The 576716-nt window shown below is 45.9% G+C and overlaps 3 protein-coding genes, 1 non-coding gene and 1 pseudogene across 5 annotated transcripts in view; 2 read left to right on the top strand and 3 right to left on the bottom strand.

Annotated features, from left to right (window-relative positions):
- The window catches only part of LOC147709286 (uncharacterized), a 173999-nt gene extending 25290 nt beyond the window's left edge, over nt 1-148709 (bottom strand). Inside the window, exons 1-6 of one of the 2 annotated variants that reach the window (XM_086927842.1) lie at nt 148575-148709; nt 103477-103543; nt 95164-95238; nt 58401-58559; nt 15551-15603; nt 5281-5364 (exon numbers count right to left, since the gene is read on the bottom strand). In XM_086927842.1, coding sequence (XP_086783968.1) covers nt 5281-5364; nt 15551-15603; nt 58401-58559; nt 95164-95236 — 369 coding nt within the window. In that variant the 5' untranslated portion in view covers nt 95237-95238; nt 103477-103543; nt 148575-148709. The remainder of the gene's footprint in view (nt 1-5280; nt 5365-15550; nt 15604-58400; nt 58560-95163; nt 95239-103476; nt 103544-148574) is intronic. The other variant, XM_086927841.1, reaches the window with a different exon arrangement.
- Nucleotides 148710-149104: 395 nt separating this feature from the next.
- MRPL57 (mitochondrial ribosomal protein L57) lies at nt 149105-164103 on the top strand. Its single transcript, XM_086927843.1, has 2 exons — nt 149105-149240; nt 163714-164103. Exon 2 carries the CDS (start codon nt 163728-163730, stop codon nt 164043-164045), a length of 318 nt encoding a protein of 105 aa, XP_086783969.1. The 5' UTR covers nt 149105-149240; nt 163714-163727; the 3' UTR covers nt 164046-164103.
- Nucleotides 164104-206179: 42076 nt separating this feature from the next.
- TRNAR-ACG (transfer RNA arginine (anticodon ACG)) lies at nt 206180-206252 on the bottom strand. The gene has a single exon. It is a non-coding gene; the product is annotated as a tRNA-Arg (tRNA).
- A 76298-nt stretch (nt 206253-282550) lies between these two features.
- Nucleotides 282551-535828, bottom strand: TRAF5 (TNF receptor associated factor 5). The gene is made up of 13 exons (XM_086927840.1): nt 535395-535828; nt 459717-459874; nt 437521-437668; nt 436709-436941; nt 390560-390617; nt 368510-368611; nt 356105-356269; nt 345577-345654; nt 317722-317796; nt 301165-301257; nt 290228-290368; nt 288334-288502; nt 282551-283262 (listed from the first exon to the last, which is right to left on the bottom strand). The coding sequence occupies exons 4-13, from the start codon at nt 436921-436923 to the stop codon at nt 282685-282687; spliced, it is 1674 nt and encodes a 557-aa protein (XP_086783966.1). The 5' UTR covers nt 436924-436941; nt 437521-437668; nt 459717-459874; nt 535395-535828; the 3' UTR covers nt 282551-282684.
- Nucleotides 494990-496381, top strand: LOC147709283 (uncharacterized; annotated as a pseudogene).
- Nucleotides 535829-576716: the final 40888 nt, after the last annotated feature.

Genomic DNA, 576716 nt, shown 5'->3' with positions numbered 1-576716 from the left:
GAGTGGACGCTGTACATAGGAGATCCTTCGACTTTATTGAAAGTAAGTTAATTTTAAGGAGTTTTGAAATCAGATTTCTTAGCTTGTATGGGTTTTTTAAACACAGTCATTTTGATTGTGTTTTTTTTTCCCCGCTGTTACATGATGAATACCTTCAAGTCACTGATTTAAGTGAAATTTGATACATTCTGAGAACAGCAAAAATAAACCATTTAACATGTATAATTAATGTTATGCTTTTTGTACTTATGATATACATTTAGAAATGTGAGGTAGATATGGAGAAGCTGAGTCTTCTGTAAGTGTCAATTTTAATGCTTACAGTGCTGTACTTCTGGGTACTGTTTTTTTAAAAAACAAAGAAATAGGCCTCACCTCAAAGAAAGCTCATGAAAGCACACATCTTATTTGCATCCTATAACAATCATTTAAAATGTTTGACACAATTTTATGATGGTTTTACATCTCTTTTGCGCTGTTATTGCATCACTATTGTGAGACATAAGCAATGCAAAAGAAGCATCATGTTTCAAAATAGGCCTCATTTGTGAGCAGTTCTTAGCCATGTTCTCTTGTAATTAATTCTTTTTTTTTTTTTTTTTTAAATTTGGGGTTAGCTCCCGGTTCGCGTACCGGAGAGCTAACCGGAAAGCGAACTAAAAAAAACCAGCTTGCCAGAGTGTTACACTTTCTAGCAATTTTTGTAAAAAGGGGAGGTAGTTCTGAAAAGAACTTTTTTTTTTTTTTTTACTTTTTTGAACATTATTTCATTTTTTTGGATTTTTTGAACACTTTTTTGTTTTTTTTGTTGTTTTTTTAAAGGGAATGAACAGAAAGAGGTATTGAAAATGGCTCAACAGGAGCAAAAAAAAAAATTAAAAATTCTTGCGCTTGGAACATTGGTGTTTTTCAAAAGCAAGATTAATCAATTTCACGCTCATGTTAGCGCATGAAATTAGTGTTCCACAATACAAGCATGTGAGCTTTAGATGCACAAAATTTTTCTGTATGTTGGGCACTGTTTCATTCGCCTCGGCCACTGACAGAGACAGATCAGAAGATGTTGAAGGCACCGAAGTTGGGGGGTTTTGTTGCAGGTCACGCATCTCTCCACGACTGTAGTTCATTGGATGCCACCTCTGCATATGTCGATGCATTGTGTGATTCCCAAAGCTGTACTTTTTGTTTGTTCCTCGGGATAATTTTTTTTTGCAGATAAGGCACTTAGCATATCGTGCATTGACTTTTTTTTCGTCAGAAGGAATGCTAAAAAATTGCCATATAAAGCTTTCTTTCCGATGAGATACCCGGGGTAACTCTTCAACAAATTGTGGTCCCTCTTCTTCCTCCCCGTCTTCTTCTTCCTCTTCCTCCTCTATGTTTCCAAGAAATTGTGGAGGGGGTCCTCTCTTCCTATTAGGAGATGGGGGTGGTGGTGGTGGGGGTGCAGAAGCTGAAGCTACTATTGAAGCCATCACAGAAAAAAATCAGGTCTTCCTTTCACAAAGTTGAAAGTCAGAGTGAGAAAAAAGGTGGGGGCTTTCATCATTTGGGAAAAGAAATAGTTCTAAACCAATGAAAAGTGTTATTTTTAGGTCAAATGACCTAGTTTTACATCATTAGGAAACCGAAAGTGAAATGAACCAATGAAAACTTTAATAAACAAGTCACATGACCTGTTCCGCTCACGTTACGCGGAGCGCGCCGCGCCTCGGATAGCTTCCGGTTCGCGGTCCGGAGCACTTCCGGGAGCGCTAACGCGGCGCGTCATAAGACGCATTACGCGACAACGTGATACGTCGCGCTTCCGAGACGCGTCACAGTTGCGCTAACGAAACGTTTACCGGTTCGCGTACTAGATCGCGGCATCAAGATGAGCTAACGGAAAGCTTCCCGGTTCGCTTACCGGAAGCGGAGAAAAAAAATATTAAACAAAAAATTATCAATAGACATCTAAAATATATTTTTGGATTTAAAGAAGAATACATTTTACAGCTACAAATGTTAGCTTTTAAAAAACCAATGAAATTCACAGAAAAAACCATAGGTTATAGACCATATATAGTTAGGAATTTGCATTTACAAAACCTTGAAAATTCAATGAAAAAACCATAGGTTATAAACCATATATAGTTAGGGATTAGCATTTACAAAACCTTATTTTACTCGCATAAAACCATTGAAATTCCATATATAGTTAGATGCGCTAACTATATATCGCGCACCCGCAATCCACTGCTGATGATGTCACATATTACATCATTCATGACATGGTTAGTGACATCACTGATGACATCTCAAATGACATCACTGATGACATCACTGAAAACATCTCATTTGACATGACTGATAACATCACTGATGATATCATTCATGTGATAATACGATGAACCTCTTCAGACTCCTAAGATAACCTTAGATACAATCAGTGTAAACAAACACTCACAGACTGTCACTCATCCATGGAGTTACTCACACACCTAGTCAGTCATGCAAAGAATCAATCACACCTCCATTTCCTCAAAAACACAGTTATACAAACTTTACTTATTCAAACATATACTAACACATATTTACTCTCTTATACAATTCCTGATACAAGTTCACAATGATCCATACAGCCACTCACACATTCACTGGCTCTTATGCACAGTTATTTATATATGTCAACTCTCACATGTACTGTGTTTTACATATGTACTTACTTTGACATGTAGCACTGAGATATCCATTCACTCACCAATACACTCATGCACACAGTCAACCGCCCATACAGCTGTTTCCACATGCACTTTTGAAACCATAGATCTAGTGAATCAACTGCTCACACATCTATGCACAGAGTCATACACCTCCCAGCCACCCACACACACACCCAGTCTCCCATACAAATACTTGGGCAACCAATCAATAACCCATATAGTTACTCATATAGCTACTGATCAACACATGCAACAGTTTACAGAACAACAGACATAATAATGCACACATTCAGACAGTTTAGTCACTAACCCATGCACTCAGTGAGACACATTTAATCACTCACTGATACAGTCAGTCATGCAGCTACTAAATCCTTCATCCAGACACTTATACATCCACTCATTCTTCAATATGTAAGACATATTTTAACTTTACAGAAACATACAGTCACTGGATGTTGTCATCAGTGATGTCACTAACCATGTCATGAATGATGTAATATGTGACATCATCAGCAGTGGATTGCGGGTGCGCGATATATAGTTAGCGCATCTAACTATATATGGAATTTCAATGGTTTTATGCGAGTAAAATAAGGTTTTGTAAATGCTACTCCCTAACTATATATGGTTTATAACCTATGGTTTTTTCATTGAATTTTCAAGGTTTTGTAAATGCAAATTCCTAACTATATATGGTCTATAACCTATGGTTTTTTCTGTGAATATATATATATATATATATATATATATATATACAGTCTTGTATAATGCTTCTTCTGGTGTCATCACCCTCAGCTTGTTCAACATATCATCAAACTAACAGAAGGTTGCATACTTTGTTGCAACTATCATCCATTTAAAAAATAATTTTCTATCTCAATTTGCGATGCCTCGTGCAGGGAAGCTACCCCATCTTGGTTTGATTACATATTTGCTTCTATGTTTAGGGGGACAGGAGAAAAGAGAGAGGTGACCTGTACTTTCTGGTAACAGAAAAGAAACCCATTTCACTGGTAACCTTCAATGAAATTGGCAACCAGAGCGCTGTGTGCATGTAGTACCTCTGTTATTAAACATCATTCATCTCAATACCATTTCAGATTTAATTCCAACAACAATTCATCACTCAGGTGATAATAGTTCGGAATTCACTAAACAACAACTGTAAAGTTTCCCCTATGTTCTTGGTACTTATTAGTCATAGAGGCCCCTTATGAAAAGATCTTGCAAATACATTTGTTGAATTTCAAATTGTATTATTTTTTTTTAAATCATTTATTTCCCAAGTACTATTTATCACTGTCACAATCCCACCTTCTCTGGGAGTTAACAAGCAAACAAAAACATCAATGTTGGTGCTCTGTAAGTAACGTAACATAATACAACAGGGTTCGATAGCAAGACTTCTTGTTAATCTGTGCAATTCTTGGGCTCCATTAAACCTTGCACAGCTTGGATGTTTGCGCACCTCTATGCCAGAGCTTTTCTATATTAAAAAAACTGCATTAGGTTAATTATTACTGGAATTCAGGGACCCCCAAAGAATCATTAATGAATTCCGGGGACCCCCACTGAGTCATTACTGGAAGTCGGGGACCCCGATCTAAGCATTTTCGATTACTTGAAAGGCAAAATAATACACTAAAAATTAAAAAACAAACGTTTGTGAAACAAATACACAAATGATTACATACTTTCTTTGATTCTCAAGCAAATATATAAAAACAACATTGGGAAGGTTGGAGCCTTTCTAAATGTATTTGAGGCCTCTCTTCGTCCATACTATATCATGTTTGATGCACTTGCACCCACCAGTCTGAGGATACCAACTTAAATTTTAGCCTCCAATTTCAAATTCCTCACAGTTACAGAATGTTTAACATTTTTCAGTCTCACATTTTGTTTCTTCATTCATAAACACTCCTTAATCTGTTAATATTATTTATTTTTCCAAGCAGTCGCGGACCTCCTGAGTAGGATTTGGTGACCCCAAGGGGTCCACAGACCACAGGGTAAGAAACACTGCACTAGAACATTAAACACAGGAAATGTTGCCATCAATGTCTGGTAATCCCAAATATGTGTGAGTTTTCCCAAGGAACATAGTCTGCACAATCAAATATGCGACGTTAACGAGGATAACAAAATAAACTACCCATGGTTGTTATAATATTAAAATCTACATCTCCAAGGACTGAGTAAATGTACTATAGGATTTTGCATCCTGGAAAGTAACAACAGCATATAAAATGGATATAAACGTGGGAACAATCTGTTCAGATATTCACAAAATGGGCAGACAACTCAAATATAAAAAAATTGGCCTAAGAAAAGCGTTTGGCTTTAGGTACACATTCTCATATATATTTTCTGGTTTACCTCACAATATTAGGTGTAGTGCCCCGTACAAAGAAAAAGAACGTAGTGTCAAAGGGGTGAATGTCACATTATTCAATCTTGTTTTATACTCTATTTTGATTTCAGTACAATCTGTGCATGGGGGACTGATGAACATATTTTGAATGTCAAGGGATATGTATAATGCATTTGTCTACATAGGAAAGAAACTGAATACCTTCGATATCTGCACAGGTCTTGATTTAGTTTTCTTTTTCTTTTTGTCTTTCTTTTTCTTCAGCTTATTCTGTTTTTTCCTTACCTGAATAATAACCATAGATAAAATGTATCAAACAAAATCACAAACATGGGATGACTTTAAGATGAAAGGACAAATATTAACTTTTTTCTTTCACGGATCAATGGCATTAGTACTCTTGAGATTCAATTTAAATATTAAAAGGAATCCAGTTTAATGTTAGATCACATTCATTCTTGCTTACTAAGCTCACATTCTCACTGCAGCCGCTTGATAGCAAGTAAATACACTCATTCTTTGATGCAGTAATGCCTGCCTTAGATTTGTTTTTTTTATCCCTGTATTTTTATTTTCTCATACAATTCTAATTCCAACTCTCCTGTTCAAAATGATGAGAGTCATGATCAATCAGTCACCTTTATCAGCAGGTGACCACTCCCTAGAAAGCAGCATTGGAGTACCCTGGAGAGAGTATTGTGTTTTATCTAGGAACCTGAATCAATATTGCTATTTTATGCCCTTGTACAGCTATAATCAATAATATCCCTATAATGGCATATGAATCAGATCCATATTTAAGTAAATAGCCCTTGCAGTCCAAAGAACGGCAGAAGCTACTTCCTTGGATTCCTAGAAAGCACAACGAGTTCTTTCGACACACCAAACCTCCAGCAACCTGGGAAATCCCCATTTGCTTTTGTTTTGATTTGTCATTAAACTCCTGCGAACACTAAAGGAACAGTCAGTTCTTAGTGACATCTTTATTGACGTCTTATGTCCAAACCTTACGTCAAACTCGGTACCTTTCAGGTATAAATATACCAACGTTGCCTTAAGCAAACACACCGTGGTGGTTTTGGAGCCGAGCAGCTATCTACTTGCCCGAGAGCCCAGCTGATGCGAGAGCCCACGGACGCTGCCCCTCCTCTTTAACGAACTGAGAGAGATGCTGTCTTTTCTCCTGCCGAGAAATCCAGCTCTGGTGTTCTCAGCCGCCTTCGCGGGCTGCTGGGATATCGAGTCCTGAAAGAGAGATACCAGACCTCCTGCATTCTATTACCCAGGTACGGAGCTGACTAAACCCTTAAAGAGAATTCTTGAATCAGATTCTTGGCAAAACCAACTTAACTTAAACTGCTACTTACTTACTCCTTCCCACGTATTAGGCTTAGGTCAGGTACACCGGGGTAGGCGTATCTAGAAGCACCAGTTGAGTACGTTAGTCAATGTATACATGTATGTATATATTTTATCCATTTTAAAGTATCTTATGGCTAAGAAACCATATCAATGCTTTTACAGTATTATTTCATAATACTCTTTTTACTGTACGCACTTTACTTTACATTAAGTATTGCAATAATGGTAATTCATTTCTCTTGCATGAGAAAGAAGACTGCTCAATAAATTACACCTTTTATTGAAAACGCCAGTCTCTCTTTTCTCTGCACTCTGGTGAAACTAAGTACGCACAATGACTGAGTGAAATAGCTGTCTATTGTTTTCACACGACTCTAGAGATACACTCTTATTCTGAGGGAGCAAAGTTGTCATGTTATATGGTTGTCGGAAGCTAATCCCTTCTTGTCTATCCAGGGAGGTTAAACTCCTCCTCATTTATTCGGGAAAGTTTCCAGTGACCTCTGAGCTAGCTCGCAAACCTTAAGTCTAATATAGTCAGTAGAGACCTAGTCGACCTCAGTCCTACGTCTACACTGCTGAATATATTATTCCAATGCGCAGAGCCTATTGGGAATATAGGAACTACACTACAAGAGAAGTCGTTCCTGTAGTTTGGTCACTGAAGAAGCCGAGAACTAAGTGTTTGGGACTTCAGCATGCTCACGCGAGTTGCTTTTGCGACTATTCGCGTCCCTACATGCAGAGTCTCAAAAGCAAATTGATGTGACCAGTGTGCAGCTTCCTAGACTTGGAATATTATTAATGGCTAGAGCTTGATCACAGAACAGTAAGGATGGGAGGGTGGGTGAGGAATCTATGACTGGATACCTGAAAAAGCGTTACCGAAGGTAGGAAACTTGTTCTTCTGATAGGGACTTCTAGCCCCAAATGTATTGCCTTTTGAATACATACCAAAGCAATACCCATCAGGTGGAGGGTTTGCCAACAGACTCAAATCAGAAAGTCCTGCAGGACTGAGACAGGCAAAATGCCCTCTTGGCAAACCTGACTATCCAGGCAATAGTGCTTCATGAACGTGTGGAGGGTCGCTATGTATCTGTCTGGCAAATGTCTAGGAGAGGGACTCTGCATGCTAAAAGTGAAAGCAGCTTTGGCCCTGATGGAATGAACGTGCAGACCTTTTGGAGACAGCTTTTTGGCCAATGTGTAGCTGATCTTAATGTAAAGTACGATCCAGCAGAAGATGGTTGTCTTCTGCAATGCTTTGCCTTTCTTTGCTCCAGCGAACCCCTCAAAGAGCTGACTGTTCACCTGTTGGTCTTTGGCACTATCTATGCAGAAGCTCGGCGCTCCCTTGTGGTCCAAGTGATGGAGTTTCTCCTCCTTAGGGGGAGTGCAGAATGTCAGCAGGGTGATGGTTTGAACGACGTGGAAGGGCGTCACAACTTTCACCAGCAAGGATGCCAGAATCCATAGAATCAGTTTCTCTGGGAAGAAGGTATGGTGAATTATCCCAAAGAACCTGAAGCTCACTCAGAGGCTGTGTTGAGGGGATGGTGACGAGGAACAAAGTCTAAATAGCAAGGAGCCGGAAAGGACAGCTGTGACGCGGCTTGAACGTAGTGCATATCAGATAAATCAGGACCAGATTATTGTACCATTAGGGCACTAAAAGGGAGAAATGGAGGGGGGGACACGTATTGCAGCCCTTAAAAAATTGCACCACATACAGGCGACTTAAACAACGAGGGCAAGTGTGGCAACCGTAAGAAGGCTGAAAGGGCTGGCAGATAACCCTTTCATGGTGCCTGAAGCAAAGATTTGCCAGGAAAGAGACATAACAAATAAGAGAACGTCAGATAATTTGGCCTGGAAGGGGGTCAATCTGGCGAGTGCCACACAAAACCACAAATTTGTACCAACAAATGGCATTTACAGTTCTTGTTGTGGGACGCCTGGCTGCCAAGATGACATCTACCACCTCCAGAGGAAGGTCGAAGGTGTTCAGCTGTCCCAGCTCAATGTCAATGCATGAAGGTGGAGATTGTGCGGGCCTGGGTGCAGATTTCTGCCCTTCTGCTGTGACAGAAGATCCTCCCAGAGAGACAGCATGACCAGAGGACAACTCCTTAAAACCAGGCATTCCAGATACAATACTCTCCGTGCTCAATCCGGAGCCACTGGGAAGACTTGGGCCAACTCAGCACTGATCTTCTTGAGAACTTGAGCAGGGTGGTATTGGCAGAAAGGCATACAAGAGTCCCAAGTTCCACTCGAGGCGGAACGGGTCTCTGAGTGAGAGATGCCATGGAAACTCCAACGAGCAGAAGTGCTTACATTTAGAATTCTCTGCGTTGGCAAATAGATCGAGCCAAGGTTATCCCTAGTTGCAGAAGAGACCTTGTGCCACCTTCAGGTGTAACTGCCATTCGTGGTCCGCTCGGTGGCAGCGACTGATCTCACCCCCCCTGGCAATCAAGGATCCTGCCATGTGATTCACCACCAGGGAAATCCCTTGGCGTTTCAGCCATTTCCAGAGGTGCAAGGCCTCCTGGCACAGGGTCCATGACCCTACTCCATCCTGCTTGCTAGCTCTAGATGGTTGATGTGGAGCTAGGACTCTGCCGTAGACTAAAAGTCTCTGGTCTCCACCTCTCCCAGATGGCCGCCCCAACCCAAAAGCAATGCATTGGTCATCACTGTCAGATCTGGTTGGGAAAGGGATAGGGGTCTGTCCCTAACCCAATACTTTTGGAGGACAACCACCCACCCCAATTAAAAAATTCAATTTCTCACAGATGCAATGCCATTACAATCTGTGCACATTACACAACATAACATGTTTTTATGAGGTAAAGAAGAATTATAATAAACTGCAGAGTTTTAGTGGGAAACAAGCTTGGAAAATGTCTTGCCATTTACAGTGCTTCTTATGTTGATCTTTTGCAACTTCAGATCCACAGTTCTGTAGCTCTTTTTTAAATGATTAATGCATAATACCAGCTGTGCTCATAATTAGAGCTCTATATTTTTAGGGCGAATGGCACAAATAAGTTTGATATTTTTTTCTGAAAAAAAAAAGAAACCTTGAATACTTTCATAATTTGGGTGTCCAAAGGCATATCTACATTTAGAATGCCCACACATTTCAGCTCAGTAGCAACAGGAAGGAATTTTCCTAAAATAAGATGGACTCCTTTCACAGCAATTTTCTAAAAGTCGCCATGTGACCGTTCATTTTTTTCTACTGCTAATATTGTTCTGCAAATGATCCAAGGTTTGTCTAAATTCCATATTTTCGCATGGTCTAGTGTGTTTTTGGCCAAATACTATTTGCGGTTTAGTGAGAAAAGAAGAAAATGTATAGCTTGACCATTTTTGCAGTAATGGTGTTATTTCTCTACATGCACTGTTACTCTTCAGACACAAGAATTAAAGGCAAACATCAGATACTTCCTTGGGACCATTTTAACGACACAGATATCACGATGCCCTGCTGGACTGTCTTTACCTTGACAATGCATTAAACTGCCCTGACCAATTTCTTTGAGTCATCAATAATCTAATCAATATTGATTTTAACAAATGTGCAGCGTTAAATGGTTAACATGTGTTCTAACAAAAAACAACCACGCCCTGATTTTTTAACAACACTGCCAAGTCCATGCAGCAAACTGAACACAAGATGATAAGATGGTAAACACATTTATCTAGAACACTCTCACCACCACAGGGCATGGCTCTGCCAAGAAAAGGAGTCTTACTTTACTAGCCATACCTGACAGGTTTAATCACTTCACAAAGACCTCTTGCAGTTCTCAAGGAACATTTAAGGGACATTTAATTGCAGCACTTTTCTCAGCCATTGAAAATACTAAAGAACTAGGGGCCACATGCATCAAACATAGTTTGCATATTTTGCATCATAATATTTTGCCATTTGGGATGCATCAGCCCAAAAGCAATTTGCAAAGTAGGTAATCGCAAATTTTGCGATTACCTATTTTGCGAATGCAGTTAGGGAATCGCAAATTGCGATTCCCTAAATGCGATGTATTATGCATTCACAAATTGTGTTTTTGCAACTTTGGGTGCATAGTTACCTTTTTTGGGGGTGCATCAGGGTGGCCTTTTGGCCCCATAGCACCCTTGAAATTGCATGCACAATTTGCGAGTTGGTATTCGCAAATTGCAAATGCAAATTGCAAATGCAATCCCATTTATTCCTATTGGCCTCTAGGCCCATAGGGATGAATGGGTAGCCATTCCTTAATAGCGAATCGCAATTTATGATTCGCTATTAAGGAATATGTAGGAATCGCAATTTTTTGTGTTAAACCTACATGCATAGGTAATTGCGCCTCCCTAATAGCGATTTCTTAATAATCGATATTAAGGACTCGCAATTCATACCTGAAAACATAAGAATCATAGGAATTTATCTTAATCAAGAATCTGAAACCAGAGATGCTAATATAGACCCTTCACTGGGGATCGCTCCTGAACTGCCAGAATTCAATCTACTACTGCTAGGAAAATTCTCGTAAAAAATGGTAACAAGAGGAAAAGCTGATTTTTCTTAACCCTTTGGATGCGTTTGTCAGCCAAAGGCTGTCACGAGCACTACCTCCGTAGTGCTGCGCACGTCCGTTGGCCGCCGCGGCCCCGCCCACTCCACTAAACGGAAGCGCCGCAGCGGATTTGCCGCCGCAGTTAACAAGTTAACTCTACATTTGTTCATAAGACCCAATGTAGGAATTTGTATGTCATCTGAGATCAGCACAGAGTATTGTAGCCTTTGTCAACTCTTTGCAACAGTACCTCCGGAGTTGATGAGCGCTGTGACAGGCTGCTACTGAACAAATCCATAGTGGATTATTTACAACCTTAAAAACACAGAATTGTATTTCATTTGCCATATCGGGCTAAACTCCTGGTGCAGTCTGTTTGGGATCTGCCACCAGCAAAATATACGGTGGGCATTAAGATCTTAGTGAACCATAAAATATTAGCATCAGAGAGTACCCTACAGAAACATTGTGACTGAAGGTAAGTGACCAATTTGTTTGATAGATACTTTTACCTGCCAATGTCTCACCTCATGAACTAATATCAAAGCAGTACTCCCCGGTGGGTGGGTCTTCGGAAACAACACAATCAAAAATCGTGCAATAAAACACAATAAAGTGTCCATTCCTATATGCTCAAATGGAGAATACGGTCTAGTAAGGAACAGAGATGAATCACTACAATCTAATCCAGATTCCAACTAGAAGACTCCTGGAAATTGCCTCCTCCCAGCAAAACCAGCCCACCATCCCCAACAACACTGATTATTTATACATTGATCTAATCTCTATTCTTTTTCAAACATTGCTATTTTTGTAAATGATGCAACTGGAACACAGCCCGTTCCTAGGCTCTTTCCCTCTCGGAGGAGGCCACTCCTAGCCCGGGAGGAAGAGGTCCCCGGGGCCAGGAGTGGCCCGGGAGGGGGGGCCACGTGGCTTTCTCCCCCAAAAATGTTTTTTATAAACAATTTAGATATGTGGCCAGGCCCCGGGGCCGGAATCAGCCATGGGAGGGGGGCCACGCGGCACCCTTCCTGTTAATTTTTTTTTTTATTTATGAAAAAAAAGGGGACAGGCCCCGGGGGGTGGGGTCCCCATGGCCCAAAAAAGGAAAAAAATAAGGGGGGCCACACAGCCCCCCTTCTAAAAAAGCAAAAAACTAAAAAAGACACAATTGTGCGTCAGGCCCCGCCCCGTCCCTTCACCACTCTGCAAACGAGCCCTGTGGCGCATTTTAAATTGGGGAATTAATTCCCCTTCAATAATGGGGGTCCCTGGGGGCCAACTAGCCCACCAGGAACCTCCAGTATGCGCCAGGGAGCTGCGTTGCAGAGGGGTGTTCTGAGGCCACGCCCCTTTTTACACCTCTCTGCAACGTAGCTCTGTGGCGCTTCATGGAGGTACCTGGTGGGCTAGTTGCACCCCAGGGACCCTCAGGATTCAAGGGGAGTTAATCCCCCAACTTAAAACGGGGTGCGTTTGCACAGTGGTGAAGGGAGGGGGCAGGGCTTGAGGTGACATGTGTGAAAACACGCCCTGTGGCATGTTTTAAGTTGGGGAAATAATTCCTCTTCAATCCCGAGTGTCCCTGGGGGCCAAGTAGTCCACCAGGTACCTCCAGTAAGCGCCACGGAGCTGCGTTGGAGAGTGTTATAAAAAGGGGCGTGGCCTCTGAACACCTCTCTGCAACGCAGCTCTCTGACGCATACTCGAGGTACCTGGTGGGCTAGTTGACCCCAGGGACCCTCAGGATTGAATAGGAATTAATTCCCCAACTTAAAACGCGCCACAGGGTGTGTTTGCAGACATGTCATCTCAGGCCCCGCCCTCTTCCTTAACCATTGTGCAAACGCACCCCCTGGCGAGTTCTAAGTTGGGGAATTAATTCACCTTCAATACTGAGGGTCCCTGAGGGCCAAAAAGCCCACCAGGTACCACCAGTATGCGCCAGTTAGCAGCATTGCAGAGAGGTGTTTAGAGGCCACGCACCTTTTTACACCTCTACACAACGCAGCCCTGTGGTGCTTACTGGAGGTACCTAGTGGGATAGTTTGACCCTAGGGACCCTCAGGATTCAAGGGGACTTAATTTCCCAACTTAAAACGGCCACAGGGCGCGTTTACACAGTGGTGAGGGGACGGGGCCTGAGGTGACGTGTGCAAACACACCCTGTGGTGTGTTTTAGGTTGGGGAAATAATTCCCCTTCAATCCTGAGGGCCCCTGGGGGCTAACTAACCCACCAGGTGCTTCCAGTAAGCGCCACTGCGCTGCGTTGCAGAGAGGTGGTCCAGACCGTGCCCCTTTTTACACCTCTCTGCATCGGAGCTTACTGGAGGTACCTAGTGGACGAGTTTGACCCTAGGGACTCTCAGGATTCAATAGGACTTTATCCTACAAATTAAAACGGCCACAGGGCGTGTTTGCACACATGTCACCTCACTCCCCCCCTCCCTTCATCAGTGTGCAAACACGCCCTGTGGTGCGTATTAAGAGGTAGTTTTAATCCCCCTGCCCTATTATGTACTAGGGTCTTACAGAGGAGGCCATGGTAATATCAGGGGTACCGTAACGCATAGTGTTCCCTAGTGTATGTAGGTGTTTTCACTGTATTCTAAGTGTCTTTTAGCATAGCACTGGCACTAGGACAGGTTAGTCGGAGTCAGTTACCACCAGTACCCATCTGAAAAAGTTGAGGGTACAGGATAATTTTGCAACAAGGCTTCTTTCTGCTCCTCGGTTTGTTCTTTCTGCACGTTTTCCTTCTTCCTGCACTTTTCTTCTTCTTTGAGGACTTCTGTTGCTTCTTTCTGCATTTCTTTTTTTTCTTTCTGTGCGTTTTTTCTTCTTTCTTCACATGTCCTACCTCTGTAGGCATAGTTAGAAACTAGCATTTAAAAAACCTTTGAAATTCACTTAAAAAAACCATAGGTTTCAGTCACGTTAAAGTTAGAAATTAGCATTTAAAAAAACCTTTGAAATTCACTGAAAAAACCATAGGTTTCAGGCACGCTGTAGGGAGAAATTAGCATTTAAAAAACCGTAGAAATTCACTGAAAAAACCAAAGGTTTCAGGGGCGTTATAGTTAGCTGGACATTTCACTCGTACAAAACCATTTAAATTTATAGTTAATTCAGCAAACTATAACTCGCGCGCCCGCCATGCACTGCTGATGACGTCACATATTACATAACTGATGACATGGTCAGTGATATCACTCATGACATCACTGATGACATCTCAAATGACATCACTGATTACATCATCCTTGTGATAGAGTGGCAGACCTCTTCTCACCCTAATATAACCTATATTACACACATTCAAAAATAGAAACTCACTTTTTCAAAACAATGGACATACCAATACCAGTTACAACAACCTATTCAGTAATTCCAAGATCTACATACACACCCACTCATTCACCAACAGTCCTATACAGTCACTCATACATGTACTCACTCATATGTACTCCTACACCTATACATCCTATTACACACCGCCACTCATCCATAGTTACTCACACACATAGTCACTCATGCTAATAAAGAATCAAACATCCATTTACTTGCATATAGTTATACACACACCACCACACTTACTTCTACAGAAACTTACACATACTTACTCTTTTAAACAATCACTTATAGAAACACATACTTATTCATACAGGAACTCTTCCAAACTCTTATTCTCACATATACTCACATATATACACCAATACTCACACATACGAGTATAGAATATATGCAGTTACTTATAAAGACACTATTGAGACAGTGATTCACTCGCTAACACACCCATACACACACTCATTCACCCATACAGTCCTGCACATATACTGTCTTCAACACATACAGTGACTCACTCATTCATGCATCTATGCACTAAGTAATACCCTCCACTGAACCATACAGACACTCATACTGATACACGAAAAACCAAGTAATAACCCATATAGACACTGATGTAGCTACTCACCAACCCATGCAGCCACTTATACAGAAAGTGAGAGACTGATACAGATATTTACATATTTAAACATTACTCACTAACCCATGTATTCACTAAGATACACTTAATCAGTCCGTTATACAATCAATTTTACAATAAAAAAAATCCATTTAGGCACTTATATACCCATTTATTCTACCATCGATCTTGAGATTTACATATAAAAAACAGATTTAATTTTCAGAAAAAAACACATTCAAGTGAAGATGTCATCAGTGATGTCATTTGAGATGTCATGAGTGATGTCACTGACCATGTCATGAGTGATGTAATATGTGACGTCATCAGCAGTGAATTGCGGGCGCGTGAGTTATGGTTGGCTGAACTAACTATAACGGGGGAATTTCAATGGTTTTGTATGAGTGAAATGCCCAGCAAAATATAACGCCCCTGAAATCTAAGGTTTTTTCAGTGAATATATATATATATACACATACATATATATATATATATATACATACACACACACACACACACATACACACACACGCACACAGATGTATAGATTTTTTTTCATCTTACCTTTTTGTTATGCTTTTCTTTTTTCTTCTTTTTCGATTTAACTTTGGAAGAATCTGAAAAACACAAAACGTAAAAGTATAAAATGTATCACTGCCGCAGATGTTGGACGAATACATTACAAAGCAAACTTATTGAAGAAACATTTTCATGTTGAAATTTTTTAAGCAGATAATTCTTTGTCCTTTATATAGCACATTTATCAAAGGACTTTACAAAAGACATTTTATATACAATTAATATTTCCTTAATAATTTTAATTCCACAAATATCCGCCTTTTAAACAATTTTGAGATGGTATGCTAGCACAGATGCTGCAGTCTCTCTAACCAGGGATTTGTTAGTACCAATATTAAAACTAAAATATCTATAGTGTGCTGCGCATTTTACCCATAAAGGTATCCTAGTATGAATATTAGTAGACAAAAATAAGAGATGAAAGCTGGGGACAGAAGGGAAGGACAGAAAAATGTACTAAAAAATAAGCAAGCTTTTAGTGATTTGCCGAAATCAAATGGTTGTCAAATAAGGCTAAGGTGCTGTAGAATGAATATGCTACTTACCAGTATGCATCTGTTCTTGGCATGTAGGGCTGCTAACATTCATATCTTAGCATTAGATCGCCGCCTAGTGTTGGGTCCGGATGATCGCACATTGTTGTCCTGGAAGAGTCTTCGAAGTATCCTGAGATAGGTGGCTCCTCCCCTGGACTACAGTGCGCATGGGCATCGGCTCCATCCCCAGATTGTTTTTCGCCATTGTGGCAGAAGATGGAGTGAAAAGTGTAAAGGATGTCCATGCTAATGATTGAATACAATAGTATATCTGCAGCTGCGACAGGCACCGGGGAGGAGGGTGGGCGATATGAATGTTAGCAGCCCTACATGCCAAGAACAGATGCATACTGGTAAGTAGCATATTCAGTTCGAGGCATGTGGGCTGCTAAATTCATATCTTAGCATAGAATATATAGCAGTCCCTCCATCAGCGGCGGTTGCCCGTGCCAGCTGCAGAAACCTGAAAAAGTGTCTTGAGAACAGCCTGTCCTACAGCCGCTTGCTGCTTGGAATGCACATCAACACAGTAGTGTTTTGTAAAGGTATGTGGTGTAACCCACGTGGCTGCTCTGCAAATGTCCTCTAAAGGAATGTTCCCTAGGAAAGCCATGGATGCCCCCAATTTGCGTGTGGAGTGCGCCCTTGGGGGTACTGTTAAAGTGCGCTTGGCCTTTTGATAACAGATTTGAATGCACTTAACAATCCATCTGGCTATTCCTGCTTTGGAAATCGGGTTGCCTTTGTGTTGTGGTGAGAAGGCAACAAAAAGTTGTTTTGTTTTCCTAAAGTGTTGTGTCCTGTCTATGTAGTACATCAACGCCCTCCTTACGTCTAACGTATGGAGCATTCTTTCCGCCACTGTTTGTGGGTTTTGGAAGAATGCCGGCAAGTCGATAGTTTGGTTGAGATGAAATTGTGACACCACCTTCGGAAGGAATTTGGGGTTAGTACGTAGCACTACCCTATTCGGATGAATCTGAATGAATGGCTCTTGGATTGTGAGCGCCTGTAGCTCACTAACACGCCTTAGTGACGTAATAGCAATTAGGAAAGCTACTTTCCACGTTAGGAACTGTAGTTCACACGAGTGCAGTGGCTCAAATGGTGGTCCCATCAGTCTGGTGAGGACCACATTGAGGTTCCACACCGGAGCTGGCCGTGTTCTTGGGGGAATGACTCGTTTCAGACCTTCAAGGAAAGCTTTAATGGCAGGCACCCTGAAGACAGAGAGATGCTGCCTGTTTTGAAGGTAAGCTGCGATGGCGGATAGATGTATCCGAATAGAAGTGAACGCTAGCTTGCACTTGTAAAGATGTAACAGATAGCAAATGATGTTAGGGATAGATGCATCTAGCGGGTTTATGTCATTGGCTGCACAGTAAATGACAAAACGCTTCCATTTTGCGGCATAGCATGCTCTGGTTGTTGGTTTCCTCGCCTCCTTGATGATGTTCATGCATTCAGGAGGTAGGTTGAGGTATCCAAACTCTAAGACTTCAGGAGCCAGATCGCTAGGTTGAGCTGTTGCGGATCTGGATGCTGAATTTCTCCATGGTTCTGCGTCAAAAGCCTGGGCGTGAGGCGCAGTCTTTGATGCGGTACCACAGAGAATTCGAGGAACGTGGTGTACCAGGCCTGGCGCGCCTACGTTGGAGCAACTAGGATGAGTGTCATCGAGTGTTGCCTTATTTTTCTCGCCACCAGTGGTATCAGAGGTGTCGGCGGAAAAGCGTACGCAAATTTGCCTGACCAGTTCATCCATATCGCATTGCCCTGTGATTGCGGGTGTGGGAACCTGGCGGCGAAGCTTTGGCATTTTGCGTTCTCCCTTGTGGCGAACAGGTCTATCTCTGGACGACCCCACTTTTGGAAGTACGGCTGGAGTACTGATGGATGTATCTCCCACTCGTGCATTTGATGGCTGTATCTGCTGAGCAGATCCGCCATCTGATTGTCCTTCCCTGGGAGGTGTTCTGCCATGAGGAAGATGTTCCTCTGAATGGCCCACTTCCATATGCTCTGAGCCAGATGAGACAGCTGCGGTGAGTGGGTGCCCCCCTGCTTTTGGATGTAGTACATCGCGGTCATGTTGTCCGTCCGGACTAACACGACTTTGTTGCACAGATGTACAATGAAGGACTTGAGCGCCATGAAGATCGCCATCAGTTCTAGATAGTTGATGTGCATCTTCTGTTGCTGCGTCGACCATAGTCCCTGCACCGTGTAAGTGAGCAGATGAGCTCCCCATCCCTGTAGAGATGCGTCCGTTGTCAGGATAACCTGTGGCACTGGCTCCTGGAACAGTCGGCCCTTGCAAAGGTTGTGTGGAGTCCACCAATGCAGAGAGTCGTATGCCCGACTGGTAACCAACACTAGGTCTGTTAATTGTCCCTGAGCCTGTGTCCACTGATTTGCTAAGCACTCCTGGAGCTGGCGCATATGCAGCCGTGCGTGAGGGACTATGAAGATGCAGGAGGCCATCATGCCTATCAACTGCATGAACACTCTCGCTGGAAGTGAGTGTTTTGGTCTGAACTTTTGGATTAGAGACTGCATGCTGTCTATCCTGACTTGGTTTGGTTGAGCTTTGGCCGTCAGGGTGTTGATCGTCGCACCCAGAAACTGCCGGACATGTGCCGGCTGAAGATGCGACTTTGGGTAATTCAACGAGAAACCCAGGTCGTGAAGGAGGTGAATGGTAGTTGACATGTCCGCGGCGCACTGTTGTTCCGACTTGGCTTGAACGAGCCAGTCGTCCAGGTAGGGGTAGACATGGATGTTCTGCCGTCTGAGGTGCGCTGCTACTGTCGCCAGACACTTGGTAAACACCCTTGGGGCTGTGGTGACTCCGAAGGGTAGGACCTTGAACTGATAATGCTTGCCTTGGATAGTGAACCTGAGGTATTTTCTGTGGGACGGGTGTAGTGGAATGTGGAAATAAGCATCCTTGAGGTCTAAGGTTGCTAAGAAGTCTCCTTGGTTTAACAAGGGAAGAATCTGTTGCAGTGTAAGCATATGGAAATGTTCTGACAGTATATACAGATTGAGGGGACGGAGATCCAGAATTGGTCTGAGAGATCCGTCCTTCTTTGGAATAAGGAAGTACAGGGAATATACCCCCGTGCCTTCCTCCCCCACTGGCACGAGCTCGATTGCTCCTTTTTGCAGCATCACCACCACTTCCTGCTGCAATAAGTGCAAGTGCTCTGCGGACATAGGTCTTTGCCTTGGTGGAATGTTGGGTGGAGTGGATTTTAACTCTAGACAATAACCGTACTGGATAAGTTGTCGCACCCACCTGTCTGTGGTGATGTTGATCCAGACGGGCAGGAACTGCTGTAGTCTCCCCCCGACAGGTGTTAAGTGGTCGGGGGGCAGTGACCGAGAGTCACTGTTTGCTTGGGGTAGAGGAGCGTGAGTTGTTGTTTCCTCTGCCGCGTCCTCTGGTGCTGTTTCCCCTGTAGCCCCCCTTGTTCTGTTTGGGGTACGAGGATTGTGCTCCACCTCTAGAGAATTGTGATTGCTGACCCATCTGTCCTCTGGTGACTCCACGGGCACCTGAGCGACGAAAATTATTGCCACGAAACTGTTGTGATTGTAGGGCCCCCATAGACTTAGCAGTTTCGGTGTCTTTTTTAATTTTTTCTAGGGTGGTGTCAACATCTGGACCAAACAGTCTATCAGGATTGACTGGTTGATTAAGTATGGTTGTTTGAATGTCAGGTTTAAACCCCGATATGCGGAGCCACGCCTGTCGTCTCAGCATGACGCTAGTGTTAATGGTCCTAGCGGCTGTGTCCGCGGCATCAAGTGCACACTTTATGGCAGCGTTGGAGATCAGTTGCCCATCCTGTATAATCATTTTGGTGCCCTCTTGAAACTGCGGAGGCAGGTGTTGCACAATTTGCTCTAGGGTGTCGTAATGCGACCTATCATAACGTGCCAATAGTGCCTGTGTATTTGCAATACGCCAGAAATTGGCAGCCTGCGCAGCTACACGTTTGCCTCCTGCCTCTAGCACTTTGGACTCCTTATCCGGGGGAGGAGCTTCACCCGTTGTCTGGGAGTTGGCCCTTTTTCGGGCATTTGCGACCACCAGGGAGTCAAGCGGCAACTGTCCCCGAATGTATGCAGGATCTGCAGGTGCTGGTCTGTATTTCTTTTCAATACGTGGATTGACCACCCTCGCCCTGGTAGGCTCTTTAAAGATGTCCGCAGCATGCTTGAGGACTCCTTTGAGCATAGGCAGTGTCTTTACAGTTCTGTCTGAAACTGAAAAAGTGTCGAATAGAAAGTCTTCTTCAACTGGGTCAGCATGCATGTCCACATCATGATTAGCAGCTGCCCTCTCAATGAGTGCATGGAAACCTGCAGAATCCTCTGTTGGGGATGCACGTGTACTGAAAGGCTGTGGGTCCTGCCCCACATTTTGGGTGTCTTGGTCCCCAATGTCATCATATGAATCCGGCTGTGAATGTGGTTCATTGACTGGGAAAGTGTACTGGCCATCTTCATCATCCAGGAGGCTGGATAGGTTCCATGAGGCCTGAGGCGTCTTGGGGAAACTTTTTCTTCTTTAGGGGTATGACATAGTCCACCGGCTGTGAAGTGATCCTCCTCTTGTAAAGGGTCAATTTGCCAGTGTCTGCATCGATAAAGCACTCAGAATCCTCTTCTGAGTTGAGTCCTCGACCTGAAAGTGCCCCTGCCGTCGAAGAATCCGACTTCTTTGGCGTCGATTTTGTTGAAAAGGCCTTCGGCGCCTCTTTTGGCGGCAGGAGGAAGAGGAGTTTACTCGCAGGCTTGACCGGAATGTCTATCGCCTTCTGCGGCGATGGCGCCGGCGAAGCAGAGGCCATCTCCCTAATTCTTTGTATTGAAGAAGCGATGGGGGACGCGTCACTGACAGTGGCCTTTGGCACCGACGAGGAGGCCTTGCCTTCGGATCCGACGTCGTGTTGGCCCTTCTGAGTTTTGGACGATGATGCCGCGTCCGCCGACCCAGAGTCCTTGGACCGATGCGCAGATGCGCCAGCCTTCGATCCGTGTGACTTTGACGGCACTGCTTCCACCACGCGTCCGACAACCGAAGTCCCAGTCGGAGCTGGAGCCGTGTCGCTGGCTTTGGCGGGCTTAGCCGGCGTCGCAGCGCTTGACCTGTGCGTGCCACCCTTCTTAGAGGATCCCTCCTCTGGCGCCGATTTCGACACTGTGGAATCGACAGATTTCTTCGACTTCTGTGGACCGGAGGTCGACGGAGTCGATGAAGCAGCGGACTTAGTCGTTTTCGCTGGTACGGCCGCCATCTTAGGGACGCTCGAGTCTTTAAGTTTCGGTTTCGGTTTTGGCTCGGCCATTTTAGGTGTAGTCGATACCGTAGGTTTCAGTTTCGGTTTCGATACCCTATGCGCAGCAAGTATGTCCGTGGCCGGGCCTGAAGGCGGGGCCGTGGCTTGCGCTACGGGGTCTTGGGTAAGGCCGACAGGCGATCCCGTGACCCGCTCTTTATGTCCATAAACTTCGGGGCATAGCTCGTCCCCTGAGCTATCTTCCGCGGCCCCATAAACCTCTTCGACGTCCCCTACCTCGTCGACGTATTCAAGGCCCTGATCCACGACTCCGTCGTCGTCTTCCGGATCTGCCTCGACCTCCGTCTCGGGCGGGGAGATTTGAAGATGATGGCTCTGGTCCTCCTCTTCTCGGTCGTCGAAGATGTTTTCTGGATCCGGGGCCGCTTGTTTAGCCACAAGGCGCACCGCGCGCCGAATCGTGAGTGTCTTCTTTGACCTGAAACTCGCACAGGCCATGCAGTTGTTTTCGTTATGGTCTGGTGAAAGGCATTTGTTACAGACCGGGTGTACGTCTATATGTGGGTATTTGGACCCACAGAGCGGACAGAGTTAAAACGGACTCCGCTCCATGCTGGAAAGTCGCTGTCGAGTCGCGATGATAAGGCCTCGATGTCCGAAGAGTGCAAATACTCCGCTGATTCCGGCTCCGAGAGACGGAAGAACTCGAGACCGCACGCAAACAATACCGACGTAAAGAATGCAAGGCCTTTTGGCCGTTTAAAGTTATGTTTTCTCGGTTCCGACAGAGAGACGTCGAGACCGCATCCGAACCCAATGGCGGAAAAAAACAATCTGGGGATGGAGCCGATGCCCATGCGCACTGTAGTCCAGGGGAGGAGCCACCTATCTCAGGATACTTCGAAGACTCTTCCAGGACAACAATGTGCGATCATCCGGACCCAACACTAGGCGGCGATCTAATGCTAAGATATGAATTTAGCAGCCCACATGCCTCGAACAATCATTCCATTGTTGAGCAGCCAAGTGTGAAAAGGAACAACTTCTGATCCTTTTAAGCCAGATGTGTGGGAGGACCAAGAGCCGGGCAACAGTCTACTGAGCGTGAAACAAGATGGCAAGTATAAAGCCCCAAAAGAATGAAAGTCGCAACGTATCATACAGAGAGACTGGAAGAAACTAAGCGTTTAGAAATACCTCATAAAGTGAAATAATAAAAGGAGAAATGTTTATGAAGCAAAGAAAGACAACATTAAGTCATGCAGCAGTATTCTAATTGTGTTGACGATAGTCCAAAAGGTAATTAGGTAATCTGTGGTGAAGTTAACTGCCACAGTCCAGGAGGGAAAGGATCAATCAATCAATCAGAACATTTATAGAGCGCGCTACTCACCCGTAAGGGTCAAAAGGCGCTAGAAGTTGGGGGTGAAGCAGCTACTGATCAAACAGTCAGGTTTGAGAAGTCTCCTGAAGGTCAGCAGGTCCTGAATTCTGTCGGAGGTGGATGGGGAGGGTGTTCCATGTCTTGGCGGTGGAGGCATGATCTGCCGCCGGTGGTCGTTAGGCGGATGCATGGGATGGTGGCGAGGGCGAGGTCAGCGGAGCAAAGCTTGCGGTTCGGGGTGTGGAAGGTGAGTTGATTGTTGAGGTATGCTGGTCCTGTGTTGTGGAGTGCTTTGTGGGCGTGGGTGAGGAGCTTGAAGGTGATACTCTAGTTGACCTGGAGCCAGTGCAGGTCTTTAAGGTGGGTGGTGATGTGGCTGTGGCGAGGGATTCCGAGGATGAGGTGTGCGTTGGCGTTTTGTATGCGTTAGAGTCTTTTCTGAAGTTTGGCCGTGTTTACCGTGTAGAGGGCGTTGCCGTAGTCGAGCCTGCTGCTGACAAGGGCTTGGGTGCCCGTCCTTCTGGTTTGGTGATCCATCTGTAGATCTTGCGGAACATGCGGAGGGTGTTGAAGCAGGAGGAGGAGACAGCATTGATTTGCTGGGTCATGGAGAGGGTTGAGTCAACGATGAAACCCAGGATGCGTGCGTGGTTAGTGGGTGTCGGGGCAGCTCCCAACGTGGGTGTCGGGGTAGCTCTCAACGTTGCCGGCCACCAGGAGTCGTCCCATGTGGAGGGGGTGGAGCCGAGGATGAGGACCTCCGTCTTGTCAGAGTTTAGTTTCAGGCGGCTTGTCCTCATCCACTCTGCGACGGCCTTCATTCCCTCATGGAAGTTGGATTTGGCGGTGGCCGTGTCCTAGGTGAGGGAGAGGATCAGCTGGGTGTCGTCAGCGTACAAGATGATGTTGAGGTGGTGCGCTCGGACGATGTTGGCCATGTAGATGTTGAAAAGGGTCGGGCTGAGGGATGATCCTTAGGAGTACGCCGCAGGTGATTGTGGTGGCTTTGGATCTGAGTGGGGGGAGACGGACTCTCTGGGTTCTGCCGGTGAGGAAGGAGGTGATCCAGTTAAGGGTTTTGTCACAGAACCCTGCATCGTGGAGGCGTGTGCGTAGGGTGTGGTGGCAGAACAGTGTCGAAGGCGGCCGAGAGGTCCAGGAGGATGAGGGCTGCGGTTTCGCCATTGTCAAGCAGGGTCCTGATGTCATAGGCGGCGGTGATGAGGGCGGTTTCGGTGCTGTGATTGCTGTGAAAGCCGGATTGGGAGAAGTCCAGGATGTCAGTTGTCTGTTGGCGGTCTTCTCAATTACTTTTGCCGGGAGCAGGGAGATGGGTCGAAAGTTCTTGAGGTCCTTTGGGTCCGCCTTGGGTTTCTTGCGAAGGGCGTTGATCTCGGCATGTTTCCAGCTCTCCGGAAAGGTGGCAGTCACGAAGGAGCTGTGGTGAGATGATGGAGCTTGCTTTGTTGAAGATGTGGTGGGGGCAGGGGTCGGAAGGAGAGCCAGAGTGGATGGTGTTCATGATTTTGATGGGGTCTTCATCGTTGACGTTGTTCCAAGAGAGCAGAAGGTCTGTGTGTTTGGTGGGTGTTGAGTTGGGGGTTTCGGCATCTGTAGTCGGTGTCTGGGTGCCGAAGCTGTTGTGGATGTCTGCGATCTTGCAGTGGAAGGAGGTGGCCAGGGAGTCGCAGAGTTCTTGCGATGGCGGGATGTAATTCGTGCTGGAGCTGGGGAGGAGAGTTCTTTCACAATGCTGAAGGATTACCAACTCAATGACTGATTGATTGCAGACAGAGGGAGAAAAGGAAGGACCTTTCTTAGCAGGTGCATACATAAGCAGGCAGAAGGGATTCTGCCTAGCTGAAAAGTAAGAGAGACTTACTGGCCAATGGGAATAGCAAGATTCCTCACCATTGGAACAGGACTCTGGTCTGAAGCCATCAGATTGAATTGTTTATCTACTAAGATGACCTTGGTCTTATCTGTGTTTAATTTTTTTTTTTTTTTTTTGGGTGTAAGATTTTTATTGAAAATTGCCATCAATACATCAGCAGTACATCTTGCCACTTGTAAATGTTACTTAATAAATCGACGGTTCGTACTGTTACACAGCTATTCAGCTGACAACCTTCCGGTCCGGCAGCAAATACTTGACATGATGCGAAATGCAGCAAGGATATAATGACTGAATATGTAAAATCTTACTTTTATGTTATTTTTGTAATAAATTAACAGAACAAAAAATTGTTGACTCATCTTTGATGTATAGTCACAATGTAGCAGACAAGTTCAGTGGTAATTGCCGATTACAGGTCCCCAGGTTGGTACCCTTACCTCTCCGAGCACCGAACAAATTGGAATCCCTGTCAGGTAAGTACTACCCCTCCATCCATCCCCGTGTTCTCCCTCCCGACTCATTCATCCATCTCCTCCTCATCTTCCGAGCTGTCGTCCTCGTCCTCCGGCAGTGGTTCACATATATCTCCCCTGTACTTATTCCATGCCTCCCACACCTTGTTCCATTTTTTGGGGTTAGCTCTCAGTTTGTACACTGTGCGTTCAGTTAACATCAGTTTGTCCATCGTCCTGCACAACAATGCTAGAGTAGGTATTTCTGGCACCCCCCACCTCTGTGCCATGTCGCGTTTGGCTACCATTGTCCCAATAGTGACCCATTGCTGTTGCCTGAGATTCAAATCAGTCCCTTCCCAAATATTCAACAGGCACATGCGTGGTTCTGGTGTTAGGGAAGTGTCAAGGGTCTGGGAAATGGTCCGCATGACTTGTTGCCAGTAACTCCTTATGGCCGGGCAGTCCCACAATGTATGTAGTAGTGTTCCTTCCTCCCCACACCCCCTAAGACAGTATGGGGTTTCAGCCCTGTGCATTTTATAAAGAGCGGTTCTAGTATAGTACACTCTATGTAGTACTTTCAGTTGTATGAGCCTAAACCAGGCCGAGACCCCCGCCTCCCTTGGTGACGCTAGTGCGGCATTCCAATCTGTCTCGTCCATAGCTCCTAATTCAGTTTCCCACTTCTCTCTCAAACGTTGTAAGGGGTCTGGGAGGTTGTGTAGTAACTTACGGTATGTAAGCGAGGTGGCACGTGTTCGCATGAAGTCTGTGAGAAGCCGGTCTTCTAAGGGTGAGGATTCTGGGACAGGGGACCCGGTTCAAGTACTGCCAGCAGTGCGTGTCTTATCTGGATGTATCTGTAAGTTTCAGTGGGGCCTAGTGCGTATTGTTACTACAGTTGCGAGAAAGGGAGTACCCCTGCAGAGGTCCAGAGGTCCCCCACCGTCGAGATTCCAATATTATCGCATTGGGTAAAACCCTTACTGGATCTAAGACAGCCTAATTTCTCATAGTGAAGTCAGCTTAGTAATGACCCCCTTCCATTTTAACCGTGTGAGCGCCTTGTACCACAATGTTACTGTGTTACTGTGTGTTTGGTTGGGCCAAGTAGTCTCTTGAGGAGACTTGGATTGTATAGTGGGGCCAACAGACTATGTGTTCCCAGTTGTGCCCTATCTGCCAGATATGCCGGGTCGTCGTGTGGGGCGTGGATCCACTGATTAATTACTTTGAGCTGTGATGCCCAATAATAAAGTTGCATGTTTGGTAATGCTATTCCCCCATCGTACCACCCGCGATTAAGTTTAACGTGGGCTATCCTTGGTGGCTGGCCTCCCCATAGCAGATTGGTCACTACTGCAGTCACTTTTTGGAAATAAGAGGGCGAGATCACATCTGGGGTATTTCCCAATACATATAGGAGGCGTGGGAGTGCCATCATCTTAAATAATGCGGCACGCCCCAGCAGCGTGAGAGGCAAGGCTTTCCAGTGACGGACATCCGCCTTCAGGCGAAGGAGTGGGGGTGCCAGGTTCTGATCGTAAAATACGCCCGGGTCACCGGTGACGTGTATGCCCAGATATTTAAAGGAGGTATTGGTCACTACCAACGGGCACTGTCCGGGAAGGATCGGTACAGGTCCTTTCAGTACGTAAAGGACTGATTTTGTCCAATTGATCGTATACCCGGAGGTCAAGCCATGCTTATCACAAAGTGCTAACAATACCGGGACACTCGCCTCAGGGTCAGATAGATAAACCAGCATATCGTCAGCATATAAAGATACTCTATCTTCCCAGGCGTCACCCCACGTTATTCCTTTCAGCAATGGCGTGGTCTAATAACAGAAGTGAGCGGTTCTAATACCAGTGCAAATAGTAGAGGGGATAAGAGACAACCCTGACGTGTCCCCCGTGCTAGAGGGATCGCTCGAGAGATGTGGCCATTGGCCGCCACATGTTCAACCGGGTCCGTGTACAGGAGTTTAACCCAGGATAGAAATTTTGGACCAAAGCCCATCCGAGCCAGGACTGCGAATAAATATTGCCACTCTACCATATCGAAAGCCATTCTGGCATCCAGTGACAAAATGGCCGCCGGCTCCTTCAGCAAATGCGCGCGAGCCAATGCTCCATGCACACGCCGGAGGTTTAACGCCGTGCTTCTATGTGGCATGAAGCCGGACTCATCCGGGTGGATCAAGTGTTGTAGGTGCGGGGTCAGTCTATTTGCAATCAATTTCGCCAGAATCTTCGCCTCTGCGTTGAGAAGCGAGATTGGGCGATACGACGCACAATCTGCGGGCGGTTTGCCCGGCTTCGGAATGGTCACTATAGTCGCCAATCGCTGGTCCAAGGGCAGAGCCCCAGTTTCTCGACATTCCTCGAACATGGCTAACAGCGGTGAGCTCAGGGTATCCGACATTGCTTGAAACCACTCAATCGGTATCCCGTTAGGGCCCAGTGCCTTACCCGTATGCAGCGCACCTATTGCCAAACGGAGCTCCTCCACCGTGAGGTCTTCTTCCAATTCAGACACTGCCTCCGGTGATAGCGTCTCAACCTCTACCTCTTGGAGCGCCAACACTGCCGCCTCAGCCGTGACCACCTCCCTCGGGGTGTATACTGCCTGAAAGTGGTTTGCTAAGATGTCGACGACTTCAGAGGGGCGCGTATGATAAGTCCCCTCCGGCTCCTGTAATTGTAGAATGTGCCTACTGCCATCTTTTTTCCTGTCCAGCCAGGCCAGCAATTTGTTGGCTTTATCGCCTATATCATAGACCCTATGCGCAGTCGCCTCTATATTCTCTAACGTCCTTCGTCTGAGAAGGTCGTCATGCTGCTGTTGGCAGAGGTGGAGTGAGTGGCGCGTGTCTTCCGATGGAAGTGCCATATGGGCCGCATTCGCCTGTTCCAGCTTCAGTTCTAGTGCTAGTAGTTCCTGTTTCTGTGTGCATTTATGGTTTGTGATCGACACAATCTCCTGCCCTCGCAATACCGTTTTGTATGCTTCCCACAGCGTCGTCGGGGAAGACACCGAGCCGGTATTCTCATGAAAGTAGTGTTTAGTGGTTTTCTTTAAGGCTTTGCGGACCGGAGGAATCTTGAGATAACCAGGGTAGATGGGATAAATTTTCTTACGCGCTGTTGCTGTGCAGGACATAGTGATGGTCAAAAGGGAATGATCTGATATACCCCGGGGCCTGATCTGCACGTCATTGATTGTGAGTCGGCCACCCCCCAGTGTAAGGAAATAATCAATACGGGATAGGCAGTCATGTGTGGCTGAGTAATAAGAGTATTGCCGATCTTCGGGGTGTAGCTGCCGCCATATATCAACCAGTCCCTGTGCCTCCAGAAATTCACTGAATCTTGTTGGGCCTGTGGAGATTGTGCGATTTGGGAACCTATCCTGTTCACTATGGGCCAGTGCATTAAAGTCTCCGCCCACCAGTAGGTCCCCGTCCGGGAGTTCTAGAAGGAATTTTCCCAGGTCCGGAAGCGCCAATGAATGTAGTGCTGGCGGGATATACACAGACACCACATTATTGGGCACGCCTTCCCACTGCCCACAAACCGCGGCAAAGCGGCCATGATTATCCGTTTTAGTAGACTGTTGTATGAATCGTGACGTCTTTTTCACCAAAATACCTGTCCCACGGGACCCTGAAGTGAAATCTGAGTGCGTGACCATGCGGTAACCCCGTCTATCTAAGGCCCTGCTAGCTGCACCCACTAAATGTGTTTCTTGAAGCAGGACAAGGTCGCAATTTAACCGTCTGATACTCTGGAGAACCAGCCCTCTCTTCACCTTGTCCCCCAAACCCCTGACATTCCATGACATTATCTGTAGCGGCGGCACAGGCCCCACCTCGGGAGCGGCCGTCATGTTACTGGGTTGTGGTTGTCCTGCCATTGTGAGACCGTGCACGCAGACAGAAAACCCATGGGGTGAGGCAAGAGTGTGTTCGATGGAGGTCCCTCCGCCCATGTGCCTCCAATCGCATGTTGGAACAATTTCAGTGCTATCAGATCAGTATCGGTACACCCGGTATAAGAAATTCGGCACAGTGTGACTAAAATGAACGTCAATATGATCAGTAGAGCCAAACAATACAAACTAACAAACCTTAGAAATCCCCCCATACCCCAAAATCCCACCCGCCCTGCTTCCCTGCCATACGGACTCAAAACTGCCCGCCACCCCAATTTAGTAGAGTGCTTAAACCCACCCCAGGAAAAACACACAGTTACTTGCTCGTTGGGGGTGAGGAGTACTCCGGAATTAGCGACCCCTCATACCCTCTGCAGAGGCCCTCGGCCCAGTGTCCATGGCGGGCCCGGCGGCAGTTCCTAAGCAAGAATGTCTCGTACCTGCCGAGTGTTCATATGTCCACCTCCTGGTCTGCATCAACATTGTCTCTCATCGGCGAGCTTCTGCCACTGTTTAGGTCTGCATCTCGGACGTCGTCACGGTCTTTCGAATGTTGGCCATTTTTAGTTCGTCCAGGACGGCGAGATTGAGAGGCAGGACGCCAGCCATCCAGCCAGTCTCGGGCAGTTTCTGGGTTATCAAAAAAACAAGTCCTGTTCTCCGCCACTACCCGGAGCCTGGCCGGAAAGATCATGGAATATTGAATCTCTCGTTTCCTGACCTCCTTCTTAATGTCCAAAAAAGTTTTCCGCCGTCTGGCCACCTCCGCCGTGTAGTCCGGGAAAAACGCCAATGTAGAGTTCTGAATCTTCACAGGCCGGGAAACCCGTGCTGCTTGAAGGATGACATCCCGATCACGGAAATTAAACAGTCTCGCCAGGATCGGTCTGGGGGACGCCCTTGGTTTAGGCTGGCCGCCCGGGACTCTGTGTGCCCTCTCGACCGAAAAGAAGGCTGATAGCCCTTTAGGTTGGAGGTGCGTTTTGATAAGGTCCTCCACGTAAAGATCCGTTGCTCTCGTACCCTCCCATTCCGGAACGGCAAGAATGCGTATATTGTTTCGTCTGGAGCGCCCTTCTTGGTCGTCCAGTTTGTCCTTTAGGATTTTGTTCTCCGCCATTACTGCCTCCATAGCCGTCTGTAGTTCCGACACATCCTCCACCAGCGATTTCGTAACCAGTTCAAGCGACCCTACCTTCTCGGCCATTTTGTGGAGATCCGCCCGGATGAGGGTTATTTCGGCCGAGATGAAACCCACCGTCGTCTGGACCTGCGTGAGTGCTCTCATGACATCGTCCATTGTCGCCTTCTTAGTTCCCACATTGTCCACTGTTTTCGCGGAATTGTGCCGTCCATCCGCCGGAGGGGACGCGGTTTTGTCATTAGTGTACCGTTCAATACGCGTTTGAGTCGTGCCACCTTTAGTACCCTTCCCTGCCATAGTGTTCTCGTAGTTACTGCGCAGGCCTCCGGAGCGAAGGGATCAAAAGGATTGGTCACCAATGCAACGCGGCCCACAGTCCGATCCAAGGAGGAGCCCCTGTATGTATAGGGGTTAACGCCACAGTGTTCGTGTCGTATCAGACAGTCCACTTCTTCCGGCCGTACACTATCTCCTCGGTATTCCAGACGGTCTCTCCGCACCTCCTTCAGCGCACCGCCCTCAGTTATGGCACATGTCGTTTCCCAGGACAAAGACCCTGTCCGCTGGTCGTTTCGCGGGGTACTTCTCCAGTCCCGACCACTTCCGGTCTGTCGCCGCCGGGTATGGCACACTTCCGGTCGGCTTCACTCGCCACTGGGTCCCCCGGAGTCAGGCCTGTGTTCTGATCGCCTCGACACTCGACGATAACTCCCCCATCCGGCCTCCGATTTTCGTCCGGGTACTCGCCGCCAGTTCCGCCCGGTCTCGGGCGTTCGGTGCCTCCGTCTGAGGTGTGATTCAGCCACGGATTAGAGTACGGATAGTTTGAGAGGCCGCTTCCCTGCCGGAGCTAGTCCTCTATGCTGCCGCCATGTTCGGCCGCTAGCCATGCCCCATCTGTGTTTAATTTCAATGAATTGGCACTCATCTTGGGCACACTGCAGTGCAACACTTGTGGAAGTACTTTCAAGCTCCAAATGACTGGACATCGAAAAAGGTTCTGAGTGTCATCAGCATATGACATTAAAGAGCACCAGAAGGACCAGATTAGACTGGCAAGACGCAGAACATATATTTTGAACAGAGTAGGACTGAGAGATAGCTCTGGAGAGATATGCCAGAAACACAGTCAAAAGCTGCAGAGAGGTCCCCGAGGTTCAAGGAGACACAGCTGCAATGATCCACTAAGATTCTGAGGTCATTCACAAAGGAAACCAGAGCAGACTGGTTGCTGTGAGGGGATAAAAAGTTGAGCAAATGGGATCAAGAATACGATGTAGCATGAAAAATCAGATAAGCAGAAAATTAATCTCCTAATTTTTTTAAATTAACAGTAACAGTGAGTTAGGTTGAAAATTGCTCAATGATGACGGGTCCATAGTGAGTTTTTTTAAGTAAAGGGACAATCATGGCCTATTTCCAACTATATATAACTTGAGGTCGGATACGATGGATAGCCAGATGTAATAGACAACTCATGCCGTTTCGTGAGCTCAATATAAAGTGGGGAAAATTCAAAGAGAAACGGGGTAAGAATAAGAGAAAGATTAGTTGATTTAGTGCACAAATATCTAGTGGCAAATTAATACAAATAGGAGAAATCTTGCTGAAGAAAACAGATACAGAGTCACAGAAACACTGTAGAAACACTGGCAAATTACAGCACAAAGAATGAACAAGAGACTCCTGAACTTTAAAATTGATTAGAGGGCTTAGCGCTTCTAATAAATGGTACAAGAAGAGCACACCAATTTACACAGCACAGTTACTGAACACATGCCCCACAACCCTTGACCCCTCCATCATAAAGCACTGAGATTCATGGTAGCTGGAACTCATTAAATGTACACAGACTTTCCACTGAATTCATCTCTGCTCCTCTAGCTTCTCTAAGTATCTTCTTGTGGAGTGAAATGATCCATATCTACTCCTACCTTGACGAATGGCAAATTACTGCTATACCTCTCCAAGAGCCTGCCGCTTAGCTGCGGAGTGCCTCGGGGCTCGTCATTGAGCCTCACTTGTTTGATGTATATCTGAGACCTCTCGCAGAGATTGTTCGGCCATTTGGGATTACCACTGTCACATATCCTGATGATACCCAACTGGTATTCTCTCTGAATCACTCCCAGAATGTCGCTTCTTGCCTTGAACCTTGTTTACAGAAAGTGGCAAAATCTATAGAACTCTCCTGTCTCAAGTCCAATGGAGATAAAACCGAGGTTATGATCCTAGGCAACACAACTAGTGTAAAGTTTGGATTGCATGGCCAAACTGCATCAGTTCTGCAACTCCCCCCAAGACAAAGATCAAGAGCTTAGGTATGTGGCTGGACAATTCCTTCAAATTTGACCATCAAGCAATAAAGCGGACAGCAACTTGCTACGGCATTCTCAGGATGCTGCGCAAAGTTTTACCTCTACTTCCTGTCATGGCGTGGAGACTTATGGTCCAAGCTCTGATTATCTCCTGCCTGGATTATGGAAATTCCCTTTACCTAGGGGCCCCTAAGTCAACCACAAGGAAATTACAAGTGATATAGAACTGTGCAGCTCAGATGCTGCTCAGCATTCCCAAAAAGCAGTCCGCCAAGCCCGCACTGATTTCCTTATGCTGGCTACCTATCACCGAGAGAATAAAGTTGAAATCTCTGTGTACGGCTCACAAGACACTTTGGAGGAAAGGGATCCGATCAATAACTCTCATCTCTTTCCATCGTCCCGGTAAACATCTGCACTCGGCCAACCTATTCACGGCCTCAGTTCCTAGAAATCCAAAGGAAAGATGTGGAGGCCGCTCCTGTTCATACAATGCTGCTAAGCTACGAAACTCTCTCCCTCTTTATCTTCGATCAGTGACTCAACATCTTCTTTTCCGAAAGCTTCTTACAACCTGCCTGTCCCAAAATGCTGCACCGTAAGCCACCAACTTTGCTATCTGTGCGATACTCCAAGCGCTGGGATGCCTTCGGGTAGCCTTGCTCTCTACTAATGCTTGGAATAATAATAATAAATATCAGCAAAATATTTCAGCAAATACATATAGTGTTCATCTCAATTGGGCCCTCTACTTTTCATACAAAAACCTACTGTAGTTCCTAAACAACATATCCAGTTGTTATGTCAAGTCAAGTCAGAGAATTTATATAGCGCACTACCTACCCAGAGGGTCTCAAGGCGCTTAGAAATGGGAGGAGGATTACTTGTCGAATATCCACGTTTTAAGTTGCTTTCTGAATGCTAGGTGGTTCTGGGTGAGGCGAAGGTAAGCGGGGAGTGAGTTCCATGTTTTAGCAGCCAGGTAAGAGAATGATCTGCCTCCCATGGTGGTCTTGTTGATGCGAGGTACAGTGGCGAGGGCTTGGCTGGAAGAGCGAAGTTGGCGGGAGGGGGTGTAGAAGGATAGTCGTGAGTTGAGGCATTCTGGTCCGATGTCGTAGAGTGATTTGTGTGCGTGGGTTAGCAGTCGGAAGGTGATTCTCTTATTGACGGGTAGCCAGTGGAGGTCTTTCAGGTGACCAGAGATGTGTTCGTTGCGCGGGATGTCTAATATGATCCTGGCTGAGGCGTTTTGGATTCGTTGGAGTTTCTTCTGGAGTTTAGCGGACGTACCTGCGTAGAGGGTGTTTCCGTAGTCCAGACGGCTCGTGACTAGAGCATGGGTGACTGTTTTCCTTGTTTCGGTGGGGATCCAGCGAAATGTTTTTCTGAGCATGCGAAGAATGTTGAAGCAGGATGAGGTAACGGCGCTGACTTGTCTGTTCATTGAGAGTGAAGAATCCAGGATGACGCCTAGGTTCCGTGCGTGGTCTGTCGGGATGGGTGCTTTTCCAAGGGCTTCCGGCCACCAAGAGTCGTCCCATGCAGAGGGGGATGTACCTAAGATGAGGACTTCTGTTTTGTCTGAGTTAAGTTTCAGACGGCTTTGTTTCATCCATTCGGCAACTTCTTTCATTCCTTTGTGTAGGTTAGTTTTGGCGGTGCTGGGGTCATTGGTGAGAGAAAGGATTAGTTGAGTGTCATCCGCGTAAGAGATGATGTTGAGGTTGTGTTGGCGGGCGATGGCCGCGAGGGGGCTCATGTAGACGTTGAAGAGGGTGGGGCTGAGTGAGGATCCTTGAGGTACGCCACAGATGACTTCAGTGGCCTCGGACTTGAATGGTGGGAGGCGGACTCTCTGGGTTCTTCCGGTGAGGAACGAGGTGATCCATTCAAGTGCTTTTCCTTGTATTCCGATGTTATTGAGGCGTTGTAACAGGGTGCTGTGACAAACTGTGTCGAATGCTGCCGAGAGGTCGAGGAGGATGAGGGCGACTGTGTCTCCATTGTCCAATAGAGTTTGAATGTCGTCTGTTGCTGCGATGAGGGCGGTCTCAGTGCTGTGTTTTGCTCGGAAGCCAGTTTGTGAGGGGTCGAGGGATTTGTTGGCTTCGAGGAAAGCGGCGAGCTGGTTGTTGACGGCTTTCTCGATGACTTTGGCCGGGAATGGAAGGAGCGAAATGGGGCGGTAATTTTTGAGTTCGGTGGGGTCCGCTGTGGGTTTTTTCAGAAGGGCGGTGAGTTCAGCGTGTTTCCAGCTTTCCGGGAAGGTGGCGGAGTTGAAGGAGCAGTTGATGACGTCTCGTAGGTGCGGTGCTATGACGGAGTCTGCTTTGTTGAAGATGTGATGAGGACATGGGTCTGTGGGGGAGCCTGAGTGGATGGAATTCATCAGGCGGATTGTGTCCTCAGTAGAGATTGGGTTCCAGTCGTTGAGGGTGTTCATGGGGGGAGAGTGTTCAGCAAATGGTTGGGTGGGTTGGTCTTCGGGTTGGTTGTCGAAGCTGTTGTGGATGTCTGCAATTTTGTTGTGGAAGAATGAGGCTAGGGAGTCGCAGAGGGCTTGAGAGGGGGTGATGTCGTTGGAGTTGGCTGAGGGGTTGGAGAATTCCTTGACGATGTTGAAGAGTTCCTTGCTGTTGTGGGCGTTGTTGTCAAGTCGATCCTTGAATGCTGTTTTCTTGGCCTTTCGGATTAGTTGGTGGTGAGTGCGGGTGGCGTTTTTGAAGGCGTCCTTGGTGCTAGTGGTTGGGTCTTTTTTCCAGGCCTTTTCAAGGGAGCGGCAGAGTTTCTTGGACTTCTTAAGATCATCGTTGAACCATGAGGCCTTCTTGTTGTCAGGTTTGCTTTGACGTTTTTTCAGTGGTGCTAAGGTGTCGGCGGTGTTGGATAACCATAGGGTGAAGTTGGCGGCGGCTTGGTCTGGGTTAGAAGAGTGGGCTGGGGTGTTTCGAAGGAGCGATGCGGAGATCTGGTCGGTGGTGATCTTGTTCCAGTTTCTTTGCAGAGTTGGTTGGAGGTGGTTAGTGGGTTTTGGCTTGTTGTAGGTGAAGTGAACGCAGCTGTGGTCAGTCCAGAGGAGATCCGTAGTGTGGCTGAAGGAGACATGATTGCTGGAGGTGAAGATGGGGTCGAGTGTGTGACCTGCGATGTGGGTGGGGGAAGTGACTAGTTGTTTAAGTCCGAGGTTGGCGAGGTTGTCCAAGAGGGTGGTGGTGTTGCGGTCGTTGATCTTTTCGAGGTGAAAGTTGAGGTCTCCCAGAAGGATGTAGTCTTTGGAGGGGAGCGCGTGTGGAGTGATGAAGTCCGTGATGTCTTCACTGAATTTAGCGCGGGGTCCTGGTGGTCTGTAGAAAGTAGTCTGTGTAAGTTGTCAGTGCAGCCATGGCTATGAGAAAGGGCAAGCTTGTCCCACCCCAAAGGATTTTGGCCGAGAAACACATTATTTTATATTTTGAGGACTGAAAAAAAAACACCTTGTGGTTATAGAACTGTCAAGGCTAGGTGACCTTATACAGGTAGGTGGTTGTAGTTCCTAGACTATTGTTGGTTAAGTGGCTGTACACGTGTGGAACCAAGTCTCCATTTTTATGGAACATTTTGAGGGGAACATGCAATGGTGTTGTAAAAATGCAGTCTTCTGGGCAATACATTAGGTTGGAAATTATTTGAAGAATTCAGCGGACAGCATCAATGGCGCATCCCTCAATGTCAACTGAATGTTTGAGTGCTCTACATGCTCTTGCCACCAACATCAATGTCTTTGCCATCAGTGTTCCAATGTTAAGTGCACAGAAGTATACAGTAAGTGCCAGTAATGATGCAACTCCTTTTCCTTCTGACCTCAGGAAGGTTCGAATGTCATCTTATTGTTATGGCTATTTGTTATTGTTATGGCTATTTGTAGAGCGCAACTGCTACCCGAAGGTGTCCTGGCGCTGTATCAAATCCTGCTAAGGTTTGTAGATCGTAAACCTAACTCAGGCAGTTAATTGTTGAAGAGCCATGTTTCTAAAGCTTTTCTAAATGCCAGTAGATTAGTCATATTCCTAAGGTCCACTGGAAGGCCATTCCATGCCTTAGCCGCATTGGTTACAAAACTTCTGCCTCCCCAGCTGTTTTTTTTGCCTTTTGCACCGTTGCCAGTTTCCCACCAGATGATCTTAATGTTCTGTTCGTAGTGTACCAGCGTACTCGTTGTTGCAGGTAGTCTGGCCCATTACCATGGATGGCCTTAAAGGCCAAGCATAGTGTTTTGATGCTAGTGAGCTTCCTGACTGGTAACCAGTGAAGTTTCCTTATCTCAGCCGAGATAGAGGCATATTTAGGGGTACCGGTGAGGAGTCTTGCTTCTGCATTCTGCAGGACCTGCAGTTTATTAAGCATGCCTTCCTGAATGTTGAGATCGAGACTGTTGCAGTAGTCCAGCCTGGACATGTTAACGCAGTTATACCCGTTTTTTTTAAGTCTTTGGGGAGGAGTGGTAGTATTCTCCTACAGGATCTTAGGATGTATGAGGTACTTGGAGCCACATTGTTCACCTGGTCCTTGAAACTGAGATTGTTATCAATCCATGCTCCCAAGTTTTTCACTTTCCTACTGGGAGTTAGGAGGGGGCATAAGGTGTCCGGCAAACATTCCTGGGACCAGAAGTTGGGGTTGTTACGAAGAGCACAACCTCCATTTTTCCGGAGTTGAGCTTTAGGAAATTTTGGTTCATCCATAACCCAACGGCATTCATACAGTCCTGGAGCCGGGTCGCCGTACCCTGAATTCCCTCCGGCTGAATAGACACCACAATTTGGGTGTCATCCGCATAGGAGGTCAAATTGAAACCAAAGGATTCAATTAGAGGCGCCAGAGAGGACACGTAGATGTTAAAAAGGGTTGGACTTAAAGATGACCCTTGCGGCACTCCACGGGATAATGAGAATGAATCAGCTTTGTATTCACCCAGAATAACAGTTTGCATTCTGTTGGAGAGAAATGAGTGGAGAAGTTTCCACCTGGACTCCAATCTCATGTAAACGGTCCATCAGCAAAGCATGATGGACCGCATCAAAGGCTGCTGAGAGGTCCACCATTATCAAAGCAGCTTTTCCTCCCCGATCTAAAATCGTCCTGATCTCCTCTGTGGATTTGAGAAGCGCGGTTTCTGTGCTATGCCCCTCTCTGAAGCCATACTGAGTGGGGTCTAGCGCTTGTGTTTCCTGCAAGAACGCCTTAAGTTGAGTGTTTAGGTTGCTTTTAATGATTTTTGCTGGTAGCGGTAATCTGGATATGGGCCTAAAGTTGTTAAGGTCTTTTGTATCCAAGCTAGTTTTTTTTAGCAGGGGCAGAATGGATGCCTGTTTCCAGTCTCTAGGGAAATAACCCTCTGCATACATTGAGTTTGTGAGGGGGGTCAAATAGCGAGCAACTGGATCCGCTGCCAATTTTACAATAGCTGCAGGGCATGGATCGTTTGGGGAACCTTATTTTACTTTTGTAAGCAGCTTGAAAGTATCTGTTGGGGTTTAAAGGGCAAATGTATTCAGTACTAAGACCTCATTAGCATTTATCTTGTTTCAGTATTTTTGGTCTGTGGTCTTTTTAGTGTGCGAGTCTGAGAACGTTAAGAATATGGCATTGACCCTGTCGTAACAGAAGTTCGCTATTTTGTTACACAAATCTTGGCTAGGAGTGACAGTGGGAGTGGTAGGGTGGGCCAGGGAGGTGACAGTTTTAAAAAGTTCTTTTGGCGAGTTATTAGCTAAATTGATTTTTTTTGTAAGATATTCACGTTTGGTTTTTAGTAATAACTGTTTGTATTAAGCAAGACTTATTTTATATGTCTTTTTTTCCTTCTCGTTATATTCCTTCCTCCAGTTTTGTTCCATATGTTTACAGAGCAGTTTTTGTTCTCTAAGTTCCTCTGAGTACCATGGGGATGATGGACGTGGTCTGTTGTGGCGAACAATTATTACTTTATTTATTTATTTTATTTAGCGATTTATAGAGCGCCTGGTGACCCGGAGGCATCCCCGCGCTGTGAAATTAGTGGAGAACCGGAGGGGAGGGGGAGGAGGTACTATTTGGGGAAAAGAAAAGTTTTCAGTCTTTTACGGAAGAGAAGATGACAGGGTTCCAGACGCAGGCTGCGGGGGAGTGAGTTCCATCCTGAGGACGCTTTTACTGCAAAGCGTCGACCGCCGGTGCGTACCTTCCTGAATCTAGGGACAATGGCTAAGCGTTCGTTGTCCGAGCGCAGGAGTCTGGGGGCTTTGTAGGGGGTGACCATGTCTTTCAGGACAGCGGGGCCTAGACCGTTGATGAGTTTATGGGCAGTGCACAGAGCCTTGAATTCTACCCTCTGACGCACTGGAAGCCAGTGTAGGTCCTTGAGCGCAGGTCTGGCCGAGGCTCTGGGGGGGGAGACTCATAATGAGCCGCGCAGCCGCATTTTGAGTGCGTTGGAGTTTAGCCAGGGTGGATTCAGGGGCACCGAGGTAGACGGCGTTGCTGTGGTCTAGCCGGGCAAGAATCAGACCTTGAACCAGTAGTTTCCTTGATAAGGGAGGAAGAAGTGGAAGGATCTTGCGGATAGATCGCATGAGTCCAAAACAGGTTCCTGCTGTTTTAGCTGCCTGGGTCTTCATGGTCAGCTCAGGTTCCAGCCAGACTCCCAGTGTCTTGATTTCTTTTTTCGGAGTGGGCACCTCACCGAAAACGTCTGGCCAGACCGAAGGGGGAATGGTTGTCCATTTCTTGCCCATGAGCATGATTTCAGTTTTTGCTCCGTTGAGCTTTAGAGATGACTCGCACATCCAGTTGTGGATATCCTTGGGGCACTAACTTATTTCCTGCGGATTCCAGCCAGGATGTATAGTATCTAGTAGCATTGTCCAGATCTCTGGGCAGCATGGTACATATTGAGGATAGCGTATCCTGTAAATCTTCTGCTTTGACCTTATTCCAGGCTCTCGTTTCAACATATTTTTTGGGTTGTTTAAGGGAGGGTTTACCAATGAGCAAGAGCTCGAAAAATACGGCCCTGGGGTCTGACCAAACTAAGGGGAGGAGGCCTGTGAATTTTAACTGAGGATTATTAGAGAAGATACCATCCAGGGTATGACCTACTTGGTGAGTGGCGCTGACCACAAGTTGCTCCAAGCATCCTCCTTTCATTAGGCCCTGAAGGTTTACAGTGTCTAAATCTGAGAGCAGCTCAAATCTCAGAGTATTGTATGGGAATTAGCACTTATTCCGTTTTCCATTATGCAGCCTGCTTGAGGTGAAACCTGTCCTCTAGGGCCAGGGGGCCTATAGATGAGGGTCCCTCGAAAAGTATGGTGGTGGGAGAGGTTAAAGCACAAATCCAGCGCTTCGCTTTCCTCATTGGCTAGAGGGTTGAAGGACGTTGTAAGTGAGTTGTGATACATAACAGCTAAACCTCCACCTTTCCCTTGTGACCAGTTGAGTGTGTAGCAAATGTACTCTGGGGGGTAGCTTTAACAAGGTCTGGACCAGACACATTGTCGGTCCAAGTTTCTGTGTTGAATGCAATGTTAACCGTCTTGTCCTCTAAAAGAGATGCGCACTGAGTACTATGTTTGACCAAAGACCTTGCGTTGAGAAGAACACATTTCCAGATTCTGGAGAATTATTCTTTTCTCCCTTTGTCAATTGCTTATTTATAGCCATGACTGGTTGAGATAATAGATCTGGTAGGATGGTGATACAGCCAGGGCACCTTCTTTGGGACTGTAGGGACTGGTCTCTGGATGCATCACACAACATTCTTTGGTCATGTTGATTATGTTTAGTCCTTTTTTGAAGCAGCTAGAATATTGTAGCAGTATTGGCTTACCTAGTGAATTTTGGGCAGGGGTGCTGGCGTTGAGCGCGGTACGAGCGCGGACGGGTGCAGACGGGCTTGCCTTAGGCGCGACAGCGGCAGGCCCGCTGCACACGTCTGCTGCACGTTTGCGCCAGCCTGCCCTTAAGTACCTTTAGGGGGGAAAAGACTAGCCCGTGCCCTTTGCGTACTCCCAATATGGAGGCTGCACGTGTCAACTGCGGGCCCCGGAAAGTCAATTACTCAAAAGTGTGCAAAGAGATCGCCAAAGTGCAAATCCAAGTTTTTAAAATACTTAACACAATGATTAAAAAAACTGTCTAAAAGCAGATTTTAAAACTAAACGTTGGTCTACTCCCGGCTCAAGCCTCAGGAGGACTTAAACAGCACTGAAGCCTCTCTTGACCTGGGGACCTACCTGTAACTGACTGAGGAGGCTCTGGAACATTCCCTGTCTTTGGGAATTCGATTTATATCCCTCAAGGTTCAGGACTGTGCCTGAGAGGTAACCAAAGCTAGTGTTGTCAAAACTATTCAAATCAGCTCTGCATCGAACACTGCGAAGGAATGTGTAGTGAGTGAGCCTGATCTTTTCTGGTGGGTTGGAGGGCTATGCTCTTTCAAAGAAAATACACTGGCTAACAGCTTAAAAGTCAGCATGGCAGCCCACCGAGCCTTAAAAGCAGTCTCCTAGCTTGCATGCAAAGGCTTAGAATGCTAAATTAGCCAGGCATACTTAGATCTGGACATCCTTTGAAACAAGAGTCAATCCTCCACTGTGTGTAATCCAGCAACTGAAGAATATGACATTTTAAAAATATCTTGGATATACACTTGAGGCGTACCTCATGTGAGGAAGACCTTACAGATTTTGGGAAGAAGCACTGGGTCTTATGACTTTATAATCGACAGGACTACCTCTACAACATTATGGCAATTAAAGCAAGCAATACATTTACAAAACCTGTTGTTTCTTTGAACGTCTTTATGTGAATTTCGACAGTTCTTGCATCCTATAATGGAGGATGGTGTTTTTGCTTCTAAAGGTCAGAGACTCTGGATCATATTCTGTCTCCAAACACAAATGCAGGAATCTCGAACAGCCAGGACAAGTACTGTACTCTTCATGAGGGAAAGAAATCCATTTCCCTGGTGCAAATTGGACGAATTGTTGATGCGGTAGTAAAACTATAATCTTTGAGAAAGAAACCCATGATTTTATGGATCTGTACCCGGGCTTCCAAGATACTGTTCCTAACAATGCGGTTTAGTATCTGTAATTGAGTTCTGGGGATCCCTTATTTTTTTCCTTTTCAAATTAATTCGAAATTTGCCTTGCCTTTGTTGCTGAGCTTTATTTAAATATTTTCAATTAATGATACAAAAAAGACTGAACTAAACTGTAGACTACAGGTTGTATTGCAAGTCCTGGGTGCGAGCCGAGAGGTGTGAATTTGAGGGCACTCTTGTCAAATGGGCAGCCCGCCACGTAAAAACAAGGAAAGGTCAAAAACAACTGGGGTTTGACAATAAAAAAGACACACAGATGATGGACGGAATGCAGAGCAAATCAAAACATTCACCCCCAGTCAAGAAATCTGGGTTAAATTAATCGATCTTTTACTCACCATGCCCCCCCAGTTTAGACCCAGCCATATGCATATCAGTCTTAACACTGTTCCTCAAGGGAACAGTCCAGCCAGAACTGCTAAGCCAGGCCTCCCTGGACTGGAAACAAGCATCCTGGGATCGGTTTTGGGGCATCACCCCTCATCAGCTAGGCTAGCTTGAATCCAGTGGCACAGTGAACCTGAGACCAACGTCTGGGCATACCTGGCGCACTTAGAGCGAGAAAGCAAAAGACACACAGATGATGGACGGAATGCAGAGCAAATCAAACATTCACACCCAGTCAAGAGATATGGGTTAAATCCATTGTTCTTTTGCTCACCATGCCACTCCAGTTTAGACCCAGCGACATGCAAATCAGTTTTGACCGTTTCTCATGGTAACAGTCCATCCAAAACTGCCAATACGGCAAGCAGCTAAAATGGTTTGGTAAAGAAGCAAATGAGACGGTATGAGTTGCTGCCAAAACGTAACTCTTTGATCAAAGGGTACCCATGCCCGGATATGTTGGTGATCCATTTAGGTGATAATGACTTAGTAAAGGTAAAAGGAATAGATCTTTTGAAGTGCATTAAGGAAGAACTGAAAAAGTTAAAAAGGATGTGGTCTGGTATGTCAATTGTGTGGACTGAGTTATTGCCATGCAGCGAATGGAGAGGGGCAGTAAAGCCTGCAACTATTGCTAGGGCATGGAGAAAACGGAACATAGAAATGAGGAGATATTATAAGAGCGAGGGAATAGCTTTTTTGGAACATATGGATATTATATATGAAAGTGTTGTGCTTTTCCAGGATGATGGAGTGCATGTGTTTGGGATGGAACTGTATTTGGTGAATTTGAGGAGTGTTTTGTCGGATTTTATGTGTTTGTATTCAAGGATCAGCTAAGTAATGAGGAATGCCGGAAAGTGGACAGAAAAAACAAACTTTCTTCTGGTGGCGGTTTGTTAAACAAGTTTTTTAAGTTATCCAAGGACAGTTTGTTATTCTGTGAACAAGTCAAGGATGTGGGGGGAGGAGTTGTGGGCGGGGGTGGTTTAAAGCAATAAGAAGGCAGCAGTGGTTTATGTACAATGGTTGGATGCGTGAAATTTCATTGAGGAGAGTTGTACTTGAATTTTTGTCATTGTTAAGGGGTTACTTAGGGGAGGTAGGAGGAGGAGGATGGGTAGTTGGTAATATGGCTAGTAGGGCCGGGTTTAATGTTTAGTCTGTACGGCTTACAGCCCAGGTTTTGGGATTGATTTGGCACCTGTTTCACAAAAGAAGCCTTTTGCACCCTAAGTGTGGTTTCCTGTTGTTCTGGGATGCATCATCTCGCCCAATGCTTAGATTACGATCGCAGCATTGGAAATGTGGTTGTATGACATTAAACGCTGGCAATTACCACGCATTTGCCTTTTAGCACACATATGCCTTTACCACCCAGGCAAATATAAATAAGGCAAGTGGTATATATATATGAAAGCTGGCCAGGTCTCTACTGGTTTCTGCAGCTGCTGCTGTTTGTCACTTTCCAAGGTATTGGATCAGACCCGGCCCGCCTCACAGCGCAAGCAATGCAAGGGCGGCTGTTCGCAGTTTGTGACTGCACGAAGTGACAGGATACATTATTTGTCCTGCCCAAACCCGGCAGACACTTGAATGTTGGGGCTAGAACGTATGGGGACTCGAGGAAGCCTTCGGATTGTATACCAATCAGGATTTTACATTTGGCCACATCACGGTTTTCCCTGCACCACGCCAGCTCAATGAGGCATCATATTTCAAACCCTGTGTAGTACCTACTTGAAATAATGAACTCTGGGAGATGCAGTTTATATCTGTTGCAACAGGTACACAAGTAAGAGAACTGGGTGGAGCATGTTCCCACCAATGGGAAAGGTGCAGGTGATTCAAAAACGTGGGTGTGGGAGCAACCTGGACACTAAGGCATCCGAAGAAGGCCGAGATGGCCGAAATGCATCATGCCAATTCCATTCCCAATAAAGAGCTTCCTGCAGTATTTCCCCGTGTGGCCTCTGCTTCTCAGGATAGGAGGAGTTGTTTGGTGATATATATATATATATATATATATTCCCCTCACTCACGTCTCACCAGCATCGTCGAGGGACACAGAAAGGCAGCACTCAAATCAGCGAATCCACGATAGGTAGTAGTTTCAAAGGATCTTTTATATTTTATTTCCATATTTTCCTTTTTTCAAGTGTGCAAAGTGCAGAGTTAGTGCAGATGGAGACAAACATACGACCTACGTGTTACCACCAGAGGCATTTGTCTGGGTTGATTGTTTATGTATGTATGTATGTATGTATGTATGTATGTATGTATGTATGTATATATATATATATATATATATATATCACTTACCTTATATATATCATACCTATATATATATATATATCATACATACATACATACATACATACATACATACACATATATATATATATATATATATATCAGCACACTTCTTTTGTGGAAAAGAACACAGAAGCCACCATGGGGAAGTTCGAAGGAGCAGCTTTATTCTCGTTTGCAACAGGCAAATGCATTTCGGCCGCGAGGCCTTTCTCAATGCCCACAGTTGCTGTAATGGACATGCCTCCTCCCCTTGGACTACTATGAGTGTCCGGCACAGTCCTGATTGGCTGCTCTCTCTATTCCTCCCACTCCGGCCGGAGTGGGCTGCCCAACGTGCAGTTTCCACCAGGTGACCGAACTGCATGTCCCAGAATACCATGTTCCAGCGAAGGGGTCTACAGGTTAGAGATGACATCCCATACAAATGTGTGACTGGCAGGTAAGTCCAAAGAAAGAGCGTGCCTCCATTCCATTTTAATTGTAGAGTTAAACATGCTCCCTCGAGTCCCCAAACCGCAGCTACCTTAAACGCCCAGGTTGCTTCTTTACGAGGCTCCGAATGACTCGGCATCCGGTCCACAGAGAGGCGGAATTGCCTCTGCATCGCATCCCTGCCTTCTGGGGTCACCAGGTCTCCACCGGAAAATCTGCTACCGCAGAAGACACTCTCACACCAGCCGGAGCTGCCGCTGCCAATGGTTCCGGTGAAACTTGCGCTGCGGGTTGCTTCTAGACCGTGTCACTGGCCCACACGGTAATGGATATCAGCACACTTCTTTTGTGGAAAAGAACACAGAAGCCACCATGGGGAAGTTCGAAGGAGCAGCTTTATTCTCGTTTGCAACAGGCAAATGCATTTCGGCCGCGAGGCCTTTCTCAATGCCCACAGTTGCTGTAATGGACATGCCTCCTCCCCTTGGACTACTATGAGTGTCCGGCACAGTCCTGATTGGCTGCTCTCTCTATTCCTCCCACTCCGGCCGGAGTGGGCTGCCCAACGTGCAGTTTCCACCAGGTGACCGAACTGCATGTCCCAGAATACCATGTTCCAGCGAAGGGGTCTACAGGTTAGAGATGACATCCCATACAAATGTGTGACTGGCAGGTAAGTCCAAAGAAAGAGCGTGCCTCCATTCCATTTTAATTGTAGAGTTAAACATGCTCCCTCGAGTCCCCAAACCGCAGCTACCTTAAACGCCCAGGTTGCTTCTTTACGAGGCTCCGAATGACTCGGCATCCGGTCCACAGAGAGGCGGAATTGCCTCTGCATCGCATCCCTGCCTTCTGGGGTCACCAGGTCTCCACCGGAAAATCTGCTACCGCAGAAGACACTCTCACACCAGCCGGAGCTGCCGCTGCCAATGGTTCCGGTGAAACTTGCGCTGCGGGTTGCTTCTAGACCGTGTCACTGGCCCACACGGTAATGGATATCAGCACACTTCTTTTGTGGAAAAGAACACAGAAGCCACCATGGGGAAGTTCGAAGGAGCAGCTTTATTCTCGTTTGCAACAGGCAAATGCATTTCGGCCGCGAGGCCTTTCTCAATGCCCACAGTTGCTGTAATGGACATGCCTCCTCCCCTTGGACTACTATGAGTGTCCGGCACAGTCCTGATTGGCTGTTCTCTCTATTCCTCCCACTCCGGCCGGAGTGGGCTGCCCAACGTGCAGTTTCCACCAGGTGACCGAACTGCATGTCCCAGAATACCATGTTCCAGCGAAGGGGTCTACAGGTTAGAGATGACATCCCATACAAATGTGTGACTGGCAGGTAAGTCCAAAGAAAGAGCGTGCCTCCATTCCATTTTAATTGTAGAGTTAAACATGCTCCCTCGAGTCCCCAAACCGCAGCTACCTTAAACGCCCAGGTTGCGTTCTTTACGAGGCTCAGAATGACTCGGCATCCGGTCCACAGAGAGGCGGAATTGCCTCTGCATCGCATCCCTGCCTTCTGGGGTCAGAGGCATTTGTCTGGGTTGATTGTTTATGTATGTATGTATGTATGTATGTATGTATATATATATATATATATATATCACTTACCTTATATATATCATACCTATATATATATATCATACATACATATATATATATATATATATATATATATATATATATATATATATATATATATATATATTTTCTCTTATAAGCTAGGTGATATATATTTATAAATCCCTCTAAGTCCCCCTTTTTTAATCCACCCTTATCACCTTATGTCCCTACCCACCCCATAACCCTAAAATACCCTTACCATCCTTAATCCCTACCCACCTCATAACCCTAAAATACCTTAACCACCAATACCGCTACCCGCTCTTAAACCCTAAAAACACCCTTACCACCCAATATCCTTACCCACCTCTAAACCCCAAAATTACAAATGCCTTTACCTACCCCATACCCTAAGAATACCCTTACCCCCAAATACCTTTACCCATCCCTAAACCCTAAAAATACCCTTACCCATACCTAAACCCTAAAAACAACCAACACGACTACCCACCTCTAAATCCAAAAAATACCTTTATCACCTAATACGAGTAACCACCCTTAAACCCTAAGATACCTTTACCACCTTATGCCCCTACCCATCAGTAAACCGCCTACCCACCCTTAAACGTAAACCAGAGAGAGTGTGTGTGTGTGCTTATATATACACATACAAAAACATTTATACTTACCTTAAATAGACTTGCCATGCGTTGTTACGGCATATGCGTGGCAAAAATGTGCGTGGTAAAAGGTGTGTGGTATAGGCACTGCGTGCTAAACATTGGAAAGGCAGCTTTCCTGTAAATGTGTGCTTAAACTTTCTTTTGTAGAATTCCAACTTTCTCTGTGCCCAATTAAATCAAAACTCACAAGATGGCAGTGTTGAGCTGAATTAATGACAGAAAGCAGAGCTTACTGATTCGGAAACCAACAGATTCTTATTTTTTTTTAGGTCTCGCAACCTATCGATGTGCGCAAGCGCATCGAGCGGAGCGAGAATTCATGTGGCGAAAACATCTTCAAACCAAAGGGCTTTCAGCCCCGCGGTTTTCATGAAGTTCACGTGAACATGCACGCGCATCGCATGCAAGCCCAGCCCAGCCTCTCGCATTCCCAGGCTCTCCCGCCCCCATCCGGCATCAGGCTTCCCCTCCCCTAGCAGCACTCCTCCCACACCAGCACCTCCCCCCTCCCACACCAGCCTGCCTCCGCTCCACGCGCATCGCATGCAAGCCCAGCCCAGCCTCTCGCATTCCCAGGCTCTCCCGCCCCCATCCGGCATCAGGCTTCCCCTCCCCTAGCAGCACTCCTCCCACACCAGCACCTCCCCCCTCCCACACCAGCCTGCCTCCGCTCGCTCGCATTCCCGCCCCCCCACCATTTGCCAGCATACACTCTCCAAGTGCTTCGCACACGGCCATCTGTTCCCCAGCTCCAGCACCTCCCCTCTCTCTCCTGGCACACAGCCTTACTTGAAGGGGCTTCGGTTACTCCCCTGCTTCGTACCATCCTCTCTGTCTCCAAATGCACCTCTTTCACCGACTCCTTTCTCTCCTCCTCTCTCCGTACCGGCCCCCTCCCCCCATGCCCCCATCCCACCCCTTCAAACCACCTCACCCTCCTCTAATTCCATTACCCGACTGGCCTCTGTCACCGCTCCCCCTCCCCCTTGTTTTTAGACCTAGCACTTTGTTCATCTTTATTTTCTGTCACCCCTTCCACCTCATGTTACTTTTCAGCGCTTTCGTGTTCTGTCCAATCCTTCCAGATGAAAAGCGTCAAACGGCTGTGTATATGTCTTACTGCCAATTTAAATGTACTTGCACAACATGGGTTGTGTAATAGGCGGAAGCAGACGCGCGCCATTGTCTACTAGTATAAATAGCACCTCCCCTCTCTCTCCTGGCACACAGCCTTACTTGAAGGGGCTTCGGTTACTCCCCTGCTTCGTACCATCCCCTCTGTCTCCAAGTGCACCTCTTTCACCGACTCCTTTCTCTCCTCCTCTCTCCACCCGCCCCCCTCCCCCCATCCCCCCCATCCCACCCCTTCAAACCACCTCACCCTCCTCTAATTCCATTACCCGACTGGCCTCTGTCACCGCTCCCCCTCCCCCTTGTTTTTAGACCTAGCACTTTGTTCACCTTTATTTTCTGTCACCCCTTCCACCTCATGTTACTTTTCAGCGCTTTCGTGTTCTGTCCAATCCTTCCAGATGAAAAGCGTCAAACGGCTGTGTATATGTCTTACTGCCAATTTAAATGTACTTGCACAACATGGGTTGTGTAATAGGCGGAAGCAGACGCACGCCATTGTCTACTAGTATAATAGAAGTGATTCATGACATCAGATCGCTTAGCCCAGGGCAGATTCAGCTATGGCTTTATTTTGTAATTTCTCATCTGCATCTAAATGCAATCATTTACAAAACATCGGAACACAGACAATGAGGAACTATTCCTCCCACAGCCCGTGTGCTTAGTATTTGCTTCAGCGTCAAACGTTCAAAACAATAACATCATTATGTATTTGCTCTATTCGTAGCTGCAGGACTTAGCTTGGATCATGTTTTATTAATTAAATGTTTTTTGCGCACTCATCTTACTCTCCCCCTGGGAATGAACTGCAGAGAGTCGGGAAACTGCACAACTCGTCCACGCAAGGGTTTGCTCAGTCATTTCACTTAGGTGTGACATTCCCATAGTTTCAGTGTGCTTAACGTGACATTTAGAGAGGCGCAGCGTCGCTAGCTCTGCAAAGCACCTCTTATTATACATTGTATCTAAAATCATCCAGTTTCTATAAGTCCTGCACAAATCATAGCAGCGTTGCACTGCCATCAGCTGTAGGAGTGTTATGCAGGTCTCTCCATATAAACGTACAATCAAGCACATCTACATGCAAGAAACCTGCAGTTACATGAATTTTCGGACCTTCTCCATGGAGGGGCCACAGCCTGCGCTTTCATTTCAGTTTACCAAACCTTGCTTAAACTTCTGCCAAAGTCCCGGCCTTTCGTCATCATGCCCAGTCTTATTTTAGCACACATGACTTGCCTTCTAGAGTGTCAACTTCACCCTCTGACATGTCAGTTTCAAAGCCCTAATGTTCAGTGAGTGATCCGAATACAAACCCAAGGTTGGCTCAAGTGACACGCATGGCCACTGATTATTTTTATTTCACAGAACTCCCTCAACTGGTGATGAGCTGCTTCCGACATCTATTATTCAACATCCACTGCGCCCATCATGCATCCATTCGCCCAAGCATTCACCCACCCATTCACACTTGCATCCATCCCTGTGTGCTGCTACCACTACCCACCCATTCACACTCCCATCCGTCCATGTGTGCTGCCACCCCTGTCCACCCATTCACACTTGCATCCGTCCACGTGTGCTGCCACCCATTCACACTTGCATCTGTCCACGTGTGCTGCCACCCCTACCCACTTATTTACACTTGCATCCATCCATGTGTGCTGCCACCCCTACCCACCCATTCACACTTGCATCCGTCCACGTGTGCTGCCACCCATTCACACTTGCATCCGTCCATGTGTCTGTCAGCCCTACCCACCCATTCACACTTGCATCCGTCCATGCATGCTGCCACCCCTACCCACCCATTCACACTTGCATCCGTCCATGTGTCTGTCAGCCCTACCCACCCATTCACACTTGCATCCGTCCATGCATGCTGCCACCCCTACCCACCCATTCACACTTGCCAATAGGTCTCGCATGAAGGAAAGTTGGAGCTATTACTATTGCAAATAACAATGCCTTTTATTTTTGTTTTCATTTTAAAAACATAAAGGGCTTTGTCATTTACAAAACCAATAGCTCCAACTTTCCTACTGCGAGACCTATTGGCAACGCCAGTGCTTGTTTTAAAACGTTGGCATCGAGAAACTGTGCTGCAGAACTTTAGTGGAAGTTGTATTCCGCTCCTCTTCAATAGAAATGGATGTTCACATACAAGCCAGTCAAACCGTAGTAAACTACAAAGGAAACGAGTTTTAGAATTAACGCAATAACGGGGCTCTTCTTTCCTTATTTCAGCGCCCTTTAGTTCCCTCATTCGTCTCATCTGGTAAGATTTCACTGGCCTGTATGTGAAGTGAACATTCTCTTCTTTTTTTTTAACGGAACCGAATTTAAATTCCACTAAGTTCTACGACACACTCTTGATACGATCTTTAGAGATTGTAGGTTTCCAAATCTGTAAACTCTCTTTACTTCTAAGGCCATTCATTTAACCTAGCACTGCCCTCTAGTGTATTTTAATGTAATTAGGCACAATGAATAATGCAAAAGAAAGCTTCACCCTTTTTATATCGCATCTTCTTTTACAATCCATGTAAAGTCAATGCATGCGTTGTAAATGACTATGCCATCAAAAAAGCATTGTATATGTAAGTCTATATTCTAATGATTCTTTGTAAAGGTACCATACCGAGGGAAAATACGGTCATTACAGGGACGAGGTCACCTCGGGTGTATCTTCTGCTGAGGTCTAAATTGGGCCCTAAATAGGTCTCTCAATGGAAAGTTACGAGGTGACCAGTCAATCAGAATGCTTCCTTTGCAGGCTACAGCTACCGTTACAGGCCTGCACAGGAGTCCTTCTTTGTTGCCAACTCCCTGTCCTAGGTGTGCTTTGGCAAGCCCCCAACATCCTGGCGTTAACGACAGATAGGGATGGCTGAGGGAGCTGAAAGGTAGCAGTGAGAGGCCGCTCCGGCTCACTAACTGCTCTCTATGCTGGGGGGAAGAGTGCAAACAGAATTATTGCATTTACTTGTAGGCTGGGCACAAGTCCTAAAAAACATAAATGGTGGGACTAACCAAGTTAGACAGTATTTATTTATTTATTTATAATTACATTTGTTAAGCGCGCAGCTACCCGGAGGTTTCCCGGCGCTAAGGCAAACTGAGCGGTAAAAAGGGTGGGAGGAGCGTCAAACCATAAAATTAAGTATTGAAAAGCCAAGTTTTAATTCCTTTACGGAATGTCAAAAAGCACAATTCGGAACGCAAAAATTGGGGTAAAGAGTTCCATAAGGAGGGTGCCAGCAGGGAGAACGAACGTCCTCCCATTTTGGCTCTGTTGATGCGCGGAATCTTGAACTTATTCTGAGTGGAGGACCTAAGTGTACGGGGGGAGTGTATTGCTGCACCAGAGCAGAGAGATAGTGAGGGCCTCTACCAGTCATAATCTTGTGCATGTAGCAAAGTGCTTTGAATTTAACTCTGCTCTCGATTCGCAGCCAGTGCAATTTCCGCATATGGTGAGTGACCGAGGATCTGGCAGGAAGGTGACAGATCAGGCGAACTGCCATATTCTGTACCACCTGGTACTTCCTGGTTACCTCCTTGGCGGCACCCAAGAGAAGGATGTTCCCATAGTCCAGGCGTGAGATGACAAGAGCCTGGACTACGGTCCTCAGGGTGTCAGCAGGCAGCATCCACGTGATTTTTCTCAGCCACCTGATGATGGTGGTACAGGTGGCGGAGACTTTCACAACGTGTTGCTTGAAGGCTAGTTGGTTGTCAAAGAGAACCCCAAGATTGCGAGCAGACACAGTTGGAATGGGTAGAGGACCCATCTCCGGTGGCCAATGATGTGGGCCCCAGAGCGAGCTGTCTGGGCCAAACAGGAGCAGTTCTGTTTTGTCCCCGTTTAATTTAAATTTGTGCTTCAGCATCCAATCCGATATTTGTTTCAGCCCGGATTGAAGAGTGGAGGAGGGGAGGTTTTTATTGGTGGAAAGTGAGTAGATGACTTGAGTGTCATCAGCGTAGGAATAAATTGTGAGGCCAGCCTGTTCCGCCAAAAAAGCAAGAGGTCTCACATAAAGGTTAAAAAAAAGGGGGCTGAGGATAGACCCTTGGGGAACACCGTGAGTGGAAGGGAGTATGGATGAAACAGATGTGGAAGAAAAAACTTGGAACGTGCGATCAGAAAGGAAATTAGCAATCCAGGCCAGGGCGGAACCACTTGAGTATGCAAGTAACATCATGGCGCATGACATCACAGTGTGACATCATGGCGCTGCATCACAGGAAGTGCTTGACAAGGTGTGTTTGCTCGTTCACGAATGGCGATTGCCACTGGCGTGTTGTCAGCGTCTTCGGCGATTCACCGCGTTCAACTACTGCTGATCTACCGGTAGTTATTCACGAACAACTTGGCTCCGTCAAGCACTTTCTGATGCAGCTATACTCCTACTTCCTCCTATGAGTATCCCACACTGAGGTCCATTTAGTTTGACGCAGACTCCCCGGGATTTTCAAGTTTCAATATACACCCAGTCCATTGGACCATTTGATGGAGCTTTTTTTACGGTACTAACCCTGTTGGTTGGAACATGTTTGTGGAGGAGTAATCACGGTGTTATTCAGTTGATGATACCCTAGCACCTTACGCTGGTTTTGTGTTGGTCCTGAGGAGAATCCCTCAAGTTGAAGGGATTCGAAACGCGTAGACCCTCGGGTCTGCCATGTTGCTTGTCTTTGCTAATTAATGTGTTTTGCAATTACTCTGTGGCAACAATACACCTTAATTTGTCTGTGTACAGTTACCTTGAATGAATCGAAAACAATTGTTTGATTAGATTTTGGTGTATTTTAAATGTATTGTAATGTAGATATTGTTATTGGCTGACTCATCACTTTCTCCCTCCCCCCTTTTTTTATTTCCCCACTGAGTGAGTTATTGTTCGCATGGATGTGTGAGGATGACAATCAGATAGACGAGGCGCTTAGGTCCTTTGGGTTAGTTCAGAGGGTAATGGGCCCTAAACACGAGAAGGGCCATACCCTGGATCTCGTTTGGATAACAACCCCAGAACATGGCCGGGATCATGGCCCAGTAGTTGCGCAGCCTTGTGCATGGTCAGACCACTATCTAGTGAAAGGCACGATATCAGTTGATGAACAGAAGGGGAAGCCCGGAGCAGGTTGGAAGGTCGTGAGGAAATGGAAACATATAGACGGGGATGAAATGGTAGCTGATCTCCTAGCTCGTCCTCATATTAAAAAGATGGAACAGAACCCAGAAATCATCTGTAAAGACTTAACAGACAAACTAAATAGGGTAGTGGATCTCGTGGCACCAGCTCGAAGGATGAAGATGGTAGACAGAGGAGCTGGGGCCCCGTGGTATAATGAATCCCTTAGGGAAAAAAAGAGGGCGCTACGTAAATCTGAGAGAGCATGGCGGAAGGAATACAGCCTCAACGCACGGAGTCTTTACACACAGGAGCTCGCTTCCTATAAACATGCTATCTTGTTAAGGAAAGCTGAGTTCTATGAGGACAGGATTTCTAGAGCTCCGGACCCACAGAAAGAAATTTTCAAGGTCCTTACGGAACTCAGGAAAAATAAGGAGCAGTCCTGAGTTTAAGCAAGAAGACTGCCAAAAATTTCAGGACTACTTCTCCACTAAGATTAAAGACCGCTTATCTGAAATTGCTACTACCCCAATCTTGGACTGTCCTCCACAGACTGTCCCGGTCATCCGCCCAGTTGATAACCCCTTAGTCACTCTGCCCTTGATTACGAAGGACAGACTGGCAAATCTTGTGGGGCGGGTTAAATCTGGCTATCGGGGCCCTTGTCCCCCGGAGGTCTATAAATTAGCCTTGCCAGGTATTGAGGAAGATGTTCTGACTCTCCTCAATAATTCCCTACAAATAGGACTGGTTCCATCCTCCTTTAAGGAGGCACGGTTGATCCCCCTGTTGAAAAAAACTGGGGCAGACGTAAAGAACTTAAAGAACTTTAGGCCGATTTCTCAGTTACCATTCTTGGCCAAAGTTCTGGAGCAGCATGTCCTTACGTATCTCGCTGACCATCTGGAGAAAAATGTCTTACTCGAGCAAAACCAGGCTGGGTTCCGTGTGCATCATAGCACGGAACTAGTAATGCTATCCATCCTGGATGAGTTAAGGAACAAAGCTGACAAGAAACTCCCTGGGGCCCTGGTGCTATTAGACCTCTCCGCGGCTTTTGACACCGTTTGTCATAGTCAATTGTTGCTGCGGTTGAGGGACTTAGGCATCCAGGGCACAGCACTTGTCTGGCTCTCCTACTTTCTCCATGGGAGAACTCAGAGAGTCCAACTGGCGGACCTATCTTCAACCACAGTGCCAATCACCTGTGGTGTACCACAAGGCTCTGCCCTTTCCCCTCTTTTATTTAGGGCCTCATTAGGATCGCGGACGGACTTGCGTCCGTCCGCGACCCCAGAGGATGAGGGAACGTCCGCATGGGCTGCGGCGTTCCCTCATGTTCGATTAGGATGTGACCGCCACCCTGGCGGTCACATCCTGGATATTTAACATTGCGGCGGGTGCTGCTTCAAGCAGCACCCGCCGCAATGTTAAAAGTGCATGTTTAACATTTACATGCACAAAGCGGCAGGCACCGCGCGGTGCCTGCCGCTTTGTGCAAGTAAATGCTGGGGGGTACCATAGGTACCCCCCATGTGCACCCCCCACCCGCCAACACCCTGGGGGCCCGCAACGGGCCCCCAAAATCAAAAGTACACATGCTTTTCCACGGCGGAAAAACCGCCGGGGAAAAGCATGTTTACAAATGCTTCCTAATTTAGCTGGCGGTGTCTGATAGACACTGCCAGCCAAATGAGAGCTTTTCCGCCGCGGTTGTAATCTGACCGCGGCGGAAAAGCAGCGGACAGTAACCAAGACCCACCAGCCATCGTGATGCGGCGGTGGGTCTTTGGTGAGTCCGCAGAGGATTTTCCGCCTCCTCCGGGCCCGAGGTGGCTTCCCCCGGCCCGGAGGAGGCGGAAAATCCTCCATCATAATGAGGCCCTTAATGTTTATTTACAACCTCTGATTTCGGCCCTTAACCAGATGGACTGTCAAATCTACAACTATGCTGACGACACCCAAATTGTCATCCAAATGGAGGATTGTTCGGGTGCACACGCAAGAATGCAGAATATCCTAAGATACACCGCTAATTGGATGTCTCTGAACTAGTTGAAAATCAATCCAGACAAGACAGAGGTGTTGCCAATTACCATCAGGGGCAATCCCTGGAATGATCTGTTCTGGCCATTAGATCTAGGAGCGCCTCCAGAACCTGGAGTAGTAGTGAAAAGCCTAGGCATCTCCTTGGATGGGAGTCTGACGATGCAAAAGCAAGTCTCTGGGGTAGTGGGCACGTGTGTAGGCCTCCTTCGACAACTACGGAAAATGTCCTCACTCTTGTCCTTTGCCACCCTAAGACGCGCTGTTTCTGCCATGATCCTAGCCAGGATGGACTATGGTAATTCACTTTATGCAGGGCTCCCTCAAAAACATCTGAACCGTCTGCAAATTGTTATGAACGATGCTGCTAGATTGATTTTCAAGAAACCTTGGAGAACGCATGCTTCTCCTCTATTGCGTGAACTCCACTGGCTACCGGTCAAACAGAGGGTTTTGTTCAAAGGGCTCTGCATTACGCATAAAGTCCTGTATGGAAAGGCGCCAAGCTACATCAAAGCCCGTCTGGCCCCATACAAACCTGGTAGACGGCTGCGCTCTTCAGATGCTACTTTGCTAACTCAACGGCGTTTCAAATTATCTACCCTGGGTGGTCGTGCTTTTTCTAACATCTTCCCAGCTGTCTGGAATAATTTACCTACCGAACTGCGCAAAGAACCCAACTTGTTGCCTTTTCGAAAAAAACTAAAAACAGTGCTTTTTCAGCAAGCTTGGGGCGTGCTGTAATTTGACGATCGGCTGCAGAACTTGGTTGGTATATACCTGGTAAAGCGCTTAGAGACCCCGGGGTGATTACGCGCTATATAAATTAAATAAATGACTGTGAAACGTATGAGCAATGTATAGTGAAGGAATGTGTGATTTTTGTCTAAGTCCAGTGTCCATTTGTTACTGTTGGTTTATAATTCAATTGTGATATTTTGCTTAGGATTTCAAATGACCTTTGAGAGAAGATTTGTTCAAATAAAGAGCTATTGAATAGCACTTGGTTGCATTTTATATTTGCCTTTGCAGTCTAGAAACTTTGGGTCTTAAATCAGACATCAGCCTTGGCATTTCTCTTGTTGTTCTACTTTATTGGGCTCAGCCTTGCTGATTGGAGCCTCACCCTGTTTTGTTACTAGCATCACAGGAAGTGGCATCATAACCCATGACCTCATAGGAAGTGACATCACAAGGAGTGACAGCAGATCTTAACACCTCACAAATATGTTTCACAGGTCTATCATAAGTGTATTACAAGATTTAACAAATGAGAGTTTGTGTTGAGATTGTGCCAAAAAAGTGACGCATCCCGACGCAAAATGTGGGCCTCAATTTACACATTTATTTTGTAAAAACGGTGCCACAAAGAAATTGACAACAAGGAGAAATGTGGCAATAAATCTATTCTGTGTAATTGGTTGCAAAGTATGCATTTTAAAAAACTTTATGGGGTTAAGGTACCTGCTGCAGAGATCTTTTCGTGCCCAGAAAATCCCAAGGAACAATAATAATGGCATGGTAATTTTGGAGGGTAACACATTTGTTGGAGAGATCTGTGTTTTCTCTAGTCCCAGTTTTGAATCAAAGTAGCATAGAGGGGTAATTTGTCTCCTGCAAAGCCCATCATCTAACATGCAGAGGACAGATTTTTATTTTATGGAACCAGGTAAGTGGATTACTGTTTTTAACACAGAGATCATTTTGTTCCTTGCAGTTTATAAATTGTAATTCTTCTAATATAGCATGGTGAGCTATAAAGGACATGTGACTCCTACGCCTTGTAACCCTGTCTTATGTAACACATCCTGTATATTGATTTACAAATGTATACGCTTTATTGCCAATGTATAATGTGCATGTGTGATATAAAGCACCCAGCATTAGAATGATCAGTGCCTATAAAAAATAAAATAATTGTATTTAAAATGTTATTTGTGTAAATACTGGGACAGACCAGCACATCTGACATTCTTACAGTGCATGCACAGCTCTTATATACAGGGATAACACAAAGTGAAAAGAATGTCTCTCAAGTATTTGTGAAGAGGTAACAAGCTGTGTGCCTTTGTTTCCCCTCCCTTGCATCTACGTGTGATGCTCAGATTGCTCCCAACTAGGATAGTGGACCAAAAGGAGGCCTGGTGGCCCTTAAATTCGGCCTTTGTTATTGGCCCAGCTGGAGTCTGAAATACGATAGCCCCCTCACCACCTGCACATTGCTGCTCTGAAAGAAAGCAGGCAAGGTGCGGCTGTGCTGCCGAATGCGTCCAGGTGCTTGAAAATTACACCGGGACAAGTTCAGGATATTTCAGTGAGGCCCACTTCTTGCAGTGTGGACGGTGTCCACCCTGTGAAAATAGTGGGTGGATGCTGTGTACCTGCGTGTACACCTGACTTGTGCCTTGCTTGCAGGGCAATAACATCTGCTAATTACCTTCCCATGCTATGCAAACTTGACTGCCGCTCGGACCCATAACTGTAAGGGGGTAATTAACAACTGCTGTTGCCTGCAGGTGTGGGCAATAAAGCTTAATTATGACACTAGAATGTGGAGAGCTCCCCTGAAGATGTTATGGTAGCAGATGGGCAATAACCAGGTACAGATCTTCTGCTCAACATTCAAGAAGTTAGCCTCCTGTTTCAACCTGTTTAATTTAGACAATTCCACCTCTTTAACCCAGGCATAAAACTCAGTTAAATAGCCTTTAACGGCTGCTACAGTCCTCATGAAAGGGCATAATGATATAGTAAGCTCCCAAAAGCATTTAAAATAGTGCAGTCTGACTCATTAAGTGGCAAGTGTTAACTTAATGGACTTAACATGTTCAAGTATTTTTTTACTACAGTATTTGATAAAGTAGATTGCAGATGTATTCTATTTTGCTGGTTTCTTTAGAGACAGTACCTAATATTGAAAAAAATATACAGTTGTTAATCGAAATAATAGACATTTTTATAACGCTGCTGTATCTTTCACTTGTTGCTAACCATGAAACACTTCAAAAGAACCAAATCACCTACCTGCACTACTTGAAGTGCTGGATGATGAGGAAGATCTTGAAGAGGATGAAGATGAGGATGAAGAGTGAGTGGAAGACGACGATGAGGTACTAGAGGACGATGTTGAAGAAACAGAAGAAGATCTGCTCCGACTTCGCTTTCGCTTTCTCTTTGATCTCTCTAAAGTAAATGAAGCACAAGTTACTACTTGTGTAACGATATATCTGTAAGAGACATTAGTTAGTGATAGATTCCTTACCTTAGAATATCCCCAGGCGTCAGACTGGATCCGGAAAGTTTTGCGTAGCAGTACCCTTGCGCGTCGGTAGGCGTCGTCTGCAGCTCCGCGTCCGTCGTCGGCGTCGTGATGACGTCGTCGGAGTACTTAGACGCCGCCTCCGCGTGCTGACGTCAGTTCTTAGCCACAGCTTTTCCGCGCCAGAAGCGCAGAGCCATGACAAAAACCGACACTGGTGCAAAGAAACTAGGGCCCTGAAAGGGGGAAACCTGAACCCTAGATATCGGTTCGCAGAACGGGGAGGATGGGTGGGTCGGTAAGGAATCTATCACTAACTAATGTCTCTTACAGATATATCGTTACACAAGTAGTAACTTGTGCATCTGAAAGAGACACGTTAGTGATAGATTCCTTACCTTAGAATAGATACCCCAGCAATACCATCCCCGTGGTGGTGGGTCTGCGAACCAATATTTACACCAGAAAGTCCTGGAGAACGGAGCGGCCGAAGTAGCCGTCCCTCCGGACTGGACTGTCCAGGCAGTAGAGCCTAGCAAACGTGTGCAACGAGGCCCACGTAGCTGCCTGGCAAATGTCCTGCAAGAGCACACCTCGGCCCAAGGCAGTTGTAGTGGCCGTGGCTCGAGTGGAATGAGCCCTCAGCCCAACAGGTGGTTCCTTCTTAGCCAAGGAGTAACACGCCTGAATGCACATGATAATCCATCGAGAGATGGTCCTCTTGTGCACCGCTTTCCCTTTCTTAGCGCCCGCGTACCCAACAAAGAGTTGATCATCCACCCGGAACTGGCGTGTGCGATCCAGATAGAACGAGAGCGCACGTTTTGGGTCCAGACGGTGGAGCCTCTCCTCCTCTCTCGAGGGGTGCGGAGGCGGAAAGAAGGTGGGCAATGTGATGGACTGCCCAATGTGGAAGGTCGTGACCACCTTTGGCAAGAAGGAGGGCCTAGTCCTCAAAACAACCTTGTCCGGATGGACCGAAAGGAAAGGAGGCTTACAAGAGAGGGCCTGGAGCTCACTCACTCTCCTGGCAGAGGTGATGGCTACCAGGCAGGCAGTCTTCAGAGAAAGAAGGCGAAGTGGACAATTATGAAGTGGCTCAAACGGAGCGCACATCAGAAATGTTAGAACCAGGTTCAAGTCCCACTGAGGCATCACGAAAGGAACAGGAGGAAAGGTATGAGTGATGCCTTTCAGGAATCTGTTTACAATAGGGGACTTGAACAAAGAAGGTTGGTCAGGCAGCCTCAGAAAGGCTGAAAGAGCCGAAAGATAGCCCTTGATAGTGCCCAGAGCAGAGCCCTGCTGGGCAAGAGAAAGAAGGAAGAGAAGGACCTCAGAGAGAGGGGCATTGAGGGGATCCACAGCCTTTGCTGTGCACCATGCCACAAATCTGTTCCACCTGCAGGCATATACCGTTTTTGTGGAGGGACGCCTGGCTGCCAGAATGATGTTGCAAACCTCAGGAGGCAAGTCAAATGGCCTCAACTGTCGCCGCTCAATCTCCAAGCATGGAGGTGGAGACTGGACAGGTTCGGGTGGAGGACCGTCCCCTGCTGCTGCGACAGAAGGTCCTCCTGAAGAGGCAGACGAACCGGGGGATCGACTGACATGCTGAGTAGCTCGGGATACCAGTACCTTCGTGCCCAGTCCGGAGCCACAAGGATGACTGTGCCCGGTCGCGCTTGATCTTCTTCAGCACTCTGTGCAGAAGAGGTATAGGCGGAAAGGCGTACAACAGACCACAGCTCCACTCGCGACGAAAAGCGTCTCCGAGCGAGTGCCACCTTGGAAATTCCAACGCGCAGAACTGATGACATTGCGCGTTCTCTTCGGTGGCGAATAGATCTAACCAAGGCTCTCCCCATCGCAGAAAGAGGCCTTGCGCCACGTCCGAGTTCAGACGCCATTCGTGATCCATCGAGCACCGACGGCTGAGTTTGTCCGCCCTGGCGTTCAGAGAACCTGCCAGGTGTTGAACCACCAGGGTCACGCCCTGATGTTCCAGCCATTGCCAGAGACGCAGAGCCTCTTGGCAAAGGGTCCACGAACCCACCCCGCCTTGTTTGTTGCAGTACCACATGGCGGTGGTGTTGTCAGTGAACACCTGCACTGCACTCCCTCGGACAGACGGGAGGAATGCTTTCAGTGCCAGACGAATCGCCCGCAGCTCCAACAGATTGATATGGAGCCGGGACTCCGCCGGAGACCAGAGCCCTCTGATCTCCGCCTCTCCCAAGTGGCCTCCCCAGCACTGGAGGGACGCGTCCGTCACAACTACGTGCTCCGGTTGGGGAAGGGAGAGGGACCTGCCGTTGACCCAATCGCGGTCCGTGAGCCACCACTGCAGCTGTCTCGCAGTGCCCTCCGAGATCAGGACATGGTCGGACAGGTTGCCCCGGTGCTGGGCCCACTGAAACTTCAGGTCCCACTGCAGAGCCCGCATCCGCCACCGTACGTGATGCACCAGAAGGATGCAGGAGGCCATCAGCCCCAGAAGCCGCAGCGTCAACCTGACCGAAACCCGGGATAACGGCCGGAAGACCGGAATCAGAGCCCGTATATCCCGGACCCGCTGTTCGGGCGGGTAAACCCGAAACTGCGCCGAGTCGAGAACCGCTCCGATGAAAAGGAGCTTCTGAGAGGGGCACAGGTGTGACTTCGGCTTATTGATGGAAAATCCCAGCTGGTGCAGGAGATCCGCCGTAGTCTGGAGGTGGCTGACGACTGTCTGGGGCGAGCCCGCCTTCAACAACCAGTCGTCTAGGTAGGGGAAGACTGACACCCCTAACCTGCGCAGGTGAGCTGCGACCACCGCCATCACCTTCGTGAACACCCGTGGGGCGCTGGTAAGGCCGAAGGGGAGCACGGTAAACTGAAAGTGCTCGAGGCCTACCGTGAACCGCAGGTAACGCCGGTGGGCCGGCAGGACGGGGATGTGGAAGTATGCGTCCTGCAAGTCCAACGCTACCATCTAGTCTCCTGGGTCTAGGGCAGTCAAGACCTGAGCCAGTGTCAGCATTTTGAACTTCTTCTTCCGGAGGAAGCCGTTGACGTTCCTCAGATCCAAGATAGGGCGTAGGCCCCCTTTGCCCTTCTTGGGTACCAGGAAGTAGTGGGAATAGCAACCACGACCTACTTCTGGCCCAGGAACGCGCTCGATGGCCCCCTTGGCCAAGAGGGCCGAAACTTCCTCCTGCAGGAGCCGCAAATGATCCCCCGATACGCGGTGGTGTTGCGGTGGCATGGCTTGAGGGGTCGTCTCGAAGGGGAGGGAGTAGCCCCTTCGGACGATTTGCAGCACCCACCTGTCCGAAGTGACTGTGCGCCAGTGAGAGAGGTGATGGCGAACCCTGCCTCCCACTGGCGTCACATGGGCCGAAAAGCACGGACTAGGAGGGTTTAGAGGCGGATGCTGCGGGGGCCGGTGTGGACTGGCTCCGCTTGTTCCCCCGACCGCCTCCACGGCGGTTTCCACGGCCGCCGCCGCGCTGGACGATAGTTTGCGGCGGGTGGCTGGCGGCACGTGTGGGGACGCCCCTTCCTTGGCCACGAAAGGAGCGAAAGGCACCCATTTGCTGGCGCGGGGCCGAGAGGCCCAAGGACTTGGCCGTAGCCCTGGAGTCCTTAAAGCGCGTGGTCTGCCTTGTTGCCAAAGAGGCGACGGCCATCAAACGGCATGTCCATGAGAGTATTCTGAACGTCTGCCGAGAAGTTGGCGGATCTCAGCCAGGCGTGGCGTCGTATCGCCACAGTCGTAGCCATCGCTCTGCCCAGCGAGTCAGTAGTATCCAGTTCGCACCTGATTGAATACTTTGCTGCGTCCCGGCCCTCCACTAGGGCTTGGCCGAGTTTGGCCCGTACCTCCAACGGGCACTCTGGCAGCACTTCCGCCACCGTTTCCCACAGAGAGTGGGTGTAACGGCCCAAGAGGCATGCGGTGTTGGAGGACCGCAGTCCCAAGCTAAGGGACGAGAACACTTTCTTGCCATAGGCCTCGTACCTCTTGGATTCCCGATCGGGGGGAGCCGTCAGGAATGCGGTCTGGGAGTTAGAGGCCTGGATAACCAGACTCTCGGGGGTGGGGTGGGTGGACAGGAAGCTTGGGTCGCCCGGTGCCGGGCGGTGGCGTCTGGCCACGTTCCTATTTACAGGCGAACCTGTAGCGGGCCTGGACCAAGTGCCCAAAAGAACGTCCGTCAAGGCCTCATTAAACGGCAGCAGAGGCTCCGCGGTGCATGACTGCGGCTTAAGGACCTCAGTGAGGAGGTTAGTCCTCACGGCCGCGACGGGGAGCTCAAGGCCCAAGGCCTTGGCAGCCCTCATCAACACCCCACCATAAGTCGCACCCTCCTCCGAAGCCACGGTAGGAGTAGAGACGAATCCAGTTTCTGGAGAGGTTTCCAGGCCACTGGCCTCCCCAAGATCTCCTGTCCAGTCCATGTTAGACTGACACTCCCTTGTCAGAGGGTCCTCAGACCCCTCCCAATACTGCTCTTCCCCCATCTCCTGAGATTCAGGGTCATAAGTGAATGAGGACGGTTCATAGAGATGAAAATCTCCGAACGGCGTCGAGAGCGGCGCCGATAGGCGTCGTCCCGACGTCGGAACCGACTGAGAGGAGGCATCGGGGACGGCGCCGGCCGAGGCCGACGCCGGAGGGGACACCACACGGACCGACGCCGGGGGGGTCGTAAGGTCCACCGGTGACGATCCATCGCCCGAGGAGGGCCCAGCGGTGCCCTGCGGCGCCGAGCCCTGCGGCGTCGACGACGCCGGGACCGCTGCACCCTGCGGCACCGGGCCCGAGGGCGCCGGCGGTGTCGGGATCATGGAGCCCTGAGGCGCCAGGCCCTAAGGCGCCGGCGGCGTCGAGGCCGAAGCACCCGACGGTATCGGGGTCGTAGCCCTCGACCCACTAGGGCCCCCAGACGGGTTCGCTGGGCCCGAAGGCGCCGAGGAACCCGTCGGAGGAGAAAGGGACCTCATGGCCATGAGGAAACGCTCAATCTCCTCCGGCGTCGCGTTCAGCCCAGGGACCGGGGGGTATGGAGCCAAACGCGGCGCCCGCGACTCTCGAGGAGCCGCGTGGGCGGTGTCACCCGAACCCCCGGCCGCGTCGCGCGAGCGTCGGGGGGAGTCAGAAGAGCGATGATGTCTCTTCGACTTCTTGTGTTTCTTACCTGACGACTTGGACCCAGAGGAGTGGCGCCGACTCCCGGAGCTGTGACGGCTCCGTCCCCGCGACCTGTCCCTCGACCTCCTGTGGGACCGGGACCTCACACGGCGCGGGGCCGACTGGCGGATCTCGAGTCGCCTGCGGGACCGCTCCCGCCTGGCCTTCCTCGACAGGGCCCGACAGTCGGAGCAGGCCTCGTCGTCATGGTCGACGCCCAAACACATCAGGCACAAGCGGTGGGGATCCGTGACCGACATGGTACGGTCGCACTTGTCGCAATGCTTGAAGCCGGGCATCACTAACGGCACAGTCGGAGTCGTTATAAGACTTCGAAATTGGATCAAAAGATCACAAAAGTTTAGTCAAAAAGTGACTAGGGGACTGCTCTTTCCAGATCTGCGCTGGCTGGCGCGGAAAAAAGAAGAACTGACGTCAGCACGCGGAGGCGGCGTCTAAGTACTCCGACGACGTCATCACTGCGCCCACGACGCAGACGACGGACGCGGAGCCGCAGACGACGCCTACCGACGCGCAAGGGTACTGCTACGCAAAATTTCCGGATCCAGTCTGACGCCTGGGGATATTCTAAGGTAAGGAATCTATCACTAACGTGTCTCTTTCAGATATGTTTGTTTAGAACGACAAATGGCAAAAGGAAAATAATTAAAACAGCCAGCAAAGTTAAAAGTTTCACCATGGAAAGATCAGTTTGTTACATACTAAAATTTGGTTCCCAAAAGTCACTCACTTCACACAACCAACCACACATAAGACATGGCAACCAGAGCATTTTTATGTCGCAGTTGTCTGGCTATGCTAAAGACATCTTGGGGAGTTTCAGAAAGTTGACCTGGGGATGCATTTCGCCTTTTGCTTGCCATTGGCTTTGTGGTTTGTAACTCATGTTTTCTTTCTTTCCATTTGTTGTTCCCAATGCCAAAGCAGTGTTTACTGTATTCTTCCACAAACTTATTTTCTGTAATAAACAAGCCTTTAAATCTTGTCCTTATCTCGTCACATTTACTGGGCATTCAAAGACTGAGGTCAAATGTCAAGCTGTGCCTTCGAGGAAGCCTGGTGTTTATTTTGCTTTCGTCTGACTTTAAAGGGAGAGCATTTACAATTAGCAAACACTGAAATGCACCAAGGCAGAGCATGCTAAATCAGTGTTGATGTTCAGGATGTGCAGCTCAGATTCAACAATTAAAAAAAATAGCAAACCCAGATGAAACAGATGTCTGTTTTTAAAAGTGGAAAAAATGTCATTCAGAACTTAATGCCGCCATACTTGCCAACCAATTCAAGAGCACCTAGCACTAGTCCAGTTTATAGAATATGCTATACAAAAACCTGAATAGTATATGGCTTCATTTGTTTTTACACTGGTGTGACCTCACAGCAGCTGACATGTTAGCCGGAAGTTATACATATAATAAATACTAAGATTACCACTTTCAGTACAGGAGCTGGAAAGCCAGATGTGTTCAAGAAAGGATGCTTGGGGGGGGAGGGTGGGGTGGGGGGGGGGAGGGGGGGGGGTGTGCCAATCCTCTGCACCATGGTAAGTGTTGGTTAACCTTTACCCTATTCATGCAGCAACTGCAGCTGCCTCCCAGCATCCGCTTTCCATTTCAGATAGCGGCAATAAAAGGGGCCCAGCAATAGAGCAAAATGAAAGCGAAACAGACTATGGGGCAATGCACTCAGGCATTATTGTGCCGTGGATCCATCTTCTGCCTGCGATTAAAAAACATCCTGCTAGTTCTGTCCAGAGGCTGGAATTTATTTACGCATAATCAAATTAATTGCTCTTCTGAAAGACCCTTTACATGTTAATCCATGCTTATTGGTCGGTCATGGTGGCGCACGAAGCCTTACGTCTTCAGATACAGTGCTGTGACAGGTAGCTGTGGTTCACACGCGGACGCACTGCTTACACGTGTCACCAATGTGCACTCTGCCTGGCAATGTAAAAGAGCAGTAGAGGTTTTCCGCTACTCCAGCAAGGCAGCCTATAGCGCGATAGCACATGGAAGAGAAATAAGCATTGGCAAGGTCAACCGGTCTCTTATGAAAGATCTATTGGCTTTGTCAATGTTTTTTTAGCCATATTGCACAGCCGTGTTGTCGTCAATGCAGCATGGATGAAAGTAATTTTTTTTTTTAAGCGCTATGACTGGCAGTGTCATACAGTTTTTTTCTTTACTTTCAGCCATGTTGCAACATGGCTCTGAAACATTGGCAATGCTGTTAGATTTCACATAGGCGAGACCTACTGGTATTGCCAATGCTTGTTTAACAATTGTCCTTGCTACAAACAACGCTCTGACAAACAGAGGGTTATAATTGCTTTAAAGAGACGTCAGAGTCCTATCAGTGTAGTGCCATGTTCGACCAGAAGGACTTCTTCCGTGGGTTAGATATGGCTCCAAAAAAAGAAGAAGAACGAGACCGGACACACAGTTCCAATACTTCCAAAAATATATTATCTAAATTCTCCATTGCAAAATTTCAGTACACATGAAAACAAATATTTGATTTTGAATTTGAAGAATTATCTGATGATCTTGGCAACTGCAAAATCTCGTTAACATCAAAGCAGAAAGAAAACTTCCAAATGTTTTGGAAGTGCAAACTATTTTTGAGAAATAAGTCTGACAATTCTTAGTGGTCAGAGGGCTGCATAGCCATCGAAGAACGTTCCTAGCAGAGAGAAACTTGAGGTCCACAACGGAAAGTGGCTTATAATCTCGGACTGTGACCACATGTTACACTGCTTTTGAAGAAGAAAGTATGGATACCCCGGTATAGTTATTTTGAGAGATCTCAAAGAAGTTCCGGTTCAGTAATGGGATAGCCAGCCCCGGCTTAGAACAGTTTATCTTGGCCAACTTCCAGAACAATGATGGGGTATTTTACCACAACGCTGAGATATTATTGGCAAACTAATGGCTATCAAATTTCGCACTAAGCATTAACACATTTCCTAATACTTATATAATAAATAACAACCAGAGGTTAGGGGTCATTGCTCGCTAAACAATTTTACTCATACCAAATGGATCAGACTGATTCACTCTAAAATAGGATCAGTAACCTCCAACACCATATTTGTCAGTCAGTTTACCAGTTATGAACGAGCTGAGCCCACACTACAAGAGAGTGACCAGCCCCTAGTGACTTTTGGCTTTATAGTCTGTAAATCTAGTTAGCTACAAGAACACTATAAATTAGAATAAAAGTAAAATGCCAGATTCACAATAACAAAGCATGATTTGTCGCATAACTGAATTTCACATTCTCCTGTAGCAGTCATTCACCAAGCCTTGTCAGGTGGGACAGGAAGAAGTCAAAGAGAGGGCAGAAGCAGGCAGATTTACTCTTTTTAGGGCTCGGCCTACATCCCACGAAGTGGGTGTGGCTTCAGAGTCCTTCGAAAATCTAACCTACGAATTCCAGAGAAGCGCGTGAATTGTGTTCGTTATTTATGGCAGCTGCATGGCAATTGGCCCTCGCATGGCTGTGTTGTTACAAGGCAGCACGCAATAGGTCATAGTCTGTAGAGTTGCTCCACTTCCTGCATATTCCGTGCGGACACGTGCAGCAGAAGGCTATAATTCATCAATTACCAGCTGTCAGGGGCCGCCGTGCATTCACCTCTGTCCAGTAAATTTTTTTTTCAGCTGTGTGTGCGCGCATACTGGCTCCCTGCCAAAGCTTGTGGGCCCGTGGTAATTGAAGCCAGATGCCGGGCGCGCAGAGGCCTCTGACATCGCCTCTCCCAGCCTGCTCCTCACTGCAGCCCCCACCACTGGAAACAACAGGCTGGGAGCTCACAGAAGCCTCTGACATCGCCTCTCCCCGCCTGCTCGTCCTTTCAGCCCCCACCGCTGGAATTCGAAGCCGGACCACGACTCCTCCCTGCTGGACGGCCTCCCGGACAAAATCCCCTCAGCCAGGCAGACACTCACTCACCTTCGCCCCTGTCTCTTAGGGAGGCACACCACACCACATCATCTGGCGTGACTCTCGGCCACAGTCCTCCCACTTCTCAGGGCTCACTGCGGCTCACAGTTCCTCCTTGACACCGGTGGGCCAGCTCAGAGCATGGCCGCAGCTGCTCCCCACGGGCCAGGTGGGTCGGATCCCTGGCCGCCATACATGTCCTTTCCGCTCCTCTCTGAACCGCCATCCAGCAGGCTCACTGCACACTTCACCGATCCGCAGACAGTGCAGTATCCCCCATTCAGCTTAGGCACTCCAGCCCACCATCTTGGTGCCAGAGGCCACACTCGCTGTTCAGCTCTCCTGTGAATTTCGCCCTCCTCAGTTCGCCACCATCGACAAAACTGCTATCAGCCGCTTCACTGACAGGTCAATTACATTTCCTGTCTTTTTCAGGTGCTGTCAGTGGCCCGATCTGCAGGATAAACGGTGGATGATCCGTCCAGCCAGCAGAGCCTCACTAGGTGGTGGCCATCTTGCACCTAGTGACAAGATGCCCCCCCGGTCAATGACATCCTTAATGACATCACTAATGACATCTCAAGTGAGTGCAGAGTGCAGATTGTGAGTGCAGAGTTGTGAGTGCAGAGTGTGAGTACAGAGTGCAGATGCAGAGTGTGAGTGCAGAGTGTGAGTGCAGAGTGTGAGTGCAGAGTGTGAGTGCAGAGAGTGCAGAGTGTGAGTGCAGAGTGCAGAATGTGAGTGCAGAGTGCAGAATGTGAGTGCAGAGTGCAGAAAGTGAGTGCAGAGTGCAGAATGTGAGTGCAGAGTGCAGAATGTGAGTGCAGAGTGCAGAATGTGAGTGCAGAGTTCAGAGGGAAGAGTGCAGATTCAGAGGGAAGAGTACAGATTCAGAGGGAAGAGTGCAGATTATGAGTGCAGAGTGCAGATTGTGAGTGCAGAGTGCAGATTGTGAGTGCAGATTCGGAGTGCAGAGTGCGAGTGCAGAGTGCAGGTGCAGAGTGCAGATTGTGAGTGCAGAGTGCAGATTCAGAGTGCAGATTCAGAATGCAGAGTGCAGATTGTGAGTGCAGAGTGCAGATTCAGAGTCCAGATTGTGAGTGCAGAGTGCAGATTCAGAGTGCAGAGAGTGAGTGCAGAGTGCAGATTCAGAGTGTGAGGGAAGAGTGCATTTGTGAGTGCAGAGTGCAGATTGTGAGTGCAGAGTTCAGAGTCCAGGGTGCAGATTCAGAGTGCAGATTCTGAGTGACTGTGAGTGCAGAGTGAGTGCAGAGTGACTGCAGAGTGATAGTGACTGCGGAGTAATGTAATGATGTAATGATGATATTTGTAAAGCGCAATGTTACCCCATCTCGGGGTGTCCTGGCGCTGAAGACCGCTGGGGAACCTGTCCTGGCTTTCCCTGTGAGATGGTCCCTTCTGGGTATCTCCAAGGTGAAACCAGGCATCCCCGGCGTCTGTGGGGGGCCGTTGTAGAGATGAGGCAAGCTTAATGCCCAGAGTTGCAGAGTGGGATCCCTGGTTAGAGTAGGCACCGAGGCGAGAATTATCGAGTCTGTTGACCATGGTCCACGACCCTGCCGCGTCGGGAATTGAACCCTGGTCCCGGGCCGCTCTCTGCTTCCGGGTCTGCTGCCTCTAACCAGTAAGCCACACCACTCCACTGGAGTGACAGTGACTGCAGTGTATGAGTGTGCAGGGTGAACACATGGATAAAACACATTGCCATTTACAATGCCATTACCTCTAACTCAAAAAAATCCGAGACCTATTGCATTTCCAATGCTTGTTGAAAAAAGACTGCATCTGCCACTTGCCTGCCCAAGAAGGCGTGCCCATTTCTCAGCATGATGGGTTTGCCAATATTTGTGAATTCAACCATGCTCAAAAGGTGGGGTTTTTCACCACTCTAGGTACATGCAGAATGGAAAACATGTTTTGTGAATCTGGTATTTTTTTTAAAAAACGGAATATTCCTTAAGGTTTATTGAGTTCATAAAAACCACACTTATCTAAGTTTGCTTTTTTGTCTATCTGGCCACACCCCGTGTCCCCATCAGAAGCAGAACAGCCATAATGCCAGACAATTAGCTTGACATCCCCATAAAAACAGAACATTTCCAAATGTCAGCAAACCTAACTACACACAGTTTCATTGTGCCCTTTCAGCTGATTTAGAGTCGCTCAGAGCAGAAACATCACTTTAGCATGTTCTGTACAATAAAAATAACCCTCTTAAAAAAAACATTTGTTAAGGGGCGTGGCTTGTGCCCGAGGAAGATGGCGGCATTCCTTTGACTCGCTTGAGGTAACAGTGCTTTCCAAGGGATTTTCTGGCTTCACCCGAGTCTTGAAGGTCGGCAAAACTACATAAATTAAGGTCGGAATGTAAGAGCCTCTAAATGGAAGTATTTCGGCTTCTTTCTGGCAAGCTTTGACCTTTTATTAAACTTTCTGCTCACAGCTGAGGTATCTGTGACAGCTGCTTAACTTCCGGCTTGCGCGCTGAGGGAGCCGGTTTCTTTTCGAGTTTGCATTTTCACTGGCAGCATAGATTTATGGATGTTAACAAATTGAACTAATGTGAGAAGAATTAAATTTTTAACCCTGCAGTGATGTATTGCCTCACTTTGCCTCACAATGCCCCCTCTGTGAAACATATCGCTTCCTGACTAACTGAATGAGAACCGTGGCTTCAAAGCAGCCTGCGCACTGAGAAGATTATTTCCATTGTGCGCTGAATTTCTTCAAAAGAAGCAATGTTTTATTAATTTACTGACGCCGGTTCACTGATTATGGATGTTTCACACTAGAAGTCACGTATTAACAGGCTTTAGATAGGCATTTCAGCAACCTTGCATGTGGTATGGTTTGATTGGGCATAAACACACTCTTGTAATGTATTGTGGTGACTTACATTTCATACATGTATTCTATTCCATTTAAGCATACAGATATCACTTTTAAATATCACTTCATGCTTATTGGTAAATGCATTTTTTGATATTCTGTCATGCTCCAAATGCACGCAAATTCTGTTACAGTGTGCCTTGCCCACTATTATTAGGTGGAATTGCGCACATACGCTCAAGTTACTTACCTTCGGTAACGATATATCTGTAGGAAACAGTAGTTAGTATTAGATTCCCTACCTTGGAATATCCCCAGGCATCAGACTGGATCTGGAAGATTTTGCGTAGCAGTACCCCTGCGCGTCGGTAGGCGACGTCTGCGGCTACGCGTCCGTCGTCTGTCGTTGGCGCCGGAGTACTTAAACGCCGCCCTCGCGCCCTGAAGTCAGATCTTATACACAGCTTTTCCGCGCCAGAAACGCTAATCCATGATAAAAACCACCACTGGTGCCATGAACACTAGGGCCCTGAAAGGGGACGACCTTAACCCTAGATATCAGTTCGCAGAACGGGGAGGATGGTTGGGGCGGTAAGGAATCTAATACCAACTACTGTTTCTTACAGATATAGCGTTACCGAAGGTAAGTAACTTGTGCATTTGAGAGAAACAGGTTAGTATTAGATTCCTTACATTAGAATAGATACCCCAGCAATTCCAACCCCTGTGGTGGTGCTACGAACCAATGATCACACCAGGAAGTCCTGGAGAACGTAACGGCCGAAAAAGCCATCTCTCCGGACTTGGCTGTCCATGCAGTAGTGTCTTGTGAACGTGTGCAGCGAGCCCTACGTAGCTGCCTGACAGATGTCCTGCAAGTGGACCCCCCAACCCAGGGCAGTAGTAGCCGCCGTGGCCCGAGTGGAATGGGCACGTAGCCCCAGAGGAGGCTCCTTTCGAGCCAAAGAGTAACAAGCCTTAATGCACAAGACGACCCATAGAGAAATGGTCTGTTTGTGCACCGCCCGTGCCTTCTTAGCGCCCATGTAACCAACAAAGAGTTGGTCATCCACCCGGAACTGGCGTGTGATGTCCAGATAGAATGAGAGAGCACGTTTTGGGTCCAGACGGTGGAGCTTCTCTTCCTCTTTCGAGGGATGCGGAGGCGGAAAGAAGGTGGGGAAAGTGATGGACTGGCCGATGTGGAAAGCTGTGACTACCTTGGGCAGGAAAGAGGGTCGCGTCCGCAACACAACTTTGTCCGGGTGGACAGAAAGGAAAGGGGGTTGAGAAGAAAGCGCCTGGAGCTCACTCACTCTCCTGGCAGAGGTGATGGCAACCAGGAATGCAGTCATAAGAGTAAGGAGACGAAGAGGACAGTTATGAAGTGGCTCGAAGGGAGCACACATCAGATAAGTCAGAACAAGGCTCAAGTCCCACTGAGGCATCACGAAAGGAACAGGAGGGAACATATGAGTGATGCCCTTCAAAAACCTATTTACAACTGGGGACTTGAAAAAAAGAGGGCAGATCAGGGAGCCTTAAGAAGGCGGAAATGGCAGAGAGGTAGCCCTTAAGATTGCCCAGAGCAGAGCCCTGCTGGGCAAGAGAAAGAGGAGAACCTCAGAAAAAGGGGCAGAAAGGGGATCCACAGCCTTTGCAGTGCACCATGCCACAAATTTTTTCCACCTGCAGTCGTATACCGATTTTGTGGAGGGACGCCTGGCTGCCAGAATCACACTACAGACTTCAGGAGGCAAGTCAAATGGCCTCAACTGCCGCCGCTCAATCTCCACACATGTAAGTGGAGACTGGACAGGTTCGGGTGGAGGACCGTCCCCTGCTGCTGCGACAGAAGGTCCTCCTGAAGAGGCAGACGAATCGGGGGATCGACAGACATGCGGAGTAGCTCGGGATACCAGTATCATCATGCCCAGTCCGGAGCCACAAGGATGACTTGGGCCCGGTCGCGTCTGATCTTCTTCAGCACTCTGGGCAGAAATGGTATAGGCGGAAAGGCGTACAACAGACCGCAACTCCACTCGCGACGAAAAGCGTCTCTGAGCGAGTGCCGCCTTGAAAATTCCAACGCGCAGAACTGATGACATTGCGCGTTCTCTTCTGTGGCGAATAGATCTAACCAAGGCTCTCCCCACTGCTGAAAGAGGCCTTGCGCCACGTCCGAGTTCAGACGCCATTCGTGATCCATCATGCACCGACGGCTGAGTTTGTCCGCCCTGGCGTTCAGGGAACCTGCCAGGTGTTGAACCAACAGGGTCACGCCCTGATGTTCCAGCCACTGCCAGAGGCGCAGAGCCTCCTGGCATAGGGTCCACGACCCCACCCCGCCCTGTTTGTTGCAGTACCACATAGCAGTGGTGTTGTCCGTGAACACCTGCACTACACTCCCCCGGACAGAGGGGAGGAATGCCTTCAGTGCAAGCCGGATCGCCCGCAGCACCAGAAGGTTGATGTGGAGAAGGGACTCCGCCGGAGACCAGGGGCCTCTGATCTCTGCCTCTTCCATGTGGCCCCCCCAGTCCTGGAGGGACGCGTCCGTCACAACTACTTGCTACGGTAGGGATAGGGAGAGGGATCTGCCGCTGACCCAATCGCGGTCCATGAGCCACCACTGCAGTGCCCTCCGAGATCAAGACATGGTCGGACAAGTTGCCCTGATGCTGGGCCCACTGAAACTTCAGGTCCCACATCAGAGCCCGCATCGGCAACCGGGTATGATGCACCAGAAGGATGCAGGAGGCCAACAGCCCTAGAAGCCGCAGTGTCGGTCTGACTGAGACTCGGGATAGCGGCTGAAAGATCTGAATCAGAACCTGAATATCCCGCACCTGCTGTTCGGGAGGATAAACCCGAAACTGCGCCGAGTCTAGAACCGCTCCGATGAAGAGGAGCTTCTGAGAGGGACACAGGTGTGACTTCGGCACATTGATGGAGAACCTCAGCATGTGCAGGAGGTCGGCCGTAGTCTGGAGGTGGCTGACGACTGTCTGGGGCGAGCCCGTCTTCAACAACCAGTCGTCGAGGTAGGGGGAAGACTGAAACCCCTAACCTGCGCAGATGAGCTGCGACCACCGCCATCACTTTCATGAACACCATTGGGGCGCTGGTAAGGCCGAAGGGGAGCACGGTAAACTGAAAGTGCTCGTGGCCTACCCTGAACCGCAGGTAGCGCCGGTGGGCCGGCAGGACGGGGACGTGAAAATATGCGTCCTGCAAGTCCTACGCTACCATCCAGTCTACCGGGTCCAGGGCGGCTAAGACCTGAGCCAAAGTCAGCATCTTGAACTTCTCCTTCCGGAGAAAGCCGTTGACGTTCCTTAGTCCAAGATAGGGCGTAGGCCCCCTTTGCCCTTCTTGGGAACCAGAAAGTAGTGGGAGTAACAACCACGTCCTAATTCTGGACCAGGAACGCCCTCAATGGCACCCTTGGCCAAGAGGGCCGAAACTTCCTCTTGCAGAAGTTGCAAGTGATCCCCCGACATGCAGTGGTACTGTGGTGGCATGGCTGGAGGGGTCGCCTCGAAGGGGAGGGAGTAGCCTCTTCGGACGATTTGCAGCACCCACCTGTCCGATGTGATGGTGCGCCAGTGGAGGAGGTGATAGCGAAACCTGCCCCCCACTGGCGTCAAATGGGTCTGAATGATCAGACTAGGAAGGCTTTGAGGGGGATGCTGCGGGGTGGATGTGGACTGGCCGCGCCGTTGTCCCCTGTTACCGCCGCAATGGTAACCACATCCGCCACCGCACTGAATGTTAGTCTGCGGCCCGTGGCTGGCAGGACGTGTGGGAGCACCTCTTCCGTGGCCACGAAAGGAGCACTGGGCAGAAGATTGCGGATGCGGGCTGACAGGCCCAAGGACTTGGCCGTAGCCCTGGAATCCTTGAAGCATTCCAGCGCATAATCTGCCTTGCCACCAAAGAGGTGGCTGCCATGGAACGGCATGTCCATAAGGGTGTTTTGGACATCGGCCGAAAAGTTGGCGACCTCAGCCAGGCGTGGCGGCAAACCGCCACAGACGTGGAAATCGCTCTTCCTAGAGAGTCCGTGGTATCCAGTCCACATCGTATAGAGTACCACGCTGCGTCTCTTCCCTCTGCGAGGGCTTGAGCGAGTTTCACCCGTGCCTCCTCAGGGCACTCAGGCAGCACGGCCGCAACCGTATCCCACAAAGAGTGGGTGTAACGGCCCAAGAGGCACGCGGTGTTGACCGACCGCAACCCCAAACTAAGGGAGGAGAACATCTTTCCGAACTGTTCATACCTCTTGAATTCCTGATCTGGTGGTGCCGTCGGGAATGCAGATTGGGAAGTAGAGGCCTGGATAACCAGGCTCTCGGGAGTGGGATGGGTGGACATGAAACTAGGGTCGCCCGGGGCTGGGCGGTGGCGCCTAGCGAGGTTCCTATCTACAGGGGGACCTGTAGTGGGCCTGGACCAAGTGCCCAACAGGACGTCCGTGAGAGCCTTATTAAACAGCAGTAGAACAGCAATAGAGTCTCTGGGGAGCTTGCCTGCGGTTTAAGGACCTCTGTGAGGATGTTAGACCTCACTGTTGCGACGGGAAGCTCAAGAGCCAAGGCCTTGGCTGCCATCATCAGCACCACACTATAAGCAGCCCCCTCCTCCGTAGCCTTGGTAGGAGGGTAGACAAAACCAATGTCTGGGGAGGTATCAAGGCTACTGGCATCCCCTAGTTCCTGTGTGCAGTCCTGAAATGACTGGCACTCATGTGCCAGGGGGTCCTCAGACCCCCCTCAGTCACCCTCGTCGTCCATGTCCTGAAAATCAGGTGTAAAGGATGGACCCAGATCCTCGAAGTACTCTGCATCGGCCGGCGCCGAATGCAGCGTCGAGCGACGCCACTCCAACGCCGGATCCGGACCGAGGGGTAGACCAGGGACGGCTTCGTGCGGGGACGACACCAGGGATGACACCCTAGGGGCCGACGCCGGCTGGGTCGTAAGGTCAGTCAGCGGCGAACCAGATCCGGAACCAGATCCAGCGGGACCTTGCGGCGTCGGGACCGAAGTCGCCGGGTCCGAAGCACCAGACGGCGCCGGGGCCGAAACACCCGGCCCGCTTGGGCTCCCATTAGGGGCTGCTTGGCCCGAAGACGCCACGGAACCCGACGGAGGAGAAAGCGACCTCATGGCCATGAGGAAGGCGTCGATCTCCCCCGGTGTCGCGTTCTGCCCAGAGACTGGCGGGTATGGAGCAGGCCGCGACACCTGCAGCTCCGGCGGAGCCGCGTGGGCGGTGTCACCCGAACCCCCGCCCGCGTCGCACGAGCATCGGGGGGAATCAGAAGAGCGATGTCTTGTGCCTTTTACCCGAGGACTTGGAGCCCGACAAGTGGTGTCGACTTGCCGAGCTGTGATGACTCCGGCCCGGCGACCGGTCCCTCGGCCTCCGTCCGGACCGGAACCCCGAGCGGCGCGGGCCGACTCCCGGACCTCGAGGCGCTTACGGGACCGCTCCCGCCTAGCCTTCGATGTCAAGGCCCGACAGTCAGGGCACGACTTGTCATCGTGGTCGGGCCCCAGGCAATGTAGGCACCGGCGATGGGGGTCGGTACCCAACATCAGTCGGTTGCAGTCGGCACAGGGCTTGAACCTGGGCATCCCTACCGGCACCGATGGAGTCATAGACTCAAAACGGATCCAAAAAGGATCGAAAAAGTTTAGTCAAAAAGTGACTAAAGGGTACCACTTTCTCCGGACCTGCGCTTGCTAGTGCGGAAAAAAGAAGAACTGACGTCAGCGCGCGAGGGCGGTGTCTAAGTTCTCCGACGACGTCATCCTGGCGCCAACGACGCCGATGACTGATGCGGAGCCGCAGACGCGCCTACCGACGCGCAGGGGTACTGCTACACAAAATTTTCCGGATCCAGTCTGACCCTGGGGATATTCTAAGGTAAGGAATCTAATACTAACCTGTTTCTTTCACATGTTATACCTTGCAGTTTTACATAACCTTTTCTGTATGGGTTTTAACTCTTCCCATTGCATGGGTAGGTTAAAAAAAAGTATCTTCATTGCAAATATCTTCACATCGTAGGTTTATTGTCCATTCAAAGTCACGTGTGATCTTCATTAAAATGGAGGACTCCCAAACACCGACGCCCAAAACAGCTGCTTCTTCGACTACGACTAATGGCTCCTCTTCTCTTACTAAAACAACAACTAAACGCCTTAACATAATCCACCCTCTCCACCGAAGCCTTCTTTGTCTGTCTCCATAGATCTCCTTCTGGAGGAAATTCAATCTCTGAGGCCATTTGTTGTGGAGACAAATTCTAAAATACAAATCTTAACCGATGGATGGGAAAAATTGGAAGAAAGAGTCACCAAGGTTGAACATAATGTTGAAACCCTCAGAGCATGTTACAACAAAGTAGACATCTTTCACTCCGAAATTACATCCTTGCAAAAACAAAATAGAAACAGACGCAACACCCTTCGCATTTATGGATTATCGGAAGGCGCGGAGGGATCGGATCCCATCTCCTTCTTTCAAAAATGCCTACCGACAGTACTAAATCTACCAGAGGGCACTACTCTCAATATACAATGCGCTCATAGACTGGGCCCACTGCATTCAACACCCTTAAGCACGAAAAGACCAAGAGGAGTTATATTGTATTTCCTAGAGTATACGGACCTCCTCAAAGTGCTTTCCGCAGTTAGGCTCTTGAAGCGTATTTCATTTTCAGGTCATCAACTGTTCTTCTCGCAAGACTATGCCAAATCCCCAGCAGATAGACGCAAAGAATTCCTCGATATGCGTCTGACGTTGCGTTCAATCGGCGCACGTTTCAGATTGCTTCATCCTTGCTTGTTTTAAGTCACTCAACAATAACACCACGGCTTATGAGGACCCAACAAAGCTGAAGAGTTTCCTCAATGCACAATGCCCAGAAAAGATGGACATTTCCAGCACTCGCTTTAAATAGCTTTTCTTCTGGAATATATTTGAATAGGGATTAAATCCTCAGTGTGCTGTTTTAACTATAGAAGTTTAGTATAGCTTTTGCCATGGTATAATGGTTTGTTTGATCTCATTAATCTCTAAATAGCTCTTCTTCTGTTATATATTGGAATAGGGTTTAGCTTTTCAGTATGTTATTTTACTTACAGAATTAAAGAATGGATTTTGTCATGGTATAATGATCCGTTTGTTTTCATTATATTCTTCCCTTTCAGGCTATAACCTTATAATGTTTACACAGGACCTTTTAGTTTTGGATTTTGTTTACATCCAGAAGTCTTCCCCGCCTTACCTCATGGAGTCCGGGTACATCATTGTTCCATGTGGTCCGTCCCCCATCCTTCCATTGTTTTGACTTCTATGTGGATATGATCCTTTTTCCTATATTCTTCTTTACAGCTCTCAACCCTTCTCCTTTATTCCCTATTCTTTCTTCTTATCATACATGTTTCTATAATTTGCCTCTTTTTCCAAACTTGCTTCTTCCTTTTCTTCATCTTTCCCACCTTTTCAGCTTCTCTCAATTAGTTTTAACTTTTAATATCTTCGTTCCTAATATAAGGTCTACTTCAATGTTTTTTATAGTTATTGTTGAATTTTTCACATGTACTATTGTTCACAAATTACGAGATTTTATTGGTTTACTTATGTTTTTATTACTTTCATCTCACACATGTTTTTGGAAATTGTCACATGGAACGTCAGAGGCTTGAACGCCCCCATTAAGCGACAGAGAGTCTTATCTCACCTCTCCACATTAGATGGTAATATTGCGTTACTGCAAGAATCACATCTCACCAAAGGCGAATCACTAAAACTCAAAAGAAATTGGGTTGGTGACATCTTTTTCTCACCAGGAGATGGCAAAAGGAATGGGGTTATAACTCTTTTACACAAAGCACTGAATGCCAAGCTTATATCTCAAGAATCCGACACAAAGGGTAGGTGGAGTCTCACTAACCTCCTGCTGGGGAAGACCCCTCTGTCTTTGCTTAACATTTATGCCCCTACTCGAGGTGATGCCACGTTTTGGTCTCGTATCTCTCAGCTATTGCTCAAGTACCCATCAGAAAACTTTATTCTTGCAGGAGACTGCAACCAAGTGATGGACATGTTTATTGATACAAATTCTAAATCCCCCTTTATCCCAAACACGCCACACAAAGTTTTCACACAAACTATTCAACAAAGAAACGTATTAGACTCATGGCGCCTCTGCAACCCATCCACAAGAGAATACTCCTTTTTTTTCCTCTCCACATCAAACACAATCTCGAATAGACCATATTTTAATTTCAAGCAACATTTCCCAATCCTTACGTTCTGCTGACATAGGCCCTATACTCATTTCGGATCATGCATCTGTTTCAATTCAATTAGACATTTTAAATCAATCCACATTGCCAAAAAAAATGGCGTTTCAATTATTCCTTACTCCTTGATCCTAATTTCAATTAATCTTTTACCTCTTTTGCCCAAGAGTTTTTTCACATCAATTTAACAAATGATGTCTCCTTTCATACAGTGCGGGACGCCTTTAAGGCCACCACTCGGGATTTCATCATTAGATTTGTGCCAAATAAACGTAAAGTTTCCCCGCATATTACATAACACAATTCTTGCTAAGATTAAAAAACTTGAGCACTACTTCCACACCTCCAAGTCGAAGGACTCCCTTAAAGATCTCAATGCAAAAATCACTTTTAACGAATCCACTACCGAACAGGCCTCCCTATACTAACTGAAATCCTCAGCCAAGTATTATGGCGGTCAAAACAAATCAGGCAAACTTCGAGACAATTATCTAAAGATTAAACAGCAGAAACTTCATATTGATTCCATTATAGAGGACAGCAAAGCACCGAAATTCAAAGACACTGAAATACTCCCAGAATTTGTACATTTCTATCAATCCCTTTACACACCAGAAAACACACCCTCAGATACAGACATATCCCAATATTTCTCCACAATTCAAAAACATATTAATCCCAAATTAGATGTAGCTTCTTTGGAAGCTGAACTTACACAAACAGAATTGTTAAATGCTTTAAAAACTCTTAAAAAAGACAAGGCCCCAGGCCCAGACGGCTTCACAGTGGAATTTTATTTACATTTCCTTCATTTATTACTCCCAAACTCTTCTTTCTTCCTTTATCGCTTCCCGTAATTCCACTGGCTCTTTTTCCGAAGCCTTGATCTGTCTAATACCAAAGGCTGATAAGGATTTACGTTACTGTAAGAATTACAGACCTATATCCTTAGTTAACATAGATTATAAAATTTTCCCGAAAGCTCTAGCCCTAAGATTAGAACCACATCTTCCCATGCTGCTTGGAAAAGAACAATCAGGTTTTGTCAAAAGAAGCAACATCACTGACAATACACGCTTATTCTTTGACATTTTTCCTAAATCATCACATTATCTGGACTCCTTGGCGGCAATTGCGTTAGATGCAAAAAAGGCCTTTGATAGGGTTTACTGGCCTTTTTTCTTCCACGCTCTCAAGTGGTTAGGGTTTGGACCGAAAATCATTTCTTTAATAGCCCTACTTTACTCTGAGCCCAGGCAGCCATATCTACCAATGGCCTCATCTCCCCCTACTTTAATCTTAAACGAGGAGTAGGCCAAGGATGCCCCTTTATCCTTTTCTTTTCAATGTGGCCATATAACCCTTTCTCTCATGAATACGCCAGGATAACTCAATCACAGGTTTTGTCTTGGATCCTCAACAAATTAAGCTGGTAGCATATGCTGACGATATTTTAGTGTTTCTCTCCCAACCACAATCTTCACTTACAGCTTTCATGGGAAAGGTGGAGGCCTATGGATTGGTATCTGGCTATACACTGAATAGAGGAAAATGTGAGATACTACCCTTAACCAAATACACCTTTAAGGATCATTTTAAGATCTTCAACTTTACTTGGAACCCTAAACATATAAAATATCTTGGCATCTGGTTCTCTCCCTCTATAAAGACATCTATCTCTTTAAACATAGACAAATGTTCTGCCAAACTTAAAACATTGATCGCAAGATGGCATCCCCTTCATCTTTCTTGGTGGGGTCGTCTGGACACAATCAAAATGATGTTGACTCCGATAGTTTTGTATATCCTTTCTAACATTCCACTTTCCATTCCATCTAAATTCTTTCAAAAGACTAATTCTGTGTTGACTTCTTTTTTATGGAACGCTAAAAAACCAAGAATGGTGTTACAGAAATTAACAAGATCAAAATCTGAAGGTGGTGTCAATTTCGCCCATTTCTCCAATTATCACAAAGCCTTTCAGTTATGACAACTATCAAATTGGATCACTAATCAATCTGAAGATAAACCTCTCTGGGTGGATCTTGAAACCTCATTTTTAACTCCCATCTCATTTCAGGAATATCTCTCCTATACTATCAAACCACAAAAGCTCTCTACTTCCATAATTAAGCAATCCTGTAAACTACTATCCACTGCACCCCACTTAGGAGTATATAATTTAAACACTTCTCTCAATTCGGCAATTTGGCACATTAACAAATCCTTCTTAACAGGAAACTTTTATATTGGAAGGCTTGGAGAAATAAAGGTCTACTATGGGTTCAGCAATTTTTAGATCAGAGCGCACCCATTCAAATTACGCAATTACAAACTCTTTATCATTTGCCTTCTTCCTTTAAACCAACATTTTTGACCTTGCAGAAAGCAATACTTGATATTTATGCTAAACTCAAATCTTCACCTTTCTCACCCTCCCATCCCCTTTTCCCATGGCATAACCTTTTGCACATAAATCCCAAAGCGTCCACCATTTATTCCCGTTCAATGGTACCTCCTTAGATCTGAGACAAAACCAAAGTGGAACTCTCATGGGAATCCGATCTGGGAACGAATTGGCCTATCTCTTTTTGGAACAGAATTTGGACGAAACTTAGGAAATCATCCTGAGCGCCAGCATAACACAAACACTCATCTTTATTTTCAATAGATTGTTTCTTACCCCCGCATCCCTACATAAAATGCACAACACAAATCTCAACACTTGCTGGACATGTTCCCAGGTTGACGCTGATCTCCATCATATGCTTTTCACCTGTTCACATGTTTTTATATTCTGGAAACAGGTCTGGCACCAAATCAACACTATATTTCATACCACAATTCCTCTATCCCCCACAAACATTTTCTTAGGTAGTTTAACACCGGACTGGAAAACTAGTCAATCCCAGTTACCACTTATTGATTTGTTAATAGCTGTATCAAAAAAACTGAAAAGATTCCTCTTAATTGTCTTATTTAGCTTGGTGGTATGCTGTATGTCACAATCATTGTCTCGATACATCACTCATTCATCCTATCTCTCTTGCTACTAAACGTTCTCACCTTTGGGGCCCACTCACACAATTTCTAGACGATACTGTGAAGAAAACTTCTTTACCTGCTCCCTCACAACAAGAAGTTACCAAGCCTCATTGACCTCCTATTGTTTATTTATAATTATGTTTAATTTATCATTTTCTATAATATTTTTTTTAAATGTATATTTTTGACATGTACTGTTATTTACGATTTCTGTGAACGTTTGATTGTATTCATATCATCTTCTATATTATCCTTTTACTATTTTAATGGATATTATATATCATTATTATTCTTTATTACACCTTTATGTATTATGTATTAACAAATAACTGCATATATGAAGTATTGGTTTCATGATCATATTAATCTTTTCAATAAACCTTTTCTTGAACTTTAAAAAAAAAAGAACAGAGTGCAGAAGAAGATCAGTCATCGAGGTAGGGGGAAGACTGAAACCCCTAACCTGCGCAGATGAGCTGCGACCACCGCCATCACTTTCATGAACACCATTGGGGCGCTGGTAAGGCCAAAGGGGAGCACGGTAAACTGAAAGTGCTCGTGGCCTACCCTGAACCGCAGGTAGCGCCGGTGGGCCGGCAGGACGGGGACGTGAAAATATGCGTCCTGCAAGTCCAACGCTACCATCCAGTCTACCGGGTCCAGGGCGGCTAAGACCTGAGCCACAGTCAGCATCTTGAACTTCTCCTTCCGGAGGAAGCCGTTGACGTTCCTTAGTCCAAGATAGGGCGTAGGCCCCCTTTGCCCTTCTTGGGAACCAGAAAGTAGTGGGAGTAACAACCACGTCCTAATTCTGGACCAGGAACGCCCTCAATGGCACCCTTGGCCAAGAGGGCCGAAACTTCCTCTTGCAGAAGTTGTAAGTGATCCCCCGACACGCAGTGGTACTGTGGTGGCATGGCTGGAGGGGTCGCCTCGAAGGGGAGGGAGTAGCCTCTTCGGACGATTTGCAGCACCCACCTGTCCGATGTGATGGTGCGCCAGTGGAGGAGGTGATGGCGAACCCTGCCCCCCACTGGCGTCAAATGGGTCTGAATGATCAGACTAGGAAGGCTTTGAGGCGGATGCTGCGGGGTGGATGTGGACTGGCCGCGCCGTTGTCCCCTGTTACCGCCGCAATGGTAACCACATCCACCACCGCACTGAATGTTAGTCTGCGGCCCGTGGCTGGCAGGACGTGTGGGAGCACCTCTTCGGTGGCCACGAAAGGAGCACTGGGCAGAAGATTGCGGATGCGGGCCGACAGGCCCAAGGACTTGGCAGTAGCCCTGGAGTCCTTGAAGCATTCCAGCGCATAATCTGCCTTGCCACCAAAGAGGTGGCTGCCATGGAACGGCATGTCCATAAGGGTGTTTTGGACATCGGCCGAAAAGTTGGCAGACCTCAGCCAGGCGTGGCGGCAAACCGCCACAGACGTGGAAATCGCTCTTCCTAGCGAGTCCGTGGTATCTAGCCCACATCGTATAGAGTACCACGCTGCGTCTCTTCCCTCTGCGAGGGCTTGAGCGGGTTTCACCCGTGCTCCCTCAGGGCACTCAGGCAGCACGGCCGCAACCGTATCCCACAAAGAGTGGGTGTAACGGCCCAAGAGGCACGCGGTGTTGACCGACCGCAACCCCAAACTAAGGGAGGAGAACATCTTTCCGAACTGTTCATACCTCTTGAATTCCTGATCTCGTGGTGCCGTCGGGAATGCAGATTGGGAAGTAGAGGCCTGGATAACCAGGCTCTCGGGAGTGGGATGGGTGGACAAGAAACTAGGGTCGCCCGGGGCTGGGCGGTGGCGCCTAGTGAGGTTCCTATCTACAGGGGGGCCTTTAGTGGGCCTGGACCAAGTGCCCAACAGGACGTCCGTGAGAGCCTCATTAAACAGCAGTAGAACAGCAGTAGAGGCTCTGTGGAGCTTGCCTGCGGTTTAAGGACCTCTGTGAGGATGTTAGACCTCACTGTTGCGACAGGAAGCTCAAGAGCCAAGGCCTTGGCTGCCATCATCAGCACCACACTATAAGCAGCCCCCTCCTCCGTAGCCTTGGTAGGAGGGTAGACAAAACCAATGTCTGGGGAGGTATCAAGGCCACTGGCATCCCCTAGTTCCTGTGTGCAGTCCTGAAATGACTGGCACTCATGTGCCAGGGGGTCCTCAGACCCCCCTCAGTCACCCTCGTCGTCCATGTCCTGAAAATCAGGTGTAAAGGTTGGACCCAGATCCTCGAAGTACTCTGCATCGGCCGGCACCGAATGCAGCGTCGAGCGACGCCACTCCAACGCCGGATCCGGACCGAGGGGTAGACCAGGGACGGCTTCGTGCGGGGACGACACCGGGGATGACCCCCTAGGGGCCGACGCCGGCTGGGTCGTAAGGTCGGTCAGCGGCGACCCAGATCCGGAACCGGATCCAGCGGGACCTTGCGCCGTCGGGACCGAAGTCGCCGACGACACCGGGTCCGAAGCACCAGACGGCGCCGGGGCCGAAGCACCCGGCCCGCTTGGGCTCCCAGTCGGGGCTGCTTGGCCCGAAGACGCCACGGAACCCGACGGAGGAGAGAGCGACCTCATGGCCATGAGGAAGGTGTCGATCTCCCCCGGTGTCGCGTTCTGCCCAGGGACTGGCGGGTATGGAGCAGGCAGCGACACCTGCAGCTCCGGCGGAGCCACGTGGGCGGTGTCACCCGAACCCCCGCCCGCGTCGCGCGAGCATCGGAGCCTTTTACCCGAGGACTTGGAGCCCAAAAAGTGGTGTCGACTCGCCGAGCTATGATGACTCCGGCCCGGCGACCAGTCCCTCGACCTCCGTCCGGACGAGAACCTCGAGCGGCGCGGGCCGACTGCCGGACCTCGAGGCGCTTACGGGACCGCTCCCGCCTAGCCTTCGATGTCAAGGCCCGACGGTCAGGGCACGACTTGTCATCGTGGTCGGGCCCAAGGCAATGTAGGCACCGGCGATGGGGGTCGGTACCCAACATCAGTCGGTTGCAATCGGCACAGGGCTTGAACCTGGGCATCCCTACCGGCACCGATGGAGTCGTAGACTCAAAACGGATCCAAAAAGGATCGAAAAAGTTTAGTCAAAAAGTGACTAAAGGGTACCACTTTCTCCGGACCTGCGCTTGCTAGTGCGGAAAAAAGAAGAACTGACGTCAGCGCGCGTGGGCGGTGTCTAAGTTCTCCGACGACGTCATCCTGGCGCCAACGACGCCGATGGCGGATGCGGAGCCGCAGACGACGCCTACCGACGCGCAGGGGTACTGCTACACAAAATTTTCCGGATTCAGTCTGACGCCTGGGGATATTCTAAGGTAAGGAATCTAATACTAACCTGTTTCTTTCAGATGTTATACCTTGCAGTTTTACATAACCTTTTCTGTATGGGTTTTAACTCTTCCCATTGCATGGGTAGGTTAAAAAAAGTATCTTCATTGCAAATATCTTCACATCGTAGGTTTATTGTCCATTCAAAGTCACGTGTGAACTTCATTAAAATGGAGGACTCCCAACACCGACGCCCAAAACAGCTGCTTCTTAGACTACGACTAATGGCTCCTCTTCTCTTACTAAAACAACAACTAAACGCCTTAACATAATCCACCCTCTCCACCGAAGCCTTCTTTGTCTGTCTCCATAGATCTCGTTCTGGAGGAAATTCAATCTCTGAGGCCATTTGTTGTGGAGACAAATTCTAAAATACAAATCTTAACCGATGGATGGGAAAAATTGGAAGAAAGAGTCACCAAGGTTGAACATAATGTTGAAACTCTCAGAGCATGTTACAACAAAGTAGACATCTTTCACTCCCAAATTACATCCTTGCAAAAACAAAATAGAAACAGACGCAACACCCTTCGCATTTATGGATTATCAGAAGGCGCGGAGGGATCGGATCCCATCTCCTTCTTTCAAAAATGCCTACCGACAGTACTAAATCTACCAGAGGGCACTACTCTCAATATACAATGCGCTCATAGACTGGGCCCACTGCATTCAACACCCTTAAGCACGAAAAGACCAAGAGAAGTTATATAGTATTTCCTAGAGTATACGGCCCTCCTCAAAGTGCTTTCCGCAGTCAGGCTCCTGAAGCGTATTTCATTTTCAGGTCATCAACTGTTCTTCTAACAAGACTATGCCAAATCCACAGCAGATAGACGCAAAGAATTCCTCGATATGCGTCCGACGTTGCGTTCAATTGGAGCTCGTTTCAGATTGCTTCATCCTTGCTTGTTTTAAGTCACTAAACAATAACACCACGACTTATGAGGACCCAACAAAGCTGAAGAGTTTCCTCAATGCACAATGCCCAGAAAAGATGGACATTTCCAGCACTCGCTTTAAATAGCTTTTCTTCTGGAATATATTTGAATAGGGATTAAATCCTCAGTGTGCTGTTTTAACTATAGAAGTTTAGTATAGCTTTTGCCATGGTATAATGGTTTGTTTGATCTCATTAATCTCTAAATAGCTCTTCTTCTGTTATATATTGGAATAAGGTTTAGCTTTTCAGTATGTTATTTTACTAACAGAACTAAAGAATGGATTTTGTCATGGTATAATGATCTGTTTGTTCTCATTATCTTCTTCCCTTTCAGGCTATAACCTTATAATGTTTACACAGGACCTTTTAGTTTTGAATTTTGTTTACATCCAGAAGTCTTCCCCGGCTTACCTCATGGAGTCCGGGTACATCATTGTTCCATGTGGTCCCTCCCCCATCCTTCCATTGTTTTGACTTCTATTTGGATATGATCCTTTTTCCTATATTCTTCTTTACAGCTCTCAACCCTTCTCCTTTATTCCCTCTTTTTTCTTCTTATCATACATGTTTCTATCATTTGCCTCTTTTTCCAATCTTGCTTCTTCCTTTTCTTCATCTTTCCCACCTTTTCAGCTTCTCTCAATTAGTTTTAACTTTTAATATCTTCGTTCCTAATATAAGGTCTACTTCAATGTTTTTTATAGTTATTGTTGAATTTTTCACATGTACTATTGTTCACAATTTACGAGATTTTATTGGTTTACTTATGTTTTTATTACTTTCATCTCACACATGTTTTTGGAAATTGTCACATGGAATGTCAGAGGCTTGAACGCCCCCATTAAGCGACAGAGTCTTATCTCACCTCTCCAAATTAGATGGTAATATTGCGTTACTGCAAGAATCACATCTCACCAAAGGCGAATCACTAAAACTCAAAAGAAATTGGGTTGGTGACACCTTTTTCTCACCAGGAGATGGCAAAAGGAATGGGGTTATAACTCTTTGTCACAAAGCACTGAATGCCAAGCTTATATCTCAAGAATCCGACACAAAGGGTAGGTGGAGTCTCACTAACCTCCTGCTGGGGAAGACCTCTCTGTCTTTGCCTAACATTTATGCCCCTACTCGAGGTGATGCCACGTTTTGGTCTCGTATCTCTCAGTTATTGCTCAAGTACCCATCAGAAAACTTTATTCTTGCAGGAGACTGCAACCAAGTGATGGACATGTTTATTGGTAGAAATTCTAAATCCCCCTTTATCCCAAACACGCCACACAAAGTTTTCACACAAACTATTCAACAAAGAAACGTATTAGACTCATGGCGCCTCTGCAACCCATCCACAAGAGAATACTCCTTTTTTTTCCTCTCCACATCAAACACAATCTCGAATAGACCATATTTTAATTTCAAGCAACATTTCCCAATCCTTACGTTCTGCTGACATAGGCCCTATACTTATTTCGGATCATGCATCTGTTTCAATTCAATTAGACATTTTAAATCAATCCACATTGCCAAAAAAAATGGTGTTTCAATAATTCCTTACTCCTTGATCATAATTTCAATTCATCTTTTACCTCTTTTGCCCAAGAGTTTTTTCACATCAATTTAACAAATGATGTCTCCTTTCATACAGTGCGGGACGCCTTTAAGGCCACCACTCGGGATTTCATCATTAGATTTGTGCCAAATAAACGTAAAGTTTCCCCGCATATTACATAACACAATTCTTGCTAAGATTAAAAAACTTGAGCACTACTTCCACACCTCCAAGTCGAAGGACTCCCTTAAAGATCTCAATGCAAAAATCACTTTTAACGAATCCACTACCGAACAGGCCTCCCTATACTAACTGAAATCCTCAGCCAAGTATTATGGCGGTCAAAACAAATCAGGCAAACTTCGAGACAATTATCTAAAGATTAAACAGCAGAAACTTCATATTGATTCCATTATAGAGGACAGCAAAGCACCGAAATTCAAAGACACTGAAATACTCCCAGAATTTGTACATTTCTATCAATCCCTTTACACACCAGAAAACACACCCTCAGATACAGACATATCCCAATATTTCTCCACAATTCAAAAACATATTAATCCCAAATTAGATGTAGCTTCTTTGGAAGCTGAACTTACACAAACAGAATTGTTAAATGCTTTAAAAACTCTTAAAAAGACAAGGCCCCAGGCCCAGACGGCGTCACAGTGGAATTTTATTTACATTTCCTTCATTTATTACTCCCAAACTTACACACTTTTCTTTCTTCCTTTATCGCTTCCCGTAATTCCACTGGCTCTTTTTCCGAAGCCTTGATCTGTCTAATACCAAAGGCTGATAAGGATTTACGTTACTGTAAGAATTACAGACCTATATCCTTAGTTAACATAGATTATAAAATTTTCCCGAAAGCTCTAGCCCTAAGATTAGAACCACATCTTCCCATGCTGCTTGGAAAAGAACAATCAGGTTTTGTCAAAAGAAGCAACATCACTGACAATACACGCTTATTCTTTGACATTTTTCCTAAATCATCACATTATCTGGACTCCTTGGCGGCAATTGCGTTAGATGCAAAAAAGGCCTTTGATAGGGTTTACTGGCCTTTTTTCTTCCACGCTCTCAAGTGGTTAGGGTTTGGACCGAAAATCATTTCTTTAATAGCCCTACTTTACTCTGAGCCCAAGGCAGCCATATCTACCAATGGCCTCATCTCCCCCTACTTTAATCTTAAACGAGGAGTAGGCCAAGGATGCCCCTTGATCCTTTTCTTTTCAATGTGGCCATATAACCCTTTCTCTCATGAATACGCCAGGATAACTCAATCACAGGTTTTGTCTTGGATCCTCAACAAATTAAGCTGGTAGCATATGCTGACGATATTTTAGTGTTTCTCTCCCAACCACAATCTTCACTTACAGCTTTCATGGGAAAGGTGGAGGCCTATGGATTGGTATCTGGCTATACACTGAATAGAGGAAAATGTGAGATGGTTGCTCTTTTGTAGAATTTCTTGTGTTCGCTATCTTTTATCTAGTTATTGAACCACTTTTAAGTGCTCTAAGTTTAGAGGTGTTCATATTGTTGTGTGTTTTAAGAGCTGTGTTTTTGCTCTGTGATATGGATTCTGTACCATGAGGGTTACAGTATTTTCTATTGTACTTTCGCTTTTTGTTGTTCTATCTCTTTCTTTTACTTTACCATAATTCTTCCTGTGTATATGCTATATGTTCTATTATCAATGTTTTATTCTCTTTTGTTTTCTTATCTTTTTTTTTTTTTTAAATTTTTGAAAACCTTTATTGTGCATAAGAAAGAGTAACAAATACGGGCCTACAACCAACCGGCCGGCCACGAACAGCTGGGTAGCACAACAGCATACATTATGGCGACACAGTACTGTAGCAGAATCGCAAACAATTACCGGAAGAAAGACTGAAGGATATCGCCGCACCGTGTCACAGGATGATTGTAGGTTTAATTTTAAAGTTTTTGTTATGCAACTATCGAGATCAGGTCGTAGTGTTCCGTACTAATAAAAGAAAGATAAGAGCAAGGTCCATGCAGACGGGACTCGACTTTAGCACCTGTGTCAAGCAAGTCGTAAATCGGTAATCAAGTCCCCGCCAGGCAGGATGGCCACACAATAGTTATGCCACATAGCAGCACCCATGACCCAGTCACCTAACCACTGCCACCCTACACCCAGCACTCCCATACATGGACAAGAAAGTGAAAATCATAGAAGAAAACAAAACAGGTCCCATAGAAACTAACAAAAAAATGAATGATAACCCCCCACCCTACACACATGCAGAGGCTATGGCCTACACACCCCTAGCAGCGTGCCTGTCGCCCCATAAACCCGAAATTTAGGAAGAAGAAAAGTCGGAAAAAGGAGAAAGAACAGCAAGAAGTGCAGAAGAAGGAAAGAAGGAGACGAAATGAAGAAGAAAAAGAAAAGGAAAAACATCACTCATGACATTCAGGGAGGGAGAAAAGGACAAGCTAATCTACCGCTCCCCAAAAGGAAAAGGTGGGGGGAGGAGCCCACTGAGCATCAGAATTCCCGGGGTCCCAGCCGTCCACTGCGTACCCACACTGAGACCTCCTACTCCAAAAGCGGCTGCGCTGTACTTAATTGCAACAATAGGAGTGAAGGAAGAAAACAGTACACGATATGTGCACACAACATTTACAGAAGCTGCCTCCATCCCCGTCCAGCCCGCACGGAAAGCATAGCGTCAGTAATCACCCCAAACACGACATGGTAGCGGGCACACGTCAAGGCTAGTCATTAATAATTACCCTTTAGACCCTGGGCCCGGACAGAACCTCCCTCCCACCACCAAAGAGCACTACAGTACAGGATAGACACAAGTTCAACTGGGGAGGAGGCTGCAATTGCAAATCAGTCAGCATTACAAAACAAAAAACAGTCCAGGTCACCGCCAGCCGATCAAACTAGCCGAGATGAGGGTCCCCATCAACCCTGGCCCGATCGACGAAACATCTCCAGGCATGACCAGTTCAGCGGAAACCCGTCCGGCAGAACAAAGGAGCAAAATGGCCGCTCTCGACGGGAAAGGTGCAGAAGAGAGGAAGATGAACGTCCCCGGTCTCCAATTAAGTCAGCGCCCAGGATGACGAGCCCCCCCTGCCATGCAGGATGTCGCTCACTCCGGCGATGCTGGAAGAGGGCTCCGAAGGCTACGCCCGCAAGGGGGGCAAACAGCTGGGAGGGCACTAAGCGAAGCCCCGATTGCAATCGGTCAGGCAGAGTCAAAGTTCCCGGAGTGAGGGAAAACTGCGTAGCAGTAGCAGCGTCGGCAGGGAGGCGCGCAACATTGTAGCCAGGATTGTAACAATCATCCACACGCTCTTGTAGCAACACTGTAGTCGTTGGAAAATCACACACAGGCAATAGAGATACAGGCAGCCTCGGCCGCTGTAAGGAACTCACAGCTTCATCGATCTTATCCCCCAGTTCCTGAGCAATGCGCCGCCATGTTGCTCGTAGGTCCGCGAGGGCATCGAGAATATCGCCATAGGTCAGGTCACTCTGCCACAGCAGCCGATCCTCACTGCCCAGCGTCGCATCTGAATCCTCGCCCGGGTCAATTGCAGGCAGGTCCGCGCAGGCCGGGGACAAGGAAACAACTCTCCGTTCCTGCTGGAGGACAAGCGCCATTGTCTTCTCTCCCACGGATTCACACTGGAGGGAGAGGGGGCGACTCCGTTATGGAGGGCAGTCGTCGTATCCCGGGGGGGCAAGCAGCTGTCAGCACGGAGGGTCCTGCACAGCGAGATCCCACTCAGCAATCAGGGGCACTCACAGCGCGCGACCAGAAGGACGCCGCAAGATGGAGACCGCCCAGGATAGAGGCAGTGCAGGAGTGGAGAGCGAGGAACAAAGGGATCCCGTCTCCCCGGCACACACTCGTCAGCCGATTGGAGTCGCTCCTCGCAGGGCAGGAGGAATTCCTTCCGCCACTCGCAGGCGGGTCTGTCCCAAACGCCGGTACCTCCACAGCCCGGCCGCCCGACAAAGAGTCCCAGTGACCTGCGGCGGCAATCGGTTCGAGGGTCGCGGGCAGCCCCGGTGAGTGGCTAGTCTCGAAATCCTCGTCCAAAACGGCCGGCGATGGTCGCAAATGAAAGCGACTGTCCACAGCGCATACAGGTCGTCGTCCCAGCGCGGAGCAAGCAAGGATTAGTGCCAGGATATCCAAGTGGAGCAGACGGCTTTGGGAGCCGGGCGCTCACACGTCCGTCCCGTCCGCCATCTTGGCTCCTCTATTGTTTTCTTATCTTATTTTATTTTGTCAAGGGGGGAGATGTGTTACATCCTGCTTTCATTTCTTCTTTGTCCTTTCTTAGTGTTTCTCATTTCTATCTCTGCATGTCTCTATGATGTCATTTGTGTTCCAATTGTATTTGCTTGAAAGTTGGAACAGTTACATATGGAGGCTGAGCTGAAGTCCATCTGCTCCTGGTGGGGTCTTTTTCTATCATTATACAATCTTATTCTATTTATCTACCTGACATCCCACCCTCGTCGCCAAAATTGTAATAACTTGATGTCCATAAATCCAGTATATGTAACAATTTAGGTTTATTGTAGAATAAAATCAGGTCAGGTAGATAAATAGAATAAGATTGTCCACTGCACCCCACTTAGGAGTATATAATTTAAACAGTTTTCTAAATTCCGCAATTTGGCACATTAACAAATCCTTCTTAACAGGAAACCTTTATATTGGAAGGCTTGGAGAAATAAAGGTCTACTATGGGTTCAGCAATTTTTTGATCAGGCCGCACCCATTCAAATTACGCAATTACAAACTCTTTATCATTTGCCTTCCTCCTTTAAACCAACATTTTTGACCTTGCAGAAAGCAATACTTGATATTTATGCTAAACTCAAATCTTCACCTTTCTCACCCTCCCATCCCCTTTTCCCATGGCATAACCTTTTGCACATAAACCCCAAAGCGTCCACCATTTATTCCCGTTCAATGGTACCTCCTTAGATCTGAGACAAAACCAAAGTGGAACTCTCATGGGAATCCGATCTGGGAACGAATTGGCCTATCTCTTTTTGGAACAGAATTTGGACGAAACTTAGGAAATCATCCTGAGCGCCAGCATAACACAAACACTCTTCTTTATTTTCAACAGATTGTTTCTTACCCCCGCATCCCTACATAAAATACACAACACAAATCTCAACACTTGCTGGACATGTTCCCAGGTTGACGCTGATCTCCATCATATGCTTTTCACCTGTTCACATGTTTTTATATTCTGGAAACAGGTCTGGCACCAAATCAACACTATATTTCACACTACAATACCTCTATCCCCCCAAACATTTTCTTAGGTAGTTTAACACCGGACTGGAAAACTAGTCAATCCCAGTTACCACTTATTGATTTGTTAATAGCTGTATCAAAAAACTGAAAAGATTCCTCCTAATTGTCTTATTTAGCTTGGTGGTATGCTGTATGTCACACTCATTGTCAAGATACAGCACTCATTCATCCTATCTCTCTTGCTACTAAACGTTCTCACCTTTGGGGCCCACTCACACAATTTCTAGACGATACTGTGAAGAAAACTTCTTTACCTGCTCCCTCACAACAAGAAGTTACCAAGCCTCATTGACCTCCTATTGTTTATTTATAATTATGTTTAATTTATCATTTTCTATAATATTTTTTTTAAATGTGTATTTTTGACATGTACTGTTATTTACGATTTCTGTGAACGTTTGATTGTATTCATATCATCTTCTATATTATCCTTTTACTATTTTAATGGATATTATATATCATTATTATTCTTTATTACACCTTTATGTATTTATGTATTAACAAATAACTGCATATATGAAGTATTGGTTTCATGATCATATTAATCTTTTCAATAAACCTTTTCTTGAACTTAAAAAAAAAAAACGAACATGTGTTACTTACCTTAAGCTCAACACTCAAACTACTATACATTTTACATCATAGCATGTTATACCTTCAATATTTCATCTCAAGCCCCGACTCCAAAACATTTTAGCATCCAATCCATTAAAGATTTGAATCTTTGTTAGGCTTTACGTTAGAGGTTTTGTCCAGTGTTCTATTCAACAATGAGGTGGCTACATATCATTGACAGATAGAAATATACATCGGACAGTAACTCAACTCACAGCCTGTTGGTTGCAAATAAGTGGGGTTTTAAAACTCATCAATAAGCAAGATCATCTCTAGTGTTCAGAAATCTAGCAGGTTTGTGTTCCACAATGGGGAAATACACTCTCTGTGTGATCAGTGACTGGAGAACTTCATATTCAGCAAGTGTGAAAAGCAAATATTGGTAGAACGAAGAGTCCTATGAAGGTTATTTAAATAAAATAGTTTAGACAGGGCCCACATCATGGATAGCACATTAAAGTATACCACATATGCAATTAATCTGTTGATTAGCACACAGAGCAAGGCATGGCATGGAGGAATGAGCCTACATGCCCAGTGGTTCCAAATTATGAAGGCCCCTGGAAGCAGAGGTTAGAAGTTATAACAGGTTCTGATTCAGGTATTAAGTGGCGCAGAGAGGATACAATTAGTGAACCCCTGGATCAGAGTCTTCAGGAAAAGGAATGTATCCAACATTATTTTGAGGAGCCTGAGATCGAAAGAGCCACAATTCACCCAGTTAGAGTCTGTGGACCTATGGACCGATTAATTAAAAAAATTACCTATAGATTCTGATTTCTGTAGACTGGTAATCAAGCATTATCTAGGCCAGTAGGCCAGATGTCTGCAGGGCAGGCATGCTGTGTCTTTCATCACATTGAGGCATGTTTAGCAGAGATTTCAACTAAATATATCACAAAGTTGATACCTTCTGAGGGATTTCCTAGCAGATCCCAGTGCACTGTAGGGATGTCAGCTCCTCTGGCTTATAATGATGTCTTTTATAAAACTATTGCGTTTGTTTCTTATAACTGTGCACATCGATCTATATTCATCTATATGTCCCTTTCCTTATCCAGATTTCATGATTAAAGCATAACGAGTCAAAAATGCCATACACATTGCCTCAACCATTAATGAATCAGAGTGGTCAAAAACATAAAAATTATCAATAAAAAAAAGTATGAACAGCCCGGTGAACGCAGCATGAATGCCGGACAATATCACAGTGGAGTGAATATACTGAAGATAATATTAGGATAGGATCATTGGTTGTGTCAGGTAATGGTGAGGCGAGGCAATTCTGCAGCGGTAATTTAATCCACACTTAAACCCCCAACAAAAATGTATTTCTGATCACTAAAAGGTAATAGATGTTACAATTGGCAAATACACTGCACAATAATCTTAGATTCACTAACCACTTGTGATATCTTCCTCTTCTTGCGATGCTGTGGATATTCGTTTGCATTTCTCAGCACATCTGCCTTCCATACCTACAAAAAATGGAATAAAAAAGCAATAGACCAGTTTCTAATAATAAACTGTACAGCGGCGATAAATAATGGAATACTGCGGAGCTTGTGTTTGTCCAACTTTGTATATTGCATAGATTAATTTGCTTGAGTTAATCCATGTTGTTCTGAATGGGGCTACTTAGTAACAAAACTAAAAAGTAATGGCAGTTAAGTCTTATTCTAGAATTGTGGGTATTGTAGCCTATCTACCTTGTTATGTGATCCAAAGATGTGGAGAGGCTTTAAGGCCCCCACTTCCAAAGTTCTCCATAGCTTTTTCAATTTCTAATGCACATTTTGAAAGGAGGAATAATGTGCTGCTCTCCCCTGAAGATATTTAGATACCTTGGACTCAGGTAAGATGCATTTCCTTTATATCTTTTCTTCCCAGGGTTTGTGAGATCCATTCCCACTGACAAAGAGATGAATATTTATATTTTTCATTGTTCTGGAGGGTTGTACCCAGGAAACTGTCTAATGCTGAAAAATTGCGAATGCTTCAAGATTGCCCCAAGAGTCCTCATTTAAACCCAGATTGGCTGGAAAACTTTAAGTAGATGAGGAACCTGTACACCACATGTTTTGCCTTCTACCGAATGACAGGCCTCAGGATTGTGAATTATCCTCAAAGACTGTTAAGACAGAGAGGGCAGATTCTTAGTTGCCCTAAAACCAATAAACTTTGAGGAAGAGTTATCTTTAAGTGAAGCATCCACCTTTTTATAGCAAATGAAAGCATCTGGAATCTATGCATGCTCAGGAGAATGATCAAACTCTTTACCTCGAGAAGCTAAACAAATCTTCTGAAAATACCACTTCCTCTCAGGCCTTTGGTTTTCTGCTGAATATCTTCGAGTGCCTCTGCTATAGTGCATACATCCAAGCTGTCAACAACTTCACCAACAACTACCTCACCGACCATCCACCTCATAAAAAAAGAACATAAAACCTGTAGCGACTTAATCACCTATGAAACTATCTTTAGCAGTCACAGTATTGACGGTAAAAAGCTCAATCTATGACAACAGAAAGTCTCAGAAAGAGGTAATCATCAACTGTCACGTAAATGGCTCCCTCATGGATAACTTCATTGCCAATGACATCCTCATCAATATAGTCACTATCAACAACTACTCAAGAATTCCCACATTCACGATTAGGACACAGCCTTAGATAAAGGTGTCATCAGTAAACTTCACTTTGGTGCTGCCTGTACAAGTTGAGGAAGATACCTCCTCCACACCAGCAGGTATGAAGGAGTTAGAGAAGGACAATTCTTAAGTAATGAAAGCTCATAAGAAAAGCATGATGCACAGCACCTACATTTTCAATGTGTTTCAATGGATGAAGAAATAGACAAGGAGGACATTTACAGACAAAGGTCTATAGAAACTACCCCCTCTTTTACTGAGCACCAAATTACTCCTATTGACAAAAATAACGGATGCTTTTCCCTTAAGCAGAAAAAATGGCCTCTCTACTCTTCCCGTTCAAAATCACAGCCGCCCTGCTGATACCCATGAAGTGGGATACATCCAACTTCCTAGATATGGAAGCATATGATGGAGGCTCATTGTGCTAGATTTGGTAGCCTGAATTGTATAACCTCAATTATTCACATTGACAGCTTTGCAACGCAGCTTATGTCATCTCATGTAATGGACACAACGGGTAAGTACTTTGTCAGCCTGTACTGCCAACAATACCTCCATCTCTCTCCAGGGCTGAGGGTGATGACTCAGATGAAGAGGTTGCTAGCTTTCTTGACCATAAGGACCTCACATCTATAGAGGAATGAACACACCTACTGTGAGCGGATAATGATATTTATGTAACCCTTGCAAGATCCAGATCCGAAAGAGTCATGGCAAAACATGCGACAGCCCCACTGAAAAAGGCACTGATTAAATTTGAATTATGGAGAAAAAAAAATTGCGTTTCAACTTCATGGACGAATTCCATATGTTTATCAAAGCAATTCCAAAATTGGGTCATGCCTGTTGCTGATAAAGAACCCAGCAACTAGCTTCTACAATGATGCACAAAATAAATACAAGGCAGTTAAAAACCTTCCACTTACCAGTTGCATCACATAAACACTGACTCAGTTATAATGGAGCCTGCCCACCGCAGGTCTAGAAACCAGTTTCAACAGTCAACTGATCCACGAATAAGGCAGAAAGAAGGATGGGCACTGTTGGCAAACGGGGACATTTTCATGGCTCCTAACATTAAAAAATGCTAATGCTATGGCTATCCTAAGCCGCTATGACAGACTGTGGAATGATATTTCCCCAATCCTTGAAAAGCTCCCGGGCATCAGAAAGAGTAGAAAGCCATCCTGAAAGGTGAAGACATAACATCTTCAACACCAATTACTGACACATTCACAGATGCTGCAAATGCACATTTCTGGCAGATAGCAAACGGGCCATCTTCAAATTATATGGCTGGCCCTAGGAGCTTTTTTTCCCTAGGGCTATCTCGCTTCTGCTGGAGTCCGACGCCTGTAGATACGAGAGCTCTGATTGGCTGCCAGAAACATGAGAAAAATGCACATGCAGGTTATTCATTTTTCTTAAGCAGGAAGCCCAAGAAACATATGTACTTAGCGATATATACTCTTAATGATTGTGTGTTTCAAATGTTTTCACATATTCACAGATGAAAATACACTGCGCATCAAGAAATCATAGGGGTCGCCACAAAAAATACAAATTACAAATGATATGAAACAAAAATTTAGAGCAGATCTTATAAAACTTAAAATACACTGGATTTATGAAAGTTTTCCACCTGGATAAAAGTTTCATTTTTTTCCGGAATTTCTATTCACATTTTTAATGACAAAAATGCTATTTCACGTACTTAGTACAAACAACTAAAACAGAATTCATAAATTATCAAATCTTAAAATACAATGATTTAATATAAATACACAATATTAGAAACCCTCTTGGTAGGCTGAGAGGAGAAAGAGGCCAATATTGGTACATGAATTACAGCTACTATACTACGGTTTCAGAGATTTTACAGAGAAAAATCAAAGTCTTCCTAAAAGTTATACTTATCCCACCTTTGCAAGTGTGACTTACTGTGGGAGAGGTGGTGGGTGAGGAAAGGTCAAAATAACGGGAATAAACAATACAGTTAAAAGAATAAAGAATGTCAAGTTCAAACAACTTACATTAACCCCTTCGCTGCGGATGACAAAGCCAGCTCGTCATGGGCGTTACCTGCGCTGTGCGGATGACGAGCTGGCTTTGTCACGAACCGCCCGATTTTCAAATGTCAGCGCACAGCGGGAAAACCCGTAGCGCGCATGCGGTTAAGGGAGAATGTACTGACTAATAGCCACAAGAAAGTTGAAAAATAAATGAAAAAGTGAATGATGATAAAAATAGGATTGGCAGTTTCCAATAAAAGTTGATCCAAGGAATCTTCACTACAAGTTCCTCTGCAATTCAATGCATGCGTACAGGATAAAAAAGCATGACTAAAGGCCTGATTGCAACTTTGGCCGTCCAACTGCCCAAACGCCACGTCTGCAGCCGCCAGTAGACCACAGCACTGGCAGTCTTCAGAGTCTACCACGGTGCAGGAGGTGTGGCTGCAGAGATATTGCGGCTGCGGTTTCTACTTTTCCATATGTATCGATGCCTGCGCGAACATTTTGACTGTATGTGTGTCGAATGCACACATATGCATGATACTTGTGGAAAAACTGCCGGAGTCAGGCCAATATGTAGGCAGTCCAGGCAATGGGTATATGGCACAAAAAGGACTCACCTGTATATAGCTGCAAACAGGATAATGGCGGTCGGACTGCTGAGCTTGCAACGGTCAGACCGCAAATGCGGGTACGGCTGTTCATGGACCACAAAACTCGTAATAAGGGCCTAAATACCTATGACCTTGGGGGAAAGTGCACATAGTGAGACAGAGATAGTGGTCAGGATCCCTTAAAAAAAAACAAGCCCTGGAGATTGGCCTTTCTTCTAAACCAAAACTTGTGTAGGGGTTTAGATGTTAGGGATTCTTCCAACAAGGCTGCATACATTGCTTGAGTTGTAGTGGTGAAAAGATTTAAGCTGGAAAAGATCTAGCTGTTGGAAGGTGGATGGCATTTTGAAAGCTGATACATAAATAGAAGACTTCAGATGCTTTGGACGCTTTCTCTCAGCCAGTCTACCTTTTGATAGAGTCATACAACGTTTCTATTCCTATCATATGTGTCCTGCAAGGTTACGCTAAGCATGGCTCCAATGGCTCAGAAAGGCCTTAAGGGTGATTATGGTGGGGAGGTTTGCAAAAATGTAATAAACTTGGAAAAGGTTGCAATGCTGCTAAAAGCATGGGGAATGATCTCTACACTGAATCGATATTTGCACTGCACCCTAGTCCACCAATCGGCCTCAGAATGTTTCAAAGATTTCCGAAGTACAAAAAATTAATTTGACTGAATTCACAAACTGACAGTTTAGCATATACTTTGATTCCTCTAAATCAAACCGGAAACGTCTTGCATAAGTGTCTCCCTGCTCCTGTATACAGGCACAGAGCTCGGATGAACTGGGATCTCAGGCATCCAGGAGTAACTACTGAGGACTCTGAGCACACTACTACCCTTAGCCTTTCCAAATCACACAGATATTCAGGCATGGAGCTCCACAGTAATAAGGCAGAATACCCCACAAGTCCATGTGTTGTATGAGGAACTGGCTATCCAACTATGGTAGACAGAGTCCAAAAGGGACCATGGCACAGGGATGTACAGATCTTCTTTCTTTTAAGAATCAGTAAAGGCTTTAAAATACAGATCTACTACAGAGTCAGTGGGCACAAACAGAAGCTACATAGTATGGAAATTATGTATTGGGATGACTGTGTCTACAGTGGTAGGCTATGGTAAGCGGTCTCTAAACTAACCTACATTACATCTCACTACAGAATTGACTGCATGTAACTCTGCAAGGATTGGAATGCCTCACCATACAACTTTCAGGCTACTTCATATAAATCTCAGAACTGGATGACTGCAATTGGTTTAGTGTTAAACTGCTCAATGCCAGTTTTCTCAGTCCGTAACTTTGGTGTCATATTAGATTCCAACATGACTTCCCAGGCTCAAATTGCTTCGGTTATTAAGTTCTGTTTTTACCAGCTTAGGATTTTGATGAGAATTGTTCCTGTCTGAGCTCTCTCCCTCAAAACTGCCGCGCTCAATGCCTATATTCAATCCGGTTTTGAGATTTTAAGAAATTCATCTATCTAGGTCAGCCAAAAAAACGCATGCTGTGCCCCTAGCGTATCCAAACTGCGATCATCAGAATTTTATTGAATTTGAAAAAGATAGTCGGATAGTAGAAAGCAACTCCACTTGTTTCCTTTCGCAAAGCGAATTCAATTTAAATGTGTGTGCATGCTACATCAAATTTACTCTCAGATCAGTAAACAAATTAGAATTAGTTATTCCAAACTACAAATCTGAGAAATGGGGTAAGAGAGCCTTTTCCAGTATTCGCCTTAAACAATGAAACCTCTTTGCACTCACCTTAAGAGTCAGAGCAACTTACTTTTTCCCCCCCAATAGCCAATATAATTTAAATGGATAAAGGAAATTTCTGCCTGGGCCTAAAGACTATGGGCCAGTGGTTCTTAACCTGTGGTCCGAGGATCCCTGGGGTCCACGAGGCCTAATCAGGGGGTTCGCAATGTTTTACAAAACTTTATAATATTACAATGAATAGATTAAAATAAAGTATATACAAATAAAGAAGCAGAATTGAACATTTGAAAACAATTTCCATATTTGAGCATGTGTTTGGTGTATACTTATTTCTGTATTTTTGAAAGTCCACTTCATAGAAATTGCATAGGCCAGGGTCCTCTGCTTCAAATAATGACTCAGTGGGAGGCCCATGGCTTCCTGTAAGGATTTAGTCCACAGAAGCCAAAAGTTTAAGAACTACTGCTCTAGGCACTTAAAAATAAATAACTAAATTCCCAAATGGCAGAGGCCTTGTTTGGGTGAAAGAGGTATATAGTTCGTCTTCCCTCTTGTAATATCAAAGGGAACGGTTTGTCACGGCAAAGCATACTGAGGTAGCTCCATTCTGAGTTTGGAATCAACACAGCTGCCTAATCAAAATAAAGATAAAGGCTCATACTTAGCACAAATAAGGTATAACATTTTACTGCCAGTAAAGGTCCATTAGCATATGAATACCTCTGCTAAGAACAATCCGACAGGATAATACATACTAGAGATGAGTGTTTAATTTACAATTATATATTTAAAGTAGAATTTATCAGAACTGTCACTGTTAAAGCATTAGCGAATGGCCATGGTGCCGAACATATGACACTGCTCCAAAATGATTACAACAAACAATAATTTTAATTAGTGGAAAGAGTTAAAATGCGGACTCCAAGAAGATCCACATTTTAACAGTTTAGTTTTATTCAATTTAGATTCTTATAAGGCACTCTGCCACTAGAAGTGCCCTAGCGTTAAGAACCAATAACTAGAGAAGATGATATTTAAGAAGAGTATGCTTGATAAGAGTTCCCTTAAAAGAGAGGTGATGAGTGCTCTTAAGGCTAAAGGTAGACAGTTCCACAGCTTATCTTCCAAGAAACTGAAGCAACGGCCTACCAAATGGCTTCTTTACATTGCTGGTACTTGTAGCAGCATTTGCTTTTCAGAATGCAAGCTACAACATGGTTTGTAAAGGTTCAATTTATTTTGTTATGCTGGCCGTATATGAGAGGTAATGTGCTTTATGAATTAGGCACAGGCATTTGAGGTGAATTATTTCCATGACTACCAAGTGAAGATTTCTAAGTGCATCAGGCACATAGTCAAAATTGTTAATTGCAGACCAGACAGACTGGTGCATATTGTACCCTTTGGGACTTTAAGTAGTAAGTCTGTGGTGAGACGCATATAAAGAATATTGCAATAATCAAGTTTTGACGACATGCAAGGGGAAACACAATGTACAAAAGTGCTAGTTCTAGCAGCTGCATAGTGTAGCAGCTTGAATTGCAAAGTTTATTGATATGGAGAGGCGTAGTGACAATTCAGAGTATATTATACCCATAGATGTTGCTTTCATTGTGGGAGATGATGGAAGTTTCATACTGAAGGACTAAAATTAATAATCTCAAAATTCTTTGTTTTATCTATAAGAATGAACCCTGTCAGATTGCCATTCAGCTTTAAGACGTTGTACTCCTCTAAGGATGAACAAGTCTGCATAAGAGAGCCTTGCAACCATGAGAGTGAATTAGATGTATTAAAGGGCATTTGTACACATCTAAAAGCAAAGGGACTAGGGAGGGACCCAGCCGTAAACACATTGTTAATCGGAAATCTTCAGAGTAAATGTTTTCCATTTGAAGTGTTGTGTTCTTCTGTACAGAGCTTAAAGTAAACCACAGCGCATAGGTGATGTCGTATTATTGTGTGAGTTGGATAGGCATAGCAAAGCCTTCTGATTTTCTAATAAAAGTATAACACTGTGATTTGTGTTTTGTGTTCTACTCTCTATGGAGCCTAACACCCTCTCCCTTTTCCCCATAGCCCATCATTTCTCCTATTACTTTCCTTCTGTGGTTATTGTGAGGAATTGTATTACTACAGGTGTAGAAATAAGAAAGAAAACTTTTTATTCACCGGGGATAACATCCCACATGTAAAACTGATCTTGATCTATTCGTAGGTTTTCACATTTCATTAATTTACTGGTTCAATTGAGTAAGAACGCTGTGTTGTTTTCTCCTCAAAAATGTTTCGAATATGCTGTTAAATGTTGTATAATAATATTGTTAAGAAAGAAAAGGTAGTTAAAATACGCTTAAGTCAGATGGCTCACTAGCTGTTGCGCTCCCATCTCAAAGTTGGTGACTGACATTATTTCAACAGCAACAACGAAAGTACAAATTGAGTCACTATTTGACAACATAAGAGTTTTAGATACAACTGACATTATAGGAAAAAGATTTTCTATGAATTACAACTACATTTAATTACCTTTAGAATAATTTGTTCTGACAACTATATTTGATATGACTATTTTCTGGTTTAAGAGGCAACCATACAGCTGCTGAGTCTGAAAACAACGAAGACTTCAAGAAAGACGTCTAATACACATGGATCAAGTACAACAGAATATTAAAATGTTTATCAAAACGGAGGCAGATTGTACCCACCTGCGATTAGAAAGGCCCATTACCAGCTTGTCAGGTCAGTTTGTCACAAACCCTTTGCACTTCCAACCTGAAACCGCAAAGTGAAGAACTCAGAATTACATGACCAAAGTTACACCAAATAAGTCAGAGTGATCAGGTACAATTTGATGGTGAATTAAAACATAAATGTGGTGGTGTACACAAGAATCTGGTGTAGTTTGCCACATAAGGTAGCGCTTTTCACATCTGTGTTGGGATAAAACAGGAGCAACAAGCAGACTGTAACTATCATCAACTGCAACCAAATGTGCCCGAGCATGTCTGTTCCAAGCAGCGTATGTTGTACATGCATTTCATGCATATGGATGTGCTTACTAAGCTCTGGCTTATTTTTCTGGGAAAAAAAGGATTCTATGATTGTAGTCACCTGATCATATATCGCCAGAAGTTAAACCCTATAAGTGTTGATCCCACTAAAATGATACAATCAAAGCAGAGATGACGTTTGGAAAGGATAAACTCTGCAGTCATTTAAAGGAATTGCCGAATGGCATCAAACAGGGACACCCTATGTTTTGGCAGACAGATCTCTGAGAGAATAACATTTTAAGACATGTTTTAACATATTTTCTGTTCCCCCTGCTTTCTTCATGAAAAAAATAACTCCATCCCATCTTTACAATTTATTTTATTACGTCTCTCTCACGAAGCACACTTTGGTGTTTTTGATATGTTGGAGAGGCTATTATTGAAGAACCATTACATCCTGATTTATAAAGCATTATAGTAAATTTTGAATGACTCCGTAAGCTTTAACCTATAATACTTAAAAGTTATGGTGCCCTGGTTAAAAACAAGCATTGAGGAAATCAACTAACTGTGGATATTTTGCACGCAAAACCACTTTATGGTCTGCATTTGCATCTTTAAAATTCCTTCAGAATTATAACCCTGCTCTGAATCTTTTTTCCGCAGTATATGTGCCTTTGTTACAAGGGCTTAAGGGTTCTCCATTCTTTAAGCAGAGGTTAAAGTATTCCAGTATACTTTCTCTTCTGGTATCAAAAACACAGATTAATAGAACATCCATAACGAAATATATCAAGTGGTTGTCTATGGAGTAATCGAAGTAGCTGTATATTTATTTTAACAAATAAAGCTAGAGCAATTACAATATGCTTTGGAAATTCGTTCATGGGAATATTTTTTATAGAATGGGGGCAAGTAAATCACATAGCTATGATTATTCAAAGTTAACAATTGCAGACAAGTGAACATTTTTGAAGGTCATGAGATAGATCAAAATGTTTGTGTACTCAAATATGCTCTATTATATCAATAGGCTGTATCATCCCATTTTTATCAATAGGTGTCACAGAAATTACACACATGAACTAAGATGGTTTCTCTTAAGTAGGTTAATATGAGAAAACAAACATCACAAGAGCAGGGGGAAAGCAAGTAATGAAAGAAAACAAACTAAAAGTGAAGGGCAACGGATTAGTAAAAGGCAGATAATGTTATGCAATTAAACAAATTATTCACTGCAAAAGGTTTCTTGATCGACTAAGGTAGGATATTACAAACATGCATCCATATGATAGATATATCCCACTTTTAGCATTATTGATCTTAAATAAAATGCAAAAAATTCATATTTTGGTAAGAGCAACAATGAACCGTAGAATAGGGGAGAAGCCTACTTACCTGCCGCCACCGCCAGGAGTCACATCAAGGCAGCCAAGCACCGCGAAAACACGCCGCCACCGCCAAGAGTCACCTACCAGCAGACTACACGCGCCGCCGCTACGGAACCACAATTCCCGGCAGCCTGCGCGGCGGCACGCAGTGTGACAGCGTGAGGGCGCCAGGAGGCGCACAAAAGCGCCGCAGGAACCGGCAGAGCGGGGGAGAAGCCTACTTACCTGCCGCCACCGCCAGGAGTCACGTCAAGGCAGCCAAGCACCACGAAAATACGCCGCCACCGCCAAGAGTCACCTACCAGCAGACTACACGCGCCGCCGCTCCGGGACCACAATTCCCGGCAGCCTACGCGGCGGCGCGCCGTGTGACAGCGTGAGGGCGCCAGGAGGCGCACAAAAGCGCCGCAGGAACCCGCGACGCGGGACGCGAGCGGGACGCCCGGAGCGAAGCCCGGGCAAAGGGCGGGCCCTCTACGGCCCTCATCGGCACGAAGAGGCAGGAGCAGGGCCAAGAACGCTGCCCAAAAACATTAAGTAAGTGATTAACTCCCTTCATTCTTGAAAGTGTCTGGGATACTATATTGACTTAAAACCCCACGGATCCTGCATTGCTCCTATCTTGTAAAATGTCTAAAGCAAAAACATCTTCAGCTCCACTGAATACAATAGAGAATTACATGGTACATAAAGTTGCCAAAATTAACCAGGATAGGAGATCATCTTTGGGTCTTAGCTATTCACCTGACTTGCTTATTGACAATACGCCTCTACCTACCCCAGCTCTTGACATTAGCAACGAGGTCTTCCCGACTCCAGATATTAACCCATTGACCCAACTTTTAGTAGCAATCAACGAACCAGCTCCCGAATGTATAACCGATACTGACATTATTACTCTAGAAGAAGAAACCCCTACACCGGTCCCAGCTCCTACAGTAACAAAGGGAGGGGGAAAGAATATACCAAAAAGGGGTGGTCTTCGATCAGGCAAAAAGCGCCTTGACGCCTCCCCTCAGGGGAATACAGGAGATGATATTAGGAGTAATGGTGGAGGAAAGGTCTATCTGGACGAAGACCAATTTAAGAAGCTACTGAATGCCATAGATAACAAAGTTAAAACTATTACCAAACCACTCCTAAGCAAAATTGACCAGCTCACAGAAGAGGTTACTAGACTGGGGGTACTTTTGCAAAAAACAATAGAAGAAAGATCCAATACTGCTTTATTAAACCCGGTTACAGCTGACCCGAAAATTACTAAAATTGTACCTGGGCCAGATTTCCTAACGAATACTTCCCAGAACACCATTTGGAGGCCTGTCCAAGGGGGGGAGGGGACGGGAATCCCAAACCCAGCTAGTATTGCTGAGGATTCTACAGGGCCCATCTCTAGAAGTACAAAAGATCCAGATAACATGGAGAAAGGGCCTGTTGAATTAATAGTTGAAGCTTCCCCATTAATATTGGTTCTAGCAAATGTCCCTTAACTAGAATCAGGGCAAGTAGAGAACACTCCTTCTTTGATAAATAAGTCACTCCACTGGCTATCAAAGAATATGGCTTTTAAACCAGGAGGCAGGGACCAGCTGGCACAGGAAGTAGTAAAAGCTAGAAGGGTTGAATGGATCGGGGGTGGCATCAAAAAGTTTAAGGGGGATTGTGTGGTGCTACATTTCTCAGATCCCGAAGTTTTACCAAACATTCTAGCTAATATTTATCCCCCTCAGCGTAGATCTACCGAAATAGCGCCATTAACGTTGGACTTTTTTTATATAAAAAAGGGAAACATTTTAAATCCAACATTGTTAAAAACGAAATGGAACCCTGTAATAAGAAAAGCCAAAATCCCTGAAAATAAAAATAATTGGGGAATATCGGTAGAAAATAGGTTCTCTGCCCTTTCAGGTCTAAGTCAATGTGATTGACTGGAAAAAACAACGAACTTAGGGAAATTAAAGATGGCAAAGGGTAAACATGGAAGTACTAGTATTCTCGCGACTTTAGGAACAGATTGCTATGAGGGCAAGATTCCTGACCCTAGAGATCATGCCTCTAATGTAGTAGTGAACAACTCATTAGTTGTTCATACTACTACTAACATAGTTGAAGCTAGTCCTCCTCCTTGTGTGCTTCCCCCTAACCTGACTATTCCCTTAAATAAGAGGAATATGGAAAGGGAAAGTACCATTAAGTTCATTTCATGGAATATTGCGGGTATCCAACATAAAATAGAGACCCCAGACTGGTGCGAATTCATTGACCAGTACGATATTGTGATGTTTCAGGAAACATGGTCAGTGTCACCTGTCTTTCGCCATGGCTTTCTAAACTTTTACGTGCCCGCGAAAAAGATTACCAAGGGTCGCCCTTCAGGGGGTCTACTTATATGGATACGCCGATCTCTGCAGTGCACCATCAAGCAGAGCCATACCATTAATAGCGACCTACTCTCGATTGTGCTCACCTGGGCTGACGGCTATAAGCTGGCAATATATAATATCTATCCAAGGGGGCACATTCTCTGATATAGTAGGTGCTCTAGATAATGACTTAGAGACGCTAGCTACGCAGTATACCATCTTGGTGGGTGGAAATCTAAACACAACTTTTGAACCCTTAGGTTGCGAGGATAGCGATCTGACACAAGAGGAAGATACTAAGTGGGGAATTCCCCAGTTAGACCTTCCGTTGGTAAAAAAGTGGACAGAAGTAGCAATACAGGTTAAAAGTTTATGCCTATCCAGAGGACTGAGGGCAGCCAATGGACGCACTCCCTCAGATCTACAGGGCAGGCATACCTTTGATAACCTAAGATCAAGTAGTAGGATAGATTACATTTTGGTAGATGTTAGAGGTTGGAGCAAAGTGGTCGATATGCAGGTTATTTCTAGGTTGGAGAGCGATCACAACCCCTTGTCTTTGCTATTCAACATAGAACAAAAAGCAACGTCAGAAAATTAAGCTACAAATCTTATGACTCTAGATGTTGTTCCAACTAACAACCTACGTCATATTAGATGGATAGCTTTAGTAGACAATCCAGAGGATAGGCAGGCCCTCGAGGGGTTAGTCATAGATGAAGTATCCAGACTACAGGTTTTAACGAATGATATAAATTTTAAGACACGGATTGAAGAGTCACAGCCAAAGTTTTTTGCTAACATACAGAAGCTATTCTTTAAGACAATTAAGAAGAGGAAGGGTACTGGACCACCCCTAAAAAGGGGATGGTATGACCAATCCTGCAGAATAGCGAGGCAAAATCTTACTAAAGCAATAAGAACTAAAATAGGAGTTTTAAATGCTAAGGACGAATATAGAAAAACTCAGATCAAGGCAAAAAAACGGTGAGATGAGAACCTTTGGCTAGATTTGAAGAAAGCATGTGTTGATAAACATCAGAAAGAGTTCTGGGCCATATTAAAGTGGGGCTCTGGGGGCATAGCTGACTGCCCGAAAAACCATGTAGCAAAGGAGTCCTGGGTGGATTTCTTTAAACCACAATACGCAGCCAATTCAGGTTTGCAAACTGATTTTCCCCTAGAAAGGGTATTTTTCACTAACAAACTATTTTCACTGAAAGATGTACACGAGGCAATGGATGGAGTGACCTGAGGTAGGGCGCCAGGAATCGATGGAATACCGGCGGATGTTTTCTTATCGGACAGGGACAGCTGGTGTAAATACTTTGTATGGCTTGGAAATGCCATTGCACAAGGGGCAAAGATACCAGCAACATGGAAAGGAGCGGAAATAATTCCAGTTTACAAAAAAGGGAATAAGGCTCTACCAAGTAACTATAGGCCTATCAGCCTCATTGATTGCGCCCAAAAACTGATGGGCAGGATGGTACAAAACAAGATACAAGCCTGGATAGTAGACAAGAACATCCTTTCCCCATACCAAGCTGGTTTTCGCCCCCTTAACTAGCTCTGTCGATCAGGTATTCCACTTTTTAACTATATACTGGAAAAATGTAACCCTGCTAAATGGTCCTCTGTTTGCTGTTTTCGTTGACCTGAAGTCAGCCTTTGACTTAGTTCCCCGGCAAAAACTTTGGGTTGTCTTAAGGGAACTGGAAATAAGCCCTGAACTATTAACTTTGCTTGTAAGGTTACATGAGAACAATTATGCCCGGATTAGGTGGGGAGCCAAGGGAGACATCACAGAATCCTTCCCTGTCGAGAGAGGCGTGCGACAGGGCTGTGTCCTGGCCCCCACCTTATTCTCTCTTTACATCAATGGCATAGTTGACTTTTTGAAGCAATTTCCGACGGATGCCCCACTACTAGACGGGAAGCGAGTTCCAGTACTAATGTTCGCAGATGACACCTTGCTGGTCTCACGGACCCCTAGCAGTTTACAAAAGACAATAAACGCTTTTGGTGACTTCTGCCGGATTCGGGGCTTGGAAATAAATTCATCAAAGACTAAATTCATGAATCTGAATCCCACTAAGAAATTCAAGGGGAAAATGGTTTACAACGGGGCTTTTTTGGAAGAAGTGGATGCTTTTACCTATCTTGGCATCTCTTTAAATGCCAATATGAACTGGAGATCACATATGGACTCTACAGTGCTAAAATTTATTCAGTTGGCAGGGGCAATAGCCCAAAAGCACAAATCTTCATTCACAAAACCAATTCAGCCCATAATGGAGATTTATGGTATGAAAGTGCTGGGTGCATGTCTTTATGGGTCAGAATTATGGGGTTTCACCAACATGAACACTTTAGTAGTTGCAGAAAATAAATTTCTGTGGCGCATAATTGGTGTCCCACAGAGCACCCCCTCGACCCCCCTCCACTACGATCTTGGGAGGAAAAGGATCGAGGATATGGTCAGACTGCGTCCCCTCCTATATTGGAGGCGCATAAAAACTACTCCTGAGTTGAGCCATTACGCAGCTGCCCTTTCGGATGTTGACAACTCCGATACTTTCCATAAAGTTCTTTGGCTTAAAGAAGTGAGGAAACTACTTCAAAAATTGCACCTTGAGCACTTATGGTCTGCAGTAGACCCAGATGTTTTTCCTTCAAAGACTACGTTGAAAAAACTGTACTGGGACATGATAAGTAATGCTGCATTGACTTTCAATCAACCATCTGCCCTGACATCCCAGTTTTTGGAGATTAAAACGATCCCAAAATTTGAACAGTACTGGGACTTGATCTCTAAGCCTCTAGATAGGAAACTGTATTTTCAGTTTAGAATTGGCTCTTTACCTTTGAATGCTTTTACGGTCAAATGGTCTTCTGATAATGTAAATACTTGTTTTTATTGTAAAACACATGTAGAGGATATCCCACATTTTTTATTCGTATGCCCCTTATATGCTGACCCTAGGAATATATGGTTGAAGCCTGCATGCAGAAATTTGGGCACAAGGAAATATTTAGAGGCCTTAAGGATTCTGAAATCAAATTGTTCCCCTAATCTTGCAATTGCTGTAGCTAAATACATGGGGTGGGCATGGATAATACGCACGCGCACTTTAAAACTCCTATGAACTACTTGATCACCAAATTTTAATTTTAAAACTTTGTGCTGTGTCGCTATTTTAAAAATAATCATTCTTATTGTGTTATTCGCCAACAAAGTACAAAATTACTTGGAATTTAATATGCCTTTTATTTCTAGATTAGTATTTATATTTGTATAGCTTAGGGAGACATGCTTTTATGACAATGTTGTCGAATAAAGTATTTAAACTTGAAAACTTGAGAATATTTAGTTACTAAAAACCTCTTTAGATTTGAGAACTGTATCGGACTTTAACACAAAGTACTCTGCTTCTAAGTAAAGCATTTTGTTCAGAGAAAATGGCGGTGCATGGGTCATCACAAATATAAGTTGGTTTATTAGTCTTCAAAAGCCAATAAAAGGAAGAGACATTATAGTGTTAGAACTGGGGGTCTCTAGTTGGCAGAGGTAGGTACCACTGTCCAAATAGGGACCCTTGCTTCTAGTCAGGGTAAGGAGGAAACCCTCTGAGATAACCCCTGCTCACCCTCTAGGTAGCTTGGCAGGAGCAGTCAAGGCTAATCAGAAGGCAATGTGTAAAGTAGTTGTACCAACACTCACAGTAACACAGTAAAAACACCAGAAACTGACTCCACAACCATTTAGAAAAAAAAAGGTATTTAATCTAAACTACACAGGACCAAAACAACACAAATCTAACATACACAGTTCAGGAATATGGTTGCGACAAAGTTCTTTAGGTTGCGATAAAATAATCCAGTTGTGTGAAAAGTTCACAGTTGCGTCACATTTAACTCACAGTACCTTTAGTTGCGACAAAGTTCCAAAAGCAGAAGCTGGTGCTGTAGAAAACAAGCGATGTGTTGCTCCTGAGACATTGGGGAGGCGAGGCGATGAGACAGCCCCGCTGCAGCAGCGGGCGTGTTGCGACGAATCCGTCTGTATGGGGAGGAAGGCCACTTGTATGGATTCCGGTGCTAAGGTTCCGTAGGAAGTTTGTTCTCGCAAAGGCACGATGCGACGATCTCGTAGGGGCTGCGACGATCTCCGGGGCGACGATGCGCGATCCAGTGGCGATCTTCTCTCGCAGCTCCTCGATGCGATGATCTGCGACGATGTTCGCAGCGGCGTGATGCGGTCCGCAAGCAAGCGGTGCGGCGATCTCTCCCAGCGACGACAGGCTCTGCGCCGATACTCGCAGCAATGTGTGGGACACCCCCGCGCCGCACGGCCACCAGCTGCTGCGTGTGCTCCTGTGCCTGCCTTCTGCCTCAGCGCCGGCCTCGCTGCCGCCTTGAGCGCTCCCCTCTGGTTTTGCCGGTTTCTGACCGAAATTTGTGCTTGTTTTATTTTTTTGCCGTAAGATCGTTTGTCAACTGTTTTTGCCTCTGTTTTGCCGGTTTCTGACCGAAATTTGTGCTTGTTTTTTTTGTTTGCCGTAAGATCGTTTGTCAACTGTTTTTACCTCTGTTTTGACCTGCATTGTTGCCTGTACCCAGTGCCCCGTTTTTTTCTTCGTGTTTTGCATTTGTGCCTGTCTCCTTCCTGTGTGCCCGCCTACCTCGCCGCCCTCCGCTCTCCCTCCCCGCTCCCGCTTCCCGCCACCGCCATCAGCCCCGCCCCTTTTCTCTTCTGTTCCCTCCCCGCTCCCGCCTCCCAGCTGCTCCGCCCACCCGCGCACTTCGCCTTTAAATGGCGACCGTGCGAACGCGCAGCGGTCACGCGCAGCGGGCGCGCCGAAGGCGCGCCAAAGGTAAGCCCGTCTGCGCCCGTCCGTGACCGGATCGCGACCAGCGCCAGGACCCCTGGCCCACGAAGACCCCGACCGACACGTCTGACGTACTCAGCCGCCACCCTCATCGCTCTCAACACCGGCCGACTCCCGGAATGCCATCAAGCCACTCCAAGACGTACCCACGGACCTTTCAGCTGCCACGCCTGCAAGTTCTCCTGCATCCGGACCTGCCTCGCACCAGCACCCGCCAAGTCGAACACCAGCAGCTCCCACCTCAAGTGCATCCTGCTCAACACCCGCTCCGTCCACAGACACGCCATCGAACTCTGGAACCTCCTAGACGCCACAGCCCCTGACGTCGCCTTCCTCACGGAGACCTGGATGAACGCCTCTTCAGCTCCCGACATCGCCATCGCTATCCCAGAGGGCTACAAGATCGTCCGGAGGGACCGAAACGCCAACCAGATGGGAGGAGGCATCGCCATCATCCACAGGAACACCATCCGTCTCACGACCAGCACCGACAACACCCTGACCAGCGCCGAACACCTGCATTTCCAGATCCACACCAACCCCAACACCACCCTCAGAGGCACCCTGATCTACCGACCCCCTGGACCACGCACACAATTCAGCGAGGACAGCGCCGACTTCGTCAGCCCGCATGCCCTCCCCTCCGCTGACTACATCCTCCTGGGAGACCTCAACTTCCACCTAGAGAACAACAACGACCGCAACACCAGCACCCTGCTCGACAACCTCGCCAACTTGGGACTCAAGCAACTGGTATCCACCCCCACCCACCTCGCAGGACACACTCTCGACGCAGTCTTCTCTTCCAGCACAGACATCGACTTCAGCCACGCCACAGAGCTCCAATGGACGGACCACAGCTGCGTCCACTTCACCTTCAAGAGAACGACGACCCACCACCACCAACAACAGGCCGCCCGCAGAAGCTGGAACAAGATCACAGCAGACCAGCTCGCCACCTCCCTGAGCCAGCACCCTCCTGCACGCTCAGCGAACCCCAGCCAGGCCGCCGACAACCTCACGAAGTGGATCAGCAACTGCGCGGACGAACTCGCCCCACTGAGGACCCCGCCTAGCAGACCCGGCAGCAAGAAGGCGCCATGGTTCACCGACGAACTCAAGAGCTCCAAGAAGAACTGCCGAGCCCTCGAGAAAGTCTGGAGAAAGGAACCGACACCGGACAACAGGACCTCCTTCAAACTTGCCACCCGGAAACACCACCAGCTGATCCGCGCCGCCAAGAAAACAGCATTCAAGGACCGGTTGGACAACAACGCACACAACTGCAAGGAACTCTTCAACATCGTGAAAGAGCTCTCCAACCCCAGCGCAGGAAACAACGACATCACCCCATCGCAAGACCTCTGCAACTCCCTCGCTTCATACTTCCACAACAAGATCGCGGACATACACAACAGCTTCTGCAACCAACCAACGCACACCATGACCGACCTACCACCCCCCACCACCACCCTCCACGCCTGGACCCCGATCAGCACCGAAGACACCATCCGCACGATGAACTCCATCCACTCCGGATCACCGACCGACCCCTGCCCTCACCACGTCTTCAACAAGGCCGACGCTGTCATCGCACCCCACCTGCGAGACATCATCAACACATCCTTCGACACCACCATCTTCCCTGAGAGCTGGAAACACGCCGAACTCAGCGCTCTACTCAAGAAACCAACAGCGGACCCCACAGACCTCAAGAACTACCGCCCCATCTCGCTCCTCCCGTTTCCAGCCAAAGTCATCGAGAAGACCGTCAACAAGCAGATGGCCGCCTTCCTCGAGACGAATGGATCCCTCGACCCCTCACAGTCCGGCTTCCGAGCAAATCACAGCACCGAGACCGCCCTCATCGCCGCCACCGATGACATCCGAGCCCTGATGGACAATGGAGAAACAGCGGCCCTCATCCTCCTAGACCTCTCCGCGGCATTCGACACGGTCTGCCACCGCACCCTAGTACGGCGCCTCAGCAACATCGGAATCCAGGACAAGGCGCTGGAATGGATCATCTCCTTCCTCAACGGAAGAACACAGAGAGTCCGCCTACCACCGTTCAAGTCAGAGGCCTCCGAAGTCATCTGCGGCGTCCCTCAAGGATCATCTCTGAGCCCCACCCTCTTCAACGTCTACATGAGCCCCCTCGCGGCCATCGTACGCAAACACCACCTCAGCATAATCTCCTACGCCGACGACACCCAGCTGATCCTCTCCCTGACCAACGACCCCGCCGCCGCCAGAGCCAACCTGCACGAAGGGATGAAAGAGGTAGCCGAGTGGATGACGACCAGCCGCCTGAAACTGAACTCGGACAAGACGGAGGTCCTCATCCTGGGCCCCTCACCCTCCGCCTGGGACGACTCCTGGTGGCCTCCCGCCCTGGGCACCGCACCCAAACCGACAGACCATGCACGCAACCTGGGCTTCATCCTGGACTCCTCCCTCTCCATGACCAGGCAAGTCAACAACGTCTCCTCGGCGTGCTTCAACATCCTACGCATGCTACGGAAGATCTTCTGGTGGATCCCCACCGAGACCAGGAAGACCGTCACCCAGGCCCTCGTCACCAGCCGACTGGACTACGGCAACGCCCTCTACGCCGGTACCACCGCCAAGCTCCAGAAGAGACTCCAGCGGATCCAGAACGCCTCAGCCAGACTCATCCTCGACATCCCACGAACCAGCCACATCTCCGGACATCTGAGAGACCTTCACTGGCTCCCCGTCAACAAAAGAATCACCTTCCGCCTCCTCACCCACGCACACAAAGCCCTACACGACCAAGGCCCGAGCTACCTCAACAGCCGGATCAACTTCTACGCTCCCAAACGCCACCTCCGATCAGCCAACCACGCCCTCGCCACCGTCCCCCGCATCCGAAGAGCGACTACAGGAGGAAGGTCCTTCTCCTACCTGGCCGCCAAGACCTGGAACTCCCTCCCGACCGACCTGCGCCTGACCCAAGACCACCTCTCCTTCAGGAAGAAGCTGAAGACCTGGCTGTTCAAGCAGTAGCGGCACCTTCCCCCCCCCCAGCGCCTTGAGACCCTACGGGTATGTAGCGCGCTTTATAAGTGTCACTGATTGATTGATTGATTCCCGCGCCGGTCTGGTGCGTCCCACAAACGAAGGATGCGACGGCTCTGGCAGCGGCAACAGGCGCTGCGACAATCTCGGCCTTCGTAGCGGCAGGAATTTCCTTGCACTGTCGGGGATGCACTTCGCAGTGAGCGATGCGATAACCTTTCTGTAGCAAAGTCTTTAAATCTTGGTTTCCAGCTTCCCAGCACAGGCACAACTTCCAGAGGCACCACACATGGTCCACACACTCCCGGAAGGACAGAACTCTCTCACTAGAGCTCAGGGGAAGCTGGGGGTGAAGTCATTTTGTTCCTGGGACTTCAAAACAGGGAGCCAGCTCTTCTCAGGCCCTTGGAGATTCCTTCAAGCAAGGGGACACAGCACAACGCAAAGTCCTTCCCCTCTCCTTGGCAGCAAAGCAACAGAAGGGCAATCCAGCAGGGCAACAGCTGTACAATCTTCCTTCTTCAGTTTCAGCTTTCTCCTTGGCAGAGGTTCCTTCTTGATTCCAGGATGATCTAATTTTCTGATGTCAGGGGTCCTGTACTTATACCCCTAAAAGTCTTTGTTCTCTTTGTGCAAGTGGGCCCTGAGCCCGGTCTGAACTAGTTCTGGGTGTTTCTTGAGCACTTGGTTTTCCTGGCTTCTCCTTTCCTTTCAGAGTGAGGGGCAGGGTCGTCAGCCAACCAGCAGGAGGTGGAGCCAGCATTGTGGAAGGCAGGCACAGCCCTATTCAGGCTCACCACTCAAGTTGCAAATGCAGTCATTCAGCCTAGGGCTCACTCAGCCAGCCTCCTGGGGAATCCCCAGCCCCTGTCACTCTCAAACCAGACAGTCAATACACAAACTGGCCAAAGCACACAGAAAGGTCAGACAAGAGAAGAGCAACTTTCTAAAAGTGCTGTTCTCAAACACAGGACTTAAAAACAACCTTTTCTAAAATATGTGTTATTAAATTCTGAGTTCAGGGATACCAGACTTTTATGACCTATCTTGTTCCTATGGGAAGATATGCTGGTAGCCACTATAGCCAGCATCCCCCATGTTAGCCTATGGAGCAAGATAGCCTTACAATAGTGAAAAACGAAAATGGCTGTAATTCACTACCAGAGCATGTCACCTGCACCAGTACATGCTCTACCTTTCACATACACTGCACCCTGCCCAGGGGGGTACCTTGGGCCTTCCATAGGGGTGACCAATGTGCACACAAAGGGAAGGGTTAGGGCTGGTAAGTGGGGACACTGACCAGGAGGACATGGCAGTAATAGACTGCACACAGGCACTGCAGTGGCAGGCCTGAGACACCATTTTGGGGCTACTCATGTGGGTGGCACAATCAGTGCTGCAGGCCCACTAGTAGCATTTGTCATCACCAGCCCTGGCACACCCAATGCACTTTACTAGGGACTTCTTGGTGATACAAATATGCCAATCATGTATATCCAATCATCATAACAATTTACACGGGGAGCATTTACACTCTGAAACTGATCAGCAGTGGCAGAGTGTCCAAAGCATCTAAACCAGCAAAAACGAAATCCAGCACAGCATCAAAAAATACAGGAGATAGATGCCTAAAAGACAGGGAAACCACGCCAAAGATGCCAGGTCTAACATATAGGAACTCAAATGATCATAGTGGTATATCATAATTTAAAGCATAACATATATAAAAAGAAGTAGGTGTATCCAGTACTCCAACAAAGGAGAATGATAGACCTAAAAAATAATAATCCCATTTTCTGATGCTGTTGTTGGCTTTCATCATCACCGTTCAATGCTGCCCCTTATTAAGGCAATAAAATATCTATTTATAAGAGTATGCATTTTTATTAAGTACATACAAACAAGGGAATAAAACATGGCGAAGTGCTGCTTCAACGTTACACAGAACACACAACATTTTAAACACTACTATAACCAACCAAAATCCAAACAAGTTAGAAAAAGCCAAGAACAGAATAGCAAAGGTAAGTTATGCACTGGGGAGAAGTTAATGCTACAAAGGAGTTCATATAGAATTGGCTGAAGAGGAGGGGCAGATGCATTCCTCTCAGTTTAGATTCGGACTGGAACATAGCACCATGTCTACACTGTTAGGTGCCAAGGAACACATGAGGGAGGAGCTCAGCTCCAGCCTCACGTGTTCCTTGACACCTAACAACATACCACAGCCTTTATTTTCTTAGATGTAAATGCCGCCTTTGACATTGTTTATAATCGGGTTTTTCACAAGCAATTTGCAGATGTTGGCATTCAAAGCGCAGCTCTTGCCTGGTTTCAATCCATCCTGAAAGAACGCTCTTTTCAGGTTATCGCTCAAGCCTAAGACTCCTCTGTGCGCTGTCTACCACATGGAGTCCCTCAAGGCAACTCATTGAGTCCTACATTGTTTAATATCTATGTCCGACATTTGGCAGACAAATGGTAAATCATGGATAGTCAATGTATTCCTACGCTGATGACACACAGCATTATCATATCCTTTTCTTCAAACGCTTGCAGTACTACCTCCAATTTAGTACATGGTTTAAAGTTTGTGGCATACTGGATGAGGCTCTATTGTTTGAACCGTAACGTAAGACAGAAGTGTCACTATGGAGCCCTCATTACTGGCCTGAGGAATTAGGCAAATGCCCTAGCCCTAAGCAGCCGATTAAGGATGTGGGTTTGCTTGGAACACAAACTAACCACGGAGCAGCAAATCAGTAAGGTTGCTGCTTGCTGTTTCGGCCTGCTAAGATGTTTGATAAAGATATTTTGGCTCTTACCTTCTGAGTCCCAAAATACTATTATCCAGTCCCTGGTAATCTGCTAGATTTGAGTGCCACAAACGCCTGCATAAAGCGGCTGCCAACTGTTCAGAATGCTGCAGAACATTTGCTTTGCCATATTCCTTGCAGTGCCTCAGTTAAGTAATATCTTCATTGTCTGCACTGGCTTCCAATAACAAAACGCATTAAATGTAAATCTTTATGCTATGTTTATAATGCCTTGAACTAAGCAGGGCTGCATGTATTCACTCTCTGATCTGCCCTACCCCAAGTGGGCAATCCAGTCAAGTGAGCTTAATCTAGCCACTATTCTGAAACTCAGATTGCCAAGAGAGGGTGCGGGGTCCTCCTTGTTTCTAGGATCTCTAACATATGGAACTTATTGTCCCTCTCTCTTCACCTCTGCAACCCTTATGGATGATTAGGAAGATGCTCAAGGCCTGACTTTGCTAGTTCTCTGGTCCTCGTTATTCTTCTCTCCGCTTGCACTGGGAAACCCCGCTGGGGTACCCATGCACTCTATAAATAAATAAAATAGATGGAGAACATAAGCAGGAGCTTTTACTAATGTTCTTTATTTAATTACATCTTTCAGGTTCACAATGTGTTTATATGGTTCCACAATTCTTATAAAACTGCACTTTTGTTTTTGCTAATTCTTTTTTAGCAATAATTTGTACATGCTGCCTTGGGAAATGGAATTCTCACAGCTAACATAGTCTATTATACATGTGTAATCCCACGAGGGAGTGGAGGGGCATCATGACCCACTCAATGCTTCAGCCTGCATGAATCACGGCCCCTGCACACAATTCAACGAAGGCAGCAAATAGCCTATTTACACTTTGTGCATCCTTTGCATATATATGACATAATAGTTAATTACTATGCAATATTACATATACTACAGTAAACAGTCCTTTCAGCGGTGCAGTACATCAACAGTCTGGGAAGAGAGGGGGGCCAAGAGTTTGTGCCATTTCTGCTTGGTCAACAAGATTTTAGTGATGGCAGAATACCTCCAGAGACTGCCAACAAAATAGCAGCCTGGCATTCACAGCACTCACAAGTTATGACTCTATGGAAACTAAACCCAAGGACACTCAAGAAATTAGAGAACAGGTGGGACCCTTTCACGAAGGACCTGTTTGCCTTGAGATTGGATCAGGACCCGCAGACGAAGGACACCTTCCTTCAGGACTGAAGCAGAGAGATGGGGTTTGCATTTCCCCCATTTGCGATGATCACAAGATTATCAGTATCTCTGTAAAACAAGAGCAACCCAAACGTCCATGCGAACGTGGGTATTTTAACAAACCATAACAATAGATCACATGGCACTCATTCAAAGTAATTATCAATAGTACAGCTAAATAACAGTAAATTCCAGATGCAACATAATAAATGCCTGAATTTTGATTGTAAAAGCAGGTCAGGAGACAGAGGGCGAATGCGGTAGTCATCACACCAATATGTAGGTCTTAAGTCTGGTATTCAGTTGTGATGAAACCTATTTGGGACTCTAATTCATTTTCGCAGTTTCAAGAACTTCTGAATCCCACAGGAAACTCGCACTGCCTTGAGAAGTCCTGTAAACTATGTTTCACGGCATGGAGGATTACACGAGGGAAAGTCCCTAGAAATTTGCAAGAAGCAGAACAAATTCTGTCAAATGCCTTGGCAGACGAATGACTAAATGATATATGGACTGGTGTTCGCAGAGGGATGCGGATTCTGTGGCATCTGACATTGTGTAATTATGACATTTAGGTCAGCATTAGCCACAGAAGAATGGCATTTCATCAGTGAATACTTTCAGATCTACCATTTTGGCAGGGCATATCCCACAAAAGGGTCTCCAGATTGAGAACACCCACTAGTGACAAAATTGATGAGGGGAATAAATATTTTGCTTCACCCCAGAACCTAGATAGTCATCGGTTTAGGATGTGAATAAGGTCCTAAATCTTTTCCTGTCTCGAAGAAATAAGTATCTTACCAGAAAGGAACTAACAGGTAACCTAGCCGTATTGCTGTGTTTACTCTCCTCAAAAAGTTTCTGATGTCAGGGCTCTAGACATTATGAGAATCTTATTTGCCCTTTATGGGATTACCTCTCTTCTGCAAGAACTAAATGCAAATCTAAGGTGATTTCTTAGCGTGCTTTTAATGATACACCAAAATTGTGTGTAGTTAGGTGTATCTAGGTCTATGTGGTCGAGATGGATGTATTTTACGCCCCGCACCTTGGGAACGACAAAAATGAATCTCCATATGCAATCCTTTTAAGGTGGTTTCCTCTCCCACTATAGCAAGATGGGTCAAGTAAGAGGCAGGCATTGATACCTCCATCTAAGGGGAGCACTCTGCCTCTGAAGCAATAGCCTCAAAAGCTTTTTCCATGCAGACTTGCTTAAAAGGTATACTGAATGCAGTATCTTGGTCCAGAGATTCTAATTTTAAAAAGTTTCACTTTAAACCACTAATGAATATCGAATCTTTGGCGGTAAGTAAGCTTTGTTTTGACTAGCATAATTTCCGCCACCAGTATCAGCATAGAATATATAATTTCCTATCTTTCTTAAATGAAAGTTTCAATTCTATTAAGAACACAGAGGCGAGGATTATTCCTTTGCAATGATCAGAAGTGACTGTATCCTACCGAGGTAGAGGTAAGGAACTAATATATAACGGCTCTTACACTGCGTAAGGTGTAAATATTTTATTGAATTTTTAGTCGATGAAGTGTTATGTTTAAAGAAGTTAATTTCATGTTTAATTTTGTGCAGAAAACGTATTGGAAAATATAGATTTTTCACAGACTGATGGGCAGAAAATCTGGATTTCATGGCATGACAAGGAGGCTAACATTATGCAAGCTTAAAGTGCATTTAACCCATTATCAATAGCGCTTGTAACAGGTCTAAAGTAGCAGCTCTGGGGCGTGGCCGAGATGGCGGCGTAGGAGGACGCGACCTTAGCGATCTCCTCCGGCCCGGGCCCTTAAACACCTTCTGCAGAGCTGATCTCCCCCCTCCGTTGCTTGCTGGCGACGGTGGGCGCAGCGGGGAGCTGGCGGATCGAACAGCGATCGAAATCGGTGCTCTGGAAGGCGCTCCCGGAGGACGGTGAAGCTGACCCAAGTTCCGTGAGCCCTGCAGCCGACCGGAAGTGTAGCTGAGCCCGCCCAGTGCGCTGACTCGAGCCTGCGGCGTCACACGGAAGAGGCCGCCATCGCAGCTTGGAGAGGTGTGGGACTCTGCGCAGATTCGTCTGCGTCCGCGGTGTGGTACCGCTGGAGGTGGCACAGTGCTGAGGCGGTTGAGGTGGCGCAGGGTCGGGCCCCAGACACGGGCGGAGGTCGGAGTCGCGGCCGCGGAGGGGGCTGGAGCAGTACCGGGAGTCCCGGGGGCCTGCCGTCCCAGACCGCAACACAGGATTGCCCCGCCCGCCGACACCGCGGGAGGTGTAGCGTGAACTGGGCGGCGGGACTCGGACCTGGTGGGGCCTCGGGCGCCACTGACGTGACGGCCCCTGGGGTCTTGCTGGCTCCCTTCCGGTACATACTGGGGGACCCGACCGGGAGCTGCCTGTGGAGTGCTTGGCTGTGGACTGGTGACACCATTGAGGGACTGCTGTTTGTGTCCCGTTCGGCCTGGGCAGCAGCGGAATTGGCTGGGGTCTGAACCCCGAGGGACACGAGGTGGAGCCTCGAGGTGATTGGGGGTGCCAGCAGCCTACAGACCCCTGACGACGCGGAGGCCCATTCCTCCCGCCTGGTGCTGTCAAGGTTGAAGGGGGCAGCGCCTGACAGGGGCGGAGAGCCTGGAAGCCTACGTGGGCCGGTTTCGGTGCATGGCGGCTGCCACGGGGAGGAGGCCATAGTCCGCAGTTTCCCGTCGATGCACATGTGGGGTGTGGCCCACCCCCCCATACTGGTTTCCCTTGGCCGAGAGTGGGAGTGGCAGAGCACCTGAGGCCTGTGCAGTGGAAGTTCTGCGTCTGGACTGCTGGTGATTTGGCAGGGGATCCAGCCTCTCCTTGAGACCTGCGGTGTTGTGGGACACGCTCTCTCTCCCCCCCCGGGCTGACCCTTGCTGTGGTGGCTGCTTTGCTGAGTCGCGCGCAGTGCATGGAGTAAGTGCTGGCAGCGTAAGCGTGGGGGAGTGGCGCTTCACTATAGGACCCTCAGCTCACAGGGGTGGATCAGGTGCCGGGACTAACGGCCGCAGCTAGGTCCCGGGTGAACTTGTGCGATTGGCAAACGACGGAGTGAGCAGGTGGTGGGCCTACCTCCCTGGAACAGACAACCGGCTGGGGGCCGGGTAGTGTGGCACGCACCGACACTGCTGGCGAGGATTGGATATCTTCACCCATCGCCAGAATGGCCGGCAATAAGGGGAACAGGAAGGGTGATCGCACCCTACCAGAAATGCTGAACAGGGGCAACGCGCGGCAGGACCGCGGACAGCACTCCCCAGGCCAGTCCAGCGGCTCGCAGGGGGCGAGTGGAGGGGAGCCGCCGGTTACCAGGTCGTTCCTCGAGTCGCTTTTTAGCTCCTTGCGAGAGGACTTCCAGACGCTTAAGCAGGAAGTGGCGGGAGAGGTGAGAGAGGTTCGGCGGGAGGTCGACGGCCTGGGAGAGAGGGTCTCATCTGTAGAAGAAGCGGGCCACGCCAGGGATGAGGAACTCACGCAGCTCCAACAGGAAGTGATCAGGCTTCGGGGACCAGCAGATTGATATCCAATCCCATGTGGAGGACCTCGAGAACCGTTCCCGGAGGAACAACATCCGGGTCCGGGGCGTTCCTCTCGGAGAAGAGGGGGAGGATGCGGCGGACTATCTGCGTGATCTGTTCAGAGACATATTGGGTGAGCCGACTGATTTTCCGCTTAGGGTTGACAGAGCACACAGAGTGGGCCCACGGCGCAGAGCCCCGGCGCCTCCCCCTGATCTTCTGGCCTACCTGTCGGACTACCCCTTGAAGGAAAGGATCCTACGGGTGGCTCGTACAAGGCCTTCCTTAGAGTTCCGAGGTCATAGGGTGGCCCTCTTTCAAGATCTCTCAGTGGTCACCCTACAGAAACGAAAGTCCTTTAAAATTGTAACTGACTTCTTGCGGGAACATGATACTCAGTACTCATGGGGCCATCCCTTTCGAATCATCTTCCGCTGGAACGGGATCTTACATCAGCTGCGCTCCCTCCCGGATACTTGTACTGTGCTGGGAATCACTGCCACTGACGAGGATGCTCCCACTCCGCGTCGACGCCGGGTCACCAGGGATGGCTGGCAATCGGTTGCGGCCGCGGGTCCCCGGCCTCTTCAGGGAGGCCTAACTCGCCAACTATCCGGGCTGATATGGCCGTCGCTGTGAGAGAAGTCGCCAGAGAAACGGCGACGGAGGAGGTTGCCTTGACTGCCTAGACACTCTCCGGGGGGAGATCGGCATCACCTCTTTTTGAATCGCAGGTTTGGGGGCCTGGGGGGTTGGGGGGGGGGGGGGGGGGGGACGAAGGTTGTGTGGTGGCTGGACGTCCACTTTTGAGACTTTTCCATAGACTTGCCTGTTAGGCCGGGCTTGGACAATGGTTCCCCTGTCTCCTTTCTTGAGGAGGCGGGAACGGTGTTTCGGGAGGGGGGGGGGGGGGTTTGTTGGGGTGTTGGGGATCCGGGTGGGGTTGTGGGAGTTGGGAGTGGGGGAAGGGGTTGTCCAGTGCGCTGTGCTAAGAATTGCTGCTTTGCCTGTGTTTCTTTTCGTTGTCTCACTCAGTGGCGGTGGAGAAGTGGATGTGGGGGTGGACCGTGAGGTTGGCTGGTGTATAGGGGACAGCCCGATTATGTTAGGACTCTTGTCCGGTGCTCAGCTATTTAGGACAGCCCACGGACACACTGGAGTTTGCAGCTTGCACCAGGTTGCCAGGGAGGGAGGGCGGGGGGCTCCTATGCTTCTTCTTGACCTTGGCTTGGTTTCCGTGAGAGGGGGGGTATACATACCTTTCATGGCTTCTGCACGCTGTACATACGCTTTCTTGCACTCTACCCACTATGCCTCCTTACGCTTTTAAGGTCCTGACGCTAAATGTTAGGGGATTGAACAACCCTGTTAAACGGCGAGCGGTGCTCTCCCTGTTAGAGAATGCTCATGCGGACATCTGCCTCCTTCAGGAAACGCACTTGTTGGCACAGGATACACATAGGCTGCGATCTCACAAGTTCCCACTCCAGTTCTTTTCCGGCTGCGCCACGAAGACTGCGGGGGTGGCGATCCTGGTGGCCAGACACTTTAAGGGGGTGCATCTTCACAAACTTGCTGAACAGAAGGGGAGGTTGCTGGCGCATAGGTTTAGAGTTGGGGGTCTTACGTTCACGATTGGCTCCCTATATAGCCCTAACGACAAGTAGGAACAATTCCTGCAGTCGGCAGTGGAGGCCGTCACGGCCTCGCCAGACAGACATATCATTCTCGGTGGGGATTTTAATATGGTTTTCGATTCTGCGATAGACAGGTTGGCGCAGCGCTCCCCACAGGTCGGGGAATTCTCAGCCGGTTGTAGGGCGCGGCTGGTGGAGGTGGATCTCCTTGACCTTTGGCGCCATCTACACCCCACGGATAGAGATTACTCATATTACTCGCATGCACATAAGACCTATGCACGGCTCGATCACCTTTTAGTTACAACGCTGGTGAAGGCATTGGTCTCGTCAACAGACATGGGAGTGTTATCCTTATCGGACCACGCTCCGGTTGCGGCCTCGTTATGCCTTCCCCCTACTGCCCTTCCCCCAAGAACTTGGCGCCTCAGGGATACCCTTTTACATAGGAAGGTGGTGGTGGATCGTATCGAGAAGGTAACCCGTGATTATCTGGCACATAATGACAACGCCGACTCCACCTGGGCCACGCAATGGGCAGCATTGAAAGCCGTCCTCAGGGGGGAATTCGTGTCGGTCTCCGCGGCGGAAAACAAAGAGCGGCAGGCCAAAAGGGAGGAACTTACCGATAGGGTCCGGGAGCTTGAGTTGATTCACCGACGGACCGGGGCTCCGAGGATCTGGCGGCAGCTGAAAGAGGCGAGGAAGCTTTTGGCAGCCTTGGACACGGATCGGGCAGAGTATGCAGCCCTACGGCTGCGCCATGACTTTTACACGGGGGGAGACCGCTGTGGTAAACTGCTGGTCAATAGGCTCCGGGCTGCGCGACAGAGCCAGTCGGTGAAGGAGATCCTCGACTCCAGTGGAAATGTGGAGACGGAGGACGCCCGCATATCGGCGGTGTTCCAGGGCTTTTACGAAAACCTCTACACTGGTGACCCACCGGATGGGACGGCCATATCTTCCTACCTAGATTCGATCACCTTACCGTCCTTGGACGTATTGCAGGCGGAACATTTGAGCAGGGACTTTGGGATAGAGGAGGTGGTCTCGGCCATTGCAAAACTCAAACACGGCAAAGCGCCGGGCCCGGACGGCTACTCTGCCCTTTTTTATAAAACATTCTGCGTGACCTTAGCTCCTGTCCTCACTCGCCTTTTTAACTCCTTCGCAGAACCTGGTGCCATACCGCCTGATCTCCTCGGAGCCTCCATCTCAGTTATTCCTAAGCCTGGAAAGGATCCCAGACACTGTGGGTCCTACCGACCAATATCCCTCTTGAACGGAGATTTGAAACTCTATACCGGGATCTTGGCCAGGCGCTTGGCACTTCACCTACCTGGTCTAATTGACCCGGATCAGGCTGGCTTTGTCCCGGGGAGGCAGACGGTTGATAATACGAAAAGGGTGGTCCATCTGCTGGAGAAGGCTTCTAGGATTCCTGGGGAGAGAATGATGCTGGCGGTGGACGCGGAGAAGGCGTTCGACCGAGTACATTGGCCCTTCCTGGAACAGGTACTAATGAAGGCTGGCATCGGGGAGAAGTTTCGCTCCATGGTCTTCAACTGCTATAAGGCACCGACGGCCGTGGTCCGTGTGAATGGATAGACTTCCACAGCCTTCAATATTGAGAGAGGTACTAGGCAGGGTTGCCCACTTTCGCCCCTGCTCTTTGCCTTATACATGGAGCCGTTGGCTCAGCGGGTCAGGGATAACCCGGTGGTGGAAGGGATACGGATGGGCGGGTTCACTCACGCGATCAGCCTTTACGCTGATGATGTCATCTTCACATTAGCTACACCTCAGACGGCCCTACCGGCTTGTGTACAGGAGCTCACCGCCTTTGGTGCAGTCTCCGGCTTTAAGATGAATGTGGGGAAATCGGTCGCTTTGGATATCTCCTTGGAACCGGCCACCAGGGCATATTTACAGGGCGGGTTCCCTCTGCTTTGGTCCTCGGAGGCGATACCGTATTTGGGAAGCAAGATAGCGCCCACGCTGCAGGCCATGGTATTGGCAAATTACTCGGCCTTGGGAGCGAAGATTAGAGAGGAACTGACCCGTTGGAACCGTGGGATTCTCTCATGGTTGGGACGGATTGCTGCCGTTAAAATGACCATCTTACTTCAAGTTCTCTATCTGTTCAGGGCATTGCCGCTTCAGCCGCCGGTCGGCTGGATCCCGCAGTTGCAGTCAGATGTAGGCCGCTTCATATGGCAAGGGAAGAAGCCTAGGATGCGCAAGGCCCTATCTCTTTTGACTCCTGAGGCGGGGGGTCTGGGCATCCCGGATTTTCGTAAGTACTTTCAGGCGGCGCAACTGCGGTACCTAGTGGAGTGGTGCAGATGGGAATCGGATAAGCACTGGCTTTTCCAGGACCAGGCGGTGGCGGGTCGGCCTCTGCAGGAGATCCCGTTTTTGCACCGCTCCCATCGACCTAAGAACCTGTATGCTTCCTTCGTCACTAGGGTGCCTCTACGAGTTTGGGACGCTTCTTGCCTTAAATATTATCTTACCTCGTTTCCATCGCCGCTCTCCCCGTTGGTGGACAATCCGGCTTTTACTCCCGGAATGGAGAGGGGTGCCTTCGCGCACTGGCGGCAAGCGGGTTGTAGAGCTTTGTGCCACATGTACAGTCCTGAGGGGGTTATTCCGTTCACACAGTTCCGTCAGGAGTTCTCTCTCCCTGAGACTGAAAGGCACCGTTATATGCAAGCCCGACATTGGGCTCTGCAGCCGCAGGTCAGAGAAGCAGCGGATAGGCCTTTCTCGCCATGTGAGAGATGGCTGATGACCCGTGCGTTAGATTCGAAACTAATTACGGATTTATACAGGTTTCTGCAGTTACCATCCACACACTTTTACAACCCGGGAGAGAGAGATGGGAACGGGAGCTTGGGAGAACGCTGAGTCCTAGGGAGTGGGACCAAATTTCTTACAGGGCACGCCACTCAGCATATCATATGGGCCTTACTGACACTTTCACTAAAGTCACTACTTATTGGTATTACACGCCGGAGCGAATTCACGACTTTGATCACAGTAAGGCAGACACATGCTGGCGGGGGTGTGGACATCGTGGTACACTCACACACATCTTGTGGGACTGCCCTCTTCTGGCCGCTTATTGGGCGGAAGTGCTGGATGAAATAGATTCTCACTTTGAAATTGAGCTTCCGCGCTTCCCCGCTTACACCCTCTTAGGGCTCCCGAACGATTTGATGTATCCCCTGAAGTCCAGGAGGGGTAGGCAGATCGCTATTGCCTTCGGCTCAGCGGTTCAGAATATTTTGACACACTGGCGCACGGCCACACCGCCCACGGTCACAGGATGGCTTCACAGATTGTGGCATGTGCTGGGTATGGAAAAAATGTCCCTTGTAGTGGCTGGGGACATAGCCCAATTCAATGAGCTTTGGCAACCGTTCCATGCTCTGTTGCTCACAGAGTTTAGGGAACTTACTTGCCCCAGATACCTTACGAGCCCACCAGTACCTGACTGCTGACCTGGCGTGGGGTTCCCTCTTCCCTCAGGACTTTTGATCTTGTTAGGCACACGGGGAGATGATAACGCACTGGACAACGGGTGGGAAGGGTGGGGGGGAGTTGGGTAGGGACAGTTGGGGGTAGGGGTGGGGGGGGTGATGTTTGTATGGAAATATTGTGTCGCACCAGACCTATGCACTCTTTTCACTGCTTGGTTGGATCACCATCGCGACCCGTAATGGTTGGCTTATGTGCTTGTTGAATCCTCGGGTGCTGCTGGAACCTTTATGCTAATGTGTATTTGTCTTGGTGTGTCATGATGAATAAAATACTTTATGTTTAAAGTAGCAGCTCTTAAACCTTGTTTCATTGGACCAATCTGCTTTTCTGAATATATCTTGTAGGCCTACCCTAGGAAGAAAGCTTTGGATGCTGAGGCACCCCCAAGGGAATGTGCACCAAATATAGTAGTGCCCCTGCTTCTTTCATTACCTCTTTAACCCATCTGGCTAAAGTGGGGGATGAGACTGCCTTATGAAGGGATCTATAGATTAATAGCATTTGATCTGTGTTTCCCCTCAGGGTCGCAGTCTTTCTCTCATATTCCAGCAAGCATTTCACCATGCAAAGTCTTTCATTCTGAGGAAAAAAATTGTAAAAGAAAAGAGAGGTTGACATTGTCTTAAGAATGATTGCGAACACTATATAGATGTGGATAGAATCATGGGCCCGTTATCATGCTATAAATGTAAGATTCGGATACCTTTCTGTGATATGGAAAAGAGAATAGATGAAGTAAAGGGAGATGGTCATCAGATGCACATTAGGGGAGGTTTGATTAACACACGATCATTAGGCCAACATGCCCTAAAGGTCAGGGAGATGATTATGGATAATGACCTAGATTTTTTATGTGTAACAGAACCCTGGTTAAAAGAGGATTCTAATCCGGACATTGCAGTTGCTTTGTCACCAGTGTTTACAATATGTAGGGTGGATGTGGAAAGTGGGATAGGGGGAGGGGTAGCCATCCTACATAAGAATACCTTACAATGGAAAGTCTTTTCGCTTCCTGGTCTTAGCGGAGCAGAACATGTGGGGTTTTGCTGCACTATTAATAATACCTTCTCCTTTTCTTGGGCACTGGTATATCGTCCTCCAGGCAACAGTAAGGCCTTCCTGGACTCACTTGGTGATGCACTTAGTAAGGTTATGCTCAGGTATGCAGATTTTACGCTACTTGGAGATGTTAATCTCCATTTAGAATGTAGCGGTAGCCCAGGGGTCACATCTTTTGTGGATACGATTCATTTGTTGGGTATGAAGCAAATAGTTCAGGGGTAAACACATAGGGCAGGGCATACCCTGGATGCGGTTTGTACTAACCTCAGTCCACTTCAGATAGGAAAGCCGTCCCCACAGATCTGGTCCGACCACTGTTTCATTCCATTAAATATTCCGATCCCTGTCAAGGATGAAAGGGTAAGGAAGACAGTGGTAGGGCCCCCAAGGAAGGAGTGGCAGCGCCTATTCACAAATACTTCATTGCAAACGGTGGCACACAACAAGGCACCAATTCTCACAGGGGCATCTGGAGAGGACTCTCGTCGGTTCCATGATTGGATGTCGTCGATAGGGCAAGAATTGCTTCCAACTGGTCGCCTGGTTAGATCAAGTAAAAGGAAACCCCATAGGGACCCTTGGTTCTCGAAAGAACTAGAAGGACTACACCTGCAATCCAAACAGTTGGAACGCAGATGGAGAAAGGGCTATGAGGAATCTAATCGTCAGATTTTTTTTAAATTTAGGAAAAGATACCACACAGCTATTAAATCAGCAAAAAAATTATATTTCCATAATCAAATAACCATGGCAAAACATAATCAAAAAGAGATCTTTACAATTGTAAAATCATTCATTGATCCCAAGGGAGTATACGTAGAAATTCCTCCCTCCCAGAAGTTATGTGAAGATATCGCAATTTACTTTGAAGAAAAGATTAAGGCCATACAAAAGAACTTTGGGACCCAAGACCATTTGGAGCCTTTTAGGGCACAGGTGTCTGGAAATAGTGATGATAGACCTGGCCTCCAATCCTTCGAATTGGCCACTCTCTCCCAGACCAAGGAGGCAATATTGGCTTGTAAATCGGGCTCACTTTTGGATGCTTGTCCCCCGATGCTTTTACATCATATCATCGATATTGTCAATACGGTGATCAATGACATTGTGAACTCTTCACTAGCCACGGGGACGGTGCCAGATAAATGGAAATTTGCCATAGTAAAAACCCTGAAGAAGAAGTTGAACATCGATTCCTCAAATCTTGCTAATTATAGGCCCATATCTCTATTACCAATTTAGGCAAAATCACAGAGAAAATAGTGTATAAGGAGCTCTCTAGTTATCTAGAGTCAGCACAGATTTTTCATTCCCGTCAATCTAGTTTCCGGCCAAAACACTCAACTGAGTCGGCGTTACTTGAAATATCAGACACCATCAAATTCATTCTGGATGAGGGCAAGAGGGCAGTCTTAATCCTTTTAGACTTGTCAGCAGCGTTTTATTTTATTACATAGCACAGATAAAAAATCTACAAAGGAAATCCGAAATACATGCCGCAGCACTCCAGAGACTTTACAGTGCCACAGGGAACAGGCATTTTTCCTCAATGATAAAAATGTACAGAGTAAAAATACCACCTGTATTATCCTATGCGACGGAGTACATCCCCATAAAGCAATGGGCCTTTATGGATCGCAAAGAAGGAAAAATTCTAAGAAGGATTATGAAAGGCTCATGCGCCGTACCTGTTCAAGCACTGAGATTAGAACTATCAATCACAAGCTCTTATGCTACAGCAATAGCCAACGTAATAAGGTGGGCCTACAATCTACTACATGCAAAAGAGAGTACCTTAAGATCGTTGCTGAATAAAGAGACTTTTGGGTCGGACGCCAAAAAGCAAACCTTTCTGGAGAACATGACTATTGCATTTCGTATGGCAAATATTAGCCCAGACATATTGCTCATTTGGTCATCAGCGCAACTAAAATTGTTCTTAAAATGTTTCACCCCGAAATTGAGCTATGAGCTGGACTCCCAACATTGTAATAAACTAGCCATTTACAAACCCTTCGTTGACTTACTAGAATACAAACAAAGCCAGTCTTATATCGGGTTCACCTTGACGCATGGCGCAAGGAGGGCCATCACCATGCTTCGATTGGGCATCCTACCTGTATCAGCATATACTTCAAAATGGCTCCCAGGAGGATCTCCAACATGTACATTGTGTGAAGGGGGTGTTCAGAATCTAGAGCACGTACTATTTGTATGTCCAAATCATAAAGTAACTACAGCTCGTGCAAGATACCTGGACCCTATTTACCGTTCTTGTAGAATCACAATGGTGAGAGAACTTATATTTTTGTGTAAGCAACCTCCGAACGAATTTGTTTGTTATAATCTTTACAAATTCTTAAAAACCTTTCTACCTTTATTTAAAAAAAATTGATTTTCTTTTTAATGTGTGTAAAATGTAAAAATGTTGTGGTCCTCTGTCGAGTACCAACACAAATAAAACTTTTTGACTTTGACTTTGACTTGTCAGCAGCGTTTTATTCTATTTCACACAAAATCCTGTTAGCCAGATTGAGATCTTGGCGGTATATCAGATCATGCACTGGCATGGATCACATCCTTTTTGGCACATAGGAAACAAGCAATCTCGCTGGGACCCTTTCTGTCATCAGTACAAGTCATCGCCACGGGGGTGCCCCAGGGGGCTTCTTTAAGTCCTCTGTTGTTCAACGTATATATGGCCCCGCTTGTCTCGCTGTTCTCGCACTATGGTATCAAAATCACGTTGAACGCCGACGATACCCAATTAATCCTGTCTTTAGACAAGAATACTACCAATGTGGAAGAAATGTTTAAATCCTGTTTTACAGCAGTAATAAAATGGATGAGGGAGAATCCTACACCTATGCTGTAATACAGATAAAACAAAAATCCTACCAATTGGTAAAACAATCCTTTTCAACCAAAGGATTGGTGGCCAGATAACACCACAGCGCCTCCATCGACGGTGGAAGTGGCACAGAATCTAGGCGTGTGGTTTGACTCTGCCCTTTCATTCAAACCCCATGTTCTGAAATTGACCGGGACCTGCTTTGGGCTCATAAAAACGTTGAGAACGTTTTTTAATTTGATCCCTCTGGCCGCCAAGAAGACAGTGGCGATGGCTCTTATACTATCGAGGCTGGACTACTGTAATAGTCTCCTTGCAGGAATTAACAAAACTATCCGGAGGAGACTACAGGTGGTCCAGCACACGGCAGCCAGATTAGTTCTAGGATTGCGGAGTGGGGCATCGGCCTCGGCTGCATTGAAGGCTCTTCATTGGCTCCCGGTCCACAAAAGAATCCTGTTCAAACTCTTACTGATGACTTTTAGAACCCATTATCACCTGGGCCCAAGATATCTTTCAGTAAGATTCTGGCCTCATACCACTGTAAGAACACTGAGGTCTACTACTGCAAACTTGCTCAGGGTTCCAGCATTCAAATTAGCTACTAGAGGCAGAAGATCAGCTACTGGTATGGGAGCAAAAGCCTGGAATAGTATGCCTAGGGAACTTAGAGTTACTGAACAGGAGGGGCAGTTCAGGAAATTGTTCAAGACGTGGATATTATGGAATATCGGATGCTTGCTGTCTAAATCTTATCTAGGTTTGTTTTATATATCTGATCTGTTGTTACTCACAGCGCCAGGAGACTCCGCTAGGAGTGGCAGTGCGCTTCAGAAAAACTACTTTTCATTTCATTTCTTAGTTTTTCTTTTTAAGTATTAGCAAACCCCGAAGAGGCCCTAGGGGGCGCACAGCGGGATGGCTGCCTAAGAAGACAGCTCCGCCGGACGGACCTAAACCGAGCACAGTTTCCACCGTTTCGCGGACCGCAAATGGTGAAGTAAGGACGGAAATGGCCGTGGGAAGATAGCGGGCACCCACGGTCTGTACAGCAGATGCTGTGGTGCCTGTTATGCGGCTGAATTACAGTGAAAATGGTTGCGGGCAAATCGGCGGGCCGCCTCCGAAATGGCGCCCGTGAGAGGACTGCGTGACAATTACTTTACTCAGGTACGGCGGCGCTTCTGAAGGCTCAGTGCGGTTCCCTGCTTTAGAAAAGCCCCGGCACACCCCTGACCTTCGGAGAGGAACGGAGGACAAACAGTGGGGCGCATTAAATGAGGAAAGAGGCAGCGAAGCTCCCGTAGGTCGCAGAGCTGGTGCGGACCTAAAATGGCGGCCGCCATGCTTTATTGTGGGACAGCGCACTAACGCCGAGCGGCGAGAACTGCTGCTGGAGGCATTATCCTTGATGTGATCACCTACTGGGGCAAAGTGAGACAAATGTACACAAGCGGAAGCTGCCGGATTTCATTGACGGTGTTGTGTTGTGTGAATCACGCCCTCACGACCTGAACTGGCGCATGTGTGCGGGGGCAACAGGTATGACAGGGGCTGTCACTGGTCGAGCGCGCACTGGGATTAAGTTGAATTGCGTGTCATAAATGAAGATGCCTGCTGCGGCACTGGGGCCACGCCACGCAGAGTGCCAGGTGCGGTGAATGCATGCGAAGTCCGAGGAGCAGACGACAAATGGCAGTATTCGTCAGTATGGGGGACGCGTCGTGAAAATCACATTATCACCACAGCAGTATCATTCTGGGCAGCAGCCATCTGACGGGCAACGGTTGTACTGAGTTCATTGACGCGGCGTGAAGCCGTTCTACTGGCGACAATGGTCTAAGTGGCTGGAGGAGACACAGTGGGCTGCCAAACGATGAGCTCTTGTCCACGTGGATACAGCCCTGCGGTTTGTGTGGCAAGCGGGCCGTGGCTCGCCTACTCTGCACTCGCCTTCTCGCTTTGGTAAATTGGGAGTCACTGAGGCCCACGGGGTTGGATGTGAGCTGTTTGCATCCTAAAGGCTGGTAGGCATCGCCGCATTGCACCACACGCTACCTACAGTACAGAGTGGTAAGAAAGGCATCTACATGGAGGGGACTCCGATTTTAAAGCAGGGGCAAGTGGCGCTTCCTCCTACCGGGTAACTTCCCTCTTACGGCACGGAGACGAGAACTGAGACACAAGGCACACGACTACTGCCTGAAGATGGGGAAGCCAGATAAACAACAGCAGAAATTAACTTTTGAAGCACGCCGACCGAACCGGGGTAACTCTGCTCACTCTGATACAGAAGAGGAGAGGGATACGGCCACGACGAGCGGCATGGAAGCAAATCTGAAAGCCATACAGACCAACCTGCAGGACATAAATGGCAAACTTGATCATCTTACATGTAGAGTGGACAGCATGGCAGCGAAATTGGACAAGCAGGGGGAGAGATTAGATGCGGCTGAAACCCGCATATCGGCGGTTGAAGATGAAGCGCACACTAGTACTGGCAAATGTACAAATATGGAAAAAGTTCTGGAAGTAATTAGGGCCAAGGCGGAGGATTTGGAGGCCCGATCACGGCGAAACAATGTGCGCATAGCGGGCATGCCAGAAACAACCAACACCGGCCGCATGGAGACCTATGGGGAGGAGATGTGTCGGTCAATATTTGGTCAGGAACATCTTTCACCGCTTTTCATAGTTGTGTGCGCATAGGTCGCTGGCACCTGGGCCTCCTCCAGGAGCAACCCCCAGGCTGATAGTGGCTCGGGTTTTGAATTACCGAGACCGCGATAACATACTGCGAGAAACAAGTCACATATCAAGGGAATCGCCTGGAATTCTACCCGGATTACACTATGGCAGTCCAACAGGCCCGTAAAGAGTTCGCTAATGTCAAAGCGAAATTGCAGAATATGCAGATCGAGTATGCCATGTTGTACCCGGCACGCCTGAAGGTCCTCTGGGAGGGTAAACCCACAATTCTTCCCACACCCAAAGCGGCTCACGATGTCCTCAAGAAGATTGCCGGTAAGAAGAAAGAGAAACAGCGCGCTTCCCAGCAACAAGACTCTGATTGACCGATGGTGCGACATGGACAACGGAGCTCTTCGGAGTGTCGCCAAGTTGGGTGAGCTGTTGTATTTCTTATGCAGCGTTTGAACTCTGCGCGCCACACTGGCTGAACACATGTGACACTATGGATGGTAAGTGAGCCGAACTATGGTACTGTATATCACTGAGATGCGGGGCGTTCAGAACACTGCCACAGACTCGTATTAAAGTGCCGGGCACTTGAATGGGTGATTTACAAAGGTGGAGATGGCACACCATTGATCTAGCCATGGCGGCCTAAGTACCGAGCGAACATTGTGGTTTCACATAGCTGAGGCTCACTATCTGCTTCTGCATAGAGTCGTTCGTAAACGACGCTAACTGCCGAACTGACTGCAGCAGAACACTTGTGCTAACATGACTCCAAGGTTCCACGACATTGCTGCTGACTAGCTGAGCAACGGTTCTTATAAAATGTGTGGCAGCTGCTTGCGCTGTAACTGTTTAAATGACAAAATGATGGTTAAGATGCTCCTTATACCATAGACGATGTTATAGTTCTTCATTATAATGTTCAGACTGATAGGTTCGGCATATGTCCTTATGGTCCGTCCACATCCATTAAATTGGAGGGTGAAGCGTGCCCTAGGCGGGCCTCCATGTGGGTGCTCCTCATAATGTTACTGATGTTGAACAATGTTTCTACTGGGGTATGGCTTTGGCAAAATTGGGTTGCTGAAGTGGGTGGGGGGTGTTTATTTTGGGGGTTAGTTAGCTTCATGGGGCCTGACCACTTGAGACGCATTGCTGAAATCCATTGGAGTTGTATTGGTCGACATGGGATTATCGCACTGAGACATTTCATGTTAAGAGCGAGGGGGTTAGTGTCAACCATGACATCACAGGGTGCATACTTAATCATGGATGACACCGCAGGAAGGGTGCTTTTGAATTTGATAACGTAGAACATACGAGGGTTCACAAATCCCGAGAAGATTAGGCAGGTCTTTGCCTGTTTTGACAGATGGCAGATAGACATTGCGTTATTACAGGAAACTCACATTGGGGGGAGGAGCCAAGATGGCGACGGGTGAAGACGTGTAGGCTCCCGGCTCCTACAGCTGCCTTTCCTCCGCGCTAATTCTTCTGCACCTAATCCTGTAATGCTGGTGGTGAAATGCGCGCCACGCTGTGCTGACTCGCCTCGACTTTCCCGGGTCTCCTAACTCGCCCGGCAGCCGGAGTAAACCGAGTGACGACATCGAGCCCTGGCCCCGGGACACCGCCACCGCCCGTCCCCGAGTCTATACGGCCGAGAGGTGGCTGCCCTGTCTGGAGATCGCCTATACTGTGGAGTGGTACTCTCCTCCCGTCTCAGACCCGTGGAGGCGCAGCCTGCTGAGGAACGTCGCAACCAGCACCCTACGAGCTGCAACCCCTCAGGAGACATTTCGGCAGAGCGTCTTTGTCTGCGGCCGGTGGAGAGGGAGAAGGAATGCACGGCCATGTTGGGATGTGGTTTGCTGCCTGCCCCATCGGCCTGGTGTGCGGCCGGTAGCCCCGCAGCCTCCAGTGTTGACGGTCCGACCTTCCTTGTCTGTACGCGTGTGGAGCCCTGTATCGCAGCTGCATCGCGCTGCGCCCGCATTTAGGTAGCGTTGTGCCTCGGCCACTGGAATGGGGTCGGCTGCCTTGGAGAAGGGGGGTGAGCGCCCGTCCCTGTCTGCCGGTGATGGTGCCCGAAGGGAACCGGGGGCCAGTTTGCACATTCCTCTCTGGGAACGGGACTACGGGAAGCCCCAACCGCCGATTTCTTGCAAGACTATCCTGGCCGCCCTGACCGAACTTAGGTCGGAATTGAGGGTGGGTTTTCGAGCGCTGAGTACTAGTCTCGACACAATGGCGGCTGATCTACGGAGGGGCCGGACACTGGATGGCCAGCTGCCCATGGGACTATCTATATTGGAGCCTATGAGGGGTGCAGTGTTGCTTTGTATTGGAGGAGACTCCGTGACTTTCCCTGTTTTAGTGGAAGCCTGCCGCCGGCCGACCAGTGAATGTGCGCGTGATACTTTGTTTCCTTTGTCTCCGGAGCTTAACACTCTACCGCCTGCAACTATGTTATTGCCTCCAGCCTGGGACTCACAACAGCTGGCCCCTTCGGCGGATCTCCTATTGTTGCCTTTGGCCTGCGCTCCGGAGACCGCGCATACCCCGGATGGACTTGGGAACTTGATTGCTCAGGACGGAGGATTAATTGGTGACGTTCGCTGGCCATTTTGTGGGACTACTGTATTCTCCTTCACCATGCGGCCATTTTGGTCCTTGGTCGGGGTGGGGGTGGGCTTTCTTTGTGTGCCTCGTTTTGGGGTCTGTACTAGGTCGGGTCAGGGCTAAATGCTCCTTACGCAGTCGGTTGCTTGGCGGGTGGGACCGGGACTGGGATTGTTTTAGATCTGATTCAGTCGCACACGATATATTGACTTTCCCCTAACTGTTGTTGTATTAATGTCTGATTTAAGCTGTCGCAAACTGAGTGGGGAAGGTGTTTTTGGTTAAGGGGCTGGGACTGTTTGGATTGGCTCCTCCTCCCGTTTCCTTGGTACTTGGGGAGTTGCGGATTAGAATGGTCTGATCTCACTCTCTATACTTCAGAGTTTTTATTCTTTCTTTTCTTCCTTTACTTTTACTACATTTCGGGTTCTTTATGGGGCGACAGGCACATTGTCGGGGGGGGTAGGCCGTAGCCTCCGCATTGGTGTAGGGTGGGGGGGTAGATCTTACTTCTTAATTTAGTTTCTATGGGCCTTTTTTTCATTTCTCTGCGCTTTCTTGTACTGGTTTCTTTCTGGGTCTGTGATAGAGGTTGTTGGGGAGTGGGTGGCGCTGGGAGTGGCACGAGCTTAGTTCCTGTCGTCTGCTTGCCTTACTATTGTATTGCTATTCTGTTGGGGTACTGCACGCAATTGTTGCTGTCATACTTGCTGCCTACTCATGTGGGTACTACAGTACGGGCTCGGATCTCCTTTGTACCTATCCTCTATTGACTTTTGTTTAATTCGGCAAAACCTAAAAATTAACCTTTATTTCTCCTTCCCCCTGGCGACATAATTTTCAGTGTACATGTTCTTAATTGTTGCTATATTGCCCAATGCCATTGGGGGGACTGTATTGTTGACAACTGCGCTCAAATGTTCTGTGGCCGGCCAGACGGTTGTAGGCCCGTATTTGTATTTCTGCACCAAGCGCAATAAAGGTTTTCAAAAAATTTAAAAATAAAAATAAAAAAAAGAAATGCGTGAGCTTCACAAAGGATTGTCTGGTAGTGGATGAGCGGGGTAGGTACCTCATTTTAATGGGGAAACTCAAGAGGACAGAACGTTACCTTTATCAATACATATGGCCCCAATACAGATGCACCAGATTTTTACCATGAGGTGTGGCAACATTTGCATGATGCACAGGACAGTACATTGATTTGGGGGGGATCTGAACCTCACACTGCATGACACATTAGACAGGTCAGGACCCACTGTGGAGCCGCATAGAAGAGCAAGAACTAAGTGCTGGATATCATGACTGATATGAATTTAAATGACAAATGGAGGGCAAAGTACCCGGTCTCCAGAGAGGCTACGCACTCCTCTGCTGCATTTGGTAGCTGGGCCCGTATGGATTATCAGCTGGGCTCGAATAACACCTTGCTCTGGACTGAGGCAATTAAGCACATGCCTAAGACCCTCTCAGATCACAATCCTATACTCTTGTCTCTCCGAATTCCGCACTATACGCCACCCTCATATAGGTGGAGGTTCAACGCTAAAGCCCTTACTGACTCAGTCTATGTAGACACCATAGACAAAGCAATCACTGACTACTTTCACTTAAACACGCCATCCACACAAGACCCGTCTCTACTTTGGGAGGCCTTTAAAGCTACCTTAAGGGGAGTGTGCATTAGCACTAATGCTGGGATACTCAAGGATATCCGCAGGCAGTTGACACGATGAGAATCAAAGATGCAATCACTCGAGCGCCAATATGAGCGAACACTAGATCAGGCCCTGTTAGGGGAATTGAGGCAGGTTTTAACGGAATACCAAACTTTTGCTGACGACGAGCTTAAATATGTTAATAAACGTCCCAGGGCTCGAGCTTTCGGGGAAGGGGGAAGAGCAGGGAGAATATTGGCATCCAAAATATGTGAGGGTCGCAAATCCCCCACTGTATTACAAATTCAGAATGTGGACGGTAGTGTGTGTGCTGACACTCAGGAAATACTGAATGGGTTCGTAAATTCCTATGGAGCGATTTACAAGTCGCGACCCACAGCGTCATCTGGGGAAGTACTGGAATATTTAGAAGACGTAGCCATAGCATGGCTCTATGATACGCAGAGGGAGTATCTTGCACAACCTATAACGGTGGAGGAGGTCATGAAAAGCACCGGGCCCAGACGGGTTTACAGGGGAATTTTATAAAACTTATGCTGACCTTCTTGTCCCATACTTGATAGAGATGTATGGGGTTGCTTTTGAGAAATCAGAATTACCACCCACGTTAGGGGAAGCAATGATGATAGCCCTACTAAAGCCTGGTAAGGACCTGGAAAGCTGCGATTCATATAGACCCCTGTCTTTAATCAACGTCGATGCTAAAATTTTAGCGAAGTTGCTGGCCTGTAGGCTGCAGACGCTTATTACTAATCTGGTCCTTCCAGACCAGCCGGGCTTCATACCGACCAGGGCTACCACACACAATACAAGGACGTTCTTCGCACTCTCCCATTATCTGGTACCCAACACCAAGGCAGTGGTGGTCATGCTTGATGCCGCCAAGGCTTTTGATTCCATAGAATGGCCTTATTTAATCGCGATACTACGAAGGATGGGATTACCGCCTAGATTTGTACAGTGGGTACAATTATTAAACACACATCCCACAGCGCGTATCCAAGTTAACGGTTATATATCTGACCCGATAAAGATAGAACGAGGGACACGACAGGGATGTCCATTGTCCCCTTTAATATTCGCCCTTGCCCTTGAACCGCTTACATGCAAAGTTCGTCAAAATCATAATCATTCAGCGTTGCAATTCCCCAATAGACCACTGCACATCTCTCTCTATGCGGATGATATGCTACTTTACGTGCGAGACCCCGAACACAATTTAGATCCTCTTCTTCGTGAATATATCAAATTTGGACGACATTCTGGGCTCCAGATCAATTGGTCTAAATCCTCCATTACCCTGCTAACAGACACCACGTTACCAAATAATACTGAATTCCCATTGGAATCGCAGGAAGACCCCGTACGGTATCTAGGGGTATGGTTCCATAGAGACCCTGAAATTGTTATAAGAACGAATTACGGGCGAGTATTGTCGTCCTTAGATGACAAAATTACTCGATGGATACAGTTACCCTCTCACTTGTAGATCGGATCACCATAGTTAAGATGGTGGTTCTCCCCATGCTTCTCTATCTTTTAAACAATATCCCAATACCCCCACCAACTGCGGTGTTTAAACGAATTACAGCGATAGTTCTACGGTTGATCTGGGCGGGCAAACAGGCATGTGTAGAGCTGTGTACATTAACTTTGCCGTACTCCAAGGGGGGGCCGTGTGTGCCAGACTTTCTTCTCTATTATCTTTGTGCGCAGGCGCAATATGCCACATACTGGTATCATCCGATCCCCTACCTGACGCATGCGGCAGTGGAGGAAGGAGATGCCTCACCCATCCCTTTAACATCTATCATAACACATATTCGTCCAAATCATCACGCCAAAGACATTAACACAATTGATACCACTAATAGGGCGTGGAAAAAACTAGGACAATTGGCAGATAAACTACCCTTATATGCTCCCGCACTGCCATTAAGTCACCATCCTGAGATCTCTGTCACAAATGAAAAGGTGGGTATGAATCTGTTACACCTAGTGGGGATAGACACCATGGGCGGCCTCTATAGCAATGGGGTGTTTAGGAAGGCACAGGATCTGTCGTATATAACAAACCAGACACTGCTATTCCAATTCACCTACCATAAGCTTCAGGGAGCAATTGAGAAGTTATACACCGGTTTCCCTGCGGAACCACCTCAGTTGGATGCCTTGCAACTAATTGTGTCCTCATCAAACACTACACATTTAGTATCAAGATTATACACTGCAGCACAGAATGAGATGAAGCCAACCACTGATAGAGCACGTGAGAGGTGGGATGCAGTCCTTGACGACCCACTAACGGAGGAAGAATGGCGCAGTGCCTGCACAGTGACACCAATGCTAAGCCCTAACGGCAATCTTCGAATCCTGCACTTTAAATATCTGCACCAAACGTATTACACACCTGTGAGGCTGCACAAATATGGACTTCGCACTGAAGCGAACTGTAGACGCTGTGGAGCGGATAGGGCAGACTTTATCCACCTAGCATGGGGTTGTCTGAAAATCCAAGCATATTGAGTAGAGGTCACTTCGATGCTGTCAGAAATGGTAGGGGCTGATATTTACTGCAATGTACGAACCTGTTTACTGGGTATATTGGGGAATGTACAGGCTATGAAACGTAAATTCTGTATGATTGCCCTGCTGTGGGCCAAAAGAAGGATCTCCTTATGCTGGGAGAGCAAGCTAACACCCACCAAAAAGCACTGGTTATGTGATATGGCTTATTGTCGTGATCCCTTACACACGTATGAAGAGGAACTACCAGCACGATCCCGCCCTAAAGATTATTGGCAATATTTAACGAGTTACTTGAATGCACATCCTTCTGATTCATAACGTGTTTAAAGAACATTGTACCCTCTAAGTCATTGATGAATATTGAAATGTCCGAGTCTCAATTGTATTTTGTTTTGCTAAATGGATTGATGAATGCAGTAGTGTAAAGGTCCTTATGATTTATTGTGCTTATTTGTTTGAAAAAGCAATTAAAAAAAACAAAAAAAAACAAAAAGTAATAGCAAACCCCTTCGCTACGGTCAATATGCGATTCGTCTAAGATATCAAGCAGAGTAAAACTGTGATTTTGCAGGATATTTGTTTTAGGGATACGTTTGAATTTTCACCCCAACCTACTAGAACTTGTAGAAAATCTCTTAAGTCTCATAGAGTGGCATATTTTGCAGAAGGGGGGTATGGGACCCGCATACTTTGCATAATTTTTGGGGTTAGTAAGTTTTGTTCCACAGATACTCCTATTAAAAAGCAGTGGCCGGCTGCAATCGCTGACCTATAAACATTGACTGTTCTGTAAGACAGTCCTGATGTGAATAGTTCAGATAAGTAGTTTATTACATGCACTAAATTAGTTGAAACAGGATAGTTTTTCAGTTGAAGACACCAACTAACCCATTTCTCCCAAGCCAGCCTATATGCTTTTCTTGTGCCAGGAGCCCATGATTCCGTTATGAGTTTGAAAGCATCTGCCGAAAGGCCTGCCATCTGCACTGTCTCCTGAAATCTTCCAAGCCATCAGATGTCCAAAGACCTTGCTCTTCTAAAGGGTTTGATTCTCTTTCTGGGGCAGCTATTATTTCCTTGAATTTTAGCATTGAGATCCAGGCCCTCCTAAAAACTCTGTCTTGGAATACTCTATTGATGTCCTTCTGGGACTTTTGGATTGAGCTGAATGCCTCTACCTATTTTGGCATGTCTCTAATGAAGTCCTCTACAAAGAACAGCACTTGAGCTGAAGCTCCTCCTTCTTTTGTGGCTAATTCTACTAGTTTCGGATCTATTTTGAGCAGAACGCTCTTCCTTCTCTCGTTTGAGAGGGCTGTGTTGGTATTGCCTAGGAAACAGATGGCTCTTTGCGCCCATTGGCGTAACTCCTTTGGGTCAATTAGGGAGTCATCAAGGAAGGCCCCTGCCAACATTTTTGTGAGCGGTCCAATCAAATCGAGTAGGCGGTCCCCTGGCATGACTTTAAGCCCTTATCAATACCTCTCTCAGGGTCTTTTCCTCCTTTTGAGATAAATGCCTATCACTACCTTTAGGTCTAGTTCTGTGTATTTCAGTCAGCTATTCCAGGGGATATTGTCATTTGGATGTCAAGGAGTAGCATTCTAAATCTGGCACTATTAGTCCTTTCACTATTCACCAAGGTCATACGATAATTTCAAAGTGCCCCGGGATGGGCCCTCACCCATATAATGGATGTTATTATACTATCTAGTTCTCTGAAAAATGTCCTTGGAATCCGGCATCTTGGTATCTTGTGTATGAGCTAGCATGAAATCCAAGTTTCATCTGATTTTTTTTCTAACATTTAAAATTCATCAGTTTGCAATCGTAGTCTCAGATGAGTAAAGACAACCTTTCCATTGCGAGCTCACACCCCCAAAGAGAACAATATCGACTTAGACCTATTAGCATGCAGTTCATCTTCCAGTATTCATATAAAAACTGTAGCATTTGAGGACTAGATACAACAGAGTTTCTCACGTATACCACAGTGTAGCCAGCCTACTGTGACAACATGTAGAGTGTTACCTCCCTTAATCCCATATTGCATCAACTCCATCTCCAACCTGACTGATATTATCGCCAAACAGAACATTATGAGAGCAAAGACAAAGGACATCCCTGGTGGGTGCACTGCTCCGGGATACAGCCATCAGAAGTGATGTTACTGGTTCTGACTCGCGCTAGAGATAATTAATACAGATGACAGATCTCCTGCAGGCTAGAGGGGTAACTTTGAGATTTTTAAGCACCGGGAACATGAATTCCCATCCTATTGTATTAAACAACTTCTCTTCGTCCCTGGGGCTACTACACATTTTCTCTGTGTTATGTTTAGTATTTAGTGGTCACGTTGATAGGGATCTGTAAGACTTGAAGTTCTCTGGGCCTTTTGCCAGGTTTGGGATCACAGCAATGAAGGCATCTCTTGTAAAAAAAAGGGAGGCAGCCCCTCAAATTATTCAATACAGACCTGCTGGAACTTAAACGGTAGCCCGCCAGCATATGCCTAGCAAAACACCATAAGGATTTCTTCTAGGCTGGGAGTATTCCCACATTTCAAAGAGTTGGAGGTGTTTCATGAATAAAACCTATATATCTGCTGTCACCACAATGTATCTAGTAGTGCGCCATATAAGTTAACAATGCACAAACTTTCAGAGTAATCGTGGACATGCTAATTTACACTGGTTATAACAATTAGATGTAAAACTTACATACAGTATTTCACAAACTTTACATCGAAACTTAGGTGTACATATGTACCGGAGCATAAAAAACAGATAAGGGGCACATCTGTCCAAATATGAATGAATGAAAATACATCTACTATCAGCATAGTGATCAAGTAGCTCTCCATAGAAGTTAACAATATGTAAACATTCAGAATAATAATGGTGCATTATAAACAATGGATACAAAAATCATGTTGCACAACAAACATCATGCTAGTTTTCACTGGTCATACTGACCAGATGTAAAACTTACATACAGTTCTTTGGAAACTTTACATTGAAACAGAAGTGTACATATGTAAGGAAGCATAAGACACAGATGATGGGCTAACCATTACTCAAAAGAGCCGCTTACCTATTGATTTCTTCAAATTTGTTAAGGCCATGATTCACAGTGTCCAATGCATGTCTCCAATTGCATTCCTTTAAACTTAGAATAGACAAAACATTTCCACCGCTGGGAATGAGGATTAGCTTCTCAAGATCCCACCACCTTAGGCTATCAGATTGGTGCTCCATGGCTTGGAAATGCTCAACCAAAGGTGCTTATCTGACTGCAATGTTGGAGGATCCTTGCCTGTACCTTTTGACATGTCTGCCCTATGTACAATTATCCACAGGAGCATTCAATTGCATAGACCACAACAGAGCTGTTGCAGTTTGTGTGGTGCCTCAATGTGTACTTATGGATCAAGAGAGTAAAGTCTTTTATCTACATTTTAAGTGTCAAGGCCTTAAGTGTACAGGCTTTAGTGTCCGAACTTATAGTGTCCTAGCAATGGTGGTGAACTCTCGGTCTCACATCTGGGGCATGTGGGGTTCTTAGAAGAGCGCTAACAAGATAGGTCCTTATTATGATGTCGAGCAGAAAGTCATCCGACAGCTCGTCTGAGGTTTTCTGACTGACATCATGGGTTTCTGTCCGACCGCCATATTATGATACTGGTGGTCAGAGGGAAAGCCGTAGGAGAATTACGCTCTGCTTCCAACGGGCTCACCGAGCCCGTCATGGCTGCGGGTGACATAGTAATCCCAAATTGACAGAGAAGCCATCGGGATTACGATGTCGCTTTCCGCCTGCCTTTTCAAGCAGTTTGCCTGCCATGAAAAGGAAGGCGGAAGGTGACTTTGAGGATCCCTAGCAGGACCCCCTTCCTCCCTGGCCCTCCATTATGGGGCCTGAGGGGAACCTATGCTGCTACCCTAAACATCCATGCACCATGTGGCAGGCACAGCTGCCACAGTGCAGGGATGTTTGAAAACATCAATTTTTCTGTTGAAGCTTGTGCTGCGGCCCTTTACCGACTGCTGCACAAGCTGAAATAGGAAAATGGATGTTTCCGACCACCCATAGGGTGGTCGCATCCTAATGCTGCAGGTGGAACTGCCGACTAATAGTCGGTCGGTTCCTTTCCACTGCGGTGTCGGGCAGACGCTTGTCCGACCGAGATCATAATCAGGCCCATAGTCTCCGACATTCCTTCCCCTGCTGCACCCTCCAAAGAAAAATAGCGCTAAAATCTTTACAAATTAAAATCTATATTTATATATATATGCCCACATGGTGTGGGTGGTGCAAAGGAGGAGCAGGGGGGTAGCAGCATGGAAGTAGGGGGAATACAATTAAAATACAAGCAGGGGGAAGGAGAGTAAACAGCAGCACATGTGGTAGAGAGCAGCAAAGAGTCGAGGTTGCAGGGAAAAGCACATAAGTGAGAAAGCAGCACACATGAGAGAAAGCAACACAGGCATGGGTATTTGGCAGGGGTGAAGTACACAAGGGACAGAACTAGAAAACACATTACCTCCTCGTCAGCCCTCCCCGTCCCAGTCCTAACTACATGAGCATAGCTCCTCCCACCAGAAACTCCCAAGCAACTTGAAACCCATCCCTTCCCTCCAGGCCACACCCATACCCTGAGGCATATAACCCTGTGACCTGCCAATCAACAACCTGTTTGTTTTTTCTGCGGATGGTGACTCCCTGCTGCAGCCTCCCCTCTTCCGGGTTCGTTCCCTGCTCTAGCCGGTACACCCGGGGAGGGAGGGGGGCTGTGTGGCTGGCTTTTTCAGCGCGCCGAGGGCGTGCCGGATTGGCTTCTCTGTCTTTACATTCTCTCGGTGCTCGTTTCTTCAAGCCCGTGTTTTCCCCCTTTTTATTAATGCTTCCTGCATTCCTTGGTTTATGTCCTGATCCTCTTTCAGAGGTTGAGGTGCGGCTGCACTGTTTGGACGTTCGGAGGGCTCTTGAGATCTATTTGTTGCGTACTGGGCCGTTTCGTAAGGTGGAATCCCTTTTTGTGACCTTTGGCCTGGCTGGTCAGGGTCTTAAGCCTTCTGGGGCTACCCTCCGTCGTTGGCTACGATGGGCTGTGGGTGCTGCGTATGAGGCCTGTGGTGTGTTGGCTCCGGGGTCTGTTCAGGGAAGGTCGACTCTGGGGGTGGCGGCTTCCTGGGCTTGTTTTCAGGGGGCTTCCATGGCTGAAATCTGCAGGGCTGCTACCTGGAGTTCTCCGCACACCTTTATGTTCCATTATCGTTTGGTGGTTGGGGGGACTAATTCTGCTGGGTTTGGGGACGCTGTGTTGCGTTCTACTCCGGTGGTGTGACTTTCTGTGCTTTAATAAAGTCTGTTTTTTGCTACTGAGTGAAGCCGATTATTGCTTTGGTATCTGCTCATGTAGTTAGGACTGGGACGGGGAGGGCTGACGAGGAGGTAATGACCGGTTACTCACCGGTAATATTCATTACTCTTAGTCGTAGCCCTCCCCGTCCCAGTCCAGGTTCCCATCCCTCCCTCCCTGTTTCGGCTTCTTGTGCTTGTTGGGTACAGGTTGTTGATTGGCAGGTCACAGGGTTATATGCCTCAGGGTATGGGTGTGGCCTGGAGGGAAGGGATGGGTTTCAAGTTGCTTGGGAGTTTCTGGTGGGAGGAGCTATGCTCATGTAGTTAGGACTGGGACGGGGAGGGCTACGACTCGGAGTAATGAATATTACCGGTGAGTAACCGGTCATTAATACTCCTGGAGTGCTAAAAAAGGAAAAGGGCAGTTCCCTAAAAGTGAACAATGGAAGAATACAAGTCAGCCAATCAAAAGGATGGTAAAGAGGATATAGCCCAGGAGAGGGACAAACATAAGAACAAGGAAGAAGAAGGTACGCCACTGAATAGGAAGCAAGCAAACCAAAGAGAAATTAAAGCCAACCGATGTAAGCTGTGGGCAGGCTCTAAGCCCAATGTAAGTTCTTGGTACAGACCACAAAATGTATTTTGAAACCAGACCGCTAAAAGGTGAGAAAGAGCAGAATATAAATAGGAGTGCAGATGAGATAACTAGCTAGTATTTAAAGCTAAAATAAAATGTAAATAGAATTTAAAAAAACATGATTTGAGCAAGATCTACTTCTGTACAGAAAGAGTTATTTTGTGTTCAGTCATGTGATCCAAGTGCATTGGCTTTTTGTAGTTACTCAATGTGAAGGGAGCAAATGGGTAAATTGTTCAGACCCATTACCTCATTCTGTGGATGTTAGATGAAGAAGAAGAAAAGTTTGACAGTTTTACAGACCTAGGAAATACATGCCAATCATTGGGGAAAAAAGGAAAGAGTGAGATCTGGAAAAAAATTATCGGAGGAATTCATTTTCCCTATAGATGAGCAATTGAAGTGAAGGAAATTTTAGAGTGGAGAAAGGTCAAATAAAGCAATTTTTGGCTTTAAAAATCAGAAGTCTCCCGACTGAATCAGGCGGGCTGGCATGTATGCAATGGGTGAAGCCTGTTGACCACAAGTCTGTCTTCGTGTTAATAATATGTTTGATTTTTTTTTTTTTTACCAAAACTAAAACCTCGAAAAGCTGTGAAATCTAGGATTGTATCTCTTCTCAAATGTAAAACAGGAAACACGTAAATCATTTAAAAGTATTTGAGAGTTGACTAAATGATTATTGTTTTGTCATGATATAAAAGCATGCTGGGGGGTTTACACAAAGTATTTTTCCTACCAGGTTTTGGCCCTTCAAGAATAACAAAATGTAAACAATTGACCGGTATTTTTATGAGAAAGGTGACAAATCAGACTGCAACAATGGGTACTATTGGAACCACGGTCCTCGATTGCGCTTTTGAACAAAACTAGCTGTGGGTTTAAGAGAAACTGTACACATTACACGCTGCAAGCCACTCACCAGTGACACCCAGATTTCCCCTCAGGGGTTCGTTAACATTCCTTTGAACGTCTACCGTCGAGAATCACCGCAAGTAAGGGCACAGTTTAGACAGCTAGGCGCTTCCATCCTATCGCTTGCTCGGAGACATATTCCATTCGTTGTTGAAAAGTGTAATAACGCTGGATTCGTGGAGATCAATCCGGTCGTCGGACTGGCTAGGAGGACTCTCGTCATTCATTGGCATTTGGGTTTTGAGAAAGTAAGGCGGCTAGTTATTGGTTGAGGTGTGAGCTTGCCTGCTGCTTATCACTTTGAGGTTTCTTCTGCAGTCTGCACCGAATGTGCTTGTTTCGCGTTGCTTCCGTGAGATCGCTGGGCCTCGTATTCTGGATTGGTGATTTTCTCGCTATTTATTGGCAGAATAAAAGATATTGGTGATCGGTGCTGGTTCTGGTGTGTGCGCTCTTTTCCAAGGGCATATCGGAGAGGACGACTGATCCGCTGCCGAGAACCACCCGGTTTGTACCTGTGACAAGCACCTCACTCTCCACAGACCCTTCCTTCGTCCAAACTCTGGAGCACGGCAGCTTTTGCCTTCAGCTTTCGACTGTCTTCAGTGTGTGTATACAACCCATTCCGATTCATCCACTGACCGCTCCGGTTTTTAGGGCCCCTTGGAGGACGGTAAGTGAGTGTGCGGTGTGCTCCCTCCTCCCCACCCTCGGTTCTTTAAACAGGATACACTTTTCAAAACAGTCCGTTAATGCGCATTGGATATCGATGGAAGTTATATTTTAGGAATGTCTGCTTATTTTTAGCTGACGCTTTTTCTTAAGTGGTGAAGGGATAAAGTTTTGCTATGGCCTAGAGCTTGTTGCAAGAAAGAACTTTATTTTTAACCATTCTTCACATTTATTTATAACTAGTAGTTATGTTTGGTTTACTTACTATTTCGAGCATTCCATCTTTCCCTGTTACCCTGAGAGTAGTGAGGTGGAGAGGAGGTAGTAAAATGTGGAGAGGAATGTAACACTATTGTAGCCTTTTGGTTCTCCTGTTCAAATAATCCAGTACTTGTGTATATTTAGGTGGTCAAACGAGGTGTTTCTGTCCTCTTTTGTGATAACATCCCAAATGTCTGTTCGTTGGTGAAAGGTTACCTTAGTATTTTTTAACTGAGAAACGTGTTTAATTGGCGTTTTATTGGAAATTGTGTAGAGAAGGGGTCCACACGTAGAGTTGCATCAAGTAGATTTAATTGCAGAAGGAAGACAACTTATACATCCACAGGAGGCAGGAGTGGTCCCACCAGAACATCCAACGGTAATGACTCCTGACACTAAAGTATTCTACATGACATGCCATAATTATACAGGTGACATCATATAGGAATACAACAAATTGTTCCAATAGTTTACTTAAACTGATAGCAACATGACAAAAAATAGGTTGGAATCAATTAATCAATAGAGGGGCTAATCAACCGAGGGGGTATCCGGGCGCTGGGACAGGTATTAGTCTTAAAGCTAGGTCTTGAATTTCTTCCTGAAGTGGGTCAGCGAGGGTGCTATGGGGAGGGAGTTCCAGGCTTTGGTGGCGAGGTGGGAAAAGGAATGTCCTCTGAAACGGTAGCAGTGGATACGTGGTATGAGGGAGAGGTGTGCAGAGCGGAGATTCCTGGTCGGCTGGTGGAAATGCAGGAAGTGGTACTTGTAGGCTGGTCCTGGGTCGTGGAGGGCTTTGTAGGCATGGGTCACAAGTTTGAAATGACATCTCTTCTGGACAGGGAGCCAGTGGAGATCCTTAAGGTGCTGGGTGATTTGTGCCCACTTGAGCAGGTGGAGGATCAGTCTGGCTGCTGCGTTCTGGATCGCCTGGAGTCTATGTATGAGTTTAGTGGTGGTGCCTGCATAGAGTGTGTTACCGTAATCTAGTCGGCTGGTGATGAGGGCCTGTTTCACTGTTTTCCTGGTGCTGATAGACAGCCACCTAGTGGTGGCCAGTAGGGAACGATGGCGGTGAGATGGGGGTGGGGGGGGTAAGGGGGGTAGAAAGTTAAAAAAAAAAATAATAATTTAGAAAACATACCTACTGGTCGTGTTACCCCAGCCACCGCCTCTCCTTGTCAATCAGGAAGCAGCCGGGCTCCCTATGCCAATGACAATGCAACGTACCGCAAAGCCATTCACAATGCTGCATTGCAGCATTGTGATCTGTCTGAGTGCCGAACCACGGCGGTCAGACCAAACAAAAAACCTGTGCATGTTCCCCTCCAGGCTGTATAATGCAGCCAAGTGAGGAACATGCAAAGTGCGCATGAATGTTTGGCCAACCCAAGACGGCCGGTCAAACATTCATGCACACTTTGCATGTGCTCAACACTACCTTCCCTGGTCCCTGCTCTGACCAGCCTTGCCCCTCCCCGCACCTAGGAACAGAAAAATAAAATAACGTTTCGTCATCATTTTATTTTTCCTCTGCGCTGCTCTTAAAGCAATGTGGGAACGTCCCTCCACCTTAGCAGAGGAGCCGCACCTGCACCCACCCAAAGACTTTGTGGAGCATGCAGATTTTGTGAAAACAGGCTGCGGAAATGGCTTTGATCTGACCTTTCATGGAGAGTTCACTGTTCATGATTATTCCAAGGTTGCGACTATGGTCTTTTGGTGTGGGGTTTAGCCGGAGCTCCGCCATCCACCTGGTGTCGTCACTGAGAGTGGTGTGTCTGCCAGAGATCAGAACTTCAGTTTTTTCCATGTTGAGCTTCAGGCTGTCTCTCATCCATGCTGAGACATTCTTCATAGAGTTGTGGAAGTTGGTCTTCGGCGTGGTGTGGGCAGTGAAAATGAGAGGACTAGCTCTGTATCATCAGTGTAGGAGATGATGTTGTGCAATCTGACAATGTCTGCGAGTGATGTCATGTAGATGTTGAAGAGGGTTGGACTGAAGGTTGAGCTTTGTGGTACGCCGCAGATGATGTGCTTGGGTTGGGAGGTGAAGTAAGGGAGGCGGACTCTCTGGGTGCGTCCCGTGAGGAAGGATGACATCCATCTGAGCGCCTCTTCTGTAAATCCAATCTGGCGTAGTCGATCGATGAGTGTGTGGTGGGAGGCAGTGTTGAAAGCAGCGGTAGGTCTAGAAGGATAAAGGTGGCTGGTTCTCCTCTGTCGAGTAGGGCACGGATGTAATCTGTTGCGGCAATCAGGGCTGTCTCGGTGCAGTGGCTGGCTCTGAAGCCTGATTGGGATGAGTCTAGCAGGTTGTTTCTCTCCAGGTATTCATGAGTTGGAGGTTGATTGCCTTCTACAGGACTTTGGGAGGGAACTGGAGCATAGAGATGGGACAGTAGTTCTGAAGCTCGCTGGGGTCTGCCAAAGATTTTTTTAAGGAGGGGTCTAACCTCCGCATGGTTCCATGCATTAGCAAAGGTGGCTGTGGTTATAGAGGCGTTGAGGACCGTGGTAAGCTGGTGGCTGATCTCGTCTTTTGCGAAGTTGAAGAGTTGATGGGGACATGAGTCGGTAGGTGATCCTAAGTGGATGGAGTTCATAAGAGTAGTTGTGTTTGGTGTGCTGAGTTATTCCCATTCGGTGAGTGGGTGGTCGGTGGTTGTGGTCAGAGGGTTGGGGATCGAAGTTTCTACAAACAGTTGCTATCTTGTTGTGGAAGCGGTCGGCAAGAACGTCGTTAAGTTCCTGTGAGGAGGGGATTGAGTTTTCTGTGGCTGACGGGCAGGTGAACTCTCTGACAATGGTGAAGAATTCCTTGGTTTGGTTAGCGCTGGTCTCGTTCCGCTGGCTCAGGGACTCTTTTTTTGCGACTTTGAGTCATTTGTAGGTAGCTTGGTCGGTGTGGTTTCTGCTGGTGCGCCATCTTCTTTCCAGTTGTTTGCACCTGCGCTTCGACGTGCTGAGTTCCCGTGTGTACCAGCTGGCTCATTTGGTGGCTCGAGCGACTCGTTTGGAGGCGATGGTGATCCAGGCGTTTAAGTTCTGTCTGGTCCAGGTTGATGGTAATGTTGGACTGTGTGTGGTGCTGAGGGCATTGGTCCACTGTTGCTGAGTGACCGTGGTCCAGCTGTGGTAGGGGGCACTCTGGCAGTTGGGGCGATGTGGAGGGGTCGGCAAGGGAGTAGTGTATGATGGTGTGGGCCCACCAGGTGAGTTCCGAGGTGTGGCTGTATCTGATTCTGTTACTTGCCATGAAAATGGGTCCAGTATGTGTGCTGCTTTGTGCCTGGGGTCTGTAACCAGCTGCTTGAGGCCGATGTTGTTCCATTTATCCAGAGATCGATGGAGTTTGTGTCGGTGGAGTCGTCCAGGGGGAAGTTGAGGTCTCTCAGGAAGACTTATTTTTCGGATTCGACAGGAAGCGAGGTAATGAATTCAGCGATGGCATCTCTGAGGCCGGTTCGTGGTCCTGGTGGTCTGTATGCAAGGGTGTCTCTGATGGTTTTTTTGCTGTATGTAGGGAGCTGGAAGTTTATCTGTTTCATAATTGGCGTGTTATTGCCATCCGTGATGGTGCAGGTGATTGATTGCTTGTGTACGATGACGATGTCACCCCTGTGTCTGTTGTTGCGGTCGCGGTGTTTCATCTTATCGCCACTTAGTGTTGACTGGGGCCAATGGGAGGGTGAGCCAGGTCTCCGTAGTGAAGGTTGCATCAGGTGTGAGGGTGGAGGTGTTCCAGACTTTGGTGGCATGTTTGCAGACTGATCTGGTGTTGACCAGAAGGCAGCGGAATTGTTTTTGAGGGGGGGAGTCAGCATCCGGGCTGGTGTGGTGCTGGTTGCTATGGTATTGGTTGGTGCTAGGGTGTTGGTAAAACAGGAGCAGAGGTAGGTGAATGGTCCCGGTGTGGAGCGAGGCGATGTGCTGCGGTACCTAATGGTCTGGGCTCCAGGACATGAAGGTCTTCAGCGGAGTACTTGTGGGAGTCCAGAGTGCCAGGATTCCTGGCACTGGGCGCGGACGGGTGCAGACTGACTTGCATTTGGCTCGCCAGCTACGTGCTATGGCCGCCATTAAGAAGGTCCGGGGAGGGGCACTGAGAAGGCGGGAAGCTAGTGGCAGTAATCAGGAAGGAAAAAAGATCAGGCTATCACTGGTAACAGGAACCTGGGGTAGAAGGATCTATGGACTGAAGAGGCTGAGAGCTGGCTGACAAGGCTTGCTCACAGGAGCAGCCTAGCAGCAGTCAGGACTGCTGCGGAATAGCGGCATGAGCAGCTTACGTGTAGTAGGGAGACCTGGACGGGACCTGCTTTGAGAGTGAGACGAGTGTTTGTCTGTATTCTCTCCTTGGCATGACACAGCTCTTTGCCATCTGAGCCCCTGATTCTAAGTTGGGCTAATCAGTGTTCCCAGGTGTGATACTGTCTGTCCATTATAACTGGCCTCGTGTTCTACACCTATTCATCTAGAGTGACAAAATTGGATCCAACTTTACTGGCCAAAAATCACTAAGCTTGAGCTGCATGCTCTCCACTACTAGCCCATAGTCCCCACTGTGCCCTGACGTTCTCCCCACCCCAACTACCGCCCTGCCTCTCTGCTACCATGCTATTGAGAGCAGGTGATAAAATGGAAGCTTATTTGTTTTGGGAGTGGAGACACTGCATGCCAATTCTGACTAGTAAATCTGGATATGCATGGTATTCCTCAATTCAGGGAAAATACTTTCTTTCCTCCCAGTTCCTTCCCCAAGTCCTGCCTTGAGGACCCCAGACCTTGTATGACTAATTAATGACATAACCATGAAAGTGAAGCTCTGGTTCACGTATTCTTCAGACTTCCACTGCAACTCATGCCCTGTCTACATGGGGTACTGCTTGCATTCCCTTGGGTTAAAGGGTTAATAAGCGAATAGTGTGTGGAACCTTACCCCAGTGTTACCCATGTAGATGATTCTTAAAGGTAAGTTGTACTAAGTGTGTTCTACTGGTCGAGCCCTTAATCCAATCCCATAATCGTGTAGTCATTGTTTGGACCTTAAGGTTGGAAAGGTTATATTATGCTGTATATTAATCCCTTAATCAATAGAGATTATGAATTACTTTAAAGGTTCTATTTCTTGTCTAACAATAATCAGACTTACTATACTCAAATTCTTAACTATTGCTTTGGGTTTTCTTTTCTATTCGTTGTCCCATGAATAGTTCTGGAGAGGGTTTGGTTTGCTCTGCTGAAACAATTTATTTTTAATGTAGTATTCTTTAAACGGTTATCAGTAATATTTTGTTTCATTTTATGCAGTTTTACAAGTATTTTAGATGACAAGTCTTTCGCCTTTGTAATAGCATTTAGGTTTTAACACTTGTTGGAATATGGTAAGCAATCAAGTCAGGAAGGATGGGAGAAATTGACATGTACTGTTCCGTCTGGGGTAGAAATGTATGGGCAGATCTCCGAGGCATTTTGGGAGGGTCCAGTAGTCTGGTTGTTTATGTGATGTGATGTGAATTGGCACTTGTATAGCGCACTACCACTCCAAGGAGCATCTTGGCGCTTCGATTCCAGGTTGTCAGTTAACAGCAGAGTGTCGTGGTAAAGCTACCTGTCTGCGGGGAGGATCAAAGTAACGCTATGCATCCGGAGTCTGACCGAGAATAGATCCATGTTTTTAAAAGTTTTCTGAATTTTTGCTCTGTTGCAGATTGACGCAGGGACGGCGGTAGTTTGTTCCATGCCTTAGCTCCAATAACTGCTATGGATTTTCCTCCTCTAGTCGTCTTCCTAAACCTGGGAGCATGGAGCAAATTTGCTGTGGAGGACCTGAGTGCCCGTGACGGATGGTATTGTCTAAAGTACTTGCGCAAATACAGTGGGCCTTGATGGTGGAAGGCTCTGTATGTGATGGTGAGAACCTTGAACAGGATGCGCTTATGTACTGGGAGCCAATGTAAGGCATCCAAAGCTGCAGAGGCCGAGGACTTTCTAGGCAGTCTGAGGACCAACCTAGCGGCTGCGTGCTGGACCATTTGAAGTCTGTGCAGGGCTGATTTATTTAGCCCTGCATACAGACTGTTACAATAGTCCAGCCTAGATGTTATTAGTGCTACAGCAACTGCTCGTCTGGCACTCAGAGGGAGAAGGTCAAAACATTTTCTGAGACCCCTAATGATACTAAAGCATACCCCTGCTACTTCTTTGGCTTGTTGGTTAAATGACAGGGTGTTGTCAAATTTAATGCCCAGGTTTCGTGCAGCATTGATAGTCTTTGGGGGGGCTTCTACCTTTTCGGGCCACCAATCTTGTGGAGAGAAACAGTTGTTAGGACCAAAAGGCACCATCTCTGTTTTAGCCGAATTACATTTTAAGTGGTTGTGTGTCATCCACTTAAAGGTTGCTGACAGGCATTCTTTCAATGTCAATTCTGCATTAGATTGATTCTTATCAAGAGTCAGAACCAGCTGGGTGTCATCGGCATAGGCAATAGTACTAATATTGAAGGAGGAAATGAGAATTTTAGTAGGGGGACCATGTATAGGTTAAACAAAGTGGGGCTCAAACTTGGACCCTGCGGAATCTCTAATTTCAAAGAGATTACCTTAGACCAATCCCTAAATGAACTCTTAAAATGCAGATCTGGCTCACCTATGGACCCCTGGCCAGCAAAGCAATACAAATCTCTTGCACCTTTTCTTAACCCCATTTTGAATGGGATATGGAATGATTCCATGCGTACTGGTGTTTTCCCAGACTCTTGGAAGCATGCTCGGTTAGTCCCCATATTGAAGAAAGCTAATGCCGACCCCAGTGAACCTGACAACTACAGGCCTATCTCCCTTTTACCAGCCCCTGCTAAAGTGCTCGAAAAACTTGTACAGCAACAACTAGCAGGTTTTTTAGAAACACATGGTGCTTTTCATGACTCACAACACGGTTTTAGACCGGGATATAGTACTGAGTCAGCATTGATCGAGATGGCATATGCCGTACGTTGGAGGTTGGACGAGGGATCAAGAGCGGTGTTGGTGCTGTTTGACTTGTCAGCAGCATTCAACACCGTTTCCCACCCCCTCCTCCTTGACCGCCTCCGATCAAAAGGCATCCAGGCTACGGCCCTAAAATGGATTGCTTCCTTCCTGTCCAACCGGACGCAAGCAGTGTTCACCCCTCCCCATACCTCGGACAGTCGACCACTTCGGTGGCGAGTCCCTCAGAGCTCCTCACTGAGCCCTCTCCTGTTCAATGTTTATTTTTCGCCCCTTGCTGAAATCATCGCCCAAACAGGAATAAAGGCTACATCTTATGCAGATGATATTCAACTCTTGTTCACTTTCGACAGCATCACGCAATTTACGTTTGACCCATTAAAAAATTGCCTCGTACCATTGCCCAATGGATGGATAACTACTTCCTCCAGCTTAATGCCGGGAAAACGGAGGTATTATTCTTTCACCAGCCTTCCCCACTGGACCCCAACATTTGGTGGCCCCTGGATTTGAGTGCCCCTCCCCAGCCTAAAGAATCAGTAAAAAATCTAGGGGTCAGATGGGACTCTAACCTCTCATTCCACCAACAAGTCCATACGGTCTCTGCAGCATGTTTTTCCAAAATCCGGATGGTGAAAAAATTAATCAACTTCTTACCTAACAACACCAGGAAGACTATAGTCCAAGCACTAATTACCTCCCATCTGGACTACGCCAATGGCCTGTACATTGGACTGACTGCTGGTCTTTGCCATCGACTCCAGACAGTCCAGAATGCTGCAGTACAGTTGGTGGGTGGCATTCCCTTACGTGAGCACATCTCGCCTCACCGCCGTAGACTACATTGGCTGCCCATACAAAAAAGGGCAGAATTTAAGCCCTTCCATGCTCATGACAAGGTCAACTCTTCATGGGTGTTACCTGCGCTGTGCTTATGACGAGTTGACCTTGTCATGAAACTATAGTATTCAAACATCATCAGCACAGGAGGGGAAAAGCCCCTAGCAGCCAAGGTGTTAAAGCACTTGTACTGGCCCATCGCGCAGTGAGAGGAAAGGGCTCTGCCTACCTTTCCACTTGCCTCTTCCCCCTACAGCAATGTCAGGCTTCTTCGCTCTTCCTCAAAAAACCTTCTCACTACTCCCAGATTTAAAAAAAATAGCTCCGGCGGTAGAACCTTCCAAGTATGTGCCTCTGCCCTTTGGAACATGTTACCCATTTCCATCCGGATGATCCAGGAAGCACTCCCCTTTTGGGAAAGCCTTAAAAACTTTTCTTTTCCGTTAAACTTCCCTCTAAAATCTAGTTCAGCTTACAAATGCACAGGAGTGCCGGGACACCCCGTTGGGGTTGCTGTGTGCTATATAAAACACACTAAATAAATAAATAAATAAAACCCCTGTTTTCATAATTTTTTCTTCAGAGCAGAGATCGCCCAACATAACGATCTGACGCCTGTGCGCCAGATAGTTTTTAAACCATTCGAACACGGTTCCTGCTATGCCTGCATTAGCAAGGCGATGTAAAAGGATAGCATGGGAAACCGTGTCGAATGCTGCAGAGATCTAATAGGATCAGGACAGCCAACTTTCCCTGATCCAATGCAGCACAAATGGTTTCGGTACATGACAGGAGTGCAGATTCGGTGGAGTGGTGGGTCCTGAAACCTGCTTGACAGGGATGCAGGATATCTTTTTCTTCCAGGAATGCCATCACTTGTTTATTAACATAAGATTCTGTAATTTTGCAAATGGCAGGGAGGAGGGAGATGGGGCATAAATTGGACAAAGTTGTAGGGTCCTGTAGAGCCTTTTTCTGCAGCGGTCTCACTGCCGCCACCTTCCATTGAGGGGAGACCTCCCCTGATTGGAGGGACGAGTTGATGATGGAGTTAATACATGGATTGACCTCATGTATTATGGATTCAAGCAACGTAGGGGGGCAGGGGTCAAAAGGGGATCCTGATTTTAGGGCAGATATTCCCTGAAGGGAGTCTTCTGAACTAATGTGGCTAAAGCTTTCCCATCTGGGTTGATGAAGGTCCATATCCGTTTCATTCCCAGGCTCTTCTTTCTCAAATTGGGGAAAGTCTTTTGTGAGGGTGTCTATTTTTTGGGTGAAATAGTTGGCTATGTCATTGCACGAAGTCTGGGAAGGTGGAATCTCTTGGGTTAGAACTTTGGGCTTAGTGAAGCTGTTAACGATTTAAAAAATTTATTTTTGTTTGTTGTTGGATGCTTCGATGCGGGAAGTAAAGTACTTGATTTTTGCAGTTTTAATAGAGGCATGATATAATCTCCTAGCACTCTTATATATCTCCATTGCTTCATTCCCATAGCTCCGTCGCCATTTACGCTCTAAAAGTCTGACTTCCACTAATTGTTCTTTAAGTTTGTCTGAGAACCAGGCAGCGGATAGTCTCCTTTTCCCTATGGAACCTCCAGTTCTTTCTGGATTTCTGATCTTATTTCCAATCTCTGTCATCCATCTCTCAAACCTCTGATAGTTTATCGTGGTGTTCCCTGAGAGAGTTGGTTTACTCTCCTTGGCCCATCTACCAAGGTCAGGGTGCTCCATGATTTTTCCCCAACTAGGTAGGGTTTTCCCCATTTTTTGCTACCTCCTTAGCCATCATCTCATTCCCTTTTAATTCAATATTGAATTCAATAAAGTAGTGGTCCGTCCAGGTTTGTGGTACGGGCCTTTTACCGTCATTTCATCTAGATTGGAGCTAATGCAATCAAGGGAGTGTCCCGCCTCATGAGTCGCTTCTAGAGTCCTTAGCGTTAGTCCCAGAACCTGCAGAGTTTCTTTGAAACTAGAGGCTTAATGGTCATTAGGGTCGTCTAAATGGAGGTTCAAATCTCCAACAATGGTAAAGTTAGCGTATCTGAGGGTCAGATCACCCAGCACTTCCCCTACGCTGGCAAGAAACTGTGTGGGTTGGCCGGGAGGGCGGTATAGCAATGCCCCAGAAAAGCTCACGAAGCCTAGTTTCTGTAATGAATAGGCAATCAAGCTCATTTTCATTGATCAGATCAAATATGTGGAGGGAGTTTTTGCACATTGAACGTGCATTTATCAGAAATGTCTTCTCATCTTCATATTCTCTTGGACTGCCTGCACACATGTGGATGCCCAACTACTGAACTAGTTTGTGGCTAGTAAATCTGCCTCAAATATGTTTAAATGTACCTGGCATATCAACCCCTGTGATATTGCCGCAATGCACATCTCTGGTCTGGAAGATGACACTATATACACCTGCAAGTGGGTAGGGGAGTCTACTCAAAGAATTTTTTTGGAAGGCTTAGATAGACCGAATTGCCATAATCAAGCCTACGCTGGATAACGACATTTACGATGACCACGTTGTGTGAAAATTATAGAATTGGAAACATTCTGAGTAATTGTTTATGTTGAAAGAAACATACTCTTGTTATAGCTGTGATCTGGGATTCTATTGAAAGCTTACAATCCAGTATGATTCTGAAATTGGGGGTAGAAGACACAGCCTCAGAGCATTTGCCCAAACTTAAGGGCCATAAAGACAGATGTCATCTGTTCCCTTCACTGAAGAGTGAGAGGATTTATTTTTTGTTTGGATTCAATTTAAGGAAGTTGTCTTTCATTAATGTTTAAAACGTTTCCAACTCTGAAGAAATATCAAAAGACTTCTTGGAGGAAGTTCTGGGAATTCAGCAGACTAGATGTGTGTCATCAGCACAGAAATATGATTTTATGTGAAATTCCAGGAATAAAAATGCCAAAGAGGTGATCTGTTGATTGAATAGTAGTGGGGAAATAATAGCTCCTTTTGGGACTCCCATGGGAAGGATTTTGCTGTGGGATGACACTATCCAAGATGAATGGATTGGCATTAGTTTGATAGAAAGAAAGATAAGCCAGTTGTTATGGACACAAACTGTCTTGGAAGGAAGGCACTATCTGTTATTGAATGTTTTTCTATTCAAACCCTGGATGGGGTCATCGGGAGAACCAGATGGTCTGCTGCCTATAATCATCTTTATACAGTCTGCTGTAGTGATAGGTCTAAAGGAAGTAAAGGACTTGTCCTCAGGCAGATTATCTGTAGTAGAATCATTACAGGTGAGTGGGCTGAGATCCAGACATTAGCACATTCTTTGATTAGTCTCACTGAAGGAGCTGTTAATTTCTCTTCTAATAAAGTTTTCTTAAAGTATTCTTTTCTTATTTAGGAGATGGTGTAAAACATTTGCTCGAAGCACGTTTTTTATTTCCTCTTTTTAACTTGTTTATGGCAAAATGTGTCTAATATAGCCTTTAAATTGTAGTAGAATGTATTAACTGTGCTTGAGTGGTTTGCGTTCTTCAGTTGCTGCAAATAACCTACCCGAAAGTATTTGGGGAGATGGGAAAGATTCTCAATATTCTCTTCAATCCACAACCTTCTTTGAGAGTCAAAAGTCCATTTTTAGGTTGAGCCTGAGCAGTGCATGTGCTGCTCTACGAGGCTTGCTGTATTAGAGTATGTAATTACAGTGCAGCTCATATTTTTCATTGTCTTGTTTCATTGTCCTTTGAAAATGCTGGCTTCTGATTCATTAATAGGCTTATTATTACCTTATTAGTATTGCCTTGTATTCATTTGTAACCTCCCATAAGGACTGGCCCTTTTACTTCTGTTGTTACACGGTATGTTTATTTAGTCTGTAAGCACTATTTTCTTTAATGAGTTTCTGGTTCTGCACGCACAACATGCTTTCCAGCAAAATTCAGCGCACCATGCCCGCTTTCCCTTTCAAATTAGCCCAGGATAATTGTGGCCTTATCTTTGCAATGAAATGGAACTCGCTTTTACGAGAGTTTGAGCTATTGGCATTATAAATAACAATAGCTTAAACTCTTTCAAATGCAAAACATATTGCTATGCAAATAATTTTTTTGATTAAAAACCCCGATACAGCCCTTTCACTTTAATGTCAGCCACGCCCCTTTCTTTAGACGTGGCTTGTTTAAAGAAAGTGGCGTGGCCGACATTAACGTGAAAGTATGGCATGGGGCGCTTTCCAAAAATTGCATTTGCAATTCATTAGGTCTCGCTTTTTCGAGAGTTTAAACTATTGGCATTGTCATTTACAATGCCAATACCTCAAATTCTCGTAAATGCGAGACCTATTGCATTGCAAATGCTTGTGTGTTTGTGGCGGCATCGGTTGATAATTCTGATCTCCGATCCTATCGGAGACACTTGTTTATGGTCGCCGTGGGGGAAGGCAGCGTAGGGTCAGATGCTTGGGACGAATGGGAAATCAAACGGGGGTGTCTCTTTTCCAGTCATGAGACCAAGGGGTACATTCCACCCACGGTGACATCCGTCGCGAGATCCCCTTTATAGACCGAGACATCCTTTATAGCCTGAGACGTCACTTATAAGAGACCCCGTTCTCATGGATCTTTAACCTATAGATGTGGGACGAGCTCTCTTCTGAGTAAGAGACGTCCTTGAGTGTATGCAGTCTTCCATGCGATGTGAGCTGAGAGTACTTAAGGGAAGAAATAAGTCTTTCTGACATGGAAGGGCATTCATTTTAAGAGACATCTGTGTGAGTGAGTGGACTTAGTTGGTACACTAAAGACATAACTGTGAATAAATCCTCGCTGGTATCTCCTTGTAAATTGTCTTCAATGTGAAAGGGCTGTACAGAGAACTGTCCTGCAGATCTCCCTACATTAGGTTTGAAGTGAGACAGCTCTCACAGCGGCTGTTGTGAGGTACTACTCCTGAAGCAGGCTACATCTCGTAAGCAGCATCTCTTATTACAAGAGACAGCTCCTGCTGCATTTGTAATCTGACTAAGCAAGTGACCAGTGTCCTTCCTTTCTAGGATATGCAGAACGACACCCCAGTGGTATCTTTGTTTTTCTGAGATCCAAACAATTAGGACAGATAGTATAGTTGCATTTATTCCTCATGATATGGTTTAAATGACAACCTCTTGATGTACTTTGTCTAGGTGAGTTTTTGTTGTTTCTGTCGCAGTCCCTTACGCAGGTGCCTGTCTACCAATGGGGGCAGGGGAGATACCCGCTTGCCATCCATCAATAGCTCGCAGAAGACAATTTCTAGGCACCTAGCTGTTACTATTGATACACTGTGCTGTACAGCATTCCTTAATCCACCATATCCTCAGCTTCCACTGCCTGGCTTACATGCCTGCCATTCTGGACCTTCAGGACTTAATGACATGGGCATTCTAGCCTCAGTGAGGGACCGAGGGTTGCTTATGTGAGTGTCTAGCTGCGTTTGGAAGAATTGTGTTGTTTACTGTATGCCCACCACTACTCAGTGAAGAAGGGTTTATCTGGCTGAAGTCCCCACATGGAGCGCAACAGTGTCACTTTAGTTAGAATTTAGCAATTTGCTGGTGAACAAGCAGTGCTTTGATGAGTCAGTCCTTCCTAAAGGACTGCAGGTGTTCTTTGGCTAAAGCCTGGTTCTAGTAGGAAAACAAGAATTTGCAATGCAATAGGTCTTGCATCTGCAAGAGCTTAAGTTATTGGCATTGTAAATGGCCATGCTTTAATTTATTTGTTTTAAAAACTAACACACAAAAAAGGCATGGTAATTTACAATGCCAGTAGCTGAAACCCTGAGAAATGCGAGACCTACTGCATTGCAAATGCTTGTTAGGAGCTGTGGTCCATACTGGTAATAAAATTGAGAAAAACATGACAGTGGTGAGACCATGTTAACTCTAACAAGGCAGTAAATCTAACTAGAGTGGCAAAAATTGATCAAGCTTGTGCCCTGCTTTTTGGGTGCGTCTAAAACATGCTGGAATGAGTTAAGATGAGCATTGATTGAGGCAAGCAAGGTTCTAGAGCTTGACTTCTGGTGATTCTCACCCCAGATGTTGAAATCAGTGTCTTCCTCAACCTCTCGGTGACCCACCTATTTGCAGGAAACAATCCCTGTTTATTCACCTCCTCCTTCATCTAATGCTATTCCATCTCCTACCTCATCTTCCAGGTGATAAAACCTCATGAGTAACAGAAACCAGTATTGTTTGTTCCCACAACTTCTCAACTGTTGATCAACGTTACAATATCCTGTGATCATGTATGTATGTATCTGTATGCCTGTGCATGCCTAAATAGTTAAGATAGCAACATGATAGCTATGTTCTTTGTGACTAGAAAATTGCGTTCGTAACTTGTATTTTTTCTTTTTAGGGATCTAGAACAAAATGTTTCTCACCACAGTGCTTCTTAAGAAAGGAATTCCTGGTAAACAGTGGATTGGCAAATACCGACGACCGAGACCAGTTACGTGGCAGATGGAGCGTGCAATGGTTAGAAGATTAGAAATTGAAGCAGAGAATGAATATTGGATTAGTCGGCCATATATGACCAAGGAGCAGGAGCATGGACATGCTGCCGAACGCCGGCATGATAGATGGGAGGCCTTTAAAACCGCGAGGAGTCTGGCTACTTTTCCTCCACACAAATTTGCAGAAGATCACTTAAACCATTTAAAAATTAGTAAGAAGTGGACTGCTGCATAAATTACTTGAAACATGTCTGTATTACTTTGTTGTTTATAATAAAAGTTCGAAATACTTTACATATTTGCTTTTATGACAAAATAGGAGAATAGCCGTTTGGCTCAATGCTGCAATTTCAGTAGGATTATGTTTTGCTTGTAAGCACGCACTAAAAAAAAATCTGTTCTTTGTAACCAGTCTGCCTCATACAACATATATAGAAGCAGTACTTTATCTTACTTCGCAGCACTGAGTACAACAGAGGTGGCTTAGCTGACTGTGAAACTTAAACTTTGGAAAACACGAAGAATCCAAATTACCAAATGAGCTTTTTCTCCTCTTGATATGGTATTTCATTGTGGGCCCATAATGTGTTCACAGAGAACTGTTTTATTTATTCCTTTATTTTTAATGCAAGTATTTTTTTTAAAAACACAGTTTAAGGCACGCATATCGCAGACATTGATCATTTTCTTAGCTCTTTTTTTTTAACAGTTACATTAATAACTGGATTAAAAAGCAATTGGCCTGTTCAGCTTTGCATTAATTTCCACAGTAAACAAGTAATGAAACCGGAAGAGATGCACAATCACCCCCGGACAGCTGTAAATGTTTTTTGTACATTGAGCAAGGATTCCAGAACACTTCACGTTGACCCCTTTTAATTTCTTGCCTTAGGAACTAGTTTCAAAACGAATTTTATGTTCTATTCAATTCTTTTTGTTGTATACATTGGATTAGTGGCCTTTTTATGGGAGGGTTTGTTAATTTCATTACTAACGCTTCCTCACAACCATTTCTTTGTTCACATGCTTTTAAAGAAAAGTAACTTTCTGTGGAGGGGGAAAAGCCTTGGCAATAATTATGCACTTTCCATGATTTGTCTTACAGACAGTCACATGTCAATACCATATTGATTAACAAATAACTATACAGAAGACTGTAAGAGGATGGAAAAGCTATTAGTACGTATAAATGGAAGTGCTGATGAAGCGCTCCAGATCTCTTCGAGAAGTGTGCCAGAGCCTAGCTAAAAAGAACTCCAGGAGGAAGTCTGGACTTGGAGGCAGTTGTTGTGGTGGCCCTAATGGATTCTGGGATGTTCAAGATCCAGGTTGCTTAGATGTAAACATCCTGCTGCCTTGTTTTATTATTTTTTTTCCCCACCCTTCTTAGCCTGCAGTCTGATGGCGTCCTGGCTGTGGGTGTGCTGAGAACCATCTGATATGGTGAGCATGTCTGCAACAAGTGGAAGATGCTGGTCGTGATGACTTTGTAAATTATACATCAGTTTTTTTAGATTGTGTGTGATAGCAAGGGTTGCCAAAGGAGTTAGATCAGGATGTGGGTGATGTGGTCATATGTCTTTAGGCTCTGGATGTGGTGTGCTGCTGCGTGTATGATGCCCTTAAGGGGTGCCAGTGTGGAGTCTGGAAGCCATTGGAGCAAGAAATTACCACCATCCATATGTAAAAGTACGAGAGCTTGATCATCAGTTCTTTAGTTGAAGTTTAGAACGTTCATGCAGCACTATTTGCGCTACACCCATTTCTTGAGAGAGGATCCAATCCAAAAAGGAAACTGGATGACCTGTAAGAGCTGTACACCAGCAAGGAGTACACCCCCATACAGAACTCAAAGGATGTGGCCTAACGGCTAGAGCGGTCTACCTTGGAGCTGGGGAACAGGGACGCTCAACATCCTGTGATTCTGGGCAAATAACATAATCTCCCTGTACCTAACAAAAATGAACATATCCATCTGTAACACAACTGGTGCTCATGTAAAGTGCTCTGATACCTTCGAGTTGAGTTTGCGCTCCCTACTCCCAAGATGTAGACACCGTACCAATCCCAACTGGTGCTCTTACTTTGTTATTGAAAAGAAAGGGAGAGTACCCTGCCGCAAGATATAAAGGCCCTAGTAAGAGGGTCCAGGAGATATACATAAAGGGGTGATTAACCTAGGGTTTGACACTGAACATCACAATCACATGGTCAAATCAAATAGACTTAAACAGTTCATATTGAAAAATATATATTTTTTTATTTTTAGTTTTCTGATCACACAGATATAAAAAGTTTCTTCTTGGAATATAGAAATATATTTTTTAGTATATCAAAAATACATATATATCATAGATAAAACAAACAAAAAAACGAAGGGGGAATTTTTGTCCTACCCAGTACCGGCCAATACTTGACACACACCATATCATTCACATTCAGTCCTTCCTCACTCTAACTAGTCTCATACCATACATCATTCATTCTACCAATCAGTTTTCTACTCCTTGCAGGTATGGCACAACGATGGTTCATGTGCTGGATATGTCAGGGTGTTAATCCAGATAGGTGGTTTCAACTACGGGTCCTGTTGTAATGTGGACAATAACCGTATTCCTGGAGACATACGCCGACGCGCGTTTCGGTGACAAGCCAATGAGGCTGCACCTTCGTCAGGGCAAGGGGCAGTATACTGGGGCGGACACAATGATAAAATTCTGCAAAACAAGGGGTAAAACACGCATTTTACTTTCATATATGTACATATATTTTTCAAATTACAGTTCAGTGTTAACATTTAACATTCATCATCCTAAATGGGTTACTGCAAATTTCAGACATTATAGCTTGTCATTTTGTCCATTTGATAAACATTGGAGCAACGCTCCTATAACTGACCGTCGGTTGTCATGCAGTGCCAAACCTTCTAGAAACACTCCCTAGGAAGGATTCCCCAAAAGGTGGAATCTAAAAGGCATAATGATAGCCTTGACTGTATGGACCAAAGAGCACATTCAATATCACACAGATTCCTCACGTACACACAAGTATATACATTTCAAGACAATTCATAATCTATCTTAGCACTCCTCTCTATTGTACACGCATGATTTTATAGTATAAATCAGGTCTCGAGTTCAGATTCAACAAATAAATCAGTTCATTATTATATATTAGTAAAAAAACAGCTAGGACCAAGTAGTAAGATTTAACCATGCCCATGGTTGATTAATTGTTCCTAGGTTCCTCAGGTATTCATTTTAACTACATCTAGGATTTTTACTTCATTATTTTACCTGATTTTAGTTATGTTGTTCAAGAATTTCAGGCATCAGGCAACTTCTTAGCAGGTATAGGGGCGGTGATATCGGAAGCCAGACTTCAGACCATTCAAATTCTGTCAGGGGGATAATTAAATTACTTCTTCTATCAACATTTCGGGGTACTTTTAAACAAGTCAGTTTTTTATTGTTAGCTCATATCCTTTATCATATCTGTGCTTATAGCCATAGGACAACAAGAGTCCATCTCTACAGTTCTTTTGTCTACGGAGATCGTAATTACCGAGTTCAACTTAAATAAGGAGCTTGTTATAGCCCAACAGCTCTAATGCTATACATTTAAGGGAAACCTACCAGAGTCAGTCAGCACTTTCGCCTGTTGTTTTTTGTTCCTCTTTCCTTTTTCGGCGGTACTATCGAGTGTGTATGCTAATAGACAATAATGGAGCCTGTCAAAGAGAGTGACGCTGGATCAGTAACATCTCATGGCCTGGGCAGTAGTTGATATTTTATAACTGCCACTACATACCCGGGAAATAGGCTTCTAGGGCTGGAGTTCTTCTTTCAATATTTAAAACTGCACCAAGTGACACATTAACCTCTGGCGTTCCTACAGATAGAGATTGCACTTAGGTAAAGCTACAAAGCCCAATTCCAGCAGTTCCACGTTACATAACTATATCCTGCCATTATTTACCTTAAATAAACATAGTTCTTCTTCCTCTTAACAGGGGTTCCAGTAATGCTGTACTCTATCGTTCTCCTAGTATGGGTACGCGAAGTAGTCTCAGAAGGATAGCGCTGCCTCGGTGATTTATCGGCTGCTGCTGTACCTGGGACACGGGGGCAAGGGAAATGCTCAGAAACTGGTCTCGCTAAGCAGGTTTCGTGCCTATGGGGCGCTCGATCTTAGATGCTTACCTCCATTTCGCTGGTAATCTTCCTTCAGGTGGGGTTCCGCCGACCCGGTCCGTCGGCCGATGGACAGAGATTAGATTCTCTGGGGTTTCCGGCGTCTTTATCAAGGATCGTTGTTTCCGCGCCCACTACACCAAATCAGCTGTTCCTAATTTCGTAAAAAGGATAGACGGACTATTCTGGCCCCCTAGTATCCAGTCGCCATCTTGGATGTGCTAAACAGTGGATGGAAACACTGTTTTAGAGATATCATTTGAAGTACTGTGGCGGCCATCTTACTGAAACTGATCATCATTTTTCTTTTCCTTCCCCTTCGTGATCCGATTTTTAAAAAAAGAATTTAAAAAAAACGGCATGGACTTCATGGTATAGATATAATTTTTATAGATGAACTAATCTCATCATCTATAGATATATATAGTGACAATTAATTCTACCATCAGGAAGTCGGTGATGGGCCAGGCGGAAATATAGGGCCATAAATAGTTGTAATTGATTTATAAGCTTTTTCGGGAGAAGGAAAAGGTTAGATGCATTCCTTATGCTGAAGGTCGGTGCATGGTTTTCACGCATCTAGCTATTCAGATGGCTTCACAGGCATCTAAGTTCACTTCTGGTTAGTGTGTACAAATAGATTAGCAACCATTTAAGTTCGCTCCTAGTTGGTATATTATGAATCAAACTCCACCAAATGATCCCGGAGAGGATCCCAGAGTCTTCCTTTTTTTGATAGGGTAAGGTGTTTTCCCCATACCAGTTAGTCCTAATTATACCGCTTCTCATATCAGTAATAGAGGGGAAAAAATTGGGTCCTGGATTATCTTGACCGAGTTTTGAGGCGTGGATCCATCATTTTTAGGCATGGAGGTCCCATACTGTTCTTACAGAAAAGCCTGATGCCAGGGGCATTCTTCATTTAGTCCTTTTTCTACAGAGTCAAGAAAAAAGATCCAAAAAACTTCCCGTTTTTTTCGGAGGCATGTAGGGTCAGTTCCAGGGTTGGCCTTTATCTTTTCCAAGATGAACCAGCAAATTTCTGTGTCTTTGTGGTTTTTCTCTAGCCAATGGGCCAGAATAGGGGCTGTCAATTTTTTATTTCTTATGTTTGACTTGTGCTCTCCTATCCGTACCCGGCATTCCCTTCCGGTTTCTCCAACATATGGGAGATTGCATGGGCACAGTATGAGGTAGATGATATTGCTGGTGCGACAATTAGTTAACGTGGTATTCCTGCTAACTGAGATTGTACGCGTGTTGGTGATAACAGTATCACCTATAATGGCTTGGGGGCAAATATGGCATGTTCCACATTTGTGGTTGCCATATATTGGATCCATTCCTGTCATGGCGGTCTGTTTATTCATAGAGCTTTCTTGTATTCTCCCCTTTACCAGATGATTTTTCAAATTCTGGTTTTTTTTTAAAGCAAAGATGGGTCGTCTTAGGTGTATTTTTTCGCTTTCCAGATTTAGGATGTGCCAGCTTGAGTTCACAGCCTGTCTGATTTTATGGTTCATCTCGGAATGACGTGTTACACAAACCAGCTGGTTTAGTTTCTCCGATTCTTTTTCCGTGAACATGGCTTCCCTGTTGGTGTATCTGGCTCGTTTAAACGACTCTCTGATCAGTCTCGGGGGGTATCCTCGGAATCGCAGTTTTTCCTGAAGTATGTCAGCCTGGATTAAAAAATCTTGAAGGTCAGTACAGTTCCTCCTAATCCGAAGGAACTGACTGTAAGGGATACTATCCCTCTGGCTGCGTGGATGGAAGCTGGCATATTGCAGCAAGGTGTTGCGAGCTGTAGGTTTCGTGTACAGGGATACTTTGATGGTGTTATTTTGATGTTCAATCCAGATGTCTAGGAATTCGATTTTAGATCTGCTGGTGTGGCTGGTAAATTTCAAATTGGAGTCTGCCATGTTAAGCCATTCAATGAATTCAATCAGTTGTTCTTCTGCCCCCTTCCAAATAAAGAAGATATCGTCGATGAACCGTTTCCAGTTCACGACGTTCTCGGAAAAAGGGGCCATCTCATTAAAGATATTTGTCCTTTCGAATTCCCCCATATACAAACAGGCAATGCTGGGTGCGCAGCTAGCTCCCATACTGACACCCGTTGCCTGCCTATATAGGGTATTATCAAATTCAAAGTAGTTATCAAATAATACTACCTTGAGGCATTGTAGGATGAATTCAGCATTTGTTATGGTGGTGTTTCTGGAGAGTACAGTCTCGATGGCATCATATGCACCTTGTTGTGGTATATTTGAATATAATGCCTCTACATCCAATGTAACCATAATTTCAGACTCTTCGTGGAATTGGATACCCTCCACCTGCTGGATAAAGTGTCCAGTGTCCCGTACGTATGATTGCAGTTCTGTCACCATAGGATTTAAAAATTTATCGATATATTTCGATAATGGCTCGGTGGCAGAGCCGATGGTCGAGACTATCGGTCGCATAGGAGGATCCGTGCTGTTCTTATGGGTTTTAGGTAAACCGTATATGATGGGTATTTTTGTATTGGATGGAGTTAGGAATTCAGCCTCTGCTTCGCAGATGTGTTCCCGGCTGACCGCTTTTTGAACCATTGTTAGTATCCGTTTCTTCAAGGCATTTTCGGGATTCCTCGTTATCTGAGTATAGTGTCCAGAGGATGATAGTAGTTCATTCATTCTCCTCTTGTAGTCAGTCGTGTCCAACAATGCTATCCCTCCACCTTTGTCACAAGGTTTAATCGTGATGTTTTTATTGGTTTCCAAGTCATTTAGGGCCTTCTTCTCTTTGGCTGATAAATTATCCTTGGGTAGGGGCACATATTTGGTCATCTTGGTAATTTTATGCATGACGGTTTTTTCAAATATATTGACCTCAGGTCCTACCATCTCCAAGGAAGGTGTGAAAGAAGATGGTGGTTTACAACCAGATCTGTTATTTTCATTGTTAGAGGGGGGGGCTTCCAAGAAATATTTCTGGAGGCGTATCTTCCTAAAGAAAAGTTGTAAGTCTTTATTCAGTTCAAATTTGTTGAAGTTGGATGATGGCACGAATGAGATGCCCCTAGAGAGAAGTTGTATGGCCTCGGGATCTACTGTTTCGTTGGACAGGTTGAACACAGGGAGTCCCCTTATGTTCGCCAATATTGCTGTTGGCGGGTCTGCACATACATTTGGGGCTGACCGCGACCCTGATGGTAATTCCTCGTTTGAGGAGCTCTCGATGGGGGACGGGTGTTGCCCCGACGGTTCCCTAAAAAACTGTTTGGTTGATAGTTGCGGTTATATCCACCTCTTCTGTTTCCTCTGTTGGGGTTGTGTCCTGGGTTAGGGTCATGTTCCTGTACATAACCCGGATCATATTCCTCAGGGGTATCTCCTTCGGAGTCGGTTGTTTCCGAAAAGGTGGTGACTTTTCGTCCTTGTCCCCATCTCGGTACCTGTCCTCGGGGAGCACTTTCTTCCTGGGCATTATAGAAATTGGTCCCTAAATAGGGATATGCCCTTTCTTGTGAAAACATTCTTACGTCCTTCCTTAGTTTTTCTGTTTTTTTTTTTAGCAGGTAGTCAGAAAAGGATTCCAGTTCATATTGGATTTCTTCCAGTTTCCTTTTCCCCTCATCTACTGGGTCGCCCTCCTTGAGCTTATCCTCCAATTCCTTGATTTCTTTTTCTAGAATCTCCATTACGGTCCTAGCCGTTTCAACAATCAGCATCATCCAATCCCTGGAGCAACGGTTGGAGATAAGCGCCCATCGCTCCAGGAATTGTCTGATTTCAATGAACATTCCAGGGATGTTCCGGACTCTGAGCCCAATGGGGATGGTTCCTGCTCGTAGATAGTCTAACATGAATTTCGCATGTAGCTCTGTTCTTTTAGATTTTTTTCCGGAGATTTAGAAGTTTGTTCCAGTCTCCATTCAGTCCTTTCGGTACAGTAAAATCTTGATTGCCATCCACTGGGAGGCCAAGCATTTTAGCGAAGTCATCGTCAGTGAAGCCAAACGTTTTTATAGACTCCATTATTCTTCTTTTTAATTTTTATTATGGACGAAATAGATGTAAGGCCGCTATGAATGGGCTTTAGGTAGGAAATCTGATATTTATTTTGTTCTTTCTATACAGTTTATTAGATGGTAATTCTGATACTTATTTATACTTTCTTAACATTTAATTAGGGCACAGTAATCTATTTAGATATAGGTCATGCGTGTATCAATTTTCAGACCCACATTAACATACTCTAATACTTATCCACAACCAATCATACTTCAGATCTACTTTCTCTAGGTCCATTCAGTCAGAAGAACCCGATTAGCCCCCACAGCTCAAGGCTGGGAATCAAATGAACAAAGAAGGGGGTTCCCCGTGGGTAACTTAAGGATATGGCAGGAAATAGGGGGGAAGAACCATTGAAAAGAAAGGGAGAGTACCCTGCCGCAAGATATAAAGGCCCTAGTAAGAGGGTCCAGGAGATATACATAAAGGGGTGATTAACCTAGGGTTTGACACTGAACATCACAATCACATGGTCAAATCAAATAGACTTAAACAGTTCATATTGAAAAATATATATTTTTTTATTTTTAGTTTTCTGATCACACAGATATAAAAAGTTTCTTCTTGGAATATAGAAATATATTTTTTAGTATATCAAAAATACATATATATCATAGATAAAACAAACAAAAAAACGAAGGGGGAATTTTTGTCCTACCCAGTACCGGCCAATACTTGACACACACCATATCATTCACATTCAGTCCTTCCTCACTCTAACTAGTCTCATACCATACATCATTCATTCTACCAATCAGTTTTCTACTCCTTGCAGGTATGGCACAACAATGGTTCATGTGCTGGATATGTCAGGGTGTTAATCCAGATAGGTGGTTTCAACTACGGGTCCTGTTGTAATGTGGACAATAACCGTATTCCTGGAGACATACGCCGACGCGCGTTTCGGTGACAAGCCAATGAGGCTGCACCTTCGTCAGGGCACCTTCGTACTTTGTTATGGATTCATTCTTTATCCATAACCTGTTTAGTGGCATTTCATTATGTTCTGAACCAGGCTGACACCAAGCCCCATATTTATCTACTAAATGTTAGTATTTTCCAGATGCTACCGGCGCAAGCATCTACAAAACCTTTAGTCCTATGGTGTTGAACCTGCTAGAACAGTGTAATTTTCTCTCATTATGCTCCCTTATTTACCATGGCTTCGGTGGAGCTATATAAACCAAAGGGAAAAAAGAAATCTTAAAAATTCCATATCAAGACTAGCTATTCCTGTGGAGCACCTCACCCGACGCAGTCGTTTCCACTGTGCTGAAGAAATATTCCTCCTCATATGCTGCTACTCGCAGGTGTGTGGCCACAACAGGAAAGGAACTGGCACCGTCAACATGTCTGTTGAGGTAGCAAATTCAACAGCTTTGTTGATCAGCTATGAAGTATTGTAATGAGAATGAGTTTAATATTTGGCTAAGGTAATTCCGAGCGAAAGTAAAAAAAGATTTGTTGGAAGTAAATAAGCTATTCCTAGTATCAAGTTAGGTGACAAGGGCTGCAGCAGACGTAGCGGGCCATTGTGCTGATGACTCCTGGCATGGCATCTCAAAATGGACTGCTTCCTTATACTTATTTTCTTGATGTATTTTCATTGGAAAATGTAATAAAAAAATGTCAACATAAAAAAATGAACTTGTGTCATTGACTCCAACTCGGCGGCCTAGAGTGATGCACAACGCATTTGTTGGTATACCTGTCGCTGTTCTTATTCTGGTCGCATATAGACAACAAACATTCACATTCTGAAGGCAGAGTAGCACCTATCAAAACAGTTGACTTGGGAAAGTGAACTGAATTTACAAGCTGACAGTCTAAAGGAAATTGTAGTGAAAGGTACATCCAATGCCAAACGTCCTATTGGTAGCCACCCACAGAATACCCACTTAATTCAGATCGGCATGAAGCAAAGAAGATAACCTTTCATCACCAGCAGCCAGGAAACCTCCAACAAACGACAAGCAGTGGCATACTTCCTCTCCTCCACTATTAATTAGGCATGTGTGGAAGAACTTGTTAAACAATTTTAGTGTGGTGGAACATCACTCCTTAACATTGTACACAATGGATATTCTCTAAATCTTGCTCCACTTGTGATGACATAACTGTCTTATCTGACCGTACCAACTAGTGAGGGGAAATTCTAGGGTTGTTTCGAAAATGCACACACACAAAAAAAAATTGGTAGACAAATCCCTCAGTCACTAATGGCATAACAATATATTGCTAGTTTCCAGCAAAGAAGAGAGACATAAAAAATAATTCAGGCATACCAGACTTGAAATAATGACGAAATAAGCAAGGATGTTACCTTTGCATTACATGTTCCTACTCAAAGAGGCTGGTGTGGTTAATAGACTAGCAAAATTGATTTTTTCTTCTTCAAAGACTCAAAATATATGGAAGATTCATAGTCTGTGGTCTTATTATTCGGGCTTAAGTCTTCTCTGGTATCCATCAATGCATTCCTTAGCAATCTTTATTTCGGATTATAAATATTTTCCTTAATAATTACTGATTTACCTATATACTTTTCATAGGTCAGTTGTAATGATATGCTATTTAAACAATTTGAATGCTAACTTGTTTATACCCATTGTGGAGCACTAGGATTACCAGAATGTATGTGATTATAATATGGTATAGTACATAGTCAAAAAGGGGCGACTGCAAATCGGAAGTTGCAGGCTTTTGAAACGATTGTGCCAGATTGTTTGTTTAGCAAAAGTTTGGAACCACAAGGAGTGAAATAGCCTAACTCCAGATGACCTATGCCCCGTTTCGTAGTTTACAAACTAACTAAGCTGACCATCCATTTAAGCCCATAAGAGCTATGTCCCGATTCCTTGTGCTAAGCCCTTTTTTGTCATCTATGACAGCTCTCACATACGTTTCCCCCACATATAATATCAAGGCCAAATATACATCATTAGATGGACTGGAATAAAGTCTGAGTTAGGTTAGATGGACTGGAATAATTAAGTTATCATTGACATTAGTGCAAGAGTTTTAGCCAGAAGTTTTTTTATGTTCTCAGGGAGTAACCCTAATTGCAACATGTATGCCCAGACGTGGGTCCTCTGCTCATTGTATACCAAAAAGTGATGGATGGAATGATTGAATTAATCTCAGCAACTGGTAATTATTCGGACCACATCTCATCCCATTGGTATTTTGCACACCATGCCACCTCAATTTGGACCCACCTATATGCAAATCAGCCTTGACACTGCTCTAATGGGTTTCCCTGAACGAGATCACAAAGAACCCAGAACCAGTTTCACCATAATTAGCAATGATCAGCCAGGTATAGCGTGGGACCAGTGGTACAGTGAGCACATGAAACTCCATGGTGTGTATGAGGGTGGGATGGTCAACTGTGTCAAAGGCAGCTGTGAGGTCCATCAATATTAAAAGGCACGGACCATCTTAATCTGTGGTCAAGAGGGTATTGTCGACAATTTGTATGGTGCTATGTGTAAGGTTACAGTCACTTTGCTGCAATGTGATCTGAAGCCAGACTGATAGCCGTGGAGGAGATTGTTAGTAATTATGTGATCTTGAAGTTGAACATAAGCTGCTTTTTTTTTTTATTTTTTTTTTTATATAAATCTTGCCAATGAGTCATAGGACAAATGATGTCTTCAAGCAGTGGGTTGTCTATGGAGAAGTCTTTGAAGGTCCGGTCTTCTATTTTATGTTGACCTTTGTTTGTTAGTGGGAGATATCATAGAGATTGAGATGGCAAAGTGTGTGGTCCATTTGAGAGGTGTAGGTGCTTTTGTATTGGATTGTTGCTGATGTTGACAAGATGAGATCGTGAATGTGGCCTGTGCAGAGTGAGCATTGTTGAGCATGAGCTAGAATGTGTGTTCAGTAGTTTGAGAGTGTATGGTAGTTAGTGGGATGTGCCTGAAGTTGTTTTGTGAATGCAATGCGATTGTCTGAATCGTCTACTTCTGGGTGTGACTATGGGGATTGGCAGTATTGGGGTGTGGGTGAGGCACATGATTTTATCTTACCGTGTAAGTTTCAGACCCAAAGAGGAAATGCCCTTGTCTATATATATCCTTTGATTGGGAAGCCAGGGTGATGGGATGCCCTAAATAGTTGATTGAAGTAGGGAGAAAGCAGGTAGTTGTGTCACCACCTATGTAGATGGATGATCGGAAATGAAGTCCTCTGTCTTGGCTACTTCCCATAAAGATGATTTTGTGGGAGATATAGCTATAGATATAGATATATATATATATATATATATATATATACATATACAGACCATCCCGACGTTGTCCGGGTATGAATTGCTGCCGGCCAGTAGTATATTGTTTTGCAGGATTTCTTTTTAATAGCATTTCTTATCTGTGACAGGTCTGTGAAACGCTCCGATTCACAGTGCACTGCTGATGCACTTAAGAGTGCGCGTTCAGTAGTGTGTGAACTCGAGTTTCCCTACTTTATTTTTCCTTGCAATATTATATAGCGCAAGCTCGAGAACATGGCATGAGCACAATTTACATTACAGAAGAACACATTCATTTGTGGTAGGCACGGGGAGACAAAAAAGTTCGCAATTCTAGAACTTGTGGCGGGAGGTGTGTCTAAAAGTGTATGTCGGTGCTGGCCATCAATGAGAGAGACCTGTGCATTTTTCAAATGGTTGGTGAAAAAATATGAGTATGTTGCTGGAGATGTTGGCATCCATGCCACTAATGTACTTACCGGGGGAGGGTAAACACCCATTATTCCGCAACTTTCTTTCCGCATACCTTCACTCCACATACTTTCATTACGAAAGTACCGTTACTCCGCAATGCCAATATAACACATGGCATTACATTTTATATGCTTTTACCACGCATAATTGTAAATGCATGAATGGTAAAAGCATGTTTTTTTAAAAAATGTTTGGATAAGGTAAGTATGGGTATAGTGGTATATGTTTTGGGGTACTGAGGTATATGTTTTGGGGTGTTTGGGTATTTTAAGGGTTCAGATATAGTTTTGGGTTATGGGGTACAGGGGTAGTTTTAGGGTTTAGGGATAGGTATGGGTTTTGGGGTACAGGGGTATTTTTAGGGTTCTGGGCTAGGTTTGGGGTATAGGGGTATTTTTAGGGTTCAGGGGTAGGTTTGGGTTTTGGGGTACAGGGGAATTTTAAGGGTTCAGGGCTAGCTTTGGGTTTTGGGGTACAGGGGTATTTTTAGGGTTCAGGGCTAGGTTTGGGTTTTTGGGGTACAGGGGTATTTTAGGGTTCAGGGGTAGGTTTGGGTTTGGGGTATAGGGTTATTTTCAGGGTTCAGGGCTAGGTTTGGGTTTTGGGGTACAGGGGTATTTTTAGGGTTCAGGGGTAGGTTTGGGTTTTGGGGTACAGGGGTATTTTAAGGGTTCAGGGTTAGGTTTGGGGGTACAGGGGCATTTTAGGGTGCAGGGGTAGGTTTGGGTTTTGGGGTACAGTGGTATTTTTAGGGTTCAGGGCTAGGTTTGGGTTTTGGGGTATGGGGGTATTTTTAGGGTTCAGGGGTAGGTTTGGGTTTTGAGGTACAGGGGTAGGTTTGGGTTTTGGGGTTCAGGGCTAGGTTTGGGTTTTGGGGTACAGGGGTATTTTTAGGGTTTAGGGATATGTTTGGGTTTTGGGGTACAGGGTATATTTATAGGGTTAAGATGGGTTAGTGTTTAAGGGTGTTGGGGTATTTTAAGGAGTAAGGGTGGGTTATGATTATGGGGTGCAGGGGTATTTAAAGGGAGCAGGGTGGGATTAGCTCACGATATGAGACATGGCATGAAGGGCGGAGCGTACCACACACCCCCAGCGTTTGTCACGCCCACAGCACAACGCAGACACGCCCACAAGGGACTACTTTGCTGGCACGGTTCTTTTACCTTTTAAATGTATATGGTGGGCGTCTGCATAGCCTATGTCCTTCTGCTGCAACTGCCCTTTCCAACGCTGTATTGGGTGTTGTGATTGGTACTGTGGTTCCTGAGATTACCCGCCTCAAAGGTTTGGGCTCTCTCTTTATTATATTAGTATATATATATATATATATATACAGTTCCATCTCAAAAGAAAAAAAATATTTGTTTACCTAACTCTACCATGAGTTGAGTGTTACACCTGAAGTTCGTGCCAGCCTGCCTACACACATAGTAGTCCCCTCCACTTCGAGTAACAAATCTCCATCCATTCTTAGCCATCAATAATTATCATGCAACCGGTTTCTGTTAAGCATCATGACTAGATGACGCTCATTAGCAATATCCAGCAACTTTGATCTCACAACCATAGGTGATACCATACCAGTTTATCACCCCTGAAAATATGTCTTTTTTGAAATAGACAACTCATCATTCTATTTATTATATGCTTGCAAGACCACTGTTAGTGTACTGTCTTGGCCAATCATTTCTAATCCAGCCTTTCACTCATTTTGCTTCCACAGCTTGATCAAAAGATAACTTCCGCTCATGCATTATCAGACTCCGAACATCTAACCAACACACGTCCCTACCGAATACAACAATCAAACATGTTTTTCTTCATCAGAATTTCTTGTTCCTTAGTTGCCAGCCTAGAAAAGCAATCCACCTTATGGTTCCTCTTACCAGAAACATGCTCCACAACAAAATTAAATTCCAACAATTTGGTACCCACCTTCATCAACATTGCAGTTTCTCTGCTTGAATGACTGTTGCCCCTACTCAAAAACTACACTGACGGTTTATGATCCAGACTTAATTTAAACATGGTTCCCGACCCACACCTTAAAATTTTGTATAGCCCATCCATTCGTCAACATTCACCATTTAATTATGGAGCACAACTTGTCTATCTATGTAAGATACAAGAGGTGTTGGGACGTATAAGTCCCGTGGATGGTGATGGATGTTTACCGCAAACCTGACTGCATGAATATCTGGACAACGGATGATGTGTGTGGCCATGACCTAAACCTGTATTGAAGCTTAGTGGACTAATCCGCCTACTGTAGGAGCCTGTGTTAGACCTCATGGTCACGGGTACAAGTCCCGGCGGGTTTACCTAGCCTTTCATCCTCCTGAGTTCGATAAAATGAGTACCATTGAGTTGTGTAACAGTAACATCTGTTATGCAGTGCCAAGATGCCCATTGCGTGAAGTGTGCTTTACAAATACACATTATGTTATGTCTCATGATAATGAGGTCTTATAGACCAGAAGGGGCACACCAAGTGCTACTCTTGTAGTGGTATTGGACTACTGCCTCTGCCAGGAGTTTTGTGACGCAAGCCCAGTGGTAACAGCATACTCTTTTCGTGTTTCATAAGAGTCAGTAGTGTGAACAGACCTTTTGACATGTCATTGGAGTGAAACTTACAGGCCGTCTCATGTAAAGTATTGCTGCTTTGTACTTAAAGCACTCCTGCCCTACATGATCACAGGTTGCATGCAAAAGTGTGCTATGTGGTGTGTGTGCGTGTGCATGGTCCATAAGATGGAGGCTTGTGTGTTCCATTTTGTTAGTCCAAGGCCTGGAAAGGCTACTTTGAGGTGAGGATCGCAACCCATGACAGGAGATCTTGATGGTTTACATTCCTGAGGGCTGCAGGGGAAACACCAAAGAACAGGACAGGGGAGAGTGCAATTGAAAGAAGCCGACCCCGAAACATGAATTTCCAAGGACCAGATCCTAAATCACATCTGTGTCTGGATGTGGACTTTAAGAATGCATGAATGAGTCCCACAATATGTTCATCAGCTTGGAAAGATCACCAATATTGCAAGATGCTGCAACCAGATTTGGGGGCCAGGATCTGCTAATCTCCCTGCTGGGTAAAGGACTGTCACCCAGAAAGTCAAGACCACTTGCCTTGAGCTTGGAGTACCAGCCTTCTGCTTGCCTAGAGCTGGACCTTGTGAGGAGGAGGAGAGTGCCAGAAGGGATCCTGCTGAGTGGATTCCAGGAAGCAAAGTGTGAAACGTCCGGTCGAGACTGTTAAGAGTCTGCCCTACATGTGGAATTTGGCTACTTCTGGATGGCTGGGATCATCGTGAAGTTTGTCACTGTTTCCCTTGCTGTGCAAAACTCAGTGACACCGCATATGCAAGGTGGGAGCCACCATGAAGCTTAAAGCTGTTGCAATTGCTGGAGTAAGCCCGAACTGCCAAGCCATGTCTTCCCTGGACCGGAAACAAGCATCCTGGGACCGGTTCCGGATTCATATTCCTCATTAGCCAGGCTATCTTGAATCCAGTGGCCAAGTGAGCAAGGGACTCACATCTGAGCATACCCTGCCAACTTAGGGCGAACAAAGCGATACAAAGAGGGATGATGGACGGAGCGTTTGAGCCAATCAAACACTCACCCCAGTCAACTGATCTGGGCTTAATCCATCACCATTCTTTAGCTCACTCAGCCACCCCAGTTCAGACATGGCCATATGCAAATCAGTCTGACCCTGTGCCTCATGGGAACAGTCCAGCCCGAGCTGCCAAGCCATGTCTTCCCTGAACCGGAAACAAGCATCCTGGGACCGGTTCCGGATTCATATTCCTCATCAGCCAGGCTATCTTGAATCCAGTGGCCAAGTGAGCAAGGGACTCAGGTCTGAGCATACCCTGCCAATTTAGGGCGAACAAAGCGATACAAAAAGGGATGATGGACGGAGCGTCTGAGCCAATCAAACACTCACCCCCAGTCAACTGATCTGAGTTTAATCCATTACCATTCTTTAGCTCACTCAGCCACCCCAGTTCAGACATGGCCATATGCAAATCAGTCTGGCCCTGTGCCTCATGGGAACAGTCCAGCCCGAGATTAAACTAGGGCACAGATCTTATGAGACTGTGGATAATATTCAGTGTGGTGTTGATATACCTTGTAGGCTTGTATTAAAAATTAGAGTATTTGACTGGACTATTGGCTTTTGTAAGCCTTGCACCCACCTTCCCCCAAGAAGCATTGGACTACTTCACCATGCTACCAGTGAGAGTCAAGTACCGAAGGGTTGGTCGTTGGCCAGCTGTTAAGGATCCATAGTAAGTCGGCTACGGGAAAGCGGGAATAAAAGGCCTGGTTGGCTCAGTAGCCCATGCATACCTTGATGCCCTCTGAAAGGTGTAAGGGCATGTGGCAAAAGCCACAGTGTGTGCTTTGTTTCCCACTCTTGAAATAACTTTGCACCAGACCACACTCCTTCATGTCCACCCTGATAACCCTAATAAGCCTGGCCAAAATGGACTTCACAGAATTGCATGAGAGTGATCTCTTCATTTCCTTGAATGCTAGATCTTGCTCATCTCCCTACCAAAACTGCACTCCTTTTTTTCAACAATGAAATCAAATGATTAGCCACTGTAGCAAAATATTTTACAAATTTAGTATAATCCTCTGTCATACCCATGAAAGACATAAGTTGTTTTCTGTTAGACGGTGCTGGAGCTTATTCACTGTCTTTTAACAATCCCGGTTTGGGTCTAATATATTTCCCCCAAACCACATGTCCCAATTATTTCTCCTCACTAGCTCCCAACGCACATTTATCTATCCTGGGTCCCAGATCTCTGTTCTTCATCCTCTGTAAAACCACATCCAATCTTCTGACATGTTCCACTTCATTCTTCATTCCAGGGTGAAGTGAATAAAAGGGTCTGCGACTGACCTCGTGTTATGAGCTATATAACCATCTCCAGAGGCCTCCTTGTAACTGCTCAGCTGATATGCTGCAACTGGACCTGCCTCATCTCTGCTTGAGTGAGTTTCTGATCCCAAAAATGTGGCTCTCAGCCCCTGGACACTTGGTGTGGGATCAGTGGAGCTCCTCCTTAAAGAAAAGGAGAAATCCTTTGTGACTGGACCTGTTTGCGCCAAGATCTTGCCACTCCCGTGCTGACAGTCCATGCCAAGCTTCAGTGCACCCGACTCTTTGCGCTGTAGCGACCGCCGGCGATGACCGGCAATGCATGATCTAAACTTAACTCCACTGCATCGACTGCTCGCGGTGACCCCAATGCGAATATCCAGCAAAGACTGTCTACAACGCAGAACAAGATCTTTGCACTACAGTGGCGACCGTCTGTGATGCCCGGCCTGCTCTTTGCACTACAGCTATGCTCTCCCTGCTCCTAGGGTCTCCTCCACCGCAAACAGAACTCTTCACACAGGTACGTTTTTGAGCAGGTGCAACTTGGGTCTCTGTATCTGATCCGTGCTTCATCACGGTTGACCTGAACTTTTGATTTCGCCTGGTCTCACATGACCAAATAACCGCAAGTGGCATTTTGTGCTTTTAGGCCCTGTACTTACCTGAAATATTTAAAATTGCATTTCTCCAGTTCTACTGATTGGATTTTTATCATTTTGGTGTCAAATACATTAGTAAAATGTACTCTATTTTTCTAAATTGGATTAGAGATTTTTTAGTGTTGTCTTTTTGCTTTGTTACTGTGTAAGAGCTGCATAAGCACTTTACACATTGCTTCTAAGTTAAACCTGACTGCTCTTGTGTCAAGCTATCAGAGGATTAAGCACAGGTTAATTTAGTGACTTAGTGGTTCACCCTGATAAGGACTGTTGCTTGAGTAGGGGTTTCACCTACCCCTCCCCCCCAACCAAAAACCTAATTTCTCACCCATGGTGTACCTCTTCCTCTTTCCTTAACTTCTATCTTTATTCTCTGTCCTTTACTCCAGTTAACACAAGACATTTGTATTGTTTTTCATTGGGCATTCCCATAGGATATGGAAGAATGTGCCCCTCTCGGTGCACCCCCTCTGGCATTCCTCTGTGAAAATTCGTCCTAGCTTGAACACAAGTATGCTGGTGTAGTAGGACCTAAGTAGTATCCCCAGTTGGACCTGTCTTAATCTTGCTCGGATCGCCACCTCCCTGGGACTCTGCACCGCCTCTGCCCAGTCGTCATCCTTCAGCAATCCCACCTCAGAGTCTCATACCTCCCGCAACTTTATAAGTAGATCTGTTGAGTTATAAAGGATATTCTTGTACCTGTAAGACAGTGCCTTTTCCGGAATTGGGTCCAACAATAGCCTATCCTCTAGTAGACTATATTCGGGAATCTGATCCCCCTCTTTGAGGTGCCTACCCAATGTATGCTTCAGTTGTAAATATCTGTAATGTTCTGTTGGTAGAAATTCTATCTGTAGGTCTGAGAACGGTTTCACTGCCTGTCGCCTCCACACATCTCCTAGTCGACCAATATCTATTAATGTCCACTTCGAGAATCTCTGCAGCTGGGAGGTGCCCTGAGCATTCCGCTAGTCCAAAGAGGTGTCTCATCCGTTAGCCAGTTAGCCCAACTCAGGAACCGATTAGCTTTGGCCCATACTGTCAACACGATCTGGGTGGAGTGGGGCATGTTGCCTTGCCGCTCCCTACCGTACAATACCCCCAGATAGCCATCAGATCCCATTGCCCAGTGATCCACCCTGTACGCCGGATCACTCTTATCTGTAAACGCCCAGTCATTAATGACCATGAGGTGCGAAGCCCAGTCGTACTTTTGGAGGTCTCGGACTGGTAAGCCCCCCTCATACATTCCTTTCTGTAATTTGGCCAGTGCAATCCGTGCGCTCCCTCCGTCCCACTGCAACTTTTGCAGCTCACTGTCTACATTCCTGAAGAATTTGTCTGGTATTGGACAGGGAGTCTTTTGTATGACATACAGTATCCATGGTAAAGACATAATTTTAAAGAGGATCGCTCGTCCCATCAGGGAGATCGGTAGCGTCCTCCAGTGAGCAATGTCTCTCTTCAACCGTTCCAGCTGTGGTTTTAGATTCCCTGCCAAAAACGCTGTGTCTGTTTTTTCTATCTGTATGTCCAGGTATTTAAAGCTATCCTGAATTTGGAGCTTAGAGTCTGTACCCAGTAGTGGAGGTTGCCAATTCAATAACATATATTGGAGGGATTTATCCCAGTTGATCTGGTATCCCGAGTACCCCTCAAAAAGCTTTAAAATCTCGAGTAACCGGTTAACCGTAAACCGTGGTCTCGTTGCATACAAGAGAACATCGTCTGCATACAAGGAGATCCTCTCCTCCCACTGGTCTCCTCCGTGTATGCCCGAAATTATTGGGTCCCCCCTGACCCACGCCGCCAGTGGCTCATGTGCTAGTGCAAATAAGATTGAGGATATAGGATACCCCTGTCTTGTACCCTTCTGTAGTGCGAAAGAGAGAGACACCAAGCCATTTATTCTTGCTCTGGCCAGGGGCTGCGTATAGAGCAACTGAATTGATGAGAGAAACTGAGGGCTAAAACCAAACCTCTTCAGTACTTCGAACAGATAATGCCACTCAATACTGTCGAACGCCATACGGGCGGCCAACGATAATAGTGCTGCTTCCACCCCCGGGCTTGTCTTTACTCGGTTCATCACCCCATACAGCCGGATAAGATTGAGTCTAGTACTTCAGTGGGGCATAAAGCCAGATTGGTCTTAGTGTATCAGAGTCGTAATGGGCGCCAGGAATATGTTCACCAAGACCTTGGCCAGTATTTTAACTTCTAGATTCAGTAGAAAGATCGGTCAGTACAAACTGCACTGGTCCTCTGGTTTACCAGCTTTGGGGATGACTTCTATAGTGGCCGTTCTCTGGTCAATTGGCAGACATCCCGGTCTCTTGCTTCGTTAAACATAGCCAAAAGATACGGGGCCACAGTGTTAGCTGTACATTTATAAAGTTCCACGGGCAGACCATTCGGTCCTGGTGCCTTCCCTGCCTGTAGGTCTTCTATGGCACCCACTATTTCTTCCTGTGTTATCTCCCTTTCAAATGAGTCCCTGTCTTCCTCTGTCAGAGTTGGCAGATGCATTTCCGCCAATAGTTTAAAACAATCCCTAGCTGACCTAACGGGCTTCGACTCATAGAGCTCCTCATAATAATCAGCAAATACTCCTGCCAGGGTCTCCCCTGCCGAGTGTGTATTGCCACTTTTGTCCTTTATTTCCGCAACCCAGTTCCTCTCTGTATCGCGTTTTTCTAACCAAGCGATTATCTTTTTGGCCATATCCCCCAAATCGTATATTCTTCTCTAGGTGGCTAGTGCAGCTGACCTCGCAGCGTTATTTGCCATCTCCTGCAACTCACGTCTCTGGAGATTTCGTTGGTGTGCCAGCCCCTTATCCTTTCTCCCACCCGCTAGATAGGATGCTTCCATGTCTAGTAGTTCTGTCTCCAATCTGGTCCATTGCACTTCCCTTTCCCTATTTTCTACACCTACACAGGCTTATCGCCGGTTTAAACACTTCCCAGAGAGTAACAGCTTACTCCACAGACCCCTCATTCTCTTGAAAGTAAAGCTGCGCTCGTTCTCGTACCTTTTGGGCATTGTCTTTATTCTTAAAAAAACAAGCGTTTAGTCTAGGTGGCAAAGTATATTGCTGTATCGGTCCTCTCATCGTTATTTCCACCGGAGAGTGATCCGATATACCACACGGGACCATCCGTGCATTAGTGAACCACCCTTCCCCTCTCCTATGGGTCAATATATGATCCAGTCGAGAGACCTTCGACCATCTCTTATGTGATAAATGGCCCTTTCTTCTTCGAACCAAGGGCCAGATGTTCTAAGGTTTTTGCAGCCGCAAATGGGGTTTAGAACGTTTGCGCCTGTAAAAAACCTGTGGCCCATGTACTAATCCTATTTTGCAACTCGTAAATCAATTGGCAACTCACAAAATTGGATTAGCACCTCACTATTAGGAAGGGGTGTTCCCTTCCTAATATCGACTGCAAAAGCTATGTAGGAATGTTTTGCCATTGCAAAACACATGCAGTTTACCACCCTTCTCAGAAGGGTGGTAAAGCACTCGCAAACAGGAAGGGGTCTCCAGGGGACCCCTTCCCCTTTGGGATATGCATGCGCAATTTTTTTTAAGGGCAGGTAATGGTTCCAGGGACCACTACCTGCCCTTAAAAATGTAAATTTAAAGTTACATTTTTATTTTTTAAATGCATCCCGTATTCTTTAAGGAAAATGGGCTGCATATACAAAAAAATACTTTGACTGGGTAGGGGAGCAAGGAGATTGCTGTGTAATTTTTGAGATCGCTGGGGTTGGCCGAGGGTTTCTTTAGGAAGGGTCCGACATCTGCATGTTTTAATCAGTCTTTGAAGGTTGCTGTGGAAATGGAGGTGTTGAGGATGATGGTAAGTACTGTGCCGATTGGGTTGGTTTCGAGGTTGAGGAGAGGGGGGGAGGGTTTGATGGGCACCCCAGAGTAGATGGACGACATGATGGCTGTGGTGGTCTGAGTGATGAGTGGAGACCATGTGGTGATCGTTCGACTGGTGGTTGGTTGGTTGGTTGGCTGAGGCTGAGTGGTGGGTTAAGAGTTGAGGTTGTAGATGGTGGCAGTCTTGTTGTGGACGTATTCCTAGAGGGTGTTGCAGAGGGGTGAATTATTTTTTCTGTGGCTGTCGAGTTGGAGAATTCCTTCACTATTCTGAAGAGTTTGTTTACGTGGTTGGCCGCAGTATTGATGCAAGAAGTGATGGCTGCTCTCTATGCTTCCTTGATGCACGGGTGACAGTTGTTGAGGGCTGCTCTGCCGGAGTGGTTCTTAGTGATGCGCAATCGCTTCGCGAGTTGGCAGCCGTTACGCTTGGTGGTTCTGAGTTCTGGGGTGTACCATCTGGCTTGTTTTGAGGTTGTTGGCTTTTGCTGGTCTCAGCGAGCGACTTTGTTGGCGCATTTGATGATCCAGGTGGAGAAATTCTGGACGGCCTAGTCAAGTTCTGCAGAAGCTTCAAGTTGGGTGGTGCTGAGGGCCTGTGTCCACAGAGTCCTGGTTACCTTGTCCCAGCTGCGTTTGGAGGAGAAGTGGTGCTTGGTGGAGGTAATCTGGGAATCAAAGATGATAAAGTGGACAGTGGAGTGGTCGGTCCAGGTGAGTTCTTACCAGCAGGAAGGGGGCTGAGGTAAGCAGAAAAGGCAGACGCAGGGCAAGAAACTGGGCAGAAACAAACAGGAATAAGCAGAAATGTGCAAAATCGAGCAGGAAAAGGCAAAAAAAAACAGGAGTAGAAACGAGCAGAAAAGGTAGAAGCAGGGGCAGAAACCAGCTTAAAAAAAGGCAGAAGCAGGGGCATAAAATAGCAGGAAAAGGCAGAAGCAGGCAAAAACAAGCAGGGAAAAGCAAAAACATGAGCAGAAAGAGCAGAAAGCGAAGCAGAGGAGGCAGCCATAGATAGTGGCGGACTGCGCGCAAGCTGGACAGGAGACTGTCGCAGAGGGAGCTGGCACGAGGTCCCGTTTCCTCATACGTCATGTAAAATATGATAGTCTCATCCTAAAAGGTGTGTTATTTAACATGCCTTAATCTGTGATATGTATATCACATTACAACACTGCTCTGAGACTGAGGTACTTCTTAAAAGTGATAATTTTTAAACATGAATTTACAATTGTTCCTCATCCCGCGCTGGCCACAGTGCTGTCCGTGAACAGAGGCAAGTCAGTTGTCATGTGTACCCTGCCCTTATAGACATAGCAACATTGTCGTATATATAAAAAAAAAAAAAAACTTTTTTGTGCAGCTCGTATTCTGAACTCACCTGTGTATGTGAAGGTGACATCCTATGCGATGATGAAAAAAAAGGATAATTGGGAAATAAAATATTTGCCTAAGATCACACAATTTAGTTAAGTGTGGAAGACCGCATTAGTTCCGTGTTTTCTAGTTTTACTTCGTACAAATCAGCCACTAATTAGTTACCTATTTGTTGCTCAATTTTACCTCCTATATTAATGGTGTTTTCCTCTTTGATGTGGTTCGTAATGGATGTGGCGTTTGCCTTGCAGAATACACTTGTCTGGCACCGGCAGAAGTCAAAGTTTGTTTTCTGTTTTTTGTCTGGTTTCTGTTGGCGCATATTTTGCATGTTTTTAGTAAAGACGCGTCGTGTTTTATTCCACATTCAACATGTAGTCGTTCCCTCCTTGCCCGAGTGTACGCTTTGTTATATTTAGCTTGCCTGTGTACACACCAAACCCACATTGTGAATGCTTCCCAGGCTCCGCTTAGCAGATGGCACCGGCTGTAAATATTCACTGGCAGCTTTCTGGGCTGACGTCATCCCAGGAAGCAGAATGGGCACGGGTTTTTATAGCTCTGAGTACGCCTCTTTTTCTGCAGTGGGAGACCTGTATAGAGTTTGTGCAAAATGTAACCCAGTTTCTTAGAAAATGACGGGACTTAGGTTTTGTGCCCTAAAGGAATAGTACAATTTTTCCCAGATCGCACACTAAGATGTCAGTTGTTTCTATTATATTCCATGTGTGAAAAGCTAGGAGCAGTTCAACTCTAAAACTAAATCCTCCACTTGGTATACGTTCCTCAGCCCGTCAGCGTTCTATCAGCCAGAGAGGTTTCTGCGATTTTATCAGCACCACTAACCCTCTAACACAGAAGAAAAGCTAGCGGGGCGCCATATATGGGGTAAAGTGTCATAAGTTGTAAATTATAAGAATATTGCACGTTACAGAGGTGTTTCATGACCATATGAAGACACAAGGTTGAAAGACGAGTTCCTTTATAAGGGCATGGGCATCCGAGGTGACTGGTGGCAATATTGTTTTAATCGAGGCAGGCAGAATTTTATTTCTTATAATGCATGGTCTCTCCATTAACCTTCCTAAAAAGCATAAATCCATAGCATCTTGCTACTTTACATGAATGTGTTTGTATATTAATCTCGTGATAAATTAAGCACATACATTTACTATTGGAAATTTGTAGTAAAAACATGTTAATATAAGTCACTGTTTAAAGCAGCTATAGTTTACAGCGTGTTGTATCATGCAGAAGTGTGCCTGTCCTGTAACTGGCTTCAGTTTTGCACAAAAGAACCATGCAGCATTCAATGGCTCCTTTATGCTAATGACTCGTAATCTCCAGGAAACTGTTCAGAAGAGCTGAAAAGCTGGTAGATGTTTTAATGGTTTAACTAGCTTGCTCTTGCTGCAGCCAACGTGGCGTCACACGGCACATGTAATAGCTTATTACAGTTGAGAAGCTATGTTATTTTATTTTTTATTACATTTGTCTAGTGATTGCACATATATACAATTAAAAGAACATGAAGGACATGAGTTTATACAGATTTTACAGTCTCCCACGAAATAGATTAACATATTTTTTTCAGCAGTCCTGTAGAACACCTTACTTCTCACAAAACTTAAAACAGTTTTTCGCTGCATAATTTTTTCCCCAGGTTCAAACTGAATTGCATGAGTTTGATAAACTTATACACTGCCACAGATGGCCCATAATGTTATAGACCTTGATGTATTTAAATTTCCCGAGAAGTTTGTTTTCAACTATTTCCATCACATTTTTGTTGATTTATGGATACCGATTTAACCATTTAGAGTATACTGAACTATGATGACGTTTATTGACAAGTATTGTATGCAGCAAAATGGAAAGTTTCAAAGCGGAATCTGCTCTTCGTATGAGTTTTAGGTCTGCTATAGAAACAGCTTTGTCTCTGTAGTCTCATTTAATAAAAACATCATCAATAACAAGCTTGTTGAAGCAAACTGCGTAGAAGCAAATGACTACACCCAGAACAAGAGCAAGGCGTCCCCGGGGAGGGGGGAGGGCGGCGGAAGGAGGCTGGCGGGGGTGAGGGGGCGAGAGGCAAGAAGGATGGATGAAAGAAGGGAGTGGTTAAGGGAGAGTGATTAGAGAACAAAGAGAGAGAAGGCAAGGGGGAGGGGGAGCAGTGACAGAGGCCAGTCGGGTAATGGAATTAGAGGAGGGTGAGGTGGTTTGAAGGGGTGGGATGGGGGGAGGGGGGCGGGTGGAGAGAGGAGGAGAGAAAGGAGTCGGTGAAAGAGGTGCATTTGGAGACAGACGGGATGGTACGAAGCAGGGGAGTAACCGAAGCCCCTTCAAGTAAGGCTGTGTGCCAGGAGAGAGAGGGGAGGTGCTGGAGCTGGGGAACAGATGGCCGTGTGCGAAGCACTTGGAGAGTGTATGCTGGCAAATGGTGGGGGGGGCGGGAATGCGAGCGAGCGGAGGCAGGCTGGTGTGGGAGGGGGGAGGTGCTGGTGTGGGAGGAGTGCTGCTAGGGGAGGGGAAGCCTGATGCCGGATGGGGGCGGGAGAGCCTGGGAATGCGAGAGGCTGGGCTTGCATGCGATGCGCGTGCATGTTCACGTGAACTTCATGAAAACCGCGGGGCTGAAAGCCCTTTGGTTTGAAGATATTTTCGCCACATGAATTCTCGCTCCGCTCGATGCGCTTGCGCACATCGATAGGTCGCGAGACCTAAAAAGAAACTGCTTTATTTAAAAGCAGTCCCAGACATGGAGGTCTGCTGACCCCAGCAGGCCACCATCCCTGGGAGTTCTAGCTATTCCCAATGAGGTCATAAATAGCGACAGCCTCATTAATATGCAAGAGGCATGCAATTTGCGACCCTATTGGGAATCGCAAATGTTGATGTTTGCGACTTGCAAATTGCAGCTCACAATTTAATACAATTTGCGAGTCACAAACATCAATGGTCGTAATTTTTGGCCCCAAGTGCATTATATGAAAATATAGGGAAGGCATTACATTTGCATGAAACCTGTGTTTTTCCAAATGGTGCAAACATGGACTTCAGCTGTGTTTTGGAGAAGAGTGCAGGTTGGAAAGGCTTGCAAACTCAATTAGCAGTTGCCTTTTGACTTTGCTCTTAGCATAACAATTTGTTCAGTGTCTCCCAGTTCTCCCAGTTCACAGCGCACCAGGTCAAGGCATGCAATTTTTTGGGTAACTTTTGCATGGCACATCACACAACTGCATGTACCTTGCAAATGTCAGACCTATTAGCTTTGTCAATGCTTGCCTTTTTGCAAACTCAGACACACCACCGTTAGCAACATTTTTACAATTTTTTACCTATACACCTTTACTTCATATTAAATATGTTTGCAAAAAATAAATATCGAAAACTGTAGACTTGCCAAAGACAGACCTATTAGTTTTACCAGTGTTTGTATTTCTACATGTTGAATACTGTAAAATGTCCAAGGTTTATGAATTACCCTAAAGCAATCTTAGAAAATAGGCAAAAGGAAAACAGTGTTGCACACAAACAAATGTGGCATGGCATCAAATAAATTGTTTCCGTGCTAAAATGTCTTCCCACCCAGCTTTCTAAGGCAGTTTAATTGGAAAAACATTTTCTCCCAACATCTTATCGTTTTTGTAAATGTTCTATTCATGTTTTTAACCTGTGGTGAAGACAGACAAAAACCCGTAACTGAACCCTGAAATGTCTACGTTTCTAAAAAGTAGACAACATTCAGACTTTAGCAAGGGGTCATTTTTAGGTCGTGCCTGGGCAGCGAATGCACTGCTCTACAAGGCATGCAGTATTCGGGTAGGGACTTGTTACCTGAGAGGAGGTGGTGGCGGCCCTACCTGGAGCGGGACTTCCAGACTTCCATACCCAACAGACCGGTGGGACGGGAGGCTCCCCTACTAACGGTGCCTCGCCATGGGCAAAATAAAAAGGAAAAAAAACGGAGCTCAGCCGATGTCGGACAGAATATTGCCTGGTCGGGGGTAGCAGGAAGAACCCGAGCAGCCGTGTGATCCCCATCTGCAGCGCCAGCTGGACAAAATCCTGGCAGTGATAGCGGACTCCCGAGCAGTGCTACAGCGGGACATAGCGCAAGTAGCCACGGGGTTGGGCCTGCTGCGAGCTGATCATGGTAGATTGGTGGACAGAGTCAAAAAGGTGGAGGGCAGGCTCCAGACCATTAAACCTTTGCAGAACGACCTCAAGGCCACAATGTTGAATGTCCTAGACCGTATTGGAGCACTGGAGAAACGGGCCGAGGATGCTGAAGGACTTAATCGCCGGATCAACATCCGCGTAATAGATCTGCCAGAAAAAGCGGAAGGGACAGACATGCTGCAGTATCTTGAGACCTGGCTCAAAACAGTGGTAGCACCAGAAGGCCTCTCTACTTTCTACACTTTAGAACGGGCACATTGGATTCTGGCCAGGCCGCCTCAACAGGGCAGACCCCCGAGACCGGTGGTGGCAAGGCTGTTGCATTTCCGTGACAGGGATCTGTTGCTACAGAAAGCACGAGCAGACGGCCCCTACTATGTGGGAAACAGTAAGGTCAACCTATTCCCAGACTACACGTATGAAACACAGACGCGCCGGACCTCCTTCCTGGCCGTCAAGAGGGAACTGCAGGTTGAGGGACTGCAATACCCCCCGTTGTTCCCGGCCAAGCTGAGGATAATTGTGGACGGTAAAACGTATTTTTATGACAATCCGGAAGATGCCTGTGCTTGGCTGGAATTGTACAGAGCTGGGAAGGACGGCGACGAACAAAGAACACAGCAGCTCGCAACACATTTACCTCAGAGGAAATCGAGGAGGCTTCGAAACAGACAGAAGGGCATGAGGAGGCCCTCGCTACGGCAGGCAGAAGCGGAACGTCGGGACGTGCTTGAAGTGGTAGCAGCAATATCGGTAGCGCAGGAGGTGGCATCTATGGGAGAATCGGGCTCGGAGAAGGACAAAGACCAGTCTGATACGAAACAGTCAGAGGTGGAAAGTGTGTGCCTGCCGAGGGTCACACCATCATAGGCAGAAGGAATGTTGGATGAGGGCTAAGGCAGCGGTTGAACTGAATAAGAAACAATGCAGCAGCTTACATGGACTCCCTGTAGTAGGTTTTGGATGGGAGGCTATGGGTTGGGGGGAGGAGGAATCGTTGAAGCTTTTTATTTATCTGGGGCTCAGTTTGAGGCGAGATGCGTGCAGAGGTTGGGCGGCGGCCCGTTAGCACCCAGTCCCCCTCATTGCCCTTACGGCATGCCCTCAGTGACTGCAGACGGGCTTAGAAGTGTGTCAAAGTTTATAATGGTTTGGATGGGAACTAGCGGCTCGTTACTAGATCCTGTTCTGGGGGTTGGGGGGAAGGGATAGTTAGGGAGGGTGTTGGGGGGGAGTTCACCGGTGTGGAAGTGGGAGTACGTTTTGAGATGCAGATGTTACTTGTGGGGGATGGGAGATACCGCTGATCTACGATGTATTACCTGGAATGTGAGTGGCCTACATACTATGACACAACGCCACAAGATTCATGCACATTTGGTTCGCAGAGGGATTCACATAGCACTACTCTAGGAGACCCATTTAACTAAGGTGGAGGGCATGGCACTGCAGAGACGATGGAGGGGGCAAGTCTATAATACCACCTACTCAGCATTTGCACGAGGAGCTCTAATCTGGATTAGAGCAGGGGTCCCTTTCCAACTCACACGGCAGACGATAGACCCTGCGGGCAGGTTCGTGGCCATAGAGGGTAGACTCAGGGGCAGGGATATAGCACTCTGCAGTATTTATGCACCTAATGTAGATCAGATGGGATTTCTGGCGCAACTTTCTGGTTCGTTGGCGTCCTATCTTGCAGGCCCAGTAGTGATTGGAGGAGACTTCAACTCCATAACGGACATATCGCTGGATAGATCACACCCTCCGCTGGCTGATTCCCCAATACATAGACTGACTAAAGGAAGGCTGGAATGGCAGAATAGATGGAGCCTGGTGGATGCATGGCGTACGCATCACCCACTTGACCGTGACTATTCTCATTACTCCGGGATGCATGATCTGCATGTCCGGCTGGACGCGGTGTTGTGCTCCCCAACGGTACTGCCATCTGTGATGCAGACCGAATACCTAGCCAGGACGATATCCGATCATAACCCGTTGCTGTTCACCATGCACTGGATGACCGGGGTGTCGAGTATCCCCACTTGAAATCTCAGCCCTGAAACGCTGGAAGACCCGATTTTTCAGAGGGAAGTGAGCGAGGGGATCACTCAGTATTTTGCAGAGAACGCAGGTTCGGCCTCCACGAGGGCGTTAGAATGGGATGCTTTCAAAGTGGTGATTAGGGGAATATGCATAGGGAAGTATGCAGGAGTGCGGAAAGTGCTTCTTCATGACCTAGATCGCGCCGAGGATAAACTACGTAAGGCGGAACTGGCGCGGCCTGCCCGCCCTGAGCTTCAGAAGGAGGTCCACGCAGCGAAGTAAGAGAGCGCTGCAGAGGTGGAGAGGTTGCGCTGCTTTGACTATAAGGCCTATACTGCAAGAGTACATGTGGAGGGAGACAAGGCAGGGACATTACTGGCCTGGTTGGCTAACCCGACCAAAAGAGCCTCCCCTATTTTGGCCCTGGCAGATGATAGGGGGGAGTTGGTGTACACCCAAAATTGGATCCTGCAGCATTTTCTGCGATACTATGAAGGACTCTATGAGAGTTCACCAGTGGCTGGGGACCTCGAAATTGGTTCCTTTTTGGAGTGACTTTCACTTCCAGAGCTGGAACCAGAGCAGGCAAAATGCTTAGGCTGAAATATTGAGATAAGTAAAGTTAGAAGTGCTATTAAGCGCATGGCTAGAAATAAAACACCAGGAGTTGACGGGTTGCCGATAGAGTTTATGTGAAATATATGGATACACTAGCACCGAGACTCCTGGAGGTCTATAGAGAGGCAAAAGAACTGGGCCGGTTGCCAGCTTCAATGCGAGAAGCCTTGGTGAGTCCTCTTTTGAAGCCGGGGCGAGAGGGGACGAATCCGGCCTCCTACCACCCATTATCGATGCTGACTACTGACTACAAAATACTGAGCAGCATATTGGCGACCCGAATTTTACATCATATGACCACATTGATCCATGAAGATCAAGCTGGTTTCATTCCAACGAGAAACACATCCACAAACATTATAATATTGGTGAGGCTGCTTGAGGAAGACCAACCAGAGGCATAACAACCAATGGTGTTATCGGTGGATATTGAAAAGGCTTTCGACAGCTTGGAATGGTTTTATTTATACGAAACAATGGGGGGCTTCGGCCTGGGAGCCGACTTTATAAGCTGGACGAAAGTGTTATATACGTCAGCTATCGCTAGAGTGCGTGTCGGATCGCTGATATCTTCGCAGTACCCAGTGGGTTGTGGCACAAGACAAGGGTGCTCGCTGTCCCCTTTGTTGTTCGCCCTAGCAGTGGAGCCTCTAGCGGTGAAAATCTGATTGGGGGACCACTATGATGGTCTGTGGTGTAGAGGAGATCAGCAGTATATATCACTATACGCTGATGACCTGCTGTTGTTCCTTGATAACGCACGAGGAGCGTTGACGAGAGCTGGGACCTTACTTTCGGAATTTGGCGATGTCTCGGGTTTGAGAGTGAACTGGTCGAAAACGTGCCTTGTCCCGTTGAAACAGGGAGAACCCCAGCCCGTTACCAATAGGGAGGTGAGGTGGGAACCCAATTGTTTGAAATATTTGGAAGTGCATATATATCACACAGCAGTCGATATACTAGAAGGGAACATGGGACGTGGCTTACGAGCATTGAAAAGTAGCATGACCTTCTGGGCCACACTCCCCCTGTCGGTGACGGGTCGAATAGCTTTGTTGAAAATGATAGCGCTCCCTCGACTATTATATCTTTTCAGAACTCTCCCGATATGGATCCCGTGTTCAATGTTCAAATTGTTGAAATCTCTCATAGTGAGTTTCCTATGGGGAACGGGCAGACGTCGGGTTGCGCAAGCAACACTCATAAGGCCCAAAGCTGAGGGGGGCTTGGCGGTCCCAGACTTCGAGCTATATTATTTGGCGGCCCAACTCCAGATACTAACGCAGGCAGTGGCGAAAGAATTTAGAGGTCCGGAACAGCAGCGGGGCAGGGGAATACCATGCTATGTACTGTCATTTATAGTGCTGCAACAAAAACTGGACCTTAAGGACCTTTTCATAGAGGAAAAGACACTACGGCTGTGCTGAAATCGTTCTCAACGCAGGGCGGGAGTATTGCACCCGTATGCGCCCGAGATTCCGCTGGGAATGGCGACAGCGCTCCCACACGGCGGTGACTGGACACCATTGCTGGATTGGGAAGACACAGGGATCCAGCTAATAGGAGATCTGTACGAGGATGGGGCACTGTTACCCTATCAGACGTTGCAGGAGAGATACGGGCTGCGGAGAGGGGTATTTCTTTTACACGCAGCACTGACTAGAGCCCTCCAAGCAGGGCCGGACTGGGAAACAAAACCGTCCCCGGCAAAGTGCTCGGCCGGCCCCCCCTCCCCACTCAGGGGGGTTGGAGGTGCCACTGAGCTCTTTGCCGGGGCCGGTTTTCGGCCGATTTTGGTACAGGGCCGATTTTGCAGCTATGCTGCAAAAAACGACTCTGTAACAACAAGCATTGGAAATGCAATAGGGTTCGCATTAGGAAAGTTTGAGCTATTGGTCTATAAATTAATTTTTTTTATTTATGTGTTATTTTTTAAACTAGCTAAATTAATAGCTTTGTCATTTACAATGCCAATAGTTATAACTTTCGCAAACACCTATAGCATTTGTAATGCAATATGTTTTGTATTTACGTGACTTTGATGTATTGATATTACAAATAAAAATGGCTTTTAATTTTTATAAATAATTAATACTTAAATAAGTTATTTAATTTGTAATGGCAATAGCTTAAACTTTTGTAAATAACTTTTGCCAAGATTATGTTCAGTGTTTTATATTGTGACGAAAATCCAAGAACAGAAGTAAAATATTAACATCTTTTTGTGATTTGTAATAAAGCATGAAAGCTTGAAACATTGAACGAACATATTTGAACCAGTGATGCTGTGGTTGGGCTGAGTGATGCTGTGGTTGCGCTGAGTGATGCTGTGGTTGCGCTGAGTGATGCTGTGGTTGCGCTGAGTGATGCTGTGGTTGCGCTGAGTGATGCTGTGGTGCTGAGTGATGCTGTGGTTGCGCTGAGCGATGCTGTGGTTTCGCTGAGTGGTGTGTGCATCGGTGGAGCTTAGTGGGTGCATTGGTGGAGCTGTGTGGTGGGTGCATTGGTGGAGCCTAGTTGGAGCATCGGTGGAGCTGTGTGGTGGGTGCATCGGTGGAGCTGTATGGTGGGTGCCTCGGCAGAGCTGTGTGGTGGGTGCATCGGTGGAGCTGGGTGCATCTGTGGAGCTGTGTGGTGGGTGCTTCGGTGGAGCTGTGTGGTGGGTGCATCTGTGGAGCTGTGTGGTGGGTGCATCTGTGGAGCTGTGTGGTGGGTGCATAGGTGGAGCTGTGTGGTGGATGCATCCCTAAGCAAGCGCTTAGAAACCGCTCGGTGATTTGCGCTATATAAATTCCTGTACAAATTCCTGTACATCGGTGGAGCTGTGTGGTGGGTGCATCAGTGTAGCTGTGTAGAGGGTGCCTCGGTGGAGCTGTGTGGTGGGTGGATCGGTGGAGCTGTGTAGGTGGAGCTGTGTGGTGGGTGCATCGGTGGAGCTGTGTGGTGGGTGCACTGGTGGAGCTGGGTGCATCGGTGGAGCTGTGTGGTGGGTGCATCGGTGGAGCTGTGTGGTGGGTCGTTCGGTGGAGCTGTGTGGTGGGTGCCTCGGTGGAGCTGTGTGGTGGATGCATCTGTGGAGCTGAGTGGTGGGTGCATCTGTGGAGCTTTGTGGTGGGTGCCTCGGTAGAGCTGTGTGGTGGGTGCCTTGGTGGAGCTGGATGGTGGGTGGCTCGGTGGAGCTGTGTGTTGGGTGCATCGGTGGAGCTGGGTGGTGGGTGCATCGGTGGAGCTGTGTCGGTGGAGCTGTGTGGTGGCTGCATTGGTGGAGCTGTGTGGTGGGTGCATCGGTGGAGCTGTGTGGTGGGTGCATCGGTGGAGCTGTGTGGTGGGTGCATCGGTGGAGCTGTGTGGTGGGTGCATCGGTGGAGCTGTGTGGTGGGTGCATCGGTGGAGCTGTGTAGGTGGGTGCATCGGTGGAGCTGTGTGGTGGGTGTATGTGGAGTTGTGTAGGTGGAGCTGTGTGGTGGGTGCATCGGTGGAGCTGTGTGGTGGGTGCATTGGTGGTGGTGGGTGCATCGGCGGAGCTGTGTCGGTGGAGCTGTGTGGTGGCTGCATGTGTGGAGCTGTGTGGTGGGTGCATCAATGGAGCTGCGTGGTGGGTGCATCGGTGGAGCTGTGTGGAGGTGCATCGGTGGAGCTGTGTAGGTGGAGCTGTGTGGTGGGTGCATTGGTGGAGCTGTGTGGTGGGTGCATTGGTGGTGGTGGGTGCATCGGTGGAGCTGTGTCGGTGGAGCTGTGTGGTGGGTGCATGTGAGGAGCTGTGTGGTTGGTGCATCAATGGAGCTGTGTGGTGGGTGCATCGGTGGAGCTGTGTAGGTGGATCTGTGTGGTGGGTGCATCGGTGGAGCTGTGTGGTGGGTGCATTGGTGGAGCTGTGTAGGTGGAGCTGTGTGGTGGGTGCATCGGTGGAGCTGTGTGGTGGGTGCATTGGGGGAGCTGGGTGGTGGGTTCATCGGTGGAGCTGTGTCGGTGGAGCTGTGTGGTGGCTGCATGGGTGTAGCTGTGTGGTGGCTGCATGGGTGTAGCTGTGTGGTGGGTACATCGGTGGAGCTGTGTGGTGGGTGCATCAATGGAGCTGTGTGGTGGGTGCATCAGTGGAGCTGTGTAGGTGGAGCTGTGTGGTGGGTGCATCGGTGGAGCTGGGTGGTGGGTGCATCAGTGGAGCTGTGTCGGTGGAGCTGTGTGGTGGCTGCATGGGTGTAGCTGTGTGGTGGGTACATCGGTGAAGCTGTGTGGTGGGTGCATCGGTGGAGCTTAGTGGGTGCATTGGTGGAGCTGTGTGGTGGGTGCATTGGTGGAGCTAAGTTGGAGCATCGGTGGAGCTGTGTGGTGGGTGCATCGGTGGAGCTGTGTGGTTGGTGCATCGGTGGAGCTGTGTGGTTGGTGCATCGGTGGAGCTGTGTGGTTGGTGCATCGGTGGAGCTGTGTGCTGGGTGCATCGGTGGAGCTGTGTGCTGGGTGCATCAGTGGAGCTGTGTAGGCGGAGCTGTGTGGTGGGTGCATTGGTGGTGGTGGGTGCATCGGCGGAGCTGTGTCGGTGGAGCTGTGTGGTGGCTGCATGTGTGGAGCTGTGTGGTGGGTGCATCAATGGAGCTGTGTGGTGGGTGCATCGGTGAAGCTGTTTGGGGGGTGCATCGGTGGAGCTGTGTAGGTGGAGCTGTGTGGTGGGTGCATCGGTGGAGCTGTGTGGTGGGTGCATCAATGGAGCTGTGTGGTGGGTGCATCGGTGGAGCTGTGTAGGTGGAACTGTGTGGTGGGTTCATCGGTGGAGCTGTGTGGTGGGTGCATTGGTGGAGCTGTGTAGGTGGAGCTGTGTGGTGGGTGCATCGGTGGAGCTGTGTGGTGGGTGCATTGGTGGAGCTGGGTGGTGGGTGCATCGGTGGAGCTGTGTCGGTGGAGCTGTGTGGTGGCTGCATGGGTGTAGCTGTGTGGTGGGTACATCGGTGGAGCTGTGTGGTGGGTGCATCAATGGAGCTGTGTGGTGGGTGCATCAGTGGAGCTGTGTAGGTGGAGCTGTGTGGTGGGTGCATCGGTGGAGCTGTGTGGTGGGTGCATTGGTGGAGCTGGGTGGTGGGTGCATCAGTGGAGCTGTGTCGGTGAAGCTGTGTGGTGGCTGCATGGGTGTAGCTGTGTGGTGGGTACATCGGTGAAGCTGTGTGGTGGGTGCATCGGTGGAGCTTAGTGGGTGCATTGGTGGAGATGTGTGGTGGGTGCATTGGTGGAGCTTAGTTGGAGCATCGGTGGAGCTGTGTGGTGGGTGCATCGGTGGAGCTGTGTGGTTGGTGCATCGGTGGAGCTGTGTGGTTGGTGCATCGGTGGAGCTGTGTGGTTGGTGCATCGGTGGAGCTGTGTGCTGGGTGCATCGGTGGAGCTGTGTAGGTGGAGCTGTGTGGTGGGTGCATTGGTGGTGGTGGGTGCATCGGCGGAGCTGTGTCGGTGGAGCTGTGTGGTGGCTGCATGTGTGGAGCTGTGTGGTGGGTGCATCAATGGAGCTGTGTGGTGGGTGCATCGGTGGAGCTGTGTGCTGGGTGCATCGGTGGAGCTGTGTGGTGGGTGCATCGGTGGAGCTGTGTGGTGGGTGCATTGGTGGAGCTGGGTGGTGGGTGCATCGGTGGAGCTGTGTGGTGGCTGCATGGGTGTAGCTGTGTGCTGGGTACATCGGTGAAGCTGTGTGGTGGGTGCATTGGTGGAGCTTAGTGGGTGCAGTGGTGGAGCTGTGTGGTGGGTGCATTGGTGGAGCTGGGTGGTGGGTGCATCGTCGGAGCTGTGTCGGTGGAGCTGTGTGGTGGCTGCATGGGTGTAGCTGTGTGGTGGGTACATCGGTGGAGCTGTGTGGTGGGTGCATCAATGGAGCTGTGTGGTGGGTGCATCGGTGGAGCTGTGTAGGTGGAGCTGTGTGGTGGGTGCATCAGTGGAGCTGTGTGGTGGGTGCATTGGTGGAGCTGGGTGGTGGGTGCATCGGTGGAGCTGTGTCGGTGGAGCTGTGTGGTGGCTGCATGGGTGTAGCTGTGTGGTGGGTACATCGGTGGAGCTGTGTGGTTGGTGCATCGGTGGAGCTGTGTGGTTGGTGCATCGGTGGAGCTGTGTGGTTGGTGCATCGGTGGAGCTGTGTGGTTGGTGCATCGGTGGAGCTGTGTGCTGGGTGCATCGGTGGAGCTGTGTGCTGGGTGCATCGGTGGAGCTGTATAGGCGGAGCTGTGTGGTGGGTGCATTGGTGGTGGTGGGTGCATCGGCGGAGCTGTGTCGGTGGAGCTGTGTGGTGGCTGCATGTGTGGAGCTGTGTGGTGGGTGCATCAATGGAGCTGTGTGGTGGGTGCATTGGTGGAGCTGTTTGGGGGGTGCATCGGTGGAGCTGTGTAGGTGGAGCTGTGTGGTGGGTGCATCTGTGGAGCTGTGTGGTGGGTGCATCAATGGAGCTGTGTGGTGGGTGCATCGGTGGAGCTGTGTGGGTGGAGCTGTGTGGTGGGTTCATCGGTGGAGCTGTGTGGTGGGTGCATTGGTGGAGCTGTGTAGGTGGAGCTGTGTGGTGGGTGCATCGGTGGAGCTGTGTGGTGGGTGCATTGGTGGAGCTGGGTGGTGGGTGCATCGGTGGAGCTGTGTCGGTGGAGCTGTGTGGTGGCTGCATGGGTGTAGCTGTGTGGTGGGTACATCGGTGGAGCTGTGTGGTGGGTGCATCAATGGAGCTGTGTGGTGGGTGCATCGGTGGAGCTGTGTAGGTGGAGCTGTGTGGTGGGTGCATCGGTGGAGCTGTGTGGTGGGTGCATTGGTGGAGCTGGGTGGTGGGTGCATCAGTGGAGCTGTGTCGGTGAAGCTGTGTGGTGGCTGCATGGGTGTAGCTGTGTGGTGGGTACATCGGTGAAGCTGTGTGGTGGGTGCATCGGTGGAGCTTAGTGGGTGCATTGGTGGAGCTGTGTGGTGGGTGCATTGGTGGAGCTTAGTTGGAGCATCGGTGGAGCTGTGTGGTGGGTGCATCGGTGGAGCTGTGTGGTTGGTGCATTGGTGGAGCTGTGTGGTTGGTGCATCGGTGGAGCTGTGTGGTTGGTGCATCGGTGGAGCTGTGTGGTTGGTGCATCGGTGGAGCTGTGTGGTTGGTGCATCGGTGGAGCTGTGTGGTTGGTGCATCGGTGGAGCTGTGTGGTTGGTGCATCGGTGGAGCTGTGTGGTTGGTGCATCGGTGGAGCTGTGTGCTGGGTGCATCGGGGGAGCTGTGTAGGTGGAGCTGTGTGGTGGGTGCATTGGTGGTGGTGGGTGCATCGGCAGAGCTGTGTCGGTGGAGCTGTGTGGTGGCTGCATGTGTGGAGCTGTGTGGTGGGTGCATCAATGGAGCTGTGTGGTGGGTGCATCGGTGGAGCTGTGTGCTGGGTGCATCGGTGGAGCTGTGTAGGTGGAGCTGTGTGGTGGGTGCATCGGTGGAGCTGTGTGGTGGGTGCATTGGTGGAGCTGGGTGGTGGGTGCATCGGTGGAGCTGTGTGGTGGCTGCATGGGTGTAGCTGTGTGCTGGGTACATCGGTGAAGCTGTGTGGTGGGTGCATTGGTGGAGCTTAGTGGGTGCATTGGTGGAGCTGTGTGGTGGCTGCATGTGTGGAGCTGTGTGGTGGGTGCATCAATGGAGCTGTGTGGTGGGTGCATCGGTGAAGCTGTTTGGGGGGTGCATCGGTGGAGCTGTGTAGGTGGAGCTGTGTGGTGGGTGCATCGGTGGAGCTGTGTGGTGGGTGCATCAATGGAGCTGTGTGGTGGGTGCATCGGTGGAGCTGTGTAGGTGGAACTGTGTGGTGGGTTCATCGGTGGAGCTGTGTGGTGGGTGCATTGGTGGAGCTGTGTAGGTGGAGCTGTGTGGTGGGTGCATCGGTGGAGCTGTGTGGTGGGTGCATTGGTGGAGCTGGGTGGTGGGTGCATCGGTGGAGCTGTGTCGGTGGAGCTGTGTGGTGGCTGCATGGGTGTAGCTGTGTGGTGGGTACATCGGTGGAGCTGTGTGGTGGGTGCATCAATGGAGCTGTGTGGTGGGTGCATCAGTGGAGCTGTGTAGGTGGAGCTGTGTGGTGGGTGCATCGGTGGAGCTGTGTGGTGGGTGCATTGGTGGAGCTGGGTGGTGGGTGCATCAGTGGAGCTGTGTCGGTGAAGCTGTGTGGTGGCTGCATGGGTGTAGCTGTGTGGTGGGTACATCGGTGAAGCTGTGTGGTGGGTGCATCGGTGGAGCTTAGTGGGTGCATTGGTGGAGATGTGTGGTGGGTGCATTGGTGGAGCTTAGTTGGAGCATCGGTGGAGCTGTGTGGTGGGTGCATCGGTGGAGCTGTGTGGTTGGTGCATCGGTGGAGCTGTGTGGTTGGTGCATCGGTGGAGCTGTGTGGTTGGTGCATCGGTGGAGCTGTGTGCTGGGTGCATCGGTGGAGCTGTGTAGGTGGAGCTGTGTGGTGGGTGCATTGGTGGTGGTGGGTGCATCGGCGGAGCTGTGTCGGTGGAGCTGTGTGGTGGCTGCATGTGTGGAGCTGTGTGGTGGGTGCATCAATGGAGCTGTGTGGTGGGTGCATCGGTGGAGCTGTGTGCTGGGTGCATCGGTGGAGCTGTGTGGTGGGTGCATCGGTGGAGCTGTGTGGTGGGTGCATTGGTGGAGCTGGGTGGTGGGTGCATCGGTGGAGCTGTGTGGTGGCTGCATGGGTGTAGCTGTGTGCTGGGTACATCGGTGAAGCTGTGTGGTGGGTGCATTGGTGGAGCTTAGTGGGTGCAGTGGTGGAGCTGTGTGGTGGGTGCATTGGTGGAGCTGGGTGGTGGGTGCATCGTCGGAGCTGTGTCGGTGGAGCTGTGTGGTGGCTGCATGGGTGTAGCTGTGTGGTGGGTACATCGGTGGAGCTGTGTGGTGGGTGCATCAATGGAGCTGTGTGGTGGGTGCATCGGTGGAGCTGTGTAGGTGGAGCTGTGTGGTGGGTGCATCAGTGGAGCTGTGTGGTGGGTGCATTGGTGGAGCTGGGTGGTGGGTGCATCGGTGGAGCTGTGTCGGTGGAGCTGTGTGGTGGCTGCATGGGTGTAGCTGTGTGGTGGGTACATCGGTGGAGCTGTGTGGTTGGTGCATCGGTGGAGCTGTGTGGTTGGTGCATCGGTGGAGCTGTGTGGTTGGTGCATCGGTGGAGCTGTGTGGTTGGTGCATCGGTGGAGCTGTGTGCTGGGTGCATCGGTGGAGCTGTGTGCTGGGTGCATCGGTGGAGCTGTATAGGCGGAGCTGTGTGGTGGGTGCATTGGTGGTGGTGGGTGCATCGGCGGAGCTGTGTCGGTGGAGCTGTGTGGTGGCTGCATGTGTGGAGCTGTGTGGTGGGTGCATCAATGGAGCTGTGTGGTGGGTGCATTGGTGGAGCTGTTTGGGGGGTGCATCGGTGGAGCTGTGTAGGTGGAGCTGTGTGGTGGGTGCATCTGTGGAGCTGTGTGGTGGGTGCATCAATGGAGCTGTGTGGTGGGTGCATCGGTGGAGCTGTGTGGGTGGAGCTGTGTGGTGGGTTCATCGGTGGAGCTGTGTGGTGGGTGCATTGGTGGAGCTGTGTAGGTGGAGCTGTGTGGTGGGTGCATCGGTGGAGCTGTGTGGTGGGTGCATTGGTGGAGCTGGGTGGTGGGTGCATCGGTGGAGCTGTGTCGGTGGAGCTGTGTGGTGGCTGCATGGGTGTAGCTGTGTGGTGGGTACATCGGTGGAGCTGTGTGGTGGGTGCATCAATGGAGCTGTGTGGTGGGTGCATCGGTGGAGCTGTGTAGGTGGAGCTGTGTGGTGGGTGCATCGGTGGAGCTGTGTGGTGGGTGCATTGGTGGAGCTGGGTGGTGGGTGCATCAGTGGAGCTGTGTCGGTGAAGCTGTGTGGTGGCTGCATGGGTGTAGCTGTGTGGTGGGTACATCGGTGAAGCTGTGTGGTGGGTGCATCGGTGGAGCTTAGTGGGTGCATTGGTGGAGCTGTGTGGTGGGTGCATTGGTGGAGCTTAGTTGGAGCATCGGTGGAGCTGTGTGGTGGGTGCATCGGTGGAGCTGTGTGGTTGGTGCATCGGTGGAGCTGTGTGGTTGGTGCATCGGTGGAGCTGTGTGGTTGGTGCATCGGTGGAGCTGTGTGGTTGGTGCATCGGTGGAGCTGTGTGGTTGGTGCATCGGTGGAGCTGTGTGGTTGGTGCATCGGTGGAGCTGTGTGGTTGGTGCATCGGTGGAGCTGTGTGCTGGGTGCATCGGGGGAGCTGTGTAGGTGGAGCTGTGTGGTGGGTGCATTGGTGGTGGTGGGTGCATCGGCAGAGCTGTGTCGGTGGAGCTGTGTGGTGGCTGCATGTGTGGAGCTGTGTGGTGGGTGCATCAATGGAGCTGTGTGGTGGGTGCATCGGTGGAGCTGTGTGCTGGGTGCATCGGTGGAGCTGTGTAGGTGGAGCTGTGTGGTGGGTGCATCGGTGGAGCTGTGTGGTGGGTGCATTGGTGGAGCTGGGTGGTGGGTGCATCGGTGGAGCTGTGTGGTGGCTGCATGGGTGTAGCTGTGTGCTGGGTACATCGGTGAAGCTGTGTGGTGGGTGCATTGGTGGAGCTTAGTGGGTGCATTGGTGGAGCTGTGTGGTGGGTGCATTGGTGGAGCTTAGTTGGAGCTTCGGTGGGTGCATCGGTGGAGCTGTGTGGTTGGTGCATCGGCGGAGCTGTGTGGTTGGTGCATCAGTGGAGCTGTGTGCTGGGTGCATCGGTGGAGCTGTGTGGTGGGTGCATCGGTGGAGCTGTGTAGGTGGAGCTGTGTGGTGGGTGCATCTGTAGAGCTGTGTGGGGGTGCCTCGGTGGAGCTGTGTGGTGGGTGCCTCGGTGAAGCTGCGTGATGGGTGCACCTGTGGAGCTGTGTGGTGGGGGCATCTGTTGAGCTCTGTGGTGGGTGCATCGGTGCATTCTGGGTATTGATGAATTTCACTGAACGCAAAACACCTGAGACCCAATAGAAAAAGTCTAAGGTCCATTCCAAGCTAGGTATGATTTTTAAAACCGAGGTCTGAAGGTTGAAAGTAATGCCTGCAAAAGGTGCAAAAGCTGGCTCCATTTTAAGTAAGCGCTACGTCCATGAAACCTGCAATTTCGCAATTACAGTACTTTCCCAGTTCGCAAGATACCTCGAGCCATTTTCACATGCGCCGCTAATGATGTTTTTGATGTTAGATGTGCTAATTTGACTGTTCCCGAAGAGTACGTGCATTTGTCCATTAAACACGACCTTGATCTATTTTAGGAAACTGATGTTAATACATCTGTGTGGCATCAAGCAGAGAAACATGCGTTGACACACAGCTTTCTTAGTCATGTTTCAAGAAAAAAAAGAAAAGCACACACTCCTCCCTCCACCCACCCCCCCTCCCCGATCACCCGGTGTTCCTCTAAGAGACGGTTAGATTTGGTTCAACTATAATAGTGCGCTATATGTGTATGTCACAATAATTTATTTTACCATAAAAAATAAGTTCTTTGTCAAGACGACTGTAACCTTTCTTTTCTTTACACTTAAAACCGAGCATCCGGTAATGCATCTTTTGTTTTACGCTATTAAATAAAAAATTTATATTTTTGTCCATTTCCCCTCTATATGTTTTAATTAAAATGCTGCGATTTTGGCAAAGTATAGTAGAGTTACTCTTTAACACTCGTCTAATTTCATGTTGTCCTTAATAATTGCACTTCTTAACAAAGGGATGAAAAGAGCACTTTGCAGCGTCGAGTCGAGCCAGCCAGGAGTCGAACCTGGAATCTTCTGCTCCGTAGGCAGACGCGTTATCCATTGCGCCACTGGCCCACTGCTATGTGGAAACAGCGGGGCGGAGTACTAGACCAGTGCATATGCGCTCTGGTATATGGTCGGTAGTGTGCACGCTACTAAGGTTGAATAAGCTGGAAAAATTATAGCTCTTTCACATTAAGTAGTGAAGAGTCAAATACTGAGGTGTATGAAGGGATCACTTAAGGAACTCACCGAATCTACAGGCAATAAAAGTCACAACAACTTTAACAGCCACTGCTCTCTTGGGCAAAGAGTAGTGATGTCACTTTGTATATTTTGTCCCTTGCTCTGATTAGATCAAAGTCTTTTCGATTTGGTCAGGCAGCCATTCAGAACTCGCGACTTAACTAGTTCTTTTCCGCTGCAGTGCAAGTGCAGAGGGCGGTGTGGCGGGAAATACAACTGTTTGCGCACATTATACATCGCAACTGGAAAGAACGACTGTTCCGCAGACACAATACATTTGTTATTTATTTTTCTAGAACCGTGGCCAATGGCCACGCACTAGTAGCCCAGATGCCACGTTATTTTGACCAGTTTAAATGGAAAAAGTCACTAGCAGCTGCATCCATGACAGCCATTATGAAGGTCCGTGCCTTTGAGACCACGCTTGTAAAGGTGCTTTTTTAAAAAATTCACTAGCATTTATTGTTCGATGAAAATATTGGGCCCTTTGGCAAATTGACAGTTATCAGTTTTACATTTAAAACAGACCTCTCGAGAAACTCTGAATGGCCCACTTTAAAAAACTTAAATATTGTCGTTAAATTCCTAGTATGTAACTTAATTCAAATGCGTAGCTGTTTATGTAACGAAGTTTACAGATCAGTTTATTATAAAATCACACAGGACGGACCTTCATGGTCTAACAGGCGTGATGTAAAGTACGGCCGGCCAGCTGGCCGGCCGTGAATAATTAGAGAAGCTGTGGGAGGGAGGCTGGGCTGCCTTTGATGTGGTAATGCGAGGCAGGCAGGCAGGCGGCTGGTAGCATTGTGCACGTGCTTTTTGGGGCTTGCGCTTGCGCAATGACCTAAAAAACACATGCACTGCAAGAGATCGCCAGTGGAATCGCCAGTAGTTAAACTCTCGATAAGCCATAATAGAGCTTCGCCAGCTATGCGCAGAAGCGCATCAGCAGGCGAGCCCTAAAAACGGCCCCCAGGGGCACAAAACCGTCCCCCACCCGTGCGGTGCACCGGGAAATTGCCCGGTGCCCGCTATGGCCTGTCCGGGCCTGACTCCAAGTACACTGGCGGGAGGGGTTGGCGGAACCTAAGACAACCATGGCATGCCAATATACCATGATGGCAGCCGGGACTTTCAGAGCGGTTACGTGTCTCTACTCTAGGATGCCTAGTGAAGGATTGGCACCCCTGGAGGTGCTGAGAGTGAAATGGGAAGCTGACATAGGGAAACCTATCCCTGCCCCGGCCTGGGCACAAATTATGCGCAGAGCCTGGAAGAGCACAAGGAATGCGAGATTCCAACTGGTACATTTTTATATACTCCATAGAGCCTATTTGACACCAGGGAAAATCCCAAAATATTTTCAGATACAGGAATTGGCGTGCCCTCGCTGTACAGGAACAGGAGCAGACCTGGTGCACATGCTGTGGTCTTGCCCTGCGATGGGAGCTTATTGGGAGGAGGTGGGAGATGTACTGAACACAATCACAGAGCGACAATTGACCTTTGATATAGCCACTAGTGTTTTGCATTGGTTTTCCCACATTTCCAAAAACAAGATAACAAGCAAGTTAATAGATATGGGTCTACTACTAGCGAGACGATGGAAGGCGACGGCGGGTCCTAGCAGCAGGAAATGGAGGGCTGAGTTTGTAAAGTGGGCGACTGGTGAGAGCACGTTTAGGTAGCAACAGGCTAGACTACTAAACAATGATAAGACTTTGGAAGCAGCGACGGCATGGGAAACACTAGTACAAGCGTTACAGGATTATCAGGCAGATGACGAATGAGCGGAGATTGCAATGGTGGTAAGGGACCCAGAGCAGGGACAGGTATATCAAGGGGCTGAATAAAGAGTGACTCCTGTTCCCACACAACAGAACAGATCCTTGGAATAGTCCACACCGGCGACAAGGGGGAGGGGAGGGGGCACTACACCAGTTGGGGGGGTGTTGAGGGTACACAAAGTATTGGGTTTTGTTTATTGGAATCTGACTCCTATCGAGCTACAGTAATTGTGTTGTATGGTATAAAAGGGGCAGAGGGGTTGAACCTTGGCGGGGGGTTGGATTGTCATGTTGATTGGCAGATTGCATGATTATGTGTGACGCCTGTAAAAAACCAATAAACTACGTTTCCAAAAAATAAAAAAAAAAGAGTCAGAGCCTTAAGGACAATGAAAGAGCAATAAGGCTCTCAAACCACAGAGAACTCCCCAATGAAAACAACATCAAAAGGGCAGGCATGGAAATTTGAATGCAAACTTTGCATAGCAAAGGAAAGCCTAACAACCACTGTTGTCAACCACTGATTCTCTGGGACTAGTCTTTCTCTGCTTCTCCCCACCCAGAAGCTTTTCCATGTTTAACCGCTCATCTTTTCCTTCTGCAGAAGGGCTAGTACTGAACTGTCTGTGGCCTCTCACAATACTAAACTCCAGTACGCTAACATTCCCTTTTCTACATTTGTGTCCTTCGGCTGGTCCACTTCATGAGAGGGGAATGTCCTCTTTTATGTTGTCAGATGATAGCAAACGTCTGTTAAACATTAGGACTGATCAAAATCATGTGAAGTCCTTGCTCCCTCAGGCTTTCAAAGGGGCCTTGAAATGGATATCTTAGAGCAATCTGAAGTAAGCTAAATCCATACAAATCACAGATTATGTCCACCCACAACTCCCCTAATGTCTGGGATAATCTTGTATGGCCGCCCTCTGTGGGTACTTGCCCTGAAATAGTCCGAGTAGTGAGGAATGTTGGCATTCTTCTGGATTCCAAACTTTCATTAAATGTGCTTGTTTCCGCAGCACATTCAAAAAATAGTTTCCCTATCTTTGCCAGCTCCAGTGCATCTTTTCTTTCTTTTCAGTGATCGATGAAGTTTCTACCATCAATTCTTTCATCCACTCCTGCATTGATTATTGTTAATGTCATTTTCTAATTACTGGAGCAAATAACCTTTCCAAACTTCGAAATATCCAGAATACGGCAGATAGGGCCCTTTTAGGTCCTCATAAATTTGACCATGTTATCATGCATGGTTAGTGCATTGGTAGCACAGAAAGAAGAGGATTTACTTCAAATAAAGTGCCTCAAATACACAAAATGTTTTACAATTGCCAACTTATTTATCTGATCATTAATTTCACCCACCCTAGCCCATCCAGAGGCATCATTCGGCATCCCATAGATTCCTGGTAGTTTTCAGATTCAACTGGTTCTCCTACTGTTGAAAACCTATTAGTGTCTTTGGTGCTGCTTTTTGTAATACACTTCATCAGCCTATTAAACATGAAGAAAAAGCTCTTATGTTTAGGAAATTATTAAAAAAGTAGATTTTAATTGAACTGTTTATTGCCTCTTGAATTTAAGGTTTTCTTTTGTCTAGCGTAATTTTTAGCACCGAGAGACCTCTTTTGGGGATGCATGTTTGCACTCTTTAAATAACCACATTGATAGGTAGACAGATGCCTCATGAGTATTGAGGCTTTTCATTTAGACAAATGATACGATGATGCTCAAACTAAGGACCTTTTTTAGAATTTAACAGACAGGACACTCCTTCACAAATGTGGGGATATCCCATCGACAGTGTTACAAGTTAATTACAACCTGAGGCACTTGTAGTACGGTGGACTAGATATCTGGCACATTTGGATTGAAGCCCTGTCTGCCAAATTCTAAGTAATTTCCTACATTTTGTATTGCACATTTTGTGTGACAAGCCTGTAGTCATAAGAAGGATTGTTGTAAGCGTAACTATTTAAAATGTTTCATATTTCAGGTTGATACTTTTGTATTGATTGGTCACTGTTTTGAAAGATTAAAAGTAATGTAACTAACACTGAGATAACCTGTTTTGACTGTGGAATTTAAATGTGAATGTCTATTAATTACTGCATTCACCCCTTGCTTGAAATTTTCCATCTTGCTAGACAACTAATTCCTTAGTAATTCCAGAACTTTTACAATTTGATTTGTGCTACAGATTTATTTGATTGTTAATTGTGAGGCAGTAAATAAAATTATTCACTGTCACCAATTAAGGCTACATTCCGATACATTTTCTGCACTTTGATATGTATTGTCAGGGCTGCCCCCTTACCTTCATTCATGAACCTTGGACCCACACTCATTACATCCACCCTCTTAATGCTGCAGGGGTGCCTCACTAGTGCCGACATACAAATTAGGTGAACTCACTCTGCGTGCCATGCTTCAAAAGGTCATGTTCCTGGATCTGCCAAGGCGGCACCCAGCAGGAGGGGTAGAGGGCATCATAAGCATCCTAGAAGGGTTTCAGAGGTGAAATGGCATGTTGTGAAATTGCAGGGCTCTTCTCACAACAGGTAGCCTTAAATGAGATTTTCTACTGTCTAGCCATCATCTTGGGTAGTCTCCTTGCACCAACCCTGCTAGTATGCAGGCATTCTGGGTCTGGTAGGAGACCTGAATTCAAAGGTGGCATCCAGTGAGACATTACTCTGGAGGTAAGCCACAGTTTGAAAGAAGCACAACCAGAGTGTTTGCATGCATGACATAATGATAATAACGTATTTGTATAGCACACGACTACCCGGAGGCATCTCGGCGCTTGTACGAATACCGCTAAGGAACCCTTCCCAGCCTTTCCCTGTGAAGTGCCCAATCCTGGGCACCCCAAAGGTGAAGCCAGGCATCTTAGCGTTGTTGGGGCCGTTGTGGAGATTAAGCAAGCTATTGCCCAGATTTGCAGAGTGGGACTCATGATTAGAATAGGCATCGAGGCGAGAATTATCAGGTCCGAGGAAATTGAGCCCAAGAACCGCAGAGGCAGGAATTGAACCCCGGTCCCGGGCCAGACTTCTGCATCAGGGTCTGCCGCTCTAACCATTGAGCTACACTTCTCCACTTCTCCATAATAAAGGCACCGAGAGACAGTTGGAGAGATTAGGCACCTGAATGTTCCTCGAAACAAGGGCAGCAACTAGTTTGCACTGATATCTAGGCATGCAAGAGTGATTTTGTATCTGGTGATCTGAATGTGGGTGAACCATGCAGGAATGATTGACATATGGGTACATTGCAAACCTGAATCTTGCTACAAAGGATCTCTAAGCATAGTTAGAAAAGAGAGAACCACCATTGTGTCAATCTGTTAAATGAGTTAAATCTGATTTACACGCAAGCCTAATGGAAGGCACTGCATGAGTTCAAACTGAGAGGACATAGGAATGAATGGGAATTGCACATGCAATTTCAAGGGTGCCAAAAGGACACCCTGTTGCACCCCTGAAATTACAATTTATCCACATGTTGCGCACAGACATGCCCCAAGGGCATGTGTGTGTGTGTAACATGGGACTTTGAAAAATGCACTTTAGTGCATCTTAAAAATCGCAAATTGCCATCAACTTTAGAGTGACGGTAATTTGTGATTCCTATTTGCTAAATCGCAAGTTTTTTTAAGGTTAATGCATTGCATTTAAGGAATCGCAATTCGCGATTTCTTAAATGCAATTGCAATTTAAGTAATTGCAAATTTTGCGATTCCTTAAATTGCGATTTTTGCATTTGGGATGATGCATCCCAAATGCAAAAATACTGGTCGCAAAGGGGCAGATTCTGGGAATCTGCCAGTTTGCTGACGTTTTTTTTCGTTGATGTAAGGGGGCCATGATTACCCTGATATGTACTTAATTAGTATTATTTCAGGAACATCTAAATGTAAGAGAAAGGTGCCACAGCCTTCCAGGTACCATAATTGTAAAACAATATTTGTTTCTAGTGAGCAGCATTACAACTGCCTTAATTTTCTCTCAACAATAGGGCAGACATTTCAGATGACATTATGTAGCAAATTGCCGTTCTCCTTATCAGTTTCATCACTGACATAGGTCATGGTTGTGCTTTTCCACATCTCTTTTCTGACAGTGTATATGCATACTTTTTTTCCATGCCACTGGTAGCATTTAATTTACAGCCCCTGAGTACTTGTAGTACTATATACGAGGGAGGGCACAATCACTTTAGCACAGGTTAGCAGGGGTAAGGTGCACAAAAACAGATTCAGCAACAGAAGACAAACATCTTGGATGACCCTTCAGAAAGGGCCAATTTTCAATACTACATGAGCACCAAATGTGCACAGTTACCTTACTGCACAAATGGTGTACTTGTTTTCCAACTGAGCTCCAGGCTAACCATCATCCTTTGATATAACCATTGGTACTTTGGACACAGAGCCTCATTATTATTTTTATTATTATATTCTTATATAGCGCCAAATTCGACCCCCGAAGGGGTATCTCCGCGCTTGCCTTGGGAACCCGTCCTGGCTTTTCCCTGTGAGATAGCCCCTACAGGGCATCCCCAAGGTGAAAGCCAGGCATCCCACCGCGTGGGGGGCGTTGTGGAGATTAAGCAAGCTTAATGCCCAGAGTTGCAGAGTGTGAACCCATGATTAGGTCAGGCACCGAAGCGAGAATTATCGAGTCCATGGACATTTGAGTTCAAGACCCTGCCGCGTTGGGAATTGAACCCTGGTCCCGGGTCTGACCTCTGCTTCAGGGTCTGCCTGCTCTAACCAGTGAGCCACACTTCTCCACCTACATGTCATGTATGCACACTCTCCAGGCTTGCTTCTTTCAGATTTTGGATCACGTCCACAATTCAGAGCCTATGGGCATAGACAAAAAGTGTGCCTTCGGGCTCTCTGGGACAGAACATAGGGCATGACTACAATCTTCAAGTAGTGTCCACCCGGCATGGGTGAAGGCTTTGGTTGCATAGAGAAATGATGCAGCACACAACCAAAGGCCTTTGGCCGAACCCAGCCCAGAGCCTTTTGGACACATTACAATACCGTACAGTAGAGACTTGAGGAGCTAGAGGACTTGAAGCAGGGCATGCATGAAGGGCAGACCCTGCACCAACATCCCACTGGGTACGGCTAAATTCCATGCCCTGCTATCTCAAGGGATTGCAAGACTGGATCGGAGCATGGCCAAGGGCATGCCTCCTACCCAGAGTCCTCAAGCTACATGCTGAGGCTTGCAGGCAGGCATACCCACAGCTAATTGCCACACCCTGCACCTAGAGTTTCTGAGCTACCTATGCCATGCTGATGTGCCCATGGGGTAAGGACATTGGCCCCGAAGACCTGTGGGTATTTGGGCCGTAGCAACACCTTGTGCCCACAACCTGCTGCACACAGAGCTGGGTCATCTGGTCTGCCACTGATGACCTCACTCATACTTTGAAATATCTCATCACCACTGACATCATTGATGACATCACTGAAGCAGCAAGCCATTGATCTTGAATGCATCTCTCCACTGACTGCAGCCTTCCAAATACAAACATTATTTAAGGGCTATGTGCCCACGAGTGAAATTACAACAACCTTAAAGGGTACATGCAGATTACATCGGAAGTGACATCACTGAGCTATAACTGACAATATTATAAACAACATCTCATCACCGCCACTGACATCGTTTATGAAATCGAGGAAGCACTACAGTTTCACATTTTCCATGTTTTTTTGCTATAAACATCTTTACATATATCCGCCAAGGAAACAACTGTACGTTGAAATGTGCACAGGGGCATGCTACAAGAATACAAGCTTACAAGATATGTCAAAGGGGTGAAAGGTTAGGTGGGGCAGTCGCTTTTGCAGTTGTGGAAACAAAATGCCCATCTTAATGTTTCCCCTTTGATTAATCAAAAACGTTTGGACAAACTTCTACAAACGTGGAATAAACACAGAGGATGTATCCAAATAGATCTTTTTTTGGAGAGAGGTATTAATCAATAGTTTACCTATATTGTTAAGTTTATGAACCATTTTGAAAACTTTGGATAGAGACAACTATTTTAAATTCCTTGGTTGACAAGACTTCCATTTCTAGTGTAAAATCTTTTTGAGTGTCCATGTTAAGGTTGTCAGGACAAGACTATGAAAGCTTCGTCTCAAGGGAGAAATAATTGTGCACACCAATACAATCATCACAAATACAGTACTGTTTACAAACCTTAGTCCTTGGTGCTTAAGGAAAGCTGATGATGCTTAGGGCATGAATGATGGGCCAAACTAGACATGGCCAGAAGTTTACACATCAAAATCTGATCAAAGGAAGTTTACATTAACTGGTGCACGAGCTGCCAGGGTTATTAGAGTGATCGCAGCCACTTGCAGTTAACAAACACGAAAAGACAATTGATAGAACGTGGGGGTGCCAAGGAACAGAGAGATGCCATGGCCCAGCTTCGAGTCACTGCTGGCTGCAACGGAGGCCCGCTCACCTTCTTCAGTAAGGGAGGAAGGAGAAGAATTGTCTAAGCTCCTAAAGGTGAGAAAACAGACGGAAGTCACAAGAAGGAACTTGAAACCCAGATTATTCACTGGCTGGAGACACGTTAATTGCACACATGGAAGAGAGAAAGAAGCTCATTAGCAGAAGCAGGTGAGTTCTCCAGGCAGCCGCGTAGCTATGGGGGGCGGAGAGGGCGGTCCGCCCCAGGCGGCACTATTTTTGGGGCGGCGGGCACTGGTGGCCCGTTGCGACGGCCTTAACATTTATTTGGGGACAATCATGACACTCATTACAGTCAGTGTCCCCAAATAAATGATAAAAGCCGCCGCAACGGGGGCCACCAGTAAGGCGCGGGCGGCCCCATTTGAAGTGCACCACCTGCAGGTTCAAACTACTGCCTGCTGCAGCGTAGGCACGCACGCACGCCAGCTATCCCACCATCACCTAGCATAGGCCCATAACGTACAGGGCAGGGCCGGGCCGCCGATGTTCAGTTGAAGTGCAGACGATCGGTGAAAGGAAGCAGCGCCGGGGTTTAGCACAGAAAGGGAAAGCGGTTCAGAATCCCTCTGCATGCAGTAAATAGGAAGAGTGTTGCACACACAGGACTTTGGGAGGGAGGGCGAGGGGTGGGAGAAAAGTAGACCAAAAGTTGTTTGTGTGTGTAAAAGGCCGCTTTATTAAGACACAGGTGCACATTACAAATACAAACCTTGGCAACGCCTTACAAAACTAAACCTCACTAAATAAATAAATAACTACAAACTTCAGCCCCCCGGACCCTCCCCCACCCCTAAAACATTTGAGCCCTCCCCCTCCCAACAATACATCAATAAGCAATATAACAGCATTATAACATTACGTCATAAATAAACATTACGTCATCAATAAAACATTTCGTCATTAATCAAACATACGTCAACGTTAAAACTTTATTCGTCAAACCACAATTGCAATAACAACGGTCAGGTCCTCCATAACCATAAACCCTGCCTGACCCTGCACTCCTGCAGCTACCCCCCTCACCAAACTGAACGGTCAAACCATGACCAACCTACCCCAGCACTTGTCAAAGAAATACTTGAACTAATACTCAACCCGCAATCTGCCTAAAACCTTAACGATACACAAAAACACCGCACAGCACCTGTGTCTAGCGACGAATACAAATACAAGAAAAAACACCCTGCACACCGGTGGCCCACAAAACAGCCTTTTCCTTAAAAAGAAAAATTTGAACAAAAATACCAAAATTGGGAAAAAACTAGGCCGCGAGGGGAAAAAAGGAAAATTAATGCAAAAAGAGGGAGGGAGGGTGGGACAAAAAAGCTACAAGCCCTCCTAGCCACCAGGTCACCAAACCTAAAATGGTGGCTGGGAGGCGGAGATAGGGGAATTTATAATTGGGCTATACTGGTCCTACTGGACCAGCCCAAATCTAGAAACTTCTGGCTACTTCCAATGTAAAAACCCCTCGCAGCCCTCCCAAACCGCCCGGGGGAGGAGACCTCCCGGCGGTCGGCTCCCTCCCCCAAGCCCCCCTTGGGAGGGAGGGCGAGGGGTGGGAGAAAAGTAGACCAAAAGTTGTTTGTGTGTGTAAAAGGCCGCTTTATTAAGACACAGGTGCACATTACAAATACAAACCTTGGCAACGCCTTACAAAACTAAACCTCACTAAATAAATAAATAACTACAAACTTCAGCCCCCCGGACCCTCCCCCACCCCTAAAACATTTGAGCCCTCCCCCTCCCAACAATACATCAATAAGCAATATAACAGCATTATAACATTACGTCATAAATAAACATTACGTCATCAATAAAACATTTTGTCATTAATCAAACATACGTCAACGTTAAAACTTTATTCGTCAAACCACAATTGCAATAACAACGGTCAGGTCCTCCATAACCATAAACCCTGCCTGACCCTGCACTCCTGCAGCTACCCCCCTCACCAAACTGAACGGTCAAACCATGACCAACCTACCCCAGCACTTGTCAAAGAAATACTTGAACTAATACTCAACCCGCAATCTGCCTAAAACCTTAACGATACACAAAAACACCGCCACCCAGAAAGGTAGGTGGGGAAGACACGCCTCCCTTTCTGCCCCCCAACCGCGAAGCGAAAGAGAAACAAGAAAATCAACGCTGCATAGCCAAAGCCCGGGATAAGACCTCACGGAGCTCCAACAAGTAGAGATCCATGCCCACACGGGACAAATGAACTCCATCATCCCTAAAAAACTCAACAGACTCAAACTTAATGTCCCTGTGTGAAATTCTGCTGAAACCAAGGCTCCTACAGCAACGAGACACCTCTGAATTAACCTTCTTCCTAGCCCGATCGACAGCCCTGGGGTTCACAGCACCTCTCCATATCCTACGGGGAATCAACTCTGTCCAAAAAACATGGCACCCAGCCCACATGTCCTTAATAAGGCCTAAATCACGTTTCATAGCTCGTAGCAAAACTACACCTTTTGTAGCACAAAGGTCATTTTCTCCCAAATGAATAACTAAAATATCTGGGCATAAACCGCCCACCATGTTGTTGTTCAAACAAGGGATTAACTCTCTCCAGAGCATCCCGCCTTTACCCTTCCAGAGTACGTTAAACATTCGGTCATTGAAACCAAGGAGATCTCCAAAATAACTCTTCGCTGCCTGGACTCTGGCCCACTTGACAAAGGAATGCCCCACTATCCAGACCGTTAACACCGAGGAGCGAGGCCCAGCAACGGATCCTGAAAAAGAAAAAAGAGTTAGAATCATGTGAAGGAGGACGACGCCTGCGCCTCCTCAGCAGAGCTCCTCACATAACGCTGGAAGCAGTTGGAAGACCAGCGCCCCAAACGCATAATATCCCTCTCGGACCAACCTCTATTAAAAGCCTCAGTGGCTGCACCTATTCGGAAAGAGTGAGTACCATAGAGATTGCCATCAAGACCTATGTGCTGTAAAGCTTTGCGCAAAACCATTCGCAATTGATAAGTTGTTACAGGGTTACCATTGATATGTCGGAAAACAAGGGCTTCATCCCCACCCCCACCTAATGAACGCCAGCGCTGCGCCAGCATTAGAGGGCAAGTAAGCTTCGGAGCACGTGCCTGCAACCACACGCCTTTCCCCTTACCTGTCTGATCAGTTTTAGAACTGGCCAACCAGACGTGAACTCCCTCATCATAACAAAAAACGTCCTTCCAAAACAATCCACACTTATATTTCGACCCCAGCAACTCTGATACTCTGAAGGCTCCAAAAAACATGAACACCATCAGCATAGAGAAAACACATGCCTCAAAATCATCCGAACAAACTAAAGGCAAAACTGTGATTAATCTGGCAAGAACTTGCCAAGATAAGGGGGCTCTGGATCTTCCAACGTGCCCTTGCTCCCTGGCCCAACCCTCCAGCATCCTCCTACCAAGTTCCCCCGCTGATGGAGGATAGCCCCACAACAACTTCCCCATGAAAGCAATCCCCGCCAGTTTCCCAGCAATGGTTACTTTGGTTAAACCCTTATCCATGAGGTCCAGTATGAAATTAACAACATCATCTGACCGACGCGACAGATCCTCCCTCCTGACAGCACCAGATTCCAAGAATTCCTTCCATGCCAGGGAATACGCAGAACGCGTAGACACAGACAAAGAACCTACCACCAGTTGTATGACCCGACCTCGCCGACGTGCCACAGATGACTCGGCATCGGAGTCGGGGATCTGTCTGCGTCCCTTGCCAGTCCACGGAATCTCCCCCACTGTGAACGAGACAGAGCATCCGCAATGTCATTGTCCACGCCAGGAATGTGTAAGGCACGAAAATGAATATCGTGTTTCAGACAACCCAGGACGAAAACTCTCATAAGTTTCAACACTTGCTCGTCCCTGGCCGATTGGCGATTCACTATCTCCACAACAGCCATGTTATCCACACGAAACAGCACTTTCTTGTGTGCCAATTCCTCCCCCCACAGAGTCAAGGCAACCAATAAAGGGAACATTTCCAGGAAAGTGATGCTACGACCACCATTCAACCATTCATCCGGCCAACGTTCTGCACACCATTTGCCATTCCAAAAGAGCCCAAAACCATCACTGCCAGCAGCATCCGAAAACATTTGTACATCCCACTGAAAGTCAACATCTCTGACCAAGGGAACACCGTTGAAAGAATTCAGGAAAAACTTCCACATTCTCAAGTCCTCCTTAACCCCAGCAGACAGACGAACACGATGGTGAGGCAATTGATGACCTGCCAAAGCCCTGCCCAGTCTTCTACAAAAAGTCCTGCCCGCTCTCACCACTCTGCAGGCAAAATTCAAATGGCCCAAAAGCACTTGAATCTCTTTCACCAACACTTTTCTCTTTGCCAACATCACATCCAGTAATTCAACCATGTTGACTCTTTTGTCCTCGGGCAGACGAGCTGACATAACCACTGAATCTATTTCAATACCCAAAAAGGAGAGGACAGTGGCAGGGCCCATTGTTTTCTCGGGAGCCAAAGGGACTCCCAGATCCTCCATGAGCCCTTGGAATGTGTCCAGAGCTTTCTGGCACTCCGCGGAGCCCGGGGATCCGACAAAGAAAAAATCATCGAGATAGTGTGTTACAAGTGAATGCCCGGACTGATGTGAAAAATACCATTGCAGAAAAGTACTAAAACACTCAAACAAAGCACATGATATGGAGCAGCCCATTGGCAGAGCCTTGTCCACGTACCAGTTACCAGCAAATTGTATACCTAAAAGGCTCCAATCGTCCGGATGGACAGGCAACAGCCGGAAAGCAGACTTGATGTCACACTTAGCCATCTCAGCGGCTGCGCCCGCAGTCACAACCAGTGACATGGCCACGTCAACCGAAGAATAAGAGACAGACACTGCCTCTGGGTCAATAAAATCGTTAACAGACGACCCTTCAGGCCATGACAAGTGTTGAATCAATCTAAACTGTCCCGGCTCCTTCTTCGGGACAACTCCAATTGGTGAAACAATCAAGTTAAGGATCGGCCAATCGTGAAACGGGCCAGCCATCCTCCCTTCATGTACTTCCTTATTAAGTTTGTCTTGTACTACTGTGGCATGTTCAGAAGCTGATTTTAAATTGGCAGACCACCTACGTTCCCGAGAGCCCAGGTAACCTAGTCGGAAACCAAACTGAAAACCTTCCAATAGTGTAAGTTTCGCTGACTCTTCTTCGTAATCCTGCAAAGCAATGCGCAGCCTCTCTAATTTAACTGGTGTACGAGCCCTTGGACCCAGCACCCTTAGCACCTCTGTATCCCCTTCCCCCTGAAAACTGTGAGGTCGTACTTGAAGTTCCTGAACCTGTTTGCTTCCCTTTGGGGCTCTCAGAGGGTTGATTGTCCCAACATTTGGACAACGGATGTTTCCTACCACAACCTGAGCACTCATGTTTAAATTTACAATATTCTCTGATGCAGGAGCCCCTGTTAAATTCCCAACAGAAACCAGACCCTGATTGCATGGTTGCATTGACCCCCACCCCTCCCCGGGTGGGCTTCCCCTGAAAGGGGCGGTAAACTAATGGCAAACCACTAGCCGTGAAAATAGTCTTCCCCCCTGACGCTGACCCCATTGTATGTTGCCACAAGTCATTATCCAGCTCCCCCCACTTAGCCTCAGGATCCCAAGCCATCCTGGCCCTAAATTCCTCATCATACTGAGACCAAGCAAAACCACCCCCGGTGATCTGTGCCTTACGAATGACGTCCATGTATTTAAAAAGGGACACGCTGCGCTCAGGGAACTTTTCGCAATATACACTGGCATAAATCAAGAATGCCGCTGTCCAGTTTTCAATATTCAAAGGCACTCTAGGCCGTTTAGCCAGTTCAAATTCCTCCTCTTTAGATCCCTCTTTAGACCGGACTTCCCGGTGCAGTAGCTTAAGGAGTTCCACATACTCACCATTCCAAATGCGTTCCTTGGTGCTTAACATTAAATGAGCCCCTAAAGGTTTCGTAACCCCCATATAAGGCAATTTTTTGATCTTTAACTCCTTACTGGCCACTGGCTCTTTAACTTTGCTGGAAGCACCAGCCATAACACCACTTTCAACTTTGTTTGTAACTTCTACTACATCATCAGTACCAACAGCAGTGTCTTGTACATAACGACCTTTGACCAAACGGCTAGCACCAACATCTATTTCTGTGTCACCACCAGTACCCACAGACACCATTATAGGTTTGGCCTGTGTGGCTGATTGCTCACCTGGCAACAGAGAGACCACTCTCGATGGCTCCGCCCGTGGCGCCGAAGTCAATGCATCCGGTCTGCGAGGCGCCCTACCCGATGGGCCGTGCTCTCTTCTCCCTTGCACTGTACTCTGGACCACTGGAGCCTGTAAAACACTATGAGAAGCATGAGAGGGCACCCCCCCCCTCTGTATCCCGCAGTTCACCTTCTTCAGGACTCTCTTCATCGTAGTCCAACACCTCTGAATCCACACTGGTGTGAAACAACTCACCACGGGTCTTACCCAACCCGGTATCAACAACTTTACATTTCAAAGATTTTTGAACTCCATGAGGGGGAGCAGGCTGTACACGCCTGTACCTCCCTGCGTGTTGACTCTGCAGCTCCATAGCCGCCGGCAAGGCCTGCCACCTATACCTGCTACTCGTTGGGGCCAGCGGGGTCACGCCAGACCCTCGTGTGCTGGCCGCGGCGGGATCCCTCGGTGGAACAGAGAGGGCCGCGCTAGGCATTCTCGTCGCTTCCCCTTGGCGAAAGTGGACTGGACCGCGCCCTGCCAAGTCTGGATCGCCGCCCCTATTCCTATCCTGAAAAGAAAAAGTTTGGACTGGTGTGCTAGGGTCCCTAAAAGCAACACTCGAAACAGACCTTGACCTCCGTAAATTAGCATCAACAAACGACCCCTGACACCTCTCCAAAGAACGTCCCCTAATGCAACCCTTCAATGGCACTTCCCTAACCGGAGAGTCGCCTATCATCTCTTCCTCATAACTCTCATCCAAGTTAGCGCCCGCTGCCGCTGAAGAAGGGGCCTGTAAAGGGATCCCCACACCTCTCGTGAGGCCCTCAATATCCTTGTGAAGACCACGCTGCGCCAAACCTGCTGTACCAAAATGCTCCCATCCAGGAGAACCGAACATGATATAAGGACCTCTAGCATCTCCATGTACAGGCCCTCCAATCACCTGCCTGGACAACCCTTCACGCTCCAACAACGTTTTTGAGAAACCCACAGCCCCTGTAAACCTCACACCAGGGTGAACCAACCCCACAAAATCATCCCCTACCGCCCTACCCAATCCCCCCAAACCTGGGCCATGCGCAGGTGCAGACCCCCGACTCTCACCATGAAAAGCTCCATGACCCCCTTGTGACAATCTCCTGTCATCCCTCCGTAAACGGACATTCCCCTCCTGCAAACCAGGAAACACAACAGCCCCTGACCTTACCGAGTCCTGGCCCAACACCTCACCAGTCATGGAATTACTTTCACCCATCTGGGCCCACTCACCTTCTCCTCTGGATCCCTCTCCAACAGACAAAGCAACACCCACATAAGAACCAGGGGTAGAGAATAATAACGGGCTGCCCACATTACTGTCCACATCCCCATGAGTATTAACAACATCCTGTGCAAAAAGAACCTGGCCAGCATGAGACTCCATACAAACATGACTTCCCAACCCACCTGTAACAAGCTGGCTAGAAGCCCTAATATCAGCCACATCCATACCTGCTACAGCAAGGTTCGAAGGTGTCAGCAACATTCTAGCGCCTGGGACAATATTAAGCTGTGTCTCTGCCACCAAACTCGGCTCCACATTCAAGTCCGGCATATAGTGCTGCTGAGAGGCCCCATGACACACTCCCAACTGCACAGAACCCCTGCGCTTCCCTCGCGCAGATACAACAAGCTCTGACTCTACTCTGCGCTCCCCCACTGGGTCAGAAGCGGAGCGTTTCTTACTCCCTCTCCGCCCCCCCCTCCCCCGCTTGGCCATCACCGAAGAAACCGACGCGAGCGCTTCAGCTTCGAAGCCTCGTACCACCCGCCCCGCTGAAGACAACGGAAGCGCGTCAGGCGCTTGACCCGGTTGCCTTGGGGACCTATGCTCCTCCGCCGGAGCACCTCCCGCCCCCACCTGACATTGCGGGATAACCAAAGGCGCCGAACGCGCCTCCGGAAAAGCGATCCCAGGAGCGCTGCCATGCACCGGCGCTCCCCCCTCCCCCGCCGCCACACGCGCCTGCAAGGAAGGGGCCGGTTTCCTCGTGCGGGACCGGCCCCGTTCGCTTACCTGGCCCGAGCGCCGTTTCTTGGGCGAGGAACACGCCAGCACCGCCGCCGATACGCCAGCAGAGGCCTGGCGCTGGGGGCGCGCCTGCCCCCCTCCGACCAGCAAATCCATGCGACCCGCCTCGGACAAGAGGCGCATGGCTTCCAAAACGCGGTAATCCTCCATGTCAAACGAAGTAAGTACACCAATTTACACAAAGCTACAAATAAACTCCGACAAAAAAGCTACAAGCCCTCCTAGCCACCAGGTCACCAAACCTAAAATGGTGGCTGGGAGGCGGAGATAGGGGAATTTATAATTGGGCTATACTGGTCCTACTGGACCAGCCCAAATCTAGAAACTTCTGGCTACTTCCAATGTAAAAACCCCTCGCAGCCCTCCCAAACCGCCCGGGGGAGGAGACCTCCCGGCGGTCGGCTCCCTCCCCCAAGCCCCCCTTCTCTCCGCTCGGTGGGTTCCACTCCCTAAAAGTATGGGATGCAGGTGGGGGGCATTGGAGGACGACGCCGCCACAGGCCCGTGTTTGTTGACTGAGCTGCAGTTGTTATTTTCCCCAAACCACGTTAACAAGCCAGGAGCTCTCGTCAATACTGAGTCCATTTAACGTTTACCACGGCAGCCTGATTTACTCAGGGCGCTGCCATCTGTTTTGGACAGGTTCTTTATTAAAAATGACTTGCCAATATCCGGTAATTTATTGTGTATATTATACTGTGAAAGTCGGGAGTTTCTGAGCAATGTATGGGGCACAATTGTGGGCCATGCCGCAGCAAAACAAATGTCCAAACCACGGAACATCTTTCTTATGAGAAATTGCTGATTACCAAAAAGTAACTCCTTTAAATGCACTGAGTTTAGCATTGGGGTGAACTGTGTGAATAAGAATGCTACTCTTTTGCCTGCTTTATATTGTATTCGGCTGTGGTCAATTCCTGCTGCAAAAGCATTTCAGAAAACTCTCAAAGACCACCTGTCCAGTGATCAAGCTTCCAACCTTCCTTGGTTAGTCAACATTTGAAATATTTTCCGTTGTCGTGGTATGATTAACATCAGTGCAAGCCCAATTGCTGTACCACCCTCGTGTATCACGTTTGGTGACTGGTTTTGAGAACTCACACTTTCTGAGATTATTAATGACATCTGCAGATTGCAGCTTGGTACAAGTAGTGTGATTTTTAAAACGAGGCTGTGAAGAGAACTAAAACTGGTAAGGATGGTTCTGGCTCGTGAGCATGTGTTATGTTTGAAACTTATGCAGAGTTTTTTCTTATTTTGCACAGACTCAGCTCAAGTGCATTGGAGCCCTGTACACAAGCACCAGAGCACATTACATAAGGCCAGGTTATTAATTTTTTTTTAGTTTTGAGGCATGGTGCTCGAAACCCGGTGCCCTAGTTCCATAGTCAGTAGCTCTGACAGTTAGGCCACATCTCCTCGCCACTTCTTCTTACATTCTTTCCGTTAGGTTATACGAAGGCAAAAGGGCTAGTTGGGTCTATCCGCTCAGGTTAGAGGAAAATATGTTTTATTATACTGTCCCTAACACCTAAAACATAGATGTTGTTAGATATATCCCTATGCAAGAGATTAAACATTCCAGAAACGTTTTAAAGCATAGGCACACTGGGCTCTGGCCCAGGGCCCCAGCCTCTCACAGGGCCTCCTGAAAGAGCCAGCTCCATTGTGCAGTGAGTCTTGCTCTGATGACCTTAGATTGTTTTACATAACGTTTTCTTTTCATTTATTTTGCAGATAAAATGTTTATATTTTTCAACACCATCCAACATCCATAAACAAAGTTTCTTTTAGATCAAAACAGTACCTCAAATATAAAAAATGGGCGGGGGTCACAAAGATTATTTGCAATAATATTAGTGCTTTGCTATGCTATTATAATATTGAAAAAACAGGTCACTGTCCCTGAATATTACATGTAAACACATTTAGAATTTGGACCAATGTGTCTGTGCGGTGTCAGTGACCTGGTCAAAGAGGACATGAAAGAGGATCATAAATTGAAAGCTGTTGCGAATAGGGGCCTAAAAATTACTTTTGGCACAGGGCCCCTGAAATCCTTAAGATGTCCCTGAAACATTCATTTATGGAAGGATGTCTTTAAATTATGTAACAGTACTGAATATTGAGTTACCCAGTTTACTACAGCTAGGTTTATCAGCAATGCTTGAAAATTGCAGAAATTGATTTTCCTCAAACAACATTAACCCCTTGGCTGCTGCCGTCGGCCAACAGTCGTCGCGTGCACTACCTTGGTAGTGCTGCGAACGTCCGTTGGCCGACGGTGCTCCACCCGTTTTTCAAACGTTCAGCACTGGAGCTGAACGTTCGCCGCAGCCAAGATGTTTTAACAAAGAGCTCTCCTAATGTATACGTATTGCTCACTTTCTGCTTCAAGCCCCCTTGTTTATGTTGTTAAATCCAATGTCCTATGAAACATTCTCTCATTCCACAGCATTAAGACAGAAATCAATACGTATACATTAGAAGTGCTCCGCTATTTCATATGAAACCGATGATAATTATTCACGGCCGTGCGCCAGCTCATCTAGTCACACATCAATGCATTTTTTATTTGTCAACACTACATAACCTCAAGCCAAAAAAGTCCTCTAACAATAAATAAGTGGACAAGTATTTCACATAAATCAGAAGAGATTTTATTGTATCTGTGCGACTCTTTATTGTTTTTTTAAGTTGGTCCGTTTCAATGTTAAAGTGTAAATTGCTAGTTTTAAGATTTACACACAAAAAATGAACTTTGAATGAACTGACGTTATGTATATAGTTTGAATGTTTGAAGACAGTTTCTTCGAGCCTATTACTCTGTGATGGGAATTCAGTTTCTGGAACATTCAGTTTGGTATCCCCCCTGCCCCTGTCTCAGAAATAAGGAATCTTGGATTATACTTTGAAGATTGCTGCAATTTTTCCCAGTAAGTTTCAAATGGCAATTTATATGCATCTTTTAACTTGGATGATACAGCACCTTTGAGTAGGGTAATAATATGTTATAAATTCCAGAGGCTGCATCACACGTAAATGTGAGCCTTAGAAACTTTGCAGCCTATCTCAGATTACTGAATTATGATTGACAGACTACAGGTATTTTAAACTGCACAACCCTTATTTTGTGGAATTAGAAGAGCAGTGATTGTTTTAGCCTGTGTTGGCATCCCTCAAATAACCTACCTGTTCATAGGCGGATCAGTAACATGCTAATTTGCCAAATACATGCCAGCTCTTTGCATCTTGTTCTCCAAAATCGGTCCTGGAGGGCCGGATCCATGCCAAATTTTTTATATGAATACATTTATCTAGAGGGGAGAGGCAGGAAGAGGAGTTAGCCAAACGGCTAGGACGGTCTTCTCGAATCTGGGGAACTGAGTGTGAGCCTCGTCAACGACTCTGAACATCCTGTGATTCTGGGCAAATCACTTAATCTCCCTGTGTCTAACAAAAAATGAATGTGTCCTCATGTAATGCAATTGGTGCTATGTAAAGCGCTCTAAAATCTGATTCGGGTCAAGTTCGCGCTATATAAATCACCGTAAAATAATAAATAAATCTAAATGGGGATATACTCAAAAACTGATATGGATCCGGCCCTCCAAGACCAACTTTGGAGAACCCTGCTTGCGCATAGATCCCAGTCCACCATGCATGCATCACCTACCTTCAGTTCTGAGACGCTTAATTGGATATTTATGTTAAGGTTGACTCCTTCTGAAATTCTTTTCCTGAAACACTACATTAACATTCCAAGCATTTGAAAGTCAGACGAACCTCAAAGACCTGTCTTCACCTTCATCAGTCATATCATACCTTCATCTAATCAGAATGTGCTTAGAGAATGGGTAGTCTAGCACTTATTAGAGAATATATAAGAAAAAAAACATCAATGGTGGTCACCTGGACTCCTGAATATCAAATGACATTGCAACATTAAGAGTGTGATTGCACATATCAGAACTAAAAGCTCCAGGCTACTGCCAGGATGCTATTGTGCAGATGCATGAATTTATAGAAGCTTCTAGAACAAGTGGTACGACTCCCATGCACAATGAAATGTTCTTGTCTGTAGGCAAGTTACCCGACCTCTCGCAAGACAGTATGCTACACTTCCTGCTTATCAGTATCTTCTGATAGGTCTACGCTGTTGTGTGTATATAAATAGTGAATGTGTGCATATATAGTGAGTGTGTGCAAGCGCTCGCATCCGTGAAAACACTTAACTATTTCCTCAAACAACTGAATTATATAAAACACTTTAAACATAGGTATTTGGCAACCTCTAGGACAGCCTATAATTAAACTGTGTTTATTGTGCTGCTACCTGTAGTAACGTACACCACTACAGTGGCTCAAGTTTAAAAGCTATGAATCTCAGGGCCCGTGTTGGCAAGGTTGTAAAGCTTACTGACCCCTTTGTGCTGAGTTTAGTTCTAAGGGCACACAGTGAGTCATTCCCTGTGAATAATTAATTTGCTATTTTTGAAAGATAAAGAATCACAGGCTTCGACACTGTTAAGTTGGTTTTGGGTCCCCAGAGCACATCACGTTTGTGCGTGTCCCCACTGGTTTAATGGGGGGGACCACAATGTTTGGTCATTTGATGTTAGCTGTTGATGATGGATCCCCCAACAGTGTCATGTATGTGCATGTTTGCATTGTGCTGAGGGGATTACCAGGTAATCATTCACGCAGCTCTCTGATGGATGTCACATGCAATTTTTCTGAGTCGCCAGATAGATCATGCAGTCTGTGTGTTCTCCTTTGTACTGCCGGTCACCGGTGTATTCAACTGTGTAGCCTTGGACCGTGTCATGTATGTGCATGTAACTTGCATGTCGAGTAACTATTAGCGGCGATACTACATGTCTCTTGGACCTCTTTCAAGTTCTCGCCGTCCTTTTTCCCATCTCCTCTCTCCCTTCCCCCCCAGGGGCGGCAATCTGAGGGATAGCCCCGGGCGCCACAAGCTCTAGCTACGCCCCTGTCTCCAGGGTACCATCTGCGTTTCAGAAATCAAAATGTACTTTACCCAAGAGGGACAGAGACTACAGGGTGTGAAATTAATCTCTGCACTTATTCTCCAGCCACCAGGGGGGCTGGCTGGACGCACGCACTACAGGAGCTGCAGGGGAAGCACGGGATCTCACTGGGCCGCATTTCGGTGTCTACAAAGTAATCTTATTTTGGAAGCGAGACCTTGGCCATCTTGGTCGGGACAGGACAGGGCCTGTGAGAGTTTGCTGATCGTTATGTGAAGACTAGATATGGGAGTTTGCTGGCCAATAGTCACCAACTGCTTTCACTTTGATCGATGCTCGGGGGGGAATATCACTGCCCCCATCACGCTCAGTGCAGGAGGAGTACCGCTGCAAAGGGCACAATGACACAGGTGAGGGGGGAGAAAGCCCACTGGACACCAAGGGGCAGATATACATGCCCCTTGCGCCACTTTTGCGTCACCTTTCCCATGTTAAAAGTGACGCAAAAGTGGCGCAAGGGGCTTGTAAATCTGCCCCCAAGTATATAACTGAAACAAGAAAACAAAAAAATGTAATCATGACAAGAGAGTATAAACACAAAACATCTTCCCCTCTAAAATATTAAAACAAAAGGAAAAAGTAAATAAAATAGAATGAGTTATTTACATATTTCATCACCAAAAATGGACTAAGTTTTTTACATGCTTCATCACAATTGGAATAGAACATCCATTAGATATACAAATCAAATAAGTTATTTACATACTTAATCACAAATTAAATCCGACAACCATTTGGGTTTGGTGCATACCTACTTGTCATGCCCCACAGAGCACTCACCTTCACCACCAACCCCCCCAACCCCCACCCCTTCGTCAGAACAACCCTCCATGCTTCGCCCCACCAGAGCATCACCACTGTCAACAATCCCATTACCCTAGGTACCAGTAGTGGAACCTCATAATTATCAGTGTCAGCTTCACTCACCCCAGCATCCTCAGCGCACACATCCCACTCTGAACGAGCGTTCGGAGACATCAGAAACATACTGTAACCAACACCACCTATTCCCACAGAATTCAAACCATGGTGAAAAACAGACACACGTCTTAAATTGAACGGCATTTCTTAAAACCTTGGTAACTCTCAAACGTTCAGAGTATTGGCTCTCACCCTTCCTCACCTTCCAAGATTTTTAAATTTTGATTCAACAACCCACATTGATGGCTCGTTTTAGATCAAAAATCTCCTTATACTTCTTGTGCTTCTGCACAATTCTGGATCTCACAACATCCACAGGCACAAAACTGACTGCAGCTTCCAATGTTCATTCAGGGTTACACTTGGTGCTGGCATCACGTCCTCTCGTGACCCCAAAGGGGGACACCACCAAGGCGTCATGAAGTGGGGTTCTGTACATCCATAAGATCCTTAAAACCTGAACCTCCCAATCACAGCCATTCTTGACAGCCATTTGAATGGCATTCTTCAGTACCCTGTTGAATCTCTCAATCATGCCATTACTGCTAGGATTATATAGGGAAGACATCCTGTGCTTAATTTCCACTCTGTCAAAATACTCCTTAGAGACATTAGACACAAATTTACCACCACCATGAGCAGGCAGCCCTTCCTCAATGAACACCCGGTCGAGAACCTTCAAAACTTCTTCAGAGGTAATCTTATTCACAATTTTGATGACAGGCCATCCGGCAAAGACATCAATGAGAGCAATGATATACTTTGCCTCCGCAACATTAGGTCCCATGATATCACAGTGTGGCACAGTTTAGTGGGAACTATAGATTCACACATGTTAGAATGACAAGAGACTTGTCGGAATTAGCACACCACATGCAATCCCGCACAATCCTTTCAATGAACACATCCATTCCAGGCCACCAATACCATTGTTTGACCCTCTTTTTAGTCCTGACAATATACCATAATGCTCCTCATGACAGAGTTTGACAATATCAGACCTCAAGAAGGAAGGAGGAACAATTCTATCACCTCTATGGATGGACCCCTGGACAACGGAAAGTTAATGTCAAATTTCCCAAGAGAGTTTCAAAACATCTGCTGCAACAGTCTTCCTTGGCCAACCAGATTCAATACACCCCAACAGGCTTTGTAAATCTTTGACCAAACTGTAAAGTTTCACCCATTCCTTCTCATTTACATTATGCAACCCTTGGTCTTGAATTAAAGCAATTTGCTCATAATTCAAGTCACAACCATCACATTCATGCAGATCAACAAGTAACCTGGACAAAAAATCAGCAATAAGATTTTTCTTCCCAGGAACATATACAACCTTGTAAATAAAGTCCTGCAAATGCATTAACAATCTCGTTAATCTGGCAGAGGCGTTGAAAAGTCCTTCAGTGGTCAGTAATTAAAGATTTGTGGTCATTGCGTACATCACACAGTTTCCACCACACAAAATAGCGGAAATGCTCCAGGGCCCATACACATGCAAGGGTTTCCTTCTCAATAACTGAGAATTTCTCCTCGGTGGGAAACAAAGCACGAGAGGCAGATGCTATAATGTTTTCCTTACCCTCAGTACCTATTTGAGATAAAATGCCACCCAGTCCCCTATTACTGGCATCAACGATAACCACATTGCCCAGCTCAGGATCAAACCCTTTGAGTGCAGGAGCCTGAACAATTGCACTCTTGATAGTCTCAAATTCCTGTTGGTACTCCTTATCCCACAGGAATTTCACTCTACTTTTAAATAATTGCCTGATGCAAAAACATTTGCTGAAAAAATCCCTGACAAATTATGAATAGAATTCCACAAGCCCTGAGAACAATCTAACCTCCTCCCTATTCTTTGGGCTGGGAGCATCATGAATAGCGCCAACCAAGGAAGGTTTGGGGGAAACGCCTTCACCACTAAGAACATGGCCCAAATACTTAATGGACTTTACAGCGAACTTGCATTTAGAATGCTCTACAGTCAAACCCTTGGCTTCAAAATCACCTAGGACTTTCTCTAAGATCTTGTCTTATTCCTGCCTATGCTCGCCAAAAACAAGTATATCATCCTGGAAACACCTTACATTCTTGCATTTACCAAATAGTTGGTATATAAGCCTTTATAAAATAGTGGGAGCAGAGGCCAGGCCAAAAGGGAGTCTCTTGTACTGGAAGCATCCGAAGAGAGTAATGAATGCTGTGAACTGTTTACTCTCCTTAGCCAAAGAAATCTTGTGGTCGGCTGCAGATAGGTCAATGGACAAGAACCATTTAGCATTTTTGACAAGGGATAACATTTCCGAGATTTTGGCGAGGGCAGATTTATCCACAACAGTGTTAAGGTTAAGGTGCCTGAAGTCAATACATAATCTCAATTTTCCATTGCTGCGTCTGGCTACCACAATTGGAGAAATCCATTCAGCTGATTCAATAGGTTCAATAATATCAGTCTTGACAAGTCTCCAACTCTTGCTCAACGTCTTCTCGAAGTAGAACAGAATGTACCTTACTTTATGCACGTTGGGACATGCATCAGGTTTTAAAACAATTAGATACTCAAAATCATTGAGATTCCCAATAAGACCATTACATACTTTAGGGAACTTCCTCAAAATCTCATTGCAAAGTAGCTTGCTGTCATTTAGGACAATGACCGGATCGGGGCTATTGGGATTAAGGATTATGTCTAAATTACCTTGGTCCTTCCAATCCAAAACTGCAGGTCGTTTCTTAGCGACGTACAACTTGCTAATCGCTTCCCTGTTATTAAACTTGAAGACTAGTGACCTGTAGCCCACCATGTCAATCTTTTCACCAGAAAATCCCTCCGGGTGAATATCCGGTTCTAGCAGTCTATTACCTAGCAGCTTGACAAACAAGGACTGCCAGGTTTCCTCATCCACAATGGTGTATGGAGAACCTGAGTCCACATACATTTGTACAATAACTCCACCAATGGGCATACAAAACTAGGGTTTTTTCCTGTACAAGTCACCCCTGTCATTGATATTTAAAATAAGCAATTCCTTGGAATCAAAGTCTTGTCTTTTATTACCGCAATCCCTTATACTAAGTTTATTGATTCTGGACTCTTCATCAAAAGAACTACATTCAGCTTCATCTACACATTTCACTCTCCTGTCCCCTTTCCTCCTGCAAACCTTGGCAAAATGGCCAACCACTCCACAACTAGAACATTTCCGCTAAATGGCAGGACAGTATTTGCTGGAAGCCATGTGTGATGCACTATCACAGCGGAAACACCTAAAGTTGCCCCGCCTGATGACTTCTTGGTTATTACCTATTCCCCTCTTGGGCTTAGTTGTACTCTTTGTTTGAATTTTACTAACCACATCAGCTGGCATTTCGTTAGCTTCTTGCTTGAGCAGCTTAGCGCTATGGCTAGACATTTCAGACTTCATAACAATATTTAAAACATCCTTTAACTCGGCATCACCATTTATCCATATCTCTCCTAGAAAGCAGGATCCTTAGCATGCATCACAACTTGGTCTCTGATAATCTAATCCAATAAATGATCACATTTATAATCTACAGCTAACTTTTTTAGAGCTGAGACATACTCATCCAATGTTTCATTTGGCTCTTGTTTCCTATGGAAACATGTATATCTTACGATACTAATACAAACTAGGTGCAAAATAATTGTTGAAATCATTTATAATGGCATGAAGACATTACATCAATACTCCGTAAGGATTTAGTCATCTCCTCATAAGCTTTCATACCACCTGGAACCACGGAATGTAAAAAGTCCTCTTTTTAGGTCTCCTGGCGTTGAACCGCGCGAAAGCGCGGTCTCGCCAGAGACCTATTGTGACCGACTCTGCTTCCCAGGAGAGGGGACAGGAGCTGGCCACACGCAGGGAATTGAGCGTGCCAAGCGCACAGGAACGCGCTTGCTATGGCCAGCTCCTGTCTCCTCTCCTGGAAAGCTCCAAGACCCACGCATGCGCACACACAGAGACACACACACGAGCGCCCATGCACGCACGCACATACATACAGAGACACACACCCCCCCACGCATACACACACGCGACACACACACACAAGTGCACCGAGCCCCCCCTGTCGCACACACACACGAGTGCACCTAGACCCCCCCCAGCCTTTTCCAACTTACCGGGCCAATCTCGGGGGACTCCGCTCTCCGCAGGCGGCAGGCACCGGGCATGTGCAACACTTGCGCAACCTCCTTCTGGCAGCCCCGGGGCTCTCCACCGCTCACAGGAGCCCCGGGCCGAGAGACGCTTTCACTCCGCCTGCCTCCTCTTCCGGTCCGGACGCGGCCCGCCCCCGTCACAGGCGACCTTGCCTGACTTCCGGTGAGGCTGCGCATCGTTTGCGGTGCTTCAACGCTCCTCCCCCCATCCCCCCCCACCACAGAGCGTGTCTCGTTATTGTCGCTTTAGCGGACGCGCAGCCAATGCTTGTTACTTATATGTTTTTAATTTAAATTGATCTGGGTCGGTGCACAGTTGAAGACTTAGCTTGCTAGATGCTGCTCCATTTTGGCAGGTCCAACAGAGTCGATCTGAATGTTAGTTATGAAACCTTCTACCCTGTTAAATCAATAGAGTACAATATTAGAAACTAAATTCCAAGTTGCTATATGTGATAATTTGGAAGCCATTTTCAGAACGAAAACTAATGTCAATCTTTGTTAAGAAAAGTTAGAGACACGGATGTCTGTTGGGGGATTTATTCTAGGATATCTATAAACATTGCCCAAACCGCGTTTCATCTTTAACTTGTTTTACAGATATCGGGCCTGTTAACTGTGTTGTACCCACTCCCCGAAGGTGACACTTATTCAGGGGTTTCTGTTAGTGCATCTATGCCATTTACTGCAGCTGGTGATTCATGTTATTCTTAAATTGGCAGGTGGCACTTTTTTCCCGTTTTAGTCACACCTGCTGGCACAGCACTCAGAGGACACCAATGTAACTTTTACCACTGGGCTGTTTTAAGATTTGGAAAAAAAATTACCAATAATTTACAATGCCAACCAAGCATATTTAGACCGACAATAAAAAAATGTTTACCAGTTAGTAACATTGTTTGCCTTGGTTACTTCAGACGAGAACGTTCATTATTTATTTTTAGCCTTGAAAGTTGGAAATACCTTATCAGAGAGTTGGCTGAAGTGCTGGACTCCTTAGGACCTCATTTTAAACGATGTTTAGAGTATGATCAAGCTTAAAAAGCATATGTTGTGTCGTCTGTCTTTTCTGAAAATAATTATTGGCACCACCATATCGAACATGACTGTTGCCATAGGTCTGATCTAATTTGAACAAAGGCAGTAGGCCAAACCATTTATTTATTTTTAGCACGTTTTAAAGATTACAGAGCTTAAAGGATTGATCGATATTGCATATTAAAACCAGTAAACATGTATTTTGTCACCAGTAATCTTGGACATTACTGCAATATTGTGTAGCCCACCTAAAAAAAACCCTCCCAGCTAGATTTTCACTGTGATAATCCTTGTTAGACCCTTTTTAAGAGTTGTATATTTTTTGCCAACTGTCATCTTATACATATTTGTAGTTTTATGCCAGCATGCATCATTGTTACTGTGTAGAAATGCTTAGTTTCAATGGAGTAACACACTACACACACACACACACTACACGCACAACACACAACCACACACACAACCACCCACACACAACCACACCACAACAAACACAACCACACACACAACCATAAATACAACCACAGACACACAACCACACACACAACCACACACATACAACCACACACGCAACAACACACACAACACACACAACCACACACAACCACACACACACACAACCACACACCACCACACCATCAGTGCACACTTTCACCAGACACAAACACCATCAGTCATCAGTATACGCTTTCACCGGGCACAAACACCACCAGTGCATGCTTCCACCAGGCACACACCACCAGACGTCAGTGCACACTTTCACCAGTCATCCACACACGACCTGCCGTCAGTGCACGCTTTCACCAAGCACACATACACCACCAGCCGTCAGTGCACACTTTCACCAGTCACACACACCACCAGCTGTCAGTGCACGCTTGCACCAGGCACACACACCACCAGCCAGCAGTGCACACACCACCAGCCAGCAGTGCACAATTTCTACAGGCACACACACCACTAGCCATCACTGCACACATCAATTGTTAACGCATCCACAATTAACTATTGCAGTAATCGCAGTATGGCACACTTTACTTTTAAACATATTCATCTACAGTGCAGCATGCCACCATTGCTACAAAAATAAATACCCTTTTTTTTGGCCTACAATTTATTGACTTTTGCTGCAATTAGTGTTGCAATATTTAGCAATGCCAAAAGCTCAAACTTAATTACTGGGAGACCTATTGCATTGCAAATGCTTGTTTCTTTCAGGTGTCATCTTCTCGTCTTCATCGATGGTGTAAATGAAGTTTAGAAAATAGGCCTTCCACTCAGTCCACTACATGCAAGGGTTTCCTCCAGTTGACTAGAATGTTTGGGTTGATTGAAGAGAAAAAGTTTGACCAGCCATGACAACTAGTACACTGTGAAGTGTGACACTAACAGCGCCCTAACCTCACCTACATGGGGTTAGTTCGATGTGTAGTTTACTGTTTGTGATGGTGTGGATAAGGTATAAATAAATTGTTTCCACTTTAAGCAAAGAAAATAAAATACATACTTGTGGTGAAAGTCTCCCACAATGTGTGCGTATCACCCTGTGCTCACAGGGACACACTGAGATGCAAAGAGGTGTATGTGTCACCAAAATTAATGCCAATTAATACCAATACCAATTAATACCAAATTAATATCAATAGGTGTAAATGTCATCGCACAAGCAAAGAATAGCCAAAAACTGAGCAGAAAGGGTGTGCGTGTCACTATGCTGACGATGCACCTCCAACATTGATGTACGTAAGTTTCCAAAATGGAGGTGCATATGGTCATGACCCCAGATGTGAGGGAAGCTCCCCACAATGCACCGCGCCATTAGAAGTGGCAACTGATTTTCCTTGCCCTGGAGGATCAGCTACTGGCAAGTTATGATATCATTGTGAAATCTGATCTTTTTTTTAATTACATTTTTTGCATTACTATCTTTTGCACAGAAGGTGCATGCTTCACCCCAATCCAGAAGGTTCCTCTTGAGTTGAGTTTTATCCTCCTGTTGTAACCAGTGTGGGCCATTTACTATTTGTTGGGCATTAGTAACTTAATTATTCCAATCATCCTTTTGTAAAGGGATGACTGCTAATATAATTGGAGCGAACATCTCTTCTTCTTCTTTCCCTGCCTGTCTAGACAGAGCATCGATCTTGTCACGTCAGGAGCCTGGTTGATATGTGATCTCATGGTGAAATCATGAGCAGGACAGAAACCACCCAGCATGGCAAGCATTAGCACATTTTATTTCTGTCAAGCATAGGAGACTTCTGTGATAATTTCCCAATGGAATCCTATGGTTAGCACCCACAGTCTAAATGTTTCCAGAGTGAAAAGGCATCCTTCATGGTTAATAACTCATAATCAGAGATGATGTACTTCCATTCTTGAATAGTCAAAGTTCAAGAGTAATATGCCCATTTTCGATTTTCTCTGGAATAAAACAAGTCCCTAACGCAAAGGAAGAAGCATCATTCTCGACTATGAAAGGACGTTTTACGTCTGGATTTCAAAGAAGGTGGCCAACAGTGAAAACATTCTTTATATAGACACGTAACTGTTGTCATCTTCTCTCCAGTGAAATGGCCTTTCTTTCTTTCTCAGATCTACTATGAATCTAATGATGTTGGAAACATCCTGAATAAAGTGGCACTAAAAGTAGAGAAACCTACAAATTTCTGTGAGTCCTTAAATTTGTGGGTTGAGGCCAATCCAGGACAGTTTATACCTGAGAATTATCCATTGCAAGAACTTTTGCAAAGATATGAAAGCCCCAAAATTAGATTCCTGATACTTCAAAGAGACACTTCTCCAGCTTAGTGAACAGAGAATGTCTTGTTAAATGGGTGAGTACCACTTAGACATGCTCCACACACGCTTGAAGGTTCTCTAAATATATCAAAGTATCATCTCAATATACTATCATGAATGTACCACCCCAGTCTCTAAAATGTTGAAAATGCCACAGAAGAATTACATCAACTGAATAGCATAACAAGATATTCATACAACGAGATGAATGTGGTCTCCCATTCCTCTCCCTCTATGATTTTGACAAATTGTTGACTCTTAGTAAGTCAAGGTTGAATATATCTTCACACATGTTACTTGTCCCACAACATGAGGGGGGAGGACATCGATTCTGGGTCATAATAGCATTCAACACAGTGCAATCTATACAAAGTGAGTATTTCCCAAATGTAAATGTAAATTGATACTTGTATAGGGCACTACTCACCCGCAAGGGTCTCAAGGCGCTTGTACGAATACCGCTGTGGAACCCATCCTGGCTTTCCCTGTGAGGCGTCCACTCCTGGGCACCCCCAAGGTGGAGGCCAGGCATCTTTAGCGTTGTGGGGGCCGTTGTGGAGATTAAGCAAGCTATTGCCCAGAGTTGCAGAGTGGGACTCCATGATTGGAATAGGCACCGAGGCGAGAATTATCAGGTCCGTGGAATTTTGAGTCCAAGACCCGCCGAGGCGGGGAATTGAACGCTGGTCCTGGGCTAGACCTCGGCATCAGGGTCTGCCGCTCTAACCATTGAGCCACACTTCTCCACCAAAGTGATTTTGGTATGAAAAAGATGGGAGTTCCCACCAGGGACATCTATTTCCTAATGAATCCTTTTTTTGAGATCTAATTTAATCATCTCGTCTTCTTTAACTCTTAAGGGATAGATCCTCCCATGAGGGGTCTTGGCTCCTGTGACAAGTTGATGGCACAATCATATCACGATAAGGTGGTAGAGTGTCTGATCCCTTTTTACTGAAGACATTGATGAATTCAAAATATGCCTTTGTCTTGGAATTTCTTGGAGCGGGATAACATTTCTTCAAACAATAAGTGTCAGAGAAGGAAAGACATGGAGTCTTGATTACAGAATTATGTGCATCAGTCATGTTTGTGGATCCTAGAATGAAGGGAGAGTTTGGAGCGTCTGTGACATCACACCAAAAAGTTTTCACATGTCCACAAAAAGTATTTATAAGCAGTGGGTTACTTTCTTCTTGTACTGCTCCAGATGTAAGTGATATACCATCAATTCTACTTATGTCTTGAGGTTTCTCCTTGGTGACAGTAGGTATTGTGTATTGCAACTGAAAGTCATAAACCATAAAGCAACCAGATGCACCAGAATTAACTAAAGCCTGGAGAGTTATGGGACCCCCGGCTTGGTAATTAACAATTGGAGATTAAAATGTGACTTGAATAGGACGGAATTGTCAATATTGATTGTGTTAGCCAGAACACATCAGTTTCCAGACACACATCAGTTTCCAGACAGATTCCGACACCTTCATAAACACTGGCAAGAATTTCCACAATATTTTTCCATCATCACTCCTTTTCTTCTAGGCTCAACATCTTCTTTATGCTTACCACATGCATGGAAGCATCTGTTTTCTCTTCAGAATTTTCTGAAGTGGAAGAATACCATATCTGGTGCCCTTTAAACCCTCTCACCGCTTCCTTTTTTCTTGCACATCAGTCGTTGTTGGTCAGCTCACTACTCCACAAAGAGAGGGAGGCTTTTAACTCTTCTGTCAGGCTTTGGTAAACGGCAAAAGCTTCCACCTCATCCACCCAGGCAGGTTCAGGCATTAGCTGTTGGAAGTGACTTTTACATAACATTAAACCTTGACTGCCTTGTCTTAGGTTAATAAGTGCCCTTCAGGGTCTCTTATTTTTCAAAGATCACCTTTAAACTGAGTCATCAATTGGTCATAATTAGCATAAAAAGGACTCTTATTAATGGTCAAGGGAATAGTCCAAGCCATGGCTTCCTTAATAAGGTAAGACAAAATATAGGTAACTGTACTAGTAGAAATCTACTAGGGCTGTGACAAAAAATATAATTGCCACTGAGCTGAAAATTCCAAGGATTGCCAGAATATTTTTGGGAGGTGGAGCTAGTGGAGAGGCAGCGATTCCCTATGCAGTTGTGACCAATGACCCCACAACTGGATTGCTTCGCCTGATACTTATAGCTGGAGAGGAATTGGTTAGTGCATTAAAGCTTACAATCATCTGGGGCAAAGTGGAGATCTGATTAATGCATTTAAGATTTTTTTTTAAACTCTATCCTGACCTGCCATTACAAGGCGAGCCTGAATTTTGGCAATGGCTTGAGCCATTTCCTGAAGTAGACTCTCAGAAGTCATTTCAGATAGAGGCCTGACAAATTGTTAAGTTTCATCCAGACAGAGATTTGCTCAGTGTCCCAACTATCCCTGACTCTCTCTGGAGGTATTGACCAACTAAATACCTCACAAGAGAAAAAAGACAGAAACACGAAAAGAAGGCAGAAAACAAAGGAGCCATTGCCGTTGCAGGTCAGCGTCAGAAAAACCTGGAGTGTAATAACGTCTACTTGCGGAGAAACCCAGTTACTTGCTCTTACATGGTGTAGAGAGTAATCTAAATTAGTGTGAGAAACATATAGCAGAAAAGATAAGTAATTAGATAGGTTTTACAGGTGAAATTTGTTGAATGACCCAGCCTAGCAAATTCAACAAGCTTACACAAATCCTTGGCAGATGGTGTGGTCATGGGAGCAGACATTGGACTGGAGGTCCATGTCGCTCCCCAAGACGCCCAGGCATCAGCAAAACTAAATCAGCAGGGGGTAGTCAAGCGCCAAACAAAAGTTACAAGTTACCCCAGACAAACAAGGAAGCACACAGCAGGTAGAACGGGATAAGCGATGGAACAGAGGGCAGAGAAAAACAACAAACTTGAGGGACATAGAATTGAGTGAAGAAATTGTATGAAGCGAAAAGTCAATACAACTATGAGTCCTTGCCCGGCATAGAGTCTTTTGTGTAGAGCTGTTAACCACACTAGTACCTCTATCAATTTGGAAGCATAGTGGAACCTGGAAGCTCCTACCCCCATGGTACATATCAGTTCCTGACTTTCCATTGCTCAGCCTTCCAAACCTACCATTCTCTTCCATTTCAGAGTTTGGTGATATTAAAATCCAAATTTGAGGTCACACCTTTCGACTTAAGCACTCACATCTGTGTTGCAAGACTGAACTCCTGACAACACTGCAGATAAGGAAACAAACTGGGGAGAGGACCAGAGTGTTAAAGACAAAGGGACATGTAAAGCGGACTTTACTAGGATGGAATACACTGGCCTGTATCAGCGAGGGAGCGTCTTTACAAACTATGGCCTCTTTGAATTGGCAAACGAGGCAGCTGTTGCAGACTTTGGCTTATTACTGCCTATGGAGCTAATGATTCAGACGGGGACAGTTGAATGAATGGGGTAGTCCACCTTGGGGCTCTGATACAGCCCTTGAACTCGCTTTTAATGGGCTGTATGGCAAACTGATAAGCAGGGTAGATGCTGGAGTGCTTATTGCAGAGATGCTATCTGTACCGTCATGGCACCCATGCTTGACTCTCTACAGTGCCTTCACAAGGTGTCAAAAGCTTTGAAAGTGACAAGTCATGAAGCCCCATTTGATTGAGCAAACCATAGGCCTACAATAAAGGATACTGAGTGTGTACTGTAGCACTGGAGCCCCGGTGTTATGTTATGTTATGTTATGTGGTCTTGTATAGCGCATGGCTAGCCCAGCGACAGGGCGTCCCAGCGCTTGCAGACATGCCAGATCCAGGTATGGTAAAGGAGGTGCTAGATGGATGCAAACAGCCAGGTTTTTATAAGTTTTCGGAATTGCAGATGATTTGGAGTAGCCCGAGCTTTAGGGGGGATAGATCTATATACACAGCACCCTTCAATGAGCAAAATGGCAGCTACCAGAGTGAAGAAGTTATAGTCATGTTGAAAGAAATGTTTCTAAAAACATGATTGTACAAATGTCAGCTTTGCACTAACCTGGTAATTCGGATCCAACAGAAGCAATGGGAATCTCCACACTTTGAATTCACAGACAACTATGCAAAGGATGGTCAGCAGTGGAACCGGGGAAACAGAGCATTGTGGCAAGATAGAGAGAAAAACAGAGACACTGGACTTCCTTCTGCTTGCTTTTAAATCCAGCATAACCTGTACTGCAAAAAAGCTGATATCTAAAACAAGAGATAGCTGTTAGGGCCTAGTTCACAAAGGTAGCTTACACTTTTGAAAAAATGTACTACTTTTTGGCTATTCACAAAACCCTAGTGTAAGTTACACCTTTGGAGTAAATTACACCTTTGGAGAACATTTGCACTCTTTTTGACTGATCAAAAAGTAGTACTCTTATTCAAAAGTGTGTTACATTTGAAAATCAGCCGTTTTTTCGCTATTTGAATTCCATATCAGTATTCCTAATATGACATACGATACACTTAATGACAACCTCTGTATGGTAGCATTTCTCTAGGATTATATTTTCGAGAAGAAATAGTGATGATAAATAAAAAATGCTATGATGGATCCAATACACAAATGCTAAATTACAATGATTGCAGTTAAAACTAGTTTAATATGATATATAGAAGTGTGTTAATTATTGTAAGTTAGTTGTGAAACATTTTAGTAAAATCGCTACATTGGACTACATGGATGATGTTCTGATGCGTTCTCTAACTTTAACATTTCTCAAATCCTTTGGTTGTAGGTTCATTGCTGAGCCTAATCATATTTGTTTGTATATAGACTCATTGTTGAAATATTTCATATTATTTTGGACATCTCTAAATAGTAATAACACACAAGATGCTGGATGTTTTCTTAGAATGGGTTAGTGCTTATGAACCTAATAGTAATGTAGAAAACTCTGTTTTGCTACATCATTTATTGCTTGTGATCATGCCACGAAGAGAATGCATTTTCTATAATTTACTATGCAAGAATTGTGCAGAAGAACCCCTTGATTTTGGGGGTGAAGCAGAAATTTTCCTGAACATCTTTTAGCAAAGGTATAGTGACCCATTTCTTTATGATTTTGCTGTTCATTTGGGATTTAGTCTCATTCTAATTCTTGACTGTTCTTTATAACTGCATTTGACTCTTCATGGTATTTATTCTGTACCGTTTGAGTTTGAGATATTTGTAATAAAACCTTTTGTTCAACATCCTGCGCATGCTTCGTAAGATCTTCCGGTGGATCCCCACCGAGACCAGGAAGACGGTCACCCAGGCCCTCGTCACCAGCCGTCTGGACTACGGCAACACCCTCTACGCCGGAACCACCGCCAAACTCCAGAAGAGACTCCAGCGGATCCAGAACGCCTCAGCACGACTCATCCTGGACATCCCCCGTCGCAGCCACATCTCCGGACACCTGAGAGATCTGCACTGGCTCCCGGTCAACAAGAGAATCACCTCCCGTCTCCTCACCCACGCACACAAAGCCCTACACAGCCAAGGCCCAGGATACCTCAACAGCCGCCTCAACTTCTACGCTCCCAAACGCCAGCTTCGATCGACCAGCCTCGCCCTCGCCGCCGTCCCCCGCATCTGTAGAGCCACCACAGGGGGACGGTCCTTCTCCTACCTTGCCGCCAAGACATGGAACTCCCTCCCCACCCACCTCCGCCTGACCCAGGACCACCTCGCCTTCAGGAAGCAACTCAAGACCTGGTTGTTCGAGCAGTAGCAGATCCCCCCCCCCCCCCAGCGCCTTGAGACCCTCTGGGTAAGTAGTGCGCTATATAAATGCGATGATTGATTGATTGATTGATTAAACAGGTTTCAGCAGATGTTCCAGTTGAAACTGGTGAAATGGATCACAATCACCAGTTCATTTTCTGTGTTTCCAGTTCTGTTAACTTATTTGTAGAGACCTGCTTTGCAAAATGAATTGTGTGATTTACTGCACATCGGATGGTGTTGCAATTGAGACACAAGATAAGCATTCAGTGTTTAAAATAAACTTCAAAATCCCAAGCTTTAACAAAAAAAGACCTACCTCTGGATTTAAGGCATACTGTCAAAGATGAGGTGTGGGATTTCACTGGAAAGGAAATTTGATTGATTAACAGGGCAAAGACAGTTAAAATAAAAATGAAACTAGATGCAATATCCCTAGCACTAAACAGTACAAAGAAGAGGGAATGAAGCCAGTGATTGAAAAGATGAATGAACAGGGAATCCTCCGGGAAGTAATTGGTAGTCCTTGTACATCTCCTGTGATGGTAATAAAGAAACCAAACAGAAAATGCCACATTGTCCAGGGTTTGTGCAAGATTAATAAGATTGTTGTTCAATGTTGTCCAGTGGTACTGAATCCAGCCGTGATTTTATTACAAATTCCACCGGATGCCGAATGGTATACAGTCGTCAATTCCTCTTCATGAGGACAGCCAGTTTCTCATTGCGTTTCAATTTTTAAATAAAGTTCTTGTGTGGTGTAGAAGTCCACAAAATTATACAGAAAGTCTTTCGATTTTTAATCAATTCATGAAGAATGATCTAGAAAGGTTGACGTTGCCCTGCAATTCAGTCTTAGTGCAGTATATAGATGACTTATTAGTCTCATCTAAGACAAAGTAGGACTGTAAGCTTGATACAATTGCCCTAATAAACCAGCTGAGAATGGACATAAGGGTTCACTGACTAAAATGCAATACTATAAGAATGAGGTAATCTATCTTGGACTCCATATTGAAAATGGTGAGGAAAGTCTCAAAAGAATGGGTTGCTGCAATTCTAAAAATAAGCCCCCCAACCGCCTTTAGGAAATTCGTATTTTTCTCAAATATGTTGGCTACTATCGTGAGTGGATTTCAAATTTGTCCTTGATTACAAAACCTTTAGTAAGGTTGACATGCAGTGGCATACAAGATTGGGCACCATTTTACAAAGAATGTTCTGATGCATTTGAAGAGTTGAGAGAGAGTTTGTGTCATGCACCAGGACTTGGCATGCCAGACTATAATGTAACCTTTTTCTTATTTTGTCATGAAAGAAGTGGATGTACACTTTCAATCCTTAGTCAAAGACATAGTAGGTTGATGCAACTAGTAGCATACCTGTCAGCCACTTTGGATCCAATAGCTGTAAGTCTTCCAGGTTGTTTTGGATCACTGATATAATATCGGATTCCATAATATCATGTAACAAAAATATTGTGTCAAAAATATTGTCTACAAAAATATTGATTTCCTATCCTTATAAGAGTAAGTACAAAACTAATGAAAAAAATATTGTTTCACACTAATATCCTTAGAAAACATACAAAATACTATTTTCTCTTAGTTTAAACTACAAACAAGAGAGAGGCTAAAAAGGTCTAGCCTAACACCTGTTTAGCCTCTCTCTCATTTGTAGTTCAACCTACACAACTACCAAGTATCAGGCTGTAGATCAGTGGCCTCCCAAGCTGAAACACAGTGATCTGCTGCCGCCCCGTATGCCTGTTCTGGTATTAGATTCATGTTTATTCTATGATTTCTGTATTGGTGCTCCTACTAACCGGCTGTGATAGGGTGACCAGACGTCCCCGATTTCCCCGGACGGTCCCCGTTTTTGGAGAATTGTCCCTGTGTCCCGACACTTTTCTCCGAATTGTACAAATGTCCCGGTTTTTGACTAGTGCCTGGGTTATGTCCCGGTTTTTAAGGGAGGGCAGCGTGAAACCTAGATGTTAATCAGCGTTGTGCAGGCTCAGGGAGAGAGGTCAATTCTTTAAACTCTCCTGCTGTGCTGCTTCGTCTCACTTAAGCAGCACAGCAGGATTTAATGAGGTGTGAATCGGGGCTGCAGAGGCCATAGGGCAAGCCCAGGCCCACGAGCAGCCGACCCTAGAGCTCTTCCCAGAACGGGCACGAATATATATTTTCTGCTTTGCATGTAGATTTTTTTTACATGGCTTCTCCCCCGACCCTGCTCAGTGACTAACTAATAAGTAAGGAATGATTGTGCTGTTTAAATGGGAGATGGTCCGGCATTGGGAGCAGGAGGATGTGTTCCATTTCACATTCTCTTTCATAACGAAAATCCACTCTGGAGCAAGAAGCTGGAATACATTGGGAAGCTGTGTTTTATATCACTATTTCTCCGGTAGGCTTTGAACTTTGCTGAATTCCCGCTTAAACGGAGAAGTCAAGGTGGAGTTGATTATTTTGGATGCTACACTTTCATCGGCGAAGCCTACCGAGTGGTAAATGTCTGTTTACTGACTCGATGTGACTGAGTAGGGGCATTATGGGAATGGTAGTCCTGCTTATTGTTACATGCCAAGCACGGGGTATTTGAGTTCCTAAAAAACACATTGTATGGCATATCTTATCAGCAAAACAGATGCTTCACTCTGGCATGTAATATATTTACAATTTTGTTTCTCATTTCATTTACAAGTGAGATTATTATTAATCAGCACAGCATCTAGTTATATCCATGCTAATTAAAAAGCCAGCCATTTGTAATTGGAATTTTGTCTCCCAGATACATCACAGTTATGCAGCAGATCACAGTGTTTTGAAGTGTCACATGTAAAAGGTTTGCACTATATTGTGACAATATTAGCAGTTGACCAAAAAAATGCTTTGTTTAGATACATCGCTGATACAATGGTGAAATGTGCATATTGTAGGCTGAGCGTCTGATGAAGCATTATGCAGGTTAAGGGTGTATATTAGTACACTATGGAGGATTGAAATATCAATATTTTTCAAATTACAGTTTTGCCCACCTGCGCTAATTAATGCATTTTATGAGAGGGCACTTGCATGCCTGTTTGTAACGGGTGTATCCTTTTTAAATTTAAATCAATAGATGTCTATTTCTATGATCTCGACATAAGTATAAATGGTTCTGTGTTGCCAGGTCAGAGGAGCGGAGGAGGCCCCATGAAATAAAATGCCTTTGACCTTTGCTTTCTTTGTGTGTGTGCTCTCTTCTTTGTGGAGTAGAGTTTTATTTTGATATACATATATATGAAGCACTGAGACCGAATTTGACATTTAGTCCTATTTCTATGTCTGTGCCCGTCCCGGTTTTTCATTCTGAAAATCTGGTCACCCTAGGCTGTGAGTACTATTACAATACCTAGACAAGCCCTTTAGATAGTTCACCACTTTTTCTGCAATTTTTTTATTTTTCAATAAGCTTTATTTACAATCATGACCTGTGACAGTTAATACAATTTTATTTAATTTCTGTTTCGGGCCAATACCTCTGACGGTGACTCCAATTATACCTCATGGTTTAGCTGCTGTATAAATAGCGAGGCCCAATATGACAGATAACTTCTATATCGTACAAATAATTGTTTTTTCGGTCTGACACTCTATTATCGTAAGATTGATTACACATTCCTGACCACGCCTTCTTGAGGGTTGATTGGAAGGGAGACCGGAAGACTATATCTCCCATCTCCCCCAGAGTCAGATTGAGGATGCAGTGTAGACGCGCCCTACACCTGCATTATTTATGGAGAGCAGGATGGGACGCACATGAACTTTCCTGTCCCCCCGGCAGTGCATAACCGAGTTTCCAATCTCTGGAGTAGTGAGTCCTCAACACACGCATCTATCTACTTTTTCAGCGTATGTGCAGCAATACTGTATGAACGGGCTACGGTCACAAATATCTCACAAGCAATGGGCTCCCGGTCACAGCCACTCAAGGCCCCAATACATCCACTTAGCCCACTGGGTGGAACACGTTTATATATGTACTCGACCGCTTGGTTCTCAATATACAGAACTGCAAGATGTATCTATATATTTGGTTTTAGCCCCGTAATGCGCGCATTATGAAACACCCCGTGTAGCAGAACTCTAAAGGTGATCATATGTCTTTCTTTATCTTCTGGCATACGGATTCCGCATTTTTCGCCTATGTGCCACAGACCTGCCGCTTTCCTAGGCTGTTTTCACTGTTTTTAATCCATGAATATTTATTTCGTTGCACCTCTATTTATTTCTTGGCACCTCTATACTACATAGTGTCAAGTAATGTTTTTGACTGTTTCCCAACACCCTCGAGTTGTTATGGATTCCATCTTTTTTCATGCTTGTTGTTTTGTAATTTGTGCATATAATTTATATGCAATAGATTCCAGTTAACGCTCCAACCTTCGCCATATAGGTTGGAAGTGTTGATGCACCTTAAGCATTTTTCGCTAAGGAAAGCTGGGGTACTGAACCTGACTTCTGCAGGTGACTGTCTATCATTTTGAAATGAGTTCCATGATATAGAGTAAGGTTTTCCGAAGTTATAACTCTGAAGTGGTCTAGCCAGGTTCAGCTACTAGGAATCCTGAACATATAACACCATCACTGATGAAATATGTATTTCTTGCACTTACTGTTTGAAACATATTGGTTGACTTTTACTCTAATCTTCATTTGCATTTAAATTTGCTTGGTATATCTGTCTTTGTTCCGTTACAGGTTCCACCGGTGTATCCAACTATTTGGTTAACCTTGGATCACTGGTTTAGTATCATATTTAATATACAAACTTTTTGGTTATGGTTATTAACACTTTGCTCACAGTTTTTCACACATCACATGTATAGCAGTAGCAGACACTAGATCCCGAAGAAAGCCATTACACCATTCGGGTCATAGGCTGAAACATGTTGATCTTTTCTGCCTGCCTGACAGCTTGTACGTGGTACTACCTGCCCACCTTTGCCCGCACTTGCGTCTAGAAGAACCCCTGGTGGGACGAGGGTTCCAGGGGTAATCAGCCATCTGCACACTCTGGGGTGGACTCCATCCCCAGAGTGCAACGCAGGACTCCGCAACTGCCACGAGTGATCGAGAGGCGGGGCCAAAGGCTTATAGCGCAGCCTCTCCCCCGCGGTGCGGGGAACTTTTCTGCCTGCCTGCCTGACAGGTTGCCCGTGGTACTACCTGTCCGCATTTGCCCGCACTTGCCTCTAGAAGAATCCCTGGTGGGACGAGGGTCCCAGGGGTAATTGCTGCCACTTGACCGCCATCTGCACACTCTGGGGTGGACTCCATCCCCCAGAGTGCACCGCAGGACTCCGCAGCTGCCGGGAGTGAGGGAGAGGCAGGGCCAATGCGCTCATAGCGCAGCCTCTCCCACTGCGATGCAGGACGTAGCCCGGACGAGACCGGAGGAGGCCGGGCTGGGCCATCCCTCTTAATTTTGACATACTTACAGAGGGGCTGTATAGCTGATCTACTGTTTTAGAATACCACCTGTGGGGGTAAGCCTCTTGGGGAACCGCAAATCAGGTGTAGGGGGCTGAGTAGTTGGTACTCTTGATGCTTTTTTAACCAGGGCTGAATCCGCACTCATGCATGAGATTCAACTTACGGAGCGTAGGTTATCGCTGGAACCTACACTCCCATCAGGACTAACCAATCCAGCCCCTATTTCCATACCAACACATAATAATGGACCCGTAGTTGCGCCCATAGGTATATCTAGACAGGCTACCCTTGCCTCAACTGTGCACCCCGAAACAAGCCCAGTCAGTCCAGAAACCCTCCAAATAGCCTGCCCAGTCACAACCATGGGTGGGGAAGTTAAACAAGCTAAGCAGGGGGTGGCGGGAGCTGTGGGGGAACCACCAATAAAGAAAAGGAAAGAGCGTGTTCTAGCTAAGCCACAACCACGCTTGACAGGGGTTGCAAATCGGAAGGCCGCCACTATGGGGGCCGGGGGGCATCAGCAAACCATTAGTGACTGTTCTGTAGTTGATACTATTCCTGATTCACTCTCTTGCAGCAAGGAAGATTACAGTAATCAGCTATTGCAGAAAATGTCCTCCCTATTAGACCCAGTGCTGCAAAACCTTGCTTCTATTGAAGATAGGCTTTCCAAAATAGAGCAAGGCCTCTCCAGAACACAACTATCTGCTTGTAATTTTCCTCAGGGCATAGTGTAGGCCGGGGGGGAACCCTAATCGGTTGGCGGGGGTGAGAATTGTCAAGAGACCGCTAATATTACTCTTACTCCTCCTAGTGTAGCCCCAGCTAGTAATCTATCAAACCCCCTTATAGCAGGTGCATCGGGCTTACACAGCGCCCCCATGGCCACGAGACAGGGCAGCCTGCAACCATTCCAGCAACCATTTGCAGAGATACTTCGCCCCCCAACCTCCCTTCACCTCCCACTGGAGGCTATCCCTCATACTGCTGTTTTAGGGACTGTCCCAGAGCTAGGATCCCGGGTGCGGGAACACTGGTCTACCCTACGCAATAAGGCCCTACATCTTCTTAGTGTGAGAACTGGGCTATCAACAGATTTGTTAACTGAATTTAAAATGGTGGGCAGGGTTCCCTGGGTGGGGAAGTCCCAGAAAACTGTGTGGTCCTGAGCTTTAGGTCACATAGTATGGTCCAAAGTATCCTATCAAGGGCAGGTAACCGAGTCGCAGGAGATTCCATCACTGTATTACCCTAGTGTTTCTTTTATCACCCCATTACTGATCCTAGTGTCTTAAACATGAGAGGGTCTCTCCAACCACATGGGCCACCTGTACCTCCAGTCCCCAGTATAAAACGTTTCGATGCACTCTCTACACTGGATTGTAATGATTGGGCCAGTATTCACTGCACCAAGCCCAACTAAGGGGAACGGGGGATCTGATCAAGGCTCCCCAAATAGCGACCCATCTAATAGGCCCGACTTATGGTCCATACAGCCAGCAGGAGTTGCAGGGCTTACACTGGGCTCATGGAACATCGCGGGGCTTTTGCCTAAAATTGTATCTAGTGACTGGTCCACATTTGTCGACCAGCATGGTATTTGGGCATTTCAGGATACATGGCCCTTAGAACAAGTCCACCACACTGGGTTCCTCAACTTCTCTAAGCCAGCATTAGGGGGGCATAAGGGTAGACCTTGAGGTGGGCTAACATGCTGGGTGAGACAGCAAGCGAGCTACACTGTCAAAGAAGTTCACATTGACAGCCCGAACATCCTGGCCCTCTGTTTATGTTTAGGAATCGAAAGGGACATACTGTTGATTAATATTTATGCAAGAGGGCTGCCGGGGGGGGGGGAGGCGTTCTAAGACCGTATACTTGACCGTATACTTGACCGACTAATACTTGACGGGTTTCTGGACAGTTGGAAAGCAGGGCATTATTTGATCATAGTGGGAGATTGTAATTGTTCTTTCGAACCTCTTGGCTAAGATGATGGTAATTTAACTGCTGACGAAGATTCTCAATGGAAGATCCCCTCTTTAGAACTTAGTCCAATTAAAAAGTGGACTGAAGCTGCTTTACAGCTCAAGGGGATGTGCCTGGAGAAGGGAGTAAGGGTAGTAAATGGGAGCTCTCAATCAGACCGGATGGGTGCTCATACCTTTAGTATCGGTGTAAGATCCAGCAGGATAGATTACATCCTCCTCAGTGTGGACTTCTGGCCACAGCTACATGATATGACGGTCGTAGAGCGGACCCCGAGTGACCACGATCCACTAGTTTTATCATTATTGGTGCCGAGTCCAATAGTCAATTTCAACAGGGTCGAGGGTCACAATCTAGTGGAAGCCGCTGTCACGAATTACGAGCGAAGAGTTAGATGAGCGAGGCTCATTGAAAGAGAGGGGGACCTCGAAGAGATGAAGTCTTTGGTTGGTCACTCGGTTGCTATTCTCAGTAATTGTCACACCCAGGAGGATATGATTCATATTGCTCCGAGTGTACATAGCGACCTATTTGCCAACCTCAAACCATTTTTTACTAAACGATCTTCCAGCAAGCCTCGAACAGGTGTAAAGGTGCCAACCTGGTACAACAAACTTTAGATCTAAAAATATGGGCAAGATTAGATCGGCCAGGTCAAGGTATAAACAAGTCCAAAAATTAGCTAAGAAGGACTGGGACAATAATCGCTGGCTTGACTTACTCGAAGCCAGTAACTAGAGAGACATGGTTAAATTTTTGCAACTAGTTAAGTGGGGTAGCAAAGGAACACCACATATACCGGTAAACCATATAGCGCTCGACTTGTGGGTTGAGTTTTTTAAAGTCCAATTTTCAATTGCAAACACCATTGACACTCACCCATTACCAAGTTTCATGCCCCCCACCATATTGTTTGATAGCTCTGAGGTGGAGAATGTGCTCTCACTGTTGCCGAAAGGGAGGGCTCCTGGTCCGGACTGTATACCAGCCGACTTGTTCCAGTATGACAGAGCAAATTGGGTTAAATACATTACATTAATTGCCAACGCCATAGTCAGTGGTGCACCTATCCCTGAGACCTGGGCTGGAGCCACAATTTTACCAATTTACAAGAAGGGTGATCGCTCATCCTCTGGCAATTATAGGCCGATTAGCCTAATTGATTCTATGCAGAAAACATTTGCCAGACTGGTCCTCAGCTGGATCCAAACGTGGATCGAGGAGAATGAGATTTTGTCACCACTGCAGGCAGGCTTTCGCCCTTTTAAAAGCACTATCAATCAAGTCTTTAGGTTTACTATGGTGTACTGGAAGGTTGTTATTGTAGGAGGAGGGTTCCTATATGCACCATTTATTGATTTAAAGTCTGCTTTCGATTTGGTGCCACGCAATAAAATGTGGCACACCTTTCTGGAAGTAGGGATGCTCCTGGAGTTATTGGCCCTGATAATTAAACTGCACAATTCGAATCACGCTCAGGGGCGGTTGGGCCCTAATGGTGAGACCACAGATAGTTTCCCAGTGCTAAAGGGTGCGCGCCAAGGATGTGTCCTGGCGCCGACACTGTTCTCCCTGTTTATTAACAGGGTGGTCCGTTACTATTCCACATATTCCACAGATGCTCCCAGTCGGGGGGGGGGGGGGCATAGGATACCACTGCTCATGTTCGCAGACGACACTCTGATCCTATCCAAGACGCAGACGGGACTGCAGGCTGCATTGTCCACGTTCGAGTTGTTCTGCCGCGAACATGGGCTGGTGGTCAATGTGGAAAAAACTAAGTTTATGGTCTTTCGTCACCGTAAGACCATCCATAGTACTGTCCTTTTGAACAATGTTCCTTTGGTGCAGACAGAGGCCTTTGCATACCTGGGTATCACCTTGGGTAAGAAACTCAGCTGGAAACCGCATATTGACCTCCTTGCTTTGAAACACGCTCAGCTGGCAGGCGCCCTGGTCAAAGAACACAACCTCTCACTCACCAAGCCTATGGCCCCGGTGCTCACGATATACAACACTAAGGTCATTACCTCAATGATGTATGGAGCAGAATTATGGGGTTTCGAGAATAACTCTTCGATGGTACACACCCAGAATAGATTTGTCAGATCTATTACGGGCCTCCCACAATCCACCCCATTACTGCCCCTCTTTTTGGATCTGGGTTGCCTTTGAATTGAGGATTTAGCTCGCTACAGGCCAAAAGCGTTTTGGCGACGACTCTGGGTCACCCCTGAGCTCTCCCATTATGCAAAATCCCTTATGGATTTCAGGGGGGTTGGTTGTTCGGGGAAGATCAAATGGCTACAGGATGTAAAAAATACACTGTGTGGGATGGGGCTGAGTGGGCTGTGGGAACACCCAGAGGTAAATCCATTTCCATCTAAAAGGGAGCTCAAGGCTGCTTATTGGGACATGGTTAAGAGTAATTACTTCTCTTCATTTACTAGGCCTTCTCTATCTTCAGCCTATCTGCTGTTAAAGCAGGACTTTTTGATTGAACCATACTGGGCCATCATTTCCAGACCGGCGGATAGGAAACTTTACCACCAGTTTAGGGTTGGCTCCCTCCCACTCAACGCCTTTACATGCAAATGGAGATTGAATGAGATCGAACGCTGTCCTGTATGCCTAGCTCCGCTGGAATCCATACCCCATTTTCTGTTGGCATGTCCGCCTTACAAACCCCCTATGCACAAGTGGTTGAAACCGATTTGCACGAATATGGGCACCCGATCGGCTGTGGTGGCACTAAGGATCTTACGGTCATCGATGGATGCCCCCATAGTTCTAGCCACGGCAAAATTCATGAGCTGGGCATGGCTCATTTGTTGTAAAAAATTAAGTGATCCCCAAACCTAGTCCCAGTGTGACACATTTGATTCTGGAATTTCAAGTAGCAATGATTGTCTATTTTTTATTGTATTTATATATTTATTGGTTTTTAGAGGTTTATTGTTGAGGAGTATTTTTTGTTGCTTGAAAAATACGTTGCATTGATTATCGATTACCGCTCTGCTTGGACTATACACATGGCACTGTGCTTCTTTCTCTTCAAAAAACTCTTTTATCCACTGCTGTACGTATTAACTTTTATGATTATTTTAATCAAAATAAAGACACAATGAAATGAAAATGATCTAATTAGCATGATTTGATCTAATGGTTCATATCGTACTTCCTATTTTTAATCCTAGCACTATGCAGCCAGAATAAACAATGCGGTAAACCCTGTAGTTAGTCTTAATTCACCTCACTATTAGCACTGCACTCTTCACCACACCGAGCTAGCTCACATTGGGTCTTAGTGTTACCCCCTCTGACAAACAAAACAACCCTGAGCTCCTCCCTTGCAGCGAGGGGGTTGCAGCCCACACCATGACTAGGTTCATGGTACAAGGAGGATTCCCAATGATGAAGCATGCCACCTTTGGGTGGGTGAGGGTGTTTTGACTGCATTAGACATAACCTAGATTTTCTTCCCACAAAAAAATTCTCATACATTATTCTGGGTCTTTTAGATCCCCAAATCAAAAAGAAAACAATCCTTTTTTACTGGACTTAATGCTCACTCTAGCTTGCAAACGAATTCTAAACAAGTGGAAAAACTTTAAAGTGGTCTCTTTTTCTAGGTGGCAAGAGTGGTTAACTTTTCTCAGAGGCGCTGATAACATTGCTCTCCAAGTATCCCCATGGAGAACTTCGAGTTGCTCAATTTGGAATGCGCTAGACACAAGTGCCTTTATTTATAAGCCCCCATAATCTCTCTTCCAGGTAAATTCACTTCCCCTTCAGTATTAATGCAAAGTACTGATCTATACCAACTGAAGATTGTTTACTGTATCATCTTATGCACAACCTCCCCCTCCCCCTTGTTGCATCCTGCCTTTCCCATTGTATATTTATTTCATTGACCACTGTCTATTTCTGGGTGTAAACTTAATAAAAATACATTGAACTTAAAAAAGGGACGCATCCTGTATAGTCAGCCCTCTCTGTATCTGTTGTGTTTTTTCCCCTCTTTTATTCCCCTACATTCCAGACCTGAGGGTTTGTCTGTGTGTGTATAACACAATCGCCTTTTAAAACAAACCTCTGATGCTGCTTGCTTGGGCTGAGTGTGAATTAATTTATTCAGTCTCGCCACCATAATGCTCTTCGCCCGGTACAATGGCCTTCATCACATGTCGAACGCCTTCATAGCAATGTTTTTAAAGCTGACTCTTTTAAAGGGACTATGCAGCATATGTCTTGGAGTATCCATGTCCCAAAATTAGTGTAGGTAGCACAATATCAAAAACAATCATCAGAGTTACCATGTTGCCAGACATTTTTAAAAAATTCATAAAAGTAATGATCAAAAAGTGAAATATTTAGTATTAGATTAAATATCCTAAAATAAAAAAGGTGGCAACAGGGAAATACAATTGAGGAGATTAGAATCCAATTACATATTGGATTTAAATACTAAAACACCAGCTGGTCTGAATACCGAAGAGGAACTGTACATATACCTTTAACTTCTCTCTCTTTCTTGAGTCAATAGAGCCAAAAGGATATGTAAACCGTTAGTTGACATGCTATGGACTAATATAATCACAACAGCGGTGTCATGAATTTGTCTGTGTAATAGGAAAATTATTTTGGAAATTAATTTGACCTTATCCCACACATACATTATGTGCCTACAACCCACTGTGGTTTATTAAATGATAATCAACTGAGCGCTTGGGGTGCCCAGAATACAGGCAGTCTAAGTGGTGCCTGCGTGCTAGTCACAATGTATCCACTAGGGCTTGAAGATGATGATGTGTTATGTACAGGATCAAATGAGTTGCCCTGGCTGCTATACCACTATATTGTGCAATATATAAGCGAAAAGTGTGAAAATCTGGTGTTTTATTGACATATCACTGGTCAGGTACACAAAACTGCTTACACTTTATGTTGACTATTTTGACTTGAATTGAATGTTTCACATGAGCAAAGACCATAGTATTTTTCTATGTCTAGCACGCATTAATGCCAATGAATGGTAGGTTTAAAAATATAAATCAGTGCAATGTGGGATAAGAAATTATTTTCATATTAATTCTTGTTTTATTTAGTAAAAACCATGATGTTAATTTGCAGCAGAAATAATTTCTATAAAGAGACACAATTAATCAGATCCAGCAACACTGCTCCCTATTTCAGACAGGAGTTGTGAAGACAGCAAAAATGGTGATAAACCGGAGCATGACTGATTCAAGGCTACTGAGTTGTGTACTAAACCAAGACCAAATGTTAAAGAAACACTTTGGAAATGACTGATTTAACATTATTTGTTGATGATTTCTGTTTAAGAGACCAATATGGAGTATTGCTAACTTTCTAGGCAGTATATTCCATTTCTGAGACCTTGGAAGGATCCTTTTTGGCGAGCGTAACTGCAGCACAAGTGGCAGAATTGGTTGCATTGATAAGACCTTGCTGTTTGTCAGAGAATTTGAATGTGACAATTTACACAAACAGCCAGTATTTTTGGAGTTGTACATGATTTTGGTCAACTGTGGTCACAAAGCAGATTTATGACATCACCAGCAGCTTCAATAAAAACAGTGCTTACATATTGGCTTTCATAAATCAACACAACTGCGAAAAGAGATTGCTGTGGTCAAGTGTGTTGCCCATAAGGCTAGAAAGGATTTAGTCACACTTGGGAATAAATATGTTAATCAAATGGCAAAATAGTGTGCGTTGCAGGATGAGACAGTTGTGCAAGAAAATGAAATTTATGAATTAAGAACAAACACTATACAAAATGTAGAAAATGTTAACTGTTTCTTTATGAGCTCTATCCAAACTTACTTGAGTGAAATTAAAGGTCTCCAGAAAAAACCTCTAGATGCTAAGAGAAGGAAATGGGAAAACGTGGGTTACAAGAGAAATTATCAAGATTTGTATGTCAATTCTGAAAGTAAATACATCCTTACTGACTCAGTGTTGAATCCACTATCCAAGTACTCGAATAATAAATCCCATGCAGGGAGGGATAGTCTGACATGCATATTTAGAAAGCACAAGACTTTGAAATGTTGCTGAGGAGGACATCTGTAGTAGGTGTATGATATGTCAGTTGAATAATCAAGGCAAAAAAGCATTAACAGTTATAAACCACACTGGCAAATCAGAAGCCACATTTATATGACTTCAGGAAGATTTTATTGAGATGCCAACTTAGAATGGATTGAAGTACATCTTAGTCATTACCTGCTTGCTTTCTAAATGGGTGAAGTCTATCCAACCCGAAGATCAGATAGCCTTACATTTCCCAACTCGTTGTTGAGGGAGTTGATTTCACGATTTGGTCTTCTATCTTCCATTGAAATGGATCATGTTACTAATTTGAAGAATTGGGTTTTGCAAATAATCTGTACAGCATTTCGGATCAACCAGAGATTCTATTGTAGTTATATTCCACAATCTTTCGGTGTGGTTGAGAAATCTAACAATACTCTCAAGAATAAACTGCCAAGGTTTGTGTTTCAACTGATCTGAAGATGCACTTTCTCTCGTTTTGATGAGCATGAGAAGTACTGCTGACAGGAGGACTGGTGAGTCACCCAATGAAAATATAATAAGAAGAGCAATGAGGCGGGTTCGCCTTATCAAGTTTCCCTGTGTCCTCCAATGGCGCGGGCAGCTGTATGCTATTTCCAGCCACCGCGTCTATTCGAGCAGTCGCAGTCGCGGTCTCGATGTTAACCGCGGTGGTGCTAACCCCCTGATCGGGACCGTCCTCAGTTACTGGCGCTCCTCTTGTGGCACGAGCAGCCCTCGGAACGTTTTTTGAAACCATATCTTTCCAAACACCACAAGTTACTCTGGGGCCGTTTGATGTTCGATGTTGTGGCGGCGTCCCTACCGCAGCAGTTAGTGAAACAAGCGAGGGCTAAGGCCAGAGCAGCGGAGCCAGGAATCGAGCAGCCGCCGAGCCCAGCACAGGGTTTCCGGATAACGAACGTCCCAGCGTCTCCAGCCGGTTGAGCCTCGCAAAAGCAGCAGCTGTAGCATTAGCAGGTCAGATCCGTGGCATGCAGTCTCCGCACTGCCTTGTACCACAAAGTTTCTGGATATTACAGTGTTACAGTGTTAGAGCGTTAAATCCGACCGTATGCAAGTCGCCATAGCCGATTGTCTCTTGAAGAGCTTCGGACTTAGCTACACCTCCATGGCGTCTTCAATCCGCCATCTTGCCTCCCCCTCAGACTGGTAAGCCTCAAGTTATACGCCCCTCTCTTTTCGCACCCCCTGATAAATCACCAGTTGTTAAGGCTAAAACCGTTACTTTGCCAAAGGGCAACAATGTTGTTGGCACTCAGAAAAGTTCAATTGAAAGCAGCTACTGCAGGAGGAGAAGGGGGTGGAGGAGGGGCGAGTATGAAAATTGGCACTCTAGCTACTTTGGTTACTGACTTTCCCAGTGGCATTAAGGGGGAAGCATTGAACTGTACTCCAGTAGATGGTGAATCCGTGGCAGCAGTCCTGGAAGAAAATGAGGGGTGCATGGATAAGGACCTGAGCAGATCAACGACGGATGAAGCACTCGAGCACAGCAGTCCCCAGATACTGGCAAATACTCATTCTGAGCAGAATGGTGAGGTACAGGATGATACCACCGACGAGGCAATTGAGACTCTTAAAAATGCTATGACTAATGGTGAAAAAGGGGATGCATTCTCTAATGACGAATATGAAGAGATTGTGGAAGAGGAGGGAGATCAGACAACGGGGTCCCCCGCAGACTTTGCCAAACAGATATTGAGAAAGAAAGGAAGAGTTAAGGCAAAGAGCAAACTCAAGAACAAAAAGAATACTACCCCTTCTACTCTCTCAACGGTGATCTCATACTCAAACACAAGAGGGAAACCTATCAGAGATGAGAGTCTGCTACGCAAGTGGATACAGGCAAAAGGGGGGGGTGAAAACCATGGTGCTGCGATTATCAGGGAACAGCCCGACAGAGATTGTTCATTCTCCTGAAGAAGCAATATGTACTGCTTCCATGCCTGTCACTCTTCCATTGGTGACACATTTGGATTCAAATTTGGTAGAAGGGGGAAGCCTGCAGGTGGTAACAAGTGGTGCAAACAGTATAGATAGCACTCAAACAGCCATAACAACCCCAACCATTACTGCTACAAGGTTTGAAGTAAAATAAAGTGGCCCTCTGCCCGAGCATACCTCTCCAATTTCACTTTCTGACACCTCTATCTGCATTACTAACATGGCAGTACCAGCTCAAATGGAAAGCTCTTCACTAGCATTAATTCTTCATACGTTATCTGCGCAGAGGCAAGAAGCCCAACAACACTTCTTGCAATTAAAAGAAGATAACAATAAAATGCAGAACTGCTTACTGGAAGTGACCAGTAAACTAGGTGGAATCACACAAGAAATTTAAGAATTACAGCAGAGAGTGGTGGGGGTAGAAGAACTATCGTCGCGTACAGAGACACGATCTGCTCACCATGATACAGAGATACGGGCGCTTCAAAATAAATTGGAGGATATGGAAAATAGACAGCGGAGGCAGAACCTAAGACTCTTCGGTATTCCTGTAGGGGTCAGAGGGCTCGGACCCTCGGGCTAATGTCCAGATCTGGCCGATTGGGATTGGGACTCACAACTCCAAAGAGTTCACAGACTGCCACTAGTGAATAGAAACAAAGGAAGTAAATTTCCTCGCCCTTTCTTGATTTATTTTGGAAATTTTTTACTAAGACAAGCAGTCTCTATGAAAGCAGGACCCAATTCCCCTGTGTTAACGGAAGATGTAACATTTTTTGTGAGGTCAGACCTTAGTAAGGTTACAATGGAGAAGCGCTGGAAACTGCGACAACTGATCGATCCCTTTAAGTCAGCAGGTGCCCAGATATATCTTCAGGAACCAGCGTGCCTTAAAGTCATCAAAGCTGGTCATACATACTACCTCATTGATGTTAGGGAAGCGGAGTTGGTACTATGTAAATTTAGTACAGAATAAAAGCGTATGTAATGGCTAACATTTAAAAGTAGAATATTTGGAAACTTTGAAGGGGGATAGCTTAAAATTATGACTATCTCAATTTTTCAATTTTTTGAGCAAGTCCTAGATACAGGGAGAAGACGGATCTTTAGATAGCTGCACCTCTAGTTAGCTGCCCTTTCAGCAGCAGCGGGAGTTAGAGGGGGGCTCTCCCTTTAGAAACATAGGGGTGGGGGGTAGGTTTGGGGAGGGTGGGGAGTTCAGTGGTTGGGGAGGGGGGTTAAAATAAAAATGACAAAACAAGCATTAGGGCGGTTAATATTGGTGATAGCAGATTGGCTATAATGACGGAATTACAGAAAATGATTGAATGCTTAGATATGGTAAATATATTCAATGTATCAAATTAGATGTTTAGCCTGGAATGTTGCGGGCCTTAATAATAAGAATAAGAGGCGGCTTGTGTGTGAAGAACTGAAAATGTATAATCCACATCTGGTCCTTCTAACTGAAACACATATTTGCTAAAAGGACAAGAAATTACTGGGGCAACTTGGCTATGAAGTGGTGATCTGTACAACATTAAATGCACCTATACGGGGAGTGGCGATTTTGAAGAAAAGGCAATTACGAGGGGAAGTGATAAAAACGTCTTCAGACAGTGGGGGAATGGGCGATCGCTCAAATCGAATTGGAAAATTGCAAACATGTCTTCTGTGCCATATATGGGCCTAATATTGATGAACCACGTATTTTTGACTGGTTGAATATTGAATTACTTGCTTGGTAGGGTGAACTGATACTTATGGGGGATTTTAATTGTGTCATGAACTATGATCAGGATGTAACTAAGAAAGGTTTGTTTCGACGTATGCGAAAGACTCGGGCTGCGATACTGGAATTAGCACGCTTACATAATGTAAAAGATGTTTGGAGGAATTTGCATCCATGTATAGCTGGTTTTACGTACTACTCCCCACCTCACAAACTGTGCTCATGCATTGATCTGGCCTGGGCTGCAGATAAAGTCATGGAAACAGGTTTTATGGAGATTTGTCCAAGAGTAACATCAGATCATAACCCAATACTTTTTCTGTTTAACATAGCACAAGGGGCTCCGGAACTCAGATCTTTTTCCTTACCCCAGATATCTACTAGCGGATTCTGTTTTTATATCACAACTTAAGGAACATATTAAAGAATTTATCGAAATAAATATCAATACAGCTACACTCTTATCCGTGTGGGACACTTGTAAGGCTTGTATTAGAGGTTTTGCTCAGCAGTTCATACTTAATCAAAACGCAGACCGCAAGAGAGAGATTAAGAATTTAACATCTAATATTATGACACTTGAAAAAGATCTCGCAGATACTCTTAGATTAGGGGCTCAAAGCACACAAGATATTACTCCGCTAGAAATTAAATTAGTTGCTCTTCGCTCTGCCCTGAAAACTTCGTTCAGGGAGAGAAATAGTTTTAAAATTAATAAGCTTAAACTTTCCCAATATGAATGCGGAGATAAGGTAGGGAAGATTCTTGCATACAAAGTGGCGGACAATCGAGCAACTACTTTGATTAAATCTATTAAGTGTCCCCAGGATGTTATGTATAGTCAACCAGTACAAATAATGGATCAGTTTGTTTTATATTATGGTAAGTTATATACCCCTGAGAACTGTCCCACTGAGAGCAATATACAAGCATATATAAATAAGAACCTTCCCAAGGGCGATTATTTAGAGCAAGAAAGCATTGAGCGATTGGAGGAAATGGTTACACTAACTGAGCTGAGACTTGCTATCACCTCTCTCCCTTCTAACAAGGCCGCAGGTGAAGACACACTTCCTATAGAGGTCTATAAAATTTGTGCGGATGAACTATTACCACTTTTTTGTTTAGTTATTAATCAAATTGGAGAAACAGGAAAGCACCTGACTCATGGAAGACTGCCAAAATTATGTTTAAAAAAAATAAAAATAAACCGCCAACGGATTGTGGGTCTTATAGACCCATATCGTTGATAAACACGGACGCGAAAGCATACTCTAAACTTGTCGCTACATGGCTGGCCCCACTTATACTGAGATTAGTTAATGTTCAACAACATGGCTTCGTTGTAGGGAGGGATACAACTGCCCATATAAATATGGCCATAACCGCTTTTGATGTGGCAGCAACGAATCTCACCCCACTCGGAATGATACTACTAGACGCCGAAAAAGCTTTTAAACGAGTGGGGTGGGATTATCTTTGGGGGGTTATGAATCAATTTGGCCTGAAGGTACGATATCTGAGAAGTATACAGGCTATGTATAAGGACCCTAATGCAATAATTAGCTATGTGGGCTTGATGTCTTCTAATTTTCCAATCTTGAGGGGGACACAGCAGGGGTGTCCACTATCACCCCTGCTATTTGCTCTCTCAATGGAGCCATTCGTTAATTCTCTTCAGACTCAATCTAACATTATTCCTTTCCAGCATGAAGCTAAAACTCTTAAAATGACCGCCTTTGCAGATGACCAAGCGATCTTTTCAACAAATGTAGCAGATGCCATGGTAGGGATTACTGAGGAAGCTGACAGCTTTGGTGCCATCTCTGGCTATAAATTAAACTTAAATAAAACCCAAGTTATAATGAACCATCAATCTACTTCTCCAGTGCGTGGAATATGTCATGCCGCTACATATCTAGGGGTTAAAATATCCTCTACGATCAGGGACATAAACGCACTTAATTATGATACTCTCTTAAAGGAAGTGGGGGCCCTTTTGAAAAAATGCCATCAGATTCCGCTTAATCTCTTAGGGCGAATCAACTTAATTAAGATGAATATTTTACCGAAATTTGGATATCTTTTTAGGTCTATTCCTTTATGTGTTCATAATTTGGGGGCATATTATCAAGGGGGTTTATCTCGGCTTTTTTGGCTTTAAAAGCCAAGAAAGCGGAGATAAAATTATCTCCCTATTATCTAGCTGCCGCTAACACCAGTTAGCAACAGCTAGTAGGAGATAGCGACCATCTTGGGCCCCACTTTGCATGTCAGTGATATTTATCACTAATGAGATGCAAAGAGGGCGTGCCAAGATGTTAGCAACTGAAAACAGTCGCTAACATCGCTATCTCCTATTACCAACTTTTGGAGATATTCGCGCTAAGCGGGAATATCTCCAAAAGCTAACACCTGCCCTGAGCAGTTCTTAGCCATGTTATCCAATGGGAGGTGGATAACATGGCTAAGAGCATTAGCTCGCTAATGCATGAATATCGCTGACTTTTCAGCGATATTCATGCTTTGCGGCGATTTTTACCGCATTTGCGTTAAACCTTGGTAATACCAAGGTTTATTTGCGGTAAAAATCGCCGCAGCGCTGCGGTAAACTTTTGTCTCTAACCAAGCAATAGCGATAATTATCGCTATTGCTTGGTAATATGCCCCTTGGTTTTAAAAAAACTGGATGGCATTCTCAGCAGCTTTATATGGGGCTATAGAAAGTCTCGAAGATCAATCTCGATATTAAAGCTCCCACTTGATAAGGGCGGTCTCAATTTCCCAGACTTTAGAATTTATTTCTTTGCTACTTTTTTGGGACGCCTTTGCAGTCTTTATGTCATTAATAACCAATATTTTTTTCATCACTTTATGCTTGGCAGAGATGCGAACCAATTTCTGGCAAGAGTGCACAACCCGAATTATTTTAAACAAGTAAGATTTAAGACTGCTAAGGATGCAGTACAAATCTGGAACTTAATTTTGACTATTTGTAGAACAACTTTTTTTCATACAGAATTGCCATTGTGGGATAACCAGGGCTAGTGATAAAGTAGGACGTGAGTGGGCTGATTTTGGCATCAAGTCTTTAGGAGATTTATATGGTACAGCGGGTTTGTTATATTTTGACACTCTCAAACTCTTGTACAAACTGCAAGATAGGATGCTTTTTAAATACATGCAAATAAGAGATTTCTTTATCCGTAAGATGAACTTGATTGAACCAAGCGATTCTGATATCTGGGCTTGTGTATACTCGGGTAACAAGAAATCCCTTATTAGTGTGGCTTACAAGTGTCTTACCCAATACAGAATAGATGATTGTCCTAAATTGGCTTTAAAATGGACTACTAGATTAGGATTTAATGTAACTGCTCAGAATATATCTTCTGCTTTGTGTGACATTAATAGAGTGGTACGATCTTCAAGCATAAGACTTCAACTATACAAAACTGTATGACACTTGTACTATACGCCACAAATAGTTTCCAAATGGTCGCAAAACAACACAGTTAGTGAACGCACCAAATGTCCTAAATGTGGTCTGGTGGCAGCAGACCTCGTACATATGCTTTACTCATGCCCAATCACTAGCTAAATATTGGACGGGAATTGAAAATATTTTATTTAAAAAACAAATGATTGGCTTGGACCTATCAGCAGCTCTGGTGCTACTGGGTATACACTCACCTCATAGCTCAAATTAAGATCTGCTAAATATTCTATTGTCATGTGCAAGATTGGTGATAGCCAGAGCATGGATATCTGTGAACCCACCTCATACAATGGAGTGGTTGGCTCTTGTTAATTAAATTTACACCATGGAATGGTCAGTGGCCTAGATCAGAGGAACTAAATCAATTGGAAAATTTGTTAAGATATGGGGTAACTTTCTGTAAGATGTCTATTGTTATAGGTTATGGGTATTTTAGTGGTACTTATATAGTAAATTTCCTTTTTTAAGGGTTATTACTTGTTTCTTGGGGCTTAATGGTGGCTAAAAAACGACGCTATGAAATGTGATGGAACTGCTTAATTGTATATTCTATTTCTCTGTTTTGGTTTTTTCTTTTCCTGTTTTTTTATTTCTCTCTTTATGTAAATTGATATTGTATACTGCCCAGTCTTGTTTGTCAATAAAAAAAAATTAAATAAAAAAAAAAGAAGAGCAATGAGGCTTGCATATGTTACTTCAGCAGCACTAGTTTAAATTAACTTATGATATTGTGCAGATTGCTGCAAAGGTCTAACTGATAGGGTGAAATCTGTCTTTTACCAGGTGAGTATGGCAACAGAAGAAAGAAACAAAGGACATTCCCTGCCACTGTCTGAGGACAGGAGATTGGGAAGTGATCAGGAAGCACATCAGGAAGAACTGCCTTGAGGAGAGATAGCGGGGACCCTACCAGGTATTACTGACACAGTATACTGCAGTAAATGAAGCTCGAAGCCAAGTTCGAGTTTGCAGTGTGGATCAGGTCAAGGGGGGATACGTTTGAGACAAGCAAAGAAAACGAACAAAATTAAGTTGGGAAGTTTCAGGTTAGTGAAAGTTTTGATGAAAAAGAAGAAAAAAGAACAAAGAAGCAAGAAGAAAAAGAAGGAAAAAAGAGTTAGACAACACTGAATTACAGTCACTATACTTTATGGCTAAATCTGACAGTAGAGCAGAAACAGAAGGACACTCTGAAAAAACAAAGAGACTGTTAGGGCAAAGTTAAGGTAAAAGACTGTTGTTGAATACGAGAAAAGAATTTGAACAATAAATAAATCACAAAGAAAAGATAAGTTTTGAATTTTATTTTGATTATTGTTTTAAATAAGAAAAAAGAAAATTATTGCTTTAAAGAAAACTTGTATAGCCTTTGATTTATGTGTTAAGAGATATATTTTGTCCATCTCAGTTGAAAGATAGGATACAGAGGTACACAGACAAAATATCGATTTTTAAATATCGATATACAAAAATATCGAAGTTTAAATATCGATGGGACAAAATATCGAAGGTAAGTAATACCAACAGTCTTAATATCGATATTAGTATGATATCAGTAATATCGAAGTTTTAAATATCGATGTCAATAATATCGAAATAAATAACTTCGATGTTACTAATATCAATTTTTTAAATAAATTTAGTGTATATTATATTGTATTTATTATGTTTTATTATTTATTTTTAATGTAATTTAATTAAATATTGTCTTTTACTACTGTAGCGGGTTGTGGGTTTATAGGGGAATAGGGTGGGAAGTAATTTAATTATGTTAAATTAATTATTAATTAGTAGGAATTATTTAATTAATTGCGAAATAATTTTTAATTAATTGATTAATTGATAAATATGTTCTGTAGCGGGTTATGGGTTTATAGGGGAATAGGGTGGGAAGTAATTTAATAATAATTAATTAATTGATATATGTTTGTACATATTTTAATTAATAATTAATTGGTAATTAATTTATATTAATTAGTTAATTAATTAATAAAATGTTGTACATATTTATAATTATTAATTAGTTGGTAATTAATTAATATTAATTATTTAATTACATTAATTATAGTAATTTTTTTATATATAATTTTTTGTTATTCTTAATTAATTAATTGGGAAAAATAATATTAATTATTAAATTAAATTAATTACAGCTAATGTGCTAATATATTTACTTTATTGTTATTGTTAATTAATAATTAATTGGTAATTAAATAATATTAATTAATTTTGGGTAAAGGAGTATTTTTAGGGTTCAGGGTCAGTTTTCAGTTTTTGGGTAAAGGGGTATTTTTAGGGTTCTGGGTCAGTTTTCAGTTTTTGGGTAAAGGGGTATTTTAGGGTTTAGGGTCAGTTTTCAGTTCATGGGTAAAGGGGTATTTTTAGGGTTCAGGGTCAGTTTTCAGTTTTTGGGTAAAGGGGTATTTTTAGGGTTCAGGGTCAGTTTTCAGTTTTTGGGTAAAGGGGTATTTTTAGGGTTCAGGGTCAGTTTGCAGTTTTTGGGTAAAGGTGTATTTTTAGGGTTCTGGGTCAGTTTTCAGTTTTTGGGTAAAGGGGTATTTTTAGGGTTCAGGGTCAGTTTTCAGTTCATGGGTAAAGGGGTATTTTTAGGGTTCAGGGTCAGTTTTCAGTTTTTGGGTAAAGGGGTATTTTTAGGGTTCAGGGTCAGTTTTCAGTTTTTGGGTAAAGGGGTATTTTTAGGGTTCAGGGTCAGTTTTCAGTTTTTGGGTAAAGGGGTATTTTTAGGGATAAGGGTCAGTTTTCAGTTTTTGGGTAAAGGGGTATTTTTAGGGTTCAGGGTCAGTTTTGGGTTTTTGGGGTACAGGGATATTTTTAGGGTTCAGGGTCAGTTTTGGGTTTTTGGGGTACAGGCGTACAGGGTAAAAACAAAAAAATATTACATTAAATCAAATAAATAACATTAAAAAAAATTACATTAAATTATTAAGTGTTTTATTTATTTTAAATGTATATGTATTAGTTTTAATTTTGTTTTAATATTTTTATTTAATATTTGTAAAACTATATGTATTTTAAAATTATTTTTACATTATTATTAATACATTTAAAAAAACGATATTTTTGATTCCGATATTTTTGTACTACGATATTATTTTTTCGATATTTTTGTACTTACCTTTATGAAGATAGGATTCCGATATTTTTGATGTCGATATTTTTGCTCCGATATTTTTGCATTTCGATATTCTGTCTGTCGATATTATGTCAGACATTCGATACAGAAAATGCTGTAAAATTGTATGGTTTGTATTTTTATTGATAATAATATTAGTAATAGTTCAGGTGTTTGGATGCTTACTATCTCTGGTGGGACATGCTTCTATGAGTGTTGAATTAACTACTGTTAGGAATAAATTGAAACATTATATGTTAGAGCATAGAGAAAATAAAGATTGGATTTCATGATAACAAATACACTTAAATGATACATGAGTACATGAATATCATGAGGATTAGTGAGTGCTATGTGTATACTTTACTTCCTACTTCTGTTAGTGAAGGAACAACATATATGGAGCTTCCAATATTGTATTCTATGTCCTGTAATTTGTATGTTGCAAAATTTAACAATGATGATTTTCTTTCCCCTTATCTAACCAATATCAATGTGTCTTTGGAGAAACTTCTAATAAGAGTGGATAATCCTGGTGTTAAATATGGTAAAGTTTTGAGATGATTTCACAAACTGAGCATGGAGATAAAACTGCTCATTGGAAGTATTATTTTGGTCAGAATGGAACAGGCTAGGAGTACGATCATGCCCCCAAGCCATAATAGCCACCTTAAACCCAGACAACACAAAGCTGAACATTGGGCTCAGCGAATTTGTCAATATAGCATAAAAAATGTTGGGAGACACTAGCACCACAAAGCTCCCCAACCCCTGCAGTGCCGCAAACAGTTCATAGGCTAAACCACAGAATCCCTTTTTGCTAACAACTGCTGATTAGAACCTGGCTTTTTAGCTGAACATCAACTGTTTCAGGGCCGAAGAGAGTTTAAAGAAAAAATCTGCTCTGCAGTTTTTTAATTGTTTTTTATACGCATAAATTGAATGTTTTAGGTAATCAAACAATAAATCTATTATTATTGGTGCTCATTGGAAGTATGTGTGTGGTTTGAGCAAAGAAGAAAATTAGTCCATTAGAGAAAATAATGCAGGAGAAGTTAAAACTGTAAGAGATTGGAGAGAGGGAAAGGCTGTATTGAAACAAGTAAAGGAGGAGGGAGAATGTAGATTCTCAAATATACATTCTAAATTAAGGATGGAGCTGGAGCAAACAGGTGAGTTATGTATGGTATGAAGAAGTACTATGAAAAATGGTCAGGCGGAACATGTGGGAGAAAGTGTGTGTGAAATAAGTTAAGAACAGAGTGGAAGTTATTTGTTGGGTGGAAAGCCAATTTTAAGAGGAATTTATATTTTTTGTAGAAATAATGCTTATTTTAACTTACAGAAGAATTGGGCAGGTTCTTGCTATCTTGCTTTAGTATTTCCTAGAGTTTATCATGTAAATGAAACAGATGATGCAGTGAACGTGAAAAGAGTGAAAATGAGCTTTAGAAAAGTAGTCTTAGATAAATTAAGTAGTTAAATTTCCTCTGTAGGTGTAGTAATGAATAATGTGAACATTAGAAGTCTAGCTACTTTAGTTGATAAGCTTGCAGTAGATACAGCTGCAGCTTTAAATCAGGTAAATGAAGACATGGTCGCCATTAGAGTTATGGTTATACAGATTTGTTTAGCAGTAGACATTCTCCTGGCAAAGGAAGGAGATTGCAAGGCAATTAAGGCAAGGAGTTGATGTAATTATGTCCCTGATAATGAAAGGTGAAGAAATGGCAGGAGATGTGGTCACATGTGTTTCATGATCAATTTCCACTGTTTAAAGTTCAGCTTAAAAGTGGGGGAGAGTTCATATGCCAGGCAACTGAGCTTCCCACTTAATGGTAGCTAGACACACACTCTAGGACCCAGGTTACTCATGAACCTACTTTTGGCTCAGGGGGAGGCCACTCCAAGGACGGTAGTTCCACTCACTCAAAATGATTAAAAGTGTTAGCTACAATGTCCAAGGGTTGATCTCCTCAGCCAAATAGGATTACATTTGCCCAATTACTTTGAAGTGACTGGTCCCCTTTGAGGTCCACATGGTTTCCCAAAGAGCTCTTTTCTTCAGGCTTCTAGCTTCAGGGGAGGAATAGTCATTCTTATCTCTCACAGTCAGAGTCAAGATATGCAAGGTAGAGGTGGACTCTTTGAGTAAGTTCCTATCATTAACTTTACTAGCCCCAATTTTTTTTTGTCAAATCTGTTTATTGGTGGCACAGTTTATAACTGAATCCTGGGCAGATAGATCGTCGGGCATTGACCTTGCATTAGCAGTGCTGACGGGTTACTCACTCCTTCGCGCCGACAGAGCCGGGAAGCGGGGAGGAGGCCTAATTGAATTGAATTGAAAAGCGATTTGTATTGCGCTACTAAAACCCGAAGGTGTCAAGGCGCCTACCAAAACAGATAAAAAAAGGACAGGGCACAACTATAGGTATGTCCGCACAAAGAGATGGGTTTTCAAAGCATTCCTAAAAAGCTGAAGGGTGGGAAGAGACCTTAGTTCCAGTGGGAGGGCGTTCCACCACTTAGGTGCCAGATTGGAGAAGGCTTTACCGCCCCATCTGGTTCTCTGAATACGGGGGACTGAAAGGAGGAGTCTGTTAGAGGAACGTAAGTCCCTACCGGGGCTATAGCGAGACAGAATAGATCCAATTCCAGTGGGGCTGCTTTTTGCTAAGGCCCTGTAGATCATGCACATGGTCTTGAACACTATACGGTCCTCTATAGGAAGCCAGTGAAGTGATTTTCTGGCAGAGGTAGCCGAGGTGCGCCGGGGTAGATCAAGGACAAACCTAGCCGCTGCATTCTGGACCACCTGCAAGCGCTGCAGCAGGCTTTTATTCAGTCCCGCATACAACGCATTGCAGTAGTCCAGCCGTGAACCAACAAGGGCAACAGCAAGTTGTTTCCTTGCCTGCTGTGAGAGGTAGTGCCTGATCTTCCTCAGTATGTGAATGATACCCCAACAGGTAGATACAGTTCTGTTGACCTGTTGGCACATATTGAGGGTGGGATCTATAATGACCCCAAGGTTTTTAGCGGAAGAGGCAGGAACAGGGCAAGCACCCAAGGAGTCTGGCCACCAGTCGGCTGACCATATCTCCTCCTTTCCTCCGAACACCATCACCTCAGTCTTCTCCCCATTCAGTTTCAACGAATTGTAGATCATCCATTGCCCGACTGCCTCCATGCAAGATCTAAAGTTGGAGACAGTCGAGGTAACTGACTGGGAGAGAGAGACGAGGATCTGCGTGTCATCCGCGTATGAGACTACCTCCATCCCGAAAGATCTAATTAGTCTGGCAGGGGGGTCACATAAATGTTGAAGAGGGTCGGACTTAGCGCCGACCCCTGGGGGACCCCACATTGCACAGACAGGGATGGAGATAGAAATTTACCCAGCATCACTCTTTGCTCTCTTTGATCGAGGAAAGAGGTGAGTAACCTAAGGGCCGCCCCCTGAACCCCGATCTCCCCCAGACGAGATGTTAAGACTGAGGGAGAAAGGGTGTCGAAGGCCGCCGTAAGGTCTAGAAGGATCAGGAGGGAGGTCTGACCCTTATCCACACGTGTGCGGATATTGTCCAGCACTATGGTCAGGGCAGACTCAGTGCTGTGCTCCCTCCTGAAACCGTGCTGGGAGAGATCCAGACAGCCCGAGCTTTCCACGAAGGCAGCGAGATGTTTGTTTAGATGAGTTTCTAACATCTTCGCAGGAGCCGGGAGCAGTGAGATGGGGCGAAAGTTCTTTAATACCCCAGGATCAAGAGAAGGTTTCTTGAGTAAAGGTTTTACTACTGCATTTTTCCACTGTTGAGGAAAAATGCCATCCCTCATGGCCCTGTTCATGATGTCAACAAGGGGGGGCAGGAGGGATTCTCTACACTGCTTCAGGATCTTAAGCGGACAAGCGTCTAGGGGGAGCCGGATTTGGTTTTATTAAGGAGAGTCTCTAGATCCTGTAAAGAGAGAGGAGGGAAAAATTCCAAACTTCCCGACGAGAGTTTCTCCAAGAGAGCAGGGTCCAAATCAACGGGGACAGGTGGCTCAGTGGTAAAAGATCTCTGCAATTTCAAGGCGGTATAAATGTCCGAGATTTTGGTCTGGAAAAAAGAGGCTATACTATCACAAAGCTCCTGTGATGCAATAACCGGATCCGGGGTCTGGAGGGTAGTGAGGGAATCCACTATCCTAAATAGCTCTTTAGGAGAAGAGAGAGAGGTGGTAAGAGCTGTAAAGTATTCTTGTTTAGTTCTTATTACTTCCAGCTTATACTTCCTTATCAAGATCTTATGGGCTTCCTTGTCCCTTAGATCCCAGCTGGTGTGCCAGAGACGCTCCCGTCTTCTAGCTTCCTGTCTGAGGAGTCCTAAATGCTCCGAGAACCATGGGGCAGATGGTCTTTTCCTGGCTGAGTAACACAGGCGGATGGGGGCCAGTTCTTCCAGAGCCTCGGTTACGGTCTTTTCATATTGTGAGACCACCGACTGGACATTGTCCTCCTGGGATATAGACAGGCTTGATATCCAGGGAGCAAAGGAACTTTCCGTGATGTTCTTAAAATTCCTACGTGATTCCATTTTGCTCGGATTTTTACTAGTTCTATCCGAGATCGGACAGGACACAATGAAAGGAACGGCTAGGTGATCTGACCATGAGAGGAAAAAGGGGTCTTTTACCGTCAACCTCCGATCATTAGAGAAAATCCCGTCGAGCGTATGTCCCGCTCGATGGGTGGCCCCTTTCACCAATTGGGTGAGTCCACAGGCAGACATAACATCCAGCAGGGAGAGAGTGTCATGGGTCTCCAGCAGCTCCAGATGAAAATTAAAATCTCCCAAAACAGTAAGGTTGTCACGTCCAAAATAGGGTTCTAGGACATGGAGCAGCTGCTGTCCGAAGTCTGCTCTGGGACCAGGGGGACGGTAGACCAGGATCCCGTTGAATGCCAAGTTAAGGACGCCTGTTAGAGAGAAGTATAGGACTTGAAAGGTATCCTTGGGGTCAGAGACTGGTAGAATATGTCAGTGGAAGCTGTCCTTATAGAGAATCGCTAACCCACCTCCTACTCGTCCCATTCTGTCCTGTCGTGCCAGGCAGTACCCTTCTGGGACTGCTTCAACAAGGTCAGGACCCGAGGAGTCCTTTGCCCACGTTTCCGTGACAAAGACCCACGAAGGTTTCCTGTCAAGTACCAACTCCTTGAAGGCAATGTTGTTTTTAATAAGCGAGCGAGCATTAATAAGAATGCAGTCTTCTCTCAACGCTTTGACTCCTAGGTCGGCATGGGGTTCTAAAAGATGAGGAGAAGGAGGTAGGCTAGAGCCCCCAGGGCCTGTCGGAAAGCAACCGCAACGTAGAGATAGTAGGAGATCATCCGGAGAACTTTTGTGAAAACACGCAAGTACCGGCGGTTTAAGCTTCAACACCTCCTGCAACGAATACTTACAGAGCGGAAGGCCAGCCTCATCCTGACCAGCCGTCCTGCCCGTCCTCAGCGCGGAGGGGCGCAGACGGGCTGGACTCTGGCGTGACTCCGGCATCACTGCGGCGCACACGTAGCGCGCACACGCTGCGCGCCATGAGTCCGGTTTATGTAGGGCTCTAGCCAGTCCACCTGACTGCTAGAGCGTGGAGTAGTGCAGCGCTTCCCTAAACCCACCCAAGATGGCGCCCACCAATTTCCAAGCGCGAGGGTCAGGGCCGCCTGAATAGCGGTGAGGGCACAATTACAGTGCGGCAATGCGGTCGGTGAGTAAAACCAGGGGATAAGTGTGAGCAAAAATAATACTATAAAGGAAAGACAAAACTGGAAGTTAAAAGCGCTAATGCGTCTTGGTGCGAGCGCAATGCCTAGTTGTACGAAGCCAGAAGATACGCTCCTACCTCGAGCCTGATTTTATAGAAAATGCCAGGAACTGCCTCTAGCCAGTCCACCTGACCGCTAGAGTGCGGAGTAGTGCAGCGCTTCCCCAAACCCACCCAAGATGGCGCCCACCAATTTCCAAGCGCGAGGGTCGGGGCCGCCTGAATAGCGGTGAGGGCACAATTACAGTGCGGCAATGCGGTCGGTGAGTAAAACCAGGGGATAACTGTGAGCTAAAATAATACTATAAAGGAAAGACAAAACGGGAAGTTGAAAGCGCTAATGCGTCTTGGTGCGAGCGCAATGCCTAGTTGTACGAAGCCAGAAGATACGCTCCTACCTCGAGCCTGATTTTATAGGAAATGCCAGGAACTGCCTCTAGCCAGTCCACCTGACTGCTAGAGCGCGGAGTAGTGCAGCGCTTCCCCAAACCCACCCAAGATGGCGCCCACCAATTTCCAAGCGCGAGGGTCAGGGCCGCCTGATTAGCGGTGAGGGCACAATTACAGTGCGGCAATGCGGTCGGTGAGTAAAACCAGGGGATAACTGTGAGCTAAAATAATACTATAAAGGAAAGACAAAACGGGAAGTTAAAAGCGCTAATGCGTCTTGGTGCGAGCGCAATGCGTAGTTGTACGAAGCCTAGCCATCATCAGCAAGGATACACTTCATGTGCAGGGATTTGAGAGTCTGAACTCCCCCGAGTGTGAAACGCTACCTTTTAAAATTCGCATCACTAACAATTATACATTCTCTGACCTTCTACTGTACAGGCCTCCACAGGCAAATATCCCCTTGGCACAACTATTGGGGCCCGCTCTGGAGTCCAGCTTATCCAGGGCAGACTTCACAATCCTGGGGGATTTCAAAAAACACCTGGAAAGAGTTGATGATAGTAATACGACTACCTCCTTAGAGGGGGAGCGCCCTTACCAGGACTGGGAAAAGATCGATATTGCTGAACTACACGCACTGCTAGGCACCACTACTTTAGAATTAGATAAGGACTGCGACATAGCCTCACACCAAGTAGAGAACTGGATCAAATCTGCAGTGCTTGCAGTCGCCCCCATCAAAATTAAAAAACAAAAAAGGAGTAAACGCTCTGAACCTTGGATTTCAGAGAAATTAAGACTGCAAAAACAGACTTGCAGGAGGGCAGAAAGGAGATGGAGGGCCAACTACGGGACAAAGGAGAAACTTGATTACTGCAAAACCTTAGCCACTTATAAAAATTTGATTATGGAAGAAAAATCAGTATTTTTCGTAAAAAAGATCAACGAGGCCAAAGACTTGAGTAAAGAATTGTTCGCCACGGTAACGAAACTTACAGAGCTCGCGACCAAACAGGTCGCTGGTAGCACAGACCTGTGCAACAAATTAGGACCGTTCTTTACGGACAAGGTGTGACTTATATATGATTCTTTCCCTCAGAGGCACATCGTCCCACATGCAGGGGGTGCCAGTCAACCTGATCACCCCACTCAGGACAGTCCCTCAGACCTCAGTCCCCTATTCCCAAATTTAAGTTTTCAGATCCCTCGGTCGAAGAGATCAGACTTCTGATCTTGTCCACCAAATCCGGAGGCCCTATGGACCATTGTCCACCCAAGGTCCTACACATGTTCCCCGAACTGCTTAGCTCCCAACTCCAGCCACTCTTCAGCAATATAATTCAGTCCAGCTGTTTTCCTAAAGCATGTAAGGCAGCCTCGGTACTTCCATTACTTATGAAACCTAGCCTTGACCCTTCCATTCCAGCTAACTTACGGCCAATTTCAAGAATTCCTTTTCAGGCTAAAATCCTTGAGAAACTGCTGAACTCTCAACTGGCAGGATTCGTCAGGGACACGCATGTCCTAGATAACTCTCAATATGGGTTCCGGGAGGAACATGGGACTGAGACTGCCTTGGTGATGGCAGCGGAGGAAATCAGGAGTATTCTGGACGCAGGAGGGAAGGCCGCCCTCATTTTGTTAGATTTATCGGCGGCCTTTGACACTGTTAACCATGATATCCTCATAAGCAGGCTGAAAGATATAGGCCTTCATACATCTGCTACCAACTTGTTGGCCTCCTTCCTTGAAAATAGAACCTTCTCAGTTCAGCTTGGGGAATTTGTATCAAGGTCCTTCAGTCTGCCGTGGGGGGTTCCCCAGGGCTCGTCTTTGAGCCCGTCCCTTTTTAACTTATATGCTGCCCCCTTAGCCAACATCATCAGGAACTGCGGGTTCGTCCCACTATCTTATGCGGATGACACCCAAATAGTGGTGGCAATCTCAAACAATACCACTGAGACCGCGGATAGATTCAGACTCTGCATGAAACAGGTCAGTCACTGGATGCAGGACAACTGCTTAAAACTGAATGGTGATAAATCGGAGGTTATGCTACTGGGGCCGATCAGGACATCTGGTCTAACCTCTGGTGGCCGGACAGCCTCGGCAGACGTCCTTCGCCGGTGGACAACGTGAGGAACCTAGGTGTCATATTTGACTCCAAACTAACCTTTGAAGCACAAATAAACAACTCCTCCTCATCTGTTTGGTATACGCTAAAACTCATTAGGAAACTGTTGCCATACATTCCACCTGATACCTCCAAAACCCTGGTTACCTTGTTAGTCCTATCAAAATTAGACTATGTTAATGCTTTATTAGTAGGGCTACAAAAACAGCTGTTATTAAAACTTAAGCGGCTCCAGAACGCGGCAGCCAGGCTGGTTCTGAATATTCCTAAATTCGAACCTGTAGCCCAAAAAATGAGCGGCCTACATTGGCTCACTGTAGAAAAAAGGATTCAGTTTAAGTCAGCCTGTCTAGCTTACAAAACACTGCACGGTTCAGGCTCACGCTTCTTAAAAAGAAACCTAAAACCCTATGAACCGACCGTGAAATCTTAGATCTAGCAGTGCTAAGCTCCTCATGACCCCCAGATTCAAACAACTAAGGTCGGGGGGAGAAGCTTCATAGGCAACACGGCAAAAACATGGAACAAGCTTCCCGTCGAACTGAAAAACAGCCCCTCATTGTGGCCCTTCCGAAAGAACCTAAAGACCTGGCTTTTCTCATCTTACCCTGAGAGTGCACCAGATCCACCGTAGGGAAGCTTAATCTTTGACAGCGCCAAGACGCCCTCGGGCATTCAAGCGCTCTACAAATCACAAAATCAAATCAAAATCAAAATCAAATCAAACATCAGAGGAACTCTCTGCTTAGTGTAATTTTAAACAATGTAATTTCAAGGTAAGTCACAAGCAGAACCCTGTCAAATCCATCATCAATGTCACAAAAGGAAGTTTAGGATATACAGTGTAACCTTCAATCAATTGAACAAACTGGGGAAAGGAGTTAGAACTGGGGAATGATGGAGAAGGTGAAACATACCAAAAGAATAAGGTAAAAGTACGTCAATTTGAGTGCTCTACGATACCTTGGTGACAGATTACGACTTTCAGAGCCAGTGCTCACACATCTTGAGCACGCAACAGAGGCCAGTGTGTCATGTTAACAAGCATGTATGGAACCGCAGAAGGATGTCATGCTTGCGGCTCCCGGGTTTGCGAGGCATGCCACAGAGAGGCCCTAGAGAGGCCTCTGGATTATTATAGGTGGGGCGTGCGGTCAGGTTATCGCTCATGCAGGAGGATGGGCGGGAGCAGAATGTGTGTCAGGCTATAGAAAGGGTTGACAGGCTATTGACTGGGTGGGATGTTGGCATATACATCCAGCCGTCATGTGCTCGTGTATCATGAGTGTGAGCGCAGCGCCAAACGCTTAGGGTGGCAGGTCATCGGTTTTGGCTTCAATTGCTAACAAATAGGTTTCCCAGCAGTCGCCCTCTGTGCATGTGTCGCCCCTCATTCTGAGTAGTCTGAGAGTGTGCGTCTCAGCTCTGGTCCATGTCACTAGCACTCTTGAGCCACCCCCAGACCTTTGGGGGTTGGGGATTTCCAAGCCTTGGCTATGTTCTTTACTTGCCAAACTTAAAGCCCCTAACTGCAGCGAGGAGATATTTCTCAAAAACACCTTCACAGATATTCTGAACAACTGAAAGGGGATGTTGTTTCTCATTGGTGGTGATTTCAGCATAGTAACTGATGGTTTGGGAGATAACTCTGTACAAAGGGTGGGTCAGTTGGGTTTGTTGTTGGAGGGAGAGAGGGATTGGCTCCCGGCATGGGTCTTGAAATATATAGCATACAGAAGACCAAGCTATTAATGACTACACTTGATTCTCAGCAGCACACAACACCAATGCCAGACCAGATCTTCTTTTGATCTCGACTTCACTGGCACCAACAGTCATCTGCTTGGACTCTACTGAGATAGTGTTATCCGTTCATGTGTTAGCGACTACAGTGGGCCCCATGATCACAAAATACTGGAGATTAAGGGATGGGTTAAAGCACATTAAGGATGTTAATAACAAGGTTCAAGAGTGTTCCAACAGATATATGACAGAGACCAATTTGGGGGACGAAAGCCACAAATATCTATAGAGTGCTCTGAAGGCATTCATTAGGGGACTATTATAGGTCCAGACAAGATTAAAAGAGACCGGAAAGAAAGCATGTATGACGGTAGTAGAAGACCATGCTCTGTCAAAGTATGGTGGAAGCTTTCAGAACTAAGGGTACAGTAAGGATGTTGGGCACATGCAAGACTGAAAATTGTTTGCTTTGGACAAGAAATAAAAATCATGATGGGAGTAACAAACCTAGGAAGCTGTTAGCTTGCTAAATATGTGCAAAGATTGTCAGAAAAATAACTAGAGCAGTTAGGGATCCGATAAGGTCCTTGAAGAGGGAAGACAGGGGTATGCCGTAATGTAGCGTGAAACACATTTTTTCATTCTTAGCGGTGCATCATAATAATGAGTAGTCCGCACCCGCATATATTCCTTAGTTGTATTAACATGTGAGATTAGAACGTGAACTGTAATAACGTGAATTGTGGTGTGTTAGGGATATCTTCATGTGAATGTGCAAAGATGGACGTTGAATACACGTAGTTAGCTGAAGACATTAACGTATAGAATTTGTACATGCTGCTAACATTTATTCACGTATTCGATGTACTTATTTAACGTGTTAATTTAGAAGTGCTCAGTAAAAGTGTTAATTTATATGTAATTTCGTAAAGCCTGTGTACTATTCTCATATGTTGCATTTTCCCTGGAAACTCTCGCATTAGATTTAATAATTGGATTACATATGCATGTTGGATTCGTCTTTCTCACGCTCTGTTGCAGATGGAAGAATTATCCTTGTTAGCTAGACTAATGTCTTTGTTTTACATACATGACTATATAATACTGCTCTTAGATGAGATCCAAGATGGACTCTATGTTGGGAGCACAGGCTATAGCCATCCCTAAAACCAGCCAGGACCCAATGAATGTGGTTCTTGTAGTCTAATATCTATCCTTAACATAGCTGCAAAACTGCTTACTGGTATCTTGCAACACATCTGGGAATCATCCTTCCCAAATAGGTAGACCCAGAAGAATCTAGCTTTGTGTCCAGGAAACACAGGAGACAATCTAAAGCAAACATTGCACATACCTCATAATATAAAAGTGAAGAATGCCCTGATGCTGTTGCTAGATGTGACAAAAGGCCTTTGAACATGTGAGTTGGTAGTTCCACTTGAGATCTCTAAAGGCATTTGGGATTGGGGAGCAGTTTAGGAAATGTATTCTTCGTAGTTACAAATGCACAAATGTCAAGGTCAGACTTAACGGATGCTTGTCCTCAAAGAGGTAACAGACAGGGTTACCCCCACACCACTTCTATCACCTTGGCTATGAAACTGCTGACTGATAGATTGCCGGGGAATGTTGCTATTTAAGGGACTCATAGTGGGGAATTATGCATCCACCATCACAATATAGATGGAGAAACCTCATTACCAATAAAACAGAGGAGGGAGTACTTTAGGGAGTCATGGGCATCCTTATTCAATTATCTGTTCTTGGAGTTTGGAGAACTGACTTGCACTTGGAATCTCGGGCTGCTGCAGATACTCCCCACCACTGAGAAAAAGCTGAGATTTAGGCATGAATGAAGCAATATTCCATGCAGCAGGTCAGAACTGAAGACCCAGAATAGAGACAAAACTCCCAGGTAGGGTAGAACTACAATATATGCTGGCTGGTGTTAGGGGGGATGAAGGTTTGGAGTGTGAGGAATATTGAATATTTTCAGTTGTTACCTGATGAGTTAAGGCTCCGTTTCCTCATCGGTCATTGGTGACTTCATGTGTTATTCAAAAAATGCATAGAACAGGTGTGATCTCAAAAATGTTTGTAACAAAGTGGGCTTTTAATCAAGAGTGGTTCACCCAATAAGGTATTACGGAGCCACCCCCTCTCTTTCTCCCTGTTCACCCCATGATCTGAAAGTTCATCACTGCCTCTACAGCATATGTCTCAGTCCCTAGGAGTGATGGAAAAACACACTGTGCATGCCTGATGCCCCAGCTGAAAAATGAAGGAAGTAACATGTTGAAGGGATGAAAATTGATATGAAAAATGAGAGGCTGTGTGGATTGCATTGGCGTGGAACTGCATCTTCAGAACTGCTTTAATCCCCGGAAAATGTTTTTAGACATCAAGAACTGTGCTGAAAAAAAATCACAGTTTTGTAATTTTCTCAAACAAGTTTTGGAGCAGGTGAACCGTAAAGCCGCCCTGTGACTCCTTGCTTGGCAGAACATAACAGTACTGGAGTACTTCATGATCATGAATGACCCTTTAGCAACCATGAGGAAAATTGTGTGAAAATAGTGATGTCTGATGCCTGTTTGTTCCACTCTTTAAAAACTCAATCAATCAATCAACCAGGGAAATGTGAAGCTGCTACTCACCCGTAAGGGTCTCAAGGGGCTGGGGGTTTGGGGGGTTGGGGGCTGCAGCTCCGAGTCAGATAAAGAGCCAGGTATTGAGGCTCTTCCTGAAGGTGTGCAGAGTGATGGAGCATCTAATGTTGATTGGGGGCTCATTCCAGGTCTTTGCCACGATGTAGGAGAAAGGTTCTTTCACCCGCTCCGGCTCTGCGGATGCGCGGGTTTCTGCAAGGCTGAGGTCGAAGGAACAGAGGTTTCTCTTGGGTATGTGGAAGGAGACTCTTTCGTTGAGGTGTTTGGGTTTGGTGTTGTGGAGGGATTTGTAGGCATGAGCGAGTAACTTGAAGGTTACTCTCTTCTCAACAGAGAGCCAGTGGAGGTCTCGCAGGTGTCGGGTCATGTGTTCGTGTCGTGGGATGCTGCAGACGAGTCTGGCCGCGGTGTTCTGTATGGTCTGGATTTTGCGTAGCAGGGATTTGTTGATTCTCGCATAGAGTGCGTTTCCATAGACCAGTCTGCTTGTTATGAGTGCGTGGTGACGGTCTTTCTGGATTAGGGGGGGATCCATTTGAAGTTCGTGTGAAGGATGCGGTGGGTATAGAAGCAGATGGAGGTGACGGCGTTGATCTGTTGAGTCATGGTGAGGGAAGAGTCGAGTATGATGCTGAGGTTCTGGGTGTAGTCCATGGGAGTGAGGGGGTTGCCAAAGGTGGTTGGCCACCAGGTGTTATACCATGAAGAGGGGGTGGGCCAGAGGACGAGGACTTCTGTCTTCTACGAGTTGAGCTTCGGGAAGACACATCGCAAGACTAACATCAGAAGACAGCTATGCTTGCTGCTGGTTCAGGGCTTCTTTTTCTAATCCACTGATTTCCAAGTTCACCAGCCGCCACAGCATTAAATGCATTACGCTACAGGTAAGTGAACAGTTCAATTGTGTCCCCTCTGTAAAACGAAGCACCATTCGAGGCAAAAAGTGAAAATATACTCTGGATTTATTCCATGCAAAATGTGTGCACACCATTTGCAGCTTTGTATGCTTGCCTCTTAGTATCCATTAACCCTGAAGAAAGTGCTGGCAAGAACAAGAAAGGATCAATAACCCCATGATTTATACGTGTTTCTCCATTCTTTAAATTCCCTTTCACAATCAGTAGCTAACAAGACAACGTTTTCTATTGGTTCATAGACAAAGTTTAGGAGGCATGCACATTTCATACAGAGAAGAAAGCATTCCAAGGCACCAGTTACACTGTAAATTTAGAGAACATGTCAGACACCGGCAGGGAGCATGTTTTGCATGGCATAGGAGGATCAGGCAACAGGGTTCTATCCACTACTGTTCTATTGTGCACAATTCTTATTTATAAGAGAATATTAGTCACAAATACATATAAAAAAGTATTCACAAATCTACAAGACTTCAGATGACATAGCTGCCCAGAAGACATAAGTGGTGCAGCTACCCAGAGGGGCAGCGGCCCAGTCTGCCCTGCATCGGCTGCCGGTTTACGAGTTCTTGCAAAGGGGCTCGCTTTGTGTTTACTATAAGAGGGGAGAAGAAGATCAGAGAACTATAGGGGAGAAAATAGAGATAAAGGTAAAACACATGTACGGGATAAGAGTTACAGTTAGTAGGAAAAGGGAGGTTTTTTACATGCAAGAGACTGGAAAGGTGCAGAGGATAGATGGAGAAGGGAAGGGAATTGAAGTGGAGTGAGAGCTATAGGGAAAAAAGGGAGTGGAAGGAAAGGGGGAAAAATAGCATAGAATTGTAAGAAGGAAAAAGAGTGGAGGGATACAGAGGAGAGTGGAGGAAAGGTAGAAAGAAAGTAGTGCTATAAAGAGGCGAATTAAAGAAGAGAGAGGGAAGAGTTAAGTGACGGCAAGAGTTTTAAGAGGGTAACAAAAGCAAAGAAAGAGAGAGGAATGTTAAAAGCGGATGTATGACATTTCAATGCATGCTTTTACCATGCATGCCTTTACAACGCGGTTTTTACAACGAAAACCTTTACAACGCATAGCGCTTTGGGGTGCTGGATAGTGAATAGTTTAATTTACCATTCCAACTCCAGTCCCCGTGGACACTAGGGAAGGTGTTGGATAGTAAATTAAACGTATTCCCTATCCTAGAGCACCCCCCAGCACAATGCGTTGTAATGGTTTGCGTTGTAAAAGTTGCGTGGTAAAGGCACTGTGTGGTAAAAGTTGCGTTGTAAAGGATGTTTCCTGTTAAAAGCATGACGGTGGCTGATACAAATGAATACAGTGATACAGTGAATTGCAGCAAGAGGAATAAAAAGGGACTAGAGTAATAATGAGAAGAAGGAGGTGAGGAGCTAAATGGAGTGTAGAATGGAAACATTAGTGGAGAAAAGAAAGTCAGGAAGTCGAGAGGTACAGGTAGGAATAGGAGAACAGTGGAAGGTGGAAAGTAGTATGATACAGTGGAAGCAGGAGGAGGGAAGAATGGAGATAGATACACAAGGAAATTTGCAGAGAAACAAGAAGACAAGGAAGAGTAGGGGGAAGTAAAGCGCTATGGGGGCAAGGTACAAGTGGCAGGAGAGATGCTGGATAAAGGGGTAAAGGGCTCCGTGGGGATTGTCACTAACAGTGGAGAATGGAGACAAACGTGGAAAGATGCAGGGAGAATGAGGGAGCGTGAACTGTAGCAGGAGAAAATAAATAAATAAGAGAATGTTCACTCAATATTCACAAACCTACAAGATTTTATAATACATAGCTTCCCAGGATACACCAGGGGCATATCTATCAGTGGAGCAGTCAATGCTGTGCAACCGGTCCAGAGGGGCGGGTATCCTATCCAGCCCGCATTGGCAGCCGTTTTACCAGTGCCTTCCAGGGGTCTAACTTTGTGTTTACTCCAAACGTAAGAGGAGAAGAAGAGCAGAGAGAGATTGAGGAGAACAGATAGGGAGGAGTGAAGAGGAGGAAGGGAGGGACAGTGGGGAATGTAACCATCAATAGTTATTGGAGAGATGTAAGAGATGTGGGGGCAGTGGAATGAAGCATGAGAAAACAGGAGTAAGGGAGGAACTGGAGATATTCAGGGAATGAAGTAGGGTAGAGGAGAGGTAAAAGGGGTCTGGAGCCTAGCTTTCATTATGCAAACAGTGCAATGGTGCAGTGTCCCCCCAGGAGTGTGTGGTGCCCACTACATCCACATTTTACTAACCACTGGGATGGTGGGTCCATTTTTTTCACTTGCATTAGTGCCCATAGGAACTTACTAAATTTCTGTAATGCACAACAAGTAGGGCTAGAGTTCCTCAAGGTCAGTAAGATCCACAACAATTTTGATGAACAACGCGTCGTCCTTAATGTATGAGTTAGTTGCGTCTTCCAGCACGCAATGTGAAATGAAGCGTGGGCATCCTGAGGCAATGTTCATCTCGCCTTCTGGCCTTTTGAAGCTGCTGCTGTTTGGAGCAGGCTTGAACACGCTCACAAGGTGGTTTTTCTTCTTACTCTGGTCCAACAGCATCAGAGTGACCCTCTGCTTGAATGGCCATGGTAGGAGGGAGTCATACTCCCCTCTCATGACCACGAAGTAGAGTGACATATGTTCTCCTTTGCCAGACCCGTCCCCATTGAGGTATGCTCGGGCGCACAACCGGTATCCGCTGCGGCTAGTATAGAAAGGCTGACTAAAGATGGATGGAGTCCGTCCTTCGGTGGCTTCTCGTTTCTTTTTCTTGTACTCTCGTATTTTCCAGATAAGTTTCCCGTCGTAGCAGGTACTTTCCAGAAGCTTGAATCTCTCCTCGTTGCTGCTCAACTGCGCCTTGTGGACACCAAGGAGGTCATTGTGTCTTTCAGACTGCAATTCCAGACCAACTGGAGAAAATCAAATAAAATGCTGTTTTAATAACATTATACCACCCTTCTGCAATTTATATGCACTGTATATAACAAACATTTCCATTACTCCCTCGAGAAGCATGTGTAATTTTAAGAAATCATAGCCTGCTACTAGGGCAACAAGAGTCTGTGTGTGTACTGTTTTTTCTTGGCATTAGTATTTGCTTTTATATATAACAAATTAGCAATATTTGTAATTTTGTACATTTGTATGACGTTTACATAAAAAAAGCGAAAAGCCTAATTTATGACGTGCAGGTTAGAATTTACGCCGGCCATTTATGGAATACATGTGGGATTAAAGTAGTAATGCACTACACCTATGACACAGTGGGAGCCTTACGCCACTGACAATCCAGTTACTAAATGTGTAAAGAGGTGATGTGTTCCCGAAATCAGAGTGGACGCTGAGGAAACAAATTTTTTCTGTGCACTACATGTGTGAAATGTGCTACACTTGCTGTAATATAAACACTTAAACTATCTGACCTATCATACTTCTAAACAATTCACATTTCACTGAAATATAAGACAATCAACAATGACCAAGACAAATCTAAACGGTTAAGGAAACATTCACTACTGTAATACCTGAACTCCAGCATTTCCTTCCAGTTACAATCTTTGGGGCAACTTCAACCAGGGTGACACAGCCAGAAACTGCATGGGTGTGGTTGGATACATGAAGTATTCAATACCCTGATGCAGCCTTACACGGCCTTCTACAATAGAGGACCGAAACTTATGATCGACCGTCTATATAACTATGAAGCCAGCAGGGGACATAGATCACCCCGTCGCCATCTTCTTAGACACGGAAAACAAAAAAGCTGATAGTGGAAGTTGGCATTTCTCTCACGTTATAGCTGTATTCCAGAATGTTATCACATTAATCCTAAGGAGAAACAAAACTTTGGTAGCCTTTAGGGAAAACATCTAAACCTTTGTGTTCACTCTGTGAATTTATGATTCTAGTTGGTTATTTATCTATCTGAGGTCTTTAGCACCAAGGAGGCCGTGGAGGAGTTCGTGCTCTTTCTTAAAAATACTTAACATTATTATTCAAAGGGTTACAGAAGGCACATGTGTGTATACTATCACATTCCTGTGACAAATCCTCCAAATATTCCTTGTAATCCTATCACTCAATTCTCACAATTCGAGACCGGTTCTGTTTTTGAGTGTTAAGAGGTGGACGATAGGTCGCTAATTTCTACCAGTCTGTGGGTGAAACAGAAACTCGGTGGCACATCAATACTTTAAAGCAGTGTATAGGTGAAACAGTAACTCCAATGCAAAGGGATGATTTTTTTTCTCTTATATCCATCTGCTTCACACTTTGCAGCTCAACGGAAATACTTCCAAGGCGGTGACAGCATAAGCCAATCCACGGGCTTCAAGGCAATAGATTGACAACTACATTTTTGCCAAACTGAAGACTGTACACATACATTTCCAGAGAAGAATGTGTTGCCCAAAAATTGCCAAGTCCGGCTACTACCCAGCATTTTTCACTTGATATGTATTTATGGTGCCACATTTGGTACAGAAGAGGGGACATGTACCTCTTTCTCCAAGGAGGAGAGATCGCCTGTGTGTGTACTGTTAAGCACAGAACATGTTTCCTACTCATGGGGATGTGTGGACTTGCCTTACAGTACTACCTGAAATTATTCCAACTTAATCCAACAAAATGTTGGGGGAGGGACCCTGCATGCCGAAAAACCATGACAACACTCAAAATGCTCAACAGCTGTGAAAGGCCACAGCCTCAAAACACACACAAAACCATATAATACCAGTACTCATACCATCAAAAGTGCTTATTTTTTTCTAACCATTTTGGGATGCTACACCACACCAGGCCATGGAGGCAACCTGGTGTCAACGGTTTAACAGAGGAAAGCAGACAAGCTCTCTCCTGGAGAAGTTAGCAAATATGTCTCCTCAGCACAGACACATTTGTAATGCGAGGATGTTAAAGCTGAAAGACTCCTTTTATCTTTTCCTTCACAACTGCTTCTGGCTCTTTGCATATATCTATTCTAACAGGCACGCTCCCACCAGTAACAGCTTAGATGATCTCAGTTGGCTCCATTCACTGCAGCCACTGAGGAAGAAGAGAGGAAAACGCGCAAACACACATACACCACACACGCACCCAATCTACCCACACCTAAACCCATAGTTGAATCGCAAATCCTTCAAATACAGAAGAAGTGGAAATTCCTTCATTTGGTTCATTGTTGCATACCACAAATATAGTCTGCAAAAACACCCTGAGACCACGGTGGTGCTCAAGCGGATTCACACGGAAATATTTAGTAATGCTGGCATGTCCTTAATCATGCTATGTGTGAGATCGCAGGCTAAGTTGGAAAACATGTTAGACATCTAAACTGGAAAGACATTAATTGTGTACCCCCTAAAAACATGCATTCACACAGATTGAGTCTAGCCAACAACATCAAGGATTATTACTGCACAAAGAAAGCATTTGAGTAGTCTTGGCAGGTACACATATTGTAGAAACCTACAAAGCCCAGTTAATCTGTGTTGACAGAGTAAGGATTCCGTAGACGAAGACTACATGTCAGGGTCTGAACGGATTGTGCCTGTAGTATAGCTGGAAAGAACTACATCTCTCACAATGCCGAGGGATTAAAGGGAGTTTACAGAAAGCATTTAGCTATGCGAGACTCAGAGCTCCTCGCACGTGATTCTCGTCTTGGAGTTCGTCTACGAGGGACTGCTGATGCTGATTCCTGCCTCCCGGTTTGGTTCTGTGTTTCTCCGCAGCTGTGGAGAAACAGTGATTGGTTGAGCAGACCTCTAGTCCTTGCGTGTCAAGCCGACGCTTGTTTGAGGACCTTGGTTCAGTTAATAGTGCGTGGCGTGTGAGACGCTGGATTTGCCCCCTCCGCGCTCACGCTGATCATTGCCTTTCTTGTCACTCGGCTGAGCGAGTCTGTTTCTGGACTGCATGGCGTGTGAGACGCTGGATTGCCCCCTCCACGCTCACGCTGATAATTGCTTACTTGTCACTCGGCTGAGTGATTCCGTTTCTTGCTTGAGTGTTAGCAGTGGAGACGCTGGAGTTGCCCCCTCCCGGCTGCTGTCACAAACTGTGTGTATTATTTGGGGAATTTAGCTATTAGGAGACGCAGGCTTGCACCCTCCTATGTGTCATTGGTGAAAGAAACCAAGTGTTTGGATTTTGTTGTGACAATGGGTATTTAACAACGAGAACCACTATTGATTGCTTTATTTGCGGGGTAAGGAGACTGCTGTTTTCTCTTTATTTATGGAGTTCTACGGACACAAAGGGCACCTCTCTATTAGGTAATCCTTCTGGTGATTACAGTTTGAACTTCGTTTTTTCTTGCATTTTACTTTATTGGATCTTCCTGTGATTTCTTCTACTTGTCGAGGAGATCCAAGTATTCCAGGAAGTTGATAAATTTCGGGAGAGAGAGAGAGAGTGTCCTTGGTATGTGCGGAAGTGTTTTTTTTTTAAAGATATACGTGGCTGTATGGAGGATTCCATAAATACTTACTCGGTTGTTGTTCTTAATTCATAGAAGTATCTCAGAAGGGTCAAGGGGTCTCCTCCTCAACATTAACCAGGTATCGTGTCGATCATAAGGGGGACTGTAGGAGGGCAGGAAGTTGATTGCCTGTGTTAACGTATGCCTTCTTTTGTTATAGGTGTCTCTTCCACTGCTGCTCCTACCCTTACCTATCCCTCGCTTGACTGCTTTTGTGCTCTGTATGGTTATACAGAGTCAGAGTGCAGGGACGTCAGGAGGTGGACCCCATTTGAGCATCGTTCTGACCTCAAGGAGCCAGCAGCCGTGACACTACATTTGTACATTGACCAAATGAGAGATGATTGAGATCTAGAATATGCTGCGCTTAGGTAGCCTTGCCTGTCAGGAACATCCCAACTTTAGGTGACAAAAAGCCCATGATATGGTCTTACCCCCAGATGCATCAAGCATCCATTTTGCGATTCCTTATTAGCGAAAAATAAGGAATCGCTAATAAGGAATAGCAAAATGCTATGCAAGAAGAACTCGCAAAAAAATTGCAAATTCTTAAAATTCCTTAATTGCGACTCGCAAATTGCGCGTCGCAATTAAGGAATACCGCCCCATTCGTTCCTATGGGCCTAGAGGCCCATAGGAATGAATGGGAAGACATTCTCAATTTGCGAATCGCAATTAGCGAATCGCAAATTGAGAATGCGATTTCAAGGGTGCAGGGGTGTCCAAAGGACACCCTGTTGCACCCCTGGAATTGATCTGTGCAGATTCTTAGAATCTGCCCCTTTGCGAGCGGATTTTACCTTGATGCATCTGGGCCTTTATCTCTTTAGTTGGTGGGAATAGAAATTCAGAGAATACTTTATATTCAGATTGAAAAGTGTTTTATTGGCCAGAATGGAGGAACAGTTAGAGAAAACCATTGGAAATAATATTTCCTGATTGATATGAAAAGCTGACTAGACCTCTGCAAAGATGAATGGAATTCACTAGGTCTGGAAAAAAACATAGGATTACACAGCACAAAATCTTGGACTTTCATCACAATTATTTTGCTGAGTTACAGCACTTCAATGCCCTTTTTGGTGAGGATATTGCTTTTTAGTATATTTCAGAGTAAATAATATATAAATGAGGCCCCCACTGTGCCTTTCCATGACTCGCTTTCTATTACACAGATGTAATCAAACATATAAGATTGCATTTTCTTACTGGTGTCCAAGTGAATAAAATATAGGAAAGACAATGTTTTTCCACTTCCTTGAAAAGACGGTGGCAATGCCAACTTCCTGACATTTAGGAGAGCCCTGAAAATCTACTTGTCTGCAGGTCCTATGGATTACTTCAAAGGTAATTTTCCTTCAGGCAGCGATGAAACTGAGAACTTGTGTTCTGTAAGGTGTGAAGAATTATCTCTAGCAACCTTCCCTTGCGACGCGCTTTGGTGCAGCCTCTGCGGAGTCTGAACGCTATTTACAAGAAATAATAATATGTAAGCCTACCTAAGCGACGCTCGTAGATTTCCATTAATGCAAGCTTTCCCTTGACGTCTTCTACGGTGTCCAGCACAGGCCTCAGGTCCAGCCGACTCTGCTCCTGGGCCACTCTCTGTACGAGCTGCTTCACCTCAGCTTCCAGCCACACTGAGTTGTCAATGCGGTTAGCCAGGGTCTTTATATCCAGTGTGGGGGCGGAGCCATTGACAGGAAAAGAAAGGAGAAGCAACGTCATATTACATAATACCCCGAAGACACAAGTGCCCTAAAAATGACACTGCACGTACAGTATGCATGTTGTATAATAATAATTCTACACCTATTTCTTTATCTATGTTAAAAGTCATTTTCTTTTTGCAACAAATAATGGCATTAAAATCTACTACACAAATCGTTCTCAAAAATAATGAATCTAGTTAGCGGATAATAACAATGCAATATTCACATTGCATCAGCAAATATATTTTGTAACATTTCTTGGCTTAATTGTGTTTCAGACGTGCTGGATTTGGCATAAGAAATCGACATATTTGTTTGTGGCAGCCTGCTTTTCCCCCCCTAAAATTAGCTACTGAACTACACACAAAGTAGCCCTTAATCAATATTATGTAAGAAACATGCTATGCAAATTACACCCACCCTGCATTCAGGAGCCCTTATCAAAGGTGAGAGCTAGCTGGTAGGAAGAGGAATGGGCTGAATGTTGCTCTTAAGCAATGTTTGGTTGTATTTTGTGAATAGAAGGTCCACTTACTACTTGACATAATCCTTCCTGCAAAGAGGACTAGTCTGAAACAACAAAGTCTGTTGCACGCTTGCTTTGTCTCTGTTCTGTCAGGAATTGGGGCAGTGAGCAGAGAAAGGGGACACTGTTGCAGAAGTTAGAATGCAGAGTGTCTTTATGTGGCAAGAACGCTTAAGTGCTAATTGTACAAAACAAAAAAAGGAGGGGAAAAACATAGGTATTATTAAGAAAATCAAGTTTTTTTAAAAGGTATAGAATGAAAAGGCACCTTGACAACACCAATGAAACTTAGAATATCAACTGTTGGTTGAGCAAAAGGTAGAGAAGCCCAGATAACAGGATAGGTGTAGAAGAATATGATTTTAATGGTTAGAATTGTAGATTTTGGGAGCTTTTGTCTGGCCCATGAGGGCCGCTTTGAAGTGAATCTCAAAGAGTAACTTATTCCAGAAACGTGGCCACTGGAATGTGCCCCTCTTGCATCCATATAACACTAGAAAGACCAGGATTGGTAGATCTTAACATAAATATAAATGCCAGAAATCTCCTGATTCTTACGAAAATCAGTGCGAGGGAAGGCCACGAATAGCTCCCTGGGTAGACTTTGTGCTTTACTGGAGACTGAACCCTAATTAAATGGCGTTGAGCAGCACTGCTCCTCAGGAAAAGCCTGTGGCTGGTCCTCTATCACTCTTTCTAAGACTATTAACAGCCAGCTCAGGCCATCAATAGGGCTCTAATTGGTTACTGTCTTGGAGTCTAGCTTAGGTTTTTGTAGAAGTGAGTAAAAGACTAAACACTTCAGGGACATTTGGACGACCCCTACAATAAGAGTTAAGCTGATTATCATATTAGGAACACTTCGGCGAGTTCTTCACCTCCTACTGCTGCGGTGGATACCATTAAGCATAACATGCATCACTTCTCAGGTCCTAACGCTAATCACAACCTAGGCCATCTACCCAGGTGCTAACAATCCTAAGAGGAAGCAAACTATCCTTATGGAAAGCAACTGGGTCTAGCTCAAGGCAACCTGGTAGAATGTACTGAATGACACCATGGCAGTAAAGTAGCATGGGCCAATGGCTTACATTCTGAAAGGAAGGCACTAGACATGAAATAGATTAAATGATTACTTAGTAGATATTTCCATACCTGTGTGCTTGTAGGCAAGTTCCCATTTGTACTAAAGTACTGAATAAACTGCCTGTATTCATTTTCACACCTTTTTACTGTATCCGCCAGCTGCTGTATTTTGCTCTCTTTCAGCTCAAGATTTTTGTATAAATCGAATATCTGATGGATGAAGTACAAAAGGTAAATGGTCAATGCAGTCGTAAACAAAGAAGGTGTTTTTTTTTAAAAGATGCAAATGCTAGATGTCTTCCCACTGACTTCCTTTTTCTTTACTGTCCTCTCTGTAGAGCAGTATACCACGTGGTCTGTACCCTCAAAAAAGCAGTTGTATTAAAAAAAAATCTTAATTTATCCACTGTCATGCGTAAGTACAAATACAAACAAGAACATTTATGCAAAAATGCAGCTACATTTAAAAGCTAGATATGATATTTACTGTAAAAATATGCTATAAAACTTTATATTTGGCTATATGGTTTTCTCATATGTTGCTGTGTAATGATATGTATGCATCTTCAGTGGCGGGAACAAGTGTTCTTTAATATATAAGAAGTGGAGTTAGAAGCTCCAGCCAATGCTGATGTTGCGTTTTTATGGGGTTTTCTTTATAGCTAAAATTTGATACATTACCTAATTGTCATAGTTTTCCTCCTCCTCCTTATTTGAGAAATCCAATTGACAATGATCTCTGCATTGCTGTGAATTTCTTACTGACTGAAACCCCGCCACAGTGCACCTCCATCTCGCAGGACGTTTGTCCTGGCAACCTTGTCTTTAAACCAAAAAACAATGCCTCATAGTCCATCTTTCAGACATTTGATGACACTGACATCTCAAAACTACTGACTTCCACTAAACTTTCCAACCACTTCAATGACCCTCTCTTCTCCAACTTCCTCAAGGAAATTTCGCACATCCTGATACTTCTAAGGACCAAAATGATCAATGCCTCTCTTACGCAAGGCTCCATGCCTGACTGTCTAAAAAGTGGATAAGTCACACCTATCTTAAGAAAGCCTGACGCCGACCTCTGTGATTCCAACAATTTCTTCTCCATTTCGAGCAGCACAACCTTCGTCAAACTCCTGGAAAAAATGTGTTCATGAGCAACTCTGCAACCACATTGCCCAGCACCAACTCCTCGACCACTGCCAATCTGGTTTCAGGCCAGGTCACAGTACTGAAATTGCCATGGTCCACGCTGTGGACAATACTTTATTGCATACTGGGTCATAATTAATCCTGTCTTGTAATCCTTATTGACTAATCAGCAGCGCTTGACACAGTCAAACATGAACCTCTCAGAACATAGGATGGGTCTTTCTGGTACTGGTTCTGGTCATTCCTACAAAACAGATCTCAACAAGTCCTAATCAATCAGGACTTATCTGATCAGACGCCGGTCACGAGCAGCTTTCTCCCAAAGTTCTTCACTTTTCTCCACCCTGTTCAATATTTACATGAAACCCCTGACTGAAATCCTAAAACTCTAACATTTCCTACCATATGTACACTGATGATAATCAACTATCCATGAAGATTGCTTCCCCTTACGACATCAGCACCCTCAATAACACCTTGGTCAAAACTCAACACCAGCTAACTAACCACCTAAAACATAACGCACTCAAAACCAAATTCCTATTAATCTCTCCACCCAACCTCAAATATCAAAGACTGGCTCCCTCTACTCACGCCTTGAACTGTACCCCACTTATAATTGATTCAGCAAAATCCCTAGGAATAACACTAGACAACAACCTCTATATGCTGAATCACATCAGCACCACAACCAGAGGGGCCAATTACCATCTCCACGCTTTAAGAAAGTGAAAGGCATTCCTGCCCAATACAGATCTTAAAATTGTGGTTCAGGCACTCATAATTTTCAAAACTGAATATATGCTACCCTCATTGGACTACTGAAAATAAAAATAACACAGCTAAGGGTACCCTCAATGCGGCTGCACAGCTCATCACAGGCACAAAAAAATTGATCACATCACCTCGGCCCTCCATTCTCAGAACTGGCTCCCCAATGAATCACCTAAAAATAGCCTGCAAGATGTACAAGGCAATCCACCACAACACTACTTGTTACCTGGCTCAGAAACTGGTTCTATTTTGAAGGAACAGAACTTCTCGTAGTGTAAGCTCTGTACTACTGAAACCCTGAATATTTCACAAAAAGAAAACTTAGAAAAGAACTTTCTCTGGAATTGCCCCAAAAATGTGGAACACTCTTCCTCCAGAGACGAGGACCATCCCTTCATTCCCTCTTTAAAAAAAAAAGAAGTGAAAATGACACTGCTGAATAATCTCCTTCCTATCTGATGCGAGTATCCATACCAATTTGAATTCATTGTTAGCGTTTTCACTACGACTCTTTGTATCATCTATGCCCGCTATAGGTTTTCGCCTCTGTTTAACTTTCGGGCTCCACTCTGTGACTCTATATCTTACTCCTTGTACATTCAATGCTATTGTTATGTGGTACAGCACGCTGACACCAAATTCTGGTCTTGTTTCCGCATTATAAAACTTCATAAATATATATATATTTTTTAAATAGGAGCTTTATAACCTCTCAAGGAGCATATAATAAGCTGAAGTACACTGTTACTCTATACATCGAAGTTAGGTAATTACTGCCTAGATGGGTATTTGTACAGCTCGCCAAAGACAAGGTTTGGACTTTAAGGTTTTGGTACTGGATGAAAAGTATCAGAAGGTTAATAGTAGTGTGGATAGGGGGCTATGTGGAGGGTATCAGTGACTGCCACAGGTTAGGTGTATGTGTACTCACAATTAGGTGTTCACCACCTACCAGCACTTACAACTTGGAAAGCTTGTTTTTAGAATTTAACTTCCTGAAACGAACATAGTTTGGCTGACCTGAGCGTGCTACACAGTCAAAAACCCTCTACTACCAGGAGACTGATTCCATGCCTTTTCTGATAATTTGGCACTTGGCAGAGGATTTGTGACTGTTCGAATGAAGGGTCATAGCTGATACGTGGTGAAAACGCCTCCAAGTACCTAAGTCCCTCATTCCAGGAGGACTCATGCAGGGTGAAAAGGCACAGCAGTTTCATCCTGGATACTAAAGGTTGCAATGGTGAGACCTTGCTTGAGCTGGTTAGCATTACTTTAGATTGCTGGTAAAACGGACTGCCTAATCCTGTCCCTTGCAGTACATATTGCCAATATAACAATACTGGAGGCTGTATGAAACTTGATTCCAAATGTTATACTACGGCAGGGGACTTGTGATGACTTCATCCTACCACTGTGTACCCGGAGAATTGGTTACTGGGATTTCACTCTAGAGATGGTGGCTAATGGAGAAAACATACCCTGCTAAGTTGCTTACAATGAATTTCAGACCTTTTACAAATATGTTACTTATGGGTCCCAAAGACAAGCTTCAGTTACTGATACTCAGGGATATGGTTATTGTATTTGTATTGACAAAAAATGAACTGGAATGAGGCATTAATGGCTGAAACTTTATTAAGTATTCCACCCATCACACACATGGATGAACTCGGTATGGAGTTGCTCCTGTTCTCGTTTAAAGGGGACATGATGTAGCATTGCTGGCTGGGTTGTTCTTACAGGCAACAAATCAATGGACTGGGAAGGGGCCTGAACCATTACCAGTGGCAGAAACCTTTGCACATATTCCATCTACCACCTTTTGTTGTGTTATTGTATTTTCTGTACAAGCAAAGCATAGACCATCTACTGCACTTTTTGAGTCTCTGTTTCTTGAGTCACTTTCTTGTTCTTGTTGACGGCCCTAAAATCAGTCTGTTGGACTTGCCTAATTCCCAAAACTAATACAAAATTACACTATTCATATTTAACACTTAAATATTCCATGGAAGATTTAGGTCTGTGCTACAAGAGGGCTCTTTAGAGTCTTTGGGACTGGAAACCACTTAGGGTCCATGACTCTGAATCATCAAACAACAGGTTCAACATTTATTCCACGTGTGCTGTGTGGACACCTGACTGGAGTCCTAACTGTTAGGCAGCTGTAGGTCTCTGGATGGAACTCTTGTGACCAAATGGATCTACCTCCGAAACCACTCATTTTGTTCCAGTGCACACACTCGTTGGTCATAAGGGGGCATGGTAGGGTTTCATACAGGGCCTCGTCTAATAGACCTATAAAATCTCACAAGATCCATGTGCAATATCGGAACACTCGCAAGAGTACTAGCTCTCGTGAGATCTCACAGAAATGCACTTTTTTTTTAAAGACCTTTATTACACACTCTTGTAGAAAACACAGCAAAAGATCTACAACCCCAGGGGGCCGGCCGCGACATCTGTAGTTGCTTGTCAAGACTTGTATATTAAAACAAAGCCCTTTAGCCGACAACCCTGGGGCCCGGCGGCGCAACAATATGAAGCGTGTTAGTTAGCGATCGGTTCATGTTTCAGGAGAAGTAATAGGCCTAACATTTTTTTTTTTTATTGTTAAAAGAACTTATAATTACGTGCAAGATAACAAACATTCAGGTTGGTGGTCGCCATGGCCTTGGCGACAGACAATTTAGATATGTATAGAGACGGATAAAAGGAGAAAACTCTAAAAACTCCAAGAGGTCTGCAGGGCAGCCACTATTCAATACCTTGTGTGCACAGCAATGAGAAAAAAAAGAAAAGGAGAAAACTTGATAAACTGGGGTTCGGAATCGAATAAACAAAACCCAAACGGGTGGAAATGAGCGCAGATAAGTGGGGAGGGGGCGTGTGTGATGCGGTGTTGGTGTCGGAAATCATCTGGTACGGTACGGGGCGACGTGAAGGTGGGGGGGAAGGGGCGGCAGCACAGCAGCAGTTCGTGACCGGGAGAGGCACAGTGGGGGGGGGCGCATGTGCAGAGGGGGAGAGTGGGAGTTGGGGTAGCGCATACTCGGGGAGGGGTCTAGACAATACCTTCCTGCAGGCACACCTGGTGAAAAGCATTCAGAGTATTGTCCCACTCCTGGGCAATGGGATACATGCGGAGCCCCGCAGTTTCCTCCCTGTGTAAGGCTACACTTTCTGCACGCGCCCAGCTGTCAAAGGAAGCGCGCAGCAGTGTGGGGCTTGGGGAGGTTCGCTGTTTTTCCAGCGCTTGGTGATGAGCCGTTTCGCCGTTATGAGACCTAGATCCCGAAACCTAGCCAGGACTTTCGTTTGCTTCGTGCGCTTGTAGAGGCCCAGTAAGCAGGCCTCCCATGTGTGCGGCAGGCAGCACCCCGTTCTCGCTGCCAAGGTGGTCGACACTGCCCGCCAATAGTCATGGAGAAAGGGGCACGACCATAGCATATGTAGGAAGTCCGCGTCAACCAGTGGGCACCTGGGGCATGCTGTCGTGGTGAGGTCAAAGTAGCGAATATTTTGTCTGGGGAAAAATACGCGCGGTGGATGATGTAATATTGAATTACTTTGAAGCGGGAGTTGCGTGGAACGTTGAGTGCTCCCACCAGTACCATCGCCCATTCCTTATCAGTCCAGTCACGGTCTCTATCGCTGGCCCACTTGTCTCACAAGCGCTGAGAGGAAACCTGTGTATGTATGTTTAGGGCCTGTGCTAGCCAGTGCACTATATGGGAGCCATTCCCCATCACATGTAGATATTGTATCAGCAGGAGAGTCTGTGGTTCGTCCGCTAGAGCCCCCCAGGCCTGTGTTAGTAAACGAACGATCTTTGCATGTGTCAGGAATTGGCCGACAGGGAGTTCCGTGTTTGCCGTTAGGGTCTCAAACGGCAGCAAGGCGCCTTCTGCAAATAGGTCTCCCAAGCTCTCCAGGCCGGCTAGCGTCCAGCTGTGTAATGCCGTTTCTGTGAGCGTGCCACCGTCCCAGGGGGTCCCCAGTAATGGTAGGTTCGGTGCATACGGTTTGGTGGAGCTCGTAAGTTTCAGACTCCTCACAAAGCACTTCCGTGCCACCGCGAGGTGCAGTTGCTTGGGGCAGCGAGACTTGGCCAGTGGGTGAAACAGTGCATGAATTTGCTCCGTTGTCAGAATGAAAGTGTCCGTGGCGGTGTCTCCCAGATTTTTCCTACTCAGCCAATAGTTTACCCACTGCAGTTGTGCCGCGATGTAATAAAGCTCCTGGTTAGGTGCAGCAAGCCCTCCGTTTTCCGCCGAGGCATAAAGCGTCCGCAGTGCCATCCTGGGTCGCCCAGTATTCCATATTAATCGTCTGGTTAGGGTTTCCAGTTCACAGAATATCCGGGTCGGTACATAGACTGGCAGGTTGGCGTAAAAATAGAGCAATTTGGGCAATACTACAATTTTTGTCAACGTTATTCGGCGCGGGACATTAAGCGGGAGAGAGTTCCAGAAGGCAACCTGGGCCATAATGGACGAGATCGCTCTAATGAGATTGCCCTCCAGCAAGTCAGTGGGGTTCCGGTAAATATATATACCCAGATAGCGGAAAGTGGTTGGGTGCCAGGTAAGCCGTTCGCCTAATACCACAATATCACCTTCCGGCATGTCTGCAGCAAAAGAGTATACTCCCGACTTCGCCCAATTGACTCAGAGCCCCCACATTTCCCCGAACATGCGGAATATGCCAGCGATCGCCTGCGGGAAGCAGGTCAGATCTCTGATGTAGAGCAATAGGTCGTCCGCGTAGAGGGATACCGCGTGGATCCCATCGGCCAGGGGGATGCGCCAGTCCTCGCTGGAGGAGCGGAGTCGTGCTGCCAAGGGTTCCATCATTAGGGCGAAAATTAGGGGGGAAAGGGGGCACCCCTGTCTGGTGCCTCTACGCACCCTTATTGGATCCGAGAAGAGCTGGCCCGTGCAAACACGCACTACAGGCTCTTGATATAGAAGCTCCATCATCTGGAGGAAATCATCGCCCAGGTCAAATTTCTCCAGTACAAGCATCAGATAGGGCCATTCCACGGAGTCGAACGCCTTCTCCAGGTCGAGTATCAGGCACCCTGAATGGGGCCATCGGGGGGTGGCTAGACCCTGAATTCGGAAAAGGCGTCTAATGTTGTAGGACGTGCTACGGGTTGGGACAAAGCCGTTTTGGTCGGTATGCACCAAAGCAGGCACCAGGGGTGGTAGTCGTTGGGCCAATGCAGACGCTAGGATTTTGTAGTCCATGTTAAGGAGGGCCAGGGGCCTGTAGGGGGTCATGCTGAGTGCGTCTCTGCCTGGTTTCAGGAGAGATATTAAATTTGCATCATTTAACGTAGCGGGGAGAGCCGAGTATGAGACGGCCGCCCTAAACATGCGTAGTAGCTCAGGGATCAGGATGACTGAATAGGCCTTATAAAACTCTGTGGGCAGCCCGTCGGGATCCGGGGACTTGCCGTTGTTAAGCAAGAATATAACAGTTCGGAGCTCCTCCGACGTGAGGGGTGCTCCCAATTCCTCGCGTTGCGCATTGGTGACCACTGGGAGGGGCAATGCCGATAGATAGGCCGAAATATCAGCCGCTGAGGTCCGCAGGCGAGAGCGGTAAAGGCTCTCATAATGCACCGTGAAGGCCCCGTGGATGGCCTTCAACTCACAGAAATGCACTTATGACAATGCCACATGCTGCCTTTTGAAACACAGGGGGAGATTTACAAAAATGTCCCGCAACGCAGCGCAGCCACCCGCGAGGCTGCGCTGTGTTGCGTGACTGGGATGGAACAGGGGAGCGCCATGTCTTCAAAGCTATAGCTCTCTCCTCCCCTTTCCCGTGCACCAGTGCTGATTTCAGCTGCCGTGCGCAATGCACACACCTTACCGCCGCAGCGCTAGGTGGTGTGCATGAGTGTAGCATAGGTTTTGTACAGGAAGGATACCCTTCCAGTACAAAATACTATGCTAGACACGAGGGAAAGCTTTTCCCACTCTGTATGCATGCTGCACGTGCTGCACAGCGCAATGTGCTGCTTCGCATTACTTTCATGTTATTTCTAGCGGTAAACAAGTTTAGCGCTGGAAAGTTAATTAGGAAAAAAAGATTTCGCTCCGTTTTGCGTCACTTTTGTGACGTAAACATGGCACAAAATCTTAGTAAATCTCCCCCACAATATGCATGTCCACACAAGTCTTTGCAGGAAGACAGTGGTGGGCTTCATGGTGTGGGGACAGCCTCAGTGAAGGATGCCTGCTGAGAGAGCAAAACACTCTGGATGTCACATGGGTATGGTCACACAGAAAGGACCCAAAAGTGCAATCCTGCAACCAGAGGGTTTGATGATTCAAAGACCAGCCAAAGAGAAGACAATCCCTGAAAAGGCCTGTCTAAGGTCTGTCATCTAGAAAACGGGTCTACAATGTGTAGCTAATGAGCTACAGATAGCTCACCAGCTGTGTAAAGCAGCTAGCAGATGTGGACCCCAATCAAGTGCTTCATTCAGAAGGTCTCTAGGTGAGAGGTGCTGTCTCCTGCATGACCCTCAAAGTAGCTGCCAGTGATACCAATGGCAGTGCCCTTTAAAAACACAGGGGCCTCAACACAACCAATCAAAACTGTAAGGTTATTGGGACTTTTGAGGTCCCACTCTGTCACACTTTGTGTGTGAGAATATGTGTGTGTGGGGGGAGGGGAGACTACACAAAGTCCATACAAAAGTGTGAGCAATAGACTGAATAGATATAATTGAGTTGAAGTGGGATTGTGTAGGCCAGATGAGGGAGTCACACGGGAAATGAGGAGTTTAAGTGGAGACAGGAAAATACTTCAAATGCTGCAGCGGATTGGTGTGGTGTGTGTTCATATGAGCATAGTTGTCTCAAAATACCCTCATGTGTGTTTGAGTTGTATACACAGGGATCTCGGGAAGACATATTGCAGTATTACTGTTATTTTCTTGATGCCAGAGAGTACTCACTGCTATGGCTATTAATTCTTATGTGGCGGCATTTCATGCGGATAAAGGTTTTAATTACATTAGTGTTGGTTATCCTGTGTGATCAGCTGAGGGGTTACTGCTGGTGGTATTGTAAGGGTATGTCACCATCGTCATGTCTTATATGGTGACTATTTTAGCAGTGATAATACTTGTTAACATCAGAGCTGGCTCCCGTTATGGAAAAGGTTGGCGTGCGGTGATTAAGTATGACAAAGAGGCATTCTTGTATGCTTGCTCTTTTGAGCTCCATCCCATTCAAATGTATGAACCCTTATTCACACTCATGCAGTTGGTTTCTTTGTTCCACAGAGTTCTCTTGTGGCTTCACTTTCCAGAACTTTACTGGGATAGAGAAGTTTTGGAATTGGAACATAACAGCAAGTAGCTCAGGGTACGTCATTTATTTTTGGCTAGCTGAGTGGATTAGGAATGCATTCAAGATGTTTGTGATTGTGTAGGCCAATGCTGGGCAATGCCCTTGAGGCATGCTGCCCACGGGCCTTAAGACGAGATCATAGGGTATTATCTCAACAGCTCTCTTCGCCATGTCCTGTACATTCACAGGCTTGTGGGTGGATAAAGAGCGCTCTACAGGGTAAGTGTCTTGGTTCCAGAGTACAGGTAATTGCACATCAGGTTAAATGCAAATCAAAGTTCGTATATACATCATCTCGTAGCTGCATGGTTATATGGTACATAACAAAATGTTCCCAGTATATCAGGCAAAGTGTAGATACATTACCGAGGACATCTGGATGGACAATAGGCATTATAAAGTTTATTAGCGAAGATACGTTTGGACTCATAATTTTTTTAAACCATGCTCAGGTGAATTTAGCCATGAAAAGCGATTTCCATTCTTTTTTGAAAGATGCAGTGGAGGGGTTAAGTCTGGTTTCTGGGGTTAGAGCATTCCATATATGCTATTTTCAAATGAATTCTGGCATCAAAAGGTAGCCAGTTCAGGGATGTTAGGTCCGGGGATATGTGGGAGCTTCTTTTAGAGCCGGTGACTATAACTGTGTAACTGGTTCTATTACAGGTTGTGACTTATTACAATTACAAGAGCAGTAGAGTCTAACATTTTAGGCAGGTGGACTGGGACAACACCTAGTGTATCGTTGTTAGATTTGCTGTTCTGGTGCTGTGTTTGAAGACTGCATATGATAGTGATCCATTATACGTGTGTCGAGCAGCTGCTAATCAAGGCTTATGGATTTCGCGTTCTATATGGTTATATGCTTTCTGGGGGATCCATTCTTGCGCTGCATTGTCATCTTAGAAGAACAAATGCTCCTAATGGTTGTAGATATAATGGCATGTCAGGAGTCTGGTCCAGGAAGGGGCCATTTTGTCACAGTGAACATTTAATTACTGCTACAGAGAAGCTATTGATAATGCACTCACTGTGTGTCTACCCACTGGAGTAAACTACATTCTGTATCTGGAATCTCAGTTAAAAACTGGTTTTCTTCAGAGTCAAGTAGCACTCTACATCAATCCAAGCTTCCGTGCCTTTGTGAGTCATTGTGTGTACTAGTGGAAGCAACTCATTGATGATGGAGATGTCTTTAAGAACCAAGTTACATTGAGACTCATCATTTGGCGACATGTTCAACAGCCTCATCATAGGTATCAAGTAAGTCTAAACACGTGATTTGCTGAAAGGAACATACTTTATGCAGATTATACTGGAGGTGTATTCCCTCTACGGCTTTTTATGCTATTAATGGAAGAAATATCTACAATCTACAAAGCCTAGATCTTATTTAGAGCTTGGTGATGGAGACAAGCCTTTCAATTTATGGGGATAGAGCTAAAACAGTAGGAAATTCTGCTAGTCGTTTTTTCCCCAGATCCCCATTTCTTAAATACATCTGGGGGGTTTCCATTACTACTCAACCCTCAATCAGGCCTTTAGATGTCAATAGGAAGCAATGGCAGCCTTAACCTTGACATAATCATATTACTCAGCCCTAGATATACCTAATAGTTCAATTCAGTAGTAGCTGATAATGATTCACTGTTCAGCAAGTCAACTGCTTTTTAAGGTCAAGAGCATCTGTACAACCATCTGCTTTACCTGTTCTTCTAATCTGGTATTTCTTTCCAAAACCAAGAGCATGTGTTTTCTTAAGAAAGTTTCTTCATGTTTTTGAATGTTTCCTCTTTTTTCCTGATATGAAAATAAAACACGTGTTAAGTATAAGGCAAAGCTATACAATAAACCTTTGCAAAAATAAAACAGGATTATTAAGTGAACAGGAAATGCTGTTGTTGTTTTTACATGTAATCCAGAATCATCTTCTGTTTTAGTTTTTTTTTTAACTCTAGTACCTTTTTTCTCAGAAACAAAGAAAAAATAAACAACGGATAGAGGTTGTGGAAAGAAGGCAGTATTGAACTCTGATGCATCATCATGCCAAATTGCGCAGTAGATATCTGAGCAAATGACACAAGTGCACCAGAATCTCTGAGGGTGACAGGACCTGCTTTCAAAAGTGCAATGCTTGTTACAAGACTTATCTACAGAAGAATAACATCATGGCCTTCCAGCCCAATCACATAGAAAAAGGTGAAGGGGAAAAGTAAACATGAGGAGGCCATGCCAACAACATCAATTAAAGACTGTATTACATGACGTGGAAAATTGTTGTGTAGTACGACTAACTCATTATGTTTGATAAGCAAAAGCCAAATTGAGGAATTCAATGGGACGTCTTCCTGTTCTTCATCCCAAGAGTCCATGTAATCATAAATGACAGAGATACCTGAACCTAAGTATTTAATCAAGAGATCGTCTTCCACAGCAATCCTCTCAGCATTCACTCTTCGATCCCCTAGCCATGGAGCTTGTAGGGCATCAAGCAACCCTTCTATGTCATAACAATGCAATGCTTGGCAGGCACCAGTCCCAGCACCAAAAACCTGAACTTGGAGCGTACAAACGTACAAATCGGAAGCAGACCCACGAGGCAGTGTCTGGGTGACCTGTGCAGTTGCCATTCCAGAAAAGTTACCATATGTTCTATCACCACATCCCAAAAGTAAGATATGTTTGTACATATCCACCACATGGGCAAAAATGTTTGTCAGTGCTCAACGAAACCTAAGGGGCAAGTGGAGTGTAGAATAAATTATTTTTATGACTAACAATGGGAGTCACACACACTCTCATTAAGAGCTTCGAATGCAAAATCTTGAATCCATTTTCACACAAGTCCATTCTGGTGTGTTCACAACCACAATGCCGTTCCATATCGGTCACTCCTATTTTGGCTTAATTTTACCAAACCCTTTCAGAGAGAGCATCACCGATCGATTATATGTGCCTTCCTTGCTCCCTCCGATAGTAATGGCAAGGTCGAATTAACACTATGTCTTTGAAGCTCTTTCAGGAAATTATTCCATACCCAATGGACCCCAAAAGTCAACAACCTCCAAAAATCAAATCTTTTCATCGCATGTGGCCATAAAGTTATCACACTTTATATAATTCCCCAGTGCATTCTAGATCTTTACAGTGTTTCATTAGAAACACAAGCTCACCGTACTCGTTAGTAAGAGATAAAAAACATAGAATGCCTGGTTCAGTTTTATTAAAAATAGCAATGCGGTATGTCTAGTAGAGGTCAAACAAAAAGTTGTGTCCTGACTCCAGCCATATGAATACATGATTTCTATGTGTCAAAACTGTTAACAGCGGCAGGAATCATCTTTTCATTGTGTGGATCTTCGATACAATAGCCACTATATTTCTATCCTGAATAAAATCCGGTAGGGAAGGGTGTATGATTCCAAGCAGTGATAGATTGAGCCTAGAAGCATGCACCTTTGTCAGGATCATTGCATCTACATTAAAACGTCATAAGGGCTTTTTGGAAACTGGATTTCTGTCCAGCTAGAGGGGTAATACGCCCAGGGACTCACGCAAGGAAAAAGAGAAAAAACCTGTTGAGAGTGCCTCCTTAATTCCTATTTGAGGGGTCTTGCAGGTCAGTAAATTGAGGCTAAACTCCAAAGGTAACCTATCTGTAGTGGGGTACTTTCCCCAGCCTATCACCCAAGCTGCAGGCACTTTTTCGTCCTGCAACAAAGGTTCTTACATGCGAAGGTGGTTCGAGTGTTACAGCTCTAGCAGGAAATCCTGAATCTGTTCTTAGAGTGCAATCCCTAGATTGCTGGACCTATGGCATATACAATTAATAATTACTAAAAGACATCACAACTGACTTTCTGATCCATCACCAATTCCACAATCGGATTCCTTGTGGATCAGATTGTCTGAGCACTATTTAACATTTAAGTAACCCAGGTAACAACCTGCCATCCTTGTGACCGTACATATGCAGTCTGGTGCAATAATCTTTGTGTCAAACATTTCTAGTCTCACCTATTCATCAACTAACCTGCACACTGCTTCCATCCTCTCAGGTCAAAGCAAGGGATTACTCTGGGGTACAACATTAAGCTTGTGAACTGCATACGCCAAAGTTTAAATTTTCATGGTCAATCTTATCCTCACTCCCATTAAAGCACTTTTGCGAAAATCTTTCACGATGAAGTCTTACCACTCCAAACCCTCACTAGCTGCAATGTTAGTATTTGTGCAAATGTATAATTTAGCTGCCTCACTAAGACTGGCGTGAAATGTCACGTCCTTTGAGCAAATAGGCTGTGACCTGCACAAATGGACCAGCGCTTGATGTATGCCTACAGTCATCTGAGCAGCCAACACAGAATGGTCTGACAATGACCTATCAAAGTACCTTGCATCAGTAAAAGAATTTGTATCAGTAAAAGAATGCACGTTGTTAAGTCCCGCCAAAAGAAAATCTATCCCAGAGTAAAAGATGCGGCATGCGTTGTGAAAGAGATGTCCTAGCTCTATCTAACCTGTGCTATAAATTCCATTCTTCCCTCAATTAACAGTCTGCCATGATAGTTCTCAACGTTCTGAATGGCAGACCTAGAGACAGACAGCAAAAGAACAAAAGCCAAATTTAATTTACAATTATATTCCCTCATCCAAACTATCCAGAGCATGCCGTGACTTGCCACAATTAAATTTTTTAAAGAAAAAGGTAGAGTTGTAATCAGGGGCATAATGCACAATAACAGATAAGACATATCATTAATATCTCCCACCATCCCAAAATAGTGGATATTTTAGACTCGCACAGGTGGACAAAGTATGTGTAGGTCACAGTTTATAATCAGAACCCATGCAGCCAAAAAAGTAAATGAGGGACAGTTCATATGATGACCCCATTTCATTGCTAACCCCCCAGGTTCAACTGTGTTCAAATGGGCGTCTTGAAACGTTACTAATGAAGCATTCCACAGATTTAGGCAGGATTTTATCCTGCTTCATATTACCACCCCATTTATATCCTTAACATTTCAAAATCAACAATGATGATGATGTCATTAATACTCCAAACTAGGGGGTCATTATGATCGCGGACGGACTTGAGTCCGTCCGCGACCCCAGAGCATGAGGGAACGTCCGCATGGGCTGCGGCGTTCCCTCTATGCAGATTAGGATGTGACCGCCAGGGTGGCGGTCACATCCTCTATTTTTAACATTGCTGCGGGTGGAGCTTCAAGCTGCACCCGCAGCAATGTTAAAAATGCATGCACAGCATTTGCGTGCACAAAGCGGCAGGCACCGCGCGGTGCCTGCTGCATTGTGCACGCAAATGCAGGGGGGTACCATAGGTACCCCCCATGTGCACCCCCCACCCCCCACTACACCTTGGGGGCCCGCAACGGGCCCCTGCAGTGCAGTTACACATGCTTTTCCACGGCGGAAAAGCCGGCGCGGAAAAACATGTTCCCAAGCACATCCTAATCTGGCTGACGGTGTCTAAGAGACACCTTCACCATTTTAGTGCTTTTCCGCCGCGGTTGTAAGCCAGCCGCGGCGGAAAAGCTGCGGACCTAAACCATGACCCACCAGCCATCCTAATGTGGCGGTGGGTTCTGGTGGGTCCGCAGAGGATTTTCCGCATCCTCCGGGCCGGCGGTGGCTTCCGCCGGCCCGGAGGATGCGGAAAATCCTAATGACCCCCTTCATTAGGATGGAGGATTTTCCGCATCCTCCATCCTAATGACCCCCTAAGTGCAGCCACCAAAATGAACACAAGCACGGCTCAAGCATACCTCAATCTCAGTGAATGGCCACTCTTCAAAAGTAAATAAATCACAATTGCATTCAACCAACAAACACACCTATATAACTGTTATAATCCCTAAGCAACCCCCACATCCCACCCAATTAATCCAAGCCCCAATCTTAGATGCACTCCTTTGACGAAGAATGATGGGTCGCTATGTACACCCCTACCCAAAGTGTCAGTTAGTACGTAGGAGAGTGTCATGAGGGAATCGAGTACAAATCAGTGAGCAAACACACCACTGATGTTCCACTAAAAGGGAAATATGTGTATAGACCGAGAGCGCATGAGCCAATATATAGAATGATAATTTAATCATAATTTGAGTCATCCACCTTCTCTTCAAATATAAATCCATGGCGGCCCCCTCAGTCCCCTGCAGCATAAGCAACTCTCACCTGATGTCCCTTTAAAGTCCTCGACCCTGCATTTAAATATCTCCTATGCCTAATCCTTCCCAGAAAATTGCATAAACTGGTCGAGCATTCTTTTCTTCATGTCTTGAACAGTGATTCTAACCACCTCAACCGTCTGTGACATTTTATGTGAGTCACAAAGAGGCTCACTGACCTCAAATGCTACAGCATAAGTTTTCAACCAACCTGAACATGTAGCCAGATAATGATGGGAACATATACAGGTGTAAATTTACCAGTAAATCTGCCAGTGACTCAGGGCCACTATTGCAGACATGATACAAGAGATGAGCAGGCATCGGGATCCAGATCCACAAATAACCCTACACACGACAGAATTTGCTCTGCACGCCAAATCCAGCAAGGTAAAAATCAAATCATAAACCAAACTCGGGAGAGTCATGGAATAATGTGCCACAAGTCTGCATTTTCTCAGTAAGTGTAGCTTTGAAAATTACAAAAATTGGTACCAAAATAGACGTCCACAAAAGGCATGCTGTGTATCAAATCAAAGAGAGTCAAGTGGCCACTAGCTAGCAGGGCAAAATGAGGGAGAAGGAAACTTCAGAGGAAGACCAGGCTCCTATGCAGCTCTCACCTGCCTGGCCGTGTAAAATAATATCCTGATAAAGATCCTCCTAAAAAACCTAAAGACCTCTAGCTCAATAATGTTTCTCCAAATTAGTCCTATTTGCTTGCGGGGGGAGTGGTGGAGGGGGGGGGGGGGGGGATCAAGAGCAGCAAAGCCACAACATCAACTTTCTACAGCTGGGCCCACCCAGTCCGAAGCAAGACACACTCCCATCCCACAGCAGATCAAAATAAATCGACACATTGTCACCAGATCTACGCATTGAGTCACTTAATCAAATTACTAGACCAAAGTTTTCACCCTTTTTTTAATAAAAAAGAATATATATATATATATATATATATATATATATATATATATATATATATATATATATATATATCAATGCTCGAAGGTGTCCACCTTTGAGTAGCACGCGAACAGCAGCTTGGTTTATGTATAGGTGAGGACGGGGATCCACTCGTAGACGCCGCTCCGTACGGGATCTGCCCGACGCGTTTCGAAGCTCCATCTGCTTCTCTTCAGGGGCTTTAAAGGAAGCGGTGTGCGCAACCGCCGACCCACTTCCCCATTTAATGTATAACACACCCACCGATGGGAGGCTCAAATGAGACTGTGCATTCTGGGAAGTGTGGTCCGGGAAGCACACAATCAAGTCCTGTATGGACTCCACAAGTGGGCCCGTCCTCGATTCCAAGTACGACTGCTGCTTCACATTAGTGACCCCCAGGGTACCGGGGTGGTGCATACTCCGCGGCTGGACGGCCGCGTATAAATCAACGCTCGAAGGTGTCCACCTTTGAGTAGCACGCAAACAGCAGCTTGGTTTATGTATAGGTGAGGACGGGGATCCACTCGTAGACGCCGCTCCGTAAGGGATCTGCCCGACGCGTTTCGAAGCTCCATCTGCTTCTCTTCAGGGGCTTTAAAGGAAGCGGTGTGCGCAACCGCCTACCCACTTCCCCATTTAATGTATAACACACCCACCGATGGGAGGCTCAAATGAGACTGTGCATTCTGGGAAGTGTGGTCCGGGAAGCACACAATCAAGTCCTGTATGGACTCCACAAGTGGGTCCGTCCTCGATTCCAAGTACGACTGCTGCTTCACATTAGTGACCCCCAGGGTACCGGGGTGGTGCATACTCCGCGGCTGGACGGCCGCGTATAAATCAATGCTCGAAGGTGTACACCTTTGAGTAGCACGCAAACAGCAGCTTGGTTTATGTATAGGTGAGGACGGGGATCCACTCATAGACGCCGCTCCGTACGGGATCTGCCCGACGCGTTTCGAAGCTCCATCTGCTTCTCTTCAGGGGCTTTAACGGAAGCGGTGTGCGCAACCGCCGACCCACTTCCCCATTTAATGTATAACACACCCACCGATGGGAGGCTCAAATGAGACTGTGCATTCTGGGAAGTGTGGTCCGGGAAGCACATAATCAAGTCCTGTATGGACTCCACAAGTGGGCCCGTCCTCGATTCCAAGTACGACTGCTGCTTCACATTAGTGATCCCCAGGGTACCGGGGTGGTGCATACTCCGCGGCTGGACGGCCGCGTATAAATCAATGCTCGAAGGTGTCCACCTTTGAGTAGCACGCGAACAGCAGCTTGGTTTATGTATAGGTGAGGACGGGGATCCACTCGTAGACGCCGCTCCGTACGGGATCTGCCCGACGCGTTTCGAAGCTCCATCTGCTTCTCTTCAGGGGCTTTAACGGAAGCGGTGTGCGCAACCTTCGACCCACTTCCCCATTTAATGTATAACACACCCACCGATGGGAGGCTCAAATGAGACTGTGCATTCTGGGAAGTGTGGTCCGGGAAGCACACAATCAAGTCCTGTATGGACTCCACAAGTGGGCCCGTCCTCGATTCCAAGTACGACTGCTGCTTCACATTAGTGACCCCAGGGTACCGGGGTGGTGCATACTCCGCGGCTGGACGGCCGCGTATAAATCAATGCTAGAAGGTGACCTCCTTTGAGTAGCATGCGAACAGCAGCTTGGTTTATGTATAGGTGAGGACGGGAAACCACTCGTAGACGCCGCTCCGTACGGGATCTGCCTGACGCGTTTCGAAGCTCCATCTGCTTCTCTTCAGGGGCTTTAACGGAAGCGGTGTGCGCAACCGCCGACCCACTTCCCCATTTAATGTATAACACACCCACCGATGGGAGGCTCAAATGAGACTGTGCATTCTGGGAAGTGTGGTCCGTGAAGCACACAATCAAGTCCTGTATGGACTCCACAAGTGGGCCCATCCTCGATTCCAAGTACGACTGCTGCTTCACATTAGTGCCAGGGTACCGGGGTGGTGCATACTCCGCGGCTGGACGGTCGCGTATAAATCAATGCTCGAAGGTGTCCACCTTTGAGTAGCACGCAAACAGCAGCTTGGTTTATGTATAGGTGAGGACGGGGATCCACTCGTAGACGCCGCTCCGTACAGGATCTGCCCGACGCGTTTCGAAGCTCCATCTGCTTCTCTTCAGGGGCTTTACCGGAAGCGGTGTGCACAACCGCCGACCCACTTCCCCATTTAATGAATAACACACCCACCGATGGGAGGCTCAAATGAGACTGTGCATTCTGGGAAGTGTGGTCCGGGAAGCACACAATCAAGTCCTGTATGGACTCCACAAGTGGGCCCGTCCTCGATTCCAAGTATGACTGCTGCTTCACATTAGTGACCCCCAGGGTACCGGGGTGGTGCATACTCCGCAGCTGGACGGCCGCGTATAAATCAATGCTCAAAGGTGTCCACCTTTGAGTAGCACGCAAACAGCAGCTTGGTTTATGTATAGGTGAGGACGGGGATCCACTCGTAGACGCCGCTCCGTACGGGATCTGCCCGACGCGTTTCGAAGCTCCATCTGCTTCTCTTCAGGGGCTTTAACGGAAGCGGTGTGCGCAACCGCCGACCCACTTCCCCATTTAATGTATAACACACCCACCGATGGGAGGCTCAAATGAGACTGTGCATTCTGGGAAGTGTGGTCCAGGAAGCACATAATCAAGTCCTGTATGGATTCCACAAGTGGGCCCGTCCTCGATTCCAAGTACGACTGCTGCTTCACATTAGTGACCCCCAGGGTACCGGGGTGGTGCATACTCTGCGGCTGGACGGTCGCGTATAAATCAATGCTCGAAGGTGTCCACCTTTGAGTAGCACGCAAACAGCAGCTTGGTTTATGTATAGGTGAGGACGGGGATCCACTCGTAGACGCCGCTCCGTACAGGATCTGCCCGACGCGTTTCGAAGCTCCATCTGCTTCTCTTCAGGGGCTTTAACGGAAGCGGTGTGCACAACCGCCGACCCACTTCCCCATTTAATGTATAACACACCCACCGATGGGAGGCTCAAATGAGACTGTGCATTCTGGGAAGTGTGGTCCGGGAAGCACACAATCAAGTCCTGTATGGACTCCACAAGTGGGCCCGTCCTCGATTCCAAGTACGACTGCTGCTTCACATTAGTGACCCCCAGGGTACCGGGGTGGTGCATACTCCGCGGCTGGACGGCCGCGTATAAATCAATGCTCGAAGGTGTCCACCTTTGAGTAGCACCCGAACAGCAGCTTGGTTTATGTATAGGTTAGGACGGGGATCCACTCGTAGACGCCGCTCCGAACGGGATCTGCCCGACGCGTTTCGAAGCTCCATCTGCTTCTCTTCAGGGGCTTTAACGGAAGCGGTGTGCGCAACCGCCGACCCACTTCCCCATTTAATGTATAACACACCCACTGATGGGAGGCTCAAATGAGACTGTGCATTCTGGGAAGTGTGGTCCGGGAAGCACACAATCAAGTCCTGTATGGACTCCACAAGTGGGCCCGTCCTCGATTCCAAGTACGACTGCTGCTTCACATTAGTGACCCCAAGGGTACCGGAGTGGTGCATACTCTGCGGCTGGACGGCCGCGTATAAATCAATGCTCGAAGGTGTCCACCTTTGAGTAGCACGCGAACAGCAGCTTGCTTTATGTATAGGTGAGGACGTGTGCTACTCAAGAGGTGGACAACCTGGAGCGACAATTTACACGCGGCAGTCCAGCCGCGGAGTATGCACCACCCTGTTACCCTTGGCGGTCACGGAAGTGAAACAGCAGCCGTACATGGAATCGAGGAGGGGCCCACTTGTGGGGTCGATACAGGACTTGATTGTGTGCTTTCCGCACCACACTTCCCATAATGCACAGTCTCATCGGAGCCTCCCATCGGCGGGTGTGTCATATGGAAATTGGAGAAGTGTATCAGCGGGTGCGCACACCGCTTCCGTTAAAGCCCCTGAAGAGAAGCAGATGGAGCTTCGAAACGCGTCGGGCAGATCCATTACGGAGTGGCATCTACAAGCGGATCCCCGTCCTCACCTCCACATAAATTAAGCTGCTGCTCGTGTGCTACTCAAGAGGTGGACAACCTGGAGCGACAATTTACACGCGGCAGTCCAGCCGCGGAGTATGCACCACCCCGTTACCCTTGGGGGTCACGGAAGTGAAACAGCAGCCGTACATGGAATCGAGGACGGGCCCACTTGTGGGGTCCATACAGGACTTGATTGTGTGCTTTCCGCACCACACTTCCCATAATGCACAGTCTCATCGGAGCCTCCCATCGGCGGGTGTGTCATATGGAAATTGGAGAAGTGTGTCAGCGGGTGCGCACACCGCTTCCGTTAAAGCCCCTGAAGAGAAGCAGATGGAGCTTCGAAACGCGTCGGGCAGATCCATTATGGAGCGGCATCTACAAGCGGATCCCCGTCCTCACCTACACATAAATTAAGCTGCTGCTCGTGTGCTACTCAAGAGGTGGACAACCTGGAGCGACAATATATATATATATATATATATATATATATATATATATATATATATATATATATATATATATATATATATATATATATTGTTTTTGCTGCTGGTCAAGAATATTGCTTTACCCTCGGGGGTTGGTGACTCATAATTAATGCCTGCATTAAAGAGATCAATGTTTGACTTCATGGTCATAGGTTCAAATTCTAGAGAGTCTACTCAGCCATTTATATTTCGATAAAGTATTACTAATTTGACTAACAATAAACATCCATTATCTGTCAGCAGCTCTAAGAGACCTATCAAGGTGAACGTGCTATTTACAACTACTAGCCCAGCTGTATACTGTGATTTTTACTTATTTGTCATTATGTGATGCAGTAGTGGAGGGACAGAGTCAGACAGATGTATGCGGGTACCTTGTAAGTATATTAGTCTACCCCAAACGTTATCACCTTTTTAGATGCAAGTTTGGCATTTGACTGATTCTGTCCCAACCCAACTGACCTTCCAAAAATGAATCTGACATGTGGCCAACTGTGCACGGTACTACAGTCACTGGTCTAACGTCACTGAATCTGAATCAGCTAAATCAACCTCTCAGAGGCAAATCTGTCATGTTACTGACATTTACCAAGCCCCAATGTCCTTTATATTTACAACAAGGGGTGGTGAGGGACGGAGTCTCTGAATTAAGCAGAAAGCTCTCACCCAGTCAAGAGATCAGGGCTAGATCCAACACCGTTTTTTAGCTCACTGCACCATCCCAGTTTCAGAACCTGGCTGTATGCAAATTAGTCTATTCCTGTCCCAGTGCATGATGGGAACAGGGCAAACCAAACTACAAAAGCCAATTCTTACACTGGGAAGGAAACAAGCTCCCGGGGACCGGTTTCTGGCATTACAGCCGTCTTCGGCCCGGTTTGCTTGAATCCTGATGGTGCAATGAGCAAGGGTCTCACATCTGAGAATACCCTTCCACGCTTAGGGTGGACAAAAATATTTACAACAAGGGGTGGTGAGGGACGGAGTCTCTGAATTAAGCAGAAAGCTCTCACCCAGTCAAGAGATCAGGGCTAGATCCAACACCGTTTTTTAGCTCACTGCACCATCCCAGTTTCAGAACCTGGCTGTATGCAAATTAGTCTGTTCCTGTCCCAGTGCATGATGGGAACAGGGCAAACCAAACTACAAAAGCCAATTCTTACACTGGGAAGGAAACAAGCTCCCGGGGACCGGTTTCTGGCATTACAGCCGTCTTCGGCCCGGTTTGCTTGAATCCTGATGGTGCAATGAGCAAGGGTCTCACATCTGAGAATACCCTTCCACGCTTAGGGTGGACAAAAATATTTACAACAAGGGGTGGTGAGGGACGGAGTCTCTGAATTAAGCAGAAAGCTCTCACCCAGTCAAGAGATCAGGGCTAGATCCAACACCGTTTTTTAGCTCACTGCACCATCCCAGTTTCAGAACCTGGCTGTATGCAAATTAGTCTGTTCCTGTCCCAGTGCATGATGGGAACAGGGCAAACCAAACTACAAAAGCCAATTCTTACACTGGGAAGGAAACAAGCTCCCGGGGACCGGTTTCTGGCATTACAGCCGTCTTCGGCCCGGTTTGCTTGAATCCTGATGGTGCAATGAGCAAGGGTCTCACATCTGAGAATACCCTTCCACGCTTAGGGTGGACAAAAATATTTACAACAAGGGGTGGTGAGGGACGGAGTCTCTGAATTAAGCAGAAAGCTCTCACCCAGTCAAGAGATCAGGGCTAGATCCAACACCGTTTTTTAGCTCACTGCACCATCCCAGTTTCAGAACCTGGCTGTATGCAAATTAGTCTGTTCCTGTCCCAGTGCATGATGGGAACAGGGCAAACCAAACTACAAAAGCCAATTCTTACACTGGGAAGGAAACAAGCTCCCGGGGACCGGTTTCTGGCATTACAGCCGTCTTCGGCCCGGTTTGCTTGAATCCTGATGGTGCAATGAGCAAGGGTCTCACATCTGAGAATACCCTTCCACGCTTAGGGTGGACAAAAATATTTACAACAAGGGGTGGTGAGGGACGGAGTCTCTGAATTAAGCAGAAAGCTCTCACCCAGTCAAGAGATCAGGGCTAGATCCAACACCGTTTTTTAGCTCACTGCACCATCCCAGTTTCAGAACCTGGCTGTATGCAAATTAGTCTGTTCCTGTCCCAGTGCATGATGGGAACAGGGCAAACCAAACTACAAAAGCCAATTCTTACACTGGGAAGGAAACAAGCTCCCGGGGACCGGTTTCTGGCATTACAGCCGTCTTCGGCCCGGTTTGCTTGAATCCTGATGGTGCAATGAGCAAGGGTCTCACATCTGAGAATACCCTTCCACGCTTAGGGTGGACAAAAATATTTACAACAAGGGGTGGTGAGGGACGGAGTCTCTGAATTAAGCAGAAAGCTCTCACCCAGTCAAGAGATCAGGGCTAGATCCAACACCGTTTTTTAGCTCACTGCACCATCCCAGTTTCAGAACCTGGCTGTATGCAAATTAGTCTGTTCCTGTCCCAGTGCATGATGGGAACAGGGCAAACCAAACTACAAAAGCCAATTCTTACACTGGGAAGGAAACAAGCTCCCGGGGACCGGTTTCTGGCATTACAGCCGTCTTCGGCCCGGTTTGCTTGAATCCTGATGGTGCAATGAGCAAGGGTCTCACATCTGAGAATACCCTTCCACGCTTAGGGTGGACAAAAATATTTACAACAAGGGGTGGTGAGGGACGGAGTCTCTGAATTAAGCAGAAAGCTCTCACCCAGTCAAGAGATCAGGGCTAGATCCAACACCGTTTTTTAGCTCACTGCACCATCCTAGTTTCAGAACCTGGCTGTATGCAAATTAGTCTGTTCCTGTCCCAGTGCATGATGGGAACAGGGCAAACCAAACTACAAAAGCCAATTCTTACACTGGGAAGGAAACAAGCTCCCGGGGACCGGTTTCTGGCATTACAGCCGTCTTCGGCCCGGTTTGCTTGAATCCTGATGGTGCAATGAGCAAGGGTCTCACATCTGAGAATACCCTTCCACGCTTAGGGTGGACAAAAATATTTACAACAAGGGGTGGTGAGGGACGGAGTCTCTGAATTAAGCAGAAAGCTCTCACCGAGTCAAGAGATCAGGGCTAGATCCAACACCGTTTTTTTAGCTCACTGCACCATCCCAGTTTCAGAACCTGGCTGTATGCAAATTAGTCTGTTCCTGTCCCAGTGCATGATGGGAACAGGGCAAACCAAACTACAAAAGCCAATTCTTACACTGGGAAGGAAACAAGCTCCCGGGGACCGGTTTCTGGCATTACAGCCGTCTTCGGCCCGGTTTGCTCGATTTTGGCCACTATAGGTGTGGCAGGGTATACTCAGACATGAGTCCCTTTCTCACTGCTCCATCAGGATTCAAGCAAGCCGGGCCGAAGAGGCTGAAATGCCAGAAACTGGTCCCCGGTAGCTTGTCTCCTTTCTGGTAAAGAATTGGCTTGGTAGTTTAGTCTGCCCTGTTCCCATGATGCACTGGGCCAGGGACAGACTGATTTGCATATAGCCAGATTCTGAGCTGGGATGGGGCAGTGAGATAAATAACGGTGATGGATCAAGCCCTGATCTTTGGACTGGGTAAGAGTGGTCTGCTCAATTCAGACACTCTGTTCATCACCACCCCCTTTTGTAAATCGATTTTGGCCACTATAGGTGTGGCAGGGTATACTCAGACATGAGTCCCTTTCTCACTGCTCCATCAGGATTCAAGCAAGCCGGGCCGAAGAGGCTGAAATGCCAGAAACCGGTCCCCGGTAGCTTGTCTCCTTTCTGGTAAAGAATTGGCTTGGTAGTTTAGTCTGCCCTGTTCCCATGATGCACTGGGCCAGGGACAGACTGATTTGCATATAGCCAGATTCTGAGCTGGGATGGGGCAGTGAGATAAATAACGGTGATGGATCAAGCCCTGATCTTTGGACTGGGTAAGAGTGGTCTGCTCAATTCAGACACTCTGTTCATCACCACCCCCTTTTGTAAATCGATTTTGGCCACTATAGGTGTGGCAGGGTATACTCAGACATGAGTCCCTTTCTCACTGCTCCATCAGGATTCAAGCAAGCCGGGCCGAAGAGGCTGAAATGCCAGAAACCGGTCCCCGGTAGCTTGTCTCCTTTCTGGTAAAGAATTGGCTTGGTAGTTTAGTCTGCCCTGTTCCCATGATGCACTGGGCCAGGGACAGACTGATTTGCATATAGCCAGATTCTGAGCTGGGATGGGGCAGTGAGATAAATAACGGTGATGGATCAAGCCCTGATCTTTGGACTGGGTAAGAGTGGTCTGCTCAATTCAGACACTCTGTTCATCACCACCCCCTTTTGTAAACCAATGTCCTTTATGCCACTCCTCTATGTGGCCAAGCCTTCCCCACTCCTGCTTAAGGGGATGTCCACAAGTGATGCACTCTGCTCTGCGAAACCGGTCCCAGGATGCTCGTTTCCGGTCGAGTGAAGACCTGGCTTGGCAGTTCGGGCTGGACTGTTCCCATAAGGCACAGGGTCAGACTGATTTGCATATAGCTGGGTTTGAACTGGGGTGGCTGAGTGAGCTAAAGAACGATGATGGATTCAGCCCAGATCTGTGGCTGGGGCTGAGTGTCTGAAAAGTTTCAGTGCTCCGTCTATCATCTCCTTGTGTCTGCCCTCTGCTCTGAGCCTGCCCAGCCTTCACATATGGTCCTAACAGGGTGTTGCAGTCGCCCCGCTCCAAACCATGTCATGTGTCACATCTTCATCCATTCTGGGCTTTTAAGCCCGCCACGCCCTTCATTCTGGGGCTCGTAGTATTGCTTATTCCAATAACAAATGTGGGCCCCCAAGTGGCTGCTTGTGAGGTGCTGTTTGTAACAAGCTATCATTGGCTGTAGCTGCAGCACTTGTGCGGTGTCACTAAGCAGGTATGAGACTGGCCACCCTCTCAGAAGAAGGTTAAAAAGGGAAGGTCATGCATGCAGTACAATACAAATGTTGTTATTAACAAGGCAGACAAGTATTGCATGAGTAAACACATGGATTACAAATGCTGTATACAAATGGCTTCTGTGGGCATTGCAACTCAGGATGGATCGTCCATGCAGTGATTTCATTCCTTCTCAACACATGAAAAGTAAACACACACAAAAGAGGTAAGAATCAGGTCAATGACAGCTAAATTCAAAGAGACACTATCAGTGGCAATAAGCTCACAAAATGCTGTCTCCATGGCGACCGGACCAGGAGACATTTCAAGGTCCTCACAAATGTTGTCATCTAACTGTATCCTTACACACAGAATGAGCCAGGAAATCATTCAAACTTGGACTTCAGGAGTGCATCCGAAGCTTAACCCCTCAAGGAATGATGTTGTCCTTGTTAATGGAACAACCCACACGCCCCTCATTCAGGGGTGGATTTACAACATGACGTTAAATAGCATCTTCCTCTAACCATCATCCTCCACCAAAGTTTCAGCTGTTCACCATAGCTCTAAATCTGTCTGTCAAGAACCATATCAAGAACATCACAAACAGAATGATTATACTTATACTACTGAGCAAAATAGAAGTCCTTTCTCCCTCCTCTAAACCTCCATCCACGCTCTTGTCTCATCACAATCTGATGGAGTTGTTACACTATTCACAAGTCTACAAAGTATTCAATGACCTCAGTCAAGACCAGTTCATGCAGTGGCTCGACTAATCACCACTCAAATAACATTCAAAGATAGTTGCATTCTATATTTGGGCAGTGATTAATTTGAGCCTGTGGTTTCCGGTACTCGATATTGGAACTTAAATGTTAACACCGGCACTTATGACATTCTACACAGTTTATCTAAATTAGAGATTAACACAACAACAGTTATTTAACACCTTCAGTGCTCATGACGAGACTAGCTCGTCATGAGTCACAGTGGAGCTGTGCTCATGACGAGCTGGTCTCGTCATAACGGCTGCGCTCCGCCCACTTTGCAATTGATTCCCTGCCTTTGCGGGCGAAATAATTAGTGGGCGGAGTCGTGACGAGACCAGCTTGTCATGAGCACAGCTCCACTGTGACTCATGACGAGCTGGTCTCGTCATGAGCACCGCAGCGCCATGCTCACCCACCCCCCGCACCGTGGGGGAATTACCGCCGCAGCAAAGGGGTTATTATTTCAATGAACACTAAAAATTACTAATATCTGCTGCCCAAGCAATTTTTTGTAGCATTGGGGTCTGCAATAGTCTGAAATGTCATACTTTTAGGGTTGTTTTGATTAGTAGTTGTGTTGATTCTGTCATTGGCGGCATGTATTGGGGCATTGAGTAGTGCAAGCTGCAGGGCCTCTTGACAGGCATACGACACTTATCTATTTTTACAAATTTAACACTGTTTTTGGATCAAACCTTTTCACCTCATCCCTTTTAAAATCTGCCAACCACCACTGAATATGGACAAGATGCAAATTGGTCTTATTTCATATGATGCAATTTCAGACATCCCTGCCCTTATTCACATAACATATAAAGGCCTTCACAATCTCATGTCAAGGTTAACAAAGGAAAACAGCAAGAAAACAGCAAGATTGTAGAAGTATAGTAAATGAATGTCAGTACCTTAACCAGACAGCCATAATTCTTAAATGGACATTCTATGTCAGCTTCAGGACACACAGAGAGGTGGTCAGCAATCTATGAAGACAACAAAAAGAACACCATTATAAGATTTAACATATAAATATATTTTTTTTTAGAATAACAACTTCGCGCAATTTTCGACAATGAGAAAGTAGTTTACGTAGGAGTTGCAATACATTGGGCCAGATGTTGGAATACAGTTAAAAAAAATATTACCTGACATAATATTCCTCCATTGAATGTAGATTTATTACTAACTCCAATGGGGTGATACGTTAATAAATTATTTAGGACACAATATTTTTGTGAGACAATATTTAGGCCATGATATGCTGGTCCCGTACCCACACAATTTAGTGCTGTTATTGTTCTTTAGCTTTGTTATCTTCTGAGCCCCTTTCTTCAGACATTCATAGAGAAATACCTGGACAGGCAGTTTATGATGCAAAATAAATAGTTAATACTAAAAGAATTACAGTAACTGAGAAGCTAGGGTTGAAAGAGATGTTAATTTTGCAGGCGCAGTCAGGCAGCCATTTGGCTACACGAAACGAATAGCTGGATGCAAAATACTGGTTGCAAATTGTGGCCAGTAAAGATTTTTAAGATCCGACCCATATGTACCAAATGTTACTATCAGTCCAGACAATCAATGGAGCTAGTCTGTTTGCAATGACCCAAGCAAGTATCTTATTGTCTAGATTTAGTAGAGAGAGAGTTATATATTACTGGCAATCCTGTTCACCGTTACTGGGTTTAATATCGGGTTAACCGCCTCTCTAGTGGTTGGAGGGATTTCTACAGAATCCAATGCCTCTTGGTATGGATCTGTTGGTCTAGGCACTACTAGTACTTTGTATGTTTTATAAAAATCCGCAGTAAGGTAGTCAATTCCAGCTTTCCCCTCACCCAGGCCTTCAAAGGCTGTTATAATCTATTGAGGTTCTACTTTACAAAGCAGAATTTCTCTAGCCCCTCCCTCTATCCATGCAAGTCCAATGTCTTCAAGATAATTCTGCATGTCAAGGCTGCGGTCAACATTTTGCTTGTGTATATAGTGTAAAATGCCCAAATCTCCCAGAAAAGTGTCAGGTGCCACCAACCATTTTCAAAGTGTCAAGTTTAAGAGAGTGTAGCGAACTGTGTGGTGTGCTTTATGAATCAACCAAGAGAGGGTTTTACTGGGCCAATCGAATTCCCCGTAGTGCCAGGCAATTGTGTTTTTAGAGATATATTTAGTTTTTCTGTCAACTAGTTGCAGGTATGTTTGTAATACTTTGTGCCACTCCAAAAGTGCCTGCTGGAAGGGGTCTTGATTGTATTGATTTTCAATTTGCAATAGCTGTGCTTCTGTTTTTCGGAATTTTGTACGCATTGAATCGAGAACTCGAAACTTTTTGCCTCGTGTGTCCCCTCTAATGTATACATTAAACAATTCCAACACTGTGACAAGCTTCATGACTGAGACAATATCAGTCAGTGATAGGCGTTTAAAGCTTCACTCAGAGAACAGAGGGTCTAATATGCCACAGAATCTCTAAAGGTGTAATTTGGAAAATGCCAAGCCGATTGCACTTTCCGGGAGGTCAAGTGTGAGAATGAACGGGGAATGGCCGGAGAGGGTATGCAGTAGCTGTGTGATACCCAAGGGAGTTTCTCCACAGAGGCCAGCCAAAACTCTATGCAAGAATGTATGTCATGTAATGTAATGTGGAGTAGTACGAATAGGCATTTTTGCCCTCCCTCTCTCTCACCCAATGTCTCTCAGCTCATCCATCGATATTAACTCTTTCACTACTTTTGCTGCTCTTGAGTGGTCAGAGTGATTGGGGTTATTACTATGTGTTATGGATTGTATAGTTAGTTTAAATTCCCCTTTCCATATCACATTATTTGCTTTGTGTTCCCTCAAAGAAGTCAGGGTCATCAACAGTAGAGGCATAAACATTATTAAAAGTGACAGGTATGTCATTCAATATTCAATGCAAGTATATAAATCTGCACAGAGGGTCTAAAGTGTATTCCTAATTAATATTGCAACCCACCTCGCATATGTGCTGCATCAAGCATAGAAAATGCTTTTATCTCCATGAGCTGGCGAATGAACATTACATAGATACTCCTAAATGAGTTTCGTGTAAAATCACAATCTCTACTTTGTGTCTTTCTAAGTACATAAGAATCTGTGGCCTCCTCTTGGGGTTAGCCATCCCGTAAATGGTCATAGCTTTAATCCTAGCTATACTCCAGTTGGACAATTAGCTATCTGACCATTAGGAGGACGTTGCAATTTGGTGCTGTTTTAAAATGAGTGTTGAGACATATCTGTGACAGCAGCTTTAGTTTAGTAATAATACAGCCTCTACTTAAACACTGGACAATTCATATTTCCCCCTCTCTCCTCCGATACTGATCACTACGAACTTGCAGTGAATTTACTCTCTTGCTCAAACAAACCCTTATAGTAGAACTTAAAGCAGATTGCTGGGAAGAAGGCTGCGCCACCCACCCTCACGTTATGTCCCACTACTACATCAAGGTAGTTCAAGGTAGGTGGCCAGGCATGCACCTGCAAATTCATTATAAAGTTTTAGTTTCAGCAAAGAAGCAATTACACCAAGTAATGAGACTGCTTTTGACTACTCCAGGATGAATGAGTTCATCCTGGGCCAATGTCTCATTTCTGGCTCTCAGGCTGTGGAAGGCTTTCTTTGTTGGATGACAGATTGTCATTGAGGATTTTCAGCTTCTGTCCCGAGTCGGTGTGTTTTGCTCCCTTAACGAATTTCAATGCTGCTTTAGGGTTGGCAAAAATCATGAGAGCAAGAGACATTACATTTGCAATGCATTGTTCTGCGCACAATACAACAGCAAGATACATATATGTAATGTCTCTTGCTTTCATGATTTTTTTCACTTCAGTAAAAGCCCATCTGGCCTATTTTCACACATGTGTCACATCAGGGTAGCAGGAGATCTCTGAGCCTTTATAGGTTATAGGGCCCTTCTCTCTTTCCAGTCGCGATGCAGTGTCCCAATCTCGATAGTTCAACTATCTGGCAATGACTGGCCAAAGGGGAGCATCTGGTGGCGCCAGAAATCTGCGGGGTCTCCCAACCACCAGGATGTCCGAGAAATCATTCCTACCCAAAAGCTTTATCAAGAGGTCTTCAATAAATGGCTCAGGTTTTCCCATATTGATGTTTTCTTGTAGGCTTTCTATGCGAATGTTGTCCCTTAATAATCTTGATTTGATATCTTCATTCTTGGCCGTTATTTTACCTATCACCTGTTCCATACGTTGAATCCTAACCTTACTAACTGAGGTTTCATCTTTCAGTGACGGGAGCCTATTCTTGTCCTCTTTCAGGTAGTCTCTGTGTTTATCGAGTCTGTCTTGCATTAAATGCAACTGTGCAGTGAGGTGGTCAATTTTAGAGTCTATTGCTTTTAAGCTGGATTTCATGTCAAATTAAATAGCTTTTATGTCGGTGTCTGATAGGGTAATGTCCTCAGACATAGGCATAGTCGTTGGGGAGGCCAGCCTGGTTTTCGCCCCTGTTTGGTGCTTTTGTTCAAATGAAAGTTTGCCTTGTTGAGTTACTGTTTTCTCCATGGTTTCTGATGGTTGTAAGTAACAGTACATTATTTATATGCATGTAGGAACTGGAAGGGGTGTAGGAAGATCTAGCAAGGTAAAAGTGTAATCTACAGTTCAGCCACATGAGTGCATCTTTCCCTAAGGCCACAATGAGCAGATCAGCAGAGCAGAAGGCAAGGAACCAGAAGTAGAGCAAGACTTCCTTGGTATTTAACACCAAACGGCAGTGATAAGTATTGTATTGTAAATGCGTTTATATAGTGCTTACTACCCCTGACGAGGCGTCAAATCGCTTTTTCGGCGAGTAGCACGCTACTCCGGGACCCATAGAGGATTAGTGTTGAATTAGTATAGTGAAACATGCAAGTACATTTTAAGTGGTGGATAGGTTAGTCAGTTATTTAGATTTTGGAATGATAGCAGAAGGATAGAGGAGGAAAAAAGGTTTGTATTTATATAGTGCTTGTTACCCCTGATGGGGTGTTGAAGCACGCTACTCCGGAAGCCCATAAAGGATTAGTGGTGAATTAGTATGGTGAAATATGAAAGTAATTTCAGTGGTGGATATTAGTCAGTTATTTGGAGTGAGAAGGGTAGCGGAGGGATAAAAGGGGAAGAAAGGGTTGCATTCATATAGCACTTGATGGGTGTTAAAGCGCTTTTCTGGCGAGTAGCATGCTACTCCGGAACCCATAAAGGATTAGTGTTGAAAATTAGTATAGTGAAACATGAAGTAATTTGAGTGGTGGATATGTTATTCAGTTGTTTGAGTAGAGAAGGGTAGGTGCGGGATAGAAGAGGGAACGAGGTTTGTATTTATATAGCGCTTGCTACTCCTGATGGGGTTTTGAAAGCGCAAGTAGCATGCTACTCTGGAACCCATAAGGATTAGTGTTAAATTAGTATGGTGAAACATGAAAGCAATTTTAGTGGTGGATATGCTAGTCAGTTATTTGGGATTGAGAAGGGTTGGGGAGGCATAGAAAAGGGAAAAGGTTTGCATTTATATAGTGCTTGTAACCCTGATGGGGTGTTGAGACGCTTTATTGGCGAGTAGCGCGCTACTCTGGAACCCATAAAGGATTAGTGGTGAATTAGTATAGTGGAATATGGAATTTGAGAAGTGAACATGTTAGCCTGTTATTTTGATTGAAAATGATAGTGGAGGGATAAAAGAGTTAAGGATTTTTTTTTAGGTCATAGCAGGAGGAGGCTTTTGGATGAGTAAAAAGGAATTTTGGAGGGGAGGAGTCAGAGGGAAGAGTTTTGTTTTAGGGGATCGGTATAGTAAAAGAGGTGTCAGATGATGCAAGGAGGGGTAGAGTAGGAGAGAGTCTAGAAAGGGTTATTTTGGGGATCTTAGTAGTGGTATGGGGTTTGGGATAAACAAGAGAGAGGATATAGAGGATATATTGATAGATTTATAGAATAAGAGATAGGGTAGTGCATTGGAAAGAGAAGTAGAAAGAAGTTTGAGATCAGTCAGAAGGTTGGGCTAGAATATATATTGAGAGAAGTAAAGGCTGAGAAATAGGGTAGTGCATTAGAAATGCTTAATTAGGAGAAAGTGATAAATATATAGATCCATAAGTACATTGAAAGTATATAGATACATAAAGGAGGTAAGTATATGTAGATTAAAGATATTGATAGTGGCACAGGATGAGAAATAGGGTAGTGCATTGGATATGCTTTTTCAGGAGAAAAGTGACACAATGGAAGTACATGTAGACCACAGATGATTTTTTTTCTCAACAACATAATTATTCTACATGTTTATAAAAAAGCAATACACAAAGATAGTTACATATCTATAGTGAAAACAAATGCTTATATACAGAGGGATATGCTGTAAATTTCTGTTTGCGTATGGTGCTTATGTGGGGAAGAGACAATTCTTGAGTAGTTTTCTGAAGATAAGGTGGTTGTCGGTGGATCTTATGTTGGAGGTAAAGAGTTCCATAGTTTGGCTGCTTAAACAGAGAAGGATGTGCCACCCATATTTTTTTTCTTGTATCTTGGAATTTTGAGACAAGATGCCCCTTTAGAGCGGAGGTTCTTCTGTTGAATGTGTTTGATGATTTTATTCCTGATGAAGAGTGGTCCCATTCCATGTATTGCTTTGTAGTTGATACAAACCAGCCTTTCCATGGTCGTTAAAGGTGATCCGTGGTAGAGGTTATTGGCGTAATCGAGTTTGGACAGAACAAGGGAGATGGTAGCTTGGACGCTGTGTGGAAAATCCCAAATGAGGGAAAATTTGTTACAGTGTTTTTATAGTGACAAAGCTTGATCTTGCTAGTTTGTCCACTTGAGCATTCATCGACAGCTTGGAGTCCATGGTCAGTCCGAGGTTTCTTACTTCCTTCGATACTTTAGGCGGTGATCCCAGTTCATTAGGCCATGCGGAAAGCGGGTTGTAATGTTTCCAATCGCCACACGTGAGTATTTCCGTTTTTTAAGCGTTCAATTTCAGATGGCTCCAAGTCATCCACTGATCCACGGCTCTGAGACAGCTGAAAATTGGTGATTTTCCAATGTCTTTGGGGCATTCCAGTTGAAGGAGTATATACGTGTCATCTGCATAGTTATAGCACGTGAGGTGAAATTGATTGATCAGTACTGGTAATGTATTCATGTAGATGTTGAAAAGCATGGGCGAGATGATAGAACCTTGAGGGACCCCTGCTTTTGTGGAGTATGGTTTGGACGAGAAAGGTGGGGTATGGATGACATTAGTTCTGTTTCGAAGGTAGGACACAATCCAGTCTAGAGCAGTGCCCTCTATGCCAGCTTCATAGTCTTTGTTTCAGAGTGTCATGGTCAACCGTGTCAAAGGCAGCTGAGAGGTCCAAGAGGAGTAGCGCAGCAACCCCGTTGCGGTCAACTGTATTCTTCAGGTCATCCCAGATGGCAAGGAGGGCAGATTCAATGCCTCTTCCCGGACGGAATCCTGTTTGGAAGCCTGAAAGTATGTCATTCTCTTCAATGAATTGTGACATCTGGGCAAACGCTGCTCTTTCTATCAGTGTGCCCAGAAAAGGTCCATTTGTAATGGGTCTGTAGTTGTCAGGGTTCAGCTGATCCAAGTTTGTTTTCTTCAGTAAAGGGCATATATGTGATTTTTTGAGTTCTTCTGGAAAAAGTCCGGTAGTGAAGGAATCCTTGATGATTCTTCTTACTGGAGTGGCAGCAGAGGTTGTTAAAAAGAATTGCCTTGAAAGTTTGTGGTGGACAAGGGTCAGAAGGGCTGCCGGCAGGTCTGCTTGATTTTATTAGATCCATAAATTCCTCTTGTGAGATGTGTTGGAAGGAACGGAGAGGCTTGGTTAGAGTATTCTTGGATTGTTGTTTTGTACAAGGGTTAGTGCTGGTGCTTTGTTTCTGTTTTAAGTACGAGTCCAACGTGTCTGATTTGTCCGTGTAATGATTTGCCAGTTTGTCTGTGAAATCTTGAGTAACAGGATGAGTTCCTTCTAGGCAATTTGGTTTGCGAAATTCATTAAATATTTTATAGAATTCTTTATTTGCACATTTAGCGTTTTGAATTCTGTCTGAATATTACCTTTTCTTAGCTTTTTTGATAGCCGACTTGTATAATCTGTTAATTTCTGAAGGTGAAGTTTGTCTTGTTTGGCATTTGTTTTGAGCCAGGTACATTGCATCTTTATAATTTTTTGTTTTATGTCTTTTATTTCTATGTTTCTCCAAGGCGATTTTTTTCTTTTGTTATGTTGTGTGGTTTTGAGTGGTATCAGGATGTCAAAAGCTTCCTGTAGCCACTCATATAGACTTTGAACAGAATTTATTGTTTCCAGATTTGTACACAGTAACACATTGAGAGGAGCAACAGTTTCTTGCATCCAATCCTGCGACTTCAAATCATCGGAGGTAACTCCTTCATTCCCCTTACATCCACGGGGATCTCTGCAGCTAACTTCGCTGATGTTTCAAGCCATGCTGTAGCAGGCCACGTCCCCTCAATGGGTCATCCAGCTCTGGGTTTCCGCACCGTGGACAGGCCCCAGATCGTCCATTCACTGCAGGTAACTATTGCTGCATGATGCAGCCCTCATCAGGAGCAGTAGGATTCCTCTTGTCAGACTAGCCATTCAGTGGTCACCCTGAGTGCGGATTAACAGCGTTACTTATAAATACGGTAGCTCAGGAGTGACAGCTCTACTTCAAGCTGCCATCTTGGTCGGCTGTTGGCCCCGCCTCCTTCTCTTTCAGCTTTGGCTCAGGTTCAACTGCTCTAATTATGATAGAGAAACTCCTACATGTTACTTGCACAGTTTTGCAGGCACTGATGATATCCCAAGTTAATTATATACATTAAGTAATAACAAGGTTGCTTTCCTTTTTCTTGATCTAATTAATGAAATTATCTTAGGAGCATCTACTCTACTATCATTGAGCTCTACTTGAATTATGGGTTTGTCTTAAATGATTTGTTGCGTCTACATCTCAATTCATTGTAGTGAGGGCTAGGCCTTGTTACTCACATTGCTATGTTAGCATAGGCTTATTTGAAGTTTAAACACCATTTTTCCTTTTTGCTGCTTTTGAACACAACACTGCATATAACTGTTGTTGTAAGTTAGGCTGCGTGAAATGCTTCACATGAGAATGGCTTGTTTCCAGCATCCCTAGACTTACATTGTGACTCTAGTCTGCACACTGAGTGCTAAAGCCTCCAAGGTTATCATAACAAGGTAGCTGTTGTTCGGGCTGATCGGCTCACGTTCTAGCCATAACATATATGCAGCTGCAAGCCAATGTGATTCTGGCGCCTTTAATAATGAACTGTAGGCATGATTTCAGGCACTTGGAAGAAGTCAGAGACAGAGAGCTTTTGAAGATCCTGATGTGATCCACACCTGCTGATCTTGGAGGTATAGGGTCCCCAAACAAGCCTAAGAGACCGTCTATATTTTATAAAACATAGTTCCTAGCTAGGGAGGGTGATTTACTAGGCGCTATAGTACCTATTTTCACCATCATTGCAATATGATTTCTCCTTTTGTGTTTTATGGAATTGTAACAATGCTGATCATATTATTTCTAATCATATGTCTGCTTATGTTAGCAAAATTACTGCATCTTAAAATAAAGTTTTTAACCTTTCCGTGTCTCATTTTACTCCTGTTGTGGACTGTTATGAGATAAACGAAAGAGTGTTCTTTCTTCCCACCATTCCTGAGTATAACCTAAGTCGCATGTTCTGGGTTGTCTAATCATTGGTTCCTTTGCTATAGGATGAAGAGCTAATGTGACACTGATGCTAGCTGGTTAGGGTTTCTAGGCACTAAGGTGAGTTTTTTGGTACACCACAATTCACTGAGGTCCTGGGTCTCTGTGCACAGTTCTGTGTAGGAGCAGAGTCCCTGCGACATCATAATGACCAATCTCACATTTGTGCTCAGACTATACACTTGTCTTTTATCTTAGAGAATTAATAAAATCATTGCATAATTAGTGACCCCATGGCAACATGGATTATCCCAGGTACAGATGCTATGGAACACAGTAACCCGGCAGCTGCATTGATCGGCTGACTTGCGACAACATTCATTGTCCTTCATATCTCTCAATGGCAAGGATACATTCGACTGGCAGAGTGGTGATTCCTTTGGGTGGTCATGCATCGGTTTGAGTTTCCATCAGTGTTTTTCAAGAGGATACAAGCCATGTATGACCCCAAAAAGTGGTTATCACCATAAATGGCTTTCAGCCACCTTTAACATCACCAATTACATGCAGCAAGGATGTCCTCTGTCTCCTCTCTATATATGGAACCGTTTCTGAGGGTTTTGGTCAAAATATCAGATATTACCCCAGTGCTTTTCCTACGACCTGAAATTAAAGAAGTGGGCTATGCAGCTGATGGGTCAATTGTGACTCCTAATGCTAGCTTAGCCATGTCTGCTAATGAAAATGAAATGTAGTGGTTTCCTTTGTGGAGGTTTCAGTTTATAAGTTAAACTAAAAACCTCAGATTTTGAATAGAAGGCAAACATCCCTATAATATGGTTGTTCAGGACCAACAGTTAATTATTTGAGGATATGGTTAGCCACCAATTATGATACTTGAGACAACAGATTATGTGCCTATTTTAATAAAAACAAGCTGACTTTTTAACAAGGAGGAGCACTTGTCCTTTACCCTGTTAGGATGTACCAATCAGTGCCGAAGGCAGTGTGTCATGGGTCCTACAGCAAGGAAGGAAATGCCCCCGGCTGCTGTTTGAATTGTGAAATACATCAATAATCAGGGTTCAGTGGACCCCGCAATGAGATCAAGAAAACCTGGAGAACGTTTAGCAGAAAAGGTGGAGGGAATGACATAATGAACCCCTTTCTTTGAGACTGACAAAGATAAAGGTATCTAATAGAGATTAGAGTTCTGTTAAAATTGTAATTTAAATTATATCCATCCATGGACTCATATCTCTGCATTTTATTTCTGCTGCCATGGTACAAAAAGGTAAAAGAAAAATGGGCCAACGCCATGTACACATTGCTACAAGCAATAACAAAGCTAAAAGGTCTGGCTTTTATGTGGTAAGACATGCAAATTCAGGTATACACAAATTAACGTCCGAACAATTGGGTTTGACAATGATTGTTTAAGAAAGGGGACTGGACCAATGTCCACAAGCACATCATGATATTTTGCCGTCACACAAAATTTAAACTCGACCCTGCAGAACTGACTAACTAGAGACCGACCCGAGTCTCTGGTTCAAACTGGTGCCTCAAATTAAATTAAGCGGCGGTAAACAGCTTTTGCCCTTATATGATGAGAGTTTTAGTGCATGAACTATTGGCTGGTTCAACCTGTTGAGCATTAGGTGTAAGATGAGAAACTGGAAAAAGGCTTGATGGAACATGGGGGGTCACAGTAATACTGAAGAGACCTGGGGAGAAGCAGGGTAACATGGAAAATATGCTCATGAGGGAAGAAACTAAAAGTCAAGTTGGCTAGTAATCTTGATTTCGACTGAAACATAATTTTTTGGTGCCAAAAGTTGTTACAAGTTTGCCAGTATTTACGGGGACATAGTCAGCTGCAAAAAGCAAATGAGAATTTGTTTGGAAAACAGTCTGGAAAACACACAAAAATCCGTGGATTTCCAGTTCTGCCAACACAGAATTGCTCTTTACAGGATGGATATTACCACCTGTATTGTGGTACAGTTTGTTAGGCGCTGCTCTGGAAGGGCCTGTGGACACAATCTACTTTTGGGGGGGGAACCAGGGCCAAAGGAGACAGCCTTCTACCTGGGATGACATGGAGAAAGGCAGTCAATCTCACACATTAGCGGACTTGGACACACGTAGACTGTGACATAGCCAACAGAGCGCCAACAGGGCCTTGCAAGAAGGTCCACAACACACCCAAGATGAGCAACTGGTATTCCTCGAGGAGACACACATGGTGACATCTGAGGGGCCCAAACTAATTACTCTGACTTTGCCAGAGGCATGTGGGTCCAAGCAGAGGTTCTATCCTCTATGAAGTCCACAATCATAGACTTGAGGGTAGATTTGTCTTAGTGTAAGGCACATTAGATCGGCTTCCTTTAGTGTTGGTAACTATATATGCTCCAAACTCTGACCAGCCCGTAATCCCGGTGCAATTATCAGGCTTCCTTGCTGCTTGGGCTTATCTACTCTGGTGATGCGCAGAAATTGATTTTAATGATTGCACTGGACACCTCTCTAGGACCATATTATCCCTCATTACCACATATGTCCACAACAGAAATGTGAGGTCCCTTACACATTTACTCAACATTGGTCCCTGGTGGACATTTAGATATCTGATCTTCAGCTTTACTTCTGTTACTCCTGCCCACACGACCTGTATGTGCGCCTCGACCGAATCCTATGCTCAACTTATCTTTGTTCAAAGTTCTCCTCATCAGTTTACTTTACGATCCATATCTGATCACAGTCCTCTAAGGACTTCCCTCCAGGGGGAGGCATCTCCCTCCCAGTCCCACAATGCTGCTTCATGGCACTGTCCTGGAGGATCCCCCATTTCCTACATTCCGGAATTCCTTCCTCCCTCCCTAGCAGAGCGGTACCATGTCCTTCTCAAGTGGGCTGATGCTGAAAGCAGAGCATTGCATAGACAGGAAACCAGAGTCCCACAGCTGAGACTTGGGACATCCTTGTGGAGGCCATGAAGCCATCTTTAACCGGAAATACTATGTCCCAATAGCCCCTGCCCCACAACTCAGCAGGCAAAATAAACTTTTACTTAGTATTTTTCCTCCAAAATGCAAATCAGTAGCCCACAAACACAATCCGTAATGTCCCCAGAGCTGCACTCCCCTCCGTGGACGCATTCCCTACCCATTACTCCCACTCCATCAGCTTGTGAAAGGAGTAGGAGCCCTCGCCTACCCTCCCACTGCCTTACCCATATACTTCACGTTTCCATGTTCAGAATGTACTATAGTTTTTAGACTGAAACCTCTGGACAACGTTCATAATAGCATACACCCACCCGCAATTAGCAGAGGACTAAAAATCTGCATTTATATCTGGTGTGGCACCATGTCTACACAGATCTCACCGAGAATCTTCATTTCACAAAAATTGCCTCATTGATGATCCACAGATCTGTCAACTTGTTTTTGTAATTGAACCTGCTATGTAATGATGAAAAATAAAAATACCATAAAGGTTGTGATTAAAAAAAACTGACTCGTAAAACTAAACTTGCAGAGGCTGCAAGAAGTTGTCCACCAGATCCATTTGGCAATGTGCAAAGCATATGTCACCTATCGTCAGACCATCCCTTGACTTTGAGTTGGTTATGATTATTAGTCTCACTGTTGTAGAAGCAGCAGCTTCTACTTCATCTATTTTGGAAGAAGTTGAAAAGCTGCAGGATCTACACTTGCAAAAGACATTTCTACAACTGAGAAGAAGGTTCGAACGTATTGGAGATGCAGAGATTTTACTTGGTAAGGAACGAGGTGGGAGACTCGTTACTTCTATCTTCAGTGCCCATCAAAGCCGAGCCCGGGCCGTTCAACTTGCTGCACTTTATACCACACAAAGGTGAAGTTCTGGTAAACTTACTGAAGGAGACCAGTCAGTTCAAGAGTTAGCATGTGACTTTAAATGCCGTGCATGGACATATACCTTCCGTTGCCCATAGCTTGGCTTAGCTATGCAGTCATTTAAATTCTTTGAAACTCTTTTTCGGTCGAGCGTAGAGTCAGCGCGCTTGCGCACCTCTGCAAGACTTTTGTACTGGAGTATGGAATAGAAGCCCTGCCCACGTCCCACCCAGATTTGTCAGTGGCTTGTGTCATTGTCCTTCATAAATGCGGCTTCTTTTTGGTAAAGAGGCTTGTTAGTCCCTCCTTAGTACCGCCTTATCTTCATCTGTAACCTGCCTTGGCGACTGGCCCTTTTACTTAGGTTGCTACATGGTACGTGTTCGTAAGGATGTCTTCATTGACAATGAACTCTCGATGTGGTCCCATTCCAGGCTCTTGTAGAAACCTGTTTTGGCTGAATACGAATGCTTAAGAAATTCCTGCCACTCCGCCCCCTTGATTCCAGGAAATTGTGGTGCAGGCGCTGATAAACTCCAGATTGGACTACGCAAATGTCCTTTATCTGGGACTACTAGACTACCTTCTTCAGCGCCTTAAGGTAGTGCAAAATTTAGCAGCAAAGGCGATTCTCAAACCGAAACCCAGGTTTTTAACCCCTTCGACACTCATGACGAGCTGGGCTCGTCATGGTGTAGCCTTCTCATACACTGATGACGAGCCCAGCTCGTGAAAAAAGAATGAAAATAAGCAATTCCCAGCACAGGAGGGGAATTGCCTTAGCAGCCATGGAGTTAACTGAAGATTGGACAGACCTGGGAGGGGAGTGATCAGCGGGCCACCACTTGCTCCAGTTGCTCTCAGCAAGGTTGACCGAGGAAGACAATCTCAGTTTTATTGGGATTGCACTTAAGCTGGTTCTCTTCAGCCATCTAAAAACCTTAGTGAGGCAGGATCTAATGACTTCCCCATTGACGTTTTCGCCTTTGTTGCATGTGAAAATCAGCTGTGTATCAACAGCATAAGAGATTATTTTTGTGTCCTGTGCCTCTGCAAATGATGCTAGCACTGCCATATAAAGATTAAACAGAGTTGGACTTAAAGAGGAGCCCTAAAATCAGATATACTACGTGCGACAAGCCCTTAAGCACCATATACCCATAAATCACCCATATGTATGCCTTGAGAACACTACAGCAAAGCATTTCTTTCATAGCAAAGGAGCGAGTCTCGGTTCATAGGGAAGGTCTCTTCCAGTTCCAAGAGTTGTGGCAAAGAAAGCAGAATGAGCTCTGCAGCACTCGAGCAGATGTCATCCGGTGTGGCAGAGATTCCTTCCAGTTCTACCAGAGTGATATTCACCGCAACAGCAGCATTGGAAGGTCATTTAGAGATAAGTGGACATTTGGGCAGTCAAAGGTCTTGCCTTGCTTCTCCTTTGACTCACAGAGCTATGGTTGTGCTTGAGCCCTAATGCCCCGTGGGTAAAACCAACAAGGAGAGGTGTTTCTTGCAGTGATAACAGTATAGCCAGGGTGGTTTTGGAGTAAACAAAACTTCAGATGTTGTTTGGTGCTGTTTCTGCAGCTGCTGATGTTGCACTCTTTCTGTGCCCTGTGCTGCAGTCTCTAGCCCCACACCTGCACCTCACACCAACACTTCTGAATTCCTGGAGGGCTAGTGTGTGGTGCGCAGTGGTGGTGGATGTAGACAGGCTCCTTTGTCTCTCTATGCTCACCCCTCTCTAAGCGACTCCAGATACAGACATGGAAAATGTCGCTTTTCATAGTGACAGACTCGCCAAAGTGCAAATGGCTGACCTCTGGGCTGATCTAAAATGTTGCTGCAGCTGCCAACATAGTCAATTGCTGAAGGTGGCTCGCCCATTACCCCATTCTTTTATGCTGCTCTGTGGATTGTTGCAGCATGCTAATGACCTCTTCAACTGATCAATGGCTAAAGGTGGATTACAAAGCAATGGCAGTAAGTTTCAAAGAGCTAAAACTACCGCTAGGCCAGATTTAAAAAGCAATGGGGTGGAGAGCAGGAGGGAGTGGAGAAAGGGAGGGCAGGTGGGAGGCAGTGGAGAAAGAGTGTGCAGGGGGACTCGAGAAAGGGAGGGAGATGTGGGCGGAGAAAGGGATGGGGCAGGTGGGGGTGAAGGGAATGGGCAGGTGGGGATGAATGGAAGGGGCAGGCGGGGCTGAAGAAAGGAAGGGTGGGTGGGTGAGAGTGTACAAAGGGAGGGCGAGTAAGGGTGAACAAAATGTGGAGAAAAAGGAGGGCAGGTGGGTGGATGTTGAGAACAGGCCAGCGCTGGCAGCATCATAGTGCTTTTTTTCGCTTTCTGTCTGTTGAGGGGGAGAAGAAGAATCAGGGATGAGGTGGGTGTTAGGGATATAAGAAACAGGGACGGAGAGGGTGCAAGACGTATAAGAAACAGGGATGGGGTGGGTGGAAGGGGTATAAGAGACAGGGACGTATATAAGAAACAGGGACAGGGTGGGTGGCAGGGGGATAAGAGATAGGGTCTTGTATAGGAAACAGGGTAGTGTAAAAGAGAGAGGGTCAGGTGCGTGAGAAGGATATAAGCATCAGGGACGGGGTGGGTGGGAGCGGTATAAGTGTCAGGGATGGGGTGGGTGGGAGGGGTCTAAGTAACAAGTGCACTACGCATGCACGGCTAATCCTAGAACAAACGCGAGCTGCATGTGCCTGTGCAGAATGGGTCAAGGACAATGTGCCCTGAGGACCTGACTGAGTGTCAACAAAATTAAACTTCTGCATCGTGTAAATGGGAAGAAATGCGAAAATAATAATTTAAGGACACAAGTGAAATGGACATAAGCTAAAACAAAGACCACTTTCATATTTGATGATCGTGCAAATTTGGAACAATAAAGTGATGAGGTTATGCTCATCCACCCCTCGATTTGACCAATCAGAACTGTTAAGGACCCCAAGTGTTTAAAAATTTAGATAGATTAGTTAGTGAAAAAGGGTATAAAAGAGTACGTTTGGACTTAAGAAAAAACTCTCTTCTTTCCTGATTTTTATTTTGCATCCCGATATGCTGCCGGATTGCTGAATCTTTCCTGAGGCATAAGAACTTTGAACATTTTCTGAACTTTAACTTTCTTGAATGGGTATGGAATCTTTATTAGAGGTGAACATTTAGAGAGAATAGAAAGGTAATTTAGGGAATTATTCTGTCCTATGCTAATAGCTGTGTCCTGAGACTATGATAATATTTTGCTTATTTCCTGAACTAATAATCTAAATAAGTATAAATGTTTGAATTTAATTCTTCTTTCTCTAGGTTGTTTTACTAGATGAATAAAATAAAACTGAATAAATAAAGGTCATGCTAGAAGATTTTCGCTTTAAATAAAAATTAAATAAATGTAGAATTAAGCAGGTCTTGTTTATCCTTTAGTTATTTTTTACTAGCAGACCAATTGACAAAAATAATGGTGTGTCTGAATAGTTTTCTTGTAAATAAACCATGGTAAAGGATTAAACTGAAGATGTATATATTATAAATATAATTTAATTTAGACACTCCACTATGATTCAGTCGCTCTCCTATTGATCTTCACTGAATCCTTGAAGAAGGGCAAATGTGTGTGAAAGTGACTCGCAGTGTTATGGGCCCCACTGATGAGTAAATGTGTGATTGAATTCTTCAGGGAATAAGTGAGAGGTTTTTGAAAAAATTTCTGGCTTAGCGCTGCATCAGTTATTAACTTGGTAGCAGAGCATTGGTTGCTATAGATTAACTAGGATAAGATGTATAAGGAAATGTATACAGAATTTTGATGGATAGAATTTATGACTAACACCTGTTGAGTATGTATTGCGTTATATGTAGCCTGAAAAAGGCTTCCGGAAAGTGTGGGAAGCTGGTTACTCTGCAGGCAGAGGAAGTGTGGCAAGTATAGTTGCACATCACATAGTCTGTTTCAAAGTAGTGGTATCGTCGTATATTACAAGTTTAGGGAACTTTACGTGTGAAAGGATAAATGTATAGTGAGGGCAGTCTATAAAATCGTGGCCTTAAAGTACAGGGATCATTGTGTATCCTGATTTAAAACTTACTGCTGGGAGAGTAGTAGAGCTTAACCTGAGCTTGAGAGAAGGGTAAAGTAGAGGGATGTGCTACTTTATCGGCGAGTCTAAAATTCTGTGGTAGAGAAGAGGTAAGCGCTGTCTACTGGAAATACAGAATACTTGTATGAATGATGAAACTTCACTTTGGTTTTAGCGAAACAGACAAATGGAGTTGTTTTGTGTGGTTACTAACAGATTTAGTTGTATAGAAGTGTAAATACGAATCGCTGAAAATTTTTGTAAAGACGGGGTCAGTTGAAGCTGCAGAAGCCTGAGCAGGGCTGACGTCAAAGCTATTGTGCTGGGATTGGTCCGCGTGACCAAGACAGGGTTAGAAACAGAGAGATTATTGGTTGAGCACTAAGGAAACGTATCTTGTTCTAATTGGTGCGTTACTGTGAACCGCGCTGTGGTAGGTTGGTGTTACGAAGCAGTTTACAGAAGGGTGCGCGATTGTTTTGAAAGTCAGGAAATCATCAGAAAATGGAATGTTATTACGGAGATGAGAAAGAAAAACCTTCATGGTTTAAGAAACTGAAAAATATATTAAAAAAGTACAAGGCGATAGTAACAAGAGAGGGAAAATTACTCCCTCTGCCTAAAACGCCTGCTTCGTACATGATGACACAATATGGTTATCCTACATGCATATGGTTAGAAAATTGGGCTAGATATACCAAGAATGATGGTGCATTAGCATTTCCAGAAGTAGGATCCTTTAGCCTTGTAGTATTGCGAAATTTGAGAGAAAAAATTATGAAACTTGAACCGAGACTTAGACCAACTTAATTTGAAGCACTAGTTGAGTGGGAAGATGAGATGCATGCATTAGAGCGAGAAAGGTTGAAAGACTACAGAGGACCAAGAGGTAGATTTCGTGGATTTTGGAAAGAGACTCATGAAAGTAGAATGAGAAGGTGGAGAAATGCTGATATGTGTGATGGGATGTATCCGGTTAGAATAATTGATGAGATGGTAGAATGGTAGGATGGTAGGATGGTAGGACGAAAATGCATGGAGAAAAGGAACAATGTGGAGACAGGAGGAAAAGGGTATGAGGATTGTGAATCAGAGGATACAGTGCTGGAGGAGATATTAAATAGAAGACCACCACCGTATCAACCGAATTCTATAAATACAACCCCTAATGCTCCACCAATGTAGGATAGGTTTGCTGAAACTCCAAAACGATTTTCAAATTTTAGAGACCTCCCAGAAAGAGTGGAAATGAGATGTGAATCAAATACCCCGTTAATAGAAACTAGAATTACCGGTACCCCTAAACAATATGAAGAAACCAGAAGGAGTATGACTAGAGTAGAAAGACAAATTGAAGAACAACCGAGTACCTCTGAGTACATACGTTCTACAAATGATTTAACTGAAAAGATACAGGAACTTACTAAAAACATAGAAGCTGTAACAGTTCCAGTAACAATAGGTCCTGTAATTCCAGTGTTTGAAAATCAGAAAATAAAAGAACCACCTTTAACGATTCCTTTGAATCAAAGCTTACAAAAAGTAAGAGAAAAAGTTTATCTGGAATTGTCCAAGGTTAGGCATACAAGTCGTATAACACCGCCTGAATTAACTTTTAATCAAAGCTTACCGTATAAGTTTCCAATGGGTGCGGAATCTGATTCTGTGACTCCTGAAAGGAGTATTGAAAAAATAGATTTATCACAGACCCCAGTAGGACCAACCGAACAGGAATTAAGTGACTGGATAAAAACGTTAAAAGTAAAAGAAAATGAACCTAAAGTATTAGATGTGGCTAAATTGAAAATTGACATGGAAGAATTAATAATTGGAACGATTGGAACAGATAGGCTAAAAACATACCAAGATGATGAACTGATGTTCATGTGTAAAAGTATTACTTGGAAAGCAAAATCTATGCATGACCGATTAGAAGGACCTGCAAGTGAATTAAATGTAGATTTTGTAAAGAATAAAACCTTACAGAAACCTTATAGAGTAGATTTTACTGAGAAGTACATTGAAAATATGAATACTGTAGGAAGATTAACCCAAATAAAAGAACTAATTGTATTGTTGAGAAGATGGGGAGATGTGGACAGGTGGAAAGTAAAATGGGCAAAGAAAAAGGAAGAAGGCAGTGATAAATCCACAATAGCATTTCCAGTAAGAGAAAAAGAGCAAGTAGCAAATAAATTCCCAATGAGAGAAATACCAGGAGGAGGCTATGTACATGCCCCTTGGACTAGACAGGACATATTATCATTTACTAATGATTTCCCCAGATTGAGAGAAAAACCAGTAGAATGGTATCGACAGGTGGGTCGCTTTGTAAAAGTTTTGAAAGTATTATGGGAAGATTTAGATGGATTGTTTGACATAGTAGTACCAGCAGATTTATGGTCTGAATGCAAAATAACAGTGAATTGGCCAAAAACTGAATATCCACGAGACAAAGTGGCAGGTGTTCCTGGACCTGAAGTAATGCGAAAGTATGAACAAGTAATAGTGTTTCTGAAAAATAAGATTCCACCAAAAGAAACAGATTGGGTAAAGATTGACAGGGCATTACAAGAACCTAAAGAATCAGTACATGCATTTTATGAAAGACTATTGTTAGTGTTTAAACAATACAGTGGATATGAGGAATTGAATGAAAAAGGATATGAGTCACTTTGTGTATCGTTTTGTGTTTGGATTAAGACCAGAAATAGGAGACATGATTAAACATAATTTGATGGGTTGGCAATCATGTTCTGTAGATGAGGTATTGAGACATGCAAAATACTGTAGTGATTAAATTGAAGTAAAACAGAGAAAGCTTAAAGAAAAAGCCATGTGGGCACAAGTGAAGGTAGCCGAACATCAAGGGGCTCAATTGGAAAATAAAATTACAGAAGGAAGTCAAGGAAAAATGAAGGGAAATTTTACTAAACCTAAATTAGTAGGAAATTTGCATGAACTTAAGAAAAAGTACCCTTGTCATAATTGCGTCAGGATATGGTATTGAAGAAAAGAGTGTAAGTATCCACCAAAGGTTAATACCGAAAATACAAAAATGAATCCGCAGGTGCAGAATGAGGTCATTCAGCAGCCATCGCCACAGCAGCAGGTAGTTACTCAACAAAGTCAGGTGCCACAACCGCCACTTCCACACAGTGTAAATCTACAGAGATACAGTACAGAGACAGGATTCTGCGCAGGCGAGCAGCAAATCAGATCACCCAGAGTGAATGGGAGTCCGCAATATTGGTTAAAGGAAGAAGGGAGTGAGTCGGATGACAGTTTCTGACGGTGCCTGAGAGAGGGATAAGAGTGCGTACTTGGCACCACTCTAGAGGTAGATCAATCTGGTCCTTTTGTGAATGGAAAGGTGAATGATGTAGATGTGACTTTCCTAGTGGACACAGGTGCTACCCAGTCTACTGTCAGATCAGTAGAAGTTCAAAATCTTCCTCTCTCTGGAGAACATATCCAAGTTGTTGGTGTAGCTAATAGACAAATGTAGACATCCCTAACAAAACCAGTTGATGTAGAAATTGGAAATTTCAAAGACATGCACCGGTTTGTGGTGTGTGACAGTTGTCGCGTCAACCTGTTAGGCAGAGATATTCTATGTAAAATGAACTGTGCCATATAGTGTTCACCAGATGGTATTAAACTACAAACCCCAGACGAAGATAGCCTGTACAAAATGACCACGTTACTGATAGAATCAGAAAAGAATGAAATGTTTCCTGTGTTTGATCGAGAAAAGATACCTGGTGAATTGAAAGAGGTGGTCAAAGAACAAGTGTGGGATTTTACAGGAGAGGGTATTGGATTAATGAAAGGTGTAGACCCGGTAAAAGTTGCTATAAAAGAAGGAGTGAGTTACCCAAATATTCCACAATATAAAATGACAGCAGAAACAATTGAAGGAAAAACCCCAGTGATAAACAAAATGATTGAACAAGGCATTTTAAGAGAGATAGAAAGCAGTCCTTGTAATTCACCGATAATGGGATTGAAAAAGCCTAATGGAACGTTTAGGATAGTACAGGATCTTAGAAAAATTAATAAGATCGTTGTTCCATGTTGTCCAATTGTACCAAATCCAGCAGTGATTCTATATCAAATTCTATATATTCCACATGATGCAGAATGGTATACCGTCATTGATTTATGTAATGCGTTCTTTACTGTTCCATTACATCCCGAAAGCCAGCCAAAAAAACATGCTAATCAATCATTTCATTGCTGTCCCAATGCATTTTGGCGAGGCTGAACAGACGCGGGAAGAAAGCGAGAGGAAGACGCGACTTCGAATTAACCCCTGATGAAGGCGAAGCCTCGCTGAAATGCATTGGGACAGCAATGAAATGATTGATTAGCATGTTTTTTGAAAGGAACTAAACAATGAAACAAGTTAGATTGAGAATAGATGTGAATACAACATTGTGATTATATGAATAAATCATTATAAGCAACAACCGAACAAAGGAGCAACGTATCCTAGTGCCCGGGGAGCCAGAACAAAGTTTTGGCACTGCTACTGGTTTTGATTTCAGAATACACCCCTGAATAGGGAGTGATTCCCTGGAGCACAGGACACCTGAATTATCTTCACAGTATCTAAATTACGCGGTGCACGACCAAAACAAATTGTATGTACATTACAAGAGGCAAAATACTGTGCCAAAAATCTAGCATCCATAAATCGGGGCAGAAAAGAAGAACATGTTTCAAGTCCTTTAATGCTAACCACAATAGTTGAGACTTGGCAGGAAGTGTGACAGATGCAGGAAGAAGCTAGTGAGGAAGAGAACAACATCTGGCTAAAGGCAGGATGTAGACAAAGAGAAGAAGATGAAATTTGGGTTTACAAAGATGAAAGACCAGTAATGCCTGATAACATGATTTCAAATATGGCCCGAATGTATCACGGTCAAGCTCATAATGGAAGAGACGCGATGATTAGGATGTTTAGACAAACATGGTACAACCCTAAATTTAGGATGATTGCTGAAAGCCTGTGCCAGAGATGTCTAATGTGCCAGCAATTTAATCCGAGACGAAAGACAGTTGTGCACTTGGGAACCATAGAACGGGAGGGAGGTCCATTTACACGAATGCAGCTAGACTTTATTGAACTACCTCCTTGTAACAGACTCAGATATGTACTGGTAATTATTTGTCTGTTTTCACGGTGGGTGGAGGCCTTCCCCACGAGGAGGAATGATGGAGTAACTGTTGCAAAATTGTTGTTGCGTCAAATTATACCACGCTACTGTTTCCCAGTAACTATTGAAACAGATCGTGGAACTCCTTTTCAAAATGAGTTATTGCAAATGATTTGTGAAGCACTGGACATTCATCAGAATTTGCATTGTGCTTACAGACCAGAGGCTTCTGGGGTACTTGAACAAGTGAATGGAACAATAAAAAAAAGAATTGCAAAAATGTGCTTGGCTACTGGACTGAAGTGGCCGGATGCATTGCCACTTGTTTTGATGACCTTAAAGAGCATACCTGATAAAAAGACTGGACTAAGTCCACATGAGATTTTGATGGGAAGAGTAATGAGACAAGCATTTGTGCCAGTTGATAAACTGTTAACTATTAATGATGACATCATACTGGATTACTGCAAAAACCTGCCTGACGTGGTAACTTCTGTGTTCCATCAGGTGGGAACTGAGTCAAACACGAAAGAAAAACATCCAGCTCATTATCTAGTACCTGGAGATTGGGTTCGAATAAAAGTACATCGAAGAAGAAACTGCTTAGTGCCTCGCTGGCAAAGACCAAGACAGGTCATTATGGTCAGCACAACTGCAGTTAAATGTGCTGGAGTAAAAAGATGGGTGCACACCAGCCACACCATCCGTGTGCCTGAACCTGAGAAACCACAAGAGGAAGGTGAAAGCACAACTGATTCTGATTCTGAAGGTGAACCAGAAAGAGATCCAGATACTGAAGCTCGACCTGGTTGTCAACATCTGGAGATATCAGATGCTAGCTCCGCATCTGAAGGAGAAGGTGAAACTGTGAAGTACCAAATTTTGAAGATCGAACTGAAAGTCGAGATTTAGTAGAAACTGATACCAGTAAGAACACTGAACAAAACAGAGATACAACTGGTAATCAGGAAAGTACTGAAGAACAGTCAGAAAGCTCTGGAAGCAGGTACCAAAATCCTGAAGCTGGAAAAGAGGAAAGAACTCACGGTAAGGATGAGCTTCCAAGTACCAGTTATGGAGATGTTCCTAACAGAGTGAAAAAGTGTCAAAGAGAAAGCAGATTCTGAAAAAGGACAAGAAATTATAAAGTTCATCATAAATGAAACTGTCGAAAAGTCTGAAAGTGAAACTGATGACAGTGAAGATGAAACTCAATTGAGAAGGAGTTCAAGAAAAAGAGCTTGGGAGAGTGGAACATAACACTATTGAACCAAAGACAAAAAGAGCTCGTAAAGGAGATAATTGGCCTAAAGAAGCTGATGGACTGAAATTTAACCTAGTTAATGAAGCAAGAGAACCAGAAGAACAAGTAAATGAAATAACCAGTCAAGAGGAGCTGTTGGGAAAGAAAATAGAAGTTGTTCAAAGGTCAAAAAGAGTAAGGAGACCAAATCAAAAGTATAAGTCACCTGAATGGACCTATATGATCTTACCTTATTGGTTAAGTAAACAGCAGCCAAGAAAACTTAAATTGTCAAGGCAAAGAGAAAGAAAGTGAGTAAAACTATGACTCAGAAGAAGAAAAGAGATACATAAACTAAAACTGGGAAAGCACAAGAAAAGCAAGATTTGAAATCTTGGTGGAGGAAACACTGTAAGTGTAAAGTAAGGATTTGATAAGGGACAATATTTAAAAAGAAAAATGGCTACTAACGATGAAACTAGATCAAATTGTGCTATTTTTAGAAAATGGTGAAGAATGTGGTTACTATGCACTGGATTATTAATGTTGATATGGTTGATTTTAGTTATTATTATTCCTTTTAGACCAGACTTTGAAAAAATTAAAACAAATGTAAGCATGAATAAAAGAAATAATGAATAAAAGGTGAAGAATGTATAAGCCAGAGATACATAAAGATAGCTCGATTAGTGACTTCTCAAGAAATACTTTTTCAAGATTATTATCTGAATATGTAAAAATCATGGACGCTAGTGACTGTTACGTATGTGTAAAATTGCCAGCATCAGATTCGGAAGGGGTGACTTATCACCATCTTCCACTTACATATGGAATTACATGTAGTGTGTTAACAAGTTTGTTTTATAGAACAGGGAAATTGGAGGATTATTTTTCAAATTCTGATGATGTTTTTGCTAAACTGAAAATTGTAGCTGAACTAAACAAAATTAAACCTGCAAAAGTTTTTGGAGAATACTTTTTGGAAACACAAGAGTTGACTCATGATTATGCGTTTAAACATAATTTGACTTGTAAAATGCTAAATGAAGAAAAAGCCTTTTTAGATATGGTTGAGGAGAGAAGAATCAAATACAAAAGGAGGGAAAAAATGAAACCAATTAAATCCAATATGTGGACATTTGATGATGAAAATATTGAAAGGTATAATGTAAATGTGGCAATAAGTATAGATACACCATTATTAGGGAAATTATGTATTCGAAGAGATAACACTGTGTATGACAATTATTTTGTGGGCGCAACTCAATGTGAAGATACATATATCATAAAGGGAGGTTGGGGATTTAAAGGTAGTAATGACCCAGTCTTTCCTGGGATTTATTTTCTATGTGGGAACAAAGCTTATTATAAGTTCCCTGATCATTGGTATGGGTCCTGTTATATAGGCCTGGTCTTTCCTAAAATGTTCCATGTAGACAGAGGTACTAATGGAGTACATGAGATAGATAAACCTTTAAGTCGTAGAAAAAGAGAAAGTGTATTAGAAATAATAGGTGATGTTTTTGGAGCACTGATACCAGCAGTGGGTATATCCTTTAATGCAAATAAAATTCGAAAATTGTCAACGATAGTAGATCGTTTGTCAACAGACACCGCAGGTGAATTTCTAATGGTAAACACTGAAATGGTTGCTATGATGGCTATGGTGATGCAGAATCGTCTTGCTCTTGATATAATTTTGGCAAAAGAAGGTGGAGTTTGTGGAATTTTGAAGGTACAACATTGCTGTACCTACATTCCAGACAAAAGTAAAAACATTGAAAGATATATTACAAATCTTACAGAGTTGCATAAGGAAGTTGAACCACTGGAGGTTGATGGTGTTCTTGAGAAACTTAGTAGAAAGTTTTCAGCAGTTAAAAATTGGTTTTATGAAATAGGTAGATCAATTATAGGTAAAGTACTAATTCCAGTAACAATGATAATAGTAGTGATTTTAATATTAAGATTAGGTTGTAAACTAAGAAAAAGGAGAAATGTCAAAAGGTCTATAAAGAAAGTGATTGAGGAAAAACAAGAAAGAGAACGTGAAAAGGGAGATATTGAAATGGAAGAAATCAAAGAAAAACTTTATCAAGACAAAAAGAAAATAGAAGATACTAGAGTATAGCCTATACAAATTGAAAGTACCTGAAACATGTTAAGATAAAAAATTGCAAAATTTTGGGATTTGTTTGGTGATAAATCACCAAAGGAGGGAGTTGATGGAGCGAGGTGGAAAAGCAAAATTTTGTGTACCCCTCGTGAAGTTATTTCCTCATAACAGTAACATCAACTAATTGTGTGGTTTTGAAAATTAACCAACATAGAATAGAATGCACACACACAAATACACGTGGGAAACTAATTTGCTTATGTAGCAAACCATAATTGACTAATTAAGTGATATCGTTATGTCTGTAACTAACGCAACTGCCATAACCTAATCAAAATCGGCATAAATGTGCTTTTGTCTGTCTAATTGTGGCATAAAAGAGGAAGGATGGTGAGTAAACCACCATCCTTCCTCTGTTGCTGTTCCTATGTTGCTTTATCTGCTAGGTAACAACTAACAGGGATACCTTAGTATGGTGGAAGGTAAACAGAAAGGTTAAAATTCAACAATTAACATTTAATTGTGTTTGTCTCCATAATAGTTCCCGTTTTGGCCCTTGCGGCCTAAGTTAAAATGGACGTTTTCTGTGACTCCGAGATTGAGGTACACTACGCATGCGCGACTAATCCTAGAATGAACGTGAGCTGCCTGTGCCTGTGCAGAATGGGTCAAGGACAATGTGCCCTGAGGACCTGACTGAGTGCCAACAAAATTAAACTTCCGCATTGTGTACTTGGGAAGAAATGCGAAAATAACAATTTAAGGACACAAGTGAAATGGACATAAGCTAAAACAAAGACCCCTTTCATATTTGATGATCGTGCAAATTTGGAACAATAAAGTGATGAGGTTATGCTCATCCACCCCTCGATTTGACCACTCAGAACTGTTAATGACCCCAAGTGTTTCAAAATTTAGATAGATTAGTTAGTGAAAAAGGGTATAAAAGAGTATGTTTGGACTTAAGAAAAAACTCTCTTCTTTCATGATTTTCATTTTGCATCCCGATATGCTGCCGGATTGCTGAATCTTTCCTGAGGCGTAAGAACTTTGAAAATTTTCTGAACTTTAACTTTCTTGAATGGGTATGGAGTCATTATTAGAGGTGAACATTTAGAGAGAATAGAAAGGTGATGTAGGGAATTATTCTGTCCTATGCTAATAGCTATGTCCTGAGACTATGATAATATTTTGCTTATTTCCTGAACTATTAATCTAAATAAATATAAATGTTTGAATTTAACCCCTTCCATGCTCATGACAAGGTCAGCTCGTCATGCAGTACACTGGAGCTGTGCTTATGACGAGCTGACCTTGTCATGAACAATGGTGATTGAATAAATGCAGCACAGGACGGGAATTCCCTTAGCATTCAAGGTGTTAATTCTCCTTTCTCTAGGTTGTTTTACTAGATGAATAAAATAAAACTGAATAAATAAAAGTCATGCTAAAAGATTTTCGCTTTAAATAAAAATTAAATAAATGGAGAATTAAGCTGGTCTTGTTTATCCTTTAGTTAATTTTTAATAGCAGATCCATTGACAAAAATAATAGTTTTCTTGTAAATAAACCATGGTAAAGGATAAAACTGCAGATGTATATATTATAAATATTAGCATTTAATTTAGACACTCCGCTATGATTCAGTCGCTCTCCTATTGATCTTCACTGAATCCTTAAAGAAGGGCAAATGTGTGTGAAAGTGACTCGCAGTGTTATGGGCCCCACTGATGAGTAAATGTGTGATTGAATTCTTCAGGGAATAAGTGAGAGGTTTTGTAAAACATTTCTGCAGTAGCGCTGCATCAACGGTAAGAAAGAACAGGGATGTGAAGAAGAAACAAGGATGTGGTAGGAGGGAAAGAAGAAACAAGGATGGGGCGGGTGGGAAGGGATGAAGAAACAAGGACTGGAGGTAAAAACAGGGACTTGAGAAGAAACAGGGATGGGATGGGTGGGAGGGGAAGAGCAAACAGGAATGGGGAGGTGGGCGATATAAGAAGCAACACATACTTAAGAAGCTACATGGATGTGGGTGGGAGGGAAAAAGAAGCAGCATGGATGGGAAAAGAAGCAACACAGATGTTGGTGAGTGTGAGTGGAAGAAGAAACAGGGACCTAGGGTGGGGGACAGGATAAGAAGCAACATAAATGTACAAAGATGCTACATGGATAGGACGGGGGAAGAAGCAACACAGACAAGGGAAGTGGAAGGAGGAAGAGCAAGAACTAAAACAAGAAAACAGTACCTCAATAACAGCGCCAACAGTGGAAGGACCTTAATACATAAACATTATTTCTAGCAAGCAAGACAAATAAGCAGGCAAAACAAATAAATGAATTTTGGAACAGAGTTAATTTTCAAAAAACCGTAATGTCAAAAGAGCTAGGGAGTTAGAGACACAACACTGTGATATTTTATGCTAAATATTTCAGAAGGAAAAATATATTCCACCTCTTACAGGAGTTGACTTTACAATATAATATTTCCTGATTATGTGTTCTGAATATACATTTTAAGATTTTGACACAGTTTATTTTACCTCAGCTCTTGGCAAAACTTTTGTGCATTTCTTGGGACAAGATACTGGATAGCTTGGACAATAATTCTCCTCATGCGTCTGAAAGAGAAGAAAGGAGGTAAGTAATAGTAAACATAGCCTACGCTTCACGACACATTGCAGCTCACAGTCACAATATAGCAGGAGTAATGTATAGGGTACACATTTATGATCAACTCATACCCACCCTCTGTAATCCTATGATACATACATATACATTGTTTCTTGGAGCTTATACCAATCCCATAATGCTCTTTTTTCTGAAGAAGAAGAATTATGTTGATATAATTTTAATGTTTTATAATCATACTACAATTGTAATTCCCTCTAAAAACAGAGACTGATTAGGGATTCAAAGAAATCCCAGAAAAATGCAATACCAAATGGATATTACACAAAGCAATAAAGGATGGTTTAGGTGGGCACAGGCAAGGAAACCAAGGTGACTTCTACATCTGGCCCTCAAACGATTCCAGTGTGAGCTCCAGCTCAGGAGGTGTGTGGTTCTGCTGCCCCACAGCCCGCAGTGGATGTGCAGAGAAGAAGGAACCAAAGTGTTATTCAAGTGCCCAATGCATAGGTTGACCTGGAAATTTGGTATCAACCCAGGACAGGAGCTCAGACATAGGGTCTCTGTTGGCATGCTCACTTTTAATTAATGTTCGAATCTGTAAGAAGCTGAGTTATTTGTTGAATGGTAGTAAGTGCCCACCTCGAATAATAACCACAATCCTTGTCAGGGTGAGCCATTAAAGTCACTACATAGACCTGTTCTCAACCTCCTGGCAGCAATGGTACAGAGCAGACAGCCATAACTTAGAGGAAATGTTCAAAGAATTTATGCAGTTGAAATGAAAAACAATAAAAGTCCCAAAACGAATTTGAAAACTAGAATGCAATTTAAAGAACAAAATAACATGAAAATGACAAAAATCCAATAAGGAGAACGAGAGCTGTGACTTTTAAAAACTGTAAGTAGAAACAGTGCCAAGAAGCACAAAGTGCCAATGGCAGTCAGTGGTTGCAGGAGATCAGGACATAGGCACAATTTGACAGTGACCGCCATAGAGCGAAGGCCAGATACACTAACAAGGTTCGTCCTGGTCAAAGGTTTTACCTTCTGACTTTAGTCTTTTAAGTCCCAATCCACCACAGGAATACACTTCAAACATCCCCTGGACCTCAGGGGAGGCACTTAGAGACTCACAGGGCGGCAGGCAGAGTCCAGTGCAGGTTCAGTTACCAGTGATCAGTGATCAGTTGAGCAGCAGTTGAAGGAAAAAGCCTCTTGTAGCTTGTTGTATTCCTGAAGCTTGACCAGGTCGGCCTTTTTACCGTTGGGAGTCTACTTCTGTGTCCTGGGTACAAGTGAGAGAGCAGGTGCAGTCCTCCAGGGCTCTTCACAGGTTGCAGACAGTAGATACAGTCCTCTTCTGAACTTCCTGTGGACTAGGATGGTTGTGAAGCGGGTGCTTGGAGATGCCTAGTTTATGCCTGGCATGTACTAGTGAGTGGGTATGACCCCTGTTGTCAACCTAACCAATGGGGTGGGTCCCGGGGCTAACCCTACACACTTCAGGCATTTTCAAGATGGCTGAAGTCTTCAGGCACACTGCACTTGGACTCTGAGGGCTGTGTGTGTGTGTGGGGGGTAGTGCACTATAGTATTCCTAGTGTCCTACCACATCTAATCCTAAAATCCAGTGTTAGGCAATCCCTGTGGCTGTAACAACCTAAAAAACTGAAATTTAAATAACAAATTTTAGCTTTCAGACCCAGACAGTGGATACATAAAAAATGTTTTGCCATTCTGTTTCCTTTCTTTGAACTGGGCCTCAAAAGTTGGGAAACATCCATTACAACGCAGTCATTACAACGACCTACCTTTACAACGCAACTGTTACAACGCAACTGCCTTTACATCACATGCCATTACAATTCATGTAATTACAACACATGTCACTACAACGCATGCCAATACAATGCATTATAAGCTAAGTATTGGAGATTTTTTTAGTATTAGGGTGGCTATGGGTTTTGGGGTACTTGGGAATAGTAATTTTACCTCTACACTATCCAACACTTAGTAATGTTTACCCCTACACTATCCAACACTTACCTTACTGTTGCACTCACTGGAGTGGAAATAGTAATTTTTACCCCTTCACTATCCAACACTTACCCTACTGTTGCCCTAAAAGTATTATACGTTGTAAAAGTATGAGTTATAATGGAATGCATTGTAATGGTAGTTTTCAAAAATGCGTTGTAATGGCATGCATTGTAAAATCATGCAATGATTTGGTAGTTGAGATGTAAAGACTGCGTTGTAAAAGCCCCCCTTGGATATTCTGTCAGGTTTAGAAGGGTCATCTCTGCCATACAGGTCCTCCTATTCTTTAGCTCCTTGGAGCATGTTCACAATTCATAAATGTTCATTTCTGGCTGGCCGAAGTGGGAGAACAAACTGCAGATTTAGCTTCCAGGGACTTCAGGTAAGGCAAAGGTAACTTTTTAAAAGCTATTTTTCCACATCAGCTCAGCTGATCACCGCGCCGTGAGGGCAACGGCCTTAACCCTGCACCCTGCACCCTGGGACCCTGTTTGCCGGGCCGCGCAGTCTAGCGCGGAGGCCGGCCAGTAACTACATTTCCCAGCTGCCCGCCTGCCAAAGGGAGGAAATTGACGCGCCCGGAGGCGCATAAACTGGAAGGAGCGCAGAGAGCCTCGGGGATCCACATCAGCTCAGCTGATCACCGCGCCGTGAGGGCAACGGCCTTAACCCTGCACCCTGCACCCTGGGACCCTGTTTGCCGGGCCGCGCAGTCTAGCGCGGAGGCCGGCCAGTAACTACATTTCCCAGCTGCCCGCCTGCCAAAGGGAGGAAATTGACGCGCCCGGAGGCGCATAAACTGGAAGGAGCACCTCTCGCCCCGCGAGTCGCGTGCGGGAGCGCCCGGGGCTAAGCCCGGGCAAAGGGCGGGCCCTCTGTGGCCCTCTGTGGACCGATTAGGACGGGACGGGCCACCCCCCTTGTTATTTCTGCAAAAGGAGGTATAGTGTACATATTTTAACTCAACTTTTGATCGTAACATCATTACTGCCATTGTGATCATGCCCTGTAAGGGGGGAACAAGCCCAGATGCGCAGGGGTGTCATGCGGGGCAAATGCACCAAATGCTTACCACAAGCTCCCGGCCAACTGTGCATGTTACAGACATAATCTGCCCCTGTTACTCCCCATCTAGTACACTATCTCCTCCACTAAACTCCCCAAGAATGCAGAATCTCTCGCCATGGGGTGAGCTAAATTGACTATGTAAAACAAAATATGTCAGTGTAGACTCACCCTTCTTCGCCAACGGCACCCGCATTACAAATACCAAAGGCAGTTTACAGGAAACCCCCTCTTTATTGAACAAAGTCAATACACAAGCCTCTGTACTTTCATGGTTACTACCTGTCAATAGAGATAACACTGAGGACAAGGCCGAAAGGACTCAATCAAAACCTCATACACCAATTGTAACCCCCGTGATGCCCGTTCATAATCTCCCTACCATCATGGAGACTGATGTCAAACTGGACGAACCAATATCTTATTCCCAGATCTCTCTTTTGACTCAGATTGAACAACTTGTTAAAACCATCATTTCCCCACTAACAGAACAAATCAACGCTATAGGGGAAAGGCTCTTGGGTCTCGAGAACAAAATCACGGCCATCCTGAAACCCATCGATAATCCTGTAAACTCGAACCGATCCCAGCCAACCACCACTTATCCACCAGCTAAGCTCTCTGCCATCCTCAAAAGTAAGCAAGCCACTCCATTATTTCCTATAATCCCAGGTTCAACTACTTCTAAAGCTCCTTCCAAACCTGTTATATCAAGCCCCCCAGAGGCCAAGTCAGTACGCATTGCACCAAACATACACCTTCCGCCACAAGCAGCGCCATATGTGTCCGTCCTCACTGGAGTGCCACCACTTGCGCTGGGAAAAACTGAGAGCCAGCTGGATCTAATGAACAAAGTTATATTCTGGTTGGGAAGGAATAGACCCCTACCACCGGACAAAGACGGCGGAATCCTGTCTGTGAGAAGGGTGGGCTGGTTGGGCCGTTTACCCAAAAACATTTCAGGGGATTTGGTTCTGGTCAGATTCAGGAATCGGAACATCGCACCATATTTAAGATCTTGTCCAGCCCTAGAGGGGGATGGTCCAATACAGACTTGGGACTTACATGATTTCTATCCCTGTACGCCAAATATCCCCCGACTAGGAACAACAATAGCCTACCACCACCCGTTGGGTGGGGAAGTCCAGGTACCCAGTGGTACTAGTTTCCCTGTTGCCAACAGATGGGTTTCATTGCACAATTGCTGCAACTTTTGAGCTCACTCTCTTTAAAGGACAAACTTGTGTACCTTTTAGGGATAAACCCCTTGAAAATATGTCTCACCACCGAATTCTGAGGCTGGGGCTATGTCTTTTTTTGAATGTGAAGTTATGTTTTTGTTGAATGTATATATTTATTTTTAATTACTGTTATTTTTGTATGCTTTTATGATTTTAAGAAACAAAATCGAATAAAGCTTCTATTCATTCATTCATTCAAAAGCTATTTTTCCATAATATTTAGGAACAAATCCGACTTCACCACTGGATTGGGGTTTTAACAACTAATAAATAGAGTTGTTTAATTATTTTTGTAGCTAGTCCCACTCCTGAGATACAGGATTAGTATTTAATAATGCATCCCATGCCTATGGAAAGCCAATCCTGCTAAGGTGAAAGTAACTGCAAGGGCCTCTCATTATAAGGATGTGTTTAACATTAAACACTTACAAGTCCTACTTTCAACTACTGTGCACCCTGCCTTGATGGGCAATAAGGTCTACTTAGGGGTGACTTGTAAATAATTAACAGGAAGGTTTAGACCAACCAAAAAGGGATTATTCTGACAAGTCGGATTTGCAGTAAGGCTTCACAGCCAGGCGTCTGGTGGCAGGCCTGCAGTCTTGTTTACAATGTCACTGCAGTGGATGGCACAATCGGTGCTGCAGTCCACTTATGACATTTAGCTTACAGTCCCTGGAACTCTTTGGTACCATATACTAGGAACTTATATGTATGTTAAATATGCCGATCAGAAGTATCCCTATTTTCCCATGTTGAAAGGAGATGCACAAGAATTTTTCCACTGGTTAGCAGAGGTAAAGTACACAGAGATCTATAGCTAACAAAAACAGGATTCAGCAAAAAGAAAAAACAATTTAGGATGACCTTGACAAAAGGTCAAATTACCAAAAGGCTGTTTAGATTTTACTACTTTGGAACTTTTGAACATTTGTTGGGAGGATTGCTTAGACACAATTCTCTTTTGGGCATTGTAGATACGCATTTTCCCCTGTTCTTTTCTGCTGCCCACCTTTGTCCAACTGGACACTCCTCCATTAACTTAGGGGTCGATTTTGTATACTTCTCTCCTCCACAAGGAAGGCTTAGGTCTTTATAACAATCTGACAATTCATATCTTATTTTCATTTTGCTATCCAAATATAATTATAATCTTACTTGAAATTCTAACTCTGTATTGTGACTCTGTATTGCATTTATTGACTCTGTATCGCATTTATTGTCACTGTATTAAGCCTGTAGATGGATGTGTGTCTGTTAACCTAAGGCTGAATGACACGTGATGAAGACTTTCCAACACATTCCATCTAATTTCTGCCATACACCCACCTCCAGGCCCAGGCACACATGAGATGACACACAGATGGAAGATAGGTGAAATTGGTGTTTATGCAAAATTGTTAACAAAGATTTCCTTGCATATTTTGTAGTGATGGGAGAACAGTAGGGCAATGTTGTGTGAGGATTGGGCCGTAACTGATGGATGAAATGTTCATGGCGTAGTGGTTGCTGTCCATGCCCACATGGGTTCATCTGCTTCCACGGCTACGCAATACTAGGCCGACATTGAGTTGAGAATCAGGTTGAGCACTGGAACCAGGTGAGTTGTGGGTGAAGCAGGATCATGGTCTTGTGCCGTGCATCTTCCTCCCTCAACACCCCGAGATTCTCTAGGTGCAGCTTCACAATATCCAGGACACTTTTGTCTACATGCTCCAAGATGTGTCTATCCTTGGGAAGTCTCCCAGTTGGGTGGTGATGTCGCATATGGTCCCTTCTCACCATCTAACAAAGATCATCCTGCAGAGAAGACTTCTAAAGAACTGATCCTCCCAGATGGCAGCATTTGCTTGTGCTGACCCGCTGTCCCTAACTGCATATCTGTTTGATAGAGCCATTGTGATACTCTGCACATTGAGGGTTGACACCTGGGACCAGTGACGGCTGGCATGGCTCGCGGATGGCGGTGTCACGTGGGGGTTGTGGATGAGTTGCGCATATAAAAAATGTATAATAATAATAAACTTACCTTGCTGCCGGGTCCCGCTTCTCTGCTCCTGCTCTCCTTGTGGAACTCAAGGAACAGGAAGCAGGATCCACTGACCAATCCCAATACTGCAATGCAATGGCGGTCAGGAAACTTGTAATATGCATGGCGGTGCCGCAGCGTCACCACCATCATATTTTGAGCCCTTACCACCACACTACCGCCAGGCAAAGCAGTCCCCTGTCTGTTGCGGGGGTCCAATGGCAGTCCGACCGCCAAAGTTGTACTACGGAGGTCAGACCACCGGTGCGGCAGTGGCTGGACTGCCACTGCTCTACCACCATTCGTTTGGTGGTCCACTGACCGCCAAACTCATAATCAGGTCCTAAGTGTTACATGATAATCTTGAGATACGAAGGTTCTGAACAGGGGTACTAGCTATGAATCATTACACCAAGTGGCCACTTTGGTGAAATGGGCATGCAATGAAACTGTATTGTTATATACATGTATCATTCCAATGACAGTTTAGATGGGCATCAAGCGTGAAGTATTCCATCACTTTTTAGAAGTGATTTCTGCAAAGAAATATGAAAAACTGAGTTGACTCTATTCTCCACTTCAAATGTCTTAACCCTGTGTAAAGCCAACACTAAGTGGACGTAAAGCCTACACCCATTCGTCCTGCATTCTTTCATCCATCTATCTGTTCATTTGCCTCTTTTTCTTCTGTCAGTCTGTCGTCTATCCACTCACTCTCTATGTTTGCCTGCATATGTGCTGTCTAACTGTGGTTATGTTATATGGGACGTTTGTATCCATGTGTATTGCCTGTGAGCCTCTGTGTTTTGGTCGGGATACATGAGTACCTGGATGCCTGACGGTCAGTGTGCATGAGCGCCTGTATTGTTAGTATGTTGTATTTTACTGTATTCTAGATTTATATAGAATTTACTAACCCTGATGAGGGATTGACATATTTTGAGGATGGATAGCACACTACTCTGAGGAGCCTAGAGTTAGTTTCTAGCGCTAGTTGTAAGTGTGGCCTTTAGCTGTGCATTATATAACATTATGAGAGTTGGTACACCAGTGGCCTGCAATTTCTAATCTAGACTGGGGGAACGTTAGTTATTATTGTATGCTGTGCAAAACAAGGATAGAAATACAAGATCCAAAAAATCAGCTAAGGGACAGGGGTGGAGAAAGCAGATAAAGATAGTGAGCACAGCAAGGATGTCAAGAGGAGCAAGTGAACAGGGGAACTACAAAAGGAAAGACATGCACTCTTATATAATGCTGCAAGGGAAAGACAAAGAGTCCCCTCAAGTCAGCAGTGGAAGGTTACAACTCATCCAATCACACCATAGTGTGTTTGGAATGCTCCTGGGGGGACAAACATATCATAAGACATCAAAGCCATCCAATTGAGCAAGTCAGAGCATATACTGTATTGGAAACTAAAGACATGTAATATAAACAATTAGTCTGCGACAAGGAACTAGAGCTATCTCTAGCAAGACCTATAATAATTGAGACGCTTGAATTTATGAATGCTTTATCCATTTGCCTTGAACTAATGCCTCCATAGAGGACACAAGATGCATTTTGGGACAATGTTACATAGAGAAAATGTTTAATAGTATTATTGTCTTTTCCAGGGCACAGTAAACCTTTTACGATGTTTCAGATTCACATTAGATTTTTGGATGTAATCTACATTTTATTTATACTACGATGGGTATGGCAAATGTGAATGCAAAGCATTTAATGGTTTCAGAAACTGGTTTTGTTAACACATGCTTTACAAAGGTGTAGACGTTTTTATGTCGAATGCAGACTGGAAGTAAAGAAATATCAAGGAGTAACCCTTTCAGAGAAAAGGGATAGGGTCATTAGATGCTAAAAAACAACAAGAATTCCCTTTTCGTAAGTTTTTTTTGGAGAGGGAAGGCTCCCTCTGAGGGATTTTCACTCAACAAGTTAAGGATGGACCATATGATATATTTACGGTTGCATAGAAAATAACAAATTTACACAAGTAACATTATATAACACCCGTGTCCTAATGAGAATATGCACAATACCAGGAAAAATTTCGTAAAAAAGTCTTTATTGGGTGATTTTACCGACCAATTGGTTAAAAACAAAATCATTCACATTTATTTATCAGAAACATTAAAATCTTAAAAGGGCTGAAAAAGTGTCGACGCGGCGTTTCGGTGATGTCAGTTGTCACCTTCTTCAGGACAATATTTCACATATTAAAATCACTATTAAAAAAATACAAAGGTTACAATTATTTCCATTCTCTAAAGCAAGTTCAGTTTTTCACACATTAATGGTACGGTAAATCCTGTGTCAGAATGCATTGACCGTTAATCATGTCTATTTAAAAAACCCTTTGTGCATATTCTACATGGTCTCCCCTCTTATCTATTTGGCCTTTATTTATACATCACAATGTTTTTGGTCACAAAAAACATTTACTGGTACTTAACAAGCATAAAACAGACATTTGTCACTCTCGCAACCTTCTATGGTCTAACCTTACTCAGGTATCCCTCATTGGACCGTAGTTTACCTATCACGGTTCTGGGTTTAGAATTTAAGGGAAATTATACTGTCTTTATGTGACAGTGCTAGGCACCTATATCAATTGGTGGCATTGGGGGGGTTCTACGGATTTTTAAAAACTTTACCATCCTGCCCTAAAGAAGTGGCATACTTCTTCTTTATTTATTTTAGGATAGAGTTTGAAAACTCTATCCTCAAGGGAAAGGCCACAGAACTAAGGTAGATAAAATTTGTTAACAATCAATATGTTTATTCAAACAACATAAAAAAAGCCCTAGAAACTTATGCCTTTTATGTTTTTCTATACATAGTAACAGTGCCAAATGAACAATAACCCAGAAATCGCGAATTGATAAAAGCGATCTATGAACTACCAAGTAGGTAAGATCTACGAATAATTGTCCCGAATGACTAAACGTGAATATATGACAAATAAAGAAGAAGTATGCCACTTCTTTAGGGCAGTATGGTAAAGTTTTTAAAAATCCGTAGAACCCCCCCATTGCCACCAATTGATATAGGTGCCTAGCACTGTCACATAAAGACAGTATAATTTCCCTTAAATTCTAAACCCAGAACCGTGGTAGGTAAACTACGGTCCAATGAGGGATACCTGAGTAAGGTTAGACCATAGAAGGTTGCGAGAGTGACAAATGTCTGTTTTATGCTTGTTAAGTACCAGTAAATGTTTTTTGTGACCAAAAACATTGTGATGTATAAATAAAGGCCAAATAGATAAGAGGGGAGACCATGTAGAATATGCACAAAGGGTTTTTTAAATAGACATGATTAACGGTCAATGCATTCTGACACAGGATTTACCGTACCATTAATGTGTGAAAAACTGAACTTGCTTTAGAGAATGGAAATAATTGTAACCTTTGTATTTTTTTAATAGTGATTTTAATATGTGAAATATTGTCCTGAAGAAGGTGACAACTGACATCACCGAAACGCCGCGTCGACACTTTTTCAGCCCTTTTAAGATTTTAATGTTTCTGATAAATAAATGTGAATGATTTTGTTTTTAACCAATTGGTCGGTAAAATCACCCAATAAAGACTTTTTTACGAAATTTTTCCTGGTATTGTGCATATTCTCATTAGGACACGGGTGTTATATAATGTTACTTGGGTAAATTTGTTATTTTCTATGCAACCGTAAATATATCATATGGTCCATCCTTAACTTGTTGAGTGAAAATCCCTCAGAGGGAGCCTTCCCTCTCCAAAAAAAACTTACGAAAAGGGAATGCAGACTGGAGACATATCACACAGATATCATTGAATTCAGTCAATGTTGTGCCATCACAATACCTGCTGTTGCAAACATTTGTATCAACCTTTTGATATAAAATGTTTTTACACTACCCAGTTTTCTGTGCTGGCTGGTTTATGCAAATGACACTAAAAACATGCACTGGGATCTGTGTAAACTTGCTGATGATTTGACTATAGGTGTAAAAAGATTATGGAAAATGCATTAAAAAACCTTTAAAATGCATAGTAAATCTATTGTTTCCGTTACCTTTAAATTGACTGCTACCATTCTCTGCTTGCAGTGCTCGCACGTTTCTTCTCGGAATTTACATTGACACTGTAAATGCTCGTTTAAATCTTTTCTGAGTATTTCATCACGACAACCATCATTGGAGCATTTAGTTATTTCATACGAACATTGCTTGAGATGGTCCTGTTATCATTGACAAAAGCACACTTTATTAAGTATAGATGTGGATCCATTAAAAACAATTAGGCTAACATTTTGGGCAAATTTAGCACTTGCTTGACTCTTAAAGGGCTAGAAAGGCAGTGTTGAAAAAGGAGTTGGTCTACAAATTGTATTGCGAACATAGGGCAGCAACTTACACCATGGAGCTTAATAGCAAAATGATTTTTTTCGTACGTGAACTAGTACAAACGTAGTCCTACTCACATGATGCAAAATGCTAATAACAATCTACAGCTTAGGCCTCCCCCTCCATCACTTCTATCTGTTCTGTGCAGAGGTCTCCATAGTTGTGCCTATGCATTTAAGTAGTAAAAATGGAAGGGACAGTTGGAAATGGATGAGAAATGGAAATACTTACTAGTAAATGGGAGGGGTTTAGGGAAATTGAAGGTGGGACATGCTAATACAGCACACCTACCCACAAATGAGTAAGACCATTGACATTCACAAATTGCACGTCTAAAGTTACTGCACCCCCAAAAGTGTGAAACAGGCTCAAATGTACTCCTTGTATTAAAAGAAGCACTACATATGGCTAACCACTGGTACTGTTAAAACACTCCCGTAAAGGCAGAAAATTAAATATGGCCGCATAGGAACTCTTGGTAAATAAATTTAAATATGTAGACATTTAAATCATGTCTATATATATATATATATATATATATATGAACAGCAGCGCGTGCTTGAAGAAACACACAGCCCTCGCGGGATGGGTTCAAGGGATTTATTATTGAGGACGCGTTTCGGCTTTGCTGCCTTCTTCCAGCTCACAAATCCCCTTTCAAGCCAATTCACAATAGGGGCAGTTTTTAAATCCCAAAATGGAGTTGAGTCACACGTAACACCAGGACTGGATTCTGTAAGTTCGTGTAATTTCCCGTTGCTAGATGCATTTGCTCACGGGTGAATAATCCAGTTCTATGTTACCGTGCTACGCCGACTTCTCCCTCTGTGTGGCCGCTACACATCCCTCGTCCTGCCAGGGGGCCTTGTGTTCCACGGAGCATGGGGCGGTTAGGATCCGAATCCCTGACTTCAGTGTCCACAATACCCTGCACTGGTGGTGCCAAGCGTGAGTAGTATGAAGTACGTTGCTCCAATTCCACCTGGGACGCAGCACTCTTCTGGACGGGTGCCGTTACACATGGAGGTGGGTCCATTGAAATATGAACAGCTGTGCGTGCTTGAAGAAACACACAGCACTCGCGGGATGGGTTCAAGGGATTTATTATTGAGGACGCGTTTCGGCTTTGCTGCCTTCTTCCAGCTCACAAATCCCCTTTCGAGCCAATTCACAATAGGGGCAGTTTTTAAATCCCAAAATGGAGTTGAGTCACACGTAACACCAGGTCTGGATTCTGTAAGTTCGTGTAATTTCCCGTTGCTAGATGCATTTGCTCACGGGTGAATAATCCAGTTCTATGTTACCGTGCTACGCCAACTTCTCCCTCTGTGTGGCCGCTACACATCCCTCGTCCTGCCAGGGGGCCTTGTGTTCCACGGAGCATGGGGCGGTTATATAAAATATATATATATATATATATATATATATATATTTTTTTTTTTTGTTGAAAACTTTGCGGTCTCTAACCTCAGAAGATGATGTCATTACGGGTTCAACACAAACTGATCTTTTGTCAATGGGCATAGAAAAACCTGTAGTTTAGTACTGCCAACATATTTAAGTTGGCAAGTACATTCTGCGAACTCAGTTCTGCAAGTATAGTGTCCCTGGATTTTTCTAGGTTTGTCTTCAAATGCTGTGGTATATTCTGTGATGTTCTTCCCAAATTTGCAGGCTCTGATTGATGCACATTTAAAAAAAAAACCTGTCCTTGTAGACAACCAAGTACTAGGTGTAACTACCTCAGGACTATTATTGACCAACGCATCCCTCATTGAGGGATCACATTTGAAGATAAATTCAGGGAGATTAGGCACGATTTGTGACAATGTTAAGTCTGATAAAATTATCTGCCAATGTTTGTAAATAATCTTCCTTACTGATTTGTCGTGGCAGCTGAATGAGGTTATTAGCCTGACAATCCGAAAGTATTGGAACTGAAACCAGTAGATTTAGTAGTTGCTCTGGTGACAGTTGTTTGGCCCTGTAAGAACTCTTCCCTATTCTGTTTGTTGGACCTGGCTAAAGCTGTTTTCAGAATTTTCAATTTGTAACCTCTGGTTAAAAATCTCTGGAGAGCGTCTGCCTGACAGAGATTGAGGTCCGCATCAGAACTGCAAATTCTTCTAAATCGCAAAAATTCTCCAAATGGAACACTGCAAATTAGATGGTGGGGATGAGCACTGCTGGCATGCAGAAGAGAATTACCAGCAGTGCTTTTTCTAGGAAGTTTGGTTTGGATGGTATTATTGATGACATGTACTTCCACATCTAGGAATTGTACACATTGTGTGCTAATCTGAGCCGTAAATATTAAATTCAGATTGTTACTGTTGATGTCATTCACAAATTGATGTGCAAAAGCCTCAGAACCCTTACAAATGGCGCAGACGCCATCAATAAATCTCCACCAATGGAGAACATGTGAGTCAAAAATTGATTTATGGTCTACTTTGAAGACATGTTCCTCCCACCAGCCAACGTGCAGACACGCATAGTCGGGGGAGAAACATGCCCGCATCCGCACCCCACGTAACTGTTGGTATATCACCTTGTTAAACAAGAAAAAATTGTTCGTAAGACATATCTCAATCATCTTAAGAAGCATCAAACTGTGGTCATATAGTTCCATATTGCGATTGCCCAAGTAATGTTCGACTGCCTTCATACCATCTTTGTGGTTGATGCCAATTTAAATATGTTGGCAGTACTAAATGACAGGTTTTTAACAGAATTCTTCAACATTTGCATGCTGTGGTTAACTGAGACCCCAACTACCCAGTGGCTCACCATTTCAAACTTGTTCATAACAACAACCTGAATGATTTGAGCAATTATGTGATTGGCTCTGTACTGAAGTCAGTTCGTGGGGGCAATAGAGAGGATACTCCGTCAGCTAGAATCCCACTACATTGTGTTATTAGACACTAAGATGCTGGATGGGCTTAACACAGGGGAGAAGATACACAATTTTTTTATTAGTAACATCCTAGGACCCTCAATATTTTGATAAGCATATTTCATTTTTCATGTATTTTACAGCATAGCATTATAAATTGTTTTTATGATCTATGTATGACTACTTTATGAAATTGTATGCATGTTTTAATCCATCAATAATTATATTTGGTGCCCCCCTGCTTATTTGAAATTAGATAATGTGGCGTTTCAGGCTACTTATATGAATGTTTTACCTATCAAATATTGGCCCTCCTTCGCACTGACTTTATATCGACACAATGAGTTCTGTCTGACCTATTTGGTTTTAAATTTAGCCCTGTTGACCTGCAGTTTTTTTTAACTCAAATGTTATTAGTTACTGAACCTGTTCAATTTGCCGAATTTGCACTCCTCATCAACTTAGTATGCACTAGCACTTTAAGTCCATGGAACAAGGACATTCTGGTTGACCACACGGCCTGTGACAGTACAAACAGCATTATTTGCACATTTTTGCACAGGTGAAGGACAAGATTACTGTACCTGTTACATAACACAATACAACGAAAAGTAAAGAAGGACAACCAGGTCATACGTATTCAGGCCTCACTGTCAACCACCATCTGAAATTAAGCACTGCCTATCATAAAATATAGCACTTTGTTTTTTTTGTTTTTTTTTATAGTACTTGTGCTTGCAATTTCCTTCACTTAACTTCCCCTGCCAAATCTTCTTTGTTTCAAAAATCTGTCTTTTTCAATTATAAACATTAAAAAAATTACATGTCTTCTTAATTTCTCCCCTTAGAAATTGTTTCTCCAAACTGTGGTTCTTTACCGTCTAAAGTAAACTATTAATCCTCTTTTCATGTTGGTATTCCAAAATATATTACTACTCTGCCTCAGAATATTCAAAATTCCTCTATCCATCATCTCTAATCTCTTCCTTATTAATCTTCTCTAATCTCTTCCTACAGCACATGTTTCCATCACCACACTCAGGCACAGCTATCAATGGTGCAGCAAGTGCAGTGGTTCAGGGGTTCGAACCTCCCTATATGGCTGTATTTTAACCCAAACAGGGAGAAGAATAGCCTAATTTCTGCTTGTAAATGGGCTTGTGACTGCTGATCTTACTGACTTAGACATGTGGGTCTCTAGTTGGTAACTTGTTACCCTGTCCAAGTGGGGACCCTTCTTCCTAGACAGGATAAGGGAGTTCCACTTCTATAATAACCGCTGCTCACCCCCTTGGTAGCTTGGCATGAACAGTCAGGCTTATCTCAGAGGCAGTGTGTTTAGCATTTGCACATAACATACAGTAATACAGTAACCACACTACAAAAGGACACCACACCAGATTTAGAAAAATAGCCCATATTTATCTGTGTAAAACAAGACCAAGATGATAAGAATCCAACATATAGTTATTCAAAAATATAAATAAGCAAAAATAGACTTTTAAAAACAGTTCTTTGAAGTTGATGGCTCCCTCCGGGGCTCTTACAGTGTTGTGGACAAACAAATCCAACAGTTCTGGCCAGCCGCATCGTCGCAGGCTAGCCACGGTGTCGGGAAGGCATGCAAAACAGTACCTTTACAAATGCAGGGAATTGGGGACCGTGCAGTGAGCTCCGAAGAGCTGGCGTCAGCAGGCGTCTGTTCCGGAGGTCTGTTCAGGAGTTGTTGGGCCCTTGAAGTCACACGTATTGCAGGTCGGACTTCGTGCGGTTGTAATCGGGAGCGCCGGCGGGTGTGGGACTGTGCTTGTTGCGGTGCTGGCAGGTCACGGTGCAGGCAGCGGCATAATTGAAGCGCTGTCGCTGGCTGACTACTGGAGTTGATGGCGCCGATGTTGGAGGGCCAAGGCTCCGGGCATCATTTAACTTACAAGCGGTGCCCCCAAATTACGGTGAAGGCAGTGGCGTTGAGGTCAGCTTGGAGCGGCGGCAGCAGTGGGACCAGGGCTCAGCTGCGAAGGGGAACAGTGCTCAGTGTTCTTCATGAGTGGTGCCCACAGGTCACGGTGCAAGCAGCGGCTTGATGGCGGCGTTGAACGGCGGCATCAGTGAGACCAGGGTTGTGGTGTGAAGTGCGTAGGTGCCCTGTGCAATGTCTTCAGGTTAAGGAGTCATGTTGCTTTTTCCTCTGGGGCAACTGAAACACCCAGTTCCAGAAGCTGGTATCCAGCGGATTTGAAGTCTTTGTTGTTCTTGAGACTTTTTTGAACAGGGGGTAAGCTCTACCTCAAGCCCTTGGAGACACTCAGGAAGTCGGTGCAGAAAGTTCAGTCCAGTCCTTTCTCTGCCCAAGACAGAAGCAGCTACTGTGGAAGTCTCTCTGCCTAGCTTGTCTTACTGGCAAGTTCCTTGATCTTTAAGACTTCTAAAGTCTTGGGTTTTGAGACCCAATATTTGTACCAGATTTCCCTTTAAAGTGCTATGGTATATTGTCCCCATGGAAAGTTATGCTTGTAAGATGTTACAAATGCAAAAAAAACAAGACATGGCTTGGCAGTTCGGGCTGGACTGTTCCCATGAGGCACAGGGTCAAGACTGATTTGCATGTGGCCATGTCCGAACTGGGGTGGTGTAGTGAGCAAAATAACGATGGTTTAAACCCAGATCTGTGACTGGGGGTGAATGTTTTGCCATTGTTTTGCCATTGTGCAACATTCCGTCCATCAATTGTTGTTTTTGCATTTGTAAGATGTTACAAAGCAACTCTCATGTCAACCAATGTGACAGTTTGTCTTGCAACAGTGAAAAACGAAATGCACAGTATTTCACTATCAGGACATGCAAAACACACCAGTACATGTCCCACCTTTCCCTCACACTTCACCCTGCCCACAGGGGTAACTTGGGCCTACCTTAGGGGTGGTTTATAAGAGAGAAAAGGGAAGGTTAAGGCCTGACAAGTGGGTAGACTAGCCAGGTCGACATGCCGGTAGAAACTGCACACAGACACTGCAGTGGCAGATCGGAGACCCCTTTGAAAAGTTGCTTGTGTGGGTAGCACAACCAGTGTTGCAGGCCCACTAGCAGCATTTGAGTTACAGGCCCTGGGCACACACAGTGCACTGTACTAGGGAAGTAGTAGTAAATCAAATAAGTCAATCATGGAAACACTAATCCATAACACAATTTACAGTTGGAGCACTTTAGTACTGATCAGCAGTATTAAAGTGAGCAGAAACACCAAAACAAGCAAAAACAATGTTCAGCATACCACCAAAACCAGGAGGTCAGAAGCAAAAAGACATGGGAAACACGCCATAAAATGCCATGTCTAACACTGACACACTTTTGTCCCTTTCATTTTCTCTAATTTTTGTTTTTGATAATGAAAGAATGGGGAACTCTATAATTTTCTAATGTAGTTCAAACGCTGCTTGTGGATGACAGTTCATAGCTAAATGTGCTATATTAGCAGGGCCAGTCTGGGAACCGAAACCAGCCCCGGCAAACTGTTCAGCAGGAGGGGTGGCGGGGAGAGGGGGTGTGCGGATGAGCTGTTTTAGGGTCTGTTTCGGCCGATTTTGTTTCAGGGGGCCGATATTGCTGGCCCCTGGTAAGAAAAACAGCCCCCCAGGAGCCCAAAACCAGCCCCTACCCTGGCGGACCACCAGTGAAACTCCCGGTGCTCGCTACGGGCAGTCTGGCCCTGTATATAAGGGTTGCAACTTATGAACTGCAAGTAACATAAAGGATCTCAGTGACAAAAGCAGTAACCCACTGAGTGACCCACATAAAATACAGTTCAGTAATCTGCATGGTAAATGGTCTTCGTAGCTGGCATATTAACCCTCTGCGCTACTTTATCATGAGTGGAAATTACCACTAGACAAAAGATCACTCTCCTCCAGCCGGAACGTTATTCATCAGAGTTATCTCGCCACACAAGGAACTCTGCAGCAGGTGCTTTTTAAACGTGTTATTTAGACAGCGCCCCCTGAGGTCAGCGTCTTGTGCGGCAGCACTGGTTCCAGTGCCCTAGAGCTGAACTTGCTTATTCAGTCTCTCTCTATATTTATACATGTACACTCAGCTTAGATTTTTTAACACTTATCTACTCTCTCAATGCGCTACTTTCTGATTTTGTTTCCTTGCTCAACTTGCTCCTCATCATGGAAGGAACTCCTCATATTACGGATGCATAAACTCTGACTCTCACTTTCTGAAAGCTCCTTCTAAAAGCTGACTGAGAATGGAGCAACAGGTGTGCAACAGCGCAACGCTAACTTTTGGCATAGAATGCATCAGGAGTAGAAAGGATGAGGATCAGGATCATATGTGACTCCTTACAGTGTTGTGCTAGAATATTGTCACATACAAAGAGTGAGAAGACTAATAATTGTGCAACTGTCTCCAAGGACTAGGTTCTCGGTAGATGAGGCAATATAATTGGTAATATTGTCAATGTATACATTGGAAAGACAGATCTTCTCCAACCATATAAAATGCCACTTGACCACATTGAATTTGATCAATGAGAATCCAATATCTTCAGCGATCCCAGGGGATTAGCACGGGAACCCTTAATCTACCCTGCAGTCCCTGTTCCAGTACATCAGTTTACCTCCGCAGCAACCTCCTAACCCATACAAAGATGCCCATACTGTTGATCCTAAAATCACATGTATGGCCTCCTGCTCTGTTCCATGCTGGAAGCAGTATCTGTGTTTTCATTAAAGTATAATCTTACTAGCTCCCAAAGTTCGCTGGGTCGCTCAACCAACTGGCTTGAAGCCTCAGTGTTGACATCGGTTCCCAGTGGGTAACTATGTTCATTCTGAAAGGGAATACACATGATCATATGGCTGTCTATCGTAGTCAGTAGCTTCATGAACATGCTCCTGTTCTTATTCTAGAATAAATGAGATAAGCTATGTGACAGAAGTGGTCAGACATGTTCTGTCATTAAGACCCCCTCCAATTGAAAGTTGTTCCTACGTTTAACCAAGAATCTGGATATGTCCAGGGTTCAGTCAAGAATATGATTAAAGTCCCCATCCATTACACCAGAAGCCGAGCATAATCCCTACTGTTTTGAAATATAAGGATTCATTGATAGTACGGGCACACATCACAGCACCAAAGAAGTTGTGCTATTTAAGTTCCCCATATTCGCAACATTGAGCGTAAACTGTCAACCGTCCCTGATCGAGATTAAAATGCCCATACTCAAGGATGTGACAGAATAGTAATACATTTGGCTATTCTGTAGAACTGCTCATTTAACAAATATAATTTTGTTCAAATGAATCTCTTGCAATATAGCGATCAACAATTTGTTTTCTAAGTAATAAAGATTTTATCCAGCTATATTTCACCATCTGATTCCTCCTCAAAATATTCCAGTTCACAACTCGTTTAGTTCTTGTGAGTATTTTTAATGGGTTAATTCCCAAAATAGATCGCCGAATTTAAAACAAGCACGCCCTAGTGACCATAGTCCATTCGACACCTAAAGCATAACAACTAAGACAATAACCAACTAATCCAACACGTCAATATGCTGTCCTAAACCCCCAATTAAACTTCTTACTCCACTCAATGCATCCCCCATCCCCAACTTTAGATGAATCACTTTGACCTTCCATGCCAGGCTGCTATGTACCTCTTGAAAGCCTATAGGTGGATTGTCATGTGGATCCAGCTTATCCATATAAGAGCTGTTGCAACTTAGAAGTCCCACTAAATTGAAGCATTGTGTTCAGAATAAAGAACAATGTTGAACTAGGGTAACCCAGTCCTTACAGGGGTGACTGGTGAGCTCCTCTGTACTTATGAGAGAACCAACATCAAGACATTGGCTACAGCCAAGAATCTATGACCGGAGGTTCAACTATGTCCAGGAAACCTGCATTATTCCTGGCCATCTGCCATTTACCACTGCATGGGGCCTAACAGCCCCAGAACTTGAGGTGTCACCCATGGCTCATAATGCACCATCTCCAAACCATTTGTTCAGGTTCAAGTCGCTACAGGATTCACGAGGAACAAGGATTTGCCAATGATGAAAACCCTCAGCTTGGGGAGAAAAGTATCATGTTCTTCAATCCAGGTCATTTCACCCACAACCTCTCCCCACAAATAACTTGCATGCCACAGGCCTCTCCCCACAAACAACTTGCATGCCACACCACAACATGTTCATTTGGAGCGCTACTGCATTGATTTTCATATCCAACAACCTTTCTGGTGGTAGGGGGGCGTTTGAGGAGAGGGCAGAGGTGGCGGTCCACCTGAACCTCTGTGGACTTAAAGCTGGTCTTGTGGAGGTCTTTTTGAAGCTGCCAATTTTGTTGACTTGTTCCTGAATCATATCTTTCAGCGTAGCCATATTATCCTCTGCAAACAATTGTGTCACTTGCAAGAACAGCTGCAAGGTGGACTCCTCATCCGATTCCACCAAAGCCTTAAGCACATGGCATCTTGTAGAGTGTCAGCCCATCCATCTGTAATGCTAAGTTTGTGCACTTCAATATAACATGAAACAGAAATTCACCAAGTAATCAATTTGGCAGCTTAAAAAATCAAGTTGGACAACCTAGACCTCAATATACAAACCCTCACATACTTCAATGAGGTGAAGGTCACTTCGCTCTTAGAAGGCACTCAGTCAAAGAGCCGAAGTCTTCCAGTGCCACAACAGTTCTTGTGCTTTTGAAAGTGATGATCAAGTGTCTCAGAACACAAGAGGTCCACACTGTTCTCTCATCTATCAGCCCCACTGTAGTAGGGAGGACAGAGAACCACAGTCGGTTAGTATAAAGGTTTTTCACATCGAAGTACGAAGAGGCAAGGTCAGATCCCAATGTATGCCTATTATTCACCTCCATGGGTTTGCTAAATTAACAGAAAGGTGGTAAAGGTACCAGTATAAATAGTTCTGAAGGAGCAACTTTTTACGTTTAGGGAGAGGCGGGCGCAACAGAGCTGTCATACCAGGAAGAATGTAACCTCAGACCAGTTCACGCCCAGGTCTACTGCCAGGTGCCCCTTGCCACCGCACTGCCACTCCTCAAGTCTCTCCTCAGTTTGCGGGTCTGTAATCTAACCCCTCGCATTAGGGACTGGGCACTGCCCAACAGCCCTCAGTGCCAATCTAACAGCACTGAAGTGGGTGCTGGAAATAAAGGATCTGCCGTACGGTCCAACTGGAATGCACCAACGAAAGAGTGATGCAAGTGAGCAGCATCCGGTAGGTTTGCAGAGCCTGGGGCTCCATCTAAGGAAGCAAGAGGCTGCAAGATATTTGTGGCTTCAGGGGAGCTCCCAAACACTTCTGTGCAGCTAGCCATGACCACGCTCAAGCACCAACTTTGTATATTTTATATGCACAGAGCAAGCTTAACATTGAACAGTTATATGCTACCCCAAAATTCTTATACGCACTCCAAAATGAGTACTACCCCCTGCCACGAAAGGTGTTCGAGAGAATAAATGCGGAATTTAGGGCCTTCCTTTGGCTGGGTAAACAACCGAGGGTTGCGCTGAGCACTCTCCAACGTCACCAGTATAGCAGAGGGATATCTCTCCCAAATCTGGAAGCCTATTACTGGGCAGAACATTTAGCCCCTATTAATGACTGGCTACATGCATCGGCGGATCACCCGACGTATGCCCTCGAAAGATACTGAATGGACGCCCGGCCTTGTACTTATTACCTATATGGGGGGGAAGGGAAGGAAGAAACTTCTTCCGGCGACGGGGCTTACCCTGGTGATGTGGTACAAAGCGTCAGCACGCACGGGATGGAAGAAAAAACCTACCCGCCAGACCCCGATCTGGCAATGTACATGGTTGACAGAATTGAATAAATTAAAGGGCTTCCATAGATGGGATGATATTGGGATCTCAAATATAGGTGACATAATAGCTAGGGGGGAGCTGAAATCCTTCACTGCACTGAAACTGGAATTTGGCCTACACAGCACGCAGATTTTTAAATATACACAACTACGACACACGTGGCATGCAGAAAAAATCCAATTGGACACACTCCCAGAATACGCTCCCTTGGAGGTCAGACTACTGCAGGAACAAATCCAAGAAAAGGTAGTTTCCCTCTCGTATAAAACACTGATGAATAACATGGCAGACGACCTGGGCGAACTTAGGAGGAAGTGGGAGACTGAAGTGGGTGAAATGGATACGGTAGACTGGGACATAGTACTAATGCATTCTAGAGAAGTAGCTATAACGTCCAGGCTACGGCTGATACAATATAATGTACTACACAGAACATACCATGATAGGGTGAGACTACACAAGATGGGTAGGATTGAAGACTCGAGATGCCTGAGATGTGGCAGTGCTGAAGGAGACTTCTACCACATCATTTGGTCATGCCCTACAATACAGATATATTGGAGGGAAGTGTTGAAGGAGTTGGGTGAGGTTCTTGAGGTCCCATTGCAACCGAATCCTAAAACGGTCCTTCTAGGAATGACAAATGATGTGGACCTTGCCCGTCCCCTGTTGATCTTTCTGGTCCTAGGGTTGGTAATAGCGAAAAGGGACGTAGCTAAGTACTGGGGAACGGACACACCACCACAACTGGGGGAGTGGAGACGAGGGCTGTATGTCTATATGGCTGCGGAAAGGGTCACATACAAGGCGACAGGCTGCCCCAAGAAATTTAGCAGAGTATAGGAGAAGTGGAGAAAATTCCATGGGCTTCATGGGGGGGCTGTAGGAGGGGACTTAAGATGGACAGAAATATGAGGGAACACAGATCCCACTTGAGGAGAACCGGGAACTGAGACAAGAAAATCGCCACAGATTCAACCAGACACTCTATAAGGGGGCTGAACTGGATGAAATTTCTGCTGAGTAATTGGGGGAAAAGGGGGGTTGAGGGGAAAGGAATGGAGACCGAAGATGATACGAATGTAATGTTGTATTATGATAAAATGCAAATAAAAATGTTTAAAAAAAAACATTGAACAGTTATAAATTACAGTGTCAGTTTTTGTGGTATTATTTTAAATTAAAATATGAATTCTGTTATTCTTAATTTTATTTCATGAAATATGACAATAAATTAAGTATATTGAAAAGAAAAAATACAGTCTCTGAATATAAACAAAAGTTTTTCAGACAATGTAATTACCTAGGTACCCACCTGATATCTCCCCAAAGTCACTTTTACATTGCAGTCAGGCACATTTTTGCAAAAGACGAGTAAATTTAAAACCTCCCTTTTACAACAGTTATCTTGGAAAACCTGTAAAAAAGTAAACAGACAGCATTTTACTCTATGATTAAGATGATTATTATTATCAGTATTTATTCCTTAAATAAATACTTCTGAAAATATTACAATGTGAAAAGTACTGCACAAATAAAACACATTTGATAAACCTGCTTTTGTTAAGGCATATTACCTATTGCCTAATCGATCCAACTCAATATATACTGTTCGGCATATTAGCAATCTTAGACTCACTGAGGGCCATACACAACTATTAAAGACTCACTATCAAAATATTTTTTTACACCACATAACAAGTGTACTTTCCCTTTTCTGGGCAAAGACACACACTAAGCAGACACAACGGTACCCGCCTAAATTGTTCAACATATACACCTTTAAAACTGGGAGCCTTTTTTAACAGAGAATTTAATATAATTTCTGATGTTGGCTTAACATAACATTTTCCTGCCAAGCTAATAGTATAGCCTGGTTGCTGTGGGGTTATAAACTCCGGAGTTTAGCTGCTCACAGCAGCCAGAATTCCATACGAACCAAAACATTTGGCAATGATCATACCACACATCTGTGAGCAAGGAATTTAAGAGGACCACAGATGTGTTTTCCCTGTAATCAGCTAGCCCATTCAGTTAGGAACTGTTCACAAGAACTTTCTCTACCCAAGAACCTTAATAGTTTTAATCAACTTGAGCACTCCCCTAGACCTTATGCTGCCATATTTAGAGAATTACTGTAAAGGATGGCTATAGGTTGGTAAATAAATACCTCCCTGTGCAGGCACTAGTTTCAGTCTTTTATCTGTGTATCCAAATATCTTGAGGGGAACCTTTTGCACAGCCTTTCCTGAAAAATGATTGATTTGTGTAATTGTTGATGCTTCTAGGAGATGGTAATGAAAATATATAATTGATCGAATATATTTCAAAATTGTAAATAACAATTCAATATAAATGAGGATTTACCAGAAAATGTGAAATATTGAAATTTGGAAGAAGCACACACATAAGTTATGTGCCATGTAATAGGCTTTTGCATAGTCAAGGTGAAGAAAACTGTGATTTAGCTTGTCCAAGAAATCTTTGAGGCCCTGCTTGTTGTTACCTCAGTTCCTCATCCTTGTCTATGGCAGGTTTGTTTGCTGAGCCTGACTTAGGTCGGCAAGATGGTCCAGCTCTGTGGACCAGCCTCCTTTGCTGCTTCCTCTGAGACTTCATCAGCTAAAGCCTGCAGCTTCCACTCGCTGGAGATTGTCCAACAAAGGCACAAAGTCCAAAAGTAGACATTTTCACCACGACTTAGTCTAGTGGCTCCCTGACGACGACGCCCCCCCCTCAGACACCGCTGGCTGCCTTGCCCCACTAAATGTTACCTTCTCAGACATTTTTCTTCAAACTTTTTTTAAGTCTGATGGTAAACGGAGACCAAGTGCATTCCACCTCATATATCCAAACCACGCTCCATCGCAGTTGACAATAACTTTTATCTTTGCCCTGCTCTCGCACAACTAGATGTCTGCAGTTGGCACTTTGATATTTTAGGTACTACCTTTTACCAAAAACTTTCAAAATTCATTACTCCTCTTCTACTGATTGGATTTTTGTTGTTTTGGTGTCACATAATTTATTATTTATTACCTTTTATGCGGTGTGCCTCAGGGCTCCGCTTTGAGCCCTCTATTGTTTAATGTTTATCTGGCCCCGCTTGCCAAGGTAGTTGAGTCTTGGGGAGTCAGGGTGGTCTCTTATGCTGATGATACCCAGCTTGTTTTTTCATTCAGAGACCATTCAGACTCCCTCTTTTCCAACTTCCGAAACTGCCTTGGCAACATTTGCGCATGGATGGCTGCCAATCATCTTGCCCTCAACACTGATAAAACTGAGGTTCTCTTTTTCAGCCAGAAATCGACTCCCCCTGCAACCTTATGGTGGCCCACCATCCTCAATCCTCCTCCCATACCTGTGCAGTCTGCCCGCAACCTTGGCTTCGTATTTGACAACACCTTGTCCGGGAAAACCCAGGTCAATAAAGTTACGGCGGCCTGTTTTAATAAGCTGCGCATGATCAGGAAGATCTTTCCCTACCTTCCCCAGACCTCCCGCAAAACGGTGGTCCAGGCACTTATTACGGCACATCTTGACTATGCCAATAGCCTATATGCCGGCGCCCCCCAATATCTTATTGACCGACTACAAATCATCCAGAACGCGGCAGCAAGGCTTATTGGAAATATCCCCGCCCGTAACTCGGTCAGAGCGTACCGAGATGAGCTACATTGGCTTCCCATAGCCCGTCGCATTGACTTCAAAGTTTTGATCCTTGCCTTCCGGGCAATTAATGGCACTGGCCCGGGCTACCTGAGCAAAAGGCTCAAGATATCTTCCTCAGTAAGACACCTGAGATCTAACAGCCTTCACTTGCTGAACGTCCCCAGATTCAGGCTCACTCGAAGTGGCGGCAGAACTTTCACCGTTACAGCCGCCAAGCTCTGGAATAGCCTACCTTTAGACCTTAGGTTTATCGAATCTGAGCAAGTCTTCCGACGCAAACTGAAAACCTGGCTGTTTACTAAACACTAATTAACGAGCTCCCCTGCAGTCCATGGTTTTTCTTTTCAGATGGACATGAACTAGGCAACCCTCTCTGTGATAAACTTGTAGTCTTAGCGCCGGGACACCCCCGCTGGAGGTAGCTGCGCGCTCTATAAGCTTCGTAAATAAATAATAAATAAATTAAATTTTACTCTATTTTTCTAAATTGTGTGGAATATTTCTTGCATTGCTGTTGTATGATTACTTTACACATTTGCTCTAAGTTAAGCTTGACTGCTTTTCTGCCAAACTACCACAGGGTTAAAGCATAGGTTAATTTAGTCACTTTTTGTGGTTCATCCTGACAGGGACTGTGTTTGTTGCTAGAGGAGGGCTCAACCCCCCCTCAACCAAAAACACAATTTCTAACCGTCATGAAGACACAGACACTAAAACAGCTATACACACACTTTAGACTCAGGCACTGGGCCACAGAATCATGGATACAAAGACAAAGTTTGAGAGACACTGACACAACGAGACAAGAACTCTAGGATAAAGACAAGGGCTATGGGACAGGAAGGCACAAACCTAGGGACATGCTGATAAGGACTCTTGGTCACAGTTAAACAGACTCTTGGACTATGGATAAACATATACCATGACAGGGAACCATGAATACTGGGACATGGACACATGCACTAGTATAGGAAAGTGCAGAAGACATGGGCACTGACCAAGGAGACTGTAGACACAGAATCTGGTACAGGGAGAGACAGGCCCTAGTAGTTAAAAAAAAATGTACCCTGTGTCAGGGAGAAGTAGATTCTGTTGTCAGGGAGACAGATGCATCAATACAGGAAAAGACAGGCATTGGGATAAGAAGACACAGATATGGGGATAGAGATTCTCAGTCACAAGGACAGGAGGCGCTGAAACTGTGATAGGGATATGGAGAGTGGGACAAGGAGACACATATGTGTAAGCTGGACAAGTCAGGTGATTGTGTAGGGTGATCTAACTGAAATCAACAAAGAGGAAAACATTTTTGTAGGGTTAGTAGAATTTACCAGATGGTTGATTCCAGTGAAGCATATTTGGGAGGCTTGTTTCACTTATGGAGGGTGGAGATAATAAAAAGGATGGTTACACCCTCTGAAGTATGAAGCACTGTCAATAATGTGAGTGTTTCAAGTACCCAATGTGCTCAGTCTACTGACCTCGGAAGGCTTGAATGGACATAGCTGTTTAGTAGCTTCTTGTCCTGTGTATCTCCTTCAGGCACTCTCAAATATTTAGGCCACAACACTTTGAATCCTGGCTTTGTATATTTGATTTTTCAACATTGTAAGTGGCCTCAAATTTCACAGCTTGGAAAGTGTTGTTGGCTAAAAAGCCGGAAATGGATATAGGTGCCAGAGGAGCACTTTGCACCCTAGGATTTCTATTCTTGCATTTACAATAAAAATGACCAGCTTGCAACGTGCTGTAAGCTAAATAGTCAGTATTGGTATGTTGTGTTGTGCATGACAAGGGGAAGTTTATCATCTACATGCAACTGTTTCATGTTTGTTTGCACAATCAATGACATGGTACTTAACAGTGGAGCTCAGTTGCTAAGGGCCATGAAGAAACTTTGCCTCTGAGGTTGAAACATTGGCAGGTGCACCTTATTACATATTAATATTGCTTCACAAGGCTGTGGAGATGGAGTGTTTTACAGAATAAGGTACAGTGTTGCTTGATCTAAATTCTCAGACTTACTCCAGACTAATATTGTCTAATATGTGCCCCTGTGCAGTGATCTAGTTCGGGCATACTAGGGTGTTTAAATAGAGCATTTCTCAACATGAGGGGGTCTGTCAAAGAGAGAACTGAACCACTAAAATGCGCTTTCATATTTAATTCTCATACTAAGCTGGCGGCACTCTATAGAGCTTGCCATGACTACAAAGCGACTGGTTCTCTTTTTTGGTGCTCCACTGAGCGCATTTCTGCTAGGCTTTGGGGATCCTTATTTACACACCTATGAATTGAGCATTCCAGGTTGGGTGTGGTGCTGTTTAGGTCTCTTCCCAGCCAGCTGCAGCCTGTGGAGGGAGTTGCGGTGGGGAGGGGCAGGGTGGGGGGTGTTAAAAACCGGAATATAGATAACTGGAGCTAAGTAAACAATGTAATTAATAAAACGAATTTCGTAGCGCGGGCTGCATCACATTTGGCAATGCAGGGTGCGCTACGAAATTTGTTTCATTTATTAAATTGTTTACTTACCTCCAATTATCCATATTCCGGTTTTTAGCACCCCCCGCCCCGCCTTTCTACCCCAACGCAACTCCCTCCACGGGCAGAGGCTGCTCACAGCCATCTACGATCAGGTTAATACACCAATTCCAATGCCTTCGAGACTGTGCATCTTGTAGACCAGCAGTTCCTAACCTGGAGCCATGACGCCTACTCAGAGGGTAAGCAAATGCTTCAAAAATGTAATAGCATTAGCACATTGATAAAGAATATTTACAATTTTGGGACGGCAAAGTCATATGCATGGAAAAGATGTGTTCCCCTGCCCTGAATGCAACTGTATTGGTATCTGGATTCCTAAAGCTGATTTTTTTTGTAATTGGCAAACATGTAACATGGGTGTGTGCCATGACATAGGTCTGTCTCAGGGATTATGGTCTTGGTGAATCGGGAGCAGCACCCAAAGCGCTACACTCATAGTGGTGAAGGCAGTTAAGGAGCATGAGTGTGGTGGTGGGAGCATACAGTTTAGTGATCAGTAGTAGTGAAGAGGACATTTTTACCCTGTGCCACTGAAGTGAGGACTACAATATGAAGGGTGAAGTGTTGTGAAGCTCGCACATAGTGAGTGTATGTGCTGGCAGTGTGTTTGTTTGTAAAGAGCACACCTTCGCTAAATGTAGAAAACTTTTAGTGCTGAACAGTGCGTGCAGACTGAGTTTGTTTGCTGGCTGCATAGGTACATGTGGAAAAGTGTTGGACTGAAAGTGTTATGTGAAAGTACACTGAGTGAATGTACATGCAATGGTGCATTGTATGGAGGATCCTCGGTTCCATTTTGGAAAGCCCAGGTTTGCCTGGTAAAGACAATGAGGAGGAGAAAAATCTCCCCGGACAGATTTGCATATTACTGTATTCCTGTGAGCTGGGTAGGGACACACTGGAGGGAAAAGGAAGATGAACTCTTTACATTTCAAAAGACTGCTCTTTAACTCAGTGATAGATCACAAGGAAGGGGCCTGGACACATCTGAGGAAGGGAGATGGGGCTGATAAGAGAATCATAAAGAGTAGGGCTGAGGGTATAGGATTAACCTTTTGATCCACATATCGCTGTGGCTGACATCCAGGTGTGAACTCTGGTCACTACCATGAATTTGGACAATCAGCTTCCGAGTTGTGCCTGCTGTGGCAGAGCACTTTCATGAAGAAAGATGAAAAGGAGATGTGCAACTTTAAAAGAAGCAGAACCCCAACATAAAACTTCAATGACTCAGACCTTACAACATATTTGGTGTCTGGAAAAGGATTACATGAAAGGGAGGTTGAGCCCCCAAAATGTTCCTATCTGCCAAGCAGCAAGATGGACTGTGTGAGAAGGGGAAGCTCTGCAGGACTTCTACCTGTGACCAAGACTGGGGGCCAAGACCTGTTAGTCTCCCTACTGGGTGATGGGACATCACTCATGGAAACCAAGACCACCTGCCCTGGAGCCTGGAAAACCAGTGAATGTCTGGTTACCAAGACCACTGTGCTCGGTGAGGAAGAGGAGAGTGCTGGAGGGAGCAAAGTCCATTGGGGAGCCATACCGTGAGGGCTCCCTGTGTGAGGATTAGGCTGAACACTAATCAGCCCATCGCCCGTGTACAAGACTGTTTTGAGACCACATTCCCGATCACAAAATTCATTCATACATACCACTATGAGTCGCTATTTGGAAGGGACGCCCTAAACATGCCCCTGCCAAATACCAAATAGCTGACCCATTTTGCGATTCGATAACAAGTTACTGATTCACAAAATAGGGTTTGATAAAAGTAAAAAAAACTTTTTTGCTTTCACAAATGGACCGATTTTTTGAATTGGCCCGTTTGTGAACACAAAATTGGTTGATACATGTGGCCCTACATCACCCCGAAGGAGCCTTGACTGTTTGACCACAGCTACCATCGACAGTCAAGTACAGAACGAGTACTAGGCGCAGTAGAGCGGAATCCATAGTAGGTCGGGCCCCAGGACATCAGGAGTAAAAGGCCTCAATCACCACAGGTGGGCCCTGGGAAAAGGGTTCTGATATACATAAAAAAGCAAAACTGAAAATGTATTAGCAAATCAAAAAAAGCTTTTTCAGTGAAAGTCGGACATAACCAAAACTACACAGGTGTTATCACTTATGCCAAAATTCTGTATTGTTACCTGAGGTCATTTGTATACTCAGTTACAATAATGGTAAGATTGCTCCATGAGTTAAAATCTAGGTGCTTTGTCTATTGTGATCCACCAGAGTCACGGCCAAATCCTTGGTTTGAGAATTTAGCCTTCATCCTTTCGGGATTGGGTAATAGTAGCAACTGTTAACATTCATTATGTTTCCCTCAGGTGTGCATTGCTATAGTAAGTCGCTTTTTAATAACTGTAAAAGCCTTAATCATCCACACAACACTTCCTGACCTAAATGGAATAAAGCATTCTGATGCTTAGGCTCCTGAGTATCATATAGGAACTCCTACTTTTTTTCAATATAGCAATTGCCAGGACAAGAACTAAATGCTTTTTAGACTTAACTGCTTGAGCAAAATATATGTGCATTTACATAGGATGCTTACTAGGTACAAAACCCTATGTCTTTATTGATCTCTGCGACCGATGTAACCTGGATTTACACTGTTTTATTTACTAGGAATAATCCACAATGCAAGTGATTGGAATAAGAAGGTTAGCACTTTATGACTGATTTAGTTATCAACATGAACTGCTTGGGAATTACACATACATTTGTACTCCGGGTTGCCCCTTAATAAACGGAAATCTTTGATTTTCCTGCTAGCCCGCCTGGCAACTGTACCCATAGAGCCCCTAACTGACCTGGGATTGTGATGGGAGGTGGCAGATGTAGATTCCCAGATATTGAGCCTCAATGTGTACAGGATGGTTGTTAGACTAAAAAAGTCTGAAGTCTTTTGGAATAAACTGCTGCTGTCTTTAATGGGTAGACTGGCAGTGGCTAAGTTTGATCAATGAGAATCCAATATCTTCAGCGACATTTGCGCAACATTTGCGCATGGATGGCTGCCAATCATCTTGCCCTCAACACTGATAAAACTGAGGTTCTCTTTTTCAGCCAGAAATCGACTCCCCCTGCAACCTTATGGTGGCCCACCGTCCTCAATCCTCCTCCCATACCTGTGCAGTCTGCCCGCAACCTTGGCTTCGTATTTGACAACACCTTGTCCGGGAAAACCCAGGTCAATAAAGTTACGGCGGCCTGTTTTAATAAGCTGCGCATGATCAGGAAGATCTTTCCCTACCTTCCCCAGACCTCCCGCAAAATGGTGGTCCAGGCACTTATTACGGCACATCTTGACTATGCCAATAGCCTATATGCCGGCGCCCCCCAATATCTTATTGACCGACTACAAATCATCCAGAACGCGGCAGCAAGGCTTATTGGAAATATCCCCGCCCGTAACTCGGTCAGAGCGTACCGAGATGAGCTACATTGGCTTCCCATAGCCCGTCGCATTGACTTCAAAGTTTTGATCCTTGCCTTCCGGGCAATTAATGGCACTGGCCCGGGCTACCTGAGCAAAAGGCTCAAGATATCTTCCTCAGTAAGACACCTGAGATCTAACAGCCTTCACTTGCTGAACGTCCCCAGATTCAGGCTCACTCGAAGTGGCGGCAGAACTTTCACCGTTACAGCCGCCAAGCTCTGGAATAGCCTACCTTTAGACCTTAGGTTTATCGAATCTGAGCAAGTCTTCCGACGCAAACTGAAAACCTGGCTGTTTACTAAACACTAATTAACGAGCTCCCCTGCAGTCCATGGTTTTTCTTTTCAGATGGACATGAACTAGGCAACCCTCTCTGTGATAAACTTGTAGTCTTAGCGCCGGGACACCCCCGCTGGAGGTAGCTGCGCGCTCTATAAGCTTCGTAAATAAATAATAAATAAATTAAATTTTACTCTATTTTTCTAAATTGTGTGGAATATTTCTTGCATTGCTGTTGTATGATTACTTTACACATTTGCTCTAAGTTAAGCTTGACTGCTTTTCTGCCAAACTACCACAGGGTTAAAGCATAGGTTAATTTAGTCACTTTTTGTGGTTCATCCTGACAGGGACTGTGTTTGTTGCTAGAGGAGGGCTCAACCCCCCCTCAACCAAAAACACAATTTCTAACCGTCATGAAGACACAGACACTAAAACAGCTATACACACACTTTAGACTCAGGCACTGGGCCACAGAATCATGGATACAAAGACAAAGTTTGAGAGACACTGACACAACGAGACAAGAACTCTAGGATAAAGACAAGGGCTATGGGACAGGAAGGCACAAACCTAGGGACATGCTGATAAGGACTCTTGGTCACAGTTAAACAGACTCTTGGACTATGGATAAACATATACCATGACAGGGAACCATGAATACTGGGACATGGACACATGCACTAGTATAGGAAAGTGCAGAAGACATGGGCACTGACCAAGGAGACTGTAGACACAGAATCTGGTACAGGGAGAGACAGGCCCTAGTAGTTAAAAAAAATGTACCCTGTGTCAGGGAGAAGTAGATTCTGTTGTCAGGGAGACAGATGCATCAATACAGGAAAAGACAGGCATTGGGATAAGAAGACACAGATATGGGGATAGAGATTCTCAGTCACAAGGACAGGAGGCGCTGAAACTGTGATAGGGATATGGAGAGTGGGACAAGGAGACACATATGTGTAAGCTGGACAAGTCAGGTGATTGTGTAGGGTGATCTAACTGAAATCAACAAAGAGGAAAACATTTTTGTAGGGTTAGTAGAATTTACCAGATGGTTGATTCCAGTGAAGCATATTTGGGAGGCTTGTTTCACTTATGGAGGGTGGAGATAATAAAAAGGATGGTTACACCCTCTGAAGTATGAAGCACTGTCAATAATGTGAGTGTTTCAAGTACCCAATGTGCTCAGTCTACTGACCTCGGAAGGCTTGAATGGACATAGCTGTTTAGTAGCTTCTTGTCCTGTGTATCTCCTTCAGGCACTCTCAAATATTTAGGCCACAACACTTTGAATCCTGGCTTTGTATATTTGATTTTTCAACATTGTAAGTGGCCTCAAATTTCACAGCTTGGAAAGTGTTGTTGGCTAAAAAGCCGGAAATGGATATAGGTGCCAGAGGAGCACTTTGCACCCTAGGATTTCTATTCTTGCATTTACAATAAAAATGACCAGCTTGCAACGTGCTGTAAGCTAAATAGTCAGTATTGGTATGTTGTGTTGTGCATGACAAGGGGAAGTTTATCATCTACATGCAACTGTTTCATGTTTGTTTGCACAATCAATGACATGGTACTTAACAGTGGAGCTCAGTTGCTAAGGGCCATGAAGAAACTTTGCCTCTGAGGTTGAAACATTGGCAGGTGCACCTTATTACATATTAATATTGCTTCACAAGGCTGTGGAGATGGAGTGTTTTACAGAATAAGGTACAGTGTTGCTTGATCTAAATTCTCAGAATACTCCAGACTAATATTGTCTAATATGTGCCCCTGTGCAGTGATCTAGTTCGGGCATACTAGGGTGTTTAAATAGAGCATTTCTCAACATGAGGGGGTCTGTCAAAGAGAGAACTGAACCACTAAAATGCGCTTTCATATTTAATTCTCATACTAAGCTGGCGGCACTCTATAGAGCTTGCCATGACTACAAAGCGACTGGTTCTCTTTTTTGGTGCTCCACTGAGCGCATTTCTGCTAGGCTTTGGGGATCCTTATTTACACACCTATGAATTGAGCATTCCAGGTTGGGTGTGGTGCTGTTTAGGTCTCTTCCCAGCCAGCTGCAGCCTGTGGAGGGAGTTGCGGTGGGGAGGGGCAGGGTGGGGGGTGTTAAAAACCGGAATATAGATAACTGGAGCTAAGTAAACAATGTAATTAATAAAACGAATTTCGTAGCGCGGGCTGCATCACATTTGGCAATGCAGGGTGCGCTACGAAATTTGTTTCATTTATTAAATTGTTTACTTACCTCCAATTATCCATATTCCGGTTTTTAGCACCCCCCGCCCCGCCTTTCTACCCCAACGCAACTCCCTCCACGGGCAGAGGCTGCTCACAGCCATCTACGATCAGGTTAATACACCAATTCCAATGCCTTCGAGACTGTGCATCTTGTAGACCAGCAGTTCCTAACCTGGAGCCATGACGCCTACTCAGAAGGTAAGCAAATGCTTCAAAAATGTAATAGCATTAGCACATTGATAAAGAATATTTACAATTTTGGGACGGCAAAGTCATATGCATGGAAAAGATGTGTTCCCCTGCCCTGAATGCAACTGTATTGGTATCTGGATTCCTAAAGCTGATTTTTTTTGTAATTGGCAAACATGTAACATGGGTGTGTGCCATGACATAGGTCTGTCTCAGGGATTATGGTCTTGGTGAATCGGGAGCAGCACCCAAAGCGCTACACTCATAGTGGTGAAGGCAGTTAAGGAGCATGAGTGTGGTGGTGGGAGCATACAGTTTAGTGATCAGTAGTAGTGAAGAGGATATTTTTACCCTGTGCCACTGAAGTGAGGACTACAATATGAAGGGTGAAGTGTTGTGAAGCTCGCACATAGTGAGTGTATGTGCTGGCAGTGTGTTTGTTTGTAAAGAGCACACCTTCGCTAAATGTAGAAAACTTTTAGTGCTGAACAGTGCGTGCAGACTGAGTTTGTTTGCTGGCTGCATAGGTACATGTGGAAAAGTGTTGGACTGAAAGTGTTATGTGAAAGTACACTGAGTGAATGTACATGCAATGGTGCATTGTATGGAGGATCCTCGGTTCCATTTTGGAAAGCCCAGGTTTGCCTGGTAAAGACAATGAGGAGGAGAAAAATCTCCCCGGACAGATTTGCATATTACTGTATTCCTGTGAGCTGGGTAGGGACACACTGGAGGGAAAAGGAAGATGAACTCTTTACATTTCAAAAGACTGCTCTTTAACTCAGTGATAGATCACAAGGAAGGGGCCTGGACACATCTGAGGAAGGGAGATGGGGCTGATAAGAGAATCATAAAGAGTAGGGCTGAGGGTATAGGGTTAACCTTTTATCCACATATCGCTGTGGCTGACATCCAGGTGTGAACTCTGGTCACTACCATGAATTTGGACAATCAGTTTCCGAGTTGTGCCTGCTGTGGCAGAGCACTTTCATGAAGAAAGATGAAAAGGAGATGTGCAACTTTAAAAGAAGCAGAACCCCAACATAAAACTTCAATGACTCAGACCTTACAACATATTTGGTGTCTGGAAAAGGATTACATGAAAGGGAGGTTGAGCCCCCAAAATGTTCCTATCTGCCAAGCAGCAAGATGGACTGTGTGAGAAGGGGAAGCTCTGCAGGACTTCTACCTGTGACCAAGACTGGGGGCCAAGACCTGTTAGTCTCCCTACTGGGTGATGGGACATCACTCGTGGAAACCAAGACCACCTGCCCTGGAGCCTGGAAAAGCAGTGAATGTCTGGTTACCAAGACCACTGTGCTTGGTGAGGAAGAGGAGAGTGCTGGAGGGAGCAAAGTCCATTGGGGAGCCATACCGTGAGGGCTCCCTGTGTGAGGATTAGGCTGAACACTAATCAGCCCATCGCCCGTGTACAAGACTGTTTTGAGACCACATTCCCGATCACAAAATTCATTCATACATACCACTATGAGTCGCTATTTGGAAGGGACGCCCTAAACATGCCCCTGCCAAATACCAAATAGCTGACCCATTTTGCGATTCGATAACAAGTTACTGATTCACAAAATAGGGTTTGATAAAAGTAAAAAAACCTTTTTTGCTTTCACAAATGGACCGATTTTTTGAATTGGCCCGTTTGTGAACACAAAATTGGTTGATACATGTGGCCCTACATCACCCCGAAGGAGCCTTGACTGTTTGACCACAGCTACCATCGACAGTCAAGTACAGAACGAGTACTAGGCGCAGTAGAGCGGAATCCATAGTAGGTCGGGCCCCAGGACATCAGGAGTAAAAGGCCTCAATCACCACAGGTGGGCCCTGGGAAAAGGGTTCTGATATACATAAAAAAGCAAAACTGAAAATGTATTAGCAAATCAAAAAAAGCTTTTTCAGTGAAAGTCGGACATAACCAAAACTACACAGGTGTTATCACTTATGCCAAAATTCTGTATTGTTACCTGAGGTCATTTGTATACTCAGTTACAATAATGGTAAGATTGCTCCATGAGTTAAAATCTAGGTGCTTTGTCTATTGTGATCCACCAGAGTCACGGCCAAATCCTTGGTTTGAGAATTTAGCCTTCATCCTTTCGGGATTGGGTAATAGTAGCAACTGTTAACATTCATTATGTTTCCCTCAGGTGTGCATTGCTATAGTAAGTCGCTTTTTAATAACTGTAAAAGCCTTAATCATCCACACAACACTTCCTGACCTAAATGGAATAAAGCATTCTGATGCTTGGGCTCCTGAGTATCATATAGGAACTCCTACTTTTTTTCAATATAGCAATTGCCAGGACAAGAACTAAATGCTTTTTAGACTTAACTGCTTGAGCAAAATATATGTGCATTTACATAGGATGCTTACTAGGTACAAAACCCTATGTCTTTATTGATCTCTGCGACCGATGTAACCTGGATTTACACTGTTTTATTTACTAGGAATAATCCACAATGCAAGTGATTGGAATAAGAAGGTTAGCACTTTATGACTGATTTAGTTATCAACATGAACTGCTTGGGAATTACACATACATTTGTACTCCGGGTTGCCCCTTAATAAACGGAAATCTTTGATTTTCCTGCTAGCCCGCCTGGCAACTGTACCCATAGAGCTCCTAACTGACCTGGGATTGTGATGGGAGGTGGCAGATGTAGATTCCCAGATATTGAGCCTCAATGTGTACAGGATGGTTGTTAGACTAAAAAAGTCTGAAGTCTTTTGGAATAAACTGCTGCTGTCTTTAATGGGTAGACTGGCAGTGGCTAAGTTTGATCAATGAGAATCCAATATCTTCAGCGACATTTGCGCAACATTTGCGCATGGATGGCTGCCAATCATCTTGCCCTCAACACTGATAAAACTGAGGTTCTCTTTTTCAGCCAGAAATCGACTCCCCCTGCAACCTTATGGTGGCCCACCGTCCTCAATCCTCCTCCCATACCTGTGCAGTCTGCCCGCAACCTTGGCTTCGTATTTGACAACACCTTGTCCGGGAAAACCCAGGTCAATAAAGTTACGGCGGCCTGTTTTAATAAGCTGCGCATGATCAGGAAGATCTTTCCCTACCTTCCCCAGACCTCCCGCAAAACGGTGGTCCAGGCACTTATTACGGCACATCTTGACTATGCCAATAGCCTATATGCCGGCGCCCCCCAATATCTTATTGACCGACTACAAATCATCCAGAACGCGGCAGCAAGGCTTATTGGAAATATCCCCGCCCGTAACTCGGTCAGAGCGTACCGAGATGAGCTACATTGGCTTCCCATAGCCTGTCGCATTGACTTCAAAGTTTTGATCCTTGCCTTCCGGGCAATTAATGGCACTGGCCCGGGCTACCTGAGCAAAAGGCTCAAGATATCTTCCTCAGTAAGACACCTGAGATCTAACAGCCTTCACTTGCTGAACGTCCCCAGATTCAGGCTCACTCGAAGTGGCGGCAGAACTTTCACCGTTACAGCCGCCAAGCTCTGGAATAGCCTACCTTTAGACCTTAGGTTTATCGAATCTGAGCAAGTCTTCCGACGCAAACTGAAAACCTGGCTGTTTACTAAACACTAATTAACGAGCTCCCCTGCAGTCCATGGTTTTTCTTTTCAGATGGACATGAACTAGGCAACCCTCTCTGTGATAAACTTGTAGTCTTAGCGCCGGGACACCCCCGCTGGAGGTAGCTGCGCGCTCTATAAGCTTCGTAAATAAATAATAAATAAATAAATTACATTTTACTCTATTTTTCTAAATTGTGTGGAATATTTCTTGCATTGCTGTTGTATGATTACTTTACACATTTGCTCTAAGTTAAGCTTGACTGCTTTTCTGCCAAACTACCACAGGGTTAAGCATAGGTTAATTTAGTCACTTTTTGTGGTTCATCCTGACAGGGACTGTGTTTGTTGCTAGAGGAGGGCTCAACCCCCCCTCAACCAAAAACACAATTTCTAACCGTCATGAAGACACAGACACTAAAACAGCTATACACACACTTTAGACTCAGGCACTGGGCCACAGAATCATGGATACAAAGACAAAGTTTGAGAGACACTGACACAACGAGACAAGAACTCTAGGATAAAGACAAGGGCTATGGGACAGGAAGGCACAAACCTAGGGACATGCTGATAAGGACTCTTGGTCACAGTTAAACAGACTCTTGGACTATGGATAAACATATACCATGACAGGGAACCATGAATACTGGGACATGGACACATGCACTAGTATAGGAAAGTGCAGAAGACATGGGCACTGGTCAAGGAGACTGTAGACACAGAATCTGGTACAGGGAGAGACAGACCCTAGTAGTTAAAAAAAATGTACCCTGTGTCAGGGAGAAGTAGATTCTGTTGTCAGGGAGACAGATGCATCAATACAGGAAAAGACAGGCATTGGGATAAGAAGACACAGATATGGGGATAGAGATTCTCAGTCACAAGGACAGGAGGCGCTGAAACTGTGATAGGGATATGGAGAGTGGGACAAGGAGACACATATGTGTAAGCTGGACAAGTCAGGTGATTGTGTAGGGTGATCTAACTGAAATCAACAAAGAGGAAAACATTTTTGTAGGGTTAGTAGAATTTACCAGATGGTTGATTCCAGTGAAGCATATTTGGGAGGCTTGTTTCACTTATGGAGGGTGGAGATAATAAAAAGGATGGTTACACCCTCTGAAGTATGAAGCACTGTCAATAATGTGAGTGTTTCAAGTACCCAATGTGCTCAGTCTACTGACCTCGGAAGGCTTGAATGGACATAGCTGTTTAGTAGCTTCTTGTCCTGTGTATCTCCTTCAGGCACTCTCAAATATTTAGGCCACAACACTTTGAATCCTGGCTTTGTATATTTGATTTTTCAACATTGTAAGTGGCCTCAAATTTCACAGCTTGGAAAGTGTTGTTGGCTAAAAAGCCAGAAATGGATATAGGTGCCAGAGGAGCACTTTGCACCCTAGGATTTCTATTCTTGCATTTACAATAAAAATGACCAGCTTGCAACGTGCTGTAAGCTAAATAGTCAGTATTGGTATGTTGTGTTGTGCATGACAAGGGGAAGTTTATCATCTACATGCAACTGTTTTCATGTTTGTTTGCACAATCAATGACATGGTACTTAACAGTGGAGCTCAGTTGCTAAGGGCCATGAAGAAACTTTGCCTCTGAGGTTGAAACATTGGCAGGTGCACCTTATTACATATTAATATTGCTTCACAAGGCTGTGGAGATGGAGTGTTTTACAGAATAAGGTACAGTGTTGCTTGATGTAAATTCTCAGACTTACTCCAGACTAATATTGTCTAATATGTGCCCCTGTGCAGTGATCTAGTTCGGGCATACTAGGGTGTTTAAATAGAGCATTTCTCAACATGAGGGGGTCTGTCAAAGAGAGAACTGAACCACTAAAATGCGCTTTCATATTTAATTCTCATACTAAGCTGGCGGCACTCTATAGAGCTTGCCATGACTACAAAGCGACTGGTTCTCTTTTTTGGTGCTCCACTGAGCGCATTTCTGCTAGGCTTTGGGGATCCTTATTTACACACCTATGAATTGAGCATTCCAGGTTGGGTGTGGTGCTGTTTAGGTCTACTCACAGCCAGCTACGGCCCGTGGAGGGAGTTGCGGTGGGGCAGAAAGCCGGGGCAGGGGAGGGGCACGGTGGGGGGGGTGTTAAAAACCGGATTATGGATAAAAATGCGATGCAGCCCGCGCTACGAAATTCGTTTTATTAATTAAATTGTTTACTTACCTCCAATTATCCATATTCAAGTTTTTAACACCCCCCGCCCCGCCCCGCCTTTCTGCCCCACCGCAACTCCCTCCACGGGCTGTGGCTGCTCACAGCCATCTACGATCAGGTTAATACACCAATTCCAATGCCTTTGAGACTGTGCATCTTGTAGACCAGCAGTTCCTAACCTGGAGCCATGACGCCTACTCAGAGGGTAAGCAAATGCTTCAAAAATGTAATAACATTAGCACAATAATAAAGAATATTTACAATTTTGGGACAGCAAAGTCATATGCATGGAAAAGATGTGTTCCCCTGCCCTGAATGCAACTGTATTGGTATCTGGATTCCTAAAGCTGATTTTTTTTGTAATTGGCGAACACGGAACATGGGTGTGTGCCATGACATAGGTCTGTCTCACGGATTGTGGTCTTGGTGAATCGGGAGCAGCACCCAAAGCGCTACACTCTTAGTGGTGAAGGCAGTTAAGGAGCATGAGTATGGTGGTGGCAGCATACAGTTTAGTGATCAGTAGTAGCATTAGTAGGACAATTTTACCCTGTGCCACTGGAGTGAGAACTACAAGCTCACTCACCTTTTTAAAAGTTCCACTGCTGTGTACTTAACTCACCTTAAGCCTACATCCGGTTAGATGTGGAGTGGTGCACAGAGTAAGAGTAGTGGTTCTGCGTTAGATGTATGTGTCCCTTGGAAGGGTATAGTACAAGGACACAGCAGTACTGTTTAGTGCATGTGTGGTTGGTACATGTACTGAGTGTATGTATGCTGAGAGGAATACCTTACATGAGAGATGTAGGGCTGTGCAGTGCATGTGTGCATAAATAATGTGCTGAGTGTATGTGTCCTTATGTGGAGTACAATATGAAGGGTGAAAGGTGAAGGGTGAAGTGTTGTGAAGCTCGCACATAGTGAGTCTATTGTTTTGTAAAATGTAGAAACCTTTTAGTGCTGAACAGTGCGTGCAGACTGAGTTTGTTTGCTGGCTGCATGGGTACATGTACTGGTACAATGCATGGAGGAAAAGTGTTGGACTGAAAGTGTTATGTGAAAGTACACTGAGTGAATGTACATGCAATGGTGCATTGTATGGAGGATCCTCGGTTTCATTTTGGAAAGCCCAGGTTTGCCTGGTAAAGACAATGAGGAGGAGAGAAATCTCCTCGGACAGATTTGCATATTACTGTATTCCTGTGAGCTGGGTAGGGACACACTGGAGGGAAAAGGAAGATGAACTCTTTCAAAATACTGCTCTTTGACTCAGTGATAGATCACAAGGAAGGGGCCTGGACACATCTGAGGAAGGGAGATGGGGCTGATAAGAGAATCATAAAGAGTAGGGCTGAGGGTATAGGGTTAACCTTTTAATGCACACATCGCTGTGGCTGACATCCAGGTGTGAACTCTGGTCACTACCATGAATGTGGACAATCAGCTTCCGAGTTGTGCCTGCTGTGGCAGAGCACTTTCATGAAGAAAGATGAAAAGGAGATGTGCAGCTTTAAAAGAAGCAGAACCCCAACATAAAACTTCAATGACTCAGACCTTACAACACATTTGGTGTCTAGAAAAGGATTACATGAAAGGGAGGTTGAGCCCCCAAAACTTTCCTATCTGCCAAGCGGCAAGATGGGCTGTGTGAGAAGGGGAAGCTCTGCAGGACTTCTACCTGTGACCAAGACTGGGGGCCAAGACCTGTTAGTCTCTCTACTGGGTGATGGGACATCACTCATGGAAACCAAGACCACCTGCCCTGGAACCTGGAAAACCAGTGAATGTCTGGTTACCAAGACCACTGTGCCCGGTGAGGAAGAGGAGAGTACTGGAGGGAGCAAAGTCCATTGGGGATCCATACCGTGAGGGCTCCCTGTGCGAGGATTAGGCTGAACACTAATCAGCCCATCGCCCGTGTACAAGACTGTTTTGGGACCACATTCACGGTCACAAAACATTCATACATACCACTATGATTCACTATTTAGAAGGAACGCCCTAAACATGCCCATGCCAAATACCGAATAGCTAACCCATTTTGCGATTCGGTAACAAGTTACTGATTTGCAAAATAGGGTTTGATACAAGTAAAAAACCTTTTTTGCTTTTACAAATGGACCGATTTTGTGAATTGGCCCGTTTGTGAACAAAAAATTGGTTGATACATGTGGTCCTACATCACCCCGAAGGAGCCTTGACTGTTTGACCACAGCTACCATCGACAGTCAAGTACAGAACGAGTACTGGGCACAGTAGAGTGGAATCCATAATAGGTCGGGCCCCATGACAGCAGGAGTAAAAGGCCTCAATCACCACGGGTGGGCCCTGGGAAAAGGGTTCTGATATACATAAAAAAACAAACCTGAAAACGTATTAGCAAATCAAAAAAAGCTTTTTCAGTGAAAGTCTGACCTAACCAAAACTACACAGGTGTTATCACTTATGCCAAAATTCTGTATTTTTACCTGAGGACATTTGTATACTCAGTTACAATAATGGTAAGATTGCTCAGTGAGTTAAAATCTAGATGCTTTGTCTATTGTGATCCACCAGAGTCACGACCAAATCCTTGGTTTGAGAATTTCGCCTTAATCCTTTTGGGGTTGGGTAATAGTAGCACCTGTTAACATTCATTATGTTTCCCTCAGGTGCGCATTGCTACAGTAAGTCGCTTTTTAATAACTGTAAAAGCCCTAATCATCCACACAACACTTCCTGACATAAATGGAATAAAGGAGTCTGATGCTTGGCCTCCTGAGTATCATATAGGAACTCCTACTTTTTTTTCAATATAGCTATTGCCAGGACAAGAACTAAATGCTTTTTAGACATAACTGCTTGAGCAAAATATATGTGCATTTACATAGGTTGCTTACCAGGTACAAAAGCCTTTGTCTTTATTGTTCTCTGCGACCGATGTAACCTGGATTTACAGTTTTATTTACTAGGAATAATCCATAGTGCAAGTGCTTGGAATAAGAAGGTTAGCATTTTATGACTGATTTAGTTAGCAACATGAACTGCTTGGAAATTAACACATACATTTGTACTCAGGGTTGCCCCTTAATAAACGGAAATTTGAATTTCCTGTTAGCCCGCCTGACAACTGTACCCATAGAGTGCCTAACTGACCTGGGATCGTGATGGGAGGTGGCACATGTATATTCCCAGATATTGAGCCTCAATGTGTACAGGATGGTTGTTAGACTAAAAAAGTCTATAGTCTTTTGGAATAAACTGCCGCTGTCTTTAATGGGTAGACTGGCAGTGGCTAAGATGGTTGTACTCTACTGTGCTGTCTGTATAGCCTCCAAAACATGCTGTGTCCCAGTAACCTTGTTGGTATTTAGGCAGTTGAACTCTATATTGGTGTCTCTTTACTGGGCCAGCCGTCGTAGTACAGTGTCGTTGGCCACTCTGAACCAGCAGTATGGTGAAGGGGGATCCGCGGCCTCTAGAATGAAACTTTATTACTATGCAACCCACCTACAATACATGGCCCGGTGGCTGGAAGAGGGAGATAACTGGAAGACGAGACTACCTAAGGGATGTGTAATGCCAGACAATGTCCCAGAGGCACTGAGGAGGGGAGTGGGGATTACGGAGGATATGCCGTATATAGTCAAACAAACCATGAATATCTGGCAAAAAGTTGTGGAGCGTGTCTTATTACATGCTCCATTCCATCAAGAGCTCCCAGTATGGATGCTTTCCCCGGTGCATAGTATGATGGAAAATATATCCTTTCAAGCATGGAGGGAGGGAGGGAGGCTGTGAAGAGATGGCAGACCAACACCGAGCCAAGACATTTATCTCCTACAAACAGGCATGTGAGGTCTTTGGATGGGGCCGAGGTCAATATCTCCACTATGTGGGACTGTCTGATTTACTCAAAGTACCTTGGCCCGTATATCCCACCATCCCCCGAACAAGCCTGATGCTGGGTATAATGATCACATGCAGAGTGGGAAGTAGACTAGTCTCTCTCCTCTATAGGGCAATGAGGGAGGATTCGAAGGGCCCCCTTCGGGCGCACGCGGCCTGGAAAGTGGGTTTTACTGAACCATTAGGTGATAATAACTGGACGCTAATAAGTGCACTCAAACACTCTGTATCATCCAATGCACGCTTCCAATGAATACGCTACAACTACTTACATCACACACACATGACCCCAGAGAGGTTACACCGTATACCACCAGACCGGCCAGATACGTGCCCTAGGTACTGTGAAATGGGTGCAGACTTTATGCATTTAGCATGGAGCTGCCATGATGTTAATCAATTTTGGGGTCAGGTGGTGAGGAAGATGTGGAGGGGCACTGTCATTAGTATTGAGGTGTATACGTTGCACTGCTTAATGGGACATGTTTGAATACCTAAAAGGCACAAGATGGCATATATACTCCTCCAGCTACTGATAGTATTAGCAAGACGCAGAGTGGCAATAACTTGGATGTGCAAGCGCCCTCCTATGATCGAAGCTTGGCTGAGTGATGTGCATGAATGGACATTAGCAGGGGAAGCCCAAATAAAATAGTCAAAGGGATCCCAAAGTAGAAGAGGTTCTCGTGAATGCAGAGCGAACTTTGTAATAATTTTTTATCATTAGACTCCAACGCAAGTGATCAGGAAGAGTCAGGAATGCCTGAAGACATGACAGAGGCAGAATCAGAGTGATTGTGAGGCCGAACCTCTGTTCCCTGACGTTTTTACCATGTTAAAAAAGTCAAGGGCTCGAACTTTTGTCATGACATACTGCTGTACTGTCTTACAAATATGTACAAACACTGTGCACTAGTTTCATAGGTGTTGAAAAGATAAATAAAGGTAATTAAAAAATAAAAATGTGAGACACCATTCACTGGAATACACTCACCACCGAGTTAAGACCACAAGGTACCATAGGTACAGAAGTACTTCCCCCATTTCACATTAACACAACTTCACCTATGTTTGGGAGAGGAAAACTGCCCAAGGCAATGTTCTGGTTGAGACAATGCAAGCCAACACTGTTTATAAGATGAGGAATATTATATGTGCAACTGTGTATGTTACAAAAATATTCTTTCAACTTTAACTACAGGCAGGTTAGTGACCTAAAATGAGATAAACTTGGGAACAGCCAAAAACGAAATACTTCCCTGCGCGACATGAAACAGCCAAAGACAAAGATATGTAGCGAAAAGAGATTCAAAAGTAAATAACTGCCTTACCTCATGAGGTCTTATAATTTCTTTATCTAAAGGACACGTAGGCTGTTCATTATGTTCTCTGTAAATAAAAAAACAACATATAATGTACTTGCATAAGTAGAAAATAGTGTATTTTAGTTAAACTAAAGCCAAGAATAAGTCAGTTTGTAGCTGCCCAAGTATTGATTTATCATAATATATTGCTCTGTTGAACACATACCCTGGGCGCACAGACTGGGAGCATGGCATTGGCAAAGGCAAAGGCTGCAATCAAATGCTGCTGTGCGCTGCTGAAAGTTGTATAAAGTGAGATCTGGTCATATGGGAGCTGGACACAGAGCATGGTCAGAATAAATGCCCTGCTTCAACGTAGTGCACAGGTACTCAGGCCAAAGTGGGTTGGTTAAAGGCTGTATACAGCGTTTCTTATTTTAGCGTGGAGCCAAAGTATATCACTAAACCCACAGCCAAAATATTTACTGCAAATGTTTTGTAAGAGAAAATAAATTTATGGTACTTTTTGCAAAAGAGGAAATAATGTTGCTTTAAAAAATAGGAATTTCTTTTAAACATCTCCCCTGACGTTATGGTGTTTAACATAAAAACACTGAAATTTGTCAATCATGGTAAGGAATACAACCATAAAAGTCCCCATTGCACTGCTCACAGATGTCATCAGCAATTACATCATCAGTGATATCCATGGTGACATCACATCACATCCCCGCTGTAAACATCAATGACAAGACTAACGTTCCTCAACACCTTTAATCTCCCAAATGAACTGGGCGCAACTTTGAGCCACACCCAGAAGGCTCTGTAAGCATAGACTAACATTTGCACAGAAATCCGAACTACTGGCCTAACTTATGAGGCCCCTTGCGGCACAAGAACGTCACTTTTTTGCCTTTCCGGAGACGCAATGTGCCCAGGCATATTTATAAGGCAACGTAAAGCCACTCTCCGTGGGGTTTCATGGCCTTATAAATATGTACCCCTTTCATGGAGAACACTGCGTGAAAGGGGTGTTCCATGGGTGTTGCTGTGGGTGTTCGCATGCAACATCCATGGAATCTGAAGCATTCCCAGATTTACACGAAATCGTAAACCTGGAAATAAGTCAGAATCTAACACCATGCCATCTTGCAGCACATATAGAAAGAGGAAATCACCTGAATTGATTTATTTTGTGCAGGAAGGTGTCTCTTCCTGCAGAAAATCATTCAGCCCCGCGACACAGCCACTATTGCACCATGGTGCAAGGGTGCCTGCGTTGGCGCATGCCAGCCCATTGTGCGCCAGCGCTGGGGAAAAAGACAGGAATGCACCGTATCTCATAGATACAGCGCATTCCTGCCCTTTTGTTTTGACATATGGCAGCACAGCAAGATTCCTTGCGGTGCTGCTCTATGTCAAACCCTCATAAATAAGGCCCTGAGTGTGCAAGAATGCTGAGCACAGCGCCCAATGGTGCCCAGTCCCTTTAGGCACAGGATGTGTGTGACCTGACCTCAAGACCCAGGCCAATTGGGCTCTCTTGATGCTCAGCATGCTCTGGGTGCAGTGCCTGCACCTAAGGCATGTACTCCGCACACCTTCTCCTAAAACCCTCTAAACATAACCTTTAACCCTGTCCAGTGATATCTAAGGTGGAGTGTGAGGTAGATATTTTGGAGTTATCAGCTTAGAGATGGTAAAAGAAGCCTGTTGTAATGTCCAGAGAGAGGCAGGGATGATGCAAACAGAATTTACTGAGGGGGCCTACCCCTAAGTCGTGTTGCTCAAGCCAGCACAAAATAACTGACCAATGTGGAAAACTTTATATAAGTAGTGTATGACACAAATGAGATGGCAGCAGTTTCTACATAATCTACAACAATTTCCTTTTCTCATGGATGAAAAAACACATATTAGATAATACAAAATACGAGAAAAGTCAAGGACGTTGGAACATTCTAAGCACTCCAGAAAACACTGAAGCATACCTCATGAACAAGTTACTTACCTTTAATAACATTCTTTCTGATGGATACTCTAACAGCAGATTCTCTCCCTTAAAATACTGATCATGCTCCAGACTGGATCCGGAAACCTTTTCTCCATCGCAGTGCTTCTGAGTGCCACTAGGTGGCCCTGCAGGTCTGTACTGACTCAACACCACCCCAGAAGTGATGGAGCGGAGCCGCATACACGCGATAGGGATAGGTTCTGCGACTTGTATCAGCAGTGGGACTTATAGGAAAACCGTGACTTGTGTAAAGCAATATGCAGCTTTGTTTCCCGGTCTCAAATCAATATAGAGTATATGAGGGCGCACTAATGCACAAGTTACTACTTGTGTAACGATATATCTGTAAGAGACATTAGTTAGTGATAGATTTCTTACCTTAGAATATCCCCAGGCGTCAGACTGGATCCGGAAACTTTTGCGTAGCAATACCCCTGCGCGTCGGTAGGCGTCGTCCGCGGGTCCGCGTCCGTCGTCGGCGTCATTAGCGCTCGAATGACGGCGCAGATTACTTAGACGCCGCCCTAGCACGCTGACATCAGTTCTTATAGACAGCTTTTCTGCGCCAGATACGCAGAGCCATGATAAAACCAACACTGGTGCCATGAAACTAAGGCCCTGAAAGGGGATGACCTTAACCCTAGATATCGGTTCGCAGAACGGGGAGGATGGGTGGGTCGGTAAGGAATCTATCATTAACTAATGTCTCTTACAGATATATCGTTACACAAGTAGTAACTTGTGCATCTGAAAGAGACACGTTAGAGATAGATTCCTTACCTTAGAATAGATACCCCAGCAAATCCAACCCCGGTGGTGGCTCTGCGGACCAATAATCACACCAGAAAGTCCTGGAGGACGGAACGGCAAAAGAAGCCATCCCTCTGGACTTGGCTGTCCAGGCAGTAGTGTCTTGCGAACGTGTGCAGCGAGGCCCACGTAGCTGCTGGAAAAATGACCTGCAAGGGGACTCCTCGGCCCAGGGCAGTAGAGTCGCCCTGGCCCGAGTGGAGTGGGCCCCCAGCCTAACAGGAGGTTCCTTCTTAGCCAAGGAGTAACACGCTTGGATGCACAACACGATCCACCGAGAGATGGTCCGCTTGTGCACCCCCCGTCCTTTCTTAGCGCCCACGTAACCAACAAGGAGTTGGTCATTCAACCGGAACTGGCGTGTGCGATCCAGATAGTAAGAGAGCGCACGTTTTGGGTCCAGACGGTTGAGCCTCTCTTCCTCTTTCGAGGGATGCGGAGGCGGAAAGAAGGTGGGCAAGGTGATGGACTGCCCGATGTGAAAGGCTGTGACTACCTTGGGCAGGAAAGAGGGTTTTGTCCGCAACACAACCTTGTCCGGATGGACAGAAAGGAAAGGAGGTGCAGAGGAAAGAGCCTGGAGCTCACTCACTCTCCTGGCAGAGGTGATGGCAACCAGGAAAGCAGTCTTCAAGTTCAAGTTCAAGTTTAAAATTTGTATAGCGCACTACTCACCCAGAGGGTCTCAAGGCGCTTGAGGGAGGGGGGGTGCTTTGCTTATCGAATATCCAAGTGTTTTGTTGTTTTCTGAAGGAGAGGTGGTTCTGTGTAAGGCGGAGGTGGGTGGGGAGAGAATTCCAGGTCTTGGCCGCTAAGTAGGAGAAGGACCTTCCCCCCATGGTGGATCTTTGGATGCGTGGAACTGCGGCGAGGGCTAGATTGGACGAACGAAGTTGGCGGGTTGGAGTGTAAAAGGACAGGCGCATGTTGAGGTATTCGGGTCCTAGGTCATAGAGGGCTTTGTGTGCGTGGGTGAGGAGACGGAACGTTATTCTCTTGTTGACGGGGAGCCATTGGAGGTCTTTCAGGTGTCCGGAAATGTGAGTTTGGCGGGGGATGTCTAGGATGAGTCTGGCTGAAGCGTTTTGGATGCGTTGGAGTTTTTTCTGTAGTTTGGTTGTGGTTCCAGCGTAAAGGGTGTTTCCGTAGTCCAGTCGGCTTGTGACCAGTGCATGGGTGACCGTCTTTCTTGTTTTGGTGGGGATCCAGCGGAAGATTTTTGTGAGCATACGTAGGATGTTGAAGCATGATGATGAGACGGCGTTGACTTGTCTGGTCATTGAGAGGGAGGAGTCGAGGATGAAGCCCAGGTTACGAGCGTGGTCCGTTGGTTTGGGTGCATTTCCCAAGGCCTGTGGCCACCATGAGTCGTCCCAGGCCACCATGAGTCATCCCAGTTATGAAGCGGCTCAAAGGGAGTGCACATCAAGTAAGTTAGAACCAGGTTCAAGTCCCACTGGGGCATCACGAAAGGAACAGGGGGGAACATATGAGTGATGCCCTTTAAGAATCTGTTTACAATGGGGGACTTGAACAAAGAGGGCTGATCAGGTAGCCTTAAGAAGGCTGAAAGGGCAGAAAGGTAGCCCTTGATAGTGCCCAGAGCAGAGCACTGCTGGGCAAGAGAAAGATGGAAGAGGAGAACCTCAGTAAGAGGGGCATTGAGAGGATCCACAGCCTTTGCTGTGCACCATGGCACAAATCTATTCCACCTGCAGGCTTATACCGACTTTGTGGAGGGACGTCTGGCTGCCAGAATGACATTACAGACTTCAGGAGGCAAGTCAAATGGCCTTGTGATCGTGGGCGAACGGCGGACTGGAAAATCAGGCGAGGAGGCCGGATATAGTGAGCGATAGTGATTTATTAAGTCTTTGTACAGTGGATTGCGGGGACAGGGGAAGAGGTCAGGTCCAAAAACCCCGGGCCGGGTATGCGTCTTCTTCTCTGTTGGCCGATTCTTCCGAGGGTCAGATGGGCGTCCGGGTCTTGCGTGTAGCTGCCTCGGTATGGTCGGAGAACACCTCGGAGGGCAATAAGAGAAGAAAGGGAGCTGTTAGTTACTTGGACTCGAGATCCGATCCCGTCACCGTTACCCGGTCGTGTGAGGAAGCGAAAGGGAAGTGAGGGAGGTACGGGTGGAGGAAGGTACGGGCGAGAGTTGGAAGGGGAAGTAAAAGAAGTGCACAGGGTGGTGGGTAAAGGGGTGCGCTTTATACAGTGCTAAGTGCGTATATACAATTTGCCTAGTGCCTACTGGTGACGTGCCTAGGATAGCGGGGAACAAATTTACATAGGGAGGGGATTCCTAATATGTACACAGTGCACCTAATGTGCTTAAGAGGGGAGCTGGTACTCACGCGCTCTGCCGTAACTCTCCTCCGAGTTACGGCCGCTCTTCAGCCACCTCCGTGGGACTCCACCACTCTTCGGACCACTCCTCGCTGTCTCCGTTCCCGTCTTCTCCGTCCGTCACCGCTCTAGCCGAAAGCTCCCGCCATGATCCTTCGACGGCGTCAGTCTCTCTCCTTCCGTCTTTTCTGTATCCGGGCGTCTGTAGAGAGGCGGGACTTCCTGGGTCGTAGGATAGTCCTTCCGGTCCTTCGTTCCACCTGATTGGACCCTGCAAAGGAGAGAGGGGCGGGATTTCGGTTGTCAAGGACGCTGTTGTTGGGGAACCCTCGCGCCTACGCGGGCATGATGCGGGACGAGGTGACAACAGAGGTGAGGGTGCGACTCGGGGTTGGGTGTCCCGTGTGGCGGGATCACATTCCCTTCCCCTAGCTGTCTTTCTTGTACCCGGTGAGGAAATAGGGTATCGAGACAGATAGTCGGCGTTACCTTGGTCTAAGCCTTTCCTATGCACGGTTGTAAAGTGGTATGGTTGAAGGGACAAGAACCATCGGAGGACTCGATCGTTGTGCCCTTTATTCTGAGCCATCCACTGTAGGGGAGCATGGTCGGTATAGATGGTGAATTGTCTTCCTTCTAGATAGTACCGGAGGGTTTCCACCGCCCACTTGATGGCGAGGGCTTCCTTCTCTACCAGGGCATAGTTTCTTTCTCGTGGGAACAGTTTCCTACTGAGGAAGAGAATGGGTTTCTCGTCTCCCTGGGGGTTCTTTTGTGATAGGACGGCCCCGAGTCCTTGTTCGGAGGCGTCTGTCTGTAGTATAAAGGGTAGTGTATAGTCAGGGCTTACTAGCACTGGATGGGAGGTCAGAGCGTTTTTCAGATCGGAAAACGCCTGTACCAAGACGGTCGTGGGCGTTTTAAGAAGGGCGTCCGTTTTCATGGATTTCTTTAAGAGGTCCGTGAGGGGGGCCGCTCTTTGGGAAAAGTTGGGTACGAAGCGTCTATAGTACCCCAGGAGCCCTAGGAAAGCACGAAGGTCTCTTTTGGTTTGGGGAAAAGGGAGGGATTGGATGGCTTCAATTTTACTTTCCTGCGGTCTTATCAATCCTTCGCCTAGGAGGTAGCCCAGATATTTAACGGTCTGCGCTGCTAGAGTGGTTTTCGCAGGATTTATGGTGAAGCCATAGTTCCCCAGGGAGGTGATGACCTTGTGAAGGTGCTCCAGATGTTGTGTCCAGTGGTCACTGTAAATGACGATATCGTCCAGATACGCGCCTGCATATAGTGAGTGAGGCCGTAAGATAGTATTCATGGCCCGTTGGAACGTGGCTGGGGCGCCATGAAGACCGAAAGGGAGGACTAGAAATTGGTACAACCCATCAGGGGTGGAGAAGGCCGTCTTTTTCCGGTCTTCTTCTCTGAGGGGGATTTGCCAATACCCCTTACAGAGGTCTAGCGTGGAGATATACTGTGCCTTCCCTATACGTTCGACCATTTCGTCGACACGGGGTAATGGATAGGTGTCGAAGGAGGATATTTTGTTGACTTCCCTGAAGTCTATGCAGAAGCGGACAGACCCGTCCGGTTTGGGCACAAGGACTATCGGGGAGTTCCACTCGCTCACTGATGGTTCGATGATTCCCATCTTTAACATCTGTTCTGTCTCGTTTCGTATTACCTCCCTGCGGGCCTCGGGGACTCTATAGGGCCTTTGTCGTATTACCTTTCCGGGCACTGTTTGTATAGTGTGTTCAGTGATGGTGGTGTATCCCGGAGAAGAGGAAAAGACTCGTCGCAATGGGAAAAGGACTGTCTCGAGTTCCTGCCTCTGTTGTGACGTGATATCGCGGTCAATACAGGGGGTGAAGGAAAGGGGACCCGGGTGAGGTGCTCCAGATAAAACCGGACGAGGTCCCTCCCACTTTTTGAGATGATTGACATGATATATTTGTGTTACCCCACGGGCGTGATCAATGTCTAGTTCGTAAGTGACCGGGGTCACCTGACACAGGATGGGATAAGGGCCCTGCCACTGTCCCAGGAGTTTTTGATCGGAGGAGGGTAACATCAATAGCACAAGATCGTCTACTACGAAGGTTCTGGGTTTGGTGCCTTTATCATACTGTCCCTTTTGCTTGGTCTGGGCACTCTCGAGATTCTGGCGTACTATGTCTCTTATGACTGCTAGGTGGGTTTTTAGATTTTCCATGTATTCTGGAAGGGGCCGAGTACGATCTGGTTCTGCTTCCCATGCTTCTTGGGCCATGTCAAGCAGGGTACGAGGGGGTCGCCCATATAACAGTTCGTAGGGCGAGTATCCGGTGCTACTCTGGGTGGCGCAGCGGATGGCAAACAGGGCCAGGGGTAGCATATCCTCCCACCGTTTGGCTTCCAACCCCAGCAGTTTCTTAAGGGTCTGTTTCAGGGTGGCATTGTACCTCTCGACTAGTCCGTCGGTCTGAGGGTGGTATGCAGAAGTTCGGATTTGTTTGATTCCTAGGTGGGAGCAGACCTGTTTCATCAGAGCAGAGACAAAAGGAGTACCTTGATCGGTTAAAATTTCTCTGGGAAAACCCACCCGAGTGAATACTGAAATGAGGGCCTTTGCAATGTTCTGTGTGGTGGGCTGTCGCAAGGGAAGGGCTTCAGGGAAGCGGGTTGCATAGTCCACAATAACCAGGGCGTAGCGACATCCGCTGCGGGAAGGTAACAGGGGTCCGATTATGTCCATCCCTACTCTGCTGAAGGGGACATCAATCACGGGAAGGGGTTGTAGCGGTGCCCTAGGGGGTCTGTACCTACTATGTTTCTGACACACGGGGCATTCTTTGCAAAACCTTTTGATGTGTTGGAAAATTCCCGCCCAATAGAATTTGTCCAAGATTGTTTGACTAGTCTTTTCTTCTCCGAAGTGACCTCCCAGAAGGTGACTATGGGCTAGGAAGAGCACCTTCTCCTGAAAGGGGCCGGGGACCAGGAGTTGGGGTTTCTGTTGGTTCCCACCCTGGCGATACAATAGCCCGTTTTTCTTGAAGAAGTAGGGACCTACGGTAAGGGGGTCCTCTTGCTCCACGGCCCTTCCCCAGGCTTCCTGTAGTAGAGGGTCTTCCTGTTGTGCTGCCCTAAATTCTCGGTCTGTTTGCCAAGGATGGTCATCCGGGATCACTGGATAGGCGCCTGTATATTCCCTTCTTTCTTTTTTCTTCTGTGCTTTGGATTTGGTTGGTTTGCATGCCTGTACGGGGGAGGACAATCCTTTTGGAAAGGGTGCTTCTTCCCACCAGTGGGACAGGGATTCAGTGGTGTCTCGTAACAGTTCTGGTAATCCTGGATAATCGCTCCCCAGAATCGCCTGTTCCGGTAGGGTGGGGATCAGTCCTACAGTGAGAGCGGTTCCGGGATCCTTGTCGTGTTGGACTTTTACCAGTGTGGTGGGGTACGTCTTTGTATCCCCATGAACACACTGTATGGCTACCGTGTTGGACGAAGGTTTAATAGGGTGCGATAAAGCCTGAGGTCTGAGGACGCTCTGTCGACACCCTGTGTCGGTTAGGGCCATTAAGGTTTGTCCATCAAAACTCACTGGACATCGAAATGGAGGGGGTGTGGCCCCGGGTATGGAACACACATAGTTACGCGCCAGACCCACTTCCATCGGCTCTTCTTTGTGCGGACATATTCTGGCGATGTGACCAAATCCGCCACAGCTATAGCATTGGGGTCCAGGATTGATAGGACGTTGTATCATCGGAGCGGGGAACACAAGAGGAGGGTCAGGCCTTCTGGAAACAGGGGGGCGAGGGGGTCGTGAACCGGTAGGAGGGTGAGATCTGTGGGGGTGCTCCTCTCTTCCCCTCTGGACCTCCTGGGCCCGGCTATAAGCGCTTGCGATTTCAATTGCCGTGTCCAGGGTTAGGTGGGCATGCTGGCGCACCCATCTTTGGGTGCTTGGGAGCAGGGATGACAGGAATTGTTCCAGGTATATCTTTTCTAGAATGTTCTCTTTAGTGGAGGTATCGGGTTTTAGCCAGCGGTTGGCTAGGTCTTTTATCCGGAAGGAGAGGGCTCTGGGGGTCTCCTGGGGTCCTTCCTTTACCTGACGTAATCGTACTCGGTACGTTTCCTCGTCAATGCCCAACCGTTCAAGGATGCATTTCTTTACATCTGCATATGGAGTGTTGCCCTGAATGTTCGCTTGCTGGTAGGCGGCCTGTAGGTCACCCGTTAGCAGAGGTCCAAGATAATGAGCCCACCGATCTGCAGGCCAGGTGGCCGCCTGTGCTAGCCGTTCAAAGTTAGTAAAAAAGAAGTCAGGGTCCTCCCCCGGCACATATTTCTGAAGAACCACCGACGGGAGGGAGGACATCGGCCTCGGTTGACCTAAGACATCGGTCAATTTCCCCATGGCTTGCTCATGGGTGGTCCCCTGTCCTTTTAGTACATCGTGGAGTTGTCCACGGTCATCCTCAGCTGTTTTTAGGAACTGCTCCATTAGCTTTCCCAGCTGTTCCTGGGATTCCGCCATCCTCTTCATCACGGCCTCCATACCTCCAGTTAATCCCACTTCTGACACCAGATGTGATCGTGGGCGAACGGCGGACTGGAAAATCAGGCGAGGAGGCCGGATATAGTGAGCGATAGTGATTTATTAAGTCTTTGTACAGTGGATTGCGGGGACAGGGGAAGAGGTCAGGTCCAAAAACCCCGGGCCGGGTATGCGTCTTCTTCTCTGTTGGCCGATTCTTCCGAGGGTCAGATGGGCGTCCGGGTCTTGCGTGTAGCTGCCTCGGTATGGTCGGAGAACACCTCGGAGGGCAATAAGAGAAGAAAGGGAGCTGTTAGTTACTTGGACTCGAGATCCGATCCCGTCACCGTTACCCGGTCGTGTGAGGAAGCGAAAGGGAAGTGAGGGAGGTACGGGTGGAGGAAGGTACGGGCGAGAGTTGGAAGGGGAAGTAAAAGAAGTGCACAGGGTCGTGGGTAAAGGGGTGCGCTTTATACAGTGCTAAGTGCGTATATACAATTTGCCTAGTGCCTACTGGTGACGTGCCTAGGATAGCGGGGAACAAATTTACATAGGGAGGGGATTCCTAATATGTACACAGTGCACCTAATGTGCTTAAGAGGGGAGCTGGTACTCACGCGCTCCGCCGTAACTCTCCTCCGAGTTACGGCCGCTCTTCAGCCACCTCCGTGGGACTCCACCACTCTTCGGACCACTCCTCGCTGTCTCCGTTCCCGTCTTCTCCGTCCGTCACCGCTCTAGCCGAAAGCTCCTGCCACGATCCTTCGACGGCGTCAGTCTCTCTCCTTCCGTCTTTTCTGTATCCGGGCGTCTGTAGAAAGGCGGGACTTCCTGGGTCGTAGGATAGTCCTTCCGGTCCTTCGTTCCACCTGATTGGACCCTGCAAAGGAGAGAGGGGCGGGATTTCGGTTGTCAAGGACGCTGTTGTTGGGGAACCCTCGCGCCTACGCGGGGATGATGCGGGACGAGGTGACAACAGAGGTGAGGGTGCGACTCGGGGTTGGGTGTCCCGTGTGGCGGGATCACAGGCCTCAACTGTCGCCGCTCAATCTCCAAGCATGGAGGTGGAGACTGGACAGGTTCGGGTGGAGGACCGTCCCCTGCTGCTGCGACAGAAGGTCCTCCTGAAGAGGCAGACGAATCGGGGGATCGACTGACATACTGAGTAGCTCGGGATACCAGTACCTTCGCACCCAGTCCGGAGCCACAAGGATGACTTGGGCCCGGTCGGGCTTGATTTTCCTCAGCACTCTGGGCAGAAGAGGTATAGGCGGAAAGGCGTACAACAGACTGCAACTCCACTCACAACGAAAAGTGTCCCCCAGCGAGTGCCGCCTTGGAAATTCCAACGCGCAGAACTGATGACATTGCGCGTTCTCTTCGGTGGCGAATAGATCTAACCAAGGCTCTCCCCACTGCAGAAAGAGGCCTTGTGCCACGTCTGAGTTCAGACGCCATTCGTGATCCATCATGCACCTTCGGCTGAGCTCGTCCACCCTGGCATTCAGAGAACCTGCCAGGTGTTGAACCACCAGGGTCACGCCCTGATGTTCCAGCCACTGCCAGAGGCGCAGAGCCTCCTGGCAGACGGTCCATGACACCACCCCGCCCTGTTTGTTGCAGTACCACATGGCGGTGGTGTTGTCCGTGAACACCTGCACTACACTCCCCCGGACAGAGCGGAGGAATGCTTTCAGTGCTAGATGAATCGCCCGCAGCTCCAGAAGGTTGATATGGAGCCGGGACTCCGCCAATGACCAGAGGCCTCTGATCTCCGCCTCTCCCATGTGGCCTCACCAGCCCTGGAGCGACGCGTTCGTCACAACTACATGCTCCGATTGGGGAAGGGAGAGGGATCTGCCACTGACTCAATCGCGGTACGTGAGCAACCACTGCAGCTGTCTCGCAGTGCCCTCTGAGATCATGACATGGTCGGACAGGTTGCCTCGATGCTGGGCCCACTGAAACTTCAGGTCCCACTGCAGAGCCCGCATCCGCCACCTGGCACATGCCCCAGAAGGATGCAGGAGGCCATCAGCCCCAGAAGCTGCAGCGTCAACCTGACCGAGACCCGGGATAAAGGCTGGAAGATTGGAATCAGAGCCTGAATATCCCGGACCTGCTGCTCAGGAGGATAAATCCGAAACTGCGCCGAGTCGAGGACCGCTCCGATGAAGAGGAGCTTATGAGAGGGGTACAGGTGTGACTTCGGCACATTGATGGAAAACCCCAGCTGGTGCAGGAGGTTCGCCATTGTCTGGAAGTGGCTGACGACTGTCTGTGGCGAGCCCGCCTTCAACAACCAGTCGTCGAGGTAGGGGAAGACTGAAACCCCTAACCTGCGCAGATGAGCTGCGACCACCGCCATCACTTTCGTGAACACCCGTGGGGCACTGGTAAGGCCGAAGGGGAGGACGGTAAACTGAAAGTGCTTGCGTGAACCGCAGGTAGCGCCGGTGGGCCGGCAGGACGGGGATGTGGAAATAAGCATCCTGCAAGTCCAACACTACCATCCAGTCTCCTGGGTCCAAGGCAGCTAAGACCTGAGCCAATGTCAGCATTTTTAACTTCTCCTTCCGGAGGAAGCAGTTGATGTTCCGTAGGACCAAGATAGAGCCCCCCTTTGCCCTTCTTGAGTACCAGAAAGTAGTGGGAGTAACAACCACACCCTACTTCTGGCCCAGGAATGCGCTTGATGGCCTCCTTGGCCAAGAGGGCCGTAACTTCCTCTTGCAGAAGTTGCAAATGATCCCCCGACATGCGGTGGTATTGCGGTGGCATGGCTGGAGGGGTCGTTTCGAAGAGGAGGGAGTAGCCCCTTTGGAAGATTTGCAGCACCCACATGTCCAACGTGACAGTGCGCCAGTGGAAGTGGTGATGGCGAACCCTGCCCCCCACTGGCGTCACATGGGCCTGAAAGCACGGACTAGGAGGGTTTTGAGGCGGATGCTGCAGGGGAAGGTGTGGACAGGCCTCGCCATTGTCCCCGACCGCCACCACAGCGGTTTCCGCGGACGCCACCGCGCTGTGTATTAGCTTGTGGTGCGTGGCTGGCAGCACGTGTGGGAGCGCCCCGTCCTTGGCCACGAAAGGAGCAAAAGGCACCCGTTGCTGGCGTGGGGCCGAGAGGCCCTAGGACTTGGCTGTAGCCCTGGAGTCCTTAAAATGCTCAAGCACATGGTCTGCCTTGTCGCCAAAGAGGCGACGGCCATCAAACGGCATGTCCAGAAGGGTGGCCTGGACATCAGCCGAAAAGTTGGCGGTCCTCAACCAGGTGTGGTGTCGAACTGCCACCGTCGTTGCCATCGCTCTGCCCAGTGAGTCCGTGGTATTTAGCCTACACCGGATGGAATAGCGTGCCGCATCTCGACCCTCCGCAAGGGCTTGGGGGAGTTTAGTCCGGGCCTCCTCAGGACATTGTGGCAGCATGTCCGCGACCGTGTCCCACAGAGTGTGGGTGTAGTGGCCCAAGAGGCATGTGGTATTGACTGACCGCAGTCCCAAACTCAGGGATGAGAACACCTTCTTACCGAATTGTTCGTACCTCTTGGATTCCCGATCGGGCAGAGCCGTTTGGAATGCGGTCTTGGAAGTAGAGGCCTGGATAACCAGGCTCTCGGGGGTGGGGTGGGTGGACAAGAAGCAAGGGTCGCCCGGAGCCGGGCGGTAGCGTCTGGCCACGTTCCTATCTACAGGCTGACCTGTAGCGGGCTTGGACCAAGTGCCCAAAAGAACGTCACACAAGGCCTCATTAAACGGCAGTAGAGGCTCACCCGAGCTTGCCTGCGGTTTAAGGACCTCAGTGAGGAGGTTAGTCCTCACGGCCGCGACGGGGAGCTCCAGGCCCAATGCCTTGGCCGCCCGCGTCAACACTACACTGTAGGCAGCCCCCTCCTCTGTAGCCGCGGTTGGAGGGGAGACAAAACCAGTGTCTGCGAAGTGTCCAGTCCACTGGCATCCCCAAGCTCACATGTCCAGTCCTGCTGAGGCTCCACAGACCCCTCCCAATCTCCCTCGTCACCCATCACCGGAAATTCAGGTTCAAAGGATGGGGCCGGTTTGTGGAAATAAAAGTCTCCATATGACGTCGAGAGCGGTGCCCAGCGGCGCCGCTCCCGCGCGGTAACCGAATCGAGGGCAGGATCGGGGGCGACACTCTAGGGGCCGGCGTTGGTGAGGTCGTGAGGTCAACCGGCGATGACCCAGATCTGGAAGCGGATCGGGTTGGGGCCTGTGGCGCCGGGACTGAAGTCGCCGGTGGCGTCGGGCCGAAGCACCCGGCGGCGTCGGAGTCGAAGCACCCGACCCGCTAGGCCCCACAGCCGGGACCGCTGGGCCCGAAGGCGCCACGGAACCCGGCGGAGGAGAGAGAGACCTCATGGCCATGAGGTACCGCTCGACCTCCTCAGGCGTCGCATCGTGCCCAGGGACCGGAAGGTGTGGGGCAGGCTGCGGCGCCCGCAACTCTGTCGGAGCCGCGTGGGTGGTGTCACCCGGATCCCCGGCCGCGTCGCGTGAGCGTCGGGGTGGGTCGGAAAAGCGATGACGCCTTTCCGACCTCTCATGCCTCTTACCTGAGGATCTTGATCCCGAAGACCGATGCCGACTCTCGCAGCTACGAGGGCTCTGACCCCGCGACCGGTTCCTCGACCTCCTGTGGGACCGGGACCTTGAACGGCGCGGGCCGACTGCCGGATCTCAAGTCGCTTGCGGGACCGCTCCCGCCTAACCTTAGACGTCAGGGCCCGGCAGTCGGAGCAGGTTCGGTCGTCGTGGTCGAGGCCTAGACACTGAAGGCACCGGCGATGGGGGTCGGTAACTGACATCATTCGGCTACACTTGGAGCAGGGTTTGAGCCAGGGCATCCCTACCGGCACCGTAGGAGTCGAACGATTCGAGAAAAACCAGATCAAAAAAGTTTCGTCAAAAAGTGACTGAGGGGTAAAGCTTCTCCGGATCTGCGCTAGCTTGCGCGGAAAAAAGAAGAAGAACTGACGTCAGCGCGCGAGGGCGGCATCTAAGTACTCCGGCGACGTCATTCCGGTGCTAACGACGCTGACGCCGGACGCGGAGCCACGGACGACGCCTACCGACGCTCAGGGGTATTGCTACGCAAAAGTTTCCGGATCCAGTCTGACGACTGGGGATATTCTAAGGTAAGGAATCTATCACTAACGTGTCTCTTTCAGATCGCACAACTTAAGAGTCGTGGCTCAAGCCTAGACACTAAAGACACTGTGACCAACCAATATCTGCTTCCTGAAGTCAAAGCATGGCTTCAAACCTGTTAATTGTGTGGACATTGTTCCCTAGCACACTGGTGAAATCATTTAGAAGTTGTAGAAAAAACTGGCACTGTTGGAACAGAGTACTCGATCCATGTCAGAATGATAAGAAAGAAAGGAAATGATGTGAGTATGCAGGGGTGGAGCTTATTTGTGGCTCTTCTGGGGCAGTGTGGAGTCAGCACAGAGTCACAAAATATCACCAAGTGGCGAGTGGGAGCAGTGAAATGTTATGTTATGTTATGTTATGTTATAACAGATTTCTTAAGCGCTCTGTCACCAGAGGTTTCCTGGCGCTGATTGGATTGGGAAAGAAGGGGAGGAAGCAGGGGAACAAAGGAATTTAGTGGGGGAAGAGTGTTGTTTTTAGGGATTTCCTGAAAGAGAGGAGGGAACAAGATGACTTAAGTGCAAGAGGGAGGGAGTTCCACAGCCTAGGAGCTAAACAAGAAAAGCTGCGGCCACCTGATCTTGAGAGTTTGAAACGGGGGACAGCAAGGAGAGAGAGGTGAGTAGACCTCAGGGTGCGAGGAGGGCGATAAGGAGTGATAAGGGCCTTGAGGAAAGCAGGGGCGGGACCAGTGAGAGCTTTAAAGATCAGACAGTGAACCTTGAAAGTGATTCTTTCGTTCACTGGTAACCAATGAAGATGGCGTAGTAAAGGTTGGGCCGACTGCCATTTGGGGGTTTTAAAGACCAGCCGGGCGGCCTGGTTTTGGACGATCTGCAGCCTCGATAACAAAGATTTAGGGAGACCGTAGTAGATTGAGTTCGAGAAGTCCAGCCGGGACATCACCAGGGCTATTAGGACTTGCAACAAGGCTTCAGGTGAAAGGAGGTGAGCGACTTTCTGAATCCTGTAAAGTTGGAACATGCAGGAAGATGTTACTGCGCTCACCTGTGCCTTGAGGGTGAGCCCGGAGTCAATCAAGACTCCGAGGCTCTTGACACATCCAGCAGGAGAAGGTGGTGTTCCGAGCTCAATCGGCCAGTACTGAGGGCCCCAAAAATGGGCACTTCTCCCCGGAAGGAGGAGCTCAGTCTTGCCCGGATTGAGCTTTAGTTGGTTTTGGTTCATCCAAAGCTGGATATGTGTCATGGCAGTCTGGAAATTAGTGACAGCATCGGGGGAAGTGAGGGGAAAAATAATTTGTAAATCATCCGCGTAATTAAACACGGTGATATCCCATTTACCCAGGGAGTGAAGAAGGGGTTGAAGGTACAAATTAAAAAGAAGGGGAGACAAAGATGATCCTTGAGGGACTCCGCAGGACGAGGGAACACTGGTGGCGCAGAAGGGACCCATGCTTACTGCCTGGGACCTCTCCTCGAGGAAGGATTTAATCCAAGACAGAGCAGCCCCACCGATTCCGGCGGATTCGACACGGTGGAATAAGATGTTATGGTCCACCGTGTCGAAAGCCGCCGATAGATCGAGTAAAACTAATGCCTGGGGTTGTCCTCTATCCTCGCTGCGTCTGAGATTATCCAGCACAGCGAGGATCACGGCCTCAGTGGAGTGAGCTGGTCTGAACCCGGCCTGGTTAGGTGCCAGGTAGTTTGATTCCTCGATAAAGTGCGAGAGGCAGGTCGTGACATGAGCCTCAAGGATTTTGGAGAGGAAAGGTAGAAGGGAGATGGGGCGATAATTGGCCAGGGCTGCTGGATCGGCGCCGGGCTTTTTTAAAAGGGGCACCAGTGTGGCCTCTTTGAATGAGCTGGGAACTGTGCCTGAATTGAGAGAAGAGTTGAGCAAGGGGAGGATACAGTGGGGAAAGGTATGGCAAATGTCACGGAGCACGAAAGGAGGGCAGCAGTCCTTGGGGGATCCAGATTTCACACGAGTGGACAGTCTAGCAAGTGATTCCGGGTCGAGCGCAGGAAACTGAGAGAAGGTGGGTGTGTTGGCAGGGAAGGGGACTGATGTAGCAGGAGGGAGTGAATGGGGAATGGAATTCTTAATGGCAGTGATTTTATCGGTAAAAAAAGAGTTTAAAGCAGTGCAGGATTCCAAGGAAGGAGGTGGATTCGGGAGTGTCCTGGCGTCCGATGTCAGTTCGCCGAGGACTTTGAATATCTCCTTAGATCTATTGGGAGCTGTTAAGATCCTGTTGGAGATGAAGGAGGTTTTGGTGGTGATGATTGCAACTTTGTAGGCTTTGCGCGCAGACACATAGGCTTCCCTGTCGGGGCCGAGGTAATGGCGCCGCCATCTGCGCTCCAATCGGCGCAGCTCCAGGTGTTGTTGCTTTAAGATGGAATTATACCATTTATGGGATTTATTAGGATGAGTGCGGGAGAAACAGGTGAAGGGAGCAAAAGTGTCGCTGGCCGTCGTTAACCAGTGTGAAATGTTGGCATCCATAGTATTGATGTCCAGGGACTCGGGGAGTAGAGGCTGGGTTTTAGCAAGTAGGGAAAGAAAGGCAGGCGAGTCGAGAGTTTTCCAGTTCCGAGCGGACCCTCCAAGCCGGGAGGGAGGCCTGACCAGGCCCTTTATGAGAATGGATGACTCGATCAGTGAATGGTCTGACCAGACACAGGGGGAGATAATCGGGCCGAGAAGTGATATACCTTGAGTCCAAATGTGATCTAAGATGTTGCCCCCAGTATGGGTGGGGGAGGTGACATGCTGCGTCAGGTTAAGACTAGAGAGTGCCTCAAACAGTTCGGTGGCATGGGGACCAGCATCAACATGGTTGAACCAGTAGTTAAAGTCGCCATATATGGCAACACGAGCTGAGGAAGTCATAAGGGCAGCAAGCTGCTCACAGAGGGTGACGGTAAACGATGGCATCGGGGTGGGGGGGCCGTATAAGACGATAAGGGTCAAAGCCCCCGCTTCAGTACGCAGGCTGATTACCAAATTTTCAACATCAGGGAGGCATAAAGAAAAGGACTTAATGAGAGATAGGTCTTTGCAAATAATTGCTGCAACCCCTCCGCCACGACGGCCGTGAGGCCGGTTGGCGTTCAGCAAGTAATAATTAGGGGGTAAGGCAGCCAAGATGTCAGGGAGGGATAGGTCGGACAGCCAGGTCTCAGTGAGCAGCAGGATGTCTGGATTTTCCGCGGTCAGCAAAAGAAAAATATCAGTATGGTGTTGGGGGAGAGACCGGGTGTTGAGATACAATATACGGATACAAGTTACCGGCGGCGCAAGGAGCAACTCAGGTGCACGGGTAAGTCTGGGAGAGACCAAGTCGGCCGCGATGCCGAGAGATGCCAAGCGGTCCCAGGTTGTGGATAGGAGAGCGCAGGGAGGCTGCTGAAGGGTTCTAAGTGCTAGAGGGGTGTATACCATGAATTGGGCAGCATTTCGGGGCCCTGGGCCCGTCTGGGCGCGGACGGGTGAAGACGGGCTTGCCTTAGGCGCGCCTTCGGCGCGCAAACGGCGCGCCCGCTGCGCCCGTCCGCTGCGCGTACGGTAGAAGCACATGCTTTATGGCAATGCTAGGGGGCGTGGCCAGTTGCAGTGGGCGTGGCCGGGGGGAGCGGCTGCTGGAGGCGGCGAGCAGGAGTACCTATGGCCGCTGCAGCGTCGCCTTGGGCTGCGCGGCACAGACAGAGGCAGGGAGAGTCCCTGAGAGCAGGTAAGCTAAAGTTAAAATGAGCGCGAGCGAGCGCTTTGAAGATAGAAGTAAAATTTTAAAATGAGGGTTTGCTCGGGTCTATGACTCCCGCGGAAGGCAGGGGAGTTGTCCAGTCCAATTACACTGAGCTAGTAGTCAGCTCCTTAAGAAGCTCAGGTGGGCGTGGCCAATTGCAGTGGGCGTGGCCAGAGGAGCGCGAGCGAGCGCTGTGAGGAAAGAGGTAAAATTTAGGAAAAGAGGGTTTGCTCAGGTCTATGACTCCCGCGGAAGGCAGGGGAGTTGTCCAGTCCAATTACACTGAGCTAGTAGTCAGCTCCTTAAGAAGCTCAGGTGGGCGTGGCCAGTTGCAGTGGGCGTGGCCGGGGGGAGCGGCCGCTGGAGGCGGCGAGCAGGAGTACCTATGGCCGCTGCAGCGTCGCCTTGGGCTGCGCGGCACAGACAGAGGCAGGGAGAGTCCCTGAGAGCAGGTAAGCTAAAGTTAAAATGAGCGCGAGCGAGCGCTGTGAAGATAGAAGTAACATTTTAAAATGAGGGTTTGCTCGGGTCTATGACTCCCGCGGAAGGCAGGGGAGTTGTCCTCCAGATCTGACACCTAAGTGTATTCTAATGTGAGAAATCTGCATTTAGAGCTATCCATCAGAAAGTATACTCAAGAAAACTAATCAAGACAACAGGTGTCATTAATGACAGCAGCCAACAACCCTCCATGCCCGAAGGGTTTTCTGATAATATTCACCAAACATCATCTCCTAGTTTTAAAGGAGCGAGTCTCACTATTCGTGTATTACCTACACTCTCTTGTTTAAGCAGTGTCCAGGCTCTGACTTACATGGACCAGTCCTTAAACCGGTCAAGGTGTGGCGGACCTGGCTCCTGAACCTCGAAGCTCCTGCATTGCCCCTACATTCCTCACTCACTCTCTTCTCTCTTGACTCTCTCTCTTTGCATCCTTTTGGGCCTCTTTCTGCTTGCTTTTTTGCCTCTTGACTCTCCCACTCTCTCTGTCACTTTTTGGTATCTCTTTATGCTCGCTTCTCTGCGGCTGCCCGCAGCGCCCACAGGGGTCAACCTAAAATGGCAGCCCCTTTAGTTGCATTTGGGCACTACCTCATCCCCCCTTGCTACTGCGGGACTCCAGGAAGAGTCCCCTTACCTGGCGCTCCAAGCATGTAATTTCCGGCGTGCCGTGGGGCGAGGAGGGTATTTAGGCCTCCCCCCTCCATTTTGGGTCCTCTTTGGTGCCTGGCACGCCGTTGAAATTCCAAATAGATAAGGTTATGTGTGCTTGCCTCGAGCGGGCTGGCCTCGCCTGTCCTGACAGGAAGTATTCTAGTCACTCGTTTCGGATCGGGCGGCCACTGCAGCATTTAAGGCAGGCATGGGGCAGGAAAGCATAAAGAAAGTGGGACGCTGGGAGTCGAGTTGCTTTCAGCGCTACATTCGTCCTTGAGTAGGACAGTTAAATGTAAGCTGAGCCTGCATCCCCCTGTGACAAGGGGCAATTGTATATTATGTGTGCAGTGAATTGCAGTGGCATAACCAGGTATCAATTGTATATTATGTGTGCACTGAATTTCAGTAGCATAACATGTATTGCATTGTGTGAACACCAAGAATATTAAAATAAGTGTGCAAAAATGGCATCCGCTTATTTTGCCAGGATTCCAAGTGTGGGTGATCAGCCACTCGTGTGTCGCCAGACTGGCTCAGTGAGCCGCACGCAGGAAGTGGATGCAAGGGTTCTCACAAACTAAGTTTGTCCACTGGGGTTTCCCCGGCATGCGATAGAACAGCCTCCTGAACAGGCTAGAGCAGGGTCTGGCTGGGCAGAAAGGTTTCCCCAACATCTTCATAATCCACTTGGGAGGCAACGATCCCACTGCCATTGGCAGGGGTTCCTGCTAGAGCAATGAAGACTAACTTGGGGGAGATCAGCAAGTACATGGGGCAATGTGACCTCTTCTAGTCTAAAATAGTGCCACGCCTGGCTTCGCACGGGGCCAAGTCAAATGAAGCAGTGGAACATTCCCGCAAAAGGGTGAATAGTGCAATGCACAGGTTCACAGGCCAAAGAGGCTTTTGGTTTATCAGACATGAGCCGATCCAAATGAAGGTGAAGGACTATTTTGATGCGGATGGGGTTCACTTGTCACAGGTTGGTATGGACCTGTTCTTCTTGGACATGCAAGTGGCCCTGGAAATAGAAGGTTGCAAGTGAGAAATTGCTGTTTGAGTGGTGGGCTCTTTAGGTGACGGGCCGCCTCCAGAGCTGTGGCGGTGTTACAGGGAGATCTGGAAGCAGTATGGGTACAGAAGGTTACCTCTGTAAGAGCACAGTAGAGGTGCCAGAGCCAAAACCCAGGAACCTCGTGGGAGGGTCCTGCAACAATTACGTTGGTGCCCAGTTAGTCCTTATGGCGGTTGTGGGCCTGAACAACTGGGGACTTGCCTTGCTACGCTACGCCCTGAAAGGGGCGTGAGTAATAAGGGGCCAATGTGTCACGTGATCCAGTAAGGGGATTAGCCCTATAAGGGTAGTGCTGATTGGGTTCTCCACAGTGCTTGGCTCATCAGGCAGGCAGGGCAGCAAAATTTGATACAGCTGCCTGCCCTTGGATTGCCAGTAAGACCACCCACCATATTTGCATACTTTTGTATGGAATAAAACCTGCAGCAATATTTTCTTCAAACAAAAGTTGTGTTGTGTATTCATTTATGCATGCCTACTCTGTTGTGGTGTGGGTGGGGTGTGTTGCCAATAATGGGACTATATGGCTGCCCGCTGCCCCGCAGGGGCCACCCTAACAGGTCAGCCCCTTTAGTGGCATTTGGGCACTTCCTCACCCCCCCTTACTACTGCGGGACTCCAGGAGGAGTCCCTTACCTGGCGCTCCAAGCACGTAATTTCCGGCACGCCGTGGGGTGGGGAGGGTATTTAGGCCTCCCCCTCTATTTTGGGTCCTCTTTGGTGCCTGGCATGCAGTCTCCCACCCTACCGCTTACAGCTAAGTGCGGAGGACATTGTAATATTTTTCTTTGTCGTTGCAGGCGGAGTTACAGGGCGATCTGGAAGCAGTATGGGTACAGAAGGGTACCTCTGCAAGAGCACAGTAGGGGTGCCAGAGCCAAACCCCAGGAACCTTGTGGGAGGGTCCTGGTACAAATACGTCGGCGCCCCGTTAGTCCTTCAGGCGGTTGTGGGCCTGAGCAACCGGGGGCTTGCCTTGCTACGCTCCGCCCTGAAAGGGGCGTGAGTAATAAGGGACCAATGTGTCAAGTGATCCAGTAAGGGGATCACCCCCATAAGGGTAGTGCTGATTGGGTTCTCTACAGTGCTTGGCTCATCAGGCGGGCAGGGCAGCATAGGTTCATACAGCTGCCTGCTCTTGGACCGCCGTTAGGATAACCCACCATATTTGCATACTTTTGTATGGAATAAAACCTGCAGCAATATTTTCTCCCAAAAAAAGTTGTGTTGTGTATTCATTTATGCATGTCTACTCTGTTGTGGTGTGGGTGGGGTGTGTTGCCTATAATGGGACTAATCCTTGTGAGCCTGTTGACTCTCTTGCGCTCTCTCTCTCTCTATCACTTTTTTGTGCCTCTTTGTGTTCGAATTTTCACCCCTTTGAGCACCTTTTTATAGATCCCTGTTTTGACCACCTTTTGATACCTTTTTCACCCTTTTTGTGTCCCTTTTGCTAGCTATTTCACCCTCTTGTGTACCGCCTTTGGTGCCTCTTCTTCTCCACCCTTTTGCCTTGTGTGCCACGCTCCCACCACCCAATGCCCCCTCCTTCCTCGCTCTGCTCCTTACCTGCTTCTCCCGCACTTCCTCTCACATTCCCCTGAGCTCCTAGTAAGCCCCTCCCACCCCCCCACTCACCACCCCCTCCCAGGACCTACGTATTAGTAGCCGCAGCATGGAAGCACCGCTGATGCACCACCGGCGTGCCGCAACAGGACTGCACTCAGCACCAGAAACGGTGGTCCAACCTATTCCCAGAGGTACTCTGCTGTGCTCCAGCGATCATTCAATATGGCCGACTGCTGCCGTGCTGCATCATACAAGGCGCCTTCTTACACATGAACTGCCATTTCACATGCAACACCAGACCCACACCGCAAGCACCACCTACAATCACTCAGCCCTCCCACAGCACACCGAGCTGCCCGAACAGCAAACCTTTCACTCACAGATCACTGATATGTATGCTAATCAACATTCACTCACTTTGCAAAAACACCACCGAGATTTGTGACCTGCCCGCAACGATGCCACAGAACTCCTATTCCTGACTGAAAATTGGCAGATCTCTCATCGGCCCCAGACATCACCAGGGCAATCCCCGTAGTATAAAAAATCGCAAGACGGGACTGACAACACAAACCAGGAGGAGGAGTCACGGTCACTTTCAAGGAATCTCTCAACTGCATTACAGCCATGGAAAACACTATCCCTTCTGATGAGCGCCATCACTTAAGGTCAAAATTATAGCCAACTATGCCCTGAACTGAACTCTTGCCAACTACCCACCTGGACCGCGAACTCATTTTACTCAAGACATCACAGACTTTGTTGCCCACCTCCCTTACACTCCAAAACCTACCTCCTCCTAGAAGACCTCAACTTCTACCTACAAGACCAGCCAAACCCCGGCTCCACAGCACTCCTCGAGATCCTCAGCATCCTCAGACTCACCTACCATGTCACCGTACCCACCCACCCACGCCGCTAGACACACCCTCGACCCTGTTTTCCCTGCGTAGTCAAGTTCACCACAACTATACACCTCACTTGGACCGACTACTCCATTGCCCACTTCCAGAAAATCACCCCCACCTCATGACACCACCAACACCAGGCACACTAGCCATACCTGGAACAGTTGCATAGAAGCAGACTTGGCCCTCGCTGAGGGGCGTAACACAGGTTACCGCAGCCCCCGCAGTGCGGGGGCCCCCAAGCTCCAGGGGGCCCCCTAAGCAAAGCACGGTGGCCGGAGAGCTCCTGATTGAACCCTGAGGGGGCCTCTCTACGTGCCTTGCAGGGAGGCCCCCTCATGTTTCGTTACACCAGTGCCCTCGCCCTAAGCAAGACTAGACCCATCCCCACTGGAGACATACATGCCAACACATTTGAACTCCACAATTGGTTATACGACTGTGACAGCCACCACAAAACAGAAGAAAGCAGGCCAACTGGTCCTCAGAAGAACTCTGAGCAACAACACTGCAAACAATTTGAGAGGAAATGGAGCATCAGCTGAAAAGAGGCTGGCAAGGATACCTTCTGAGCCGCCTAAACGATACCAACGCTAGATAAAAGAAACCAAAAAGAAGGCCCTAACCGAACACATACAGAACAGCGCCAGCAGCAACAACGAGATCTTTGTGATCATCAAAGACTTCACCCCACCCTCCTGCTCCTCAAACAACATCACCCTCCTGCAGGGTCTGTGTGACAGACTATCACACTACTTCAATGATAAAATACGAACCATCTACAACAACTTAGACCCTCAACTGGACCCTCACAGTCTCGCCGCCAGTCCACCAACACACAACACCTGAAGCACCCTGTCTGCCTGGAAGACTCTCACCACAGAAGAAACAACAAGCATCATGAGAAACATCCATTCCGGATCACCAACGGACCCATGCCCTCATCACATCTATAACGTGGTCACCCACACTGTTGGTGGTACACTCACCCACATCCTGAACACATCCATATCCACTGCTACTTTCCCAGACTTCTGAAAACACGGCAAGGTAAACACTCTATTTAAGAAACCTTTAGCAGACCTCACTCAACTAGCAATCTACAGACCGATCTCCCTGTTACCTTTTCCGGCAAAGAACATGAAGATGGCATAAACAGACAACTCCTCAACCAACACCGACTTCTGGACACATTGCAATCCGGATTGCAAACAAATCACAGTATAGAAACCGCAGTCATTCCAGCCACAAACGACATCAGGATGCTTCTTGACCTAGGAGAAATAGCGACATCATCCTGCTCAACGTTTCAGCCGCTTGTAACAGGATCTTCCTCTCCACCTCGATCAACGGACTTCATGAGTCTGTAATCCAAGGCTCCGCCCTCAACAGGATATGCTCCTTCCTCATGGGAAGAACATAGAAAGAGAGCATGACACCCTATGCATCAGAAGTCAGAAATCTCATCTGTGGAGTTCCCCAAGGCTCATCTCTTCACCCAACGCTGTTCAAAATCTTGCATGACACCACTGGCAGACATCATCAGATCCCATAATATCAACATCCTTTCCTATGCAGACAACACACAACTCAGACTCTCCCTTTCAGAGTAGACTCTTGTGACCAAAACCAACTTTAAAACCTGCATGACCGCAGCAGCCACGTGGATTAGATTAAACTGCCTCAAGTTCAACACGGACAAAACCGACGTGGTGCTCTTTGTGAGAAAAACATCCCCATGGGGGTCCACATGGACCTCAGATCGACCACCACTCCTACAGCCCATGCCTGAAACATGGAAGTTATCCTGGCTGAAAAATTGAACATGACAGCATAAGTCAACAAAGTTACTTTCACCTGCTGACGATGCTGTGAAAAATCTTCAAATGGCTACAGGAAAACACCAGGAAAACAGTCACACAAGGCCTTATCAAAAGAAGACTGGGAAACCGAAACACACTCTATGCCGGAATCAACAAACAGCTCCTGAACAGACTACAAACCATTCAGAACGCTGCAGCAAGACCCATCTGCAACATCCCCGACGCACCCACACCACTCCACACCACACCTCAAGAAATTCCATTGGCCCCCCATACACAAGCGTACACACTTCAAACTCCTCACAGACAACTACAAAGCTCTACACACTCATCCATTTCCACCAACTCTCAAAGCACCTCTGGTCAGCCGGTCTCTCACTTGCACATATACAAGAACAGAGCTGGAGGCCACACATTCTTACACATTGCCCCTTAGGCTCGGAATGATCTCCCCCATCATACTGCTCAAATCCCACAAGAGGTGAAATTTGCAAAAAACACAGTTGATGGACAGAATGTAGAACAATGTCATACATTCACCCCAGTACAAGGATCTGGGGCTAAATCCATCGTTTTTTTGCACTCCACACCACCCTGGGTTAGACACTGGCTATATGCAAAGCAGCTCTGACCCTGTGCCTCATTCGAACAGTCCAGTCCGAACTACCAAGCCATGTCTTTCCCAGACCGGAATCAAGCATCCAAGGTCCAGTTTCTGGCTATCAGCCTTCATCAGCCTGGATAGCTTGACTCCAATGGTGTGGAGAGCCTGGGACTCACGTCTGAGTATACCCAGCACACTTGGGGTGAAAATTGCAAAAAACACAGTTGATGGACAGAATGTAGGACAATGTCATACATTCACCCCAGTACAAGGTTCTGGGCCTAAATCCATCGTACTGGGGTGAATGTATGACATTGTTCTACATTCTGTCCATCAACTGTGTTTTTTGCAATTTTCACCCCGAGTGTGCTGGGTATACTCAGACGTGAGTCCCAGGCTCTCCACACCACTGGAGTCAAGCTATCCAGGCTGATGAAGGCTGATAGCCAGAAACCGGTCCTTGGATGCTTGATTCCGGTCTGGGAAAGACATGGCTTGGTAGTTCGGACTGGACTGTTCCCATGAGGCACAGGGTCAGAGCTGATTTGCATATAGCCCGTGTCTAACCCAGGGCGGTGTGGAGTGCAAAAAAACGATGGATTTAGGCCCAGATCCTTGTACTGGGGTGAATGTATGACATTGTTCTACATTCTGTCCATCAACTGTGTTTTTTGCAATTTTCACCCCGAGTGTGCTGGGTATACTCAGATGAGAGTCCCAGGCTCTCCACACCACTGGAGTCAAGCTATCCAGGCTGATGAAGGCTGATAGCCAGAAACCGGTCCTTGGATGCTTGATTCCGGTCTGGGAAAGACTTGGCTTGGTAGTTCGGACTGGACTGTTTCCATGAGGCACAGGGTCAGAGCTGATTTGCATATAGGCAGTGTCTAACGCAGGGTGGTGTGGAGTGCAAAAAAACGATGGATTTAGGCCCAGATCCTTGTACTGGGGTGAATGTATGACATTTTTCTACATTCTGTCCATCAACTGTGTTTTTTGCAATATTCACCCCGAGTGTGCTGGGTATACTCAGACGTGAGTCCCAGGCTCTCCACACCACTGGAGTCAAGCTATCCAGGCTGATGAAGGCTGATAGCCAGAAACCGATCCTTGGATGCTTGATTCCGGTCTGGGAAAGACATGGCTTGGTAGTTCGGACTGGACTGTTCCCATGAGGCACAGGGTCAGAGCTGATTTGCATATAACCAGTGTCTAACCCAGGGTGGTGTGAAGTGCAAAAAAACGATGGATTTAGGCCCAGATCCTTGTACTGGGGTGAATGTATGACATTGTTCTACATTCTGTCCATCAACTGTGCTTTTTGCAATTTTCATCCCGAGTGTGCTGGGTATACTCAGACGTTAGTCCCAGGCTCTCCACACCACTGGAGTCAAGCTATCCAGGCTGATGAAGGCTGATAGCCAGAAACCGGTCCTTGGATGCTTGATTCCGGTCTGGGAAAGACATGGCTTGGTAGTTCGGACTGGACTGTTCCCATGAGGCACAGGGTCAGAGCTGATTTGCATATAGCCAGTGTCTAACCCAGGGTGGTGTGGAGTGCAAAAAAACGATGGATTTAGGCCCAGATCCTTGTACTGGGGTGAATGTATGACATTGTTTTACATTCTGTCCATCAACTGTGTTTTTTGCAATTTTCACCCCAAGTGTGCTGGGTATACTCAGACGTGAGTCCCAGGCTCTCCACACCACTGGAGTCAAGCTATCCAGGCTGATGAAGGCTGATAGCCAGAAACCGGTCCTTGGATGCTTGATTCCGGTCTGGGAAAGACATGGCTTGGTAGTTTGGACTGGACTGTTCCCATGAGGCACAGGGTCAGAGCTGATTTGCATATAGCCAGTGTCTAACCCAGGGTGGTGTGGAGTGCAAAAAAACGATGGATTTAGGCCCAGATCCTTGTACTGGGGTGAATGTATGACATTGTTCTACATTCTGTCCATCAACTGTGTTTTTTGCAATTTTCACCCCGAGTGTGCTGGGTATACTCAGACCTGAGTCCCAGGCTCTCCACACCACTGGAGTCAAGCTATCCAGGCTGATGAAGGCTGATAGCCAGAAACTGGTCCTTGGTTGCTTGATTCCGGTCTGGGAAAGACATGGCTTGGTAGTTCGGACTGGACTGTTCACATGAGGCACAGGGTCATAGCTGATTTGCATAAAGCCAGTGTCTAACCCAGGGTGGTGTGGAGTGCAAAAAAACCATGGATTTAGGCCCGGATCCTTGTACTGGGGTGAATGTATGACATTGTTCTACATTCTGTCCATCAACTGTGTTTTTTGCAATATTCACCCCGAGTGTGCTGGGTATACTCAGACGTGAGTCCCAGGCTCTCCACACCACTGGAGTCAAGCTATCCAGGCTGATGAAGGCTGATAGCCAGAAACCGATCCTTGGATGCTTGATTCCGGTCTGGGAAAGACATGGCTTGGTAGTTCGGACTGGACTGTTCCCATGAGGCACAGGGTCAGAGCTGATTTGCATATAACCAGTGTCTAACCCAGGGTGGTGTGAAGTGCAAAAAAACGATGGATTTAGGCCCAGATCCTTGTACTGGGGTGAATGTATGACATTGTTCTACATTCTGTCCATCAACTGTGCTTTTTGCAATTTTCATCCCGAGTGTGCTGGGTATACTCAGACGTTAGTCCCAGGCTCTCCACACCACTGGAGTCAAGCTATCCAGGCTGATGAAGGCTGATAGCCAGAAACCGGTCCTTGGATGCTTGATTCTGGTCTGGGAAAGACATGGCTTGGTAGTTCGGACTGGACTGTTCCCATGAGGCACAGGGTCAGAGCTGATTTGCATATAGCCAGTGTCTAACCCAGGGTGGTGTGGAGTGCAAAAAAACGATGGATTTAGGCCCAGATCCTTGTACTGGGGTGAATGTATGACATTGTTTTACATTCTGTCCATCAACTGTGTTTTTTGCAATTTTCACCCCAAGTGTGCTGGGTATACTCAGACGTGAGTCCCAGGCTCTCCACACCACTGGAGTCAAGCTATCCAGGCTGATGAAGGCTGATAGCCAGAAACCGGTCCTTGGATGCTTGATTCCGGTCTGGGAAAGACATGGCTTGGTAGTTTGGACTGGACTGTTCCCATGAGGCACAGGGTCAGAGCTGATTTGCATATAGCCAGTGTCTAACCCAGGGTGGTGTGGAGTGCAAAAAAACGATGGATTTAGGCCCAGATCCTTGTACTGGGGTGAATGTATGACATTGTTCTACATTCTGTCCATCAACTGTGTTTTTTGCAATTTTCACCCCGAGTGTGCTGGGTATACTCAGACCTGAGTCCCAGGCTCTCCACACCACTGGAGTCAAGCTATCCAGGCTGATGAAGGCTGATAGCCAGAAACTGGTCCTTGGTTGCTTGATTCCGGTCTGGGAAAGACATGGCTTGGTAGTTCGGACTGGACTGTTCACATGAGGCACAGGGTCATAGCTGATTTGCACATAGCCAGTGTCTAACCCAGGGTGGTGTGGAGTGCAAAAAAACCATGGATTTAGGCCCGGATCCTTGTACTGGGGTGAATGTATGACATTGTTCTACATTCTGTCCATCAACTGTGTTTTTTGCAATTTTCACCCCGAGTGTGCTGGGTATACTCAGACGTGAGTCCCAGGCTCTCCACACCACTGGAGTCCAGCTATCCAGGCTGATGAAGGCTGATAGCCAGAAACCGGTCCTTGGATGCTTGATTCCGGTCTGGGAAAGACATGGCTTGGTAGTTCGGACTGGACTGTTCCCATGAGGCACAGGGCCAGAGCTGATTTGCATATAGCCAGTGTCTAACCCAGGGTGGTGTGGAGTGCAAAAAAACGATGGATTTAGGCCCAGATCCTTGTACTGGGGTGAATGTATGACATTGTTCTACATTCTGTCCATCAACTGTGTTTTTTGCAATTTTCACCCCGAGTGTGCTGGGTATACTCAGACGTGAGTCCCAGGCTCTCCACACCACTGGAGTCAAGCTATCCAGGCTGATGAAGGCTGATAGCCAGAAACCGGTCCTTGGATGCTTGATTCCGGTCTGGGAAAGACATGGCTTGGTAGTTCGGACTGGACTGTTCCCATGAGGCACAGGGTCAGAGCTGATTTGCATATAGCCAGTGTCTAACCCAGGGTGGTGTGGAGTGCAAAAAAACGATGGATTTAGGCCCAGATCCTTGTACTGGGGTGAATGTATGACATTTTTCTACAATCTGTCCATCAACTGTGTTTTTTGCAATTTTCACCCCGAGTGTGCTGGGTATACTCAGATGTGAGTCCCAGGCTCTCCACACCACTGGAGTCAAGCTATCCAGGCTGATGAAGGCTGATAGCCAGAAACCGGTCCTTGGATGCTTGATTCCGGTCTGGGAAAGACATGGCTTGGTAGTTCGGACTGGACTGTTCCCATGAGGCACAGGGTCAGAGCTGATTTGCATATAACCAGTGTCTAACCCAGGGTGGTGTGGAGTGCAAAAAAACGATGGATTTAGGCCCAGATCCTTGTACTGGGGTGAATGTATGACATTGTTTTACATTCTGTCCATCAACTGTGTTTTTTGCAATTTTCACCCCGAGTGTGCTGGGTATACTCAGACGTGAGTCCGAGGCTCTCCACACCACTGGAGTCAAGCTATCCAGGCTGATGAAGGCTGATAGCCAGAAACTGGTCCTTGGATGCTTGATTCCGGTCTGGGAAAGACATGTCTTGGTAGTTCGGACTGGACTGTTCCCATGAGGCACAGGGTCAGAGTTGATTTGCATATAGCCAGTCCAGGGTGGTGTGGAGTGCAATAAAACGATGGATTTAGGCCCAGATCCTTGTACTGACTGGGGTGAATGTATGACATTGTTCTACATTCTGTCCATCAACTGTGTTTTTTGCAATTTTCACCCCGAGTGTGCTGGGTATACTCAGACCTGAGTCCCAGGCTCTCCACACCACTGGAGTCAAGCTATCCAGGCTGATGAAGGCTGATAGCCAGAAACCGGTCCTTGGATGCTTGATTCCGGTCTGGGAAAGACATGGCTTGGTAGTTCGGACTGGACTGTTCCCATGAGGCACAGGGTCAGAGCTGATTTGCATATAGCCAGTGTCTAACCCAGGGTGGTGTGGAGTGCAAAAAAACCATGGATTTAGGCCCGGATCCTTGTACTGGGTTGAATGTATGACATTGTTCTACATTCTGTCCATCAACTGTGTTTTTTGCAATTTTCACCCCGAGTGTGCTGGGTATACTCAGACGTGAGTCCCAGGCTCTCCACACCACTGGAGTCAAGCTATCCAGGCTGATGAAGGCTGATAGCCAGAAACCGGTCCTTGGATGCTTGATTCCGGTCTGGGAAAGACATGGCATGGTAGTTTGGACTGGACTGTTCCCATGAGGCACAGGGTCAGAGCTGATTTGCATATAGCCAGTGTCTAACCCAGGGTGGTGTGGAGTGCAAAAAAACGATGGATTTAGGCCCAGATCCTTGTACTGGGGTGAATGTATGACATTGTTCTACATTCTGTCCATCAACTGTGTTTTTTGCAATTTTCACCCCGAGTGTGCTGGGTATACTCAGACCTGAGTCCCAGGCTCTCCACACCACTGGAGTCAAGCTATCCAGGCGGATGAAGGCTTATAGCCAGAAACTGGTCCTTGGTTGCTTGATTCCGGTCTGGGAAAGACATGGCTTGGTAGTTCGGACTGGACTGTTCCCATGAGGCACAGGGTCAGAGCTGATTTGCATATAGCCAGTGTCTAACCCAGGGTGGTGTGGAGTGCAAAAAAACCATGGATTTAGGCCCAGATCCTTGTACTGGGGTGAATGTATGACAATGTTCTACATTCTGTCCATCAACTGTGTTTTTTGCAATTTTCACCCCGAGTGTGCTGGGTATACTCAGACGTGAGTCCCAGGCTCTCCACACCACTGGAGTCAAGTTATCCAGGCTGATGAAGGCTGATAGCCAGAAACCGGTCCTTGGATGCTTGATTCCGGTCTGGGAAAGACATGGCTTGGTAGTTCGGACTGGACTGTTCCCATGAGGCACAGGGTCAGAGCTGATTTGCATATAGCCAGTGTCTAACCCAGGGTGGTGTGGAGTGCAAAAAAACGATGGATTTAGGCCCAGATCCTTGTACTGGGGTGAATGTATGACATTGTTTTACATTCTGTCCATCAACTGTGTTTTTTGCAATTTTCACCCCAAGTGTGCTGGGTATACTCAGACGTGAGTCCCAGGCTCTCCACACCACTGGAGTCAAGCTATCCAGGCTGATGAAGGCTGATAGCCAGAAACCGGTCCTTGGATGCTTGATTCTGGTCTGGGAAAGACATGGCTTGGTAGTTCGGACTGGACTGTTCCCATGAGGCACGGGGTCAGAGCTGCTTTGCATATAGCCAGTGTCTAACCCAGGGTGGTGTGGAGTGCAAAAAAACGATGGATTTAGGCCCAGATCTTTGTACTGAGGTGAATGTATGACATTGTTCTACATTCTGTCCATCAACTGTGTTTTTTGCAATTTTCACCCCGAGTGTGCTGGGTATACTCAGACGTGAGTCCCAGGCTCTCCACGCCACTGGAGTCAAGCTATCCAGGCTTATGAAGGCTGATAGCCAGAAACTGGTTCTTGGATGCTTGATTCCGGTCTGGGAAAGACATGGCTTGGTAGTTCGGACTGGACTGTTCGAATGAGGCACAGGGTCAGAGCTGATTTGCATATAGCCAGTGTCTAACCCAGGGTGGTTTGGAGTGCAAATAATTGATGGATTTAGGCCCAGATCCTTGTACTGGGGTAAATGTATGACATTGTTCTACATTCTGTCCATCAACTGTGTTTTTTGCAAATCCCACAAGAAGCTGAAGACCTAGCTCTTCGATTACCTCCAGGCAACCCCCACCTACCCACCTGCAAGAGCCTTGGTACTCTGACGGTTGATTAGCATGCTTTAAAAATCTACATAGCATAGCATTGCTGACATACTCAAGTTTGTTACACCATCTCCAGCATCTTTCAGCATTCTTACATATCTCTCTCTGTCTCTCTCCTTTCTCACTCTCTCTCTCTCTCCATGCACCCATCCATTGATTGTTCCACCCTTACATCATCCATTCTTCCATACTTTTACTCTTCAATTCTTTCACCTCCTAATCCATTTATCCTTTCACCCATCTGTCCATACTTTCATCCATCCCTGCTTCTGTTCAGCTAGCAATCCTCCCTTCCATTCATCTCTCTCTTTCACCCTTTAATCTACCACCCATGTGTATTATCTTATGTGTCCCCATTCTGTATATGTCTGAGTTGGTTTCTGGAATGCTGAGAGTCAATAATGTAATAGAATCCTGGGGTGTGGTGAGGAGTGGAAGCTCGGATATAAACACAAGTAAAGGGAGGATGGAGACCTGACATGACCTACCTGTTGTTGCTGTAAACTAAGGGCCTAACATGAAATAAAGAACGTATATGCCACCAGATGGCTCCAGAGTTTTGTATGAATAACCTACTTTCTAATACAGCACCCCTTCTCACACACAACAATGGCAAAAATATAGTACACGATACTGAAGAAGTAATATATAATGCATTTGTAAATAGTCTTTGTTTGAGCATGCTGATGATGATTCATCAGTTCTCATTTAAGTGATGAGAGGTGTGTACACTACACATTTTCAAAATTAAGTACATCATGCATGCACAAAACCAGTACAGACTCAAACTCCAAAGCTACTTCACAAAACATACTATACAAAATCTCTGTCAGACACCACTGCCAAATATTTTGTATTCCTCAAACTTAGCTGGTAATTGTGGCTCAGTGAGTGAATGCAACCGACTTCTGCTGTTATCTGCATTTAAATCATGGCAAGGCCAAGTCAGCCTTCAATGACGTCAGTAAATTGAGTATCATTAAAATGGGTACCTGCAACACTTCTTATTTACAGTGATTAGAAACTGATAAAATGTGGAAGAAAGCGTTACAGAAAATGAGGTATTTTCATGCTGGCAATATGATTTGTTATGTTCAGGTATGTTTATTTGTATAGCCTGCTGTTCAACCCTGAGGGTATCCAGGTTCTTTGCAGGTGTGTAGGCAGCTCCCAGGTGAGTTTATTTGAATTGCCAGGTGTTCGGCTTCTTGTGGAACTCAAGAAGCTATACTGAGGCACTGATGTGATGCAGGAGAAAGTTTCACGTTTAGTGGGAGAAGTTAGAGAAAGTGCAGCCTCCTGCTATGGTTTTGTGGATATGAGGTATGTGTGCAAGTGAGAGTCCAGCTGAGCAGAGGTGCCTGGAATGTAGGTGGAAGTGTATGCAGATGTTGGGGTAGGCTGTGGTGTTGTGTAGTGCTTTGTTTGAGTGTGTGAGCGTGTTTATGTATGGTGAGCCAGTGAAGTGTGGAGTGATGCGTTTTTAGCGAGGTAGGTGGAGGATGAGTAGGCGTTTTGGATGGTTTGGAGTCTGTGCTGGAGCTTCTTGGTGATTCCTGCTTAGAGTGCAATAGGTATACAATATTTAGCACGCATTTGTTACAACGCACTACCATTACAACGCAGGCATTACCACGCATACCATTACAACGCATTGCGCTGGGGGGCGCTCTAGGATAGGGAATAAGTTTAATTTTATATCCAACACCTTCCCTAGTGTCCACGGGGACTGGAGTTGGAATATAAAATTATACTTACCACTATCCAGCACCTCAAAGCGCTATGCGTTGTAACGGTATTCGTTGTAAATACCGCGTTGTAAAGGTATGCGTGGCAATAGTATGCGTCCTAACGTCATACATCCGTGCAATACCATAGCGAGTTTGCTGGCAATCAGGGCCTGTATAACGGTTTTCTTAGTATTTTCTGGTAGCCACTTGAGGATCTTTTGCAGCATCGTCAGAGTGTAGAACAATGTGGAGGTGACTGCATTTCCCTGAGCTGTCATGTCGAGCTTGTCATCTAGCATGATTTACTAAATTTCTGGCATGCGTGGTGAGAGTAGGTGTTTAGAAGTGAAGTCTGATGTCACCAGGTAGAGTCCCAAGCAGAGATTTCCCTTCCGAAGTTCACCACTTCAGTTCTGTATCTGTTGAGGATGAGGCATTTTGATCTTATCCAGTTGACTTCGAAGGTCATGCAGGTGGCAAAGACTGTCAAAGGCTGCTGAGAAATCAAGTAGTATGAGGACTGCAGTTTCTCCACGGCCAAGGATCAACCTGATAAGGTCTGTTAATGAGCGCGGTCTAGCTGTTGTGGTTGGGTCGGAAACCTGATTGCTGGGTGCCTAGGAGTAGGTGTGTGTTCAGGTAGTGAGCGAGTTGCTTGTTGATGGCGTTCTCCATAACCTTGGATAGGTAGGGTAGAAGGGAGATCGGGCGGTAGTTTGCTATTTGGGTGAGGTCTGCTGAAGGGTTCTTTTGCAGTGCATTGACCATCGCGTGTGTCCAGGCATTCAGGAATGTTGCAGTGGTGATGGAGTAATTCAGGATGCGGGTGAGGACTTAGCTGATTTCTTTACAGCTATTGTAGTTCTTGTCTATGCACTCTGCTAGGGCCTTCATTTTAGTTTCTCTGATCTGCTGGTGGTAGCACCTTAGGGCTGCTTTGTAGGTCTCCTTGTTCGTTCTCCAACTTCTTTCCAGTGTTGCTTGGTTGCATGGAGTTCCTCGGTGTGTCAAATAGCCTCCTTCTGGGTCCTTCTTTGTGTATTATGTTTTCAGGAGGGTATGGGTGCAGGAAGACAGTGCATTTTGTGATCCACCGGTCGAGCTGTTTGATGTCACTGTTTGGGTCATCGGGGGTTGGACTGGTTCTAGCGGTGGGGCCGAGGTCAGCTGGATTTCAAGATACTGTTCCAACTGCGCCTGGCCCAGCTTGTGATGGCAGGTTTTGATTAGCAAGGGATGCTGATTTGGAAGTGGATGATGACGTGATCAGTAAAGGTGAGAGGTGTAGTTGAAGTGAATTTGATGCAGTTGAAGAGAGACAAAAAGTGGGTTGAGGATGTGTCCAGCTGAGTGTGTGGGTCTAGCGATGTGTTGTGTCAGTCCAATGTTCTCAAGTCTTTCAAAGAGTGTGGTGTAAGTTAAAGTCTCCTACTAGAAAGTAATCTTTGGAGTCAATGTTGAGGGGGTGACAAAGTCAGCGATGTTTTTGGTGAAAGTAGCTCGTGGTCCCATCGGCCGGTAGACAAGAGTTCTGTTCAAGGTGGAGGTTGCTGAGACTCGTAGTTTGAAATGTATGTGCTCCATGTAGGGGGTTGTATTCCCTGAAGTTGTGGTGCAGTTGTTGGATTCTTTCAACATAATCACAATTCCTCCTTCTGGTTTGTGTTGGCAGTCCTGCCACGCGAGCGTGTATCCTGCTGAGATGGCCGTTGCGATGTCGGGTGCTGACATGGTGGCCAGCCATGTTTCGGTATGAAACAGGAGGTCCATAAATGCTCCGTTTAAAAGTATAATGATGAAGTATTCTAAAATGGGGCAAGAACCGGTTAAGCTGTTATCTAAACCGGTTCTCCCCCCATGGACACCTTTGTTGCACCAGCTGCTGGTTGGTCTCTGCGGATCTGCAGCACATATTGTGGTCCTGCCCAGTCCTATCCTCTTACTGGCACTCGATCGCCCCTGTACTACAAGAGGTCATCGAATGTACTGACATCAACACATGGGAAGCTTGCACTCTTGGCATATTCAAACGTAGGCGGCAACACTGGGTGAGGACGTGATTTGCTGGTATGATCCTCCAGCTTGCTAGGGGAGTCATCACCTTACAGTGGAGGGTGGAGAAGGCGCCATAAGAGTCAGCGTGGCATGGGGCAGTGCGGAAGTGAGGAACGGTAGACAGGGAGTAACTGTACTATGAAGTTTTAGGCACCTGCGCAAGCTATACATTTCAGCGTCCTGGGACGCCCTCCTTGATCATTTCGAGCAACTCACCTGAAACAATGACCTTCCCCGCAAATTCGGCATGGAGGAAAGATTTATACTCATCTAAGAGAGTCTGGCCAAGCCACTACCCATTGCCATAAGTGTCCCTGTCCATAAGTCACTGTGCCCCTGGATATTCCTCCCCACTGCCGCGCTGTCACTCGTTACTTTGGGTCAGGATAGTAGATAGCAGTCCACCCATCGGCCTGTCTCTCAACGCCCATCATGACCCAGCTGTATCTCAGCGTTGGCCTCATCAGTTCCTCTTCTGCCTGTGTTGCCCCACCTATAGTTGAACCCCAATCATCGTCCCCCTCCCCAGTTTAGGGGCACTCCCCCAGTTAGTAGAGTGGATACTTTGACACCTGCCATATTAGCGCACATACCTCGGTTACTCCACACTGCAGTATTCTGATGGCTGCGCCACCCGATACATGAACTTACAGATGTGCTACTATCTAGGGATCACTGGAATGGTAGCTGTGCGCCGAATTGTAATATTGCAAATGTTTTGTGCCACTGCTTTTTGTTTGAATATGAAAACCCTAAAAAAAAACTTAAAAAAAAAAAGTAACAGGCGGTCCAGGCGGCGTAGTTGTCCAGAATGTCCCAGATTTCTGTGGCCATTTTGCTGAGTAAGCAGGTGTTTAGGAGGCTGCATGGCAGTTTGCCTTGGGGTGCGGGTTTGTAGGTGGGAGAAGGAGGCGTGCTGAATGTATTTTGTGTGGGAGGTGTGGTTGTGGTGAGTGAAACACTGCACGTGAAGCAGCACTGGGTGCAACGAGAGCTCCTTCTGTGTTGTGCAGTGCGGTGAGGCTGCATTGTGGAGATGGGCGTCTGGGTTAAGAAATTAGAGGAAAGTTGCAGAGTTGTGTAGGAGGGAGTGCAGGACCAGGATTTGTGGCATTAGGCGCGGTCCAGGTACAGACGGGATTGCCATGCCTTACCTCCTACAACACGCTTGTCTGTGTGAGGTTGCATACAAGGAACGCATAGTACTGATTGTAAAAAACTTAATGTTATCAATACTATCATTTGATTCTGATGGAATAACCACTGTAAATGACTAATTGTTATGTCTTTTTTAATCTCTCTTTGTTGGTTTTTAATATTTTTGTATCACTGCCTTATGTACTGTTTAATATTGAGAATCGTGTAATGCACATTCTGTTGAAGTTTTAGTTAATTAAAGATAATTGTGTATATATACACATCCCTCGGTCTCTTCCTTTTCAGGACTGGTGAAGAATTATGGTTTGAATGTTGGTAGTAGTAGTGCACATATACATTGGTTTGACAATCCCCAAGAGCAATTGTTTTTCTGTACATTGACTCTAGTGCTTCTAAGACATAGAGAAGATGTGCTGTAAAATGAACTATGGTGTATCAGACAGAAGGCAAAGGACAGAGTTTTCTGAATTGCAAGAAAATACCTTGATACTTAGTTGTGGTCCACTGTAGTTCGAGATAATCTAATGATCATTTAAAAAGGCAAATCCATAAAATATGTTTCATTCTTCACATCACTGGTTCACAGCATCTAATGAGCATTGGCAAAGTCAATAGGTTCGAGCCTTGGAAAGTTTGGCACATGTTTTTAAATTCTGTTTGAATATCTTTATTCGGCAATTTTTCACCATAAAAGAATACACATACATAAACATTTCATCCCGATAAAAGATTATAAAATACAGTAAAAGCATGGACACATCATTCATCATATGGCAATCAGTAAAAATCGTCCTCAGCTAGTGGTATCTTCAGTTTGTAATTTCAATAACCGGGAACGTGTCAACCACGCACTTCCTAAAAACTTAGCCACCCCACAGATCATACTGGCAGATGAGGAGTCTGTAAAAAGGACACGTAGTGCCTGGCTGTGGCACCTCAGCCCCATTTCCCTGCAGACGGGTTTCAACCAAAATTTCCGTGCCCCTTTGTAAGCTGGGCAGGCAAAGAACAAGTGAGCCACCGATTCCTTAGGGGCCGCACAGCCCGGGCAACCACGGGAGCAGTCATCTGTATTCAGCCATCTCACCGTAAACTCATTCACCGGGAGCGTCCCATATCGCAGTTTAAGGTACAGTGCTCGGTCCAATGGTTTGGTTATTAAGTCTAAAAAAGGTTCCAGTTTACGCACAGACTTAATAGACAAAAACTGGTCAGTGAGTGAACCCAGATTCATAGACCTCATAGTATTATTCTGTACCCAATCCCAGTACAGTTTTTTTAAAACATCTTTTGGTGGTGGTGACTGCGACTCCCATGCCTCTCTAAGACCCAAGCTAAAAACCAATTCTTTCAATTTGTTTAACCATCTTATTTTTTTACAGGTATCCAATAGTAGCAGTTCATCCAGCCCTTCTGCGTACTTTGCGAGCTCCTCAGTTCTTCTTAGTCGGGACCAGAATAACAATGGGCGAAGCCTCACTAAATCCTTTACTGTTTTCCTGCCCAGATCTAATCTAAGAGGGATCATAGGGGTGGAAGTGGGGAGAGCTACCACATTCCTAAAAAAATTGTTTTCCGCTCTCATCAGGGCAGAAACCCCTTCAAATCCCCACAGTTCAGAGCCATAGAGTGCTGCAGGAAGGATCTGGCCCTCATAGATGGTCATTGCTGGGGAGACCGGTTTGCTGGTTGACTCCCGAATCTCCTTCAACGTCACCCCGGATACTCTATGATGGTTTAATAGCATCTTAGACAAATGATCCTTCCAAGTCATATGACTGTTAATTCGGACACCAAGATAGTCAAAAGACTCGACCAGCTCAAGGGGGGCGCTATTAAGCACAAAATTATTTCTAAATCTTCTTGAGGGTGCAAAAGCCATCAGTTTAGTTTTCGATGTATTGATAGTTAAACCTCGATTGGTACAAAAGGAGCTAAACCGATTTAAGAGTTTCTGCAAGCCCACCGGGGATTTAGAAATTAATAGGGTGTCGTCAGCGAAGAGAAGTGTGGGGATTTTCTCCCCCGCCAGGGATGGGGCATCCGACTCCTCCCCCATCAGATGGTCAACCACTCCATTTACGAATAGGGAGAAGAGGGTCGGAGCCATGACACAGCCCTGACGCACTCCTCTTCGCACAGGGATCCTATCTGTAAGTTGACCCTGGGATCCTCATCTCACCCTGGCATAGTTCCCTTCGTGCAGCTTGACGATTAGGCTCAGAAGACCACTGGGAATACCCATCTCTCCTAGAATTCCCCAAAGTTTAGTACGAGGGACCAGGTCGAAGGCGGTTTTAAGATCAATGAAGGCCATATACAAACTACCCTTCATGATAGTAACCGCCTTCCAATAGATGGCAAAGAGTCGAAAGACCTGGTCCATCGTACCTACCTTCCTTCTGAACCCTGCTTGTAAATGGGAGAGAATACTAGCCTCCTCTATCCAATCGCCTACTCTAGAAATGATGACCCTGCCGACCACTTTCTGGATTATGTCTATCAGACTGATGGGTCTGTAGTTTGCAGGGTCATCTCTAGCCCCCTTCTTGTACACGGTAACTACCTCGGCCCCTTTCCAGGAGTCTGGAACCTGGTGTCCCCTCATAATCAGGTTCATTATAATCGCGATTAGTTTAGCCCAGGCCTCAGGCTCCACCAACAATAGATCCCCTGGGATCCCATCCTGCCCAGCGGCTTTTTTTGGGGTTAGGTGTTTAATCGCCAATACCACCTCTCCCGTTGAAAACAGAAGCTCGGTATCATCCACGGGGGCCCCTTCACCCAGGCTATTCACCCCAGGACTAGCTGTTTCTTCCGAGTCTCCATATAGGGATGAGAAGTGTGTAAACCATTGCTGGCAAGTTATATGATCAGACAATGGTTGCGATTTTCTCTGCCTTGATCTATTAACTAGTTCCCAAAAGAGGTTTGGATTCCTACCACTCACTGCACTGGAAAGATCCTGCCAATGCTGTTCCTCCCACTCCCGTTTGGCCAATGACAGTTCTTTCAGGTAATCCTTCCTGGCCGCTCTAACCAGTGGAGGGTCCCCTGAAAGTAGAGCTTCTGTCAATTTTTTCCTTTTGCTTTTACAAAGTTCATTATACCAAACTTTACTAAGAGTAGGGGGTATAGCAGGAGCCCTATTACTTTTCCCCTTCGAGATAAAAAATTTCCCAACTTGGTCTATTGTGGATTTATAGGCAGAGTCAAGGGAGGGGTATTGGGGACTAACGGTCCTATTTTCACCAGCCCATATTTCTAAGGTGGAAGACAAACCCTCAACCATTTCTTTGATGCTTCCTATGTCGCCCTCATTAAGCTTAGCCTTATCCCATTTCAATCTACGGTTGTTATTAAATGGGATAACTTCTTTAGTTGTTTTTAGGGTGACCATTGCACACCTGTCATTCCGAATGCCCCAATGGAATTTACAACACAGGGGGTTGTGGTCACTATCCTGGCTTGGGACGACCTCCATATCAATTAGGTCCGGCCAGAATCCAACATCCATTAGGATGTAATCGATTCGGGACGGACCGGAAAGTCTATTAAAGGTCCATGCCCCTGACTGGTCTGATAAGGTCCTGCCATTGAGGGCTCTTAGTTTATGGTCCCTTGTCAGTGCATTAATTTGTATGGCCCTAGACGACCACTTCCTAACAGGGGGCAGGGAAAGAGTTGGAATAGACCATTTTGAGTCCTCCTCTTCGGTTCCTAAGGGGTCGTCTCCGAGAAGGGGTTCAAAGGTACAATTAAAATCACCCCCCACCAGAATTTTAGCTAAGCTGGGGCAATTGGCTAAGGCCAAGTCCAGGGATGTTAGGGTCAAAGAGGGGGAATCACCCTGTGTCCCTCTTGCATAAACATTAAAAAGGTCAAACCTATCAACAACCTCCCCTCCTTTTACCGAGAGGTGGAGTATATCATTACACTCCACGTTATGTCTTGTAACCACCCAATTCAGATCTATTTTTATCCAGACAATGAGCCCGCCCGATGGTCTGCCCTTGCCCTTACTTACTGCGGGCACACAGTGGGTGGTATACCCCGATTTATATAATGGAACTAAACTCCATGTCTCTTGGAACAGGCAGACATCAAACTGCTCAATTTGTATATGCCACTCTGGAATATCTAACTTCCTCTTTAGCCCAGCAATATTCCAAGAGAGGAGGTTTATTACCCTCCTTCCTCTGGGCGTGGAAGTATAACCCACCATTGGCAACCTCTCATTAACAACCCTAGTCAAAGTGCACCCCCCCTCCTGGGTCGATGAGGTCACGGCTGCAGAACAATCAACCTTACTCATCACGGGCCCAGCTGGCCTAAAATCCTCATTAATGTCAATGGTGGTCACCATGTGGTCTGTAGGTAGAATAGCTTCTTCAGTAACAGTGCTACCCCAGATTGGACGAAGATCCTCCACCCCTAGAGATTCATTGTCAGTTTCCCCCCCCCCAAGGCCCCACCTTCAATCGCAATCTTCCAGCCCTGACAGCTGAGAAAACCGATTATAGGTGTCCAATGGGGTAAAGGGCATCAAATGGTTCATGCTGGGACCTTGGTTCTGCCTATGTCCATGAGGAACCATGGACCAGGCGGAGTGTAGATCGGGCACCCTAGTCAGCTGATGACCATACTGAGGTTGATTATTAATATAGGGCGGAATAAAGGGAGGCCTATAAAGTTGTGGTCTGTTTAAATATTTAGGGTTGGTAATTTTTGACCTGGGATAAAAGTGTGTTAAAGCCCGTGGGATAACACAGGTTTCCCCACTCCCAGGTGGCCAGTTTAGGATGTAATCAACTGCCCGAGGGTCTCTAAAGTTGACCACCACTAGGTCCCCCTCAATATCTTTAGTTCTACTCCCCAGCCAATTGATCCGTCTAACATGAACTATGTCCCCATCTATGTTAGGTGCTATCGGCCTGTGCAACCGCAACCAATGGATAATTTTATTTTTAAGGTCGACAAATCCCTCCTTCTTATTTTCAGTTAGCTGCGGGACCCCTGTTAGGATCACCACATAGGGCACAGCTTCAGGGGGGATCTCTATTGGTGGAACCCTTTTCTGAGGCATTCTGCTTTTTCCATCATCCCCCTGTGCACTCTGATTGCTACTCGTCGGGGCCTTTAGAGGTGGGTTGGAGGGGTCTGCTCCCAACCCTGTAGCTGGGGCTTTAGGTTGTTTAGGCTGCGGTATATTATGGGTTGGGGGCACAGCTCCCCCCGGCAGCTGGCAATTTTGCTTAGCCGGAGCAGGAACGGGAGGAATTCTAGATTTACTTTGAGGTCCGGTAGAAGGGGGTTTGGGATGTACCGCCACACTTCCTTTATTTTTGGTATGAGTAGACATACTAGTTATGGCGGCTTCCAATATGGTTAGTCTAATTTCCACCTTTTTAATTGACTCATTAATGGGTAGAAGGAGAGATCTTAACAAGAATTCCAGATTCCCTGATACTGAAGAAGGAAGTGCAGGTGAAGTGATAGGTGGGGCGACTCTAGTGTTCTTATCGGGAGCCTCAACTTGTATGGTTACTGAAGATGGACTATGACCCGGTAAATCAACTACCTGTGGAGTATGTTCCTGGCCTATTACTATAGGAGTCTCAGTTGTAACCGGGGTTATTATCCCTTTACCAAAATCAGTGTGCGATGTTTTTGCTTTACCTGGTACCACCTTTTGTTTCCTTCTTTTTTTACTAGGGGGCGGGCGGTGAATCTGGGCTGCAGGATAAATATTAACTTTCTGATTCCTAGCTTTGGCTTTATCGGCCATACGACTACCACTAGGGGTGGGTGAAACAGTTATAACATTATTATTATCTGCAGGCAGACAAGGAGTAGCTACAAAGTCACGAAACAATAGTGGGACTCCATCTTGACTTACATTATCTTCACTTAGGCCAGTCGTATCACCTTCACGATTTAATTCAAGTAGGCTATCAGTGAGGGGTCTGTGTTTCATATTTTCAACAGAGCGACGCCGCTCTGCCCTACGCTCCGCTAGGATGGAATCCTTATCTCCCTCGCTCCTCTTGGGAAAATAGTTCTCCAGGGATCCATTGCGTAACCTAGATTTTTTCCCCGGGGTTTCTTCCTCTGTTGCCTTATCCATTATGTGATGAACAATGACCTCCGGACTGCAAACGAAAGAGAGCAGGCCCAGCCCGGCCTCCTCCGGCCCCTGACGGCCACAGACGGTCCCGCCCTTGTCCCGGGCTTCTCCCGGTCGCTCCCGCGCGCTCCCGCGCAGCAGGGGTCCGGCCCACCTTTAGGTGTTGCAGCTATGTGATAGGCGGGGGGGCGTGGCCAGCGGGGAGAGCAGCCCAGGTGTTGCTAATTGGGCGTGCAGGGGCTCCTGGTCGCTGGAGTCCCCTGCTAGCTCGCAGCCCCGCTGGTTCTCTTACCTACCCCCGCGCTCCTCCTTGGCTCCTTCTGGTCAATCCCTTGGTGGACGACGCGCTGCGGGACCCGCGGAGCGGGTCCGGCGAGTCGTAGGGGTAAAAGCAGGTCCGCTGGGCAGCTGGTGTAACGCGCTCCTCCTTCAAACAGCAAGGTGCGTGGAAAGTGTCCCACAAACACAGGGACAACAGCAGCTTTAGGCTCCGTTGGCGGGGGGGCGTGGCCAGCGGGGAGAGCAGCCCAGGTGTTGCTAATTGGGCGTGCAGGGGCTCCTGGTCGCTGGAGTCCCCTGCTAGCTCGCAGCCCCGCTGGTTCTCTTACCTACCCCCGCGCTCCTCCTTGGCTCCTTCTGGTCAATCCCTTGGTGGACGACGCGCTGCGGGACCCGCGGAGCGGGTCCGGCGAGTCGTAGGGGTAAAAGCAGGTCCGCTGGGCAGCTGGTGTAACGCGCTCCTCCTTCAAACAGCAAGGTGCGTGGAAAGTGTCCCACAAACACAGGGACAACAGCAGCTTTAGGCTCCGTTGGCGGGGGGGGCGTGGCCAGCGGGGAGAGCAGCCCAGGTGTTGCTAATTGGGCGTGCAGGGGCTCCTGGTCGCTGGAGTCCCCTGCTAGCTCACAGCCCCGCTGGTTCTCTTACCTACCCCCGCGCTCCTCCTTGGCTCCTTCTGGTCAATCCCTTGGTGGACGACGCGCTGCGGGACCCGCGGAGCGGGTCCGGCGGGTCGTAGGGGTAAAAGCAGGTCCGCTGGGCAGCTGGTGTAACGCGCTCCTCCTTCAAACAGCAAGGTGCGTGGAAAGTGTCCCACAAACACAGGGACAACAGCAGCTTTAGGCTCCGTTGGCGGGGGGGCGTGGCCAGCGGGGAGAGCAGCCCAGGTGTTGCTAATTGGGCGTGCAGGGGCTCCTGGTCGCTGGAGTCCCCTGCTAGCTCGCAGCCCCGCTGGTTCTCTTACCTACCCCCGCGCTCCTCCTTGGCTCCTTCTGGTCAATCCCTTGGTGGACGACGCGCTGCGGGACCCGCGGAGCGGGTCCGGCGAGTCGTAGGGGTAAAAGCAGGTCCGCTGGGCAGCTGGTGTAACGCGCTCCTCCTTCAAACAGCAAGGTGCGTGGAAAGTGTCCCACAAACACAGGGACAACAGCAGCTTTAGGCTCCGTTGGCGGGGGGCGTGGCCAGCGGGGAGAGCAGCCCAGGTGTTGCTAATTGGGCGTGCAGGGGCTCCTGGTCGCTGGAGTCCCCTGCTAGCTCGCAGCCCCGCTGGTTCTCTTACCTACCCCCGCGCTCCTCCTTGGCTCCTTCTGGTCAATCCCTTGGTGGACGACGCGCTGCGGGACCCGCGGAGCGGGTCCGGCGAGTCGTAGGGGTAAAAGCAGGTCCGCTGGGCAGCTGGTGTAACGCGCTCCTCCTTCAAACAGCAAGGTGCGTGGAAAGTGTCCCACAAACACAGGGACAACAGCAGCTTTAGGCTCCGTTGGCGGGGGGGCGTGGCCAGCGGGGAGAGCAGCCCAGGTGTTGCTAATTGGGCGTGCAGGGGCTCCTGGTCGCTGGAGTCCCCTGCTAGCTCGCAGCCCCGCTGGTTCTCTTACCTACCCCCGCGCTCCTCCTTGGCTCCTTCTGGTCAATCCCTTGGTGGACGACGCGCTGCGGGACCCGCGGAGCGGGTCCGGCGAGTCGTAGGGGTAAAAGCAGGTCCGCTGGGCAGCTGGTGTAACGCGCTCCTCCTTCAAACAGCAAGGTGCGTTTTTAAATTTTATTTTGGGTGACCATTGTGCGATAACTTATACAATAAACAAAGAAAACTATAACAAAATAAATAACAAGTAGAAAACGGAAGGAGTAGCTCAGAAGCCTGGGAACCAATCCTGGCACTGAAATGCACACCTTTTCTGGCAGCTGCACACATGTGATCAGGCAACATTTCATCAGTAACAGTCAAAGACAGCCAGTGGATGACCCACTGCTGTATGCTGCGGTGGGTGGAAGCAAAATGCGAATGACAACTGAACAAATCACTCAAAAGAACTGACGGAAAGATCATGTGTATATGTGTGCATATTTTAATTATGATTTAAAAAATATATAAGGATGTAGAAACAGCTGTCTTTAGACAAGGCTTAAACATAGTGCTCATTTCTTTGAAAAGTTCTCTTACCTCAAAGATGTGACACACTTGTGACAGAAGCGATGCCCACATCCTGTTTGGTGGGGATTGTGCAGGACTGAATGGCAGTAAGCACATTTGTACCGCTCCTGCAGCTTTTCAACAAACGTGTATTCACCATTAGATTCAAAGTCCAGAGAAATGGCGCCATTGGAGGTTTGTCGTGTGAGGGAAGTTGAGAGGTGTTGAGAGCCTCCAGAAGCCATCTGGAAGTTACCATGAATCTAGACATAACAAGAGCATGTTGTAAATGCCTTTAGGTTAAATTGTTGATATTTACTGTATTTGTTTTATGCTGAAAATATCTAAGATATGTAAGACTGTGCAATATTGCATGTATTGAAATAATTTCTGTTTTCAAAATGTCTAGTGACACAATTAGGAACATACAGAGCAGGAATACATGACAACAGTGCCAATTTAGGCGAAGACTCAAAAGTTAAAAAATATATATGCTATTTTAGCTTTGTCCCATTTAAAAGTTCCTCCACCTCAATGCAAGTAAAAGAAAAATATATATTTTGCCTGATTTTTGCCAAATCTCCCTTCTAGTTCTACCCATATGTTTACATTCATCTTTTGCTTGAAACATAGGCCCTGGTTCACAGGAAATAGCAAAAGCAAATGGCCTAATACCTCAGAAGAGACTTGTGCATTATTTCCTTTACTTGTTTGCTACATTCTTTGGAAGCGGCTTCACTGTGCCCAACAGTTTTCAAGACAAGTCATTATACAAATATATCATAGCTCATCATATACATCTAACAAGGAGGGGTGGCTGTTTTTAATGTGTGCGTGCTTACCAGCTCAGTGAAGGAATCTGCAACATTGCAAGTGGTAATCTCAGAAAGCTAGGAATCCACAACTGTGAGATCTTGTAAAACTCGCCATAGAGTGAAACAGGTGCCGGCTAAGATTGGTAAAAGTTGCTCTTGAGCCCTAAAATGTTAACTGACAATAAATGATTTGTTAAAAAAACACAATAAAATACACTTTCTTTTTAACAAATACAGAATGGATTATTATTATCTTTGAGTGGGCTCACCATTAGGGCTCATGCCTGGGGGACTTCCAATATTGGACTAAGGTCCCTGATATTGTGATATGTCCCTATACTTATTTCCAGCTTCTAGACAATATTCAGAACTTGCCTCTAATTCTGGATAGATTCCTGACTTTGTGACAATGAGAATGTTTCTAATATATGTTTTATTAGGGTTAATTGTGTACAACAAAATAGCACACAACACATTCATAAAAGTCTCCTATTACATGCGCAGCCGATTTAGTCACATCTCACTGCTAAAATATGGAAACGATCTAGCAAACTCTGAGATCACAATGAGCAAAACACATTCATTCTGGATCAGCTACGTAAAATGTTGCACAATCGAGGAGTATGATATAACTATTGGTGTCCACCAAGCTCCTAGAGTAGGGGTAACAGGACCACATATTCACATTGGGTACATCGTTCGAGATATTTCATGTTTCACTGAGGCAGGAAAAAGGGAGGTAGATATGACTGGGGGCAAGGGCACCATCATAGCAGCTTCAAAATAATATATTCATTGGGCCGCCTAAAGAATGTCAGGGATTTTTAATTCCTTTAGATTTCCCATAAAATATCATGGTTGACTAAATGGAATACAGCACAAAAGTCCACAAAATAACAAAACAAGTTATCCCATGTCTCAATCGACTTCTGGGTCATCAACCATAAGCTGAAACAATGGAATGGGTCACTTAAAATCCACCTTGTTGAATGGGTATTAAATCATTAGTCTCAATCCAATCCTTTAACTACAGGAGGATGATTCACATATATTTCCGCACCAACCTCTACAAGACTTATAAATGACTAAGAGGGATCGGCCTTTTTAGAAACTGTCTCAATAATTGCCTGTTTCCACCTTTCTGGAAACTGACCAGTAATCGTTATACAATATAATACTAATTCAAATATTCTAGCCCACCAATCACTATTGGATTTAATTGTTATTGGATAGCGATTGTCTGGATTAATAGCTCTTGCGAAATTAAGTGATGAAATACTTTCCTTTTTGGAAGTTAAAGAAACAAATAAAAGAATCTCTTCCTTACATATATATTCTTCAGGAGAAGGTTCAAAACATACCCGTCTGTATAGGTCTTCAAAGTAATTTATTCACCCCTCTTCTTGCCCCATACACATTGCTGAACCAGATTCACTTCTCATGCCATGTTGCATTAATCCCCAAAACTTTGTTGTATCCTTTGATATTACTAATAACATATGTTCCCCATTGGAATTATACAATAGCAATTTCTACTTTTTTCAGGGACTTATATTCCAATTTGAATCGACTATATGCTTTATTAGATTGATTATCCAATTCCAATTCCAATTCCAAAAATTCTTTATTTCGGCCATATAGGCCATAAAAGAAGCAGTAAAACAAACATACATTTAAAATACAATATTAGATACATAAAAAGCTCTATACTGGACCAGCGAGGGATAGAAGGTGCAAGGCAGTGCCAGTTCCGGGGGACATTTTCTTCCTAATTATCCACGCTGCCATTAAGAATTTTGAAACAGCAAACACAATGTGGCCCAGCGTACTGGTTTTCATGACCCTGTAAGCCTGTAGGTACTTCCTGAAGCCCAGGTTCCGGCAAAGCGGTGCTATGCAGTGCTTCCTGGGTCTATGGTAAGCATGGCATACAAACATTATATGTAGGTCATCTTCATCATGGGCATTGCAGCAAGGGCAGAGTTTGTCACCCCCTTTTGACCATTTGGAGGTAAATGTTTTAGTGGGGAGTGAACCGAACCTCCATTGCACAAACAATTTCCTCGCCAGGACAGGGAAGATAATATCCATAAAAGATTCGAACACATAAGAATTTTTGGATTCCATAAAACGGGCCGTCAGGGTGCCACTATTAAAAGCATTTTCCATATGAGACAAGTTCTTATTCTTATACATCTGGGCCAGGGTTTTGCGGGTAATCCTTTGACAGCCTTGGGCTGGATCATCCCATAAATCTGGCAAGTTCAAACTGAGCAATTCCGTCTTAATAAAAGCCAGCCAGGGAATTTTGTTGTTACCATTCAGGCTCAGTACATGAATAAGGTCCTGTCTGTAATGGTGCAGTTCATCAGTAGTCCATATCCGGTGCCAGAACTTCACGGGTTTGGAGAAAAGATCGTCAGCAATGGAGGGAAGACCCAAATCTAGTCTTAGGGGCAGGAGTGGCGTGCCTTTCGGGAGACCAAGTAGGCGTCTTAGGAAACAGTTTTCTACTCCTGCTAAAGCCTTCCCTGCTTTGTGTCCCCATAACTCGCTACCATACATAGCTGCTGCCTTGGCTTGGGACCTATATGTTTCCAGGGCCGGGCTCACAGGCTTAAAGGTGGACTTATTAGCCACCTTCAGCATTGCACCCGATAGCTGAGACAGTTTTACCCTGGATCTAGCTATCTGGCTGTCCCAAGAGAGGTTTTCCTGGAGTGTAACCCCTAGATATATGAAGGTCGAGACCCTCTCAAGACTAACTTCCCCCAGTGTGGGATTGGGTCTGGTTTTAGAGGGGGGATTGAAGATCATGAACTTGGTCTTCTCTGTGTTCACCTCCAGCCCGTGTTGGCGACAGAAAAGACCAAAACCGTTCACGATCCTCTGAATCCCCATGGGGGATTTGGAAAGCAGGAGGGTATCATCAGCAAACATTATTGCCGGGACCCTCCTGCCTGCCAGGAGCGGGGCATCATTGTCCTTAACGTTATCAAGATGTGATATAACGCTATTGATGAAAAGACAGAACAGGGTCGGCGCCAGGACACAGCCCTGTCTGACTCCTCTACGGACTGGAAATCTGGACGAAAGCTTGCCATCCCTCCCGCACCTCACTTGTGCATAGTTGTTCTGATGCAACCTGATGATAATGCTGAGTAGCTGAGGGGGTACTCCTAGCTTTTCCAAAACCTCCCATAATTTCCATCGGGGGACTAGATCGAAGGCTGACCTCAGATCCACGAAGACCATGTACAGTCTTCCCCCCTCTATCGTCACCGTCTTCCAATAGAGGAGGAGGAGGCGGAAGATCTGGTACATGGTCGACGTGTTCTTTCTGAAGCCAGCCTGGAGGGGGCTCATGATGTCGTTGTCCTCCACCCAATCCAGCAGATGGTTTAGAATGAGGCGCGCAAAGAGCATTTGGGATACATCTATTAGGCTAATGGGCCTGTAGTTGGCCGGGAGCAGAGTGGACCCCTTCTTGTGAATCGGTACGATCTCTGCCCCCAGCCAAGACCCGGGGATCGCCATACCTCCTAGGATGGCATTAAAGAGGATAAGGAGGTACGGACCCCAGATGTCCGGATGGTGCCTAAAGAGATCCCCGGGTAGCTTATCCAGACCCGGCGCCTTCCCCAACGATAAGTGCTCCAGTGCAGCCTCTACCTCCCCTAAGGATAATTCCAGGGATGAGTCCAGGGAGCCTATAGAGACTGACAGGGCTCTGTCTGGGCAAGTATTAGTGTCTTGATATAATGCCCCAAAGTGAGCCTCCCAAACCCCGGGGGCAATGTTGGGTTCAATTGCTTTCTTAAGTTCCCCCATCCCATTGTTTACCAGGGCCCAGAATTTCCTGGAGTCCCTGGCTTTTAGGGCATCGTGAAGGTCCTGCCAGTGGTTCCAGTCCCACTCGGTCCTGGCGTTTGCCATCACTGATTTATACTCCTTCCTGAGGTCACATACCTTGGCCCTATTTGACCCCTCCTTGATTGCGGCAATAAGCTCAGATTTGGCTACCCTACAGGAGGAGGTGTACCAGGTGGGAGCATGGGTCTTTTTCTTTCGGATTGGCATCACCGGGTGAAATACCTCCGCCAAATCCCTCACTAATTCCTGGTGTATGCTACCCAGTTTTTCGTTATATTCTGGGGTTCGTGGTTCATTTAAAAGCACATCCACCTCCATGAACCTTGGGAGTGCCAACCCATATAACTTATTGATAGCATCTTCTGAGCTCAGGAGTTTTCCCCACTTGACCCGACGCCTATTTGTTGTAAGGAGCAACTCTCCCATGTCTGCTCCACCGTCTTCTACGGGAAGGCCCACTAGGGGCAGGGGCTGCTGAATGTTTAAGCAGAGGGCATTATGGTCAATATCTGACCTATTTATTACCCTAAAGTCGAGGACTTTTGACCAAATTGTAATATCTACCATGATGTAATCTAGCCTCGACTCATGGCCCCTTCTATTGAAAGTACACACCGAGGGGGTGTCGGAAGGGGTACGGCCATTACAAGCCCTCAGTGCGAAGTTCAAGGTGAGGGACATGAGTTGTATTGCTAGAGGGGACCAGGCTTTAGGGTGGGGTGAGGACGAAGGTGGTACCCCCCAATAGTCATCCTCAGCAGTGAGGGCACCCTCCAGTAGGCCTTCCAAGGGTTCAAAGTGGCAGTTAAAATCTCCTCCCAGCACTACCTTAAAGTCTCCCGGCAGTTGACCCAGGAAGGAGGACAAATCATTTAAAGTGGGTGAATCATTGGCGCAGCAACTGGTCGCGAGTAGACATTGACAATGGCCCACGATGGTTTGACAGGCCATGTGAGCCCCATACACATTGCCTTTTTAGAAACTGTCTCAATAATTGCCTGTTTCCACCTTTCTGGAAACTGACCAGTAATCGTTATACAATATAATACTAATTCAAATATTCTAGCCCACCAATCACTATTGGATTTAATTGTTATTGGATAGCGATTGTCTGGATTAACAGCTCTTGCGAAATTAAGTGATGAAATACTTTCCTTTTTGGAAGTTAAAGAAACAAATAAAAGAATCTCTTCCTTACATATATATTCTTCAGGAGAAGGTTCAAAACATACCCGTCTGTATAGGTCTTCAAAGTAATTTATTCACCCCTCTTCTTGCCCCATACACATTGCTGAACCAGATTCACTTCTCATGCCATGTTGCATTAATCCCCAAAACTTTGTTGTATCCTTTGATATTACTAATAACATATGTTCCCCATTGGAATTATACAATAGCAATTTCTACTTTTTTCAGGGACTTATATTCCAATTTGAATCGACTATATGCTTTATTAGATTGATTATCACTTACAACCCTTGTCTACTTTAACATTCTTAATTTACTTTTTAAAGCTTGATACTGTGAGTCAAACCTTTCTGTATTATTTTTAAATATCCTTGCCTCGTTATTAGCCATATGGTCCAATTTCTTTCAGTTCTACTTTGAGACAGTTCCCCACCTCCTTTTCTATTCTGTTATAACATCCAACTGTATCAATATCTAACATCTGCATTCTATCTAAATCAATTTTCCACAGACATGTGAAAGTAATGCCAGTTAATTATCATCACTAGGAGTAGTTAATCTCCTAGGCAATCCCACATGCAGCGGTTTCACCTTTTCCCATGTATTCAACACATGTAAGTTTAGCATTGCTCTTAAAAGAAAATGGAGATTGCCTTCTAGCTGACTAACCTTTCATTCAGTGAACTTGCCAAAATACCATGATTCCATAAAGACATACTCAATCGGGTACCTTTGTTTGTCCTGGACAAAGTCTGAGATTCCAGAATATCAGAACTGAATTGACCTTTCAAGCACATGAAGCCCCAGTCCGACACACATTTTTGCATTTCATGAGCTCACTTGGATCTAACACAGTCTGGAAATACAGCTGCTGTGATATTATATACTAACATTTAAGTCATCTTGATGTCAATGGATTGAATTTGACTATTGAGATATATTAGGGCCCAAACTTCAATGTCTGATGACAAGCTCTCTGAATAAGTTACTGAAAGTTGCATGCCTGCCAAGTAGAACATTCCCCATGGGTGACTTTGATATTAACTGGCTTGATTCAGAAAATAGGCACTACCCAACTTTAAACAGCTTGCTTCTGCTGCATGATTTTAAACAAAATATCTCATTGGCCAGTCATTCTGAAGGCAAAATTCTCAACCTCATTCTTGCTGACTCCATCTGATTCTGCGGTGTTCCTCACATTCCCACTCACTGGTGGGATCAAGTGATTGGCAATGTTATTCCCACGTTGTCACTTTATTATCACCTTGTCACCAAGTGCCATTTGGGTTGTCACATGAATGCTTTCATGTACAGTGCTGCTTTACAACTGTATTCCCATTTGAAAAAACGGTGATTAATAAGCCTTTCACTAATGAATTAAAACTTACATGTCTTAATAATACATAATCAATCGCAAAAAAACATTTCAAAAATTCATTTAGTTCTCACATTTCATAATAACAAATGACAACCGTTGCACTTAAGGTTGTCATTTGTTATTATGAAATGTGAGAACTAAATGAATTTTTGAATTTTTTTTTGCGATTGATTATGTATTATTAAGACATGTAAGTTTTATTATTCCTCTGTTGTGTATTTTTGTATTTCAGCATTTTATGTGGCTCCTGAAGAAGGCGTTACCCTAACGCCGAAACGCGCGTCGATTACATTAATTGCCACTGTTGTTATCAATTGTGTTTGTTTTAATTGATTTTTCATATTTTGTTTATTAACAATGGTTTTATTTCCACTGTGTGTTTATTCATGAATGTATTGTGTTTAAAATGACTTATGATCTTGCAAGGATTTTATATAGTTGTTTATTAAAAAGAATATGTTTTTTTTAAAAGAGTGTATTTTAATGTCCTTTCTTGCATACTTGTTCCATATGCTATTGTTGTGATTGCCTAGGAATTATATACACAATTTGTTTTCCCTGTCCTAGGAATTGTATTATTCTCTATTCAGGGGGTCCTTGTTTTTCACATATAAGTGCAGCCATATACACAATCAAGCCGAGGTGGACCGTGGTTGGCCATGGTCAACTAGGGGACCACTATGCTCTGTTCATCAACATACAAGCTCTGGCAAAGACAATAGGTTTGGCTCTTCTATAAGGTTAACTGCTTCTTCATTGATTGGTGAGGTTTGTCTGAGTGAATTGGTCAGTGAGTGAATGCAAGAATTAATCAATGGATAGATGAATGAGTGAGGATGTGATTCATTGAGAAACTGAGCAATTAGATGAACTGATGAAGGAATGCAGCGACTCATAATGGATTGATGGATAGATGGTTGGTTAAGGTGATGAGCGAGTGTTTAGGCAGGTGGCTGAGTAAGCTATCCATCCGCACACATCTATGCATTTTTCTTCTATTCTCTTTATCCACCCATCCAGGCACGCATATGTATCCCTCCACTAAACAACACTCTTCGAATAGTCTTTCCATTCACGTACACCCCCTGTATCTATCTAAGCATCCATTTACTCACCCACCCACACTCATGGATGCATATAGTAAAACAAGTAGCCGCTCGCACTCCTCTAGTATGAGCATATACGCAAGGAGTTCTGATTAGATGTATATGTATACATGTGTGTTTTCTGTGTTTGTTTTCATGCATTTTCTGGTTGTATGTAAATAGGTTTAAGAATCTGTGTTCATGTCTGTTAGATGGAGGGCTGTATATTTTTTGTATGTCAGTGGATGTTGGTGTTAGGAAGGCCTGAATGTCTGTTGGCCTGTGTCTATTGTTGCCTTTAGGTATGCAGGTCAGTACGTGCAAGGCTGCCTCTATTATTGTGCTTGCAGCTGGACATTAGTTTATGTATATGTGAGTGTGGGTATGGGTGTTTGCATGTTTCTGTGTGTTTTGCTAAGTGTGCATAGGTGCCTGAATGTGCAACTATTCTTGTATGTATGTTGATCTGTGAGCTTATAAAAACCTGCAGCTGACCCACTGCGTGTGATGATGGTCACCTTGCCCCCTCCCCTCTGCCATCTTGTAGGCTTTTAAGGGCCCCCCCTGAGATTAGATGAGAGAGGGCTGCTGTGGCCAGGTTTCTCTAGGCTTGTATACTAAGCAGCACTTGGCTTTTTAGGTTGAGCATTCAAGACCTCTTGTATATACTTTAGTAAGATCGAGCGGGACCTCTTGTATATACTTTAGTATATACCTCTTTGTGGGCTCTCGTCTTTTGCATTTGTTTGTTTTAGTGTCCTTAAAAATCCTTGCTTAATAGTGGTCAATCCTTCCTCTTTGTCCCTCCTTTTCGTCAGTTGTACACCACCACAGTACGTGTACCCTTCCACTTGTCCCACAGAAGCATCTGTTTAGGGACTACTTTTTCCTTCCTTTAAGAGCATTTGACCAGAGCGCTGGAAGTTTTCAGTCGCTCCAGGTCAATTTCTGTAAATAGGGCTGTAAATCATGTTCTTCTCTGGTTACATTTACTGTGCATTCAGAGACCGAGGTGACATGTTGGAGGCTGTTTTCCGAGGGTGCCTGTTTCCACCCCCATCGTGCAAAAAGAATCATGAACACTACTATTTACATCCAGTTACGCGCTACTGATGCAAACAGAAAATCACTACCTTTATGGTTTTTAATATATTGCCCCAATTTAAGATGGCAGCCCCACGTCATGTGCGATGACGTCATTAATGACGAGGCCGTCTCATTTCTTTCCCCGTTGCTTGTCTTTAGCTTGATGTGTGTGCTCGGTAGTAGCTGGCACTCAGCAGTGCTTTCTTGATAGCTTATCTGCACTGGAGGCTGCTGAAGCCAGCAGCTGCTGTCTGACACCACCTGCATTCATAACCACATGCCATATGTCTGAGACAGCAGCAGCCCTGCACTGTACATACTGTGCGGTAGGTGGGCACCTCAGCAACTTTTACCGAGGCCACCCATTGACCGGAGATTGTTAACCCACATGCTTCCGCCCTAACCTACCAAGGCAACTCGTAACAGATGAATTGATGTTTCGGTAAAAAAGTCACTGAAAGTTTCAAGTAACTGGATTTACTAACCACCTTGTTTATATTTGTCTTGTGGATGTCCTAGACTTGTTTTATCTCCCACAGACCTATTTTATCCAATAGATAATAAGGAGAAATCTGCCCAAAACCAAGGTGAATGAGCTACATTAAAACCATGTTGAACGTGCTTGTCAGCATCGGTGTCATTCTTCAGATTTGTGCCGAACATGGCCTCAACTTTTTTTTTTTTTTTTCCAAAACCTTTATTGCACTTTGTATATTACACAGCGGATCGCCTACAACCCTACGGGCCGGCCGCTAATACGTGTACATTAGACATGGCATACCTTTGCAATGTACCAAAGAAATCAACAGTGCTTGCAAGTGTCCAGTAGAGCCTACTGCAAATTAAAAGTGCATTTGAGATAGCATTGTAAACATTAGAGGTGGTTTTGATGGCATTTTATCTTTTTTGAAAAACAACAAACTCTAAACCTAAAACAGTAGGAATGATAATACGGTCAGATATGGGTCAATAATTCAGATGATAAGCGCCTCTTGGGAGAGGCCTACTCCCATCCCTCGCCCCAGTGTGTTAGTGCCCCTGCCCACTTTATGCTCACATCCACCCTCGTCCCTCATTCAGCCGTTCAAAGGAAGGGACGCGTGTAATAGCCCCGGTCGCTCCCCTGCCCAACCACTTCTACCAGGTTCACCCCTCCTCCCCCTCCTCGTCAGAGTCCTCCTGTTCATCCTCCACTAAGGGATCACAAATGTCCCCCCTATACCCATTCCATTGCAACCACACTTTGTTCCATTTCCCTGGGCAGGCTCGGCTGGAAGATACCGCCCTCTCGGTCACCATCACCGTATCCATATGCAGACACCATTGGGACTTGGACGGGAGGTCTGCCACACCCCATCGCTGCGCTATGTCTCGCTTTGCCATCATCAACCCCACCGTGACCCAGAGTTGTTCATATCTGGACAGGTCAGTGGGCTCCAAAATGTTAAGTAAGCACCTCCGCGGGTCGGGCAGTAGGGACCGATTCAATGTTTGGGAAATCGTACGGAGTATTTGCTTCCAATAGTCCTGTATCTTGGGGCACTCCCATATGGTGTGAAAAAACGTGCCCTCCTCCCCACACCCACGAAGGCAGTACGGATGGGGCGTCCTGTGTATGCGGTGTAGCATGGTCCTCGTGTAGTAAACCCTGTGTAGGATCTTGAACTGCACTAGGCGCATGCGCGATGAGATGCCCACCTCCTTGGGGGACCCAAGAGCTTCATACCATTCATGTTCATCCATGTCTCCTACGTCCCCCTCCCACTTCTCTTTTAGTTGGAGTGTTGGATCCGGGGAGTTATTAAGCAATTTGCGGTACGTGAGTGACGTCGCCCTTTCTAACATGTAGTCAGTGAGGAGGGGATCTTCCAGAGGCGAGGATTCGGGCAAAGGTGTGTCGGGGGGCAGGGCCGTGAGCAATGCGTGCTGTATTTGGATGTACCTATAAAGCTCCCTGTCACCCAAACCATATAATTCTTTTAGACGGCCGAAGGGTATCACAGCATTCCTTTCCCATAAATCACCCACCGTGGAAATACCTATCGTGTCCCAGTGATCAAAACCCTTAGTATTCCTCATATTGCCCAGTGCCCGTGAATCCCACAGCGGAGTCATCCTAGTGATCTTCCCCTTCCAGCCCAGCGCCGCCGTCGCCGTGTGCCACAACTGAACAGTTAATTTAGTGGGGCCCACTAAGGCCCGCACCTTGCGGTGATCATACAACGGACCCAACAAGGTATTCGTGCCCAATTGAGCCCTATCCGACTGGAAGGCCGGTTCGGTTTGTGGGGCGTGAATCCAGTGATTTATTGGCTTCAGGTGTGCAGCCCAGTAATATAGCCTAAGGTTTGGCAGCGCAATACCCCCATCGTACCAATCTCTATGCAGCTTTGACTGCGCCACGCGCGCAGGGTGGTTCCCCCATAGAAGGTTCGAAACCAGAGCAGCCACTTTCTGGAAGAATCGCGGTGCCACGGGATAGGGTGTATTTTCGAGGACGTACAAGAAACGTGGCAGCGCCATCATCTTGTAAAGCGCTGCCCTGCCCAGGAGCGTCAGCGGCAGGCCAGACCAGAACATGACATCCCGTTTCAGCCTGTCCAGGTGGGGTTTCAAATTTTTATCAACAAATTCAATCGGGTCTCTGGTGATATGGATACCTAGGTATTTAAATGAAGAGCCCGCCAGCTTCAGTGGGCACGTGTCGGCCAGAATCGGGCCGGACCCCGCAAAACGTATAGCTCTGTTTTGGTCCAATTCAACGCATAGCCAGAAACACTGCCATACGTATCACAAATATGTAGCAACGCTGGCACCCCATCCACAGGGTCCGTTAGATAAAGCAGCATATCGTCTGCGTATAATGACAGACGGTCCTCCCAACCCCCCTTCTACGTTATGCCCTTGAGGAGAGGCGAGGTCCTCAAAAGGGTCGCAAGAGGCTCCAAAGAGATTGCAAACAGCAGGGGCGACAGAGGGCACCCCTGCCGCGTGCCCCTCCCCAACGGAAATGTACGTGACATATGGCCGTTAGCCACCACGTGCGCCACCGGGTCGGTGTATAATAGTTTGACCCATGCAATACAGCGAGGTCCAAATCCCAGGCGGCTCAACGTCTCAAAAAGGTACTCCCATTCCACCAGGTCAAAAGCCATTTTGGCGTCAAGTGCCAAAATTACTGCCGGCGTGTCGATGGTGTCCGCCCTAGCCAGTACCCCGTGCAGCCGCCGCAGATTCAACGATGTATTTCTATGTGGCATAAATCCGGACTGGTCCGGGTGTATAATCGACGACAGATGGGGCAGGACCCTTTGCGCCAGGAGTTTAGCCAATATCTTCACTTCGGCATTCAGTAAGGAAATGGGCCGATAAGAGGAACACTCCTCCGGCGGTTTGCCGGGCTTGGGGATGGTCACGATGGTCGCTGCCCGCTGGTCTGGCGGGAGGGAACCCTTCTCCAGACAGTCCCTATACATCCCTAACAGATGCACACTGAGGGTCTCAGGCATCGCTTGGTACCATTCAATGGGTATGCCGTTTGGGCCCATTGCTTTACCCGGGTGTAGAGCCTTAATTGCCAACTGGATTTCGTCGGCAGTAATGTCCGCCTCTAGCTCATCGGAGGCCTCCTGTGATAACGTCTGGACCTCTATCGGAGCTAAGAGGGTCCTGGCCCTCTCAGCTGTGACCGCACACTCCGGGGTGTACACTCGCACAAAATGGGCCGCCAGTAGCTCCGTGATACGCCGTGGATCAGTATGCACCACCCCTTTCTCATCTTTCAGACTTTGGATCCCCCTAGAACTGGCCTCCCGCTTATCAAGCCACGCCAACATTTTCCCAGCTTTGTCTCCTACCTCATAAATTCTATTGCGAGTTTCGGCTATGTGTCCTTTTACCAGCTGGCGCAAGTGAGCAGTATATAATTGTTGCTGGAGGGTGAGGGCGTGAAGGCCGGCGGAAGAGGGGTTACGCTCATGAGCTTCGGTTTGTTCCTGCAGTGCCACCTCCAGATCGGCCAGTTCCCGTGACAGCTGCCTTCTATGCCCGTGATGGAATTAATGGCTTACCCCCGTAGGACCGTTTTATAGGCTTCCCAGAGTGTCGCCGGGGAGCGCACAGAATGCATGTTCTCAAGGAAATACTGCTTCGTTGCGTTTTTAAGAGCCTTACGAACCTGTGGGACCTTGAGGTATGCAGCACTAATGGGGTAAATGCGTTTACGTGCACTAGTCTGCGAGGAAAGTTACAGTGTGAGTGGCGAGTGGTCAGAAATCCCTCTAGGGTGAATCACCATTGCATCAACATATTGGAGGCCCCCCCCCAGCGATAGGAAGTAGTCAATGCGCGAAAGGCTGCCATGCACCGCAGAGTGGAAAGTGTATTGCTGCGCGCTGGGGTGCAAGTGTCTCCAGATATCAGTCAAACCCATAGCTGCTGCGAAGCGTTGGTGGTAGGAGCCCCCCCCCCCGTGGAGCCGGCGCGGGGTGTTTGTCTAATTGCACGTCCATAACTGCATTAAAATCCCCCCCCAGAATGATCTCGCCCTCGGGGAGAGTCAAAAGGAATTCTCCCAGTTTTGGGAGGTGGACCGATTGGAAAGCTGGTGGGATATATACAGACACCACGTTAAAGAGCTTTCCCTCCCACTGTCCATGTAAGGCTGCGAAGCATCCTTGGTCATCAATCTTAGTCGACAAGGGCAGGAATCGTGAGTTTTTTTGTACCAGAATGCCGGACCCCCTGGATCCTGACGTAAACTCGGAGTGGACCCACATTTTATAGCCGCGTCTGTCCAAGGCTTTCACTGCCCCCCCTACCAGATGAGTCTCTTGCAACAGGGCTAAGGTAGGTCGCTGGCGCTTAAGTGCAGTCAATACCAACCCCCGTTTAACCTTGTCCCCCAAGCCCCTCACATTCCAGGACAGCAAACGCAAGGGAGGGCAGTGTGAGTCAGCGGATTCTACGTCCACTACCGGGCCAGAGTTATCAGCCATCGGTGATTAATGGGCTCGGGATGTACCGGTTGAAAAGCCGATTTGTACTAGTGGCCGCGCCCTTGCACAGCAAAGAAGTAAGGGACATTACGGGGGCATAGTATCGCTGTCCTTCCCCAGCAACATGCACTGGCGCACACAGGGATTAAAACAGTGACCCTGACCGCTTGTATACATTCCCAACAACAACAAACACAATTCAGAACTAACCCCCCTCCCTGCTCCCCTGCCGAACGGACTTCGAACTGCCCGCCACCCCAACCAAGCAGAGTGCTTTACCCATCCCACAACCAGAGTACTTGCGTGTAGGGGGGAGAGCGTCTCCCCGGGCAGGCGGCCTCCCTGTAGGCTGTCGGGGCGGCCACGCCAGAGTCTACGTGCAGCAGTGTAAACAACAAGTCACCTCGGGAATTAGCGACCTTTAGCAATGCAGAGTTCGGGGTAGGAGTCATTCGTCCCCACCTCCCCCTTCAAATCCGTGGGATGGAGACCGTTCCGCTCCCTCCACTCGACCAGACGTTTGGGAGTCTGTTCTGCTGCCACCCCTACGGTCTTGATCCGGCCTATGCGTCTTGCGTTGTCTCCCAACAGTTTGCCAGCCCTCCAGCCAGTCTCGGGCCGTTTCAGGGTTATCGAAAAACCACACCTTTTTGTCCGCAACCACTCGAAGCTTAGCCGGGAATAACATGGAGTATGGTAGTTCCTTTTCTCTCAGGGTCTTTTTCACTTCTAGGAACGTTCTTCTCCTTCTGGACACCTCCGCCGTGTAGTCCGGGAAGAAAGCAATCCTTGAGTTCTGGATTTGAATGGCTGGCGCCACTCTCGCGGCCTGCAGAATGGCGTCACGATCGCGGAAATTGAACAGCCTGGCCAATATCGGTCGCGGCGTGCCTCCCGTCTTGGGCTTTCCTCCCGGAACACGGTGAGCCCTTTCGACCGAAAAGAAGTTCGAGAGCCCCTTGGGTTGTAGCCGAGTCTTGACCAAGTCCTCCACGTAGAGGTCCAGTGCCCCCGTGTCCTCCGATTCCGGCACGCCTATAATGCGGACATTGTTGCGTCTGGAACGACCTTCCTGGTCATCCAGCTTGTCTTTGAGCAGCTTGTTATCAGCCTGCAGCCGTTCCATCGCCGTTTGCAGTTCGGACACATCCTCGACCAGCGATTTGGTGACCACTTCAACCTGTTTGACCCTCTCATTCATCTTCTGGAGATCCGCCCGTATTAAGGTGACTTCAGTCGCCGTGGCACCCACCGTCGCCTGCACCTGGGCCAACGCCGCCAGGACATCATCCAGCGTGGCTTTCTTCGCCCCATCGGTCTCCGCCACCTTACCAGCATTTTTGTGTTGCTCCTGGGGCGGTGACTGTCTGTCGTACGCAAATTTGTCCAGCTTGGCTTGGGTTGAGGTGTTTTTAGGGCCCCTGTGTGACATGGCGCAGGCTGTAGTCGCCAAAAGGGGGGTGCCGTCGAAAGGAGCTGAGTCGCCCCCTCACACCTCGGTGGTCGGTCGTGTCAATGCGTGCAGGTGAATACAATACACAATGCGGGTTGAGGACGTCTCCTCGCAAGTTCGTAGCAGGGGGGGGCGGGGGGGGGGGTCGCCCCTGCCAACGCCACGCACCGGCCGTCTGCCGGATCTGTGTCGAATCCGCACCCCAGTAGCGGGCCTGATGGGGAACCCCGGGCTTTGCCCCCGTGGTATGCCCCGTGGATCGCCTCACCTCAGTGCCCCCGTAATGTGATGTTGTCCGAGCCCCCGCCCTGCCGATGGATCTGCTGGCAAGCGCCCTCCGGCGCCCTCGATGAGAGGTCTGCACACGTTATAATTCACCCATACACAGCGGGCACCGTGATGAATAGAAGGCCGTTACCTGGCCCTGTCGCGTCTCGTGGGTGCAGCGGGAAAGCGGTGGCGCCGAGCCCGAGGCGCGCGGCGTCCTCCGCTCCTCCGGGTGGATCACGCGGGCGAAGAAATGTGCAAGGGCCGCAATCGGACGCCCCCAAGGTTCGAAGGCACCGGACGGGGCCCCGTGGCTGCTCGGATCGACTCACCCGGCGCACCGGCACTTCCGGCCACTCCTCCTCCGACACCAGGCCACTTCCGGCCGGCTGCAGACGTTCTGTGGCTCCGCGGCTGTATTGCAGAAGGTAGGCCCAGCTCCTCCTCTGCCTGCAATCGGCGATTCCGCACTCGATGAAGCCTCCGCCGCTCCCAAAATTACAGCAATGCTAGCCGCACGGACTCCGGGTCTGGTCCGCCCCACCCAGCTGGTGAGGAAAGGATATTTGCTACGGATTGGTGCGGGAAGCCGCTTCTTCCCGGGAGCCTCCCTAAGCAGCGGCCGCCATCATCGGCTGCTAGCCACGCCCCCCATGGCCTCAACTTTTATTCTTTAATTGGAGGAAGACTACAGCTCCTTGCCCAGATCCCTGCTGTGTAGGTATTTAGTGGCTCCAGTACCACATACGGCAAGGCCTTTCACAAATGACACTGTATTATGTGACTTTACCTTTTCCTGTTATAGCTATGAGCTTAAAATCACTCCAGCATGGGAATTGTAGTATGAAAAGCCAGGGTTTGATGAAAATGGTGCTCACCATAGCGACCCACATAACATCTATGAAGTTACCATATATGTTGGACTTGGCCATTATATGTAGGGTTGGGGGAAGGTTACTCTGACATCTGTGTTAGCTTGCAGTTGTGATGGTCGTACCATTTATTGTGGGTGACCGAGCTGAATATGCAAACCTATTGTGGATCATTGTGTGTCCTCCTTTGGTTACTTGGGAGAGTTGAAAATCTTGTCAGTAGAGTCTGCTTTCACGGAGTGCAAAAGGCTTGAATGTAAGCGGCTGAGATGGGAACCTAATCTGATGTTCTTTGATTACAACCCCTTTTTTGCCTTGAAGCTCAATTGCATGCAAGTTTGAAAATGTGTTTTCAAATGTTTCTTGAATGACAGGTACCTTAATTCTGGTCTCCAATCTGGGTTTAGGGTATCACTTAATCAAGCACCCTGAGTCCCCAAGGATCAACCTCCAAAGTTGATGTTTGATCGTGTTGACTGATAAAGTATGCTGTACCGCAGCGTAGATTCCGGATTGGTGCATAGTGATGCATCCGAAGAAAGATCCAAGAATTGGCCACTATAATCATATTTGGGTCTCAATATTTGAACTCAATATTTTGGGTCTTTCTCCCACTAGGTATTTTTGAGGATGCAAAGGAACTTGAATTTTACAGTCTATCAAGGTTTGCATACCTTCTGACCACTTGGTTTTTATAACCTTGAGAGCCTGTCAGGGAGTTTGTTAGGCAATCCTATGCGTGACCTCAGGGTAGGCAATGCATTTTTGGGCCACAGTTGTGGGTGCAACTAGTGGGTTTGAAGAACTAATAGAGTACTGTTGGACTTGGCCCTTTTTGCAGGGTCATCCCAGGAACTTTGTGCTTTCCTCCTATATTGTTTCTGACCTGTTTTTGTTGGTTTTGTGACTCTGGGCACTTTATCACTGCTGATCAGTGCCAAAGTGCATATGCTCTCCGTGTAAATTGTTTAATATGGATTAGTGATTACATGATTGGCAGATTTGATTTACTTGTCAGACCCTAGTATAGTGCACTGTGTGTACCCAGGGCCTGTAAATCAAATGCTGCCAGTTTGCTGCAGCACTGATTGTGCCACCCACAGAAGCAGCCTGTAAAATGTAACTCTGACCTGCAATTGCAAAGCCTGTGTGCAGTCTGGGACTGCCATGTCGATGTGGCAGTCCCTAAGCCTTACCTTTTCTACATGTTAGTCACCCCTAAGGTAGGCCCAAGGTGCCCCTGTGTGCAGGGTGCAATGTATGTGAAAGGTAGGACATGCCCTGATGTGTGTGGCATGTCGTTCTAGTGAATTACTCCCAATGTCACTATTGCAAGGCTACCTGTTCCCATAGAACAGAATGTGGAGTTTGTTTATAACATCTTATAAACATGACTGGCCCAAGGAACAAGGTAGAAAAATAAAGTTTAGTATGCCTGAACTCAGAATGTTAAAGTGCATATTTTAATGAGGGTGACTTTTTCATTTTGTGTTTGAAAACACCATTTTTAGAAAGTAGGTATTTTTTTGCCTAACCATCCAGTGTGCCTCTGCTAGGTTTGTGTATTGCATGTCTGGCTTTTGGATGACAGGGGCTGGAGAGGGGCTGCAGCTCCAGAAGTCTGATGAGTCAGGGCTTGGCTGAATAGGCCTGGTCTGCATTTGGAGTGGTGGGAGGAGTAGCACCTGCACCTGAATAAAGCTGTGCCTGCCTTCCACAATGACGGCTCCGCCCCATGTGGTGTGTTTGCAGCCAGGGCTCACACTGACAATGGAGGTTGTTGTGCAGTTGCAAAGTTCCCCACAGAACTGGTTTGGGCTGGGTACAGACAATTTCTGCTTTCAGAGAACAAATGATTTTGGTGTATAAAAATAGGGGCCTAGACCCCAGACAGATCACTTCTGGGAATCAAGAGACATCTTTGCCAAGGAGAAGAGCTGGATAAGATGAGGAGGAATACTTTCCCTGTGCTGTTTGCTGTCTGGGGTTGGCCTGCAGTGGCTGCTTGCTACCAAGGAAAGGAAAGGAGAAAAGGACGTTGCTGTTTGCTTTGTCATCTTGAGGGAGATCTCCAAGGGCTTGAAACTGAGCTTGCCTCCTGTTCTGAAGTCTCAGGGACACAAAGACTTCACCACCAGCTCCCCCGAATTTCCTTGCTAGGAATTCCAACCTGCAAAGAGGTGCCTGCTCCTGTTTAGGACTTCTGGAGACTGTTTGTCACTGGGAACTGGAAAATAGACGCATCGCATCAAGGCGCCAACACTGTTGCATCGTTGGGGGCCATAGTAAGAAACAGACGCATCAACTCCCCACGCAGTAAGGAATCAATGCATCACCTCCACTGCGCAGCAGTAAGGAACAGACGCATGACCTCCCCTGAGTGTAAGGAACCGACGCATCACATTCCCTGCGGCCATTTTGTTTGTTTTGCGTGACGCATCTAAGGTACTTTTGAGAAAAGTGTTGCAATTACAACTTGCATTGACTATTTCTACCAATTGAAAGCCTTATTTTTAGTACTGTATTGTGGATTTTTGTCGTTTGGTCTTGTTTTGGTTTAGATAAAGATTACTCATTTTTCTAAACTGGTGTGGTGTCCATTTGTAGTGTTTTTTCACTGTGTTACTGTATGTGTTCACAAATACTTTACACCCTGCCTCTGAGATAAGCCTGTCTGCTCGTGCCAAGCTACCAAGGGGGTGAGCTTGGGTTATTTTAGAAGTGTATCCCCCTTACCCTGACTATGAGCAAGGTTCCTTATTTGGACAAAGGTACCTACCTCTGCCAACTAGAGACCCCCATTTATAACATGTACAATATGGGTAATAGCTCTGTGTCTGCTGAGTATATAGTGGTTGGAGTAATGGACTGGTGTGTAGTGAAGTGACACTGCAAAGTCCAGTGCTAAAGCTGAGTTTTGTCATTGAAAGTGTTGGGTCTGCACAGTATACTAAGCATGACACTTTGTAGAGTGTAGGTGGAAGACATATGTCTGCAGTGTGTGTTGTCTTTTCTAGACCTTCTTTATAGTATATTGTGAGTGATGAAGTAGTCTGTGTGCATTAGAGGACTGTGGGGTTAGCACAGTTGACTGTGCATGAGATATTGTTTGTTGTGCCTATGTGTGCAGTGGCTGACAGTATACTGTGTGAGACACCTGGCCTTGTAATGTACCGATAGTGACAATTTTCTGTACAGTAGCACTATGGGTGACAGATACCTGTGCATAGTCGTTATGGATGACAAGAGTTGAGTTCTCAGTGTACTGTAGTTGTGTCTGTCAGATAAGTGTACTAAAGGTGGCAGAGTTGTGTCTGCTTTGGAATGTGGGTGACAGTCCTAGTTGTGCACAATGAACTGAAGTGTAGGGTGAGCCTGCATAATGTTCTGCGAGTGAAAGATGTAGGTCTGTCTGTATAATGAGTTATCAGTCGTATAACCAGACCACTGCATTGCAGATGACAGGGTTGAGTGTGCATTATACTTTGACAGTTGAATGAAGACAGTGTATTGTGGGTGACCTCTGATTGCATGGTGTACTGTGATGACTGTCAAATGTCTATTGGTAACAGCTGGATGTACAGTAAAGTGTATTTGACGACACCCTGCTGGTCCTGTGCACTGTAGTGACAGATGTGTATAGTGGTGACAGCTGCCCAATGGAGTAGCAAGGGGGTGTCAGGGGGAAGTCCCCCCCAGGGGGCACTCTTTTTGGGGGCAGCGGAGGTGAGCAAGTCATGTCTGATGACTACCACCATCCTCCTGAGAAAAAGTTGTCTGCCACCCACCGCCCCCAAACAAGTCGGTCATTGATCGCCACCCCCTGCACTCCCCTCTCCTACCTGCAGCAGGCGGCAAAATCTACTCCACTGCAGCTGGCTGTGTATTGTACTATAGGTGACAGCTGAACTGTGGATGATGGATAACTGCATTCTGTGTGACGATTGACTGTGCACTATTGGTGAAAATTGGTTTTGAATAGTGTACTGTATGTGATACATCGCTGTAAATCTTACTGTAGGTGACAGCTGGCTGTGCATTGTACCAGTAGTGACAACTGATTATGCACTATTAGTGACAGCTGTCTGCTCAGTGGTTGTCAGCCAGCTGGGCATAGTGTGGTGTAGGTGACACATGGCTGTACATCAAGTACAGTGATTAACAAATGCTTGTATTGTACAGTGCATAGCAGGTTGCTGTGTACTAATAGTAAAAGGTGGTTGTGTGCAGTTTAGAGTTTGCAAGAGCCGCCTGTAGTTTGCTGTGAGTTGCACCTGGATGCACTTGTATCATGTATGACAACTGGCGTTGGTCAGTTAACGACAGATAGTGAGCAGTGTACTGTATGTGATTGCCTTCTGTTTTGTACTCTAGGTAACGGTTGCTGTGCATAAAGCCCTGTGGCTGTAAGCCTAGTGCTCAGTCTGCAAAAGTTACATCTTTGGGAACTATTTGCGCCACCTTGTAATACTAGCCTATCACAATGGAATCGGAACGCTATAACATCAGATAAAGGTTGCCGACTTCCTGCCAGGGATCATTTCGCTAGTTTAAAAAGAAGCTTCCTATTGAGCTGCTGCCTTTAATAGACACTGCCGTTTGTGCTAGGGACAGATGCACTTTTGACATCATCTTAATAAGTTTCATACATACATAAATGTGTTATTTTAAACTTTTCATAGTTGTATTGTATTAATGTAATGTGACTGATTTTATTGTTAAAATTTATAAATGCAATGGTTTTAATTAACTGTGCATAATAATAAAAACTAAACTAAATTTTAAAAAAAACACAAACTAGTGCTCAGTATTCTGCTGGTGTTAGCAGGGTCTGAAGTGTATTGTGGTTGGCAGCCAGGTTTGTGTTTTACGGCTGGTGGAGGTTGGTCTTGCACTGGATAATTCCACCACACACAATTCCACAACTAACAATTCCAGTTCAACCCACTTAATTCCATTCCACACTACATGCATCCACTGCACTCCAAACCAAAACACATGGGTTAAAGACATTGTCATTTAAAACGCCAATAGCTCTAACTCTCATAAATGTGGGACCTATTGAATTGCAAATGCTTGTTTCTATTACACACACAAGGCGGATTTGAGAGCACAGTGATTTAAAAATCATGACACTTGTATGAATGACGCCGGTGACCCAGGGGATCTTGAATGATTTATTTTTCAAGTACTAGAAATAATTTCTATTAAAGATGCATATGCCTGGGTGGCCAGTGGCAGCAAACCCGCATATCATGTGTGACATATTACAAAATCCCTGTATTTTTAACGCACAGCCCTTTGCATTCTGGTATGTGTAGTTTCGTAGTGAATATTATAAGCAAGCGTTTAAAATTCCTGATGCACCCGGATGCAGTTTAGGAACACATGACTGGCAAAAATGGGTCATAAAAACCATGGATCCATGTGGCAGCTGTAAAATATGTCAACACACAAGATCTCCCGCTCAGCCAGTGATGTGGATGGTTCTCTTGATGTTACAAAGAAAGTAGTCTTCAGGCCATTCGTCTCAAATCACCGACATGAATGTGTATCGTGCCGTCCAGCTGTTCCCTTGCATCATTGCACGTGCACTCTGCTTTCACACATCACTATACCAAACGAATAACAACACAATGGAAAGTAAAAACTATGACTACATACGCGACCTCTGCCTGACATTTGGCGCCTTCAATTCAGTTAGACCTAATGAGTGGAATTGAATATCTATTTATATAGCTCTTACTACCCCCGTCGAGGCGCTCGACAGGGGTAGTTGTGGTGTACATAACAGTAGTAACAAAAAATAAGATTTTTGTTACATTTTTGCTTCCGACAGCAAACTATGAAATCCCGCAGTAAGAACAATAAACACTGAAACAATTCGTATATTAAGGCGGAAGTTTTAATAATAACAAAACAATTTTTTAACTCGGCACGTATCGACGCTTTCTAGAGAAAGAGCAGGCTGCTACCTACTATGATAAAACAAAAAGTATAATTTACCTCGTCACCTTCACATACCTCTCGCTGTGTTGCTCGGTCCCGCCACGTCTTGGTTTTGAAGCTGACTAGGTTCACATAACATGTCTGAGGTATGCTGGAGCGCAAAGGAAGCGGGTCACGGAAAAAGCATGTGCTGCTGTGGTGACGACACCCCCTTCTTCCACACAATCAGCTTCCTGTTGAAAAGTGATTCAGACATCAAATGAAACGTCATTATTCAGTGTATGTGCTGGACTGACCTAGCAATGTATTCATCACAGATATACACACCTGTTAAACTGAGAGCTGACAGTCCTCGCAACAATAAATTATTATTCAATACAGATTACAACTGTAGTTGTAAATTGTATTTTTACAGCGCTTGCTACCCCTTACTGGGCGTTAAAGCGCTTTCCAACGAGCAGCACGCTACTCTGGAACCCAAGATTAGAGGTTATTACTAGATTAATAAATGTTTTTTTTTTTTTTTGCATTAGCTGTGTTAGATTTGTGGGATGTATGTCGTTACAACGCATACTTTTACAACGCATACCTTTACAACACATTTTTTACACCGCAACATCCATTACAACGCATTCCATTACAACGCAAGCCATTACAACGAATTCTTTGAAACTACCTTTACAACGCATTCCACTACAACGCATACTACATTTACAACGCATACCATTACAACGCATACCATTACATTGCATGTATGGTAAGAATTGGATAGTGTAGGGGTAAAAATTACTATTCTAACTACAGGGGGGTGCAACAGTAGGGTAAGTGTTGGATAGTGTAGGGGTAAACATTACTATTCTAACTCCAGGGGGTGCAACAGTAGGGCAAGTGTTGGATAGTGTAGGGGTAAAAATTACTATTCTAACTCCAGGGGGTGCAACAGTAGGGTAAGTGATGGATAGTATAGGTATGCATTGTAATGGTATGCGTTGAAATGACTGTGTTGTAATGACATGCGTTGTAGTGCATTGCGTTGTAGTGACATGCGTTGTAGTGACATGCGTTCTAATGACATGCGTTGTAGTGACATGCATTATAGTGACATGCGTTGTAATGGTTGGGTTGTAATGTCATGCGTTGTAATGGATGTTGCGTTGTAAAAGTTTCGCTGTAAAGGTAGTGCGTTGTAAAAGTTGCGTTGTAAGTGTTGTTTCCCAGATTTGTGCTCTTAAAACTTGTGTGTTGAGTAGAGTTTTTAGCAGGGGGATAAGATGATGGGAAAAGATTTGAAAGGGGAAGTAATACGGAGGTGAAAGTTTGAGAAGGATGCTTGGGGGTTCATAGTAGACAATAGTTCAGGCCAATAGAGCATTTAACTGCAGCAAGCCAAATAAACTGACTGGCCAAAAGTGTCCGAGGTATTCCAAACCATTGAAAAGGGATAGTACCAAGTGGCAAGGGAAACTGGATAGTGTCTCCAGAGAATGGGTTATCTAGTACGACAGTGCCTCCAGGTTCTTCTGGTTAAAACAAGGAGTTACTGGACACAATTTAGGGGGCCAATTATGGCTCCAATTTCCCTCAAGTCTTGTTCAGTGTGCCCAATGAGCTCTGGCATACAACTCTTGGTTGACAGCCAGGGTCTTTCAAAAATGTAGGTACATGTATCTCAGACTGACCCATCATAGTCAGATTGTTGCTGTTGAGGGCACCCACAGGACACAGGGTATGAGAGTGGGGCTCCCACCAAGAGAAGGAACACCCTAGTTAGTGTGAGATGAACATTAAAATGTATAGTTACTATAACCCACTAATCAGGAAGTGTAGGGCATAGCAGATTGGTTCCACATTCTACACTAGTTCAACAAAATGAGAGATCAACTGGGGATCCTGGAATGAATGGAATTCCTGTTATGTTTTGTTTCGCTTCACATTGAACACATACCACCGGGGACTTTAGATAGCATAGTACCACAAAATATCCAAAAACGTGATGCCTACAAGAAAAGAAGCCATTAAGTTTTCAACAAATTATTTTCAGTTTTTTTTAAACTCAAAATTTTTCACCAAACATTCAAAGTTTCTGAGATACAGGAGTCAAGTGTCTGAGCCTATACAGATAGAAAGGGGCACGCGACAGGGGTGCCCACTATCCCCACTTCTTTTTGCACTAGCAATGGAGCCATTAGCGGTGGGACTGTGGAGGGACATGGCACCATGGGGTATAGTGGTAGACGGCCGAACACATGTGGTTTCTTTATATGTGGACAATGCCCTTTTGTATATTAGACAGCCAGAATAGATGATCTCGGCATGCTTGAGGGTGCTAGACTCATTTGGTGTGGCCTCTGGCCTCCGAATTAATCACCAGAAAACAATATTGTTACCATTGGGTGCCTTTGCACAGAGTCCTCCACAAGACCTCCCTGAAGTAGAGCTGAACTGGGAGATTGGTCATTTTCTGTGCCTGGGCATTCAGGTAGCACATTAGCCAGAGACCCATTTTAACCTTAATATGGGTAAAATTATTTTAGGATTAAAAGCGTCCATACAATTCTGGAACAAGCTCCCACTCAATCATGGGGAGAATGGCTCTGTCAAGGATGGTGGTGCTCCCCCGTTGCTATATGTCCTGCAGAATTCCTTCTGTAAAATCCAGAAACACACGTTTGATGTACTAAATAGTCTACAAATCTCGCTGGTGTGGGCAGAAGTAGAGTTAAGTTAGAAACACTAAAGTTGGACATGGACGTGGGAGGTCTCGGATTGCCTGATCTCAGGTTGTACTACATAGCAGGATTATTACAATATGCAGCACAGTGGTGCATGGAGGGTTGCACGGCTGACTAAGAGCTACCGGGTGTCTGGAATCAGGGGATACAATTGCAGGGGTTCCTTATGGGATCGAAGGCCCCAGAGATTGTCCACACATAGTGCGAATGGTTGTGGAGGCCTGGGAGCTAGCTTTCACACTGGTACTTCTCAGGGCACCATATGTTAGTGCGTTGCCGCTGCGGTGGTAATGGGGGTTTCAGAGTATCCATGTGTCTGAGTACATCTCAATGTGATACGAAGGAGGATGTGAGAGGGCTGGGGATCTTTATCAGAATGGAGCCTTTTTGATTTTTGAAGAGGCACAGAATTGGTTCCAGGTTCCGGCGGGGCACTTTCTGCAGTATGCCAAGGTTTTGCGCACGGTCCGAGAGATATTGACCACATTCCCAGACGAACCACAGGAGTCACACACACTATTGACACTTTTAGATCCAGGTTCCTGCAGGGGTCTGATCTCACGCATATATAAAGCGTTGATGGAAGACCTTATGGCTGACTTACCTGCTATTAGGGAGAAGTGGGGATAGGATCTACCTATCCCATTGACAGAAGGCGAATGGAAAAGAGCTTTAGCACAGGTGGTTGAAGCAACCAGTAAAGCTAGGTTTAAGCTCACCCAATTTCATTATTTGCATTGCACATACATAATCCCACAGCTTCAAGCGCGGTTTATACCGGGGGCCGTGTCTTTCTGCCCAGGATGCAGTGTGGACCCCCCCACCTTTTTAACCATGACCTGGAACTGCGTACGCTTACAATTATAATGGTATCAGGTGGTACAGATTCTTCGCACTGTAAAAGCAGTGCTCATAGAAGTATCCATAAAAAAGTGCTTATTGGGAATTCTTCCAGCACCAGAAAAGGGGACACGGATACAACACCGGTTCCTGATGTTGGGTCTAGTACTGGCAAAGAGACGGATTGCAATACATTGGATACTCTCTGCGCCACCCGCGTTGAACAAATGGAAAGATGACATGAGAGAATGGGGAGTGGCGGAGAATGTCACCTAAGGGCAGTAAGAACGGATATGAACACTGAGAGTGAATTGATGGAATGGGGACAAATGCTAACAGAAGTGTTCATGGTACCCACACAGGGTGATGATGAAGCTACACCCACATAGCGGTCCACACACAACTCGTAGTTACCTACCACTGTAGGTGATAACGACCCTCTCACACACACAACTTAAACTAGTTATGCGTGCCGCTCTGAGTGCCCAACAAATAGTGTCACTGTCTGCAGCGGGAGGGGGGGGGGTGGAACGGGGAAGTCTCCTGTTATTTGTTTGTTTTAATTGTTTAATATTAAAAACTTAAACAACATTGCAAATGTATTGTGCCCCACAGATGTGGAAGACATAGCAGTACATGGTCATGCAGATGCCGCAGTATAAATAAGTGTATGGTAATGGTATATGAGGTAATGTGAAGCAATGTGGTCAATAAAATCATTTTTTTAAAAGAGGGAGTGGATTCTTGACCTGATTAGCTGGCACTCAAAAGCAGCCCCATTATGAGCTAAATCTTGAACTTGCAAAGAAGGCTATGACAGCACGAGAGCAAAAGCTCCGACTCAGTCTTAGTATCTGAGATTTTTACACAGACAGTCTGGAGTCCCTTTAAACACTACCTAGTGTATGTGACAAAAGGTAGATTTTATTTTTATATTGGAATCTAATGCAAACCAGCAAGAGAAGAAAAGCAGATTTCAATTTAAGTTTCAAATCCTTTTGGCAGTTGCGTTTGGTAAATGCTGGCTGGAGCTGATGAGTTAGTAGTCTGTGCTTACTATCTAAGCCTCATTTGCGACATCCAGTCTCAGTAAAATAGGCACCAGCACTTCATGTACCCAGTGAAAGTAGTTAAAGAAATTGTTGGAAATGGCCCTTTCTATGGTGCTTTCCCTCGACTTATTGCTTTTGTCCCTCCGGGTTTCCCGCTGATGTATGTGCCAGCCTTAGGACTTTGAGCGCTTTTGTCACTGCAATTCAGTGCAAAAGCACTATGCTTGTCATCTACATACTGGTGATTAGTGTATGCATGATTGGCTGATTTGAGTTAGCTGTAAGTCCCTTGTCTAGGGGTAAGACATATACCTAGGGCATGAAACTCAAATGCTCCTCCGTGGGCCTGCAGCACTGGTTGTGCCACCCACGAAAGAATCTCTGCCAAAGGTTTGCCATGGTGGGGTCTGTGTGTGCAGATTACTGTTACTCGGCTTGGCATTTAAAAAAAACTACTTGCCAAGGTTCTGCATGTCTCACGCTACATCAAAGTACTCCTTGGGGGCAGGATGCGGTGTCTGGAAGAGATAGGGCATGTGCACGGGTGTGCCACCTGCACTGGTAGTGATTGGCACCGGATAGTGTGTTTGGTAGGTACTGCCTGCTTCTCGCATTGGATTGACATAAAGGATATGTGGAAAGGCTACTGAGCTGTATTTCCTACGTGCAGAAGAGTGGCAGTATAGTGTTTGATGGCAAATCCTCTCTAGCGGTGCAAGTGGAGTCGACATTACGAATGTGGAAATACCACTTTGGGAAAGTGGGCATTTCTGTGCTCGTTGCTCTGTGTGCCTGTCAGCCTGTCTTTAATCCAAATCTGGGTGCCGGGAGACAGCTACATCTGTGCATTTCTGATAAGACAGCCATAAACTAGGGGCTCAAGGGAAACTGCAGACCTTGGACTCTAAGTGGACTTCCTGAAACGGATAAGAGGGGGTGGAATTGGAACCTGCATTCCAAGGGGCAGGGTCTTGGCCGCAATAAAGATATTGCTTAAGCCTCCCGGGATAGAATGGCAGACAGGACAAAATTGAGAGAGGGCCTGTGCATTTCAACGGTGGCCTTCTGAACTGATCTCATCTTCATAGGCCATTGTGGGTATAACTACTGAGGCTCCGCCCTCAGGAGGTTGAGATGCTTGTGGGATTGGAACCAAAGCCATAGTATGCTGGTTCAACACTGGGACATTGACAAGAGGAACTACTGGGACAGGAGGGACTGCAATTGGATTATCCGCAGACTTGTGGTGGCCTGGGGCCTGTCATGCTATAGGAAGGGGACTAGCACTTGGTGGATTTTGCCTGGATGTTGCTGGCCTGCAGCTAATTGCTAACTGTCATGGCCCGGGTCCCTAAGCACTCCGCAAGAGCCGGTTGGCTGGCCTCCTGTCCATGAGATCCCAGGGACAGAAAGGATTTCCCTGTTTCCAGGAGATCGTAAGGAAGAGCAGGGTGCGGCAAAAATGGGTGGAAGTGATCGTCGACTGGGACAAGGACTGTACCGACATGTGCAGTAATCACACTGTGCCGAGGAGTGTGCTTGTAACGATCAGTGGCCCACCCAGGGGTGCCGTATCATGAGGAGTTTGGGGAGCACCGGGGAAGTTTGCTGAGTGAGAGGGACCCAAGCTTATAACCGGAAACCTGTGCTGACTCACACTCCGTAGCGTGTGGTGTCCAAGGGGTGTTGGGGAAAGTTTGCCAAGTTCGAGGGACCCAATCTAGCTGCTTAGTCTGTCTCCAACCTCCAGATCGGGTAGACGTTAGTGCCTGGGTCTGCGGCCTCAGTCCGAGGGTGCCGACACCCTCTCCATGGACCAACGGCACAAGGTACTCTTGTTAATAATATTGTGACTGGACCCAAGGGGCCTCGTTGTGACTTGGCTGGCTGCCTGGAGCAACTGCAGCTTGCACCTCAGTCGGAGGGGAAACAATTCTCTAAATTGGAAGCGCCCCAGCTTTCGGTGTCACAGTCTTTCGCCTACGGGGGTTGGATAGTGATCCTGCACATGTAAATGTGCTGCTGGGTGCTGGAGTACCTAATCTGGATGGATGAGAGCATATATTTATTTCCTTCCACTTTAGTTGGTCCCTTCAATCTAATCAAAGTGTTGCCAGTGGTTACAACATGTATCATTGGCAGGTGTAGTTTGAGAGGCTGAGGGGCTGGGTCACGGGCATAGTCTAGACCTGTGATTTCTTGACCATTACAACTGTATGGGGTATGCGATATTGGTATTATTGTGTTTTATGCTAATGTTTTAGTGAGAAAGTGGAATACCTCTGAACAGCCTGCATATATGTTTCTGTTGCTTTTGATGTGAGAAGGATTGCTTGGATAGTGAACATGTCTGGGAAGTATGCACATAGGTTTATGTTGCTTACGAGGCTGAGGGGATATTGGGGCAAGTGAATAACTATGACTAGTAGATATATGTTTATGCCGTTCTGCTGCTAATAGAATAGTTCAACAATTGCATATAACTGTCAAGTATATATCCAATGTGTTTGTCATTTTGTTTTCAATGTGTGTGTAATACAAAGACCAGTGTTTTATACATACGGTGTGGAGTCTAACTGTAGCGTACATAGTTGCGAGGATGAGAGTTGTGCCAATACTTTACACTTTGACCCTGAGGATAAGCCTGACTGCTCTGTGCCAAGCAACCCAAAGGGATGCACAGATTATCAGACAAGTGTTTCGTACTCATCCTATTTAGGACAGTGAATTCTGCCTGGCTTTGAAGCGTCCCAGCCAGACTCCACTGGGTCCAACTGAAATCTTTTTATTCACCCTCGAATATAAAAAAAATTTCAACTGTATCCGAGGTATCTATCTCAAGTGATTGATCAGAGTCCAACATGAATCACATGTTTGTCACAGAGGAAACAGGGTGGGCAGCCCACAAGCTGTACCGGTCAGATCTCTTGTGGCTAGTCTAATATTAGTGTCTGACCAACATGATTTCACACTTTGGTGGGTTCAGTTTTAGACTAATATCTTCCATCCACTTTCAGCACTCCTATTTTGCCACTATCTAGCAATAGAATGCTTTACTCCATTGTAAGTGGTGTAAAAAGTAACAAGACCATTCTCTTAGTTTCCTGAAGCTGTCTATATTAAACCTTTATAATCCAATAGATATCTAAAAATGCCAATTGTAAATATACATTCAAGTGCAAATCTCCTTTATGCCGGTCTCCACTTTGCTTATAGTTTCATTTGAAATTTAGCTGTAAGTGATGGGCAAAGACTTAATCCTGATGTTATAACTGTGCCAAGATCTGAGCCGGAATTCACCAGAAGTCCTCCGTCAGCCAAAGACGACTATATCTCCTGACCCACAGGCAATGTTGTATTCTGAGACTTTGCTCTTCACGTGCTGCCCAGTGGCCACACTGTATGAACTGCCCTGGCACTGGTTGGCATCTTCCAGGAGCTAGTTCTATGAATGGAAATGGAAGGACTGCATAATGCAGTACTCTTCAAGAAATGTCAAAGTTGAGTTTCTTCTTTGTCTACCTAGGAAATACCCTGATTTCTAGGATAGTGGCAGGTTAAGACATATAAAAAGATGGTGGGTTGCCTATATGATGTTAACAGACGCTCCCAATCCAAAATGGTGCAGAGTTCTTTCCTGTGATTCCAGCTCCTGTTATTACTATATGTAAAGACTAATTTCCGAGTGCTGGATGTGTCGCAACACATTTCTTCCATTAATTTTATCACATTCATCACCTCTTGCTACTTTTTTTGTCTCTGATCTTTACTTTTAGCAGCTACTCTGGATTTCTACACCAGGATTCTGCTATGCTCTTTTCTCCTTCCTGATGTCAGTGAGCTGAGGTTCCGTGACGGTTCCGTGACGACTTGAACCCGTGTTTTCAAGTTTGTCGGAAATACATAAAATTAGTATCAGCGAACCGCAAATGATCCATTTAGTATATCCTAGTGTTTTCGCTACGCTACGAGCAAGAGCACTCCTTCCACTGACACATTTCTGATATACACACGGCATCCATCTTAGATCGTGGCCGCCATTTTGTGTTTCCTTGCCCTCACATATGCAATAGCCTCTGATCATTTCATTCACTTCACTTTGATTAAGGACACGTAGCCTTAGCCGGAGATTCACCTCTTACATGACACGTGCACCTTAAACCAGATCACGCTGAAGCTGCATGACTCGACAAAGGCTGCCTCCTCTGCCCGAGGCCAGCCCACCTGAACTGGTTTTCCTGTCCATTGTACCTGATCATGATTAGGCGGCCGAAGCCGGTAGCCTTGCCCATTTACAACCCACAAACATCTCTTATCCCGCTTTTCTATCTTCTGCACCTGGCTCTGCTCCTTTCCTTCTGGGCCTTTATTAGGGGGAGGTAACGAACTTTACGATGAGGCGGTCCGGGTCTTGAATACAATATTGACAAGGGATTGTGATGGACTGGTGGGAACCCCTCTTCGTGATGTTTGGTATCAGATATTATCGACAGTTCCTGTGTAACGCCAAATATTTATTGTTTAGAGACACAAAGGTTTGGGAATGTACCGACATGTGAAATATTTGCCTAGAGCACAATTTTTAGTATATAAGGAGCAACCCACTTTGTACAAATCGAACAGTCTCCTAGATTCTGCCCGTGTGTAGATTCTGTGACTTCTGTGTCCCTGCAGTAATAAACCTTTGGTCTTTGACGCCACCATCGAGAAGCCCGTGTTTCTGTTCATTTGTGCACCAAGGCAGGTGGAACTCCGGGGTCTTCGGGTGTTGTACCCTGACACCTCTGGACGGAACCAAAAAGTCCAGAACTCCAATTGGCGCCCAACGTGGGGCGACGTCATTCGGTACCGGTCCAAAAGCCTGAAGAGTTCGAGAAGCTTCGTGTGAAGATTCCTGAGGGAGGCGCCCCACTTCATCGATCCCGGCATATCGCAAAAGTGGCCCTGAAGTTCTCTTCCACGAGGGTTCCCGTTCAGGACGGCTGCAGTGGGCCGTTGCCTTGACCGTCGCCCTGTCTTGGACCCGAAGTGGTGCAGTCCTTAGTACGGCGAAACGTGACGGGTTTCTCCTTGGTGACGTCTTCAGTGCCTCAGTTAAGTATTTAGTGATAGCTAGCTGGTTACTTTTGTGAGGATTGTTAAAAATCCTTGATCGGTTCTTGGTTTGGTTTGGTTTTGTAAGATTATCACTAGTTGTTCTGGTTACGATAATCTATTTGGTTCAGTTTTGGGTATCGATACATCAGTTCGTTTTGGTAGGCCTAAGTTCTTGGTTCAAGTGCACAATTTGTTTCGTGTTTTGCTTGTTTTGTGTTCCGGACTGAGAATGGTAAGTCGGAAAATGTTGTCTTGTTTTACTTGCAACAGTGACTCACAATTAGAGGATTCCTGTCTGGTTCCTCCGATTGGGACTCCCCTATATGACCTATATTGTAAGTATGGTGTGGGTCCTATAACTTATAATGAGATATGGGTCCGTTATTGTAAGAAGGATGGTGTCCTTAGTTGGCCACTGCATGGTAGTTTTGAACAAGAGATTCTCGACAATTTAGAAGCGAAATTGTTTAGGAAGAAAGCCCGGCCGGCAATGTTTGACTCTTTTCGTTATTGGCGGAAAGAATCCAAACAGAGAGAAATGAAAAGGTTGAAAAAAGAGCAAAAAGAACTAGAAGAGTTAACTCTAGAGCAAGCGACTAAGCAGTTGCAGGCTAACGAGTGTGAGAAAGCCATAGATGTAGCCATTAGAGAGCGTAACTTAGCGATTGACAAGTGCTATCCTGCCTTGCCATCGAAAATGGCTAAGATACTGGAGGATTCCGAAAACGATCCTCTGCTATCTTATCTGTTACGGTCGCCTCCACCGTATGCACAAGGTGCTGCGGCTCCACTTATACCGAATGTTCAATTGCCGGTTGCTGGACAACCTGGTGTTCTTGTTCCTCAGAATCAAGTTCCTATACCTCCTGTGGTGAATGTAAATGTTCCTACAGCTCCTCCTCTTCCTGCACTGCCCGCTCCTATACCTACCACTGTACCTATTGGTCCTCAAACTATTTTCCTCGATACTCCTACTGTTTCGTCATCTATTCCTACCTCTACTGCGTTCTCTATGTCTGCGAGTGTACTAACTCCACTTTCTGTTCGTCGAAGAATTACTGATTCTGTTACTAATATGCTGTCGCCTATATATAAAACCTTGATTAAGACTCCTACTCCTGACTCTGTTCAGAGACGGAGTCAGCTTCCAAGTACTGAGGAACGGGGAGTTTTAGACTCCACAGCTCTCAGATGGATTACAAAAGTTAGAAGATATAGTACGAAAGATGTGTTAGAGACATTTATGCAATGGGGAGAGCCAACACAGCGATACGTCTTCGACGAGATGTGCTCGTTGTTGCGTGAGGAAATAGAAGAAGACGATGTCGAATCAGATTTGGAAGATTTAATTAAGATTCAAAAAGAGTTTGCTGCTGGAATGATAGTGGGCGATAATATAAAGGAAGCGATGGAACTCATTTTGAGTTTTAGGATTGATCCATCTCTTCGTTCGCCGAGAGATTTAAAGAAAGGTAGAATGAAGCTAAGTCGCCAATATCCTATGAGGGAAGTTCCTCCAATTTGGCGCGAAGCAGTACAACGTGATGATAATGCGGGTATTGCAGCTGCTCCAGCACAGTTCCAAAGAGTATGGATACATATTCCGTGGAAGCGAGCAGAAGTGTTAGCAGTGAAACAGGCCTTGCCAGATCCACGTAAGAATCCAGCCGGATATTACAAGGAATTGACACAGACAGTTGAGGCTTGTATAATGAACTTAGCCGACATTGATATGTTGTTTGGTAATGTAGTTCCACAACCAGTGTGGGCTAAAATTCGTAGAGAGGATCATCAGGCTGCTTTAGGTGGTGATTGGGCAGCTATCACTGCAGCAGATGCTCAACAAATAGGTGGTGCGAAACCCGAACCCCTAATTGCTAATCTTCCTGGTAGAATAATAGATTTAATGAAGACTCTGATGCCAGCATTGCGTGTTAATTGGGATAAATTATCCGCATGCAAGCAGAAGAAAGACGAAAGTGTCTCCGACTTCTTCACGAGGTTCGAAGAGACTTTTGTAGACCATAGTGGTCAGGATATGAGCACTGAAGGAGGACAGAGATTGTTTGTCGATAAATTTGTGCATAATTTGTTACCCGAATTATGCAATAAATTGAAAGACTCAGAAAGTGCGTGGGCTGTATCTACGACAGCGCAAATACTTGCGACTGCACAGTACTATGAAAATAGGGATAAAGAGGAAAAGGAGAAATCAGAGAAGAAAACGAAAGATTTAAAGACTAAAGTTCTTTTACAGCAGGCGTATCCGCCTCGCACGAATCAGACTAATATGCAACAGAATTCGTATCAAAAGACAGATTATAATTCGACCAGGCCTCAATACCAGTGGAATCAGTGTGCGTACTGTAAGAAAGAGGGTCACTATAAAAATGATTGTCAGATTTTAGCGCAAAATAATGCGGCAGCAGCTCAGAGAGGTCGTGGTGGTTTTGCACAGAATTCTAGAGGTCAGGGACGAGGTGCTATGCCTCCACAAACTAATGATCGTCCTTCTAATCACTTTGATCAGCGAAATGTACAATCTGCTCAACAGAATAGATCTCAGCAATATCTTGTTGAGGATTATTGTGAAGTTGAAGAGGGATTTCAACAAAATGGGTACTAGGACAGCCATGGACAGAGAGAGGGAGTAGTATCAGTTCCAGTGGATCAGAGTGGGCCTTATGTCGCAGTAGCAACATCAGGTGTAGTCGAACCGTTTCTGTTGGATACTGGTGCCGCAAAAAGTTCTATCATGCATGCGAAACTCCCTGGCGCACCTTTGTCTGGCTCAACAAATGTTTCCGTAGGTTTTTCAGGCGCCCCTGTGTACAACCCGATATCTGGTCCTTTGTCTATTTCTGTTGGACCGTGTCAATTGAAAGCACCCTTAATTTTGACGACAGGTTGTAATGAAAATCTGCTTGGTTTAGATTTGTTAAAACGACTATATGCGACATTGTACTGTTCTCCGGAAGGAGTACAGCTTACTTTGGGTAAAAGACTCACCTCTCCGATGTACTTGTCAATGGACGCACTCCCGCCGGAGCTACGTTCACTCCCTGATTCTCTTTGGGCGACTGGTCCCAATGATGTAGGTCTACTAGAGATTCCACCGTATGTAGTAACTTTGAAAGCGAATGTGAAATTTCCAAGAATTCCTCAGTATAAAATATCGAGTGAAGGTGAGCGTGCACTCTTATTGATTGTGCAAGATTTGATTAAAAAAGGTGTGGTTGAAGAAACGCGAGGAAATGTTTGTAATAGTCCTGTATTGCCGATTTTGAAACGAACAGATCCTACAAAGCCTCCAGTCTATAGGTTTGTCATAGACCTTAGAGAAGTTAATAAGATTGTAATTCCGCAGTTTCCTGTAGTGCCAGACATTACTGCATTGTTAACATTGATTCCTGCTACAGCTACATGGTTCTCAGTCATCGACTTGAAGAATGCCTTTTTCAGCATTCCGATAGCCGAGGAAAGCAGAGATATTTTTGGCTTCTGTTTAGGAGGTCGCAGTTTCAGATTTAAACGCGCTCCACAAGGCTACTGTGAAAGTCCATCTATTTACAGTCAAGCTTTAAAAAGCCAGTTAGATTCTTTTGTCCTTCCTCCAGGTTCTGCCCTAGTACAGTACGTAGACGATCTTTTGGTGGCTGCCGATGACAAGGAAACTTGCAAAGCAGCTACAATTTCACTATTGCATCATTTGTCTAATTTGAATCATAAGGTGTCACCTTCCAAAATGCAATATTGCTGCCAAGAAGTAACCTACCTAGGTCACCTCTTATCAAAGGAGGGAAGGAAGTTGACCCCAGAAAGAATAAAAGCAATTATGCAAATGAGTGTTCCACGCACACAGAGGGAAGTACGTGCCTTTCTAGGTATTACCTCTTACTGTAGGCAATGGATCCCAAATTTTTCACTTTTAGCAAAACCGTTGGTAGCTTTGACTGGGAAAAATGTTCCGAGTCCGGTGCCATGGTCTGATGAATGTCAAGAGAGTTTTGCTGAATTACGAAAAGCTTTGTGTTCAGCTCCTGTATTGGGCACACCTGATTACAGTAAGCCATTCACGCTCTACGTTCACGAAAGAGAAGGTTGCGCGTTGAGTGTCTTGACACAGAAGTTTGGTGATAAACAACGCCCTTGTGCGTATTTCTCATCAACATTAGATCCGGTAGCTAGAGCATTGCCTAGTTGTTTGAGGGCTACAGCGGCAGCTGCAGCTTCCATTCGACAATCTGCTGGTTTGGTGATGAACAATATGCTAGTGGTCATGGTTCCTCATGCAGTGGACACACTCATGAACCGAACGAAGACACAACACCTTACTAGTGCGAGATTATCTGGTTACGAGCTGACGTTATTAGCGAGTCATATTCAGATCAAAAGATGCAATGTATTGAACCCAGCAACATTGTTGCCGACTGATCAAGAGTCGAGTGATTCTGAGCCACATGACTGTTATTTCAAAACGGAAGAAGAGACAAAAGGTCGTATCGACTTGAGAGATACTCCTCTATCCGACCCAGATGGTACGCTGTATGTGGACGGGTCATGTTTTAAATTGGAGAATGGTGATGTGACTGCTGCCTACGCGGTAACGACTTTGAAGACGATTGTGGAGACTGCAAGAGTGAGTCAGAATTCTGCCCAAGCTGCAGAGTTAATAGCTCTTACGAGAGCGTGTGTTTTAGCTGAGGGAAAGAGAGTGAATGTGTTTACAGATAGTCAGTACGCATTTGGCGTGGCCCATAGTTTTGGCCGGTTGTGGAGAGAAAGGGGTTTCATTACGTCCCATGGGACTAAGATTCAACATGGTCAGCTAGTTAACGACTTGTTAGAATCTCTAACCTTACCGACTGAAGTTGCGATTGTGAAGTGCAGTGCTCATAAAGCAATCACGGATGATGTTGGTCGGGGAAATGCCTTTGCTGATGAAACCGCTAAACAGACAGCTAGAGACATGATGAGTAGAATGTATGTTGCTACGTCTGCAAGATGGATTGCTGAGTCTGGAATGTGTGAGGACACAATGGAAAGTGTGAAAGAGATTCAGAAAGAAGCGACTGAGGAAGAGAAACGCGTATGGAGAGAAAGTACGGGCAAATTGGACTCGAATGGATGTTGGATCGATTTGACAGAACAGCAGCGTTGGATGTTGCCTGATGCGTATGTGCTTGCAGTAGTGACGATGGCGCATGGAGTGGCGCACATAAGTTCTAAAGGGATATGTAAGATGTTAGCTCCGGTTTGGAAGAATGAGGGAATCAGTAAGTGTGCAGAGAGAGTGGTGAAAAATTGTATGGTGTGCTTGATGCATAATCCTGGCAAGGGAACTCCAACTCCAGCTGGTCATTTTGCTCCTCCTTCCTGTCCCTTTGAAGTAATACAGTTAGACTTCATTCACATGGAACGCTGCAACAATTTAAAATACGTCCTGGTGGTGGTTTGTGCTTTTTCCAGGTGGATAGAAGCATACCCACTAAAGGACAACACTGCTTTATCAACTGCCAAAATTCTTCTCAAAGAATTTTTCCCTAGGTTTGGAATGCCACGGATTGTATGGTCAGATAACGGAAGTGAGTTTATAGGGAAAGTTATGCAGAGTGTGTGTGCTGGTCTAGGATTGAAACAAAAATTTCATAGTGCGAACCATCCCCAGTCTGCTGGTTTAGTTGAGGGTTACAATGGCACCCTCAAGCTTAAAATAGCCAAAATTCAAGCATCCACAGGTTTGGCTTGGCCAGACGCACTTCCTTTGGCCTTGTTATCAACGAGAGCAACAGTGCATTCTAGAATAGGGCTTTCTCCATATGAGATTGTATTTGGCCGCCCGGCAAATGTCTGGGGTGTGCCAAGGCCTAAACAATTTTGCTCCATTGAATATCCTATGTTGATAGACTATCTTTACGACTTGACTGCTAAATTAAGTCTTATTCATCAACAGGTCTTTGATGCTTTGCCAAAACCTCCGGAGAGTCCAGGGCATCAGCTGAAACCCGGCGACCACGTGGTGGTCAGAAATTTTGCGAGGACAAAGAATCTTCAGCCTCGCTACATCGGCCCCTTCCAAATCCTGCTGGCGACGAGGACAGCTGTACGTGTTGCTGGTCGCAAGCACTGGATCCACGCTTCTCACGTAAAGCGTGTTCCACTGCCGCTGCCCTACGACGACTGGGTGAAGAAGGGAATTGGTGCCTCCGAAGCTGAAACAACTCCGAAATTTGTCCCTTTCAGCGATGCCGATTTGATTTCTGACACTTTGAAACGTGACTCTCCTCCTGAAAAGACTACTTTGAACATTGAACATTTGTCTCCAGCATCAGAAGAAACTTTGCCATCTGCGAACGTAAACTCTGCAACAGCTGCTAGTGATACACTATTTTCCGATCAGACAGTACCAGCGAAGCAGAAATACAACCTTAGAAGCCATAAAAAGGACAAATAAAGCAGGCAACTGCATATTGTGATTTTGATATTTATATACATTGGACTTTTTGCTTTTCAGCCAGGAAGTTTGCTATTGTTTATTGTTTTTAATAAATTGCCTTGCCGTCTGGGTAGCCGTAGGGTCGTGGCTGTGTGCCTAGTTTGAATTTGCAGGGGTCTGACACAAGGTCGATCTTTCTGTTAGTACTGGGAACTCCCAGGGCTGACAGAGGCATTTTCATCTACGTACACATCATCAGTGGTCGCGAGCGGATTGTAGAAGATGGAACTTCCTGCGCTGCAACGAGAAAATGTGATTTACGTTCGCAGAAACAGACTAAATAGAATTCTTCATAGCAAATGTTTCTTGATGCAATGTGCCATTACATTTTTGATTGTTTTAGCAACACTGGTGGGTGGAATTGTCTTTAGCATAAATTTGATTTTTGTGCCAGTATCTACAGTACCTCCCCTTGATCCTGCTATTTCTACTGTTTCTTCTATACACTCTTTTCACTCGTTTCCGGAACATGAGCAAGCTCGACGCTCAGAATTCATTAATAATACTTTTGTACAGCTCTTGCACCAACACCAACTGGTAGTTAACACGACAGACTGTTGGGTGTGTGGCTTGATACCCCACACTATGGATAAAGGTATTCCCTATCTGGTTTTGCCTTTCAGCTACAATGGATCATTTCAGGCCCTTCAAACCATCTTTGCTTATGCTCTTGAGACCTATCCTCCACGTCCACCACGTTCCACTAAATATAACTCTGCCAACAAAGCTTTAGTCCAGGGAATTATTGACATGGTCAAAGACGTCAATAATACTCCATCATACCCTAGAGACGAATTGCGAGTATATTTAAGTTGGAATACTTCAGAGTATCGCCTTAGTTTAGGAGAAAGCAAGCGTAAAAGCTCAACTCCAATCTGGGTTGTACCTCACCGAGGTCAGATCTGTTTGCAAGGTAATGGGAGAAATCCGAGAGCTCAGCTAGGGAGGAGTGAGTGCGTAGAGACTTATGTGTTTCCGGCTAACTCTTCCCCTGCCTTTCTTACTGCTAGGGGTACCTATTTCATTTGTCGAGACAGAGCTTATACATGGTTGCCTGCCGACTTCTCAGGATCATGTTATATTGCTCGATTATTGCCTCCGACATACACTGCTTCACCTGATTACCACAGAACAAGAGTAGCGAGAGGTGTCTTCAGCAAGGAAGATACAGCTGGTCAGGAAGCTGGAGACTTCTTCAAAGGCTTCCTTCCGTTCTGGGGGCCTATGGCCAATAGTAGAAACATACGTCAGCTAACACGGGTAGTTGAATCTACTATTACCGAAACTGCTGGTGCCCTTAGCAATCTGACAGCTGAGCTTCAGGCGGATAGGCTCATGACATTGCAGAACCGTATGGTTCTAGATGTTATACTTGCAGATCGAGGTGGGGTATGCAGAATGATCCAATCGAGCTGCTGTGTCTTTATTCCTAATAATGCTCCAACAGTTTACGAGGCGATCTCTAAGTTGCACAAGATTTCGGACTCCATACATGTAGACAAGGGAAACTGGTCCTTCATGGAGTGGTTTTGGACTCTGATCTCAGCGTGGGGATGGAAGGTTCTAATGGTCATTGGTGTCATCCTAGTATTCCTATTCTCATGTTGTCTGATTATCCAGTGTGGTCCTGCTCTGTGTAGTCTTTGTGCTGCAACTTGTCTCAGAAAACCACCTGCGTTTGGAGAAAAGACACGAGAAAGGATGATGATACAACAGCATGTCACTGACCTGATGAGCATAGAACTAGATTCAGACATAGATTGAGTAATTGCCTATGTAAGGGCAAAAGGAGGGTCTGAGGTTCCGTGACGGTTCCGTGACGACTTGAACCCGTGTTTTCAAGTTTGTCGGAAATACATAAAATTAGTATCAGCGAACCGCAAATGATCCATTTAGTATATCCTAGTGTTTTCGCTACGCTACGAGCAAGAGCACTCCTTCCACTGACACATTTCTGATATACACACGGCATCCATCTTAGATCGTGGCCGCCATTTTGTGTTTCCTTGCCCTCACATATGCAATAGCCTCTGATCATTTCATTCACTTCACTTTGATTAAGGACACGTAGCCTTAGCCGGAGATTCACCTCTTACATGACACGTGCACCTTAAACCAGATCACGCTGAAGCTGCATGACTCGACAAAGGCTGCCTCCTCTGCCCGAGGCCAGCCCACCTGAACTGGTTTTCCTGTCCATTGTACCTGATCATGATTAGGCGGCCGAAGCCGGTAGCCTTGCCCATTTACAACCCACAAACATCTCTTATCCCGCTTTTCTATCTTCTGCACCTGGCTCTGCTCCTTTCCTTCTGGGCCTTTATTAGGGGGAGGTAACGAACTTTACGATGAGGCGGTCCGGGTCTTGAATACAATATTGACAAGGGATTGTGATGGACTGGTGGGAACCCCTCTTCGTGATGTTTGGTATCAGATATTATCGACAGTTCCTGTGTAACGCCAAATATTTATTGTTTAGAGACACAAAGGTTTGGGAATGTACCGACATGTGAAATATTTGCCTAGAGCACAATTTTTAGTATATAAGGAGCAACCCACTTTGTACAAATCGAACAGTCTCCTAGATTCTGCCCGTGTGTAGATTCTGTGACTTCTGTGTCCCTGCAGTAATAAACCTTTGGTCTTTGACGCCACCATCGAGAAGCCCGTGTTTCTGTTCATTTGTGCACCAAGGCAGGTGGAACTCCGGGGTCTTCGGGTGTTGTACCCTGACACCTCTGGACGGAACCAAAAAGTCCAGAACTCCAGAGCCAACCTTTATCTCAGTAGATTGGTGTTGGGTTCCTTCCCTAGCCAACAGAAGATGTACAGGTCGACCTTTAATATGAGTCCGAATCATATTACATTGTATTGGAATTGCATTTCTATAGAGCTTACCATCCTTGATGAGGAGCTGAAGCACTTTCCAGATGTGTTGCATGCTAGTCCTTGGCAGTGTAATGGATGGAAGAGTGTTTGGTATATTGGCTAAGTGGATAGTGCAGCTGAAGTGCATGAATATGAGAGTTGTGGATTTATCGTGTTTTTAGGTCTCGCGACCTATCGATGTGCGCAAGCGCATCGAGCGGAGCGAGAATTCATGTGGCGAAAACATCTTCAAACCAAAGGGCTTTCAGCCCCGCGGTTTTCATGAAGTTCATGTGAACATGCACGCGCATCGCATGCAAGCCCAGCCTCTCCCGCCCCCATCCGGCATCAGGCTTCTCCTCCCCTAGCAGCACTCCTCCCACACCAGCAACTCCCCCCTCCCACACCAGCACCTCCCCTCTCTCTCCACGCAATCACAGCCTCCCCCTCCCACACCAGCACCTCCCCCCTCCCACACCAGCACCTCCCCTCTCTCTCCACTCAATCACAGCCTCCCCCTCCCACACCAGCACCTCCCCCCTCCCACACCAGCACCTCCCCTCTCTCTCCACGCAATCACAGCCTTGCCGCACTGCCGAGCCTGTCCCAACAACACAACCCAGCTCCGTCACATGGCTTCTGCTTTGCTCACTTTCGCTCTCCTCAACCCTTCCACTCTTGTTTATATTTTACTCGGCCTCAGCACGTTGTGCAGGCCTGTTTCGGTACTTGGTCGTCTTTCAGGGTGGTGCTCTTTATAACATGCTCATATCTGCTCATCATGGCCGATGTTATCGATCCAAACTGCTAAATCATGTCCACCATGTGATGTGGTAAGTTTGAGTGCGCTGTATCTAAATATTCAGGCACCTCGTCATTCCTTACACGTTTGTATCTTCCTGTATTATTTTTTTTATCTCAGAAGCGTGTTTTGATTCTGTTGCATGTGTTACAGAATGTCAGCACCGCCTTGAGCCAGTGCAACAAAAGCACTCTTTCATTATTCCTCCACAGTGTTGGCCGTTTCCTGTTAAACTTGATCTGTTTCATATCTGCATCCGTAGTGATTTCTGGTGTGTGTGCTCACTTTACAGTCAGTTCCACCAAGCTCTGACCTTAATGCAAGATCGTACAGTCATGTTCATTAAGCAGCATCCCCTTCTCACCTACCATTTTCAGAGGGGGTTATGTTATGTTATGTTAAATTTGATTTGTAAAGCGCGCGTACGCCCGTAGGCTTCATGGCGCTGTAGGAAGTTTTCCAGAAACACAACACAACAACAGAAGGACAGCCTGAGACATCTAAGGATAGGCTTCTCTAAAGAGCCAGGTCTTAAAGGCTTGTCTGAAGGCCAGAATATCCTCGTGTGACCTTAAAGAAGCTGGCAGGGAATTCCAGAGGGAGGCAGCAAGAAAGTGAAAGGAGCTGCCGCCCTGACGTTGTTTCCTAACAACAGGCACCGTGAGCAGGCTTTTATGACTGGACCGAAGGTTGCGAGAGGGGACATATCTAGCAAGCAAGTTGATGATAAATTTGGGGCCCTTTCCTTGTAGTGCCCTGAAGATAATGCAGCCGGTTTTAAAGGCCGCCCTCTGGGCTATCGGCAGCCAATGCAGATCTGCCAGGCCTGGCCTGATGGACTGCCATTTAGGAAGCCCGCAGACCAGCCTGGCCGCCTGGTTTTGAACTAGCTGCAGCCTCTTGAGCTGCCCGGCTGGAAGACCCAAATATAAACTATTTGAGTAGTCCAGCCTAGACAGCACAAGGGCGATGGTCACCTGTATCAGGGCAGAGTGGGTTAGGAGATGGGCAATCTTTCTAATCTTGCGCAGCTGAAAAAAGCAGGCGGAGACAACTGTCCCTACCTGACTTTTCAAGGAGAGGTCTTCACTAAAGGTGACTCCAAGGCTCTTGACCGTACGGGATTTGGAAGGGGGATTCCCCATCTCCGGAGGCCAAAATTGAGGTCCCCAACTGAGTTCACTCTTCCCAGGCAAGATCAGTTCAGTCTTGCCTGGGTTGAGTTTTAGGTGGTTAAGGCCCATCCACCTCTGGATGTGAGCCATGACCTCCCTAAACTCAGTAACAGCGTCAGGCGAGCCTAAGGGGAAAATCAATTGCAGATCATCTGCATAGTTAAAGATCCACACTTTGAATTTCCTCAAGGAGTACAAGAGGGGACGCAGGTATATATTAAATAGAAGGGGGGACAGGGAAGAGCCCTGAGGGACACCGCAGTCGTTCTTAATTCTAGGGGCTGTGAAGGTGCCCAGTCTCACTGCTTGAGTCCGGTCAGACAAAAATGATTCCACCCAGCTCAGGGCAGCACCTCTGAGGCCTGCCTGTCCGACACGGCCGACCAAAATGGTGTGGTCGACCGTGTCCCTTCTGTAATTCTACCCTGGTCTGTTTTTGTTACAACATTCAATTTTGCGATTGAATTATTGACGTCTTCCCCCAGGCATCGCATGCAAGCCCAGCCTCTCGCATTCCCAGGCTCTCCCACCCCCATCCGGCATCAGGCACTCCTCCCACACCTCACGGACATCTGTTCACTTCTCCTCCCCCTCCCCAGCCAGCTTCCCCCAGGCCCCTGCTGCTTCACACTCTCATTGCCGTTGGGCCCCTCCCATGCCCGCCGTGTCGGATTTCTCCTCCCCCCTCCCCTTCTCTGCCTTGTTTTTTAATGTCTTACTCTCCTCTGTCCTGCCAAACCTATTTCCTTTTTTCCCCTCATCCTCTTCAGTCCCCTTCTGCCCTCTATCAAGCCGACTCCCGCATTCACTCCTCTCCTCTCTCGCCCTCAACTTACCCAGTATTCTCACCCCCTCCACTCCATGCTCCCCTCGGCCCACCTCACGTCTCTTCCTGGTGACTGCTCTCTGCTGCTTGCCCTCAGCTTCCACAATCTCCCTCCTCTCTCGTGGTTCCTGGAAACGCTTCATAGACTGGACTGGCATCCCGGCAAATCCCGACAGCCAGATTCACCACGTGCCGGGGTCGAGCAGATTAAAAAATCACTGCACTGTGCCTGGATATCTTTTAAAGGGTCTTAAAGCGCTGTCGGGCACGCTCAATGCTGCAGACAACCAGTTTGTTCATCTTTACAGATTTCATTCGTGTGGTATTAATATTAACATTCGTGTGGTCTTTCTCTATGCGCCTGAAGACTAATATTTATCAGACACTAAACCTTTCATCTGATTTCAAATGGATACCACGCTTTTTAATGTATATCCTTAATTTCCATTAGCCTTTTTTATTTTTTTCCCTTCATTTCTCCCTCCGTTTTTTTTTATTATACGCCACTCAACAACGCAACGCCACACACACATGCAACGCCACTCGCACATGTAACGCCAGTCACACATGCAATGCCACTCACACATGCAACGCCACTCACACATGCAACGCCACTCCACCATGCAACGCCACTCCACCATGCAACGCCACTCAACCATGCAACGCCACTCAACAACCCAACGCCACTCAACCACACAACGCCACTCAACCACGCAACACCACTCAACCACGCAACGCCACTCAACCACGCAACGCCACTCTAACACGCAACACCACTCTAACACGCAACGCCACTCTAACACACAACAACACTCTAACACGCAACGCCACTCTAACACGCAACACCACTCTAACACGCAACGCCACTCTAACACGCAACGCCACTCTAACACGCAACAACACTCTAACACACAACGCCACTCTAACACGCAACGCCACTCTAACACGCAACGCCACTCTAACACGCAACGCCACTCAACCACGCAACGCAAATCACACATGCAACGCCACTCAACCACGCAACGCCACTCACACATGCAACAACACTCACACATGCAACGCCACTCACACATGCAACGCCACTCACACATGCAAAGCCACTCACACATGCATCGACACTCAACAACGCAACGCCAGTCAACCACGCAACGCCACTCAACTACGCAACGCCACTCAACCACGCAACGCCACTCACCCACGCAACGCCACTCACCCACGCAACGCCACTCACACATGCAACGCCACTCACACATGCAATGCCACACGCACGCAACACACACATGCAACGCCACTCACACATGACACGGAACTCACACATGCAACAACAATAACAAATGCAACGCCACTCACACAGGCAACGCCACACACACAGGCAACGCCACTCACACACGCAACGCCAATCACACATGCAACACCAATTACACACGCAACGCCACTCACACACGCTACACCACTCACGTTCCCAATAGGTATCGCAGTAGGAAAGTTGGAGCCATTACTATTGCAAATAACAATGCCTTTTATTTTTTTATCATTTTTAAAACATAAAGGGCATAGTCATTTACAAAACCAATAGCTCAAACTTTCCTAATGCGAGACCTATTGGCAACGCCAGTGCTTGTTATCAATGCACCTATGCATGAGCTTGAAGATAAACGAGTGAAATGAGTTTTATGTTATAAAGAGATACTGTCATGTGTACTGGCCTTCTATCTATCTGAACAATATATCATGTGGGGCTCATTCAGAAAGAGAGAACAGTACTCCAAGATGGAAGACTCTGCCATCTATTTAACATCACAATTTGAATCCAACTTAATTGAATAGGAACAACAGTACCGGACAGAGTAAACATGTCCATCATACATGTATTACATCCAAACATATACAGTTTGACGTGATAAAGCTGAATATAGTGCAGGTGATGCAGTGCTCACAAGGTGTTTGTATTTACAGCATATAATACAAAAGACAATATACAGTCCCCAATGGTTGTATAATCACATTTAAACAAAGAAACATAGGGAAGGTCCAGTGAATCCACAATCCCTTCTTGCTAGTTGCAAATGTCAACCAACTGGGGGGAGGAGGGGTTGTTGACATTTCAAACCAAAATTGTTTAAGGGGTCTCCTCAGGACGTAGTCATCTGACTACCACACCACCATTGTGTAGCCACAATCCAACACACCTTGTAAATTACTCAATATTCCAATACACTGTTTGGGAGAATGCTAAACTCTTCACTTCACCGTCATTCGCCTTCAGTCGACACGGAGGGAATACTATTTACGGAAGCAAGACTGTTGTAGCCATTTATTGGCGAGAGACAGTCGATCTATATCTATAGCCACACAATAGTGGTGGTGCGGTAGCCAGATGACTACGTCATGAGGACACCCCTCAAATAATTCAGGGTCAAAACATTGACAATACCCCCCCCCCCTTTCCATTGTTTTGGGTACTGGATTTGGGGTGTGGTTATTTATTTTTAAAGATGTAAAGATATACAGATGTATATAGAAACACACATATATTTGAATATGTATATTACGTGGCCGCAGCGTTACACATCAAATTAGAACATCTGGCCTCCCCAACCCCGAAATACAATTAGTCAAACTCGCAACCTGAGAGTACATTCAAACCAAATACGTTGTTGTTAATCAACACGTGTGCACACCCCAACAGAAGGGGGAAAAAAACACTAATTGCTATATAAAACTTTATAAATAAATAAATTCATTACAACGATTTCAGATATAAGAATACATTTCCCGTTTTGGGACATACTTTTCACGGGAGATTTTAGTTGAAACCTAATCCACACTCCAGATGAGGATTAGGTCCTAACAGCAGATAATATTCACTGGAGTATTCCCCCAGTATCAAATAAAAATGTTCAAGCTAGACTGCTTAGGCCAGTCGCTAGTTTACAGCTTTGGAATAGGGTACTAAAAGGCAAAACAACGGATGACATTCCTTTGCTCCAAAAATAATTGACATTTTATGGAGCGCATGCACAATCGATTTTAGACTACACAATAGTCACGCTATCATTAATGCCATTACTCTCACAATATTCTAATAAATATATCACCAAGAGAGACCATTCTTACCAATGCAGTCAATTTAATCTAACTCTGCCAAAGCATAAAAAAACAACCATAATGGCAGGTAGAGTAAATACAAATAATTTAAGGTGACTTAAATGGACTAATGACTCTACCATACAAGACCTGCAACATACAGTAAAAGAACAGATGATGGCAAATCGTTCTGAGCAACAAAATACAATAGATGCCTGGATCAAATTTAGTTCATAGCTAATAACCCTGATGCTGGCTGTTCAAAGTCAAACCACAAGAAAAATATGCAAAGAAATTTTTAGCCCTCTCTGCTACCTGAAACAAGATCTAACGAAGGCTGTCAGGAAGTTAAAAACAACAACTCCAGATGACTCAGCATGGGAAAAAGTCAAGCTAATATGGAAAGAATATAAAAAAAGAAAAACAAAGAGGAAATATTTTAGGCTAAACTATTGTATGGTGCAAAACAAGGCAACTCAAGCTCATTTTGGGACACAAAAACAAGCTGAATAGGCCAAATAATGCGTTGACCTCGAATGTATGAAGTTACAACGCATACATTTATAACACATCCCTTTAAAACACAGTTTTTACATCGCAACATCCTTTACAACTCATACATTTACATCGCATGCCACTACAACAATTTTTTTAAAACAACATTTACAAAGCATTCCATTACATTGCATTATACATTTACAACGCATACTATTGCATTGCATTTAAGGTAAGTGTTGGATAGTGTAGCGGTAAAAATTACTATTCTAACTCCAGGGGGTGCAACAGTAGGGTAAGTGTTGGATAGTGTATGAATACAAATTACTATTCTAACTCCAGGGGGTGCAACAGTAGGGTAAGTGTTGGATAGTGTATGAATAAAAATTACTATTCTAACTCCAGGGGGTGCAACAGTAGGGTAATGTTGGATGGTGTAGGGGTAAAAATTACTATTCTAACTCCAGGGGGTGCAACAGTAGGGTAAGTGTTGGATAGTGAAGGGGTACTATGCGTTGTAACGGTATGTGTTGTAATGACATGCGATGTAATGCCTGCGTTGTAGTGTCATGCACTGTAGTGACATGCAATGTAATGGCTGCGTTGTAGTGACGCGTTTAAAGGATGTTGCGATGTAATGACTACGTTGTAAATGTAGTGCGATGTAATGACAGCGTTGTAAAGGTTGTTTCCAGTTGACCTCTAATGTACAACACTGGGCTAATTTACTGACTGACAGGTTTGCTTGCAAACTATTACCCACTTGTGACGCAGACAGCATGAATTATCACAAGCAGGAAATGGGCCCAGATACAATTGTCGAATTACTCAGCAGACAAGACGCAACTGGTCCCCCTCGCCAAATAGCACAAACTGGAAAAACTTCTCCGCCAGGACCTAATGGCATCCTGCAGGTAATTTGTACACATGACCCGGCTTTTTGGAGTAACCAACCCAACTATTCATTTTTTTTTTTTTTTTTTTTTTTTTAAGACCAACGGTCCCAAACTTTATTTAGTTTCACAGATGAGTTAAGCAGTAGTCATACAGTATCATACCAATGAATCATTACTACAAACGGTACTTGGCTATCAGCACAAAATGACATGTCAATTATATACGTGTGAAAATAAACAGTAGCCAGTGGAGATGCATTAGTTCACAAGTGGCGGTGCTAGGAAATGTCTCGTGCCGCAGTGCTCGCGGCTCGTAGCACTGCGCAAGGGCCAGGGTGCTCAAGAAATCCAACAGTCATTGTATTAAGTTGTGTTCCCTGTTTAGCACAGTAGTGGGCTAGGGCAGGATCATATCCCCCGTCGTCATGTGGGTTGCTGGGTTTCCGCCTCCTGTACATGGAAGCATCCAGCTGGCAGTGTGTGATACGGAAATGGGGAGGGGGGATCGAGTAGGAGCGCATGTACAACATCAACAATCTCTGCGTCAACCGAAAGATATAACTGGGAAATAAAAGAAAAGGGGGAGGGAAAAATATGTCAACAACTGTTGGACTAGTGTTTGTGTGCGTGGTAGTGTATCTAGATCCCTAGCTGTGTGTGGTGCACCCTATGTGGGCTGCGCAGGGGCGGGTGTAATTGAGGATGTGGGGTCGCTGCAGGGCGGAGGGAGGGGGGGGAGGAGGCAAGGGGGGGGAAGGGGAGTGGCGGGGAGCGGCAAGGGACATCTCTCGTTGTGTAAAATCTCAGCAGTCAGGGCAGGCAGCGGGGGGGAAGGAGAGGGGGGGGGGGGGGGGGTTGGTAAATTCCGTGCCCTACATGGACAGCAGTGAACTGGGTCCTGTCTATCCCGCGTCGAGTTGGCATTCGATACCGGCCTGGGCGCACGCCCGATGGTACGCGATCAGGGTAGCGTCCCAGTCCTGGGCGATCGGGTATTTCCGTAGGCCAGCGGTCTCCTCCCTGTGTAGTGACACACTCTCCGCACAGGCCCAGTTGCCAAAAGAGCGACGCCAGTCCGCAGGGCGCGGTGGAGTGGTGCTTTTCCACCGTTTCGTGATGACGCGCTTAGCCGTAATGAGGCCTAAGTCCCAAAAGCGCGCCCGCAGTTTGGTCTGCTTGGTTCTCTTGTAGAGTCCCAGTAGGCATACTTCCCACGTCCTGGGGAGAGTTTCGCCTGTGGCCGCCGTCAGTGTGTCAGTGACCGCTGACCAGTACGAGGCGAGGTGGGCACAATTCCAGAGTGCGTGCAGGAAGTCTGAGTCTAGGAGGCCGCATCGGGGACACGCCGACGAAGTGAGTCCAAAATAGCGATTCAGTTTGTCAGTAGACAAATACGCTCGGTGAACGATATAATATTGGATGGTTTGAAATCGCGCGTTGCGGGGAACATTTCTAGCGCCCGCTAATATCGCGACCCATTGTTTGTCCGTCCAGCCGGAGCCCCGGTCGGTCGTCCACTTCTCCCTCAATCTTTGGGAGGAGAATTGGGTATGGGTGTGTAGTGCCTGTGCCAGCCAGTGCACTATATGAGACCCATTGCCCATCACGTGTAGGTATTGGATGAGTAGATGAGTGGGCGGTTCTTGGCTCATGTCACCCCATGTCTTCGTCAGCTCATGGAGGAGTCTGGCATGTGTCAGGAATTGACCCACCGGTAGCCCGGCATCTGCGGCCAGGGTCTCGAAGGGCAGCAGCTCTCCGTCGCTATATAGGCCGCTCAGGTCGTCTAGGTCTGCTGCAGTCCAGCTGCGTAGCGCAGTCGAGGACAGTATGCCCATGCCTAAGGGAGTCCCTAGTAGAGGTAGGTTTGGGGCATAGGGCTGAGTACCTTTGGTGAGTCTGAGGGCCCGCGCTAAGCACCGCCTCGCGAGCGCCACATGTACTTGTGCGGGGTGTCGCCCCTGCGTTAGGGGGTGGAAGAGTGTTAGCACCTGTACGGGGGACAGGGTGGTGTCGGCCGTGGCCGTGTCCATCAGGTTCTTGCCGCTCAGCCAGTAAGCGACCCATTGTAGCTGGGCTGCTAAGTAATATAGCTCTTGATTGGGGACTGCTAAGCCTCCAGCGTCCGTGGCAGCATATAAGGTCTTTAATGCTACCCGGGGCCTCCCTTTGTTCCAAATTAGGCGCCTGGTGAGAGTTTCCAGTCCTCTGAATATGTGCGTTGGCACATACACTGGCAGGTTAGCATAGTAATAAAGGAGCCGAGGGAGCATTATCATTTTGGTCAGCGCCACTCTGGCCGGCACATTCAGTGGGAGGGAGTTCCAGAACGTGACCTGGGCCGTGAGCGAGGATATAGCTCTCACTAGGTTACCCTCCAGGAGATCCACGGGGTCTCGATATATCAAGATCCCTAGGTACCTGAATACCGTCGGGTGCCACCGGAGCGTCTCTCCCATCATGCGCACCTCACATTGCGGCATCTCGCTACTGAATGCATAGGTTCCCGATTTGGCCCAGTTAACGTGGAGTCCCGACATATCCCCGAATGTACGGAAGATGTCCGCGATAGCCTCGGGTACATGCGTGAGGTCCCTGACATACAGTAGTAGATCGTCGGCATACAGAGACACCGAGTGTACGCCGTCCGCTAGCGGGATGCCCCATGTGGCGCCGGAGGTGCGGAGCAGCTCCGCCAATGGCTCCATCGCCAGGGCGAATATCATAGGGGAGAGGGGGCAGCCCTGCCTGGTACCCCGCCCTATGCGGATCCTGTCAGAGAACAACCGTCCAGTCCGGACGCGTACCGCAGGCGCCTGATAGAGGAGCCCCACCATCTGGATATAGGCCTCGCCTAGTTCGTATTTCTCGAGGACTCGGAGGAGATACGGCCATTCCACCGAGTCAAACGCTTTTTCCAGATCGAGCACGATGCACCCTGAACGTGGCCAGGTGGGGGTTGCATACCGTTGGATCTTAAAAAAACGGCGTAGATTGTAGGACGTGCTCCGAGTGGGCACGAAGCCATTTTGATCAGCGTGTACCAGCGTGGGGACTAGCGATGCGAGTCTCCGAGCTAGCGTCGCAGCCAATATTTTGTAATCGGTGTTGAGGAGTGCCAATGGTCTGTATGAGCCAAGTTCGGACGCGTCCCTACCTGGTTTCAGTAGAGGGACCACGTTAGCTTCGTTTAGGGACGCCGGGAGCTCAGCATCCTCCAATGCCGCCTTATACATTCTCAGCAGTTCCGGTATTAACACCAGTGAGTAGGCTTTATAGAATTCTGCCGGGAGCCCGTCAGGGCCCGGTGCTTTGCCATTGGAAAGGGAGAAAATCACTTCCCGTAATTCCTCACCGGTGAGCGCAGCGCCCAACTCAGTCTGGTGGGCAGCAGTAGCTGTTGGGAGCCGTAGAGTCGTTAGATAGTCCACAATCTCCACCACAGTGGCCCGCAGCCGTGAGCTATACAGGGACTTGTAATGTGACGTGAACGCCTCATGGATCTGCGTCTGGGTATAGACCTCGACGCCCTGGGTCGTGCGGATCGACAGGACCGACGCGGATTGCGTGTCTTGCCGTATCAGCCACGACAGCAGCCTGCCAGGTTTGTCCCCCGCGTTGTGTGTGCGCGCGGAGTGGGCTGCGAAGTTAACGTTCTTTAGGCGCTCCAGTAATACAGCGTGATCCGCTCTGGACGAAATCAGTTGGGAATCGTCGCCCCCCGTCGCCTCCCGCTCCTTATCTAGTAGTGCCTCCTCCGCCCTTATCAGATCCCTCTCCACCTGACCTCGTAGGCCCGCCTGCACACCGAGGCAGCCTCCCCGGGTAACCGCCTTGAAGGCGTCCCACTCGACTCTCGGTGAGGAGGTCGAGTCGTTGTTGTCTTCGAAATATTGTATGATTCTCCTGGACATCTCCTCCTGGAATGGTGTGTCAAGTAGGAGGTCCGGTTGCAAGCGCCATGTGGGTACGGGCGGACGCGGGCGCCGCCATCCATAGACCAGTGTGTGCGTGTTATGGTCCGAGTGCGTCCGTCCCAGATAGTCTGCGTCAGTCACGGAGGAAATCAGGTCGCGGGACAGCATGTATCGGTCCAACCTGACATGTAGTGAATGGGCTCCCGAGTAATAGGAATACACCCGGGCGGTGGGATTTCTGACTCGCCAGGCATCGTGTAAGTTCCATTGCGTTGCCCAATCAAGGAGGGCCTTGGAAGTTGCTTGCGCTGGGGCGATCGCTGCTGGGGGGGACGAGCGGTCAAGGGAAACATCTAGTACGCAGTTGTAATCCCCACCCACCATCAAAGGTACGTCTGGCCAGGGCGCAATTACTGCTGACAAGCGCGTGAAGAATTTCCCCTGCTCTACATTAGGTGCATATATGGAGGCTATGACAATCTGTTGCCCGCCTAGTCTGCCCTGTATGAAGACGTAGCGTGCCTCTGTGTCGATATTGCTGTGTGTTAATGCGAATGGAACCCCGGGTCTGACCCAGATCAGGGTCCCCCGTGCGAACGCTGAAAAGGTTGTGGCGAATATCTGCCCCCTCCACCTACGGCGAAGTGCGGCTACCTCAGCGGCGACCAGGTGCGTCTCCTGTAGTAGTGCAATCTGGACCTGATGTCGCCTAAGATATGAGTACACCTGGTATCTACGTGAGGGTGTGTGCATGCCCCTGACATTCCAGGTACAAAATTTAACTGTAGCCATCACAGTGTGCATCGTGCCCAAGCGCCCGCTCCTCCCCCCCCAACCCCCAGCCCGCCCCACCCACACACACACAGCAGCCGCGAACAGTGACCATTGTTTCCCCTCGCCCCCTCTCACAGGCCCAGGGATGCACGTCGTAACTCTTCAATGTCCACACTAGTCTCAAAAGGAAGAACTTTAACAGAAACATAATACCAAAAGGGCGACAACAGAACAAGTCGCCGCCCAAACGCTCTATCGAGCTTAATCAATCCGTGAGTTCAATGGGGGGATGACGAAGTTTAGCACTTGGGTGAAACAAGTTAGTTCAAGTCGCCAAGAGAGCCGTGGCGGCTCCCCACCACGGGCAGTGTGTCAAGGGGCACCAAAAGTCAGTGGCAGTGTCCGCAGACAGGTCAGAGTTCCCAATGTCACTGGTCTCGGACAGTCCACCCCAGAGGGGGGATCCCATCTGCTATTCCCTCGGGGGGGACACTCACCCCTGGGGGTCCGTCCACCCCTTCAGACGCTCGTACCCGGTGATGTGCCATTGGGACCGCTCCGGCTCTGCTCTCGTTGTCACGGGGAGTCCGTGACGGGTCGGTAGGTGGGGGGATCTGGAGTGGAGCTCAGATCCCGGAGATGGGGCTGAACGTAGCTGTCGTGGTTCCCAGTAGTGCTGATGTGGACCTCCGGTCGAGTCAGCCTTAGAAGTGATCAAACCATTCCAAGATGCCAGTTGCAATGGCCAAGCCCGGACTAGGTTGAGGGGAGTTGCTTATACTATCTGATCCGATGTTTGGGGCGTGACATCCGGCAGGCCCTCTGTGTTCGAGTCATCTGGCAGTCCGTACATGAAGTCGTCGTCTTCGCTCCCGCGTGATCTCGGGCTTGCGTTGGAGATCAGGATGGGTGATTGTGATCCACTGATCTCAGCTGCTATTCGGATGGCCTCCTGCTGTTCAGTTTGTATTTGCTCCGGAGTGGGTCCGATTTCTGCGTCCATGGTTGGCGACCCGGCCCTCGAGGCGTGTCGTTGTCTCCGCCTGCGGGTACCTCGATTTCGGCGCTGCTCCTTCGGCGCGGGTACGTGGTTCGCATCTATTCCTGAATCCAGCCAGGCCGCCGCCGCCTCTGGAGTATCGAAGAAGTGGGTTTTGTCCTGTGCCACCACTCTGAGACGTGCAGAGAACAGCAAGGAGTACTTGAGAGCCAGGCGTCTGAGCCCATGTTTCACCTCGAGGAACGATTGACGCTGACGCTGGACTTGGATGGTGTAATCAGGGAAGAACATCACCTTGGCGTTGTCTACCTGTATGTCCGATAGTTTAGGCGTTTCGCGGAGAATGGCGTCCCGGTCACGGTAGTTCAGCACCCACATAAGCATAGGTCTCGGGTTGGAGCCCTCCGGGGGTGGACGGGATGGTACCCTGTGCGCTCTTTCCACCACAAAATGTGGAGACAGTGTGCCTTCTGGCAGGAGCCCTCTGAGCCAGGTCTCCATATGTTCCGCCGTCTCCCTCCGTTCCCATCGTTCCGGCAGGCCCACTATGCGTACATTGTTTCTTCTGGCCCGTCCTTCAGCATCCTCCGCCCTGTCCTCGAGGAACTCCACCCGGTTGAGTAGGTCACGGACGTGCTTATCGGTCTGCGTCAGCTTGGGTGTGGTCTCCGCCATCGTTTGTTCCAAGGTCGTGGTGCGGTCGGACAGTTTCTTGTGGTCCGCGCGAAGGAGCGTCAGGTCCACAGCCACCTTATCGATCCTGTTCTCTAGTGACGTACGGGTTAGCTGCATGGATTCCTCCAGGCGTTCCATGGCCGCCAGCATGGTGTCCAGTTTGGAGGCGGTTTGGTCAGTCTCTGTGTTCTTCACCATCTTTCCTTTGCTCAGTGTCCCACCGGTGCCGGACTTTGCTCTGGTCCCTCCTGACATGAGGGTGGTCGTCACGGGTAGGTAGCCGATTGGGCAGGTTCTCGCGGTGAATACTGTCGGGCCTGTGCGCTCTGGCCTCTCCTGGTCAGGCCGTCAGCTCCGTCCTTGCCGGGTGGCGTGCGGGATTCTAGACGCCACCAAGCGATGTGTGGGGCACCGTGGAGTTCAGTACCGGGGTGGCCGGAGTGGAGAATGCGGGGCTGTCCTGGGTGCTCACCCGCGTGGGCCTGGATAGGCCACTTTGGATAGGGCCGATTGTTAGATGGGCCGTTGCAGCGTGGCCGTAGTTCGTGTGTCGCGCGGGCCGGGCTCCCCGGTGCTGGACGGGTCCTGTGATGACCAGCGGCCGTATCTGAACAGCGGGCGGGTACTGGTGTCTAGGAGGTGGGGCCGCACTGCCTCCGTCGCTGGTTGTTCAGGCCCAGGGGCGATGTCGCCAGTGTGGGTCTCCAAACAGTGGAGCACGACCGTCCTCCGGCGTCCGCTAATTCTGGCGGGAAGTCCCCAGCGCCGGCAGGCAAGGCGGGTCAGTGGCACAGGGCGCCGCGGGTCAGAGTGGCGTGCCCGCTTGCAGCTTCTGGGATCCCTGCGCTGTGGGTTCGCCGGGGGCACCGGGCGTTGTGGTACGGTCCCTTCCCTCTTGCTGGGCCAGTGTCGAGGCGGTGGGCGAGTGTGAGGGCCCAGGGGGCAGAGCGGGCCAGCCCTCGCTGTAGCCTGCCGGGAGCCAGGGGCAACGCTGTCCAAATGGGCCCCCAGAGATTCGAGTGCAACCCTTCTCTGGTGCTCACAGGGCTTGGCAGGGTGCCTCCAGTGTCGGTTGGCAGGGCGGGCCGATTTCACCGCCTGTTGCAAGCCAGGGTGGTGTGCCTTACAGTTGTGACTGGGGCCCCTGCGCAGCTGGAGCGCTGGTGGGCAGCCGGCGTTGCGGCGCGATCTCCTTCCCCCACTTGATCGCGCCGGGGAGTGCACACGTGTTGCGGCCTACCTCGATGGATCGGATCCCGGTCTCGGGTGGACGGGGCCGCCGACCGGAAGTGAGCCCTGGGCAGGCAGGTGCCGCGGCAGTCGACGGTCGGAGGGTCAAGTGCTCCGATCCTTCCGAAAATTTCGGTGATGGCTGACCAGGTCCCCAGGTGCACTCGGCTTGAGTTTGGGCCCGATTGCTCTAGAATTGGAGGAGAAATAGCCCGTGGAAGGGGAGCTTCGCTCGGAGCTCAGCCCGGGCACGTCTCCTCACATCGCGTACTTGGCCACGCCCCCACCAACCCAACTATTCATTCTGTACAAAGAAATAGACATATTAAATCAAATGCCACCAAGGCTCAATTATCTCCCCAACTTATAAAGGTGGTTACCTCCAACTATAGGCTCATAGCGCTACAGGACTTTGAAGCTAAGTACTATGAGTATCTGATCCTTAAAGATCTGGTTGATTGGTCGGAGTCTAACAACATGATCCCGGCCAACCAAAAGTTTAGTCCCTGATTGAAACGCTGTGTGTTGGTTGTGCCTGCACGAGCTCCAGTTAATATTTTTAATCAATAATGTTGTGTTGTTGCTAAAATAGTACTGTTGCCACAAGGTACAGGATTTCAAAACTCACAGGAGGAAACTGAGTGGGACTCGTAATTGTATCCGTTGTTTTAATAAAATACCTTCTAAGTCTTGCAGAATCTACGTCCTCTCACTCGCACTATAAAATCATTTCAAACGCACTCCGTTGCTTTAGCGGGACTCGGGACTCGAGGAATACTATTTACCCCTGCGCCATCTTTGTTAGCGCTCTAGTGGTTGGGCTGCCTGCAACTGCCTGTCTATTTAAAGAGACCAATGCAGGCACGCAGCGAATGCGCGCAGCGAATGCGCGCAGCGAATGCGCGCAGCGAAGCGCCGGAGATGCGCCAGAGATAAGCCCGTCTGCGCCCGGACGCGCTCAGGGCTAAGAATGCTGCTGGTTTAAGGTATTCCAGGGAGTCCTTGTTGAGTATAGGAAAGAGGATTAGGGGCGGGCCTCAAAAAGATCAGCCACAGACCTCTGTTACCCTGGGATGTGGGCTGATTAATAGCAGATCCCTGGTTAAACATCACCAGGAGGTGTCAAACCTGCTAGAAGACATGGATCTGGACGTCCTTTTTATTACAGAGACATGGACGAGTGTGAACTCCGCGGTGGAGCTGGGCCTTGCCTGCCCGGATGGCTATAAGATGTTTCACAAACCCAGGTCCCAGGGAAGAGGTGGGGGGGTTTGGGTGATATTTAAGGACAAGTGGGACTTCGCCCCCCTACAGGTCGACGATGTTGTAGGGATACAACTATTGGGTTTTTCCCTATAAGAACCTAAAGGAAGGATGCTGACCGGTATGATCTACTATAGGCTGCCAGACCTGGATACGCAGTACCAAGCATTGTTTGATACTATCGCTGCCATCGCTCTGACCCACTCCAGATTGCTGCTCCTAGGGGACTTGAACCTACGGGACAATGGGACCCTAAGGAATTACTTGAAGGACCTACAGCATATATGTGGGAATTGGGGCCTAGACCAGTTGTTATTGGAACCAACTCATTCAGGCGGACATGTATTAGATTTGATATTTGCAAACCAGAATGAGACTAAGGTGATCAATATCTTACCTCAAGGCTGGCCCGACCATTTCCTAATCCATTTTCATATTACCGTGCCTACTCAAGGGAATGGAAACGCCTGCCCTGTAACCTATTGAAAGGGACGGGACTGGTCCAAATTACCTAAAGATAAAATAAATCCCATTTTTACCAGCAAGACTTTCTTTGACCCAGAGGTCACAGTGGGCCAGAACTATCAGGTCTACTGTAACCATACCACAGACACCTTGGACAAGCTTGCCCCCCTGAAAAACATAAAGAACAGAAGGAAACCTTCAGCCCCCTGGTTTAGCGAGGAGCTGAAATCTCTGCGCAATCAGTGCAGACAGGCAGAGAGGAAGTGGCGAAGACTCTATTTAGAGTCTGATAAACGGCTGCTAAAGATGGAGCAGGCTAAATATAAAGGGGCCATTGCCAAAACAAAGGCACTCTTTTATGCCACTACCATACTTCAGTCACCAAATAGTACTAAAACGCTTTTTAACATCATAAGAGACCTCTCTAACCAGGCCTGCATGAGCAATAAGGTGGTCGCTACTCAAAAACTCTGCGACGAAATCGCCGTCTTCTTTGAAGAAAAGATCACTAAAATTGTGGGGGGGCTTGCTCAGGGTAAGGCTAGCAGGCAGGATCCACAACCTCAGATGGCTGAGGAGGAATCACTGGCTGTATCATCCATGGAGAGTTTTCCTCCTCTTACAGAGGAGCTTTTCACCAGTGTGTCACTTGGCATATCCTCAGGGTCCCCGCTAGATCTTCTTCCTCATAGGATCTGGAAGGAGTATGGCCGGAATTATTTCCCGGGATGCATTTAATCTGTTGCCAATCCCTGGAGGAAGGAGTAGTACCAGAGGCATGGAAACAGGCAGTGGTAACCCCCCTACTTAAGAAGCCCTCGCTGGATCCAACAATCCCGGCCCACTTTAGGCCTATATCTCTCCTGCCCTATCCTAAAAAAATATTGGAAAGGGTTGTTAGTAGGTCCCTGTCAAGTTATCTGGAATATAACCGCCTACTGGATAAGGTCCAGTATGGATTCCGCCCAGGCCATGGGACAGAAACTGCATTGGCTACCATGTTGGACACCTTGCGAATGCGAGCCGACAGCGGCAATTCATCAGTACTAGTGTTGTTGGATATGTCGGCCGCATTCAACACGGTCAGCCATTCAGTCTTGTTAAGTAGACTGGAGAAACTGGGTGTGAAAGGTAAGGCCCTGAAATGGCTACAATCATACCTGTTGGGCAGACAACAGGTAGTGACTTTGGCTCCGTTTGCTTCCCCCAAGTCCTTGGTCCACCATGGAGTGCCACAAGGCTCATTGATCAGCCCTATCCTCTTTAATATATATTTGCAGCCCCTGATCCCTATTATAAAATAGTATGGGATCGATGTAATCAACTATGCTGATGACACCCAACTGGTGTTTTCCTTGGAAGGGAAGCATGCAGTGACTATAGACACTTTTCAGCGATGCATGGGTAGGGTTTCTGGTTGGCTTAATGCAAACTCCCTCCAATTTAATGAGGGGAAAACGGAGGTAGTCTACTGCTCGCCGGCCAAATTGAGCCAGCAACTACCGTGTAAGATCAGGCTCTTGCCAGGAGCTGATCTCTGCATCCCAGTCAAGACCGTGCGGAACCTGGGAGTACTATTTGATGAAAACCTCCAACTGGTATCGCAAACCAATAAAACAATTGGTGTCTACTTTGGCCTGCTAAAAGCGCTCAGACAGATCCTACCCCTTCTGCCTGACGAGACCAGACCTCTGGTGGTAAGGAGTGTAATCCTAGCTAGACTGGATTACTGTAACTCCTTATATCTGGGTGCCCCTTTATACATCTTGCAGGGGCTCCAGAGAGTCCAGTCGCTAGCGGCCAAGCTGGCACTCAGTAGATCACGCGGCTCCTCTACCACAATGGCGTTGAGAGATTTACATTGGCTGCCAATAAGGGATAGAGTCACATTCAAATCCCTATGTATTGTTTACAGAGCGCTACACAGCACGGGTCCTCTTCCACGCAGGAAAGACTCACATGGTATAAGCCCACTAGGTCTCTGCGCTCCTCCAGTCTAGGCCTGGCAGCTACCACCAGAGTCAGGAGATCCAGGATGGGAGGCAGAGCCTTCTGTACAGTAGCGTCTCGGCTATGGAATGAGCTGCCTCAGAACATTAGGCAAGCCAACTCCTTGATAGGTTTCAGGAAGAGCCTAAAGACATGGCTTTTTGCCAAAGACTGAAATCCCGGCGTGCACCCTCCAGCTTTCAACTTGTTGTTTCCATCTGACTAGTTTTCTTTCCAAAGCGCCAGGATACCCGTAGGGTGGCAGCCGCGCTATATAAGAACAACATACAATACAATAAAATCCAAACAGGATTCAGAAAAGGGATCGGATCCATCACAAACATACTTGCGCTTTCCCTAGTAGCAGAAGAGAGCAGACTCAGTAAGCAAAAAATAAATCTCTGTTTTTTCGATCTGAAAGCAGCCTTTGATAATGTGGATCAAAGTAGCCTCTGGAGAAAACTAAGAGTCTGGAACATTCCAGATAAAATTTTGAAAGGCATATTGTTACTTTATTCAAACGCCTGGATAAGAGTCAAGCTAAGTGATGGCTCAAGATTCTCAAGAGTACTGGTCACAAACAAAGGCCTAAAACAGGGGTGCTTCCTGGCGCCACACTTCTTTAACTTGTTCATGTCCAACCTGACACCTCACCTTAACCAGGCTAACTCTTATCCGCCGCACCTTGGAAGTTTAACTCTTTCACATTTGTTGTATGCAGATGACGTAGTATTGATGAGACAATCAAAAGTTGGACTTCAGAGGTCATTAAACAAAATGTATGAGTATGTTAAAACCAATAATCTCGAAATTAACACATCAAAAACTAAGATAATGCAGATCTGCAATTGTCCAAGCCCTCTATTGAATATCTGGCTAAATGGTAAAGTATTGGAAGAAGTGACTAGCTATGAGTACTTGGGTGCTTACATTGACCGTACTTATGTATCAAGAACAAAAAAATTACATTTCACAAAAATCTAGTGCAAAACTGTTTGCGTTTACCATACTGGCCCAAAAAATAGACGGTCCATCATACAAACCACTGCTCACAGTAATCGCTGCAAAACTGCTACCTACGATATCCTACGCCAGCATCATCCAACACGGAAAAGACTCCACCCTCCTCAAAAGGTTCCTGGTTACAATATATAAATGTGTCTTCCAACAACCCAAATCTGCCTCACCATCATAGTTGTGCCAAGTACTTGGCCTGACCAAATAACTCGATGATAAAGTGCTGTATAAAATGAAACAAAACTTGGCTCACAGTCCAATCAATAAGGCTTTACGGGAAGAAGTGTTGAGCTCTGGAATAAGTCTTTCCCTTTTGAAACCCTCAAACGCATGCTAAACAATGTAGCAAAACTTCATTGTTCATTACTTAACTCTAACCAGAGCGAAACTGAGAATATCGAATGTTAACAAGAAACACAAGAGAAATGCACCAAGAGAACTGACAAAGATGACAAGGTACATGTGGTTTTAGATTATACCAGAATGTCGGATATCTAATACGGAGTCTACAAAAACACTGTCACATGTTAAAGGCTGACAAAACACTTGAAGGTTACATCACAAATAGGCTAGACATCACTTTCCGTTAGGGAACTTGTTGTAGAAACGTATTAAGCCCAAGTTACCCTATTTCTCGGACAAAGAAAAATTGACTAACACCCCATACATTGGGATTCTTTAAATGTGGCACCTGGCTGTTTGTAAATGGGCAGGTGACAAAAAGAAACAATTTGTTAGCCCAGGAAACAAGAATTACACGATAACATCCAGAATGAACTGCAATACCAAATTTGTGGTATATATTATTGTATGTAAATGTGGAAAGAAATATGTGGTCAGTACCATCAGAGCCCTAAAAGAGAGAATGTGTGAGCACTTGAGATTTAACAAGATGTCAGATACCCTATATCTTTGTATGTAGCAGAGTGTCTGTCTCAAGATAGGAATAGAACATTCTCTTTCTATGGAATTGAACATACACAGAGACACCCTTGGGGTGGTAATAGGGAACTTACATTACGTAGGAGGGAAGCTTTATGGATTCTTATATTGCGAAGTGTAGGAACAGGACTGACTATTGATCAAGAACTACCTTACTTCCTTGGCAAGTAACTCACAGAGCTGGGGCATCGTGGACTGTACTATGAATGATGGTTATTTTATGCCTTTGTGACTATTGTTATGGGCACCATATGCTATTTCTATATATGCAAGATCTCCCTTCACTTGTAAGCTATAGGAGGCCCATTAGGCTCACTTTTCATATAGCCGTCCTTTAATGGGGAGATGTTTATGAATGTTGACTATGTAAAGGCTAATGTTCATCTAGATGCATCATGAGATGGAAATATGATAATTTGTACATGTAGGATATCCATATGTTTGCATTAAGAGGAGCAATCACAATGATCAGCCTCTTGTATGAAAGAGACATAATGGAATTTGGGTGTTTTGAAAAACACTTATGGAAAGGTACTTCCACTTCATATTACTCAATAATATTAGCTACTAGGAACCACTTTCCATACTTAGGATTTCCTCTTCAATACTAGAATAACAGATATTTAGCAGTGTATCTTTCTATTATAAGATATTATATTATTATATTTCAGTCTCCACTATTTTAGCACATTTATACTTTTTTTCAATGCCAGTAACACCCAGATAACATTTTTCGCAATTACCGCAAGACAGCATGTGTGGGTGTGCGTGTATATATATATATATATATAAGATATATATATATATACACATTTTGTGGACAACATTTTGTTTCCCTTGGTGGTAAAACTAGACTCCTACATACAGGACACCAAGGACTTTTTAAACAAGATTCAGGAGTTAGTATGGAGTCCACAATATCTGCTTATGGTGCTGGATATCACCAGCTTATACACCTGTATAGAACATGGGCACGGCCTGGAGGCAGTCAGACATTTCATAGATCAGCGCCAGATGAGATTTGCTAAACATAATGAAATGATTCTTGAATTCACAGAATTTTGTCTAACTCGCAATATCTTTCTTTTTGAAGACCAACTGTACATCCAAAGGTCCGGTACGGCGATGGGCACCTGCTTCGCTCCCAGCTACGCAAACTTGTTCGTGGGCTGGTGGGAGGAGCAGGTGCCCAGGAGCTGTGTGGTTGGACAAGATAGAGGGGAGGCAGTATGCTGGCATCGTTACACCGACAATTTATTTATCGTCTGGAACGGTGGGACAAACACAGCAGAGGAATTCATCAGGGTACTTAACAACAATGACCTAAACTTGCATTTCTCAGGTTCAATTAGTCCGGTGGCAGCGGAGTACTTGGACCTGAGAGTGTTTGTCGAGGGGGACCATCTGCATACTGCCCTCTACAGGAAAGGAACTGCTGGCAACTCAACACTCTTTGCCAGCAGTAGTCACCCTCCCCAGCTCATAAGGAGCATTCCTTACGGAGAACTTCTTAGGCTCCGAAGGAATTGCTCAAGGGATTCAGATTTCGAGGCGGCTGCCTCAGAATGCTTAGCGCGCTTTTCTATCAGGGGTTATGGTGAGGAACTTCTAAACACAACATTGAAGAAGGTAAGAAAGATCCACAGGGCAACATTATTGACTACCAATAATCAAGGAGGTGGTCGTGAAAAAAAAACTGTCACCAACAAAGGGAAGATCAGACTAATTACTGCCTACTGATCAGGTGCTAACGATATCAGAGCAATGCTACATAAGAACTGGCATATATTGCAAACGGACAGCACACTGAAGGAAGATTTACCTGCATATCCTCTATTAACATTCAGTAGAGCAAGATCATGAGGTGACATGCTGGTCTCCAGTCACTTGGAGAAACCCGCACCTAAAACCAATACCTTAAAAGAGATGATGGGATTCTTTCCCTGCGGGCGCTGTAAAGCCTGTGCCAGCAGCAGAAGAGTGCTGTCGTACACGATACCCGACTCGGGGAGAACACTGCCCATTAAGAAATTCATAACCTGCAGCTCCCAGTTTGTAGTATACTGTTTGCTCTGCCCCTGTGGCCTTCGCTACATCGGAAGTACAATCAAGGAACTCAAACTGAGGATATTGGAGCACCTGCGGGCAATCGAAAAGGCGGATCCCACCTATCCGGTGGCCCGGCACTTCGCTGAAGAGCATGGTAAGGATCGGGATAAACTCCAATTCTTTGGGTTGGATATTGCCCCACCCAATGTAAGAGGAGGTGACCGCCTGAGAAGACTCCGCAGGTTAGAATCAAGGTACATCATAGACCTCTCCACCAAACATCCTAGAGGACTTAACTGTGGAGAAGAAATGGCATTCCATCTAGGAAAGTGACACTGTAACAACTAGACTACCATCTGGGTGGGACCCTTTAAAGGATATAATAGGGACTCTCCACTATCAGGTCACTACTGGATTTACTGCATCTATAATCTCCCATCCCCATTGGGGTGAAAGATAGAATATGAGGTACAACACATACACACAGATAGAGAAGGGACATTGATCTTTTGTTCCAATTTGTAAGTTCTTCCTTCTTTTGTTTCGTTTTGTTTTGTTTTGTATTGTTTTTTGCCTTTTCTGAGGTCTGCCCTGCACTTAACCACCATCTATGATGTTATTGCAGGGCCTGTAGCATACCATTTTATAGACAATGTTACTGTGATTTGAACTGAACCTTATGCATGAGAATTTTTCAGTCGAGTACATTGAATTCTTTAGTCGAATACATTGAATTTACTAATTGAACCAACGTAAGCAACTTCAATAATGTATTCCGCAAGTCCTCGAATATCTTGATTTGATTAATGCTGATTTTTGATGAATTGTGGTGTTATTTTCAGTATATAGCAAATGCTATAATCATGATGGGACATCTTGAACATAGGACATTAGCCGATCCACGGCTTTATTTTCTGTCGAAACCTTGTGACAATTTTGAAAGTTATATACCCTCCCTACATGAATACGAAGTTGATCAGTGGATGTTATATCATCTTTCGTATGTGGAATAATGTTTGACACAGACATTCCAAGATGGCGTTCATGCTGATGCTTGAGGGGTCAGTCCTATGTCGTTGTCATTGATTGTAAAAAACTTTATCAACATGTTGATCTTGAATGAGAATTGACACACTGACGAAGGCTCACGCCGAAACGCGTCTGTGTGGTTTTTCCCCCCAATAAATCCATCTTTTCTTGATAAACACGAAACGCTCGAGCGCAATATATATATATATATATATATATATTTCAGAAATACTGGTCCTGCACCTCCAACTCTGGCGAACATAAAACCACGGTGAGTCCCAAAGATTTCAGGCAAAGATGTATTTTATTTTACCACAGCACAACAGTATATATATATATATATATATATATATATATATATATATATATATATATATATATATATATATATATATATATATCCTTTTATTATATACGTTTTACGTGCACATAATCAGGACGACTCACTTTTCTTAAGAACACAACCCCGCTTTTATATTTTTAGTTTTTGTAATGCTAAACCTTTATGGGATGGTAATATAGAAAGCGTTTCTACCCGTATGGACATAATTTCTATAAACATTTCTGGCATGCATTCTTGATATACCAATTGGATTTGAATGATATTCCTACTATTACTATTTCACTTTTGTATGAACATATAGAAAGAAATAGACCTGTCAGCATTCAAATGTGAGGCACATTTTGTGGCTGGAATTAGAACACCTTTACGCAGACCTCTTTTTCTGTACACTTTTCTCGGCACCGCTAGTTTTTATTGCCAAACTTAGGGACGTAAGAACTTGGTGGATGGCGTACTCGCTTTGGAACTGCGTTATGAAAACACGTACCGGTAAGATGCTTAGGGTTATTGGATATGGAATTATGTTTGCATAGACAATATCGAGGCTGACAGCTGTTGACACAGCTCTTTTATATCTCTCCCCGATAGGATCAGATGCACACGCTGATCGTTTTCCACACCCGGGATTTCCAGAGGGCATCACTCCTATATATAAGGACGCTCTGATTCTCTTTACAACTTACTTTCAGCTGAGCGGGACAACTGTTCCAGTAAGCGGCTGATAGCATCGGATGGTTTTTTTTTTGCTGATTTCTCATATATAATTATTTGGACTGGATTAAGAATGATGTAACTTGGATATGAATGTATCTTTACACAGGTACACATGCGATCTATTCCCCATATTTGGGGTGTCGTCTTCCCTACACTATTATATGGGCCACTCAACTCTCAAGAATACCATAAAGACATAATTTAATCAGATCAGGACTGTCACCACCTTCGGGACGGAAATACAACCGACAGGAAGGTAGGTGTATTTTAAAGTACAAAATAAGTTGTCCTCATTAGTAAGAAACCTGTGCCTGGGCTAGGCAACTATACTAATTCGTACTTACCCATTTGACACTAGGTATTACGCCAAGAAGATAAAGGTATTTTTATTTTCCCCCCTTTTCTGGTTTTCAGGGTCTCGCATTTTTATCTAGTAGGCACAGTGTTGATTGCAACCTTTATACAAATATTGGGATTATGAATATTTCGAAAGGGATAATTATGCTTGAATTTCACTTACATACGTTTCAAGAATGACAGTGCTCATGCGCATGAAACGTTCGTTGAGATATGCTTTTTTAAGTTAATGCTGAACTTTAAGGCTGTTTTGGTTACAAAGAACGATGAAAATGGAAACATGTGCATGCGTTTCCACTACACAATGTCACTTTGATTATACATATGGCAGTTAAATTCGTCACAAAAGTCACTGTGAGGTGATTCATTAGGATTTCGTTTTAAGCGCTCGCTATAGTATTTATTTTCTGTATAGTTCTCTTAGCCCTGAAGAAGTCGCAGGATATTGTGCCCATATCGTGCCGAAACACGTGTTGACTAACAAACCTAACAACAGAAAAAAAGACAAAATAAAAGAAGAAAAATAAGAAAACAAAGAATGTTTGCTTTGACATTATGTATTCATTGTATTCACGTGGGCTAGGGTATGCAGTTAAAGTTGTTTTGTTGGTTTTACCACATAGCAGAGAGAAGGGTGGTTCACTCTACCTTTGCAGCACAGTCTTTTGACTTGAAAATCTGACATAATATATTGTGAACTTCCCTAAGAGGCCCCATTTCCCTAAAAAACTTACTGCCCAATCCCTCTTTTTATTTTTGGAATAGTTAAAACAATTTAAAATTACATAATTTACAAATTACAAAATATAATAGTTTTGACTTTTTTCATTCATTAATGAAAGTAAACACACAATACATTTTTATATTTTTAATAAATATTTTAAGTAAGTTCTGTTCCAATCTTTATTTCGGCCATTTGGCCATAAAAGATAAACAATGCACATATACAAAATAAGAAATCAGTGCATTTACAATATAAAACATTGGAATAGTATACTAAAATACATTAAAAGCTATGAGTCTTAAAATTAGGGGGAAACCAGGGTCTTTAAAATGCGATTACGGGTGTGCCAGACATTATCAAGGAATTTAGCCAGAGCAAACACAGTGGGGCCTGAGACATCAGATTTTAAAATCCTGTACATTGGGGCGTATTCCCTGCAGCCCATATTTCTTATCAGTGGCAACAGCCAATATTTCCTTGCGACCCTATAGGCTGGGCAGAAAAAAGCCACATGTAAGTCAGTTTCCTCCGTGGCATCACAGGCCGGACACTGCTTGATGGAGGGGGGTGATGACCAGGAACTAGTAAAAGATCGAAATGGCAGCGTACCGTATCTCCATTGGAGAAAGAGCTTTCTGGCCAGCACTGGGGAAATGGCATCCAGGACCCCCTCAAACCTATATAGGTCCTTACTTTGTACAAATACCGAGGATAGTGACCCTTCGGCCTGACTGTCTAGGGCCCTGGCTCGTTTTTGTTCAAAGTATGCATTAGCCAGAGATCTTTTGGAGATATTTGGTGCGGCACTGGCAGGATCAGACCATAAGTCGGAAAGCCCTAGTTCCATGCAAGTGTTTTGGATGTATTTTATCCACGGGATCCGAAACGCTTTTGGGTGGGTCAATAATTCCAGCAACTCCGCCCTGTAGGCTGCAAGATTGTTACTGCTCCACAGCCTACGCCAAAAGGCTATGGGTCTCAGACCTATTTCTTCGGCTATTGGTCGTAGACCTAGATCAAGCCTTAGGGGTAGGAGCGGGGTGCTGGGCGGGAGTGCGGCTATCTGCCTGATAAAATTGTTCTCTGTTAGTGACAGACTGCGGCATGATGTGTCCCCAGAGTTCAGCCCCATACATTGTCGCTCCCCTGGCCTGGACCTTATATATCTGGATTAGTGACCCCAGCGGACGGTATGAAGAACCAGTCATCATCCGGGCAATACCCCCGGTAGTTTGTGTCAATTTGAGGTTTGCCCTACTCTGGTGGGATCCCCAGGACATGGTTTCGTTAAGAGTCACACCAAGATATTCGAAGGTAGAGACTCTCTCGAGCCGTGATGCTCCTAATATCGGGTTCGGCCGCAATTTTTGGCTCGGGTTCAAAACCATGAACTTTGTTTTGGTCGCATTAATTTCCAACCCCCTGTCAGTGCAGAAGGTCACAAACGAATCGAGGATCCTCTATATCCCCATAGGGGTTTTAGATAGCAGCAGGGTGTCATCTGCAAACATTATTGCAGGCACCCTGTTGCCATTCAATTTGGGAGCGTCGGTGTAGTCAGTGGCATTCAGGTGGGCGATTACCCCGTTGACGAAGAGGCAGAACAGGGTCGGAGCCAACACACAACCCTGCCTTACCCCCCGGTCAACGGGGAATCTTTCAGTAAGTTCCCCGGACCTTCCACACCTCACTCGGGCATAATTGTTGTGGTGTAGCCTCTGCAGGATTAATAGGATGTCCGGGGGAACGCCCATCTCTGCCAGGACGCTCCAGAGTTTCCCCCTGGGGACCAAATCGAAGGCGGCCCGTAGGTCCACAAAGATGGTATAGAGACTGCCGCCCTCGAGTGTTGCTGTCCTCCAGTAAATGATGTTTAGTCTAAAAACCTGGTCCACTGTGGAAACCCCCTTCCTGAATCCTGCCTGGTAGGGGCTGAGGACACCCACCTCCTCTGCCCAGTCCTGGAGCCGATTCAGCAGAACCCTGCCGAACAGTTTCTGCGCAACATCGATTAAACTGATGGGTCTGTAATTGACTGGGAGGAGAGGCGAGCCCTTTTTAAAGATGGGCACCACCTCCGCCCCCAGCCAAGTACTAGGAATTTCCATGCCACTGAGCACTCCATTAAAAAGAGCAGCAAGATAAGGGGCCCAAACAATAGGTTCCTGTTTAAACAGGTCTCCAGGTAGGCCATCCAGTCCCGGCGCCTTTCCCGAGGAAAGTCCGGCTATAGCAGCCGTAACCTCGCCCAGTGTTATTAAATCCCCTTCATAGTCTGGCCAACCAGCCCCGGTGTCAGAGATAAGTATATATTCAATTTTAAAAGTATTTTATTACTTTTAAAAATTGTAAATATATTTTTTACATTTGTATTTCCAATTTTGTAAATACAGTGCTAATTATTATTAAAGGCTTTTTGTAACATAATTTCAATTTTTTCCCACAGATTTCCATTGTTTTCTATGGATGGAATTGTCCTTTTATGGGCACCATTTAAGTGGTCCTTGTTTTGATGTTTGTTTCTTCATTCAGGAGAGGAGGAGGAGTAAGAGAGGCTAGTTTACTAATTAAATGTTATTGCACGCATGTTTTTTTATGGTTTTTTCAAACATTTTCTCTGCAGGTTGTTGTGCCTGTCAAGGCACGTGCATCAGGAAAATGTTTTTTAAACAGTGTAATTTTTTTTTGCATAAGTTTTTTCTCTAGCTGTAATTTTTGGGGAGTTTTAGTATTTTTTTCTGGATGGTGTTTAACATGACTTAAATCTAAGTCAGCAGCACACTGGGGAAAGCAGCAGCAACCAGACAGAGCTGCGCTGCGAAGGAGCAAGTCCATTACAGGATAGTGAAGTGCGCCTTCACCACGCAGCAGCCACCATTAAGTAGTGCTGCAGGGGGTTGGAGGGGATGAACAGCTGGGAGGCGGGAAAACGCAGGAAGGGACACAGGAGAGGCGCAGGGCTGCGTGGGATCGCAACAAGGGAGAAACAAGGAGGAAAGGAAAGAAAGGAAAAAGCTAACCCAAAAGGCCGAATAAAAGAGAAAAGCATAAAGAGAGACAGAAAAAGCTGAAAAAGAGAAGGACACAGGAGGGGGGCGGGCCGCAGGGGGATCACAACTACAGGGGCGATGAGGGAGAAAGTAGGAGGAAAAGGGAATGGAAAAAGCAAAGCCAATAGTCAGAATGAAAGAGAAAAAAACAGAAAGAGAGACAGAAAAAGAAGAAAGAGAGACAGAAACTGATAATTTTAGATTAAAGTCTCCTAGTACCAGAAACACAGGTTTAGGATAACAGAATAACTTTACGAAGATCATAGGCGAATTGATTCAAGGCATCTCAACATTCAGGTTAGAAATTGTGCATTCACTGCTTGTGGGTAACCGTGTTACAGAATTTATAAACAAAGTTGAGACTAAGGCAAGAAAACCTCTGAGGGGTATCCACCATTTGTATGGGAAGTAATTTTGTCAGTTACTGTAAAACATATACAGCAGCGCTTTCCTACCGTCCAAACTCCTGAAACTATAGTATTGCATATTTTGTAAGGTGTAGCGTAACCTGATCCAGAACTAATAAACCTACATTTTTGTAACCTTCGAGGCTACATCCTTGATTGTAACAGATATCATGGGCACTGGCACTGTAAAAGAGAGGTTAGAACTCTGTTTCTTGCATCACAACACACGTTGTTCCATCTTTGTCACATTTTGCGGTCCCTTGCACCTCAGTCCCTTGTTTCACTACTAGTAGGAATTCACTGTTGGCATTCATTTATCAGTTTATGAAATGTATTGTCATCATGCCTGCTTTTATTTTTTATTTTTTGTTACACGTTTTTGCCTGTGTTCTTTTTTTCCCTCTTTGGGCACCTCCTTGTTATTACCAACTTGATAGTTTTTTCATTAAGTGCTGTTCTCTTTTTGGTGCTCTATCCAATTTCTCGCTAATATTCATCCAAAAACTCTGGAGAATAGTAGAGCAGTGTTTGGAGACAGTCACCTGCATCACCCTTCCACCAGAACGAAGGTGGAGGTAAGGGGAGTACGTCCTACAGTTCACAGACTTCAACACCAAAAAAGAAGAAATGTCTTTTAACAATAAGATGGATGACATTCAATTACTTATAGCAGCAGTAGACACACTAACTCAACCTGTCCAGGCATCACAGAAAAGAATGCTGCTTTATGGCAAGCTCTAGCAGCTACAACCCTATCACCCTTAGACACTCCTTTGCACTACGACCGTCTACAACATTGCAAGCATGTTGGAAAATGCAGTGTCAGGTTGGCTAAAGGGATGCCCCTAGCCAGGCAGAACAACCATTCCCATCAAGGGAAGGTGATTACACAGCTACAGAGGCAATTTGTTAAGCAAAGACACAGCAGCCACTCGCGATAAATACACCGAACGTCACAAAAGAGACTTCTCACAGGATGTATGTAAAAACATTTATATTCAACACACACATTCAATCATTATAACATGATCATCATATACTTTTCGGAATAAAACACATTCAGGAATTGAGAGGGAAGATAAATGAGATTGAATGGCAGATGTGATAATAATGTATTCAGGCATATACTATGAAGGCAAATGATATACATTTTGCAGCACTTTGAAAGGAATGATGGAGTTATTATCAAAAAACTGATGGACAAATAAAATATCCTTTTCTTTCCAATATTTGAAATAAAACGATTTGCCTTTGTACTTAAGGAATTTATTATACCACACAACAGAAGAAAAAAAATATTGAAGAGGAGATAGATTGGAGGAGAATAGATGATGATGATGTTTTTCCCGCTTTCACTCCCACCACACAACTTTTTTCAATTCAACAGCCTAAGGCTGCTCTTGTTAATACAATATTACTATCAAATGTTAAGGATCGCCCTAAATCAAATGTAGAGATTGCTTGGGAAGCTGACCTTGCTGTTTCCCTATCTATCTCGATGTGGGATCGTTTATGGTCCAAATTGTTCAAAGTGTCTGTTGCTGCTCGTATTACTCAATCCTTGTTTTTCATATATCATAGAGTTGTCATTACTCCTGTTAGTATTAACAAGTTTGCTCAGTCATCTTCTCCACTTTGTTGGTCCTGTTCTAAAGAAATAGGTACGCTTAAACATCAGTTATACGAATGTTCCTTTGTTTTATCTTTTTGGCATGATGTTTAGAATATCTGCATGCCAATGTTTCATTGTTCCTCCTCATTATCACTATTGAATGTTTTTCTAGGTTCTCTTTCCACTGATATTGATATTGTCTCTTCTTCTGCTACATTATTGGACTTGTTTATTGCTCTTGCCTTTAAAGTTATTTTTAGCATGTTGGAAGGATAATTCTAAACTATCTGTACATACATGGTGGAATTTCATTTGTGATGAACACAGAATTGCTATTGCTTCTTCCTCCTCTATTCCCCTAAAAATCAAATCTGATCTTCTTTGGCTTCCCTTCACTACATACCTTTCTTCCATCTCCCCTTGTTGATTGCTTAGCTACTATTCCCACATGTTCTACTTCTTTCCCTCTTTCTTTTCTTCTTCTTTCTTCTTCCCTCTGCTCTTTTCTCTCCCCCTTCTTTTTTTCCTCTTCCTTTCTCCCTCGCTACATTTACTTCTCTATAATTGCACATGTTTTATGCTTTATGTTAAACTGTTATTATTCCCAACTTATATGACATGTGTATTCTTTTCTTTTGCAAAAAGATTAATAAAAATCTCCTAAACAAACAAATAAAAACACATTCAGGAATATTACTAGCAATATTAGGCCCACTTGTAATGTTATGAATGTTATAAATATTCTGCACACTGTGGACAATTACTAATCTAACCCTCCTTACACCCAATTGAAAGAGAGCACCCTTATGTGGTGCAAGATATCAAAATATTGCACATACACGAAAATAGAACACTTTTTAGCAGCACCACAAGCAGGACCAACGTGGAAAAACAGAATGTCAAAAGGTAGTTTGCTTACGGCAACAATCAACCTATAATGCGGCACCGGCTGGTCAGTGTCGTGAATAATAGGCGGTCTAAACGCGATCACTCACCCACACTCACTCTGCAGCACATCACAGTGCAACAGGTATCAGCCAGTCCGTATGGCATGCTCTTCCACACACAAACACACTCAGCATCCTAATTCGTTGTACTGGTACCTAGCACACTGAGATGGATTCCACCAGGCAATTCTGGTCAGACACAGCGAAGAGTTGCAATTCCGTACCTCCCTGGAAAGGAGGCACCATGTCTGGTGCACGATGATACAGGCTGCACCAAACCAGCCTGGTCACACACACAAGCGCAAGTTCAGCAAACATACATGAGGTAGAATGAGGCACTACTCCAGTTGCACCCCCATCTCCGAGGGACGCACCTTGTGAATTGGACACTGCACTCAATAAGTATGCAGTCGGTGTGTAACATGAGAGAGATGAGGCAAGATTGACGAAACGGTCCACGTGGGGTCCCGCAACCGGCGAATCTGCTCACCACCAACTAGACGCTAATCGGTGTTGGGGTCCCTTCAGTCCAGGAACCACACGTCCTAGATGCAGGCAAGATTTCTGGATTCCTCACTTGACAATCCGGTCTCCAGACACAACTCTTAGTTCCACACTCACACCACGCTACCCGTTGGGATTCAGTAGCAGAGGTGGGCATTTGAGAGGGCACTGCTCTCCAGATGTCAAGTTGATGGTGTTAGTCCCTAGGGGGAGATCTTTGATGTCCCTGAGATCTCTAAAAAGCACAAGAAGCTGGTCTCAAGATACTCTCTCCAGGTGTTGCTGGTTGCCAGAAAAGTAAATGGGTGATTGCAGACATTAAGAAACCCAGATGAGAGAGTTTAACAGGTGCAAAAGTAAGAGCCTAAAATGTGTTGCTTTATTAGTTGCTTACCTTAATAATGAGGTAAAGAAAGAATCAAACATTTCTGAAGTGTGGCAGCTAAAGACAGAAATGCGATAAGATATGCAGAACAGCACCTAGGAAGAAGTCACGGACCACGCACGAAACATCGGCATCATCCTGGACTCTTTGCTCTCCATGAACAACCAAAGCAATGCTGTTTTGTCATCCTGCTACCACACACTCCATCAGCTTCGTAATATCTTCAAGTGGATCCCCATGGAATCCAGGAAAACAGTCACCCATGCCCTCATCCGCAGCAGACTCGACTATGGCAAAACACTCTACGATAGCACCACCCAGAACGCCTCCGCCAGACTCATCCTGAACATCCCACGCCGCAACCACATCACCAGCCACCTGAGAGACCTACACTGGCTACCTGTCAACAAAAGAATTACCTTCAAGCTCCTCAAGCATGATTATAAAGCCAACCACAACGCCAGACCTGCATACCTCAACCACCATCTCCACGTCTACACTCCAACCAGACATCTCTGCTCCACCCAACTGGCCCTGGCCACCACTCTACGGAACCGCAAGACCGCGGCTGAAGAAAGATCCTTTTCCGACCTCGCTGCGAAGACCTTGAACTCCCTGCCGCTGCAACTCAGGCAATCACCATTGCTGCTGCAATTCAGGAAGGACCTCAAGACCTGGCTTTTCAACTTGAACCGCAGATCCACCCCCTGTCCCCAGCCACCCTTAGCGCCTTGAAACCCTCACAGGTGAGTAGTCACGCTTTATAAGATTACTGATTGATTTATTGACTAAAGAAGCCAGACAAGTCATGAAGGACCTCTAACAGTAGCTGGCATTTTCAAAACTCTAAGGGGCATATTTACAAGAACTTAATGCCACCTCAGCAGATTTTTTTATCGTTTTATTTACAAGTTGCTGCTAACTCCAGTTAGCAGCAATTTTCCAGTGTAAACAGGAATTTTCAAGATCGCTACTTCCATTAGTGGGACTTACAGAAAATGAGATGTAAGGTAGGCGTTCCCATTAAAAATCTGCCGCTAAACACACTAGGCGATATTTACAAGGAATTCCCTCTATTTTGCCAAACCCAAATATCTGCCACTAAGTCCAATTATAGGCATTTTTTAAAGTTAAACAAATACCTAGTCTTAAAATTGGTGCAAACACTTGGGTCCACATATAAGATGTTTGGGTGCTGGACAGTGCTGCACGGAATATTGCTGCACTGCCACGCACCGAAACAAAAGGTTAGGAATGTGCCCTATCAATAAGATAGAGCGTATTCCTGGGCCTCATTCATGAAAAGTGTTGCATAGCTACAACAAAACAGTGTTGCAACACTTTTCACTACGCCGTCCTTTCGACACCATGGATGAACCATATTTACTGTATTTACTCCATGTTGCAATCAGTGACAGATACGTCTGGAATCCTGACATAACTGTCTGCACTAAAGTTGCGCATTCCAGCAGTTATGTCGCAAGCATGATGCAACTCCAGCAATGCATGGGGAAGGTCTATACCTATGGCACTACGTCACCCTTACGCCTGCCATGAAGCAGGCAGAAGGTTTTGACGCAGTGACGTCCTAGAATTGGCGCAATGTAAACTGATATATTGCACTGCGCCACTCCTAAGAGGCTTTGTTGCGTGGAAATGCACACACCAAATGAACCATGGAGCAAGGGTGACTGTGTTGCAGAGTTGATGTTGTGCAGGAAGGGACACCTACCTGCACAAAACCGATTCATCAAAGGTATTTCCTCTTTCTCTGTGTGCTGTAGATTGCTGCACACATAGAAAAAGTGAAAAAAGAGGAGAAATGAAAACATTTATCCTTGTAGTGCCTCCCAAACGTCACTCTTGAGGTGGTATAACATTCTGAAGCATTCCGAAGGTTTACAGTTTCTCGTAAACCTAGAATGCTTCAGATTCTATTGGTTTGGCGTGGGAATGCCCACAGTAACTCCTCCGCTATGGTGGATGAGCGTCGCCACACTGCTTTCAAGCAGTGCAAGAAGTAAAAGCATACATTTATAATAACTGAAAGTTATTATCATTTTATTTTATTTTTGTGCTGCTTTTCGGGCGGGCAGGGCTGCTCTGCTTTCAGTGAAGGGCAGGGGTGGAGCGGTTTGCCCACTCCTAAGGGCGCTATGACTGTTTGATGGGCCCTCTCGGGTCACCCAAACCAGTCATGCACACTTTAACCATTCTCCATGCCGGTTGCATTGAGAACATGCCCAGGCCCCAATTCCCTGGTTGAGCGTCGACCCAGGACGCTCAAAACCAATCACAACGCTGCAGCGTTGTGATTGGTCAGTGGGGCATGGCTGTGCTTCCTGTTCCTCGAGAAGAGCAGGAGCAGAGACCTGGAACCCGGCGGCAAGCTAAGTTATATATATATATTATTTTATTATATGCACCCTCCCGCAATCGGAACCCCCCCCCCCCGCAGCCCATCCCACGATCCCCCTCACCCTCCCCGACTCCGCCATATGCGAGTTATGCTGGTCGCCACTGCTTGGAACGCCCCTTTCACACTGTTTAATGCATAAAAGGGGTACATATTCACAAGTCCATGAAAAGCCATGTAAAGTGGCTTTGCGTGGCCTTGTAAACATGCTGTGGCACATTGGGCAACCGGAATGTCAAACATGTGATGTCACAGCATTACAAGAGTGCCGCTAGAGCCTCATAAATGAGGCCCTTGGATAATCAAAGAACTCCCACAATTCATCCTTGGCAAGGTCAATAACACCATGGACCTCATGCAAATGCAGCTAGGAGCACCAAGGAGACCACCACCACCACCCCTGACATGCATCGCTCACCTGGACAACTGCTCCGTTCCCTTTGGGTGATGACTGGACCTGATCCCCTCTAAGTGCTGACCTCGGTTGACCAGAACTTCAGCAACAGAAAGCTGAAGACCAGGGACCGCCGAAAGCCAGAGACTCTCTGGAGCTGTCTGTAACGGTGGAAGAAGGAGAGACGCACAACCATTCAACATTAAATTAGGTTATGGTTATCTGCCATCTGAGGAGACACCTCTGGGGGCTGCACAGACTCTGCACCAGATAGCCAAGTGACAGTGGAGTCTCTAGTGCGATATCGTATTGTCTGCATTGCATTGGTCCAGCAATGTTCAGTTGCGTCACTGATTTGCGTGTCAACATCTGAGATCACTCGCAGACTTTACGGGTAGAGGAGGGAGTATTTGATGCCCAACTCTCTGAGGCATCGCTTAACCACTAGAGACGAGCCCTTCTGCCTCTGCACCCCCGTGGAGTAGTCAGGGAAGAAAATAACTATGGAGCTATCCACTTTCATCTCCCCCAGCTTGCGTACCTCCCTCTGGACAGTGTCACAATCACTGTAGGAGGGTGGAAGAGAAAGGTTCTAGGACCTGTCCCCGACAGCGTGTGGCTTGCCAGCACTTGATGGGCCTGCTCCACAACAAGGAATGTGGAGAGTGCACCTGCTGGCAGTAGGTCACGCAACTATGTCTCATTATTCATTATATGCCACTGCTTCAGCCCCTTCTGCTCCCTCAGGCAGACCCAACACCCTCAGGTTGTTACGCTAGGAACGGCGCTCCGCATCCTCCACTGTTCTTTCCAGTGACTTCACTTGTGCCATTAGCTGCTACACCTCCATTGCTGCACTCAGAGTACTCGGAGGGACTTCGGCCAGTTCTTGCTCAATGTTGTGTACCTTGTAAGTCAGCTTATGACGATCTGCGTGTTCCAGGGTGAAATCAACTGTGATTTCAAAGAAAGGGCCCGTTTGTTTGAGGGAAGCACCTGCTACGAGTACAGAGTCTAGTTTGGAGTCCAGGCTCGGCTGTTACCTGCCCTGGCGGCCATGAATCCCCAACCGCTAGGTTCACCGACACGGAGGATTGGCCAAATGTCGATGAGGCACCCATCTGCAGGCGGGCCATCGTTGCGCCAGACACCCAAGCACTATGTATGACATGCAGTGCAGTGTGGCCAGCAGGCCCCTCTCCTCCAGTCAGGTGTATGCTAGCCAGAAATTTTCGTTTGGGCGGCGCCATTGAAAATCCCCCATACACCCAAGAGCTCATTACCAGGGGGCGAGGAAAGGCAGCACCACCCGGTCGCTTCCTCCGATCTAACAGTGGCAACCAGATGACGTGTTCCCCAGTGCCCCAGTGGGTGACTGCAGATCTAGAAGGACACCCAAGGGCTGGACCTGAAACGAACCCCATGACACTTGCACCCACCATCACCAATTGTCGATATCAGCAACTAGAGCCAGTTAGTGGAGTCCCCACCAGTCTTGTGTGGTGCCCTCGGTGATGTTGATCAGCCGCAGTGGAGGGATTACTCAGGGCATGGTGTGCGCCACCCACTGGCGCTAGGCCTGGGCACGACTCGACCCCCGGGCCTCCTCTCTGTATCGACCCTTCTTCTCACCTGGACATCAACGCCAGAGCTCAATCTACTGCGCTCTCTCCAAATCTGTGATTCAGCAAGCAGGAGCCTCAGCCAGGCGGGATTTCACAAGCCTGGGTACAGCAGTCATCGCCAACTCCACTGGGGAACCTCCTGATGCCCCCTTAGGTGTGAAGTTGCAGCGCTCTTGCCACACAAGTTCTGCGCAGCTCAGGGGCCACACCTTCCACAGTGTACGGGCAGAGCCACATACTCCTCCCTGTGATGCAGAGAGATGAGGCCCAACATTGCAAATCTCCTCCGTGCGCCCCAGTGTAGTGGTAGGGTCTCTTACGCAATGCAGACCTCCCTACGTTGGTGCGCAGGAGCACCTCTACCGATCACAGCTCCAATGTGCGCTAGGCAGACTTCTTACACAGGTCAGCAACATGTCTCAATTCAACCACCAGGTAAGGGCGATCGCCCTACGCGGCCCGCCTCCACCGTCAGGCAGCAGTGACTCCACTGCCCGCCGCCTCCCACTCTGGGTCTCAGACGCAGGCCCAGTGAGGCCTCCGGGCCCCGGACACTGTCCACGTTTCCAAGCATCGGCTGCCATGGTGTTGCAAGGATGTCGCTATGAAAAGTGCTGCATCACTGGTTTTCCCCAGTGGTGCTCCACTTTTCATAAATGAGGCCACGGTTCTGCATTTCCCCTTCCCCTGGGACTCTGGCTGGTCATCTTGGCTGTTGGGGTGCTTGGGGGGGGGGGGGTTATTGACCTGTGTTCGACTTGACCCTAGCTGCTTCATTCTGAATTCCATTGTTTTTATTTTATCTTTTTCATTAAAGGTGTATTTATAGGCTATTTTTGCCTTTAGAGGCTGAAAAGTGACGCTGTGCTGACCAGTGCAAATTTGTTTGCCATGAATTGGCCTTTCGTCACGTTTTTCTCACTAATGTCAAATTTTTTATCGCTTGATGCTAGTGTTAGCAGCAGTTTTCACCACGGCTAGCTGATACTATTGTCATGTAGCGATGTATTGTATATACGTCGATGACAGGGTGGTAGTTTTCGGCGATAGACAGCGTTAAGAAAATTGCTGTTAACTAACGCAAAATTTGGTTAGCGGCAATTCTTATAAATATACCCCTAAGTTTAAAAACACAAAAGAGGCAAACTCGTTTGCTTCCCAAACTAATTTGTTGGATCGTCCTCACTGAGCCATCTGTACATATTGCTTACTGGTGGAACCAAAATGGCATCTTCTCATCGCTTTATGATGTATGGTTAGGCTTCTAGTATTTCAGGAGATTTTGATGCCTGTAGGATTTAATCTGTCTTTCCAGTTCTTTTGAATCTTCAACAGTCATGGTAAGTATGTACAATTAACAGTCACTTGTAAGGGATTTAAAGTTAGGATCCATGTTCCTACATGCCTTAAGGATCCAGTGTAGATGGAGGCCTTCCAAAGAGAATGTTTTCATTCATCCTGAGCTCTTAAAGATCCACTAAACAAGCACCTAAAGCTCACACAAGTCTCACACCACAAACTGAATATGCCTAAGCTCCTTATAACAGAGGAAAGGTCCTGATTTTGCACATGGGGGTCTGCAAACCTCTACCAACAGGGTAACGGCAAAGAGGTTTTTACCCCAAATATTGACTGAAGATTCCATCAGCAGACAGTCACTGCAAAGACTGGGTGATGGTGTGCTATGTGAATATGTGTGCAACATTTTTGTTACTACTTCCCCATAACTAGCAGAGGCTGCAACTTTGCTGGGAAACAAAATAAGAGCTGGCCTATCTGTGGTCTCATGGATTTTTACTCACTAGCAGTAAAATTACGGGTAAACCTAGGAGAAAATAAAAACAACAAGGTAAGACAGGTCAGAGCGTAGTAGAAGGACCTTTATCATAACAGACACTTTGCATTTCTAGGTCTGTCATAACAGCATTAATTGTTGGTAGATCTCATGTAATTAGATAAAAATTAACACAAAGAAGTGCTTTGGGTCAGGCCGCTTCAGCTACTGGCTACAGCACAGCATACTTAAAGCTGACAATGAGCAAGCCCCCTTCCGACCCTCACTTTGCTGGGACTACCATTGACATATACGGGGATTGGAGTCAGTCATCTTGAATGACAGTGTATAGCCTTTTTGCGTCTCAGGCTGGGAAGGGATAAACACCGACATGCAACGGAGTCCACTTTGGGAACCAGGTTGCTTTACCATGCATTGCTAAATACACTGAAGCCTCGTCCTCTGAGAGTCAATGGCTGCAGTGATTGGCTCCAGGAATAGACACTAGCTTGGTGACAACTGCAGGAGAATAGTGCCTTATACAAATCAACATAACATAAAAATTTGACTCTAATTACGGGTACCTTCCACCATCCACACTGGCCTGTCTGTTTGGCTAACCTTCCAGTTGCCCCAAGGACGTCCAATGTGGCTTTAGCCTTGAGATTTGAGATGGCTCCTCCACTATCCAACGTAAACCAGGAATCTATAAGATAGCATATTTCAGGTCGTTTCTAACAGGGCCAACCTTTAGCATGGGCGAACTGGGCCCAGGGCGCTAATATTCTGAGGGGCGCATGGAGCTGGGTCCATTAAGGTCATGCAAAAAGCAGCGCCCTTATCAGCTTGCTCCAGCCTTGTCCTTGTCCCTGCCTGTTCGTTTCTGCCTGATTTGTCAGTTTATAGTGGTTTTAGTCAAATGGCGGGTGATGTTTTTAACACCCTTTTAGCTCCCGTCCTTGACCTTCCTTCACTCTCTGACCCCTACTGACACACATCAACAAAACCATAATCTGCCTGAGGCAACTAAGCTATTGGTGATTTAGGTCTGCTGAGGGAGATCCGGGGATGTTTGTGCTCAGGGGCCAGTCCCTACTCATCCAGGTAATGACCAATAAACACAAAAGGGACCCCCTTCTGTATCATTTAATTCACTACCATCAGCAAGGGCGCCAAAGTTCTCTCCGCCCACTCCCACTGTACTCTGTTCGCAAAGGCCGGCTCTGTTTTTTAAGTATGAGGTCACGCATGTCTTGCTGGTTTTTTTTTTTGGCAGAGTTTTATATAGCGCGAACTTGACCCGAATCGGGTATCAGAGCGCTTTACATAGCTCCAGTTACGTTACATGAGGACATACATTCATTTTTGTTAGGCACCGGGAGATTAAGCGATTTGCCCAGAATCACAGGAGGTGTAGCATCATTACCGAGACTCGAACCCAGTTCCCCAGGTCCGAGGTCGAGCGCCCTATCCGTTAGGCCAACTTGTGTTTCACTGGAGATCTCATATTCAATAGGAGGCAGTCTAAGGTTTACCAGGGTAGAGTGGATGTTTGTTGTAGCATTCAGAAGTGTGCTGGGAGCTCACAGAACACCAGTAGCCCTGGCTTCCTTCGATGACCCTCCGTGTGCCCTAAGTGCCGGAATTGTGCCCTGCAGCTTGTGGTACAGGTTCGATCCTCGGCATCGGCGCAAGGCTGTGATTCTGGACAAATCACTTAACCTCCCCGTGCCCATGGACAGTGCCTGGATACAGACCGTAAAGTAAGTAAAGCTCTATATAAATTTATATACATATATACATACACACACACACGCACGTGCACACACTTACTTACCTTTGAACTGCAGTTCCATGAACTCTTACCTTTTGAAATGTATCTTTATAGAACTGTGATTTGAGCTACTGTGTGTTGTAGGTGATCCTTCCATAAGGATCATTAGCTTGGATCTGTTTCACCACAGGCTTCCTGGGTACTATTCCTAAACATCTTCCATTGGATAACTTTGGCCATAGGTTTCCATCTTAATTGAAATTATAGCACTTGGAACCTATACGAGTATTTAGAATCTATATCTGGTTGGGAAACTAGAGACTCAGGTGTATCTAGCTACCAAGCGCAGCGCTAAGTGATAAAGGAACTTGGTCATTCCGCTGGGGGACATTAGCATTGATGCCACAAGACATCATGGGCAAACAACCTTAACCAGTAACCTCACACTACAGTGGGGCGATATGAAAAAATCCCATGACCACAACCAAGGTCGGATTGCTAATGCGGGCAATCAGGCATGGGCCGGTGCCTAGTGCCAGCAGGGGGCTGCTTTTATTTTCACCTCTGTGAACTGCCCACAGTGTATGAAGAGGCCTGGAGTTGTTGTGGCCTTTGGGACATTGTCAGTTCTCACCACAGCCCCTATGGGGCCAGCCCAGCTCAGAAGTGAAGCAATGTCATTTACCTTTCATCTGACCCCTCCTCCACTAGGACTTCATATTAAGACCATAGTGGGAGGGGGTAGGGGAATGCACAAAGGATGAAAGGCCTCGCTGGAAGGCCAGACCAGGTCAGATGTTATGCCCATTTTTACCTCGACCTGGCCAGTTCAAATTTCATCAGGTAATCTACCGAGCACATGCCCAGTTTTTGGGGTGTAGTTGTATTTACTTGCTGGAGAGATCCATGTTTTGTTTAGTCAGGTTTCATTTATCAAAAGTTAGAAGAAGGTTTATATGCCTGCTTTAAACACAACGTGTAGCTTGCAGATCAAAGATTTGTATTTTATGTAGAAAGGTCAATGAGTTACTGCTTAGATGTCCTTTTGTTACTTGGAGTTTATAAAATATAATCATGGCCATTGGAACTATATGGTAGGGAGGACCACGTTATGTGGCAGATGACTACATTTTGGGGCAAGAAAAGACAAAATATGCAATTGTTTTGATGGTATTGTTTCATTATTTTGCCGCCTCATAACATTGTCCACCCTGTCTTGGAAAAAGCTCCACCTCATTAGTATTAGTTTAACAATCAAATAAGCAATACCAACTGAAAGATAACCAGTCAACATTTGAGAAGGGCCTTTCAATGTGCAAGAACACGTGTCGCAAAGTGTCTTGTAACTTTTAAAACTGACTAAGCTAGAAACCATTAATTTCCTTAAAATCAGCATATCATACAGTAGATGAAGAATTAAGTGGCAAATGTGGCACATCCATAATTACACAGAAAAGCAGTGGCTGATGAATCGCATAATTTCAGAGCCCCTAGTTATGATCCTTCCACTGCAGCACACTGCACTATGAACCAGCATTAGGGAGCTGCATGCAAACTGCAAAGCATAGTAACTTATTTCATTTTTAATAAATCTTTATTTTGATATTGCTAAAAAGGGTTCTTTGGGTAGTAATAAAGTCTCATTAGTCTGAACAACCCCGACCACTGCGTGATCTTTTAGTTTTTGTCTGTGTTTCACCAGACCAAGCACTCTTAACATATTATACCAACCAATTTAGAAGATATGCTACTTTTACACCTTGTAACCCTTATTGTCTTATGTACCATTTGCTATGAATTGATTTCACACTTGTATGATTCATTTTCTGAGCACATTATGTGAGGGTGATGTAAATCGCTATGTCACCCTACACTGGGACACATAGCGCTTTAATAGAAATCAAATAAGAAAATAAATGATGCCTGCCCCTTACATGCAGGGGTTGAACAAAGTCAAACAGCTGCTTTGAAAGTGGAGTGGTGTAAAACTTGCTCTGCCTTCCTGTGAGCAAGCAAAGCGAGCATGCCCAATTTCACGGAAGGTTCATGGGGTGTCTCCCCCATAAAAAACTTTTTTTAAAGGTGATTAAATCGTGTTTTTAAAACAGAATTTTCACATAAACTTGCTCAAAAACCACTGTCTCTCAAAGTGCACTTACTAAATACTGAAGTACTTTAAAGGTGTGCCAAGTGAATGAAAACGTTTGACCTCATTTAATTCAAAATGTGCAGCGGGTTTCCCTATATGTTAATAGTTATCTCCATGCGCCAGGGCTAGAGTTTTTTTGGTATGGGTCGGTCCCCTTTGCCATGGGCACTCTTTTAATATCAAGAATTACATATAGTATGCCTGTGGCAGAATGTTGCCATTCACTGCATCCATATAAATGTGACGGGTGACCCAAAGGTCAAAATTACCACTAGAATGTTAAGGCCGGAATTTTGTTGCGGTTGCCTGCATCCCTTGCTCAATATGCCATGGTTGCCCAGAATTATCTTGAGATTGGTAGCACCAGCATTTTGCTATAGGTGTCCCATATACCAAGAATGATCTCCAATCTGTCAGTGCCTGCATTTTACCACTGGCGTCCCATAGACAACAAATTACCTGTACTGTGCCGCACCAGCATTCTGCCATAGGTACCGCATCCCATATGCTAAGAATTACCTCCAATATGCCAGTGATTGCATTTTGCCATCGGTTTCCCTCGTACCAAGAATCATGCCCAATATGTCAGCACTAGCATTTTTCCACAGCTGTTACACATGCCAGGAATTACAGCTTGTGTGCCTGCATTTTACCTAAGGGATCTTTGATTTAAGTGTTTACTTCTGGTGTCCTATCCCTTTGGCTGGCTTGGACCCCTCTCTTTTATTTTTATGCATTTTACCTAGGTACATCATATAGCGATACTTACCAACTTCACTCTTCTTCCTTCTCACTCACTCAGTTTCTCTTGCTCACAGTCATTTGCACTCACTTTAACTCACTTTCTCGTTTCAAAATGCTTTATTCGGTTTGTACAGGTACAACCATATAGCAACATTCATGAATACAATTGAAGTCACTTTTATAAAGGATTAAAGAATGATGAAACTTGCTAAAACAATTACATTAATACAGCCAATCAAGATAAAAACCTGGAAAAGAAAGTAATCACTAAATATAGCGTCAATTTAAACATTTGGTGCAAGACATGCCAAGTGGAATAGTACTAAACAAGAGGCCTATGCAGGGCGAAAAGTGCAGTAATGTGCGCAAAATAAGCAAAGATTGGACATAGCATTTAGCAGCAATTTAGCAAATTAATGCAAAACATATCACATAAATATACCATAGAATAATCACTTATATAGCAGCCGTTTTAAACGTTTGATACAGCATGCAAATAGATGGTGCTAAACAAGAGGCCTATGCTAGGCGTAAAGTGCAATAATATGTGCAAAATATGCAAAAATTGAACGTTATATTTAGCAGCAATTTTTAAAGTCTAGTGCAAAACTTGCCAAGTGAGGTAGTACCAGTCGGAGAGAGGCCTAAACTGAGCATAAAGTGCAATAGTATGTGCAAAATATGCAAGGATAACTAAAGTGCAATGTCTACAACATCTCTTACGTATTTTAGCAGCAATTATATACAAGTCAAAAAAAAAAAAAGGCCTGAGCTGGGCATAAAGTGCAATAGTATGTGCAAAAATATGCAAGGATAACTAAAGTGCAATGTCCATAAAGTCTGTTACATATTTATCAACAATTATATACAAGAAGTTTAACAAGCATTTACAATGCAATGGTTTTGCCTTTGTTAAAGTTAGAGCTATTGGCATTGCTTTTGACATTCTGCACTCTGAAGCTCCACTCTGAAGCTCCACTCTGAAGCTCCACTCTGAAGCTCCACTCTGAAGCTCCACTCTGAAGCTCCACTCTGAAGCTTCACTCTGAAGCTTCACTCTGAAGCTTCACTCTGAAGCTTCACTCTGAAGCTTCACTCTGAAGCTCCACTCTGAAGCTCCACTCTGCACTCTGAAGCTTCACTCTGAAGCTCCACTCTGAAGCTCCACTCTGCACTCTGAAGCTCCCCTCTGAAGCTCCACTCTGCACTCTGAAGCTCCCCTCTGAAGCTCCACTCTGCACTCTGAAGCTCCCCTCTGCACTCTGAAGCTCCACTCTGCACTCTGAAGCTCCCCTCTGCACTCTGAAGCTCCACTCTGCACTCTGAAGCTCCACTCTGCACTCTGAAGCTCCACTCTGCACTCTGAAGCTCCACTCTGCACTCTGAAGCTCCACTCTGCACTCTGAAGCTCCACTCTGAAGCTCCACTCTGCACTCTGAAGCTCCACTCTGAAGCTCCACTCTGCACTCTGAAGCTCCACTCTGAAGCTCCACTCTGCACTCTGAAGCTCCACTCTGAAGCTCCACTCTGAAGCTCCACTCTGAAGCTCCACTCTGAAGCTCCACTCTGAAGCTCCACTCTGCACTCTGAATCTGCACTCTGCACTCTGAATCTGCACTCTGAATCTCCACTCTGCACTCTGAATCTCCACTCTGAAGCTCCACTCTGCACTCTGAAGCTCCACTCTGCACTCTGAAGCTCCACTCTGCACTCTGAAGCTCCACTCTGCACTCTGAAGCTCCACTCTGCACTCTGAAGCTCCACTCTGCACTCTGAAGCTCCACTCTGCACTCTGAAGCTCCACTCTGCACTCTGAAGCTCCACTCTGAAGCTCCACTCTGCACTCTGAAGCTCCACTCTGAAGCTCCACTCTGCACTCTGAAGCTCCACTCTGAATCTCCACTCTGAAGCTCCACTCTGCACTCTGAAGCTCCACTCTGAAGCTCCACTCTGAAGCTCCACTCTGAAGCTCCACTCTGAAGCTCCACTCTGCACTCTGAAGCTCCACTCTGAAGCTCCAATCTGCACTCTGAAGCTCCACTCTGAAGCTCCACTCTGAAGCTCCACTCTGAAGCTCCACTCTGAAGCTCCACTCTGAAGCTCCACTCTGCACTCTGAAGCTCCACTCTGAAGCTCCAATCTGCACTCTGAAGCTCCACTCTGAAGCTCCACTCTGCACTCTGAAGCTCCACTCTGAAGCTCCAATCTGCACTCTGAAGCTCCACTCTGAAGCTCCACTCTGAAGCTCCACTCTGAAGCTCCACTCTGAAGCTCCACTCTGAAGCTCCACTCTGCACTCTGAAGCTCCACTCTGAAGCTCCACTCTGAAGCTCCACTCTGAAGCTCCACTCTGAAGCTCCACTCTGAAGCTCCACTCTGAAGCTCCACTCTGCACTCTGAAGCTCACATACACAGCTCGGTAAAACAATAAAACACACACACAATACCTCAGAAGCAGACTCTGCTGTGGGGGAGGGGGATAAGATTTAAAGTCGTTTATAAAGTAATCCTTCACAGATAGCGGAGCAGGAACTGCCGTCTCATACTTGCAAAAAAAAAAAAAATGAACAAAAGAACAACATTTCAAAAAGTGAATCAACAAAAAAAGCTGCCTTGAAGGTCACCTTTTGATCTCGCGCACACGGCCCGGTCTTTGCGGGTCATCCCGGCAGGACGGGCACTTCAAAGGGCGAACCTGCTTCAAATGCACTAATTACCGAGGCACATTGCCTGCCTTCCAAAGTGAAATTTATTAAGGAGACCCGTGCCCGAGGATTACAGAGGCGTACATCACCCCGAAAGGACAGCTCACTCCGGCAATTTCCAATTTAAGGGGCCGGGGATGTGTCCGGGCTTCAGAAGTGCCACTTTCCGCCCCAACCTCGCGTTTTACTGAATACCATGTCTGGAGTGGGCAGCCCTTTAAAAAGCTTAATTGTGCTTTTGTTCCTTGCAGAGCAGCCACAGTAGGAATGCTTACCCACAGGAAGAGAGTAAAACCACTCCCATGGAGAAGGGAGAAGAGAAAAAGAGGACACAATGGGAACATGAAGATTCAGAGTCTGAGAACTACAGCGACGGAGATGTACAGAGAACTAATGAAACTCAAACTGTAGAATCCATCGGTGAAATGAAGGACATCAGTAGTGATGCTTCCACGGGTTTTCTGGACACGGTGGGTGTCTATGAATCAGATGAGGAACAAGAGGAACCTGTCTGGCACGAAGAGGATTCAAACAACTACAACAAAGAGACTGAAAAATCTCTACCATGTGATGATGGACACTTGGCAGTTCCCACGGGGGCGCCCAAAAGTGATACAGGTGGAGCAATAGCCAGCACCAGTAGCTTCGGTCGTGTTTTAAGCAAACCCAACAAATATGAAGACTTTGTGCGTAAGGTGCACAGCGTTATGGCTGCTTCTCATACTTTCTTTTTAGGGATAGAGATGTGTTGTATCGTACCCTTCTTCTCTTTCCCTTACCCCTGCTCGCGCTTGCTATGCCCGCGCGTAATTGGTTGGCATCAGCTGGAACGTTAGCAGCTGACAGTTCTATTTGACAGTTGTCACCTGTGGCAGTTGATGTTGTGATTTTGCTATGACCACAAGCCTGGGTGTGCTGTCTAGATAAATAAAGGGCTATAACCTTCCATCAGTTCCTGCATCTTCTTTACAACTACTGGATGCAAATATATGGCTGCATTTTGTCTGTCTCTTTGGTTCGGATAAATACACACTGCAGCAGTTAGTGTAATTCTGCGTGTACGGAATCTTCTCTGTGGGGACTAACTGTGGCTTCACTGACGCGGCAGACGTGGGTAATCGAGCGCGCTGTTGACTCGCGCGCCTCTGTCATTCATTGACGCGCAGCAGACTGCCACGTGTCTAATTCCACGCAGCATAACTCAATTAATGACTCCTCAGTTAGCTCCCTCTCCGCCTGCGAGCTATTCATTGGAGTCCTGGCCCCCGTCTCCCGCGCAGAGCTTCTCGCGGAGGAGAAACCCTACACGAGGCTGTGAGGAAGTGTCCGGCCTTATGAAAGTCCTCTACCGTGGCCGAGGGCACGCGCACATCCGCATTAATGTCTCCGGCGCCTCGGATGCTTGGGAATTAGCGCCCACGGTCTTGCTCGTAAGAGTCGCTCTAATAAGTCTGGTAATGCAATTAAAATTTAATAACAAGCTATTAACCACAGTGAACGGACACGGGCACATTAAAATGGTTACAGGCTGTCTGCCCACATCCTCTCTTTTCCGATTGTTTAATGTGAAGTCTGCTAAGTGCTACGCACTACGACCTAAATTGCAATAAATAGCATAGCATCCAAAAATAAAAGTCTCGCATCAAATAACACAGCCGAGCATCAAATAACACGGCATAGCTGCATACAATCAAATAACACAGCCTAGCATCAGATAACACGACATAGCAGCAGACATTCAAATAACACGGACAAAGCTCATTGGGCATGGAACACAAGTTGCGCCCCCGCGGCCGTCGCCATTTTAACGGAGGGGGGCGCCTCGCACACTTCCAAGCAGTAAGATGGCGGCGGCCGCTTGTGGCGTCGTTTGTTTTTCCGGCGGCTGGTGCGCGGTGCTCCTGCCGCTCGTTACCTGTATGCGTTCCGCGATGCCCTGTTCTGTACTCGGCGGGCCTGTGCAGCGCAGTCCCTGGCTCTCACAGGAACAGCAAGACTCAGTGTTGCGAAACCGGTTGCAGCTGGCGCAGGCAGTCCGTGCTCGGAATCATTCCAATTACCTGCCGCTCCCGCTGGCAGCCTCCGCCCGGAGCCGGCCGGCTCTCGGGCGCTGCTACTTTTAACACCGCCGCCCGCTGGAGCCGCTAATTGCCGCCTTCCCGTTCGAGTGCCGGCAATGCCGGACCAGACACGGGGGCGTTCCCGGCGTCCCGTGACGTCGGCAAAAGCCAAAGAATGTCGGGAACGCCCCCGTGTCTGGTCCGGCATTGACGGACAGGCCCCTCGTCCAATGGCAAGGCTCCGTTTACGGAGCCAGCCAATCAAGGACGAGGGCCGAACAAAAGCCACACTACAGTTCTCAACAGGATTTCGCCTGCGCGGAAAAGCTGCGCAGAGCGCAGCTTCCGCTAGGCAAAACCTAAAAAGGTGTAAGTCCAGAGGGGTACAGAGCCAAGGGAGCAATCGATACGGGATCTAAAAACATGATAATAACCAAAGTTCATGTATAAGAGAAATGCAAAAGGTTTGGCAGTAGCTCACAGTTGATCAATAGGTGTCTTTTCCAACGGAGATCATATGATAATTGATTTCCTGTGCCCGATACATTTAAGAACATAGGTGGCTACACGGTAACATATATTAGGGGACGACAGGTCAAACAACAGTTGCATTGCAGCTCTTATGTCACACGTACTGTATTCTAAAAATAGTTGCTTTAGATAAAACTTTCTAAAACCAGTATAAAAGTTGCAAAATAGTAAAAAGTGGCAGATACTCTGTTTCGATTTCCCATCGCATGGGCACGGGCAAGACCCCGGCTTCTTTATAGTAGGGAAGGCCACCAAGTGGTGGACTATACCCAGCCTCAGGCGTGCCAGAACGAAACGATGGGAGTTAATACTGACGAATGTAAGGTATGATGGGAATCCTGTATTTAAATTGTATTCCAGGTACAATTTAAATGTACTTTGTGTGGCATACCCCTTCATTCTAATCCCTTCTGCGTGATCCATGTAGGTGGATTTAAGGTCATGCTTCGTTAAAACTGATTCTGTTGGGGTGTCTTTAAAAATATCTTGACCAAAAAGGGAATTATACCAGTGAAAAATGTGTTTTAGCCAGGGGATTTTTAAGTGCTGGTCCAATTTAATACAGTCTAAAATTAATTCCTGGGTAAACTTGGTTTCATCTTTGGCCCAGATGGATCGCCAGAGGGAGAGGGGACGTAGTGCAATCAAGTCTGTGGCATGGTGTATGCCCAGCTCCCTATGAATGATTTCGTTGGAGGCTGAAGCAGGAAGACATAATAAGCATTTAAGGTACTTATTTTCTTCCTGCTGAATGGAGAGGGCGATCTGCGAGTTATATCCCCATATCCCTGCTCCGTAAAGGGCAGAGGACATGCACCTGGCATTATAAATGGAAATCATCTCCCTTATTTTGCGCCCCCCTAATTTGGAAGCGAATCTGAAGATGCAGTTTGTATTTCTGATCATCTTCATGCCTATACAAGATTGCTCGTTAGCCCATCTCCCATCCCCTGAGAAAGTAATACCTAAGTAACAAAAATGTTGCACAGACTCAAGTTTATCCCCATCAAGGAAGAATGACTTACTTTTCTTTAGTTTCTTCCCGCAGGTCATAGTCATAGTCTTGCCCTTATTAATTTTAGAACATAACAAAAAAGAAATTGCCAGTACTGATAACGCCGCAGTAACATGAATTCGAACACAGTACTTGAGAAAATATTCAAGACTGGATGCTAGTTAATAGCTTTTTATTCTTGTTTCTGATTATATCAAGAGGTACTTTTTCATTTTGAGAAAAACAAACATGTAAAACACAATTTATCAAAAAAGTCAAAACTAGGGATAATCATTCATCATATCACTCACCTTACTGTCTGCTCCAGTGATAAGCGTGAATGCTATGATAATTGTTGCTTATCACTAATTCTTGTACATTATCCTTTTTCCAAAAGATTCAAAAAGTATTTTTTATACTTGACTATAGGAATGTACGTTATAATTGATTATCCACCAAAAGAAAGTATTTTCTAAGTGTTTTGCAGACGTTGGCTTTTCTTGTCTTGTGTATGGTATCATATTGTAAATATTGTATGTTTTGATAAATTTTGTAGCCCTCTTATCCAGTGCACCCCTTCTCCCCATGAATGACTGTTTTGTATGGTTGTGATATGAGTGATATGATGAATGATTATCCCTAGTTTTGACTTTTTTGATAAATTGTGTTTTACATGTTTGTTTTTCTCAAAATGAAAAAGTACCTCTTGATATAATCAGAAACAAGAATAAAAAGCTATTAACTAGCATCCAGTCTTGAATATTTTCTCAAGTACTGTGTTCGAATTCATGTTACTGCGGCGTTATCAGTACTGGCAATTTCTTTTTTGTTATGTTCTATGAAGGCTCAGCCATACTGATTAGAGCCAACCCTTAGTTGTTTATTGCTTATTAATTTTAAGCATTCTGCCTTTAATAAAAACATTAAATTTGTCAATTAGCTTTTGGAGCCCATTCGCGGTCCTGGAAATCAGGACCGCGTCGTCCGCGTATAAGAGGACGGGTATCTGTTTACCATTTATCATAGGGGCATCAGCAAAGGACTCTTGTAGGGACTGATCGACCTTGTTTATAAAAAGGGAGAACAGCAAGGGTGCGAGAACGCACCCTTGCCTAATCCCTCTGCCTATTTTAAAAAAGGGGGTGCACTCTCCGTTTGGTCCGAATCTAACTTTACTTGATAAGCTGCTGTACATTCTGGCCAGCAAATGAATGATTTCGGGGGGTGCGCCCATAGCAAGTAATGTTGGCCAGAGCAATGTGTGTTCCACTAGATCGAACGCCGAGCTTAGGTCGGCAAAACACATGAACAAATGCCCTTCCTTTGCTCTTGTGTACTTGCCGATGATAAGCTCTAGGTTCACACACTGCTCCATGGTTCCTATGCCCCTACGGAACCTGTACTGGATTGGTGATAGGACATTATTGTCCTCAACCCAGGACTCTAATCTTCCCAGAAGCACGCGACTCAGTATTTTTAGTGACGAGTCCAAAAGGGAAATTGGGCGATAATTACGTGCTTCAGCCCTTGAACCTTTTTTGAAAAGTGGCACCAAAATGGATTGACCCCATGAGGTAGGTAGTTCATTCTCAATAGCAGCATTGAAATAGCGTGTTAAAATAGGCGCCCATAAGTCAATCTTGGATTTAAAAAAGTCCACAGGGACCCCATCTGGGCCCGGGGCTTTCCCCCCCTTGCTTTTCTCTATAGCATCCTGCACCTCATTTAAAGATACTAAAAACAATAATTTCTCCCATTTAAAATTGATTGGCGTTACAGTTAAAACATTAGGATCTGGGGCCAAAGTACAATTAAAGGAACAATCAGAGTTAAAAATCCCAGTGAAGTGTATAATCCAGTCTTGACAGCTGACATGCGAAGTAAGTTCGGGCATGTTGTCATTCTTTAAGAACGGGCTGTTTACAGTGTCCCAGAAGAGTTTGTGGTCTTTTGTTTCCGCTGCCTGATCTAATTTAACCCATGCCTCGTCCTGTAGTTCTCTCTTCCGAGCGGCTAGTGCGATTTTGTAATTGTAACGCTCTTCCCTTATCTTACAGGGGTCTCTCGGTTTTGTATCTAGCGAGGTTTTTAGCCTTTTTAGTGACTGGGCACAATTATCATCAAACCACGCTGTCTTAACTTTTCTTGGCTCCCGTGATTTGCGTGTCAGTGATTTCTCGACAGTTTGTGTGATAATTAGAAATTTAGACAGCAAAGTTTCTGGGCATGGTGTTGGGGATAAACAGTACTCCACTTCTCCATGGCAATTAATAATTACATTGGTGACAATTTTGGTAGGGTCAACTTTTGTCCATTTCACCCTCATCCCATTTGGCCTTCCTGCGGAGATGTTCTGAATAGGTTGACCATAGGAGTTCCTTTTTGACCCCCAGCCCAGTAATTCGACCGATACACTGTTGTGGTCACTGACCGTTTGTTCAATTACCCAAACATTTATATATGTTGCAGAGCTGGATACGATGATGTGGTCTATAAAGGATTGGCTGTTCCTTCCATGGAATGTTGGACATCTAACATTGTTAGCATTCGTATTACATTCAAGAAGTTCCAGATCATATTTGGCCAATAGGTTATTCAAGGCACTGCCTAGGATGTTGTGCAGGAAATGATTGAAAACGCTGGTAGTTTCCCTTCCAGAGTATTCCTCCCTATGGCCACAAGCCCCCTTAAGTGCATAAGTGCACGTTTTGATGTTAAAATCTCCGGCCCACAAGATTACAGCTGGTTTAGAGGAGCTTGATAACATTGCATCAATTGCCTGCTCGATGTCAGAGATGAACAACCCCTGGCTGTGGCTGGCGATGTTATTGTAGAAGTTCACGATTATTAAGTCTTTATGTCCATTATGGGCCACGCGCAAAACGGATGCATAATCTCCCAAGACTGCGTGGTTACTGACCCAGAACTCAGTCAATGTTGTGGATAGCAGGGTCACTAACCCCCCCTTGGCGCGGCCAGCCTGCGAAGCCACAGCCAGCACGCTGAAGGAGGTATATCCCTCGACATATACTTCAGCTCTGTCCCAGGTTTCTTGAAGGCATATGATGTCATAGCCTTGCTTAAGAAAGTCATCCCATACGGGTGTATTTACCTTGGAAGCTAGGCCCGCTACATTCCACGTGATAACCCTCAATGAACTTTCCCTGGATACATGGGGTGGAGTAATTTCTGTTGTGGCTGTCGGTGGTATTTGGTCGCCTAGGTGATTTACAACAGTACAGGTGCTGTTAACTATCGATGACAGCTCGTTAGGGCTGATTATAGGGTTCTCTATGGAGGGTTCATTTGCAGGAAGGATTTCAAGCGGACAGGTGCGGGTGATGTTGACTATCGTGGTTGAGTTATTTAGACTTAGAGCAGAAGTGTCTATATGGGTTTCACTTTCTCCAATAGGTATATCCGGGAGTCAATCATTTTCATCAAGGGAGTTGAACACCTGGAATCTGTTTGATGTTGGAACAGCGAATTGACCAAAGATGTTGCTTCCAGACCCGATTGTACTGTGGTAATTGAGGTAGTTGGGGTTAGGCATTCTGTACAATTCCATAGGTGGTTGTGGAACATGCTGATTATTAAATACATGAGTGGTCGGAGGGTACAAAGGATGGGAAGGATACCCGGCTAATTGTGCAGGTGCCTGCTGTGCAGATGGATAAGGTGTATTAGTTGCTCTGGGATGTTTGAAATTCTGCACGGGAGTCTTAAACCCCACCAGGTTTCTATAAAAGTAATCCAAAGGAAACAAGGTTGTGTTGTATTCATTGTCAGAAGGGATGGGTGCGTTCAAGATGGAGTCTCGTGCCCATTCAGTGGTTTTGTAATTTATAATTACGCAGTCCCCGTTTATTTCCTTTTTGCTTGGACCCACCCACCCTACCCTTTGAGTTGAAATAATCTGGCCTGCACCACTTAAGGGGAAACCACAATTATGGACCAGCCAGTGTAAAATTTTATTTTTAAGAGTTTCACTGTTTTCGAATTGGGAGGGTTTGAGTTTTGGTACGTTAGCAAGGATTGCTACCAAAGGCCTGCTTTCTGGTGGAAGATTGATCACGGCGGGGATGATATTATTATAGTAGCTACGCGCCGGTGGGTTCCTACTTGCTGGGGTATAGTCCTTGGGCACCTCCCCAGTTGCTCTGTGAGAGGTGGAAGAAGATGGGCCGTTAGGGACGCTACTTTGTAAATTTACGGTTTTTACGGTAGGTGCTGGGTGATTCGTATTACTCACTGGTGGAGCCTGTGGTTTAGATACGGTATGGGCAGTTGTTTTAGCCTTATTCCTAGTTGATACATTTGAGATGGGTAGGGTAGTTTGTGTAGTTTGTGGGCCTAGGTGTTCAAGGATGTCTAATTTGGCTAGGCCCAATTTTTCCAGGTTTTCCACCTTTTTACCTATTTGCTCAAGTTTGTCGTTTAGGGGAGCAATGAGGTGCTTCATAGGATCCGTGATTTGGACCAGTATAGACTCCATATTAACTTCAGGTCCTGGATTAGGCACCAATTGTACAATTCCATTAGATTGTTCTATGGGGGGTGTTGGTAAAATGGTCTTCTTTCTTTTGCCCTTTTGTTTCGTACATCCCCTAAAAGGAACCTGTAGTTTCCTGATGTGAGTGCGTCTGGTTCTACGATGGGCGGTGCCCTGGTTGGTTGTACTATTGTCGCTGCTATTGTTGGCTAAATCTATTGTATGCATAGTATCTGCGTTGTCGCAGGTAATCAATGATGCGCTAGGCGCAGTACTAGGGCCCGGTTCCACGGGTGGTGAAGCATCGATCTGTAAATTAGGAGTTAGGGACAGACGACTGTCCCTATCTTGGAATGTTGTGGGGGGTGTGGGAAGGTCTTCTGTGGGTGGAGGCACAGTTCCAGGGAGGCCTGTGTAAGATTGCATCAGAATGGAGTCGTTTGATAATGCTGTCATGTTGATGTTATATCGGTTTCCCTCGTACCAAGAATCATGCCCAATATGTCAGCACTAGCATTTTTCCACAGCTGTTACACATGCCAGGAATTACAGCTTGTGTGCCTGCATTTTACCTAAGGGATCGTTGATTTAAGTGTTTACTTCTGGTGTCCTATCCCTTTGGCTGGCTTGGACCCCTCTCTTTTATTTTTATGCATTTTACCTAGGTACATCATATAGCGATACTTACCAACTTCACTCTTCTTCCTTCTCACTCACTCAGTTTCTCTTGCTCACAGTCATTTGCACTCACTTTAACTCACTTTCTAATTCTAACTTAGTCTCACTTATTCCCAGTCCCTCTGAGTCATTCAATCTTACTTAGTTACACTACCGCTCATATATGCAGCACACATACACACTGACACATTTCACATGGTTTTATTTTACTTACCTTCAGCTACCTGACCTGCTGTTCTTCAGATAATGGTATTGGATAGACTCTCAAGACAGGTACACAGCTTCTTCCGGCCTCGAGAACTGAAGCCTAAAGTTGGAGTAGCACAGCATGCATAGGCTCCAGCTATCAGTTTCTTGCATTTTCACCTCATCTTGTCATAAGGTAGGGTGCGGTGAGTGAGGCTATTGCCAACCCCTCTGCCCTGTGATGAGATGGGAGAGGATGAGCTGACAGCATGACTGATGGGTAGCCCTGGGCAGGGAAGGGATTACCATAAAAGCTCCCAGGGTCACCTGTACTAGTGACACTACAGAATGCCGCTAATCAGGAGGTATTGAGGCCTGGCAGGATTCAGAGGCCAAGGCTAGGACTTTGCTAGTCCTGGTCAGTCTCGCTGATGATTGTTGCAGGTGCCTCTATGCGCCTTTGCCAGCTATGATTTACTGCCTAAGGCCGCAGCAAGGGTGGGCATATTTTTTATTATAATAGATTATTATTAACTACTGATATTATAAAAAAGGGGGCCGAAACAAGGGCGAGTCCTACTGAAAATAACAGGTTTCATTCAATGAAACCCGTATGTAGTGAATCAAGAGGAGGAATTTCGGAGATGCTTTTTCTCTTCCACTTGTCATTGTAGGTTCTTTTCACAGGGATCCTGCCCAAACCACTTTTGCCCCTCCCTTGGATTTGTACTAGATTTCTGATTGATGTTATAATCAGAGTCAATGACCTAGTTGGTTGAGAGCAGGATTCTGGCAACCTAGTACAAGGGGTTGAGACTGAATAAGTATTCAGTGTTTACAGCTGCAGTGTTTCCAGTCTTCACCAATGCTACTGACTCTTCAAGCTTAAAAATGCTAAATGTACCACAAATTTCTCCAAAAATTAGCCTCCTGAGGCTAACCAAGCAATGGGCTACTCTTTTGGGGCTTCCCAGGCCTATTTTTGGTACCAATCCGACCCTGACCACAACTATAAACTAAGAAAAATCCCCAAAAACAAAAAAGAATCAACACAGACTTGTAAACTCAAATTATCAAGCAGTTATCACAGGAGGGAAGGCTGATTACTATCCGGACGGTGAACAATGTAAACTAACCCCCACGAAAACAACGAGTGACATCAAAAGATCACAAACTGAAAGAACCAAGCCTGCCAGAACACATTCAGGCATTCAAGATCAAGGATCAGTGTCCAGTTTTTCACATTTAATAAATCGTGTGACCTTGGACAAATACGTATCGATGGTGCCTCTGACTCCCTATATCTGTACAGGAGTGGTGGGTCATTTAAATACCTGGGAATTTATAAAATGGTTATCTTTGACAGATGAAGGTAATAAGCATGCGTATGTATATTATGTTATCTTTGAATTAATGAGCAAGCGACGTATTCGGTGACACGTGTAAAGGATAGAAGAAATAAACTACCTTACTTTGACACCTCCCTTTGAAAACGAGCCTCCATTGAGCGACCCCTGGTTCTTCGTCCCCTTCGTCGTTCTGTCAGGAGGACACAGGTGGAGGGACCGAGTACAGTGACCTCAGTCCCGGGGTGTCCTGTCGGCTTCTTCCCAGAACCATCCGGGGCGCAGGGCTCGCGCCACTCCAGTTGTGCCCTCGTGACACTGCCTGAGCGCGACCTCAAGGTGCGCGTGGAAACACTGCGTAGACACTGCGGACTCGGAAACGCGGGTGGGAGAAGTTTGTGTGCACTGACGTTGGCTCTGATTCTGCCCCTCCCTCCTAGGACTCGTGCACCGACCGGACGGGTCAGCTGTGCCATCACTTCCCACCGACCGGAGCGCCGAAGGCTCGGCAGGAATTTCCACGCACAGCCTACATTGGGGGTGTCATCCTCGTGCACGGCGGGCGCACGTCATCTGCGTGGGAGTCGCGAGTTTCCGAAGCCTACCCACCTTCTTCCCCACCACCGCCCTCTCGCTTCAGCTTTACTCTCTTTCAGTTTCCTCACAACTGCCTCAGAGCCGCGAAGCGAGCACAGTAGGTGGTTTCCCAAGGAATGTGTTGTGAATTGTAGCAAGGCCGGGGTGGGACTGTAGAAGATCTGGTCTGTTCACCCGCCCACACTCAATGAAAATGAAAAATAAAAACGAACCCGGCCAAAACAATTCAAAACTCTTTCCAATGAAGTGCTTCATTTGAGCATACAAACAAAGGGGTCAAGTGAGCACAATCCTATATGCGATGTAAAACAAGTGACTTAATAATCACAATAGTTGCATAGCAAAAACATGACAAAAGTACAGATCATAGCATCAATAAATCTTCTTTCTTGAACAGGATATTGAAGAAAAAGTCCTTATATGTCTGTTACTTCATTTATTCAAGAAGTATCATGGAAAACAGCCACAACATCAACAGAAACAGCCAACACGTGTTTCGTCGGTACAAAAAGTCCGTACCACGACTTTCTCAAGGCTAAATGGATGAATAAAACACAGTGACGAACGAGGCCTGGATTAGTAATCAAAAATAGACGTGTCTTGTCTTGAACCTATACTAAATGCAGTAGAGATGAGCGCTGGAAAACTGTATTCAAGATAATAATGACATTTGTATGGTGAACAATCTTGACAGAAGCCGGTTGTAATCCAGCCAATGTAAAAGAACTAACATATAGATTCATCAAAGTCCCCTTTTGCGAGTCTGTATTAGCGATTATTAAGGAATCGCTATTACAGACTCGCAAAACGGGATGCATGTAGAAATCGCAATATTTTTTGCGATTTCTACTGCTTCCTTATTTGCGATTCGCAAATTGCGAATCGCAAATAAGGATGCGATTTCCCATTCATTCCTATGGGCCTAAAGGCCCATAGGAATGAATGGGGAGTCAATCCTTATTTGCGATTAGCAATTAGCGAATCGCAAATAAGGATGCGATTTCAAGGGTGCCAGGGAGTCCAAAGGACACCCTGTAGCACCCCTGAAATGCAAATGTACACAGGAGTTGCGCACACACATGTCCAAAGGACATGTGTGCGTGTAACATACAACTTAGAAAAATGAACTAAAGTGCATTTTTCTAAGTTTTCGCTATTTAGCACGAAGTTACACTTCGCAGTAAATAGCGGCCCCATATTGCGAATTCGCAATTTTGAAAAGGTTCATGAATAGCATTTAAGGAATCTCTAATTGAGATTCCTTAAATGCGACTCTTCGCAATTTAGCGAGTTCTGTAATAGCGATTTTTGCATTTGGGATGATGAATCCCAAATGCAAAAATAGCGCTCGCAAAGGGCCGGATTCTCAGAATCTGGCCCTTTGCGAGCCGATTTTACTTTGATGAATCTGGCCGTTAGTTGTCATTGTAGACTGGCTAGTGTCCACAAGTATAAAATATGACAAAGTCGTAAGAAACGATATGTAATGCTATTAGCAGGAAAATATCCCGAATTGTCGATTTTACACCAATCAATAGTAATAGAATGATGTTGATGACAACAGGTCTTGAGGCCAATCATTGAATAACGGAGCAGCAAAATGTCTAAGGGCTGAAAATGTGCGCAAGCAGCGCAACGGTCCGCATGATAACGCGACCAGAAAAGGTTGCAGGTGGTTGGCACTAGATCTAATTTTTGGAAACGGCCACTTATTTTCCATCAGACTTTGAGCAAGAGAGTGTGGTGTCTTGGGCCACTAGGCCCACATTCTGGATGAATAACCACATTGACACAGTAGTAGGGTACTGGGAACTGGCCCAGGGCACTTGCGCCCAGACCCTTTTATTAGCAGGGTCACCTGACTGGTGATGCCTGTGATGGATGGGTGTTCAGAGTGGGTACAGCACAAGGCTGAACACTAGAACCTGTCCAGCAGGAAACTACAGAGATAAAAGCAGAAAGGTGGGAAGAAAGAGAACCATAGGAAAACCGTGGCAAAGGCAGAATAAACCTGCAAGAGTGAGAAAGAGCCAAGAAGCATACCTGCCAACTTGAAGAACAATGTCACAGGAGGGAGCGGGGCCTTGAAGGGTTCGGGCCTCCTGCTGAGAAGTACCTAGGAGGCATATTCACTATCAATGATCAGGGCTAACTTTTGCGCAGGCAAATTACAATTTGGATCCCCACCCACCTTTCATGGCAAGCGCAATGGACCGATGCAATGTATTAAATCTAAATATCTAATGTGATTCCTCCGTTTACCACAGAATCACAAGTTGCAGTTTTTCTTCAATTTTTTGCACTCACTTGTCATCCTTTTAATTGTCTTAAGATGCAAGGCAGTTCTCGGCCCTTGTGAAGTGTGCTGAAAAAATGGGATGGAGTGCAAGGGGGAGCAAGAGAAGGGAGAGTAATTAGAAAATTGACAGTCTGGAGGAACATGGGATCTGGCAGCCTTTAGAAACAGCAATCACAATAATTTTGAGAGTCAGGTCCAGGGTGGGGATTGGGGCGCTGTGGGGTGGATGCTCCATGACCTCCAAGTTCATTCGGGACCTGTAAGTTCATTTTGGTTCGTTTGTTAGGGCTGGTAGTCCCTGGGGTAGCGGGAGAGGCCATAGGGCCTCCCCCACATAAAAAAAATATATACAGTGTTCCTCAGGGAGGTGGTTGTCCCCGGGGCAGTGGGGGGAGGGGGGGGGGGCAAGCGGGCTCCCCCACATTTGTTTTAAAAGTGCTACAGGGAGGTGGTGGTCTCTGAGGCTCAAACCAAGTCCCAAGATGGCTGCCAACACTTCCTGGTTGAAGTGTTGGCAGCCAATCCGAGCAGTGCATTTCCCTGCACGAACTCGTCTTTGATCACGAAGGCTTTGTGGCCAGAGATATCACTATAATTTTCAACTTAAATTATTAAAAAATTACTGAAGGGATTTACACCAAATAAGCAAAAGGCATCCCCTTGAACCAACATCTACCTTCCTGCCAAATTTGGTGTAAGTCCGTTCAGCTGTTCTGGCTGTAGGTGTGGCTAAAGGTTCCTATGGGAATTAACATTAAAAACGCAACCTTGGGGGGAGGAGCCAAGATGGCGATCGGGACGGACGCGTAGGCTCCCGGCTCCGTGATTCTCCGAGCCCCGCACGACTATCCTGCACATCATCCTGGCATCGCGCTATACCCTGTGTTGGGGAAGAAGCGCTGAAACTGATGACGCGGCCCCGATATCCCTGTCGGCCCCAGAACCGGAGAAATCTGCGGTGGCAGTCAGCGGCCCTGAAGACCCTGCAGCTGGGACGTAGGCTGCAGAAAATGGCTGGGTGAAAAGACAACAACAGCGGCCATTTGCACTGGAGCGGAGTCGATCCGTTGGTGTACAGTGACCATCGGTCGGATTTTTGCCGTGGATGCCCTAATTGGCAAGCACGCGGCGGTGCATCACCCCCCGAAACGCTGGCCTGGAGGACAATTTATATGCCTGCAGAGTACATCAGTTAGCTGCTCCGACGCTGCATAGGGTTCGGCCCGGTTTTCGCGGGCCGTTCCCGAATTTTCGGCTGGCGACCATCAGGGTGAGGGTGACAGATGCGTGAGATTTCTCCTTGGGTGTCTGCCTTCATTGTCTTCACGAACCGGAAAGCGGCCGCATCGAGCTGATCCGCCTCTGACCAACTCCCAGTCCCCATTAGTGATGGAAACGCCATAGTGTTGTCTGGATGGGGTGGAGACTGCCATCCTGGCTACCGAGGTACAGCAGGGGGGGGAGTATGCACAGCCAAGTCGCGCCGCGATACGGGAGAACAGGACTACGCTGTCCTGCGGTGACATCCTTGCCGCTATTTGTGACTTTCGATCTGCTTGGGAACATAGCTCCTGTGTGCTGGGGAGGAAGCTGGATGGTGCTACGCTCCTGCTGGGGCACTCACGGTCGGATGGCCCCCTGGCCCATAAGGATTTGCCCCACGCTGTTTCTGAAGGATGCGCCGTGGCTGCCCCTCTTTCCGGAGGGGTACATGTGCTGCTGGAATGTGCGGTGCCCTATGGACAGCTATCCGTGGGCCTGAGCTACTCTGATGGTCCCCCTTTACAACAGCCAATGGCTGCTTCGCACTCTACACCGCTACCATCGCCCCATGCTTGTTCACAGTGGCGGCTGTCTCCTGTGCCTGCTTCTTCCGTCCTTGTCCTCGATTTTCCGATGTGGACTACGTGTACTGGGACTGTCTTAAGGAAGGTGGCCGCATGTACCGATGTCCTTGTTGGTGGCCAGCGACGTCCATCTTGTATGTCTGTGCTGCTCTTCGTCCTTGCATGGACACTTTGTTTTTCTCCAGCGGCTGAAATGAGAATTAATCGGCAGACATGCCTCAAGGGACTTGAAAGGTCTGGCCAGGGATGAGATGTATCCCATTAATGTTGACATCTAGGTGGCTGGCGGGGGTGAGGGGCGCGCGTTATTTTTGATATGCTTATCTGTGCAGTATTTTGATACTTCTCCCCATCCTGATTGACTCGATTGATTGCTGTAGTGACTATAGGTCTTGGGGATGAGTGCTTCTGCGGGAAGGGGTGGCCGGGAGCCCGTACAGATGGCCCTCCTCCAGTTTTATAAAATATCTTTTCCTTCTCTTTCTGTGACAAAATTTCGGGTATTCCTCGTGGGCGACAGGCACGCTGCTGGGGGGGGGGTAGGCCGTAGCCTCTGCAGGGGTGCAGGGTGGGGGGTAGGGAGGGGGGGTTCTTTAGTTTTGTCCTTTTTCAGTTTCTATGGGCCTTTTTGTCTCTTCTCCTTTTCTTTCTTTGTCTTCTTTAGCTTTCCTTTCTTTTTTTGGGTCAGCGTGCCGGTTAGGTACTGCGCTTTTTGCCATTTTTGCTTCATGTGCTTTTTATACTTATTATTACGGTAACTCCATGTTCATGGGGTGGGCGATGACTGGTGCGAAATGCGATTATGTGTTTACTCATCCTGATAAGTATACTCTAGCACCGATACCTCGATTATGATTACTTGGTCTGTTGATATTTTGTTGCGGGCGTTGCTCACTCCCTGTTCTCGATTGCTTGTACTGCATCTGATCCTTCTTAGTTTAAAACAGTAAAATCAACCATATTAATCCTGTAGCTCAATAGTCACGTTAAACTGAAGTACTGTTTTTGAAATACTGTCGTCTTTAGTACTGGGGGGACTGTTGAGTTGTTTTATTGCTGGCGGATGTGCTAATAACTGCTTCAAGGCCGGCCAGGTGGTTGTAGGCCTTTATATGTATGCTGATGATGCACAATAAAGGTTTTCAAAAAATAAAAAAATAAAATAAAAAAACGCAACCTTATTTCGTGGCCCAACTTCTTGGTCCAACAAGGTGGGTTGCTGAACTGTTCCTTAGATAAGGAATTGTGTGTATCTGGCGTGACCGGAGGTGAAGATGTAACACCTTTGGGCATCCATTTTGTTGGAAGTATTTGCCTCACACACCCATACAGGTGTCTTCTTGGTCCCCACTGCAAGGATCACCCCAAAAATTTCCATAACAATAGTACCCACCGTGACACTTGTTTGGGAAAATTTCATGCAGATTGGTAAAACGGTGCCCAAGTTATAGCCAAGCCAAAAAATGCTTTTCCTATGGAAATTAGGTCCTAAATATAACTACCTACTAGCAACCGCCAATAGGTGATATATATATATATATATATATTAATTTTTTAATTTTATTTATTTATTTTTTCACTGAAAAAACAAAGATTATAGGGACATTATAGTTACGCTCAGATTTCACTTGTACAAAACCATAGAAATTCAGCAGTGATTGTTATCTGAGCTAACTATAACTTACGCCTCCACTGCTAATGACGTCACATATTACATCACTAATGTTATGTTATGTTATGTTATGTTATGTTAAGCTGTTTTATAGCGCGCACAATTACTGCCGGAGTATCCTGGCGCGGAAGAAGGAAACAAGGAAAGTATAGCAGCCGAGCCCTGAAATAACATAACAATTTACACAGCTAATCTAAACAAATGGGTTTTTAGTGCTTTCTTAAAAACCGTGAAGTCCACCGTGCTGCGCAAAGAGACTGGGAGCGCATTCCATGCTCGCGCCGCTCTCACTGTCACAGAGTGCCCACCCAGCCGGGTGCGCCGGAAACGCGGTACTTGCAAGAGGTGTTGAGATGCTGAGCGCAGATCTCGATTGGGAGTGTACCGCAGGAATCGTTTCATCAGATAGGCGGGGCCACGCCCATTGATGGCTTTATGGGCCAAAGTCAAGATTTTGAAGGTAATTCGATGCTGCACCGGAAGCCAATGCAAGCTCTCCAGGTAACTCCTAACGCTGATCCGCTTGGAGATGTTCCCCAACAATCTAGCGGTGGCGTTCTGAATAACCTGGAGCCGCCCTATCAAGTAAGCCGGAGAGCCACTAAACAGAGCGTTCGCGTAGTCCAGGCGCGAGAGAATTAAAGCTCTCGCGACTGACTCGCGAGCAGAGGCCGGCAGAAGCGGAAAAAACCTTCTAAGAGACTTCAGGGTCCCAAAGCAGCTTCCAGTGAGCCTCTTAATGTGCCCTTCGAAACGGAGGTCCTCCCCGAACCAGACCCCGAGGTTCTTGGCCAAGGTGTTTGAAGCACCTGGCATGGGGAAGCCATCTGGCCACAATAGTGACCTAAAGTCAGGGGGAAACTGGCCATAGAGCAAGATTTCCGTCTTGTCCTCATTGCACTTCAATTGAGATGACGCTAGCCAATTGAAGACTGAGGACAGACAATTTTGGATATGCTTTGTATCCAGTGCCTCACCTGGCCAAGTGAACAACAACTGCGTGTCGTCCGCGTATGCAATAATTTTGGCTCCCCAATGTTCGGCTAGTTCAATCAGGGGGGTCAGATATATATTGAAGAGCAAAGGGCTCAATGTCGAGCCCTGCGGGACCCCTGTACAGAGTGGTCTAGCCGAGGATGAAAACGGAGGGAGCCAGACCTGTTGAGATCTAGCCAACAGAAAAGAACTCAGCCAGTCCAAAGCAAGATCACAAATACCGATGTCAGCAAGTCTGGACAGGAGGCGTTGGTGGGGAACCGTATCAAACGCGGCAGAGAGGTCCAATAGAATTAGAGCCGCTCTGCCGCCCCCATCCAAACATTCCCTGACCGCCTCAGAGACTTCCACCAGGGCCGACTCCGTACTGTGGGCAGTGCGGAACCCGGATTGAGCCTCGTGCAGAGCTCCAGATCCTTCCACAAACTCATTGAGCTGTTGGAAGGCCAACCTCTCACCGATTTTAGCCAAGGCCGGAAGCAGCGATATAGGCCGATAATTGGTCAGTACCGCCGGATCAGCGCCGGCCTTTTTCAGCAGAGGTAGGAGCTTAGCTTGTTTCCACTCTGCAGGCAGACTGGCAGCTTTGAAGGAGAGGCCAACTAAGTGCGTCACCTCCTCAATCACCACATCAGCAGCAGCGGCCAACACTCTTGCTGGACAGGGGTCAGAGGGAGACCCCAATTTTAAAGACTTGATCACGGCAAGAGTGTCAGTGATAGAAGGTGGAACAAACTCCGACAGCTTGGTCAAGGGAACCTTCCGAGGAAGAGGAAAGTCCTGCGGGTTAACAAACGGGCTGGTAGCAGCAAAGCTTGACTGGATAGCCGCTATTTTGTCAACAAAAAACCCAGACAAGCTCTCACACCACTCGTTCGAAGCTGGAACTATCCGCTGCTCCGCGCAGGGGGCCAGGAAGCTGTTCACAATTGAAAAAATCTCCCGACTGTTATTATTAGCTTTAGCAATTCGGTTGGCGTAATAGATACCTTTGGCCTTTTTAATACTGGCATAATAAATTTTCTGTTCCTTGCGCAGTATTTCCTTGGCCAGAGGACAGTACGATTGACGCCAATCCCGCTCGAGTCTTTTACAGGACTGTTTATGGAGACGTAACTTCTGGGAGAACCAGGGTTGTGAGGCGGTGGAGCGCAGTTTACCTCCCCTTCCTTTAGAAGAGGATGAAACCCCCGCAACCATCCACTCATTAAAGGACGACACTGCTGTAGTGAGATCATTACCCAGCGCAGGCCGATTCTCGGCTAGGGTGGCCACCAGAGTTTCATTATTGATTTTATTGGCACACCATGATTTAATCCTCGCAGAGGTAGTTCCCTGAGATGACCAAGCAAACCTAATTAGCTGATGGTCGGACCACGTCAAAGGTTCTGGGGCATCCGCCTGGAGGGGAAAATTGGAACAAATCACATCCAGGGTGTGCCCTCCCGAGTGCGTGGGTAAAGAGACCCACTGAGACAGATGCACGAAATCCAGAAAGTCTAAAAAGCGTTTGCTCTCCGGGAGACCCACCTCATCAATATGGATGTTGAAGTCGCCCAGAAGCAAAAAGGTCGGAAATCTGAGGGCTCGGGGGGTGCAAAGCTCAATCAGAGCCGTAAGAAAAGCGCCCACTGGTCCTGGGGGCCGATAGACCAGGGAACCCCCAAGGGTAAAGTGCGGGGAGAGAACCACAGAAAAATTCATAACTTCGCCCCCCTCCAGGGACATGGTCAGTGAAATCATCTAGTAAGTATAAGTGTTTTGTAAGAATTTATGAGTGTTGAACATACACACTAAACTACTACAAAAGTTTAATTAGTATACTAGCTGTATTACTAATGAGTGATACTACTTTTAACATATAATATGTGAGTGGCTGTGTAAATATGTGTGTGAGTGGGTGTCTGAGTGGTTATATGTGTGTGTGAATGAGTGTGTGAGTGGCTGTATGGGTTGCTGTATTGGTGAGTGAGTGGGTGTCTGGGGCTGTATGGGTGGGTGCGTGGGTGGGTGAGTTATTATATGATTGAGTGAGTGGTTGTCTGAATGCCAGTATGAGTGAGCAACTAGATGTGTAAGTGAGCTATATTGGTGAGTTAGTGGCTATTTGGGTGGAAGTTTGACTAAGTGAGAATTGGTGTGTGTGGCTGTATTGGAGAGTATGTGTCTGAATGGCTGTACGGGTGAGTGAGTGTATGTTTGAGTACTTATATGGATGTGTGAATGAGTATGTAAGTGGTTGTGTGTGTGGGAGAGAGTTAGTGTGTGATTGGTTGTATGGGTGAATGAGTGCTGTGTTGAGAGGTTGTATGGGTGAGTGAGGGGGTGTGTGAGAGTCTGTATAGGTGAACAAGTGTGTAGCTGTATGAGGGAGTGATTGGTTGTGTGAGAGCCTGTGTGAGTGTATGTGTGAGATGTTCTATGAAGGAGTAAGTGGATGTATGATTACTGATATAGGTCTATGAATGGGTATGTGAGTGGTTGTGTGTGTGTTTGAGTGGGCGTACAAGAGCTTGTATGAGGGTGTGAGTACATGTGTAAGTGGTTTAATGGATGATGTCATCGGTAATGTTATTTGAAATGCCATTAGTGATGTCACTCACCATGTCATGAGAAACACAAATGGAGACAATATCGGAAATAGATTACTTCAACTTAAGGAAAAAAATTAAAGGATGGGTGAGCACGCATTTAAGGTGCTAAAAAGACTGAGGGCCAGATGTACGACCCATTTTTGCATGCCATGTACATAGCCTATTTAGCGAGTCGCAATTTTTTTGCGACTCGCTAAATAGGTTTTGTGACTTGCTATTTGGAAGGGGCGTTCCCTTCCAAATAGTCATCGAACCTGTAGAAAGTTCTGCTGGGGTTTCTCCCGTTGTCATCATGGAGAAGGCAGATGGAAATTTGTGTTTCTGTGTTGACTTAAGGAGTTTAAATCAGGACATCATTCCTGAAACCTTTGCTTTGCTCAATATTAATGAGTTGATTTTTTTGTTGCAAGTGGGAAAATGTTTCTCAAAATTGGATCTTCGGTACGCTTATCACCAAATACGCTTACATGACTGCTCAAAACACTTAACAGCCTTAATCACCATGGAGTGTACTTTCCAATTTACCAGGATGCCTTTTGGTTTATCCTCGGCTGCTAGTGTTTTTCAGAGGATGGTGTCTGAGGTGTTTAAAGGTTTAAAAAATATCATCTACTTCCAAGATGATATCCTGGTATTTTAGGATAGTGTGAGCAATCACAATTTGGAGTTAAAGGAGGCTTTTAGAGTCTGGCCTATGGCTACATAGGGAAAAATGAGCTTGTCTGATCTGAGGTGGAGTTCTTGGGACACTCCATTTCTTCGGAAAGTGTTAAACCCAAAAAAGATGTACTTGCTTCTATAAGGTTAGCTCCTATCCTTTGCAACAGGGATCAATTGCGCTACTACCTGGGGTTAATTGAGTATTACTCCAAGTTTGTAAGGTACTTTGTAAGTAAAACTGAACTTTTGAGCTGTCTTGTCTCAGAATGATGGAATTTTAGAAAGAACTATGGTGTTCGCTTTACGCACTTTGACAGCCATTGAACGTCATCATTCCATGATTGAGAAAGAGACTTTAGCTGCCACCTGGGGTGTGGAATATTTTAGAACGTATTTGTGGGGGCGAAAAGATTCTTCTCCACACTTATCAAAAGCCACTGCTGAAAATTTTGTCACCAGGTGGGGCAGGGAAAGGGTCAGCCAGACTAGCTCGTCTGGCATCCAGGTTGCAGGAGTACAACTTTCAGATTGAATTCATTTCTGGTTGGCGCAGTGTTCAAGCAGATTGTTTGTCGCAGTTACCCTTGGAGTGGGAAAGAGTGGATAAGATTGGGGTGGCCAAGAGTGCGAGGGAAGGAGCCATTGCAAGAATGGAAGATGTGGTTCAGTGGAGCGGTGGTGTGGTCAGCAAAGAAGAGTAGACAGATGCCATGCTGCAAGATGAGGTTTTGAAATTTGTTTTTAACCTCATAATCAAAGGTTATGATATGTTATGTTATGTTATAATATGCTTATATAGCGCATGGCTACCCCAGCAATGAGGCGTCCCAGCGCTTGCGGACATGCCTAATTACAAAACGACCAGAGTGGAGACGGCAGAGTGTCAGTTCACAGGGGAACCCTAGATAGAGGAAAACAACCAGGTTTTAATGTGTTTTCGAAAGCGTAGATGGTCGGTAATAGTACGCACATTTAAAGGGATAGAGTTCCAGAGTTTTGGGGCCAGATACCTAAACGATCGGCCTCCAGCTCTGCACTTCCGGATCTTGATGGTACGGGCAAGAGAGAGGTCCACAGAGCGGAGAGCACGCGACGGAACATAAAAGGAACAAATTCCTTGCAAAATTTGGGGGCCCAGGCAATAAAGCATTTTATGAATAACACACAGGGTTTTAAATTGAATGCGTTGTTTAACGGGCAGCCAGTGCAGCCTACGCAGAACCTGGGAGGTGTGGCAGCGTTTCGGCAATCCGAACAGAATGCGGGCTGCAGCATTCTGAGCCCTTTGCAGTCTATTAACGACTGTCAAGTTGGAACCAAGCATAAGAACATTACAATAGTCTAGATGGGATAAGACCATAGCTTGGACAATTGTCTGCCGGATGGAGGATTCGAAAAAACCGAGAATGGGTTTAAGAGAGCGTAGGCGACCATAACAAGTGCCAGCTACTCTTTTGGCATGAGAGTCAAGGGTAAGTGAGTTGTCTATAATCACACCCAGATTTTTAACTTACCTGTTGGGCGCGGGAGGTAGGTCCAATGTAGGGGGCCACCACTGCTCATTCCACTTCTGAGTGTCAGTGCCAATAAGGAGAACTTCAGTTTTAGATGAGTTCAACTGAAGGCAGTTCTCTGTTAACCAGCTGGAAATGGCCAGGATGTATTCTTGAAATTTGGCTTGATCCCCCACGGTGTCATTGGAAAAGGTGAAAATTAGTTGCGTGTCGTCCGCATAGGAAATTAATTTGATGTTACGTTCCCTGGTCAACATGGCCAAGGGGCGGACGTACACATTAAACAGCGTGGGGCTGAGGGCAGAGCCCTGTGGGACACCGCAGCCTAATGGAAATCTTCTGGATGAGTACAGGGGAGCATGAACCTGGAAGGAATGGTCAGATAGAAATGACACAAACCAATCCAGAGCTCCATCTCCGACACCTGTCTACCACAGTCTCCTAAGCAGGATCCCATGGGAGACTGTGTCGAACGCCGCACTCAAATCCAGCAGAACCACAGCTGAGGTGCTACCCATGTCCTGTGCCACCCTTAGATGTTCTGTAACGGCCAGTAGGGCCGACTCCGTGCTATGTTTAGCACGGAATCCATTCTGAGACTCGTCCAAGATCCCATTAGTCTCCAAAAAAACAGTCAAGATGGAATTTACATGTGCCTCCATCACTTTAGCCAAGTACGGAAGCAGGGAGATAGGTCGGAAACTTTCTGGCTTGGAAGGGTCCAGGGTGGGTTTTTTTTTAACAAGGGGATCACCTTGGCATGTTTCCAAGATTTGGGGATAGTAGCTGACTGCAGAGATTTATTAATAAATTCCCGCCCTTCAGTCATGATGGAATCCTGAAACAATCTAAACAACTCTGGTTTGACAGGATCTTCCGGGGACCCAGACTTGATTTTTAAAGCCAGGAGTTCCATATCTGTCTGTGAGATGAGTGGAAAAGTTAGGAGGGAGTAGGGAAGGTCCGGTGGGTCTGTGATAGATCTATAAATCATAGAAGAGCCACCAGAGTTGAATGAATTATAGATCCCTTGGACTTTGTTGATAAAAAAGCAAGCGAGCGCTTCGCATTGCGAGTCAGACCCTATGATGTTGTTAATCCCCTCAGGTGACTTAGTCATCTCCTTCACTAGCGCGAAGATGGTTTTAGCGCGATTAGTGCTGGCATTGATCAAATCAGTGTAGTAACTAGCCTTGGTCTTTTTTAAAAGCCTATGATAGGCTTTGGTGGTGATTCTAAAGTTGGTTTTGGCTACAGGGTCGTAAGATCGCCTCCAGGTACGCTCAAGTACTTTACACTGCTTTTTTTTTTAATTGTAAGCGCCTCACAGCACCACGGGTGGGACTGTTTACGTTTGGGTCTTGACATTTTCTTAGGTATAAAATGATCCAGGGACTCATTAATCCACTCTCTATAGACTAAATCAGCCTCCTCCAAGTTGCCAGACCACTCTGGACGGGAGTTTATTAGTCTAGCCTCAAACGGGGCCCCATCAAGTTTATGCCATGGGCACCTCCAGAGAGGAGGAGGAAGCTTTTCCCTAAAGCTAGCTGGAATCTTAATAGAGATCTGCACCAGGAAATGATCCGTCCAGCTAAGAGGACTAGGGGTAGAGACTAAAGTCCCCTGAATGTTTGAAAACACCGGGTCCAATAGGTGACCTGCCAGATGGGAAGGCCCTTCAACCAGCTGACAGAGTTGGCAGGCTTCCAGGTCGCCTAGAAACTTCAATATAGCCGGGGAGTCACAGGACTCCAAATGGAGGTTGAGATCCCCCAGTATGCTGAAGTTAGCTGACTGCAAAATAGGTGCAGAGATATTTGAAACCAATGACTCCTGGAAAGCGCTCTCTGGCCCAGGTGGACGATAAATCAAAAGCCCCGTGAGAGTGAAAATGTCTGAGACCCTTAACTTAAAAAGAGTGCTTTCACAGTTGGCTATATTTGCGGGGGAAAGAGTGCAGGAATAGATGGTTTTAAAAATCACTGCCAATCCCCCCCCCTTCCTTTAGATCTATTCTGAGTTTGAATGAGATAGTCAGGGGGAAGGGCTAAAGCCAAGATAGCCAGTGAGTCATTAGTTAGCCACGTTTCCGTGAAAACTAACAGATCAGAAGAACAGTCCATAAGAAGCTCATGAATATCCTCGTGGTGTTTAACAAGGGACCTGCAATTAAGGCTTAGTATCTGTAAATTCGCAGTAGTTTTTTTCTCAGCGGCAGAGGCCGGTGGAGTAGAAACAACCTCCGTGGCTTCAAAGCCGCAATAGACACACCGCAGATCGGATGAGCCTGGGTGCCAAGAATGGGCCACACAGGCCGACTGACATTGAAGAGCGAGTAGCTCCTCACGGGCAAACTGGGTCATGGCGGTCGACTGTCCAACCAGGGATCCTGGCCACTGGTGACGGACCAGCGCGGACGGGCGCAGACGGGCTACCCGCCGCGTGCGTCCGCTGTGCGGGAAAATGCCGAGGTCCCTAAGTAGGCACCAACCCCGCCTCTGGAGATGTAGACACCCTCAGGGGGCGGGCCGAGGTCGTGAACGCCCTCCACTACAAACGGCACTTGCCACGGTGGAACGAGGCGCCCACCGGAATGGCAGCAGGTAGGGTACAGAAGTTAAATGCACAATGTCACAGTAATTGTTTTAAAAGCACAAGTTTAAAAGCTAGATTTGCCAGGCAACACACTTCACCGGCAGCACCTCAGCGCCTAGCAATCAAGCGCGTCCGCTGCGTGGGAAAATGCCGAGGTCCCTAAGTAGGCACCAACCCCGCCTCTGGCGATGTAGACACCCTCAGGGGGCGGGCCCAGGTCGTGAACGCCCTCCACTACAAATGGCACACTACAAAGGTGGACAAAGGGAGAGCACTTTGCCTCATAATGTGAGACACTTTAATGCTGTTTTAGATGAATTATCCACTGTTGCAGACCAGATTGTTATGCGGGGTGATAAGATTGTTCCTCCTTTTGGCATTCATAAAAAGTTGTTTGATTTAGCCCATGAAGGACACCTGGGGCAGACCATAACAAAAAAAATGATTGAGAAGCGAATTTAGGTGGCCGGGTATGGATGGTGAGGTGGTTGAATGGATTCAAAGGTGTAGTGTATGTAGGGAGTGTGAGAAGAGGTTGAAGGTAGGGCCACAGTCTGTCCCAAGATCCATCCACGATCCTGGTGTGGTATGGCATAGTGTTTGCCTTGATTTCATTGGACGATGACAGGTGTTCATCATAACAAGCTATTTGGCATGGTTGTCATGGATGTTCACTCTAAATGGTTGCTCGTGCATCTCCTTCCTGAAATTACCACTAGTGTCACCTTAAAAGTTTTGCACAGTATATTTAAAGAAGAAGGTTATCCCACTGTGCTGATAACAGACAATGGCACACAGTTAATTTCTGGTGAGATGCGTGAATGTTTATGCAATTGTGGTATTAAACATTCTCTCACTGCGATTTATAATTCCCAATCCAATAGTATTGTGAAAAGAGCTAAGCGCACGGTCAAAGGAGCGATAGGTCTTTCTCTTGCCAATAATTTGGATGTTGAAGAAACCTTGAATGCCTTAGTATGGGCTTACCATACCACAGAAAATTCTTCCACTGGCGTGTTTTCTTTTGTTGCCATGCACAGAAGGAAACTTTCTTCAAGGTTAGAACCCTCTTGTGTTAGAGAGTTGTTAGAAGGGAAGGGGTGTGTGCCGGTGATGAGTGTGCACACACTTCTGCATCCACCCCCGTTCCTGCATGGACAAAGTCCTCGACCAACATTCATGTAGGAGACTGGGTCAAAGTCAGATCTGGTTGTTAGTTTAAGGGTCTAAGTTAGTTTTGAGGTCCTTTCTAATTTAAAGAGATTCACAAGTGGTATGTTGTGTTGACCAATGGAGAGAAGTGGAACCTACCGCGGACCCACCTTTCTGTCTATTTTGATTAGGACCCTGATGCAAAAATAAGAGAGAGAAAAAATATTATATCATTTAAAAACAGCATCATCATGTTCCAATCTCTCATCCTGCATCATTTTATGTGATTATGCTTTTCATGGTGTAAAATGTGTTAATGCGTTGTGACTGTATAAATATATATAGGAGTGTATATTTTTGATAATGTGGATAAAAAGATAAAATGTAAAACAAACTAAAAATATATTTTTTGGATAATATGTAAGTACTATGTCGATTGATTCAATGTAAGATGTCCTGATACAGTTTTTCAACATTTATTCTTGCTATTAGCTTGTGCTTTTCCCCCTGTTATAGTCTTTCCCTACTAGCTAGCAAGTTCTCATTTGTGTTAAGTAGCGGTCCCTTATTGTTTCAAACCCGAGAAGTGGAACCTACACAGGGTGGCCAAGTACTGCTCCCGAGACAAATCACCCAGGTTGATTGCTGGAAGAGATGCTTGTTCAGGTTATATGTTGGCGCATGATCACCTGTTGTTGAACAGTTCTCGTGCGTGTGCAGAGTTGCGAGCATTTGGTCCTGGTGGTGATAACTTGGGCGATTATCAGAGTCTCAGTGACGAGAGCCAAGATCTTCACCATTCTCAGGTTGCACAACGGTGTCACAGATCCTTACAGGTCAGGCGGCCTCCTCCCTACTTGCAGGATTTTGTGGTGGGGTAGTCCTCCCTTCATTGTTCTCAGGATTTCTTTTCATGAGTTAGTGCTTATAACTTTTGTAGTGCTTCATCTTTCTGGGGGATGCAGTGTTTCTTTGCAACTTGTATGTTTCACCTTGTTAGTGTTATTGGCTTCCTCCTCTCCTTGCACACTAAATTAATTTTCGAATGTATCTTACCTTCCCATTTGTTTTTGTTCCTACTGTTTTATTCTTCATATGTATTTACTGTTTAATATTATTCGGTTCTACCTGTGTGTAGAAGGAAGGGGGTATGTTATGATTCCACTTGTGTTGGTGGCCGCGTGCCTCCGTGGAATCTTGCTGTACTGAAGTTCTTCTGTGAAGCAGCGTTCCTCGCGACTCAGCCAGAGAGTGTCAGTTGCTCCTGGCTGAGGAGAAAGGGACGCTGAGACGTCTATGTACCTGAAGGTTATAAGCCTTCTTAAGCTGTTTCCTACCTACACTTGATTAAGTCACAACATAATACTTTAAAAAAAATACAGCCTCAAATGAAGAGCCAGCAGGGATAAGGAAGAACGAAAGATGGGTAAACAGAAAAGGAAAAGAAGGAAGGACAATTGAATGGAAGGACGTTGGATGTACGAGTTGGAGGATGATTGAGTGGGTGAAAGGATGAGTAACTGGATAGGTGGATGGACAGGTGAAAGGATGACAGAGTAAAGGGAAGGATGCTTCCATAAATTGAATAGTGAGTGAATGGATAGGAGGGTGGACATGTGAATGGTTGGCAGAGTCAATGGTTGGCAGAGTGGTTGGCAGACTGGATGGGTGAGTGAATGACTGACAGAATAATTGGTTGGCAGAGTGGGTGGATGGATGCCAAAGTGGAAAGGATGGCAGAGTGGATGGATGGATAGATGGATGGATGGATGGATGGATGGATGGATGGATGGATGGATGGTTGGATGGATGGACGGACGAGTGGATGGATTCATGGATGAATAGACTGATGTATGGATGTCAGAATGGATGGATCGATGGAATGGGAATATATTGAATGATGGATGGAAAAATGAGTGGATGACAGCATATAGAGGTGAAAATTTGGATATTAGCAGGTGAATTGAAAGGTGAAAGGATGAATGGATGGACGCTTGGATGGAAGAGAAAAGGGAGATTTCCTAGGACAGGTTGGGCTCACTTACTTCACCTGCTTGGTGCTTTCAGTGTTTTAGGTCAAAGTGAGGGATATTTTAACTTTCTGGCTTCTCCCTTGCTTCCTGTGGTGCTAGTCCTGAGCTTTGTAATGTACAGCCACTTACCCAGGGTGATTATGGAAAAGGTAGATAGCTGCTGTGTGATAAAAACACAGTCCACGCCACCTTCCACTTCAGTGTGACCAGAGCCGAATAATAATTTTGTTCACACTTTGGGTGCCTTTTTAGGTCTCGCCTGTCGATGCGCATGCGCATCGAGCAAGCGAGAGTATTGGGACTTATCCACTCTTTCACCAACTTGCAAGGAATCGTGGCGATTCCTTGCAGTGCCCGTGACTTTTAAGCTCAATGCGCATGCGCATTGAGCTTAAAAGCGCGTGCACATGCCCCAGCCGCCTGCCTTGCCTACTCTCCCGCCCCCTCACTTCTTGATTGCACGGCCGCTAGGCCGTGCCTCCCCTACTCCTCCTCCTACTCTCCTCCCCTCCCGTCTGTTCCCGCAATCCTCCCACACCCCCGCTCCGCCCCCTCACTCTCTCTGCCCGCCCGCTCTCCACTCTATCAGGCAGCCAGCCGCACTCCTCCCACACCCCCGCTCCGCCCCCTCACTCTCTCTGCCCGCCCGCTCTCCACTCCATCAGGCAGCCAGCTTCAGGAGAGCAATCTGGAGAGCAATCTGCGGGGTGCCGCCATTTTAGCAGCACGGGCTTTCCCGATCACTGGACACTTACAAATTGGGCAGCAGCATTGAAGGCTTTGCTGCCTTACAAAACCGGCTCAGCGTGGCTGTCGCAACGCAAGTTTACACCCCCGCTCCGCCCCCTCACTCTCTCTGCCCGCCCGCTCTCCACTCTATCAGGCAGCCTGCCGCACTCCTCCCACACCCCCGCTCCGCCCCCTCACTCTCTCTGCCCGCCCGCTCTCCACTCCATCAGGCAGCCAGCTTCAGGAGAGCAATCTGGAGAGCAATCTGCGGGGTGCCGCCATTTTAGCAGCACGGGCTTTCCCGATCACTGGACACTTACAAATTGGGCAGCAGCATTGAAGGCTTTGCTGCCTTACAAAACCGGCTCAGCGTGGCTGTCGCAATGCAAGTTTACACCCCCGCTCCGCCCCCTCACTCTCTCTGCCCGCCCGCTCTCCACTCTATCAGGCAGCCAGCCGCACTCCTCCCACACCCCCGCTCCGCCCCCTCACTCTCTCTGCCCGCCCGCTCTCCACTCCATCAGGCAGCCAGCTTCAGGAGAGCAATCTGGAGAGCAATCTGCGGGGTGCCGCCATTTTAGCAGCAAGGGCTTTCCCGATCACTGGACACTTACAAATTGGGCAGCAGCATTGAAGGCTTTGCTGCCTTACAAAACCGGCTCAGCGTGGCTGTCGCAACGCAAGTTTACACCCCCGCTCCGCCCCCTCACTCTCTCTGCCCGCCCGCTCTCCACTCTATCAGGCAGCCAGCCGCACTCCTCCCACACCCCCGCTCCGCCCCCTCACTCTCTCTGCCTGCCCGCTCTCCACTCCATCAGGCAGCCAGCTTCAGGAGAGCAATCTGGAGAGCAATCTGCGGGGTGCCGCCATTTTAGCAGCACGGGCTTTCCCGATCACTGGACACTTACAAATTGGGCAGCAGCATTGAAGGCTTTGCTGCCTTACAAAACCGGCTCAGCGTGGCTGTCGCAACGCAAGTTTCCGTGTCTCCTGGAAGGCATCAAGTGCAATACTCTATTCCTCGTGGAACAGATCCAGCAGGACAGACGAGTACAAGAATAGTAGTTTGTATCAAAAGCATGACCTTCATTACCGCATGATAGCTGGGTGTTAATCAGCATGGCAAAGTCTAATTCCTTACGCACGGTGACATTTCTAATGTAGCTTCAGCGCCATCGGAAGTATAAACCACTATATCCGTATCATACCATTATCGGCACTACAGGTCTTGTGTTGCGGATTGAGTTTCCTTTTAGAGGAAAGTTTGGTTCTGATTTGCATGTGTGCCAACTGGGGCCTCTGGTCAAGAATTGTAACTTCTGTCATTGCACAGAGCCCTAGAACTTTGGGTGGCTGATTATCTCACAAGAACATAAGAAACTTTACACGAAAAAAACACGTCCTTTTGGCAGGGCCACTGGAGCTTACTTGACTAACTATTTACAGCTGTTGGCTGGAGACTGTCATGTCTGGGTTCATTATGATATTCCGAGCGTTAAAACATACACTGCCAAACGCGCCTTCACATCCTCACCCCCTCATCCTCAAACACCCTCACTCACCCTCACCCTCACTCACCCTCAACCCCTCACCCTCACTCACCCTCACTCACCCTCACCCTCACTCACCCTCACCCACACTCACCCTCACTCACCCTCACTCACCCTCAACCCCTCACCCTCACTCACCCTCACCCACACTCACCCTCACTCACCCTCAACGCCTCACCCTCACTCACCCTCAACCCCTCACCCTCACTCACCCTCAACCCCTCACCCTCACTCACCCTCACCCTCACTTACTCTCAACCCCTCACTCACCCTCACCCTCACTCTCACTCACCCTCACTCACCCTCAACCCCTCAGCATCACCCTCACTCACCCTCACCCTCACTCACCCTCAACCCCTCACCTACCCTCACCCTCAACCCCTCACCCTCACCCTCACTCACCCTCAACACCTCACTCGCCCTCACCCTCACTCACCCTCAACACCTCAACCTCAACCCCTCACCCTCACTCACCCTCACCCACCCTCACTCACCCTCACTCTCACTCACCCTCAACCCCTCACCCTCACTCACCCTCACTCACCCTCAACCCCTCACCCTCACCCACCCTCAACCCCTCACCCTAACTCACACTCACCCTCACTCACCCTCACCCTCACTCACCCTCACTCACCCTCACTCTCACTCACCCTCACTCACCCTCACTCTCACTCACCCTCAACCCCTCACTCACCCTCACTCACTCACCCTCACTCACCCTCACCCACCCTCACTCTCACTCACCCTCACTCACCCTCACCCTCATTCACCCTCAACCCCTCACCCTCACACAGTGCAATAGGTCTCGGAGCATTTGAGTTAGAGCTTTTAGAATTGTTTATGGCTTTTTTTATTTGTAATTCTTTAGCATTGGCTACAGGAAACAAAAATGCTAAAGATTTACAAAAAAAAACCATAAACAATTCTAAAAGCACTAACTCTAATGCTGCGAGACCTATTGCATTTCCAATGCTTGTTATAAAAGCTACTCAGCTGCCCGTCAGTCTCACCACCTGTCTCATTATCACTACAGGACCTCCGTCTGCAGTCCTTAATGACCGGCCATGCTACAGGCCCAGAGAACAGCACAGGGACCAGCTGGAGGTAGCTGCAGTATGTCCAGGTAACCACGGTGGGGCCATGTGGGGGTGGGGGGGGGGGGTGGATTTCGAGGGACGTGCTGAGGGAAAATGTATTATTTATTTAATTTTCCCTCTGCATCGTCCCTCAAAATCCCTCCCCACATGGCCCAACCGCCCCACCACTGTTACCTGCATGTAACATGGCTGGCTGGAGGCTCTATTATCCTGCAAATCTATGCCCATCCAGCTTCCCACTTAAACCAGGCACTCTCGAGGGATTACAAATGTCAGGCATGTGCCATTAGCATGGTTTATCAGTCTAGTACTAGTGACCGACAATTGAATTAAAAGTGCTAGACTTGGTTAGGCAGGGGAGAACAGAAGGGATTCCCAGTGTTTTATGCCACCGGGCATAAACCACACATTTTTAAGGTCTGACTAGACAGTGTAGCTTTCAACAGACCGTTATGTATCACCAAGAAAGGGGCTTTGGTTTCGCCCGCATGTTGGGTGTCAGGGGTGCATGTTTTAATTGGACTGAAGAGGTGTCCTTCCACAGAAAGGTGCTTGCCCTCCACACAGCTGTGATCGTTTTGTTTATTTATCCAGCTGCCTAAGCTTGAACTTTCAAGGGCCCACACATGCTATTGCAATCTATTAAAGTGTCTTAGATAACTAGATAAGTTATGCAGGGGCATAGCTTGGTCAGTAAAATTGAGGGGAGCTTCTGGTTTTCCAACAATCACACTGGCATATAATGTAAGAAATACATTATACTGGGGCAGGGTGCATGAGAGTGGCTTAAGGGGCAGTGGAAAGGAATTCAGAATGGTAGGGGTACTAAGTGAGGAAAGACACTATTATGTAAACTTACCAGCATTTTTGAAGACTTTCAAAACAGAGAAAGGACAAGAGTGTTTGTCCGTTTTTGTCTGTGCGCATGTAACAATTTGTGGTGAATTACGGCAGACATCTCACGAAATCTGACTAAAAGCACCTGTACCCTACTATTTACCAGAAAATATTTTTATTAGGAGGGGTGATATACCCCAAACATCAGCCCCTGAAGCTATGCCCCTGAATTTATGGTATTTGTCTCTGGCAGCAGCAAAGATAGGAGGAGGGCAGTCAATAATGAACATGGGCTTTTAGGTCTGACTTGACTGTGCAATTCTAAGCCAGACCAAAAGGCATTGCCAATGCTTGTTATGGTCAGGCTTGACAATGTAGCTGCCGCAAATTATTTGATAATCACCAGGGAAGGGGCTTTGGCTCCTACCTCATGTTGGGGATCAGGAGTACATGTTTTGATTGGGCAGAAGTTGTGTGCCTTAACAAAAAGTGCTAGCCCCCATACATCTGTGATCATTTTGTTTTTCTAGCTCCTTGAGCGAGAACGTTCAGGGGAATACATATGACATTGTAACGCTATTAAAGTGTCTTAGATAGCTGGATAATATGGTGTCTGTTTTTCTCTGGAAGCAGCACGGATAGGAGGAGGGAAGTCATTACCCTGCATGATTTTTAGTTCTGGTTTGACGGTGCAACTGTCACTTGACCTTATGTAATCAACAAAAAAAAGACCTTTCAGAATCCTACTGAGAGAGTGGCTTAGGCGTCACCCACGTGTTGGTTCCCTTGAGGGCAGGGTTTAATTGGGCTGAATTTGCGTGCTTCCACTAAAAAGACTGTATGTATTGCATTATTTGTCTTGTGGCAAAGTCTGTACTCGATTCAGCAGGACTGAGTTGGTTATAGTGGTAAGCCAATGATTTGGGCTACTGCCTGATCTGTTTACTATGAAATGTTAAGATAAAGTCACTAGGTTTGACATTTTTTAATAAATTATTTTTATTAAGTTTCAGTTAATATTGGGCCGCACAGTGGGTCATGAGAAAGGACACATCAATTGATCTCATCGATGTGAGTATCATCACCACATATCAAAAGAATGTAATCAAACATCAAAACAAGAATAACAATAACCTTATGAGGTACAGTCATTTTGCAACATAATCTAGTGGCGTAGCTAGCCCATTGGTCACCCGGTGCGGCACTCGGCTTTGCTGCCCGCGGCAGCATGTAAGAGTGGGACGAGGGGGATGCTGACAGAGTTCCCCGATGGGGGTGTGCTGATGGATTCCCACGACGGCCGGTGAGGGGGAACAGGGAGTGCTGCAGATTCCTAAGCCACCCCACAACGGCTGCTGTATGACTGGGGGGCGGGCCGCCGCCCCCAAAATTTGTGTCGCCCGGGGCTGTCTGCCCCCTTGCTATACCACTGACATAATTTCAATATCTAACGCAGGAATGCATTGCAAGAAATACAGACTCTTAACCATTCTTCAGGGCCTGTTCCACAGTAACAATTCCCCCTTTCTCTCCCTCCCATATTTCCAGAACAGTAGAGATGAATCCATGGAAGCATAAATGCAGAACCCTCCCGAAATGGTATATTTATCTCTTCTTCATCTGCTCCCCAAACCCCATCATAACCCCTGATGTCATCTGTCCTCTGAAGTCCTAAGTGTTTTCTCTTCTTTATTTCCCATCCTCGTTTACCCTTGTACGTTTCCAATCAAGATGGGCTCCGTTCCCTGGGACTGTACTTGGGGGTGGGCCTCCTGTTGCTGTCCCCTCCGGGTCCCCATGTATTTTCTCCAGCAAGATGGCCCAGGTCTCAAGGTCCTCTGGTAGCTAATTATCCCTACAGTTCAGTTTCATGTGTGCCTCCTCAGTTACCGCCCAGTTCTCCACATCTCTGCGCCAGTAGCTACCAAAGGTGCTCTCATACCCAACCATCCCATAGCCAACCTACGTCTGCCAGCTCCAGGGCCAACTGGAGGAATCTCCAGCACATCTTCCCTTCCTAGGTCATGGGACAATACCAAGCAGGCACACCTGAGGTGTTTCCTCAATTATGAAGGCAGTCACCCCATTTAGACCTGCAACCACCTGTATCCAATAAGTATGCACCCCGGGAACTCCCATGCCATATGCAGATACAAGGCCACCTTTCTCCCACACATCGAGCGCATTCTGCCCCCTGGTAAACTACATTCTGCGAAGCTTAATCGGCATCAGGTACATACAATGCACATAACTAAAATTTGCTAATTTGAATCGTGCATTGCACGAAACTCTCCGTACCAATTCACAGGTCGCTTTCCATTCCGAGTCTGTCAGGGGCATCCCCAAATCTTCTCGCCATGCCTGTCGTGCCCCAGGTTCAGGCCAGGCCCTATCCTCCTTGGGTGCTTTATTTACATGTGTCACCAGGTGTTGTGCCGAGCCCGCTGTCATCAGCAGCCATAGCGTGACCGTCAGTCTAAGGGAGTCCGGGAACTCCGCCCAAATCCTCCGTGCCATATTTGCCAGCTTAGCATATTGTAAGAACTACCCCTCTGGCCCCTCAAAAGTCTCTCTTAGCCAAGCAAAAGTAAGGAATTTCTCTTGCGGGTAAAGATCACCCAATGTCTCACAACTCTCTTTCCTCCATCTCGCCACCGACATGTCCTCCCCAGTGCAACTAAAAGGAAGCAACGTCCACACCTTCAACTCTGAGGCAAAGAACTGCCTCCAAAATACTCTGGTACCACGCTCTCCCACACTTCCGTCACCTGTCTGATCAAATACAGGGTACCAGGCACCATTCACGATCCACGCATGAGCAGTGCCATCAAAGAATGCGCACCATACGTGCTCTACAGGAGTCTCATCTCCCAGTTGAGTTCCTCAGCCGCCCAGTGTGCAGCATGCTGCAACCTGGATGCAGTATAATAGAGTTCCAGGCCCGGGAGTCCCATACTCCCCTCCACCATGTCTTGTTTGAGCTGCAGTAGCGCTACTCTTCTCTGCCTTCCAGCCCAAGGTTTCACAAATTTAGTGTAAAAAGCATATGTTAAAGTTAATACGCAATTTGGTGTGGATGGTTATTACTCTATATTAAAGCCTACAGATAGATGTTTTGTTACATGGAATCTCACAGATTACCATAGTAGGCAAGAGTTTTGACATTAGCCATCTACTCTGGCAAATCCTGGGGGATTCCACTGTGATGATTTTTATTAGGCCCTGTCCAGAGGGGTACTATATTGTTTTGCAAGCTGTATTTTCATACACATTTGGAATGTTATAATTGTATTTATGATGATTGTTAGTTTATGTCCAAGTGTAAAGCCAATGTTAAAGGGTAAAGGCTTCATCAATTTATTCAAAATGAATGCCATCAAAGAATAGAGGGCTGAGAGTAGTTTTGGTCCAGTACACACTCTCCCAATCAGTATCAATAATCAGTCAAGTATACTGTTCCAATAATGGGTCTTTGGTTAGTATATTCTTTATCCAAACCCAAGTAGTTCAAAGAAAGTCAGCATATTGGAGCAATAGCCCTCACCCACCAAAAGTAGCATGCTTCATCGCGTGGCTGTGCTCCTTTTTGGGCTGGAGCTGCAATGCCCAACAGACCCTTTAAGGAGAATCTTTGCTGGAGATCTTTTTGTAGGAAATAGCTGCAAAGGTTGCAAAGGAGCGACCCTACTGTCTTCAAGGTCAAGGTTGGAGGAAATAAATGTAATGAACACAGGCATCAAGGACTATTGGTGAGGAATTGTGATGGCTAAAATTAACTAAACAACCCTTCTTTGTTCCTATTTATTATTGGGGCCTATGTTAAAGTTAAAAACTAAAATGAGAATGTGCAGGATTATAAAGTTCCTTATATTCTCACTAAGTGGTCATTGGGCAACATGTTTCGTCCAGTTCCTAAGGATCTACTGTAATTCTTCAGGACCATGTAAACTATCTAATTTTCTTCTATGCAAGTATCCTGTTCTATTCATAATTCTTAGGTGAACCCACACTCATGTGAACGTCACACAGAGATAGCAAAACAGCAAAGCGTGTTGTTCTGAGGATTTACATCCCTCACATTGGATTGCAGTCGATGGTGAACATGTTTGGACTGTGGTATACGGGTAAGCGCAAAGAAGGGGGCAAAGAATTCTGAGTACTCCGCTCTCCACGAATCCCAAGGAGCCCGTTGACCTAAGGATTAGGGTCATAAGTGTTCCCCAACTTTAGGATAGCATTTTGCTTTGCCAACTGTAATTTTGTATACATTTGTACTTTTATGACTTCATACCCGATTGTTGCCCTGTGGCAAAGATAAGCTCAGCACAATGGGCTTAAATTCTTTGTAGTGAAAAGCCAATGATGAAGGTTTATGCCTGATTGTTTATAATGAAAGGTCAAAATAAAGGCAGTAGACCTGATATATTGATAGTGAGAAGCATATGTTAAAGTCAACAGGCATTTAAGGGTGGATTGTTACTACTCTGAATTAAAGCCCGCAAATTGTTTTGTTTTGTTACACGGAATCTCCCAGATTACTTTAGTAGGCAGGTCTATTGCTACTGATTACCCCCTCTGACCCACTATGAGTAAAGAAGATTTAAACATTGAGAATTCTTGTTAAGCCCTGTTAGGAGAAATACTAGTTTGCTTTGCCAGCTGTAATCTTGCATACATTTGCGAGAAGGCATATACTGAGTATAGGAGACCTCAGCTGGCTATAGTGACAAGCCATTGATAACAGCTACAGACCTGATTGATTCATTAGGGAAAATATTTCTGTTGATAAAGGTCTGATTTGTTTATTATAAAAAGTTATGATAAACCCATTATGCCTGCCATATTGATAGTGAAAATCATATGTTCCAATCAATAGGCATTTAAGGAGGGATTGTTATTTCTCTGTATTAAAGGCTATATATAGGTATTTTATTACACAAAATGTCAAATTACCTATGCCTCTGACGAACTGTAGAGGGAGGACATTTGCACTGTGATAATTCTTGCTAGAATCTTTTATCATATGTCTGCCTGAAACTGAGTGTGCTTCCTTATTAGGGCTGGTTGGCCTGTCCTTTGGTTTAGAATTTTCTCTTTTATCATCTTCCTTTCATTTATTTTCTACTCCTCATTTTATTTGAATGGTTCTTAAGAGGATACTACGGCCAGTGCTTAATTTGAGCCAGTGGTTTCTGGTGCTCAGCACTGGCGCTTAATTGTCAGCGTGTTTAATTTAATTAATTAATTTAATTAATGACATTTGTTAAGCGCATGGTTGCACAAGGAACAGTGCGTCCCCGCGCTGAAAATCCCACTAATTATCTCTTCAGCTTAGCTCACGGAGGATGAGCACTTGGGCCAGGGGAAACTATACTGATTATGTCTTGGGGAAGAGATGGGTTTTCAACCTCTGTCTGAACCTTATAAACTTTAAAACATTAGACTATTCGGAATACCTTTGCAAAACAGACGACCAATGCTATGTTTAGTTTTGTTATTGCAAACATATGCCCGCCATATTCAGAAGGTATCGTTTCTTTTTTCAACTTTTATTCTTTTAATTTATTTTGCATATGTTGTTGAGTTTTAACTATGTTTAATTGGGGTTGTGTCAGGGGGTGAATGAAAGGATGAGTTAGTGGATTGATGAATGGATTTATGATTGCAAAGATGAGACAGATAAAGTGTGTATGATGAAATTTTGAGTGTCTACACACACAGGTGATCCAAAAGGCACTTTCATTCATACAAGAAAGTGTTACCATCAGCATGATGATAGCATCCCTGATCTTGGGCACACCTTTGTGTTCTTGAAAATCAAAACTCCTTGTTGATTTTATCAAAGTTAGGATTTATTTCTTAAAGTTCATTGTAAATTTATCATCATTTATCCATAAAGTTAATTCCACTCATATCGAACTTATGGCTGTTCCATTCTGCTCCAATGCATTTCGGGCATGTTAGCCCTTCATCTGGGAGCTCTAAAATGCAAAATATAACTGTAAGCCACATGGCCATACCATATTAATATACAATACATTAGTCAGTCGTCTAAGGAAAACATTGTTTAAATACATGAAAGCATTTAAAACACAGTCAACCAAAAATACACAGAAAACCATGTGTAGCATCATATAACAAAAACGTGATGTGATCTTGGGGGTGTCAGGAGTATATTGACGGGTGATGGAGGTGGTGAGGAATCTAGTATCAACATGTTGGGATCGATTTACTAAGTATGTGCGTGTAAGCGCAGGTGTTCAACATCTATGCCATGAAAAAGTGCTCAGAATGCGCGGTAATAGAACGGAATTTAAATTCGTCTCCCAGTGGGTTACTCAATAAAAGAAGAATCAGTGTATCTTAAAAGAGAGTATGGGGCTTACGATAAGTCGATCTTCTTTAGGCGTGTTCTGCAAAGAAAACACGGAAATTATAAATGCCCGCCTTTGGTGTGGGCTCAAGAGATAATTCATACAGGTTAAATCGGCGAAACCGCATGGTAACTTACAGATAAAAGTGTCAGCCTGCGGCATGTTAGGGGAAACGGTCTCGTACGGCGTTGAAAGTGAGCGGGTGTTGTCGGCATTTGATAAAGAGCGCGTTCAACTCTATAAAAAGAAAAAACGGACTACCTATTGTTGTCGGCCATCTTAGCCTAGTATGTGACTAGTGTGTAATCGTCATTAAAGAAGGACAAGTGTAACCCTAAGTGTGGCAGCCGTATTTGAAGGGGAAACTAAAACACCGTAAAACTGTGTATGTATGATTAGGTTATGTAATGACGGAATAACGAAAAACATGTACAGATAATCCAAACAACTTAATAACACATTGTATATTTAATGCTGGATATGTATCCCGTGCAAAACCATTACACTTGAGGGACTTCGTATCAGACATCATGTACCCCTTATGGGGTATCTTCAAATGAAACATGCAAATTCAAGGCGATCATTTAATCCAAACGGTTTCATAGTCTGTAATTTAAAAATCCATGCCATCTCTCGCTGTAAAAAGTACTTGTTATTGTCCATGTTTTCTCTCTTTTTAACAGTTTCCAAAATCATGAATTTCAATTGAGAAATGTTGTGACGAGCCTCATTGAAATGGGTCGCAATGTTGGATTTTGCATTTCTAGTACGTATATTGGACTTGTGCTCGTTAATACGAGTCTTGATCTTTTGCTCAGTTTTGCCTATCTAAGGCTTACCACATGGGCATTTTATCAGATACACCACATTTGCACTATCACATGTGGCGTTTACTTGCAACTTGATAATATACCCTTTCATTGGGTGGGTCACTGTATTGCCGCTGATGATGTTGTGACAATTATTGCAGTTCAGGCAAGGTTTAGTGCCCTATGTTTGTTGTGATTTTGGGGTCTTTTTGTTTAGTATTTCTTTGATGTTAGCATTCCTGTTGTGTGCAAATATCGGAGGATTCTTGAACATATTGCTAAAGTCAGGTTCTGTGCTTAGTATCGGCCAGTATTTTAAAATGATTTTCTTGTACGTTGCACTCATGGTGGAGAATTTAGATACCAGGACCATTCTTTGTTCTTTAGGTTTGTGTGTTCTAGCAAGAAGTTGTTCTCTCTGGATCAAAGATGTTCGTGTTTTGGCTTGTTCAATTAGACAGCTCGGGTATCCTCTGTCTAAGAATCTCTTACCCATTTCCTCTAGTCGGTCCTGAGTTAGAGGGTCATTTGATACTATTCTTTTAACTCGCATCATTTGGGAAAATGATAGATGGTTTTTCAGTGATGATTGATGGAAACTGCTGTAGTGCAGGGTGTTGTTCCTGTCTGTCTTTTTCCGGTATAAATCAGTTTCAAAACCAGATGCTGTGAGAGTAATTTTGACATAAAGGAAAGTAATGGTGTTGTCATCGATTTCCCAAGTGAATTGTATACGATCGTTGGTCTCATTCAATGCTTTGAGCGATTCTTGTAGTCTTTCTTTGGTGTTCGTCCGAACTATGAATACGTCATCAATATAAAGTACATATAATTTCAAGTTGTTGATCCAGTTTGGGTTGTCATAGATATTCCTTTCCTCATATTGTCCCATAAATATGTTAGCGTACATGGGTGCAGCACAGTTCCCCATTGAAGTGCCAGATAGTTGTAGATAACTTGCATTGTCATATTCAAAATAACTCTGGTAGAGTGTAAAGATCATGAGCTCCATCTGGAATTTTTGCATATCGGGCTCTATATCACTCTCAATGATAGCCTTTTCCATTGCCTCTATCCCACCGTAGTGGGGGATTGATGTGTACAAGGATTTAACATCCGCAGTACATAATATCAAGTGTTCATCCTTATTTATGGTGATCTGTGTAAGTTTAGATAGGAAGTCAGTAGTGTCATTTACATAGCTTTTCAACTTTTTAACAATTGGTTGCATATACCTGTCTAGAAACTTGCCAATCGGTTCATGTATGGTCCTCTCGTCGACACAATAGGTCTAAACGGTGGGTCCTCCAAGCTCTTGTGGATCTTTGGTGTTATTTGTATGGTGGGGCTTTTTGGATGTTCTTTTAACAGGTATTTCCTGGTTCTCTCGTCAATTATTCCATCCTCATGGGCTTTCTTCACTATGTCAGCTAATGTTTCTTTGAACTGGGTAGTTGGATTGTTGGCCAGCCTCATGTATGTTTGGTCATCATTGATATGATCCAAAATCTTTTTTTGATACATCTCGGTGTCTACAATCACAAGGGCGCCCCCTTTGTCAGCTTTTATGCATTTGATGTTGTCGTTATTAGCTATTTTTCTGAGTGTCGAAATCTTTTTGAGCGATATTTCTTTTATAGTGTCTTTTGTAGTTCAATTTTAGCAAATCCTGTCTCACCAAATTTTCGAAAAGGTCAATGCACTTATGACTGGTGGGTGCTTGGTATTAACTATATGGTCGCAAACCTTTCAATTGTTCAGGTTTCTGTGGAGTAGCTGGTAACACCTTGTCAAAAAAAGTATCTTAGCCTAAGTTTGCGTGTGAATTTAAAAGTACTGACTTCAAGTTCTAATTGGTTGGTTCCAGTGGTGGGGATAAATGATGTGCCTCGAGACAATAGTTTCATTTCTTGTGGTTTTAGGTTGGTTTCAGAAATGTTGATCACTAGGTGTTTTTCTTCTTGTCTTTCTTCGGTACTGTACTCCTGGTGCTGGGGTGACCTTTTTCTTTTTCATTTTCTAATGCCCCTCCGGGGTCGTCTCTCTCTCCTTGGCCTTGGCCTAAAAAAGGTACCAGTGTCATTGTGCTACTTGTTTGTGGAATAGATTGTTCTGTGTCTGTAAGATCTCGGGTAGGTGGGATCATTTTAAAATACTGGCCGATATTAGGCACAGAACCTGACTTTGGCAATATGTTCTAGAATCCTCCGATATTTGCACACACCAGGAATGCTAACATCAAAGAAATACTAAACAAAAAGACCACAAAATCGTATTAACGAGCACAAGTCCAATATACGTACTAGAAATGCAAAATCCAACATTGCGACCCATTTCAATGAGGCTCGTCACAACATTTCTCAATTGAAATTCATGATTTTGGAAATTGTTAAAAAGAGACAAAACATGGACAATAACAAGTACTTAATACAGCGAGAGATGGCATGGATTTTTAAATTACAGACTATGAAGCCGTTTGGATTAAATGACCGCCTTGAATTTGCATGTTTCATTTGAAGATACCCTCTAAGGGGTACATGATGTCTAATACGAAGTCCCTCAAGTGTAATGGTTTTGCACAGGATACAGAAGCTTGTTTCCGGTCCAGGGAAGACATGGCTTGGCAGTTCGGGCTGGACTGCTCCCATGAGGCACAGGGTCAGACTGATTTGCATATAGCCATGTCTGAACTGGGGTGGCAGAGTGGGCTAAAGAACGGTGATGGATTAAACCCAGATCTTTTGACTGGGTGTGAGTGTTTGATTGATTCAGATGCTCTGTCCATCACCACTCCCTTTTGTACCGCTTTTGGCCGCCATAAGTGTGGCAGGGTATGCTCAGACGTGAGTCCCTTGCTCACTTTGCCACTGGATTCAAGCAAGCCGGGCTGAAGACGGCTGGAATGCCAGAAACCGGTCCTCGGAAGCTTGTTTCCGGTCCAGGGAAGACATGGCTTGGCAGTTCGGGCTGGACTGTTCCCATGAGGCACAGGGTCAGACTTATTTGCATATAGCCATGTCTGAACTGGGGTGGCAGAGTGGGCTAAAGAACGGTGATGGATTAAACCCAGATCTTTTGACTGGGTTGTGATTGTTTGATTGATTCAGATGCTCCGTCCATCACCACCCCCTTTTGTACCGCTTTTGGCCGCCATAAGTGTGGCAGGGTATGCTCAGACGTGAGTCCCTTGCTCACTTTGTCACTGGATTCAAGCAAGCCGGACGGAAGATGGCTGGAATGCCAGAAACCGGTCCTCGGAAGCTTGTTTCCGGTCCAGGGAAGACTTGGCTTGGCAGTTCGGGCTGGACTGTTCCCATGAGGCACAGGGTCAAACTGATTTGCATATAGCCATGTCTGAACTGGGGTGGCAGAGTGGGCTAAAGAACGGTGATGGAATAAACCCAGATCTTTTGACTGGGTGTGAGTGTTTGATTGATTCAGATGCTCCGTCCATCACCACCCCCTTTTGTACCGCTTTTGGCGGCCATAAGTGTGACAGGGTATGCTCAGATGTGAGTCCCTTGCTCACTTTGCCACTGGATTCAAGCAAACCGGGCTGAAGACGGCTGGAATGCCATAAACCGGTCCTCGGAAGCTTGTTTCCGGTCCAGGGAAGACATGGCTTGGCAGTTCGGGCTGGACTGTTCCCATGAGGCACTGGGTCAGAGTGATTTGCATATAGCCATGTCTGAACTGGGGTGGCAGAGTGGGCTAAAGAACGGTGATGGATTAAACCCAGATATTTTGATTGGGTGTGAGTGTTTGATTGATTCAGATGCTCCATCCAAAACCACCCCCTTTTGTACCGCTTTTGGCCGCCATAAGTGTGGCAGGGTATGCTCAGACGTGAGTCCCTTGCTCACTTTGCCACTGGATTCAGGCAAGCCGGGCTGAAGATGGCTGGAATGCCAGAAACCGGTCCTCGAAAGCTTGTTTCCAGTCCAGGGAAGACATGGCTTGGCAGTTCGGGCTGGACTGTTCCCATGAGGCACAGGGTCAGACAGATTTGCATATAGCCATGTCTGAACTGGGGTGGCAGAGTGGGCTAAAGAACGGTGATGGATTAAACCCAGATCTTTTGACTGGGTGTGAGTGTTTGATTTAATCAGATGCTCCGTCCATCACCACCCCCTTTTGTACCGCTTTTGGCCGCCATAAGTGTGGCAGGGTATGCTCAGACGTGAGTCCCTTGCTCACTTTGCCACTGGATTCAAGCAAGCCGGGCTGAAGACGGCTGGAATGCCAGAAACCGGTCCTCGGAAGCTTGTTTCCGGTCCAGGGAAGACATGGCTTGGCAGTTCGGGCTGGACTGTTCCCATGAGGCACAGGGTCAGACTGATTTGCATATAGCCATGTCTGAACTGGGGTGGCAGAGTGGGCTAAAGAACGGTGATGGATTCTGGATCTTTTGACTGGGTGTGAGTGTTTGATTGATTCAGATGCTCCGTCCATCACCACCCCCTTTTGTACCACAGGATACATATCCAGCATGAAATATACAATGTGTTATTAAGTCGTTTGGATTATCTGTACATGTTTTTGGTTATTCCGTCATTACATAACCTAGTCATACATACACAGTTTTACGGTGTTTTAGTTTCCCTTTCAAATATGGCTACCACACTTAGGGTTACACTTGTCCTTCTTTAATGACGATTACACAGTAGTAACATACTAGACTAAGATGGCCGACAACAATAGGTAGTCCGCCTTTTATTTTTATAGAGTTGAACGCGCTCTTTATCAAATCCCGACAACACCCACTCACTCTCAGTGCCGTACGAGACCGTTTCCCCTAACATGCCGCAGGCTGACACTTTTATCGGTAAGTTACCATGTGGTTTCGCTGATTGAACCTGTATGAATTTTCTCTTGAGCCCACACCAAAGGCGGACATTTTTAATTTCCGTGTTTTCTTTGCAGAACACGCCTAAAGAAGATCGACTTATCGTAAGCCCCATACTCTCTTTTAAGATACACCGATTCTTCTTTTATTGAGTAACCCACTGGGAGACTAATTTAAATTCCGTTCTATTACCGGGCATGCTGAGCACTTTTTCATGGCATAGATGTTGAACACCTGCGCTTACACGCACATACTTAGTAAATCGATCCCCGCATGTTGATACTAGATTCCTCAGCACCTCCATCACCCGCCAATATACTCCTGACACCCCCAAGATCACATCACGTTTTTGTTATATGATGCTACACGTGGTTTTCTGTGTATTTTTGGTTGACTGTGTTTTAAATGTTTTCATGTATTTAAACAATGTTTTCCTTAGACGACTGACTAATGTATTGTATATTAATATGGTATGGCCATGTGGCTTACAGTTATATTTTGCATTTTAGAGCTCCCAGATGAAGGGCTAACATGCCCGAAATGCATTGGAGCAGAATGGAACAGCCATAAGTTCGATATGAGTGGAATTAACTCTATGGATAAATGATGATAAATTCACAATAAACTTTAAGAAATAAATCCTAACTTTGATGAAATCAACAAGGAGTCTTGATTTTCAAGAACACAAAGGTGTGCCCAAGATCAGGGATGCTATCATCATTCTGATGGTAACACTTTCTTGTTACATTTAAAACTGACGTGTTAAGGACAGACACGCCACCTGAGGGAGCACCCAGCCCATAAAACTGTTTAAGCAACCTGAACTAGTCCGATAAAAACAATAAGGGTGTGCACCACCTTACAAATAATTTTGTGTCACTTTCATTCATACGCCATACCTATTGGCATTACTAATGCTAGATTTCTTTTATAGTATCATCCGGAAATCTTTAAAAGTGCTAGTTAGCATGCAACATTAAGGCACTATCAGCCAGATGCATCAAACTAAAAAGTGCTCGCAAAAATCGCGATTAGCTATTTGCGAGCGCTTTTTAGCATTTTCCAATGCATCAACCAAAAATTACAAACTCGCAAAATACCGAATCGCTAAAATAGGGAAATGAGATATTGCAAATCCTTATTAGCGAGAAACCAAAAATGCAATAGCAAATAAGGAATCGCAAAAAAAAATCGCAATACTGTGCATGAAAATTCGCAAATAGCGATTTAATCGAAAATTGCTATTTAGCAAGTGCAGATTAAGGGGAATCACAATCAGGTGTTAAAAAAAAATACTACTCCGCTGCAAATCATCAGAAGGCTATTTAAACGGACCCATGAGCCCATAGTGTTCTTTCACAATGGCAGCACTCTACGTGTTTGCAAGGAGGATGAGGATCCATGCAGCAGGCCAGGCCAGAAGGAGAATACAGGAGAGAATCCTCCGCCTGCGCATCACTTTGTTGGGACAAACTGCCAAGCAAATATATGATAAGTGCAGGCTGAATGCTGCAATGATTCATTACTTAATAGTTGAATTGGAACCACTAATGCAGTGCCAGACACTTAGGACCCATGCCATCCCAACTCATGTCCAGGTGCTATGTTGCCTGCACCTGCTTGCGTCAGGCAGTTTCCATGGTGTAGTGGCAGAAGCTGGAGGGGTATCACAAAGCTCCCTTTCGCGGTTCTTCAAATCCTTCCTGGCCGCCATGATGGCTATGATCCACAACCAATCACCTTCTCCACAACCCAACAGGAATTGACCCAAACTAAAATCGACTTCTACCAAGTTGCCCAGTTTCCACAGATGCATAGATTGCACCCACGTAGCCATATGTCCCCCAGCAGAAAACGAGTATATCTTCCGTAAACGGAAATCGTATCACTCCATCAATGTTCAAGCAGTGTACAATGCAAAAAACATCATAACCGACATTGTAGAGCAATACCCTGGTAGCACCCAGGATTCCTACATCTTTCGACATAATGGCATTCACACACGTCTGCTCAGGGGCGAATTTGGCGAAGGACACCTGCTAGGTAAATTAAATACATATACTCATCACTGAAGTATGAAATGGCAATGCATACCTGACACTAACACTTTGCTTAATACCCTGTATGTGACAGTGCATACACCGTGAGGAACTTTATCATGACTCCATACTTGAACCCAGCCAGCCCACAACAACAGAGGTACAATGCAGCCCACATCGGGACACGTAATGTCATTGAACGGACATTTGGATTGCTCAAAAGTCGCTTCCGCATCCTGCATAAAACTGGAGGAGCGATGCTGTACCAGCCGGAAACATGCTGTACGATAGTGGCTGCATGTGCAATGTTGCACAATATAGCAACAAGGAGAGGTATCCCCAAAGAGGTATCCGACACTGAGGACAACCAGCCCCCAGCACACCCACGACGGGCTCATTTGGCCAGTTCAGGGGAGGGGCAAAGGAAATGTACAGACTTCTGAGGTATGTAATGATGAGACACAACACTTAATTTCAGGAAATGAAAGGTATTTATTAGCACGTGAAGCAGTAGGGGTGTTTATTTAAACATAGCTGGTGGCCATTAATACATTAACTGCATGCACTAAAGGACAAATGAGACACACGAAGGACTTGCTACTCAGTCACAAAGAATGTCTTGGACATGGTTACGTCACCATGGAAAATTCCAGTAATGTAATTTTGTTTAGCGTTTCCTCCCTCACACACCCAAATGTCTTTCGCCTGCATCCACATAATCTCTCCTGGATGCAGCGGGAGGGGTTGATTTACGCGTACTGCACCTCCTGCCAGTGCTGACTTGCGCAGAGATTCTGTTAAGGCTGGATGCCTCACTACCCTCTTCCCCTGTAACATTGCCGTGCTCACCAGTACTAGACTGCATCAGTTCAACAGCAGGGGTTATTTGGCCAACTGCTTTGGACACATCCCCACAACAATGGCCCATATCTATTTGCATTACCACCGACTTACATGACAGCAGTGCAATGCTGTTGCATATCTTGTTGTTAGACCTGGTATAGCCAGCCATGCACATCAAAAACTGGTGATGCCTCCTCCTTTGTGTGTTGTGTCCCTCCTGCATCACACGAGCCACCTCCTGCAGTGTGTTGTTTGACTGTCTGTTTGCTTCCACAACTGCTGTAGTCAGTTCCCTCACACTCTCGGACATGAATGATATGTTCTTATTCATTTTTGTCATTTGCAGATTAATGGCTCCCATATGCCTCGCTTGCAGGCGTAACATCTGTGAGGTAAACAGACAAAATATAGACTACAAAATATCGAATGGACATAATATCGAGTTCAAAATATAGGCTGGACAGAATATCGAATGGACAGAATATAGACATCAAAAATATCATTTTGAAGGTAAGTAATGTAATATCAAAATTTAAAATATAGATAGTCAAAATATCGAAGTACATAATATAGGTTATTAAAAATATCAAAAATGTAATAATATTGATTTTTTTATAGTGTATTTTATGTGTTAAAAGAGTTTATTTATGTTATAATGTATTTAAATTAATGAATTTAATGTTATTTAAATTTTGCGTAATTTAATTCTATAGCGGGTTGTGGGTTTATAGGGGAATAGGGTGGGAAGTAATGTAATTATAATTAATTAAATATGTAAATGTATTTATTAGTATTTGTTTATAAATAATTGTTAATTAATTTTTATTTTGTAATTAATTACATTTTAATTGGCAATTAATTTTATTCAATTGATTAATTGATAATTATGTTAATTTAATTAATGTAATTTTTGTAGCGGGTTGTGGGTTTATAGGGGAATAGGGTGGGAAGTAATTTAATTATAAATAATTAAATATGTAAATTTATTTATTGGTATTTGTTTATAATTCATTGTTAAATAATTTTTTTGGGTAATTCATTACATTTTAATTGGCAATTAATTTTATTTAATTGATTAATTGATAATTATGTTAATTTAATTAATATAATTTTTGTAGCCGGTTGTGGGTTTATAGGGGAATAGGGTAGGAAGTAATTTAATTATAATTAATTAAATATGTAAATGTATTTATTGTTATTTGTTTATAATTAATTCTTAAATAATTTTTATTTTGTAATTAATTACATTTTAATTGCCAGTTAATTTTATTTAATTGATTAATTGATAATTATGTTAATGTAATTAATTTTATTTTTGTGGCGGGTTGTGGTTTTATTGGGGAGTAGGGTGGGAAGTAATTTATTTATAATTAATTAAATATGTATATTTATTTATTGGTATTTGTTGCACTCTTTGGAGTGGGAATAGTAATTTTTACCCCTACGCTATCCAACGCTTTCCCTAATGTTGCATTCTTTGTAGTGGGAATAGTAATTTTAACCCTACGCTATCCAACGCTTTCCCTACTGTTGCACTCTCTGGAGTGGGAATAATAATTTTTACCCCTACGCTATCCAACGCTTTCCCTACTTCTGCACTCTCTGGAGTGGGAATTGTCATTTTTACCCCTACGCTATCCAACCCTTTCCCTACTGTTTCACTCTTTGGAGTGGGAATAGAAATTTTTACCCCTACGCTATCCAACGCTTTCCCGACTGTTGCACTCTCTGGAGTGGGAATAGTAATTTTTACCCCTACGCTATCCAACGCTTTCCCTACTGTTGCACTCTCTGGAGTGGGAATAGTAATTTTTACCCTTACGCTATCCAACCCTTTCCCTACTGTTGCACTCTTTGGAGTGGGAATAGTAATTTTTACCCCTACGCTCTCCAACGCTTTCCCTACTGTTGCACTCTCTGGAGTGGGAATAGTAATTTTTACCCCTACGCTATCCAACGCTTTCCCTACTGTTGCAATCTCTGGAGTGGGAATAGTAATTTTTACCCCTACGCTATCCAACCCTTTCCCTACTGTTGCACTCTTTGGAGTGGGAATAGTAATTTTTACCCCTACGCTATCCAACGCTTTCCCTACTGTTGCACTCTCTCGAGTGAGAATAGTAATTTTTACTCCTAAGCTATCCAACCCTTTCCCTACTGTTGCACTCTTCGGAGTGGGAATAGTAATTTTTACCCCTACGCTATCCAACGCTTTCCCTACTGTTGCACTGTCTGGAGTGGGAATAGTAATTTTTACCCCTACGCTATCCAACGCTTTCTCTACTGTTGCACTATCTGGAGTGGGAATAGTAATTTTTACCCCTACGCTATCCAACGCTTTCTCTACTGTTGCACTATCTGGAGTGGGAATAGTAATTTTTACCCCTACGCTATCCAACGCCTTATCTACTGTTGCACTCTTTGGAGTGGGAATAGTAATTTTACACTTCCGCTATCCTACGGTAATAATATTGGACATTTTTTTAAATTATATTATGTTACTATATATATATATATATATATGTTTAAACAAATATGATTGTAAATTTTTTTTATAACTTTCATTATTATTTAATTATTATAAGTTAATTTAAGTATTTCTAAGTATATTTTAGTAAATAATTTTTAATATTAATTTATTTTAACATTGTTTTTACTAAAGTCAATATTTTTACAAACTATATTTTAGTAAACGATATTTTTTACTCGATATTTTTGTACTTACCTGTTTGTAGATACAAAGTCGATATTCTGTCTGTCGATATTTTGTCAACGATATTTTAGGTAGTCGATATTATGTCCCTCAATATTATGTCAGTGATCCCATCTGTGACTTCACGCCACCCCACACATTGGGAGTTCCTGCCTCCTGTGCCCCGATAAGGGTCCTTGGCCTGCGTCTTCTACTCATCCGGACATGTGCCTGAGGTGTAGTTGTGGGGCTCACACTTGGATGGCTTGTCTCAGGAGCTGTTTCATGTTCCTGACCTGTCTCCATTGGCTGCAGTGGTGTGACTATGGCCCTACGTTTTGGCGGTGCCTTGGGTATGGTTGGTGGTGTCACAGGTTTCGACACGGCAGCCTCTTCAATGACCTGTGTGCTGTCTCCACATTCACTGTCATCAGTGTCTACTTCTGCTGCATCTGTGATGTGAAACAGTGCAAAATTATTTTGTGTTGGTGCTAATGTTGTGCGACATTAAATTACTTTACATTTAAGCTCTCACTGTCTCTAATCACTTACTGTACTGCATTTTTATAGGATTTAGGCTTACAAAGTTGTATTATGACTAGCAATTTAGTTCTGCAGCCTACAGGTCCCATAATGCATTTGGGTCCCTATGTGAAATGTGGACTGGACTTTATTACAATTTAGTGACTTAGTGGCCATGGCTGTCCAAAATTTATAAAACTCTAAGGGGCAGATTTACCACTTTTTTCACACAGCGCGGTGCAGCAGCCGCAAATGCTGCGCTGCATGAAAAAGAGAGAGAAGGAGAGCACCAAATCTACTAAAATATGGCTGTCTCCTCCCCTTTCCCTAGCACCGGCACTGAAATCAGCTGCCGTGAGCCACAAAGACACCTTTGCGCCATGGTGCAAGGGTGTCTCTCTGAGTCTGCAATAGGTTTTGTACTGGAAGGGTACCATTCCAGTACAAAATACTATGCTCAGATGAATTTAAATAATTTTCCCTCTTTGCATCTGTACTGTACAGGGCAAATAAATGCATTTCTCCTTCTTTGTTCCTACTTCAAAAGGGCACCGTTTTCTGATGCTAAACCCTCTCTACTATATTTAGTAAATTGGGTTTATCTCCAGAAACCTTGGGTGGTTGCAAGGGAATACTTTGGCTCCATCCATGAAATGCCCCCTTGGTACTAAGTAATTCAAAGCAGCGCTTTCACGTTATTTAGCGCTGAAAAGTGAATCAGAAAAAAAAAAAAGATTTTGGCCAATTTGCGTCACTTTTGTGAAGCGAACACGTGTAAAATGTTTGTAAATCTCCCCTAAGTAAGCTCTTTACCTAACTATGGAACTGATCCTGTATAATTATGGTCTGTTGACTCTGTCCAAGACAACAAAATAAAATTAACCGATTTGATGAGAAAGCAATTTTTTGCTCCTTATGTGAAATATGTTGAGGGGAAGAAGTCTTTACATCCTTTGTACAAAAGCACGCAGTTTTAAAAAAAAATTTCCCTTGCCAGATCCAGTACAGAGAGGTCATGGTTAAAAATGCATAATGATCATCTCCTGTTTAAAAAAAAAAAAGAAATCTGGTGGAAGCAGACACCAAACAACGTGTACAGTTAGCATTAGCCGCTTTGAAAGAACTTTAGCAACGGGCTCAGTGCTGAT

Source organism: Lissotriton vulgaris, chromosome 6 (assembly GCF_964263255.1).
Source record: "Lissotriton vulgaris chromosome 6, aLisVul1.2, whole genome shotgun sequence".
Taxonomy (NCBI): Eukaryota; Metazoa; Chordata; class Amphibia; order Caudata; family Salamandridae; genus Lissotriton; species Lissotriton vulgaris.
This window is presented reverse-complemented; position numbering and strand designations above follow the sequence as displayed.

Excerpts from the sequence above, each read along its gene's own strand:
- MRPL57 (XM_086927843.1), top strand. The coding sequence starts at position 163,728 with ATGTTTCTCACCACAGTGCTTCTTAAGAAAGGAATTCCTGGTAAACAG.
- TRAF5 (XM_086927840.1), bottom strand. The coding sequence starts at position 436,923 with ATGGCTTCTGGAGGCTCTCAACACCTCTCAACTTCCCTCACACGACAA. Across the intron at positions 356,270-368,509 it reads TGACTTTGGGGAGATATCAG|GACCATCTCAAGCAATGTTC; the intron begins GTGGGTACCTAG and ends CAATGATAACAG. Across the intron at positions 317,797-345,576 it reads AAGTTTTGCCAAGAGCTGAG|ATTGCTGACCACCTCTCTGT; the intron begins GTAAAATAAACT and ends TTGTCTTCATAG.